The sequence below is a fragment of the Pinus tabuliformis genome, chromosome 3_2, assembly GCF_031772625.1.
Source record: "Pinus tabuliformis cultivar Carrire ecotype Pingquan chromosome 3_2, CPIR1, whole genome shotgun sequence".
In the NCBI taxonomy this organism is placed as follows: Eukaryota; Viridiplantae; Streptophyta; class Pinopsida; order Pinales; family Pinaceae; genus Pinus; species Pinus tabuliformis.
Window position 1 is genome coordinate 886,428,953 of NC_142302.1, and position 576,716 is coordinate 887,005,668.

General features: G+C 39.2%; 1 protein-coding gene across 14 annotated transcripts; it reads right to left on the reverse strand.

Annotated features, from left to right (window-relative positions):
- Positions 1 to 212,548: 212,548 nt before the first annotated feature.
- LOC149183445 (uncharacterized) lies at positions 212,549 to 459,415 on the reverse strand. Of its 14 annotated transcripts, none has more exons than XM_089417134.1 (8): positions 459,104 to 459,406; positions 450,240 to 450,347; positions 450,001 to 450,020; positions 449,760 to 449,846; positions 449,370 to 449,427; positions 449,088 to 449,221; positions 338,001 to 338,180; positions 212,553 to 213,529 (listed from the first exon to the last, which is right to left on the reverse strand). In XM_089417134.1, the coding sequence occupies exons 6-8, from the start codon at positions 449,169 to 449,171 to the stop codon at positions 212,861 to 212,863; spliced, it is 933 nt and encodes a 310-aa protein (XP_089273260.1). In that variant the 5' UTR covers positions 449,172 to 449,221; positions 449,370 to 449,427; positions 449,760 to 449,846; positions 450,001 to 450,020; positions 450,240 to 450,347; positions 459,104 to 459,406; the 3' UTR covers positions 212,553 to 212,860. The 14 variants fall into 14 exon arrangements, with proteins under 14 accessions (XP_089273254.1, XP_089273249.1, XP_089273253.1 ...); XM_089417133.1 differs by having other exon boundaries at positions 449,756 to 449,846; XM_089417128.1 differs by having other exon boundaries at positions 212,549 to 213,529; positions 449,088 to 449,427; positions 459,104 to 459,413.
- Between the last annotated feature and the right edge of the window lie 117,301 nt (positions 459,416 to 576,716).

Consider the following 576,716-nt stretch of genomic DNA (forward strand, 5'->3'; position numbering starts at 1 on the left):
AGGGGTCTCTAATCTCTTTCTAGGTTTTGTCCAAGGCCCAAAAGATGTTATAGAAAGGAGAGAAAGGCATGGAAAAGCTGGTCCAAAATGGCATTGAGGGGCATGGAATTTAAGTTGAGGGTCTACCCTAGGCTCAAACTATCATTTCTGCTCAAAACAAGTTTAAACAGGTTGCTATAGGATTCCCTGTAGTTGCTACATGAATTACTACAGGATGTTCTAGTTTACTAGAGGGTCTCATCTAAGGGCATTTTGAGGGTTCCAAAGGTGTCCAAATGGTGGAAAAAGGTAGAAAGAGATTGGAAAAGAATGTGGATGACCTTTCCAAACCGAAAAATCTTAAATAACGCATCTTGCATAAGGGGAAAAGGTAGGAATGCAAAAATCAGGGAGGCCCCCAGGGCCATGAATGAGGCAGAATTAGGTCACTAAGTTGCTCAGAGGATGAGTAACACTTTCAGTAGGGGGTATGATGGGCCTCAAAATTAGACATAAATTAAGGCCCTTCTGACCATCCTTCAACACAATAGACCTCTATTTTGCATTAGATAATGTATTATTAACTTTAATATTCATTAGGAAGGTTTATGGATAATTTCATATTTGTGCCTAATATTATTTATTTTGTGGAATATTGTGAGAATATTGGGTAGATTATGAAGAATTGGAGGAGGAGGTAATTTAGGGACTTTCTCCCTACTACAGGATGATCAATATTAAATAATAATTCAAGAAGATATTCTGAAGTTATTGCACAGATTCTAGAGCTCCAATGATTGAGAAAATATCGGAATATGTTCCCTGTCATTTAATATAGATTCCTAGTATTGTGAACCAGATCCACTATTTGAGGGATTTTGGTGGGGAAATATTCTTCTTTTCATGGAGAATGCCTCCAAATCATTTTGTATAAGTACCAAGTCGAATTTTCCTCTAGGGGTTGATTTTTCTTAGACTTTTTGTGGAGAGAACTTGTTTTTTGCAGCTCCACTTTCATTTCTTACAGGGATGTAATAGTATTGATGGAAATAATGAATATTAGTGCCATTTTCAAATTCTAATTCTTGGTATCCTCCATAGGACTCTAAGTTTCCTTGGTCTTGGCCATCCAAAGAGCCTCAAAGCCCTTTTGTATCATTTACGTTTCTTCTTTTCACTTCTTATTCACATGCATATCTTGTTCCTGTCTTTTTTCTATTTCTGCATTTAGTATTAATGATTTCTTGTTGTAGGACTAGGTTAAATGGTTGAAGTAAGTTATTTTGTAGGATCACAAGAATTATTTCATCATTGGAACATCTTTTGAAGGTCATAGTAATAATTGAGCTACTTGGATTAGTTTGCTTATTCCCAAATCTAGATTTCTGGAAGTCCCTTATGGAAAATAATAGTAAATTTATGCTATTTTTTAGAGCATGCTAACGAGTTTCAATCGAGTTGATTCCAATTGCATTAGATCAAAAAAACATTCTAGTTAATAAAAAAAATTACCCCATTTCATTTTCACTTGATTAGGTTAGGCATTTGATAGATTTACTAGCTCACCAGTTCTCGAATTTCTAGATTTTAGACTAGTAATTTTATGATATTTTTTAGCACGGGTTAATAGAGGTATTTTTGAGTTATTCCACTTGGAATGAAGACCTAATACACCCTAGTAAATAAAAAAAAAAATTTCCATCCAATTTGGATTTTATTTTCTTATTCATTCGGTGAATTATAACTTCCTGTAGAAAATTTGTAACATCCTATAGGAGCTACAAGATCTCCTGTAGCAGCCTTCCAACATGTATATACTTTCCCAAATTCACTCAAGAAGCTTGGTTTTGGTCCCTTAGGGTTGAATAATGACCCCTAGGCTCTAAATCAATGGTTGAGGAAGAATTAACACCAATTATGACATGTATTTTTACAATGTAGATGAGGCCTATTTATTTGAATTCATGCTCTTAGGATTTCAGTTACAATTTGTTATTCTTACCTAATATTAGTTTCTTTTCCATTTCTAGAATTTCCATTTTTGAAATTAGTTTAGGAATTGATTTTATTACATTCACTCCATTACATCATGACAGTGAAGGAAGGACACATTGTATGCTGCACATATAGTGCCGATACCTCTTAAGTTTGTACCAACCCTGGGTTGATAATTGAAGTTGGTAGCCTTGTGAGTTGTAGCATTCTTGTTGAAATACTGAGGCTCATCACTTTTTGGTGCTGTTGCTAGGTAGGTGTCAAAATATGCATTGTTTTCTTCCTTATTTAATTGATTTATTTTACTTTCTGCAAAACAAGAAATTGCGTTAGGCATCTTGCATTTCAAGAATAGAAAATTGAATTGCATTAGCATTCTTATTAAAAAAAAAAGGATACTTCTCCAACACCAACCCCCCCATTTGATCACATGGTACAGTAAGAGCCACATCGCCATCCACTTTTGTAGGTATAATAAGAGGAGGTAACAGAGAAGGTAGAAGAAATGGATGGAGATGATGACAACGAAGAAAATATTCTTGGATTTCCCATTCAAGACACTGATGTCAGTGTGCATATAAAGAACATCCTTCCATATTTTCTAACCAACTTTCATGGTATGAGGTCAAAGGATCCAGGAACCTTTCTCTTTGAATTTTAAATCCTTTGTAGATCTTATGGCTACTTACTAAACACTCAAAAATTTATATTATTTTTGGCAACATTGAAGGATAGAGATCTTAAATGGTTCATGAGTTCAAGGACTAATTCAATAAGATCATGGAATGATATGCAAAAGATATTTCTAGAAAAATATAAAGATCATGATCTTAAAGAATAAATATTTAGAATGAATCAAAAAGAAGACGAGAGCCTTGGGGATTTAATAGAGAGTTTCATGTAAAATGTTAAGAGGGGAAATTACATCATTAAGGATCTGACACACTAAAAACCCTGTTACTTAGAACAATTAAGGAGGAGTAGATTAATGTTCTTAATCTCATGAGTAGAGGTGACATATACCAATTATCATTTGAAGAAATTTGTGAAACATGCAAACAAATATCAAGAGCAAGGGAAAGAGTAAGTCAATAGCTTCAAGATCGGTAAGTCAAGCTAAAATTGAAAATTTGCTTGATAAAATTAAAACAAAAATTCTTAGCAATATAACCAAACAAGTAGAAATGTTAAGAATGCAATATGAAGAAAAAAAAGATGCTGATATTTGTGTTGTCCATGCAGAATCACATGCTATTAAATATTTTCCCTCATTACCAAGGTTGAAGGAAGTTTACCAAGAGCACAATGGAGCAAGTCAATTTCCAATGCAACTATGTTATGTAGCTCCAAGAGGACAATGGCAGCCTATTCAACTTGATATGATGCAAGAGCCTAATTCACAATTTTAAGCTTATGCACATACATCTCAAAGTAATTGGAACACACCCTTTCCTTGGCAACCCTGGCCATCTCAACCCCAAAACCAATCTTGGAAACAAGGTTGGCAAGGAACGTATGGGAGCCATCCACAATATCCTCAATATTTTCCTCAATATCCTCCATACCCAATGCCATGTTATCCCCACTATTCTCCTCCACCAATACCACAACCCCAACCACATCCATCTCAAATATCCACTCCCACTCAACTACTTGTACCACCATTTCCAAACCCACACAATGAAATAGTTCAGGCCACTTATAATGCTGAGGTACACCACTTCCAAACATCTCCTCTTGATCTAAATGGTATTCATCTTAGCTAAGGAAGAGTATAAAAAAAAATATTCACTTGATATCATTGAAGGACAACATGCAGAAAAATAATATTCAAATGACAAGACCAAAGAATCATGGGTTGCACTTGACGAAGAACAGACATTAGAATCAGAGATTGGGAAAGTGTCGTCATGTTTACCATTAGATCCTCTATGTGTTCAAGAGAATAATAATAATAATAAAAAAGATATGAATTTCATGGAGGAAGAAGATATTCAAGATGATCCAAATCAACAAGTGGACCAGGGGCATAACAACTATATTGAAATATGGTTCTAGATAGTCACTAAGTTGCAACAATACTCTCTTCTTCAACTGTGTTTGATATCATCAAAATCAAAGAATTTGGTCTCTTAAATTCAGGTACATGTCAAAGAATATGTATTGAGTCTACACATGATTTTATCTGTCATCCAGTTATGCAAGATGCTCCATTAGAAGTTCCTACACTTGAAAATGATTTTGTTTTTTCAAGTGGAGTAGGATAGGAAAAGAAAAAAAAAATGAAAAATAAGAGAAAAACATAAAATCTCAGGTTTTTTGATTGGCTCATTGATTGAAAACCTCCATGAGGTAGTCAATGGGTTGGAGAAAAGAGGAAAAAGAGAGAAAAAGAGAAGATCCTAGGTGAAAACCTCCTTTGAGGTGCCTAGGCAAACCTACAAGTTGAAAACTTCATTGAGACGGCTAGTAGGCCTAGAAGAAAAAAGAAGAAAAAATAAAAATATTTTCTCCATGTATCTCTCTCTCATGAATGCAGGTGTTCTCCAACCTCTGCAAGCAAAAAAAAACAAGTTAGCCACCAAAAGAAAAGTTGATCAAAAGCCTAGTCAAAGGAAGTGAAAGTTTGACTTTCTCCTCCTTTGCTTAGATGCTCCAGAAGGACCAAGACCATGCCAATCCATCACCCTCATCTATTTCCACCATCCATTCATAATTCCCAAGTTTTTACCACTCATTTTCCTTGCTGTCATAAAATGCTACAGGGAGACCCTATAGTTACTACAGGAAACAAAAATACATAGAGTAGAAAAATATTTTTGTCATATCTTGAAAACCAAGCATCTGTTTACCAATCTATTTTAGGGGGAGATGCATATGAATGATAGTAACATGCTCAAGGATTTTTGTGAATTCTGGTGCACACTTTTCTAGAAATTGACCTCCATCACCTACAACCATTTTTTACTTTTCTTGATATTCATGCATCCATTTGCAAATCTATTTCATGGGGAGATGCATATGGATAATTTTAACATGCCCAAGAAATTTCAGAAAATTCTAGTGCACAGTTTTCGAGAAATCAACCTCCATCATTTACAACTATTTTTAACTTTTCTCGAGACTCGTGCATCCATTGGCAAAGATTTGTTTAGAGGGAGGTGCATAAGGATTATGGAAACATGCTAAGAAAATTTCAGGTCAATCGATTCTACTGTTTGGGAGATATGGACAAAACAAGTCGACTACAGGAGGTTTACTTGAATTACTACATGAAGATCTAATAGTACTATAGGATGGCCGAGAAGAAGCTACGTGAGGCAATCTGATTGGAGAAATGGGTCAAATGGTCATGCATTATTTAGGGAAGTTTGATATAGGTCCCCCAACACCACTTTCATCACTCATCCACTCTATCTAACCAAAATCCATCTTAAAATTCCACTCTGCCATACATGAAAAAAATTAGGAAAAAATTGTCATCAACTTTTCCACCACCTACACCACATATTGATGATTTTAACCTTGTCCTTATACCTCCTATGAATTTACATCAATCCCACATGCATCAATGAGGTCTCGAAGAGGAATTAAATGATTGCTATAGGAAAAGGATTCCTCCTATAAGTAGCTTTCACAATTACAACATAACTCAGTATCAATTCTTTTTCACTCACACAGCAGAATATCTAGCCACCTTGAGAAGCATGAAGCCATTTATGAATATTGAAAAGGGGGCACACCCTCCTTAGGAAGAAGTCCATCCAATCCACCAGCAAACGATTGAGCATTGGAAATAAAATTTCACACAACAACCTTATCAGTCAAATAATCAGCAAGCTATGAAGACCTATGCAGAAGCAAGCAAAGAAAATTAACACCTCCAGGGAAGCATGGATCAATCATCAACTCAACAGAAGCATGCATTCCTCAACTCCAACAACCATCAGACATGTACATGTATGAAATATTCTTGACCTCTTCTCTTGAGCATATTATAGTTAGAAATTTGTTGTCAATGCATGAGAGGTGACATTTTATAAAGCTAAGGATGGGTCAACAGTCTCAACCACCCTCAACTAGTTAATTGCAACTAACTCCCTCACTCATGCAATGTGGAAAAGCCAAATTAGGAAGGGTGATGATTTTGAGGAGTGGGGACAACAGTTAAAAGAGGAAATTTATGCAAAGGCCAAGTCACCAAAGCACTCCAAGCCCTCCATCCACTTCATATCCACTATCTATCCATCATTCATCCATCCCATTTCATAAGAAAAAATTAACATTTTTCAAGAACAAACCCTACACTTTGTCTCACCCTGAAAATTTCTTGAAAAAACACACAAAGCACATCCTCTCCATTTTCACAAACCTACACTACTCCCTCTGAGCCCTAGCATCATCCTCCAAAACCTCTATATCATTTCTCATAACTCCCATACAGTTATAAGTCCCTAAAAGAGAATGAATGACTACTACAGGAAGGAAAAATGCTACTACAAGAATGAAGAAAGGAACAAATTGTGCTAAAAACTAAAATGGCAGTGCCTAAGAGAGACCTAATCAAAAGAGAGAAATCCAAAGGCCATTAGGAAATCATCTAGGCCACAAAAGAGAATAAGAAGGCAACAAAAGGCAAGAAGGCATTCACCATCAAAATAGAACTCAAACTGCAGTGATGAAAAGAGGCTTTCGAAGGGGTCTCTAATCTCTTTCTAGCTTTTTTCCAAGGCCTAAAATATTTTTATAGAAATGGGAGAAATGCATGGAAAAGTCAATCCAAAATGGCATTAAGAGGCATGGAAGTCAATTAGTTGAGGGCCTACCCTAAGCTCAAACTATCATTTTTGCTCAAAACAAGTTTAAACAGGGTTTCCTGCAGTAACTACAAGAATTATTACAAGATGTCCTAGTTTACTACAAGATCTCATCTAAGGGCATTTTGAGGGTTCCACGGGTGTTCAAATGGTGGGAAAAGGTATCATGAGATTGGAAAAGTGTGTGGAAGACCTTACCAAACTAAAAAAATATTAAAGAACCCATCTTGCATAAGGGAAAAAAGGTAGGAATGTACAAATCAGGGAGGTCACCAGGGCCATGAATGAGGCACAATGAGGTCACTAAGTTGCTCAGAGGACAAGCAGAACTTTCAGCAAGTAGGTATGATGGGCCTCCAAATTAGACATAAATTAAGGCACATCTGACCATCCTTCAGCACATTAAACCTCTCTTCTCTCTTTTTGCATTAGATAATGTATTTTTAACTTTATTATGTTCATTAGGAAGGTTTATGGATAATTTCATATTTGTGCCTAATATTATTTATTTTTGTGGAATATTGTGAGAATATTGGGTAGATTATGAAGATTTGGAGAAAGAGATAATTTAGGGACTTGTTCCCTACAACAGGAGGATCAATATTAAATAATAAATCAAGAATATATTATGAAATTATTGCACAAATTTTAGGGCTCCAATGATTGAGAAAATATAGGAATGTGTTCCCTATCATTTAATGCAGATCCCTATATTGGAAACTAGATCCACTATTTGAAGGATTTTGGTGGGGAAAGATTCCTCCTTTCATGGGGAATGCTTCCTAATCATTTTTTATCAGTACCAAGTTGAATTTGCCTCTAGGGGTTAATTTTTCTTAGTCTTCTTGTGGTGAGAACTCATATTTTTGTAGCTCCACTTTCATTTCTTGTAGGGATGTAATTGTATTGATGGAAATAATGAAGATTGGTGCCATGTTCAGCTTCTAAATATTTGTCTCCTCCATAGGAATCTGATTTTTTTTAGGCTTGTCCATCCCAGGAGCCTCATAGCCCTTTTGTATCATTTAATTTTCTTCTTTTCACTTCTTATTCACATGCATCTCTTGTTTTTGTTTTTTTTCTATTTCCTCATTTAATATTAATGATATCTTGTTGTAGGATTGGGCTAAATTGTTGAAGTTATTTTGTAGGATCACAAGCATAATTTAATCATTGGAACAAATTTGGAAGGTCATAGTAATCATTGAGCTACTTGGATTAGTTTGCTTATTCCCAAATCTAGATTTCTGGAAGTCCCTTGTGGAAAATAACAATACATTTATGTTATTTTTTAGAGAATTCTAACGAGCTTCAATTGCATATATTCCACTTTAATTATATCAAAAAACATTCTAGTTAATAAAAAAATTTACCCCATTGCATTTTTACTTCATTAGGTTATGCATTTGATAGATTTACTAGTTCACTAGTTCTCAAATTTCTAGATTTTCAACTAGTAATATTCTGTTATTTTTTAGCATGAATTAACAGAGGTATTTTTATGTTAGTCCACTTGGAGTGGAGACCTAAGACACCCTAGTCAATAAAAAAAATTGTCCCATCAAATTTGGATTTGATTTGCTTGGTAATTTGGTGAATTATAACTTCTTGTAGCAAATATGTAACATCCTATAGTAGTTATAAGGTCTCATGTAGAACCTTTCTAACATGTATATACTTGCCCAGATTCACTCAAGAAGCTTCGTTTTGGTCCCTTAGGGTTGAATCATGACCCCTAGGCTCTAAATAAATGGTTGAGGAAGAATAAACACCAATTAGGACATGCCTTTTTACAATGTAGATGAGGCTTATTTATTTGAATTCATGCTCTTAGGATTTCAATTACAATTTGTTGTTCTTACCTAGGATTAATTTCTTTTCCATTTCGAGAATTTCCATTTATGCAATTAGTTTAGGATCTGATTTTATTAAATTCACTCCATTATATCATGACAACGAAGGAAGTACACATTGTATGCTTCACATATAGCGCTGATACCTCTTAAGTTTGTACCAACCTCTGGTTGATAATTAAAGTTGGTAGCCTTGGGAGTTGCAACATTCTTGTTGCAATACTAAGGCTCATCAACTGGAACATGCAATACATCTTTAGCACTGGTGCTTTCTCTTGACTCCCTCTGAAAATCTATGGTACCTCTCTGTACTAGAGTAGATTTCGTTTTCTTTTCCATAGTAATCTGAAATTCCATCTGCTCCTCTTTGTAGCTAGAGAAATATTATCTAATCCCTATCATGTGAGCTGATGCTCGACTGTCTATGTACCTAAATCCCTGTGAAGCTGATCCTGCTAAGCAATCAAATTTTTCCTCCAATATGGAAGAAAAATCTGAAGTCTCCTGAATGTTACTTTTGTCCATGGCTATGCTGAAGAATTTAGTGTGTTATTCCTCTTTTCCACCATGACGTTGGCTCTACTCTAGAAAATTGCTGCAAAACCCCTCTGCATCTAGCTAGAGATATGATCAACAAGAAAATATGAGTTGATCCCTCTACCTCTGGAATCACTTGTTCTAGAAGAATCAAGTTTTTCTACCCCTTTCTTAGAAAAATCAGTCTTCCTCAAGTAATTCGGTCTTCTGGAAAAAAGAATGCACCGCCCCTTGGGAATTTTGCCCTATTGTCCACACTAGGCAACAATATTTTTTCTTTTCTCTTTTGAGCTTTTTGACTGATGAATTGTGCTTTGATACCCTGTGATTTTTTTTCTATTACAGCTACTGGAAATTATTCTTCTAACTTAAAATTTAATTATGTAGTTTATTTGCTACAACAAACAACGAATAAAATCACAACTGCAGTTTTCACCATAAAAATACTGCAGAAAATAAAATATTGGAAACTAAGAAATTCTAGCACACACACAATAATTTTGACACAATTATTTTTGGACAATTTTCCCCAGAAAAAACCCAACTTCGGAAAAACAGATGAGGGTTTTATTATTAATATTCAACAACAATTCTGAGTATAATAACTTAGATGCACAACTGGCAATCTAATCTAAGGAAAATACTAGAAAAAATATCGTGAGAATTTTCTCTCAACCCACAACTATTCTCTGCCTCCGAAACTTCCTCCCTAGCCTCTGCGCTAAGCTCCCCGCATCAACCTTGTTGTAGGGAAAAGTATCCGACACGGAATGACCCTATCCCACTCTAAGGGTGATAGTACCTTAGTAACAACTGAAAGTAAAGCTATATAAGATTTCTTCTTTATGAAAGTAAATAGGGGAGAAAGAGATCCACCAACCGATGTCTTTCGCTAGTGTTGATCCAGTCTTCTCTCCTTGCCGCTTGCTCCCAGCTCCTTGCTCTTTCACTGGCCCAGCTACACAAAGATCCTGCAAAAGCACAAGAAAGGGAAACTACAAGAAGCATACATCCATAATTGATTCAAGGATTAGAATAAATCAAATATACAAGCATCAATACACCATTAAGATACATGCATATAGAAGAACCTCAAATGCTTTATTAATGGAAGAAGTAAAGTTCTGAGAGTGTTACAACCATAAGAGGCCCAATCCAGCAACACTTCCCAGCAGAAAGAAATCTCCTCTTCACCTCCTTCAAAGCAATCACCCAATAGTTCTATACACAAACCAACAGCACTTCCTTACATTCACCAAATTCCAGCCTCCTTAGACCTCATGAGAGAGCTCTATATATAGGATATTTGGAGAAAGGATGAGTCAGCTTGAGACTGACATGAAGTTGACTTGTGTCCTCTCCCTCTTCAGTTATACTCCAGTTCTTGAGTCCACTTGGAGATCCTAGCTTCCACTTGGAGTTTAAGGACCTCTTACTCATCATAGGGCAAATTTGCTGATCCAAGTGTCATTTTAGAAGCTTCCTGGGCACCTGACACCTTGCAGAATGACTGTGCCACTTGGCCAATCTCGCCCAGCGTAGGTAGCCTTCATTAGATTTGACATTCAGCGTAGGTACAGAGTGGAGCAGTTGACATTCAGCGCAGATGCTCAGTGGAGCAGTTGACATGATCCTGAAATTGCTTGTTTTTGAGTGTTTTCAGGTGGAGAACTGATCTGAAGTGCTGTGGTTTGCTGACCTTGTTCCTCTAGGGGTAAGAACAACATGTTTAGGGACTTTGGATCCCTTAGATTATTGACATTTCATGCTTCATGCTGTAAGGCACAAAAATGTCTATAACAAACCTCTGCGCAAAACTTACGTTGTCCCTCTGGAAATTTCAGCCTTCCTTCTTTCGCCTCTCCCTGGAATTGGAAATATTCCTCCCAGAATGATGCTGCCCTCCTCTTCCACATGCTACTCAGCCTTTGGCTCTATATTCTTTGTTGAGCTACTGCTTCTGAGAAAATCGAACTGCCTAGGCAACTGAGTATCTGCACTAGATTTCTCCATCACCACATCGACTTCATCTTATAATCCACTATTGGAGCACCAATGACCAAGATTAAAACTTAATTAATCGATAAGATCATATCTGGATCGATCTGTGTGAGTTTCTAGGTGATTCTCACCTTATCTCAATTAATACTAATTAATTAACCATATTCCCTAGGTTTAGACTTAGGAAATATTTAAAAATCAGTTAATAATCTAATTGAGACACTTATAGGCATAATTTATAAAAACTGTTTATGGGTTTTGGAGATCTCATGTATTCTACCCTCCGCACCAAATTTCATGGCTAGAACACATATGTTGCTACAAGAAATAACACATATATCTCTACATCAGATCAATGAAGAGCTCACTAAAAGTGGGGTCTTGTGCTAAGTTGGCACCCAAATTTTTTGGACCATTTTAGATTTTGGAAAGAGTGGGAGCAATGGCTTAGAGATTGATCTTAATTCCCACAATGAAATCACATAATGTATTTCACATTTATTTTCTTAAAAGTATGTACGTGACACTAATCATTTCATTGATTGGTCTATGATACAAGTGGAATCTGGGGGAGAATTCCAACTAAAATCACTATGTATCATGGATAGTAAGCATATAATTCTTTGGAATAGTGTAATGGAGTAGGTCAAGGTGCAATGGAAGCATGTTGGACTAGATGAAGTGACCTGGGAGATGACAAATCAAATGAGGCCATCCTACCCATTTTTTTAACATATAAATGAATGTAAGAACTATAAATATAAATCTCAAATTTTGTTTTTAATTCATTAATAGAACATCAAGGACAATGTTCACTTAAGGGGGTTGGGTTTGTAACAACCCTTTTCATTACCATTATATTTTGTATACATATTTGTGTATTGCCAATGTAAGAATCATGAATTGTGAGAGCGATTGGATTGTAAACTCAAGAATTAAATGTAAAATTAAATAACTAGACTGAGGAGAGGATGGCACAAATCCATAGTTCTAAGAGAAGATGGATCTCACTTGTTTGAAAATCCATGAAACTACCTTAGAGTTATTACTGGAGTTGGTTTTGACCCAATCAAGCTACCATTGCCTGCCAATAATTAATATGAGATTGGACAGAGTGGTGAGGGGAACAAGAAAGTTCCCATATCCACTTGAAGAACAAGGAATAACTAGGAAGAGGATGAATCTTCAAGAAATAAAAGAAGTATTGAAGAGAGAGAATGGAGTTAGTATTAAGAGAAGAAATAAAGTTGCAAATAAAGAGAGATGATGCTACTTCAAAAAACAAAGGGATGCAAAATAAAGTATATGTATGCACAATAGGTAAGTGAGTGAGATTCTTCCTCTTAATTGGGTTAACCTTCTACATCTTCTTGATTGGTTGGTGTTTTTTCTTGGGAGTGTCCAAGACTAGTGCAAAGAGCATGTAACTATGGAGAATGATAGAATGAATCCAAGCAGATCATGGAACTAATTGTTGATCCCCATGCTTTATGAAAAATGGGTGTTATTCCATGTGTTTTGTTTTTGAGGCCATGGGACTGTGTGTCTATGCCTATGTTTTCATTTGGAGGCTTGGTGGATGACCGAATCATTGTGGTGCTTGTTGTATAACTGATAAACCACCTAGATAAGGAAATCTAAGTAACTATGGTGCTTTCTAGAGAGTTGTTAACCACCTAGACAGTGGACTATATACCCTTATGGTGCTTGCTATGAAAATATGGCTGATAAACCACCTGGAAAGTGGATTCAATTTCTTGCGCTAAGAAATACTCCATACAGACCCTACGTGAAACCATTTGAATGGACTCATGAGTGTAAGTATGTTATTGTGGTTCTTACTATAAGATGATAGTTGATAAGCCACCTAGATAGTGAACTCCATCCCTGAGTACCTATTTAAACCATTGGTATGAAGTCCCTTGAGAAAGCATTCCCTCAGACTATGGATCTGACTCAAAGGTGGTCAGTTGCAAGAAAGGTCACAATGTAGTTGGCCTATGGTTGGGTGGAGAGTTGAAGCCCCTCCTTTAGCTTCCAACCATTACAATGTATTCATATTAGTATAATTGGATATGCATATTAGGATCACAAGCTATGATAGCCTTCTTATGTTAATAATTGTTAATATGATCTTGTATATTCATATGTGAATGGCAAGTTAAAATTGGCAACTAGGGTCAAATTCCACTTTGGACAACTCATTTGATGGAGATAATTATTGCATTGAATTCCTCTTTTCAAGAGAACCAAAATCATCATAAATATCACTAAATTTGGACAAGGAGAAATGTGTTTTTGAAGTGAATCCCACACATGTGAAAATTGTCAAGGTCGGCTACACCATCATGTAGGCTCATGAAGCCCAATAGACATGTCTTTTGACCCTCAACGACTTGTATAAATAAGGATGACCTCAAACCTCATTTGGAACTTCATCAACATGCACATTCGTCTCTCTCCTAATTTGATTAATTCATACACCTCATTGGGTAGCTTATTTTCTTACACATGTGGGAGGAAGGAGGAAAAACATTATAGGGCCGTAAATCTGATTTTTTTTGCATTTTGACCAAGGTTTAACCAACATTGAATTTGACTTTATGGGGAGCTTTTGACTTCAACTTTTTAGGAGAATCTTTGTCTCAGCAGGCCGCTTTTATTGGAACAAAAATCAAGGTGGTCTGGGAACTTTGACCTGCATTGACAACATGCATCTTTAACCACAAGTTTGACTTTAGGTTGACCAAATTTGACTATAGATTTGTTTACTATTTTGGGTTGACTTTGACTAGCAAGAGAGGCCAAGTTCCTCTCTCCTTTGACTGTGTTGTTTTGGGGAAGTTTGACTATATTTTGACTGTTGTTGAGTTTTTGGTTAGGCCACTGATTTGACTATTGTTGACTAAGAGCATAATTGCAAATTTGACAGGGTTTTTTTGGACAGTGATTTGTCAAGTCAATTTTTACTTTGAATTTGTATTATTGTACTCTCTCTCTCTTTATTGAACATTTGATATAATAATAAGAAAATTTGATCAAAGGGTTTTCCGCCTCTTGGGATTTTTTCCTAGCATTCGCCAAATACTGGTGTTCTCACATGTTGGTTTGTCTTCTACATTTATTTTTTATGTTCCATCTATAGTTACCATCAATGTGATTAATGGTTAATGTGATTGCTATTGGAAATTAAATTTGAAATTTTCATTAGGATAACTAAAGAACATTGAAGTAATTGTTGCAAGCATAGAACATACCACTGTTCACTAAAATTAACATGGTATCAGAGCCCAAGTGAAGACAAAGCCCAAGAAAGAGAGAAGAAATCACTAAGATATCTATTGGTCAAATATTATTGGAAAAGTCTCAATGGATTTATTGTAGTGGCTACAACCACCCTCCAAAATTTTTCTTATGCTTTGTTTTGGAGCCTCCCTTGCAAGCCATAACAACTCATCTTGTACTGATCTAGGTACTTGTGCTTTGAATAAGCCTTATTCTTTTCATATTGGCTTGATTTTTCTCACTTAGTTCATTTTCTAACCCACAAGTCGATCTCTTGACTTGGTCTTTTGACAGTTATGGGCCTGCCTTAAAGATCTACATAATTTTTTAGAGCGACTGGCCTTACTCTTAGGAATTGTGCAGTCTTGACTGGAAGTGAACCTTGTGCTCAGAAAATGAAAATAATTGGATGACAGCTAGCCTTGAGATGGGAAATTGTGTAGACATGAGAGAGATCCCATATCCACTCAACCCATAAATTGTGCAAAACCCACTGTGGTCAGAAACTGCGCAATGCATGAGCCAGAGAGTTGCCCAGTTCTTGCTAGAACTGTGAAATATTTCCAGGTAATGCATGATAGTTTTCCTGAAAAGGAAATAATAAAAAAGTATCCTTAAAATATAGGGGTCTATTTTTAGCAACCTAAAGGAGGCACTTGAGTTATTTCAGAAACTGCTGCCAAGTGTCACTTTTTTCTTGATTTTTTGCATGCATGTCATAAACCCTAAATTGACCAAATCTATTTAATTGACATTACTAGATCTCATTTTCACACTCGATCTCAGAGCTCTAGCATTCTCGAGGAGATAAAGGAACCTTCAATGCGATTGTCGTCTCTTTACCAAGTGAGTTTTTATTTTTTAGTCATTTTCTGCTTTTTCTATCGCTTTTTGTTGTTTAGCTTGTGAGAGTGTTATTTCACTTGTTTCTTTGAATGATTGTTGGTGTTTTAACATGTTTAATCTTGTAGAAGTGTTATTTTAAGTTTTATATTTCCTTTCCCAAGTGTCACATGATTTACCCTATTTTTGCACCAATGGTCGTCGTTGCGGAAACTCTCTTCACATGCTTCGTTTTCCTTCAATTTAATTGATTCTTGCACTTGTTTCACATGCATGCATCAACTCTTAGTTAGATCTGCACTCAACATCACACCATCCTTTGGATCTGATTGTTTTCACACTCCCCATAGGAAGATCTAGGGTCCCCTTTCCTGGATCTCACACTACACTGCATGCATTGCATAATTTGGGAGCTCAAGGCCTCTGCATTGGCTCATGGAATTATGCAGAGCTTGTCCTGGCCTAGCTCCAACTGTGCACTTTGCAATTCTAGGAGCCAACCTTTCAGCTTGGCCACTAAGACTGTGCAATGAGTAGTCTCTCCCAGCCTTAGCCCAAGACTAAACTACACATTGCGTAGTTCTAGTCATTAAGCTTCCCAACTGACTATTGGGACTGCACAATGCACAATTCCCATAGTCATCCAGTGACCTTTGTCAGCCAAAATTGCACAATCTATCCCACCACCAACCAAGTTTGTTGCTTGATCTTATCTTGAAGATTCTTTGTTTTTTAAGCTGACATTTTCTTGCCATGAGTTTCCTCTCTGTTCCATAGGTACAACAATTGTTGAGCATCTCTCTAGCAGTTACAGTTAACATGGCATCCATGAGAGCTACATCAAAGGAAATCACTGAGAGTATTACTAGGGAAGTGGTTGAGAAGATATTACTTGACCTACCAATTTATGCACATACTCATCTATTCATTGAGAAGGGTACAACATTAACATGGTAGAAAATCAAAGATACTTCTGCAAAGGACTTTAAGGAAGACATAGAGGACTGAAAAGTTTATCTTAGTATCTAGCGGTCAGATTTATACAAGGTTGCATGCAGGTACCTCACCTTCCCATGTGCGAACATTATCAACTAGATTGTCTCACACATAGATGAACAGACTATGACACTGAGTAGTGCCAACGAGATAGAGATTTCCACCTTTAGGGCAGAGATCATTCAGTAGATATATCATTTACCCCAACTGGTTAAGTGCATGGAATCATTTTTCTATGCCACCCATAGCTTTGTGAACACTATAGATATCGTCAAGCACTAGGTGAAAGAGCTGTCAAAGTTTAGACAGACACCCAATAATTTTTACAAGACAAAGTCCCTCATGAAGCCTTATCATTTCTTGATCATATTTTCCTGTAGAATATATGGTTAAGAGAACACATAAACCTTTCCTGAAGGTTGTGTAGTTGTACTGGACCAGTTGGTGAGTGATGGGAAGCCATTCAACTCATCAAATTTGTTGGCTCATCAATTGAAGATCCATGTGACTAACGCTCAAAATCCACCTAAGAATGAGCAAGGAAGGTTTTACATGTTTGCATACTTACTTGATGCAATCTATGCCCAATAGAAGTTCCATGGAATGAGATGGACATGGACACTAAAAGAGACTGTCATCAACATCTATTGCAAGTTACTTTATGACTACAACTCTCAAGGAGTGATGGAAAAAATAACTGACCATTTTATCATCCCATTGTACAAGCTTATCTTTAAACAAGATCCACCTTTCATATCCCGAGAAGCAATGGAGGAAATAGTAAACATTGTAGATTAGTATGCCTCACCAGGTGGCACCTTCATTAGAGTGTTTCGCAGAGAGAAGCCTATGCATGTTCTACTAAGGCATGCCACTAACAAGTTGATCATGCAATAGGTCTCATATCACCTCTCCACAGGATTGTCATTAGGACTGCATAGGAAGATTAAGAAAGAGTCATGACTTGCTCTTACTTTGCGGATCAGATTATACGATATTAATATCTTGAAGGATGCAAATGTCGAGGCTAAGGAGATAGTGAGATTTGAGTTCGACACCAAAGACTTTAATCCATATGATCTCCATAGTATTTGCAAGGACCATTGTGCTAGGGTATGTTTTTCATGGATCCACGAGACATTTCACTAGCTGACAGAGGACTCTTGGAGGTACTACTATAATGCCTCCAGACTCACTGAGCTGATCATCTTACCAAAAACTTGGAAAGATGATTTGCAGATAGCAACAACGCAGGAAGCAACAACAACAACAATAATAGGAAGAAATCCAGTGTAGGACAAAGGAAATAGGAAGATTGCTGAGAACCTAGAGGCAGCGAAAAACTACAATATGAGGCAAAATCATATCATGGATAAAGCAACTTTGGCAATGAAAGAAAAGAGGGAGCTGTGGATAAAGAGAGAAGAGTGAAGAAAGAGAGAAAAGGAAAGGCTACAGGAAGTAGAACTGAAGTTGCAAGAGATGGAGAAGAAGTTGAAGGAAGAACATGAGATGAGGAGAGAAAGAGAAGAGAAGAGGAAGCAAGAAGAAGAACAAAGGCAAGATGCGATGACAAAGAAAATAACGCACATACAATTTGATGAGTCAGAACATCCGACAACTGAGGAAGAGGGTGAACAGATGCAAGATCGGGAGCTTTCTCAACAGATTGAGAAATTGATTAAAGTGATGGACATGGAGTTAGAGCAGGAGCCACATAATGAAGACACTTACCTTATGCCGAGAGCACCAAAGGTCATCTCTCAGTCTTTGCCACCTCCAGTACCAGAACCATCCCTAAGTGAGCAAGGAGAAGCTGTTCTCCTTGATGATGATCTAGTCATGGATGTGCATAATCTATCATTTGACGAGTTGCAGAAGAGGATTGTATAGGCACAAAGGAAGCACTTTCCAGATGATCACACATCACCTACATTCATCAAGGAAAGGGTGATAGTGTCAAACACCAGGAAGCATCCAACTGCCCTTGTCAAAGCTAGCTTAGCCTATGCAGGAGAAACAAGATCAAATATTAAGTACTTAATGTCTGACAATGGACAACTGGTGAAGAACTTGCAAGCTTCCAAGAAATAAGTAGAATAACTTTGAGCATCATCGCATAATGGGTTTTCTACAATGGGGGATATGAGGAAAGTGTTACTTGCTGAAGTATCAACACCTGAGAGCACCATGCGGAAGCTCTATGATGGATTTGTCATTGTGAATCAGTTGTCTGTATGCATGGCCTACAATAGCAAAGAAAAGGGTTTGTTCAAAGTCTCAAGAACATACATGCTACCATCACCCATGTGCAAGAATGGATAATGTGGTACAAAGGGGCCCCACTTGACTTAGCAAAGAAGATGAAGCCACAAGTAGAGCTAGAGAAAGAAAAGTTTTGAATGTTGATCCAGAACTATGAGCATCTCTCCCCATTTATCAGTAGCATACATGCCTCATATCCATGGTTGCACAAGAGTTTGGATGTAATGGTGAGAACACATAGGATCCCATCAATCAGTTCCCTCATCGATGCTAAACCTAAGAACCAAGTTTGGATAGAGATCAATGAGTATATGGAGTAGCTAAGGTGAGAGGCCACTAGGGAAGACTTAGAGTTGAATCCACATAAGATGTATAAGTACATCGATGGTCCTATCATGGTCAACACCATGCTGCACATGCTTCAAAATGAGTTGGATACAACTTCCAAGACCATATACCATGATGCCATGGAGGTAAGAGTCCACTTTCAAAAAGACACCATCAAACAGTTTGGGGACACCATCACACAGTGCCAAGATTAACATCAATATGTGATCGAAAAGTAGGAAGTGGAGGTTATTGAGTTGGTCTTTCCCCAAACTTCGGAATCATAGTGTTTTGTCTTTTTAGGCCATCTCTAGCCTATTTTGTCTTACATGGGTACATGTGGAAATGTAATATTATTTGTAAATATGTTGCAACTAAAATTCCAAGTGTCTTTAGTGGAATGTGAAAGATCATCATGATTTGTAATGAGTTACTTGTAGAGAAGTTGAAGAGTCATGAGGGCAGTCAATGAGTCACAAAGTGGAATGTCAAGGGTCATCCCACCCTTTGTTATAAATAAAACATTATAACTCATAGTGCGGGCTTTTCGGAGCCAAGATTTTTGCTAGGCTTAGGCTTAGAAAATGCTTGGGAGTATTGTGAAGAGCCTTGGCTTCTCCATAGCATAGAACATGTATACTTCTTTGGAGGAGCAGGTGTTCTTAATTGTAATGTTCCACTATTGGGGTTAGTGGTCATCAATGGTGTATGTATGGATGGAACTTTCACTTATAATAATAATAACAGAGCCATCATGCTTTCATGCATATCATGCTTTCATGCATATGTTGTTAATGTAGTTGGATTATTATGGTTGCTTTAGAAATGTATGTTGTTTAACTTACGCATTTTCTTATGAACTAATTTGTATGCAATTGTATGAATCCTATTGTCTGCATGTCATTAGATTAATTCATTACTTTAATTTGTGGACTATTCCACATTTTAGCTTGTGATGTCATTTCACTTATGCATTCCCTTCATGCTGCATACTATTACAGGCTTCTAAGGGGTGCACTTCATGCATTTCACTTGACGCTCCATAGGTCACAAAATTTCTCTCACCCAAAGTTATCTTACTTACCTCTATGTGCTACCACGGTCAAGGCATTACACTACCACCCAATACCGGGACTCCTACTCCAAAAGGTTCGAGGTCTAGTTGGGACTTCATAACAGGGAGATCCTCTTAATGTTGGTGGGTCCAACACCGTCAACATGCTTCTACATCCTACTTCAAGACTAAGGACAAGCTTAATGACAAATCTAATTTTTTGATTCAGTTACCGGAGAATCCATAGTATGAAGCGATTTGTCAATGATACCAATATAAAATGGACTCATGGTAAAGCAGAACTTGACAAGTTTTTCATGCACCTAAATTCTATCTCTCCTGAAATAAAATTTACTATGGAACTTGAAGAAAACATGAGCATCCCATTTTTAGATGTTCTCATCATCAGGAAAGAGGATGGCTCTTTAGGGCATAAGGTGTTCAGGAAATCAACACACACAGAAAGTTACCTCCATGCTAATTCCCACCATCACCCGGCCCAAAAGTTTGGTGTTCTAAACACTCTTGCTATCAGAGCCCTTCGAATTTTTGACTCTGAGCATCTGAATGAAGAAAAGAACCACTTAGTTTCAACATTTAAGAGTATAGGCTACAAGGAACAAGAGATTAAAAGAGCCATAGAGAGAGCTGAGAGAAGGTTGTCATCTCATGAACCTAAGGCTCAAGACCAACCTCAGTGTGGTAGAGTTTTTCTGCCTTATATTCATGGAGTTACAGACAAAATCGCTAAAATCCTAAGGAAGAAAAACATAATCACGCATTTCTCAGCCCCTGGAACGATTAGGCAAGGTATGAGGTCTGTAAAAGATGATATTGACAAACATCAGCTTAAAGGAGTCTATAAAATAGATTGTTCATGTGGGAAAAGCTACATTGGTGAAACAGGTCGCTCCCTTCAGACAAGGCTCAAGGAACATGGCGCTGATATTAGGAATGAAAGGTCTCGTACTTCAGCCTTGGCAGAGCACTCCTCAAAAACTAAACACCATATCTACTTGGAAAGTGCCTCAATTGTCGATGATACCAATATAAAATGGACTCATGGTAAAGCAGAACTTGACAAGTTTTTCATGCACCTAAATTCTATCTCTCCTGAAATAAAATTTACTATGGAACTTGAAGAAAACATGAGCATCCCATTTTTAGATGTTCTCATCATCAGGAAAGAGGATGGCTCTTTAGGGCATAAGGTGTTCAGGAAATCAACACACACAGAAAGTTACCTCCATGCTAATTCCCACCATCACCCGGCCCAAAAGTTTGGTGTTCTAAACACTCTTGCTATCAGAGCCCTTCGAATTTTTGACTCTGAGCATCTGAATGAAGAAAAGAACCACTTAGTTTCAACATTTAAGAGTATAGGCTACAAGGAACAAGAGATTAAAAGAGCCATAGAGAGAGCTGAGAGAAGGTTGTCATCTCATGAACCTAAGGCTCAAGACCAACCTCAGTGTGGTAGAGTTTTTCTGCCTTATATTCATGGAGTTACAGACAAAATCGCTAAAATCCTAAGGAAGAAAAACATAATCACGCATTTCTCAGCCCCTGGAACGATTAGGCAAGGTATGAGGTCTGTAAAAGATGATATTGACAAACATCAGCTTAAAGGAGTCTATAAAATAGATTGTTCATGTGGGAAAAGCTACATTGGTGAAACAGGTCGCTCCCTTCAGACAAGGCTCAAGGAACATGGCGCTGATATTAGGAATGAAAGGTCTCGTACTTCAGCCTTGGCAGAGCACTCCTCAAAAACTAAACACCATATCTACTTGGAAAGTGCCTCAATTGTCGATGATACCAATATAAAATGGACTCATGGTAAAGCAGAACTTGACAAGTTTTTCATGCACCTAAATTCTATCTCTCCTGAAATAAAATTTACTATGGAACTTGAAGAAAACATGAGCATCCCATTTTTAGATGTTCTCATCATCAGGAAAGAGGATGGCTCTTTAGGGCATAAGGTGTTCAGGAAATCAACACACACAGAAAGTTACCTCCATGCTAATTCCCACCATCACCCGGCCCAAAAGTTTGGTGTTCTAAACACTCTTGCTATCAGAGCCCTTCGAATTTTTGACTCTGAGCATCTGAATGAAGAAAAGAACCACTTAGTTTCAACATTTAAGAGTATAGGCTACAAGGAACAAGAGATTAAAAGAGCCATAGAGAGAGCTGAGAGAAGGTTTTCATCTCATGAACCTAAGGCTCAAGACCAACCTCAGTGTGGTAGAGTTTTTCTGCCTTATATTCATGGAGTTACAGACAAAATCGCTAAAATCCTAAGGAAGAAAAACATAATCACGCATTTCTCAGCCCCTGGAACGATTAGGCAAGGTATGAGGTCTGTAAAAGATGATATTGACAAACATCAGCTTAAAGGAGTCTATAAAATAGATTGTTCATGTGGGAAAAGCTACATTGGTGAAACAGGTCGCTCCCTTCAGACAAGGCTCAAGGAACATGGCGCTGATATTAGGAATGAAAGGTCTCATACTTCAGCCTTGGCAGAGCACTCCTCAAAAACTAAACACCATATCTACTTGGAAAGTGCCTCAATTGTCGATGATACCAATATAAAATGGACTCATGGTAAAGCAGAACTTGACAAGTTTTTCATGCACCTAAATTCTATCTCTCCTGAAATAAAATTTACTATGGAACTTGAAGAAAACATGAGCATCCCATTTTTAGATGTTCTCATCATCAGGAAAGAGGATGGCTCTTTAGGGCATAAGGTGTTCAGGAAATCAACACACACAGAAAGTTACCTCCATGCTAATTCCCACCATCACCCGGCCCAAAAGTTTGGTGTTCTAAACACTCTTGCTATCAGAGCCCTTCGAATTTTTGACTCTGAGCATCTGAATGAAGAAAAGAACCACTTAGTTTCAACATTTAAGAGTATAGGCTACAAGGAACAAGAGATTAAAAGAGCCATAGAGAGAGCTGAGAGAAGGTTGTCATCTCATGAACCTAAGGCTCAAGACCAACCTCAGTGTGGTAGAGTTTTTCTGCCTTATATTCATGGAGTTACAGACAAAATCGCTAAAATCCTAAGGAAGAAAAACATAATCACGCATTTCTCAGCCCCTGGAACGATTAGGCAAGGTATGAGGTCTGTAAAAGATGATATTGACAAACATCAGCTTAAAGGAGTCTATAAAATAGATTGTTCATGTGGGAAAAGCTACATTGGTGAAACAGGTCGCTCCCTTCAGACAAGGCTCAAGGAACATGGCGCTGATATTAGGAATGAAAGGTCTCGTACTTCAGCCTTGGCAGAGCACTCCTCAAAAACTAAACACCATATCTACTTGGAAAGTGCCTCAATTGTCGATGATACCAATATAAAATGGACTCATGGTAAAGCAGAACTTGACAAGTTTTTCATGCACCTAAATTCTATCTCTCCTGAAATAAAATTTACTATGGAACTTGAAGAAAAAAATGAGCATCCCATTTTTAGATGTTCTCATCATCAGGAAAGAGGATGGCTCTTTAGGGCATAAGGTGTTCAGGAAATCAACACACACAGAAAGTTACCTCCATGCTAATTCCCACCATCACCCGGCCCAAAAGTTTGGTGTTCTAAACACTCTTGCTATCAGAGCCCTTCGAATTTTTGACTCTGAGCATCTGAATGAAGAAAAGAACCACTTAGTTTCAACATTTAAGAGTATAGGCTACAAGGAACAAGAGATTAAAAGAGCCATAGAGAGAGCTGAGAGAAGGTTGTCATCTCATGAACCTAAGGCTCAAGACCAACCTCAGTGTGGTAGATTTTTTCTGCCTTATATTCATGGAGTTACAGACAAAATCGCTAAAATCCTAAGGAAGAAAAACATAATCACGCATTTCTCAGCCCCTGGAACGATTAGGCAAGGTATGAGGTCTGTAAAAGATGATATTGACAAACATCAGCTTAAAGGAGTCTATAAAATAGATTGTTCATGTGGGAAAAGCTACATTGGTGAAACAGGTCGCTCCCTTCAGACAAGGCTCAAGGAACATGGCGCTGATATTAGGAATGAAAGGTCTCGTACTTCAGCCTTGGCAGAGCACTCCTCAAAAACTAAACACCATATCTACTTGGAAAGTGCCTCAATTGTCGCAAGGGAAGAGCAGCATCATAGACGAAAGATCAGAGAAGCTCTTGAAATTATAAAACATCCTCATAATCTGAACAGAGACAATGGTGTGGAGATTAGCGTGAGCTGGCTTCCCTTAATCAGGGAAATCAAGATCGCCAACACGTCCCAGGTATAGCATATCTTCTAACCTATCATTATCTATTAAAAATTTTCTTAACTTATAAATTAATAATAACTATTATAATAAATAAGCGAATAAATTTATATAAATAAATAAAATTCTTAATAAATATATAAATCTTAATATTTTATTTATTGACATTATTTATTAATGTCGTCGTAATATTAATTACTACTAATTATCTAGTTTTAATATTAACTTTGGTTCATTAATCATTTAGTAATTAATTAGGTATTTATTAACGCTATTAATTTCCTTTATCATTAATATTATTGATTTATTAACATTAGTAATATTAATTAGGTTAATATATTAATCAATTTATATAGCAATTAATTAATATATTATTTATTATTAATATTAATTAATGTCAATTAATTATTAAGTGATTACTAGTCATCAATTTGTATTTATTAACTTTATTAATATTAATTAGGTTAATATATTAATTAATTTATATAACAATCAATTAATATATTATTTATTATTAATATTAATTAATGTCAATTAATTATTAAGTGATTACTAATTATCAATTAATATTTATCAACATTTTAATAAATAATGATCAATTAGTATTTATTAACATTTTAACTTTGGTTTACTGATTAATACTAACTATAAAGTTTTAATATTAACTTTGGTTCATTTATTATTAAGTAATTAATTAGGTATTTATTAACGCTATTAATTTCCATTATCATGAATATTATTGATTTATTAACATTATTAATATTAATTAGGTTAATATATTAATTAATTTATATAACAATTAATTAATATATTATTTATTATTAATATTAATTAATGTCAATTAATTATTAAGTGATTTCTAATTTAATATATTAAAAGCTTTAATTAGGTATTATTAATATTTTTAACTCTTCTAATTTCTCTTATCATCATTAACTTTGATTTATTAACATTTTAACATTTACTTTTAAATTAATTAGCTTAATATATTAATTAATATAACAATTAATATATTAATTATTATTAATGTTAATTTCTGTTAATTCATTATTAAAGGTTTATTAATTAAATATTAATATTTACTAACTTTATTAATTAAGTATTAATATTTTAACCCTATTAATATCTATTAACTTTTATTGATGAATTTAATATATTTATTAGTTTATAACAATTAATTAACTTTTATTGATTAATTTAATATATTTATTAGTTTATAAAAATTAATTAATTAATTAATTAATATTAATATTATTTTATTAATTATTATTAATATTAATATAATTTTCTCTAATCTTTAATACTATTATATAAGCTTTTCCCTTCTTGAATCATAATTAAATAAATCATTAAATAATTAATTGATTAAATAAAATAAAAAATAAATTAAAAAATAAATAAATAAATTTTATCATATATTAAATAATTATTATTAGTATTACCATTTAGATTTTGAATTAAAATTAATCTATTAACTCACCTATAAATAAAAATTAATATATAAATCTCAAAAATTAAAATGAAAATAAAAATAAATAAAATAATTGAATGAATTATTAATTAATTAATAAATAAATCAATAATTAATATTCAGCCGACTTCTGCTGATTTTAAAAATTTATTTTCCTCATTATTATTTATTTCCTTCTTAGCGGCTCTTCTTTTATCATCATTCATAAGCCCTGATGATGGATCCCAGTTGGGATTTGAAACGTTGGAATAAAAATGTTCATACTGTGGATTCTCCGGTAACTGAATCAAAAGATACAAACCACAGATCTCTTAAAAGACAAATCTAATTTTATCATGCATGGAAGGTCACTTTTGACCTGAACTTGTAGGAGCATGAATTATTGGACTATGTGTAGAGAAAACTTGTGGAGCCTCCTTTAAATGCATCGAGTGCTACTAAAACTAAGTATAGAAAAGGTGAGGTCAAAGTTAAGAAAATTTTGATTGACTCCATTCAAAAGAATTTGGTTTCCTATATTTCTGATTTGGGAACTTCTAAGGAAATATATGATAAGTTGGTTGGGATGTTCAAATTGAATAATGTAAGTCAAATCCTCTTTCTCAAGAACAAGTTGAAGGATATCAATATGGATAAAGGGGAGTCTATCCAATCCTACCTCATGGAATAAATCAATAAAAAATTATCTACTATCTATTGAAGAAGTTATTGTTGACAGGGAGCTTACTCTCATTGCACTTGGAGGTCTTTCAAGAACATGGGATGTATTTACCACCAACATTCTCAACAATGACATGATACCTAGTTTTGATGAGTTATTGGCTAGATGCACTCAAGAGGAGACAAGGATGATGGAGAGAGATAAGTCCTCTAATGGAAATGAACCTACTACCTTCTCCACTCATGCGAAAAGGAAGAATAATGTTGGTCCAAGGAGACAAGTTCAAGGATCTACGAAGGGATTCAAAGAAGGAAGAAAAGGAAGGTGATACAATTGCAATAGGTTTAACCACTATGATAGAGAGTTTTCTCACAAGAAGAATCCTCCCAGGGATGATGACAACAACAATAACAATTTCAAAGGAAATGGCAATCAAAGGAACAATAAGTTCAACAACAAAGGAAAGAGGAATGCTCCTGCTACTCGCAAATGGAAATGGTATACCTCCCAAAAGGACAAGGAATTCCATGTATAATGAAATTAATGTTGTATAAAAATAATATGAGTTTTATCTAATTTCCACTCTATCTACTACCTCTCCTCCAGACACTTTGGATCATTGGTTGATTGATAGTGGAGCCTCAAGGCACTTCACTGGATACAACAAGGCCCTTTCCAATTTAGTTGAGAGGAAGACTAATCTAGAAATTATAATTGGAGATAATTCCACCTACCCCGTGAAAGGGATAGGTATTTGTTGAAAATGCAACAAGATGATGGAGCTTAGTGGAAAGGAGTCGCCTTCACTAAGTGGGCCCACAGGCTATTTTTGGCACAAAGTCTATTTTTAGACATATGGATCATGGTCTATGAGTTGCAAGATGCTATTTGTGGATGATTGGTCATGTTGGTAAAAATATATGGACTTCTACTTTTAGATATATGGGTGGAGTCTATTTTTAGACTGCCAGTCTAAATATAGAACAGTCGAATATTATTAGCTCTTAATAATATTTGGACTATAAACATTATCTTATCCTCTTGGAGCACTTTAGTTTGAGCTACAGATGTGGCACATGTAGCTGTCAGAAGGAAATACGCTTTTCTTATGGGTCAATTGAGCTATTGAGAACTCATGTGGTTGAGTTTGGTGGAGTTGATGGAGTTGTGTTCAGTTTGACTTGGTTAAACTAGTTGTATTTAGTCTAACTGCAAAATACACTAGTGATGAGTGATGTGAATTAATTATTAATTAATTCACTAATTATTAACTCATAAAGCAACTAAAGAATACATCAGTTAACTCAGTACATGGACAGTTCAATGGAGACAGGTGGTATAGGTTGATATTGCTATCAGTTGTGACTATAGTTGTGCATGAGATCTTGCACAATCAATGGGATTGAGTAATGCCAATGAGGATTACGTGGTTCATCCAAGGAAATATGAGTTTGCTTCAGCCATTCATCATTATTCTCTTGCAGGATTGTGCAGTGGAGGCAGGAAAACAGTGGAGGAGATTTGAGGCATCAGATCTGAGCTAGTTTGTGCGTAACAGGTGGAGATAGTACTGAGTACTTGTGAGGAGTATTGTACTATGTATTGTTACATGTTCTCAATCATTATAATATACAGATAGTGTGGGGTTTTCCACTATATGCTTTCCCCGGGTTACATACTGTGTTAATGTGTGCATGCGATTGATGTTTCATTGATTTTAATGCTGCTAAATTCATGATCAACGTAGAGGAGGTTATGTATTATGCATGTATTCCACAATAGTGTATAATCAGGATAATCTATGTGAATAAGTGATTAATTATTAAAAATTTCTACATGGTATCAGAGGAGAGTTGATCATCATATCTATTATTCAGAAAGTGATTACATTTTATTTCTTCAGGCAAAGTCTGTAATCGGGCCAGGTAGCCTCTGGATTCATCCTTCCTTTGGAAGGTGAGATATCTGGTAAAAGCCCATACAATCAATCTTTGTACGAGAAATAATTTGTTCTCATGAATTTTAGATCAGAAGCGGTTGAGTTTTGAGATGGTGGAATTCGAATTTGCAGCAATGTTTTCTTGGTGTCAACGTTGCAATGCCTTTCAACGGATTGCGATTGGAGTATGCTCTTGAGGGAAACTCGAACTATATTGCATGGAAAGATAGGATGGAGGCGGTGTTAGATGATAATGGGCTGAAGGATTTCATAGAGGCTGAGGTCCCAAAGCCTACTGATACTGCACAAGTTGATGCTTAGCAAAAGAAGACAGCAAAGTGTTAAAGGATTCTGTTGGAAGGCATGAAGGATCACATTGTGTCTAGATTGCATGGAAAGGCTTCTCCATACTTGATGTGGAAAGCATTGACAGATCTATTCCAAAGCAAGAGCGATCAGAGGAAGCTGACGCTCAAGGATAAACTTAGAAACATTAAGTGTGAGAATGGAGACAGTATGCCCAAGTATCTCATGAAGTTCACCCAATGCCGGGATGAGCTGGGAAGTGTGGGGGTGACTGTCGATGATGAGGACTTGGTGAGCTTGGCTCTCCTTGGTCTTTTGAAGAGTTTTCATTCCTATTACGACTCTGTCAATGGTCGAGAGAAATTGCCAGGAAGGGAGAGACTTTGGTCGGATCTTGTGCAAGAGGAGATCAGGCGGAATACCAGGGATGGATCTTCATCAAAGGCATCTGATGAAGAAGGTTGCGCTTTGGCTGCCAAAGCAAAGAAGGGGAAGGAGAAGGGTTCTCTTTTCGAATCCAGTTCTTCCAATAATGGGAAGAAGGTTGACAAGTTGAAGGTGAGATGCTTTCATTGTCATGAGTTGGGCCATTATGCTACTAATTGCCCAAAGAAGAAATCCAAGAAGGGATCCGAGGAAGGATCTGAAGGTGAGGCACTTGCTTCATAGTTTGAGTTGGATTTCACACTCTTTGCATGCATGCTTTCATCCATGGTGGGAATTGGTTGGTTTCTTGACAGTGGAGCTTCTTTCCACATGACCGGTGACAAGAGTTGGTTCAGTACTTTAGAGGAGAAAGATCTCCAGATACTCACAACAATGGATAATGATGAGAAGTATAGTGTCTCAGGTGTAGGCACGGTTATTTTTCATAGGGAGCATGGAGCTTGTCTTACCTTGACCGATGTCAAGTATGTACTAGGACTGGAGAGAAACTTGGTGTCGATCACGATGTTGGAAGACAGAGGCTGTGATGTAGTCTTCAGTAAGGGAAAGGTTTTCCTTAGACACATCATCACTAGACAGGTGAAGCAGATTGGTTCACGGGTCAAGAACCTGTATGCTCTTGAGGTTCAAGATGCATGCAAAGCCTTGAGCAGTGAGGCAACTGATGGAGACTTGGTGGTTGAGAGGGAGCATATATTACCTCTTAACATGCAGAGCCAGAAGAAGTCTCAGACGATTGTGGAGGAGCCATGATTGGTGCAGCAGCTTCAGGAGTTTGTGGAGCAGCCACAACAAGGGAAGCTGAGAGGAGATCGAGTAGAGACATCTACTCATGCAGAGACCTCTAGTAGGGGGAAACTTCGAGCCAGGTGGGCTGAGGGATCACATATAGCCATTCCTCCAGGTAGGAGGTGGGGCGATATAGAGTGATTGTCCCAAGGAGGAGGGGCAAGATCCTTGAGGTACCCAACCTCTTGGATGAGACATTGCTACGGGAGCCCCGATGTGGAGTAGCAGGAACTGACTGATTGGGTAGAGACAAATGTGGATGGAGCGGCAGAGAGAGCGACAGTGTAGGGAATCCCAGGACAACGCATAGCTAGCAGGCTGCAGCAATGCCAGAGGCACAAGTGTTTTGCACAGTGCTAGGTGGCACAGAGAAGTGTGCAATGGTGTAAGATGCATGGAGATGTTGCAATAGCACAGATGTCAGAGAGGGAGCACTTGTCAGTAGCAAGTAGAGCTTCAGCATCAGAGTATGTTCCTAGCCCAACAGAGTGGTCAGTTGGGAGCGTTTTTGTTCCAAGTGTTGTTGGAGCAAGTGGACCGGGCAAATGTGTTGCATGCAGAACATTCCAGAGTTGCAAGATAGGGGTTGCAGATAATCCATATCTTGTTGAGAGGGAGTGTTGAAAATGCAACAAGATGATGGAGCTTAGTAGAAAGGAGTCGCCTTCACTAAGTGGACCCGTAGGCTATTTTTGGCACAAAGTCTATTTTTAGACATATGGATCATAGTCTATGAGTTGCAAGATGCTATTTGTGGATGATTGGTCATGTTGGTAAAAATATATGGACTTCTATTTTTAGACATATGGGCGGAGTCTATTTTTAGGCTGTCAGTCTAAATATAGAACAGTCGAATATTATTAGCTCTTAATAATATTTGGACTATAAACATTATCTTATCCTCTTGGAGCACTTCAGTTTGAGCTACAAATGTGGCACATGCAACTGTCAGAAAGAAATACACTTTTCTTATGGGTCAGTTGAGCTATTGCATGGTGGACTTCAGTTAGAACTCATGTGGTTGAGTTTGGTGGAGTTGATGGAGTTGTGTTCAGTTTGACTTGGTTAAACTAGTTGTATTTAGTCTAACTGCAGAATACACTAGTGATGAGTGATGTGAATTAATTATTAATTAATTCACTAATTATTAACTCATAAAGCAACTAAAGAATACATCAGTTAACTCAGTGCATGGACAGTTCAGTGGAGATAGGTGGTAGAGGTTGAGATTGCTATCAGTTGTGACTATAGTTGTGCATGAGATTTTGCACAAACAATGGGATTGAGTAATGCCAATGAGGATTGCGTGGTTTAGCCAAGGAAATACGAGTTTGCTTCAGCCATTCATCATTATTCTCTTGCAGGATTGCACAGTGGAGGCAGGAAAACAGTGGAGGAGATTTGAGTCATCAGATCTAAGCCAGTTTGTGTGTAACAGGTGGAGATAGTACTAAGTACTTGTGAGGAGTATTGTACTATGTATTGTTACATGTTCTCAATCATTATAATATACAAATAGTGTGGGGTTTTCAGCTGTATTCTTTCCCCGGTTTACATACTGTGTTAATGTGTGCATGTGATTGATGTTTCATTGATTTTAATGCTGCTAAATTGATGATCAACGTAGAGGAGGTTATGTATTATGCATGTATTCCACAATAGTGTATAATCGGGATAATCTTTGTGAATATGTGATTAATTATTCAAAATTTCTATAGTATTGTCACTCTTCACTTGAATTAAGGTCAAACCATTCATCTACAAAATGTGTTGTATGTGCCCGATTTAAAGAAGAACTTGGTATCTATTTTTGCGATGGAAGACAAAGGCTTCAAGGTAGTATTAATTGATGGAAAGATACGTATTTGGAAAACAAACCCTAAAGATGCATTTACTCTTGGATTTAGGGTTGATGGTCTCTATCAAGTTAGTCGAAGTCCTTTGGGAGCTTTGGTGAGTGATACTTCTCTTCAATGTGAATTGTGGCACCAAAGATTTTCCCACTTGCAATACAAAACCTTACTTGGGTCAGGTAAGGATGATGGTCATAGGGATTCCAAAATTTAATATGAACCATGAAGGAGTTTGTCAAGGTTGTGCAGCGGGGAAACATACAAAGTGACCGTTACATTCTAGTGAAAGAAAGACAACCGATATTCTTCAATTGGTCCATTTTTACCTATCTGGTGCCCTGCCCGTAACCTCATTTGGAGGATACATATACTATGCAATATTTGTGGATGACTACTCACACAAAACATGGATATATTTCCTGAAGAGGAAGGATGAAGTGTTCAAATGGTTTTGTTCTTTCAAGGCATTGATGGAAAATAAAACTATGAAGAAGATCAAGACATTTAGGACCGACAATGGAACCGAATATGAATTAAATGAATTCAATGAATTTTATAGAGAGATTGGCATTAAGAGGGAGATAGTTGTTCCATACACTCCTGCGCAGAATGGCGTTGCTGAAAGGAAGAATCAAACAATTATGGAAGCCACCTATGCCATAATCTATGATCAAGGTCTACCGAAGTTCCTATGGGAAGAAGCTTCCAACACTACCGTATATTTTCAAAATAGGAGCCCGTGTCAAGCTTTGGATTTTAAGGCACGAGAGGAAGCCTTCACTAGTAAGGAACATGAAGTTTCTCATTTTAGAATCTTTGCTTATCCTTTATACTTTCATGTTCCTAAAGAGAAAAGGAATAAGTTGGAAGCTTTTTGGAAGAAATATATATTTTTCGGCTATAGTAAAAAATTCAAAAGCATATAGAATCTATGTACCTAGTCAAAGAGATGTGGAAGTAAGTCATGATGTCACCTTTGATGAGGAAACCACCCTTGGGAACACTAGATATCTCCCCATCTCAAGGAATTACGATGATAATGCTACCTGAAAGCAAGATGAACCTTTGATAGATGAGCCTATGCCATGTTATCCCACACAATGTCCCAGGCTGAGAGGAGATCGACGAAGGTAACCATAGACCAAGCTTTCAGTTTGGTATCTAGCCCTACTAGACCAGAGAGGGCTCTTTCTATGAGATCACAGCCAAAGACTTGACTAGAATATAAAAGGATTTTAAGCTAGATATGCTAGGCTCAGGTAGGTTTTGAAAATTTAGGGTTTTGATGATGAACAAGGGATGAAAACCATGTAACTAGGTCAAAGGATCAAAAGGGTAACAACAACAAAAATATAAAGGAGCAAGGTAGATGTAGTTTTGTGATGGCTTATGGTTTGTAAATGTAGTGTAGTGTTCAAAAGAAAAAAGAGGACTTAAGGAGCATATATGTCATGAATTCATTAAGCAAGAAAGAAAATAACATATAATGATAATTCCATCAAAACAAAGCTTTAAGAAAAGAATTATTCTTATAAACTTAGGAAAAATCATTGAAGAAACTGATGAATAGAAAGAAGAGATGAATATCTATCATATGAAACTATAACAGAGAAAAAGCAAGATCACAAACTCACTGCACATGAATTCTGATGAGCCTCGGTATTGCAACAAGAATGTTGTGACTCCCAAGGCTACTGACTTTAATTATCAACCCGCGGTTCGTACAAACTTAAGAGGTATCGAAACTATATGTGTGGCATACAATGTGTCCGTATTTTGTTGGCATGATGTAATGGAGTGCATTTACTCAAATCCTAAACTAATTGCAGAAAATGAAATGTTCGAAACAAAACCTTAACCTATTGCAAGAAAGAAAGTACAAGGAAAGAGATTGAAATCAAATGCCAAAAAATGCCATTTTCTAACTAACTGCTAAGAGGATTTTATTCAAAAGAATGCTAAGTTAAAATGTATGCAATCCTACTTTCCTAAGCATGCAGATTCAAACGATCAAACCTTCTACTACTATGCATGAAAATGAATAAAATAAATATGTTTTTCTTTTTGTCTTTTTTTCATATGAGAGTGTGAAATTTAATCTCTTTTCGTGATGTGGTAGGTGGCTTGGAAATGATGGTGGATGGTTGGAAGGCTTGGGATACCCTTAGGTGACCTTGTGCGGCTTCTTGGAGGTTTTCCCTCAATTCGACCTCAAAACAAGCCACTACAAGAAAATCTACAGGATGTACTAAAAACCTACAAGATCCCCTGAAAACCTACAAGATACAACCGAGAGAAAAATGATGGATGTTGAAGGTGATGGAAAGATTAGGGAATGTGGTTGGTGGATGGAATGAGTTAAGGGAATGCCTAAGACCACTTCAGAACTCAAAACCAAAGTTGGGAGATGGATGGATTTGCTCAAAAAGCTTGGAGAAGTTTTCCTTGTGAAATGATGAAATTGGTGAGGGTTTAATGACCAAGAAAATAAAATCCAAATTGGATGGGAATTTTTTTTTATTAACTAGGACATCTTAGGTCCCTATTCCAAGTGGAATCACTCAAAAATATCTTTGTTAACCCATGAAAAAAAAATAAAAAACATTACTAGTTGAAAATCTAGAAATTTGAGAACTAGTGAGCTAGTAAATCTAAAAAATACCTAACCAAATCAAGTGCAAATGAAATGGGGTAATTTTTGTTATGAACTAGAATGTTTTTTTGATCTAATTCAAGTGGAACCAACTTGATTGAAGCTTGTTAGCATGCTCTAAAAAATAGCAGAAATTTACTGTTCTTTGCTAAAAAGGAGGTCCAACAATCTAGATTTGGGAATAAGAAGACTAATCCAAGTAGCTCAATGATTAATATGAACTTCCAAGATTTTATAAGGATGAAATAGTGCTTGTGATACTGCAAAAGAATATACATCAACCATTTAACTCAATCCTACAACAAGAAATCATTAATACTAAATGCAGAGATAGAAAGAAATAAAAACTAGAGATGCATGTGAATAAGAAGTGAAAATAAGGAAAGAAAATGATACAAAAGAGCTTTGAGGCTCCTGGGATGGCCAAGCCCAAGGAATCTCAAAGACCTATGGAGGAGGACAAGATTTAGAAGCTGAACATGACACCAATCTTCATTATTTTCATCAATAGAATTACATTCCTGCAAGGAAATACAATGGAGCTGCAAAAATACAAGTTCTCTCCATAATAACACTAATGAAAATCCATATCTAGAGGCAAATTTGACTTGGTACTTATATAGAATGATTATGAATCATTCCCCATGAATGGAGGAAGCTTTCCCCACCAAAATCCCTTGATTAGCGGATCTGGTCCCTTGATTAATGGAACACATTCCTAGATTTTCTCAATCATTGGAGTTCCACAATCTGTGCCATAATTCCATAATATTTTGTGGATTTATTATTTATTATTGATCCTCCTATAGTAGGGAACAAGTCCCTAAATTATCTCCTCCTCCAAATATTCATAATATGCCCAATATTCTCATAAGATTCCACAAAAATAAATAATATTAGGCACAAATATCCAATTATTCATAAACCTTCCCAATGAATATATTAAAGTTAAAAATAAATTTTCTAATGCAGAAAGAAAGGTTTAATGTGCTAAAGGATGGTCATAGGAATTAATTTATGTTTTAATTTAGAGGCATGAGCCTTACTTTATGTCTAATTTAGAGGCCCATCATACCCCCTGCCGGAAAGTGTTGCTCATCGTCCGAGCAACTTAGTGACCTCATTGTGCCTCATCCATGGCCCTGGTGGGCTCTCTCTTGTGCATTAAGAATATTGGCTATAAGTTCTGCAAGGACAAGCCCAAAAACATATTTGTGCAAAGAAAAATCATTGTTTCTTGAGACCATTAGCTTGATTTCTTCTACTTATTAAAGATGGGTTCTTGAATATCTTTTAGTTTGGTAAGGTATTCTACACCCTTATCAACCTTCTGCTACCTTGTTCTGCCATTTGGACACCTCTAACATCTTGAACATGCATTTAGATAAGAACTAGGACATCCTATAGTAATTCCTATCAAAACTACAGGAAACCCTGTTAAAACCATAGGAAACACATTTTGATCATAAATGATAGTCTGAGGTTAGGGCGGATCCTTACTTGACTTCCATGCCTTTCTCCCCTTTTTATGACATATTTTAGGCCTTGTACAAAAGCTAGAAAGATATTAGATATCTCTTGGAAACCCTCTTTTTATCACTGCAGTTTGAGCTTTGTTTTCATGGTGAATGCCTCATTTCCTTTTGTTACCTTCTTCTTCTCCCTTGTGGCCTAGATGATTGCCTAATTGCCTTGGAGTTCTTTGTTTTGGTTAGGTCTCTCTTAGGCACTATCATTTTGGGTTTTAGGACAATTTTTTCCTTTCTTCCTTCTTGTAGCAACATTCTGCTTTCTTGTAGTAGTCATTCCTTCTTCCTTCAGAGTCTTCTAACTATATGGGAGTGATGAGAAATGATGAAGAGGGATTGAATGATGATGCTAGGGCTCAAAGGGAGTAGTGTAGGTTTGTGAAAATGGAGAGGTTGCTCTATTTGTTTTTTTCTCAAGAATTAAATGGAATGGATGAATGATGGATAGATAGAGAATATGAAGTGGATGGAGGGCTTGGAGTGCTGTGGTGAGTTGGCCTTTGCAAAAATTTCTTATTTTAACTGCTATCCTCATTCCTTGAAATAATCACCCTTCATAATTTGACTTTTCAACATTACATGAGTGAAAGGAGTGAGTTGCAATTAACTAGTTGGAGGCGGCTGAGACTGCTGGCCCATCCTTAGCTTATAAAACCTCATCTATCATGCATTGACAACAAATTTCTAACTATAATATGCTCAAGAGAAGAGGTCAAGAATATTGAATACATGTACCTACATGATGCTTTTTGGAGAGACATGCATGTTGCTACTGAGTTGATGTTGATGTGTAGGTGTTGGATGGTGATGATGATGATCCTGATGCTGCTACTAATCTCTAGAGGAGCTTCTTTGACCTTTGGATATCCATGTTGAAGCTGACTTCAAATCTCTGGCTACTTCATCATCATATCCCCTCAATTTTTCAAAGAAACCCATCCAATTGTGCCTTGTGAATATCTCTAGTATAGGAGGGTGTTGATGAATCCTCACTCCTTAACACTTCCTGATGAAGCCAACCTCTATTTTTCCCTTTTAAAACTGCTCACTGCCAATCCTGTATGTGTTGTTCTGTATCTTGTAGGATCTCAGGGAATCTTGTAGGTTTTGAGGACAACGACATACTTTGGCCATATATCCGAAACGATAGAATGGATTGACCTAAAAATTTCTGAGCATGTTGCCATAATCATTATGCACCTCCCCATAAAAACATTTTGGTCAATGGATGCACAGATCTCGTGAAAAATAAAAAATGGTTGAAGGTGATGGAGGCTGATTTATTGGAAACCGTGCACTAGAATTTGCTAAAATTTCTTGGGCATGTTACCATAATCCATATGCATCTCCCTACAGAAAAACGTTTTAAATGGATGCACAGATATCGATAAAATGCAAAAATGGTTGTAGGTGATGGAGGTTGATTTCTCAAAAACTGTGCATTGGAATTTTCTGAAATTGTTTGAGCATGTCACCATCACCCATATGCATCTCCGCCTGAAATAGTTTGGCAAATGGATGCATCGTTTTCAAGTTATGACAAAAACAAATTTCTGCTCTATGTATTTTTGTATCCTGTAGTAAAACATAACGTCTTGTAGTTTTTTAGGACAACAAGCAAAGTGAATGGTAGAAGCTTGAGAATGATGGGTAGATGGTGAAAATAGATGAGGGTGATGGATTGGCATGGCCTTGGACTTGTTAGAACATTTGAGCAAAGGAGGAGAAAGTCAAAATTTGACTTCTTTTGACTAAGCTTGACCAATTTTCCTTTTGGTACCAACTTGTTTTTGTTGCTTGCAGATGTTGGAGAGTACATGCATTCATCAATTAGATGCATGAAGTAAGTATTTATTTTAAATTCTGTTTTCTCTTTTTTTCTTCTAGTCCCACTAGCTACCTCAATGAGGTTTTCTTTTTTCTCCTTTTTTTCTTTTTCTTTTTTCCAACCCATTGACCACTTCATGGGGGTTTTAAATCAATGAGCCAATCTGAGGTGCCTCCATGAAGGTTTTTGATGAGCCCCATAAATGGATAATTATATGGGCTCATTTTGCCTCCTAACTTTTTTCTTTTATATATAATACTACCTAATCACCCACGGGGGATTTGAACCGGTGACCTATCGCAAGGAGTGCCTTAAAAGCGCACCCATTCGCCGTCAATCCAAAGCCCCATGGGCTATTTTTCCTCCTAACTTAGCTTAATCCACTATTCTCATTAGTTTATTGCATGTTTTTTTATTATATTTATGCTAATAGAGTGAGTTGGGTTGGTCCTTATGCCATGGAGTCTAATATGTGTTTAATGCAGATTTTTGGTCAATTTTGGAAACAAAGTCAAAGATTTAATGGACATTTGGTAGAAATTATGCGAAAAAGACAAGGGAGAGGATTTATAGGAGGGTATCCCCCTCATTTATGACTCCCCACTTTGAATTCTCCATCATGCAGCTCGGAGCATAAGCAACCACATCAATGCACCAAAGAGGCAGCAGAGAAAGTGGAGGATTACTTCTATTTATCTCAAGTTTTGGGATCCTAGCCTCCCTGACTTTAAGGAAGCTATTGGAAGCTTCAGTTGTATAAGTAGAGAGGCCTAGGGCCTCATTAGGTTGTTTGAAGTTAGTGAAATTTTCAAATTTTTGTTGCAGCTTTGCTCTGCTCAACTTCGAGCTTAATTTTGTTGACAGTTTCATGTAATCCTATTATTATTTTGATAATAAAGATGAGATCATTTTTGAGCTAGCACTGAGTTACCTTAGAGGGCTGAAGCTCTTGGGTTAGGGCCCAATCCAAGCAACCAAGCTCCTCTTGTTTGTATTTCTATGCTTTGTTTCAGTTTATGAATTAGTTGTTGTTAGATAAATCTATTTCTTGGTTAAGAATAGGTTGCTTTTGGTGATTTAGAAGGTTGTTTCCATTTAAGTTTTCTGTATCAGGTCGAACAGTGATAGAAAGAAGATACAAAAAGGCCATCAACAGAGCCTTGGCCTCCTTTCCTCCCTTCAGGACCATGAACTGAGGCCAGGACCCTCTTACTGCCACAAAAACACAGATTTTCCTTCTTCATAGGATTTTTAGTGTTGCAGTTTGTTAGAAGGTTAATGCTTTGCTTTAAGATCTATTTCACCATGCTAATTTCTACCTTTGTAGTAAATTTCCTTTCATGCTTTCTTTCCAGGTAGCATTTTTCAGCATTTACTTTCCTAGATCAAAGTTAGATTAGCTTGATGAAAATTTTGTTTTTTTATGTATTTAGTTTCGTTGCTTCCTTAATTTCATTGTTTGATTTTCAGTTCTCTTGTAGCAAATATCTTCTCACAATAATTTAGCCAATTAGCCATCACCATATCTCTTTGATCTATGTTCCATAGGTCACCCAAAGTCCCTCACAAATCTACCTTAGTTTTCTGCACTTTTCCCATAAACTTTCCTCTCTTTCGTTGGAAAAATCCGACTATCTTTCTCTCTCCTAATCATTCTTGATGAACCCTAGACACCTTAACACATCATCCTAGCCTTTAGCTACCCTTTCCACCCACTTTCCCACCTTCAAAACCTCCAAAATTGCTCACGGCATCCTCCTGTAGACCTCCTGTAGATCCCCTGTAGCCTCCTATAAATTTTACTGTAGATGTCTTTTTGAAGTCCGATTGCAGAAAAAGCCTCAAGAAGGCCACATGGGACCTCCTAGGACCCTTCCACACCTTCCTACACCTTTGAAAATTCCAAAGTCATCCTCCATCGCCACCTAATCACTGCCACACACACAAACAAATAAATTACATGCAAGACAATTTCACCTAAAAATACATAAAAATCCAAAAAGATGTTTTTTGCTCATTTGCTTCTAGAAATAGCTTGAGTAGATGTTGTTTACTTCTTGAGTAGGTAATGGCATTCATTTCATGGTTTTTCATCTCTCTTTCTACAAAAGTAGGATTAGATGGTTAAGTAGGGTTTGCTAGGTTTACTTCACATTTCAATCTTCTTTCTCTTTCTGCAAGTAGAGTAGCCTCTGTATAGTAAGATTCCTTTCTTTCATCACATATAAAGCTTCTTCTGGAATTCATAGAAGTTGGCTTGAGTTCCTAGTGATCTTGCGCCAGCTGACCAAGTGACAGCCTGCAGTAAGAACTAGTACATGTGCATACAACACCATCGCTTCCAAGTTTGTTACAAACTACTGGGTTGATATAAGTAAAGTAGGAAGCCTAGGAGTTGCAGCATTATTGCTACAATACTGGAGCTCACCACTTTTTGGCACCGTTTCCGGGGAAGCGTCAAAGTGTTTTGTGATTATTTCTTTCTTCTATTTTCTATCGCAACATTCTGCTAAGTAGTTTATTTCAGCAAAAGTAGAGTAGTTGTTTATTTCAGTTTCTGCATTTCCCTACTTTCATTTTCAATTTTTCAATTTCCATTTCAGCAAAAGTAGCTTATTCATTTCCTTGCTTTCAGTTTTGCATTTCATTTGCTTTCATTTTAAATTCTACAATTTCCATTTCAGCAAAAATAGCTTAGTCGTTTCCTTGCTTTCAGTTCTGCATTTCATTTGCTTTCATTTCCAATTCTGCAAATTTCATTTCATCAACTTCATTTCAACAAAAGTAGATTAGTCATTTCCTTGCTTTCAGTTCTACATCTCATTTTCTTTCCTTTTCAATTATGCAATTTCATTTCAGTTAGTTGCAATTTGTTTGTTCAATCAATTTTAGTTTTGTAGGTACAAGCAGAAAAAACAAAAATCAACCAAAATATTTCTTTTATGCCTCATAGGAACAGAGATAATTCAGCAAAATTCTTGCCCAACACCCCCACCACAACACATAGCCACCCTTCTCTCTTCTTCGGTGGCAGTGATCAGGAAGAACCTTTAGGTAAACAACCAGAGATATTTGAAGAACCTATAGGGGAAGAAGAAGAAGAAAACATCCCTCTTGAGATAATGGCTGAAAACATAAATGCTAGGGGGAATGGAGAAAGAGTAGAGGGTACCCTTCTCATCCGAGAGACCAATGGGGACACTAAAATGAATAACATAAGCCCTTCGACCCTACCTCACTTCCATGGATTGACCACAGAAGATCTTGACACCTTTTTGTTTGAGTTTGTTTTTATCTATTGAACCTATGACTATGCAAAAGATGAGCAAAAGTTGAAACTATTTCCTTCTACTCTCAAGGATGCAGCATTGCATTAGTTCATGGGGTTGCCTAGCAATAGCATCACAACTTGGGCTCAGATGCAGTGGGCCTTTAATAACAAATATTGAGACTACTATAGGTCAAAAGACACCAAGGAAGAAATCTTCCGAATGACCATGGGAAGTGATGAATCTTTGGAAGATTATGAAGAGAGGTTCCAGCTTAGTTATAAAAGGGCCAGGTGCACATTTGACCCTGAATCTATGAAGTTAATCCTGCTCAGGGGAATTCCGGAAGACTTTCTAGACACCCTCCATCTACTGGTTGGAGGAGACATCTACCAACTACCTTATGAAAACATAAAGACTGTTTTTAGAAACCATTCTAGGGCAGCCAGAAAGAGAGGTAGGGGGAGTTAACCCATAGCCAGTACCTCCTCATCCAATTCATCCCTCAAAGGTGAAATTGGAAAAATTTTGGAAGACTTCAAGAGTGAGATGCTGCAGACTCTTGCCATGCAAATGGATACCTTGCATATCAAAAGGAAACAAGAGGAAGCAGAGAGAGCTTTGGCCATTTTCTATCCTAGGTGCACCAGAAGGCATCCTAGGAATGAGTGTCCATTGAACTCTATAGAGGTTTGTTTGGTCTGTGAAGAAGATCATTCTACAGATAAGTGCCCTTCCTTGCCCGGACCTAAAGCTGTATACCAGGGGGCCGAAGGAGCCACTGAACTGCTCTATTTCATGAACCAAAGGAGACCACATGGACCTAGACCATACTAGCAAGGGATGCAAGGGACATCTCAGGCATACTACAACCCTAACCAAACCACTTCCATACCTTCTTGGGGCCCTCCTGCTCATCCTTCTTGGTCCACACCTCCTCCTTGGTCCTATTCATCTCAATATCATGCCCAACTAGCTGCTCATGCATTTCAATCCTATGCTCAACCACAACCTTAGTGGAATGCATCTCATTAGGGGTGGAGACCCCAGTACAACTCTCCTCCCGCTCTTTTGCCTCCACCACCTGCTCAACCACAACCATTGCCTCCTGCTCCACCAAGGCAACCCCAAATGCTTGCCTAGTCGAACCCGAACCCGAACAACAGACATGCCCAACAAGTATATAATGGGGAACCATCATGCCCAACTTATGCTGTGGAGATTCAGGAGATTAACCTATGATCTAGGAAGGTTCTCCCAGATATCCAACCTCCCCCTCAGAAGGATGACGAAAATAAAGAGGAAAATGAACCAAAAACAATTCTACCCTTTCTTGAGAGATTATCCAGGACAACACAACCCACCTCAGAAGAAACTGAACTTCTGGGAGAATTAAAACAGTTATGTGTAAAGATACCACTTCTCCAAGCCATAAAGGATGTGCTTATATATAATAAGATGATCAAAGAGAAGTGCTTTAGGCATCCAGGCAGGGGCAAGAGAGATGCCCTAACCATCAATGTCCTAGGACAACTATCCGACCTGATGTTGGGGCAGGTAATCTGTCTGAAATATCTAGACCCCGGAAGCCCAGTAGTTGATGTCCACATCAATGGCACCATGATCCCACATATCTTAATTGATTTGGGAGCTGCCATTAATGTGATGACAAAGGACACCATGCTCAAACTCAACCTCCAGCGCTCCTTGAGGAAGACCACGACAGTACTACAGCTAGAAGACCGCTCCACTGTGACCCCTGAAGGGATTGTGGAGGATGTGATGGTCTCCATTAATTCTTGTGAGTAACCTATTGATTTCTTAGTTCTCCAGCTGAAGGTAAAGATCACTGGGTATCCTCTCATCCTGGGAAGACCCTGGTTGGCCACTGTCGATGCTTACATCAGTTGTCGGGCTGGGAACATGACCATCAAGAACGGGCATATGTCCAAGTAGCTAATCATATACCCTCCTGCCCAACCCTTGCTAGAACATGATCTACCTCTCTGGTTGGAGGAGGAGGATGAGGATGAAGTCTATTCTGCACCACTATGTGCAGTAGAAACTGTCATGGGGGGAAACCACAAAATGAGGATGATATCATTGAAAATTTAATTCAAAATCCACCCCCCAGTATTTTTCCATTTGAAGATCTAGTGAAAGAAACCCAAGAAAATCCCTTAACTGATCTCTGTGTGGCTGACTTGACCTCTCTCTGTTTTAAGAATATAGAGTTCGGCCCAGAAAGAACCTTGAAAATCAACTCATCCCTATCCACTTCCCAGAAGAAGGAACTATGCAACTTATTGAGAAAACATTTAGATGCCTTCGCTTAGAGTTATAAGGAGATGAAGGGAGTGCACCCTTCAGTATGTACTCATCATATATACATTAAGGAAGATTACAAACCAGTCAGGAAACCTCAAAGGAGGATGAATCCAGCCCTTAAAGACATTGTGAAGGAAGAATTGCAAAAATTACTTGATGCAGGATTCATCTAGCCCATCTCTAACAGTGAATGGGTCTCTCCTTTGGTGCTAGTGCCAAAGAAAAAAGGGTGAGTGGAGAATTTGTGTCAATTATCGGGAACTGAACAAGGCCACTAAAAAGGACCATTTTCCTTTGCCTTTCATAGATCAAGTGTTAGATGGTCTAGCGGGGAAAAAGTTTTTCTCCTTCCTAGATGGGTTTAGCAAGTACAATCAGATTCAAATCATCCCGGAAGACCAAGATAAGACCAATTTCACTTATCCTTGGGGTACCTTTGCATATCTGGTCCTTCCTTTTGGTTTGTGCAACGCTCCAGCCACTTTCCAGAGAGTAGTATTGAGTATATTTTCTGAACTAGTTCATAATGCAGTGGAAATATATATGGATGATTTTACTCCTTATGGTTCTAACTTTCAAGAAGCTTTATCTAACCTAGGAAAAGTTTTGGACAAGTGTATTGAAATGAACCTGTCCCTCAGTCTAGAAAAATGTGAATTTTTAATGACTAAATGGACCATGCTAGGTAATACAATATCTCAACAAGGATTATAGGTGGACCCCAACAAAGTTGCCATCATCCAAAGGGTCCCACCTCCTCAAAAGGTGAGAGATGTACGAAGTTTCCTAGGCTTAGCAGGATATTACAGAAGATTCATTAAAGATTTTAGTAAGTTAGCCTCTCCGTTGTTTGGTCTTTTGGGAAAAGATGTCGAGTTCATATGGACTGAAAACTATCAAGAAGCCCTAGATACCTTGAAAGAAAAACTTGTGACTGCCCCAATTTTGAGAGGCCCAAACTAGGCCCTACCTTTCCACATTCACACAGATGCCTCGAACAAAGCAATAGGAGCAGCCTTGGGACAAATTGATGAAAAGTTACCTTATGCCATATACTTTATAAGTAAAAATTTGTCAAAGGCAGAGTTAAACTATATGGTAACTGAGAAGGAACTCCTAGTTGTAGTGCATTCCTTAAATAAATTCAGACATTACATCACAAGCTATCAAACCTTTGTACACACTGATCATGCTGCAATTAGATACTTAATGAATAAACCAGATGTAAATGCTCGCAACATTAGGTGGTTTCTTTTACTACAGTAATTTGATTTAACCATTGTTGATAAAACACATATTTCATTAAATTTGGAATTAAATAGTGGATCTAGAATTTCAAAATAACAAAAAGAACTCAATTCTAATGATGCCCTTGTAATAAAAAGTTTCCAATTTTAATGAAATATGTGTTATAAGCTTGGTAAAGAAAATGTTGTTGCTGACTTTTTGTCTAGAGTAAATTTGCCTACAGGAGAAGAAGGAATGGTGGATGATCAAATTCCAGATGAACACCTATTTTCTATCTCAGTACTCTCTCCATGGTTTGCTGATATAGCAAATTACTTGGTTTCAACACAGTTCCCACCACACCTATCCTCAAAAGAGAAGAGCAAGATCATGAGGAAAAGCGCCCCTTTCACCTGGATTGAGGGCAATCTCTTCAAACTTGGCCCAAATTAGATCTTGAGAAGATGTGTCAGGGAGGAGGAAGTTTTTGACATTCTCTTGACTTGTCATAACGGGCCTTGTGGATGTCATTTTGCAGCAAAGAGGATTGCCTTCAAAATGTTGTAGGCAGGCTACTATTGGCCCACTCTTCATTAAGATGTGAAGAGATATACCAACCAATGTGATCAGTGCCAAAGAATGGGGAAACCTACTCCAAAGGATGAGATGCCCATGCAACCTCAAGTGACCTTTGAGCCATTTGAGAAGTGGGGCATGGACTTTGTGAGTCCTATCAACCCTCCTTCAAAACAGAGGCAATACATCATTGTGTGCACCCGTTACCTGACAAAATGGGCAAAGAAAAAAGTAATCAAGGCAGCAACAGAGGAAAAAGTAGCTGAGTTTTTAAGAGAAAACATATTCTATAAGTTTGGGTATCCAAGAGAACTGGTCACAGATCAAGGCAGTTAGTTCACTTCCAATTTGATTGAAGACCTACTCACACATCATAAAATCAAGCACCTGACTTCCACCCCTTACCATTCACAAGTCAATGGGTAGGTGGAAGTCACTAACAAAGCTTTGGAAGGAATTCTGACCAAGGTAGTGAGCAGCAGCATAAAATATTGGGCGGATAGACTAGTTGAGGCCACCTGGGCCTACAACACAACATGGAAGACCACCACAGGGTTCACACCCTATGAACTGGTCTATGGGAAGAAGACTTTGCTGTCAATAGAATTTGAATATAATACACTAAGGATGGCAGCTCAGCTGGACCTAGACCTCAGCCATGCACAGAGGGAAAGACTACTCCAACTCAATGGATTGGATGAACAAAGATTGCAGGCCCTTCTCCACACAGAGGTAGTTCAGCTTCAAAGGAAAATATGGCATGACAAAAATATCAAGGAGAAGCAATTCCAAGAGGGAGATTGGGCACTGCTCTATGACTCAAGGTATAAAGAATTCAGAGGTAAGCTGAGGACAAGATGGCTGGGACCCTACACTATGGAAAAATGTAATGAAAATGGTTCAGTTCTGATCAGAACCATTGATGAGGAAGCCATCCCCATGCTTGTCAATGGACATAGGTTGAAAATTTACAAGAAGCCCCTCTCCAAGCGAGAGTTCATTGAAGATCTGAATAAGACAATGTTGGTAGTGGAGCAGGTCTTAGCCTCCACTCCACCCACTCACTGAAGAAGCAGAAGAAAAAGAAAAAATAATAAGGACTCAAGTGAAAACCTCCATGAGGCACTTGAGTCCCATCATTGGGTTGAAAACCTCTTTTGAGGCAGCCCAGTGATGACAAAAACAAAAAAAGAGAAAGAATAAGATCCCTAGGTGAAAACCTCCCTTGGAGGTGCCCAGGGCATGAAATTAGGGTGAAAACCTCCTTGAGGCACCCTAGTTGTCTTTCAACAAACAAACAAAAAAAAAAAGAGAGAGAGAAAAAGAAGAAAAAAACATAAAGAAGGAAAATGAAATTGACTTTTAATGTACATTGCACGTTACAGGTGGACCACAGGAGCAAGAGAAGATGTCATTGAGCCTATTTCATATCCCCCACACTCTTCTCCATTATTTTTGACCCTCATTCCACCTCTCTGTGTTTTTTTTCTGAAGACTGTGTATCCTACAGGAGGCCTTGTGTGTTCTACAGGAGGCTCTTGTAGAAATCACAGAGAACCGGAAATGGTCTCAAAAAGTAGTTTGAGGGGTTGAGAGACTTCATGAAGAACATTTAGGCTTTCCTACAACTATCCACCCTCCTGGCCATCCATCCCACACCTGCACCACCTCATCATCATCAATTTCTTACCTTCCTATAAAAAAAAACATAGAAACTAGTTTTTTAGAAAAAAACAAAAAATAAAAGGAACAACACCTCCAAATCTCACCTGTAGCTTACCAAGTATCTCTCTGTCTTCATCAGCATCTCCAGTATCATCCTCATAGCTCCCAGCACAAAAATCAGCTAAAAATTTTAAAGGGAGAAGCAGCTACAGGAGCTCCTGTAGGAATTCCTGTAGCAGCTGATCCCATTAAAATCAAGCCATAGCAGCAAAATAGGTGCATCCATAGGATTGAAGGGAACACTTGAACCTAGATCAAGCCAAAGGATACCTACACAAAGCACACAAGCCATGCATTAGGGAGTAGAAAGCATACAACAGAGGAGATACAGGCATGCAACAACTAAAATACGAGCATGCAGCAGCAAAGGAACCAAAATGCACCACAGCACGCACATTCGACTTGCAGGTAAGTGTCTAACCCTCTCCTCTGTTGCATTTGTGTAATTAAAAAATATGCATAAACGAATTAGATGGTTAAGATTGAACGAGAAAAGGTGGCCAATTAACTAGCCACCCTCATCCAATTAACTGCGCTCATCTGGAGATGCCACCACACGTGTACCTAGTCAACTCACAAAAAAATCCAAAGGACAGGTAGTGGAGGGTATACAAAATCTGATGCAATGATGGGAAGTGATTGCAGGGAAGATTCATGAGGAGTCATGATGACAAGGCAGTGGGGACCAATAGTCCAAATATGGCAACGTACCTTTTTGCTAGCTCACCCCATCACCAGAAATATCTCAAAGAAGACATAATTACTCCTCCTCGAAACTCCTTCACCACCTTTTATTCCATTTCATGCTCGTCTACTTAGCTGTAGCAAGCTCTAAACCACCTCCATAGCCTTGAAACCATCGTTATCTATTATTTTCAGCCATCCTCTTGCTATCGGAGTTCTACAGGTGTAGTAACAGGTTCTATAGGATCACCTACAACCAGTTCTACAGGAGGGGAAGTAAGCAGTTTTTAAGGAGAAAACACGAGATTTTTGCTTGATTTATGGCTTGAGGAGGTAGGTTCTATACATACCCACCTTGGTTATTAATATGTGTAAGGAATGATATAGTTTTAAGGAGGAATTGAGCTTGTAGGAAAAGAGGAATTCCATAAAAATTTCTGCCTGTTTGCTTAAAAAAACACAGTCTTTCTCTGTTTTCCTGCTTCTTCAAAATTCTTATCTCCATCTCTATTTTGGGTGTTCAAAGGGGGTATAAGAAAAATGACCAGGGGATTCATGAGGAAGCAGCCCACAAATTCAGCTAGGATCCATGAGCATCTTGAAGTAGTAGCCATTTTTACCAGAGCCAATTAGATGCCATTCTTTGAAAAATTCCGAGGGTTTGATGAAGAAGTGGCTCAGGAGTTTTCCCTTTCTTTAGTCCCTCACTCAAGGACCCATGCCACTGTTACTTTGAGGGGTCTCTCCATGGAAATCACCCTAGAACTTATCATTAGGGTTACTAGCCTTCCCCTAGGATTACCTTGGAGAAAAGATGAAAAGCCAACTAGGCAATCTGCCAAGAAAAACTTCTTCCAACCAAATGAACATCCTGTAGAAGAAAAAAATGGTGTTAGAAGAACAAGCATACCTTACCCTTGGGATGAGGTTAGTTACCAAATTATCAAGTATATTTCCTGTGAAGGAAGGTATAGCATAGTTTATGGCTACCATTTCAGACTCCTCCATGAGCTGAGATATGGCATGGATGCTCCAACATCGCAGAAACTCAACATTCCCTATTTTCTCCTGCAATCCCTTATAGACTCCAACATTAAGTTGAAGGCAGGAGGTCCAGATCAGTTGGCTCACCGTGGGTTGATTAAACTATTAGTGGAAGAAGACCTCCATACCTTCACAATCCCCATCGCATGGGAAATCTTCAAAAACATGATAGCATGAGACGATATAAAGGCCCTCACATACGATCACAGTCCTTCTGATTGTGAGGGGGAAGAGCAACAAGGGGAAGAAGGGGAGGAAACTAAGGAACAAATAGAGAAGGAGGAAAATAAACCAGAGGAGGAAGAAACCAAAACCAAGCAAGAGGAAACAAAACCAACAGAGACAGAGAAGACAAAAGGAGAGGAAAAAGGGGCAGAAAAGATAGAAGTGTCTCCTGAGACCCTAGAAAGAGAGGCAGCAACTGCCCTCACTGCCCTTAGCACCCAATGAAACCAAAACCAAAGAGGAAGAGGCAAACATCAATGTATTGCAGGGCTTGGAAAATCACAAGGATAAAAACAAGAAAACCACAGCCATCTTCAACAGTGCCTATTGTAATTGAAGATTCTCCCACTATCAAAGGGGAAGAATATCCCTCTAAAACCCCCATCACATATGAAAGAGGAAGTCCCAGATCTTCCACCTAGAAGGAAAGAGTGCAACTATAGGACTCAAAAACAGCTCTACAGGAAGCACAGATTGTTCTACAGGAGACCCTAACTAAGCTACAGGAGACTGAAAAACTTGAGAAAAGGGTAGAAGAACAGCCAAAGGGGAAGGAGGAAACAATAGAGACTCAAGAACCTGACCCCCAACCTAGTTTGGGCTCTTACTACAATCTTCTTGAGGGGGGAAAATCATTCCACAGAAATTTACAGTCCCACTTTTCTTTGGGTTGGAAAAGGAAAGGATAAGTAGCCATAGATGGATGCAAATCGCCAAATCCAAGGGGGTAGAGGATATTGGCCGCATGGAGAACAAGCTTAGAGAAATGGGCAGGGAGTTAAGTGTTGTAAGAAATAGAGAGGCAATCACAAGAACTCACTTGGAAACAGAAAATGAGTTGCTAAGAAGACAGCTGCAAGAAAAGGAGACACAATTGGCATGTATGGCCAACTGGTCTATGGAGGCATTGCAGTGTAGAAAACTAGCAAAATCGTATGGATTATACCTCAAAGACCAGTGGCTACAGTTTCAGATCAAGACTTTGGCACAGGGAGGCACAATGCCTTTTTAGGATTACATACAATTCATGGACCTATGTGACCAAAGCTCTTCAGAAGACAAGGCAAAAATAGTAGAGTTCTATTTGCATAACATGGCCCTCACCAATATGAACCTATGGGACCACAATGCTAGGCTAGGGGACTTGCAACTGATGGCCATGGCATAATGGATGAATTATGACGAGAAAAGGGCAACTGAAATCAAAAATTTGATGGAAAAAGAGAAAAATGAACCCTTAATGATCAAAGCTGAGCCATCAGACCCCATGGCTCTCATTAGCACACACCAGCTACTTGCAAATAATCCTCAAAGTGCCCCTAAGTATATCAATGATCAGGCTCAGGCCATTGCACATTTTGAGGACATGGAAAGATTACTTGGGGAAGACTGTATTCATGCTTGTATGAGGAGGTGGAACACTCTCCCACACAATCTGCAAATCAAGGAGTATCACTCCCCAACAAGGATGAAAGAAGCATTAAGGAGAGTGCCACTGTACAAGCACTCTATGTAGAGTTTGAAGGCCAATTGGATTGGCCTCAAATTGAGTCCCCCACTGCTGCTAGGCCTACTAGAAGGTAGAAAAGAGGAAGAACAACAACAATAGTGGGAAGAGGTGGAAAAAAAGGCAAGATTCCATGAAAAAGAAGAGGACCTCACATCAGAAGCATGGGATGTCAGGGAGGCCATCAGGGCCATCAAAGATGAGGAGATGGACTAGTTGCTCAGAGGATGAGCAACACATTCAGTAGGGGGGTGATGATGAGCCCCATAAATGGGTAATTATATGGGATCATTTTTCCTCCTAACTTAGCTTAATCCACCATTCTCATTAGTTTATTGCATGTTTTTTTATTATATTTATGCTAATAGAGTAAGTTGAGTTGGTCATTATGCCATGGAGTCTAATGTGTGTTTAATGCAGATTTTTAGTCAATTTTGGAGACAAAGTCAAAGATTTAATGGACATTTGGTAGTAATTATTCGAAGAAGACAAGGGAGAGGATTTATAGGAGGGTATCCCCCTCGTTTATGACTCCTCACTTCGAATTCTCCATCATGCAGCTCGGAGCACAAGCAACCACATCAATGCACCAAAGAGGTAGCCAAGCAAGTGGAGGATAACTTTTGTTTATCTCAAGTTTTGGGAGCCAAGCCTCTCTGATTTTAAGGAAGATGTTGGAAGATTTAGTTGTATAAGTAGAGAGGCCTAGGGACTCATTAGGTGTTGGAACTTAGTCAAATTTTCGAATTTTTGCTGTAGCTCTTCTCTGCTAAACTTCGAGCTTACTTTTGTTGATAGTTTCATGTAATCCTATTATTATTTTGATAATAAAGATGAGATCCTTTTTGAGCTAGCACTAAGTTACCTCAGAGAGCTAAATCTCTTGGGTTAGGGCCCAATCCAAGCAGCCAAGCTCCTCTTGTTTGTATTTCTATGCTTTGTTTCAATTTATGAATTAGTTGCTGTTACATAAATCTCTTTCTTGGTTAAGAATAGGTTGCTTTCGGTGATTTAGAAGGTTGTTTCCATTTAATTTTTTTGTAGTAGGTCGAATAGTGATAGAAACAAGATACAAAAATTCCATCAACAGAGCCTTAGCCTCCTTTCCTCCCTTTGGGACCATGAGCTGAGGCCAGGACCCTCTTGCTACCACAAAAACACAGATTTTCCTTCTTCATAGGATTTCTAGTGTTGCAGTTTGTTAGAATGTTAATGCTTTGCTTTAAGATCTATTTCACCATGCTCATTTCTGTCTTTGCAATAAATTTCCTTCCATGCTTTCTTTCCATGTAGCGTTTTTCAGCATTTACTTTTCTAGATCAAAGTTAGATTAGCTTGATGAAAATTCTATTTTTTTGATGTATCTAGTTTCGTTGCTTGCTTAATTTCATTGTTTGATTTTCAGTTCTCTTGCAAAAAATCTCTTCTCACAATAATTCAGCCAATCAACCATCACCATATCTCTTTGATCTATGTTCCACAAGTCACCCAAAGTCCCTCACAAATCTGCCTTAGATTTCTGCACTTTTCCCATAAGCTTTACTCTCTTTCATTGGACAAATCCAACCATATTTCTCTCTCCTAATCATTCTTGATGAACCCTAGACACCTTAACACATCATCCTAGCCTTTAGCTACCCTTTCCACCCGCTTTCCCACCTTCAAAACCTCCAAAATTTCTCTCGGTATCCTCCTATAGACCTCCTGTAGATCCCCTGCAGCCTCCTGTAGATTTTCTTGTAGGTGTCTTTTTGAAGTCCGATTGCAGGAAAAACCTCCAGAAGGCCACCTGGGACCTCCTAGGACCCATCCACACCTTCCTACACCTCTAAAAATTCCAAATTCATCCTCCATCGCCACCTAATAGCTACCACACACACAAACAAATAAATTACGTGCAAGATAATTTCACCTAAAAATACATAAAAATTCAAAAAGATGTATTTTGCTTATGTGCTTCTAAACATAGCTTGAGTAGATGTTGTTTACTTCCTAAGTAGGTAATGGCATTCATTTCATGGTTTTTCATCTCTCTTTCTGCAAAAGTAGGATTAGATGGTTAAGTAGGGTTTGCTAGGTTTACTTCACATTTCAGTCTTCTTTCTCTTTCTGCAAGTAGAGTAGCATCTGTAGAGTAAGCTTTCATTTCTTTCATCACATATAAAGCTTTTTCTGGAATTCATAGAAGTTGGCTTGAGCTTCTAGTGATCTTGCGCCAACTTACCAAGTGACAACTTGCAGTAAGAACTAGTACTTGTGCATACAGCACCGTTGCTTCTAAGTTTGTTACGAACTATCAGGTTGATAAAAGTAAAGTAGGAAGCCGAGGAGTTGCAGCATTATTGCTACAATATTGGAACTCACCAATTTTCACCTGAGAATTTTTTCTTTTTCTACCCTACCCTACTTGAAAAACAAAATCACTTTCAAGTATAAGAATACTTCCAATGGAGCCATGTGAACATCAAGATGACAGACAAAATGATGTGTAGGCTTGAAATGTATGCTTTGACATGTACCTGGATTTCAGAGACCAAATGATTTGATTTTGAAAGGATCAAGCATAGTTGAAAAAGAGAGTGATGCTCCATCTTGTTGATTTTCTGGAACCAAACCTCAATATAACTTTGATGTCCTTGGTTTTCTTGCTTATCTAGATCATTCTTCATGTCTTCTTCTACCATGACCTTCAAATATTCTTCTTTTTGCTGATTGTTCTCTTGAATACATGAGGGAGCTCTCTCAATCTATGATTTTGATGTCTTCTCTTCATCAAGTGTAGCCCATGATTCTGTGGTCTTCTCATTTGAATCTTCTTCTTTTGGATGTGGTCCTTCGATGATATTAAGAAAATATATTTTTTGCAATACCCTTCCTGAGCTATGGTGAATACCATTGATCTCAAGAGGAGATGTTTGGAAGTGTTGTACCTTAGCATTCTAAGTGGGTTGAGCTATTTCAATGTGTGGGTTTGGAAATGGTGGTACAAGTAGTTGAGTGGGAGTGCATATTTGAGATGGATGTGGATGGGGTTGTGGTTGTGGTGGAGGTGAATGGTAAGAATAACATGGAGTTTGGTATGGAGGATATTGAGGAAAATACTGATGATATTGTGGATGGCTCCCATAAGTTATTTTCCAACCTTGTTGCCAAGATTGGTTCTGGGGTTGAGATGGCCAATGTTGCCAAGGAAAAGGTGTGTTCCAATTACTTTGAGGTGGACATGCATAACCTTGAAATTGTGAATTAGGCTCTTGCATCATATCAGGCTAAATAGGCTACCACGGTCCTCTTGGAGTTACATAACATTGTTACATTGGCAATTGACTTGCTCCATTGTCCTCTTGGTGAACTTCCTTCAACCTTGGTAATGAGGAGAAACATTTAACATCATGTGATTCTACATGGACAACAGAAACAACTTCTTTTTTCTCATTTTGTATTCTTAACATTTCTACTTGTTTGGTTAGATTGCTAAGAATTTATGTTTTAAAATCATCAAACAAATTTCCAAGTTTAGATTTACTTACCGATCTTGATGTTGATTTACCTACTCATGCTTTTCCTCTTGATATGTGTTTGCATGTTTCACAAATTTCCTCAAATGATAATTGATATACATCACCTCTACTCATGAGATTAAGGAGATCAATCCATTCATCTCTAATTGCTCTAAGTAAGAGGGTTTTTAGTGTGTCAAATCCTAAATGATGTAGTTTTTCCCTCTTAACATTATACATGAACCTCTCTATTAGATCCTCTAGACTCTGATCTTATGATTCATTCTAAATATTTCTTCTTTAAGATCATGATCTTTACATTTTTATAGAAATATATTTTGCATCTCAACCCATGATCTTATTGAATTAGTCCCTCAACTCATGAACCATTTAAGAGCTTTATCCTTCAATGTTGCAGAAACAATTTCAATTTTTGAGTTTTTAATAACCATAAGATCTACAAACAATTTCAAATTCAAAGAGAAAGGTTTCTGGATCCTCTGACCTTAGACCATGAAATTTTGGAAGAAAAGATGGAGGGATGTTCTTCATGTGCACATCGATGTCAGTATCTTGAATGGGAAATCCGAGAGGATCTTCCTAATTGTCATCATCTCCATCCATTTCTTCTACATTCTTTGCCATATTCTTCTTCTACCTGCAAAAGTGAATGGTGATGTGGCTCTTACTGCACCATGTGATTGAATGTGGGGGTGGGTTGGTGTTGGAGAATTTTTTTGTTTTTTTTGTTTTTATGATTCAATGAAAACACTACTGCAATGCACTTTTCTATTTTTGAAATGAAATATGCCTAATGCAATTATTTTTTGTTTTTGAAAAAAACTAAAAAGAAATGAATCAACTAGGGAAGAAAACAATGCATACTTTGACACCTCCCTGGCAATGGTGCCAAAAAGTGATGAGCCTCGGTATTGCAATAAGAATGCTATGACTCCCAAGGATACTGCCTTCAATTATCAACCCAGGGTTCGTACAAACTTATGAGGTATCGGCACTATATGTGTGGCATACAATGTCTCCTTCCTTTGCTGTCATGATGTAATGGAGTGCATGTGTTGGGCGCGGATCCCCCAAGGGCAGTTTTGGGGCTTAGACCCCAGATTTCGGTCCAATTTTGTAATTCCAATGTAAAGACTTCACATTTTGTGGGCACGGAGCACGTAGTTGTTAAAGAGTCATAGGGTTGTCCACCCTTATTCTGATAATGTAATGTCGTCTGTAGAAGATCTACCCATGGTCCGCAAACCATGGGATTGTATAAATAGAGCTAAGATCTAAGTAGTTTGATAGGATAATAAAAAAGATGAAGTAATGAAGATTTATGCGAGATAGATATGAAGTATAATTCTAAGTGTGGGTCGTAGCATAGGTAGAGGCTTTGCAAATGAGTGCGCAGAGGCCTAGTAGTCTGCAGCTAAGTGTGCAAGGTGAGTCGAGTCTGTAATCATCTAGAGGTATTAATAAAGAGAAGTTTCTATCATTTATGCGTCTTTATTTCCTGTTTATATACTTGTTATATTAGGTATGGATTTCACTTTTAACGCTTGTCTGATGTGCAAATGTGTATAACTGTATTGGTTAAGTGAATGTAAGTTAGAATATCTGTTTATGTGAAGATAATGATACTTAGTCTAGTTTGGGAAATAACGTAGTTCATTTCCCTAGCAGCACGAAAGCATCTCCGCCCCTGGTTAGGGCTGTAGGAAGGCTGATTGTAACACTTTGCAAGGGTACTAAAGGGTGGAATAGAGCGCAAAGTGACCTGCACGAAGGCAGGTCTAGTTGGAAAAAATCGACATCACAACCATCTGAAGGGTGTGGAAACTTGGTTCCAGCATCCCCCCATACTGCTTCGGGTGAGACTTTAGTCTGCGCTGCGCAAGCTGATGCTGAAAGGGCCAATAGTGTAGGAATTTGTTTGGCTAAATAACGTTGAACTTGGGTCAGGCCCCCATAAGCCAACAAATGGTTCCGTTGCCGGGACCGGAATCTGCATGAGAGATGTGTGATATTGTATCATTGGAATCTAACTAATAAAGAAATCCAAGGTTGTTTGGACAAAAGAATTCATGAGTTCACGGTGCAGGAGAACAGAAACCCGCGACTGTTAAAAGAAGAGTGGCCAGACAGCTACCTATATATGGAGATCCACAAAATATTTTTTGCGTCCTTCCCTACTGAGCTATACGAGTGGATCATGAAGCTAGTAGATAACCAAGGAAGGTGGAAGCTTGACGGTCCTATTCTGTGGGCCCCGGAGCTAGTGTGAAGGTTGGAAGAATCAGAGGATAACATCGCTTGCGCTGTTGATCATTGGGTCAATCATATTATAGGAGGATTTGTTACTAAGTTCATGGTTGACAACTCAATTAGCTTTAGCGAGGCAAAGTGATGCTTTCTCAAAGGACCGTGAGGTAAGTATGTAAAATATTTGAATACTTGGATTAAAATGTTGTTGTGCAAAAAGTGGGTTATGCAGTTACCTTGATGTTTGAGGCTACACGAAGCGGAAAGGTTTACAGGAACGAAGGAAATAAGGGTCCAGAAAATAGCCCCTTGATTTCACCTCCGCGAGGGGACGAGGAAGAGCTCGCGAAGGTCTCTCCGCAAAGTGCTATTCATTTGATAAGACAAAGAATTCCTCAAATCACACCTCCGCCCACACCACTGCCAGCTTCACTACCATCACCTCCATCTTCACCCGTATCACCACTGCGATTCAGTATGAAAAACACAGTGAAGTTGCCTGTGCTCAAAGGGTTGGGAAATGAGGATCCGAACCAATTCTGGTTCGTTGTAAGGGCTGTGTGGGAAGCACAAGGTGTTATAGTTGACCATATAAAGAAAGTGACACTGGTTAGCGCTTTACAGGATCATGCACTGACCTAGTATATTAAGTACTCCAATGATAACCCGAATGCGAGAATTGCAAATATCCAAACAACGCTCAAAAGAGAATTTAGCAAGCCTAAATTTGAAGTGCAGCTGATTGTGGGATTCAAAGAGATCACGAAGCTACCAGGCGAGACTCCTTGGGAACTAGATCAGAGGCTGAAATGTATGATCTACAAAGCCAATATGAATTTGATAGATGGACAACATCGTGAGTGGTTTGTAGCTTTGCTACTACCACATTTAAGGAATGCGCTATCGTAGCAGAAGATAACAAATTAGGCAGAGGCCCTAGAGATTTCTATGAGGCTACATGAGACCCCAATGCAAGATCCTAACCTAGGAGTTTAGAAGATCCACGTGTAGCTGAAGAATCTGTGCCTTGAGATGCAAAATCTGAAACATGACAAAACGGTCCGACCAGAAGTGTGCAAAGAAGTATGGTGTGTAAAATGCAAGAGTCAGGGTCATGACAAAGACCATTGCCCTATCTTTACAAATTACCTTGTAGGAGGAGGACCGATGCCTCTAAGACCATAAGCTCAAGTAGGACTTAGTGTAGTTCTTGCTTTGTGGTGCGCTATCTATCAAATAGCGGGAAAGCATGCCATGGATAATTGCCACCTATTACAGAAGTATACACAAAATTCACAATAGTTTTTCTGCAACTTTTGTAGGTCAGTGAGACATGACGAATGTACTTACAGAAGCTACAAATTGATGATGGATAAAACTCCCACCTACAGGGTTTAGGCCGAAACACAGCCCCTTAACTAGAATGCAGGGATGGTGTAGACAGGATTTCAGGGGCACGGATGAGGTTGAGGTGGAGGAGGACCTAGTAGAGGTCACGGACATCTAATTTGCTACAATTGCGGAGGGCCAGGACACTATGTCCATGATTACACTAATCCAACGCACCCGTCGTGCAAGTATTGCACACTGTTTGATCATGAAACAGAAGAATGTCCTACGTTGATAGCTAGGATATGTGACAAAGGGGTGCTACCACCTCCCCCGACTCAGAACCTGCAGATGATGAGGTCTAAGTCAAGCGAGGAAGATCTGAACGTAAACATTGTGCTCCGAAGTGGAATCGTGATGAGAGATGACAAAGGGAAATAGCCAGAAGACAGTACTTGGGTTCGCAAAGCCCTAGTGAAAGAAGCTGAGTTTGATTTGGAGTGTGCTTGAGAAACCTTCATGGAAGCTAAGAAGAGCTTCACTGAGGCCTCCACGTTAGGAAGCAAAGATAAGCCTGAGCAGGAGATGGACCCCTCTATGCTCACAACTTTCTTAGAAACCTGTGTGAAGTTACTGTGCGATAGTGAGGCTGTGAAAGGGCTATAGGAGCTCATCAACAGATGTCCTGGGACCGCGCAAGGTGAACCACATGTAGTCTGCAAAATCGAAAAACATAAGACAAGAATGAGACGAGAAATGAAACTCACTGCATAGATCGGAGAATACGAAATGGATCAAGTCATACTGGATTTGGGATCGGATGCGAATGTTCTACAGAAATAGATATGGGAGCAAATGGGGAGACCTGCACTACAATGGTCTCCAATTTAGCTAAGGATGGCGAATCAACAGAAAATAATACCCATGGGGCGATTGCAAGGAATAACTATGGATATTGAGGGAGCGAGCATGCTGGCAAATTTTGAAGTAATAGAGATTGTTGATGACAACAAACCTTACCCCGTGCTCTTGGGAATTGACTAGGCTATTGATATGAACAGGGTAATTAATCTGAAGAAGCGCAAAATGATCTTTGAGAAGAAATCATTGCGCATGATAATACCCCTGGACCCTACTGAAGGATCGCGTTATACGGAACTAGTCCACCACTATGAAAGTGGTGATGAACTGGACTGTATCTATAAGATAACAGCGCGAGACCAAGACTGGGTGAATCCCACTGTGGATGGACAGATTACATGGGAGCGCAAGAGCTCCTACACTTTAGACTTTGACGAGGAAATAGAGCATTGGCAGAATCAGTTACATGAAGTAACTACGCTAAATTGCAATATGATGACCAGGTTGCTGCGCTGCGTGTCGACAGAAGTAAGAGATCTTCCTACTTATGATGGTCTAAATGAGGTAGATACCTTCTTGGATGCATTTGAAAGGGAGGTTCCAAAAAAATGACGCTTCCATGCCTTGGACTGGGTACTACACGCTACGCCCATAAGATGGTGGGGTATGCACAAAGGAAGCTTTAACGATTTGCGCGAATATAGGATAATGATGCGAGTATGATATGGGAAGCCTAAGGTGCAACTGACAGACAAGTACAATGGACAGGATGATCTGCGTGCACATCTAGCCAAGTGGACACAGGAATATGGAGAAAAGCCACAACCTGAGTGGGTTCACCTATTCTTTCATACCATGGACGTTACTCCAATGAATTGGTATGTAGAAACAGAGCTTCTCCATGGGATAGGATAATGGGATATCTTACACGAAGGGTTCATGATGACTTTTAGTTTTGAGGACAAGTTTGATGGTATTGATGAAACACTACAAGAAGTGAAAGCAGCCATCTTTAGGATCCCGCAGAATCCTTTAGACCTGACGTAGCCTGAGTGGGCTACTCAGCTGAGTTGCGTGTTGGAATGTTATAATGTAAATGCTGAAGAAGAGGATGAAGATCCATGGAAAATTAACATTCTAGAGATGGAAGGCCACCACATGGTTCAGGGACTATAGATTGAGAACCCTGATATAACCACACTGGTGAAAACTAAGCAGGTGAACATTGGTACGGAGGGAGAACCCAAATTTGCAAAGATCGGAGACTACTGGGATGACGCAATGATGGATAAGGTCGCTGAGTTACTTTGCGAGTATCAGGACTTATTCCCAGTTTATGGATTTTAAAGGAATAATTAAAGATCTAGGAGTGATGAAGATCACGTTAAAGCCTGACGCGAAGCCAGTTAAGCAGAGGCCTTACCGCTTAAATCCGAAATACAAGGAGAAGGTCCACATAGAACTAGACAAAATGCTTGCGGCAGGCATCATTGAGCCTATGGAAGAATCTAATTGGGTAAGTCCAATGGTGGTGCAAGAGAAGAAGCAGAAGGACGAGATAAGGATATGTGTGGATTTCAGAAAATTGAATGACGCTTGTGTGCATGATCCATTCCCAACTCCGTTCACGGATGAAGTGTTGGAAAATGTAGGTGGTCAGGAAGCATATTCTTTCACTAATGGGTTCTTAGGGTACCACCAGATCAAAATCACGCTGGAGGATAGAAGCAAGACATTCTTCACAACTAAGTGGGGTTGCTTTCAATATACTGTCAGGCCATTTAGATTGAATAATGCACCAACCATATTTTCGCGCATGGTTGTTGCAGCATTCAAGGAATATATTCATAAGTTCCTGGAAGTTTATTTTGATAACTGGACTGTATTTGGACTAGTTAAGTGCCATTTAGCAAGCTTGCGCTTGATATTGGATACCTGCTGAAGATTCCAAATCACTCTCAACCTCAAGAAGTGTGTTTTTCTTGTTCCTTTTGGGAACCTATTGGGGCATGTGGTTTGCAAACAAGGGCTGATGGTAGACCCCATGAAGATCGCAGTGATTCTGAACTTGGAAGTGCCGAGAAGCATGAAACAGTTATGTGCTACTCTGGGACATACGGGATATTATAGAAAGTTTATTAAAGTCTATGCCCAGATCACTGCGCTGATGGAAAAATTGTTGAAAAAGGATGTCACATTCTGCTAGAACAACGATTGTAAGCAAATCCTGGATATATTGAAAGAAAAAATGGTTACTGCGTGGATTCTTGTCTTCCCGAACTCGAAAAAAGAGTTTCATGTCCATGACGCATCGTGTATAACACTAGGGGCAGTACTAACACAAAATGGTGGAGAAGGCTTGGATCACCCTATCGCGTTCGAAAGTCATAGATTATCCAAAGAAGAGAAGAACTATTCCACCACTGAGCGTGAGGGACTAGCTATGGTGTATGCGCTCCAGAAGTATCGACACTACTTGCTAGGAGGTCACTTTAAGATGTATACAGATCACTCCACGCTAAAGTACTTGGTCAATAAGCCTATGTTGGTGGGGCACATCTACAAATGGATTTTATTATTCCAAGAATATGATTTTGAAGTTGTTGTGAAGCATGGACGATTGAACACGGGACCAGATCACCTATCGCGCATCAAGACAGGGGACGAACCTACTAGTTTGGAGGAAGGATTACCCGACGTGAAACTTTTTTCTGTGCACATTATAGACGGACATTTCGAAGATATAATACACTTTCTAACAATTGGAACTACACCGGAAGGATACTCTATCCAACAAAAGAAGGAATTAGTGGTGCGTGAGGCAGATTTCTCTATCATTGCTGGGCATCTATACAATATGGGGAATGATGAAATATTGCGAAGGTATGTACGTGAATTTGAATGAAGCAGCATCCTCGCAGACACTCATGGGGGTGTTGTGGGAGGACATTATGTAAGAAGAGCAAGCACGCAGAAGATTCTATGCGCAAGGTTGTGGTGGCCAACCCTTCATCATGATTCAAAAGCGTATTGCAAAGTGTGCAATGTATGCCAGAGAACAGGTAGGCCATCGTAGAGGGACGAGACACCTTTGAATCCAAAAATGACGTTGCAACCTTTCGAAAAGTGGGCAATAGAGTTTGTAGGACCGATTCAGCCCCAAGGAAAAACAGGCACGAGGTATATTATCACTATGACGGAGTATTTGACTCATTGGGCAGAAGCGTATATGGTGAAGGATTGCATGGGCGTGACTGCCGCGAAGTTTATGTTTGAACATGTACTGACACGATTTGGATGCCCAAAAATCTTGATGAGCGATTGCGGTACACACTTCCTGAACGAGACGATTAGCGCGCTAACGAAGGAATTTCAGGTGTATCACTAGAAGAGCACACCTTATCACCCACAAGCTAATGGGACAATAGAAGCGTTCAGCAAAGTACTAGAAACTGTGCTGACTAAGGTATGCAATGCGCAGCGAAGTGATTGGGACTTGCACATACCTACAGTGTTATGGACTTATCAGACGACATGCAAGAAGCTGATGGGACAAGCACCTTTTAGGCTTATCTATGGAGTGGAAGCCGTAATTCCTACGGAATACATCGTGCCTAGTCAGCGTATAACAACGCTCACAGGTGTGACGGATCACGGAGCCCTAGAAGAGAGGCTCAAGTAGCTGGATGAGCTCGAAAAAGAACAATTTTTGGCTGGATTTTACCAGCAAGTCCAAAAGCAGCGTGAAAAGGCATGGCATGACTGGCATATTAAGCTATGCACCTTTAAGGTGAATGATTTGGTGCTGTTGTATGATAGTAAGTTTGATAAATTTCTAGGGAAACTCAGAATACATTGGCTGGGGCTGTATGTTATTAAGGGGAATACCGATGGTGGCACGGTCCAGATGGTTAAGTTAAATGGAGATCCCTTCCCAAGAAAAGTGAATGGCAGTCATTTGAAGCCATACATAGGTGGCCCAACCATCTGACTAATTGATAGAAGCACAATCTTAACACTCCAGGCAGCTGAAAGAAGGTGCGGGACTATAAACTACTCTGCCCGGGAACTGCACGCAGTAGTGAAGTGTCACAGGGTCCGCGACAACGCGAGGACAGTTGCGCTGGTAAGTGGGTCAGCCGGAAAGTGACCGTTAAAGTCACTATTCACGATTTGATGGTTGGTTTCAGGCCAAATGGAGCGGGCGGCAGGCATTTAAGGTGAAATTTATGGGCTAGATTCTTGAAAATCTGTCGCCAATCTAGAATTAATGGACCAAATGTGGGGGGAACGGTCGAATTCAAATTCAAAAGGTGCTATAAATTACAAGTGGTTGTCTAGAAAAAAACACTTGGAAATTTGAGAACTAAGTTGTTGCGCACTCAAGTATTCATGAACTGAGACTTATTCAAGACTCTGAAAGTGAATTCATTGTTTGAGCAATTACCAGAGACACTAAAAGAATTGTGGAGTAGCACTATGTCAACACCCGAAGAAGCCATGGACATAGGAGTAGTGACAGCCGAGGAAGCTGCGTAGGAAATTGCGGAAGTAGAAGCCCCAGAGAGTGCCAGAATAATCGTTGAGGTCCATAAGTCACCGTGCACGCCGAGACCTAAGAAGGATAAGCAGGCCATGATACCGGTGCATGTCTCGCCCATAAATCCACTGAGGACCAAGCTCACATTGGAGGAAAAGGGGAAGGCCATTAATTTGGAGGTTGATGAGGAGGAAGAGTTTAAAGAAATCTTGGTGGAGGAGGAGGATGTAGAGATGGAAGTCGAAACCTAGGGCGGGGACCCTATCACAAGGTTACCTGCATATGTTCCTCTATGAAAGGGTAAAGCCACAGTATCAAAGGATATAGATGAGAGCAAGAGCTCTCTACAAACCCCGCTACTCCCAGATGATATTATTTTTGAAGGAGCGCACTTGGGATGGGTTCCCATATTGAAATTTGAAGATTGGGACCTCGCAGACCACAAGAAGTTCCCACATTTAGCGACTTTGAAGTTAATGCACCAGAAGATAGACGTGACGGCTTGAATGATTGAATTGGAGCCACGCAAATGGCTAGGAGGTGTCGAGAAAGCAGGGTTGCTAAACCTGCTCTGGGTACCACATTACCACCGTGCCCTAGTGACCGTTTTTGTCATCAGGTAGCTGCTCTTGTTGGTGCATGATGGGTGCTTGTGGCTAGAGGAGCCCATCCCCATCATAGACCATCTGATTCACTAGATTACATGGCTCCCTTTCTCAGGGGAGGATCCAGCAAAAAAATTTAGAGGGAAAAAGTGGCGAGTTTGTCATCGTAGAGGTAATGAAAAATAAGTTTAAGTTGGAGAAGAAGAAGCCAGGGTATGCCATCTCCATCATCAACAACCTTGTAATTAAGCTTGCGACATAGATATTGGCAGGGAAGGTGATGTGGAAGTGCTACACAGATGAAGTGCCCACGCCAGTGGTTGTACTAGCAGTGCAATGCGCAGAAGGGGTCCAGTTCAACTGGGCGAACTATCTATGTTGTGAGTTCCTTGTGAATTGCCGCAAGGCACAGGAGCAGGGAAAAATGTTTCATTACGCATGGCTCCTATTTCCAATCGTACTGGTGGCATGGGAGCTGCCTGAAGATAGCTAGTTCCCTTTAGTCGTGTCGGACCTTCTAGAGGAAGCAAAGTACACTTTGCTGTGGCTGACCAAGGACACGCAGACGATAAGGGAGAGCAAGATATTCTGGATGCTAATGGAAATGAACATCCGGATGGTAATCAATCACAAGCATCAGTTATTAACCACAATCTACAGTAGTCTACAGAGCTTTGCGGAGTTCAAAACCGACTTCCACCATGTCTTCATCAGGGCGAAGAAGGACCCTATGAAGACGTGGCATGATTAACCGTATTTTGCGATTGATGATGTGATATTTGTTGTCCTTGAGTCTTGGCCACCGGAGCGGCGCTCTCCAACTGACTCTGCGGTGGAAGCAGAGAAGTCTGTCACATAGTAGAAGAAGGAAGAGGCAAAACTTCAGGTGGCACAACTGGTGGAAAAGTGTAACAAAGAAAAAGCATCGGCTAAGGTCGAGGAGGCACACGATGCTGCGATGTTGGCGGAGCAGAAGAAAACAACAGATGAAGAGCACGAAGGACAAAAGTCACCTTTGCCTGAACCAGAGATAGACATAGAACAAGGTGGTGCGGACCCGTAGACGACGTCCACACAGCTAAAATGTCTGTGACCACGAGAGCAGATAAAGCCATGAATGAAAACTAAGGCCTCGAAGACATATTTCGACCCTATCACCCTCACTGAAGGGGACTTGCATGATATCAGCGAAACAGTGAGGGATGTCACCGCGGAGGCCCTCCAATAGTTTGAGGAACAACACTAGTTGGTATTGGGGGCTCTTCGGACACAAATACAGGAGTTACAGGTGCGCACTCCACAGGCTGGCATAGTATCCACCAGCCTCGCAGTCGGCACTTCAGCTGCCGAGGAAATGTTGTGTGCCAGGGTGACCAACACAATAGTGCTACCAGATGGAGCACTCATTACAGAGAATGAGGCTGACAGGCCTATGGTCAGTAGTTTGAAAGGGGTCAGATTAAACATGGCTACGCTCCCTTGGGAGACGCTCTATCTCTTACAGGATGGAGTCACCGCAGAACTTCGGGCCAGGGAGAGTCACACTCTATAGGTAATGAGCAAGAAACGCATCAACATTGAGCAGTTGAGCCTAAAACGCAATGAGGCAGTGGAGTAGAACAAACAGATAATGCAAGTTGTGGAGGAAGCCTACCAAATGGTCCCAAAGTTGGTCATTCAAGCAGAGCAATCAGTGGAGGTGCGCATTTGAAAGTTAGCCACAGGGGTGCGCAATGCCAGAGAAGAAATGGCTAGGGCTTAGCTGGAGCTAAACCTCCAAATAGCAGAAGTACAGTTGAAGGCTCAGCCTTCAACCCCGCCGGAGGTCAGATAATAGTGCACCACCGCAATCACAACAACAATGGTGGCAATTGACAGTGTAGTGACAGACTACATGGAGCTGTTCGAACAATCGTTCGAGGTCCTAACCACCTTGTACGAGGACCCAAACATAGAGCACCTAGAGACAGAGGCGTGTGAGCTGCAATAGAAATACGATGAAGTAAAAGGGACCGCGCAAATGATTTCCCTTACGCAGAGGCTTGCAAGGATGCAGCAGGCAAAGGCGCTCAAGGAGTAGGTGGATGTTGCTCAGCATAAGGAGGAAGTCTTGAAAGCACGCCTATAACCATGGATCGATGAGGCGTATACAATTACAACATCCATTCAAGCAAAGCTCGTGCAACTGCAAGCAACTCAGGAAAGGATTCAGGGTAGTAGTTCAACCACAGCGGTCACTGAACAACGTGTGGAGGAAGTCCAACAAGCAGCCACTCAGTGCGCTACCGAACTTGCATCAATCCAAATAGAGCTAGGAGGTCTTCGTGTTAAGATGTCCACACCTGTAGAGTGACTCAAGGGAAAGTCACGATGTTTGTGTTGGGGGCATGTTGCGCACGGGATCCCCCAAGGGAAGTTTTGGGGCTTAGAGCCCAGATTTTGGTTCAATTTTGTAATTCCAATGTAAAGACTCCGCATTTTGTGGGTGCAAAGCACGTAGTTGTTAAAGAGTCATAGGGTTGTCTGCCCTTATTTTGATAATGTAATGTCGGCTGTAGAAGATCTACCCATGGTCCGTGGACCATGGGATTGTACAAATAGAGCTAAGCTCTAAGTAGTTTGATAGGATAATAAAAAAGATGAAGTAATGAAGATGTATGCGAGATAGCTCTGAAGTATATGTCTAAGTGTGGGTCATAGCATAGGTAGAGGTTCTATAGATGAGTGCACGGACCCTTACAACTGAGTGCGTAGGGCGAGTCGAGTCTGTAATCATCTAGAAGTATTAATAAAGAGAAGTTTCTATCATTTCCGCGTCTTTATTTCCTGTTTATGCACTTCTTATATTGGTTATGGATTTCACTTATAATGCTTATATGATGCGCAAATGTGTATAACTGTATTGGTTAAGTGAACGTAAGTTAGAATATTTGTTTACATGAAGATAATTAAGATATGTCAATAATATAAGTAAGATACTTAGTCTAGTTTGGTAAATAATGCAGTTCGTTGCCGTAGTAGTGTGAAAGCATCTCGACCCCTAGTTAGGGTTGCGCAAAGGCTGATTGTAACACTTCGCGAGGGTACTGAAGGGTGGAACAGAGCGCGAAGTGACCTGCGCAAAGGCAGGTCTAGTTGGAATAAATCGACATCACAAGCATCTCAAGGGTGTGGAAACTTGGTTCCAGCATCCCCCCATACTACTTCGGGTGAGACTTCAGTCCGTGCTCCACGCGCTGATGACGAAAGGGCCAGTAGTGCAGGGATTTGTTTGGCTAACTAACGCTGAACCTGGGTCAGACCCCCATTAGCCAACAACATGTGCTGAAGTCAAATCCTAAACTAATTGTAGAAAATGAAATGTTCGAAATGGAACCTTAACCTATTGCAAGAAAGAAAGTACAAGGAAAGAGACTGAAATCAAATGCTAAAACACACCATTTTCTAAATAACTGCTAAGAGTCTTTTCTTCAAAATAATGCTAAGTTAACATTTATGCAATCCTACTATCCTAAGCATGCATATTCAAACCATCAAACCTTCTACTAATGTGCATGAAAATGAATAAAATAAATTTGTTTTTCTTTTTGTCTTTTTTTCATGTGAGAGTGTGAAAGCTAATCTCTTTTGGTGATGTGGCAAGTGGCTTGGAGATGATGGTGGATGGTTGGAAGGCTTGGGAGACCCTTAGGTGACCTTGTGTGGCTTCCTAGAGGTTTTCCCTCAATTCAGCCTCAAAACAGGCCACTACAAGAAAACCTACAGGATGTACTAAAAATCTACAGGATCCCCTTAAAACCTATAGGATATAGCCGAGAGAAAAAGGATGAATGTTGAAGGTGATGTAAAGCTTAGAGAAGGTTTTTGGTGGATTTAATGAGGCAATGGAGTGCCTAGGACCACTTCAGAACTCAAAACCAAAGTTGGGAGATGGATGGATTTGCTCAAAATGGTTGGAGAAGTTTCCTTGTGAAATGATGAAATTGGTGAGGGCTTAATGACCAAGAAAATCAAATACAAATTGGATGGGATAAAATTTTTTATTAACTAGGATTGCTTAGGTCCCTATTCCAAGTGGAATCACTCAAAAATACCTCTGTTAACCCATGGAAAATAAATAAAAAACACTACTAGTAAAAAATCTAGAAATTTGTGAACTAGTGAGCCAATAAATCTAAAAAATGCCTAACCAAATCAAGTGAAAATGCAATGGGGTGATTTTTGTTATGAACTAGAATTTTTTTTTGATCTAATTCAAGTGGAACCAACTTTATTGAAGCTTGGTAGCATGCTCTAAAAAATAGCAGAAATTTATTGTTCTTTGCTAAAAAGGAGGTCCAACAATCTAGATTTGTTAATAAGAAGACTAATCCAAGCAAATCAATGATTACTATGAACTTCCAAAGCTTTTCCAAGGATGAAATAGTGCTTGTGATCCTGCAAAAGAACTTACATCAACCATTTAACTCAATCCTACAACAAGAAATCATTAATACTAAATGCAGAAATAGAAAGAAATAAAAACTAGATATGCATGTGAATGTGAAAAGAAGGAAAGAAAATGATACAAAAGGGATCTAAGGCTCTTGGGATGGCCAAGCCCAAGGAAAATCAGATACCTATGGAGGAGAACAATATTTAGAAGCTGAACATGACACCAATATTCATTATTTTCATCAATAGAATTACATCCCTGCAAGAAAATACAATGGAGCTGCAAAAATACAAGTTCTCTCCACAATAACACTAATGAAAATCCATATCTAGAGGCAAATTCGACTTGGTACTTATACCAAATGATTAGGAATCATTCCCCATGAATGGAGGAAGCTTTCCCCACCAAAATCCCTTGTTTAGTGGATCTAGTCCCTTGATTAGTGGAACACATTCCTAGATTTTCTCAATCATTGGAGTTCCACAATCTGTGCCATAATTCGATGATTCTCCTGTAGTAGGGAATAGGTCCCTAAATTATCTCCTCCTCAAAATCTTCATAATCTGCCCAACATTTTCATAATATTCCAAAAAAATAAATAATATTAGGCACAAATATCCAATTATTCATAAACCTTTCTAATGAATATATTAAAGTTAAAAAAAAAATTATCTAATGTAGAAAGAGAGTTTTAATGTGCTGAAGGATGGTCATAGGCCTTAATTTATGTTTTAATTTAGAGTCATGGGCCTTAATTTATGTCTAATTTAGAGGCCCATCAAATTCCTAGATAATAGCTGTGACTATTCTTTTGATTTCATGAAAATGCTGAACCACAAGATACAAGAGTTCTATCCTCAAGTGTCCAAACCCTCTCTCTATCTGAGAAACTGATACATATAGACTAAGAAAAATAGTTTACCTACCTTCATGGGTTGAATCCATGAGTGGTGGAACAGTTTCCAAGAATATCTCAACCAACAAGTGAGAGTGAGCAGGTTGAAAACAAACTCTTCTCTTAGACTTCGATTTGAGTTTCTCTTCATTAATGAGGCCTAATTTAACATAAAACACAACCTATTATGCTAATTTATTGATGATTACATCATCAAGTCAAAATATGTTGAATAAATTTTGAGGAAAAATTGTTACAAGGACATGCGTAGCACCAGCGCAATGCCTTCAGACATATGTGTAGCGCCATCTTGCAGGAGGATTTTGGAGGCCTTCCCATGCTCCAAATTCAGAGATTGATAGTTGATTGGAAAGATATGGATCTATAGTTGTCATTGGAATCTTAAAGAAAGTGATTTGGAAACTACATCAAGGAGAATATTTGATTTTCCGAGGACTACTCCGATATGTGCAGTAGCCACTTCAAAACAGTGGCAGAAAGTGACATTTTGACCTCCTTTTTGACATTTTCTCTCAATATGTCTGCTGAAAAGTTTGTAAAAGTGGATATATGAGATGATTATGCCATTATATATCTAATGGTGGTGATTTTTTGGTAAAAGGATCCCTGAGGAAAAAGCGCAACACCTAGGCATTGCACTTATAATTGTTTCTAAGTTTTAAAACAGGCTAAAAGTCATTAAATATTCTGAGTTTTCTACAAAAATAGAGCTCAAATATGAAGATATATCTCTCTAACAATAAGGATGTTTGGAAACATAAGAGAGGTTTTTGTTCTCTGGTATGTTTTTACTAAACACCTCCTCCATGTTTCAAAAATAGTTTCCCATTTGTTCAAAGTAGAAGGTTGAAGTTGGTCGCTTAAAATTGGAAAAGCGCAACGCCATCAGGGATATGCACAAGGCCTAGATTTGAGAGGACTTTTGAGGCCCTTCCATGGATCCAAATTAAGATATTGATAGCTCATTAGAAATATGTGGATGTATAGTTATCATTTGACTCATCAAGAAAGTCATTTGGACACTCCATGAGAGAGAAAAATGAATTTTTCCCAAGATTACTCCCAGAAGTAGAGCAACTCTCATGTAGCAGTTATATTTTGGGAATTTCTCCCAGATAATAAAAAATATGTAGAAACTGAAGGATGTTTTTGTTTTTTGGTCTATTATTGAAAATAACCTCTTTCATTTTTGTAAAATTCATCTCCATTTGGTCAGAAACATACTTTGAAACAAAACTATCCCTATGTGCAGTAAATGATTTGTCTCTTGGAATGATTTCTTGAGAAATGGTGGAGAAATTATCTATTGTGTTGAATTTGGCTCATATATACTGATATGACCTCCTTTGTGCCTCTTTTTTTTCATATGATTCAGACTCCATGTCAAAACCTAGCTCTATGGGAGAGAAATTAGGGTTTTAGTTGTAGGGAAAAACAGGGGATTTGGGACAATCTTGTAGATGAAGAGGAATGAAGGGGTTAAGGGCTGTCTAAATTCTTGGGGAAATTTTGGGGGTTAGGGATAGGTGTTAATGAGTGTAGGGAAATGTAATTCCTAGGAATTAGTGAGGAGAAGGGGTAGGAAAGTGAAAAACAAAGTCTTAGCCTAGAAATTTGCAAAAATGCAACATTGAGCTAGGGTTTAGGGAAAATGAAGGTAAGTGAAGGGAATGGGCATGGGAAATGGTTGGGAGGGGTATATAAGGTATGTGTGGGGGTTATGGAACATAAAAACTAGGATTTTTATTACTGAAATGAAGCAAAATCATTTGGAGACCAAAAGCACAGCGAAACCCTAGGAGAGGGATTTTCACTGAGTTCTTCAAAATGAAGGATGCATAAGAGGTGCCATATGTTTACTTACTTGCCGAATGCTTACACATGTGAATGTTGAAATTAAACCCTTTTGATGCTTTGGATGGTCCTTTATAGCTTTAAAGTTTACTTTTTCTTTGGTAGTGGCATGACATCATATGTCCCTTTGAGAAATGATGAGACGAGGTAGTGTACTGCATCATTGTCTTATTTGTCACCATGAGAATTCTAGGGTTTCACTCCATGTGTCATCATGATACCATATGTAAAAACAAAAACATGTCCATCATGTGAGTCAGTGGGTAAAGGGAGTTAGCGGCTTAGGGAAAGAAAAATAAAGGTTAAGGTAATGTTTTATTTCAAATGAGACAATGCTACAGTACACTACCTCGTCTCATTATTTCTCAAAGGGACATATGATGTCATGCCACTACCAAAGAAAAAATCAATTTTCAAGCTACAAAGGACCATCCAAAGCATAAAAAGGTCTTCATTTCAACACTCATAGGTTTAAGCATCTCCTTGGCAAGTAAGTAAACATCTATCACCTCTTATGCATCCTTCATTTTGAAGAACTCAGTGAAAATCCATCTCCTAGGGTTCCGTTGTGCTTTTGGTCTCCAGCTTATTTTGCTTCATTGAAGTAACAAATATCCTAGTTTTTATGTTCCATAACCCCCAAACATACCTTATATACCCCTCCCAACCATTTCCAATACCCATTCCCTTCATTTTCCCTAAACCCTAGCTCAATGCTATGTTTTTGCAAATTTCTAGGCTAGGACTATGTTTTTCACTTTCCTACCCCTAGCCCTCACTCATTCCTAGGAATTACATTTCCCTAACCTCCCTAACACCTATACCTACCCCCAAAATTTCCCCAAGAATTTAGACAGCCCTTAACTTATTCATTCCTCTCCATCTACAAGACTATCCCAAATCCCCTATTTTTCCCAAAAACTAAAACCCTAATTTCTCTCCCATAGAGCTAGGTTTTTCCATGGAGTCTAAATCATCTGAAAAAAATAGGCACAAAGGAGGTTAGACCAGTATATATGGTCCAACTTCAGCACAATAGATAATGTCTCCACCATTTCTCAGGAAATCATTCCAAGAGACAAACCATTTGCTGCACATAGGGACAATTTTTCTTCAAAGTATGTTTCTGAGCAAATGGGGATGAATTTTACAAACATGAAATAGGTTATTTTCAATAATATAACAAGAAACAAAAACATCCTTCAATTTATACACGTGTTATGGTCTGGGATAAATTCCCAAAATATAATTGCTACAGGAAAGTTGCTCCACTTCTGGGAGTAGTCTTGGGAAAATGAATTTTTCTCTGTCATGGAGTGTCCAAATGATTTGCTTGATGAGTCAAATGATAACTAGACATCCACATATTTTCAATGAGATATTAATAATTTGGAGCAAGTTAAGGCCCTAAAAATTCCTCTCAAATCTAGGCACTGCACATATCCCTGATGCCGTTGCGCTTTTCCATTCTTAAGTGACCAACTTAAAACTTCTATTACGAACAAATGGGAAACTATTTGTGAAAAATGGTGGATATTTGTCTTCCTAACATACCAAAGAACCAATATCTCTCTAATTTTTCCAAAAATCCTTATGCTTAGAGAGGTATCGCTTCATCGGTGAGCTCTATTTGTGCAGAAAACTCAAAAATATTTGGTGACTTTTAGCATGTTTTAAAACTCAAAAATAGCTATAAGCGTAATGCCTAGGTGTTGCGATTTTTCCTCAGGGATCCTTTTTCCAAAAACTCACCACCATTAGATAGATAATTTCCTAATCATCTCATCTATCCACTTTTACAAACTTGTCAGCAGACAAATTGAGAGAAAATGTCAAAAACAAGGTCAAAAAGTCACTTTCTGCCACTCTTTTGAAGCAGGCGTTGTGCATATCAGAGTAATCCTAGGAAAATAATTTTTTCTCCCTACTGGAGTGTCCAAATCACTTTCTTGAACATTACAATGACAACTAGAGATCCACATCTTTCCAATGAGCTATCAATCTCTGAATTTGGAGTACGGTAAGGCCTCCAAAATCCTCCTGCAAGATGGCGCTATATATGATAATTAATTCCTCTTGTTTCTTTTGAACACTACACTACATTGACAAACCCTAAGCCATCACAAAACTATTGCTACCTTGCTCCTTTATATTTTTGTTGTTGTTACCCTTTTGATCCTTTGACCTAGTTACCTGGTTTTCATTCCTTGTTCAGCGTCAAAACCCTAAATTTTCAAAACCTACCTAAGCCTAGAATATCTAGCCTAAAATCCTTTTATATTCCAATCAATTCTTTGGTTGTGATCTCATAGAGAGATCCTTCTATAGTTTGGTAGGGCTAGCTACCAAACTGAAAGCTTGGTCTATGGTTACCTCTGTCGATCTCCTCTCAGCCTGGGACATTGTGGGGGATAACATGCCTGATGTTGATGGCTAGATGGTTCCTATTGATCCACCACCTGGTGATTCCTCTACCTCAAGGAAACAACCACTATGGATCAAAGATGCTCTTGAAAATGCTGAAAGATAAATTGCTCCAAGATGGACATTTTGCAAAAGTAAGAAGTTGAATAGGTATCAAGGGTACTTGGATGCCATGAGTACTATAGTTCAAGATGAACCATGCATGTTCAAAGAAGTTATAAAGAACCAAGTATGGGAAGATGTGATGAATGAAGAATATGAATTGATCATGAATAGTGATGTTTGGGATGTGGTTCCTAGAACTAAGGACAAGTCCGCAGTCACCTTTAAATGGATTTAGAAAATTAAACATGGAGCTGATGGAAGTGCTGAAAAATATAAGGCTAGGTTCATAACTCGTGGCTTCTCTTAAAAGGAAGGAGAGGACTATGCCAAAGTATTTTCACCAGTTTCCTGATATACCACTATATCATCTTTTATTGTTCTCACTGTAAATCAAGGATGGATCCTCCATCAGGTGGATGTCAAAATTGATTTCTTGCATGCCTTTCTTAAGGAGTAAGTCTACCTAGAACAACCTCAGGGGTTTGAAGTTCAAGATAGAAGGACACATGTTTGTTCGCTGAAGAAATCCCTCTGTGGGCTGAATCAAGCCCCTAGGGCCTAGAATAAGAGAATTGACAGTTATCTTATGAAGTTGGGGTTTACTAGAAGGTATGTTGATTCAAACCTATACTTCAAGGTTGAAAAGGACATGCCTCTTATTTTGGTCCTTTACTTTTATGATATCTTTCTAACAGTTGCAAACCCTTTCATTTATCCATATAAGAGGGAGTTGACTTCTGAGTTTGAGATGAAGGACCTAGGACTGATGCATTACTTCTTAGCTGTGGAGGTCTGGAAAAAGGCAGGAGAGATTTTCCTTTCTCAAGGAAAATACATTGTGAAGATACTAGAGAGTTGTGGGATGGTGGAATGCAAGTTTGTGTCTACTCTGGTGGAACTCAAATTCAAGAAGTTACATGGAAGTGGTGTTGGGCTCGAATTGGAAAACCCTTCCAAGTATAAACAATTTGTGGGGGCCTTGATGTTCTTGGTGAACTCTGGTTTAGGCATATTCTTTGTTGTAAATACTTTGAGTCAATTCATGGTTAAGCCTCATCACATACATTAGATTTCTACTAAGAATCTCTTGAGATATCTTTGTGGCACAATAAACTATGGGATGAGATACACTGCTAGGAATTTGAGGCTACATAGATATTCTAATGCTGATTGGGTTGGAAATGTGATAGATAGAAGAGCACGTTAGGATGTTACTTCTCATTGGGATATGCTTCAATTTCTTGGATGAGCAGGAAGCAAAAATCAGTTTCTCTAAGAACTGTCGAGACCGAATACATTGCAGCAAGTATGGTCTGTTTTGAAGCTGTGTGGTTGAGGAAGCTCTTCAGTGAGCTATTTGAGCACGTGCTAGATATCATTGTTATCTAGTACAATAACCAAAGTGGGATTCGCCTTTTAGAGAATCTCGCGTTCTATGACTGCTCCAAGCATATTGATATCAAGTACCACTTTATCGGGGATATGGCCAATGAGGAGAAATAAGGCTCCAACATATCAGGATTGATGAGCATATTATTGATATCCTCATGAAGCCCTTGGGGAAGGACACATTAGGGGAATCATGAGGTCTAAAATGCACCAACTAAGGAAATTATAAAATAATAGTGGAAATAATAAAATAAGATTAGATTATGTCTTCAAATTTTCGAGGGAAAAAAGAAAAAATTATTTTTTCAATTCGCATTTTCAACTTATCTCCCTATGAATTTACTCAAATTTCAAGAAGAAACACTCCTTCGATGAAAAATTTGATTCCTCATCCAAGGGTTACTCGTGTTGCATACTTTCGATGGACCCTACTGCACAAAAAATAGGAAATGCATGAAAAACATGATTGCAATAACGTTTTTTCATGTATTTATCATTTTTCATGTAGCACGGTCCATAAAAAGTATGCAACATGGGTACTCCTTGGATGAGGAATTAAATTTTTCATCCAATGAGTAGTTCTGCTCAAAATTTGAGTAAAACCTTCAAGAGATAAGTTGAAAATACGAGTTGAAAAAGTAGTTTTATTATTTTATTAGTTTTTAATCTTTTTACTTTTTTACTCCAAAAATGGTGAATCATCCCCCATGATTGACATCATCATCTTGATTCCTATTGGTTCTTATAAATTTTATTTTTATTTTACATTTTTCTTAGGAGGCCCATTTTAGGCCTCAAAATTCCCCTAATGAATTCTTAGCCTTTCGAGAGAGACTTGGAGTTGTAGAAGGACCTTCCCATGAGGGTATCACTTGAGTTATGGGGTACTTCTTGGAGTGACCATAGGGTGAGTGGTTCACCTTCCCTTGTGATACCCCATGATGATATATCAGAGAATAGGGTGATTGGTTAAGCTTCCCCTATAGCTAATGATATATTCATAGGATGAGTGGTTCGCCTTCTCTATGGAATATGAGCAGGATGAGTGCTTCACCTCCCCCCACGGATGCCCCAACATACATCCTACCCATGTAATCCAAGACTTATGGGAATTACCTCTCATCTGGTCAATGAGTTGGGAAAATTGGATAGGTACCATAGCACTACATATGGACACATCGTGTACTACCATACTCCCTATGTCTAGGATGCATGGTGTTCAACAACTTGATCTAGGATCAAATCCAATTGGGGTTCTACTCCTAGACTGACTTTTATCAATGGAGAGTGGTAAGATCTTGTGATTCACTCTTGATAAATTCTTCTTCATTATCTACATCAGTGTTCAACAGATTTGAGACAAGATGCATATACGGTACATGTTGACAGGATGGCATGATGATTGATGGTTAGATATTGGAAGGTGGAATTCTCCCTAGTTGAAAGGGAGTGTTAAAATTGGAAACTAGGGTCAAATTCTACTTTGGACAACTCATTTGATGGAGATAATTATTGCATTGAATTCCTCTTTTCGAGAGGACCAAAATCAACCTAAAGATCACAAAATTTTGACAAGGATAAATGTGTTTTTAAAGTGAATCCCACACATGTGCAAATTATCAAGGTCGGATACACCATCATGTAGGTTCATGAAGCCCAGCAGACATGTCTTTTGACCCTCAACGACTTGTATAAATAAGGATGACCTCAAACCTCATCTGTCACTTTATCAACAAACACATTCTTCTCTCCCCTCATCTTATTGGTTCGTACACCTCATTGGGCAACTGATTTTCTCACACGTGTGGCATAAAGGAGGACAAAAACTATAGGGCTAAAAAATTGAAAATTTCTGCAGTTTGACTAGGGTTTGACCAACGTTGACTCTGAATTTCTAGGCATATTTTGACTTTGATTTTTTAGGAGAATCTTTATCTCAGCAGGCCACATTTATTGGCACAAAAACCAAGGTGATCTGGGCATGTTGACCTACATTGACCAGAAGGTTGACTTCAGGTTGACCAAATTCAATTGTAGATTTGTTGATTGTTTTGGGTTGAATTTGACCATCAAGAGAGGTCGAGTTCCTATCTCCTTTGACAAATCTATTTTGGGGAAGTTTGACCATACTTTGATTGTTGTTGACTTTTTGGTTAGGGTTGATTTGACTGTTGTTGGCTGTTAGCACTTCGTAAATTTCCCTAGGATGAGGAGAGAAATTCCATAGGTAACCACAAACCATTTCTAGGCCATAATCTAGCCTTCTAGCTTGGAGAGGGATCTCTCACTTAGGTTACTCAACAAATATGATATTAAGCTAGCTATGATGGTAAATAAGGTTTGATTTCTTAAAGGTTTGTTGATGAGAAAAGAGACAGATCCATTGGGCATGGAGTCATGTCAAATCAATTTTTTGTCAAGTGATATGATGGAAAAGGAGAAGGTTTCTCCACAAGGGCAAGGTAGGCGGATTTGGATTTGTAAGGGATTAATTTAGAAAAGTTGAAATACAACACATTAGAACATCGAACCATGGATGAATTCTAAAATGTTGATTTAAGTTGAAAACATTGAAAACTTGACAAAACTAAAACAAAGCATCATTAAGATGAATTTGGAATCAATCATCTGGTTTTTTCCAAGAAAGAAGATACACATTTAAGGGATGTAAACACATAGATAACTTACAATATAAAAGGAGCACAAACCACCAAAATTCAAACACAAGAATCCCTACAAATCACCTTCTATTTCATTCATTCACTAGAAAAGATTTCAAAAAAATACGTTGAACATAAGATTTTTCTCCAACCTAACCAACAACCAACCCTTTCTCCATTCAAATTCATGAATTATATACAATATTCTCTTCCTAAGTCTAAGGATGTCTAAATCCATGTATTCCCCTAATAGATAAAACTAATTACATGAAAACATCAAACAAAACCACTTTCCTAGGTACTAGGAAACTACCTTCGGCCTATATATTATAACTAACTTTCCTAATACATCATCAACTTGGAATATTTGCAAATAAACATTAACTAAACCTCCTAAGACAATAATCCACCTATCTAAATGATATAAACCACTTCTAGAAGTCAAAAATTTGAAATTTGAAATGAAAAGTGCTCACTGGCCAGACTTGGAACACATTAGCCAATTTCACAACAAAATGAAGTAGCCTCCATGTTTTGTATGGTTGCAGCCCCATTCTATCAAAATGAAGCAAATGTGTATTCTTCAAATATCTCTGTGATGGTACTAAACCTCTTAAGTAAGATTAAAAATGCCTGCAAACCTTCTTTTGCCATGTTCCCCACTTTCGCAGCAAGATTGTTTGCTTTCGCAGCGTGACTGATATTTCCTTAATATCTGCTAAACAGTGAATAATATTGAGCTGAAGTTTGGACATAAAGTTAATATCATCATAATTCTTATCCATACCAAATTTGAGCCAAATCCAGCTCACTGTTTTGTGATAATCCAAAAATGGTTGTAGGTGACAGTAGCTTGTTTCTTGAAAACTGTGAGAATGTTAGGCTAAAATTAACTAGGTTTATTCATATCACCCCCGTACATCTACTATTTAAATTTCAGGGCAAACAATTAGAAGGTCCAATGGATATGGTGAAAATATGTTGATTAGGTGAAAATGCAGTGCAAAAGTGCAACGCTCCATGGTTGAGATACCTCTATTCACTCCCTAAGTTTCTTGATGACTTCAGCAGGTGTGAAAAGTCCTAAACAACATCATTTTTCTCCTTATAAACTTTATTTTATCTCACAAAGCCCCCAACTCTCTAAATTTCACTTTCATAAAAAATGTAACGCTAGTGAGAAAGCGCAATGTCACCTGTTCTCTATAGGTTTTGATCAACAGTGATGTATTTGAACAAGATGTACATCCTTTTCATGATGTTGACATAATCATAACCATGCTGGAGACCCCTTTCAAACCTTCATAAAAATGCCAAACATTCATTTCCACACCCAAAAACATAACGAAGATGAGTTTTTTTCTCTTCCATTCTTTTGATGTAGAAACATCCTCTGGACTTAGGTGACCTACTAGCAATGACTTAGAATGGTGACCAACTCACAATAAACAAGGATTTATAAAACATGTTTTTTGTACTTTTCCCAAGGTGACCAAAGAATTCTTATGATTACCCTTTATTAAGGAAACATATGAATTTAGACATTGGACTCTTAGAAGAATAGACACCTTTACATGAGTAATATTTACAAATTGACTTTAGATAAATAGAAAAACTAACATGACCAAGCTTCCTAGACATATGACCTTAACATAGGCTCCAATGGGGATGGAATCCTCCCATTGAGTTGCCAAGAACATTGTAGACTAGTATCCTTATCCACTGGGTTGTTCCCAATCTTGAAAATTGCAAACTGAGGCTGAGACCAAAACCAATGTACATTCTGAAAAATCACAACTGCACACTACTGGAAAAGAGATGTTCAAACTACAATATGAAAACACACATGCTGAAAGAGATGATTAACAAGCAAGCTTATCGCACACCATTTCCTACTTATCCTACATTGTTGAGCACAAGTGTTGAATCCTCAAATTTCTAGTAAAGCCAATCAAGTAGCTTCTCACATAATCTTATTACTTGACTATGCTTCAACAAGATAAAAACTAGAATATTAAACGATAGAAGTAATTCAAACCCCAAATTAAATCCAATCTTTGTGATGGTGAACAAAACAAGATCTACCTTTACTGATGATTCAAACAGGCTTGTAAAAGGGTCCTCAAATGAAAATAAAATACAATCATATTGTAGCAATTTGTCAACTTGTTAGGAAACCAGCTCACAAAAAGATATAAAAGATAGATCAACGACTTAGAATTCAGACTCTTCGAGCGGGAAACCTCCTTTACCTTACAAAAATTAACAATTCTTGGATGATGCAAATAACTAAACCTCCCTTCTATATATAGGAGTCTAATGGGTCACAATATAATCAAACCGACCTAACAGTAATAACATTAGGGCACAACAATAACAATAGATGGTTTCTATGGGGCACACTAATAACAATATGGGGACAATAGGGGCACAATAATAACAATAAGGGATACAATGACAATAGTAATGGGGGAATCACTAGTATTATAGGGACCTAACATGCTCCTCTTCTTTCGAAAAGCGTTGTCCTCAACGCTTGAGTAGTTCTAGATGCTTCTATATAATATTCTCATCCTCCCATGTGGAATCTTGAGCAGATAAGTTCTTCCACTTGATGAGATACTTCGAAATTGATTGATTTCGTAGTTGTCAAGTTCTTGTTTCTGTGACTGCTTTTGGTTCCAATATGATTTTTCCTTCCTCATAAATTCTTGGCAATATTGTTTGAACTAGGAGCTTGTCACCTATAACCTTATTTAAACATGAAACATGTAAAACTGGGTGCACTCGAGAAGCTACAGGAAGCTCCAATTTGTATGCCATAGTACCAATCTTTTGAAACACATTGTACGGACCATAATACTTTGGTGATAATTTATTATCCTTCTTAGCTTGCTTGAGGGACATTTTTTTATATGGTTGTAGCCGTAGGAATACCCAGTCACCTACATTAAAACTTCTTTCGCTGCGATGTTGATATGCCTATTGTTTCATTCTATTCTGCACCAACGTGAGTTTATCCTTTAAGAGTTGGAGAACTTGTTGTTGATGCTCAATGTGATGTTCCACTACTTGAACCTTAGATTTTTCTCTTAAATATGATGTGATGGATGGTGGATGATATCCATAAAGTGCCATAAACGGGGTCATTTTTGTTGCAGTATGGAAGGAAGTGTTATACCACCATTCATCCAGAGGCAACCATTTGACCCATTGTGTCTATTTATCAGATACAAAGCAATGAAGATATCCTTCCAAACATTTGTTTACTATCTTAAGTTTCCTATCATATTGAGGATGATAAGATGAGCTATGAGCTAACCGAGTACTGAGACAAGAAAATAATTCTCTCCAAAAATTTCCAGTGAGAATGGGATCTCTGTCGCTTACAACAATCATTGGGTTTCCATGTAGCTTTTGAATTGTTTCCATAAATGTAGTAGAAACTGTACTGGCTTTAAATTATTGTGATAATGCACAAAAGTGTTCATACATGGTAAGTATGTCAACTACCACCATGATGACACTCTTTCCTTTGGACTTGGGTAAGCCTATGATAAAATCCATTGAAACCTCCTCCCAACATTGGATTGGAATGGATAAAGATTGTAATAGACCTGGGGTCTTAATTGTTTCAACTTTATTTTGTTGGCAAACCAAACATTCCGCCATGGGCTTTTGAATATATGATTTAAGGCCATCCCAAAAAAAATCCTTCTTAACCCTGTGGGAAGTTTTTAAAAATCTTGAGTGCCCTCCTAAGGGAGAAGTGTGCAATACCATAAGAATATTTTGTTTGAGTTGGAAATTATTACATAGGTATAAGCGATCTTTGTACCATAACAAATCATTTTTCTAGCTAAATGTATCATATGTACTGGGATCTTGTTGTATCTTTTGAATGAGTGCCCACACTTCTTCGTCATTCTTCCATTCATCCCTTGCTTCGTTTATCCAATCTGGTTGGATAATAGAAATGTCGCATAACAATGCTTCCACATCCTCATCCTTTCTTGAGAGTGCATCTGCCAGAATATTTTGCTTCCCTGTTTTGTAGATGATTTCAAAATCATAACCCAACATCTTTGTGACCCATTTTTGTTGCTCTTTAGAGGATAATCTTTGTTCTAAAAATTATTTAAGACTATCATGTTCCGTTTTTACCTTGAAGTTTCTTCCCATTAGGTAGGGTTGCCATTTTTTAAGTGCATGTAGTATTACCAACATTTCGTTCTCATAAATAGCTTTGTGTAAATACTTTCCTTTGATTGGACGACTTTCGAAAGCAATGGGTCTTTCATCTTGCATTAAAATAGTACCAATTCCATTTCCTGAAGCATCACATTCCACAATAAAGGTTTTTGTGAAGTCTGGTGTAGCTAAGACTGGTGCTTGGCACATTGCCTCTTTAAGATGTTCGAAGGCCTTTGTTGCTTCTGGAGTCCATGAAAATTCATCTTTCTTCAATAATGTTGTTAGAGGTGCTGCTATTCTCCCATAATGCTTAAAAAACTTGCGATAATACCCTGTCAACCTGAGAAATCCTCGCAGATGCTTTATGGATGTGGGGATTTTCCATTCCTTAATGGCTTTAATTTTGCTAGGGTCTACCTTAACACATTCATGAGATACAATATGACCTAGATATTCCACCTCTTGTACTCCAAAGAAACATTTGGAGCTTTTGCATATAATTGTTTCTCCTTCAATAGTTTGAGCACCCTGTCAACATGTTCAATAAGATCCTTCCAAGACTTGTTGTAGATTAGTATATCATCAAAAAATACTAACACAAATTTTCTGAGGAAGGGTTTGAAAATGGAATTCATCAAACCTTGAAATGTAGAAGGTGCATTGGTAAGGCCAAAAGGCATGACCAAAAATTCATAATGACCCTCATGAGTTCTAAATGTTGTTTTCGGAATGTCTTCACTATTCATTCTGATTTGATGATATCTTGAATGAAGATCCAATTTGGTGAAGTAAATTGATCCATGCAATTCATCCAATAATTCATCAATGACAGGAATGGGAAATTTATCTTTAATAGTGAGCTTGTTGAGCTCCCTATAATCTGGACACATGCACCATGATCCATCCTTCTTGTGCACCAATACTACTGGAGTAGAGAAAGAACTTTGATGAGGTTGAATTATACCACCCTCTAGCATTTCTGCAACCATACATTCAATTTCACTCTTTTGGGCATACGGATATCTGTATGGCCTGATGTTTGGAGGAACACTTCCTGGAATCAAATGAATAGCATGATCATGATCATGAATGGGTGGGAGGCCTTTGGGAGTCTCAAATACATTGGAATGATTTTCCAAGACTTTTTGGAGATCTGGAGAAATAGATGATTTTGATGTGGGAACCTCTAGTGAACATAATTGTGCAATTATGCCTCGTTCTTCCTTCTTTAGAAGCTTTGTCATACAATTAGAGATGATTATGTTTCCCGGTTTCCTTCTAATACCCCTTAATTCAACTTCCTTTCCTTCCGCACAAAAGTTCATGAAAAGTTCTTGAAAATTAAAAGCTATTGTACCCAAGGATTGTAGCCATTGGACTCCTAGTACAACATCAGCACCACCCATTGGAATGGAAAGAATTAATCTATTCAATACATATTCTCCCATGGATAGCTTGATATTATGGCACTTTCTAGAGAAATTTATGGTTCCTCCACTTGCAACCATCACTTGACACTCTAGTGCTGGATATAGGAAGAAAATCAATTCCTTGGCTATCTTACAATGAATAAAATTATGGGTACTTCCCGAATCAATCAAAACTATTACCTTTTTCTTCTTGATATGTCCTTCTATCTTGATAGTTTGAGGAGTGGTAATTCCAGCCAATGCATTACAAGATATGGTTGGATCCATTTCTTCTTTATCTAGGGTTTGTTCCTGGAGTATATCCTCTTCTTTTGACATTTCTTATTCCTTTTCTTCCTCCTCTTCAAAATCTATGTAGAATAATTTCTTCTCAGCACACTTATGACCTTTAGTGTATTTTCTATCACAACTGTAACAAAGCCCTTTTGCTCTTTTTTCTTCCAATTGTTGTGGTGCCAACCTTATAGGTTGTGGAAGGCTAGGGGCAACAAAACTTACATCTTTATATTTATGAGTGGTAGGCTTCCTGGTTGCCATAATTTTTCTTGCTAACCTGAATGCCTTCTCCAATGAATCTTGGTCCCAAAGGCGAACCTCATGTTGGATGTTATCCTTTAAAGTCCCTATGAACACATAAATCCTATGCTCCTTTGGAATATCTTTTACCCTTATGTTCAATTTTTGGAAGTCCTCAATGTGCTCCATCATTGAACCCTTTTGTTTGAGATTTATCAATTGGGTAAAAAAGTTGTTGATTTTTGTATCCTCATAATGTGCTATCATTTCTTTCGTAAAAATTTCCCAAGTGACAATTTGTTTATGAGCGCAAAGCCATCGATACCATACAAACTAATTTGGTTCCAAATATAAAGTTGGAATACGTACATTTTGTGTGTTTTGCACATTAAGGAGATCGAAAAATTGCTCCATCTATAGTATCCATGTTCTGGGATCCTTGCCATCAAACTTACTCATATCAATTTTTGGAACATGGTGGGTCTTCAATCCAACATTAGAGTATATGAAATCATGATTAACATTTCTTTTGTTCTCATCATGAGTTTCCTTTACTACCCTTTCACCATTAGTAACCATTTCTTGAAGCAACTTATTCAAATTTATATTTAATTCTTCCATCTTAGCGTCCATGCCATTCATCTTAGAGTCCATGCCATTGTTATGAAACCAGCTCACAAAAACATAGAAAATATAGATCAACACCTTAGAATTCAGCCTCTTCAAGGGGGGAAACCTCCTTTACATTACACAAATGAACAATTCGTAGATGATTCAAATGATAAAACCTCCTTTCTATATAGGAATCTAAGGGGTCACAATATAACCAAGCCGACCTAATGATAATAATATGAAGGCACAAAAATAACAATAGTGGGATTCTAGGGGGCACAATAATAACAATATGGGGACAATAGGGGTACAACAATAACAATAAGGGATACAATGACAATAATAATGGGGGAATCACTAGTATTATAGGGACCTAACATGCCCCTCTCCTTCAAAAAAGTGTTGTCCTCAATGCTTGAGTAGTTATGGATGCTTCTGTATAAAATTCGCATCCTCCCATGTGGAATCTTCAATGAGTAAGTTCTTCCACTGGATGAGATACTCTGAAATTGATTGATTTTGTAGCTGTCAAGTTCTTATCTCTTTGTCTGCTTTAGTTTCCAATATGATTTTTCCTTCCTCATCAAGTTCTGGCAATATTGTTTGAACTGGAATCTTGTCACCTATAACCTTCTTTAAGCATGAAACATGGAAAACTGGGTGCACTCGGGAAGCTGCAGGAAGCTCCAATTTGTATGCCATAGTACCTATCTTTTGCAACACCTTGTACGGACCATAATACTTTGGTGATAATTTATTATCCTTCTTAGCTTGCTTGAGGGACATTTGTTTATATGGTTGTAGCCATAGGAATACCCAATCACCTACATCAAAACTTCTTTCGCTGCGATGTTGATCTGCTTGTTGTTTCATTCTATTATGTACCAAGGTGAGGTTATCCTTTAAGAGTTGGAGAACTTGTTGTTGATGCTCGATGTGATCTTCCATTGCTTGAACCTTAGAATTTTCTCTTAAATATGACGTGGTGGATGGTGGATGATATCCATAAAGTGCCATAAATGGGGTCATTTTTGTTGCCGTATGGAAGGAAGTGTTATACCGCCATTCAGTCAGAGGCAACCATTTAACCCATTGTGTATGTTTATCAGATACAAAGCAACAAAGATATCCTTCCAAACATTTGTTTACTATCTCAGTTTTCCCATCAGATTGAGGATGATAAGATGGGCTATGAGCTAACTGAGTACCAAGTCAAGAAAATAATTTTGTCCAAAAATTTCCAGTGAAAATGGGATCTCTGTCGCTTACAATAATCTTTGGGTTTCCATGTAGCTTTTGAATTGTTTCCATAAATGCAGTAGAATATATACTCACTTTAAATGAATGAGATAATGCACAAAAGTGTGCATACTTGGTAAGTCTATCAACTACCACCATGATAACTGGTGGGCTCCAGTATTGCAGCAATAATGCTGCAACTCCTGGAACTCCCTTCTTTACTCTTATCAACCCGGTAGTTCGTAACAAACTTGGAAGCGACGGTGTTGTATGCACAAGTACTAGCTCTTGCCGCGGTTGTCACTTGGTCAACTGGCACAAGTCCACTAGGAGCTTAAGCCAACTTCTATGAGCTCTTAGAAGAAGCTTTTTAACGGATGCATGAAAGCTAACTCAAAGAAGGCTAATCTACTTGCAGAAAGAAACTGGAAAGCTGAAAGGAAACAAAAACCCTAGCAAACCCTAATTTTACCAGCTAGCCCTACTGATGCAAGAAAGAGGATGCAAGCTACTGAAAGAGGTACCATTGACTTCTAGGAAAGTAAAATGCATGTGTGTAAGCTACTTCTATAGTAACATTTGGAAAAAACATCTTTTTGTATTTTTGAATAAGTTGTCAGAATTGTCATGCATGTGCTTTTAACTAGTTTGTGACTGTGCAGAGGTGGATTGGCGAGAGGAAATGCTTGTAGACAGTTGGGAAGGTTCAAAGAGGGCCTAAGGGGTCCCTAGTACCCTTCCAGAGAGTTTCACAAAGTTTTGCTATCAAGAAACTGCATTCGTGAGCTTCTACAGGAAGTCTGCAGGGGTTCTACAAGATGTTTAGAAATGGCATTTTGGAGGGTGGATGGAGAGAGAAAGGTGAAGGAGTGAGTATGGAGGTAGGATAAGGGTGTGAGGAGGTCCAGGACTTGGTGGATGGAGTTGAGGAGAGATGAAGATGGCTGGATTTGTTCAAGGAGGAGTGAAGCAATGTTGCACAAAAATTAGGGTTATGTGAGCAAATGGCAAATGTGAGGCAAGAATCTGTGTTAGGGGATGGAGCAGATGGGATTGATGGAGTATGGGCAGATAGAGAAGTGGTACGGGTGCTCTGCAAGTTGTTTCTTCAACTAAACCAACGAAGACTTGGAAAATCAGAGACCTAGTTACGTTAACCTAATCTGATCTAGCTAACAGTAAAGAGAATGAACAGAAGTTTATTTGCAATGAAACCATGTATACTAACTACACAACGAAGCAATCAAGAATCTGAACATGTAAACAACTTCTGCAAATAAAAATCGAACACTAATGATTGCATGGCAAATCAAAGATAGTGTTTTTGGTGGCAACAAGGTCACCTTGATCCCAGCTCCTGATCCCACTGAGGGAGAGGTGAAATCAGAGGTGCTTGATGGCCTTTTTCTGGATATCTTCCCTGTTAATAACTTATCAACTCAATCTGAACATAAAAATCCTTTCTAATCATCAACAATGACCTAAATAATCAGCAAGATTTTAATCTACTTAACAGAAATTATTTTACAAAGACATAAAAAACACAAATAACAATACATAAAGGAAGCCTTGTCACTTGGGTTGGGCCCAACCCCAAGAGCTACAAGCTCCTATGAAGAAATCAGAGCTGATGCCAAATAGAGCTGCTTTTCATTACCCAAAAATAATCATGTCACAAGAAAGTTATACAGCAGTAGCTACAAAAATGAGCTGAGATAATGATAGCACTATGGTGCAAAACCCAACAGTTCCAAAAGTAAACTATGAAGGTTGAGGCCTTCCTATTTATGCACTACGAGGGGCTTAGCAACCCTCCTTAACTCAAGGGACTCGGCTGTTCAAACTGCCAGTAAACAATCACTCTTCACAAAGCTGCTCGGCTGCCTTTAGGATTTGTTTTGGTGGCCTGCTGAGCTCCAAGTTGAGGGTGGAGATTTCGAGGAAGGGCCATTTAATGCAAGAGACAACCTCCCTACGAATCCTCACCCTTGCTTCCTCATGCTTGGCTGTCACCTGGCTCATAATTGCTTGGCTTTGCTCCAAAATTTGTCCAAAAAACCTGAAATAACCACGTATTAGCCTCCTTGGTAAAGTGACCACCCTTATTCGTTCAAATAACATAAACATACTCAAAAAAACATGAATAATCTATGAAAAATGGTGGATTGATGAAGAACAGTAGGAAAAATGAGCCCAATAAGTTACCCATTTTTGGGGCTCATCAATAACACTCTTTCCTTCGAACTTGGGTAAACCTGTGATAAAATCCATTGAAACCTCCTCCCAATGTTGGCTTGGAATGGGTAAAGGTTGTAATAGTCCTGGGGTCTTAATTGTTTCAACCTTATTTTGTTGGAAAACCAAACATTCCGCCACAAAATTTTGAATATATGATTTAAGGCCATCCCAAAAAAAAATCCTTCTTAACCTTGTGGTATGTTTTTAGAGATCCTGAGTGCCCTCCTAAGGGAGAGGTGTACAATTCCCTCAGAATATTTTGTTTGAGTTGGGAATTCTTACATAGGTATAACCGATCCTTGTACCATAACGAATCATTTTTCTAGATAAATGTATCAGATGTACTAGGATCTCGTTGTATCTTTTGAATGAGTGCCCACACTTCCTTGTCATTCTTCCATTCATCCCTTGCTTTGTTTATTCAATCTAGTTGGATAATAGAAATGGCACAAAGAAATGCTTCCACATCCTCATCCTTTCTTGGGAGTGCATCTTCCACAACATTTTGCTCCCTTTTTTATAGATGATTTCAAAGTCATAACCCAACATCTTTGTGACCCTTTTTTGCTGCTCTTTTGAAGATAATCTTTGTTCTAAAAAGTATTTAAGACTATCATGATCTGTTTTTACCTTGAAGTTTCTTCCCATTAGGTAGGGTCACCATTTCTTAAGTACATGTAGTATTGCCAACATTTCTTTCTCATAAATAGCTTTGTGTAAATACTTTCCTTTGATTGAAAGACTTTCGAAAGCAATGGGTCTTTCTTCTTGCATTAAAACAACACCAATTCCATTTCTTGAGGCATCACATTCCACAATAAAGGTTTTTTTGAAGTCTGGTGTAGCTAAGACTGGTTCTTGGCACATTACTTCTTTAAGATGTTCAAAGGCCTTCGTTGCTTCTAGAGTCCATGAAAATGCATCTTTCTTCAATAATGTTGTTAGAGGTGCTACTATTCTCCCCTAATTCTTAACAAACTTGTGATAATACCCTGTCAACCCAAGAAATCCTTGTAGGTGCTTTATGGATGTGGGAATTTTCCATTCCTTAATGGTATTAATTTTTCTAGGGTCTACCTTAACACCTTCATGAGATACAATATGACCCAGATATTCCACCTCTTGTACTCCAAAGAAGTGTTTGGAGATTTTTGCATATAATTGTTTCTCCTCCAATAGTTTGAGCACCATGTCAACATGTTGGACATGATCCTTCCAAGACTTGTTGTAGATTAGTATATCATCAAAGAATACTAACACAAATTTTCTAAGGGTTTGAAAATGAAATTCATCAAACCTTGAAATGTAGAAGGTGCATTAGTAAGGCCAAAAGGCATGAACAAAAATTCACAATGACCCTCATGAGTTCTAAATGTTGTTTTTGGAATGTCTTTAGTCTTCATTCTGATTTGATGATATCTTGAACAAAGATCCAACTTGGTGAAGTAAATTGATCCATACAATTCATCCAATAATTCATCAATGACAAGAATGGAAAATTTATCTTTAATAGTGAGCTTGTTGAGCTCCCTATAATCTGGACGCATGCACCATGATCCATCCTTCTTGTGAACCAATACTACTAGAGCAGAGAGAACTTTGACTAGGTTGAATTATACCAGCCTATAGCATTTCTGCAACCATACGTTCAATTTCACTCTTTTGGATAGAGGGATATCTGTAAGGCTTGATGTTTGGAGGAACACTTCCTGGAATCAAATTAATAGCATGATCATGATCACGAATAGGTGGGAGGCCTTTGGGAGTCTCAAATACCTTGGAATGATGATCCAAGACTTTTTGGAGATCTAGAGAAATGGATGTTTTCGATGCGGGAACCTCTAGTGAACATAATTGTGAAATTATGCCTCGTTGTTCTTTTTTTAGAAGCTTTTTCATTTCGCTAGAGCTGATTATCTTTCCCGGTTTCCCTGTGATACCCCTTAATTCAACTTCCTTTCCTTCTGAAGATAATTTCATGAAAAGTTCTTGAAAATTAAAAGCTATTGTACCCAAGTATTGTAGCCATTGGACTCCTAGTACAGCATCAGCACCACCCATTGGAATGGAAAGCATTAGGCTATTCAATACATATTCTCCCATGGATAGCTTGATATTATGGCACTTTCCAAAGCAATTTATGGTTCCTCCACTTGCAACCATCACTTGACACTCTAGTGCTGGATATAGAAAGCAATTCAATTCCTTGGCTATCTTACAATGAATAAAATTATGGGTACTTCTCAAATAAATCAACACGATTACCTTTTTCTTCTTAATATGACCTTCTATCTTAATAGTTTGAGGAGTGGTAATTCCAGCCAATGCATTACAAGATATGGTTGGATTCATTTCTTCTTTTTTATGGTTTTTTCCTGGTATATATCCTCTTCTTTTGATTTTTCTTGTTCATTTTCTCCCTCCTCTTCACAATCTATGTAAAATAATTTCTTCTCGACACACTTATGAACTTTAGTGTATTTTCTATCACAATTGTAACAAAGCCCTTTTGCTCTTTTTTCTTCCAGTTTTTGTGGTGTCAACCTTATACGTTTTGGATGGCTAGTGTTAGCAACACTTCCATCTTTATTATTGTGAGTGGTAGGCTTCCTTGTTGCCATAATTTTGTTTTCCATTTTTCTTGCCAACCTGAATGCCTTCTCCAGTGAATCTAGTTCCCAAAAATGAACCTCATGTTGGATGTTATCTTTTAAAGTCCCTATGAACACATCAATCTTATGCTCCTATGGAATATCTTTTACCCTTATATTCAATTTTTGGAAGTCCTCAATGTGATCCATCATTGAACCCTTTTGTTTGAGATTTATCAATTTGCTAAAAAAAGTGTTTCTTTTTGTATCCTCATAATGTGCTGTCATTTCATCCATAATAATAGCCCAAGTGACAATTTGTTTATGAGAGCAAAGCCATCAATACCATACAAATTGATTTGGTTCCAAATATAAAGTTGCAATGCGTACCCTTAGTGTGTTTTTCACATTGTGGAGATCGAAAAATTTCTCCATTTGTAGTATCCATGTTCCGGTATCCTTGCCATCAAAATTACTCATATTGATCTTTGGAACATGGTGGTTCTTCGATCTAACATTAGAGTCTATGAAATCATGATTAACATTTATTTTGTTCTCATCATGAGTTTCCTTTACTACCCTTTCGCCATTAGTAAGAATTTCTTGTAGAAACTTTGTCAAATATTTCTTCAAATCTTCCATGCCTTTCTTTAAATCATCCATATTAACTTCCATGCCATCCATCTTAGCTTCCATGCCATCCATTTTAGCTTCTACGCCTTTCTTTAAACCATCCATATTAGCTTCCACGTCATCCATCTTAGCTTCTACACCTTTCTTTAAACCATCCATCTTAGCTTCCACGCTTTTCTTTAAACCATTCATCTTAGCTTCCACACCATACATATTAGCTTCTATGTCTTTCTTTAAACCATCCATCTTAGCTTCTGTTACTTTTTGTGCGAGTGAAAATTGTTGCACTTGGTCTTGTAATTTTGATATATCATGTTTCATTTCTTCCTCTTCTTCATGACTCATGCTAGAGCTTTCAGGTTGCTTACTAGGTGTTTTCATTTTCTTTCTTAGGGGCATCAATTACCAATAATAATGCTTCACTATGCCCTTTGAATTCCTTCAAACTAATTTTTCAAACCAAGCTTATGCAAAAATTTAAAAAAAACTACAAACCTTTTTTCACTTTGTAGGAGCTCGATATTGAATATGATGTATCTCTATAATTTTGGATCTCCAAGGTCTGAAATTTCTTCCTGCGGTAACCCTCTAAGTAATATTTCTAACCCTGCAAGTCTGATCAAGATTGGATTCTCCAATGAAAGGTTATTCCAAATCTCCCACGATGACCTGAGTATAGATTAGTTTAGTAGAGCGAACTTGTACGACGTGCCGCGGGTCACTGTTTCAACCTTAGGTTTTGAAAATGATACCCAAACAACTACAGTCCATCCTCTTTCTGTAACTTCTTACGAAAATTCAATCTGATGCTTAGAGAAAAAGTTATGACGATTTTCCCAAGGTGACCTGTTTGGAATGTAATTCAGGGGTCTGAAGAAACTCTAACTTCCTCATATTATATCTTCGAAAATATAAAGAGACAAGATCTGAAATTTGGAGCCAAGGTTCAAACCAATGTTTTCTCAAATGGGTTTTTGTTTTTAGCTTCTGAAACTTCGTAGTGAAATAGTTATAGCGAAAATTCCACGATGAACTATTTTAGATGAAATTCTGGAGCTTGCAAAAAACCTAACTTCCTCAGATCATATCTCCGAAAATATAGTGAGACAAGATCTGAAATTCAAACCAAAGGTTCAGCAAGATTTTGTCTCAAATGAGTTTTTTTTAATCTTCTGAGACATTGTAGAAAAAAATTTATAGCACAAATTCCATGATGACATGTTTGGAGCAGCGAAACCCTAGAATCCAAAGCTATGATACCAAATGTTATGAAACCAGCTCACGAAAAGATAGAAAAGATAGATCAACGCCTTAGAATTCAGCCTCTTCAAAGGGCAACCTCCTTTACATTACACAAATGAACAATTCTTGGATGATTCAAATTACAAAACCTCCTTTCTATATAAAGGAGTCTATGGCGTCACGATATAACCAAGCCGACCTAACAATAATAATATAAATGCACAAAAATAAAAATAGTGGGATTCTATGGGGCACAATAATAACAATATGGGGGACAATAGGGGCACAACAATAAAAATAAGGGATACAACGACAATAGTAATGGGGGAATCACTAGTATTATAGGACCTAAAAACCATCCATACTAACTTGCATGCCATTCATATTAGCTTCCACGCCATTCATCTTGGCTTCAGTTACCTTTTATGAGAGTGAAATTTGTTGTACTTGGTCTTGTAATTTTGATATATCATATTGCATTTCTTCCTCTTCTTCACGAGTCATGCTAGAGATTTCAAGTTTCTTACTAGGTGTTTCCATTTTCTTTCTTCGGGGCATCAATTAATGCTAATAATTCTTCACTATTCCCTTTGAATTCCTTCAAACTATTTTTTCAAACCAATCTTATGCAAAATTTAAAAAAAACTACACACCTTTTTTTCACTTTGTAAGAGCTCAATATTGAATATGTTGTATCTCTGTAACTATAGACTCGAATATCTGAAATCACGTCTTGCAGTAGCCCTTTGAGTTATCTTTCTAACCCCGCAAGTCTGATCAAGATTGGATTCTCCAAGGAAGAGTTATGCCAAATCTCCCACGATGACCTGATTATAGACTAGTTCAGTAGAGCGAACTTGTATGAAGTGCCACATGTCACTGTTTCAAAATTAGTACCTGAAACTAATATATAGAAAACTATAGGCCATCCTATTTCTAAAACTTCTTACGAAATTTCAATCTGATGCTCAGAACAAAATTTATGATAATTTTCCCCAAGTCACTTGTTTGGAATGTAATTTGGGAGTCTGCAAAAACCCTAACTTCCTCAGATCATATCTCCAAAACTATAGTGAGACAAACTCTGAAATTTGAACCCGAAGTTTAGAACGATTTCGCCTCAAATGGGTTTTTTTTATAGCTTCTAAAACATTGCAGAAAAACATTATAGTGAAAATTCCACGATGACCTGTTTGGAGCAGTGAAACCCTAGAATCCAAAGATTTGATACCAAATGTTAGGAAACTAGCTCACAAAAAGATAGAAAAGATAGATCAACACCTTAGAATTCATCCTCTTCAAGGGGGAAACCTCCTTTAGGTTACACAAATAAACAATACTTAGATGATGCAAATGACTAAACCTCCCTTCTATATATAGGAGTCTAAGGGGTCACAATATAATAAAGCCAACCTAACAATAATAACATACAGGCACAACAATAACAATAGTGGGTTTCTATGGGGCACACTAATAACAATATGGGGACAATAGGGGCACAATAATAACAATAAGGGATACAATGACAATAGTAATGGGGGAATCACTAGTATTATAGGGACCTAACACAACTACATCTTTGCTCTCACACAAAGCTAATTTAGAGTTGTCACGAAAGGACTGCAATCTATGTAAAAAAAATGAAATAAAACCATTCATGGTAGTGTTTTTGATACTAGATGACCATCATTTTAATTTTCAAACATACAACTAATTAAAACATGAAAATATTCACTGTTGAAATCTTTCATATAATCATCTATAGGACCAAAGAAAACACATTTGTTTTTTTGATCATCAAGAATTTCCATAATCTGATTGCATGATGAGACTGCTCATATGTATTGTTTAAATCATACCCTGGTTTCAACTGTAAAAGATCCTCAAAAAACTAATTTTTATATTGAGAATTGTAAGACTGAATTTGAACATTTAAGACTTGAATGTCCTTCTCAAGTTTGTCAACAAACTCCTCTAAAAAGTGAATTTTATCTTCATATATACATTTTCATGACTTTAGATAAATAGGAAATAAATTAGAGAAATCTTCATCATTTTGATCATCATCAAAATTATACTAGTATTCTTTGAAACCTTCAATAGAAATAGGTCTGTCAAATACCCTGCCATTTTGATAGATTAGGAAATTTAAGCTCTGAATTATTTGAACGGTGGAGTTGTCATGAATGCTCTGGAATCTGAATCCTTGGAAATGGAATTCATCGGTGAGTAATGCACAACCTTCTTGTTTCTAATCACTATTCACTGTCAGTAATCAAATATGAAACTTATTGGTTCTTTCCCAGGGAATATGGAACCTTTTTCTCCTCGGAAACGACACCAAAATGTTAGCACTCCGTAAATTTCCCTAGGCTGAGGAGATAAATTCCAGAGGTAACCAAAAACCACTTTTAGCCCAGAATCTAGCCCTTCTAGCCTAGAGAGGGGCTCTCACTTAGGTTACTCAGAAAATATGATATTAGGCTAGGTATGATGGTCAATAAGGTCTTATTTTTTTAAAGGTTTGTTGATGAGAAAAGAGATAGATCCATTGGACGTGGAGTCATGTCAAATTAGTTTTTTGTCGAACGATATGATGGAAAAGGAGAGGGTTTCTCCAGAGGGTCAAGGTAGGCATCTTTGGTGGTGGAATTTAGGTAAAATTGTTGTAAGGGGTGAATGTAGAAAAGGTGAAAGGAAACACATTCGAGCATCGAACCATGGATGAATTCTAAAATGTTTCTTTAAGCTGAAAACATTGATAACTTGGAAAAACTAAAACAAAGCATCATTAAGATGAATTCTGAATCAATCATCTAGTTTTTTTCAAGTAAGAAGATACACATTTAAAGGATGTAAACACATAAGATAACTTACAATATCAACGGAGCACAAACCACCAAAATTTTGACACAAGAATCCTTGTAAATCACCTTCTATTTCATTCATTCACTGGCAAAGCTTTCAAAAAAATACAGTGCACAAAAGTCTTCTCTATAATTTAACCAACAACCAACCCTTTCTACATTCAAATTTATGAATTATATACAATATTCTCTTCCTAAGTATAAGGGGGTATAAATCCACCTATTCCCCTAATAGATAAAATTAATTACGTGAAAATAGCAAACAAAAGCACTTTCCTAGGTACTAGGAAGCTACCTTTGACCTATTTATTATAACTTTCCTAATACATCATCAAATTGGAATATTTGAAAATACACATTTACTACACCTCCTAAGACAATAAGTTGCCTATCTACATGATCTAAACCACTTCTAGAAGTCAAAAAATCAAAATTTGAAATGAAAAGTGTTGATTGTCCAGAATTGTAGCGCAACACATTAGCGAGTTTTGTAGCAAAATGAAGTAGCCTCCATGTTTTGTATGGTTGCATCCCCCTTATGTCAAAATGAAGAAAATGGGTATGCTTAAAATTGTGATGGTTCTGAACCTCTTAAGTAAGATTCAAAATTCATGCAAACATCCTTTTGACATGTTGATGACAGCTAAGCCACTTTTACGCAGCAAAGCTACATCTTTATAAAATGTCGTGCATGGACTTGTGGGTTATGGGCCCACGTATACGTCAGAAGTTTTTTAATAAGCATACTGCACAACAAAACTCGACCAACGAATGCTAGTCCCACCTTAACGTTTAAGACCCAAAGCTCCAAAGGAAATAAACCTGCGTTGATAACATATCGAGTCCATTCGGCATGTTAACCCATGTGCACATTCGAGCGCGATTACCATCCGATTACTTAAACCACAAATGGTTTTGATGGCAGGAACTCAACAAGTTTTTAAGCCCATTGTATAAAACCTTATCGCGTCCATTTTTGGAATTAACATCCGCGCTTATTAGCACATGATATGTGTTCGATCATCCATTCAATGGACGATCCGATCATTCAAAATTGTAAACTTTTTTTAATGAGTTCATCGGGTCCGTTTTTAGAGTTAAACTTCAGCACTTGTTACCATGCGATTACCGTTAGATCTGGTGGTTTGTCAATTGGACAATCCAGATCTACTCTGGGGTTCTCCACAAACTTGTCAGGTTTCTTATGTTCCACCAATATTATCCATCGATCTAGACGATCCGACGCTTTCCGCTGTGTTTATTCAATCTCCTCCGTTGACCTGATCTCATTCGCTTATTGATGGAATTCACATTATAACACCTATCTAAATTACTTTATCTAAGGCGCTCACATTACTCCATACAACACTTACTCTATGATATCGTATTATCATTGGATTTCCATTGATCCATATAGTGATCGATGGTTAATCAAATAACCTATAACATGGAATTTAACTCTTTCAGCGGATACATCTAAACTATAGGTAAACAATATACAAATACACGAAATCCAGACAACACACAATATTCAATTATATACAAAACTATATTACAGTCTAAGGCATCTCACCCTTAGTCACAAATTCTCCTGCGGTTACATTGTATCCAATCCCTCCTATATATCTCTCTCACATAATAGAGACACTCTTTCTATAAGAAATTACAAAAGACGTGGATCATCTAAGATCCACAATTTCCTCCTACAAATTGCCTAGAATCACTCAATCAAATCCCCTAAATCTCTCTATACGCATACATGGCAGATAATTACATTTACTCAAGTCTTCTAGAGACTGATCAATTCCATCAATTAGCCCTGTTCTAACAGAATTTGCCCCAGTTTACAAATATTGTCCACGTTTCTTCTTTCACAGCTTTGGATTCTAATTTTAATGAAGTGTCCTCGGATGCTCCTTCATTAGACTCTCGAGGTACAAAAAATTTATGACCTCCTGGTCATATGCTTCTGGTCTTTTAACAACTTTAACTTATGAGCTGCAATTAGCCTCTACAATAACAAGTCTCCTTCTTGCTACACATGCCTCACTAAGCTTCTCTCCTCTAAGCTCAGTGTTTTGGCATATCTTTGGTTCTCTCCTCTTTGGAACCAATTGAGCACTCCATGCTCTAGGCTGCTGCAAATATTCTCACCTTCCTCTACTATTACCTACACAAAATATACAGACCATACACTTACCAAATCACAACATATTTGTACCTTCTTCTTTTGCACACAGAATCTTCTTTTGCTCTTATACCAAAAACGATGACAGCTAAGCTGCTTTTACACATCAAAGTTGCATCTTTATAAAATTTTGTGTGTGGACCTGTGGGTTATGGGCCCACGTATGCGTCGAAAGATTTTTAATAGGTGGACTTCACAACAAAACCCGACCAACGAATACCGATCCCACCTTAACATTTAAGACCCGGATCTCAAAAGGAAATAAACCCGCATTGATAACATATCGAGTCTGTTCGACACATTAACCTGTGTTCATATTCGAGCATGATTACCATCTGATCACTTAAACCACGAACAGTTTTGATGGCCAAAACTCAATGAGGTTTTAAACCCGTTGTATAAAACCTTATCGCATCCATTTTTGGAATTAACATCCGCGCTTATTAGCACGCGATATGTGTCCGATCATCCATTCAACGAACAGTTCAATCATTCAGAACTGTAAACTTTTTTTAATGAGTTCATCGGGTCCATTTTTAGAGTTAAACTTTAGTGCTTGTTTCCACGCGATGACCGTTAGATCTGTTGGTCTATCGATTGGACGATCCAGATCTACTTTGGGGTTCTCCACGAACTTGTCAGGTTTCTTACGTTCCGCCAATATTATCTGTCGATCTAGACAATCCAACAGTTTCTGTTGTGTTTATTCAATCTCCTCCATTGACCTGATCTCGTTTGCTTATTGGTGGAATTCACATTATAACACAGATCTACCTTACTTTATCTAAGGTGCTCACATTACTCCATACAACACTTACTCTATGTTATCGTATTATCATTGGATCGCCATCGATCCATATAGTGATCGATGGTCAATAAAATAACTTGTAACATGGAATTTAACTCTTTCAACGCATACATCTAAACTATAGTTAAACAATATACAGATACACGAAATCCAGACAACACACAATATTCAATTATATACAAAACTAGATTACAGTATAAGGCATCTCAGCCTTAGTCACAAATTCTCCTGCAATTACAGTGTATCCAATCTATCCTATATATCTCTCTCACACAACACAGACTCTCTTTATATAAGAAATTACAAAAGACGTGGATCATCTAAGATCCATGATTTCCTCCTACAAATCGCCTAGAATCACTCAATCAAATCCCCTAAATCTCTCTATACGCATACATGGCAGATAATTACATTTACTCAAGTCTTCTAAAGACTTATCATTTCCATCAATTTAGCCCTATTTTAACAGAATTTTCCCCGGTTTACAAATAGTGTCCACGTTTCTTCTTTCACAACTTTGGATTTTGATTCTAATGAAGGGTGCTCAAATGCTCCTGCATCACATGTTCCCCACTTTTGCCATGAGACTATCTGCTTTCGCAGCATGACTGATATTTATTCAATATCTACTAAACTATGAATCATATTGAGCTGAAATTTGGACAAAACGTTAATATCATCATAATTCATCTCCACACCAAATTTGAGCCAAATCCGACTCATAGATTTTGAGAAACTCTGAAAATGATTGTAGGTAACAGTAGCATGTTTCTTGAACACCGTGAAACATTTTGGGCTGAAATTAACTATGTTTATTCATCTCATCCCCATACATCTACTGTATATATTTCATGGAAAATGGGTACAGGGTCTATGTGATATGGGGAAAATATAGTGGCTGTGTGAAAATGCAATGCAAAATCACAACACTCTGTGGTTGAGATACCTCTGGTCACTCCTTGAGTTGCTTGATGACTTAAGAAGGTGTGGAAAGGTTTGAAAAGCATTAGGTTCCTCCTTAGAAACTTTCTTTTATCTCACAAATCCCCCAACTCTTGAAATTTAACATTCATAAAAATTGCAACTCCAGTGAGAAAGCGCAACACCACCTATCCTCTATAGGTTTGGATCAACAGTGATGTATTTGAACAAGGTGCACATCATTTTCATGATGCTGACATAATTATAACCATGTTGGAGACCCCTCTCAAACCTTTCTTCATAAAAATACTAAAAATTCATTTCTACACCTAAAAACGCAGCGAAGATAAGTTTTTTTCTCTTGTAGGATTCCTATGATTTTTTGTTGGTTCATACATGCAATTGAGGATCCATTCATCATTAAGGGACAAGGATAAACTTGGATTTTCACACGTGAAGGAGAATTAACCACTGGTATGTGAGAATTGCAGTGATGTGTGGATTCCCAGTGCCCCTGCCTCCCTTTCACAGCGAATGAAACGAGCAACCTGAGATTTTCGATGCAGATGATGAAGAGTTGAATGATATGGGATGAAGAGGCAAGTTCAAATGTTCACGTGGAATGGCCTGGAGTATAAATGAAGGTATTTATCATGATTTAGAAAGAAAATCATGAATGTGTAACACTCTTCTGAAAATGCAGCGGATTGGGAAAATGAAGGATTGTCCTTCTCACCATTATTCCCTGTTGAGATCATGAGTTGTCCTTTTGAAATGACATTCAAACTAATACAAAAGAGCCTCCAATTCTGTGCCAAGATCATTTCATGATTTCTTTTGATGTAGACATAGCCTCTAGACTTAGGCGACCTACTAACAATGAATTAGAATGGTGACCAACTCACAATAACCAAGGATTTATAAAACATGTTTTTTGTACTTTTCCCAAGGTGACCAAAGACTTCCTATGATTACCCTTTAATAAAAAAAACACATGACTCTAGACATTGGACTCTTAGCAAAATATACACCTTTACATGACACTTAATCGAAACATAGGCCTCTTTAAACAATAATAGTGAGTTCATCATGACTAATATTTACAAATTGACTTTATATAATTAGAAAGGCTAACATGACCAAGATTCCTAGACATAGGACCCTAACATTGATTAAGGGAAAAATTGCAGATTTGACAAGGTTGTCTTGGATAGTGATTTGGCAAGTCAATTTTGACTTTGAATTTGTAATATTTTACTCTCTCTTTGCTAAACATTTTATATAATAATAAGAAGAATTGATCAAATGGTTTTCCCCATCTTGACGTTTTTCCCTTGCATTCGCTAAATACTGGTGTTCTCTTGTGTTAGCTTGTCTTCTACATTTATTGTTTATGTTCTATCTACATTTATTGTCAATGTGATTAATGGTTAATGTGACTTCTATTGGAAATTTTCATTGGGCTAACTAAAGGACATTGAAGTAACTGTTGCAAACATAGAACATACCATTTTTATCTAAAATTAGTAGGCCTTAAGATTGTTATTACATTCTCTCCTAGTTATCTTGTATGTTATGATCTTAATGACTAGTAGCACCATGTAGCTCCTGCCATATTCATGTTTTGTAGGCTATTTATATGTTATGAACTGAGTGTGTACATGTCTCTTCTAGTAGGTTCTTACCTTCTGAGTGATGTATAATACATGAATTTATGAAATTTTTCCTTGTCGATGTTGCTTGGATTGTCATCCATTTAGTTACTCAAAAATTCATAATGTTAAGAAATGAATGATAAATTGCTTAAGAGTGAGTTGAAAACTTGTGTGAGTGGGTTGCAGATTTGTGTGATTTGTTGAAGGTGGGGTCTAACCTTGGACTAAGTCTTTCAAGAACTTTGTCTTTTGGGCTATTACCCTTTTTCCTAGATTTTTTTCCACATTTCTTTGTTCCTTACTGCGTTGAAAGAATTTGCAAATATAGAGGTATGGGGTTGGCAAGGGTAGCTATTTTGGGAATGGCCCAGATATCTCTGAGGCGAGATTTTCCTTTTTTTTGCATGAGTATTCGAAAATATGGAAGTCTAGGGGTTTGGAAAAGGTCATGCCTTTGCACAAAACGAATCCACCCTTAATCATATTTCACGTCATATCTGGGAGTAAAGGCATTCAAGGGTGGCCAAAGTCTTCCATCTCCTAGGACCCCAAATATCCATAGATTTGAATAATTTTTTTTTCACTTATCTCGTGAGGGCCACAACACATAGATAATATTTGGATCAACACTTTTTTCGAAGTATTAGTTTTGAACCTGGAAAGGTACACACCTTTCCACAATAAGATAAGGCATAGTATGAGTATAAGACTTAGGAACTAGAAGTATAATTTGTAGGGAACCATGGCCAATGAAACCCTTCATTATGTTGTATGGAAATCTAGTGAATCTAAGGGTAATAAAAGGTTGAACAATTGTGCAAGCCTGGATTTGGTTAAGGTTGGATACATAGGTACCAAAGAAAAATTCTAGCATGGCAGTGCCACAGGGGCTAGATTAGGGTATGCGTAGATGTCACAAGGTAACAAATTGATGATGTGATAGGGTTTGAATGGATAAAACTTCTAGAGGGCATTAATTACAATCCTGAAGTCGAATTATGGTAAACTTTATATCACCAACAATATCTCGATGAGATGAACATGATGGTGAAGTAAAAATATAATTCCCCAGTCATGAGAGAAGAGGCATTTTGTAACCCCATCTTCATAACATACCTTGGGGGTTGGGTTAAAGCAAGTAAGCAAAACCTTCCATTTCCTGAGATGGGATAAGGGGGTGGGAGTGTGGTTACAACGATGCTTCTTACCTTTACTAAGGTCAAAAAATGTAATCATTACATTGAGAAAATTTACTCAACAATGTAAGTGAGTGCAAACCAATCTAAAATGCAAGCATACAAAATTAGAAACGGGAATGAATAATTAATTACGTAAACAAACTGATAAATAAATAAATACAAGCATGCCTAAACAATTAATTACATAAATAAAATCACATAACCATAAATTAATTATAGAATTAAATAAAATAAATTCTATATGAATAAATAACCGATGAGTTAAATTACACAAACAAATAATAGAACTACCTAAATTATACAACACTTTGTTCTATTGGAGTGGGCCCTACCTCCATAGAACAAAGTGTTGATATTTATCAACATTTTTTACATGGAAAACAAAAATTAATTTAATTAACTAAGTTAGTTAAAATAACTTAATATTTCATAACTATGCAAAAATTAAATAAATAAAATTAATTAATCAAATGATCCGAGAAATTTTCATGAATGCTTTCAAGCAAAATCCCCCATTATACAAGAACTTTTACTGAAACTTACATTTGCTTTGTGAAATCATGAGCAATGCATATTCTAAACAACTTCAACAAACCATCAACATGAAACAAGAAGAAATAATCATGAACAACCATAAACACACGATATGATAAGAAAGTTCACCCATTGTGTGCCATGTCTCTGGGCCTAGTGTAAAGAGTGGGGAGGGAGGTCACTTCATTAGGTGTTATAAGAAGCTGATGAGTACATGATGCAATCTTTTTCAAAACAATGAGGAACTTCCTTAACTAGAGTGGCATGTCTCTCTCCCAGCAGATGTTCTTCTATAATAACTCTCAGTCATACAAGCCCTCCTTCAACATGACAAAATAAAAATCTCTCACATAAAGTGGCATACACAGATCCTCTCACAATGTGGCATACATAGATCTTAGAATTAAAACATCATATCAACAAAGTCAAATAAAGACATGGAAACAATGCACCTTATAACTCCAATCTTGTGGATGACATGAAAATCGTCTACTTGAATAAAGGAATTTCCTGCTCCATTGTGTTCCTTATGAAAAACCATGAAATATGACTGTAAACTCAATCCCTTTCTCACTTGGTCAAATCTAGGCTCTCCTAGAATCTCAAAGATTCTATTCTGCGAGCCAATTGAAATTCAGATGCTCATATGAAGAAAATCATCATTCCATCACATTCCTTGTGAAAAATTGAGTCAAATGAGAATAAAGTCAGCTTGGTTCTAAAACTGTGAATTTCAGACCTCTAAGGAATCTTTTAGATTCCATGAAGATTCCTACATCAAGGTTCTAACTTCATGGTTCCATTGTTCAACGTTTTTCTCTAGGAAAATTGTAGATCAGAAAACTGATCACAACATGAGAATCTTGGAGAAATTCTAATTAATTTGAGTATAAACTTGGCATATTTCCGACTCTTTCAAAAATCAGCTCCAAGGGAATCTCAAAGATTCCTTAAATAACGGTTCCACCCTCCTTAATCTGTGTGCCATACATGGTTGTTGGAAATACTAAGAGGGGGGTGAATCAATATTTTTTTCAATTTTTATTTTTACTAGTTAGATCACTTATATTTAGAACACAAAATAAACAATAAGAATAAATGGCTTTATTAATTTCTTCTTTACAATGAATCAATTACAATATGTGTAGGGCTCCAACCCTAGATGAAGACACCAATATTTAATCTTCGAGGCTCCAACCTGTATTTTCCAAGCACCAACTTGGACTTCCAAGGGTCCAACCTTATCAATTTTGAGGCACCAACCCTATATGTGGGTCAGGCTCCGACCTGGTTTCTTGAGGACTCTGATCCTCTGGGACTCCAACCCTATCTTCCAAGGCACCAACCTTGTTTTTTCGAGGCTCGAACCTCTCGGGTTCCAACCCTTAACTTCACTTTGTCAAGATGTATTTGGTTATACTTCACAACTCCTAATGTCTTCTTCATTGAGCTCTATCTATCTTTGTCTTTACTGTAGTCTCCACGTCACATCATCGATGAAAACCTTGATCTCTTAGAAGGTGTCACCACTACTCTTCATCATACCCAAGCAATTTCTCCAAGTCACATCATGAGGGGTTCAATCATGATCAAGGTCTTCAATTTCTTCTTCTGCAAGTCTTCAAGAATGTCTCTAGTTTTTTTTTCCCTGATCAAATCTTAAATACTTCTTCAAGGGTTTCTTTACAATGATCCTTTTCAAACAAAAGACTGTCAAGGTTCCTCCAAGTGATGCTCAATGAACTGTTTCAGTTGATGTCTCAAGACTGATCTAAAATCTGCTCCAAGGGTCCTCCAAGAAGATGTCTTCAATGGTCTTCAACACAATTACTTCAAGGTGTTGCAACTGATGTATATCAAATATCAAATCCAAAGGTTTCTTCTTGTTATCACCCCAAGAAACTCTCCTAGGTTGTATCTCATAGATGCTCGGGAACATTACAAAGTCAACAAAAATGTTGGAAAATGGTGGATGAATGAAAGAAATGCTGCATATTCAAGCCAGATAACCACTTCTACTATGCTTAACCCCAGACATGGGTGAAAACCCCCAGACTACAAGGCTTTAGACCACCAATTACTCACAGTTTAAAGAAAATGTGATGATGGAGAATACTGATCACACCAGCAGATGCACAGGACCCTGTGATGGCTAGCTGCAACCAGTTAAAAGGTCTGTAATTCTATTTCCTAATGCACAGATAGGATGACAGCTCTCTGGCATTAAAATAACAGAAACCTGCATACACATTCAATGATACAAGCTAGATTCTAACACAGAGGTGGGATGACATCCCCTCTAATGCTAAACATCAAGAGCACATGAACAAATGCATAACAGGCATAACCTGGAACAAAGAATAAGAAGTGAAAAGTGAGCAATTAACAGCAAAATAAGCTTGCATTAGCTGAAAATGAAGACCAGACGCTGCAGGTATCACAGTAGTTACAGTCTCCAGAAGTTGAAGTTTACATCAGAATAACATTCATCAACCATCAATGCTTATTACATTCTACCTTCTGGATATATATAGAGGTTGATTACAAAAACACTCTGCTGTGTTACACGAGAAGGGGTCATAATGGACCACCTAACACATTAGTTCTCAGATATCGGGCTCTGCTACACTCTGCCTGCTTTAATGGATGATTTAGACATTCTCTGATGTTCTTTGGTCCTCCTCTGAGCAGGTGACGTGAAATATGAATGAAACCCATAACCTTTGAATGCTTTTAACTGCTCAAGAGTGGTCCTTTCTTTCTCGGCCATGCTGTTCCTTGAATGCGGTGGTTGCAGATTGAATGTGTCGGGTACAGGTAATTGATCGTTGTTGTCCTTCGTGAGCTCAAGACAATCAAAGGAGTTAAAATTTCATGGTGGAAGCATGAGCAGGCCAGGGATAAAGCTCAGTCGTTGGATCGCGTGGTTCAACGGTGATGATTGTATCAGAGGGAGCCATTGGGAGGAAACAAGATGGAGAAATGAGGACCGTTGGATAGTGGCCTAGCAGATCCGATGAGCATCGAGCAGCAGCGGGAACAGGTGGTCGAGAGTTGTTAGATATCCCTGTGGCAAATCCAATGGCTATCGTGCGGAAAAGTGGCATGGGGTTTAATGTGCGGGAGTCGTACAAATATGTGGTAAGTAGGTTTATCACACCGCCTATCGAGGGTAAGTGGTATCCGTACGCAATGGCGCAATCCTGTAATATTGTGACACGTGGTAGGACCTACGGCGGGAAAACCACCACGATCACGCGTTAACAGGTGGGCAGGTCACGCGAGCGGGGTTCGTGACTTCCGTTCAATCGCGCGATGGACCGCCAGCTGATAGGGAACACGCAAGAATTTTATCATGCGGTAAAATAAAGGAGACCATCAGATTGCGATGCGATCGACAGTGGGGATTAAAGCGGAGGGATAACGGAGTAGGCGTGGGTTATGGTGGACAGGAGACGGTTAATTCGAGGATCGAATGAAGGCATGGGGCTTCGAAGAGTTCTGTAAAAGAATGGAGGAAAGCGGGGAATGCAGATTTTCATAGAAGAAACAGAGACAGCGGAAAGCGGGAGTGGAGGAGAATATAGGTTTACGAAGGATTTTGGAGGAAAATAGAAACAGCGAGAGGTTAAGAGGGTGTGAGGAAACTAAAAGAGGAAGGAAAAAGAGACTGCTGTGAGCTCCCCTTTTTGGCATAAACCCATCACCAAACCTAAATTTGACCTTTAAACACTGAAGCTGTAGCAGAGATAACACTGGCTCCTTCTGGGGATGAGATCCTCCCTGTGAGGTCTCAAGAACTACAGACCAATGCTTTCATACAAAATCAGCTTACAAAACATTGCCTAGTATTCATTGGGCATGGAGTCAAGCTAAGCATATACTAAAACTTTAAAAGAAATTGCTTACAATCATTAAGACCAGAGGACCTTAAACAACATAATTATTCAAAAATTGCCCAACTGATGCGCCATCAAAATTGTTTCTCCTGCTCTCGGCCCCTTCATCATAGAGCTGCAAAACAAGATTGATTTGATCATCTACCTCAAACAGTTTAGTACATTTGAGCTTAATAGGCAGATATGGATCAAATTTCATCTCCCTTCTACATGCTCTCCTCCTTAGATGTTCTTTATGTGAGCTTCTGTACACCTACTGAATAACCATTGTTGCTGTGTACTTATCTTTGTCACCTGTGGCCTGCACAATAAATATGAATGTTGTACCAATATGTTCATGTGTAGGGGACACAGAAACACTATCTGCTCCTGAATCTTTGTTTGAACAATCCTCATCCAAGGAGGAGTCCCACAACTGTACACCCTCTTCCTCTGTCATCTGATAAGCTGCCCTTTGAATCTGTGTGGAGACCACCTGCGCAAATTTCAGGATATCAAGACTGAGATGATCAGTTTCAGCCTTGATCACTGAATTTTGTTCTGCCTTAGTGTTTAAGGGGCAACTGTGAGGGAATTTCACTTGAGCAGGCAGAGGGACAAAAGATGACGGGGAGCTTTCTTCTCCCTTATTGATCATTGTGCTGGGGATGATAGCAGGTTGGCTAATTTGCAGATCTGCATAGCCATGTGAAGATGAGCTATCATTGAGCACAGATTCTTGGAGGACGAAGGGGTCAGCTGCTGATCAACTTGTTGTTCTGCAGCTACAACAAACTAGTAAACAATGCCTCTGGATAATGCTTCTTCATAGGCAACCCTGGTTAGGAAAGGAGCACCTTCCAAACCATGGACCTCCTCCTCTTCTTCAGGCTGCTCTTCTTCCATGACTATATTATGAAAAAGGGTCTTCACCCTTTGATCTTCATTTGTAACTTTATTTCTTTGCAAAATCTGCAAATTCTCATTTTCTCCTCTATATAGATTTGGAGTTGGAAGAGAAAAGGAACAATGAGCTCCTGCTTCTTCAAAATACTGCACAACCTTTAGTTTGGAAACTTCAAAGGCTAATAACTCTATCACCCTAGCTAATTTATCGATCCCAGGATCTGAGGATGATGAGGACTCTCCTCCCTGTCTTCTCCTTTCAGCATCACCTTCGAGTCCTTCTATAGCAATGATGTTTTCTTCTACTTCAAAGGCTTCAGTTTGCATATCAGCCAAAGAAGTGCATCTTCTTTCTCTTAACAGTAGGTAGAATTGAGAATCGAAGGCATTGGCATAAGTGATCATAGCAGAAGTAGGGGAAGGTTTTATTTCACATGGTATTCTGCTGTACATATGGTTGAATCTCTTGTTGAAGTCAGACATCAGCTCACCATCTTCTCTCTACAAGTTCCCAAATTCAGTATGATAATAGAGCGGATCTTTATTATTCCCCCAGTGCTTTAGGAACACATCATATAGGGCCTCAATATCTACAGTAGACCTAGGGGGTAATTCTCTAAACCATCTTCTAGCTTCCCCATCTAGGCTTTGGACAAAAACCCTCATCCAGGCATCCTCTTCATTGATATCCAGGTTATCAGCATAGCTATAAAAGGCCTCTAAATGCTCTTCAACTGTTACTCCTTCTGCACTAGTAAACTTTGGCATAAATTCTTGATAATCTCCTGCAGGCATGACATTCAAAGGGGTAGGCAAGACTAAGGGTCCATACCTAGCAACAACGATTCTTTCTATCTTTGTAAGAGCTTGCTGGCCTGCCATGACTGAGGTAAATGGAAGGATACTGGTAGACTGAGTGGTATGAATCAATGAAAAGAATGACAGAAACAGAGGAATATGATGGACAACATGGATGCTTTTTTCTACTGAGGTCCGAAAGGGAAATGAATAACAAGGAGCTGTATGAATCTCTGAAGGTATTTCTACACTAGCAGAGATACATAAAAATTCCAAGGCTTACCTGATCCTGATGCTCCTTTCTATGAAATTTTCTTCTGCTTAACGATCTTCTCAGGGTCAGGCACTGATTCAGCTGATGGTTTCTAAGGATTTCTCCGAGCATACCTCACCAGCTGCGCCAGAACTGCAATGTGGAGTCGCCAAAGGTTGGTTCTCCTTCAGTGGAGTCACCAGATAGATGATTACAACCAGAAATGTGCCCAAACCTTGTCTATCATCAAAATCTGGAACTATGTCATTCTCCCAGGGACGCTGAGCTTCAATCTCCTCTCCCCGGCAATGGCGACAATTAATGTTATCACCCTAGGAAACTCTCCTAGGTTATATCTTATAGATGCTCGGGAACATTACAAACTCAACAAAAATGTTGGAAAATGGTGGATGAATGAAAGAAATGCTGCATATTCAAGCCAGATAACCACTTCTACTATGCTTAACCCCAGACATGGGTGAACACCCCAGACTACAAGGCTTTAGACCACCAATTACTCACAGTTTAAGGAAAATGTGATGATGGAGAATACTGATCACACTAGCAGATGCACAGGACCCTGTGATGGCCAACTGCAACCAGTTAAAAGGTCTATAATTCTATTTCCTAATGCACATATAGGATGACATCTCTCTGGCATTAAAATAACATAAACCTACATACGCATTCAATGATACAAGCTAGATTCTAACACAGAGGTGGGATGACAACCCCTCTAATGCTAAACATCAAGAGCACATGAACAAATGCATAACAAGCACAACCTGGAACAAAGAAGAAGAAGTGGAAAGTGAGCAATTAGCAGCAAAAGAAGCTTGCATTAGCTGAAAATGAAGACCAGACGTTGCAGGTATCACAGTAGTTACAGTCTCCAAAAGTTGAAGTTTATATCAGAATAACATTCATCAACCATCAACGCTTATTACATTCTGCCTTCTGGATATATATAGAGGTTGGTTACAAAAACACTCTACTGTGTTACACGAGAAGGGGTCATAATGGACCACCTAACACATTAGTTCTCAGATTTCAGGCTCTGCTACACTCTGCCTACTTTAATGGATGATTTAGACATTCTCTAGTGTTCTGTGGTCCTCCTCTGAGCAGGTGACGTGAAATATGAATGAAACCCATAACCTTTGAATGCTTTTAACTGCTCAAGAGTGGTCCTTTCCTTCTCGGCCATGTTGTTCCTTGAATGCGGTGGTTGTAGATTGAATGTGCCGGGTACAGGTAATTGATCGTTGTTGTCCTTCGCAAGCTCAAGACAATCAAAGGAGTTAAAATTTCATGGCGGAAGCATGAGAAGGCCAGGGATAAAGCTTAGCCATTAGATCACACGGTTCGACGGCGGTGATCGTATCAGAGGGAGCCATTGGGAGGAAACAAGATGGAGAAACAAGGACTGTCGCATCGCGGCCTGGCAGATCCGACAACCATCGGGCAACAGCAGGAACGGGTGGTCGAGATTCGTTAGATCTCCCTATGGCAAATCAAATGGCTATAGTGTGGGAAAGTGGCATGGGGTTTAACACACGGGAGTCATACAAACAGGTGGAAAGCGGGTTTATTGCACCGCCTATCGGGGGTAGGTAGTATCCATATGCAATGGCCCGATCCCATAATATTGCGACACGTGGCAGAAACTACGGCGGGGAAACGACCAGGATCGTTAACGGGCGGGCAGGTTGCGCGAGCGGGATTCACGACTTCTGTTCGATCGCGCGATGGATGGCCAGTTGACAGGGAACACGCAAGAAGTTTATCGTGCGGTAAAATAAAGGAGACCATCGGATCGCGATGTGATCGACGGTGGGGATTAAAGCATAGGGATAGCGGAGTAGGCGCAGGTTATGCCACGCCGGAGACAATTAATTCGAGGATCGAATGAAGGCACGGGGCTTCGAAGAGTTCTGTAAAAGAATGGAGGAAAGCAGGGAATGCAGATTTCCATAGAAAAAACAGAGACAACGGAAAGCGGGAGTGGAGGAGAATATAGGTTTACGAAGGATTTTGGAGGAAAATAGAAACAGCGAGAGGTTAAGAGGGTGTGAGGAAACTGAAAGAGGAAGGAAAAAGAGACTACTACGAGCTCCCCGTTTTGGCATAAACCCATCACCAAACCCAAATTTGACTTTTAAACACTGAAGCTATAGCAGAGCTAACACTTCTATATGCCTGTAGAAATCTCCATATAGGTAATTTGAAAAGCCGAGATGCTTTTCACAATAGGTATTGTAATGTGTAGTTTCCCTAAAGTCTTCAAGAAGATTTTCCCTTTGGTCCTTTCAAAAATTTCTTCTACAAGTGCATGTTGTAGAACAAAACTACTCAAAAATTACTGCATTACAGGTCCTTGTAATAAAATTACTGCAGAACAAAACTACGTTATAGGTCCTTGTAGTTTCAATATTACTGCACACAAAACGCTTCTACAGATTTGAGTCAAAAATAAAATAAGGTAATTTCCTTTTCCAGGTTCGAGTTCCAGGCTTCAGGAATTTCAAATTAGACTACCTTTTATTTCTTCACTTAGCAGACTTCAAATCAGATTGCCTCTTATCTCTTCGCTCAACAGACTTTAAATCAGGCTGCCTCTTATTTCTTCACTCCACAGGTTAAACGATTTCAAAAAAATGTGTAGAGAAATTCTTTAGTTTGGTCTGAATTTTATAGCGGTGACTCGGCTTCACGAGAAATTTATTAGAAGACTTGTTGCAACAAATATGAACTCGTTGCCTCTGAAATTTAACTCGTTGTCTTAGAAATTTAACTCGCTCAAGAAATGATACTCCTCGTACCGAAACCCTGTCTTGCTTTCTCTGCAAATGTTTTCTTCATCGAATGCTTTTGATTTTTGTTTTTACATCCTTTGTCATGACCCGAATTGTCATGTATAAAGTGGAGCCAACTTTGGTGGAGTTGACCAGTATTTGGTGGAGTCGACCAATCTAGTGTTAGAAAAAATTTAATATGTTCCTCCTTTTTTAATCATGTATTTCATGGTTTCGTTATTCGACGTTATGAAAAACTTTCAACATGTATTTTTTGTTTGTATTCATGCATGGTTTCATATATACGCTATCCAACATTATAAAAAAATTTAATATGTTTTTGCATGGTTTCATATATACGTTTGGTCATTAATTTTCATGGGATAAGGGTTAAGTTTATATTTAGTAATGTATTTATTCATATATAATAAAGGCATCATAAAATCTAGCTTTCCATTATATGCATATATTGCTAGGGTTTGGGTATTTATGGTTTTTAGAATTAGGATTTCATGCTAGGGTTTGCTAGCCAACATTTTATTCATGCAACAATTAGGGTGTCATCTAGAGCTAGGGTTTAGGGTTTCATCATGTTGACATTGGGAATCTAGGGTTTTAAGATAAGGTCTAGGTTTCTAGAATTTATGTTCATAGACTTAGGATATGTTTTGGCATGCTTCATCATTGCTAGACATACATTTAGGGAATCATTAAGAACAAGCATTCCTAGGGTTTAATAGAGCAAGGGAATATGCATCATCTTCATGCTTAGGGTTTTCTCCTAGGGTTTGCATGAGGTTAGGGCAAAGGGTTATTCATGCATCACAAGAATATTTCCATCACAAACAATGCCATATTGACATCAATGACAACCTTGACTAACAATGTTTCGACTGTGGGCTAGGTTCCACCGTTCGACCTCCATGGGCTAGGAAAATGCAAAAGACCAGCTTATATAAATTTTGTGTGGACGTGGTTTACAAGGAACCCATTTGGCGCATTGTTAAAATTAGTGAGCAGTTAGAGGAGGGGGATGGGTTCAAAACCTGCCACCCAATTTTGGCATCCATTCAATTTTTTTGGTGGTGGTATGTTGCAATATGGTTATGGGGCTGCTCGATTGGTGGGCCGACCCATCGGGGTGGGTGGTTTTGAACCCCTCCGACCTCCTTTCTTGGTTGGGTGTTGCCATTATACGACCAACCATTTCAATTGGTTGTTGGCAATAAAATATATAAATCATATATATGGTGGGAGAGGGTGGGTCTGACAAGCTAACCCTTATATAATTTTTTTTATTTTCTTTATTTTTAAAAATGACATGGTCAAAAATTGTCACCGGGAATTTCAGGTTCACTTGACATTTTAAGTAGGTGACCCTTTCATCATTTCTGATTGACAGAAACCATCGTCACTAAGTTCCATTTTGTTTCCTAGTTATTAGCCACAAAATTTAGCGAGACCTCCAGATTTGGTGAGCCTCCAAATTTAGTTAGCAACCTGTGAAATTTAGCTAGTAGAGCCAAGTTGACCAAAAATTTGACCGTAAATATCTTGAGTATAAGAAATTGGATTTGAGTGTCGTTTACATCGTTGGAATTAGGACAACGAGCTCTACGTTCTAGTCCTAGTTTCCAAGAAATCTGAGAATTTTTATTTTTGGGCCTATCGAGAGCCACTTGGATCATTCCTCCCCATTGAGGAGCTTTTTGTCCTCCAAAAGTATAAACAAAATCTGCAATCTATTATACTCCCTTATCTACATAACAAGTTCCCTAACATGTCACACTTCCTTCTCCTTCACCTTTGTACTTTGGAGCCATAAGTGATGAACCGATACATGTATCCTATGCAACCTCATAGTACAACTTGCAAAATACATGTACTTTTACAAGACCAAACATGAACCAAGAAAATTACATACTTGCTAAGAGTTTATAACACACTCATTGGTCAATTTTATTTTAGAAAAATAACAAAAACCAATACCCCAACTATCAACAAAAAGGGGCCAAAAATATCACCATGTTGCTTTCATAAGTGATGGAAAAAACTTCATCACTTTTACAATCATTTCACAACATGTGATTTACAAAATGTGGCCATGCTAAAATACTTAAAAATGCTACACATCTCTTACCAAACCAAGTTGATGGGTTCAATTTCTGTAACTAGCTCTCTTTTTGGTCCTTCAGTTGCTTCTCTGGATGGATCTCCCAACATGTGGCTCTCAGATGTCCACACTTGTTGCAATGATTGCAAGATTTTTTTCTTCCTCCATACTTACCTAACCTTCTTCCTGCCCTGATGTGGGAAAGGGTTTTCATGTCTTGTCTTCTTTCTTACTGTCATTCTCTTCCAACACTTCACAACAACATGATTATAAAAGCCACAAAAGTACATGCTCTTATATGCCATAAATTTTATTCATCATTAACAATCTTCTTGTAATGAAAAGGAACATTAGAATATTGAGACTTTTTATACCTCACATCTTTGTCTCTGGTGAAAATTTGATGAGAAGAACATGTCTTAGCTCTTCCTTTGCAATGCTCACAGTCATGGGAAGATCATGATTTGTTTTCAGCATCCTATTTCCTCGTTGGTTTTGGAAATGACTTGGATTCTTTGTCTAAAGAACCCCTTGGTTTTGCTTCCTTCGAACACTCTCCTTCAATGTACCCCAATCCTATAAATCGAGGTCTTTGCGCAACCTTTAATGGCTGAGTCATTCCTTGGCCAGTAATACCAAGTCCTCCTCCTTTATACCCCATCTTGGTAAGGAGTCTCATGCCAGTTCCCGAAATGGGTATCTCAAGGCTTCCAACAAAAATAACATCATGTGAAATTGAAACTGAAGAATTACCAACACTATTTACCACAACTATTGATTCTAAAGTTTATGATGATGGCTTCGCTAAGCCTTTGTTTCACTTCAACTTTTCCAAGCCTCTTTTATGGCTCATAATTGAAGTTGCAATATGTTCTTCTCCTCTTCTACTTCTTGTAGAATTCTCTTCAATTTAAATTTCTCTACATGAAGGATTTCGTTGATCTCTTCATTTGAATGATGAGAAGAATATGAATTAGGAGAATATTCACCTAATTATGGAGATTGAGCATCATCCTCTTCTCTTTCTTTCTCTTGTTCCTCTTTTGTTATTTTCTCCTCATAATCTGCATACATTATATCTACCATACTTTCTATCACGTACAAGGCCTCAAAGATATCTTTGTGATCCTCCATTTTCCTTCTTATTTCATGCTCAATTCACAATACTTGGAAAAAATATCAGACTGCTATGATACCACTTGATACGGGAAACTTTCATGAATGCTTTAAATAAAAATCCCCATCATATAGGACATTTTACTGACACTTACATTTGCTTTGTGAAATCACGAGTAATGCATATTATAAACAAATTCAACAAACCATCAACATGAAACAAGAATAAATAATCATGAACAACCATAAAAACATGATATGATAACTGAGTTCACCTAGTGTGGGCCACGTCTCCAGGCCCAGTGTCAAGAGTGGGGAGGTTGCTTCATTAGGTGTCGTAAGAAGATGATGAGTGCATGATGCAATCTTTTTCAAAACAAGGAGGAACTCCCCAGACTAGAGTGGCATCTCAATCTCCTAGGAGAAATTATTCTATAAGAACTCTCACTCATAAAAGTGAAATTATCACTCATACTCAGACTCCCAACAAAATTCTAATTAATTTGAGTATAAAATTGGCGTGTTTTTGTCTCTGTAAAAAATTAGCTCCAAGGGAATCTTAAATATTCCTCCAAAATTCCTTAAATTATGGTTCCACCCTCCTTAGTTTGCGTGTTCGACATGGTTCCACTATGGGCTGGGTTCCGTCATTTGACCTCCATTGGATGGGCGAATGCAAAATACTAGCTTATATAAATTTTGTGCGGGCATGGTTTAAACGGCACCCATTTGGCGTGTTGTTAAAATTGGTGAGCAGTTAGAAGAGGGGGTTGGGTTCAAAATTCGCCACCTAATTCTAGAATCCATTCAAGTTTTTTTGATAGTGGTGTGTTGTAATATGGTTATGGGGTCGCCTGATTGGTGGTCCAACCCACTGGGGTGGGCAGGTTCAAACCCTGCGGACCTGCTTTCTTAGTTGGTTGTTTCCGTTATATATGGCCAGCTGTTTCAATTGGTCGCTGGCCATAAAAAAATGTATGTCATATATATGGTGGGAGGGGGAAGATATATATATATATATATATATATATATATATATATATATATATATATATATATATATAATGACATGTTTAAACTCTATCACTAGGAATTTCAGGGTCACCAGACATTTTAAGTAGGTGATAATTTTTCCATTTTTGAACATCGGAAATCATCGTCATTAAGTGCCATTTTTTCGCTTAGTTAACAACCACCAAATTTAGCAAGACCTCCAGATTTGGCGAGCCTCCAAATTTAGTTAGCGACTTGCGAAATTTAGCTAGTGGGGCAATTTGACCAGAACTTTGACCGCAAATATCTTGCGCATACGAACTCAGATTTGCATTTTTTTTACGCTGTTAGAATTAGGACGAATAAATATACGTTCTGGTCCTTGTTGCAAATAAATCCGAGTACTTTGATTTTGGGCCTATGCAGAGCCACTTGGATCATTCCTCCCCACTGAGGAGCTTTTGGTCCTCCAAAAGGATAAAAACAATCTACAATCTGTTGTACTCCCTTATCTTCACAAGTTCCCTAACATGCCACACTTCCTTCTCATGCACCTTTGTACTTCAAAACCATAAGTGATCTACCGATACTTGTATCCTATGCAAAACTATAGTACACTTGAAAAATACATGTTCTTTTACAAGACAAAACATGACCCAAGAAAATGCCACACTTGCGAAGATTTTATAACACACTTATTGGTCAAATTTACTTAGAAACACAACAAAAACCAATACCCTATCTATCAACAAAAAGGGGCCAAAAATATTGCCATGTTGCTTTCATAAGTGATGGAAAACACTTCATCGCTTTTACAATCATTTCACAACATGCAATTTACAAAATGTGGCCATGCTAAAATACTTAAAAATGCTACCCATATCTTACCCAACTAGGTTGATGGGCTCTCTTCCAATAATTGGCTTTCTCGTTGATTTGCTTCACTGATAGGTTTCTTTTCAGGTTCTTTTTGGTCCTTCGGTCATTGCTCTAGATGGAGCTCCCAACATGTGGTTCTACGATGTCCACGCTTGTTGGAATGATTGTAAAAATTCTTCTTCCTCCATACTTTCTTGCCTTCTTCCTGTCCTAATGTGGGGAATGTTTTTCATATCTTGTCTTCTTTCTTGTTTCCATTCTCTTCCAACACTTGGTAAAAACACGATTAGCCACAAAAAGTACATGGTCTTTTATGCCATAAATTTCGTTCATCATTAACAATCTTCTTGTAATTAAAAGGAACATTAGAATACTGAGACTTTTTATAACTCACTTTGTTGTATCTGGTGTGAATTTGAGGAAGAGAACATGCCTTATCTCTTCCTCTGCAATGCTCACAGTTATGGGAAGATCATGATGTGTTTTCAAAATCCTCTTTCCTCATTGGTTTTGGCAATGCCTTGGATTCTTTGTCTGAAGAACCCCTTGATTCTGCTTCCTTCAAACACTCTCCTTCATTGTACCCCAATCCTGTAAATTGAGGTATTTGTACAACCTATAATGGCTAAATCATTCCTTAGCCATTAACACCAAGTCCTCCTCTATACCCCATATTGGTAAGGAGTCTCATGCCGGTTCCTGAAATGGATACCTCAAGGCTTCCAACAAAAATAACATCCTATGAAAATGAAATTGAAGAATTACCAACACTATTTACCTCAATTTTTTATTTTAAAGTCGACGATGATGGCTTGCTAATCCTTCGTTGCACTTCAACTTTTCCAAGGCCTCTTATGTGGCTTGTAATTTAAGCTCCAATCCCTGCTTCCCCTCTTCTACTTCTTGTATAAGTCTCTTCAATTCAACATTATCTACTGGAAGGATTTCATTGATCTATTCATTTGAATAATGAGAAGAAGATGAAGAAGAATAATATTGACCTGACGATGGAGATGGAGCATCAACCTCTGCTCTCTCTTTCTCCTCTTCCTCTTTTTCCATTTTCTCCTCTTAATATGCATACATTATATCTACCATGGTTTCCAACATGTAGAAGGCCTTGTAGAGATATTTGTGAAATGCTTTCAAACAAAAATCCCCATCATACAGGATGTTTTAATGACACTTACATTTGCTTTGTGAAATCATGAGAAGTGCATATTCTAAACAACTTCAGCGAACCATCAACATGAAACAAGAATAAATAATCATGAACAACCATAAACACACAATATGATAATGAAGTTCACCCAGTGTGGGCTATGTCTCTGGGCCCGGTGTTAAGAGTGGGGAGGCTACTTCGTTAGGTGATGTAAGAAGATGATGAGTACATGATGCAATTTTTTTTGAAAAAAGGAGGAACTCCCTTAACTAAAGTGGAATGCCTCTCTCCTAGGAGACATTCTTCTATAAGAACTCTTGCTCATACAATCTCTCCTTCAGCATGGAAAAATAACAATCTCTCACATAAAATGGCATACAAATATCCTCTCACAACGTGGCATACATGGATCCTAGAATCAAAACAACATCTCAACAAAGTCAAATAATGACATGGAAATAATGCACCTTATACCTCCAATCCTAGGTATGGTCTGAAAATAATCTACTTGGACAAAGGAACTGCTTGCTCCATTGCACTCCTTGTGAAAAACTGTGAAATATAACTGTAAACCCGACTCTTTTCTGACTATGGAAAATCTGGGCTCCCCGGTAATCTCAAAGATTCCTCAGAGATTATCTTTTGTAGCTTGACTAAAATTTGAATGCTCATATAAAGAAACTAATCATGCCATCATGTTACCTATGAAAAATTGAGTCAAATGAGTATAAAGTCGGCCTAGTTATGAAACTGTCGATTTCAGGCCTCCAATGAATCTTTCATATTCGACGTAGATTCCTATGTCATGGTTCCAACTTCATGGTTCCACTATTCAATGTTTGTCTCTGGAAAAATTGTTGCTCAGATCCAAGGAAAATTTTAAGAACCACCCTAAATTTATATGTATAATAAATGGGCTAATCCCCATGATACATAGGAAAAATGGGAGGTGATTTTATCAATAATATAATATGTATATATAATTTTTTTTGGCGAATCTCTCACCAGATTATATTATCTTCTACAGTGATGGAGAATCTTTCACTGAATTATAAAATTTTGTAAGATCTTGGAAAATATTTTACTGAATAATAAAACATTGTGAAGTCTTGGCGGATGTTTTGTTAAAGTATGAAACCATATATGATAATAAGAAAACATATTCATTAAACTGTAATATACTAACATACATGTTTGGAGAAAAAAAACGTAACTTTCTCTTCCTACAAACAATGTTCCAAGTTTCAGTGGTTGTGTTTGTCAAGGTTCTTACAATACACTCTTTCATATCCTTCTATTAGTTTCGATAATATTCCACAACAAAGTTCTTGTAAGTGTTGATATTGACCACGAGTTTTGTCAAGGTAGGATAGATTAATCTTTTCTCTACAACTTTTGTCAAGCTACCACTTTTTTCAAGTTATCAAATTTCTTTCTTATTCCATAGACTCCAACTGCGAGTTAAAAAATAAAAAATAAAATAAAATACACATTAAGTTTGTATACCCCAACGGGCCAACAAGTAGCAAGCCCCAACTACATTATATAAGAAAGTATTAGGTATCCCCAAAGCTTGAAGGGGATCTAATTGAAAGAAGTGACCATTGTGAGAAGCCTTCCAATCAATATATGAATATATAAATGTAGATTTATTATTATTTTAATTGGAAATCTTCAATTAAATAATAAAATTTAATTACGTCTCTCCCAATCTAAATTTCTTATTAGCATAATTCACTACCCTCATACGTCTCACGTTTTTTAACATCGTTGTAACATGTATATTAATTTTGTTTTTGGTGAACAATCTCCACCTTTTAGGAAAATATGGTGCAGTGGCTCCAACCCGTATAGATCATTAGGACAAACTAAGAATAGCACAGAAGATGAAAGGTTGTACAAACCAGCTTATTCTTCAAACAACGAATCCAACATCAGTACCTAAACTTTTTCATGAAGATATCATATTGAGAATGTTTGAAAATGGTGGGAAATCTTCTGCAAGGGTGATGCAGAAAGAGTGACAAGGTTTCACTGTTTTGAATTTTTTTTGTTAAATCAAAAAAACCAATATTAATGGAGATATTGGTATTTTTTACTAAATTTTTTGAAGTGACTAAATGTAGCTTTAATCATTCACGTTAAGATGTTTTTACAATATAATTTCCTAAGTCTATTTAATATCTTCATTATCATAAAAACCAACTTATATCCATCTTAACTCCACATCTACCACTCTTAGAGGGATGAAATCTATTTATCCCTCTGAGCACTTGGTAGACCCAGAATTAAGATGGATCTAAGATGATAGAATTTCCTCTTTAAATAGTCTATGCTCACATGAATACCATGGTATTACCATGGGTCAATACCATGGTTATCATAAACCTGGAGCTTAAAAATTACTATTAGTAATTTATAAAAATTTAAAAAATTAATAATTGATTTTTATTTTATTTTTTATTTTAACCAAGTTAAAATGTTTAACATACATTAAATTACAACATCCATTTTTACTCTTGATCCACCAAGCCCCGAGAGGGATCAAACATTTTTTCACTCTATGCTAGTTTTCATATCACGATATTTGATCCCTCTCAAGGCTTAGTAGATCCAGAGTAAAGATGGATCTATGCTGGTTTAATTCCCCCCTTTAAATAGGCTACATTCCACGTGAATACCATGTGCCATTTTTATTTTTATTAATACTAATATTAGGGTTAATAATGTTTTTTTTGCATGGTATTAATAATAATCTAGCCCATGGTATTTGGCCCATAGTATTTTTCCCATAGGTTTCACCTAAATATAAGGCAATTTTTGAGTGTTCTTAAATATAAGGTGACTTTTGGAGTAAATATAAAAAAATGTTTTATTTATTTACCATACCTCTCGTTTATTTATATTTTTATTAATTTACTATACCTCTTTTACAAATATGGTATTTGGCCCATAGGATTCATTTAAATAAAACCTCTTTTTTGAGCCTTCATAAATAAAAAGAGAGTTATGGACTAAATATAAAAAGAGGTTTTATTTATTTACCATACCTATAGTTTATTTATATTTTTATTTATTTACCATACCTTTTGAGTAAGTATAAACAGAGGTTTTATTTATTTACCATATCTCCACTTTATTTATAAGGTGACTTATGGAGTAAATATAAAAAATGTTTTATTTATTTACCATACCTCTCATTTATTTATATTTTTATTAATTTACCATACCTCTTTTATAAATATGGTATTTGGCCCATAGGATTCACATAAATAAAACCTATTCTTGAAAATTAGGGCGAATGGAAGGTTGTAACTCCTAATTTCAAGAGCTAAATTTACCTCTTTTACCCTATCCCTTAAAATAAGGTGGGCTAACCTCCATACCTAATTTTTTTATAAAATAAATTTGAGGGACTTGTAAAAATGTACTATGATACAAAATATTCACCCACTAAAAATTTAAAATCCCTTAATTTCGCTTAAGGGCGAAAATTCGCCCCTAAAATTTTCCATGCTCAGATCCAATAACCAACCATGCCATTGGAATCCTAGTGAAATTTTGATTAATTTGAGTATAAACTTGGCATATTTCTGACTCTGTCAAAAATCAACTCCAAGGGAATCTTAAAGATTCCTCCAAGATTCCTTAAATCATGGTTCCATACTCCTTGATCTATGTGGCAGACATGGTTCCATTATGGGTTGGGTTCCACTGTTTGACTTCCGTTGGCTAGGTGAATGCAAAAGAATTGCTTATATAAATTTTGTGTGGGTGTGGTTTACAAGGCACTCATCTGGCGCATTCTTAAAATTGGTGAGTAGTTAGAGGAGGGAGATGGGTTCAAAACCCGCCACCCAATTTTGGCATTTGTTCAATTTTGTTTGGTGGTGGTATGTTGTAATATGGTTATGGGTTGGCAAGTCGGGCGGGTTCGAACCCCACTGACCTCATTACTTGGTTGGTTGTTGCCGTTATATATGACCAGTCATTTCAATTGGTCATTGGCCAAATATATATATATATATATATATATATATATATATATATATATATATATATATAGTTTTTAAAAATGACATGGTTAAAAACTGTCATCGGGAATTTAAGGGTCACCAGATATTTTAAGTAGGTGATAATTTCGCCATTTTTGACCAGCGAAAATGGTCACCATTAAGTGCCATTTTTTCGCCTAGTTAAGAACCTCCAAATTTAGCAGGAACTCCAAATTTGGCGATCCTCCAAATTTAGTTAGCAACCTGCTAAATTTAGCTAGTGGGGCCAAATTGACTAGAACTTTGACTATGAATATCTTGAGAATACAAACTCGGATTTGAGTGTCATTTGTGCCGTTGCAATCGAGACGATGAGATCTACCTTCTGGTATTGGTTTCAAAGATATATGAGAACTATTAGTTTTGGGCCTATCCAGAGCCACCTAGATCATCAAATCATAAACTATGGAAGTTATAAACTACAATTAAACTAAAATATTAATAATTAAATTATTTCATTATGATTTAGACATTGATCTAAGAGTCTTCTTTATTTAGAATAAAAAAACAACCCTTAAATGAGATCAACAAGTTTCTCATGTGGGTTGTTATCAATTCGCATACAATAAAATACATATCCATACGTTTCTCATATCATTTGCTAATAATTGGCAAAAAAAAACAAATGATTGGTACATACTTCCAAAATAATTATTAACAACTCAATTAATCATGTCTAATATTGATCCAAATTTGGATGTGATCCATTATCCTTCTCCGAGATAGTTATCTTATTCATCATATCAAGTTGGTCTTGCATAATTGCATTATTTACTATAAAAAAAAACAAAAGAGAATAATTCATTCTAGGAAGAGTCAACGTTATTCATGGATCAAGGTTTGGTCTCACCATTAGCTCTAGCATTAGAGAAGAGATCAACGTTGAGAGCTAAAAGGTTCTCTTCAATAGTGGCAACATACTCTCTAGCACGGGTGAGAGTATTAGGACCTTTATCCCTCAGCATAAAACCAAAATGTCCCTCAAAAGTGTTCATATATTATAATAAAATAACATCTTTTGGTAGTTTAATGTTTAGAAGTATTAATTTGACCAAACTATCAAATCTGTCATTATATTTTTAAATATTTTCATTATCTTTCTTGAAATTGAGCAATAAGTAACCTTCCATCTTTCCTAAATGCCCATATTTTGATGAAAGCATCATGGAATTGACCCCAAGTTTTGATTCCCTCATCAAATAAATCTTGTAACTATCATGTTGCACTCTATTCAAGGGAAAGAGAAAAATATTTCACGAGGACAACCTCTTCTTCAACATAAATTCCACTGGCACACTAGTAAAATTTATCTGTATGTTCTTTAGCTAAGGTGACATTATTTCCAAAAACTTTAGGTAGACAATCATCAAATTTATTAGCCATCTTATTCAGTATCCTAGAATAACAAACATATCCAAAGGCTTGAAGGCATTGGTAAGCCATGGCTTAGGCATTGAAGCTACTCTTGGAGGGTTAGTAAAAATATATTTAACTCTAAGATACTTATGTGGATTTATTCTTTTGTAGATATTAGGAGGATTAACAACTCTTTTATTGATAACTTGACTAGAAGTCCATGAATTCAGTTTTATATATACCAATATTCAAATAATTGCATATCAATTTCATATATTCTTTCTCATTCTCCTCAAAATTACACATATAGTCTATGCGCCAATGAAATGGAACCAATGATAAATAGAATATGATCTATGTGACTTGCAAGGAATGCATGTGTGTCAACATGCACTAGATATTGAATGGTAAGAGGTGAGACATATGCCTGAAATGATAAGGGGATGGATACTACAAAGGGGTCAATTCCAAGGAGGGCAGTGTTAAATTATTAGAAATCCATAATGCATTAATCAATGATAGTGGGGTGAATATTATTTTATGGATTTTAGTCTCTTAATGGTGGTTCTACTAAGATCTCGTAGAACACCTCAAGGAATCTAATCTATGAGCACTATTGAGGCTTCAATGGGGGAGCAATACTATACCACGTGCATTCATATTAGGGAATATATATTGAGGAAAAAATGACATTATACATTGAGCATATAATAGGGGTAAAAGGTTTTTATATTTTGTATATAAAAAATAGAGCTCAAAGTTAATGAAAAATATAAAGGGGTATAAAAAAATGTTAATGAAAAATAGATACCTACAATATTTAGATAAAGTAGGGGTTTTTTAAATTGGGAAGGTGTATTGGGTTCGTATTGATAAGGAGTTAAATAAATATATTTTTAGAGGTATTTTCCAATATGTAGTTAAATTAAAATTATTATTTAGTATACTACAAACACATGTACTATATTAGATGTTCATTGAATGAAGCCTCATGATGATGAACACAATAGTGAGAATCAACACAATAATGATCATTGAGGTTTTTATCTTCCCAATAAAATACCCTTAAATCACCCTTAAATCAGAGTGATAATTCCCATTCCTTCAATTCTCCATTGTTTAAAGTTTTAATATCTTGTTCACATTAAAATTGAAGATTCATTTGTGAGTGATAATTCCCATTCCTTCAATTCTCCATTGTTTAAAGTTTTAATATCTTGTTCACATTAAAATTGAAGATTCAATGGTCACAAATGATAGTTTAACTATGTCAAAGATGCTCCTGCATTAGATATGTAACTCTATTCTATAATAACTCTATTTTATATTATAGTTTTGATGTCAACTAAGTCAACTTTAATATAAATATGGTGTTTTTTCTAAGTTTCGTTTTAGTATTAAAACTTGTGACAAGAGGTTGCGAAGTGTAGGATTAACAGTTCTTTGACGCTTTTTATCAAGAAATAGCACGTATTGGTATGATTAATATTCTATATAGAATGATCACGTTAGACTATATTTATTGTTGAAGGGATCTTGGATTCCTTAAATATGTAGTATCATAGTTGATTTAATCGTTGGTGTGCAACCAATAGGTTGATGCCTCTAGAATTTTATTAATGCAAATTGAAATGACACTCTCATGATGACCTTTTATACTACCATTGGAAAATCCATATCAAAGGTGTTGTTATGAGCTTGCAGCGAGAATCTAAGTCAACACCTTATTTTGTATTTTTAATGTAGATCTTTTGTGACTAGTCTCATTGTTGATATTTTACCATTGGAAAATCCATATCAAAGGTGTTGTTATGAGCTTGCAGCGAGAATCTAAGTCAACACCTTATTTTGTATTTTTAATGTAGATCTTTTGTGACTAGTCTCATTGTTGATATTTTTCTCTTCATTTTTGAATAAAACTCATTATCATGAGATTGAATCTATTTTTCATAATGGATTTGTTTATTTGTTATTATATTAAATGTCATAATATAAAATTATTAGTTTTAATATAAAAAACATTGGTTTTAAATGGATTCCACTGAAAAAACTTTTACTTATCAAAGAATCATGTCATATCACATTATTGGTATTTAGAGAACATAGGTATTTAGAGAATATATTAAATTGGTTATCTCACATATTATATTAATATAGGCTGTGAAGACAATCTTCTTCATCATATTATATTAATAATTTATCATGTCTCTCATCTCATATTATTACTCCCAGGCAGGGAGTATAGTAATCAGAATGATGGGATTTAACATTAAATAAGCTGATTATTATGACAAATAACCAGTTACCATTCTGAATAGCCTAATTTATTTTTTAATAATTTATCATGTCTCTCATCTCATATTATTACTCCCAGGCAGGGAGTATAGGCAGGGAGTATAGTAATCAGAATGATGGGATTTAACATTAAATAAGCTGATTATTATGACAAATAACCAGCTACCATTCTGAATAGCCAAATTTATTTTTTAAAATGAATCGGTTTGATCGTCTTCTTTGGCCTCTTCTCAAGGCGGGAAGATAAAAGTATAGATTATATTCATCTTTTTGCTTGGCATTTGGAAATTTAGCTTCGCAAAGTAAACTAATGCTAGCACTAGTTGAAAACATTAAATCTTAAAAAGAATGAATTACCTACACTAAGCTGGATGAATGCAGGGAGGCAACTCTTTTATGGTAATTGAAATATATGAATACATAATAGATACAGAGACAGAGACATGAGCGGTCGAGCGTATCTATTTGCTAAGCTGCTCTGGCACTAATGTGAGCTTTGTCCCAACAAGTGGCAACCTGCTACCACTACGTGGCTGATCATCTCGTACTACATGGTTGATCACCGCCTTCTTGGGTAAGCACCACTTTCTTGGGTAAGAAAGCCTCACATGCCTTTGTTTAGGCTACCACTACGTGGCTGATCATTTTCTACTACGTGGCTAATCACTGCATTCTTGGGAAAGCACCGCTTTCTTGGGTAAGAAAGCCTCACATGCCTTCTAAACGATGCAGAAAACTAATATGTCGATGTTGCCTCTTTGTTGATTGTAGCCTTCTTGGGAAAGCACCGCTTTCTTGGGTAAGAAAGCCTCACATGCCTTCTAAACAATGCAAAAAACTAATATGTCGATGTTGCCTCTTTGTTGATTGTAGGCAATGCTTCAATTGTTGATTGTCGGCAATGCTTCAATTCATCTTCTAGAACTTATGGGCACTAACACTTCTTCAACATTGATGGTGCTAACAGCTGCATACCACTATGGAACATCTACTTCCACACTGCTTCAATATTGTTGGCGCTAACGGTTGCGTATCGCTATGGAAGTTCAACATTGCTTCAACATTGATGGCGCTAATAGATACATACCACTATGAAAGAACTTCCAGACACACATGAACTTATGGGCACCGTGTCAACATTTGTTTCAACATGGATGGCCCAACACTTGGACTTCCAGAGACACATGAACACTTGGACTTCCAGACACACATGAACACTTGGGCACGGTGTCAACATCTGTTTCAACATTGATGGCCCAACACTAGACTTCCAGACACACATGAACACACACATGAACTTATGGGCACTGTGTCAACATCTGTTTCAACATTGATGGCCCAACACCTGGCCTCCGCTCTTGACGTTACTCAACTAATAATCAGAAGAAGTGACTCTTAATCTACATCACAAGTAAATATTAGTGATATTAGTGACTCTTAATCTGCATCATAAGTAAATTAGGTAAATATATCAGTAACTCTTAATCTGCGTCATAAGTAAATCAAGTAAATATAGTAAAATATTTACCTATAAGGCGTACCATGCCTGTACTTTATATATAGCATGTCTGTACTTTATATATTGTATTTTATACAGTATGAAGAGTAAAAACCATAAGCAATATAAGCAACTATGAGGTAAGAATGTATGGGAATATGCGGACTAGTCCTGATTCAGAGGTATGTTTTCAATTTTAATTTTTAATATGACAGAGTTAAAACCAGATTGAAATTTGCATTTGTTTCCCCTCCTCAGTGGTTAATAGACTTAGGGTCCTCAGTGCTTTCTAGGCTATATCTAGATGCTAATGCTTAATACATCTAACAAAAACAAGAATAACCATGCATTGCAGATAGTTCAAATGTGAAATAAAAATGTACCCTGTTTCTATGCTTAAATATATGATGGTGCCTAACACATCCAGTGAAAGAAAGAATGACCTTGTAGTTGTTAAAATGGTTTAAAACATACCCATTTTTCTATGGTTAAATCTATCATAGTACCTAACACACCAAGGAAACAAAATAGCAACCAAGCATGTAGTGAAGCTAGCAACCAAACATGTAGTGAAGCTAGCTATTCAGATGTGGACTCAAAACATACCTTGTTTTCTATGGTTATTCAGATGTGGACTCAAAACATACCCTGTTTTCTATGGTTAAATCTATGCTAGTACCCAACACATCAAGGAAACAAAATAGTGTTCATGCAGTGAAGATAGTTCTAATGTGAACTCGAAAGTTCTCTTTCATTGAGAGTAACCATGGTTCAGATGTTAGTTCACAACATACCCTGTTTTATTGAAAAAGGCATTCAAGACATCCCATATTGACATGGGAAGGCATCCACAATCTTATCTTCAACGGATGGAAAGCTGCAATTAAGGCATGATCATACTCAAATTCATATGAACCAAGTGATGATATAGTTCACAATTAAAACAAATATTGATACATTATCCTAACCTTTCACAGCGGTTGCCAGCAGTGGGTTTTCAAGAACTTGACAAATAATTGATAGAAATTATAAGCAATTTTGCATTCAAAGAAAGTAAAAATTTACTTCATCATACTGAAGACAGTAATTTCGAGTAGCCCTTTCCTTTCCTTCTCCAGTTCAACAGACTAGGATTGTTTACTTCCCAGTTCTTTAATTCCCGAGCATCATGCGCTTTTAAACTTCAACATATTGATTTCAATTACAGAATGGCCCTTTCCAACGTCTGCAATTGCAACCTAAAAATGATTCCATCTATTCCAAATCCCAAATTATTTCTCTCCTCATTTCTCTTACTACTAACACCAGCACTTGCTCACTTACCTCACTTCGATATTCCCACCGATTTCTTGTCATCCAGTTGCAGAGGCAGCGAATATACCATGAACAAAAGTACTCGGGAAAATAACTTGAAGGTGAAGGGTAGAGCATTTACTAAATTTAGTAGGGAGGTGTATCGCCAACTGCATGTCCCATAATCACATTTCTCTGGTGGCCACCAGTCTAGAGTGGTACATATAAAATACTGGTCATCTCACCAATGGCAGATTCTCCCTCCACCCGAGCTAGAGCAATAGCGGTCTTGTTAAAACCGCTTTCACATCGTAAACAATTGCAACACAGAGCTTATTATTAAAACACTCTCTCTTACACCACTATAAATCTACGATAGGATCAAGATCCATCTCCATTATATACTACGTACTCTACGCGACATATATTAATGCGAGCAAGAAGCTATTCCATTGTTGTTCCCTCTTGGTCCATGCAGCGAGCATGAGAAGAAAACAGGATCGATCACCTCAGCTCTATCTCAAAAAACTAAAAATTGCCTTATTATGTAGAAAAGGGGTGCCAAACCAGAAGCCATTGTGGGAATTGTCTGGATTTAGCAGCGAGTCCGCATCCCGCAGGGATCAAACCAAAGGGCGCTGGAATTGAACCAGGAATCAAACCAAGGGGAGCTATTGAGGGTTTTTCCTCCGCCCTGACTGTTCACCTGAAGGAACCATGGTATTTTCATCCTTGATTTTGCATTAAGAAAACTGTATAAGCACACACTGAAAGTATATCTTCGAATGCTAAGGGTAAGGGAAGGAGAAGCCACAAGTGGCGACCATGCAATGTAAGCGCTATCGTGTCTTTCTTACTTTTGTCCATCGCAATGAACAAACACGTGTCATCTTCTCGAAATTTAAGAAACTGTGTTAGCTTTAAGAAACTTTGTTATCATATTTCATGCACAGTTCATAATTTAAGAAGGGTAAGGTTTTTGTCCATACCATTGTGTGTCCCCTGAGCATAAGTGAAGAAGCAATATATAAGTCACGAATTTTGGCAATATTTTTTTTTCAAAATTATGGCAGATAAAGCAATAATGATGGCAAATGAATCAATAGTGGCCACTACTCCACCTGGGTCGTAGTGCAAGCCTGGTAACACATCCATTACTGCAACGATTGGGGAACAATGAGGCTACAGTTCAACTCTTATTAATGAGCCTCTTTGATTTTGATTGTCCTTATTTTCATGCTTCTATATATCTATGCGAATAGCAGGAATAAGCTATGAATATTTATCTGCGACTACTGACTTTTTAACGAGCCTTAGCCACATGCCGTTGGCTTAATAGGTTCTCTTGGAAACGCTGCATTGAACACCTTTGTATACCTGTGCCAAGGCCACATACCGATGGCTTAATAGGTTTTGTTGGAAACATTGCAGCGAACACATTCGTTTTGTTGGAAACATTGCTGCCTTTCTAATGGGATATGTAAATCTGGCGGCAGGGACTTGCTGCATCGCAACGCTCCTTGTATTCTATTAATATTGGTGGATTTAGATTTTAATTTTATTTACTTAACCATTCTCTTATTTTTATATTTTTCTCATTTTTCTTTATTGAACGATAACATGATCAAGTTTTCATTTAGTGGTGATCTGAAGTGATGTTATTGGTAACACTTTTTTTGGAGAAGGGTGTGAAATTTTTTTAACATTTTATGTATTTTTATCCATAAAGTATCAACATTTTCTTTTGAATGTTGGGTTTTAAAGTGTTTTTCGAGTTTGTTTAATTTTTGTCAATGTTTAATTTTGTTAATTATTTTTTAATTTCTTTGCAACGTTAATACACATTAAATTTCATACTTGGTATTTTGAATTTAATATTTTTCATAGTGCTATGTTTTTTTATATTAATATAATGTAAAATATTATTTTAAACAAATCTTTTTTATCTTTGTCTCAATACACAACGCATAATTGTTATTGAAAAAACTAATTTTAAACATTTAATCAAAAAAATATATTTGAAAAAACTAATTTTAAACATTTAATCAAAAAAATATATTTTAAATATAGATTTAATTGAAAAAATACACAATTTGGAGGTCTTTTTTTTGTTTTGTTTAAAATGACACGTTAAATAAATAATTTTTATGGGGATAATTGAAAAAAAATAATAGATTTTTTTTTTTAATTTATAGATTTCAACTTAAAAGATAGATAATATTTAAAGTTGTTGTTATTGTTTTCTATAGTAATGACTCACATAAAAATTAAAGTAAAAACAAGATAACTAGCAAACCACATTAATAAATGTGGTTGATATACCTCGATAGGCATACATCAATCACATGCACAATCACACTAGTAAATGTGGTTGATATACACTGATAGGCATCAATGCTATGGATTTAATATTAATATTGATATTAATAATGTTGGCATTATAATGCATGTATTGTACTTGATGGCAACCCACTTGTAGCAGAACAACTCACTTGTACATGGTAACTAGATGAATCTACAAAAGAGATATCAGATGTGACAGAATGCATGGCAGTAGTATTTATAGATGTGATGAAATGCAGGGCAGCTTCAAGGAATCAGTTCAGAAGGAAACTCACTCAGATGAAAGATCATAGTATAGTAGGTAAACAACAAAGAATTACAGATCAATCTTCACAAAATGAAGAAAGAGGGGTATACGCAGGTTCACCTTGACCAAGCTACATATACACGCAGGTTAACAGAACAAAAAGAGCGTATAGCATACACACGCACTTTCACAGAAGGAAAAGCGTGTATACCTTGGAAAACTAAGTTTTTGGTCTGAAGTATTTGGTCCATGGTATTTTGATCCATGGTATTGGTCCAAGGTATCTGGTCTGAGGTATATTAGTCCTAAGTGGTTTTGGTCCATGGTATTGAGAAAGGCCTAAAAATATATAAGGAGGAGAAGATCATTATGCCAAAGGGTACAAGTATTGAATATTTTGATGAAATGTAAGATCCAGTATGCAGGTTATGGGTTTATGATGCTCTACTTGATCTGAACCAAGGAGGAGCCTTAGCGGTTGATGGAGGACAAGATCTAATGATGGATCAGGATCTTAAGGCTTGGAATGAATTATCTTTATATAGTTTGATCATGTTTATTCTAGATCTGTATACTGATTCATGTGTTGTTCTGTAAATATTATGATCTGGGTATAACTGATGTCTAGAATAGCTGCAAAATTATGAATGAATATTTACAGATGTATACGCTGGTTAACTTTGGTAAAAGCGCGTATACACACAAGTTCGACACATCAAAATAGAGTTTACCTTATGAACTATGATATTTGAAGTTGCAATTGGTTCTGGTTATTGATGCAGAGTTCTGGGTTTTGCTTTATGTTCTAGTGACTGCATTCTGGTAACAATATTCAAATTGATTGATTGTGATTTGCTTTAGTGATGATGGATGAGATCTAATAATGGATCAGGATCATAATGACTAATCATTATGTGATTTGATGAGCTAGATCTGGTTGCTAACGCATGTATTATCCTTTATATGTGATGATCTGGGTATGTCTAAAGTTGGGAAGTGCAGTGAAGATGTAAGTAAGTATTTGTAGATTTATACACTGATTTGCCTTGATGAAGTTGCGTATACACGCTGGTTCAACTCTTCCAAGTTGCGTATACACTCTGATGCATGGTTTTGAGGTTACAACTGGTTCTGAATGATGATGTAGTGTTCTAGGTACAAATCTGTGTACTGGCTACAGTGATCTCTCTGTTCCAGTTGATTTGTTGAAGTTGCTTAAAGTATGAGTGAATGGTTAATTCAGTTGTGTCAGAGGTTCAGAGGTTGTCAGTGATTGATTGAGTTTGGTTGATTCAGAAAGTAATGATTGAGTTTCAGTGGTTGATTGATGTAGATATAGTTGATGGTTATATTGCAGTGGTGATTGCTTTTGAGCTTCAATGTTGTTGATGGGTCCAGTATGAAAATAGGATGAAACGTGGCCTTCAGATTATGGTGTTATGTTCAAGGAGTATCCAGTCTGAAATTTTATGAAACAAGGTCCCTCGAGGAAGAAAGAAGGTTGTAGCCTTCTATACGTCAGCACCTACGTACTAGTAAACATATCGGCTAGTACAAGAGCTAGGGGGTTGTAGCTCCCTTCCAGTAGAAGCTGAAGAATGAGAGAATGTTGTAGCCTTCTGCAGGTAGAAGCCTACATACTGGTATGAGTATGCACCAGTACAATGCTGTAAACAGATTTTCCTATTGTTAAAAGAAGACAGAGACTACAGCAGTAGGTGGTTTTCACCCACATTGGGTTTCCACCTTAAATCTTGGTGTTCCTGTGTGTTGCTTATGTGTGATGGTTCACTCCATTATTAACTACATATGGTTACTGTTTAATGTTTAATAAAGTATTGATACACAGATTAAAGATCAACATATGATGAATTAACTGAATCAATAGTTTTTTGGATATACACTTGTTTCCTTAAGCATAGTTGCGTGTACACGCGGGTTACCCACATGGAAGTAGTGTATACAATTTGAGTATGAAAAGAAAAACATTATTGATTTGACTAATACTGATTAACCCCCCTCTAAGTATTATTTCCAACAATTGGTATTAGAGTAGGTCCTTTGGTAAAAGCTTGATCGCTTGAAGGAGATATGTAGAACAATGGGAAAGAAGCTAAAGAAGAAAGCGCCTCAGAAGAAGAAGACATCTCAAAGGAACTATGACAGTGGGAGAATTGATTGGGGATTATGTGGAACCAACTCTTCAGATTCAGAATCACCTAAGAATGAAGATGAACAAGCAAAAGAACTATTAGGTATGAATTTGTTATCCTCTAGTGATACATTTCTCCATCCATTTGAAGATGATGAAAGTGATAGTGAAACCACTTAATTTTCTCTTATGGGTGAGAAAGAAAGATATCAAATAGAGGAAGAATTTAAAAGGCTTACAGACAAAATTAGAGATCAACAAGATCTATTGGACAAAAGGGAATGTGCCTTCAAAGAAGAAGCTACCAATCTAAAAGCTCAACTAGAGGAAGGAAACAAGGAAAAGGAAGATCAATGTCAAAAGCTACAGGATGAAGTAACATCATTAAGAAATGAAGTAAATAAAAGGAGCACAAAAATCAAGAAACTCAAAGATAGATCCAGTTACTATGAAAGTCTTGAAGCTAAGATCCTCTCTCTAAAAGAAGATCTTGAAAAATCAAATAAGCAGAATGAAGAACTACTCCAAGCTCTTGAAGAACAAGAAAACGAAGTTCTCGAATTAAGGCAAAAGGTGGAAGAAGGAAGAAAAGCTGAAGAAATCATGAAGAAGCAGTATCTTGAAAAGGAAGAGCAATATCAGGTTGAGGTAAATATACTAAAAGGTAAATTAGAAGAAAAGGATAAGCTTTTATGATTTCAAGATAGTACTAAGATTTTGGATGATATTCTTAGTAGTCAAAGGTCTCCTGCCATCAAATCTAGTCTTGGTTTCCATGAATCTGTTGAAGGTGAATCTAGCTCACAAGCTAAGGCAAGGAACTCTAATGTAAAACCTGAAATGCTCAACAAGGAGATGAGAGGTCAATCCCATCAACAACCAAGGAAAGAAATTCTTCAAAGAAAATATTTTACTCCTAACTATGGAAGTGATAGTTAGTTATTTCCTCAAATGAATAATGTTGAATGTTTTATATGTCATAATCTTGGACATGTTGCAGTGAGATGTGGAAGTAGAATGGTTCAAGACCATCACACAGAAAGATCATCAGCTTCCAGGTACTTTAAGGGATATTGTTTTTCTTGCAATATGTTTGGTCACAAAGCCATTGACTGCTATAGAAGAAACATGAAACATGTAAGATGTTATGCATGTAAAAAATTTGGACATATAGCAAAGAAATGTAGGAGAAAATTTCGGGCACCATACAAAAAGGAGAAAACATCATCACACTCGAAGATATGGAAGAAGAAGGAAGTACAATTAGAAAAATGTGGCATGGCACAGTGTACAAACATGACAGACTCAAGGGAAGCCGAAAGCATGAAACTTCAATGTTCTAAATCTCATATGCAAGTTTCATGCAGTCAAGTCACGTATATACGTGAGTTTGAAGTTGCACAGTCGCATATATGTAGCTTTGAGAAAAATACAGTGGGACAGATTCATAAAAATTGATTTGATATGGTTCAGACAATTATCAGTTATCCTTTTTTTCATGATGATAGATGACTACAGTCTGTGGAAGTTATTTAGAAGTGTTTTTGATCCTCACAAGTTGTTGATAACTTGATGTATATCTGATTGATGATGATGCCTTGATACTTCTTACTAATATATGCAATGATCAGATCTGACAGTGAACAGGTGGAACAGGTTTAGGGGGAGAACATGCTATGCTTCTAATAAAGCATTATTGGCATTATGTTTAGAAGTCTTTGGTACCTAATCAATGATAATGATGCTTATATGGCTAAATGATACATCTTGCTATGTTACGGTTATGAGTTGCCCATGATAAAATCTCATATGATTCTTGGGGTCACATAGTTGGTATTCAAATCAGATTTATGGATGATTGTGGATGACTCTTTGATGATGCATATAGTACATATATGTTGCTTACATGATGATCTTCATAAGGAAAAAAATAAGTACAAAGCTTGAGTACACAACTTCATTATTTGATGATGATCCACTCATTTCCTTTATGCTACTGTCATCATGCCTCCAAAGATGCATAAAGCTCATATGGTGTATTTATGATTTATATAGTTCTTGGCTCTCACATGGTTGAAGATTGTTGTTGTTGATGATATCAATAAATCTTGACAAATGACCATGAGCTCACGGTTTTCTAGAAACATATTGCTATGCTAGATACATGGATGACTACTTAAGTTGCATATTAACAAATATTGTTGGTTGGCCAAGAGAATGGTGTTATTACAGGTCTCATGAAGACATGGATATTCAAAGACATGGCTTACTTAGTCACATAATGATGATGAGTTCTTACCTTATGATGATAGGTTGATACTCACATATGTTGATTATCATGGTTGATGCTTATCAAAAGTGGGATGTTCCCTAGTGATGATACATGACTGATATATTGAAGGTTTTTGTGGAAATCTGATGCAGCTCTTGATGATGATGTTATGATCATAGTTATGGTTTTTTCACATAGATATGATATGATGTGAATGAGTTTGTGCTATTGCTTGGAGATATGACTCTTTCAACTAAGGAAATGAAATAAGTCGATCTTGATGAATTGATATCTATATACAGACATACTTTGTCATAGGTTGATGATATTTACACTGTCATGGACATATACAGGTTGCTGGTCTGGATGTTGTTGACAGATGCTTATGGAGCAGATCATACATGGTGTATGATAGTTTTTGATGACTATCATGGTCTTGTTTAGATATTTGGTCTCTGTTATAAATGTCATGTATATCATTCGATGTAAAGGTCATATCAAGACCCATGATGTATTAATTTGTCTCTGTCTGTTGTAGTCTTTTGATGAGTCCCTTTTGGTCATATGATGTAATTTGTACCCCCACTATGCATGGGAAGGATGATGTAATATTTTAGACATGTATAAACAATTGGTATATCCCCACTTGGTTGGGTGGATGAGTCACCTTTTGGTATATCCCCACTTGGTTGGGAGAATGAATGTATGTATGAGTCATTAGTGATAGGAAGGTCAAACTCACATAGTTGAGTTATAGAGTCATGTTATTTTTTCTTGAAAATATTTGCAGACTCTGCATGTGCTCAAGGGGAGCATGGATGATACAATACATCTCAGCATGAACAAAGGGGGAATTCTATTAGAAAATTCAGCATGTGACTAGGGGGAGCATGATTAATACACAGTTATTTAGATATAAAAATCTTCATTTTGGTCTGTCCTTTTCTCTTCATATCAAAGGGGGGGGAATATCTTCATCTTCCCTTTTCCCTTGATGTCAAAGGGGGAGAGTGACTTGGTGTTGTTTTTTCCATCAAGTCCAAAGGGGGAGATCATTGGCATTATGATGCATGTATTGTACTTGATGGCAACCCACTTGTAGCAGAACAACTCACTTGTACATGGTAACTAGATGAATCTACATAAGAGATATCAGATGTGACAGAATGCATGGCAGTAGTATTTATAGATGTAATGAAATGCAGGGCAGCTTCAAGGAATCAGTTTAGAAGGCAACTCACTCAGATGAAAGATCACACTATAGCAGGTAAACAACAAAGAATTACAAATCAGTCTTCACACAATGAAGAAAGAGGGGTATACACAGGTTCATCTTGACCAAGCTGTGTATACACGCAGGTTAACAGAACAAAAGGAGCATATAGCGTACACACGCACTTTCACAGAAGGAAAAGTGCGTATACCTTGGAAAACTAAGTTTTTGGTCTGAAGTATTTGGTCCATGGTATTTTGATCCATGGTATTGGTCCAAGGTATCTGGTCCAAGGTATTGACCCTAGGTATTTGGTCTAAGGTATTGGTCCTAAGTGGTTTTGGTCCATGGTATTAAGAAAGGACTAAAACTATATAAGGAGGAGAAGATCGTTAGGCCAAAGGGTACAAGTATTGACTATTTTGATGAAGTGTGAGATCCAGTATGCAAGTTATGAGTTTATGATGCTCTGCTTGATCTGAACCAAGGAGGAGACTTAGCGGTTGATGGAGGACAAGATCTAATGATGGATCGGGATCTTAAGGCTTGGAATTAATTATCTTTATATAGTTTGATAATGTATATTCTAGATTTGTATACTAATGCATGTGTTGTTCTGTAAATATTATGATTTGGGTATAACTGATGTCTGGAATAGCTGCAAAATTATGAATGAATATTTACAGATGTATACGTTTGTTGACTTTGGTAAAAGCGTGTATACACGCAGGTTCGACACATCGAAGTAGCGTATACCTTGTGAACTATGATATTTGAAGTTGCAATTGGTTATGGTTGTTGATGCAGAGTTCTGGGTTTTGCTTTATGTTCTGGTGACTGCATTCTGGTAACAGTATTCAAATTGATTGATTGTGATTTGCTTCAGTGATGATGGATGAGACCTAATAATGGATCAGGATCATAATGACTCATCATTATGTGATCTGATGGGCTAGATCTGGTTGCTAATGCATGTATTATCCTTTATATGTGATGATCTGGGTATGTCTGAAGTCAGGAAGTGCAACGAAGTTATAAGTAAGTATTTGCAGATTTATACGCTGGTTTGTCTTGATGAAGTTGTGTATACACGCTGGTTCAACTCTTCCAAGTTTCTTATACACTATGATGCATGGTTTTGAGGTTACAACTAGTTTTGAATGATGATGCGGTGTTCTAGGTACAAATCTATGTACTGGCTACAGTGATCTCTCTATTCCAGTTGTTTTTTTGAAGTTGATTAAAGTATGAATGAATGGTTAATTCAGTTATGTCAGAGGTTCAGAGGTTGTCAGTGATTGATTGAGTTTGGTTGATTCAGAAAGTAATGATTGAGTTTTAGTGGTTGATTGATGTAGATATAGTTGATGGTTGTATTGTAGTGGTGATTGATTTTGAGCTTCAATCTTGTTGATGGGTCCAGTATGAAAATAGGATGAAACATGGCCTTCAGATTATGGTGTTGTGTTCTAGGACTATCTAGTCTAAAAATTTATGAAACGAGGTCCCTGGAGGAAGAAAGAAGGTTGTAGCCTTCTGTAGGTCGGTGCCTATGTACTAGTAAACATATCGGCTAGTATAACAGCTAGGGGGTTGTAGCTCCCTTCCAGTAGAAGCTGGAGAATGAGAGAAGGTTGTAGCCTTCTGTAGGTAGAAGGCTGCATACTGGTATGAGTCTGCACTAGTACAATGTTGTAAATAGATTTTCTTATTATTAAAAGAAGACAGAGACGACAGTAGCAGGTGGTTTTCACCCACGTTGGGTTTCCACCTTAAATCTTGGTGTTCATGTGTGATGGTTCACTCTATTATTAACTGCATATGGTTACTGTTTAATGTTTAATAAAGTACTAATTCACATATTAAAGATCAACATATGATGAATTAACTGAATCATTAGTTTGCTGGATATATGCTTGTTTCCTTAAGCACGGTTGTGTGTACACGCGAGTTACCCACATGGAAGTAGCGTATACAATTTGAGTATGAAAAGAAAAAGATTATTGACTTGACTAATACTGACTCACCCCTCTTCTCAGTATTATTTCTAACAAATAAATATATAAATGTAAAAATAATATTATAAAACTAATTATTATTTTATCAATTATTATTATTATAATATTATAATTATGATAATAATTATAAAAATAATTTATAGTAAATATTATTGTATTATAATAATATGATAATGTTATTGATATTATCAACAATATGATAAACAAGAGATTATTATTATAAACTCAAGGGAATAATATTAAACTGAAGGGATTAATAAACATAAAGGATTAATATTATAACCCCAAACAGATTAATAAAACCCAAGGGATTAATAAATCCTTGGGATTAATATTATAAAATCAAAGGATTAATAAACCCAAGGGACTACTATTATAATCACTTGGGATTAATATTATAAATCCAAGGGATTAATAAACTCAAGGGAATAATAAACCTAAGTGTTTTTTTCCTTTTAACAAAGTTAGTTATGGTATATTCATTCGAAAAAAAGAGGCTAGAGCCTTGGTACAATGCTTTTGAATAGATTGGATGAGAACAGAAGAAAAAGTCCAATATCTATGATTCCATACTTTTACATGAAATTGAAAGAAACCTATTTTACCTACTATATTTAGCTTGTAGATTCTTATAAAAAATTGTTGCAGCAACAAACTACATTTTTCATTAGCCACTATGATGGGATTCAGGACACTATAGAGGGTAGCATTCATTATGGCTTAAGATAAATTTTGTTTAGATCTGGTGCGAAGTTGACTCTGTCTCCTCTTTTACTCTTTGTTGATTGATTTCTCCTCCTTCTAAGGGTGAGCGTTGCTTTGATCAATCGAGTTGGAGCTCTCAACAAATTTCTTTTCAACCATGATTTGTAGAGAATGTAGGGATTGTTCAATATGTGAGCAACATTGATTCATCTTGTCCAGGGAGTTCATGAAGTTGGTGCATTGGTGGAATAAAAACCCCTTCTCCGAGGAGAAATGCTCCTTCCGCTGGTTATGCAGAACATTGATATGTTCCAAATTTTTTTTAAGGGAGTTACAGTGGGGACAACCTTGATTAGGAAGGGCAGAGGATAGGACTACAAATTTTGTAAATGAAGATGATGCTGACATCGAAGTGATGTGGAGAGGGTAGGAAGGCTACACTACTGAAGACAGGAGGATCATAGCAAGGACTGAGGACACCACAGGGTAGAGGGATTAATGTAGAAGATAGAGGCTCACAAAGAAGTTGTGAGCTAAGGGTAGGAGGGGGATGATGTGGTAGATTTATAGATGAAGGAGAGTAGAGCTGCTTCACGTGAACCCTGTGAATGATTAGGTGGAGATATGTGATCATGGATAAGTCCAAAGGAAGCAAATTCAAGAATGAGCTCCTATTTGCTTGGGAATTAGAGCTTTGACATAAGGAGATATGCTTTGGATTTTTGAAGAGTCTGTCAGCCTTGAGGGTAGGACGTATTTTGGAGTTACCATGATTCCTTTTGTACATGTGAATAAGTATATGATTCGGGAATAAGCTTAATTGAAATTTCCCCATTGATCTTGGCCTCTCCTTTGGGTTTGAAGAATTCTTTGCTAGCTCATCAACCCTGTTATTATTTTCTCTGAGGACATGATAATAAGCGATATCTCCCATATTCCTCAATTGATGTTGAATTCAGGAGACTATTTTCCTAAGGTATTTTTTTTTGGGTCAAAATTTTGACCATCTAATGGATGAGGATGGACGGATCTCCAATTACAATCAAATTCTTGAGATTTCGCTCATAAAGCATCTGTGCACCCATAAGAAATTCATAAGCCTTAGCCCTGTTGTTAGATTCAGAATCTAGCCTCGTTCGAAAGAGATTGGTTATGTTCCCAAATGATCCAAAATGATGCCACCATGTCGGTCGAGGAGTGGATGAGAGTGAGACTCTCATATGTACTATCTAGGGTTTACAATCCCTATTCATTACCAATCTTCCATGAGGACTTGTCAATCTTAGAATTGTTGATAAATCTAGGGAATTTAAAGTTAATGATTTCTCTGCTTGATAATTGCTTGTGATGCACTTTTACCTCTTAATCTTATAGTTTTTTCTTCGTTATCTTATTAATGTCTTCCTTCATCAAGACAATTACCAGTATGCATAAAAGACAAGTGACATAGTATGTAGGCTTCTTCAGCTAGGTCCAAAACCTCTCACCTCTTGAGAGGAAAACCCAATCAAAATTATTCTTCTAGATCTTCAATTGATAAGTACCAAGACCTTGACACATACCCTTGACTCTAGTATCCTCTGACTAACCTTGTCACCAACCTTAATGTTATGCCTCTTCCTTCCTTTTCATTTCTTCTTGATCTAGAACTGCTCCCTTTCAGCTCCTTCTAGAGAAACTTGGTCTCTATCCTTTTTCATTGCACCTTCACAACTTCCCTAGAGAATCTTAGTCTCTAGATCTTCTATAAAGAATCTCAGTCTCTACTTTGATTACCCAAAAGATTCTTTCCTTTGCTGCCCCAGAATATTCCTTCCTTCGCTACCCAAAAAAAACTTTGCTGCCCTAATTTCGCATTGCCCAGAAGATACTTCGTTGCCCCAGAATAAAGTCACTTTCATGGGCCTAGAAGAAACCCTAACTTCGCATTACCTAGAAGAATCCTTCCTCTCCCTTCTTCGCACTTCTATTCTCTTCCTTCTTCGTTCTACTGCCTTTCACCCTTTCTTCGTAATTTTTCAATTCGAGGTTCTTATCTGAATTTTGTGTCTACAAATGAGGCCGAGTTAGGCTATTTATACACGTCTTCACTGGGTCTTTAGGCCGACTTGACAGTTGGAGATTAGTTCGACTTGTTCTAACATATTCCTTCATCGTTGTAGGCAGAATTGAAGAGGTTAGGTGACAAGTTCTTGGAGGGTACTTTTAGATAGACAAGATGACCTTTTACAAAGTGTAATATGACTTCATTACATGACAATTACTCTTACATTTTATGACTAGATGACAAATAAATCCTAAAGACTCTCAATGGGAGTCTTGACTCAAAAACAAAATCCTTTCTCATGAAACCCATGGAGCAAGTCAATAAAATAATTTCATTTTTCTTATTTACATCTCATTACATAAAATCATATTTACATTTCATTATGAAGGCCGATACTAGTTACACTTTTCAACACTCCCTCCTAACTAGGGAGTTATTCATAATGGTACTTGGACTTTCTCAATCTAAAGAATCTCTCATAAGAAGAATTTAGACTTGTAACTAATTTGTATAGCATCATATCAACCAACATTGTTATATAGCAAGGCCTTGACTAACAGCTCCATCTCTCCACAATATATTGAGCCCAATTCTAGCGAGACCAATGATTTATAGACACACTCATCATTGTCTCTGTTAGAGACCTATAATGATAGGATTCATAATTTTGAATTGGCTAAGGTTAAGCCTTGTCATATTGTACATACCTTTGCTTTTTGCAAATGTTTTCCATATAAGAAATTAAAAAATGTAAAGAGGGTATGTCCTAAAAGAAATATCAAAGGACGAAAACAATAAGAAAAGATCAAAAAATGAAAATATGTGAACCCTAAAAAACAAAAATAGATCATGGAAGTGTGCAAGTCTAAGTGCCACTACTATTTTACTTCTTCTGCAAATAATGGTTGTGTGCAGCTTGTCAGACATGCCACAACCCATGTTAGTCAAACTTCTTAATCTTGACTATTTCATGCTTTGAATTTTATGTTTATAGTTAGAGAATAAAATCTGACCAAACAACTTAATCTTGGCAGATCATTAGATAGGTAGAAAAAATAAAAGGAGCTCATCAGCTTAATCTGAGCCCTTGGAAGATATAAGGTTAGAGTTAGATAGTTTAATTTTTTTTTTTTAAATGATAAGGGTCTGCAAGCCTAAATGCACCCAAAAAAAATGAAGAAAAAATGTTAGGGTAAGTAATGGGTAAGTAGAAGAAAGGTTGTTGAAGTATAAAGTTGATTGGACAAAATCACATTAAAAATGCTTAATAATATCTTTCAATGTGCATGAGGAGTTAAGAAAACAAAAACAATGGTTTACAAGTTGATTTAATTAACCCCCCCTCATTCATTTCATCCCTATACTTACTAATTTCCCCATCTACAAGTATGTTCTAGTATTAAAAATCCTTCAAGTCATAAAGGCTCAGAGCATTTCTCTGACTTCTGGTGGGACTGGACCCTCAGCTTAATGACTTATGGACATCAAGAGTTAGAATTCCCTACATAAAATTCATTTCCCTTCATTACCCTAATAAAACCCCTTTTCCTAAGGTTAAACTCCATTTTCCTATGAAAATTAAACAACCCCATGTTAAATTCCATTTCATTTAAAATACCCACAAAAATATTTTATCCTAAGTATAAGGTGTATGTGAATAAAATGCACAAATATTACATTATTCTTAGTGGTATGTTCACTCCGCTCATTTCATTTCAATTAATTCTTAACATAATAAAATATCTCCCCATGGGGCTTTGGATTGACAGTGAATGGGTGTACTATTAAGGCACTCCTTGCGATAGGTCACTAGTTCAAATCGCCCATGGGTGCTTAGGTAGTATTATATAGAAAAAAAAAAACATAATAAAATATCTTCCAATATACCTTTTCCCATATATAAATAAATCCCTTATGTAATACCCTAACCCTTAGTTTAACTATAAACTATATTAATTTTATCCCATACCCCTGACAAAACCCTCTTAACTCACCAATGCTCGGTAAAGTTATGATAATCCCTTCATTAAACCTTGTCCGATCATTTAATCCCATGTTTAACTCGTAAATAATCCCAAACTGCCATTGATTAAAGCCTCGGGCCCCCTAAAACCTTTGCCCATTTCATCCATGCACATCTGTCACCCTATTTTCGTCTGATCGTCAGTGCCCAAATCCAATGGTCCACAGTTATATCGAGTTCACCTGATGTCCAACCTTTACCCGCCCAATAAAGTGGTTTTTCCCAAGCCCCCATCTGCTATGTGTCAAGTGCTAACATAGATCGGGTGACCTCGCCAAAATACCACTTCCTCCAACCACCTCCCCGCCCAACCTGAAAAACCGCCCACTGTTCATTTGTAATTTACCTGCCAAAAAGTGATCGTTGTTCAATAAAAAGGCTGAGAAGCCCTATTTCTCCTTTTTCACTCAATTTCTTTGTAAACCTCTGCAAACCATTGTGACACCTTCAAACGCTGAAATCACCAATTGACCTCAATTTCACTCCTAAAGAAGTTGCAGAGACCCCAATCAAGCTCTTAGTCTGTACTAGAACCCATTCAACCTTTTGCAGTTGCCGAGAACACCAATTTGAAGCTAATTCACCCGAATTCTAGGTATTTGAAGAGAAATTACCAGACACCCTTTCAATTTGAAAACGTTCAGTCTTTAAAGTGTTTTAATTAAGTAAAATTAATTGAAATTACTTTAAAATTAAAGTGTGTGCCCAAACCCTTCTGAAAGCTTCCAAATTACCTTCAAAACCTCTGATATAAACCTGTATTGCCAAATTCAAATCCACAAGAACTGAATTATGGCTGCCCCCGTCGCCATGGATGTCAAACCAGTGACAACCCCCCATTTGGACCTTGACCACCTTCCCTTGGCAGACAGGGATTTTCAAATCAAAGACACAAGTGCCTATACACTCCTACTCAAAATTCATTGTTTGAGTAAGGACATATATATAAACCATACTGATGACATTGGCCTTTGGGACTCCAATTTTCCCAAATACCAATTTCCACAAGTACATGTCTTTCCTGAGATTGTCCATATGTGCCATGCTTGTTACATTCCCAGCCAGAGAGCTATAATGTCCCCAGATCAAAAAATCTTGTTCACAATAACAACTGAGTCGATCAATGAGATGTTGTAAGTCCAACCACGTCCAAACCTGACCCCACTCTCCATTGGGGATTTCTTAGACCAGTACACCAAATTGAATCCATCTAGACTAGCCCAAATATTACAAACTTTCATTGTAGAAGAACAGCGCATTCCTACAGATGCCCCTCCATATGTTTTTGCCATTTTCTCTGAAAGGGGCAAGAAAATTGTAACCATGATAGCATGTATTCATGGCTATACCACAGATTAATTCGTTGATGAGCTTATCCTAGACTTCATGTCCATTTTCACCCTAGGAAAGCCTCCTACTACTTTGTACAATTATGCCCAGTTCATAGCTAAAAGGATGCATGAACAATTTACCAGGATGCACAATGAAAGAGTATTCAAGTACTCATCTATACTTTACCACATGTTTTTGTATTATCAGTCAAATAAATTTCCCTTCACCATCCAAAAGTTGGATACTAAAGGCCAGCCCAGGTCTATTATATTTTGGACACCACTATTCCACAAGTATTCATCACCATACACCTACACAGACTTCATTGACTCTTTTGTCCATCTAGTCATGACCATGCTCACAAGAAGCCCTCCACCTAGAATAAGTCAAGAAATCAAAAGAGTGCTCGAATTGTCCAAGCAAATTAACGTGGTAGATTGGTACCTTTACCAAATTCACACCGAAATAAGAATCTATGGTTTCCAGCTTACCCCATACAAACTGCCCAAATACCTCCCCATGAGGTTATTTTCTCTGGAATATTATAGGCAGATAATGAACTCTGATGATATCAACTTTGTCTTAGCCAAGAAAAGGACTCAGTTCAAGGTCAAAAATCAGTTAGGCCCTTTTATTTGCAATTCTAGAGAGGCAGGAGAGGAAGAAGATCAAATTCTGCAGCAAATTAAGCTTCAGAACAGTTTCATGTGGAGGTATGAACCTCAAGGGTTTATGACCAAACTACTACAGAAGGTCAAATTACGACCTTACATTCATCACCCTATACCAGAAATAGAAAGATATGCCAACCAATCTAAAACACTGTCATAGACAGGGATAGTACAAAGGTAGATGTTGAAAATACCTTGCTTGATTTAGAGAAATAGCTTGATGAAAGCTCATTCCTGAAAGTACCAAAGCAAGAAGGAACCATGAGTACCCCTACTGTTTTGCAGACTCCTCAGAATGAGGAAAAGAATTCCAAAAGGAATAGAGAGGGAGCCTCCATCTCAGGTATGGACACTTTCAATATACATTATGAAGCTAGCCAGAACAAAAGGCCTAAGCTCAATCTTGTTTCAAAATAGGAAGACACAGAAGGCTCAGTAGAAATAACTAATACTAAGTTAGACGTGAGCAAGGGCACAACTCCATCTGGACAAACATAGGAGCCATCTACATCAAAAACTCAAATGTTAGAAAGGCAACTCAATGTAGAAATCTCCTCACTCAATAAGCCTGTTGATAGAGATAGGGACATTAAGGACAGGTTCAAGGAAATCAAAATGAGAAATGAGAAATTGAAGGCACAATCCTATGCACAGTATCTCAAACTTACACCCCCTAATCAAACTAGGTTGATGTCAGCTTTTGACATCAAGGAAGGAAAGATGCAAATGTTCTTCATAAAACCAATTGTACAACAACCAAGAACATCAATAGATTTCAAGAAGATAAACTTTGAAGTATTGGCAAGGGATATTCATCCCATTGACCAAATTGAATTTCACAAACAGGCTGGAGAAATGATTTACTCCACCCTTACAGGAAAATCCATAGTTTCCCATCGGTTGTAGAATTCATTGAATAACATTTTGGCCTAGTGTCAGTTGGAAAAGGCCTCCTCACAGGCCAAAGACACCAGAATCAAATCTTTGGAAGACTTGTTAATTGAATTGGGGCATGATCCCAAAGACATCAAGGCTACTAAGAAACTAATCAAAAAGAAGAACGATGACATTACAACACTTAAGAAACAGTTGAAGATACCTGAACTGTAGCACCCCCAGACACAAGAAGTCTTGGAAAACCAAACAAGGCATGAAGAGTTGATGGACTTAGTCCTTAAACTAAATGATCAATTGAGGGAGACAGAAAAGGAATTGGACACCTTGAATCAATTAAAACAAATTGATCTTGGCACTACCTGAGTGAATGTCATCCCAGCAGTAACCACGGCTGTTCCTTCCACATTGGCAGCCTCATTGGCTCCCACAGCTCCAATGGCCACAGCACAACCGGTTTCTACAACATCTACATCAGCAACAGGTACATCAGGTGATGAAGCAACAAAGTTGGTTAGAGCTATGGAAGAAATGTCCATACAAACCACATAGATGAATAAGCTCAAAGAGAAAGTGACAAGCTTGGAAACTGATTACAAGCTTTCCAAAATCATGCACAAAGAAGAAGTGAAAAAAGCTACCAGTATGAGTGAAAGATTGAAAGCCTTGAAAAAGGACTTAACACTGAAAGAACCCCTTAGGCAAACTAAGGAACAACTATGGGCCAATATCATTGACTCTATCAATGATATTTGGTCATCTATTCAGGTGATTTTTGAGCAAATAGATTTGATAAAGCTTGCTACAGATGCCATCTAGAAAGTGAAAGAAAAATTAGGACAAATGCCAGAAGAGGCTACCAGAATTATCTAATTCCTCAACAGCAAGAATAAGTATGACCTTCAAGAATTGGAAATAGAGGACAGAATAGAGACAATTTTGGAGGTCAAAAGGGTCCTCTCTAATAGGAACTTGATGCAAAAACTTGGGGGATAAGTTTCAAAATATGCAGGTAGTCATTGATAGATTTATGGCTAAGTTCTAGATTTTGATAGAAAAGGGATTACCCAATACCTTAGTAATAAATGATAAGCTAATGACACAGGAGAATTACAACAAAAAAATCAGAGAGGTAGCAAGAGGTCAGGTAAATGCATCATCGACGAAGGCATTGCCAATAGGCAGAGTACTCTACCATACATTTGAAAACTTGTTTTACCTCTAGCATGAGGAAAAACACTTGTTTATCAATAAGCCTACATTTTCCAAATACACAAAGGCAGAGGAAACATATAGAAAGATGCTAAAAAACCAATTACCTGATGCTAAAGCATGGGAGAAATTAATTGCCTTACTGTAGAAATATGCAATAAAAAGGTTAATGTACATTAAAAGTAAAACAACATGGTAAAAGGATGTTAACAGATCAACAAAGTCAAAGTGTATCAAATTCAAAGTGTATCAGATGAAATGCTAAAGTAAATGAAGCATCCAGTGTAAAAGATCAAACAACAAAGCAGCATAAAAGGCAAAATATCAAAGCCAATAGAACCAAAATACAAGGGCTAGCATGAAACAGTTCAATAGTTGTCTCTATCCTCTTGCAAGAAGATATTTTTCTTTCCTAGATTAAATCTCAAATTAGTTTGATATATTTTGTAATAAACTTTTGTATAAATACTTCACAATTCGAAGTATGTAGGGTGGACTCTACTAGACATTTCTATAGACTTTTTTATTAGAAAACCCAGAGAGTTATTGTATCATTCGCTGAACCAGCAAGCTGGATTGATGAATAAAGATCATACATTTCAAAGGATTCATGTGTTAAGCAAATTTCAGACAAGTATTCTCATGTGTTGTTATCATTTTTCTCAAGTTATTCATAATATTTAATGTTTTTCTCAATCTAAATGTTATAACTGTAATAATATTTCAGAACTTGTTTAATTACACTCTATTTTAACAATTATGCATTTGAACGTTTTCTTCTGATATTTAAATTAGAGAATTCTTAATTGCTCTTTGGTTTAGATTGATTTCATGAATATCCAGGTTAAAGGATTCTTAATTTCCCTTTGATTTTGATTACCCCTTCATTCCTCATTCATTATCCAAGTCTGAGAACCCTTAATCGTTCTCTCACCCCGAGTGAAACCCTTTCACCCCTCTATCTCAAAGATCTGAAAAACACTTTTCTATCTTGCCCTTTGAAAGTTCCCTTTAGTGAGTTAATCTAGTTTTGTTTCCTTATTTTTTGACTCCATAGCCCAATGGTATAAAAGACATCATTCTATCCATCTGTCTAAGCAGATCCCACCACCCAATCTCAAATACAAATCAAAAACCCCTTGAACAATCATAACTAACCTAAAAACATCTTAACTAAAACAAAGTTAAATTTTAAAGAGAAAGCTCTCTCTAAGCATCAGGAAGGCTAGGTCCTAATCTCCAAAAGCGAATTGTGGTTACCTTTGGTTTTTCTTTCTTTTTACTTCAAAATAATTATCAGAGTGATAACATTTTTGGCGACCATACTGGGGAATTCAATCCTCAGTCTCATAAAACTTTAAGGCAACCTTAAATTAAATCTTGAGCCCCTTAAGGTCATTACTTGAAGTAAGTTTTCAAAAAATTCCATAAAAAACAGTTTAAAAACTTAAAATTCTGGCTCCTAAAAAGATTCACTATACTAGGGCCAACCCTGATCCAAACCCTACAACTATAGTGGATGACCTAACATTTCTGGGGACCATACTGGGGACTTCGATCCTCAGTCTCATAAAACTTTAAGGAAACCTTAAATTAAATCTTGAGCCCCTTAAGGTCATTACCTGAAGTAAGTTTTCAGAAAATTTCATAAAAACAGTTTAAAAACTTAAAATTCTGGCTCCTAAAAAGATTCACTATACTAGGGCCAACCTAGATCCAAACCCTGCAACTATAGTGGATGACCCAGAGAGGATTTTAAGACAACCTAAAACAACAGAAACTCAAGTTAGTAGTAGCAGATTAGTTAGATCCAATTCACTCCCTGAGGAGTTATAAACTTTAGAAGATATCCCTTTTGATTTGTCATTTGATCTCTCATTATTCAGAAGTAAATCAGAGAATGAAATCCACAAAACAGTTTTAGATCCTGGGTTTGTTCAACTCATTGAATCAAAAAGGGTTATTCATTCAGATTTAGATAAATTAGTCATTGATACTTTTGACAAATTAGAAGCTTGGGCCTCTAAATTGATAAGTAATATAGGTGATTCTTACATTCAACAATCTATTGAACTAGCTGCCCTTATTGTTTTTTCCCTTGGAGTTTCTCCACAAACTTCACTCACTGTAAGTACCCCTTCCTTTACCACAACTTCATCAATTGCATCTACCACAATCCAATCACCTAAACCACTTATTAATCAATCATCTTCATCATCATCTAGTTCACTTCCATCAGTTTCTAGCCCTTCTTCAACCACCACAACCTTACCCCTAAGTCAAACCAGAATCACAGCAATGGCAAATAGATATGCTCCTCTTGTTTTACCTGCCCAACTCCATCCCATGTCTGCAGATTATCAAAGTAATATTTTCATGTTTGATGCTACTAGTCATTACACTACCCAGCAGCATGTAAACAAGATGTCTGATTTTTTTGAATTGCATGACATAGATGAAGTAGATGTCCAAATGAGATTGTTTGCCCAAACTTTAATTGGGGATGTTAAGAAATGGTTCAAAGCCTTTCCTCCCAACCATATTACAGACTTAGCAAATTTGCAAAGGTTATTCATTGATAGATGGGAGAGAAAGAAGAATCCATTGCAAATACTTTATGAATATGACAATATTAAAAGAGCTCTTAACGAGTCAATTAAGGACTATTACACTAGGTTTAATAATATCTATAATGCAATTCCAACCAAACTTAATCCTCCACCTAACCTAGCATTAATTAAGTTCCCTAATGGTTTCGATGTTGACATGTCATACCATCTAAGGTAGAGAAATCCTGAAACACTTGAACAAATGCAGAGTAATGATGTCAGTGTAGAGGCCAACTTGTTAGCTAAGAAAGCACGAATGAGGAATGAAAAGAAAGTTGTATTTAAAGAAGAAGCTTCAACTTCAAATGGAAAAGTAGATGTTTTAGCTAAAAGTTTAGAAAGAATCATGGATAGGTTAGATAACATGGAGAGGAAAAATCAATGGGAGAATCAACAACAACAACCCCCAATAAGAAACCCAAATTTTAGGAAGAACCCTAATACTACAAAAAATGTTACACCAGACCAACAAATTAGGCCCCCCTTCCAAGAAAACTATGTTGAGGATTCACAGAACCAAGAAGCAAAGGATGATACCCAGATTAACTTACTGGAAACCATAGAGGAAGACATTGTTTTTCTTACTCAAGAAGAACAGGAGTTATATATGCTTCAACAATTACAATTAGAATGTGATGAATCTTTTGATTTTAAACAGGGATATGAGTCAGCCATATATGAGGTACATAAACAATATAGCTTGAGAAGTAAGAATAATAACAAGACTCCCATTAAAATATCCATCCAAACCCAGACTAAGATAATAAAAGTAGCTCCAGTTAACAAAGTATTCTAAATTCTCCCTAGGGGTACACCTGAAACTTCAACCCCTAGGAATGTAGATATAACCTCCACTAAAACCCAAATAGAGCCAATTATTGAAAACAATCAAGATAAAAGAAATCAAGGAAAAACAATACAAACGCAGACTGAAATGCCTACCACTTAGAAACAAGATAAAGACACTCAAACTGCACACATTAAGGAAGATCTGAATCAAAGGAACAAACCTTAGCTCCCTCTCAATATTAAAAATGAAATAGCTAACTTAAAGATATCAATTCCTTTGACTGAACTAGTAAAGAATGAATCTTATAGGTCACAAATAACTGAGACTTTGAACATAGGAGAGGGAGAGGATTCTGTTAATTTGAATGATGACTAGCCTGAATTGTTGTTTGGCCCTGAGGCCAATGGAATTCATCAGCAAGGGGGAGTTCCTCCTTTTTGCATAAGCCTAAACATTCATGATAAAAAATTTCATAACGATATGTTGGACTCAAGAGCATCCCACAATCTCATGCCAAATGGAATAATGGAAAGGCTGAACCTAGACATTACCAGGCCTTATAAGGATTTATTTTCCTTTGACTCCAGCGAGGTTAAATGCCTTGGTCTGATCAAAGACTTATGTGTGATTCTTGTCCAGTTCCCTGCAAAGAGCATTCTAATGGACATTGTAGTTGCAGACATCCCACCAAAATATGGAATGTTACTATCTCGCTCATGGGGAGAAAAACTGCAGGGATATTTGCAGTTGGATATGTCTTATGCAACCATATATGTTTTTGGCCAACCAAGAAAATTATATTGAGAGACCTTGATGAAGTATATGGTCAGTAGTGAGGAAAAGCCACAAAACTTTCCCATATACTCCATGCATTCAAATATGGATTCTTTCATATTATATAATGCAGAAAATGATAAAAAGGAAATCATAGCCAAAGACCTTAAATACAGAACAGCTGATAGTGAGAACATATTCCATGAGTCACTTTGGCATTTAGACTTTGATGGGTCTATAAATAGGTTAGGAGCTGGTGCAGGAGTGTGGATCCATAATATGGAAAATAACCATGCTGAGGGACATGCTTTCATATTGAACTTCAAATGTACCAATAACATGGCCGAATATGAAGCCCTGATTCTAGGGTTACAATTGGTTAGGAAGTTGGGAGACAAAAGAGTTTCCATCATGGGAGACTCAGAGTTTATTATTAAACAGATCAGTGGTGAATATTCTGTCAACAACCCTAGGCTTGGTAGATATAGGGATATTGTTTTAGACTTGATCAAGGACCTCCTGGAATCAAACTTTGCTGTTATTCCTAGAAAATAAAACATGCAGGCCCACAGTCTGGCTACCTTTGCTAGTACTTGTAAATTGCCATTTCAACCAAACCACCAGTGCACTGCATAAGTCAGGCATAGGCCTGTTATACTAGACAACCTTAAGTATTGGCAGATTTTCTCCCAGGACTCTCAGATCTACGATTTCATGAACAATGAAGGGGAATTTCAAAATTGCAAGATAGATAATGACTATACAATAGATAATAATATAGAAGGCAGCTTAGATGTAAACATTTTTGATATACATGAACCAACTAAATTTACTAAATTAGAAACAGATAGTTTAAAGGATGTAGAAATAGATGAAATAATGGATGATGATCCTGAGATTCTTAATTTGAAAAATAATTTTTTGCCCAAAGGATTAGTACCTTTAGAGGATTTGTTTGATTCTAATGATGTAGCTAGGAAACCCAAGATCGAACCTCTAAGAGCTGACATTGAAGAGGTTAATATAGGAACTAAAGATAATCCAAAACTCATTAAATATCTAAAGCCTTAACCCCAGAGGAAAAGGTCAATTATATAAATCTATTTAAGGAGTTCCAAGATGTTTTTGCCTGGAGTTATGAAGACCTAAAATCTTATGACACCAGCATAATCCAACACAAAATACCTCTAAAAGAAGATCATAAACCTTTCAAACAGAAACTTAGAAGGATAAACCAAGTTCTTATGCCATCCATAGAAAAAGAGGTTAAAAGAATGTTTGATGCCCAAATAATAACCCCCATTAGATACTTAGACTGGATTTCAAACTTAGTTACAACTAGGAAAAAGATAGGTGAAATTAGACTTTGTGTAGATTTTAGAAACTTAAACAAGGTCTCTTTAAAAGACAACTACCCCTTACCAAAAATAGACCATATATTGCAAAGGGTAGTGGACTCATCAAGTATTTCACTGTTAGATGGATTCTCTGGGTATAACCAGATCTTAGTCCAACCTGAGGACCAAGCCAAAACTGTGTTTACTACTCCTTTGGGTACCTTCATCTATTTGTAGATGCCCTTTGGATTAATGAATGTAGGTGCCACATTTCAAAGAGCTATGGATATAGATTTTGCCAAGGAAATCCATGATTTCTTAGTAGTATACCATGATGACATCACAGTCTTCTCTAAATATGACAATGAACATGTAGACCACCTCAGAAGAGTATTTATCAAATGCAGGAAGGATTTCTTTAAATCCTAAAAAGACACTTTTCAGTCTGGAAGAGGGAAAGTTGTTAGGACACATCATATCTAAATATGGGATTAGGATAGACCCTGCTAGAATTGAAGCCATTTTGACCATTTCCCATCCTTGAAACATTAAAGAGCTACAATCATTTATAGGTAAGATTAAGTTCCTTAGGAGATTTATCTCAAATCTCGCAGAACTAATTAGGGAGTTAAATAACATACTAAGAAAGGAATTAACAATTAAATGGACATTGGAGGCCAAACAATCCTTTGAAGCTATTAAGGAAGCATTAACCAAGACTCTAGTCCTGATTAGTCCTGACTTTAATAAAGATTTTATCATTTTTTATTTTGCTTCAGAACACACCATTGCAACAATCTTGCTACAAAATAACAATCAAGGATATGAACAACCAATAGCATTCTTTAGTAAATCCTTAAGAGATGCCACATTCAGATACAATATCATGGAAAAACAGGCTTTGGCTTTGGTTAAGGCTATCAAAGATTTCAGAGTATACATTTTGTACTCTCACATTATTGCTTATGTTCCAAACTATGTAGTTAAGGATATTTTAACTCAAAATGGGCCTGAAGGAAAAAGAGGCAAATGGATTGCCACAATATTGGAATATGACATAGCGATAAAACCCACCAAGCTCATCAAAGGCCAAGATTTAGCCAAACTCATGGCTGAATCGAACTGTCGGGCCCTTGATGATCAAGAGGAGATGGCAACCCCACATACCAGTGAGCCTTTTACGGAATCACCAAGGTATGCAGATATTACATTTGTATTACTAAACTTACAAGCTCCTCCTAGATTGACAAGAACTAAAGCTAGTTTCTTAAAAATGAATTGATTGAGATATTGTGTTGTAGATAATGCACTATTTTGGAAAGGCAATAGTGGTATTCTTTTAACATGTTTATTAAAAGACGAAGCTAACAATATTTTACAAGAGTTTCACGCAGGGGATTGTGGAGGACACTTGTACTGGAAGAGTACTGCTGACAAGATTCTGAGGGTTGGTTTTTATTGGCCTACTTTTTTTGCAGATGTTAAAAAACATGTGACCTCCTGTCATAAATGCCAGATTTTTTAGGGAAAGAGGAAACTTTTACCCTTACCTCTTAAACCAATTTCCACTGAGATTCCATTTCAACAATGGGGGTTAGACTTCATTGGAGAAATACATCCAGCCTCCTCGACTCAGCATAAGTGGATTCTAACAGCCACATACTATTTTACCAAGTGGATAGAGGCCATACCTTCTAGGCAAGCCACAAACACTGTCATAATCACCTTCCTAGAGAGTAACATCCTTTCAAGATTTGGATGTCCCCAGAAGCTCATTACTGATAATGCAACAACCTTTAAATCCAAAAGAATGATAGATTTCTATAACAAATACCATATCACCCTTGGTCATTCCACAACCTATTACCCTCAAGGTAATGGACTAGCAGAGTCATCCAACAAAAGTCTGGTCAATATTATCAAAAAGTTACTGGAGGATAATAAAAAGACATGGAACAAGAAGTTAGTCAATGCCTTATGGGTAGATAGACTGACTACTAAGAAGTCCAATGGAACATCACCCTATCAGCTGGTTTATGGGATGGATGCATATTTTCCATCATCCTTGGGATCGAGTCATGAAGATCCTCCAAGAATTACAGGTGGAACCGAATGATATTCAGAGAAGAATAAATCAAACTATACACCTGCAACAGACCAGAGAAGAAGTATATGTAAAATCTCAGGTAATTCAGAACAAGATCAAGAAATTCTTTGATAAAAAGACTAAAGCAGATGATTTTCACATAGGAGATAATGTCCTTAAGTGGGATTCAAGGAGAGAAGACAAAGGCAAGCATGGAAAATTTGATTTTCTGTGGCAAGGGCCTTATGTCATTTATGGTTACAGAGGCAACAATGCCTTTTTCTTGAGAAACATAGATGGATCAGATCTACCAGGAGGACCTGTTAATGGTAGGATGCTGAAGCATTACTTTTCCACTAACTTACAATAGTTCATTTTACTTTGCATCATTGTACATAACATTGCAGAGTGTAGATTGGATTGGATGGTAATCCTACAAAGTTGAAGCCCGGAGAGAAGGCCCTAAGCTTTGAAATATTTACTGCCATAAGTATCAATAATGCAAATTCACAAAAGGACACTGTGCAAGATAACTTCAGCCATAATTCAAAGGCTATTGGTCTTTAGAGTTCTTGGCATTTCACTAAGAAATGCCATCCTCGTGTGGAGTCACTGCTAGAGTCCTATAGTGATAGGATTCATAATTTTGAATTGGCTAAGGTTAAGCCTTGTAATATTGTACATACCTTTGCTTTCTGCAAATGTTTTCCATATAAAAAATTAAAAAATATAAAGAGGGTATGTCCTAAAAGAAATATCAAAGGACAAAAACAATAAGAAAAGATCAAAAAATGAAAATATATGAACCCCAAAAAACAAAAATAGATCATGAAAGTGTGCAAGTCTAAGTGCCACTACTATTTTACTTCTTCTACAAATAATGGTTGTGTGTAGCTTGTAAGACATGCCACAACCCATGTTAGTCAAACTTCTTAATCTTGATTATTTCATGCTTTGGATTTTATGTTTATAGTTAGAGAATAAAATCTGACCAAACAACTTAATATTGGCAGATCATTAGATAGGGAGAAAAAATAAAAGGAGCTTATCAGCTTAATTTGAGCCCTTGGAAGATATAATGTTAGAATTAGATAGTTTAATTTATAAAAGAAAAAAGAATAATAAGGGTCTGCTAGCCTAAATGCACCCAAACAAAATGAAGAAAAAATGTTAGGGTAAGTAATGGGTAAGTAGAAGAAAGGTTGCTGAAGTATAAAGTTGATTAAACAGAAGCACATTAATCATGCTTAATCATATCTTTCAATGTGCATGAGCAGTTAAGAAAACAAGAAAAATGGCTTACAAGTTGATTTAATTAACTCTCCCTCATTCATTTCATCCCTATACTTACTAATTTCCCCATCTACAGTATGTTCTAGTACTAAAAATCCTTCAAATCGTAAAGGCTCAGATCATTTCTCTTACTTCTGGTGGGACCGGACCCTCGACTTAATGACTTATGGACATCAAGTGTTAGAATTCCCTTCATAAAATTCATTTCCCTTCATTACCCTAATAAAACCCCTTTTCCTAAGGTTAAACTCCATTTGCCTATGAAAAGTAAACAACCCCATGTTAAATTCCATTACATTCAAAATACCCACAAAAAGATTTTATCCTAAGTATAAAGTGCATGTGAATAAAATGCACAAATATTACATTATTCTTAGTGGTATGTTCACTCCGCTCATTTCATTTCATATTAATTCTTAACATAATAAAATATCTCCCGATATACCTTTTCCCATATATAAATAAATCCCTTATGTAATACCCTAACCATTAGTTTAACTATAAACTATATTAATTGTATCCCATACCCCCAACAAAACCCTCTTAACTCACCAATACTCGGTAACGTGAAGATAATCCCTTCATTAAACCCCATCTGATCATTTAATCCCATGTTTAACTCGTAAATAATCCCAAACCGCCATGGATTAAAGCCCCCCCCCCCCCCCGAAACCTTTTCCCATTTCATCCGTGCACATCTATCACCCAATTGTCGTTCGATCGTCAGCGCCCAAATCCAATGGTCCACAGCTATATCAAGTTCACCTGATGTCCAAACTTTACCCACCCGATAAAGTGGTTTTTGCTGGACCCCCATATGCTATGTGTCAAGCGCTAACATAGATTGGGTGACCTCGCCAAAAGACCGCTTCCTCCATAAAAGCGGCACGATGGCTTGAGAAACCACTTCCCCACCCAACCCAAAAAACCGTCCACTATTCATTTATAATTTACTCGCCAAAAAGTGATCGTTGTTCAATAAAAAGGCCAAGAAGCCCTATTTCCCCTTTTTCACTCAATTTATTTGTAAACCTCTGCAAACCATTGTGATACCTTCAAACGCTGAAATCGCCAATTTACCTCCCATTTCACTCTGGAAGAAGTCGCAGAGACCCCAATCAAGCTCTTTTTCTATACCAGAACCCATTCAACCTTCTGCAGTTGTCGAGAACACCAATTTGAAGCTAATTCACCCAAATTCCAGGTATTTGAAGAGAAATTACCAGACACCCTTTCAATTTGAAAACATTCAGTCTTTAACGTGTTTTAATTAAGTAAAATTAATTGAAATTACTTTAAATTAAAGTGTGTTCCCAAACCCTTCTGAAAGATTCCAAATTACCTTCAAAACCTCTGATATAAACCGGTATTTCCAAATTCAAATCCACAAGAATTTAATTATGGCTGCCCCCATCGCCATGGATGTCAGACCAGTGACAACCCCCCATTTGGACCTTGACCACCTTCCCCTGGCGGACAGGGATTTTCAAATCAAACATACAAGTGTCTATACACTCATGCTCAAAATTCATTGTTTTAGTAAGGACAAATATCTAAACCATACTATGACGTTGGCCTTTGGGACTCCAATTTGCCCAAATACTAGTTTCCACAAGTACATAACTTTCTTGAAATTGTCCATATGTGCCATTCCTGTTACATTCCTAGCCAGAGAGCTATAATGTCCCCAGATAAAAAATTCTTGTTCACAATTACAATTGAGTCAACCAATGAGATGTTGCAAGTCCAACCAGGTCCAAATGTGACCCCACTCTCCATTGGGGAATTGTTAGACCAGTACACCAAATTGAGTCCATCTAGACTGGCCCAAATATTACAAACTTTCATTGTAGAAGAACAACACATTCCTACAGATGCCCCTCCATATGTTTCTGCCATTTTCTCTGAAAGGGGCAAGCAAATTGTAACCATGATATCATGTATTCTGGGCTATACCACAGATGAATTCGTTGATGAGCTCATCCTGGCCTTCATGTCCATTTTCACCCCAGGAAAGCCTCCTGCTACTTTGTACAATTATGCCCAGTTCATAGCTAAAAGGATGCATGAACAATTTACCAGAATGCACAATGAAAGAGTATTCAAGTACTCATCTATACTTTACCACATGTTTTTGTATTATCAGTCAGACAGATTTCCCTTCACCATCCAGAAGTTGGATACTAAAGGCCAGCCCAGGTCTGTTATATTTTGGACACCACTATTCCACAAGTATTCATCACCATACACCTACACAGAATTCATTGACTATTTTTTCCATCCAGTTGTGACCATGCTCACAAGAAGCCCTCCACCCAAAATAAGTCAAGAAATCAAAAGAGTGCTCCAATTGTCCAAGCAAAGTAAGGTGGGAGATTGGTACCTTTACCAAAATCACACCGAAATAAGAATCTATGGTTGCCAGCTTGCCCCATAAAAACTGCCCAAATACCTCCCCATGAGGTTATTTTCTCTGGAATATTATAGGCAGATAATGAACTCTAATGATATCAACTTTGTCTCAACCAAGAAAAGGACTCAGTTCAAGGTCAAAAATCAGTTAGGCCCTTTTATTTGCAATTCTAGAGAGGCAGGAGAGGAAGTAGATCAAATTCTGCAGCAAATGAAGTTTCGGAACAGTTTCATGTGGAGGTATGACCCTCAAGGGTTTATGACTAAACTAAGATAGAAGGTCGAATTGGGACCTTACATTCATCACCCTATACCAAAAATAGAAAGATATGCCAACCAATCTGAATGGTTGGAAAGCACTCTCATAGACATGGATAGTACAAAGGTAGATGTTGAAAATACCTTGATTGATTTAGAGAAATAGCTTGATGAAAGCTCATTCCTGTAGGTACTAGAGCAAGAAGGAACCATGAGTACCCCTACTCTTTTGCAAACTCCTCAGGATGAGGAAACGAATCCCAAAAGGAACAAAGAGGGAGCCTCTAGCTTAGGTATGTACACTTCCAATATACATTATGAAGGTAGCCATAACAATAAGCCTAGGCTCAATCCTGTTTAAGAATAGGAAGACACAAAAGGCTCAGTAGAAATAACTAATACTGAGTTAGACATGAGCAAGGGCACAACTCCATCTGGAGAAACACAGGAGCCATCTACATCAAAAACTCAAATGTTAGAAAGGCAGCTCAGTGTAGAAGCCTCCTCACTCAATAAGCCTGTTAATAGAGATAGGGACATTAAGGACAGTTTCAAGGAAATCAAAACGAGAAATGAGAAATTGAAGGCACAATCCTATGCACAGTATCTCAAACTTACACCCCCTAATCAAACTAGGTTGATGTCAACTTTTGACATCAAGGAAGGAAAGATGCAAATGTCCTTCATAATGCCAACTATACAACAACCAAGAACATCAACAGATTTCAAGAAGATATACTTTGAAGTATTAGCAAGGGATATTCATCCCATTGACCAAATTAAATGTCACAAATAGGCTGGAGAAATGATTTACACCACCCTTACAGGAAAAGCCGTAGTTGCCCATCAGTTGCAGAATTCATTGAATAACATTCCAGCCCAGTATCAGTTGGAAAAGGCATCCTCACAGGCCAAAGAAACCAGAATCAAGTTTTTGGAAGACTTGGTAATTGAATTGGGGAATGATCCCAAATACATCAAGGCTACTGAGAAACTAATCAAAAAGAAGAACGATGACATTGCAGCACTTAAGAAATAGTTGAAGATACCTCAACTGTAGCACCCCCAGACATAGGAAGTCTTGGAAAACCAAACAAGGCATGAAGAGTTGATGGACTTAGTCCTTAAACTAAATGATCAGTTGAGGGAGACAGAAAAGGAATTGGACAACTTGATCCAATTAAAGCAAACTAATCTTGGCACTACCTCATTGAATGTCATTCCAGTAGTAACCACGGTTGTTCCTTCCACATTGGCAACCTCATTGGCTCCCACAGCTCCAATAGCCATAGCACAACTAGTTTCTACAACATCTACATCAGCGATAGGTACATCAAGTGATGAAGAAGCAAAGTTGGTTAGAGCTATGGAAGAAATGTCCATACAAACCACAGAGATGAATAAGCTCAAAGAGAAAGTGACAAGCTTGCCAAAATCATGCACAAAGAAGAAGTGCAAAAAGCTGCCAGGATGAGTGAAAGATTGAAAGCCTTGGAAAAGGACTTAACACTGAAAGAACCCCTTGGGCAGGCTAAGGAACAACTATGGGCCAATATCATTGACTCTGTCAATGATATTTGGCCATCTATTCAGGTGATTTTCGAGCAAATAGATTTGATAAAGCTCGCTACAGAGGCCATCCAAAAAGTGAAAGCAGAATTAGGACAAATGCCAGAAGAGGCTACCAGAATTATCCAATTCCTTAATAATAAGAATAAGTATGAGCTTCAGGAATTGGAAATAGAGGAAATAACATAGACAATTTTGGAGGTCAAAAGGGTCCTCTCCAAGAGGAACTTGATGCAAAACTTGGAGGATAAGTGTCAGTATATGCAGGTAGCCATTGACAGATTTATGGCTAAGTTCTAGATTTTGATAGAAAAGGGATTATCCAATCCCTTAGTAATAAATGATAAGATGACGACACAGGAGGATTACAACAAAAAAATCAGAGAGGTAGCAAGAGATCAGGGAAATGCATCATTGATGAAGGCATTGCCAATAGGAAGAGTACTCTACCATACTTTTGAAAACTTGTTTTACCAACTGCATAAGGTAAAACACTTGTTTATCAATAAGCCTACTTTTTCCAAATACACAGAGGCAGATGAAACATATAGAAAGATGTTAAAAATCCAATTACCTGGTGTTGAAGCATGGGAGAAATTAATTTACTTACTGTAGAATTATGCAGTAAAAAGGTTAATGTACAGTAAAAGTAAAACAACATGGTAAAAGGATGTTGACAGATCAACAGAGTCAAAGTGTATCAAATGAAAGGCTAAAGTAAATGAAGCATCCAACATAAAAGATCAAACAACAAAGCAGCATAAAAGGAAAAATATCAAAGCCAGCAGAACCAAAATAAAAGGGATAGCATGAAACAATTCAATAGCTATCTCTATCTTCTTGCAAGAAGATATTTTTCTTTCCTATATTAAATCTCAAATTAGTTTGAGATATTTTGTAATAAACTTTTGTATAAATACTTCACAATTCGAAGTATGTAGGGTGGACTCTACTAGACATTTCTATAGACTTTTTGATCAGAAAACCCAGAGGGTTATTGTATCATTTGCTGAACCAGAAAGTTGGATTGATGAATAAAGATCAGACATTTCAAAGGATTCATTTGTTAAGCTAATTTCAGACAAGTATTCTCATGTGTTGTTATCATTTTTCTCAAGTTATTCATAATCTTTAATGTTTTTCTCAATCTAAATGTAATGACTGGAATAATATTTCATAGCTTGTTTAATTACACTCTGTTTTAACAGTTATGCATTTGAATATTTTCTTCTGATATTTAAATTAAAGAATTCTTAATTGCTCTTTGGTTTATATTGATTTCATGAATATCCAGGTTAAAGGATTCTTAATTTCCCTTTGATTTTGATTACCCCTTCATTCCTCATTCATTATCCGGGTCTGAGAACCCTTAACTGCTCTCTCACCCCAAGTGAAACCCTTTCACCCCTCTGTCTCAAAGATCTGAAAAACACTTTGCTATCTTGCCCTTTGAAATTTCCCTTTAGTGAGTTAATCCAGTTTTTCTTCCTTGTTGTTTGAATCCATAGCCCAATGGTCTAAAAGACATTATTCTATCCATCTGTCTAAGCAAATCCAACCACCCAACCTCAAATACAAATCAAAAACCCCTTGAACAATCATAACTATCCTAAAAACATCTTAACTAAAACAAAGTTAAATTTTAAAGAGAGAGCCCTCTCTGAGCATCAGGAAGGCTAGGTCCTGATCTCCAAAAGCGGATTGTGGTTACCTTTTATTTTTATTTCTTTTTACTTCAAAATAATTATCAGAGTGATAACAGTCTCTCTAGGAACATACCCCACCTAGGTCCACTCGGGATATGCTCCCGGAGAACTATTCTTATCTTGGACTGCCTAGTCCTCATATAATATCAGTTCTCCATGACTACTCTTCCATGGGATGCCCTATCTCATCCCCAAAGAGTATCGTATGGCAAATGATTACACAATCCTCCATTTTGTCTTCCCAGGTGAAGATCAAAACAACATTTCTATCACTTCTTTTAAACCAGGAGGTTTTATTCCATTAAAGGAATGTACTCGTTCCTATCACAAAGGAATGTACCTAAGCTCCTTGCTTAGGAATTTCCAAGTTTCTTCCAAGTAAGAAACTTTTTCTCTGTCTCCCTCTTAACTGGGGACCTATCACAGCTCCTTCATGTGGAGGTTGTGTAAGTACCAGCTTCTTTGAAGAATCCCTTCCTTCAATGTCATGAATTTCTTATTTGTCAAGGGGTCTTCATCTTTGGGAACTTTTGTATAAGGCACATACCATTCATCACTTTTTATCCATGATTCAGTCATGTCCTCAACTCATCAGAAAGTGATCCATCATATTTTCCATCTGCCTTTATCTCATGTCATTCTGCTTTCATGCCATATTTCGGAAGGACATTACATCCTTCTATATGATCTGCTTGGAATTCATTTACAGATCTTCCCTTCGACAATCCTACATAAGACCAATCATATGTTAGTTCAAAAATAATCAATCAACACTTCAACTCAAAATTACCTTTGTGATGATCTTTCACCATGACATCTTCCTATAAGTATCAACATCCTACATGCATATTAACACATCTACCACCTATATCCATTGTCAAGGGTCTCTATCTTTTTCTGACTTCTATCAGAGTCTTCACATCTTTCCGGGAGATTTTCTAGTCAAGTCTACATGGACTTCAGATGTTGAATGTCCTTATCCTTTATTGCACACTATCCCGATCTCTTCCTATCTTTTCTCACACCCTTCATTCCCAGTAGCTTCCAATCATAGTTCCTTGATTGTAGTCAGCTTCCTAATGATTCATATAAGAATATATATTATGTTGATTTCATCTAGTGCAACTTGTGCTTTTACTGCAATCTTTCGAAGGAGGAGATCATTTCTTTTTCTTGATCATATTTCCCAGGATGGAAATAGTGATCCATATTATCTGCAACCATATGACATGAATTTCATAATAATCTATGCAAGCATACATACCTCATATTTCATTTGCTCATCTAGAATTCCTGTAGCATCTTCATTCAAAAGGGCTTTATCATTTAGACTTGCTTTCCTGTTATGTCATCATACCATCATTCTTTGAATCTCACGACTTGGAATTCCTAAAGAAAACCTATGCTTCCTTTCTACATCGGTGAATCCTTTGATGAGAATTCTATCATAGAAACTCGAGGATGTTTCACATCCTCACCCGGAAGATGTTTTCTTCTATGATGATCCCAGACAATGATGAACTCTACTTCTATACATATTAATGAGGTTTCCTAAGAGCTTCCTATTCTTTGTAATCAGTAGGATCTGTACTAGACATACTTTCTGCTTCCTATGTCACGAGCTCTTACTTCTAATGCTTCTATCACAATGCTTCTTTCTAATATGATGCATCCTATCTTATTTACATTGCTTCCTATCTATAACTTACAAGTGAAAGGAACCTTCTAATGAAGAAGATCATCTCAGTCATCTTTTTGCTTCTTCCTTCTTACGCTTCTTAGTCTCAGGTTCTTTTACTTCCTTAGTAGAATAGTCTTCTTCCCTGTCCCTCTTGCGATTAGGACAGTCTTTTCTGTAGTGCCCAAAATTATGACAACCATAACATATTTCTTTAGCCATGTTCTTCCTTTTCTTCTTTGGATTACTAAACTTTCCAAATTTTCCCTTTCGTCTTGTCACTATTTGTTCCCTTCTATCTGATCTTTCATCACTTTCATTCTTCATCTTGTCTTCCTCTGCTTTGCAAAGAGACCATAATCTGATGAATGGGATGTCTTCCTCTTCCATAGTAACAATGAGATTAACTTGTTCATCGATTAATGCATTTAGAATAGCGGATATTATTTCATTATCATATACCATCTCTCCTAGATCCTTCAATTGATCTTTTATTTGAGATGCTTTAGAGAGACATGACAATATCCCTTTATCCTTTGATACTTTCAATTTATGAAAATCATATCTAAGTGATAAGATCTTTTCTATGATTTTAGAGAAAATTTCTCCCAACTTATCATATATTTCTTTAGATGTCTCCAGCTTGGATAGATAGGAAATGAGTGAATCTTTGATGGACTCCTTCAGAATCTTTTGAGCCTTGAGATCCCTTTCCATGTATTCAGACAATTCTTGTTCTTCAGATGGATTGGAGACCTTCCCATGGACATGATCAATGACTTCATTTACTTTGAGGACAATTTCTATCCTTCTTTTCCCAACAAGGAAGTTTGATATCCCAACCATCTTTTGGTCTTCCTTAAAACATGAAGTCATTTTTACTAGATTTTATTATAATAAGAGGTACTTACATGAGAAGATCAAATATTCAACTTTACGATGAACTTGCTACTTCTTACTTCAAATATTTTGGTGAGGGAGGACTTCCTTCTATTATATATTTGCTTCAATAGAGAGAGGATTGACTTTTGATTCAATCTTTATTAGATTTGAAGAGTTTCCACTTCCTTTGAAGTGCTTCTAGGGTTTCAGTCTTTCTTTCTACCTTCTTCGATCTAGGGTTTCTTTGATGTAGATCTTGATCTCGTTGATAACCTTCGACTTACTTTGATGCTTCCTTTGAAGATCGATTCTTGTGTGTCAGCTTGTTTTGACTGCTCCTTCTTGTCTTTAGCACCTAATATCTAATACCATGTTGAGAAATATAGGGCATTTAAAGTTAACAATTTCTCTGCTTGATAATTGCTTGTTATGCACTTTTACTTCTTAATATTATAGTTTTTTCTTCGTTATCTTATTAATGTGTTCTTTCATCAAGAAAATTATCAATATGCATAAAGACAAGTGACAAAGTGTGTAGGCGTCTTCAACCAAGGCCAAAACCTCTCACCTCTTGAGAGGAAAACCCGATGAAAATTCTTCTTCTAGATCTTCAATTGATAAGTACCAATACCTTGACAGAAACCCTTGGCTCTAGTATCCTCTCAAGGACCTTGTCACCAACCTTGATGCTTTGCCTCTTCATTCCTTTTCCTTTATTATTTATCTAGAACTTCTCCCTTTTGGCTCCTTCTAGAGAAACTCGGTCTTTATCCTTTTTCACTGCACCTTCACAACTTCCCTATAGAATCTCAGTTTCTAGGTCTTCTATAGAGAAACTTGATCTCTACTTTGATTACCCAGAAGAGTCTTTCATTTGCTGCGCCATAATATTCCTTCCTTCGTCATCTGAGAAGAAACTTTGCTGCCCTAACTTCGCACTCCCTAGAAGATACTTCGCTGCCCCAAACGAAACCCTAAATTCGCATTACCCAGAAGAAGCCTTTTTCTCCCTTCTTCACACTTATATTCTCTTCCTTCTTCATTCGTCTCCTTTCACCCTTTCTTTGCACTTTTTCAAGTCAAGTTGCTTGTCTGAATTGTGTGTCTACAAATGAGGCCTGGTTAGGATATTTATACATGTCTTCACTGGGTCTTTAGGCTAACTTGAGAGTTGGAGATTAGGCTGACTTGTTCTAGTGTATTCCTTCATTGTTCTAGGCTGACTTGAAGAGATTAGGTGACAAGTTCTTGGAGGATACTTTTACATAGACAAGATGACCTTTTACAAAGTGTAACATGACTTCATTACATGGCAATGACTCTTACATTTTATGAAGAGATGAAAAATAAATCGTAAAGACTCTCAATGGGAGTCTTGACTCAAAACCAAAATTGTTGCTCATGAAACCCATAAAGAAATTCAATAAAATAATTTCATTTTTCTTATTTACATGTCATTACATAAAATCATATTTACATGTCATTATGAAGACCAAACCTAGGTACACTTTTCAACAAGAATCATACAATAAACTAACCTTAAGACATCATATTCTTAATCAATGAACAAGTTATACATACCTCAAAACTTACATACCTTTTGACTTTGATGATTGAAGGATCGACATCCCATTTGAGCTTGTACCCTTTTCTTGCAATCTAAATACATATTGTTAGATGACTTTAAAACAAAAGGAGAAATATCGATACTTACTTGTGTTAGAAGAGTACTTCAGGCTTAATGCTATATTTTCATTGTAGTAATGATGAGTTTGCTACATGTTTTCAAATAAAATTCATACAAACTACTTTCTTCAAGAGATCCTTCAAAGAGACTTCAAATAGAAATGATTCCAAGAACTTTATACTATGTGCTTTCAAATCCCTCTATTATTTTCAATCTTTAGGTAAATTGAGGCTTCAATAATTGAACATGAATACTCACATATGTGTAATTTATGATGTCTACAAGTACAATAATCACAACAGAATTTGAATTCAATGACTGCTTAGTGCATTTGATCCTACCAAGATGTTGAACATGAAATCAATGATTGGCATAGTGCATTTGATTCTACAATGAAGTTGTTCAACTCAACATATGTCAGTACTTCTTGAAGATATGAGTTATGTTGTTTTCTTCTCTTAAGGCCTCACTGAATCCCTTATAATGCTCGAATTTTCCTTCAAAACTCCTGAACAAATATTGCAAAAGTATTCCAAGCCAAGGATCTGCTTAATGGCTACAATGCCTAAATCAACTTATTGTCCCTAAGCTATTAGTTCAACCTTTAAATTCATAGATACACATTTAGAAAGGAGGCCACATTACTAGTCTTCCATCAAGGGAGTCATTGTCAACACCCTAATTTCAATTATTCACTGTACAGTAAGGTTACATTCCCAGAATTTAATTCAGTCTTGATATACACGCACATATATATACCTTATGATTTTTCATAATATTACTTAGCACTGTAAAGATTGTTTATAAATCAGTGATCACAATAGATCCAGTGCAACACATGAATGGAACAGAGGTAAATACCTCAGTGTGTTTAACAATCTGCCTTATTTTGAAGGCCTAAACACTACACCACAACTTCATATTTTAAATGCCTAATAGATTTTGATTTTAACGCTTTTGATAGGGTCAAGTGTATCATACCTAAACTTCACTTCTTTTATAGGCAGTCTTGACCATTGTTTCACAGACTTTTAGATTTAGTTTCCCTTCGAAAGTGCATAGAAAGTAAGGACTATAGGCCGCAAGAGATAAAACCTTAATGCTTGGATGTAGGTGTTGAATTTCCATGATCTTGGGTCTAGGATAGAATCTTAAAATATCTGATGCCACCAAACCAAGAATCTCAATGATACATATTTGCACAATGGAATATAAACAACAGTGAATCACACATGCACACAATATGGACAACGTTTTACAATTTTCATCCCAACTTCGCTATATTAAAAAACATATAATACAACAATCTAGGGCTCACGTACTAGGGATAATGGCCCTCATACATCCAATAGTGCAAGAATACAAACTGGGGCTTAGTGTTAGTCCATTGATGACCAATCTTCCCTCAACAAGATACTCTCACCATCTGGTTATCGCATGCTCCCTCAGCTCCTCTCGGTGGTACCTTGTACCTGCCCAGTCCTTCGACTCTCGATTTGCATCTCTTGCCTCTATCAATGCTCTAAGTTCATATGGCCACTGAATCTTGGTTGTCAATCTACTCACTAGTTGAGTGTTCATCCATCAATGCATCAACACATCGAGACTCCTATCGAGTTATTCACAGCTCCACTTGTAAACAACTCTCAACTACCCATTGTTGCTCCTCAACTACTCAGGGACTTCATCCCACTATAGTATTCCTACACTACTCCAATGAATACTAACATAGGGCATAGAGGGTTTCCACCTATCACTACAAGATTTCCATCTCCCACAATGAACACAGGCTAGGAGGACTGCCCATCATCTGTTGTAGAAGTCCTTATCCACACAAGTCTTGGAATCCACACACTGCTCCTAGTTGATCAGACCCTTGAGCTCAACAACTGCCTCTCTCACAACTACCTTTGTCCATTAAGGTGTTTCTCGCCGGGCTCCATCTTGGACACTATCACGCAGTCCTCCAGCAGACCATAATTGCCCAATCTCATCCACACTTGTTATTCTCTCACACTTCCCTCCAACAATCCACGAGAGACCAATTCCACGCTATAACATCTGGGCCTAGTTAGGGCATCCCCACACTTATGAGAACCTTACACATGGCTACCCTCCATAATCTTCCCTTTGTTCTACAATATAGGAGCTATTGCACAAATCTGGGCACATGAATATGTCCACTTAGGACACCACCAACTCATCAAGCAAGGGAACATCTGCAACACTCCTTGCTAATGCCCCCTTGCCTTCCAATATGATGTGCATGTTGTCACCTTGCCTGCTTGGTAGGCCTCCCAACATCCACGTGAGTTCTGCCAAACAACTCATAAGGCTTCCTCAAGCAACCCATCAAACTGATCCAATTTGTTTCCCAATCACTGTGGGAACTATCACAGGTTTAGGGCACCAAACCAGGTTTTCCCCTCCTCTTTGACTTCCACATGATGCAAACTAACCGATCCAATATCGGTCACACACTGTGACCCAACACAAGGAAAAACTAGAGAAAAAACATACCTTTCATCTGTTGTTCATGGATTGAAGTCTGGTAATTGGTTAGGGCATCCTTGCAACTCACAACAACCTACCATCTCTGAGCAAAACCTCCACCAAAGATTACAGACTCCTCAAATCTACAAGCCTCTGCTACTCGTTGTCTTGATAGGCACCTACAACACCCAGAATAGGCTTATTTAGCCCTCCAAACAACCACCATAGGTCTACAGCTTAGTCTCAATAGGTATGTGATCTCCTCAATTTTTTCTAGCATGAGAACCCATGTCAACTAGCCCAGAACAAGTTTCCTTGAGTGCGGTTGTACCTCCTTGAGAGGTCAAGGTAGTTTGTTGTTTTCCTAGCCTCCAAACAAACCTCGGTCTTCCTTCAAGTATTGCGGCTTCCCTAGATATCCACCTACAGGTTTGTGACAACCTAGATTTGGGACTGTCCTCCCTCAAACGAACCTTCAAATAGGCCCAATCCATTCTCGTTTCACTTGCTTTCACACCTTGCCTTACTCGGCCTTGCTTTGGCATGAGACAACCCTCCACGTAGTCAAAGAGGCACCCAAACTAGCCCTAAACCCTCACATTGTTTTGTCCTCCTTTCCTGCGACAAAATAGAGGCATCTCCCTCTTCACCGAGTTGTTGTCCCTCCTCCTTAATGTTGCCCTGATGTTGCACCTTTGGATGTGAAACAACCTCACATATCACCCTCTATTTGTATCCAAAAGAGGGGCTCCTTCCATTGTCTATCTAGGGTTGTCCAGTTGTTAAGAGGCTTACTAAACTTAAGTCGACCTTAACTCATATGGTGCCAACCCAACATTAGATTTCAAAAATTCATAACTCCTCAATGATAACTCGGAATTGGATGATTCTAGTTGCATTAGAATCGTCTCACCGAGATCTATCATCTTCATCCATCACATGTTGAAGAATCACAGTTTTGGCCCAAACATCTATGGGTGCAAAACCCCTAGCTTGGATTCCAAACCCACAAGCCTACTTGTGGCGCTTTGACCTCCAACCCTCGAACACTAAGCTTGGAGTACGTCCCAAGCTACACAAAAATTAACACTCCCTCTAAGCAAGGGAGGTACTTCCAATACTAGGAAGTAACCATCATCATTCGATGAAGACACTAGCCCATCTGGCATCCATCACTGCAACATACCCTATAGAACGAATCTGGAAATATTGGTAGTGTCTCTGCCTCATCACATCTAAACCTAAAGATCTCGAACCTCCATAGGGATGCTCAATTTGAGGCTAGACTCCCTCTAAGCCTACATGATCTCCACAGGCCCAGTCCTACAAGCACTCATCCTCCTAAATCAAATACCACTCGTGCAAATCCCACAAATCTCAGATACGCAACATCATGATCTGATGAAGACTATAGCCTGCCAACCTGTAGTCCATCATATGAAGCCATCTCAATCAACCTCATCTTGTCCATGTCAAAGAAACCCTCGAGTTGTCCCAACCATCCATGACAATACATAGGAATTCCATGATCTACAAACCACCACACAACATACTGAAGTGCACCAGGTTCACCACCGATCCACCAGAACTCCCATCCCTTCTCATCATGTAGTCTATCGAGACCACGTCTTCATGTCTTCAGCTGAACCCTCTTCTCCATGATCCGTACACCCACAACTCCCTCTGAGTTGCTTCACTGTGCACACTCTAATTCACTGCCCCTCAAAGTAGCTCAAATATGCTCTGATCCCATGTTGAATTTCCACAATCTTGGTTCTAGGATAGAATCTTAAAATATTTGATGCTACCAAACCAAGAATCTCAATGATACTACTTTGCACAGCGGAATATAAACAACAGTAAATCTCACATGCACACAATATGGACAACATTTTACAATTTTCAACCCAACTTCATTATATCAAAAAAATATAATACAACAGTCTAGGGCTCTCATACCAGGGAAAATGGCCCTCATACATCCAATAATGCACGAATACAAAGTGGGGCTTACTATTAGTCCATCGATGACCAATTTCCCCTCAACAAGATACTCTAACTGGTTGTCGCATGCTCCCTCAGCTCCTCTTGATCGTACCCTGTACCTGCCCGATCCTTCGGCTCCTGATCTGCAGCGCCTGCCTCTATCAATGACCCAAGTCATCTGGCCACTGAATCTCGGTTGTCACTCACTAATTTATTGTTCATCCATCAATGCATCAACACACCGAGACTCCTATCGAGTTGTTCACATCTCCACTTGCAAAAAACTCTCAACTATCCACTGTTGCTCCTCAGCTACTCAGGGACTTCAGACCATTATGGTCTTCATGCGCTGCTTCGTTAAAGACCAACATAGGGCACAGAGGGTTGCTACCTATCACTTCAAGATGTCCATCTCCCACAATAAAAATGGGCTAGGAGTATTTCCCATCATCTGTTGTAGAAGTCCTTCTCCACACAAGTCTCGGGCTCCATAAACTGCTCCTGGTTGATCATATCCTTGAGCTCAATAACTGCCTCTCTCGCAACTACCTTTTTTTGTTAAGTTGTTTCTCATTGGGCTCCATCTTGGACACTATCACGTTGTCCTCCAGCAAACCATAAGTGCCCAATCTCGTCCACACTTGGTCTTCTCTCACGCTACCCTCTAACAGTCCACGAAAGACCAAGTCCACGCTATAGCATCTACGCCATGTTAGGGCATACCCACACTTAGGATGCCCTTACACATGGTTGCCCACAGACTCCACCAATATGCCCTTTGTTTTGTAATAAAGGAGCTATTGCACAAATCTGGGCACATGAATATTTCCTCCACTTAGGACACCATCAACTCATCACGGTAAGGGAACATCTGCAACACTCCTTTTTTTGTCCTCTTGCCTTCCAATATGATGTGCATGTTGTCACCTTTCCTACTTGGTAGGCCTCCAAATAATCCATGTGGGCTCCTCTAAACAACTCCTAAGTCCTCCTCAAGAAACCCATCAAATTGATCCAAGTTGTTGCCCAATCAATGTGGGAACTATCACTAGTTTAGGGCATTCTAACCACGAGGTCTGCCCCTCCTCTTTGACTTCCACATGATGCAAACTAATCAATCCAATATTGGTCACACACTGTGACCTAAGACAAGGAAAAACTGGAGAAATAATATACCTTTCATCTGTTGTTCATGGACTGAAGTCTGGTAATTGGTTAGGGCATCCTTGCAGCTCACAACAACCTACCATCTGTGATCAAAACCTCCACCAAATACGGCGACCTCCTCAAATCTACAAGCCTTTGCCACTCATTGTCTTGATAGGCACCTACAACACCCAGATTAGGCTTGTTTAGCCCTCCAAATAGCCACCATAGCTTTGTGGCCTAGTCTCCACAGGTATGTGATCTCCTCGACTTGTTTTAGCATGAGAACCCACATCAGCTAGCCCAGAACAACTTGCCTTGAGTACAGTTGTCCCTCCTTGAGAGGCTGAGGTATTTTGTTGTTGTCCTAGCCTCCAAACAAACCTCGGTCTTCCTTCAAGTATTGCGGCTTCCCTAGATCTCCACCTACAGGTCTGCAATAGCCTAGATTTGGGACTGTCCACCCTCAATCGAACCTTCAAATAGGCCCAATACCCTCTCCTTTCACTTGTGTTCACACCTTGCCTTACTTGGCCTTGCGTTGGCATGAGACAACCCTCCACGCAGTCAAAGAGGTACCCAAACCAGCCCTAAACCCTCACGTCATTTTTTCCTCTGCTCCTGCGAAAAAACAAAGGTATCTCCCTCTTCATCGAGTTGGTGTCCCTCCTCCTTAATGTTTCCTTGATGTTTCAACTTTGCATGTGAAATAACCTCACATATCACCCTCTATTTATATCCAAAAGAGGGGCTCCTTCCAATGTCACTCTAGGGTTGTCCAGCTGTCAAGGAGGCTTACTAAACTTAAGTCGACCTTAACTCATATGGTGCCAACCCAACATTAAACTTCACAAATTCATAACTCCTCAATGACAACTCGGAATCGGATGATTCTCATTGCGTTAGAATCGTCTCACTGAGATATATCATCCTCGTCCATCACATTTCAAATACTTGTCACGGTTTTGGCCCAAACATATATGGGTGCAAAATCCCAAGCTTAGGTTCCAAGCCCACAAGCCTACTTGTGTTGCTTTTACCTCCAACCCTCGAACACTAGGGCTTGGAGTACCTCCCAAGCTACACAAAAATCAACAGTAGGCTATACTTCAAAGCTTGGATCTGTAATTGAGATGCCCTAGTGCATTTCTGAAACAATAAGGTTCGTTGTCCTATCCTCAAGAGTCTAAGTATTTCAGAGCTAACACAAGATGGTTTGTAATGATATTTTGTGTCTTTGAAAGGTGTTTTTGATCTTCCTTTTATAGGCATATGGATGAGCTAAGAAGGGGCTTCTAAGAGACTAGATGTTGGAGTAGATTTAGGGAATTCATATGTTTAAATTAAAATTTAAAACCTTTAATTAAAATAATAAATAACTTTAATACTTAATTTAATAAAGTTTAAAGTTACAATTAAGATATATTTTTGATAATGTTTCCCTTTCTTTTAGTTTTAATTTTAATTATCCTTTGACCATGGTATTAAATTTATTCAATTTCCCTTTGACCTTTGACTTGACCAAGGTGAAGCTGCCACATCACCACCTCATGGGGTTATGACCCATTGACTCGAGTCTTCAACTTTAAATGTGAATATCTCTCAAACTAGGAGGAATTACGTGGCGTTCCACATACCACCAGAAACGTATCGGCAAGGAGAATCCAATGACATAGATCTCTAAAACTCAATGATTTTCCACTTCAAAAACCCTCGACAAATTCGGTATATATCTTATGTCTAGGGAACCCAAACCCTAGGAATAGGGTTTTTAGCCATCCAACATTGGAGCTTCCAACTTGATGTAATCCAAACAATTATAAGAATTGTTCATCGTCAATTTGATATCAATGACTAGTTTTTTAGTCAAAGTAAAACCCATTCAAACTTCAAGGATTGACATCATTGGCAACACCATCCAACAGGGGCATCATCTGTATTGTATCTCTAACTCAATTCTCTTATATTAGGTGTCATTTCAACATTTCTATTTCATGATTTTAGATTAGATTTATATTTCATGTCATTTGAATAGTTTTTATTTCAATATGTTAGAGTAGTGTTTCTATTTCACTACTTGAATTTATATGATGATTTCTGGATATATATTCGAATGGATATTGTTGATGTACCTTGTTTGACTTGGATGCATATTTTAAGTTATTGTGTGGTTTCATGAAAGTACGCTCCCCACGTGGATCCAAATGTTAACCACTCAAGTTGCACTTGAATATTTGTCAAAGACTCCACGATCAAAGTACAATTGAAGCATTCCAGCTGTTGTCGTTCTGTATTTTTTAGGTTGAGGGAGTAAACACATAAGACAACATCAAAACGACTTTGGAAGCTGGGATCTAGCCCTTCCAGCTTCAAAGAGGGATCTCTCTGTAAAATTTAGCTTTGTTTTATGTAAATTTTAGGCTACTTATGATTGTGTTGATTGTTTTGTTTGAAAGGTTTGGTTGATTCAACTGTCATAATTCCATTGGGCTATGGAGTCTATAGATTAAACTAGATTTGGCATCAAATTTTAGAGGAGTTTCATAGGGCAAGCTAGGTGGCACTATTTGGATCTTTTAGAATATTAAATGGATTGTGAAATAGAACAAGTGTAAGGTTTCGGTAGAAATCAAGGAGAAATTAAGAATTCCTTGATTTGACTTCAGTGGAAAACATGAAAATTACTAACAACTAGAATAGGGTGCTCTAAATAACAAATCTTATTCATCACAATTTCTATTATGTAATTGAGATTTTTAGAAATAACAGAGAAATGAAAACAATGTTTAAACAAATAAACAGTAGAAAAACATCACCATTTGGTACACCACATGAATCTTGTGAAAGATCCCTGTATTATTGATGCTCTAGTACTTTGAAAAATTACAATATGCAGAAGAAATTACATTCAGAAATCAACCCTTAATACTTCTGAATATGAAGTATTTATAAATTAATTTATGAAATATCCTGAGATATTCTACTAAAATAATATCAAATCCCAAAAAAGGGATTGATTTCCAAAATATTCTCAAATAATCTTTGGAAAAATCTGAATAAAAATTATTACAAACAATATCTACCAAAAACATGTAGAGATTTCCCCAAAATAAAACTAAGTAATATGAAGTCTATACTATTTTTGATCTTATGTTCAACCTTTAAAGTGAATTATTGCTAACTGTGGCTACTTTTGGAGAAATCTGCTGGAAATCTGTTGCTTCTGGGCATTATGGTGGTGACTAGGCCTTTGAATGAGCAATTTTGTTTGTCTTGCTGGCAGATGTTAGTGTTGTCCCTATTTCTACTACATTCTATTTTGAAATTTTGTGTTGGATATGCATTGTTGTCCCTCTTTCTACTGCATTCTGTTCTGAAATGTTGTGTTGGATATGCATTGTTGTCCCTCTTTCTACTGCATTCTGTTCTGAAATGTTGTGTTGGATATGCACTATTGTCCCTGTTTATCTTGTTGTCATGTGCATTGTCTTATCCATCATCTTTTAAATACTTTGTTTTGTCACAAAATATTTGGATTTAAATAATATATTTAAATTAATATTTCCAAATATTTAAATGAAATTCATAATTCAAAGTATTTATTAGAATGATTTATAAATCCATCATGTTTTCGAATCCATATACTGTTTCAAAAATCCATGGGTTGTTTTCGAAAACCATGTCATGTTTCTCCTTTTACCTTCCCTTGTAAATTTCCTTTTACTCCTGTAAATCTTTGGATGGATTTCCAAAACCATGTGTTGTTTTTTGTAAATCCATGGCTCATAAAACATTTCTATTTTGACTTTTATCCTTGGAAATACAAAAATATATTTCTTCTCTATAAAAACTCATTTTTACTTGTCAATCTCTTTAAGTTAGCCTCCCATCCACCTAGAATTTACTTAGCCTTTCCATCCACACAGAATTTACTTAGCCTTCCATCCACACGGTATTTGTTTCATAATCGCATGAAATCCATTCCCGCCATATTTATAAAATTCAAACCAAAACAGTTAATGGATTTAGAAGGGGTAGGCAATAAGAGGTTTAGGGGGAGGGGTTTCGAAATTACGTGAGAGTGACATCTGTAAATGATAGTAAAAGTGAAAACCACTTTTCGAACCCCCCTAGGTTAAATGTCTGAGGGGTTGGGGGATCTGATTTATAATATGCACATATCCCTATGCTTTTAACGATGGGGGGAATTAATGCATGAGTGTGGGGGCTTTGACTGCTTTGACTTTTGGACTTTGGAATAAATGATTTTTTCATGTATTTTTAAAGTTTTGATTATTCATTTATTTTTGAATTTATTTTAATACTTCAAAATAAATTATTTCTCACTTATGCCTTCTTATGTGCTTTCTGGTGCAGACTTCAACTTGCTCTTTCCTTTGATCCGAGAATTGGATTTGAGTGAATAATATACCATTGGAAAGCTACTTCTGAGCTCTTTCCGATGAAAATACATGTAGTCTGATCTGATCCAAACATTTATATGCAAAAATCTCCCTAACTCTTAGTACTTGGTGTTGCTTTGGAAATAATTTGCAGGAGGAAATATTATTTCCAACATCCCAAACATAATAATGATCAACTATAATCAAGCAATCCTATAAAAATTATAGGACCCTAACACCAGCATCATCAGATCATGTCATAATTTCATCTGATTCTTAAGTCTAGTGTACAGATTCCACATCCCTACGGGGATATTGTAAAAATTATTATAGTATAATGAAAAAAGAGTCATGTAAAAGGCCAAGGTAGCTTAGGAATTTACTAATAAGTGAGTTCACTCTAGGGAGTTTTTTCCTTAGCTCATTTTTTGTGTTTTTCAACACTTATAATCAGTTAAGTTTTTCTCCTAGATATATCCCAAAGCTAGAGTGTAACTTGATTGTAGAGTCTTAGGTGAGTCCTCACGTCTAAAGTCGATGTATATGACCATACTATGTCATATCTAAAGTTTTTCAGAATTTGGTTGAGTCTAAGTGTCAAATTTTAATTGTTAAAATTCCCCGTTCGACGAGATTTTTATGTAAATCTTGATGTAAAATGTGATAAGTGGTCTATAGAAGTTGTAGGGGGTACGAGTACTCAAAATTATATCTATACACCTCAAATTTCTATTTATACACACTTAAAAGGTCAAAAAATATGTATTTAAACTGGCAAATAATTAGCCAAAAAATAAAAATGGGAAGAAAATAAAAATTTTCTCCAAGTTGAAAAATGATCAAAAATGAAGTGGAAATTTCCAAGAAGTGAAATCAAGTCAAAAAGTGATGGAATTTTCACAAATAAAGCAAGTTGTCCACCAAGGGAAATTCGATGGTCCAAGAGAACAATTATTGTCTCAACAAATCAAATTTTTTAAAGGATATGCTCATAGTTGGTTGAATTGAATGAGATTTTATAGAGGAAAAACAAGGAATTTTTTTTAGAGTAGACCAAACCACTTTAAAATTAATTTCCCACTCAACCAAGTCTTCGTTTGGGCCTAATTTCTACCTTTCTTGGAGATCTACGTAGAGGCAATCAAGGGTTCGATTTTTTGGATGGAGATCTAGTCGTTTTTCTTTTGGGATCAAGTTGTTTTGCTTTTGGACCAAGACGTTTCCACTTGGAGGGGGATATTTATCTAATTTTTTCTATAAATTGAGCCTTTGAGCTCCTCATTGAAACGGTTATAAAATTGAGCTACTGGTTAAGTGAAGCTCTGCAAAATTTTGTACTAGAATTTTTTCTAATCTAATAAAGAAAGACTTTGGGGTACATGCTTTGTGGTGTTATTCTTCCGACTTCTATGGTAATATTTTTCTAATTTATTTGCTCTAAATTCTCTAACACGATTTGATCTTTAATTTGTTTTTTTTTTTCGTTTGTAAGTAAGCTTTGATATTAACAAGATAAAAATATAGTACAAAACTTCTGCTTTAGCATATTACTGGCCGCTAAGCAGCAGGCCTTACCACAGGAGACCAGAAAAAAACAGAGTGACTGAAGACTAGAAAAGACAACAAAACAGGAAACTGAAAACTAGCACACCATGCAGGGCGGCATAGAACAAGAGCAGACAACAGACATAAACAGAGGAAACCTGGACAGTGAACATATTAACCCGCTGAGAAGAGGAAAGCAGGGGTGGCAAGCCACGAGGCAAAAGAAGACCGCTGGGGACGAGGAGTCTGAGAGACTTCAAAGTCAAATGCGCTTGAACATCTCCATGACCGGAGCAGATCTTGACATGTTGATCTGCCCTGGCTTGGGCGGATTGCCCTGCTGGTCTCCAGTCGGTTCTCCCTTCTGCATGTCGGAAGGCTTGTTGTCTTGCCCGATGGTTTGTCGTAGAAGCTTTATCAGGACCGTGAGTTTTTTATCCATGGTGTCGACTTGTTGGTGTATCGCGCTTAACTTGAATTCACTGCTCTCCACCACCGCCATGTGATCATGCGACATGGTTTCTGCAAACTGTTGAAGCTTGCGCAGCTGCTCTGCGTGTTCACCTTGGATATCCATTGCTTTCGCGAGAAGGGTCTTCATGCGCCAGCTCTTGGCTTGAGTTCTGACGAATTGAGTGGCTCGAGTGCTGGGAGTTCCAGGGTCCTGGAGCCAATCAACTTCTTTCCCGATTTGCTGGTCAGAGAGCTTGCTTTCCTCGTCCTGGACAGTGGCTTCTAAGTCAATAATCTTGCGCTTGTTCCTTTGCGAGGTTCGCCTCTCATACATCTCTCTTGCTTGTTGCAGATCGTTGTTGGCAGACTTGTTGCGGCTGCCCTCCCCTGCCATGGTATTTCTAACTTGCCTAGTTTTATCCTGAGCACTGTTTACAGAGTGAGGAGGTTCTGTCTTGCTGCACGCTGAAACAATGTTTTTCGTTTGGCATTTGAGAGTGGTTAAATAACGAATTCCGGGGAGATTACCGGTGTGTGATCGCTTATCTTTGTGCAACTTGCACGTCAGATCACCATAATTGCTGCGTGATGGAATTTTGGTTGGGTTGTGGAATAATTGTATCCCTTTACGGTCACCGCTCCCTGCTTGCTCCATGTTTTGCCAAGTGTCCCTCTTTCTTATTATGTTTCGGCGGCTCATATCACCACAGATCATGAAACTGCACAAATCTTTGTCACCTGCTTCTGTCATAGTTGCCCTCATCCTGTTTGTCCTTCGCGGCCTGCTGGAAATTAATGGAGCGTGTCTAGTCAGCCTGTCCAAGCAATTATGGCACTGAGCTATTCGACCCTCCGGTCGGACTCCTCTGCCGTCACCATATCTAACCGTGAGAGTTGGATACATTTTCCCCTTAATTGCTGGTTGTCAACATGCTGCCAACAACTGTCCCACATTGCGTTGGGGTGTTCAATCCCATGATTTGCCAGGTGGTCAGCAACCGAATTGGCATTTCGCCTTACCGCCTGAAAGATGAGGCCTTTCATTTCTCCTAACAGTTTGGCAATGTTGTCTGTGACCTTGGACAGTCGCCAGTGTTTTGTGACTCTGCTGGCTGGCGTTCCCCCGTAGATTTTCCTGGCCACAGTTATGGCTACCTCTGAATCTCCTTCAATCACTGCGTTGCTTGTTTGGTTCATTCGGAGAATCCTTAGCCCTTTTTCCATAGCTGCAAATTCCATTTCATTATTGGTGCCTTCCCCTAGAGCTTTACTGTAAATGTGAAGTATTTCTCCTTCATGATTCCGGATGATTCCTCCAATGCCTGCCGGGCCAGGATTGCCTCTCGAGGCACCGTCAAAATTTAGCTTTAGAAACCCTTCTGGCGGACGTTTCCAGCCCTTTGGCTCAGTGTTTAAGTTTTGCTGCTGCGCAGTGGATCCCAGGTTTTGTTCGTTGAGCAGGTTGAAGGCGTTCAGAATTCTCTGGTCCTCGGCCGAAGGTTGGTTGTCAGGATCTGCTTTGCATTTTACCAAGATTAATTGACAAATGTTTTGGGTTAAGGTACTTTGCAAGTGCTCTATATTTCTGTGCTCACTTTGAAAGATTCTTCTATTTCTTTCTTTCCATATGGTCCAAGTTATGAAGCCGGGCAGGACTTTCCATATGTTGTTGATTCTTACGTTGTTAGAGTACTTGCTTGGCCAATTCATAATGGTATTTTGAATGGATTCCCTATCTCTGTTTGTTTGTTGCAATATAGTTTCCATCCCTTGCCAAAGGTGATCAGCCCATTCACAGGTGTTGAATAGATGGTTCATGGTTTCTTTTGCCTGATTGCACATAGGGCATATGGAGGGGACCTCGAAACCTTTTTGCGCAAGTTCTCCCAGGTGAGAGTTTTTCGCCTCATTAGGAACCAGAGAAAGGTTTTTATTTTAGGCCAAAACATGGGATCCCAAACCTTGTTGCTCCATAGCATCACCTCCACCTGCTCCAAATGTTCTAGCTGTTCTCTGGCCTCTTTGAGAGTGAAGTTACCACTCCCTTTCATACCCCATCTCAGTATGTCGCTTCCTGTGGTCTTTCTGATTTTTCGATTGTTTATGTGGTTTAGAAGGTCCTTTGTATTATTGTTTCCCTCAATTGGGTTTTCAGTGTTCTGGAGTGTCCATTCTCTCCATTCTTGGTCGCAGCTGTTAGGATTCCAGTAGTGGTGGACGGTGAATTTTCCCCTGTTCTGGCATTCTCTTTTAAAATCTTCGAGCTCTAGTTTTTCCAGCTTTGGGAGCTGCTGCCAAGCATCTTCCCAGAAGAGGGCCATTTCCCCATTGCGGATCTCCCAGAAGCTATGGTCCTGAACTAAGTTGCGGTTTCTTCTAGCTAAATTCCATATTGGAGAACCCTCTGGCATTTCCTGTATCCTTATTAAGTCTTGTTCGTTGCAGTTAGGAGTGTATTTCTCCTTCCAGTGTCTGGCCCAGAGTAGATTGGTTTCCTTCAACCAACGCCACCACAACTTGGCTCCGCATGTCATATTGATGGTGTAGGGATCAATTAAATTTAAGCCACCTGCTGCTTTCGAAGTGCATAATTTGTTCCAGGCCACCAGTGCCCATTTCTTTTTCTCAGCATTGCCACTCCACAGAAAAGATCTTTGAATAGCTCTAATTTTCTGAAGGATTCCGCTAGGAGTCGGCATGATGGATAGCATATACTGCGGAATGGCCTATAGTATTGCTTTAGTGAGGACTAGTCGTCCAGCAAAATTAAGAGCCCTATGAGTCCAATGCTTGCATTTTTTCTCCATTTTCGCTAAGATTTTTTCCCAGTGAATTTTTTGCCAAGGCTTAGTTGTGAGAGGGGCTCCCAGATACTTAGATGGTAGAGTGCCTTTTCGAAAGCCAAGAATGCTGGATAGATGGTTCTGAATGGCAAGATGAGTATTAAAGAAGAAGATAGTAGATTTAGCATGATTAATCTCCATACCTGAAGCTTTGCTGAAGAGGTTTAGAATGTTTTTGAAGGCCCTAGCCTCTTTCACAGTTGGAGTGCCATGCAACATTGTGTCATCTACAAACTGTTGGTGCGTAGTTGCAGGTATGGAGGGGAAAGGGTGTAAGCCTTTGATTTTCCCTTCCTCTCTTGCTTTGTGAATGAGCCTGCTGAGCCCTTCCATAAGGATCACAAAAAGGAAAGGGGAGAGAGGGTCTCCTTGCCTAATGCCTCGGGAGGGGGAGAAAGGTGCAGAAGGGGAGCCATTGACCAGAATGGAAAAATTGGTAGATTTAATTAGAGCAAGGATCCATTTGGTCCATTGCTTGTCAAAGCCAAAAGCATTCAGAGTGGCCTCCAGATAATTCCAGTTGACTTTGTCGAAGGCTTTGGAGAGATCTAGCTGCATCAGCATGCCTGGTAGTTTCCTTGTCTGCAGGGTATGAACCATCTCCTGAGCTAAAAGGATGTTGTCTAAGATTTGTCTGCCCTCCACGTAGCCTGACTGCTCTTCCGAGATTAAGTCAGGAAGAATAGGCTTAAGTCTGTTGGCTATAACTTTAGATATGATTTTATATATCACATTGCAGAGAGCTATGGGTCGAAACTTTTCCGGGGAGTTGGCTTCTTCTTCCTTAGGAATTAGTGCAAGGAAAGTGGAGTTCAGGGATTTGAGAATGGAGCCGGAGCGTCTGGAGTCTTCGACAACTTCCCATACCTCTGTTTTAATAGTTGGCCAGCATGCTTTGTAGAAGTTTATTGTAAAACCATCAGGCCCCGGTGCCTTATCATTTGGCATACTCTTGACAGCGTCTTCCACCTCCTCCATCGAAACCTTTCTTAGCAGAGCAGAGTTTTGCTCAGAAGTTATGATGTGGGGTATAGCTTGGGTTAGTTCCTCTATGGCCTCTGATCTTTCTTCCTGCGTTTCCTGAGCTATATGCTTGAAGTGCCTGGTGAGCAAGGTTGATATTTCCTTGTGATTTTGAAGAGTTTCCCCTGCTTCATTGTTGAGCCTAAGAATTTTGTTTGCCCCCCTGTAGTCCAGCGTCGATCTATGAAAAAACTTGGTATTTTGTTCTCCCTCCTTTAGCCATTGGATCCTTGATTTTTGTTTCCACAGTGTCTCTTCCTGTTGGCAACGAAGTTGCCATTGTTGCATCAATACCTTCTCCTGTTCTCTTGAGTCTTCACTGTAGTTCCCTGAAGCCCATTCTTTATGAATTAGATTTAACTTGCCTTCTATGATGTTCTTTTCCTGGAAGATGTTTCCAAACTCGGCTGCATTCCAATCTTTAATTCTGTTTTTGATGTGTTTTAGTTTGCTTTGGAGCTTGAACATTTTGGTTCCTCTGAGATCCAATGGTTCACACCACCATTCCTTCAGCAAGTTTGCAAAGTCGGGGTGAGTTAACCAGAACTTTTCAAATCTGAAGGGCTTGTTTCTAGGGGTCCCTAGGAAGGCCGCTTCCAAAGCGATTGGCCAGTGATCTGATCCTCCACTGGGAAGAATGTCAGAGTCCACTGTTATTCCTTCGAGTAAGATACTTTCCGAGATCAGAAATCTATCCAGACGAGAGGCAATCCGTTTGTCTCCTCCTCTCCTGTTGTTCCAAGTGTAGGAACCATTTTTGGGAAGGATGTCTACTAGTTTGGCAGATTCTATGAATTCAACAAAGAGTTTTGTATCTTTGTTAAGCCTCCTGAGTCCTCCTTTCTTCTCCAGTAGAGAGGTTATCATGTTAAAGTCCCCCCCCATGATGATCTTAGAGGTTGGGTATCTTAGCTTTAAATTCATGAGAGAATTAAGAAAAGAAAATTTGTCTTCTAATCTTTGCGGTCCATAAACATTTATGCATAGGTAAGTTTCAGAGTTACCTGTCATTTGAACTTCTGTGGCGATGAACGATCGTGCAGCTTCCATTGAGATGATGTCTATTACTCTGGTGTCCCAAAGTGTAGCTATGCCGCCTTCCCATCCTTGACTGGCTACGTCTATATATTTTATAGGTTTGCCTAGCCTTTTGCTGATGTTCTCCATTTGGTTAATGGCACATTTGGTTTCCTGTATGAACATAATATCTGGCTTTTCTTGTTGGAACTTTCTCTTGAGCAGTCTTTGTTTGGCTTGGCTATTGAGCCCTCTTGCATTCCATGAAATGATTTTCATTTATAACTAGATACTTATTGGTAGGACGGGAAGGCATGTAGAGCCTTCATTTTACCTGAGTTTATCATTAGAATCCCCAAGTCATGCAGCACCTCCCCACTTGTTCTTCTGCCTCTTCTTTTTCTTTGCTTCCGACCTGTTGGGTTAAGAGAGATGCTCTTTGACTGATTACCTGTGCCTTTTGCAATTCCTAATCTCCTGTTTTGCCTATCTAGTTCCGCTTTTTGTCTTGCGATGAAGAGATCACTGATCTTCCTTATTTCTTCTTCCGGAATATTTTCCAGCCCTTGAGTTCTCCAATTTTTTTCCATATCTGGGAGGTTCACCCCTTCCTTTTCTAGAACTGCATTGAGCTCCATTTCCTCACTACCCCCATCGCTGGTTAGCATATCAGTGTCTTCATCGCGTTCGTCTTCGAACTCTTGCATTTGGACTTCTGTTCTGATTATATTTTCCTCCCCGTCCTTTGTTTTGTGTTCTAGCTTGTCTTTTGGTTCTTCAATAAGTTTTGTTTCCCTATTTGTACCTTCTGAATCTGTATCGGTTTCCAGAATGCTGAAGGTGTTGTTGATGATGCCTGGGCCTGCCTCTGCTCTGTATATTCTTTTCCTGTTAGCTCTTTGTCTTGTTTTTGGCTTTGTGAAGGCCTCTTTACTCTTTGTTGCTTGCTCTGGTTTGTGCTCTTCCCCTGTTCTGTTTAAAGGGCATTCTCTGACAAGGTGTCCGTGCTCATGACACCTTCTGCAACGGAAGGGGATTTGTTCGTAATCGATGGCTTGATAGTAATCCTCATCTCTGAATTCCAACCACAGGCCTTCATGCAGGGCTCCTGAGACGTCCATCTCCACACAAATTCTTGCACAAGAAGTGTATCTGCGTTGCATCGTTGGACGATGTTTCTCCATCGAGCACCTCTCGACCGATTTGATCTTTAATTTGTTAGTTTCATATGCCTATTGGATTAATTTATGCAAGTTATCTTGTGTAATCTTCTGGATTAGAGAACCACCCTAGATCTAGAAATGCTAATGGGTTTTTAGTTGAACCCCTAATCTTCTTTTTCGTTGCGCAATCTAATCCCTTGTGGATCTAACAATATTTTTTGAAGTGTTTAGAGATCTATAATTTCGGAATCAGATCTTGAGTGTTTGGGGAAGTTTTTGGTTGAACTAACCAACTCTCAAGGAAATAGAAGTGGGAGAACCCACATCGATTTCTCTCAAAGGTCTTATCGAATGATTTTTTTAAGGGAGTTTCTTTGCCATAAACTTGAAAACATCATCAATTTTTTAGATCTACTTCTCTATTAATTCGCTTTACTGAATAATATATTTATTTAGAGCTTATTTCTAGCTTGCATAAGAGCGGAGGTGTCCTCATACTCTTGTTGCTTGCAAATTGGTAATTTTATGCATATATTATAACCATTTTGTAAATATATCTCTCTTTTTCCTCTCATATATTTGGATTTTCTTTTCTATGCTTGCGTGAATCTGAAGGAGGGTTTGGCTTGGATATTTTTTTGAATTTTTTTATCTGCTAAATGGTTAGGGTTTTGGGATCTATTTTTAAGGGAAAATCTCTTGGAGGCTTGAAAAACTTCATATCTACATTTTTGAGCCCTTTCCCCTTTGGCCGTGAGCATATAAGAGAATTTCTCTTCCTCTTTTGCGCATATTTTCTCTTGAAGCTTGGACGTTTATTCCTTTGAGAAAATTTCATTGGAAGAGAAAGCAAATTCTCTCTTGGAGAATTTTTCATGGTAAATTTCGCCAAAGTCATTGTAAATATTTATCATTCTTGATATCTTAAGGAAGCGCATTAGCTCTTGAAGCTTTATTTTTGTAAACTCTCCTCAAGATCCAAATCCCTCACTTATCTCTAAGAGGGCTTCACTTGCAAATATAATAACATAAATCTTTTTCTTGAGGGAGCTTTGGGTTTCCCTCTTGGTATCCCACCTCCTCATTTGGAAGGAGGATCTTTTGTTTTAGTGACTAACTTGTTTATTTTTCATTTGTTAGTTTAGTTTCATCCATTACTAGATCTAGTCTCTAGTTTTCATTTTTGCAAATAGTTCTCATCATTCACTTGGATTAACTAGCTTTAGTTTCATTGAGTAGTTTCATTAGTTTCTTGGTGTATTTTGCATTTTCATTGAAGTGACTCTAATTTCTTGATTTAATTCACATTTTCTTCATTGAGTAATTCATACTTGCTTCATTGATCATTAGCGCGCTCTAAACGCACTTCATTAATTAATAAATTTGATCATTTAAAGTGGAATGGTATTTCTCTATTGATATTCTTAAGGCATCTTACCAAGTTGAAGGAATTGAGGGAAAGTCAAACTTTAGATTGGGCATTTAATTAAAAATTCCCAAGACACTCTTTATTTCACACACTCACTGGTAACTTTGTTTCATTTCGCATATAATTGGTTATTATATAAGTTGGGTTGTGAGCATCTTATTCACTTGCAAGTATTTTATTCAGTATTCTTGCACTTGTTTATTTCATTGTCCTTTAATGTTACATCATCTCTGACCATCATTCTTTCAGTACAAGTTTTGTTAGAAATATGTTGCCATTGATGACAAAGGCGAAGATTGTTGGCAATTGCAAGCAATGACCACTGCAAATGCATTGGTAAATATGTTGTTGTTGTTATTTTTTGTAGAATCGAATGTATTTTAGCCACAAAATTTGGTGGAGAGGATAGAATACATGAGATCTCCAAAACCCGAAAATTGTTTCTCGAAATTTTGTCTAAAAGTATCTCAATTAGATTATTAACCAATTTTTAAAGATTTCCTAAGTCCAAACGTAGGGAATATAGTTAATTAATCAATATTAATTGAGATAAGATGAGAATTGTTAATTTTTCATAGGGATAAATTGTTCTTTGCTTTGATAATTGCATTTCTTCATTAATACATTAAGTTCACCCCATATCATCATTACATTATTCAGATCTACACCATTATTCATCAGCATATGCAATTATATATAAAGAAAAACATCATCATCATCAATGTAGCAAAACATAAAGGAACAATAGAAGAAAATCATGCACACATAGAGACACCAGGATCGGTCTGAGACCAAGGAAAAACCCACTATGGGGAAAACCCTTGCAAATCTTCTTCTTCTTAGATCTTCATCAAATGATTCAACAGAAGAGAGTACAACAATCCATAACTTTATCTATGCAACAAAACAACTATGATATCCATGAAACAAATCTAATCATGCTTATAATCAAATCCCTCATTCTAATGGTTGTAATGTGTTGTCACTAACAGTATTCAACTACTGGATACTGCTGAACACTGTTGTCACTAAGTAGAATCTTCAGAATATTGAAATCTCATCTTTGAGTCCCAAATGCAGGGAGGAGGAGAGATGTGAGCGTCTATAACAATCTTGGATGCTCTCTGTGAACTGTATGAAAACATGTATGGTAACTCAGATGCTCCCTAGACCATTTTGTGCATGCGTCTGGGACCAACTCACCAAATCCAAACCCTCAAACACTCTCTTCTAGTTACTATGTGTGTGTCTAGGACTACCTAGATGCCATCAAGACCACTATGTGTAAGCGTCTGAGGATTGACACCTCCAAATGTGCCTCTAAAACCCTAGACACGCCCATAGGCTTATGTGCCAGCATCTAGGGCTCTAATGACATTGTCTTGACCACTATGTGCCAGCGTCCAGGAATAAAAAAGCTCTAGATCAGTGTGAGCTTCACCCCTGAAATTTCGAACCCTAATGTGAACTTTCCTCCGACACACCTGTGCGAACCAAGACAATAAGAAAAGAGAATATTACTTGATCAGTGTGTGCAAATGAGCTTGATGTCTCTTCTATTTATAGGCTTTCATGAGGGTCCACTTGGGGTTGAGGTCGACCTGTCCAAGTTAACATGTGCTTAGGGCCAACCTAACCCAATATACATGAGCGAATAAATAAATCCAAAATCAACTTCCACTTGACCAAATAAGGTGACCTTTAGGTCGATTTTGGTCCTCTCGACAAGAGGAATCTAATGCAATCATCATCTCGGTCATCTGAGTTGTCCAAGGTAGAATTTGACCACAGTTTCAAAACTTAATGCTCCCTCTCAACTAGGGAGAATTCCACCTGCCAATATCTGTCCATCAATCAATATGCCATTCTTGGATCTTCAAGTGTCATCATGTATCATCCCTGATCATCTTTGTCATGTAGTCATCATGCTATGACCACCTCAAGTATCTCATCATCACAAATTATCAATGTACATCTCGATCTATCCCTTGCTTATTCCTGCGTATCTCTTAATTGTTCCTGATCGTATGCTGAACATTCTCGAATCTAGAAGAAGAAAAAAAAAGTTACCAGAGGGGAGCTTAAGCTACCACCCTCTATCCATTAGGCTACTACCTGGAATCTCTGCCAGTGGGCTACTACCCACAATATCATCATCAATCGTCATCGGAGAGCATATCATCAAAGAGCACATCTCAACCTGGAACCACATCGGGGAACACCTAGACCTATAATCTCATGGGGGGGCTATACATCTACAACCCCATATCGAGCAATAGGATATCTAAACACATAGGGGAGCACATCTCTACCTCGGGATCTCATCAAGGATCTCAATGTCAACCTGGAATCGCATAGGGTTATCTCAATCCATCATATTGCCTACTGATCTTCCCATCAATGACCTTGAATAGTCAGGTGGTAGAACACCTACATCATAATCGACTTGGGTTGTACACCCCAAGTACACTCTCAACTCGTTGGCCAAACGAGGAGCGGTATTCTCGACAAGCCTAACTTGTGGGTATGAGGCCAACTGGGGTATACTCTGCAAAGACCAAACAGGGGAGCATTAGTCTCTAACCCTGTTAAGATAGGGGAGGAACATCTTAAACCCTATGGGTAACAGATATGGGTCATACCCTGTTGTCCAGAGTTCCCTCAACCCTAGGAGCCCTCTATCTCAATTCCTCACCCTGGGAGCTCAGACAAGAAGGAAGAGTTGGCTCAGTGTCCTTGATCAGCACTGCTCTCATCATACTCAAATATGGTATCAACATGTCTCAATAGAAGTTGTTTCTTGTTCATACAGGACATCAAGTCATGTGAGAATATAAATAATCATATAAATCACAGAAGGATACCATAATAATTTTCCCTCTCAAGGAGGTGCCAACCACAATCTTGAGCTCATTTCGAATAGTTGCATTGTCTCAATATATGAGAGTATCTTGCTCCCAACTATAAATATGGGACTTTCTGCCAATCGGATCTCACTCTATGTCATCACAATATATCCTTGTCATATCTAGATCATGCTTAGACAACTCTCTAAGGAGCTTCTTCACCCTACCTCACAGCTAGCCATGATAGCAACATCGTACTCATCCCCAATGACACTATGGACCTCTCATTCAAGATATCATAGAAAATCTCACACTAAAGCAACATCCAAATGTGCTTAACAATAATCTCTATCAACAAAAATACATCCATGTAGTCACATATCATAGGAAAAATATCTCAGCCTCAAAAATAGAATATCTTATGCAGATATTTCAAAGGATGATTGGTGGAAACTCTATGTGAATGAAGCAGCTCACTCGTGAATTTATTCAGGTTCTATGCACATAATATATGTGTGTGTGTGTGTGTGTGTGTGTGTGTGTGTTCAAAAAGGAACATCAATGCTTCAAACAACTGTTGGATGCCATGTCAGGTTCAACAATATTTTGAACTTCAAGTAGGAGTGTCCAAGGATTTGCATTTCCATTATTCAAAAACATTTTCAAATAGTTTTGCAATATGGAATTTCTTTCCCAAATTCCAAAAATAAATCCATCATGCCATGGTAAATTATTTCGAGATTCAGAACCCATCTCCCTCTAATTTAGATCATCAAAGGCTCATCACCTATCAAGAGTAGACTATCATGATATAAAACCAAAGCCATAATCAAAATCAAAGCTATACCTTGGAACTCATCATCCTGGCTTCATTAAATAATTGTGAAATATAGACATATCTAGATCGGGGAGATTTCTTCATGCAATTCTCTAAACATAATGCCTTGCTTAGTCAACATAATTGGACTTACATGAATCAATGTTGTACCATCACATCAACAGAGTCATCTTATCAAAGTTTAGAAAGATCAAAACCATTATCAAAGTCACTATTATCACAATATCAATACTTTCAACCGAGTGACAGAGAGAGATCATATCAAGTCGCGACTTCATTTATTATTATGCCAATCAAGTTGTCATCAACCATGCGTTATCACTCCGAACTTTATCACGTCATTCTCATAATCATAATACAAGTCGTTTATGTCACTAGGTGAAAATGCATACATCAAGGATGAGTCATGTAGGTTCATGTTCATGTTGAATCACAACTATCAATACCTCAACCATTGTGCTAGGAAAAGGGAGGCCAATTTCTTAATACTCACATAAGTCATTGTGTCCACATAGCATTGACATCAAGGAAAATCAACAATTGTCAGATCAAATCATTAGACATCAGGTTAAATCCAAATTTTCTATCGTAGAGAGATCTGTAGTCAAAGCATATCTTAATCATCAATTCAAAGTTATTGTCAAGCATCGTGACAACACACTATTCATCTATATCAATCAGCCAAATCATGCCAACCTCTTGTAGCACAAACATAGCGACATATCTATATGTATGTCCCGGTCAGTTGCAAACACGAGTTCAATCTGCATGTTCATGTTATGGAAAACATTCAAGCTTTTCCAGCTTCCAAATATTGTTATTTGCAACATATCTGTGGAACTGACATCTTCCAGGTGACCATCCGATTTCATGCACAATACTTCATTTTTATGTGATCAACAATTTAACCCAACAACTTCAGAAATCATATTATAGTGGCAGAATATGTCAGAGACACCTTGGTTTAGAGTTCAGACAACTTTAGAAAGCTTCAGATGATGTTCAACTGAAGTTAAACCCATGGACGCTCCCTATACGTTGGCATGGGATCGTCTTTAGCTGCCTGGGCTTTAGCATGTGTGCATCCAGGGACGAGATTTCCCGGTTATGTGCCTGCATCTGGAACATAAACCCTAATTTATGTTCAAGCTTCAGATCTGAGACTTTACTGTAGTTCAATAATGTCAGATAGATCATACTTCAACAGTACATAAAATAGATAGTAATGTGAGTAAGAATCTTGAGAAGAGATTCTCACTCTGACTGGAAATCTACTTCATTCATCTTCATTCATGTCATCAACCTATCTCTACTAGATTCAAGCAACAACAAATCTGCTAGATCCTAAACATATATCTATCATGGCTATGACATCAATATTTCATCAAAGCTTACTCAAAGCAGCATATAGATGCAACATCATATCTCAAATATTATGAGCACTTTCTATCAAGTCACTTCATCAAGTTAGGACATTCAATTTAACCATATGCCATCAAGACAAGACCACAAGTAGTAAGAGATCTAGAATATCAATCTCATAGTTATACCTCTAACATCAAGGTTACCATGCTTATCATGATCAATGAGATCAAGTTAGGTCATTCAATAAAACTTTACCAAAACAACAAGAGTGTCAATCTATCTTTCCATATACAAGCATTACCAATAGTATCATGTATAAAAGCCAATGAACTATCCTTCCTTATAGGATCAAGATATCCAACGGATGGATGTTAACCAATCATCAACTGTATCAATGTATCAATATCCTCATAGAATTCAAGAATATCAACATGTTCAACACTAGGTGCATCATTTCATCATAGGAAATATAGATCCAAGTTGCTTCCATATGCATGTATGAGCCATCAAAGAAAGAGACATTCTCATCATACCTTAGGGATTACCTAGCCATCAATGTTATTGTTGAAATACATCATACAATGCATACCTTAGTATTCAAATACCCGTGCACCTTTTCATATAGTGCCTCTTTACCCTTTCCAGCTCTAGCCATCCTTCTTTTATCTCAAATTATCCTCAAGAGGGATTTACTTATCATATCTCATCAAGGAGGTTAGAAACATCCATATACTCAAAAACATATGCAACAAGTATAATAATAATCAGATCCATAGGTATAAACAAAAGTAAGAGGAATCATAAGTTAAGAAATACTTATCTTCAATGAGAGGTGATCCTGTCCCTCTTGAACCAATCTTCAAGAACAATCAATGTCCATGGTCCTGTTGTAGCGGCTACAACCACCCTCCAAAATTTTGGCCTGCACCCAATTTCGGAGCCTCCCTTGAGAGTTTCTCTTGATGACTACACACACTCGAGTTCACTCTGCAAGCTTGTGTGATTCCTTGCATTTGCCTTGCTTGTTAATTTCATTCAATTTTCTGCATGTTGGTGTCCAAATCAAGCTTGTGACCATGTTCTGGTTATATTCAAAGTATTCGCTTCGTATGTGCTTGTTGTGTTCACTATGAAAGCATCTGTCACACTCACACACGGAGTCACATTCACTATCATGCAAGCGTCGTCTCGATCAATGAACGGTCAATCACGAGTGTCACACTTGTCACTTGCACCGTCGGTCAGTCATGTTGAACATGTGTGTCTGGATGGTTTGGGTCGTTTCGTCGTCAAGTCATGTGAGTGTGTGTTCATATGATCACCTATGCATCTTTTGATCGTTCACACACTTAGTCATTTTGCTAAAGTTCTGACAACCAGACTCCCCTCTGACAGCCGGACCATCACCCTGCTTTCGACTCGATCGACTGTCAACCAAAACAGTGCAAAAGTACCAAGCTAGTCTTTTCAAGCTACGCTGCCCGCAAGCAATTCAATCAACACTCATGCTAGCCACCCAGACAGTTGGACCCAACAATCACCCCGGGACTGACTCCCCTCAAAAAATGTGTAGAGGCCACTAATCTTACTCACTCAACTGACTGAGGAAATTGTGCAGACAAGCCAGACCGACAGCAAGTGCCCATCCCTATCTCCCTCAGAAAATTGTGCAGTTTTCCCAGTCAGTCATCTCGACAATCAACCGACTGTTCATCTCCGAAACTGTGCAGTGTTCATGAGAAGGCCTTCCACTGCCCATCTGTTAGCGAAGCTTAGAAATTACGCAGAGATGATCAGCAGGCCGACATCCCGGCTTCAGTGTAGTTTCCCTTGCCAGCAACCCCTAGTAGTAGACTATCAATTCCCTCCAGGAATTGTGCAGTTTCTGTTGCCAATGACTGAGCAACCAACTGCCAGATCCCTATGGGAATTGCACAGTTTTTGCTTCCAGTGACCCTAGCAGCCAACTGCAAGTTCCCTCTGGGAATTCCACAGTTTTGACTGCCAATGAGGCCAGCAGCCAACTGTTAGTTCCCTCTGGGAATTGCGCGGTTTTGGCTGCCAGTCTCCTGGGAAGTTCCTCCCAAAAACTGCACAGTTTCTGCCTACTGACCCTTCATGCAGCCCGACCCGTTCCTCTGGAAAATTGCACGAATCTCGTTGTCCAGCCCCTACTATCCGTTCGTTCTGAAAAATGCACAGAGCATCCTTGCCTTGCCTTCCTACAGCCCGGACTAGCCCTCCTAAAATTTGCGCAATTTTGCCTCCCAACCGAGCCAGATCTCGTAGACAGTCATTGTCGACTCAAATTGCCAGTCTCCATCACTCAGTGATTCTTGTGCAATTTTCATCAACAGTGCCCAGATCCACCATCCTACTTTGCAACCTTGCTACCTCTCCTGGTCACCTGCATCTGAATGATCATGTGTCATGGTAGACTAGGAGGTTTTGGATTTGATGTCGTCTTGTCATGAGTGACTGCAGGTACAGGTACACCAACAAACATGGCAAGACAACGAATGGGATGAACGAAGGGAGCACATGCAGAATGACAGGTTCACCAACGGATGAACGAACGAAGCATGCGAAGCGGATGAACACGACGAACATGCACCTTCACGAACAGATGAGCTTGTCAAACCTTCCAACATGCAAGCAAGGAACAACATGTTAAAGCTTCATCAAGCGAACCAAGGACCATCGAAGACTCCGCGCACTTCGCCATGTGGAGGTGAAGCTATGATACACCATGAAGACATCCATCACCCAGCAGCAGCATGAATGTACCAGTATTGTCATGTCAAGTCATGTCGAGTCACGTCATGAGTCATGTCGCCCACATCCTCACTATGGGCTTGTTTTCAATCAATGTGATGTAACATGGAAGTCCAAGAGACCCACTTGTTGAACAAAGAGTCATGTAAGTTGAAAAGTCATGGAATTCAAACGGTCATGAGGGTAGTTGAACAACCACAAGGGTTAGTTTCACCCTTGCCTATAAATACCCCCTCATTTGTACATGTAAGGGACTTTTTCACCTCATCTCCTCCCACATAGCCAAGAGAGTCTGTAATCTTTTCTTTGAGGAGTAAGTAATGGCTCCAACGCCCCGCTGACGGAGTTAGTGATGTATGGTGTAACGATGTGTCTTGGAACTTTCGCTTAATTCAAAATCCTGTTAACAGGCCAACATATTTTCACACATGTATTGTATTTGTTGTAACACTGATATTTAACACTTGTAATGCATGTTGCTTTAACCTGTGTTCTACATCTGAACTGATTCATTTGTTGTAATGCATAATCTATTAATGGAAATGTGTTGCATATGTTGTTAATGTTGTCTCGTCCATGTCGACTGCTCTATCAGACACCAGACGGACCTTTCACATGAACCTTGTTGTAACAACCATTGCACTCGTTCGAACTGATCCTTGAGTGTTGTACGTGTTATCTTACCTTGTACGTTGTGACTTCTGCATCTGAGTGGACTGCTCTACCGGAAGTTGTGTATGTCCTTTTGTGTTGTGTGTTTCTAACCGAGTTGGGACTAATCCCTTTCAACCTGGAACACACCTTCACTCTCTTCCCCTCACAGTGAAAGAACCATTGACATAAGTACACTTACACTCTTTAGGCACGCGAACCTCACTCCCAAAGACAAAGCAGACCACTCTCTTGTTCTGACAAGCAAGAGTTGAGGCAAATCCTTAAGACAATGGAAATCGGGCCATCATATCGGATGGGACTCCCACACCAGACGGTGTGAGTTCTATTTGGGACTTCATACCGGAGTGATCCCCTGAATGTTGGCAGGTCCAACAACGTCAACTTTTCTGGTGCTAGAAGGAGGGCAACCAGTTATACATGGCTAAAATTCCCCTCACACTCACTCATCAGTGATCTGGTCAAGGTGGTAATTCACACTCCCTCTCACCTACACGCGACTCTGCAGTTGGTTACTCCTCACCTCCCAAAATTCAACATGACATTCCATATCAACACCTTCGCTCCATCCGTCCCATCACTCGCCAGTTCGCGAAAGCAATTAAACTAATCCTAGGTATTCAACACCTTCTATATGCATCAAAGAAGTCAAAAGTCACTCCCACGGGAGTTGTTGTGTCATCGATGGAAGAAGCAGTCCTTGCCACACTTGAAGGTTTGGCAGAAGCTATTGAAGATGAAGAGGAACCTCTGGTCTTCCAGCAAGGCGAACAAGACACTCTTTTGATCTTGGGATCAGACTCTAGTACAGGAGGCGAAGGGGGAGTCAGTGGAGGAAGTGGAGGTGGAGACGAACCAACAAACTCAAAGCTAGAACAATCAGACTTCGAAAGAGAGGAAGAGGACGAAGAAGAAGAAGAGATGGCTAACCAAAATCTTGAATGGATGACTCAGGGACAATTGGCTCTCCCAGTTGTTCTGCACAAGATGTCAAAGCAAACGGAGAGAATGAATATCAAATTCAACCCTAACAACACGGTGAAGGCAGAAGATCATTTGGAAACTTCTACCTGTAGCTGCAAACCCTTGAGGTACGGCATGACGACGTAGCTTGTAGATTGTTCCCATGTACCTTGGACGGTCACGTAGTTGCGTGGTATCACAACCTTCCACAAAACTCCAAACAGAACTAGGGTGCATTCAAACGCATGTTCCTTGAAAATTTTGTTGATGACAAGACCCCAGCTATGTTACTGAAAGAATTGGGTAGCCTAAAGATGGAGGGGAAAGAAAAGGTAAAATATTTCAGCTAGAGGTTTACACGCATATTGAAAAAAATTGCAGTGGACACCAAACCTCGTGATTCCATCACTATTGATTACTACACGTTCGCACTGCTGACTAGCAATGCGCAGTTCATCAAGCGAGCTGCGAAACCAACACTCTTGGAAAATTGTGAAAGGCTATTGTTGTAGAAAAAACCTGTGCACAATTGGACTCATCAAGGATGATGAACCAACAAAGGACTCCAAATATGTGAGCAGGAAGTCCCAAGCGATGGCGAGCAACGATAGAGACAAGGAAGCAAATGATATTGAAACCCTTACTCGCCTCGTCAAGAACTTAACAATTGAAGTGTCTGAGCTTAAACAACGGAAAACAAACACATTTGCAAGGAGCAATCCGCCTAGACAGAGACATGGAAGAAACTCATCAGGCAACAACTGGTCCGCTCAAGAAAATGTGCAGAGATCTGTGTTCAATGTCGATCAATGCACAGATCCCGAGTTCTATTGTTCCACGAAGAACATCACCCTGAGAACATCTATTCGGACTAGAAGCAAGTCGCAAACTCGGTATATAGTCATACACTCGATGTAGAGAGCGATATGTAGAAGCAGCCAGATGACAGAGATTATGACGAAAGTATTGCACCTATTTAGGCATCAAGTTCTGGGCATGTGGTGAACGCATATCAGTGCTCACAAGCAGTGCCAAAGACAAACACTGAGAAGCATCCCCCCAAGAAAAAATGACCATTACAATCTTAGGAGTAAAGGGGCTCAAACTACACTTGGGGAAATGCAAGAGAAGATCAAACTGTTGATAAGGAAGGTTGATCCACCAGCCTCCCCAAAGCAGAAAACACAAGACAAGTCCGGGAAGACAACAACGGGCAAGAGTACTTCCATGAGCAGCAAATTGCAAAACACTCTGTCGGACAACATGAACATCTATTCTACCCCGGACATCTCGGTAATTCTACCACCTCTGGACTACAACATTGTTGATGACATGAAGAAAACTCGAGCAAACATCAATTTGTTCGAGTTGGCTAAGATCCAGAGTCGGCAAGATATCTCGTTGCGCGCATTGGAACAAACAGCAACAAACAGCGCAACCTCTACCAGCAAGGGAGCAAGCACACCTCCCAGATCACTTTCCACTGTGCTCAATACACTCCGTATGGAAGAAGCACACTCAGGTTGCCCCCATTCTTACTATCTTTTCAAATTTTCAATTGCAATGTTCACAACTGTCTGGTTGATTCCAACGTGGAAGCCAACATCATACTGCTCTCCATTGTGAAAAATATCAATGCATGATGGAGCGAAACATTTGTGCGAATCATCCAACTTGATTGAACATCGGTACTAGCCATTCGTGAACTACGAAATGTGATCATCTGACTATCTCATGACATCGAGTCCACTAATGCATTAACGTAGTGGTTGTAGACATCTCGAAAGCATACGGTCTACTACTGAGTAGAGATTGGTCCAGCAAGCTAGACAGATATTTTTCTACAAACTGGTCTCACATGTGGCTTCCGTACAAGGGAAAATGTAACCAAATCTGGGAAGAGTCGGAGAGGTACATGTAGCACAATGTCACTTCCCTTAATGGCGAGAACAAACTGTTGGCCTTCGTAGAACTCATGTTTGGCAACTGCCTCCTAGAAAATACATTGGAGTGTTATCCTACATGGCCAGCTCCAACCTCATCAGACACGCAGTTGGGACTCCTTCCTTGCCCAACTGATGGTAATGAAACTTGTACAGTTTATTTCTCTGATAGTAGCAGTAGTAGCAGCAGTAGTACTAGCACGCCAAATGGTCTGTGTATAGACTAGATGTGGCCATGTGTCCTGACGAATCGGAAACACATGATGGCTCAAGGACCGAGCGTACATCAGTCATCCAAAACAATAGACAATGCATGACATCGAACTGTGTGAAGTTCAAAGGCACAAACAACGATGCTAAGCATGAAGCACTCAGGTTGAATACAAAAAGGACCAACACTACGAACGAACGGAGGAACCTAGGAACCTATCATGATCCGAAGATAGCTAGTCTCGGTACAAGCTATACACCACGACAGCGACAAAACTTTGATCGCTTGACCAAACAGTATTGGGATGGGTCTACACGGACAGATGATGACCTTAGTACACACTACATGCAAGCAATCCAACTCGAGATTCCAAGTAAAGGAGGAGACAGGCCATTGCAGCGAAGACCAGGTAACACAGACGTGTTGTTTACACTCCTTATACAGAAAAAAATTGACTAACATTTTGGATGATCGAATTACTTGCAAATTTTGTCATTATACTTGGTTTTATAATTTAAATCCCGCAAGTAAGAAATCTGGGAAAATCTTCTTACACATTGACTTTAGAAATTTGAACCCGTCCTGGAATAAAAACAACTACCCCGTGCCATCATCCGAGCCCATGTTGCACGCAGTACTTGAAATAGTGGTGTTGTCTTCACTTGAAGGTCCTCTAGAATGCCACCAGGTTCCGACAGCAGAGCCCGGTGGACTTGCACTGGTCTACGAGAAGCTTGGCCCACACACGTATCATTTGCAATCACTAGGCAGGAGGATTGACAACCTTCCTGCCAACGGCCAAGATCTCAAACATTATTTTCAGTAGGTCGGGCCACGCCCGTGACATGCACGGAGTCTGCTTGCTTCTTGTTGTTTTCATTCGATTTGTTTTTCTTATGGCCTTTGCTTTCGCTTTTTTTTGCTTATGGCCTTTGCTTTCGCTTTGTTTGATTTTGCTTACTATTTTGTTCACGTTCGTTTTGTTTGTTTGATATATTACTATTTTTGTTCCTGGAAATAAGTGTTGCCAACTACTACGTTCTGGCTTTTGAATAGAGTATGTGGCTGAAATTTGAAGAGACTTGTGACACTGCAACACTTGGCCAGTCTTGTGTCCATCTTCTCTGTGCTTGGTTATAACCTTCAGCCGATGAAGTCTTGACGAAAAATACGAACCGCCTACAAGGGAAGTTTTGGTCCAACCATGAACCTGTGTCCACACTGAGAAACCCCGTGCCTATACTCAGCCTTCTTCTCTGTATGCTCAAGCTCTTCCAACTAGTAGAAATGGAGAAGGGGAAAATCTAAACGAGCAAACCTATGTCAAAGGTCTTACAATCTTCTCTGAAGGAACAACCTCTTCTGCTCTCAATAAGTGGGGATCCCTCTTCCGCCCCAAAAATAAATAAGTGCCTATGCACAATCCTCTTGAAAAATACAAAGGCGAAAGAAGAGAAAGGCTTCCTGCGCAAAGAGGTGAGGCATGAAACTCCACCGGGGTACTGACCAGGCTCACTGACAGTGGAGCAATGTGTGTGTTCCTGCATGACTCCACCGAGGCACTGTCTAGGCCTGGTGGCAGCAGAGCAACACTAGAGATGAAAACTTATACTCTGAAAAATTTTCAACTCGCAAGCTAAACTACCCTTCCCGAATTCGAAAAATTGTGATCAAGCTAAACTATTGATTGTGTTTGACTGAGTTGGAATAAGGAGAACCACGTATGTCTATGCGGTAAGTGGGGAAGCCAAAGTAACCCGCACAGTGATTCAATACTTGCTGAAAGACCAAGGCCCTATGCTAGCAATGAACTAAAACAGAGAAGCTGGAGTTCTACCAGTGTGTTGCCAAGTGTTGTAGCGGCTACAACCACCCTCCAAAATTTTCGCTTGCACCCAATTTCGAAGCCTCCCTTGAGAGTTTCACTTGATGACTGCACACACTCGGGTTCACTCCGTGAGCTCATGTGAGTCCTTGCATCTGCCTTGCTTTTTCATTTCATTCAAGTTTCTGCATGCTGATGTCCAAGTCATGCTTGCAACCATGTTCTGGTTATGCTCAAAGTCTTTGCTTCATATGTGCTTGTTGTGTTCTCTATGAAAGCATCTGTCGCACTCACACACGGAATCACATTCATTGTGGCGCAAGCGTCGTTTTGATCAATGAATAATCAATCACGAGTGCCGCGCTTGTCACTTGCACCGTTGGTCAGTCATGTTAAACATGTGTGTCTGGATGGTTTGGGTCATTTCGTCATCAAGTCATGTGGGTGTGTGTTTGTATGATCACCTATGCATCTCTTGATCGTTCACACACTTAGTCATTTTGCTGAATTTCTGATGATCAGACTCCCCTATGACAGCCGAACCATCACCCCGCTTTCGACTCGATTGACTGTCAACCAGAACAGCGCAAAAGCACCAAGCTAGTCTTTTCAAGTTGCGATGCCCGCAAACAATTCAATCAACCCTCATGCTGGCCACTCGGACAGTCGGACCCGGCAGTCACCCCAGGACTGACTCCCCTAAAAAATTGTGCAGAGGCCATTGACCTTACTCACTCAGCTAACTTAGGAAATTGCGCAAACAGGCCAGACCGATACCAAGTACTCATCCCTGTCTCCCTTAAAAAATTGCACAGTTTTCCCAGTCAATCATCCCGACAGTCGACCGACTGTTCATCTCTGAAATTGTGCAGTGTTCATGAGTAGGCCTTCCGCTGCCCATCAGTCAGCTCAACTCAGAAATTGAGCAGAGATGATCATCAGGGATGCCTCCCAGCCTCAGTGCAGTTTCCCTTGCCAGCAACCCCTAGTAGCAGACTGCCAATTCCCTCCAGGAATTGCACAGTTTCTACTGCCAGTGACTGAGCAGCCAACTGCCAATTCCCTCTAGGAATTGCGCAGTTTTGGCTACCAGTGACCCCAGCAGCCAACTGCCAATTCCCTCTGGGAATTGCGCAGTTTTGGCTGCCACTGACCCCAGCAGCCAACTGCCAGTTCCCTATAGGAATTGTGCAGTTTTCGCTGACAGTCTCTCGGGCAGTTCCTCCCAAAAACTGCACAGTTTCTACCTGCTAACCCTTCATGCAGGCCAGCCCATTCCTCTGGAAAATTGCACAAATCTCGCTGTCCAGCCCCCGCTACTTTTTCATTCCGAAAAATGCACAGAACATCCCTGCCTTGCCTTCCTACAGCCCAGACTAACCCTCCCAAAATTTGTGCAATTTTGCCTCCCAGCCAAGCCAAACCTCGTAGACAGTCACCATCGACTCAAATTTCCCGTCTCCATCACTCAGTGACTCTTACGCAGTTTTCATCAACAGTGCCTGGAGCCACCATCCTACTTCACAACCTTGCCGCCTTTCCTGGTCACCTGCATCTGAACGATCATGTGTCATGATAGACTAGGAGGTTTTGAATTTGATGTCGTCTTGTCATGAGTGACTTCACGTAAAATTACACCAACAAACATGGCAAGATGACGAACGGGATGAACAAAGGGAGCACATGCAGAATGACAGGTTCACCAATGGACGAACGAACGAAGCATGTGAAGTGGATGAACGTGACAAACATGCACCTTCGTGAACAGAGGAGCCTATCAAGCCGTCCAACATGCAAGCAAAGAACAACATGCTAAAGCTTCATCAAGCGAACCAAGGACCATTGAAGGCTCTGCGCACTTCACCATGCGGAGGTGAAGCTATGATACACCGTGAAGACATCCATCACCCAGCAGCACTTTAGTTCGACATGCACTCCAGCTACAGCACAAATGTACCAGCATTGCCATGCCAAGTCATGTCGAGTCACGTCATGAGTCATGTCGCCCACATCCTCACTATGGGCTTGTTGTCAATCAATGTGATGTAACGTGGAAGTCCAAGGGACCCATTTGTTGAACAAAAAGTCATGTAAGTCAAAGAGTCATGGAAGTCCAATGGTCATGACGGTAGTCGAACAGCCACAAGGGTCAGTTTCACCCTTGGCTATAAATACCCCCTCATTTGTACATGTAAGGGACTTTTTCACCTCAGCTCCTCCCACACAGCCAAGAGATTCTGTAATCTTTTCTTTGAGGAGTAAGTAGTGGCTCCAATGCCTCGCTGATGGGGTTAGTGATGTATGGTGTAACGATGTGTCTTGGAACTTTTGCTTAATTCAGAAGCCTGTTAACAGGCCAACACATTTTCACACATGTATTGTATTTGTTGTAACACTAATATTTAACACTTGTAATGCATGTTGATTTAACCTGTGTTCTACATCTGAACTGATTCATTTGTTGTAATGCATAATCTATTAATGGAAATGTGTTGTATATGTTGTTAATGTTGTCCCGTCCGTGTCGACTGCTCTGCCAGACATCAGACAGACCTTTCACATGAACCTTGTTGTAACAACCATTGCACTCGTTCGGACTGATCTATGAGTACTGTACGTGTTATCTTACCTTGTACATTGTGATAGCCGCGTCCAAGTGCACTGTTCTACCAGAAGCTGTGTATGTCCTTTTGTGTTGTGTGTTCCTAGCCAAGTTGGGACTGATCCCTTTCAACCTGGAACTCACCTTCACTCTCTTCCCCTCACAGTGAAAGAACCATTGACACAAGTACACTTACACTCACCAGGCACGCGAACCTCACTTCCCGAAGACAAAGTAGACCACTCTCCTGTGCTGACAAGCAAGAGTTGAGGCAAATCCTTAAGACAATGGCAACTGGGCCATCATACCAGATGGGACTCCCACACCAAATGGTGTGAGGTCTAGTTGGGACTTCATACCAGGGTGATCCCCTGAATGTTGGCAGGGCCAACACCGTCAACAGGTCCATATACCAATGTTGCCTTCAATTATCCAACTAGGTCTTCTAGGGATTATACCAATCTAGGGCTTTGTCAAATCTTTGTCAAGTGCTTGAGCATCTTCACATTGACTAGTTAGGTTCCATATCTCATATTGCTTTCATAAACCAGGGTTTTCTCTCCAATCCTAACCTCATAGAATCCATCAAACCCTAATAATCAAGTTTCCTAGGGTTTTCTTCAAACCCTAGAATTCTTTTAGGTCTCCACCATCCTCTTCTTGCTTCCATCTAAGGTGTCATCATCGGGGTGATCTCCATGGATTTTCTTCAGCCCACCTCTGATACCATGTTAATTTTTTCATAAGGCTACATTGTTCTTTGCTTTGATAATTGCATTTCTTTATTTATACATTAAGTTCACCCCATATCATCATTACATTATTCAGATTTACATCAGTATTCATCAGCATATGGAATTATATAAAAAGAAGAACATCATCATCATCAATGCAACAGAGCATAAAATAACAATAGTAGAAAAGCATGCACACATAGAGACACTAGGATTAGTCTAAGACCAAGGCAAAACCCACTATAGGGAAAACCCTTGAAAATCTTCTTCTTCTTAAATCTTCATCAAATGATTCAACAAAAGAGGGTACAATGATCCATAATTTTATCTATGCAACAAAGCAATTATGATATCCATGAAACAGACCTAATCATGCTTATAATCAAAACCCTCATTTTGATCGTTGTAATGTGCTATCACTGACTGTAGTCAACTGCTAGACAGTATTGAACACTGTTGTCACTGAGCGGAATCTTCGAAATACTGAAATCTCGCCTTTGAGTCCTGGAAACAGGTAGGAGGAGTGGTGCGAGTGTCTATAACAATCCTTAACACTCTGTGAATTGTATGTCAGCATCTATGGTAGCCTAGACGCTCCCTAGACCATTCTGTGCATGCATCCGGGAACCAACTCACCAGATCTGCTCCAAACCTTCATACGCTCTCTTCTAATTACTATGCGTGCGTACGAGACTGCCTGGACACCATCAGGACCACTCTATGTGAGCGTCCAGAGACCGACACCTCCAGATCTGCCTTTGAAACCCTGTACACTCCCATAGGCTTCTGTGCCAGCGTTTAAGGCTCTTTGGACGTTGTTTTGACCAATGTGTGCCAGTGTCCAAGGACTAAAATGCCTAGTTTTGTGCCAACGTCTAGGAATCAGAAAGCCCTAGATCAGTGTGAGCTTCACCCATGAGATTTCAGACCTTAGCGCAAACTTTCCTCCGACAGACCTGTGTGAACCAAGACAATAAGAGAAGAGAAGATGGCTTGATCAATGTGTCCAAATGACCTTGAGGTCTATTCTATTTATAGACTTTCATGAGAGTCCACTTGAGGTTGAGGCCGACCTGTCCAATTTAACATGTGCTTAGGGCCGACTTAATCCAATATACATGAGTGAATAAATAAATTCAAAAATCAACTTTAGTTTGACCAAATAAGGTGATATTTAGGTCGATTTTGGTCCTCTCGAAAAGAGGAATCTAATGCAATCATCATCTCGGTCATTTGAGCTATCCAAGGTGGAATTTGACCTTAGTTGAAAAAATTAACAAGAATCATCTAGAAACTCACACAGATCCTAGATGATCCTAGCCATTGATTAATTTTTAATCTTGGTCATTGGTGCTCCAACAGTGGATTATAAGAGGAATTCAATAGGCAGTTGGAGAATACACTTGAGCAATTTGATTTCCTTGGCAGATGGATTTCCTGAGTAGAAACAGTGAGTTGTTGGAAAGAGAGCCAGAGATTGAAGTAGTGTGTGAGGGGCAGGGACAATGATTTGGAGGAAGTTTTTCTAGATCCGAAGAGGCAACAACAAGAGGGCCAAGTTTTCCCATTGAGGCAATGCAACGAACTGTGCAGTTGCTTCAGAGAGGGAATTACAATTTGATGAGGAGAAAATTAGTTCTAAGTTTCCTCAGAGAGGGTCAGAGAGATGATTTCCTCAGCAACAGATGGCATAACGAGTTCATCAGAGACTAGGCAGAGGCTTGACATCATAAAGACCAGGCAGAGGCTTGACGTCATAGACACTGCACAGTGTAGTGTAGAGGCTGACACAGAGGCTTCAGGAGGCCTAGTTCTTTATAGGCAGGTTGTGCTAGGATTTCTTGTGGAGGAAGGGTAATTCCCTTCAATAATTTTTCCCAGATATTCTTGTTGATTGGATTACAGTTGGGCATCCATAGATGTACTCAAATATCCATTTTTGCATAATAAAATAAAACTCTCACTTTTGCACCAATTTTCCCAAGTTGGGTTATTTCCTAGGACTTTTGTCTAAAAAAAATTGTGTTATTTTTTATGTGTGTACTGGTATTTTCGCTATTTATTTTCTGCAGTTTTATTTGTGAAGGTTGCAGCGTGTTTATTTCGATGTTGTTGTAGCAATAAATTGAATAATTAATTTATTAGTTAGAAAAAATAATTTATTAGTTGCTACAATAAGATTCCAATTTTAGGAATTTTCACATGGTATCAAAGAGTAAGTGATCAACAAGAAGCTCAGAAGCGAAGGAAATAATTTCACTGCTCAGAGGGAACAACAGGCCGAAAATCTTGAGGCAATGTTGTACTTAGATAGGAAGGCCGAATTTCTTGGCCAGCAGTTCGATTTTCAATTACATGGGTGCAGAAAATTCGATTTTCCCAAGAGAGTGATTCCAACAGTCAAAGGGAGTAGTTGCAGCTCAGATTTTCGTTAAGTAGATTCCTTGGTTGGATGCAAAGGGTCTTGCAGCAATTTGTAGTAACAGAACCACCGTCGGGTGGAAGATAAAAACAAACATCGAGGGACAATTTCTCTTAGGAGATCTCAAGTTTTAGAGATCTAATTTTTCCAATTGAAAATTGGCAATTGTTGTGAGCAGATCTTCTCACTCCAAAAGGGAGTGCGAATAGCAGAGCAACATCCAAGCAAAGGGAAAGAGGGAGATTTTCGAGGTTTATTTTCTCCAGTTTTGAGTTTCACAACTTTGAAGGGATGACCATACAAGATTGCTAGAGGAGGTTGTGCAAGTTAGCTAGAATGCAAATATGCGCAACAATTCGACTTTCAGTTTCCGGAAACAAGTGTTGACGAAGTGCAAGTTGTCTAGTGTGAGTTGCAAAGAAAGGAAGGGTCCCAACCAGGGACTAGGCTTGAAAAGAGATAGTGGGGCACCAGATCTAGGAGGAAGAGTATGAAACTCCAGCGTGGCGAATGGGCAGGGTCCAACATAGTTGCAACAATGAGATCAATCATATCAATTCCAAATTGTTGCAACGGGACCATCACCTTTGCTACAAGAGCCCACGGTATCATAGTAGTAGGTTCAGTCAGCAAACGCAATCTGTCATTAGACAGTTGCAAATCTAGTTGTAGTCAGTATCCCGGACACAATTGTAGAACTAGTAGCAATGACACAGGAAACGTGAATTTCCTAGTTACAGTATGCAGGTGTAGTTCTAGCCAGAAGATTCCCAATGCAGAACTTCACAATCCAGTATCCAGTGTAGGAGGATAGCGTTGCTAGGAGGGAGCAGAGAGATTTCCCATAGGGAGATCAAGACTCAAAGGGAGCAACCCTATGGAAGCTAGTACTTCAGGATCTGGGGAGATAGACTCATTATTGTAGTAGTTGCAACAACAGTGTGGAAGCAACAACAGAGTAGTAGCAGCAGTATGAGTAGATCATATTTTTCCATGCATGCAGTTATGCCTCCAGGAGTGAGGTGGGGTGACTTGGAGATGTAGACCCAGAGAGCTACAGAGATTAGGCAGGGTCCTTGAGGAGGCCACCTCATGGATCATTACCTGGCTATGAGGCCCACAATATTCAGTAGCAGGATGGATCAGTGACAATTGATGCAGTTAGTACCAGTGTGACAATTGCATACTAGTAATAGTCAGAGGCTGGGGAGCGTTGTGCAGTGTTGACAACAGAGCAGGAGGCTCAATGCAGAGTTGGTAGCAACGCATATTCTTCAGTGATAGTGCAGATGCTAGTAGCATTTAGAGACTCAAGAGACAGATGCATCATACTAAACACAATGAATTCATTATTTTAGATGCTTCTCAGATACAACAACAGCAGATGAGATATTACAGTGTAGATGCAGAGTTGGTAGTAGTATGGCAGTGTTAGCAGTGTCGCAGATGCAACAGTTTGGTTCGGCTACAATCAATGGCAGATGAATCAGAGTTAGCGCATTGGTTGATGGGAAATAACTAAGGAAACAACATAGTGACTAAGGGAACAACGCAATGTCTGAGGAAACAACGCAGTGACTGAGGACGCAACACTGTGACTAAGGGAGCAACACCATGATTGAACGAGAAGTGCAGTCACTTCCAGCGAAGTTTCTTGCCAGACATCAACAAGGTGATAGGAGATGATACGGAGACAGTGTTGTGGCAGGGTGTGCAGCACTAGAACACATTCCTCACTAAGAGGGAGTGTTAGTTTTTGTAGCATCGAATGTGTTCTAGCCATGAAATTTGGTGGAGAGGCTAGAACAAATAAGATCTCCAAAACCCAGAAATCGTTTATGGAAATTCCGCCTAGAAGTGTCTCAATTAGATTATAAACCGATTTTTAAATATTTCCTAAGTCAAAACTTAAGGAATATGGTTAATTAATCAGTATTAATTGACATAAGGCGAGAATTATCTAGAAACTCACACAGATCGACTCCTAGATGAATCTTAGACATTGATTAAGTTTTAATCTTGGTCGTTGGTGCTTCAACAATGGATTATAAGAGGAAGTCGATGGGCACTTGGAGAAGACACCTAAGCAGTTCAATTTCTTTAGCGGATTGATTTCCTAAGTAGCAATAGTCAATTTCCGCAGAGAGAGCTAGAGATCGAAGCAGTGTGTGAGGGGCAGGGACAATGATCCGGAGGAAGTTTTCCAAATCCGGAGAGGCAACAATAAGAGGGTTGAGTTTTCCTAGTGAGGCAGCGTAGAGGACTGTGCAGTTGCTTCAGAGAGGGCAGTTCGATTTGTTGAGGAGAAAATTCATTCTTAGTTCCAGTGGTCGAGCAGAGGTTCCAAAGGGCCGGAGAGACGATTTCCTCGGCAGTAAAAGGCAAAACAACTTCATCAGAGACCAGATAGAGGCTTGACGTCATAAAGACTACACAGTGCAATGCAGAGGCTTCAGGAGGCTGAGTTCTCTGTAGGCAGGTTGTGTCAGGATTACTTATAGAGGAAGGGTAACTCCCTTCAATATTTTTTCCCAGATATTCTTGTTGTTTGGATTGCCAGTTGGGCATCCATAAATGTACTCGGGTTTTCACTGTTGCATAATAAAATAAAACTCTCACTGTTGCACCGGTTTTCCCAAGTTGGGTTTTTTACGAGGAGTTTTGTCAAAAAATAACTGTGTTATTTTTATGTGTGTGCTAGTATTTTCTTAGTGCCAATGCTATTTATTTTCCGCAATTTTATTTGTGAAGGTTGTAGTGTGTTTATTTCGATGTTGTTGTAGCAATAAATTGAATAATTAATTTATCAAGTTAGAAGAAATAATACCAGTTGCTGCAATAAGATTCCAGTTTTAGGAATTTTCACAGTCATTGTCAATAGATGGTACAAATGTCAGAGAATGACACAAGGTGACTGCAAAAGGAGCAAAATATTGGTGAGGCAATTAGAAGGTGCAAATACTTTGGAGCCAATTCTTGTGTAACAAATCATCTCCACTATAGGTGAAACCCACATAGATAGGTAGAGCTCTGAAAGAGTTTTCTAGTGGTATGTGGAAGTTTGAAAATGGCCTCGCGGTTTGTGAGATAGAGTCAGTCAAAGTTGAATACCCCCAAGTTAAACTAACAAAGTTAAAAAATGCTTGGAGACCCTTTTGGAGTGAATCCAAGTTTGGTGGAGCAGCCAAACTCGGCAACAAGGTTAGTGGAGCTGCTATATAGAGTTTTGGACAACAGGAATGTTTTCCATTGGCCCTTGGTGAAGCCCACTTAATAGCCTAGCCCGGTGGGGGAAGGCCGGTGGAAATATCCTGATCAAGTTATAAGGAGCACTTGAGTGCCAGAGCGGGATGACATTGGTAGGTGCGCCATCATGGCGGAGGCACCCCGACAGGTATACCTTGGAGGTTGGAAAACAACGTGCAAGAGTTTAAGCGCCAAGATGCAACAAGCAAGCGGGCGTGGCCCTGACACAACACGACAGAACAGTTAATAGCGTGGACCAATGAAATTTGAGCGAGAGGCCCCCACAGTGACAACAAGCCCACTAAGGGCTAGCTCAGAGGCATAATATAGAGGCAATACAGCAAAGCTCTAGCCTAGCGAAAAACAAAGAAAATGGCTTGAACCCAGCGGTTTTTAACAAAATATTTATAAAGGAAATCGCTCACAAAACCAAGGATCGAGGAAACCTTTCTCTCTCCTCCGACAAGACAGGTGGCAGTGTACTATTGGCCTGAACAACGCAAGTGATGATGTCAACATAGGCCAATCAACAATGTACATGTGGCATGCAGATTTAGCGTTTTTAGGTACACAAATGGGCCATTTTTGGGTGACACATGTCACCACTTGGAAGGCACTAGGTGGCTCGAGTGACGTCAACATGACATCATCCTGCTAGCATGACCCCAAAGGATTTGAAGTGACGCACACAGGGAAGAAACGGGTTGATTGGGCTTCGAGATGGTGTGGGCATGTCAGAAACAACTCGTCCCGGAGAGCATTCCTATTGGCTCTTGATGCAGCAAGTGGACACCATAGTACAACTCATCCCACGAGACAGAGCCAAAGGAACTTTAAAGGGGCACAAAGAAATGGATGGGAAGAGATCGTCGGGATACGTCGACATTGACAACAAACAGTCAACCAACAAATGAGAATGAGGTCAGAAGGACCCCACAGAAAATGTCCATAACAGTGTATAAGAGGGCACAAAGGGAATGTGCCAGGAGAGGAAAGTGTTGGGGCATGGAGGACAAACAGGTTAACAGGTGGCAACCAATCAAAGCGCAAGCAGGTGGTCCCCACAGGACATGTTGACCTGGCGGATAGACCCTGACGGTTTATAAAGAGGCACAAATGAATAGCGCTAGGATAAGGAGCTCCGACCTTAATGCTAGCAAGAAGGTATATGGAGTACAAAACCAAGGGCACAGAGTTTTTAAAAGAAAATGAGCCATGGAGGCTCTTAAAGCAACTTAGCGCCTTACCTTTGGTCGTTTTGCATAGAAACAAGACCAATGGCGCATAGCCATTAACACAAGGATTTGGCCGCGAAGGGCTTAAACAAGCTAAGCACCTGAAAGCCTAAGCCAATGGTTGTGGAGACCTTATCATATGGGTCAAATACAAGTAAAGATGTCAGCGAAAGGGGCTTAAGCCAAAAATGGCAGAATTGGCAAGAATTCTTTTTAATAAAAAGACCATGAAGGTCTAATTTGGTAACATGTTAATAAAAAAAAGGGGGGCCCTGGAAATTTTATTTGGCAACGTAGTTTGGTAGTGGTATATTAAAAAGGCCTTTTGGACTATGGTAAAGAGCAGTGGGCACATGTAAGGATGTAATGAGTCGACAACTATCTTTGGCACCATGTTGGGCCAATGATAAAGTAACAGTTCAGTGGTACATTTTGCAGTTAAAGCCAAACACAGCAACAAGCGCTAATCGCATGAACGAGTTGGCAGTGGTTAAAAGGTAGATGTGACAAAATTGGAGGTTCACCAAAAATAGAAAAACTCAGTGAAAACCTGTGACCCCCCATAATTGAGGAAAACAACAGTATAACTCAAAATTTCTTGAAGTAACAGGTAAGGAGCAAAAGAAGACTTGAAGAGCAGAATTAAAAGAGTCAATTGAACAGGACAAAGGCAAAATTAAAGGTACATGCAAAGTTTTGAAAGCAAGATAACTAAAGTCCAATTCCAAAAATATTAGTCCAAAATTATTTAAAAGCATAATTCAAGCAATAAAATTTGTGAATTGCAAGAGCAGAGTGTGTTGATGAGAGTTGTTGGTGCAACATGATAGTGTATGCATAAGGGTGAATCAGAGACCAATCTTGGAATTTGAAAGGTGTTTTAGAATGCAAAGAAGTGCATTGGCAATTCGTGTTGATGCTGCTAGTGCATAACGTTTGGTGATTTGTTCAATAATGTGAAATTACTAAAGGTTATGGTGGTTTTATCAGTATCAAATATTGTTGTAGGTGTTTGTATGGTTGCTTTGTTGAGCAGTTGTAGTGAGCATATTTATTCGTTTATGACATAAGTGGCCTATTGGTTCTAGTTTGAAAATGGATGAAAGAAGGATCAACAAGGCTGGCAAGTGGTAGCTTGCAGATCAAGGGTAGCAACTCCTTCCATTGGGTGCTGCTAAATGTTCAGAGGCAAAAGTCCCTTCTAGTGAGTGTTGATAAACAAGCAGGGGCAAGAGTCTCTTTCAGTATTGACTGATAAACGAGCAGGGGCAAGAGTCCCTTTCAGCAAAGACTAATAAATGAGTAGGGGCAACAATCCCTTTCAGTAAAGACTGATAAACGAACAAGTATAGAAGGTCCTTTCAGTAGCAGCTAATAAACCTACAAGTAGTAGCTTGTGGGGCAATGACGTAATCAAGTTGAAGTTTGTAATGAAATGAAGATTGGTGTCTTGTGTATATGTTGTTCATGCGTTTGATGACGATTATGTTATGATTGAGTTGTGTTGTTGATCCATGAGTGATTGTTAAAGTGATTGAAAACTATAATTTGTGATTTTTTTTATAATTTGGCCACACCATTGATTCACCCCCCACCAGTAGTGTCTTGGTTTTCATTGTTTCTAACAAGCGTTACTTTCTTGCAAGCTTTATTTCCATCTTGTTTCTCATATCTCATATTTGTATATAGTCTATTGTGGTTTTGATTCACTAACACTTGTTTTGCAGCTTGTTATTCCTGTAACTTGAAAAATCATATCTCATTTCCAAGTAGTGTGATTTCTCTTTGAGCATATATTTCTTGCAGGTTATATTTAAAGGCACCGGTCTCTTACAATTTGTCTTGTAGGATTTGAATATATTGTTGACATTTATATGCTCATAAACATTTATACTTGCTAATCAATCTCTAATTTCATTTCAAGTTATATTGAATGGTGATTGCCTTACTAATTTTGTCTTAGAACTTGTTACCTCTAGCAAGTTATCCTTCAGAATATTCTTTAGGGACCACCCCCCTTAGTTTAGCTAGGACAAAGCTTAAACGGAGAGAGTTGGGATCAAGTGATAGCCACTTCTCTGAGCATTGCCACAAAGCACACACCTTGTGGGGTGGAGGATTTTTTCCACATTTTCTAGGTTTGCAATTTCGTGGACAACTTGTATCATAAATGTTACTAAAATGAGATCAACTTCCCAATTAGCAAACTTTTAATGTGGGTAAGATGAAATACTTTATAAACCATCTTGCTCTCATAGATATCATGCATGTGGAATCCTTCATCACACATCTAACATAAACAACTAAAACAAAAATACTAAGATAGAATGAAATCTCAAGATAGAAATACACCGCTATAATAAAATAGTTTGCACCATCACATATATAGTAACCAATAAGCCAGCAACACAATAAGCTTTGAACCCTTTTATGTTATCATTGATCAAGAATGTACTTCATAAGTTCTAATCTGACTATGACAAAATACGCCTGAACCCTATTATATTATAAGAATGTACTTCTTAGGTTCTAATCTGACTATAAACTGTCGACAGTCAGAGGAGAGAATGAAATGGGAAATAGGGAGATCTGACAGCCTAATTCAATTGAGCGAGGAGAGCTTAAATGGGTAAGTTGAAATCTGCTTATCTCCAATCATATTTCAATATTTTTGCAGTTGTATAGCCAAACTGACAGTAATCAGATCCCTTGATGGAGGTCTTGGTGTGAACCACAGCCCAATCCAAATCTGAAAGGACTGCATAACAAGCAGTTTTACAAGGAAACAGATAAAGTTTTGACATCACATAAGAATAGAAAGAGAAAATCCTTTAAATTCTAATCATATCTAGTTAAATTTCAATGATGCTTTCAGTTATATGCATGCTATTCATGGATCAAGTTTTCAGGCCATATTTTGATTGGTTAATTGTATATGTTGATGATGTTTTAATCTTTTTCAAGTCCAAACTGATAGTACTCAGGGAGAGGTCTTGATGTGAGCCACAAGCCCAATCCAGATTCACCCAAAATCTTAAAGGACTGCATAGAGAGACTTTCAATATCACATAGGAATACAAAGAGAAAATCCTTTAGGCACTGTTTTAGCCAACCACCACTTGTAGGTTTCAACTCAAATCCAACTCGTGAATATAAAGGGTCTTGGTCCAATGGTAAAGCGAAGCAAGGGTGTTTCATATCCCAACAAGATTCAAATATCCCAGAGACACATTTCTCCCTTTAAGCACAGTCTTGCCCACGAAAGTGAGCCATTCCATACAGCTGGGTCAGGACCACGAAGATTCAAATATCCCAGAAACGCATTTCTCCCTTCAAACATGGCTGGGGTAGGTGCAAGTGCCAAGTAACTTTGGCATAATAGATACCCATGCATGGGATGCCAGCTTAAAGGATCTTTTGATAGTGTTGTAAATGGGAGGGACATGTCTCCACACAGAAAATTAGAACCATTTTGTGAAAAGATCAGAAGCATCTAAGCAATTTTGGCAGAATCGATACCTTGCCCATGACATCCCACCCCAAAGGACCTTTTGAGAGCGTTGTAAATGGAAGAGCACATTTGTCACACTTAGAAGCATCTTGTGAAAAAATTAAGACATGTTTGCCACCACAGTAACAAGGGAAGCATCTTTTAAAAAAAGAGGGGCACATTTGCCACAATCGGAAGCATCTTACTTAGCTTTAAAAAACAAAATTTTCGTTTATAGATTAAAAACATTTAATATACCATCTGTACATAGTGATTAGGCATGCATAACTAGCATGCAAAATTTCATAAACTACTAACAACAATCCTTACACTTTGGCTTCACGAAGGTCCTAAGATGAAAAAGACAGAATATAATATCCTAATGTTCTACATTTGGAACATGGGCATAAATGCCTAACTACATCACAAAAAAAGACAGTAACATTTTGTTTGTTGATTCCGCTAAAATTTTCTCCTCACCATCCAAATTTATACGTGATTTTTTATGCAGATTTACATTGATAATGCAGCAATCAAACATTTTGTTGAGTGTTTTGTTAACTCAAGTTCAAACCAAGCCAACTGGCTAATAGATAACCAAACTTAGAGGCTGGAGGAGTCAGTATCTGCACAATATGTGGTAATGTAGGAGATGCAAGAGTACCAAGAATAAACCAGTTAAAGCTCAAAAGTGCGAGTGCATCAGAACCCAGCCTGTTCTCTGTTCTTGAGAAGAACCTAAGAACACTATTTAAAGACATTCCCACCACAATGAACAATGCAGTAACTAGTGGCATGCATGGATCTTGAGCCTTCCACGCAATCATGCCAACAATAAGAGAGAGGCAGGCACTAAAAGCACTCTGTACCACTGCATTGTCTTTCCACTTATAAAGCATCTCATCATCTCTAGCAACTGCTTTCATTTGTGTGATAGGAGGCATTGGAAAATGACTGGATGATTTTGCCCTACATGCAAAGAGACGGTTCTTATGCAAATCATTCTCTTCAGAATTATGATAATTCCCCAGTTTATCCATAGGATAGTCGCTCTGGGACTTTCCTTGTCTTTCAAAGTCATAATCCCATACTCTGTGTTTATATTTACAGCTCTTACTGTTTACATGCTTGACACCATCTTTTTCAACTCCATTTTCTTCAGGCTTCAGAAAAAAGGTTTCTATTTCCTCCTTCAGGTTCAGGTTCTGAATTTCTAAATCTTGCACCTAAGAAGACAGCACAAAAAATCACAACAACTAAATATTAAAGTGTCCAACTGAACATCCATAGAATAAACAAACAAGGTAACTCCAAAGAAAGCTCCAAACAACTTCATTTCTAATCTTGTAATAATGCTCAAACAAATGCAGAGGCAACCCCCTTTGATTGGCAGGGTTTTGACATTTCATTAAGAATAACAAAATGCAAGTAGTGAACTACGGTGATATACACATTGAGACAATATTGTGAATGTTGTACATATCTGAGTTTGAGATGATAAGAATGTGAGCTATTGCCTTTCAGATCTACAGAATCTTTTCCAACCAATAACAGTAGTGTCACCTTGACATTCTTTGCAACAAGACAATTATTTTTCCTTTCTTGTGCAAGCATCATAATCACTATTTCACTTCCCATTGCAACCCAGGCTAGAAGGCAAGCATTTGTGACTATGATCAATATTTGTGGCCTTTAATTTTTGTCTCCATTTTTGCAACTTCGGTTCCTAGACTCGCATTTTCTTGATAAGATTTATACGCACATCTGGGCAGGAACTTACATCATTACCAATGTAAGTGGTACTTCAGACGGTTTGTTCCCCAACCTTATTTGTTTAGAGGCGTTTGTCTATGCATCATACAAGGACAAGTTGGAGAATTGTTTAACTTTTAGAAGGTGAAAATATTGAAGTGTTCAACAAAGAGAGCATATAAAAAAGGAAAAAATTAATGATGTCTGTTACCCCTCATCACATTGCATGATGTTTAATCTTTTGATCTTGTGATTTTCATCACAATGGATGAGTTTGCAGCATAGCGCTTTTGAAATTTTCATGGATTGAGGTATATCCCTTCATACTATTTGATTGGGTTAGTGTTTTGGTGGAGAAGACACATTTTCTCCTTGGTGGATTGTCATACTTGATGGCTCATCTAGTGGAGCATTCTTCATATTGCCTTTGCTTAATGGATCAATCTTTTGGCGTCAATTTTCAGTGATGATGCTTGCTTGCTACCTCATATGATCATGGTGCTGTCCTTGGTACACTTGTTACGCTTCTTGGTCATTTATGATAGTTCTGACCCTCCAAGGGGTTGGATAATGGTGGCGTGAGATGTGACATGGCATATTTGTAGTGGATGGAAATTGATGGATACAAGGGCATGGATGCACATACTCTTCTTGGTTCTTCCCTTATGGTGTGTCCTACCACTAGCAATGGTGGGTGTGCATTCCCCAAAGGAGAGTATGTGGAATGTACACTTTTTAAATGGCCCCCTCAATCACATCACCATGGTGGGATTATTTCTAAATGATTTATTATCGTTAGGTGATGTGCCTTGTTTTCCCTGTTATCATCATCATATTGTGTGTGGAGGCTTGCCTCTAACAGATGTGGTGGTGTTTGAGAGGTATTTAAGGGTCTTCCATAATTTTGATCTCGCATTTGATTGACCCTTGGAGGGGGGGATACCCCTCATGGGGTGTGGTACCCATCAACTAAGAGCTTCCCTAAGTTTTATTGATTAATTATTGCTCCTAGATGTTGTGATTTGAGTATGCTTATTGGCATTCTCATTTTGGTTCATGCTTATTATTAAGTACTTCTCTTTCACATACATTTTTATGGTGATCTAGCACATGCTTATTATTAAGGAGTACTTCTCTTTTGCACACATTTTTATGGTGATCTAACATATTTTCCTTCTGGTCTGAATACCCCTAAGAATATTGTCTATCTAGTGATGAGGTGTCATTCAATGGTTTGAGGGAGTAGAGTTCTCCCCTTATTGGCATATTTTTCCATACGTGGAAATCGCCCCTTTACTAGCACATATTTGGAGGTACGGTGGAGATGAGGGTGGTTTTAGCCTTAGTTTTTCTTTCCAACCCATGCTATTGCATTATTATATGATTTGTTGGAGAAAAATTACTATTTATTATACTCATCTTCTTCGTTCACCACACATGTGAAAAGTTATTACACACTTCTCTAGGGCACACTCTCCTTTGGGTTTATTTTATTATTTGTTGAGGGAGGTTATAACCTAAGTCACAGGACACGTCCTCCAAGGTCCCGTGTCCCGTATTTTACGTGCCGGACACGAAAACGGCCTTAAAACGTGTCGAAAACGTTTTTCATCGTGTCCTGTAAAATGTAAAACGTATTCGCTGGTTTTCATTGTGTCCTGCATCTGGAAAACGCGTATTCCGTTGATAGAAAACGTTGCTTGCATAAGCTGCAATTTGTTTTGAAAGAAACAAATAATTTTTGAGTGGGGCAGCTTAATGATCAAGTCTAGGCCCTAGTATTGATATGCTATTCATGGTAATGTTAAATTCTTAAAGTAAAAGTGACATTCTCCTTAATCTTCATTTTCATCCTTTTACTTAAATTTTTAACATTACCATGAAATGACTCAGGATGTTTGAGAATGGTTCCGGCCTCATTGGATTTCATATGGAGAAAGTAGAATTTTAGATTTCATTCAAAATGCAGTAGACTTATCAATTTTTCAGGATTTCAGGATTAGGAGATTGTAATGTTTCCAGGTGACACCACATGCCTGGCTACCCCTACCACCAGTAGAGGACGTGGTCTACCTCCTATAGCTCCTACTTCTAGTTCTTCAACTTCTAGAGCATAGCAAACTCCACTGCCAACTCCACCAGCACCAGCATCTACATCTAGAGGGAAAGGGAAAGTTGTGGCATTTTCTCGCAAGAGGGGCAGAGGAAATCAATAGGATTAGACTTTAGTTATTTTCTTATGTGCTTGTAAGTTGTACATGAAAAATGAACATTGAATATTCAAGAATCAAGACCAAGCATATCACATTCTAATTTCTAAATAGTAAATTTTGATTCTATTTATTTTTTTAAAGTGAACTATGAACTTTGAGAAGTAATTATATTTTAATTTGATTAGATAAGCTGCAACCTGCAATTTAATATGGATAAAAAACTATATTTCGGTATATATATATATATATATATATAGATATTTTTTATTAAATATATATAAAACGTGTCCCTCGTGTCCTGTTTCAAGGTCGCTGCATTTCGTATTGAATACTCGTATTTACGTGTCCTCCGTGTCTCATGTCCTCGTGTCATGTGACTTAGGTTATAACCAATGTTCCACCAAGACTCCGGGACGGGGAGACGCGGGTGCGGGGAGATGCACAAAGGGGACGTGTGGGAGTACCCTGAAATTTTAGGGAAATTTAGGGGGGACGGGGGGACGTCGGGGTATATAATTTTTTTTCCTTTTTAATATATATATATATATATATATATATATATATAACTCATATTCAATAATGAAAGCATAAATAGAATGATACATACATAATTGAATTAAATAATGAAATACATTGATCCATACTCATCATCCTTACTAATACATACATGATTCATCCATAAACCACAAGATTCAATAATGAAATACTCTGATCCATATTCAATATTCATTATTCACCATTCTCGAATCTACATTGATTTAATAATTAAATTCATCATTCATCATTCTAGATTCTAAATCGATTTAAAATAAAATTCATCATTTATCATTCTAGAACCTAATTAGTACTAAGCAAAATAGACTATAATAGACACTGAAATCTAAAGACTGGAATAGTAAATTGATATAACTAAAACTCAAAAACAATGGAGTGATGAGTCTAAAAGTCACTCTAAAGTACACAAAGGGCTTGGTGCTCTTGATTAAATACTAATTCCATACCCTTGTACATGACAAAATGCAATGGAAACATTGCACTCTATCGAATCCCGAATTCTTGGAAAACTGTTAAGTCTGCTGGATTTTGAGTGAGATCTAAAATTCTATTTTCTCCATATGAAATCCAATGAGGTCAGAACCACTCTCAAACATCCTGAGTCATTTCATGGTAATGTTAAAAATTTAAGTAAAAGTGACATTCTCATTCTCCTTTATCTTTCATTTTCATCCTTTTACTTTAAGAATTTAACATTACCATGAATAGCATAGCATTAGTAGGGAAATATGGTCAAATACTACATTTTCCCTGTCATAAATCATTGTTTACAAGCAAATTTAAGGGGGGATGCATAGCCCATTTTGAGGGAGTCGCGTCCCCCACACTGGGGAAACGTCCCCCCCTGCGTCAAACGTTTCCCCAGACGTCCCCCCGTCCCGGGTGCGTGGGGTGCGCGCACCTGACCCTGGGGGACACTCCCCGTGGAACATTGGTTATAACTACCTTGACCCATTCTTCTAGAGAGCACCTTCATGGAGTTGGTTGAGATTTATGGATTCAAGGGCACTTCTCTTATGGAGAATATTTATTGTATTTCTTGGATAAGAGCCCTGTTACCTCACATGTCAACAAGGGTACACATATATCAGTGCAACATTTTTTGTCACCATTGTAACCCCAAGATCACAAGTCAAAAGAAATGTAAAACCCATGATGTGAGGCCCTGTATTAGGTATCTTAGACCTATGTCTTTGTCATTGAATCAGTATTTTGTTGTCTTGGTCGGACCATGGTTAGTCCCTTGAAGTTTCTTCCAATTACTCTCGCCCTGTAAAATATTGGATGGCCTTAGGTGGACTCATGGTTTTATGGAAGCCTATATTTGTAGGGGTGATCACTAGTGTATAGGCTGGTCCAACCCGCGTCAAGGTGCACCTATGTCATTCCACATGGTTAGGGTCTATTGACTCTGTAAGTGACTTTGTATTTGATGCACTACTCCTCATGACAACTCTTAAAGCATGGTAGTCTCATTTGACAACATTTCACGTTTCTCGAGGCAATTCATGGTTCCCAATGCAAGGAGGTCCTGGTGGTAAAAAAGTCAACTTGGTCTTAGAATGTGTAGTTTGATGAGAGGATTCCATGCCACACGGAATTTCAAAATGTGTAGTTTGATGAGAGGATTCCATGCCACATGGAATTTTTCCAATCAATGCATCCAATGGCTAGTTATGACTTGATCAAACTTGGAATAGGTCATAGCAAATTTCCAAGGGACAAAACAAGCAGAATGTTGGGCAGAATTAGACATGCATTATATCAAAAGTGATTATCACGAAGAGACAAACAATACCCATGTGTCAGATTTCAAATATTAGTCAAGGATTTAGAGAACTAGCACAAGGAGGTGATGATGTGGCATACAGGGTGATGATGTGGCAATGCTCCATAGGATATGGAAAATCTAAGGGATACCCAATACAAATCAAGACCTACAAAGCAATACCTAGGTTCCAAAATTGCCAAGTGGGTAAGGGTGTTGAAGATCCAACAACAGGATGGCTAAGTCAAATTATTCAAGGAGAAAAGTCAAGTTGAACTAATCGTTGGACGTCAAAGTAACCATTGGGACGAGTCAACTAGCCATTAGAAAGAAGATGGACTAGGGAGTTGAGCATGGGGCTGAGATTGTATCCATTTCAAGATGAATTTGTCCACCAAATGTACAAGTCAAACTCCTCAAACAAGTCATGCTCTTCCATGGACCAAGTTGAATTTGTTATGCACCAAATTAGTTGAACATTGATCCTTCAAGGCTCACTATTTTGACTATTGACCAATGAGGACCACAAGCAAGGGGCAATATTGAGCTAAATCATGGATATTTGTCCAAGTCAACCCCTAAGTGGAAGAATTAAAAATTAATCTATAATATTTCATGAATTATTTACCAAGTCTCCAATATGTGGATTGCTAGTAATATATTTTCTTGAGGGAGAGTCAAAACTAGCCATAAGCTAGTTGTAGTCTATTCATTACAATTTTGTCTATAAAGGCTAGCCTCCCCTCATTTGTAATGTTGTTGTTGTCATTTGAGATTAGCGTTATCATAATAAAAGAGCTCATTCTTGCAAACCTATGTATACTTTTTTTAATATGCATTGTGCGGAGTGATTCGTATTTCCATTCTATTTCTTGATATATGTTATGGGGTTTTTGTTACCACACAATCTAGTAGGGGCCCTAGGAGGGGTACTTGAAGGACAACTACTAGACCAAATGGCAACAACGAGACAAGGACCCACTGTCACCTCAGTCGATGTCCCCTGCTCTCTACAAACTTTCACCAATGGGAGGAGTCCCGGTATGGAGGAAATCACTAGGAGGATAAGGTCAATAATAAGCTAGAATATGATTTCCAAAGCTCATTCAAAGGAGAGGCTCAAATAATGGCTTGCTTGCTTCAAGAGCAAGATAAAGGCTCTCCAAGAAAGGCTCAAGGATGGGAATCAAGGTCTAGGGATTTTTGATGATACAGTAAGATAATGTATCCTAGAATCAAGATCTCTAATATAGCTATGGCTAGGGTTGAGAAACCTAGGTTGGGTCCACATTGGACCTAGGGTTTTAAGGTTTATCATGAAAGAGACACCTCCAAGGAGGACTCTAGGTCAAGCTAGGACAAAGAAAGGGTTAAAATTGATCAAACCTTGATTGAATGTAACCCTCAACAAGTCTCTCACTATGACGTTAAAGGTTGACTTCCAAAATCCGAGCTAGGGCTTAGCTTTTCTCACAAATGAACCATTGAAAACCCATGAAACTTGGTGAACCTCTAGAGGAGACAACAACGCAGAAGTTTGTCCAAGTGGAAGTGTAAAATCATCCCTCTAGAGAAATTCGCATGATGCCCTAGCAAGGATGTCTAGGTGAGAGACCGAAATTTTTGGGAGAAAAAGAAGAGGAAAAAGGGGTTGACCACCAAATTTGCTCGGATCAGTGCCTTGTTCTTGGGCTATGGAGTCTATGTGATTCGAAATCCGGCCAAAATCATCTTCAAGGAGGCTAGAAAATGATGCCCTAGCAAGCACTCTCTAACATTTACCCACCCAATATTTATGGACTTTCATGGAAAGAAAATGAGTTCTACTCCACTAGGAACATTCATCTACTTGTTATCAATGAGTAACATGCACAAATTTGCAATCTAACATTCTTTTACAATGATATTCAACAATTAGGGCATGAAAGAACAATAGCTAGTTGCATAATTTCCACACATTAGACATTATTATGCAAATATCTTTCAAAAGAATACTTACAAGACAACAAGAGATATATCCAAATCCAAAATCAAGAAAATGGCTCCAAGAGAACGAAAATTTCAGCTCCAAAGATATCAAAATGCATCAAGAGATCTCCAATAGACAAACCAAGAAAAGTGTGAAATTCTCTTAGGAGAGAACTAATCTCGATTCCCAAGTCAAGTGATGATGATTCACAAATGAGGCTCAATTTTATTTATATGAGCCTCAAGGGGTTTGATTTAATCTAGTTAGCATAATAAGCCCCTAAAACAACTCTAATGTGCAAAATAGCAATACAATTCGTGACGAGCCCATCAAATAGCTCCAAAAGTACAATATAAGCCCTCCTAATGAGGCCGAAATGATATAATCATGGTGCAAAGGGCCGTTGGAAGGCCAATATATGTCCCTCATGTGCCAAAATGAAGAAGAGGGCTCTCAAAATCATGACCAAGGGGTTGGCCCCTTGGTTTCCAAACAAAACATATGTGGTGCTCCCAAGTGGCCGTGGGGCATAGTGAATGGTCTCATGGGTCTACAACTGGATCAAACATGTCAATACTCCATCCATAAGGACAAGAATGATGATACAAGCCCTCCCATGTCTCCCTAGGTGAGGAAAAACCCCATATGGGCCCTTGATCATATACCAAGTGTCTAGTGCAAAGATGTGGTCGGTTGGGCAATGTGCTCCAATTGCATCATCATCTCTGCATGACTGGGGCACGGGCAAGCCAAATTTGGTGCTGAATAAATCCCATGGTGTGGCAATCAATGCTTTGCTATGGAGGAGGTCCATGGCTCTCAACTCTCACCCTACAATTGCCATCATGACCCTCTAGAAGGCTTGGATCCCGTATAAGGAGGCCAAAGTTACAAACCCAAGGCAAAGACCCACCTTCAATCCCATATAAGATCCAATGCATCTCCTCACCTTCTAGTACAACAATTCCTTAGTGCAATTGAGTAAATGAGCTTATGAATCAGGGATCAAGTGGACACTTCATAGTGGCATGCCATCCCATAATGGACTTTAAAATGTACAGGTGTCCCTAGGCTCAAGAGGGAGGTTAATAAAGGATCCTATTAGGTGGTCTCAACCTCTAAGGGAGTGACAAGTCCATGGTAGATCTGTCAAAATGGCAGGTGCCATGTGAAATATTGGTGGAACGGAGTGTGGTAGCAAGGGAAGGCTCCAAGCCACATGTCATGGTACAAGGGTAACTAGTTGCAATAATGAGGGAAGCCCACACATGGGTGTATAAATGTAGGAGGGAGAAATTGTGGTACATGAGTTACCCCGACGTTAGTTTTCCCACCCTTTTTCATATGCCTTTTACTGATTATTGATTTTTCTTTTTACAACTGCATGGGGCTCCAGGGAATGAGAGCATGATGTAAATGATATAGTAGTGAATACCCCCCTTAAGGTTGGGCAATTCATCGACTACCAAGGGTTGGGACAATCATGGGTTGCTTAATGATGCAGGGGGCTCATATAGGGCCCTAGGAACCAGGGTGATGGCCATGACACGGGGTAGAGCTCATGTTCTGATTTTGCCCAAGTGCTAAATTTTTATGTCCCGACTATCTTTTGCATTTTATGGTATATTTCCCTGTTGTAAGTGGCCAAATTATGCTTTTACTTTTCTTTTTTGTTGCATCAACCTTCGGGGCATCGTTCCACGCCCAACCCAAAGTGTGGACAAGGGGAGGGGGGGCTAACTCCTTGTGGACCCAATGGACAAATGTGGACCCGGATGGGAAATATGTGAAAAGGGGTTATAATGAGCAGAGGGGAGTGATGTATGTAGTGTTGGGAAGCAGGACCACGAAACCAAAATTGGGGTTTCCCATGTACTATCACTCCTAAAGCTAGTAGCCACTAGAGGAGATTCCATAGAACTGGGATACAAGACTAACCACCAAGCTGAGTAAGGGGACAATAATACAGACCAAGCTCATTCTTTCTGTCGAATCCCCCCACTAATCCATGTCTAGATGTGTCCATGATAAGTAAGCAAAAATACCCAATTGCATAATGAAAAGCCATACCTTCAGACTTGGCTTAGAATAGTGGCACATCGAGCTATCTAGTGGTTGCAAGGGGTTGTTGGCTGTCGGCTAAAGAAAAATCTAGAGAAAATTTCTCCTATGGTTGTCACCCACTAGTGGTGGGTAACAATTTCTATTCTAGTTTTCTCAATAATAAATAAAATCATGCTAAAGCTAACAGATCTTGTCATTAAAGGGCTACATAGTCACATGGAAGGGGCAAACTAGCGGGTGACCCCACTTTGTCAATTTGTTTTGCAGGTGGATTGATCCAAGCAACTAGACCATTCTGAGAGGGATCTTCAAATTGTGTAGGGTCTTGTATTCATCGCACACAAGATTTCAAGGCCGAAGAAGCCACTTTGAGAGAGGTCACTCCTGAGTAGGTGTGAAATTTATTAAGGAAGTTAAGTCGATTATGGGAATAATTTCTATTCAAGACTAAACCCACTCCTTTTATTTTAGCAGGTTGTTGGAAAAATTTGTCATTGATGTCAAAGGGTGAATGGGCCAGTACTTGCTTGAGGATTTGCATGCACATTTTAGCGAATTTGGTTACAAGGACCTCCTAGAGTGATTGTCCTTTTCATACCATTTCATTTGATAGGTGGCACATTTTGTGGGTCTTGCTCATTGGAAAGATATTAATATTTAATGATTGATGCCCCAATCAATGGGTTTCGCACCAACACATTTGCCCTAAAGGTTTTTAGCCTTAACATTCATTGTTGCCCTAAAAGGAAGGTCAAAATTCATAAATTAAGAAGCCTAAATTCATTGGTACAAATCTGCCTTGAGAGGAGATTACAAAAAAGGAAAAGTTTGATTTTTAAGTGTCCTCCTTGTATAGGTCAGCTTGATAAGAGTTCAGTTCGGCTCTAAGAACAGTGATGTCCATTTAAAAGTCGGTCCAATTTGTGTGACTAAACAAGTATAAATACACAAGCTCTCTCCCCCACTTAACCTCCAACTCGTCCAAGGAAGCAAGAGACAAGTTCGGGTTTGTTGAAGGAGACTTAGTGGTTCATATCTCATGAACTTTAAAAGAAGTTGATGGAGCAAGTATTTGATTCTGGTTTCTATGGCTCTTGGGATATGGTTTTAGTGATGTTATGATCTACATTTGAAGTATATCATTGGATCTGGAATCTGAACCCAGTCACTTTGTTGCACTAATCACAAGAGTAGAACTCAGCCTGGTATTGGAGGAATTTCGGCTTCCCTACAGTTCTAATTTTGACCTCTTGAGGACAGACCTTGGTGCCTGCAACTCGACCCTTTACCTCAAAATCAACCTTGCAATTCACATCTGAAATTTTCGGCCCTTTACCTCAGGCTTGGCCCTGCAATTTGCATCTGAAATCTTTGGCCCTATACCTCAGACTCGGCCCTGCAACTAGGCCTATTCACCTGAGATTCTCGACCTTGTACTTTAGGTTATTGCAGATCTTCCTAGAGCTATATTGAAGTTGTTTTGATCAATCTTGAAGAACATTTTTGAAGCTATGTTTGAGAGTTCTAGAAGATTATTGAAGACATTTTTGGAGTTGGTTTTTGATATGTTTTGAGGAATTCCTGAGGAGCAGTCTTGAACTTGAAGCATTCTTGAAGAAGTTTCTGAAATGTCCTTGGAGTGACTCTACAACAGCTTTTTTGGAAGCATTCTTGAATACTTTTGGAGAATCCTTTTTGGAGAAATCTTGAAGACACTTTAGAGTAGATTTTGGAGACCCTTTTTGGAGGAGCTCTTGGAGCCTTACTTGTAGCAGATTTTGGATCAGCACTTGAAGCAGTCTATGAAGTATTATAAAAAGGCATTTTTGAGCAGACTAGGAGCAGATTTCTAAGACATTTGTTGAAGCCTTCTAGAAGTAGACCTGAGGCAGACTTGGAGCAGATTTTGACATTTGTTGAAGAAGACTTGGAGACGACCTTTGAAGTCTTGGAACAAGTTGTTGAAGACAAGTAAGGGTATTGATAATCTAAGGTATGAAATTGTCTTTATAAAATTTGAGTGTTGTTGTAATTGGGCCATTGTCCCTGGTATGAGAGCCCAAGAAGATCTTATTTTATCTTTTATTCTATAGGGTGGCAAGGTGGTGCTAGGGAAGGAAGTTGTAGCTTCCTTCAGGAGGTTTTCGCCTCCTTCTAGTGGGAGTTGGTAAATCTTGGGGTTGTAGCCCTTCTAGTTGTAGCTGGTAAACCAAAAGTTGTAGCTTCCTTTGTAATATCTATATCTATATATATATATATATATATATATATATATATATATATAGAGTGCCCATTTGATGCAATGTTATTGGCTAATCGTTTGATACTTAAATTGTTGACATTTACAAAACACTGATTCACCCCCCCCACCCCCCCGCCCAAATAGTTTTTCCAACACAGATTACATCGACTTAAGAGGGTGTTAATTTTGCACTCCAACAAGGGTGAAGTAAGCAAAGAAACAAGTATAATCCAACAACCACTTCTTATTAAAATTCTAAGACCTTTTTTGTTTTCTACATTTTGGATGTTGGACACCTAATCCGCTAAGGGTTAAGATGTGGGGGTTGAACAGTCAAAGGGAGTCCAAGAAACATTGGAATATGAATCCAACAGTCACACCAATGTATTATAAATGTACATCATGTGAATAATAAAGTATCTCACGATTATCTTTCATATTCTGTCAATTGCATGTGTGTTTAACATGGCATCAGAGTAGGCGATCTCTTGCCCTGCTCAAGTGTGAGCCACTTGTGGCCTTTGTAAAGTTGCCCTCTCCTCCTTGTTTGTTCTATGCCTTTCTGAGCGTTTGTAAGAGCAGAGACCGGTCATCTATCAATTTTGCACCTGTTAGACTTGTCATCTTCAACCTGCCTCACCTCAACGTTTTTTGTGTCATTCTCTACCATTTTCTTGCACCCTGCTGCATGTTGTTCTGAAAATTAATTAAAAAACGACCACCTGTAGCACAATAGCGACCACTATAGGACCGAGCTTCCTATGGAACAAAGGCATCAAATCTTTCATCTTTGCTGAAAGCAGTGGTATATATTTGTTGGAGAGTGTGTTGAATTTTTTAGGGTTGCATTGATAATGTGCTGGAGTGATTCTCGTTCCCTGGAGCGTTGCCTCCTATGTAGAATTTGCAGTGAAAATATGGCATATATGCAATAGTATGGTGAATACGGTGTTCGTTGCCATTGAATGCACATAATCGATTTTTGTTGGATTGTGGTACTAGACAGTGTATGCTCTGCGTTTGGTAGAAGGTCGTTTGGTATTCTATGGTATGTATGTTGCACTATATTGATTGATGAATGTTTGCTTTGGGCGTTAAACTGTTTTAAGGGTTGCGCTGTTTGAAGATAGTTTTACATGTGTTCATTGAATAATGGTATGCTGGCAACTCATTTAAGAGGACCGTTATATGTTGACTGATGAACGTTGGAAACCATGTATGAAAATTGGGTGTGGTGTCATGAAAACCTATTCCTAAAAGATCGGTGTATGCAACCTCTGTTGAAGCCGTGGAACAATTTGCATTATATACAAATCATTTGAAGCGTTGAAAAGTTTGAATTGTGCATTGGACTGTACATACGCCTGAATGGTATGTTAAAACCAAGTTTTGTATGTCTTTGCATAGAAAATAATATAAAATAATATATGTTGCAGGTCGATATATTATGAAAATTGAATGTTTTGAATGACCGTGTATCATATGGTGTGCGTTGAAGTTTTTACATACTTTTTAATGTATGCATATGGTAACTTTTAAAAGATAGTTTATATGCGTTGATTTTTAAAAGGGGGTCATATGCTCATATAAGTGTGGCATGTTTAATGGTTCATGAGTGAATGAGTGAAGTTATAAAATATGCTTTGTGTCCCTTTTAAAGAAAAATCATAAAGCGTATGGAGTAAAGTGTGTGTATGGAATGTTTTTTAAAAAGGTGTATATGAAGTGATAATGCATCTGAGCTGATTTTTGAAGAAGGTCGTGAGTGGTATGTTATGTGATGTATTATAGGCCACATATGATATATGATGATATATGGTATATGGATAATATGAAAGTGGTTTGAGTTTTATGGTATATGAGTATGTATGGAGTGATGATACTTGTGGTATGGTTCTCATATGGAAGGAAGCAACTATTATTGCAGCTGAAATTGAAGCAATAAGTGCATTGAGCAGTGAGTAATTTATGCCTTGTGTTGTATTGGTGTTGAACTATTTACATATATGTGCACTTTGAAGGTCAAGAGTCCCTTTTATATATGTATTGGTTCATATTAGTTTGTAGTCTGGTGGAGCACCTTTTTATTTGATTTTGGGAGTGCATTCAACAATTTAAATTGTTGGAAAATGGCTGATGGAATATCGGAATTACTAAACAATCTAATACATTCTACTGTCAACATCACAATTGTTGAAGAAAGTGTAACTAGGTTCGGTCTTCATAATGACATGATCTTTGTAAATGATGTAATAAAAGGAAATAAATTATTTTTGTATGCCTTGCTACATGGGTTTCATGAGCAAGAAGTGTCACTAGGTGAAAGACTTCTTCTTGATGTCTTTAGGATTTATTTATATGTCAAAGAGTCATGTCATATGTATAGAAACTCTTCATGAGTTTATGTAAATGTATTCAAGTCCACAAAGTTGTGAAGAAGCCCTCCAAAGACCAAGCATAATCCTCCAAGAAGTTTGCAAGCGAAAACAAGAAGAAATTATTCATGTCAGCTCCAAATAGAATTAATTAAATAAATGAAAGTCACGTCGGCTCAAGGAAAGAGTCATGAAGGTTCATGGGTTCATGTCGGCTCAAGGAAAGAGTCATGAAGGTTCATGGGTTCATGTCGGCTCAAATATAGGTGGCTCACCACTATAAATACCCCGTCAAGGTATCCACAAAATGCAGATCACAGTTTCGCATCTCTCTCTGAAATTTCATGTGAGTATTGGGTGTAGGTATACGCAGTTAAGAAGGGACAGACCTCGCATAAGGTATCCGCAATCTAGAAGGAGATCTTGCATTCCTCTGAAGCCTCACATGAAGGAGTCACATTAGGGCTTGACTGCACCTCAATTGGGTATTAGGTGCAGTCATGGCCAGATCTCGGGTGCATAAACAACTTCGAATGAGGACGCAACATTGACTAAAGTCTGGGCTAGATCCTATTCTCGGCATACCTGTAGGTGCAGTCAAGATGGATCTCAGATGATGGAGGAGAAAGGACTGCGGATGAGGTCACAACATTGGCATGAAGTCTGTGCTATTAATCTTAGCATATATATAAGTGTATCTATGCTCTTACTACCTCATATACCCTTAACAGATCCCAGTGTAACGTTATGTTTGGTTACAGTATCAAAGATGCAGTCCTGACAACAATATCCTCGATGCACAGTATTCATCACAGTCTCGGCATTAATGAAAAGGTAAGGATCTAGAATACTATCACAGTCTTGAAGGATGTATTTATATGATGAGGAAAGACTCACTGTGTAGACATAAGAAGGATCACAGTGATCTCTCAGTCTTGACATATTCTCTTGGCATATAATAAAAGGTAAGGTATGGTGATGATCCTAGTGCTTGATGAAATATGGTGAACCAGTCATCCTAATGATTGTCATAATGGAGCCCTAAATGAAAGCATCGAATAAAGAACACAGTGAAGATCTCAATAGATCTCAGTGATATGAGAAAGATGCAACAGTGACGACTTCAAAAGTGCAGCAAACATGAACATCTCAGCAGTGATGGAGCAGAGGACTGATGTCTTGGTTTTGGAGAGGCAGATTGTATCAAGGGTCATGGTCTTGGTATTTGTCAAGTGAATCTCCATAAGAAGAATTTCGCGTGGGTTTTCCTCTTCAAGAGGGAGAGGTTTTGGCCTTGGCAAAAAGCCAAATATTCGTGTTCTTGTCTCTTTTGGTTTTTGATAGCAGTTCGATGAAGCTAACATATACACACTGATAATGAAGAAACATTAAGCTAAGATAAATTGTATAAATACTTCACAAATTGTTATCATGTAACAAAGAATCAACTTGATTATGTGTGCCCTAGATTCTTCAACAACAATCATGATTGATAAAGCCATTCTAAGAGATATTAAATTCTGTCTACAAAATGCACAAGAGAAAATTGAGTTTTTGCAGCTTGAGACAAAGCTACAGCAAGAAGAGCTACAACAATGTGAGCATCATTCTGAATTTGTTTTTTTCAGAACAATCCTCTATTTGAGGTTGAAACTGACTCCCATCAGCAGCCAGCAAGTGATCAAGTCAGTAAAGTAGAGGTTGATTCAGATCCAATGCCCATTGCAAGAGAAGATTTGTACACAAATGCAGAAATTCAACCTGCACTTCCCAAGCCCATCATCAGACCTTAGGAAGAGCTTGTCAGAAACAAGCACAAAACAGGTCTTGGATATGATAAGGAGGCGTCCTTTCATATTCCAGATTACTCAAAGCCCATCAAATTTCAGAGTGTCGGATTTCTTCATGATAGCTCACCTTCACCTGTTCCAGGTTCTACTCCTCATTCGTAGCCAAAAGTTGTCAAATGCCAACATTGTGACTAAGTTGGCCATGTGAAAGATCGTTGTTTTGATCTTCACCCGTGCAATCATTGTGGTCAGCACACTCATTCTTCAAGCAGATGCTTCAAAAACAATCATCCTGCAAGAACAAAGATTCACCTTGGATGGATCGCTTCTTGGCAATGGGCTTCAACCACCAAGAAGATATTTCGCTCATATCATATAATTTGTTCAAGAGTACTAAAAAGTCTTGCAGTTGAGTTTTATCCATCTTCTCACTTTGTATCTAACAGGGGGGGAATCAATGGTCATCTACAAGTTTCAAAGATAAATCAAGCGAGCCTAAGCCACAACCTGAACCTGTTGCCTGAGCCTACAGCTAGTGACAGCCATACCCAGATTCAGAGTTGTAGCCAAAGATACAAAATCCCCTAAGCATGCCTTTGGTTGATGGCCTTCCTTAAACCACCGCAGGTTGTAGACCTCCTTTTTTCCAAGTTGAAGGTCTCCCTCTTCAAAGCATTAAGGAGCACTTCCCTATAGCAAAAGAATTCAGCTTCTTGCCAGATTTGGAAGAGTTCTAGGAATCACACTAAACTTTCTTTTGGTTGGTCACATTCCTTAAACCACCGCAGGTTGTAGACCTCCTTTCTTCGAGGTTGAAGGTCTCCCTCTCCAAAGCATTAGGGACACTTCCTCTAGCAGAAAATTTCAGCGTCTTGCCAGATTTGGAAGAGTTCTGGGAACTACACTAAGCGTTCCAGTGTTGGTGGTAATCCTTAAACCATCGTCGGTTGAGACCTTGAGTTCTCCCACCTTATGCCAACATTTCAGAGAGCACATTTAGCCTAGTGCTGCCATACATTTTTGCACATTTTGTATTACTTCTCTCTTCTTGGACTCATACATACCCCTTCGGATTAAGGGGGAAATGTTGGACACCTAATCCGCTAAGGGTTAAGGTGTGGGAGCTGAACAGTCAAAGGGAGTCCAAGAGACATTGGAATATGAATTCAACAGTCACATCAATGTATTATAAATGTACACCATGTGAATAATAAAATATCTCACGATTACCTTCATATTTTGTCCATTGCATGTGTGTTTAACACTGCAATTAATTTAGGGTAAATTAATTATCAATTGTTTATTTTATTTAGCATGCTTCTCCTTGGGGAAAATAGGGCAACTTGTTAACTGTAACCACGGATAGGTACACGTATGTTCTAGTATATTTTACACTTGTATCTAGGTGATTTGTCTTGTGGATCTGAACATTTTCTTGCTATAACAAACTGATTCTGCAATAAAAGAGAGGTTTCAGCCATAACTGAGCCATTTCCTTGTATTTAGAGTAAATTTTAGATAATTTCTAGCCATATTTTAAGCACAAATCTAAATTTGGAAATTTCTAGGTGAATTTACTGAGAATATTTCACTCAAAATTCTGAGAAATGATTTCCAACCTGATGGAAATTCATTTTTTCATCCATTTTAGCTTGAGGGGAGACCCCAAAAGCCTCAAGATTAACCCTCATACATATCTACCCCTATGGTTTCAGTCTGGAAGTTCTTAGGCAGCCGTAAGGTGGCTGTTTTAGGCTAAATAGGTCATTGTCCCTACAATTTTATGCATACTTTATAGTCTGATATTTACGACAGCACGTTTTGACATGTAACTTTCTAAAGAGCATCCCAAATCAAAAAATAATTGCATATTTGGTTAGATTATTTTTTGTAGACCAAAATCCATAGGTCACACACTATATATTTTATGTTTTGGTGCTACAAAAATTGCTATTTAGTTTTTTGCTGCACAGTCACACATTTTACAACTAAGCAGTTCCGAAAACTTAAAAGTGAACACCTCCACTCAAAGTGATCCCACATAAGGCACTGGTCTTGTTTGGAATTAACTGGGGTTATCTTTTGCAATCCTCCCTTGGCCGTTTAGGAGGATTTTGGGCCTAAATAGCAGGGGCTTGGACTAAGGTGACAATGAACCCCTGCCCTATGTGTTCCCATCAAGCGGGTTTCTGGGACCTTAGCAATACTGCTATTCTGATTGGTAACAAAGCCTATTGGAGAGCACCACCCTATCCTTGACTTGCTAAATATTATTTTTACCAGAGGAGATCTAGGAGGCCACTTGCTATTTTTGGAGAACTTACTTGGTCTGCCTTATTAAGGTCCACACATGCTATTTTGAGGTGGTTGTTGCACATCAATTCAAGAGTATTATTGGAGTGACCTCTCTTGGAGAGGATTCAGGAGGATGTTGGATAGTGGAGCTTGTTGACATGGTCAACTACTTTGGAGAAGACACATGACATAACCACTCTGATATTATTATTTTTTTGACTTGTTTCATGAAGTTGGTTATGTCAGAGAAACATTGTGCTTCAAGAACTTGGTGGATCTAGACTATTTTGTTTGTAAAAAGAGATGGAGCTACATGCCTATAAAAGCTCTAGCTCTCTCCATTTGTGAGTTATGGTTGGATTTGTAGGACTCCTATTTGAGCTTCATTTAATATCTAATCAATGCAAGTAAATGGAAAGTTTTGGGTTTCTTAGGTGTGTCTGTCTATTTCATTTGCTTCTTTATTTATCTAGAATGTTAATTTAATTCTGCTACAATAAGGGTTTCGAGCATGCAGCAATCATGTCTCTCAAATAAGTGATTTGGATAAGGTGAAGTCCCTACAAAATTCTTGTTTTTACTTGCTAGTTGATGCTTCTATGTTATGCCACTTAAGTAAAAGGTCACATATTGATTTTTAGCTAGTGGTAGGATCACATCTTATTGATTGGCATGTGCATACAAGGCCACCTTTGAAACGATAAATCTGCCTCATCTTTAGTTTTCTGCATGTCTGTAACAACAATAACTAGACACATTTATCATCCCTTTGCAGCCCTCTTGATTCTCTTTGTGACTCCATTTTCCCAACCTGGATAGAAAGTGGTCTCGATCTAACATCACCCTATTTTCACTATGTTACAAATGTTTTGCTGCTAACTCTTCATTTCACCTTGAGTGTCCATTGCTTACCTTTAACAATCCTAATTTAGGGATACCCCCCTTATGCCAAAGGAGAGACAGCTTAAAGTGACAAATGGGTAGTTTGGTGACATTGAATTGGCTCCCCTCTTGAGTTTCCATTTGGCTAGCACCGAACTTGGAATTTGATCTCAAGTGCTAGTTGGATTGATAAAAATGTTCATGCATCCACCAAATTTTCAATAGTTTTGGATATGAACTTGGACAAAGAAGACTCTGCAGTTATGAGGCTAGGGTTCACATGTTAGACATTTGGGTTTGATTCTATACTGGCCACCTTTACTAGCCATCACTTTGCATTTATGAGATTAGTTGACAACCTTGCTTTCATTTATTGAACCTCACCATATTGCATTGGGGGCCTCATAATGGGCACCCTAGTGCACAAGGTTTGCTAAAATAAAACGTCAACAACCAGGGAACTTACAAGAATAAATGTCTACATTAGCGTGACAAATAAACCAATGCACTAAAGATTGACAGGAAACCAGAAAACAGTGACAATAGAGACTATGGTGGAGAAAACCCTTGACAGGGTAAAATTTCCATTCTTAACAAGCCACTATATTATGTTGCTTTATTGATACAAAGGACATACATTTTGTAAAAGTTTTGGATATAGAGAAATTAATGTAAATCTAAAATTTCACATCTCAATAGAGGTTTCACAGATCCCGAGAGCTTTCAGCCATAGGGCTGATCTGAAATATATTATTACAACAGCTAATACTTCACGTCAGTGGAAATCACTAGGCAAGAGAAAAGATCCAAACTAATATACTTTAATGTCAACATGGATAGCCCTTAGGGCAAATTTTTACATGAATAGGAGTACTCTGAAATAATTTTATTACAGCAGAATTTACAGTAGTAAATTTGTTCCCCTATTTTCAAGAGATATACTAAATCACTTAACAATTTCATCCCTCTGTTATGTCACATTAACATGAACAACATGTGTTAAAAATCATCCAATCAAAAAGACAACACAAAATGAAAATCAAATATGCAAGTACACAATTATTGGACAGCTGAAACACTTCTATATATAAGAGATGAAGTAGATTTATATACTCACAACTTATCGCATGGTGATACAACTTTAAACTCTCCAAACCCTAACTAGGGAAACCAAGAAAACCCTAGTCACCAACTCCTACCTATGAATCACTAGTAACCAAAGCTGGTCACTCTACCAAAAATCCTCAACAACCTAGCAATTATTACTGGCAAGACTTCCTTGGCTCATGTAAAATAATTGCTTCTCTTCTCCTTCTCAACAACCATAATCAGTGGCAATGAAGTTTCCAAAATCCTAGTCTTCTTCTCTCACAAGAGCTACAAGATACAATGCCATCTTTATCCCTAGAGGATTTATGATGAACCCTCGCTTCTTTGCCTCTGTAGGGTGATACTCTAACCCTAGAAGACCTCTTGAGCTTCTCCAAGAATCCTAGTGCACAAAGACAAAACAAGATAATATAAAGTGTAAATAAGAGAGAGGAAGTAGTGTACTCCACCCCTCACATCTCTAATACAAGTGTGTGATGAAAGAATCTACAAGATCAAGTATGAACAAATGACTCTCTCCTCCATCTATTTATATGAGGTAAAAAAGGCCAACAATATAATAGTGGTCTTAATCCACTAAAAACAACATATCTACAAGAATATAGGCCCACGTGTGTCTTACACCCTTTATGAGTCACACATATCAAGCTTCAAGGCGAATACATCCAACAAGCAAGGTCATGATTGCTCCTCAGGAAGGTACAATGCTCCACCTCCACAAGCCTCCAAAGGCTCCAACACTCCTATGTTATTTGCTTCTCTATGTCCACCACAACTACTTGATTATTCCCTCAACCTAGGCATCCTCACATCAAGCACAAGCCTCCATGCAAGCAACCAAGTGTGTTTGTGCCACCTATGGAGCAACAACCTCCTCCAAGATGCCCAACATTCCTCCCCAAGGCAATTCACCCTCCAAGTAAACCACTCACTCTCCATGTGTGCATCATTTAGTCTAGCTCTTCAACATTTAAGGAATGAATGTCACATAGGCATCCAACAAGGTCTAACAATCAATGAGAAGGCCACCTCATATCTACTGTTAACCATGGAACAACGAATGGTCATTCATCCATCATGCACCTAACATCACATGAAGCAACCCCAAGCATGGTGTAAATAATTTTGGAGCAACCCACTCCCTCTTTACAAGGAAAGTGTTTTCACTAATACCAGTCATCTCCCCCTACAACTCAACCAAACCTACCATCTACAAATCTAAACATGTTGTATTCATAGAGCAAACTACTAGCTCCTAGAAAGAAGCTATCCCCTCAAACCTGATACTTCTCCATCAACGCATAATACCTCACCTCCTCAAAACAACTAGAAGGTTCACAAGTGGAAGAATCCAATGCAATATGTGAAAATTTCACTACTGAAATTCTATTGCAGCAACTATGACTAATTATTCTAACAGTGAATCAATTTAACAGTTTATTTCTATGGCAACAACGAATTAATCACAGTGAAATCTTCACAGATAGAAATATTGCGGAAGATAAATGGAAACTAAGAAAAATATTGGTGCACACACACAAAAATATAACACTGTTATTTTTTGACAAAAGTCCCTGAAAAGACCCAACTTGGGAAAATTGGTGCAACAGCTGAGGGTTTTTATTATTAAGCAGCAATGAGAAATTCTGAGTACAATCTATGGATTCCCAACTGGCAATCCAATCAGCAAAATAAACTGGCCAAAATATCTGTGAGGCAAATACTTCAACACCACGCAGCACGCCTAATCCAGCTCCAACAACTAGCAAAACTAGCTAGTCGTACGGCCTCTGCATGAGCCTCTGTGCAATGCTTGTGCAGGCTCTAACTTGCTAAGCCCTAGAACTGCTAGGAAAGATGACGTCTTGGCTGACTCTACCACTAGAAGGAATTTGCTTGGCCTCCTGGAGAATTTCTAAACCAACTGCAACTGAATCACCCTTCCCTTCAGCAAAATCGATCTCCCTATGAAGCTATTTATGCCAGGTCTACACAGCCTCTCTAGAAAAAGCGTCCTTTCTGCTACTAACTCTCTGGAACTAGAAAACTTCCTCCGGACTCACTGTCTTTGCCCTTCTCTGTCTCTGCTTCCCTTCTCTAGCTCGAACTCTTTTGACAACTACGATTGCTCTCTGGAGAAATTGAACTGCCCAAGGAAATCGATCTCAAGTGTGTTCCTCCATCTACCCATCGACTTCTTCTTATAATCTCACTGTGGGACTCCAACAACCAAGATTAAAACTTAATCAATGGCTGAGATTATTTCCTAGTCGATCCATGTGAGTTTCTAGAGAAATCTCACCTTCCTCAATTAATTATTGTTAATTAATCATTTTCCCTAAGTTAGACTTAGGAAAAATTTAATTACTGATTAATTAACTTAATTAAGGCATTTCTAGGTGGATTTTCTTAAAACCTATTCAGGGTTATGGAGTCCTCGTGTTTCTTAGCCTCTCTGACAACTGTCAAGACTATAACATCGTTCGATGCTACAAAAACTAACACTCCCTCTTAGCGAGGAAGGTGTTCTAGTGTTTAATTGCTCCAACACCTTGTCTCTGCATCATCCTCCATACAATGTTGATGTCTAGCCATTGTCACTGCCTACCACTGCCCACAAACCACTATGCAACTCTAATGTTACATCTGTACTGCTGCTGACACTGTTATATTGTTGCGAACTCTGCATCTGCACTGCAAGTCCCTCTCAACTAATGTTGTTGCTACTGAAACTGAGAAGCATCTGAAATACTGAATCAACTATATCTTTGTGTTGCATCTGTCTCCTAAGCATTTGACTACTACTACTCTCTGCACTGTCCATTGGGGAATCTGCGTTGCTGCTGACTCTACTACTGAGCCTCCTGCTCTGTTGTCAACATTGCTCTATGCTCCTAAGCACCTAACAATAACTAGTCTACAATTGTCACTCTGGTATCTGACTGCATCAACTGACACTAATCCATCTAGCTACTTAATACTGTGGGCCCCTGTAGCAAGGTAATGATCCATGAAAAAGACACCTCAATGGACCCTACCCAATGTCTGTGCAACTTTGGGACTATAACTCCATATCACCCCACCTCACTTCTAAAGGTATAGCTGAAAACATGGCAAAGTATTCCTCCAACCTGGAGGACAATTTGTCTATCTCTGTGGATGCTATCGCCTGGTCTTGCTTCTCCTGCTTGTCCTTCTTCCTGAGAGGACATTGAGTACTGTAGTGGCCAAACTCGCCACACCTAAAGCACTTGACCTTAGATAGGTCCTTTTCTTTCTTCTGCCCCTGTCCCTAACTAGGACCCTCTGATGCAAGGGCCACATTCTTTCCTCCTTCTCACCCTTCGAACCCTTGTTGCTGCTTCCGTTGATGGAGCTCTTTACTAGAGCTCGCCTCATCTCCTCCTATTGCAGGTCTGACCACATCCCATCCCACCTTGGTAATGTGTCTTGTCCCAAGATGCTTTGGACAAAGACTTGCCATTCCTCTGAAATTGTTTAGGGCCAAACACACAAGCTTTGTAGGTGTTGGAAATAATATTGAGAGGGGGGGTGAATCAGTATTAGAAATTTAACAATTTTTTATTTCCATAAACAGATTGATATACGCTACTTCTGCTAATTTAACCTGCGTATATACGCAATTATGTTTAGAGAAAACCGTGTATATCTTACAGACTTATAATTTAGTTAGCTGATCTTAATCTGTGTATTAGAACCATAAAACAATAATCAAGTGCAGTAAACAGTACAGGCAATCACACACATGAACACAAGATATAAGGTGGAAACCCAATGTGGGTGAAAACCACCTGCTGCAATTCGTCTCTATTTTCTTTTAATAAGAAACTTCTTTTTACAATATTTTTGTACTAGTGCAGTCTTATACCAGTATGCAGGCTTCTACCTGCAGAAGGCTACAACCTTCTCTCGTTCTCCAGATTCTCTTGGAAGGGAGCTACAACCCCCTTAGCTCTTGTACTAGCTGATGTACTAGTACGTAGGTGCTGGCCTACAGAAGGCTACAACCTTCTCTTTTCTTCTAGGGACCATGTTTCATAAATTTTCAGACTGGATCCATCAATAACATCAATCAAACATTAAATATATCTGCATCAACCAATCTTCTTTGCACCAACCAAAACTGAATCAAACAATCACTTCTCTGACTGTTGTAGCCAGAATACAGTAATAGTAACCAAAAACCAATCATGAACCCAGAACACTGTAGCAATAAACAGAAGTAGCTAAAACATATTTTATGGGACATACGCTACTTCAATATGTAGAACCTGCGTGCATACGCTCCTATATCAAGGCAAACCTGCGTATACGCAGTTTTAAATTACCGAACCAGTGTGTATACGCGCCTTTGCTGTGCTGAACCTGCATACAGATCTGTAAAAGATAATTTATCCTTTCCAACTATTCAGACATCAAATTTACCCAGATCATTAGATTTACAGATCAAGTCATGCGCCAAATATAAAGCCTTAAGATCTTGACCCATCAATAGAACTTATCCTTCTTCTAGTGCTCAGGTTCCTCTTTGATTTAGATCTAGCTATGCACCATAACCCCATGACCAGTATACTAGATCTTGCTCTTCATAAGATATTCAATCCTTGAGTGCCTTTGCCTGATGATCTCCTCCTCCTTTTATAGTCTTAGGCCTTACTCAATACAATGGTCCGAAACCACTTAGAACCAATACCTGGGTTCAGACGAGATACCATGGTCCAAAACCATAGGTCCAAATACCAAGGACCAAAAACCAAGTTTTCCAAACTGTACGCACTTTTCTGTGCATGAAAGTGCGTGTATACGCATACACGCCTTTTGGTCTGTGAATCCGCGTGTATACACGGCTTGGTCAACGGGAACCTACGTATACCTCCTTTTCCTTTATTCTGAGAGCCTGTGAGCCTGAACTATCATCTGAGTAATTTGCCAAGTGAGTTGCCATCAAGGACAATACCTGTGCCATAGTGCCAAGCCTGTGTCATAATGCCAACAATCTCCCCCTTTGGACTTGATGGCAACCCCAAATCACTCTCCCCCTTTGTCATCAAGGGAAAAGGGTTATGCTCCCCCTAAGTACATGCTAAAATCTCTGCTCTGTTGTGTTGTCCATGCTCCCCCTGACTGTAGGCAAGGTCTGCAAAAAGATGTTCTACAAGAAAGAACATGACTCTATACATCATAGATGACCTTCCTATCACCAAAGACTCATACATACATCCATCTCCCAACCAAGTGGGGATATACCAAAATTGACTCATCCACCCAACCAAGTGGGGATATACCAAAAGTTTATACATGATAAAACAAGAACATTACATCATCCATCCCAGGCATAGTGGGGAAACAAAATAGGTCGTTACATGACCTTGATACTAAAAGAAATACATGACATAGAGACCAAATATCTAAGACAAGACTATGATAGTCATCAATAACTAGCATCTGTCAATCACCATCCAAACAGCAACCATGATCTCCCTCTACACCTGTTCCACCTGAATCAAAAACAATTGTGACATTGTACCAAGATCTTCTAAGGTAATGCCAACAATGCACTATTAGAAGTATATGCTCCCCCTGATCCTGTGGCAGGTGATCAGACCCATATCAGACTCTTTTCATCCTGAGTCTGTCCCACTGATATTCTTCAAACCAACATATACGCGACTGTATCCACGGAAATCGGTGTATGTACACGGATATCCTTCATGAAACTTGCGTACACCCACTTTTCTCTGAAACAGATAAGTGTCAACAACAAGATGATGCATCAACTACTCCCAGATTCTGTTTGAGGTATTCAAATGTCTCCCTGGGCAGTGGTTTGGTGAATATATCAGCAACCTGTTCCTTGGAGGGAACATACTCCAATTTGACTTTTTGTTCAAGCACTTGTTCCCGAAGAAAATGATATTTGATAGGTATGTGCTTGGTCTTGGAATGCATGACAAGATTCTTTGAAATGCTGATTGCACTTGTATTATCACATAGAATGGAGATGGGTGGAGTACAAGTGATTTGAATGTCTTGCAATGTTTGCATCATCCAAAGGAGTTGTGTGCAACAAGATGCAGCAGCTACATATTCTGCTTCAGCTGTAGATAAAGCAATTGAACTTTGTTTCTTGCTGAACCAAGACACTAATCTGGAACCCATAAAGAATGCACCACCACTAGTGCTTTTTCTGTCATCCACGCTTCCTGCCCAATCTGCATCTGTATATGCATGAAGTGTGAGATCTGTATCTCTAGGATACCATAAGCCATAGTTTTGAGTTCCTTGAAGATATTTGAAAATTCTTTTAACTGCCTGAAGATGAGCTTCCTTTGGATTTGCCTGAAATCTTCCAACTATTCCCACTGCATGCATGATGTCTGGTCGGGTACCTGTTAGATAGAGCAAACTACCAATCATGGATCTATAGGTTGGTTGATGTACTGCTGCTGATTCATCATTTGCGCTGAGGCTGCATCCTGTTACCATAGGGGTACATACTAGTTTCGACTCTTCCATGCCATATTTCTTCAAGATCTGCTTGAGGTACTTGGTTTGTGATAGAAAGATACCGTCTTTGTTTTGTTGGACTTGTAAACCAAGAAAGTATGTGAGCTCACCAAGCAGGGACATTTCAAATTCTTTCTGCATCACCAAAGCAAAGTTTTGACTCATGGCTTCTTCATTGCTACCAAAGATGATATCATCAACATACACAACAAGTATTAGCAATTTATCATTGTCAATTTTTATATATAGATTGCTATCTATTGATCCTTTTGAAAAACCTTGTTGATGGAGGTATTTGTCCAGATGATAATACCAAGCCCTTGGAGCCTGTTTAAGACCATAGAGAGCCTTTCTAAGTCTGCATACAAGTTTTGGATCATTTCCAAGGATAAATCCATCTGGTTGCTCAATATACACTTCTTCTTCTAAGTCTCCATTTAGAAAGGCAGATTTCACATCCATTTGATATACTTTGAACTTCTGAAAGCTAGAAAAAGAAAGGAACATTCCTATGGCTTCAAGTCTAGCAACCGGTGCAAAAGTTTCTTCAAAGTCTATACCTTCTTGTTGAGCATACCCTTTACAAACAAGTCTGGCCTTGTTTCTAATAACATCTCCATTTTTATTCAGCTTGTTTTTGAATATCCATTTGGTCCCTATGACATTCTTATCATTAGGTCTAGGAACCAATTCCCAAGTGTTATTCTTTTCAATCTGCTCAAGTTCTTCATTCATGGTCTTGACCCAGCATTCATCTTTGCATGCTTCACTTATATTTCGTGGTTCGACGGAGGAGAGCAATGCTAGATAACTTGAAGCTTCTGTAATAGTTCTTCTTGTTTGTACACCTGCCTCTTTCTGCCCCAAAATTTGAGTCTTTGGATGATTCTTCTAGACGTACCTGGATGGAGTCTTTTCTTCTACCCTTATCTGTTCTTCTAGTGCCTCACAAGTTTCTTCTTCAACATTAGTCTAATTTGATGTTGAAGGATACTCCTCATCATCTTCAAAGTCTTCGGTTTTTATTTGTTTTGGATTGTTGCCTGCTTCATCAATCACCACATCAATACTTTCAACAATTTTACCAAGTCTTTTATTGTAACACTTATATCCTTTACTTCGGGAAGAGTAACCAAGGAGAATGCCTTCATCTGCTCTAGGTTCAAACTTGCCAAGCTTTTCATCAGTCCTTTTGATGTAACATTTGCTTCCAAAAACTTTGAAGTATTTTATAGTAGGAGTCTTACCATACCAAAGTTCATGAGGAGTTTGAGTGTTGTTTACCCGGACGTTTGTTTTGTTGAGAATAGTAACGACAGCAAATGCAGCTTCACCCTAGAAGGTTGCAGGAGTTCCAGACTCATCAAGCATAGCACGAGCCATTTGTTGAACCGTTCTGTTCATCCTTTCTACCACTCCATTTTGCTGAGGAGTCCTTGCAGTAGAGAATTCCCTTCTTATTCCATGTTCTTCACAAAAGTCGAAAAATTCATCCGAGGTAAATTCCCCTCCTCGATCAGACCTGAGACATTTGATTTTGCGATCTGATTCATTTTCAACCAAGGCTTTGAAAGCTTTGAACTTTTCGAAAGCTTCGTCTTTATGCTCCATAAATCCTATCCAACACATCCTGGAAAAGTCGTCAATGAACAATATAAAGTATTCTTCTCCTCGAGGTGACTTTTTCCTTGACGAACCACATAAATCAGTATGGAAAAGTTCAAGTGGCTTACTAGCTGATCCTTCCTTCTCAGGGAAATGTGTTCTGGTTTGCTTACCAAACTGACATGATTTGCATATTGTATTGTCTGGAATTCTGATGTCAGGAAGATCGCGAACAGCCTGATATTTGCATGCTTTCCTTATCTGAGGGAAGCTCAGATGCCCCAATCTTTTGTGCCATAGCCAGTGTTCATCATTTTTGCTTAGATAGCATTGTTGCTGTTCTCCCTTGAGTATCTATAAATTATTTGGAGTTCTTATGCCTTTGATCATTGTTTCTCCTGTATCAAGCTCACGAACAATACATCCATTTGATCGAAATACTACCTCATTTCCTTGATCACACATTTGACTAACACTCAATAGATTATGCTTTAAGCCATCAACATACATAACATTTCTAGCTTTGACCTTTTCTTTTAAAAGAACAAAGCCTTTACCTTTTATGAGTGCAGGGGTGTCATTTCCAAATGAGACCTTCCTTTCCTTTTCTAAGGCACTATATGACTGAAGTTTTTCTTTATCACCTGTCATATGTTTCGAGCATCCACTGTCGATGTACCACTGATTTTCCTGTCCTTCCGCATATAAGGCTATACCACATATTTCTGTTTGTGGTTCTTTCTTTCTCCATGTTTTGGGACCCAATGAAGCTTGCTCCTTCTGAGATGTTTGCCGAAACTTACTCCTGCATTCAGAATCTTCATGACCGAAGTTGTTACAAATAGAGCATTTTATTTCATTTTCAAGAGTAGAAAAATTATTGTAGGTCCTCTTCATGATCCCAGTCACACTCCTTTGATTTTGTGTTTCTCTAGTCATGATGGTCTTGTAGGCAACACATTGAGCAGCTTTGTGTCCAAAGTTATGACATGAGAAACATTGGCCATTAAATAAATTCCTGCGATTATCAAATCTACTGACCATGTGATTGTAGTTTCCATTGACATTCATTCTTGAAGCAAATTGAGAATGATTTACCTGTGGTTGGTTGTAGCTTCTGTTCATCCTTGAAGTAGATTGACCCCGATTTACCTGGTGATCCGCTTTATGCCTTTGCTACCGATTGTCAATCTATTCACTTCTCCTTGCTGCATCAAGATAACTTTTGGAGGTGGATGGCTTTTGTGATTGAGATGCTTCTTCAATATATCCAAGACCTATCTTTATTAGAGGAGAACGCTGCACTTTGATAATCTCATCTAAAGTTTCAAATCCTTTAGCAAATCTAAGATTAAGAGCTTTTGTTTTCTCAATATCTTTTCTAAGTCCCACAATTTCACATTCTAACTTTTCATTGTGTTTTTCCCTTTCAGCAAGTTGGAATGTCAGAGTATCTATAATCATACTCTTTTCTTCTAAACAAATTTTAAGTTTAGAAATTTCTTCATAGAGATCATCTTCATCTATAGCATCCAAGAAATCATCATCTTCAAAAGCCATCAAAAGTCTATAATCATTACCATGTTCATCTTCATCACTATTTGAAAGTCCATCGCTGTCTTCATGTGTATAATAGCTCTTCTTACTTATGCTCTGTTTTCTATTCCATTTAACCGGTTCCTTACCTTTATCAAGCTTATCTTTATGAGGAAATTTGGCTGCATAGTGACCGACTCTTCCACAAGCAAAGCATTTGAAAGGTAACTTACCTCTGAATCTTCCAGAACCCCGTTGAAGGTTCTTGACAAAATTTGATTCTTCCTCTCCTTCTGACGTATGTTCTAACTCATTGTATTCTCCTTTTCCTGAAGCTTTGAATGCGGCTTCTCTCATGTCTGATGGACCCCCTTTTCTCATTTCGAAAGCAGTTAGGATTCCGTGCAGCTGTGACATAGTAATACTCTAAAGATTCTGCTTTTCTTCTATGGCAGAAACTTTTGATTCAAACTTAGAAGACAAGGATCTTAGAACCTTTTCAACTAAAGTGACTTCTTTTATCTCTTCACCCAGATTTTTCATGCGATTAACAATCTCATCTATACGTAGGAAATAATTAGCTACACTTTCATCATTGTGCATTTTGAGAGTTTCATATTGAATTCTAAGAGATTGTAGTTTTGCACGTTTTACTTGATCGTCTCCTTCATAGCTTAGAATGATCTTGTCCCATATTTCTTTGGCGGTTTTGAGTTGCATAACCTTGACGAATTCTAATTGTGATAGACTCCCCAATAGAGTATTGACAACCTTTGCATTTGTTTCATACTGCTTTTTACCTGCTGTATCTGTAGGAGTTGCTGCTAGAAATGTGTATCCTCCTTCCACGATATCCCAAACTTCTGTTCCAAGAGATTGAAGATAGGCTGTGATTCTTACCTTCCAATAGACGAAGTTGCTCCCATCAAAAATTGGTGGCCTGATGGATGCCTCTTTTTCGTAGTTGCTCATGATGATAGATCTTCCTTCAAGCGATCAAGCTTCTTCTGAAGGACCTGCTCTGATACCAATTGTTGGAAATAATACTGAGAGGGGGGGTGAATCAGTATTAGAAATTTAACAATTTTTCATTTCCATAAACAAATTGATATACGCTACTTCTGTTAATTCAACCTGCGTATATACGCAACTGTGTTTAGAGAAAACCGCGTATATCTTACAGACTTATAATTTAGTTAGCTAATCTTAATCTGTGTATCAGAACCATAAAACAGTAATCAAGTGCAGTAAACAATACAGACAATCACACACATGAACACAAGATATAAGGTGGAAACCCAATGTGGGTGAAAACCACCTGCTGCAATTCGTCTCTATCTTCTTTTAATAAGAAACTTCTTTCTACAATATTTCTGCACTGGTGCAGTCTTATACCAATACGCAAGCTTCTACCTCAAGAAGGCTATAACCTTCTCTCGTTCTCCAGATTCTCCTGGAAGGGAGCTACAACCCCCTTAGCTCTTGTACTAGCTGATGTACTAGTACGTAGGTGTTGGCCTACAGAACGCTACAACCTTCTCTTTTCTTCCAGGGACCACGTTTCATAAATTTTCAGACTGGATCCATCAATAACATCAATCAAACATTAAATATATATGCATCAACCAATCTTCTTTGCACCAACCAAAACTGAATCAAACAATCACTTCTTTGACTATTGTAGCCAAAATACAGTAACAGTAACCAGAAACCAATCCTGAACCCAGAACACTGCAGCAATAAACAGAAGTAGCTAAAACATATTTTATGGGACGTACGCTACTTCAATATGTAGAACCTGCGTGCATACGCTCCTATATCAAGGCAAACCTATGTATACGCAATTTTGAATTACCGAACCAGCGTGTATACGCACCTTTGCTGTGCTGAACTTGCATACAGATCTGTAAAAGATAATTTACCCTTTTCAACTATTCAAACATCAGTTTTACCCAGATCATCAGATTTACAGATCAAGTCATGCGCCAAATATAAAAGATCAAAATCACACAAAGATACTTCTCTTCAAGCCTTAAGATCTTGACCCATCAATAGAACTTATCCTTCTTCTAGCGCTTAGGTTCCTCCTTGATTCAGATCTAGCTATGCACCATAACCCAATGACCAGTATACTAGATCTTGCTCTTCATAAGATATTCAATCCTTGAGTGCCTTTGCCTAATGATCTCCTCCTCCTTTTATAGTCTTAGGCCTTACTCAATACCATGGTCCGAAACCACTTAGAACCAATACCTGGGTCCAAATACCTGGGTTCAAATGAGATACCATGGTCCAAAACCATAGGTCCAAATACCAAGGACCAAAAACCAAGTTTTCCAAACTGTACGCGCTTTTTTGTGCATGAAAGTGCGTGTATATGCATACGCACCTTTTGGTCTGTGAATCCGCGTGTATACGCGGCTTGGTCAACGGGAACCTGCGTATACCTCCTTTTCCTTTATTCTAAGAGCCTGTGAGCCTGAACTGTCATCTAAGTAATTTGCCAAGCGAGTTGCCATCAAGGACAATACCTGTGCCATAGTGCCAAGCCTATGTCATAATGCCAACAGTAGGTTGAGGCGCCTCTCCAACTGCTGAAAGTTGATCCCGGATTTCCTGAATACTAGTGAGGAAGGGATCTATGCCTTCACCCTTTTGCATCCTGATTTTTCTCAGCTTCTCTTGTAGGAACATAAACCGTTGCTCGGAAGGATTCTGATATAGTTGAGCGAGAGCATCCTGTTGATTTTGGTAGCATCAGATGTTGCTGTAAGTCTCAAAATTTGCGAGGCTTAGACACATGCATTCTCCAATACCCAAAAATCGTTTTGGGAAATTCCACCCGGAGGTAGTTTTATTAAAATAATTAATTAATTTTAATGGGACCCTAAGTCTAAACTTAAAAAATTAAAATAATTAAAGGGTATTAATATAAACTGCGGGTGAAACTTCTAGAAGAAGGCAGAGATAAAGTCAACATGATACTAGCCATTGATTAGGATCTAATCTGGACCGTTGATTGATCAACGAGAGGATTATAAGAGGAAGCTTGATGGGCACTTGGAGAACACACCGAGTGAGTTCAGAAGATCGAATTTCCGAAGCAGAGCAGCTGCCGGAGAGAGATTCAAAGTGAACTTTTGCAGTGAGGGGCAGTGAGTATCTGGAAGAAGGAATTTTTCCTGGGTCGGAGAGTACGAGGTAGAGAAAGGGAAGAACGACATCCAGAGAGAGGCAAACACTGGCCTACACAGAGCTGACATAGTGCCAGTGCAGGCCTTAGAGGGAGATCGAATTGTTGCTGAGGAAATCGAGTCTCAGTAGTCGGGAGACGGGCTATGAAAACGGGAGGCAAAGATTCAGATTTTCCAGCCAGGAGAGGGTCCATAGAAGGAGCAGCGTGATACCCATCAGGGGTGACACAGGCACTGCGTGGGATTGACGTAGTTCTGTGCAGAGGATACGCAGAAGCTACAGTTCAGCATGATCAGACTCGGATTCTCCGAGCGACAGGGTGAGAACACTTCATCATTCGTTTTGTCAAGTTTCTCTTTATATCGGATTGCTAGTTTAGCATCCAAGAATTGTACTCAGATTTACTAATGTATAATAATAAAACCCTCAGATATGCTACACCGGTTTTCCCACATTAGGTTTTTTCAGGGACATTTGTCCAAAAATAACGGTGTTATTGTGTTGTATTTTCTTTCTTTCTCAGTCTCTTGTTTCCGCATATATATTAATTAAGTGAAGGTTTTAATGTATGTACTTCAATATTTTCCATAGAAAACTGTAAATAACTTTTTCGTGTAAATCTAACAAGTAGGAGAAATATCATTAGTTATTGCAATAGGGATTCCGGTTTAGGAATTTTCACATGTTATCAGAGCTGCAGGTGGAACAAGAAGAGCAGTGCCAGAGAACCCGCATTGAGCAAAAGAGGAAGATCGAAACACTGCAAGGGGCAGCAGATCAAAACCCTAGAGGGTTTGCGCAGTTCTAGCCGGAGGGCTGAAATTTCGAGACAGTCTCTCTTCGAGTGAGTTGACGAAGAGAAGGGCTTCCAAATCGCGATCTTGTCGTGGCAGAGGGAGCAGCGCTGAAGCCTCAACATGGGGAGAAGCTGGTGGGACGTAATTTTTTCTGCAGGAAGTTTGCTGGAAGAAAATCGCCAGAAGAGAGAGGAGAAGCACGGTTGAGGGAATTTCTTCGTCAAATAATTCCTAGCCAAGGAATTAGAATTCTCTAAAGCTAAGAAGCAACAAGGGGCAGCAGTTTTACTAGCTCCAGAAGGGAGTGCGTAGGCTAGCCCAGCCGCAGCGCAGAGGAGAGAGGAGATTTTCGACATTTGTGGCAGAAATGGCAACCAGTGGCTTGAGGGATCAGGACAGGTTGGATGGGGCATCCAACTACGTCATCTGGAAGGCAAGAATGTCGTTCCTTCTAGATGAGCATGCCCTCAAGACATACGTCGGCAACGTGGTGGTTGTTCCTACAGATATAGATCTATTGAAGAAATACAAGGTTGATACGGCGAAGGCGAAAAGAATGATCCTCAACGAAGTGAAGGATCATGTGGTCTATCACATCGTTAGCAGAGGGACTGCTAAGGAGATGTGGCATGCTTTGTCTATGTTATATTCGGGATCTTCCGAGTAGCAGAAGATGTACTTGAGTAGACACTGATATTTGCTCAGATGCAGAAAGGAGAGCGTGTGGATCCATTCCTCACGATGCTTCAGGAGACCCGTGATGAATTGTGGGACATACACCTCAAGATTCGGAGTTGGTTAGACTGGCCCTCAATTCTGTCTCAGATGAGTAGCAAGTCTTTGTCCAGAGTATCCTGGGCAGAAAAGCTTTGTCGAATTGGGATGAGATGTGGGCAACTCTAAAACAAGAAGAGCTGAGGAGAGACTTAGTCAAGGTTAAACTTGACGAAAGCGGTGGCTGTGGGGAGGAGGAGGAGAATGCATCCCTTGCATCAAAGGGACAATAGGAGTAGTGGAGACGTAAGAAGGACGTCTTGAATATCAAGTGTTTCACGTGTGGTGAGATGGGTCACTACGCTACACAATGTCCTCTCAAGAAGAAGGACAAGGATGAGAAACACGATTTGAAGGCTGCACCTGCAAAGATTGAGGAAGAGGAGTTCACCATGACAGCCGAGATACCTCCAGGAGGGAGGTGGGCTGATTTGGAGCTGTGGTTCGAAAGAGCTACAAATGGGCAGGATCCTTGAGGAGCCCATCTCTTGGATCAATTCCTTGCTACGGGAACCCAGATCAAAAGTAGCAGGATGGACTAGTGTCAGATGGTGTCGAGGAGTGTCGGGAAGACAGTTGCAGTGGCTAGGAGCGCCAGAGACTGAACAGCGCAGAGCAGAGTTGGAAACAGTGCAGATGGCACAGAGCAGAGATTAGCAGCAGCGCAATGGATTCAGAGGGTCAGCGCAGAGACTAGCAGCAGTCAGGCTTCAACACTCACGTGGTATCATACTGAACACAGTTAGTTCAGTAATTTGGGATGTTTTCCTGTTACTGATGGAGTAGCAGAAACAAATTGTAGTGCACTGGTAGTGCTAGCATCAGCACAAATGCAACACTTGAGAGGGAGCTATAGTATGGATGCAGTGTTGACAGTGGCATAGTCAGCAGTAGTACAGTTACAACACCAACGCAGTAGTTGGTGGACAGCATGTTAGACATCAGCAGTGTAGAAGACAATGTTATGAAGTCATGGTGATGCTTCAGTGGGAGGCATTGCTAGAGCACATTCCTCGCTAAGAGGGAGAGTTGATTTCTGTAGCATCGGATGGGCTCTAAGCCTCAAAATTTGCAGGGACGCTTAGACACATGCATTCTCCAATACCCAGAAATTGTTTTGGGAAATTCTACCCGGAGATAGTTTTATTAAAATAATTAATTATTTTTAATGGGAACCTAAGTCTAAACTTAAGATATTAAAATAATTAAAGGGTATTAATATAAACTGTGGGTAAAGCTTTTAGAAGAAGACGGAGATCAAGTCAATATGATCCTAGCCATTGCTTAGGATCTAATCTAGGTCATTGATTGATCAACAAGAGGATTTTAAGAGGAGGCTTGATGGACACTTGGAGAACACACCGAGTGAATTCAGAAGATCAAATTTGTGAAGCAAAGCAGCTGTCAGAGAGAGATTCGAAGTGAGCTTTTGTAGTGAGGGGCAGTGAGTATCCGGAAGAAGGAATTTTTCCTGGGATGGAGTGTACGAGGCAGAGAGAGGGCAGAATGACGTCCAGAGAGAGGCATACCCAGCTTACGCAGAGCTGACACAATGGCAGCGCAAGCCTTAGAGGGAGATCGAATTCCTACTGAGGAAATCGAGTTTCAGTAGTCGGGAGCTGGGGTGTGAGACCAAGAGGCAGAGATTCGGATTTTCCAGCTAGCAGAGGGTCCAGAAAAGGAGTAGCGTGATACCCAGCAGGTGTGCCGCAGGAACTACGTGGGCGTGATGCAATTCTACACAAAGGCTACGCAGAGGCTCTAGTTCAACGTGATCAGACTCAAATTGTCCCAGTGACAGGGCAAGAACACTTCACCATTCATTTTGTCCAGTTTCTCTCTGTATCGGATTGCTAGTTGAGCATCCAAGAATTGTACTCAGATTTACTAATGCATAATAATAAAACCCTCAGATCTGCTGCACCGATTTTCCCACATTGGGTTTTTCCAACGACATTTGTCCAAAAATAACAGTGTTATTGTGTTGTATTTTCTTTCTTGCTCAGTCTCTTGTTTCCGCATATATATTAATTAAGTGAAGGTTGCAGTGTATGTATTTCAATATTTTCCATAGGAAACTGCAAATAACTTGTTCGTGTAAATCTAACAAGTAGGAGAAATATCATCTATTGCTGCAGTAGGGATTCCAATTTAGGAATTTTCACATGGTATCAGAGCTACAGGGGGAACAAGAAGAGCAGTGCCAAAGAACCCATTGTTGAGCAGAAGAGGGAGATCGAAAAGCTAGAGGAGGCGATAGTTGAAAACCCTAGAGGGTTTGCGCAGTTCTAGCTGGAGGGCTAAAATTTCAACACAGTCTCTCTCCGAGTGAGTCGACGGAGAGAAGGACTTCCAGATCGAGATCTTACTATGGCAGAGGGAGCAGCGCTGAAGCCTCAGTGTGAGGAGAAGCTGGTGGGATGCATATTTTTCTGTAGGAAGTTTGCTGGGCAGAAAATTCCCTAAAGAGAGAGGAGAAGCACATTTGAGGGAATTTCTTCCTCAGAGAATTTGTAGCGAAGGAATTTGAATTATCTAGAGCTAAGCAGCAGCAAGAGGCAGTAGTTTTACTAGCTCCAGTAGGGAGTGCATAGGCTAGCCCAGTAGCAGTGCAGAGGAGAGAGGAGATTTTCGACATTTGTAGCAGAAATGGCAACTCGTGGCTTGAGAGATCAGGATAGGTTGGATGGGGCATCCAACTACGTCATCTGGACGGAAAGAATGTCGTTCCTTTTGGATGAGCATGCTCTCAAGACATATGTCGACAACGTGGTGGTTGTCCCTGGAGATGCAAATCCGTTGAAGAAATACAAGGCTGAGATGGCGAAGGAAAAAAGAATGATCCTCAACGGAGTGAAGGATCATGTGGTCTGTCACATCACTAGCAGAGGGACTGCTAAGGAGATGTGGGACGCTTTGTCTACGTTATATCAGGGATCTTCCGAGCAGCGGAAGATGTACCTTGAGCAGAAACTGAGATCTGCTCAGATGCAGAAAGGGGAGCATGTGGATCCATTCCTCACAAAGCTTCAGGAGACCCGTGATGAATTGTCTGTTGTGGGGCATACACCTCAAGATTCAAAGTTGGTTACACTGGCACTCAATTCTATCTTAGATGAGCGGCAAGTCTTTGTCCAAAGTATCCTGGGCAAAGCAACTTTGTCGAATTGGGATGAGATGTGGGCAACTCTAAAACAAGAAGAGCTGAGGAGAGACTTAGTCAAGGTTAAACTTGACGGAAGCAACGACAGTGGGTTGAAGCCCAAGGAGGAGGAGAATGTAGCCCTTGCATCAAAGGGACAACAAGAGCAGCAGAGACATAAGAAGGACGTCTTGAAGATCAAGTGTTTCAGGTGTGGTGAGATGGATCACTACGCTACACAGTGTCATCTCAGGAAGAAGGACAAGGATGAGAAACACGATCCGAAGGCTGCGCCCGCGAAGATCGAGGAAGAGGAGTTCGCCATGACAATGGATATACCTCCGGGAGGGAGGTGGGTTGATTTGGAGATGTAGTTCGAAAGAGCTATAGATGGGCAGGATATAATCCTTAAGGAGCCCTCCTCTTGGATCAATTCCTTGCTATGAGAGCCCAGATCAAAAGTAGCAGGATGGACTAGTGTCAGTGGTGTCGAGGAGTGTCGGGGAGACAGTTGCAGTGGCTAGGAGGGCCAGAGACTGAACAACGCAAAGCAGAGTTAGCAGCAGTGCAGATGGCACAAAGCAGAGGTTAGCAGCAGCTTAGTAGATTTAGAGGATCAGCGCAGAGACTAGCAACAGCCAGGCTTCAACATTCACGTGGTATCATATTGAACACTGTTAGTTCATTAATTTGGGATGTTTTTCCATTGTTGATGGAGTAGCAACACAAGATTGCAGTGCAGTGGCAGCTGGCAGTGGCAATGCTAACAGCAGCACAGATGCAACACTTGAGAGGGAGCTATAGTACGGATGTAGTGTTGATAGTGACAAATTCAGCGATAGTACAGTTACAACAGCAACGCAATAGTTGGTGCACAACATGTCAGACATTAGTAGCGCAGAAGACGATGTTATGAAGTCAAGGTGATACTTCAGTGGGAGGCATTGCTAGAGCATATTCCTCGCTAAGAGGGAGTGTTGATTTCTGGTAGCATCGGATGTGCTCTAAGTCTCAAAATTTGCAGGGAGGCTTAGACACATGCATTCTCCAATACCCAAAAATCGTTTTGGGAAATTCCACCCGGAGGTAGTTTTATTAAAATAATTAATTATTTTTAATGGGACCCTAAGTCTAAACTTAGGAAATTAAAATAATTAAAGGGTATTAATATAAACTATGGGTGAAACTTCTAGAAGAAGGCAGAGATCAAGTCAATATGATCCTGGCCATTGATTATGATCTAATCTAGGCCATTGATTGATCAACGAGAGGATTATAAGAGGAAGCTTAATGGGCGCTTGGAGAACAAACAACGTGAGTTTAGAAGATCGAATTTTTGAAGCAGAGCAGCTGCCGAAGAGAGATTCAAAGCGAACTTTTGCAGTGAGGGGCATTGAGTATCCGAAAGAAGGAAGTTTTCCTAGGCCGGAGAGCACGAGGCAGAGAGAGGGTAGACGACGTCCAGAGAGAGGTAGAGGTTGGCCTACGCAGAGCTGACACAGTGGCAGCGCAAGCCTTCGAGGGAGATCGAATTCCTGTTGAGGAAATCGAGTTTTAGTAGCTGGCAGATGGGGTGTGAGACCGGAAGGCAGAGATTCTAATTTTCCAGCCAGCAAAGGGTCCAGAGAAGGAGCAGCGTGATACCCAGCAGGGGTGATGCACGAACTACGTGGGAGTGACGCAAAGGCCACACAGAGGGTCTAGTTCAGCATGATCAGACTCAGATTCTCCCAGTGATAGGGTGAGAACACTTCACCATTCGTTTTCTCCAATTTCTCCCTATATCATATTGCTAGTTGAGCATCCCAGAATTGTACTCAGATTTACTACTACATAATAATAAATCCCTCGGATTTGTTGCATCGGTTTTCCCACATTGGGTTTTTCCAGGGACATTTGTCCAAAAATAACGGTGTTATTGTGTTGAATTTTCTTTCTTGCTCAGTCTCTTGTTTCCGCATATATATTAATTAAGTGAAGGCTCCAGTGTATGTATTTCAATATTTGTTGTAGGAAACTACAAATAACTTGTTCATGTAAATCTAACAAGTAGGAGAAATATCATCAGTTGTTGTAGTAGGGATTCCGGTTTAAGAATTTTCACACATCCCACATCTCCTTGGCAGTGTTCTTGCCAGATATATGTGACTATATGTGTTGGAATTTCTAAGTCTGACACGTTAGAAACCCTTCATGCACTTTACTGATTTATTCCTACCTACTTGTTCTGTTATTTAACAAGTTATTTACCATGTAAACACTGGAAATAAGTACATGCTCAACACATTACAGGTCATCAACTGAAGTGAATAGAAACAAGCACACAAGTGACGCTGTTGTTTTTGGACTAATGTCCCCGGAAAAACCCAATGCGGGAAAACCGGTGCAGCTATCTAAGGGTTTGATTTATTAAGCAGTTTCAGAATACAATCTGGGTGCCAAATCCGGCTCACCCAACAGAGAAAACTCTCAGTAGTAGTACCTCTCTATTCGGAAGCAGATATTCCTGCTGAAACCCTAGATAAACACTCCGGTAGCTCCACAGCTCCAAGCTGCCCCACGAAACCCTAGCATCAACCTCTAGGAACTGTGTCAGCCTCTCTCTGGCCCAGCGTTAGCCCAACATCATTCTAGCTTGGCCTGCGTCAACCCTCTGGTCGTCTGCATCACCCACGCTAGCCCTCTGAGGCACTGTGCAGCTCCTGGCTACCCCTATGTGAGCCCTGGCTGGCTCTGCGTGAACCCTTGGCTGCTACTGCGTCCCTCTCTCCAGCTATTGCGCTGATCCTCCCGGTGCTATCTCTGCCTCTCTACTTCTGTATTCACTGCCCCTCAGCTGCAACTATGATCACTCTCTCAACTTTCTCAGCAAACCTAGCCCCAGAAAGTCGAAATCTTGATATCTTGGTGTGTTCTCCAAGTAACCCTCAAGCCTCCTCTTATACTTTTCTCGTTGACAAATCAACAGTCGAGATTAAGTCCCTAATCAACGGCTAAGATTAAATCTGGCTTCATCCATGACTTTTGGACCATTCTAACACATTTTTATATTAATTCACATTAATATTTTATTTTCCCTAAGTTTAGACTTAGGGACTCCATTAAAAATAATTATTTTAATATCTCCCAAACTGTTTAGAATCTGCCTAAAATCTTTCTAGGTATTGGAGATCTCATGTGCCTTACCCTCTCCACCAATTTTCGTGGCTAGAGCACATCCGGTGCTACCCCAAATCAACAATATGGTCCCAGAATCCATCTAGGATCACCTGCTTCGTCGTAGTCATTTATTTCCTGTACTATTTCAGCTAATCTGCATCGGTCGGTACTACCACAACATTATCTGCATAGTTCTTTAGGCCAAATTCATCCAACATGAAGGACATCTTGCCCTTCTAGAGGACATAGTTGGAGGCTCCCTCCAACCTATCCTGATCTCTATGCCCAGCTATGGCCATCTCTGAAAATGGAATAGAAACCTCCCTCTTTCACCTGCTTAGCTATTGAATCTGTTATTTGCACTTCCTTTTGGAGTGAGAAAATTTGCTTGCAGTGACTGCCGGATGCAACTGGAAATTTGGATTTCTAGGCTAGAAACCCTCTGAGAGAAATTTCCCTCTGTGTGTGCACTTTCTCTTCCACCCAGTGTTAATTCTGCTCTAGCAGCTGCTGCAAAACCCTCCTGCGCCCAAACAAGGAATTTTCCCAGTGAAGTTATTGGATTGTTTCTCCCTCTGCTTGTTGGAATCATTAATCTGCCAAGTCGAATTTCTCTGCAACCTTGTGCTGAAAAATCGAATTGCTCAAACAATTCGCATTGCTTGGATTAGGCACTGCGCAACCACCAAGGAATTGGTCCTACTGCTCCCTCTGAACAACAAATTTCCTTCGTCGCTTCTAAGCTCCCCTCTCTAATCAAAATTCATGTGAAAATTTCACTACTAAAATTCTATTGCAGCAACTAGAATTAATTCTTCTAACTGTAAATTAATTTAACAGTTTATTGCTACAGCAACAATGAATTAATCACACTGCAATCTTCACAAATAAAAATACTGCGGAAGATAAACTGGAAACTGAGAAAAATACTAGCACACACAAAAAAATAAAACACCGTTATTTTTGGACAAAAGTCCTCAGAAAAACCCAACTTGGGAAAAGCGATGCAACAACTGAGGGCTTTTATTATTAAGCAGCAGTGAGAAATTTTGAGTACAATCTATGGATGCCCAACTAGCAATCCAATCAGCAAAATAAACTAGCCAAAATATCTGTGAGGCAAATACCTCAACACTACACTTGATCCAGCTCCGACAACCGGCAAAACTAGCTAGTTGTACCGCTTCTACGTGAGTCTCAGCATAGTGCTTGCACAGGCCCTAACTCGCTAAGCCCCAGAACTGACGGGAAAGATGACGTCCTGGTTGACTCTTCCATTGGAAGGAATTCGCTTAGCCTCCTGCAGAATTTCTGGACCAACTACAACTGAATCACCCTTCCCTTCAACAAAATCAAACTCCCTCTAAAGCTATCTATGATGGGTTTGCACAACCTCTCTGGGAAATGCGACCCTTCTGTTGTCAACTCTTTGACACTGGAAAAATTCCTCTAGACTCACTGTCTTTGCTTCCCTTCTCTGGCTCAAACTCTTCCTGCAATTGTTGTTGCTCTCTGGGGAAATCAAACTGCCCAAGGAAATCGATCTCAAGTGTGTTCCTCCATCTACCCATTGACTTCTTATAATCTCACTGTGGGACTCCAACGACCAAGATTAAAACTTAATCAATGGCTGAGATTATTTCCTAGTCAATTTGTGTGAGTTTCTAGAGAAATCTCACCTTCCTCAATTAATTATTGTTAATTAATCATTTTCCCTAAGTTAGACTTAGGAAAAAATTAATTACTGATTAATTAACTTAATTAAGGCATTTCTAGGTGGATTTTCCTGAAACCTTTTATGGGTTATGGAATCCTAGTGTTTCTTAGCCTCTCTGACAACTGTCGAGACTAGAACACCATCTAATGCTACAAAAAATAACACAATATAGTTAGCATATCTCCTAGGAGGTATAGTCTAGACCTCACTAAAGATTTGGGTGTCTAAGGAAGTCATCTCAACCTCCTAGGAACTATGGTAGTAGGTGAAGGAACATCAATCCCTAACCTCACCTCATCCCATCTCAAATCTAACTCAACTTTGACTTATGAGTCAAGCTCTAGAACAACCACTTGCTCTATCTCTTCAATCTCTAAAGGAGAACCCCATGAACTAGATGATATTACCTCCTCATCAAACTTCACATCTTTGCTCACTTTAGAATTCAACTATATTGGAATATCCACCATGTATGTTATGGAAGTCTCATTGTTTCCAACAACACAAAATGTCATTAAAACATCTAGAACCTCTTAAGAACATTAATCACCAATGAATTTGACGGAACATAACTCTAGCATGTAAGCCACATATCTAACTGCATGATCCCTCAAGTTGGCATCATAGGAAAAAACTATCAACAACCTATAATCATGGGTATTTTTCCTATGCAACTCGAAACCTTCAACAATTCAAGTAACAACCTCAACACAATCAACTCCTTCTTTCTTAGAGAATCCTAAGACAAGAGTAACATCACCGTCAACTTCCTTTTCCTAGGAGAATCCAACAACCCTATCCCTATACTCTACAACACCCCCATCAATGGAAAACCTGGAATCAATCCCTAATTCTACTATAGGTTTAGAAATTATCTCCATGGCATCCTGCCATACATGCTTTCCATATGCCTCTCCAAAATTAGAAGGCTCATCTAGCTTCTTACTAGAATGTACAAGTGCCATGAGATCAAAAAGCAACCAATAAAGGCCACCATAGAATACACCTCTAGCTAAAGTCCTTGGACTTGCTAAACTATAATCACTAATAGTGAAATGTTGTCCTTTAGATGCAACTCTATATTGAAGCTTTGCATACAAGAAATTGAAAGAATATTTTGATTCAAACCAAGAAGAAATAGAACATCATTTAGTTCAAAACATCAGGTAATATCATCAGGATAAAAAATCCTCTCACAAGATCAGTGGTATCATCACCCAACTACTTACTCATACCTCTCCCTTGCTCCTAAACCCTTTTAAATAGTGTTATGTCATAAGTCATGTCTCAATGCCCCACTAACCACATATATTCCAACACTTCACATAGTGTTAGATGATAAACGAGAGACCAGGGAGAAAGTGGTCTCAAATAGGGATGATCACTCATCCACTCTTACTATATTACCTACACTCGGTGCAACCCGTTTTTATTGCTTGGCCTTCACTTTCTTATTTGAACACTCATTGGCATAATTTCCCATTCGGTGACACTTGAAACATCTCGTTTTACTAAAATCTTTCTCTCTATCCTTCCTTCCTTTCGCCCAGTCTTAACAGTTCTTGTGTACTGGGACTCTTTTCATGTTGTTTCTACGAGATGTTGATTGTGGCTATGGCCTAGCCTTCTTGCGGGCTAACTAGGTGGTGGCAAAGCCTAGCACCCTGTAATCCCTGTCTGCAGCACCCCAATTCTATTTTTTTAAACCTTTATTTAGTTTGTCACACGATTTTTTCTTCACCAATCTTGGCTAGCCATACAACATGTGGCCTTTTGGCATTTTGTTTTTCAGCCCAAAAAAACTTTGTTTCATTGTACGATCATAGTTGAACTTGGCCCCAATGATGCCTGTATGAACCTGGCACCCGAAAAATTCTTCACACTAATTTCTTAGAGTTCACACTCTAATACCAGTTAAATCTTGTACCCAGCCCTCGACAATTAGTTCCTACTAAATTTATCAGAGATCTATTGAATAAAAGCACAACTAGGTTCTTAATACAATTATTCAACAGAAGTGCAATTATACAACCAATATCAATCACATATGACACATACAAATTATGTCCAATCAACAGCTGTTCATTAACTTAATAATCTAAACCTACTTGAGCTCCCGTCTTCAGATAGTGACCCTGTTACCCACCATTTGTGGGTAGTATCCATAGGAGAAAATTTTCTCCTAGATGGTCCTCAGCTGGCAGCCAACAACCCCTTACAGCCACCGGATAGCTCGATGTGCCACTATCTCCGCCACCTGAGCCATCGATGTGGTCCCTTGCCCATCTATTATGATCGTATGTTTGAAGGTGGGCCTCTTGACCCCAAAGGTATGGATTTTCATTGGTGTAGTTGAGTAATTTTGTTTACTTATCATGGACACTTTTGGGCATGGAATGGTGGGGGGATTCAACAAAAAGAATGGGCTAGGTCTATACTCTTGTCTCCTCTCCCCAATTTGGCAATTAGCTTTGTATCCTAGTCCCATGGGATCTCCTTTACTAGCTATTAGCTTTATGGCTAGCACTCCATTGGAAATCCTGATTTTGGTTGCGTGGTCCCGCTTCTCAACACCATATACATCACTCCCCTCTGCTTATTTTATCCCATTAATCACCTTTCCCATCTAGGTCCACATTTTTCCACTGAGTCCAAAAGGGGTTAACCTCCCCCTATTGAGAATTCAATAGGGCAGTGAATATGTTAATTCTCTTAACTTTATAATTGTTTGTGTTACCTTTTACATATTAGTTTTGTTCGTTATTATTCCAATGTGCAATATATCAAACAGAGACCAAAACAACAAGAACAGTGACACAATATATAGGCTGCAAGGCAAGGCCAAAACCCCTCCACTTGAGGGTAAAACCCGTAAATCTCTTCTTATCTTTCGGATCTTTCAATTGACGAATACCATGACCTAGACTCAGACAAATACTCTCCAAGATCAAGTCTACCACAACCTCATGTTGCAATATCTTTGACCTCTTAGTAGATCTGAAATTCTACTACCCAGCAATTGCTGCAACTATTGTTGCTTTTCTAAGAGACTTCAATCTCCCTCTAATAGCCTTCCTCTTGACTTCGCTTGCCTTGACTTGAGTCCCAGGGCTAGTAAGATGCCCTAAGAGACCTTCGCTTGTGTAACCACCAAAAGTCGTATACGCAGCGGAAATATTTAAAATACTACATAGACAAAGACATCCATTGTAGGACAATAATTGTAAGTTATATATTTTATAAAATAATTAATGTAGGATGATACGAATGAGAATGAGGGTCTTGTATATATAACCAAGTAAGTACCCTTTCACGAAGAGTCATGTCTGTAGAGACATGCTTCTTTGTTTAACTAATTATAATTTAATTATATCTTATTATGATTATTATATATTTTTATCTATTTTTACATAATTTATGTTCATAACATTGCATTTCCCTTCAAAAATCTTTGTCCTCAAAGCTTGTTGATGAAAGGGGCTTGATCTCTTTGTTTGTTACGAGTGTCTCCTCGTCTCGAGACAGTCATCTTTGTCAATACAAGTTGGTATGATCCTTGGAGAGATATATAAAATTGTCGTATTGAGAACAGATCATACCATCCTAGATTGATCTTCTACGGAATCAAATTTTGTGATGAATCGTTATCGTGGAATGGATTCTGCAAACTTCAGTGTTCTTGGAAACATAAACTTGTCGTTTATTTTCTGAATGATATTGGTACGTAGATTGATTGGAAAGTTTGCTCTTGTGATTCAAATGTCGATACATAGTTCTTTTGGTTGGACTTTCCCTTATCATGTTAGTGGATGTTTCCTGATTTCCTTCAAGCATTGTTGTTGTTGAATTGGTGATTGAATCACCATTCGGAATGTCCATCGTTTGAACTGCAACTTCTACATGCGACTTCACTTCAATAGAATCTGGATTTCCCTGAACTGTGAGATTAGTGGAATCAGTGTTTGTTTCTTCTTCCCCAACTTGGACTACTACATCTAGCAATTTTGATGCTTCCTTTGCGACAATTTCTTCGAACCTATTCGTCAATGATTTCTTATCGTCTTTAAGTTTTTTAATCTGTTTGAGCAGATTTTGGTTATGATTTTTGAGACGTAAGCATTACTCATTTTCTGAGTCAACTTTATTTTGGCCTTCAAGCTTCTCGTCTCTTAAACACTTGATTTGTTCTAATAATTTTTTGTTAAGGTCTTTTAAGCATAATTTTTTCCTTCTTTCTTTGATAGACTTTCACTGAATTTTTTGTCCCAAAACTTTTTTTTTCTTGTTCTAACTTGTGCTTCTTTGTTTTACACTTTTTGACTTGTGCAAAAAGTTTCTCATTGTTGTTCCTTAAATGCCAAATTTCTTCATTGCTTTTTGTTGATTTTTATGAAACCGATCTTGGAGATCTTTATATTTCTTTTCTGATGCTTCATTCTTTTTTTGAAGTTTTTCGATTTCTTCTTTTAATTTTTTAATTTGTGTTTGTGCGTTATCTTGATATTCTTCTAAAGTAAACAATCTTCGACATTTGGGACAAGGTATTGTGCGATTTCTAAAAATCAATAAATATTGATCTCCTGCTCCATAAAATGGACATCTGGTCCAAAAAGTAGAGTTGTGTATGGAATCCATAGTTTCTCTGCCCATCTTCAAATTAGCATTAGGGGAATTTTGAAGTCTAAAATGGGCCTGCTAAGAAAAATGTACAACCAAAATAAACTTTCTAAGAACCAATAAGATTGAAGATGTTGATCTCAACCATGGGGGATGATTCACCATTTTTGGAGTAAAAAAGTAAAAACATTAAAAAAATAAAACTAATAAAATTACTTTTTCAACTCGTATTTTCAACTTATCTCTCTAAGGTTTTACTCAAATTTAGAGCAGGAGTACTCGTTGAATGCAAAATTTAATTGTTCATCTAAGGAGCACCCATCGTGCATACTTTTGATGGACCCCACTACACGAAAAATGATAAATACATGAAAAAAGTGATTGCACTCACATTTTTCAAGTATTTCTCATTTTTCATGTAGCAGGGTCCATCAAAAGTATGAAACATGGGTATTCCTTAGATGAAGAATCAAATTACGCATCCAACGAGTGTTTTCGCTCAAAATTTGAGTAAAGCCATAGGGAGATGTGTTGAAAATACAAGTTTAAAATAAAGTTATTTTCTTTTTTCCCTCTAAAATTTGATGATGTAATCTAATCTTATTTTATTATTTTCACTATTATTTTATAATTTCCTTAGGAGGCCCATTTTAGACCTCAAAATTCCCCTAATGAATCTATCTTTCTTTAGTGATGAACTTTTTTTTGTGTTTGTCGTTAAGCTTAGGGTTTAAAGGTAACCCCCTTTCCTAACTTCTTATAATAAATATTATTATCCACTAATTTTTTTAAAATTTAATTAAATTAATATATATATATATATATATATATTATTTTTTAAAATAAGTTAATTAATTTAATTATGTATTAATGTTATTATATTTAAATTTTATATAATAATGTTATGAAATGATATGATCGAACATACTTTTGTTGACAAAGTCATAAGTCGACTTGTAAATGGCCGTCGGAGTTGACCACATGCACAGTCTTCACGATTCAAAGGGCAGCGGACAAGTGACAGTCGGGCAACAGGTAAAGGATGGGGCTCGAGGGAAGCGATGGATAACGACAGACAGGGAGCAGGTGATAGCCGGGCAATAGGTAAAGGACAGGGCTCGAGGGAAGGTATGGATGACAGCAGATGGAGCAACGGGGGAGCCGCAGGGGACAGAGGAGCAGCGGAATAGCGTGCGGCGGAACTACTCGAAGGTGGCAACGACAGAACTGCTCGAAGGCAGTGGGGCGGCACAAAGAATTGGGTTGCTATGTGAGTGGCGTCGGTAATGTGAGCGACTATGGTGGTTCAATGGAACAGTGATCGAACAGTGGTGACTGAGAGGTGACTAAATTTTGCCTAAAGTTTGACTAAAGTTCAATTGCAAGTCCATCGTTGTTGCCTCCGGTTCAGACAATGATTGTACAGTGGTGGTGGCAATTGTTGCAGACAATGGGAGCGATGGTGCGCTAATTTGACAGCAAACAATGGTGTGGGAGATTCGACGGGCTCCGACCGATGGTATCGATTTGGTCAGCAATAGCCAAGGAAAAAGAGTAGTTTAGAAATATATATATATTTTTAAATTTTTTTTATATATAACCTTTTAATAAGTTTTTTTCTTTTAATGCCCAAGGGCCGAGTAGCGAAACTGGCTGAATGGAGAACCTCTCACTTCGTGGCAAAACGCTTGAATCTTGACGGCAACAATGTTGACGGAGGTTGATGGCTAAAAGTCAGGATAAGTCGTGGCTCTGATACCAATATAACGACCAAAAGTCGTATACGCAACGAATATATTTAAAATACTTCGTAGACAAAGACATCCATTGTAAGACAGTAATTGTAAGTTGTATATTGTATAAAAGAATTGATATAGGATGATACAAATGAGAATGAGGGCCTTGTATATATAGCCAGGTAAGTACCCTTTCACGAAGAGTCGTGTTTGTAGAGACATGCCTCTTTGTTTAACTAATTATTATTATGATTATTATTTATTATCTATTTTTACATAATTTATGTTCATAACAGCTTGCCTTCCCTTCTCTTCTGCTTCGAAAAATCGAACTCCAGAAGATCCAGCGTAGAAACCTTAACTTCGATCTTCCCAGAAGCATAGATAAGGCCCATAAACACTTTGACTTCTTCGACTTCCTCTTCTTCGCACTTCCTTCTTTTACTTCTTCCCATAAGAGATGAGAGAGAGTAAGTGATCCAAATGGAGGATGAGGTCTTCTTATATATAGGCTTCCTCAAGGATGGACGTGGCTCTTCATGTAGGCCGACTTGATCTTGGTGGTATTTTTTCTTTACAATTTACAATGTGCCCATTGGGTCTTCCATATATGATAATGACTCTTCTACCTAGGACAAATCCTACAAGCACTTAATGGGTTCTTGACCTATAAAATAAAAGCACTTGAGCATGAAACCCATGCTCCAATAATAATAATAATTTATTTTCCATTTTATATTTACAAGAATATATTTCATACTTATGAAGATAGAACCTAGTTAGACATTTTTTCAACACCCCCTCCCCTTGTCCACACCTTGCGCTGGGCCTAAAACGATGCCCCAGAGGTTGATGCAGCTAAAAAGACAAGAAAAAACATAATTTGGCCACTCTCAACAGGAAATGTACCACAAAATACAAAAGATGTTCGGGACATACAAACTTAGCATGTGGGCAAAAGCCAAACATGAACTCTGCCCCTTATCTGTGGCCATCACCCTAGTTCCTATGGACCCTAGATGAGCCCCCTCCACATTAAGGAACCTATGATTGTCCCAACCCCTAGTGTGCAATGAACTGCCCCACCTTAAAGAGGCGGTATCTATTGTTGTATCATACATATCATGCTCTCATCCCCTAGAGCCCCAAGCAGTTATGCAAAAAAATCAACCAAAGCCAAAAGGCATATGAAGAAGGGTGGAAAAACAAAAGATTGGGGTAACTCATGTACCACAATTGCTCCCTCCTGCACTCATATACCCCAAGTGTGGGCTTTCCCTATTATAGCTACCCTTGCACCATGGCATGTGGCTTGGATCCTTCCCCTGATCCTTACTCCATTCCATCATTATATCACATGCCACCTACCACTTGATGGATGTACCATGGACATGTCCCTCCCTTTAAAGGCTGAAACCACCTAATAGAATCCTTTATAAACCCCCTTATTGAGCTTGAAGACAACTGTATATGCTAAAGCCCACTACAGAAGGGCATGCCATCATGAAGTGCCCATTTGATTCCATGATTTGTAAGCTCTTTTACTTGATTACTCTAATGATTTTTTGTACTGGAAGGTGAGGGGATGCATTGGATCTTATACAAAATTAGAGGTGGGTCTCCATTTGGGGTTTGGCCTCCCTATATGGGGTCCAAGCCCTCAAGAGGGTCACATTGGCACTTGTAGGGTGAGCGTTGAGAGCCATGGGCCTCTACCATAGCAAAGAGCACTTCATGGATACCCAACACCATTCATTGATTGCTCATGTTCCACCTTTTGGATTGTGAAAATTAGGCTAACCCTGAATCCTATTGCAACAATCGATATTATTTATTCTATTTGTGAATTTACTTAAACAAATTATTTGTTGTGTGCTACGGCAAATATCAAAACAAATACACTACAACCTTCACAAAATAAATACTATGGAAGAAAATAAAATGCTGGAAAAATAGATGCACACAAACACAAATACACAGTTATTTTTGGACTAAGTCCCCAGAAAAACCTAACTAGGGAAAACCGGTGCAACAGCTGAGGGTTTTAATATTATGCAGTAGTAAATATGAGTACAAGACTATGGATGCTCAAATCTAGCTATCCATACAAAGAAATGAATGACAATAAATCTAGTGAGAAAAATTTCACTCCCTCTGGCGATCCAGCACTGACCTTGGCTCAAGTTGAGTTGCTCTTTGCTGCCTCTGCGCAGTCACTACATCAACCTACGCAGTACTGCATGCTCACAACTCGGAATTGATTTCCCTCTCGCTATCTGATCAGCTATTGTCTGGAAGATGGATCCTCCTGGCCTCTGGACTCTCTCTCCAGCTTCTGGCACTGAATCACTGCTTCTCCCCAGCAAAATACAGAATCCCCTCTAAAGCATTGTGCTGCCTCTGCATGGCTTTGTGTTGCCTCTCTGTGGTATTTACTACCTCTTTACAGTGCACTCACTAGAACAGGAACAACTTCCTTCGACCTCACTATCCCTGCGCCTCTCTCACTGCTTTGATCTCACTAGCTCTCTCCAGCAACTCAGTGCTGCTACTCTGGAAATCGATCTACCAGTGAAATCGAACTATTGGTGTGTGTTCTCCAAGCCCCATCAAGTTTCTTCTTATAATCTCTCGTTGAGACATCAATGGCCACGATTAAAACTTAATCGATGGCTAAGATTAACTAGAACTCGATCCAAGTCTTTTTCTAGAAGATTCTCACCATGACTTAATTAATACCCTTTAATTAATCATATTTCCTAAGTTTAGACTTAGGAAATATTAAAAATTGATTAATTATTTTAATTAAGTCATCTCTAGGTGGAATTTCCAGAAACGATTTCTGGGTTTTGGAGAATACATGTATTCTAGCCTCTCCACCAAATTTTGTGGCTAGAACACATCCGATGCTACAAAAACTAACACTCCCTCTTAGTGAGGAATGTGTTCTAGCGCTGCAACCCACTAAAGCAACACCCTGTCTCTACACCACCTCCTGTCACGCTACTGATGTCTGGCTGCTGCTTCCCACCAGCTACTGCGCAACTTTGATATACGTTGCATTTGTGCTGCTGCTGGTCCTGCTGAACTGCTGCCAACACTGCATCTGCACTGCAATTCCCTCTCCATATTTTGTTGTTGCAACTGCAACTGAAAAGCATCCAAAATACTGAATCAATTGTGATCAGTATGATGCATCTACCTCCCAAGTCTCTGCGTTGTTGCTGACTTTGCTCTGTGCCAACTGCATTGCTGCCAACTTTGCACTGCACTGCCCAGTATCTGACCGCTACTAGCCACTGCATCTGTCACTCTGGCATCTGACTACACCATCTGCCACTGATCCATCCTGCTACTGAAATACTATGGGCTCCTGTAGCAAGGTTCTAATTCAAGAGGTGGACCTCCTCAAGAATCCTGCCCATCCTGTAGCTCTCTGGGGCTACAAAACCAAATCACCCCACCTCACTCCTAGAGGTATATCAGTGATCATGGAACACTCTTCCTCCAATCTGGAGGACAAACTGTAGATATCTGTATGAGCTGCCACTTGGTCTTGCTTCTCCTCTTTGTCCTTCCTGAGCGGACCCTTGGTGTTGTAGTGGCCAAGCTCACCATATCTGAAGCATTTGACTTTCGAAAGTTCCTTCTTCCTCCTGCACTGCTCCTGTTGCCCCTTTGATGCGAGGGCCACATTCTCCTCTTCCTTCACTTGCTTCGTCCCACTACTGTTGTTGTTGCCACTGATGGTGCTCTTCACCAAATCTCGCCTCATCTCCTCCTACTGCAGATCAGCCCACATTCGATCCCACTCTAGCAACTTGTCTCTACCCAGAATACTCTGGACGAAGACCTGCCAGTCTTCAGAAACATTGTTTAGAGCTAATCGCACCAATTTTGTAGGTTGGGGCGCTGACCCTACTACAGACAGCTGGTCTCGGACATCCTGAATCCTAGTGAGGAAGGGGTCTATTCACTCCCCTTTCTGCATCCTCGTACATCTCAGCTTCTCCTAAAGATACATCTTCCGCTGCTCGGAGGATCCATGGTATAGTGTAGCAAGAGCTTCCCACATCTGCTTGGCAATATCTTTGCCAGCTATGTGAGACACCACGTAATCTCGAACCCCATCGAGAATCAGCCTCTTTGCTTTCGCCATCTCTTTGTAGGCCTTCAACTGATCTGCATCCATGGGTACAGCTACCATGTTATCGATGTAGGCTTTGAGATCGTATTCATCTAGAAGAGAGTAAATTCTTGCCTTCCAGATCACGTAGTTAGAGGCTTCGTCCAATTGATCCTAATCTCTCAACCCTGCTGATGCCATCTTTGCAAAAAGTCGAACTCCTCCTCTTCTCCTCTGCGCAGTTGCTAACTGGCTCTACACACTCCCTACTGGAGTGGGAAAATCTTCTCACAACTACTACTGCTCTGCAGTGAAAAATCGAACTTTGGACTAGAAGTTCCCTGAGAAAAGAATTCCCTCGGTATGTACTCTTCCTTCCTCCTAATGTTATTCTGCACTAGCAAATAGGTGCAAAATAACTGTGTCCCAGTTGAAGATCTGCTCTGCAAGAAAGATATTGCTTCTCCCTCTGCTTTCAGTAATCTTTGATCTAAAAAATTTATTCTTGTCGACTCTCTCAGAGAAACAAAAATTGACCCTCCTGGCCAAAGGGACTGCGCAGCCCCTAGGGTTTCGAATAGCTACTTACGCAGTGCTTTGAAGCTCCTTCTTCCAGCCTACAACTGAGCTCTCTGGATTTAATCTGTGCTCTGATACCATGTGAAAATTCAACTAACCCCGAATCCTGTTGTAGCGACTGATGTTATTTCTTCTATTTGTTAATTTACATAAACAAATTATTTGTTGTGTGCTACGCAAATATCGAAACAAATACACTGCAACCTTCACAAAATAAATACCACAAAAGAAATAAAAATGTTGGAAGAATAGATGCAGACACACACAAATACATAGTTAGTTTTGGACTAAGTCCCCGGAAAAACCCAACTCGGGAAAACTGGGGTAGCAGCTGAGGGTTTTAATATTATGCAATAGTAAATCTGAGTACAAGACTATGGATGCTCAAATCTAACAATCCATACAGAGAAGTGACTAACAATAAATCTAGTGTGAAGAATCTCACACCCACAGGCGATCTGATACTGACCTTGGCTCAATTTGAGAGGCTCTTCGCTGCCTTTGCACAGTCGCTGCGTCAACCTACGTAGTATTGCGTCCTCACAACTTGGAACTGCTTTCCCTCTCACTATCTGATCAGTTGTAGTCTGGAGGATGGATCCCCCTGGCCTCCGGACTCTCTCTTCGGCTTCTAGAACTAAATCACTGCTTCTCCCCAGCAAAATACGGAATCCCCTCTGAAGCACTGCGTGGCTCTGTGTTGCCTCTCTGTGGCATTTACTACCTCTCTGCAGTGCACTCATCGGAACTGGAAAAACTTCCACTGACCATCCTATCCCTACCCCTCTCTCACTGCTTAGAGATCGCTAGCTCTCTCTCCGGCAACTCAACACTGCTACTCTGGAAATCGATCTGCCAGTGAAATCAAATTGTTGGTGTGTGTTCTCCAAGCCCCATCGAGTTTCTTCTTATAATCTTTCATTGAGACATCAATGGTCACGATTAAAACTTAATCGATGGCTAAGATTAACTAGAACTCGATCAAAGTCTGTTTTTAGAAGATCCTCACCATGACTTAATTAGTAACCTTTAATTAATCTAATTTCCTAATTTTTGACTTAGGAAATATTAAAAAATGATTAACTATTTTAATTAAGTCGTCTCTAGGTGGAATTTCCATAAACAGTTTCTGGGTTTTGGAGAATACATGTATTCTAGCCTCTCCACCAAATTTCGTGGCTAGAACACATTCGATGCTACAAAACATAACATGGATGAGGATGAAGCACCTGGATCACCACGCCCAGTCGGCGTCACAGTTGTACCATACACTTGGCAGATGTTCCAAGGCCCAGATGAGGATGTGTCCCACCATGGGAGACAAAGGGAGGGCTTATGTCATCATTCTAGCCCTTACAGATGGTTTACAAGCATTGTCGATCCACTTGGAGGCCCATGAGGATGTCATTGTGCCCCCCACACCCACTTGGGGACACCACATGTAACTTTCTTGGATGTTATTAGGCAACCCCTTTATCACTACGTTTGGAGCCTGTTACCCACCACCTGTGAGTAATATGCATAGGAGAAATTTTTTCTCCTAAATGGTCCTCACCGGCAACCAGCAACCCCTTACAGCAACCAGATAGCTCAATGTGCCATTACCTCCGCCACCTGAGCAAACAATGTGGTCCCTCGCCCATCTGTTATGATCGTATGTTTGAAGATGGGCCTCCCGACCCTGAAGGTATGGCTTTTCATTGGTATAGTTGAGTAATTTTACTTACTTATCATGGACACTTTTGGGCATGGATTGGTGGGGGGATTCGGTGGAAAGAGTGGGCTACGGCTGTACTCTTGTCTCCTCTGCTCAATTTGGCGGCTACCCTTGTATCCTAGTCCCATGGGATCTCCTTTAAGGGCCATTAGCTTTAGGGTTGGCACTACATGGGAAATATTGATTTTGATTGCATGGTACCACTTCCCGACAACATATACATCACTCCCTTTCGCTTATTCTAGCCCCATTCTCCATTTTTCCCATTCAGAGCCACATGTGTCCACTGGGTCCACATAGGATTAGCCTACCCCTCCCCTTGTCTACACCTTAGGTCGGGTCTAGAACAATGCCCCAGAGGTTAATGTAGCTAAAAAGAAAAGAAAAAGCATAATTTGACCTCTCAATAGGAAATGTACCACAAAATGCAAGAGAGGGTTGGGACATACAAATTTAGCAAATGGGCAAAAGCCCAACATGAGCTCTACCCCTTATTTATGGCCATCACCCTGGTTCTTATGGGCCCTATATGAGCCCCCTCCACATTAAGGAACCCACGATTGTCCTAACCCCTGGTGGTCGATAAAATGTTCCACCTCAAAAGGGGGTACCTATTGTTATATCCTACACATCATGCTCTCATTCCTTGGAGCCCCAAGCAGTTATGAATAAAAACCAATCAAAAGAAAAATGCATATGAAGAAGGGTGGAAAAACAAAGGTCGGGGTTACTCATCTACCACGATTTGCTCTCTCCTACACTACTATACCCAAGTGTGGGCTTCCCTCATCATAGCTACCCTTGTACCTTGCTATGAAACCAGCTCACAAAAAGATAGAAAAGATAGATAAACACCTTCAAAATAAGCCTCTTCGAGGGGGCAACCTCCTTTACATTACACAAATGAACAATTCTTGGATGATACAAATGAGTAAACCTCCTTTCTATATATAGGAGTCTAAGGGGTCACAATATAATCAAAGCCGACATAACAGTAATAACATAAGGGCATAACAATAACAATAGTGGGTTTCTATGGGGCACACTAATAACAATATGGGGACAATAGGGGCACGATAATAATAATAAGGGCTACAATGACAATAGTAATGGGGGAATCACTAGTATTATAGGGACTTAACATGCCCCTCTCCTTCAGAAAAGTGTTGTCCTCAACGCTTAAGTAGTTCTGGATGTTTCTGTATAAAATTCTCATCCTCCCATGTGGAATCTTCAGCAGATAAGTTCTTCCACTTGATGAGATACTCCAAAATTCATCGATTTCGTAGCTGTCAAGTTCTTGTTTCTGTGATTGCTTCAGGTTCCAATATGATTTTTCCTTCCTCATCAAGTTCTGGCAATATTGTTTGAACTGGGAGCTTGTCACCTATAGCCTTCTTTAAACATGAAACATGGAAAACTGGGTGCACTCAGGAAGCTGCGGAAGCTCCACTTTGTATGCCATAGTACCAATCATTTGCAACACCTTGTACGGACCAAAATACTTTGGTGATAATTTATTATCTTTCTTAGCTTGCTTGAGGGACATTTGTTTATATGGTTGTAGCCGTAGGAATACCTACACCTATATCAAAACTTATTTCGCTGCGATGTTGATTTGTCTGTTGTTTCATTCTATTCTACGCCAATGTGAGGTTATCCTTTAAGAGTTGGAGAACTTGTTGTTGATGCTCGATGTGATGTACCACTACTTGAACCTTAGAATTTTCTCTTAAATATGATGTGATGGATGGTGGATGATATCCATAAAGTGTCATAAATGGGGTCATTTTTGTTGCAGTATGGAAGGAAGTGTTATACCACCATTCAGTCAGAGACAACTATTTGACCCATTGTGTCTGTTTATCAGATACAATGCAACAAAGATATCCTTCCAAACATTTGTTTAGTATCCAAGTTTGCCCATCAGATTGAGGATGATAACATGAGCTATGAGCTAACTGAGTACCAAGTCAAGAAAATAATTTTGTCCAAAAATTTCCAGTGAAAATGGGATCTTTGTTGCTTACAATAATCTTTGGGTTTCCATGTAGCTTTTGAATTGTTTCCATAAATGCAATAGAAACTATAATAGCTTTAAATGGATGCGATAATGCACAAAAGTGTGCATACTTGGTAAGTCTATCAACTACCACCATGATGACACTCATTCCTTTGGACTTGGGTAAACCTGTGATAAAATCCATTGAAGCCTCCTCCCAATGTTGGCTTGGAATGGATAAAGGTTGTAATAGACCTGGGGTCTTAATTGTTTCAACTTTATTTTGTTGGCAAACCAAACATTCCACTACAAATTTTTGAATATTCAATTTAAGGCCATCCCAAAAAAAATCCTCTTAACCTTGTGGTAAGTTTTTAAAAATCATGAGTGCCCTCCTAAGGGAGAAGTGTGCAATTCCATAAGAATATTTTGTTTGAGTTGGGAATTCTTACATAGGTATAAGTGATCTTTGTACCATAATGAATCATTTTTCCAGCTAAATGTATTAGATGTACTGGGATCTTGTTGTATCTTTTGAATGAGTGACTACACTTCTTCGTCATTTTTCCATTCATCCCTTGCTTCGTATATCCAAAAATCTGGTTGGATAATAAAAATGGCGCACAACAATGCTTCCACATCCTCATCCTTTCTTGAGAGTGCATCTGCCACAACATTTTGCTTCCCTTTTTTGTAGATGATTTCAAAGTCATAACCCAACATCTTTGTGACCCATTTTTGCTACTCTTCAGAGGATAATCTTTGTTCTAAAAAGTATTTAAGACTATCATGATCCGTTTTTACCTTCAAGTGTCTTCCCATTAGGTAGAGTTGCCATTGCTTAAGTGCATGTAGTATTGCCAACATTTCCTTCTCATAAATATCTTTGTGTAAATACTTTCCTTTGATTTGATGACTTTCAAAAGCAATGGGTTTTTCATCTTGCATTAAAACAACACCAATTCCATTTCCTGAAGCATCACATTCCACAATAAAGGTTTTTGTGAAGTCCAACGCAGCGAAGACCAGTGCTTGGCACATTGCCTCTTTAAGATGTTCAAAGGCCTTTGTTGCTTCTAGAGTCCATGAAAATGCATCTTTCTTCAATAATGTTGTTAGAGGTATTGCTATTCTCCCATAATTCTTAACAAACTTGCGATAATACACTGTCAACCCGAGAAATCCTCGTAGATGCTTTATGGATGTGGGAATTTTCCATTCCTTAATAGCTTTAATTTTGCTAGGGTCTACCTTAACACCTTCATGAGATACAATATGACCCAAATATTCCACTTCTTGTACTCTAAAGAAACATTTGGAGCTTTCTGCATATAATTGTTTCTCCTCCAATAGTTTGAGTACCCTGTCAACATGTTGAACATGATCCTTCCAAGACTTGTTGTAGATTAGTATATCATCAAAAAATACTAACACAAATTTTCTAAGGAAGGGTTTGAAAATGGAAATCATCAAACCTTGAAATGTAGAAGGTGCGTTGGTAAGGCCAAAAGGCATGACCAAAAATTCATAATGACCCTCATGAGTTCTAAATGTTGTTTTCGGAATGTCTTCAGTCTTCATTCTGATTTGATGATATCCTAAACGAAAATCCAACTTGGTAAAGTAAATTGATCCATGCAATTCATCCAATAATTCATCAATGACAGGAATGGGAAATTTATCTTTAATAGTGAGCTTGTTGAGCTCCCTATAATCCGAACACATGCACCATAATCCATCCTTCTTTTGCACCAATACTACTGGAGCAGAGAAAGAACTTTGACTAGGTTGAATTATACAAGCCTCTAGCATTTTTGCAACCATACGTTCAATTTCACTCTTTTGGGCATAAGGATATCTGTACGGCCTGATGTTTGGAGGAACACTTCCTGGAATCAAATGAATAGCATGATCATGATCACAAATAGGTGGGAGGCCTTTGGGAGTCTTAAATACCTTGGAATGATTGTCCAAGACTTTTTGGAGATCTGGAGAAATAGATTATTTGGATGTGGGAACCTCTAGCGAACATAATTGTGCAATTATGCCTCGTTGTTCCTTCTTTAGAAGCTTTGTCATATCATTAGAGTTGATTATCTTTCCCGGTTTCCTTGCAATACCCCTTAATTCAACTTCCTTTCCTTCTGCACAAAATTTCATGAAAAGTTCTTGAAAATTAAAAGCTATTATACCCAAGGATTGTAGCCATTGGACTCTTAGTACAACATCAGCATCACCCATTGGAATGGAAAGCATTGGGCTATTCAATACATATTCTCCCATGGATAGCTTGATGCTATGGCACTTTCCAGAGCAATTTATGGTTCCTCCACTTGCAACCATCACTTGACACTCTGGTGCTTAATATAGGAAGCAATTCAACTCCTTGGCTATTTTACAATGAATAAAATTATGGGTACTTCCCGAATCAATCAACACTATTACCTTTTCCTTCTTGATATGTCCTTCTATCTTGATAGTTTGAGGAGTGGTAATTCCAGCCAATGGATTACAAGACATGGTTGGGTTCATTTCTTCTTTCTTTAGGGTTTTTTCCTGGTGTGTAACCTCTTCTTTTGATGTTTCTTGTTCATTTCTTCCTCCTCTTCACAATCTATGTAAAATAATTTCTTCTCAGCCCAATTATGACCTTTAGTGTATTTGCTATCACAACTGTAACAAAGCCCTTTTGCTCTTTTTTCTTCCAATTGTTGTGGTGTCACCCTTGTAGGTTGTGAAAGGCTAGGGGCAACAACACTTCCATCTTTATAGTTGTGAGTGGTAGGCTTCCTAGTTGCCATAATTTTTCTTTCCATTTTTCTTGCTAACCTGAATGTCTTCTCCAATGAATCAAGTTCCCAAAGGCGAACTTCATGTTGTATGTTATCCTTTAAACTCCCTATGAACACATCAATCCTATGCTCCTCTGGAATATCTTTTACCCTTATGTTCAAATTTTAGAAGTTCTCAATGTGCTCCATCATTGAACCCTTTTGTTTGAGATTTATGATTGGCTAAAAAAGGTGTTGCTTTTTGTATCTTCATAATGTGCTATCATTTCCTCTGTAAAAATTTCCCAAGTGACAATTTGTTTATGAGAGAAAAGCCATCAATACCATACAAACTGATTTGGTTCCAAATATAAAGTTGCAATACGTACCTTTTGTGTGTTTTGCACATTATGGAGATCGAAAAATTGCTCCATCTGTAGTATCCATGTTCCGGGATCCTTGCCATCAACCTTACTCATATCGATCTTTAGAACATGGTGGGTCTTCAATCCAACGTTAGAGTCTATGAGATCATGGTTAACATTTATTTTGTTCTCATCATGAGTTTCCTTTACTACCTTTTCTCTGTTCGTAAACATTTCTTGTAGCAACTTTGTCAAATCCGTCTTCAAATCGTCCATTTTCCCTTCCAATTAGCTTCCAAACCATCCATCTTAGCTTCCATGCATTTCTTTAAACCATCCATTTTATCTTCCACACCTTTCCTTAAACCATCCATCTTAGCTTCTGTTACTTTTTGTGAGAGTGAATTTTGTTGCACTTGGTCTCGTAATTTTGATATATCACGTTGCATTTCTTCCTCTTCTTCATGAGTCATGCTAGAACTTCCAAGTTGCTTACTATGTGTTTCTATTTCTTTCTTCGGGGCATAAATTAATGCTAATAATGCTTCACTATGCCCTTTGAATTCCTTCAAACTAATTTTTCAAACCAATCTTATGCAAAATTTAAAAAAACTACACACATTTTTTCACTTCATAAGAGCTCGATATTGAATATGTTGTATCTCTGTAATTGCGGATCTCCAAGATCTGAAATTTCGTTCGGCAGTAGCCCTCTAAGTCCTCTTTCTAACCCCGCAAGTCTGATCAAGATTGGATTCTCCAAGGTCTCCCACGGTGACCTGATTATAGATTGGTTCAGTAGAGTGAACTTGTACAAAGTGCCACGTGTCACTGTTTCAACCTTAGTACCTGAAACTGACATACAGAAAACTACCAGTTGTCCTCTTTCTAAAACTTCTTACGAAATTTCAATCTGATTCTCAGAACAAAAGTTATGACGATTTTCCCCAGATCACCTGTTTGAGATATAATTCGGGATTTGCAAAAACCCTCACTTCCTCCGATCATATCTCCGAAAATATAGCAAGACAAGTTCTGAAATTCGGACCCGAGGTTTAGAGCGATTTCGGCTCAAGTGGGTTATTTTTTTAGCTTCTGAAACATCGCAAACAAAAAAAAAATGTCATGATGACCTGTTTGAAGCAGCGAAACCCTAGAATCCAAACCTCTGATACCGAATGTTATGAAACTAGCTCACAAAAAGATAGAAAATAGATAAATGCCTTCAAAATAAGTCTCTTCGAGGGGGCAACCTCCTTTACATTACACAAATGAACAATTCTTGGATGATACAAATGACTAAACCTCCTTTCTATATATAGGAGTCTAAGGGTCACAATATAATCAAAGCCTACATAACAGTGATAACATAAGGGCACAACAATAACAATAGTAGGTTTCTATGGAGCACACTAATAACAATATGGGGGCAATAAGGGCACAATAATTGTAGTGACCTTGCTAAATAAAGAGCCATTATTGATTTGAAGAAATACTTACCTGGCCTGCTACTGCTGTTGCGGTGAGGGTGCTTCAAAACTGCTCCCGCACTCTCATTACCGAATAACCAAAACCACCCAGCCAAATCGAGTATACCTAGATACTCGACCCAGTATGCTTCTCAACCGATGCATACCGTTCCCCCGTGCCCAGAAACTTCAAAACAAGCAAGGCTCACAAACCAGTATGTGTAATTTTCCTCTCCTTCCTCCAACAGCACCTTCCTCCTCCTATGGCACCCGCATCAGTTTCCTTTCTACTCACAGCAATTACACTCACAGGGCAAGGAACACCGATCCCCTTCTCTGCCCTCGACCTCTCCTTATGTACCCTTTTATTGACGGTGGTTGCTCCCTCCACCTATGAGCCCACCGCTTCTTTTCTCAATGACACCTCTCAACATGCAGAATCGGATTTTATCTTCAAGATATTTTAACATGTGCCATTTCACTTTGATTATACTTTTTATATGTTTAATTAAAGTCTTAAGTCATATGCTTAATTATTTGTCCTATGCTTTATTTTGACTTAGATTATCCCTTTAATAATTCATTCATATACTTTATTTTAAATTTCTTAAATAGATAATTATATAACCTGATTTTTAAGGCTTTACATAATTCCTTACATTTATTTTCTTTATAACCCTTTTCTTTTACTTTATACTTTTAAACTTAATATCATTGGTGAGCACTCATTAATCATGAGGCATTAAGAAATATGTGCTGATGGTTAAATGCGACTTTTCTATATGAAGGGGTGAGTTAGGATATTTAATATTTTAGGTAACTTAGAATATAGTTAATAGTGCAGTGCATGCGATACATGCATATGTAGCTATCATATGCATGCATCGTATGCATGCTAATATTCTCGTGCTCTCTATTTTAATGATGGGTCATTACATACACCCCTCCTTCAGAAAACTTCGTCCCGAAGTTAGAGTTCAATACTTATAATAGTGATTAGTACATTCTTGCTCGGATTGAGTATTGAGGTTAAATTTTTTATTTATTTATTTATTTTTTTTATTTTTTTTTTACTTAATGAGAGAACACTATAAAATTGGTGTTTTGAATACTTTTAGGTTTATAACTTAATGATCATGTTCTACTTCATCAGGCCCCCCAGGCTATCACTACATCATCCTATCCTTCCTAATCTCTTCCGCTCCCATCCTATCCGTCCTCTACTGGAGTATGCTCTGATACCATATGTAGTGACCTTGCTAAATAAAGAGCCATTATTGATTTGAAGAAATACTTACCTGGCCTGCTACTGCTGTTGCGGTGAGGGTGCTTCAAAACTGCTCCCGCACTCTCATTACCGAATAACCAAAACCACCCAGCCAAATCGAGTATACCTAGATACTCGACCCAGTATGCTTCTCAACCGATGCATACCATTCCCCCGTGCCCAGAAACTTCAAAACAAGCAAGGCTCACAAACCAGTATGTGTAATTTTCCTCTCCTTCCTCCAACAGCACCTTCCTCCTCCTATGGCACCCGCATCAGTTTCCTTTCTACTCACAGCAAATACACTCACAGGGCAAGGAACACCGATCCCCTTCTCTGCCCTCGACCTCTCCTTATGTACCCTTTATTGACGGTGGTTGCTCCCTCCACCTATGAGCCCACCGCTTCTTTTCTCAATGACACCTCTCAACATGCAGAATCGGATTTTATCTTCAAGATATTTTAACATGTGCCATTTCACTTTGATTATACTTTTTATATGTTTAATTAAAGTCTTAAGTCATATGCTTAATTATTTGTCCTATGCTTTATTTTGACTTAGATTATCCCTTTAATAATTCATTCATATACTTTATTTTAAATTTCTTAAATAGATAATTATATAACCTGATTTTTAAGGCTTTACATAATTCCTTACATTTATTTTCTTTATAACCCTTTTCTTTTACTTTATACTTTTAAACTTAATATCATTGGTGAGCACTCATTAATCATGAGGCATTAAGAAATATGTGCTGATGGTTAAATGCGACTTTTCTATATGAAGGGGTGAGTTAGGATATTTAATATTTTAGGTAACTTAGAATATAGTTAATAGTGCAATGCATGCGATAAATGCATATGTAGCTATCATATGCATGCATCGTATGCATGCTAATATTCTCGTGCTCTCTATTTTAATGATGGGTCATTACAATAATAACAATAAGGGCTACAATGACAATAGTAATGGAGGAATCACTAGTATTATAGGGACCTAACAGGCCTAGAGCATTTCCTTGATCCCCACTTCGTTTCAAGACTATATCACTTGCCACCTACCATCTGATGGGTGTACCATGGACATGTCACCCACTTTAAAGGTTGAACCACCTAATAGGGTCCTTGGTTAACCCCCTTATTAAGCTTGGAGACACTTGTACATGTTAGTTTTTGTAGCATTGGATGTGTTCTAGCCTCGAAATTTGGTGGAGAGGCTAGAATACATGAAATCTCCAAAACCCAGAAATCGTTTCTAGAAATTCCACCTTGAGATGACTTAATTAGATTATTAACAAGTTTTTAAATATTTCCTAAGTCTAAACTTAGGGGATATGGTTATTTAATCAGAATTAATTAAGTCAAGGTGTGAATCATCTAGAAACTCACACGGATCGACTTCAAGATGATCCTAGCCCTTGATTGAGATTTAATCTTGGTCGTTGGAGACCCAATAGAGGATTATAAAAAGAATTCGATGGGCACTTGGAGAAAATACACCAGAAGTTCGATTTCCTTGGTAGATCGATTTCCAGAGAGCAGTAACAAATGTTGGAGAGCCATAGATTGACGCAGATACAATGAGGCTGGAGGAAGATTTCCAGATCTAGCGAGTGCATTTGTAGAGAGGCAAAAGTACCATAGTGAGACTGACGCAGGAGTTGCGCTTAAGCCTCTGGAGGGCAGTTCGATTTAGCTGGAGAGAAGCCGAGTTTCAATTTCAGAGGCCCGAAAAGAGTTCCAGAAGGTCAGAAAGACAGTTTCTCATCCAATGGCAGACAAGACGGCTATAGGAGCAGTTGATTCAGGTTGAGCGTGGCAGATACTGCACTAAGGTGGTGCAAGCCAGCACAGAGGCAGTTTGGACGACTCACTTGGAGCTGCAGTGAAAGCCTGGATTTCCCTGTGGGGTGAGGAAATTACCTCACTAGGTTTTTGCCAGTATTTTTCTCTGTAGGATTGCCAAATTCGACATCCAAATTATTGTACTCGGAATTTCTCACTGCTGCATAATAATAAAACCCTATGTTTTTGCACCGATTTTCCCAAGTTTGGTTTTTCCGGGGACAATTGTCCAAAAATAATGGTATCATTTTTATTGTGGGCTAGAATTTTCTCAGTTTAAAGCACTATTATTTCCACGGTATTTTATTTGTGAAGGTTGTAATGTGATTTATTCAATGTTCCACCAAGTTTTCGGGACGAGGAGGCGAGGGAGCGAGGATACGCAGGAGCGGCCTATGCAAAAGCTCCCCACCAATTTTTAGGAAACGTGGGGGGACGTCGGGGTCTTAAAAACTTATAAATATAAAATATAAATCGATGAATCATATAACTGAAACAAATTTAAAATGAAAAGCATGATCATTGATATCATTATCATATAAATTATAATCATACATCATACATGTAAGTTTGTAACTGTACAGTGTAACTACTAGTCTACTAACTTACTAACAATGCACAATGAAAATAAATTATAAAATTATAAATGTTTAAACTTTTAAACTTTAAACCATATTGATGTTCCACTTCCAACTATGAACATTGAATACTGAATATTGAAATAAAATTATAAAAGTCAAGTTTGATACATCAAGAAAAAAATTTAATTTTATAGAGTCAAAATAACATAAGAACATATCAAAAGATAAATGAGCATAATTGCTCAAGGTAATCTGTTCAACGAAGGAGCAGACAAAAGGTTGCTTGGCGATGGCGGCAGCGTTTCGTTCAACAAAGGAGCAGACAAAACGCTGCTTGGTGATGGCGGCAATGTTCAGTTCAACGAAGGAGCAAACAAAAAATGAAATGTGAAATGAACATAACGTAAAACCTTCTTGGTCAGTCAACAAATATTAAAAATTACAATTTGTTTGTTTCACAAAAAAAACGATTTTTTTCTAGGGAAACGATCCCTCAAGACCCCTTAAGACCCCTTTCACCTAGGAAACGACCCCAAAAATGGAGGAAACGTCCCCTTTCAAGTTTCCTCGTGCACCCTGTTTTTTGGGAGCATGGCGAAACGACCCCCTCTCATCCCCAAGTCCCCGAAGTGCAAGGGAGCTAGGAAACTTGACCCCCGAGTGGGGGGACGCAGCCCCGTGGAACACTGGATTTATTTGATATTTGTCGTAGCAGATAAATTGTTAAAATAATTAACAATTAGAAAAATAAATTCCAGTTGTTGCAATAGGATTATAGTTTTGGAATTTTCACATGGTATTGGAGCGTGAGTGATCAGCGAGGAAGCTTAGAAGTGAAGGAAATAATTTCACTCCTTAGTGGGAGCAGCAACCTGAAATTCTTAAGGAGCGCAGTTGCTTGACAAGCAAGTCGAGTTGTTGGGGCGGGAATTTGATTTTCAATTGTAGGGTTGCAGAAAAGTTTAATTACCCGGGATTGTGATTCCAACAGTCAGAGGGAGCAGTGGCAACTCGGATTTTCGTTCAGAAGATTCCTTGGTTGGACGCAAAGGGTTTTGCAACAACAAAACCAGCATTGGGTGGAAGAGAAAAGCACACAATGCAAAGGGAAAATTTCTCTCAGGGAACTATGAGTCTCAGAAGTTCAATTTTTCCAAGTAGATTGGCAGTAGTAGCTAGCAGATCTGCGGAGTCTAGAAGGGAGTGCTAGTAGCAAAGCAACAGCCAGGAAGAAGGAAAGAGGGGGGTTTTGACCAATGTTTTAAAACTTCGACTCAGACTCCGACTCGGCCGAGGGTCAACTCCGACTCCAACTCCGACTCGGTATCGACTCGATCGGCTCGATTTCAATGACTCAGTGATTGTAAAAAATACATTAAATATTTTTTTTTATAAAAAAACATAATTTTAAAGATTTTCATTCATGTTTCCAAACACACAGCATTAGAATATAGATAGAAGACAACATATGATCAAAGTAGGCTCATGAATATATCCATTATATCAAAATGGCACCCAGTGCACTGTCCAATACATACATGACCATGAATCATGATATAGAGATCAAAACAAAAACACATAACCAAGGAGACTAGAAATGGCCTCTACAACAAAAGTAAACTATGACCAGTACTACTGGCTACTTCCAGAGGAGCCAAGATCATGTGGATCAATCTCTGGATCATCATCAAAGTCAGACAGGGGGCCCCATGGCTCCTCCTCATCATCATCTCCAACTGCAACTGTAGAAGTGGTAGCACTAGCAGGCTGTGCAGCAGATGCAAGCTGAGATAGACGAGATATGTGCTTCTGTCGTGGCTGAGCAGAGGAAGCGCCTGCAACTAGAGGACTTGCTGGCTGTGAGGCTGAGGCTGGTACAAGTGGATCAGGATCTGCATTCAACTGAACATTATGTTCGAGTGATGCTATCGTCTGTAATTCATAATCCATATCCTCATCAGAAGCAAACTCTGTTGGATGACTCTCCACTACCCAATCTAATGTTGGATCAATGTCTTCCAACACAATGGGATCTGAATCAGGTCTTTTGTTCAGCAATTGGTTGCGTCTGAACCGGAAGTTGTATTGGACATAGACTAGATCATTTAACCGTTTTTGATCCAAACGGTTTCTCTTCTTTGTGTGAATCCTCTCAAAGACAGACCAATTGTGCTCACACCCAGTAGCACTGCAAGTTTGACTCAAAATATGAATTGCAAACTTTTGCAATTCAAGACAATGGCTACCAAAAGCCTCCCACCATTGTGCTGAAAAAAACATAGGAGTGTAATGAGTTAGCTCAACAAAATTACAAATTATATCCAACTTTCAAATTATAAACGATTTAACAAAAAAAGTATTAAGAAATTGAAAATTGAAATTTTTGTTTACCTCGCTCATCTGCTTCCCTTGCAATCTTTGCTAGGTTCTTCCCAAAGGTACCTGAGGCATTGGTGAAGGTTGTGACCTGTCAATGTATCTCCAACGGATCACACTCCAATGGGATCATGCAATCAATGCAGTCAATTAGTCCATCTCTAATCTCCCCCCTCAAAGCTTCTGTCGCCTTAGCTTTATAATGATACCGTGGGTTCAAAAAATACCCAGCTCCATGTATAGGGCGATGGAGTTGATTGTTCCATCTTTCATCAATGATTTCCCAAATGGGCCCATACTTAGCCACTTTATCCTTGTATGCCCTCTTTATTTGCTCGTTTGCTTGATGCATAGCCTCATAAATGAAGCCCATAGCCAATCTTTCCCCATCCACCAACCACAACACCTTAACCAGTGGCTCAGCAAGCTTCACAATCTTTGTTGCCTTTCTCCAAAATATTTCTTCATTAACTTTCTTTTTCAATTCTTTGCCTTCCAGTTTGTGAGACCACTGGCTTAGATTCCATTCTTCACTAGAAAAAATCTTTTGCAAGTTTCTATGTTGTGAAAGCATAGATTGCAATGTCAAAAAATGAGTAGCAAATCTAGTGATGGCAGGCCTAATAATATCCCTGCCCCCTGTGTGTTTCCTCATGAGGCTCAAAATCCATGAATGATTGTAGATAAATTTTGTTATGCTTTTGGCATGATCTACAATGTTTTTGACCCAATCTAATTTTCCAATATCTTCAAGCATGAGGTCTATGCAATGTGCAGCACATGGGGTCCAAAAGATGGTCTTGTGTTTTTCCTCTAACAGTTTACCAGCAAGAACATAGTTAGAGGCATTATCTGTGATGACTTGAACAACATTAGCCACCCCCACCTCCTCAACAACCTCATCCAATAGCTGAAACAACAATTGCCCATCTTTTACCTTATCAGATGCATCAACTAATTTTAGAAACATGGTTCCCTGTGGGCAGAAGATAAAAAAGTTTATGATGGTACGGTTTCTTTGATCAGTCCATCCATCTGACATGATGGTACATCCTATTCTTTCCCATGAGTCCTTGAAATATTTCAAATAGTCATTAATGGATAAAATTTCTTTTTGCAAACGATACCCACTTAGCTCATGCATAGTAGGGCCTTTGAAGCCTTTTCCAGCAGCATGTATGGCATCAAACATAGGCTCATAATATGGTGAACGAGAAGCATTGAAGGGGATATCAGCGTCATACCACCATCTAGCTATGTAATCACAAGCAGTCTCCCTCAATTCTTTCTTCCAATAGTCATCTAAAGTGGGCTGCATTTGACTTCTACTAGCTTGAGGACCATGTGCATCTGATGGAGAGGAGGGAGTGAAATAACTTTTGATATTCATATCACCCTTTTTCATTCTACCCTTTCCCTTTTCTTGAATAGACTCAAAAGAGGGAGGAACATATCGGAAGGGGTTGGATGCATCAGTACAAGGGATAGAGGAAGAACCCTCAAAATCAAAATGGGGGTTGGTAGCCAGCATTTTTTGTATATTCCTCTTCCTCCCAATTTCAGCCTCTAACTCTTTTTGCCTAGCCTTATCTTCTTTAAACTTCTCAAAGCTAGCTAACAAATCCTTCCTAATCTCCTCAATTTCTAGTGAGGTATATGCAGTAATTTGGCCTCTAATCCCCGCCAAGTGTTGTTTCAGCCTATTAATGCCCCCAGGACCTTCCTTAATTTTCCTATGGCAAAATTTGCAATGCATTTGACTATCAACCATTTCAACATATGCCCAAGCAGCATCTTTCACTCTAGGTGCCATTTTTTGACTTGGAAATGAAAGCAAAAAATCTGAAAATGAAAACAAACAAAAAAAACATTGATTCAATGTTCATTTCTTTCACAAAAAACACTCTTTAGGATTTCAAGATTTGCACATAAAATTTAATAAGCAAAAACAGATTTCTACAAGTGAAAAAAAATACCTCCAAGCACAAACTGCCTCCTCAAGCTTGCTCCAAGAAACCAACTCCTCAATGTTGCTCCAAATGGCTGCCCAAGAAGCTCCTCACTCCAGCTACAATGCTTGCCCAAGACTCCTCATTTCTGCTCCAAAAACAAACTCAACAACTCCTCACAAACTCTCACTGAAATTCTCACTCAAATGCATGGGATAGCTGTGAGGAAATGAGAGGGGTTGAGTGAGTTAAATAGGGTTTAGGAGAGGGGAATGGACCCCAAAGACCAAATAAACAAAAAATAAAGTGCTCTGGAGTCCCCCACACTTAACAATTTAAAAAAAATTGCAGTTTTTTTGGGTTGTTGGGTCATTGTACGCAACCCGGCCAAGCCGGCTGGGTTAAGAGCGAGCTGGCCAAGTTGTTAGACAACTCGACCAGCTTGGTATTAACCCGACCGGCCAAACCATTTCCTAGGCCGGGTCGTTGTTGGGAGGCCTAGCTCGAACCAACTCGGCCGAGTCGGTTCCAAGCCGACCGCTTTTAAAAACAGTGGTTTTGACAGTTCTTGGGATGGCCACACAATGGCTTAGAGATCAGGATAGGTTGGAGGGTTCCTCCAACTATGTCATTTGGAAGGCCACGATGTCCTTCATGTTGGATGAATATGGCCTGAAGCTCTACATAGACAATGGTGTGGCAGTTCCCCAAGATGCGGATCAGCTAAAAGAATACACAAAGGAAATGGCGAAGGCAACGCTGTTGATCCTGGATGCAGTCCGCGGCCATATAGTCTCACACATAACTCGCAAGGATACTACCAAGCAAATGTGTGATGCTCTCGCCCAGCGATATCAAGGTACTTTTGAGCAATGGAAGATGTTTCTGGAAGAAAAGTTGAGATGCATCAGGGTGCAGAAGGGGGAAGGCATAGATCCCTTCCTCACAAGGATTCAGGAGGTCTGGCACCAGCTTGCCACTGTTGGGGCAACACCTCAACTAAAAGAGCTAGTGAGATTGGCACTAAACAATGCCTCTGAGTAGTGGCAAATTTTTGTCGAAAGTATATTGGGCAAAGACAAGCTACCAGAATGGTACAGAATGTGTTCAGACTTGCAGCAGGAGGAGCTGAGGCGAGCTCTATTAAAGAGTTCCATCAGTGGTAGCAGTAGCAGCGGATCGAAGGTGGTGAAGGAGGAAGAGAATGTGGACCTCACATCAAAGGGTCCCAATCAGAGGCAAGGGGAACAGAGAAGAAGAAGGACCTATCTAAGGTAAAATGCTTTAAGTGTGGCTAGTTTGGCCACTACAGTACTCAGTGTCCTCTTAGAAAAAAGGACAAGCAGGGGAAGCAGGACTAGGCAACAACAAATGTTGATATAGATAGGTTGTCCTCCAGGTTGGAGGAAGACCTCGCAATGTTGGCAGCCATACCTCCAAGAGTGAGGTGGGGTGACTTGAAATTGTAGCCCGAGAGAGCTACAGATTTGGGTAGGATCCTTGAGGAGTCCACCTCATGGATCATTACCTAACTACAGGGGTCCACAGTATTCAGTAGCAGGATGGATTAGTGACAGTTGATGCAGTCAATACCAGAGTGACAACTGCAGACTAATAGCAGTCAAATGTTGAGGAGCGCAGTGTGGTGTTGACAACAGAGCAAGTGGCTCAGTAACAGAGTCAGCAGTAGCGCAAATTCTTCAGTGACAATGCAGATACTAGTAGCAGTCAGAGACTCGGGAGGCAGATGCATCATACTGAACACAGATGATTTAGTATTTTGGATGCTTCTCAGTTGCAGTAATTGCAGTTGCAACAACAACAAATGAGAGGGAGTTGTAGTGTAGATGCAGTGTTGACAACGATTCAGCAGCAACACAGATGCAGCATCGGAGTTGCACAGTAGTTAGTGGGCAGCAACAGCCCGACATCAGCAGCATGACAAAGGTGATACAGAGACAGGGTGTTGTGGTAGAATGTGCAGCACTAGAGAGATAACACAGTCCTCGCTAAGAGGGAGTGTTAGTTTTTGTAACGTCAGATGTGTTCTAGCCTCGAAATTTGATAAAGAGGCTAGAATGCATGAGATCTCCAAAACCCAAAAATCATTTCTGGAAATTCCACCTTGAGATAGCTTAATTACATTATTAACTAATTTTCAAATAGTTCACAAGTCAAAACTTAGGGAATATGGTTAATTAATAAAAATTAATTAAGTCAAAGTGCGAATAATCTAGAAACTCACATGGATCGACTTCAAGATCATCCTAGCCCTTTATTAAGATTTAATCTTGGTCATTGGAGAACCAACAGAGGATTATAAGAAGTCAATGGGCACTTGGAGAAAATACACCAGAAGTTCGATTTCCTTCGCAGATCGATTTCCAAAGAGTAGCAACAGTTACCAAATAGACAGAGATCGAAGCAAAGACAATGAGGTTCGAGGAAGATTTCCAGATCCAGTGAGTGCATTTGCAGAGAGGTAGAAGTACCATAGTGAGGCTAGCGTAATAGATGTGCAAAAGCCTTTGGAGGGAATTCGATTTAGATGGAGAGAAGCCGAATTTCAATTCTAGAGGTCGAGAAAGAGTTCCCAAAGGTCGAAGAGATAGTTTCTCAGCCAGTCGCAGAAAGGACGGCTACATGAGAAGTTGATTCAGGCTGAGCATGGCAGACACTGCGCTAGGGTGATGCAGGCCAACGCAAAGGTGTTGAAGTTTCTAAGTTTACTTAGTTAAAAACCCTCCATGCACTTTATTTGATTTATTCCTACCTACTTGTTATTTTCCTTAACAAGTTATTTACAATGTAAATACTGAAAAAAAACACTAGTGCATGCTCAACATATTACAGATCAACAACTAAAAAGAAACATAAACAAACACACCATATGACACCATTATTTTTGGACTAATGTCCCCAGAAAAACCCAATGCGAGAAAACCGGTGCAACTATCTGAGGGGTTTTCTTATTGAGCAATATCAGAGTACAATCTGGGTGTCGAAACTAGCCTACCCAACAGAGAATTTCCTTGGTAGTAATAACTCTCGGTTTCTGACAAATCTTCTGGATAAAACCCTGGATAATCCTTCCGGCAGCTGCTCAGCACCAATCTGCCCTAGAAACCCCAGCATCTGCCCAATCTGGACTGCGTCAGCCTCTCCTAGCCCAGCGTTGGCCCTGCGTCAGCCTCTCCTAGCCCAGCGTTGGCCCTGCGTCAGCCTATCCTGGCCTACGTCAGCTCTCTTAGCCTCTACGTCAGCTACGCTGGCCTCTTTGGTGCTTTGCATTGCACTTAGCTGCCTCTGTGTGGCCCTGCGTGAGCACTGGCTGTTTTGTTGCTCTCCCAGCACTATCTCTACCTCTCTACCTCTCTGTACTCAATGCCCCTCAGCTGCTCTCCGATCACTGATTCTATCTCTCTTAGCAAACCCCGCTCTAGAGAATAGAATGACTGATCACTCTGGTGTGTTCTCCAAGTGACCCTCAAGCCTCCTCTTATACTTTTCCTGTTGACATATCAACGGCCGAGATTAAGTCCCTAATCAACGGCTAAGATTAGATCTGGCTTGATCCATGTCTTTTGGACCATTCTAACACAGATTCATATTAATACACATTAATATTTTATTTTCCCTAAGTTTAGACTTAGGGACTCCATTAAAAATATTAATTATTTTAATATCTCATGATCTGTTTAAAATCTGCCCAAACCCTTTCTGGGTATTAGAGATCTCATGTGCCCTAACCTCTCCACCGAATTTCGTGGCTAGAGCACATCCAATGCTACTCCAAATCAACACTCCCTCTTAGCGAGGATTGTGCTCTAGCAATACTCCTCACTGAATATTATTCTGATCATCCGGCATCGGTACCTGTGCTAATGCTAGGCCTTCCTGCCCAACATCCTCTGCACTGCTGCATCCTGTACTGCTACCCATGGTTCTGCCACTGCCACTACTGCATCTGTACAACAGCTCTCTCTGCATCCATGTTGTCGCTGGTCCTTTCTCCCACCACTACATCCGCACTGCACCTCCTCTCATTATGTTGCATCGTGCTGCCCAATTCTGCACTGCAACTCGGTTACTGAGAAGTAAGTAACTAACCTCCCAATCTGACCTCCCTGTTGGGCTAGAGACACCCACTGATGCTGAAGCTCCCTCAGTCGCTGACAAGTGCTCCCTCTCTGATCTTTGCGCTACTACAAGAACTCCCTGCATCTCGCACCGTTGCACACCTCTCTATGTCAACTTGCACTAGTGCGACACTCCTGTGCCTCTCGCACTGCTGTAGCCTGCTAGCCTTGTGCTGTCTCGGGACTGCTGCACTGTAGCTCTCTTTGCCACTCCATCCACATTCGTCTCTACCGACTCAACCAGTCCTGCTACTCCTCGTCGGGACTCCCGTAGCAAGGTCTAATCCAAGAGGCTGGGTACCTCAAGGATCCTGCCCCTCATCGCCTGTAGTCCACCTAACTACAGCTCGATGTCTCCCCACTTTCGCTCAAGTGGTGCATGTGCACTCATGGCACAGTCATCATCTGTCAAAACTTCCTTCTCTGCCTGTGCTGGCGCTGCCTTAGTCTCGGAAGACTCTCCCTTACTCTTCTTCCTTGGACACTGGGTCGCATAATGACCTACCTCCCCACAGTGGAAGCACTTGATCTTGGAGAGATCTTTCTTCTTCTGCTTCTCTTGCCTTCCCTCAGATGCTAGGGCCACATATTCTTCCTCCTGCTTGACTTTGATCCCCTTGCTGCTGCTACCTGTCTTCGATTGTCGTCTGATCTCTCCCTGGCGAAGAGATGCCCACGTCTCGTCCCAAGGTGGAAGTGTTCCTCTTCCCAGTATACTCTAGACAAACACTTCCCAGTCTTCTGAGACAGCATTCAAGGTTGTCCTCACCATTAGCTCCTGATCCGGTGTTGCCCCTATAGCAGTCAACTGATCTTAGATCTCATTCAGTCCTCCAAGGAAGGTGTCAATCGATTGTCCCTTCTTCATCTGATACAACCTCATCTGATTCTCGAGCAACATTCTTCTCTGCATAGAAGTATGCTGGTACAGCTTCTTGAGAGCCTCCCACATCTCAAATGCCATTTCCTTCTCAGCTATGTGTGGTACTACATGATCCTTGACCCTATCAAGGATAATGCTCTTGGCCCTTGCCATCGCCTCCTCGTACCTATCATTATCACTGGGGTCGACTGGGACAGTTATTACCTTCAAGGCGAAGTTCTTGACATGATTCCTGTCAAGTACAGATAAGATTCTGGCCTTCCAGACTACGAAGTTCGATGCTTCGTCTAGTCTATCCTGGTCTCTTACTCCGTGTAGTGCCATGATGCTCCTCTACTTCCCTCCTGGAAGTTCTCTGTTCGACTCCTCTGAGTCTCTACTTCCCGTCTGGAATTTCTCTTCTGGACTCCCTCTGAGTCCTGATTTCCCTCCTAGAAATCCTTCTGCCGCTTGTCAAGATGCCCCCTACTCTGATCGTCTTGTGCAACCGCACCACTGATTCGGGTTCCTCGGCTAGAAACCTTGGTAGCAACTCCTTTGGCCTTGCTCTGTTAGGTACTGTTCTGACTACAGTACCTCACCAGCTCCACTCTGCAATATTCCTGCAGCCTTCTAAACCGCAGCAACTGCCTATCTGTGGATTGCGTCAGCCCCTCTCTACCTCGCGCTGGCCCTGCGTCACCCCGGATGGGTCTGCGTCAGCCCTAGGAGGCCCTGCGTCAACCCTTTGGCCCTTTATGTCAACAACGTTGGTCTCTCTGAGGCTTTGCGTAGCTCCCAGCTGCCTCTACGTCGCCCTGGCTGGCTCTGTGTCACTCCTTGGCTTCTGCGCTGCTAGAAACAGCTTCTGTCACCTCGGGACAGCAGATTTTTGCTGCTATTGCTCTGCTCCGCTGATGTCTTTTAGTCTTCCTGTGATTTGCAATCACACTCTGATACCATGTTGAAGTTTCTAAGTTTACTTAGTTAGAAACCCTCCATGCACTTTATCTGATTTATTCCTACCTACTTTTTATTTTCCTTAACAAGTTATTTACAATGTAAATACTGAAAATAAACACTAGTGCATGCTCAACATATTACAGATCAGCAACTAAAAAGAAACAGAAACAAACACACCATATTACAGATCAGCAACTAAAAAGAAACAGAAAAAAACACACCATATTGCACCATTATTTTTGGACTAATGTCCTCGGAAAACCCAATGCGGGAAAACTGGTGCAACTATCTGAGGGTTTTCTTATTAAGCAATATCATAGTACAATCTGAGTGCCGAAACTGACCTACCCAACAGAGAATTTCCTTGGCACTAATACCTCTCGATTTCTGACAAATCCACTGGCTGAAACCCCGTATAATCCTTCTGGCAGCTACTCAACACCAATATGCCCCAGAAACCCCAGCGTCTGCCCAATCTGGACTGCGTCGGCCTCTCCTAGCCCAGTGTGTGCCCAATCTGGACTGCGTCGGCCTCTCCTAGCCCAGTGTGTGCCCAATTTGGACTGCGTCAGCCTCTCCTAGCCCAGCGTTAGCCCTGCATCAGCCTATCTTGGCTTGCGTTAGCTCTATGAGCCTCTACATTAGCTATGCTAGCCTCTCTGGTGCTCTGCACAGCACTTAGCTGCCTCTACGTGGCCCTGCGTGAGCACTGGTTGCTCCTGCGTCTCTCTCTGGCTGTTCTGCTGCTCTCCCGGCACTATCTCTGCCTCTGTGCCTCTCTATACTCAATGCCCCTCAGCTACTCTCCGATCACTAATTCTGTCTCTCTTAGCAAACCTCGCTCTAAAGAATAGAATCACTGATCACTCTAGTGTGTTCTCCAAGTGACCCTCAAGCCTCCTCTTATACTTTTCCTGTTGACATATCAACCGCTGAAATTAAGTCCCTAATCAACGGCTAAAATTAGATTTGGCTTGATCCATGTCTTTTGGACCATTCTAACACAGATTCATATTAATACACATTAATATTTTATTTTCCCTAACTTCAGACTTAAGGACTCCATTAAAAATATTAATTATTTTAATATCTTTTGATCTGTTTAGAATCTGCCCAAACCCTTTCTGGGTATTGGAGATCTCATGTGCCCCAACCTCTCCACCGGATTTCGCGGCTAGAGCACATCCAATGCTACCCCAAATCAACAGAAGTACCCCAAATCAACAAAAGGTATTTTGGACGACTTACTTGGAGCTACAGTTAGAGCCCGGATTTTCCTGTAGGGTGAAGAAAATCCCTCACTAAATTTTTGCGAGTATTTTTCTCTGTACGATTGCCAAATTCGACATCCAGATTATTGTACTCAGAATCTCTCATTGTTGCATACTAATAAAACCCTTAGCTGCTGCACCGGTTTTCCCAAGTTGGGTTTCTCAGAGGACAATCGTCCAAAAATAACAGTGTCATTTTTATTTTGTGTGCTAGAATTTTCTCAGTTTCCAGCGCTATTATTTGTGAAGGTTGCGGTGTGATTTATTTGATATTTGTCGTAGCAGATAAATTGTTAAAATAATTAACAATTAGAAAATAAATTCCAGTTGTTGCAATACAATTCCAATTTTGGAATTTTCATAGTACATGCCAAAACCCACTATGGAAGGGCATCCCACCATGAAGTACCCCATCGATTCCATGATTTGTAAGCTCTTTTACTTGATTATTCTAATGATTTTTTGTATTAGAAGCCAAGGCGACGCATTGGATCATATGCAGAATTGCAAGTGCGTCTCCATTTGGAGTTTGGTCTCCCTATACGGAGTCCAAGCCCTCCAGAGAGCCACATTGGCACTTGTAGGTTGACCAATGAGAGCCATGGGCCTCCACCATAGCAAAGATTACTTCATGATCCCCAGCACCATTCAGTGATTGCACGTTTTCCACCCTTTTGGATGAGGATGATGCACCTGGACTACCATGCCTAGCAAACTACACACTTCTACCACACACTTGGCAAAGTTTCTAGGGTCTAGATGAGAATGTGTCTCACTGCAGGAGACAAAGGGAGGGATTATGTCATCATCCTAGCCCTTACAGATGGTTTACAGACAATATCGATGCACTTAGAGACCCATGAGGATGCCCTAGCACCCCCACACCCACTTGGGAGCACCACAGTGACTTGCTTGGAAAACAAGAGCCCAACCCCTTGTCCACTATGTTTGTGTTGATTTCTGGTAGCATTGGATGTGCTCTAAGCCTCAAAATTTGTAGGGAGGCTTGGACACATGTATTCCACAATACCTAGAAATCGTTTTGAGAAATTCCACCTGAATACAATTTTTATTAAAATAATTAATTATTTTTAATAGGTACCTAAGTCTAAACTTAGGAAATTAAAATAATTAAAGGGTATTAATCTAACTATGCGTGAAACTTCTAAAAGAAGACGAAGATCAAGCCAAAATGATTTGAGCCATTGGCTAGGATCTAATCTGGACCGTTGGTTCTCAACAGAAGGATTATAAGAGGAGGCTTGAGGGGCATTTGGAAGACACATCGAGTGGGAGATCAGAAGATTGAATTTTTGAAGCACAACAGTTGCTGGGAAGAGAATTTGAAGTGATCTTTTGCAGTGAGGGGCAAGGATAGTTTTGGTTGGAGATTTCTCCCGATCTGGGAATACTCAATAGAGAAGTCAGAGAGAGATCCAACATAGGCAGCACAAAGCCGGAGAGGCTAACGCAGAGGCAGCGCAAAAGCTCAAAGTGGATCCGTAAATTTGCTGGAGAATCGTTTTCCAGAGCCAGAAGCCGGGGTGTGAGATCAGGAGGGCAGAAGTCGAAGTCTCAGAGGCAAATTTATCAGCTGAGATGAGTGATGCAGACCTCGGTAGCTATGACATAGGGCCTATGCAGTGATTGCGTAGAAACCATGCAGAGGCATCCAGGGGCTGTCCATTCAGTGGTTGGATCAGCCAGGATCTCCAATCATAGTGTGAGGTAATCTCACTCATCTCTCTGTCAGTAATATTCTCTATATTGGAGAGCTAGCAGGGCATCCAGAGATTGTATTCAAAATTACTGTGACATAATAATAAAAACCTTAGCTGCTGCACCGGTTTTCCCACACTGGATTTTTCTGGGGACATTTGTCCAAAAATAACTATGTAGATGTGGTGTATTTCTTTCTTGTTTAGTTTCTTGTTTCTACATTTTATTTAAGTGATGAAGGATGCAGTGTATTAGTTTCGGTGTTTACTATAGGAAATAGTAAATAATTGTGTTCAGTAATTAACAAATAGAAGAAACATAATCAGTTGTTGCAGTAGAAATTTGGGCCTCCAAATTTTCACATGGTATCAAAGCCACAGGTGAAACAAGAGAACAGAGCCGGAAAAGCCCAGTGTTGAAGGAAGAAGGGAAGTTGAAGTGCTTCATAGGGAAGTTGAAGTGAATCGAATCCCCAGAGGGTTTGCGCAGTCCAAGCCAGGAGGGCAAGATCTTTGTGGAAAATATCTCTCTGAGTGAGTTGACAGAGAGGTAGGATTTCCAAATCGAAATTTGTTAGCGGCATAAGAAGGAGCAGCGGAGCAACTTCAGCGAAGAGGAATTTTTGGTGTGACACAATTTCTGCAAGCAGTTGTTGGGCAGAAAGACATTAGAAGGAAGAAGAGAGACACCTGAGGGAATTTCTTCCTAAGAGAATTCCTAGCCAGGAAATTCGAATTCTCATTTGCTAAGCAGCAGCAAGGGGCAGCAGATCTACTGACTCCAGCAGGGAGTGCGTGAGCTAGCCCATCAGCAGCGCAAAGGAGAGAGGAGGTGATTCGTCTTTTTCGATTGGCAGAGATGGCAACCAGTGGATTGAGAGATTAGGATCGGTTGGATGGTGCATCCAACTATGTGATCTGGAAGGTGAGGATGTCATGTCTTCTGGATGAAGTTCCTAAGTTGCACGAAACGGGGAAACGGAAATGAGTTTCCGAAACGGGAAGCAAAACGAAACGCGACCTCCCCAAATTTTGGAAACGGGGAAACGCGAATATATATATATAATATATATATATATATATATATATATTAAAAATATTTAAAAATTATTATTATATATATGTGCAATCATGAAGCATGAATGATACATTTACATTATATGATTATAATTTATTACATTTAAACATTAAGATTAAATTTACATCACATTTACTCATGAGTCATGAATGATCACATAATGAAAATAAAAATATAGGAAAATCCAAAATCAGCCTTTATTTATATTAGTATATGAGGCTGCAAGTACAATAAAGACTATAAGGCTGCAAGAACTGTAGAGACGAGTCACAAAAGACTAATCCTCATCATAACAATCCTCATCAAAAATAGAAGCAGCACAATGCTCAATAGTGGATGGTAGTGCTGAAGAAGATGATGCACCAATTCCACTATCAGATTCGGCCTCAATATTTAGGGCAGCAAGAGAGAGATCCAAATCAGGATTTTCTGCATCCACATCCCATTCTTTAGAAGGACCACTGTTGTATTCTGGACCCCTACGAGATGCAAGGCGAAGGTTGGAGTGCACATAAACAAGATCCACTGCTTTCTGTGAGCCCAACCTATTGCGCTTCACAGAATGAATAAAACCATAAGTGCTCCAATTCCTTTCTGCTGATGAAGAGCTTGCCACTTGTGAAAGAATACGAATGGCAAGGTTTTGCAAATGTACACCATTTGCTCCATGACAAATCCACCACCTAACTGGATTCATGGTGCTTCTCTCCTCCAAAGCTGATATATCTGCATAATCATCTATTCCTGCAGCAAAAATGGCAAATTCCTCCTTTACCTCCCTATGTAGATGAGAAGGAAACATTCTCATAAGGGCTTTTTTCACCCCAGTAGCCACCTCTCTATCCTTATGGGGTGCCTTCCTCTTCCCATTGCTTTTAGCAATAAGCTCCTCATCATAAAATTTGGGGTTCAAAGCATGTGCTAAAGTGTGCAATGGTGTATTGAAATTGTTCCACCTATCAACAATGATTTTCTTGATCAAACCAGCAAAATGATCATCAACAAACAAAAGTTGTGGAGACTCCTGCGAAATGATTTCCATAGTTTTCTCAACCATGGAATCCATGCCATCATATACCTCTCCCAAGAAAGGTTGGTCAGTGTCAGCACTCCGGAGAAGCTCAAATGCAGGGGTTGTGAACTTTAGCAAGAAATCTACCTTGCTCCACCAATCCTCATCAAGGCTCTACGCACCATAGATCCCCGCTTTGAATCTGCTTGCCTCCACTCAATCCAAAGTTGACTCACCACCATAGAAACTAATGCATGCTTAACCTCAACAAGGCGGCGCAACATCGCAAAGTTTGAGGCATATCTTGTCTCAGCAACTTTTAACAACTCCAATTTGGAGTACTCTCGAAATATGGCCTGAGACTGGTGGTGGTTGGTGATGAATTTGATAATCTCCCTTGCTTCCCCTGTGAGTTCCTTTATCCAGGAAACTTTGTTGTCGATCTCCTCTAAGATCAGATTCAGATTATGGACAATGCATGGTGTCCAAAAGATGTGGTCACACTTCCCCTCAATAATTAAACCTGCAGCTTTGCAAACCGGTGCATTATCCGTGATAACTTGCACCACCTTGTTAGGCCCTATTTGTTCAATAGCTTTTATAATAACATCAGCAATGTATTGTGCATCTTTCACCTCTCCTGAGCAGTCTTCTACCTTGATAAACATTGCTCCTTTGGGGGAAGTGGCAATGATATTTATCAATGGTCTGCGCCTCATATCTGTCCAACCATCTGAGACTATGGTAACCCCAGAGCTACTCCAGGAAGAACGAATTGGAGCTAAAATGTCCTCCATAAGGTCCTTCTCATTTTTGAGAAGCTGGGTTCTGACTTTCTCATAGTTGGGCCCCTTGTACCCTTGAGGAGCTTTGTTAACTGCCCTTATCATATCTTGCCAGTAAGGAGAGCGAACAACATTGAATGGGATACCACATGCATAAATGCACCTAGCCACTCTGGAATCAGTTTCTTCTCTTGCTTGCACATTCACCAATCTAGCAATTCTGCTATCCTGAACTGAAGGGGATGCCCCTGGGCCTCTGGTATTTTTGGGTGTTGGTTGTTCATGTTGTCGAGTGTGACCAACTCTCCTCTTTCTTGCTTCAACTACAATCCTTGGCTCAATGTTAGATGGAGCTTGAGTAAGCTCATCATGCCTTCTCTTAGTACCATCCGCCTCATCTTGCTCTCTTTGATATGCCCTCCTTGCCAACGGATCTGATGTTTTTGTGCAACCTGAAATCCCCTGTCCTCCTCCATGCAATAGATGCGCCTTCACTCTTGGGTAGGAGCCCTTGTACGTATTATTGCAAAGATTGCATCGCCATTCCCATGAGCCACCACCTCCACATCTTTGAAGCTTCGTCACATGCCTCCAAAGAGGATAATATTCAGCCCTTGGGTTGGCCCTAGGGATTGAACTTGCAGCTGCACTTTGGCTGGAAGCCATTGCTGCAAAAATAAATTAAAAAAACAAATCTGTAAATAATAAAAACGTTTTTCATATTTTTGGCTATATAAACCCTAGAAAAATTAAAGAAATAGTAAGAAAAAAAACTAAGAAATGAATGTGGCTTACCCAAATTAATTTTCTGTTGCTGAATCTACCCTAAAATGCTAGAAAAGAGGAGAAATATGGCTGTAGCTGAGCCAAATCTGCTGCAAAAATAAATTTAAAAAACAAATCTATCAATAAAAAACGTTTTTCATATTTTTGGCTGCCTAAACCCTAGAAAAATTGAAGAAATAGTAAGAAAAAACTAAAAAAATGAATGTGGCTTACCCAAATTAATTATCTGTGGCTGAGACTACCCCGAAATGCCAGAAAAGAGAAGAGAAATATGGTTGTAGCTGAGCCAAATCTGCTGCTACTGAAATCTCCTGCTGAAATCTCTTTCTCTTGCTGCTGAAATCTCTTTCTCCTGCTGCTGAAATCTACTTTGCTCACTGCTCAAAACACCCTAGCTGAAACAACTGCCAGTCTCCAAGAGAAACGACTTGCTAAATAGTGTGATGAGAGAATGAGACAAACTGCTCTTTTATAACTTTAGAATAGGTTTCTAGAACATCCCAGAAACCTAAAAAAAATTTAAAAACAAATTAAAAAAAAAAAAATTTAAAAACAACACATAAATTTGGGGAAACGTGGCTCGTATGGCCTGGAAACACGTTTCCAGGCCGTACGGTACGCGTTTCCGGGTTTCGTTTCGTTTCCCGGGAGGAAACGACCCCTAGGGCCACGTTTCCTGCAACTTAGGGATGAGCATTTTCTCAAGATCTACGTCGACAGTGTGGTAGTTCAGCCTGCGGATCCAGATCCGCTCAAAAAGTACAAGGGATAGATGGTGAAGGCCAAGCGGATGATCCTATGGAGTGAGAGATAACGTAGTGTGTCACATTGTCGACAAGGATACTGACCGACAGAGGTGGGAAGCATTGGCCACACTATACGAAGGTTCTTCCGAGCAGCGGACGATGTACTTGGAGTAGAAGATGAGATCCTTGTAGATACAGAAGGGGAAACACATGGATCCGTTCCTTGCAAAGCTTCAAGAGACCCGTGATGAGTTGGTAGTTGTGGGGTCAACACCTCAACCTACCGAGATGGTGAGGCTGGCTCTAAATTCGGTCTCGAAGAATGGCAATTGTTTGTCCAGAGCATCCTGGGCAAAGAGAGATTGCCAGATTGGGAAGGAATGTGGGCCACTCTTCAATAGGAAGAGAAGAGGAGAGACTTACTCAAGTGCAAGCTTGACAGTAGCAGCAACAACATTGGCCCAAGGAGGAGGATGAGAATGCAACGCTCACATCTAAGGGGCAGCAGGAGCAACGAATAAGAAGAAAGATATTTCGAAGATCAAGTGCTTCTGGTGTGGCGAATTGGGTCACTATGCTACACAGTTTCCTCTCAAGAAGAAGGACAAGAATGAAAAGCATGATCCGAAGGATGCATCCGCACAGATTGAGGAGGAGGAGTTTGCCATGATTGCCTAGAGATGGGGTGATATAGAACTATAGTTTGAAAGAGTTGCAGTTGCGCAAGATCCTTGAGGAGTCCACCTCTTGGATCAATACCTTCCTACAGGAGCCCAGATTAGAAGTAGCAGAAATGACCGGTGTTAGTCGGTACAGAGGGGTGTTGGAGTGACAGTTGCAGTGGCTAGGAGCGCCAGAGACTGAGCAGTGCAGAGCAGAGTTGGCTACAGTGCAGTTGACACATAGCAGAGGTCAGCAGCAACGTAGAGGTTTCAGAGGGTCAGTGCAGAGACTAGCAGCAGTCAGAACTCCAGCAACAAGATGCATCATACTGAACACCAGTTCAGTAATTTCAGATGCTTTTCCATTGCTGATGTAGTAGCAGCAACAGTTGGAGAAGATTGCAGTGCAGATGCAGTATTGGCAGTAGCAGGGCTAGCAACAGCGTGGATGCAAAATTTAAGAGGGAGTTGCAGTGTTGGCACTAGCAGTGTTAGCAGAAGTACAGATGCAGCATTTGCGCAGTAGTTGGTGGGCAGTGGTGTCATATACATCAGCAGCGCAAAGGAAGATGTTACATAACATGGTAATGCTTCAGCAAGATGCATTGCTAGAGCATATTCCTCGCTAAGAGGGAGTGTTGATTTCTGGTAGCATCGGATATGCTCTAAGCCTCAAAATTTGCAGGGAGGCTTAGACACGTGTATTCCACACTACCCAAAAATCGTTTTGGGAAATTCCACCCAGAAACAATTTTTATTAAAATAATTAATTATTTTTAATGGGTGCCTAAGTCTAAACTTAGGAAATTAAAATAATTAAAGGGTATTAATCTAACTGTGGGTGAAACTTCTAGAAGAAGACAAGGATCAAGCCAAAATGATCTGAGCCATTGATTAGGATCTAATCTAGACCATTGGTTCTCAACAGAAGGATTATAAGAGGGTTCTTGACGGGCATCTGGAAGACACATCGAGTGGGAGATTAGAAGATCGAATTTCTGAAGCACAACAGTTGTTTGGAAGAGAATTCGAAGTGATCTTTTGCAGTGAGAGGCAGGGATAGTTCTGGTTGGAGATTTCTCCTATTCCAAGAATACTCAGCAGAGAAGGCAGAGAAAGATCCAGCAGAGGAAGCCAGAACCAAAGAGGTTGACGCAGGGCCACGCAGAGGCAACGCAGAAGCCCGGAGGGGATCCGTAAATTTGCTGGAGAATCAATTTCCAAAGCCAGAAGCCTGGGTGTGAGACCGGGAGGGCAAAAGTCGAAGTCTCAAAGACAAATCGATCAGCCGGGAGGAGTGACACAGACCCCAGTAGCTGTGACACAGGGCCTATGTAGTGATTGCGTAGAGACTGCGCAGAGGCAACCAGGGGCTGGCCATTCAGTGGTTAGATGAGCCAGGATCTCTAGTGATAGTGTGAGGTAATCTCACTCATCTCTTTGTCAGTAAAATTCTCTGTACTGGATAGCCAGCAGGCCATCCAGAGATTGTATTCAGAATTACTACTGCATAATAATAAAACCCTCAGCTGCTACACCGGTTATCCCACACTGGGTTTTTCCGGGGATATTTGTCAAAAAAGAACTGTGTAGATGTCTTGTGTATTTCTTTCTTGTTCAGTTTCTTGTTTTGCATTTTATTTAAGTGGTGAAGGTTGCAGTGTATTATTTCAGTGTTCATTGTAGGAAATAGTAAATAATTTTGTTCAATAGTTAACAAATAGAAGAAACGTAATCAGTTGTTGAACTAGAAATTTCGGCCTCCAAATTTTCACATGGTATCAGAGTTGCAAGTGAAACAAGAGAACAGAACCAGAAGAGCCCAGTGCTGAAGGAAGAAGGGAAGTCGAAGCGCTGCATAGGCAGCAAATTGAATCCCCAGGGATTTGTGCAGTTGAGGCCAGGAGGGCAAGATCTTCGTGGAAAATCTCTCTGAGTGAGTCGAAAGAGAGGTAGGATTTCCAGATCGAAATTTGTCAGCCACAGAGGGAGCAGCGCAGTAGCTTCAGCGAAGAGGAGTTTCTGGTGTGACGCAGTTTTTGCAAGCAGTTGCTGGGCAAAATGACGTTAGAAGGAAGAAGAGAGACACCTGAGGGAATTTCTTCCTCAAAGAATTCATAGCTAGGGAATTTGAATTCTCATTTGCTAAGCAGCAGCAAGGGGCAACAGATCTACTAACTCCCGCAAGGAGTTTGTAGGCCATCCCAACAGCAGCGCAGAGGAGAGAGGAGATCATTCGACTTTTTCGATTGGCAGAGATGCAGCCAGTGGATTGAGAGATCAAGATCTATTGGATGGTGCATCAATATATGTGATCTGGAAGGCAAGGATGCCATGCCTTATGCATGAACATTTTCTCAAGAACTACATCGATAGTATGGTAGCTAAGCCTGCAGATCCAGATCGCTCAAAAAGTACAAGGGAGAGATGGTGAAGGCCACGCGGATGATCCTCAATGGAGTGAGAGATCACGTAGTGTGTCACATTGTCGGCAAGGATATTGCCCGACACATGTGGGAAGCATTGGCCACGCTATACAAAGGTTCTTCCGAGCAGCGAAATATGTACTTTGAGTAGAAGATGAGATCCACGCAGATGCACAAGGGGGAACACATTGATCCATTCCTTGCAAAGCTTAAGGAGACCCGTGACGAGTTGGCAGTTGTGGGGTCAACATCTCAGCCTACCGAGATGGTGAGGTTGGCTCTAAATTCAGTCTCAAAAGAATGGGAAGTGTTTGTCCAGAGCATCCTAGGCAAAGAGAGATTGCCAAATTGGGAAGGAATGTGGGCCGCTTTTCACCAAGAAGAGATGAGGAGAGACTTAGTCAACTGCAAGCTCGACAGTAGCAGCAGCAGCAGTAGGTCGAAGCCCAAGTAGGAGGATGAGAATGTAGCCCTCGCATCTAAGGGGCAGCAGGAGCAGCGGAAGAAGAAGAATGATATTTCAAAGACCAAGTACTTCCAATGTGGAAAACTGGGTCACTACGCTACACAGTGTCCTCTCAAGAAGGACAAAGATAACAAGCATGATCCGAAGGCTGCATCCGCACAGATCGAGGAGGAGGAGTTTTCCATGATTGCCCAGAGGTGGGGTGATATAGAAATGTAGTTTGAAAGCGTTGTAGTTGGGCAGGTTCCTTGAAGATTCCACCTCTTGAATCAATACCTTGCTACGGGAGCCCAGATCAAAAGTAGCAGGATGGACCAGTGTCAATTGGTGTAGAGGGGTGTCAGAGTGACAGTTGCAATGGCTAGGAGTGCCGGAGACTAAGCAGCACAGAGCAGAGTTAGCTACAGTGCAGTTGGCACAGAGCAGAGGTCAGCAGCAGCGCAGAGGCTTCGGAGGGTTAGCACAGAGACTAGAAGCAATCAGAACTCCGGCAACAAGATGCATCATATTGAACACGAGTTCAGTAATTTCGGATTCTTTTCCATTGTTGATGCAAAAGCAGCAGCAGTTGGAGAAGATTGCAATGCAAATGCAGTATTGGCTGTGGTCGGGCCAGCAGCAGCATGGATGCAGAATTTGAGAGGGAGTTGTAGTACAAATGCAGTGTTGGCAATGGCAGTGTTAGTAGTAGCACAGATGCAACATTTGCGCAATAGTTGGTGGGCAGTGATGTCAGACATTAGCAGCGCAGAGGAAGATGTTATAGAATAGGTTGATGCTTCAGCAGGGTGCATTGCTAGAGCACATTCCTCGCTAAGAGGGAGTGTTGATTTCTAGTAGCATCGGATGTGCTCTAAGCCTGAAAATTTGCAGGGAGGCTTGGACACATGTATTCCACAATACCAATAAATCGTCTTGGGAGATTCCACCCGAAGATAATTTTTATTAAAATAATTAATTATTTTTAATGGGTGCCTAAGTCTAAACTTAGGAAATTAAAATAATTAAAGGGTATTAATCTAACTGTGGGTGAAACTTCTAGAAGAAGATGAGGATCAAGCCAAAATGATATGCGCCATTAATCAGGATATAATCTGGGTCGTTGGTTCTCAACAGAAGGATTATAAGAGGAGGCTTGAGGGGCATTTGAAAGACACATCGATTGGGAGATCACAAGATCGAATTTCTAAAGCACAGCAGTTGCCGGGAAGAGAATTCAGAGTGATATTTTGCAGCGAGGGGCAAGGATAATTCTGGTTAGAGATTTCTCCTGATCCAGGAATAATCAGCAGAGAAGGCAAAGAGAGATCCAGCAGAGGCAGCGCAGAGCCAGAGAGGCTGACACAGGGCCACGCAGAGGCAACGCAAAAGCCTAGAGGGGATCTGTAAATTTGTTGGAGAATCGATTTCTAGAGCCACAAGCCAAGGTGTGAGACTTGGGAGGGCAGAAGTAGAAGTCTTAGAGGCAAATCGATCAGCGTGGAGGAGTGGTGCAGACCCAGTAGCTATTACGCAGGGCCTACGAAGTGATTGCGTAGAGACTGCACAGAGGCAGCCAAGGGCTGGCCATTTAGTGGTTGGATCAGCCAAGATCTCCAGTGATAGTGTGAGGTAATCTCACTCATCTCTCTGTCAGTGATATTCTCTGTACTAGATAGCCAGCAGGGCATCCAGAGATTGTATTCAGAATTACTACTGCATAATAATAAAACCCTCAATTGCTACACCGGTTTTCCCACACTGGGTTTTTCTGAGGACACTTGTCCAAAAATAACTGTGCAAATGTATTGTGTATTTCTTTCTTTTTCAATTTCTTGTTTCTGCATTTTATTTAAGTGGTGAAGGTTGCAATGTATTAGTTTCGTGTTTACTGTATGAAACAATAAATAATTTTGTTCGGTAATTAAAAAATAGAAGAAACGTAATTAGTTGTCGCTGTAGAAATTTGGGCCTCCAAATTTTCACAGTTTGGGGTTCATTCCCTCACCATGGCACACTTTGGACTTCATTGGGCCTTCTCAATGGCCCAACGATTCATCATATTCATTATTTTTCCCACTTGAGAGGCTATTCTTTGTATTATTGAGCTATCTTGGTGGGCTTGGCACCAAGTCATTTTATTATTTTGTGTTATTTTATTATTTGGGGCTATATTAGGCTAATTGATTCCCCTTTTGAATTGTATAAATAGATGAGAGGTGATTCATTTCTCTCATCATCACTTGGATTGGATTGGTATCTCTTAAGAGATTTTTGCACTTTTTTGCTAGGTGAATTTTTTGAACCTTTGTTGATGCACTATGATGTTTGGATTTTCTCTATTGTCTTTGGAGCTTCTTTCTAATGCGAAGTTGATGAATGGATATACTATCTCTCTCATGTAAGTAGAATTTTGATGTTATTCTTGTTATTTTACTGGTTTACTGCATGTTATGGTTATCATTATTCTTGTATGGGTTAAAATAACTGTGAAATTCTTCTGGAAACCTTGAATGAGTGATTTAATGCATGCGTTGTACTTGAAGAGAGTGGGTGAATGTTCCTAGAGGCACCTAAAAGGTTTTAATGCTTGAAACTTTATCTCTTTGACAAATTTGACCTAGTTGTTGCCCTTGGAGAGGCTAGCAAAGATCAATTAGGGCTCCTTAGCTCATGAAAATTCTCGATCCATGTGTATCTTGACTCCATTAAGCCCAAGCAATAAGGAATTGATCCTCATATCCCTTTGGTGGTCAAATTTACCTCTCTTTTCTTCATTTTTCCAAATTCTAGGTCTAACCCTAGAGGGTCAACTAGGGCATCAAGTAAAATATTTTATAGCTATCCAAACACCTTGAAAATTGGTCCACAACTGTGTTGGGGTCTTCTCAAGGGGTCCTCCAAATTTGAGCACAATCCGACAGTGGAATCCCGAGATATTGCAAGCCCTAGCTCGAGGATCATTTCTCTCCCTAGGCTGATTTGGGTTAGTGTCCTCATTTGGATCATTGCATTTCAATCCTCAAAGAAAATTTGTCCTTTGATCCTCTTCTCTTCCATAATTAGGTCAAGCCCCTCCTTGGTTGATCAACTCCATACCCTTGACCTAATTCTGGGTCCACTTGGTCCTTTGTGGTCCCGCAACTTTATAACTCTAATTTCACAAAGATCACATAAAGGCCAATTCTCCACAAGGATTCTCTGGTCTAGGAATCATCTTGACAAAATATATTCCCAAACCCTAGCCTCGAGAATCCCTTTAGCCCTTCCTAGAGAGCCCACCACCTTGCTTTTGAAGCAAGCAAGCTATCTAATTGAGCCTCTCTTGTGAATAGGCCTTGGGAATCACTTCTTATCCTTTCATAGATTCATCCTTCCTTGTGATTCCTCTTATACTGGGTCTCCTCCCATCAGTGAAATTCCATAAAGAGTAGGGAGCCTTAGCTGAGGTGATAGTGGGCTATCGCTCCATTGTTTCCCTTGACCTAGTAGTTGCCTTATAGGATCCCCTCCTAGGGACCCTGCTAGTTTGAGTGGTAACAAAGCCTATTCTCTCAACTTGGCACACTTTGGACTCCACTAGGCCTTCTCAATGGCCCATTGACTCATCATGTTTATTATTATGCCCTTTTTAGAGGCTTATCTTTCTATTTTGGAGCTATCTTGGTGGGCTTGTCACGAAGGCATATCATTATTGTACATTATTTTATTATTTGGGGTTAAATTAGGTCAAAGGTATGGAATTGATCAACTAGAAGCCATTTCTCCTTTAGGATTCTTAGGTCTAGGACACCTCTTATTAAAGGATATTCTCCAACCATAGGTCCAGGTATCCTCATAGCCCTTCTTAGAAAGCTAATCACTTTGCTTTCAAAGCAAGCAAGCCAATTATTTGAGCCTCTCTAGTGAATAGGCTTTAGGAAACACCCCATATCTTATCATTGATACATCTATTCTTGTGTTTCCTCTCATACTGGGACTCCCATCGGTGAAAGTACGTAAAGAGCAAGGAGCCTTCGCCGAGGTGACAGTGGGATATCGCTCCATTGTTGCCCCTTGACCTAGTAGTTGCTCTATAGAATCCCCCCCAGGACCCCTACTAGTTTGAGCAGTAACAGGTCCAACTAAAGAAACTACATTTACAACATACTCTAGATCTGATCTAGCTTATCAAGCCCTAGATCTGTCCTTTGATCTGCTTGGCTTATCTAGATCCCCAATGTTGTACCCATGTACCTGTTGAAGAATGTAACTATGTTTGGTCTTCATTAATTGTATTTGAGTCACAAATGAAATGTATTTATCAAAAGAATGAAAAAAAAAATTATTATTATTATTATTATGACTTATTAAAGCATGGGTTTCATGCTTGAGTCATCATGTTTTAGGTCAAAGTCCCCATTGAAGACTTCTAGGATTTATTCTAAGTCATTAGATTCATTGTCCATTTAAAGAGACCCTTCTTGGGCTTTTGAATCATGTAAAAAGAATTATTATTGAGTCAAATTAGGTATTTGTCACCTCCACACCAAGTCTGCCTCAAGGAGATCAAGTTAACCTCAAACTAGGTAATTCAACCTCACCAAAAGCCTATATATTGGAGCAGTTCGAATTCATTTGGTGTCGTCACTCTCTCACACACAAGTTTGATATCCACAAGAAAGAGCTAGAAAAGTGCGAAGTAGGAAAAGAAGGCTAAAAGGAGTGCGAAATTGGAGAAGAAGGAAGAAAAAGTCAAGATTGAAATTTTGGGCTATCTATCTCTCTCTCATTTGGATTCCTCTAGGAGATCGAAGTCTCTCTTGCCAAGTCGAAGTTGTTGTTGCTACCAGTTGTTGGGTCAAAGTTGTTGCTACTACCAGTTGTTGGGTCGAAGTTGCTGCTGAAGGGTTATCATCTACAAGAAAGAAGAAAGGGCTAACTTGGAGTGGAGGAAGTCTCTATCTAGGTCAAGAGTCTTGTATTATCTTAGGAAGTTATTAAGGAAGAGTTGTTGACTGGATTTTCCCCAAGATAGGGTTTTTCCCTAGTTGTCCGCCTATATCTGGTGTTTGTGATCCTTGTGCTATTGTTTTGGTAATTGCTTGATGAACTAAAAGACAAAAGAAGAACATAAAGATATGAAATTCACAAGTAATTATCTATATAAAGAAAATATTTTGCCTTTCTGATTTTTTAACAGTACCTTCATTGGACCCAACACACTTGAGTATCACAATCCTCACTCGAGAAAACCCCTCTCAATGGCTCTTGCTACTATATGGTTTGTCCTTCTCCTCTCCTTAGCCTTTCTTTTATAAATTTTCATTGAGCTAAATCCCTAACCCTAATCTCCAAAGTGATGGATCACTGAGATTAGATCTCATCTCACTTGAGATCAACGTTTGAGATTAAACATAATCACTAAAACAAATACTTTACTTTTCCTAAATTTCTTTAGCTCAATAGCCAACATAATCAAGTATGTGCTTAGTTAAACTTAGGCTAAGTTACAATAGCAACTTAATATTGATGCTCTAGAATTGAGCCACAGAACAAGTCAAAGTGGCATGGAAACACTTTGGGTCAGAGGAAGCCACTTGGGAAATGGTTGACACCATGAAGGCAACATACCCATCTTTGTGGGTGCGAAAATGGTGAAACCCTAGAACGCGGCCGTCTATTTATGGGAGGTATGAGTTAAGTGTCAATGGCGACAGCAGTTACAATGAACGACGATTTTTGGGCACATGACTATGGTGGATGGGGCTAACACTTCTTGGCGCGGGTGAGGCAGGACAACAAGCAGTGGAAGGGAATAGACCGGCGGGAGGTCTTCTTAGAATATTCACTGGACCAGGGGTTTGTCGGAGGTAAACAGTGATTTATCAATGCACAGTTTCATTGGAACAACAATAACTGAAAACGCCATTTGCATGGAAGCGGAGCTAGTTGATTATTCATCAGACTCAATGGATACAACCCAAATTTGGGCGGTTGATCCACATCAACAACCAGCCAGGCATTCACCGGAGAACTCCCATGTACCAGACGTCCAGGTTGATGCATTTATATCGGAGATGGAAGATGTAGTGGCCACCATCAACGACCTAGGGTTTATTCAACCGAACCCAGTAGCGACCTCGGAATTTCTTCACAGCCTTCAGGAGGATCAACCACAACTGTTACTAAAGATACCGTCTCCATTCGAGCTCCAGTACTGGGAATATGAATAGCAAGTGCAACATACATCTAGTCCAAGAGAGACATCTGTGGTAGTAGGGGGTTCAATAGGTCATGGAGCAGCCACACTTGGCATAGAAATTTAGGGCATAACATTTAGGAGACCACAGATGCCGACCCATGGGTCTCACGACCACAACACCCGATCCACACATCAGGATGCTTCGAAGGCATATCACAACAAGTACCAGCACAAGAAGAAAACAAAGGCTCGAATTTTGATGATAACCTACCTGAGGTGACTTAACATATCCCGGGAAACCACCCATAAAGGTCAGGCTGGAAAAAAATCAAATGCACTAAGGTGCGGGAATGTGGGCGGTTACTTGTTTTTGGAGAGGTCATAAGTATGGCACAAGCAGCGGATACTGAAAGTACAGTGATAGTTGGCCGTGTCAGAGGCCGAAATTACTCCTCGGCTAGGTTAAAACGCTAGACTGTGGAGATTTGGGGCCACATACTGGATCAATTGTCGACTATCCTTACTATGATGCGAGGATGGTTCACCCTCATTTTCGTTAGACCAGACCAGGCTATCCAAATATTGGCACATAGAAATGACTTTGGTTCCTCTTAAGCGATGGACGCCACTATTCGACCCTAAAAAAGAGAAATTGGGTTCAGGACCTATATGGGTAAGACTACCAGGTCTACCTCTGTAATTTCGGTCGAAGGATGTATTTAGGTGCATTAGGGATGATCTGGGGATATATCTAGATTCTAGACCATGACAGATCATACATTGAATCTGGCAGCATTGCCATTGCCAGAATTCTGGTACATCTGGATACCAGAGAAGGGTTAGTTGAAAGCCTCCACTTACAATTCAGGGAGATCATTAGATGGCAGATCCTAGACTATGAAGGGGTACCATTTGGGTGTAGGTGGTGCCATGAAGTTGGGCATTTGTATAAGGATTTTTCGTTGATCACCAATGTGCTCATTGAGTCCCCTAGAAGACAAGTGACAACGGGCACTCAGACTCATTTGGACACCGGATCGACACCTGCATAGAACATAACAACGGAACCCCCAAGGAGGCGGAGAGAGACTAGGAAGAATCCAATTCAAGCGGAGGCTCGGAAACCGGATGCACGGTTCACTCGTTCACGCTAATTGGGCACTAGTCCGATTCCGGGTACTCTCACATCCTCTCCTCCCTCATCTTGTAATTTTCTGAATTCTGAATATGCCAAGTTATCATTAGATGCATCAGGCTTAGGTTTATTTGCATGCAATCTATGTCCCATCACATGTCCTGTTGCATTGCCCCCCCACACTACTCTGGCTACTAAGCCTTCCATCATTGAGGGTTTACCCTTTTTACATCTTGAATGGGAGGAATCATCGGGCAATAGCTCACATAGATACAACCTCTGATCCCTAGCCCACCCCAAGCCTCATCACACTTTCGGCCTGGGAGATGATCCTCCTAAAACTCAGAAAATTCCCAGGGGCAGGCAATCCAATATATCTAAGGCCATCCAGAGGGTTGGTATCGAGGTGGCGACAGGCATACAAACTTCCATTGACCGGGTTCTTAGAGCACAAGGCAACCCTGATTTGGTTACCCCATGAAGTACCTATCTTTCAACTGTAGGGGTTTGGCCAGCCCTGACAAAAAATTGGCACTCAAAAGACTTTTTGGATCTGAAAGGATCGATGTTTTGTTCCTACAAGAGACATTGGGAGAGGGTGTTGCCATCAACACCTTACTGACGACCATACTTCTTGGCTGGACATTCCATACACTTGATGTGAGAGATCGATCAAGGGGATGCGCCATGGGATTCAATAATAGAACTATCAAGATTGATAACATATGGGGTAGTGAAGGTGTATTGGGTGCAGACATTACATCTATTGAACTAGATGCCCCACTCCAATTGATAAATATATATGGACCCTGTCATAATCGGGTGGGATTCTGGGATAAACTGATGACTACATCTTTTATGGATAATGACAATATCATTATTGGAGGAGATCTGAACTTCTCATTGGGACATGCTGAATCATGGGGTGCTCGAGCACAGATTGATCCCCTGACTGAGTATTTTGAGCACCTTTTGGATACACATAACCTCCTGAATATAGACACGGCCAAGATCCAGCCTACCTGGCGAAATAGGAGAATAGGCGAGGATGCATTGGCCCGAAGATTGGATCGATTTATCATTAAAGCACCACTGGTGGAGAGTTTGGATAGAATTAGATAGTGGGTGGGATCGGGTGGTATATCTAATCATTTCCCTATATTTTTGGAAATCATGAATTCCAATTGAAAGCAAAACTCTCCCTTTAAATTTAACTCGGCTTGGCTGGAGGAAGAAGAATTGCATAATATTGTAAAGGAATCCTAGATTCACTGTGGACAAGATAACAACTCACCAGTCACAGTCATATCCAGTAATTTATCCTGGACCAAGCACAGGACAATATTATGGGCAAAAAGGAAAAAGATAAGAGACGATGCTACAATACTGAAAATTGAAGCAGATATTAAGGAGATGGAGGGCACTAGCAATACAGGTTATACATCATATGAAAGGAAGGAACAACTTATCAAGATGGAAGCAAAGAAGATTAGAATCTTGAGACAACTAGAGGAGACTTAGAGATTAAAGAGCAGAGCTATTTGGCTAAAGGTCGGGGATGAAAACACAAAATTCTTTCAACAATGTTAGTTTTTGGTAGCATCGGAAGTGCTCTAGCCTTGACAATTGGTGGAGAGACTAAGGCACATGAGTTCTAAAGAACCCAGAAACCGTTTGGTGAATTTCCACCTGGATTGTATTTTATTAAAATAATTAATATTTTTAAAGGAGTTCCTACGTCTAAACCTAGGGAGATTAAAATATTAATGGGTATTAATCAAAATATGGGTGAGAATGATCTAGAAGGCAGATCAAGTCATGTTTTAATATTAGCTATTGATTAAAGACTTAATCTCGGCCGTTGAAGACTCAATAGGAAAAGTATAAAATGGAGGCTTGGGGTTCATTTGGAAACACACACAGAGAGATTGAGGAAATTGATTTTCCGAGGTGAGAAGTTGTTAAAATTGGCAACTAGGGCCAAACTCCATGTGGGTCATCTAATTTATGGCAGCTGATATTTTTCTTGGATCTCTTTCATCGAGAGGTGTAGGATTGATCTAAAGATCATCCAATTCCGATAAGTATTCATGGAGTTATGAATTTATGTGTTATAAGAAAATTCGTCAAGATCGGCGAGCAACCAAATAAACCCCTCATGTGCTCAACGTTTTAGTACAAAAGGAAATGACTTGAGAGTCATTTTACACACAACTTCTCTCTTGATTTCTCTCCACTTGTCTTGGGTTTTAGTGTGAGAGGACTCTAGGAGGAAGTAGCCCTAACGCAGTCCTATGGAGAAGCCCTAACGCAGTCATGGTGAAGAGACCTACAATGTCCTTACAATCCCTAATGCTGCCCTAAACGTTGTCATAAAAGACAGCCCTTATCTCAATTACTAGAAGCCCTAATGTTGCCCTAAATGTTGTCATAAAAGACAGCCCTTTTCTCAATCACAAGAAGCCCTAACACTGTCCTATCTAACACAGCCATGGTAGAAGCCTAAGTACCCTATGTGGAGGAGAAAGAGTCCACCTACAGCAGCCCTAATCCCTAGCCGCAGCAAGAAAGGGAGGCTCTAAGACAGTGTGAAGGAGGTTGAGTTCATCAATGAAGGCCGAGATAATTGTTGGAGCAGTAGTGACACTTTGGTGGAGGCCGAGACACTGTCATGGATGTCGCAGGTTGTTCTTAAGGGCCGAAGGCATAGTTTTATGGGGCTATAACTCTTGGAAAGGGTTACTGTAGTAAGGGATAGGCTTGTTGTAGCAAGCCACAGTTCCTATCACACCTACAGGTCTATGTTAAGAGGCATAAGGCCTGCTGGGGTATGACAAGACAACGTCGGATGTAGGAGTGCTGAAGAAGGGTGACCGTAGTCTTGGTAGGGATGTTCCAGCTGAGGTGTGAAGGTTGGTAGGACTGTCACTGATGCCCTAACTAGTCCATGACCACATTGTGAAGGTTGTCTGAATTATTGTTTGAGTGATATGATGTGACAGCATTGTGATGATGATGGGTATAGTGATGAAGTGTATCATACCATAATGAGTGCAACACAAATATAACAAAGTGCAGCACTATGATGATGAATGTTGCAATGAGGTGTGGCACAATGGTGAGGTGCAGCAGTATGATATATTGCAGTAGTATGATATATTGCAGCAGCATGATGTATTGCAACAGCAACAGCAAGTTCATGGTGCTTAGTGCAGCAAGAACACAAAGCAGCAATGGCACAGCAAGCACATGGGTGACAGCATGGTGCAGTAGTGGCACAAGGTACAACAGTGCTAAACACTGGGACAACAGTGTAGCATAAGGTGTAGCAATATGATGTGTATAGCATGGTCATAAGGTCCATCATTGTCATGATGGGTGCAGCATGGTGCAGCACAGTGAGGTGCAGCATGATGACGAGATGCAGCGCAATGATAGGTGAAGAAGTCACCTTGGAGAATCAGTTGAAGCAGCATGTCTTCAACTGATCTCATGTATCATCTTCTTAGAGATGATCTATGCTCTTATCTAGATAATTCAAAGTGTTGACTTTTGTTTTAAACGTACTATCTCTCTCTCTCTGCTGAACTACTGAAGAACATATAAGAATTGATCAAGGGTTTCCCCACATTAGGGTTTGTCCCTAGCTAGTGCCACATCTTGTGTCCTCTTGTCTTCGATTATCTTCTGCGATTTATGTTTATGTTCTATTTGCAATTTACTTTAATGCTGATGTGATTGCTAATCTGGAAATGATATTGAGCTAACTGTGAAAATTGAAATAAATTGCTCTAAGCATAGAACATACCTAAAACTAACACGGTACCAGAGCTGAGGCGAAGACAATGCCCAAGCAAGAGTGAAAGAGCAATCACCAAAGACAGTTGGGAAAGGACAAAAGGATCAATGGATTTCTCATCCCTCTTCAAATTCACCAAGGGTGAAGTCGAAGCAGAGAATATTATCAGAATGGCGCAGAGAAAGTTTCTAATGGCCTAAATATCACTTCAAAGGGAAGTCTGGATCTAAGGGTCGAAAGAAAGACAGATGCCTTGTTTGCAATAAGTTCGGCCATTATGCAAAGGAGTGTCCAAATGGTAGGAACACATCACTTGATGATGATAACAATCATTCCTGGGACATCTTCAATGATCAGAGGAATGACAGGTAATGCAGATCATCAAGAAAATCGTTGACTCTTCAAAGAAAGCAAGGAACCCCAAGTATGAAGAATCAAATGTTGTTTCTAATAAAATAAAGAAGTGTTATCTTGTATTGGCCCTCTCCTTTAGATTTTGTGGGAATCTGGCTTATTGATTATAGTGCTTCAAGACACCTCATCAGATAGAAGGGTGCTCTCCCGAATTTGGTAAGAAATGGAAACAATCGTGGGATTATACTTGGAGTCGATGCCACCTATCTCGGAAAGGGTGTAGGAAATGTTACCCCTAAATTGAATGAGGGTAACTCGATTCATTTACAGAATCTTTTTTATGTACTTGATCGCAAGAAGAACCTGGTGTCCATTTCAGTAATGGAAGTCAAAGGTTTCAGGGTGGCATTCATCGATGGAAAGGTACATGTTTGAAAATAGAATTTTCAAAGATGCTTTTTCTCATGGGTTCAGGGTTGGAAACTTGTATCAAGTTGCAGGATGGTCCATTGGGGATCATGTCAATTGACATATCTTATCTATAACACTGGAGGTCTACTTATGGGGCTACTTATGGGGCCCTACCCGATATGAGTCAGATGGTGACAAGGATGCCTGAATTCAAGAAGAGCATGAAGGTACATGTCTGAGATGTACCGAGGGCAAATCTTACAAGGGGACCATTCCCCTCATGTAGTAGGTCCACAGGTTTGGAACAACCCAAGGAGTTTGAGATTCAGGAATCTCATGTATACAGGTGGAAGAAAGCCCTCTATGGCTTGAAGCAAAACACCTCGGGCGTAGTATGAGAGGATGGATAGATGTCTGATGAAGCTGAGATTCACTAGGAGTGAAACTGATCCAAACCATTGCTCGAAGGTTGTGGATGATAGACCTCTCATACTGGCACCCTCTGAGGACGACTTATTTCTGATAGGTGCAGACCCTCTCATTTGCAGAAGTAAGAGGGAGTTGGATTCCAGATGTGGAATGGTAAACTGCAAGCCCGTGACTACCTCGAGGATCGTAACTTTCAAGAAGTTGTATGGTAGTGATGCCGGACCAGATTTGGGAAATGCCTCTGAGTTTCATAAACTCATTCGCATTGATGTTCTTGGTGAACTTTCGTCCGGACATATGTTTTGCAGTTAGCATGATGAGCTCATATATGGTTGAGCCTCACTGGATTGGTGCCAAGAATCTTCTGAGATATCTTCAGGGCACAATCTCTCATGAACTGAGATACACTGCCGGAAGTGTGAAGCTGCATGATTATTCGAATGCTGACTAGGCAGGCAGTGTGGAGGATCGCAAGAGCACTTCTGAGTGTTGGTTCTCTTTGGATTCTGCTTCAATATCATGGATGAGCAGGAAGCAGAAGTCAGTTGCTATAAGCACCGCCGAGACCGAATACATAGCTACGAGTATGATCTCATATGAAGCTGCCTGGTTGTGGAAGCTCTTCAGTGAGCTGTTTGTACACATGATGGATACCACCATGATCTTCTATGTCAACCAGTGGGGGGATTCGATTGTTGAGGAATCCCGTATTCTATGATTGCTCCAGCAGATAGGCATCAGATACTATCTTATCAGGGATATGGTACGTCGATGAGCGAGGAGGCTACTTCACATTGAGACTGATGTACAGGTCGCAGACATTCTGTCAAAGCCCCAGGAAAAGGTCAAATTTGTGACTTTCCCGAATGACTTGGAGTTGTTGAGAGACCCTCTTATGAGGGTCCTGCGTGTTGCATGCTTTGAGCTCTAGGAGCTCTGGGGGGCTTGGGGTACTACTGGAGAAACACGCGACCACCATAGGGTGACTCACCCTCCCCTAATGGTGCGTTGTGTACAGAGTGAATGGCTCAACCTTCCCTTGTGATACCCTAAGGCAACTTAGGGACAAGATGATTGGTTCTCCTGTTGAGGCATCCTACCCATGCAGTCTGGGACTCATGGGAAGTACCTCTCATCTGATCAATGAGCAGGGAAATGGGGTTAGGGACCATAGTAGCACTATCGATGGACAGATCGTTGTATCTACCGTACTCCCTATGCTAGGATGACCTCCATTGATCTAGGATCAATGAAACTGATATGGGATCAGTATGAGTGGTTTGAGACACTCTCTTGTGATATTGATTTGGGATCAATAAAACTGACTTCAGGTCAGTAGAGAATGGTATGAGACATTCTCGATCAATTCTTCTTCTTCATGGTTCAGCAGAGCAGAGCAGAACAAAGCTCAGCATAGTAGAGCAGAGAAAAGCAAAGTAGAGCTCAGCAGAGCAGTGCAGGGCACTGATGGCAGAGATAGTATAGTCGACATATGGATCAGCTGATGGTGTTCTCCCTAATTGATAGGGAGTGTTAAAATTGGCAACTAGGGCTGAACTCCATGTGGGTCATCTTATTTATGGCAGCTGATATTTTTCTTGGATCCCTCTCATCAAGAGGTGTAGGATTTGATCTAAAGATCATTCGATTCCGATAAGAATTCATGGAGTTATGAATTTATTTGTGTTATAAGACAATTCGTCAAGGTCAACCAGCAACCAAATAAACCGGTCATGTTCTCAACGTTTTAGTATAAAAGGAGATGACTTGAGAGTCATTTTACACACAACTTCTCTCTTGATTTCTCTCCACTTGTCTTGGGTTTTAGTGTGAGAGGAATCTAGGAGGAAGTAGCCCTAATGCAGTCCTATGGAGAAGCCCTAATGATGCCCTATGGAGAAGCCCTAACACAGTCATGGTGAAGTGACCTACGATGTCCTTATAATCCCTAATGCTGCCCTAAATGTTGTCATAAAAGACAGCGCTTATCTCAATTACTAGAAGCCCTAATGCTGCCCTAAACGCTATCATAAAAGACAACCCTTATCTCAATTACTAGAAGCCCTAATGCTGCCCTAAACGTTGTCATAAAAGACAACCCTTATCTCAATTACAAGAAGCCCTAATGCTGCCCTATCTAATGCAGCCATGGTAGAAGCCTAAGTACCCTACGTGGAGGAGAAAGAGTCCACCTACAGCAGCCCTAATCCCTAGCTGCAGCAAGAAAGGGAGGCTCTAAGACAGCGTGAAGGAGGCTGAGTTCATCAATGGAGGCCGAGATAACTGTTGGAGCAGTAGTGACACTTTGGTGGAGGCCGAGAGACTGTCATGGATGCCGCAAGCTGTTCTTGAGGGCTGAAGGCATAGTTTTATGGGGCTATAACCCTTGGAAAGGGCTACCACAACAAGGGATAGGCTTGCTGTAGCAAGCCGCAGTCCCTATCACACCTATAGGTCTACGTTAGGAGGGCATAAGGCCTGCTGGGGTATGACAAGCCAACATGGGATGTAGGAGTGTTGAAGAAGGGTGACCGTAGTCTTGGTAGGGATGTTGTAGCTGAGGTGTGAAGGCTAGTAGGACTGTCATTGATGCCCTAACCAGTCCATGACCACATTGTGAAGGTTGTCCGAATTACTATTTGAGTGATATGATGTGACAGCATTGTGATGATGATGGGTATAGTGATGAAGTGTATCATAGCATAATGAGTGCAGCACAAATATAACAAAGTGCAGCACTGTGATGATGAATGCTACAATGAGATGCAGCACGATAGTGAGGTGCAGCAGTATGATATACTGCAACAGTATGATATATTGTAGCAGCATGATGTATTGCAATAGCAATAGCAAGTTCATGGTGCTTAGTGCAGCAAGAACACAAAGCAGCAATGGCATAGCAAGCACATGGGTGACAACATGGTGTAGCAGTGGCACAAGGTACAACAGTGCTAAACATTGGGACAACAGTGCAGCATAAGTGTAGCAGTATGATGTGTACAGCATGGTCATAAGGTCCAGCATTGTCATGATGGGTGCAGCATGGTGTAGCACAGTGAGGTGTAGCATGATGACGAGATGCAGGGCAATGATAGGTGAAGGAGTCACCTTGGAGAATCTGTTGAAGCAACATGTCTTCAACTGATCTCATGTATCATCTTCTTAGAAATGATCTATGCTCTTATCTAGATAAGTCTAAGTGTTGATTTCTATTGTAAATGTACTATCTTTCTCTCTCTCTGCTGAACTATTGAAGAACATATAAGAAGAATTGATGAAGGGTTTCCCCACATTGGGGTTTGTCCTTGGCTAGCGCCACATCTTGTGTCCTCTTGTCTTGGCTTGTCTTCTGTGATTTATGTTTATGTTCTATCTGCAGTTTACTTTAACGCTGATGTGATTGGTAATCTGGAAAAGACATTGAGCTAACTGTGAAAATTGAAATAAATTGCTCTAAGCATAGAACATACATAAAACTAACAGAAGTTCTCAGGAGGAAAATCGATGGGGAGATCTTGTAGCTGAGGGGCAGAGAGAATCTGAGAGAAGGACCTTCCGGAAAGTAAAGAACAGTGAGGCGGAGAGAGCTTGTAGAGAGGCAACGTAGTAGCCGGGAGAGTTGACGCAGAAAAGTTGCCTGTCACACAAAATCCAAAACTGTCGGAACAACCGAAACTGTCGAGCACTGTCGGAACTACTGGGAACTATCGAAATAGTTGGGAGACCTGACGCACAGGCAACGCAATAGCCAGGAGAGCTAACGCAGAAAAGTTGCCTATCACGCAGAATCCAGAACTGCCGAGAACTGTCGGAACTGCCGGGAGTGCTGATGGAGAGGGCAGAGAAGGTGACATAGGGCTGACGCAAAGCCAACGCAGAAATAGTCGGGATTAGCCAGTCTTGTGTTGGATCAGCCGGAATTCTGCCGGGTGAAGTGAGGTAAAACTCACTCAGATCTTTTGCCAGTATTTTCTTTGTAAAGGATTGCTAAATGAGCATCCTAGATTGTATTCAGACATTTACTACCAATATTAAGAATCCTCAGATCTACTGCACCAGTTTTCCCACATTGGGTTTTTCCGGGGACTATTATGTCCAAAAATAAGTGTGTCCTATGTATCTTGTTCTTTGCTCTATTTTCTGTTTCATGAGATCAAATATTTAATTAGTGTAGGCTGCAAAAGTAATTTGCTTCAGTATTCAGAAGAATAACTTGATGAATGTAATTAAAAAAAAATCAAGTAGGTGAAGTAGATTCAGATTTACTGCAGTAGGGGTTCCTTCGAGTGTAGGAATTTTCACATGGTATCAGAGGGTTGATTTTGAAATAGGAAGAGTAGATCAAGTGTTGAGCAGTGAGGCCGAAAGTTGCACTTGGTAGCAATTCGAATCCCCTTGAAGGGATTGTGTAGTCCTTGCCAGAAGCAGATACGAGGAAATCTCTCTCTGAGTGAGGCGACAGAGAGGTGCGATTTCCAGTTCGTGAGTTTGCAGAGGCAAAGGGAGTAATGCAAAGCCTCAGCATAGTGCTTGAAGGGGAATTTTCTCCTCAGAGAACTTTCTACCAGAAAGTTCGAATTTCTCACCTGTTGAGCGGTTGAGCAGTGCTAAGCAGTGACTAGAGGAGTCAGTTTGACAATTGGGTGAAATGGCACTACATGGGCTCAGAGATCAGGACAGGTTTGAAGGTGCTTCCAACTATGTCATATGGAAGACCAGAATCTTAGTTGTTCTGGAGGAATATGATCTAGAGGCCTACATCAATAGTGTTGCAGTTGTTCCTGCTGACAACGATCAAAAGAAGAAGTACAAGGCCAAGCAGGGGAAGGCGAAGAGGCTAATTCTCGATGGAATTCAAGACCATGTGGTCTCACACTTGCAGGGAAAGGATACAACCCGAGAGATGTGGGATGCCTTGTCTTCTCTGTATGAAGGCTCTTCCGAACTGCAGAAGATGTATTTGGAGCAGAAGTTGCAATGAACTTTGATGCAAAAAGGAGAAGGGATGAACCTCTATCTTCAACATCTTCAAGACACTAAGGACCAGCTTGCTGCAATGAGGTCTGTTAACCATGCCACCTACACCTACCTACAAGTCAGTAAGAAAATCCTTCAACCCCACAAGGTGTGGTTGGTGGCAGGGAACTAAAAGAAGGGGTTGTCACACTAAATCCCCTCTCTCTCCATTTAAGCTATCTCCTAGGTTAACTATGGGGGTGGTCCCTAATATGGTAAACTAAGATAAAAGAAATGTGAGGTTCTAGGAGAGATGTTAAAGTGAAAGTGGATTACTTTTAAGAATTATGAGCAAAATATGATATGAGCAATAAAAATCATTAAAAATTAATGCCTTAAGATAATTGCTCAACAGGGATGAAAGATATATTTGCTCAAAACAAAAGTAGAATGCTTCAAAAAATAAAAGCAAAGCAATCCTGAAATGGAGACAAAGATGTTAGCATGATAATCGATATAAGATATAAAATGGTTTTAAAATATAATCAATGCCTAAATCAAAGCATATAGAGATAACCTGCAAAAGGAAAATCAATTAGTGTTTTACTTGCAAAAGGAAAATGAAACAATGCTTGCCAACATAAAATATTCAATAATGACAAATAAAATGGACAATTGCAAGTGAAATCATAAGATATATTAGCATGAGATGCACCTATATTAGATTTTGTAATGACCCATCATTAATGTCGAGAGCACAAGAATATTAGCATGCATACGATGCATGCATATGATAGCTACATATGCATGTATCGCATGCACTGCACTATTAACTATATTCTAAATTACCTAAAATATTAAATATCCTGACACTCCTTCATATAGAAAAGTCGCATTCAACCAGCAGCGCATAATTCTTAATACTTCATGATTAATGAGCGATTATCAATGATATTAAGTTTAAAAGTATAAAGTAAAGGAAAAGGGTTATAAAGAAAATAAATGTAAGGAATTATGTAAAGCCTAAAAAAAAAATCAGGTTATATAATTATCTATTTAAGAAATTTTAAAATAAAGTATATATTATTAAAGGGATAATCTAAATCAAAATAAAGCATAGGACAAATAATTAAGCATATGACTTAAGACTTTAATTAAACATATAAAAAATTATAATCAAAGTGAAAAGGCACATGTTAAAATATCTTGAAGATGAAATTCGATTTTGCATGTTAAGAGGTGTCATTAAGAAAGAAGCGGTGGGCTCATAGGTGGAGGGAGCAACCACCGTCATTAAAGGGTACATAAGGAGAGGTCGAGGGCAGAGAAGGGAGGTTCTTGCCCTGTGAGTGTATTCACTGTGAGGGTATTTGCTGTGAGTAGAAAGGAAACTGATGCGGGTGCCATAGGAGGAGGAAGGTGCTGTTGGAGGAGGAAGGAGAGGAAAATTACACATACTGGTTTGTGAGCCTTACTTGTTTTGAAGTTTCTGGGCACGGGGGAACGGTATGCATCGGTTGAGAAGCATACTGGGTCGAGTATCTAGGTATACTCGACTTGGCTGGGTGGTTTTGGTTATTCAGTAATGAGAAAGCGGGAGCAGTTTTGCAGCGTCCTCACCGCAACAGCAGTAGCAGGCCAGGTAAGTACTTCTTCAAATCAATAATGGCTCTTTATTTAGCAAGGTCACTACATATGGTATCAGAGCCTTCGTTCAAACCCTGCGACCTCACAGGCCCTACGCTTGTGTAAATTTTGTGGTTAAATTCTGCTGGATAACAGTAAGATTCACTTCACACAAAACCCGTGAGAGGGTACTCGGATTTTAGTTTCAGTGAAAACAATTGTGCAGTGAAAACAATTTTGCAGTGCGCCTGAAAACAAATCTGGGCGTGCTTCTTTTAGTATAGAATATAAGGACAAGACCGGGGAAAGTAAGGTGTATGCCCCGCAGATAAACGATGGAAATCCCGTAGATTTGGTCGGCAAAGCTGCACCAAGTGACTCAAATATGGCTCCAATCGCATACTTGTCGATTCGGCCTCTAATGATAAAAGTGCGGGGATTCTTCCATGAAATTGATCGATTGAAGGTCCGGGAGTTCATCTATTGGAGCATTTTAATCTGTCGGAGCACAGGTTTTACAGTTCTGTCGTCATTTTGGAGGTCGATTGGACGGAGCAATCCCTCGGAATAAAGGTTCTATGCTCATTGTCGGGCCAAAAAAAAAAAAAAATGAACCCTAGATGTTTTTCTTTCGGTTAATCATGCACAAGCATTGCTTATCTCGTTGGCTCCAAGGGTTTCTAGCATAAAGTGCGAGAAAATGCACTAATTTCTGGACCGGTTATTGAATACGTGGGTTCCGGTTCGTAAAATTAGCCGTCTCTTGCGTCAGAAGCGACAACATTAGGGGTCCTTGAAGGATTTTGTTGCCCGTGCTTGCTCAAGAAGCCAGCTCGAATGAAATACAGCGTAAATTTATTGACGTTATGGCTCAGCAGTCGTCTCGTCTTCAACGTCTGCTCACGCTCCTGGATACTGGCTCGACGCAGACAATGAGGCGTACAGCTGCACGGCAGATAGGAGAAATTGCAAAACTGCACCCCAGGATCTAAGTGCACTCTTGAAGAAGGTTTCTCAGTATCTTCAAAGCAAGAATTGGGATACAAGGATGCTCAACACAGCGGTTTGTTACGCAGCCAAAAATTTAAACTTGAATATGAGAATAAGAAACTAAATAGTAAGCCCTCGACACTAATTTTTCTCAGCTCCAAGTTCCCCAACCTGTCAACGAACATTGGCCTGAGTAATAAAACATATACACTTTGGTTGCACCGAAGGTTCTAAACCCGTGTTTTGGGTAAAAATAAAATAAAAATAAAAATACGGATAATAGCCCTCCGCTGATTCTCCTTTTATTATCTTTAGTTAAGAGAGTTATTTCTTAGCACCAGATGTGGATAACAAAGCTGCCACGCATAAACCAGGAACCGCAATTGTCATGTTGATTGTTGTCTTTTGCTTTTCTGAACGGCTAGCCGAGTAAAGATGGGAGAAAATTTCCATCTCATCAAAGTGACAAAATAATTTTCTTGGATATTTTAAGTTACATTATTATTTTATTGACATAGCTCCAAACTAATTTCCTTCCCTAGCTTCTGCAAACCTGTACACATAACTCAGATGTGGCAATCAAAAAACAAGTCACAACCAATTTTATTTCCTGTATGCACAACACGGAAAAATGCTTCTGGGCAACTCAATATCTGCATATAATATAAATTACAATGTGAGGACCCTTGAAACAAATATTATTGCAGAGTAGAATCTGTACATAGATAGGATCTCTCGAAGTGAAAATACTATCTACAGCAAGAGCACTCTTGATTTGGAGTGAACCTAAGTTACTGTTTGTTACAAGGATTAAATCAAAATTGACTATCACCTAATAGTGATCTAGAATGAAACATTGGCACCTAGAAACAGGAAAGCCCTTATTTCTATGATGGATGGCTTCATATAATAAAAAGATTTAGCAACCTCTTTAACATTTGACAGAAGAATGACCTTTCAAAGACTTGGTCTGGTTATAGATTTCCTCAAAGGAACTTGCACACACACTTGAAAAACTACTCAGTGCTTGGAATAGACCTGGAAGGCCTGTTTGAATATTATTTAAGGTCATTTCTCTGGTTCCTCTGGCGGATTTTGAATAGTTGGCCTTTCCGTCTTCTAACCTCCTTTTATATATTTCAATCTCTGCTCTTTTTTTGCAAAACAAGTGATCTGCGTGAATTTGCCTGGCTGAATGAGCATCTAGATTTAGAGATCAAATGTAATAGTTTTTAAAGCCATGGAAGGCCACGGAAGATCTCATCATATCTCCAGTACATGGCCTAACCAAAGCTATAACAATATCCTGAAGTTTGAACACTTCACGATTCATTCAAAATTAACTTCCAGACTGAATCAGGACATCCAGTCCTTCACTGTTTCTGCATACTCTTCTAAGATAGAAATTTCACATTTATGTCTCCAAATTTAAGCAATTAGTTAGAGAATTAATAGTAATAGAGGTAAACTGTCGATATTCTCTGCTGTCAAAGTCAACATGCAGAAATACATTTAAAAGAGGTGACAGGAAGCAAGCTTGAAATTATAAAATGCAAGTCTCCCAGCCAAGCAAAGTAATTAATTTAGAGAAATCATTGGAGTAGAAGGTAACCTGCTGATATTCGTCCGTTAATCCAAGTCAAAATGCACAAATACATTAGCAACTGAAGGACACATACTACAGTAGCAAAATCAATAAATATGTTTCGCCATGAAGTCAGTATCTTGCATACCTCGTTGAAGACAGCAAATTTACCACTAAATTCTGCAGTGTCCTTCTGCCTGTCATACTTGGCAAAAGAAAAAATTGCATCTTGCTGAATTAAAAAATAAAAAATGATTTATCATAGACTCCATAGTATGTTTTCAGACATCATACCAACACCTACAAAAAAAATGTTAATTTTATCTTTACACTGTATAGTATATTCTTCCTATTGCATTCACTCTCAGCTGTGAAATGGTTTTTTCACCATGGGATACAATTCAGAAATGTTTTTATTTCTCAAACATCCCAATAAATGGTGAGAAACAGATTGAGTCATTTTGGGGAAAGGGGAAACTGCTTTCAAAAGTTCCCAAGCTGGTTCACACATCTAAGCTGTTTCCCACTCTTAATTTTTCATTTCTTTTCCTTTTGATAGGTCTCACTGTAACCTACCAGTAAAGTGACTTGCTTCTTGGTACTTCAAAGTCTGTAATTTCCCCAATTTTCCTAAGCCACTTAGGAAATATTACACTTTTTGACAATTTTGAAATTAGCAACAATTTTTGGTATTTTGACTTAGAAGGAGAATCGAATTCAAATTCAAATTGAGACTCTGTTGTAGCATCTGCCCTAGCAGGTATTGAATACGAACTATAATACTTCTTTTCGAACCCTATCAGGGTTTTGATTTTCTTTTGTACAAAGTTTTCACTTTTGGTGTTTGATTACCATGCACATTTGTCTTTTAGTAAACTGATCTGAAATCTGTTTTCTATAATGCCCTTTGTTTTGTAGGATCAAGTAAAGGAAGCTATTTAAATTGTGGATGCCACATTGTTGTCTCCATTTGAGTTTCCGTCCTTTTCTTTTTTTTCTTTTCAAAGTTCCAAAAGAAGTCATTATTTCTATGTATATGAATTTGTTCTATTTGTTATAAAGGCTAATGTGATCTTAGGGCAACATGGATGGTAGGTGGATGTAAATGATGGCAGGCACAAGTCGATCCATGGAGTTTTAGAGGTTGTTGAGAAGGAATATCCTATAGAATCTATTTGGTTGAGCGAAACTAAGTCTACCATTCATGGTAAGCTTTAAACATTTTTGTTTAAAGCCTGTCAAGAGGTTTAAATACTCTCATTCTGACTATTATGAAGGTAGGAGTTGCTGGAAATAGAAATAACATGCTAAATAAAATAAGAAATAAATGAGTTTATTTAAAAATATATGAATGACACCCAAAATATGAATTGGGTTAAGTTTAGAGAATATCCTGATAAAGGTTGTGTCCCGATGACATGAATGAATGCTGTGTCCTTTGGATTCTTGATGATGTAGCAATGTTGTTCTCAGATTTAGAAGCTTCAAACTTTTTTTGTTTTTGCACCAAGGATATCATATAGTACATTAACTTGGGCATTCTGATTTCATTGACAACCTTTGCAAGTGGGATTCTAATTCTGAGTTTTGCTAGACGATTAATTGTGGTATAGTTAGAGTTGACTTTACGGGACACTTTATGAGCTAGGATTCTGATACAATATTGAAATCTTGATATTTTTTCTTGGTCGTATTTGATTGTAAAATTGTTTTTGTTGTTCTCTTCAGTCTCTACATCATGTTTGATCCATTTTACCTTTGATTGTAGAGAAATTAGTTGGCAGAGTCCTAAGACATACTATTTATTTAATAGAATTCTCACTTTGTTAAAATTGATACAAAATAAAACTCCACAGAAACCCCAACATGCCAAGCAGCATAAATCTCAAGAGTTGAGTGAAGCACTACAGCGCTTGTGTAGCATCTTTAAGAATTTTGTTATGGTCCATTTTGATCAGTCATATATAAGGAGTCACAACTGCACTCTTAGACAATTTCAACATGAACAATGCTTGATCAATTTTTCCTTGTAGACTCGTTGTTAATCTTCCATGCCTATTTTTGGTGACATCAAGCTTGTAATTCCTCTACAAGCAATGGTTACATTAGGAATCAGACAAATTCTCAACTTGCAATGGGAATGCAAGACATGGAATGGAGATTTAATGTGCTTACTCGTAGTTGTGTGTGAAAAGATAATGTCCTCTTCCTATAAATTCTAGACTTGCTTCACATCAGTTGAAAGTGTCATCGGTATATTTAAGGCAGCAAATATTCTGACTATTTGACTTCCATGAAACATTTATTTCAGGGATACTTATCCCCTAAATGGTTTAGACTTTAGAGTACCATAGCAAGCTCTTTTATTTTATTTTATTTTTGTCAAAAACCAAATTCCTCTGAAAGCATTTTAGTTTGAAGCTTACAGACATCTTTATATAAATTATATAAGATCTGGATTGCATTGGATAACTATTTAAGTGAGATGGTATGCTCCTCATGGTTTTGAACCATTATCTGTTGTTGTTTATAGTCTAATCTAGCCTTTCTCTGGTCTTCTAACCTTAATGTTTGGGTCTATCAGACCTTAGTGTGTATCTCTAAATTGATAAGGTGACTATTACTCTGTCCCTTCCGTTTCCTTGGGATAATTGTAGTTTTGATTTCTACCAGAATTCTGCAGTTACCTCTGTGAATTGCTTATACATGGAACCCTTTTTCTTTTAAATATATGGTTATGCCACTTAGCTTTTATCTAAAAAAAAAAAAAAAAAAAAATCTGTTGAAAATTAGATTCATCTTCTATCAAGCGAAAATGTCCTTGAAAATTAGACATGTTCTTTACCTATCTTATTTAGGATCATGTTGAAAACATTTAAGGTGAATGTAACTTCATTAGGGGAATATTTTAACTTTGATTTAAGTTTGTCAACATTTTCATTTCCCTGATATTTATACGAGTTTCCTAAGTCCTTACAGTCCCTGGGTGATGTAAGCACCTACATGATAATTGCAACATTGTATGATATACTTAAAATTATTCAAAAGACATAGATTTAAAGCAGATGCTACTTGAAGCTGTGAATTCCTTGAGGATATGGACTTCCTGATGATGATAATATGGACGAGATTAACTCCTTGAAGAGTTGAACAAAAGGAGTTGACATATTCTCTAGAGATAAGTACTTTCTTGAATATTTTGATGTTATTCTCTTGTATTGTATACTTCGCTTGGATGGATTCGTTTTATTATTATTTATGCTCCTATAACAAACAATGGGTAATGATGTTTATATTCTTACAATCTTCTAGATATTCATTTTAATGTTTAGTCATCCTCCTTTATAATTACTAGGGGACTCACTCCTAGATATTCCTCTGTACCTGTCAACAGCGTAGATATTTCTCTTTGACTTCTCGACATAGGAGATATATTTGAGTTTGTATAAACTATTCTATGAGACCTTTCTTCAAGTTGTATGAAAACTTCTGTAGGTGTTTTCTTAAATAGTTTTTACTTCAGAAAATATATACTGTGGACAAATAACATTCAAAAGAGACCTCTAAAGAGTCACATATAATATCTTCCTTACAAAAATTACCCCAAGTGACTGTGTACCTGTTAATTAGTTTCTGAACTAATCAAATTCTTTTTGCATTTTAGCCCTTATTTCTTGCTCCTTATTGATGATCGCATTTTTATCTACTAATTCATCCTTGAAATCCCTTATTTCATTATCCGTTATAGAAAGCATCTTTTGAGATTATCAATTTCTTGATATTAATGCTCAGACGTGACAAAGTCTCTGCTAACTTCTATGATGGATTCCCTCTGTAGTCGTTGCTTCAGTAGTGATTGCTGCACATATATGCTCACTCTTCTCTTTTACTTAACTCTTGATCCTGTTTTCATATCTGTTTATTTTGGTCGATAATCAGGGATAACAATTGTTGTTTCTCTTTCTGTACTGTCTCTGGTGTTTGAACCTGCTCTAGAGCTGATATTTTGAGTTTTCTCCTGAGCACTTGAAAATCTGTAACTCTTGATCTAATCAAGGCTTGTATTAATGAAGAATCATTTGGATTTGCACCCAATTTGACTACAATCTGCTCCAAATTATCTATTCTCATCTGTTTTGTTTTTCGTGGAAATTTTCTTCTTGTTTCAGCTAGTTGGTCCTTTGGTTAACATATTTTCTAATTTTAAAGCATTAGTAGCTGTATTAGCTAAGTTTTTGCGTAACATTCAGACCTAATATGGCAAATAGATAAGCGATGAATGCAACCTGAGCAAAGCTTCCATGAGCATAAATTCAACCCATAGGGCCAAGGTATTGAAAGAGTACTACTATTTAAACATAGAGCAATGTTCAGTTCAAAATATGTTCCCCAAACGTGTTGCATACCATACTTGAGCTAGTTATTTCAATCATTTTATATATAAAAGAACACAACAAGTAACAGTATTGTTAAAAGAAGGAATTGAGATTTGTCTTTGCTAATGACTATCCATATGATGCATTTTGTTACCAAGTAAGACAATAACCCAGTTAGTTGTTACTGGGGCAAACACATTCAGATTAATGAAAGTTTGGAACATAGCGATATGTGCTCGTAAGATCAAATATCAGTGTCAGTTAGCAATTTAAAGTCATGAGTTTCATGCACAAACAATACACGAAAGAATGATTATATTGTGAATATGAAAGCTAATGACATGAATAGATTATGGCAAGGTATTTATACTTTAGATAACGTGTATGAAATATACATAAGCTATGTGTTTTTGAAAATATTAATGCACAGGTTATAAATGCATGGACAAGTGTTTATGATTGCAGATAAAATCTCATTACCGAAATGACCACGTGATGACAGAAACTTCAAAACAATTAAGGCTCAAAGAGATTCCATGATAGGGTATTAACCCTGATTCTACTGGGAGGGGTGGAGGTGTTGCCCACCGTTTATCCTCCGAACCCTGGAGTCATGGGAGGACTGTGCGAGTCACGCTCCCCTAGACGTGTGATGATGACTGCCAGATGCCTACTAGGGATCAGGTCGGTATAGCCAACGCTGTCACCCTTGGAGTTTATGAATGGTAGGGTCAGTACAACTGACGCCATGGCATACTCCAGTAGAGGACGGATAGGATGGGAGCGGAAGAGATTAGGAAGGATAGGATGATGTAGTGATAGCCTGGGGGGGGGCCTGAGGAAGTAGGACATGATCATTAAGTTATAAACCTAAAAGTATTCAAAACACCAATTTTATAGTGTTCTCTCGAAAAAAAAAAAAAATTAACCTCAATACTCAACCCGAACAAGAATGTACTAATCACTATTATAAGTATTGAACTCTAACTTCGGGACGAAGTTTTCTGAAGGAGGGGTGTATGTAATGACCCATCATTAATGTCGAGAGCACAAGAATATTAGCATGCATACGATGCATGCATATGATAGCTACATATGCATGTATCGCATGCACTGCACTATTAACTATATTCTAAATTACCTAAAATATTAAATATCCTAACACTCCTTCATATAGAAAATTCGCATTCAACCAGCAGCGCATAATTCTTAATACTTCATGATTAATGAGCGATTATCAATGATATTAAGTTTAAAAGTATAAAGTAAAGGAAAAGGGTTATAAAGAAAATAAATGTAAGGAATTATGTAAAGCCTAAAAAAGAAATCAGGTTATATAATTATCTATTTAAGAAATTTTAAAATAAAGTACATATTATTAAAAGGATAATCTAAATCAAAATAAAGTATAGGACAAATAATTAAGCATATGACTTAAGACTTTAATTAAACATATAAAAAAATTATAATCAAAGTAAAAAGGCACATGTTAAAATATCTTGAAGATGAAATTCGATTTTGCATGTTAAGAGGTGGCATTAAGAAAGAAGCGGTGGGCTCATAGGTGGAGGGAGCAACCACCGTCATTAAAGGGTACATAAGGAGAGGTCGAGGGCAGAGAAAGGAGGTTCCTGCCCTGTGAGTGTATTCACTGTGAGGGTATTTGCTGTGAGTAAAAAGGAAACTGATGCGGGTGCCATAGGAGGAGAAAGGTGCTGTTGGAGGAGGAAGGAGAGGAAAATTACAAATACTGTTTGTGAGCCTTACTTGTTTTGAAGTTTCTGGGCACGGGGGAACGGTATGCATTGGTTGAGAAGCATACTGGGTCGAGTATCTAGGTATACTCGACTTGGCTGGGTGGTTTTGGTTATTCAGTAATGAGAAAGCGGGAGCAGTTTTGCAGCGTCCTCAACGCAACAGCAGTAGCAGGCCAGGTAAGTACTTCTTCAAATGAATAATGGCTCTTTATTTAGCAAGGTCACTACAGATTTGAATGAAATTAGTCTAGGTTATTTTTAATCTAAAATGTCTAATCTAAATGAGAAGTCCTCCTCTTAAGTTCTTACCAAAGAGTAAAAAATTGGGGTGACTATAAGAAAGAGGGGGCAAGGGCATGGAGGTGTCATTAACGATACCCGTCCCCTGAGTCTTACGAGCTAGCGTGTGCCTTTGTTCTTACAAGGTGACAAGCCACCTTCATAACTGTAGGGTCGCACGCTTTTACCTTACTTCGTACTAGAAGGAAGAACTTTCCAAAAAGTATTTTTCCCTATACTTTCTATCAACCAAGCTTATGCATGGAGGTTAATTTTAGTGAAGCTTGGGGCCTGGCTTGGAAGCCTTCTTATACTAAAATGCCTAGATGAAATGCATGAGTGATTGCTATTGCTTCCAAGAAAGCATTAATATTAATGCTCAAAATAAAAGACAATGCTCAAATAAAAAATACCAATATATTTCAATGGAAAGGGAAAGTGAAACAATTAGCTCAATGTAGCTCCACAATTTCCAAATATGTTGTTTTGCAAGTAAATGAAATCAATGCCAAATTGTTTCAATGGAGTGACACAAAAAAGACCCAACAATAATGATAATGCCACATAATATAAATTGACAATGAGACTTGTGAAACCAAAGTAGATGGATAAATTAAACTAGTTTAAGCTTGCCCAGTAAATATAAAATACTTGCTTGCATCAAAAGAAAAATTGCATGTGTTGTAGTAGATTGCCCAATACAAGTATTCAAGAAATGGAAATGACAAATATAAACCAATCTCAAATGTATGCTAAAATGAGAATGGATGTGAGTGTTATGTTAAGAAACTAATCATGCACAAATGAGCTTAGCAATGAGATTAACAAAGAAAATTGGAGTAACTAAACTAAGAGATTAGTCCACCCACAAGCAATGATCCTCCCTCTAAATGGGGAGAAAGGATACCATGGGAAAAATCCCAAGCTCCCTCACAAGAAAAAATAATCTTTTTATTAGAGATTGGTTACAAAGAGAGAAGAGAAAAGACTTCCCAAGGAAATCAAAAGAGTCTTTTACAACATGCCACTTCCAAGGGCTAGATCTCTTCAAGTAACAACTACAGGAGAGTCTTTGACAAAATTTGAAAATACAAGAAACAAATTTGCAGCAATCAAATCAGCCACAAAGAGAGTTGTATTCAGCACTAAGGAGAGAGGCTAAGCCTCCTCTAGCCCACAGCCTAGTGAGAGAAGGATGCTGCCCTCAAAGTAGAACTCGGCCTTTCAAGAAATGATGCCTCAAATACTCACAACCTCCTTGAATTTTCGTCTCAAAATGCTCCAAAGGTCCTGCAAATAACTTGTTAAATGTCTCAAATGAAAACTCCCTCAAGCTGCCACAAGGATTGAATTAGTAAATCTGCTCAAAAGGGGCTGCAAAACAAACCCAAAATGAGTGGAAAGATGACATGTAAGAGTTAAAATGATAATCTACAAGTAGTGTACAATAACTAGATCAAGACATGCAAGTAGAACTCCATACTTGTCTAGTTAAAACCATGGTCTAGGTAGCAAATAAAATCCTTGTAAACACAAGATATTGATCAAGAAAAATATTGAATCTAAATAGATGTGATCTTAGTAGGCTAGAGGAAAGGAAACTCTCCCTTTCAAAATCATTTGATGAGATCCTTGAGGCAAACCATTTGGATCCTTCTATTCTTGATCTTCGGAGTTAGTACGTCTATTGGAGAGTTACCCCACGCCCAAGTAAATCCTTCAACCAAATCTAAAGATCTCTACACACTTGGCAAAAGATGTCAGCAATCATAAAGGAATTATATTATACAATGGAGGACAAGACTAAAGATTTCACCAAAAATCTTCTAGTGCTCCTCTTCCTAAAGTATTTCTCTAACCCGAAAACCATACAAAATAGCTTGCATATGTTAATCCAAACAAGTGGCAAAATGATAACTAGCATAATCCAACATACATGTAGAATGTAAAGCACAACAATTGAAATAACATCACCTCAAGCAATGGAAGGAGAACACCAACACAATAGTACCCCAAAGTTTCTTTATTATATGAAAATGAATACAAAATACAATAGAATCTCCGTAAGCCCAATAGCTCGTTCTAAATATACAAAGATGAGAGCCAAAGCTCATTTAAATAGAACTATGGGAGCCGATCCCAATGTGAGTGCAAGTGACAAGTGTGGAATGGAGATAATCCCAATGATAAAACAAATTTGTACAAGTGGTTGTTATGACTGTTGTGCATATCTCCATGTGTGAAAACAAATTGTTGTAGGTGACTGCTAGCACATGTTCTCTGACTGTTCTGAATTTCGGTAGGTGTCATCTTCATAAATCAACAAAGATATCCATGGCTTCTAATTGCTTTGAGAATAGGAGTGGTAGGGAGACAAACTATCATCAAATCTCAATCAAAATCCAAGGCAATGACACCTCTCCAAACGCACCAACAAACTACCCATCAAATATTTTCAAATCTGTTGTGTGCATTCCTTGATTGCTGGTGTATAACTTTTGATTGGCTGGCAGTGGAGGAGCACCAATGCATGAGTTTAAGTGGGAGACAAACTCCAATCAGAACTGCAGTAATAACTGACATCTAATCCATAAAATCCATGCCCACAATATGCCAAAATGTGCTACGTATTAGCTGTTGTTAACTGTGCGTATGGGCTGGCTTCATTTGCTGCGAGTTCCCTTATGCTGGCTGCTTGGTACATGTGTACAATTTGGTGGAGATATGTCCTTGATTTCATGCATTTAAATGATCTTTCCAAATCTGCATTGAGATGCCTTTGACAGTTGCATTGCCACTTCCAATTTGACATGTGTGTATAGTTGTTTTGATTGCCTCCTACGTAGACAAGGAATGTGAGTGGGGTCCATTTCCCACTCATTTTATTTAGGCTTTAACTTTATATGCCTTGCACTTTAATTACATACATTTGATTTAATATTAAATCAAAAGTTTAACTTTAACAATTCGATGTGCCTCATAAACTCAACGTGGAACCTTTGACTTACATTTGACTACCCTTTGACTTTGATTTGAAACTTTGACTTGAGTTGTGGCTTGCTTGGTGGGGCCCACATGATTGCCACATCACCTTTGACCTTCACTAGAATTGCCATGTCACTTGTTTGACTTTCCTTGACTTTGGAAAAATTTAATTTTTTTTCCAATTATTGAATTTTTTCCCCATTTTTGCCACTTTCATGGGGAAAATTGGCTTTTGAGGGACTATAAGTCATCTTTTGACCCTCAAAGTGGATCTTAGAATAATGTTGGGTCTTTGAGGATGAATTTTGAGTAGTCCCACGCCCTAGGCATTTCCCAAGGCCACTTATTTACATCATTACATAGAAAATAATAAAAAAATCTCGTTTTGCGGGAAATTTTTAATTATTAAAAAAATCCTACTTAGACCTAGCCAAATTCCACAAAAAATTTGTGTGATCTAGTATGGTAATATACATCGACTTTAGAAACTAAAATGTGTTAGGGGCTCAACCTTCAAACCGTCACCGTGGTTTTGGGGTAAAAAGTGAGGGAAAAAACCCAGAAAATTATCCACCTCTAAAAAAGAAGGGATAATTAACCAGATAAAAAAAACACTCCAAGATGTACTTGTTTGTTGATCAAGTCCTAACATCCTAGGCCTGTTATAGACTCAAAAACTCATCGTTATTAGTATCACTTATTACAATTCCCCGCAGGGTGTGGAATTTGGGTACAAGAAAGATGATGAGAAGATAAAAGTAGAGTTAAAAAACTCTGTTGATTGATGATATTTGATGGTACAAGTGTCCTTTGGATCATCCTTGGGCATGGAGTCTTCCTATAATCATTAGGTGCCACTCCAATGGTCAACAGGGTCCACTCCTCAACCAACCGCGATGGTGAGGATAGCCTTGAATGGAGTCTCGGATGAATGGCAAGTTTTCGTCTAAATCATATTGGGCAGAGAAAAGCTACCTTCACGGAAGGAGATGTGGGTGGCTCTTCAACAGGAAGAGTTAAGGAGGGGCCTAGTGAAGGTTAACCTCGGTGGTAGCAGTGGGAGTGGCGCAAAGACAAAGGAGGAGGAGGAGAACACAGCTCTAGCATCGAAGAGACAATAGAAGCCGAAGCGAAAGGACATTTCGAAGGTGAAATGTTTCAGTTGTGGCAAGATGGGCCACTATGCATCCCAATGTCCTTTGAAGAAAAAGGACAAGGATGAGAAACATGATCCTAAGGCTACTTCAGCAAAGATAAATGAGGATGAATTTGTCATGAGTGCCCACGCATCTCCAGTAGGGAGATGGGGCGATATCGAGCTATAGTCAGGAGGACTACATATGTGCAGGATCCTTGAGGAGTCCACCTCTTGGATCAATTCCTTGCTAAAGGAGCCCAAGATTCAGCAGTAGCGGGATGGACTTAGTGTCAAATGATGCAGTGGATTGTTTGGAGGTTAGATGCAGTAACCGGAGACCAGAGACTAATCAGCGCAGAGCAAGGTTGGCAGCAGTGCAAATGGCACAATACAGAGGTCAGCAGCAGCGCAAATGATTCAGAGGGTCAGCAGTAGTTAGACTCCAACATTCATTGTATTATGTTGAACACAGGTAAGTTCAACTAATTTTGGACGTTTTTAAGTTGCTTCTCTCAGCAACTGAGTTGCAGTACAGATGTAGTGTTAGCAGTGGCAGTGCTAGCAGCATAGCAAATGTAGTGTTTGAGAGGAAGTTGTAGTACAGATGCAGCAGTGGCAATGGCAGTGTCATGGCAACAGTATAGTAGCAACAGCAGCAAAGTGTTGGTGGCAGCAACAGTGCAAAAAGGAGGTGCTTCAGAAATAGAGCAGCATGCAGGTGGACATTGTTGCTAGAGCACTTTCCTCACTAAGAGGGAGTGTTAGTTTTTGGTAGCATCAGAAGTGCTCTAGCCTTAACAATTGGTGGAGAGGCTAAGGCACATGAGTTCTAAAGAACCCAGAAACTGTTTGGTGAAATTCTACCCGGATTGTATTTTATTATAATAATTAAAATTTTTAATGGAGTTCCTAAGTCTAAACTTAGGGAAATTAAAATATTAATGGGTATTAATCAAAATATGGTTGAGAATGATCTAGAAGGCGGATCAAGTCATGTTTTAATCTTAGCTATTGATTACAGACTTAATCTCGGCCGTTGAAGACTCAACAAAAAAAGTATAAAACGGAGGTTTGGGGTTCATTTGGAAACACACACACACAGCTTGAGGAAATCGATTTTCTAAGGTGAGAAGTTCTCAGGAAGAAAATCGATTGGGGAGATCTTGCAGCTGAGGGGCAGAGAGAATTTGGGAGGACTTTCCGGAAAATACAGAACAAAGAGGCGGAGAGAGCTTGCAGAGAGGCAGCGCAGTAGCCGGGAGAGCTGACGCAGAAAAGTTCCCTGTCATGCAGAATCCAGAACTGTCGAAATAGCTGAAACTGTCGGGAACTGTCAAAACTGTCGGGAACTGCCAGAACAGCCAAGAGAGTTGATGCAGAGGCAGCACAGTAGCCAGGAGAGTTGACGCATAAAAGTTGCCTGTCACGCAGAATCCAGAACTATCGGAGCTGCCGAGAATTGTCGAAACTGTCGAGAACTATCAGCACAACCAGGAGAGCTGACGCAGAGCTAGCACAGAAATAGTCGAGGTTAGCTAGTCTTATGCTGGATCAGTGGGAATTCTATCAAGTGCAGTGAGGTAAACGCACTCAGATTTTCCGCCAGTATTTTCTCTGTAAAGGATTGCTAGATGAGCATCCTAGATTGTATTCAGATATTTACTGGCAATAATAAGAATCCTCAAATCCACTGCACTGGTTTTCCCACATTGGGTTATTCCGGGGACTATTGTGTCCGAAAATAAGTGTGTCCTATGTATCTTGTTCTTTGCTCTATTTTCTGTTTCATGAGATCAGATATTTTATTAGTGTAGGTTGCATAAATAATTTGCTTCAGTATTCAGAAGAATAACTTAATGGATGTAATTTAAAAAAAAAAAAAACAAGTAGGTGAAGTCGATTCAAATTTGCTACAGTAGGGGTTCCTTCGAGTGTAGGAATTTTCACATGTGCCAGGGGGAGGAAATTGATCAATACGATATGGAGTTTAAGAGATCATAATGGCAGGGAAGCCAACACATTCAGTCAGCTTGCTAATATGGGCACTAGACATTTCTCCCAAATGTTTGGAGCGCCTAGAGAAGCTACCATTGCAGAAGTACTCCATGTTGTCGGGATAATGCCTCGATTTGTGGAGGAAGAGGATGTGCAGACACTAAACAAGCCGGTCACACTAGGGGAGATTGAAGTTGTTCTGAAGTGGTTCAAAAAAGATAAAAGTCTGGGACCTGATGGATGGCCAATTGAATTCTACCTTACCTTTTTTGACCATATTGGAGTAGATCTCCTCATGGCCATCGAGGACTACAGACTTTTGGGGATGATGCACGAGGGGTTCAATTCTACAATTATTGCACTCATTCCCAACGCTGATAACCCTATGACTATCGACCTATCTCCTTATGCAATTGCATATACAAAATCATATCTAAGATCATTGTTATCCGCATCAAGCCCATCTTATCCAAGCAGATATCCAAGGAGCAATTTGCATTCCTCGATCATAGACAGATCCATGAAGCCATTGGTACTGCACAAGAAGGGCTACACTCCATTAAGCTCAAGAACATAAAGAGTATCATACTCAAGATTGACCTTTCAAAAGCATTTGACAGAGCAAGTTGAACATACTTACAACTTATATTGACCCATATTGGCTTTCCACATTCATTCATAAAATGGATTATGTGTTGTTTCACATCTACATCATATAGAATACTCATCAATGGGGCTACATCTAATTTTTTCCATGTTGAGCGTGGCCTTAGACAAGGGTGTCCTTTATCACCCCTCTTATTCCTCCTGATCATGGAAGGGTTAAGTCGACTCATATCCAATGCCCGAGCAGCCGGGTCTTTATGTGGGGTCAAGATGACAGATGTATCCTATCTAACGCATCTTTTATTTGTTGATGATGTACTTATATTTTTAGATGGATCTATTCGAGACACCACTTGTTTCAAGCATATACTGTCCCTGTTTGTAAAGCTACAGGAATGATGCCCAATTACAACAAATCAACCATAATGCCTGTGTGTTGTTTACTAAACAAACAAAGACATGCACTACATCAATTTCAATTCACAAGTCAAGACATGGAGTCCGGACTCAAGTATCTTGGATTCAGACTCAAGCCAAATGATTACCGCATAGCGAACTGGACTTGGCTCATTGCAAAAATAGAAGGGCGCATCAACATTTGGTAGCAGAGATGGCTATCTAGAGCAGGCAGATTGATCCTAATTAAATCTGTATTGGAGGCTATACCAGTATACTGGATGGCTTTGGCCTGGATACCAAAAGGCATCACCAACAAAATACAACAAATATGCCGTAGATTCTTATGGAGAGGGAAACATGTTGGAAGGACCTTTGCCTGGGTTAAATGGGAGAGAATTGGAAAGCCCAAAAAATGGGGAGGATGGGGCATAAAGGATTTGAATATATTTGCATCAGCTCTTGCAACAAAAATGGGTTGGCAGATAATTACATCTGATAGTTTATGGAAAGAGGTGGTTTATCACAAATATATATACCCTCTTACAATTATGGAATGGGTTCGAAGGATGAATAGGGGAAATACCGATTCCTCCATCACATGGAAAGCTATCACTCACTCCATATCAGTCATTAAGAGAGGATTGGCATGGCAGATTGGAATAGGTGAGCTTGTTCGCCTTGGCATTGATGCTTGGTCGGGCTGTGGAAATGCACATATACTACCACTAGCGCTCAAACAGTATCTTGAATTGGCTGGTATCACTCAGCTCTCCCAAATGGCAGATGGGAGAAACACTCATGGCTCTCACAGGCTTGGTTATCTGCACAGGGCCTCATGTTACCGGATATTTGGAGTATCGATTGGAACAGATTCATAGGGGCACTAGAAGAGTCACATGTCAGAATAACTGACCGAGAGGATGAAATCATCTGGGTTGCATCCCCTCACGGTCATTATACACCCCGGTATGGATACACTTTCCTTATATCGGAATCGGAATCGGTGGAGGCTATTTGGTGGTGGCAACCCCTCTGGAAGCTTTAAGGCACCACACAAATCTCGGTTATTGATGTTGTGCATATTATCAAACAAATCGCCTACAGATGATAACCTAAATTGCCAGGCTATACATGGACCATCACGATATTGTCTTTGTAAGGAACAAGCTGAAGACATTGACCACTTTTCCTTCATTGCCCAATGACGAATCAGGTGTGACATCAGATATATATCTTCCTTGATATCAATATCAGATGGAATGGGGCACAACTCATAACTGTTTGGCAAACTTGGTGGACCGTGGCAACAACACAAAAAATTTGAAATCTCCCCCTACTTGTCTATTGGGGTATATGGCTGGTCAGGAATCGGATCTTATTCCAAGATGCCCCCATCCAATGGACATCGATTTGCAATAACATTGTTGCACTATATCACTTAGTACCTGAGGATTTGGCATCAAAACCCACCCGTACTATTACTCCTGAAGTAATTGGTAGATCTTTCCCATGGGCTTATTTTGATGGATCGGCCCAAGACACTGGCTATGGGGGTGGAGCAGTACTATACAAATTGGAAAGACATTTTTACAATTTCAAAATGGCATTAGAGAGGAGCACCAACAATTATTCTGAACATAACAGTCCCAGACACTTGCTCATATTTGCACTTGAGCAGAACTGCAACAGGATACAGATCTTTGGGGACTCAAACATTGTCATCAGTTGGTTCAACTTTGCATCTCATTGTCACATGCACACACTCAGGGGATTGTTGGATGAGGTCATCACACTAAAATCACATTTTGATTTTATTGTCTGCTCACATATATACAGGGAAAGGAACAAGGTTTCTGACGGTCTTTCCAAGGAGGCCACGCAGCAACACAAGGGGCAGTGGATAATTCATGAACACAGAAATCAGGATATATATCAGTTCTTCCATAGGCCTTTCATCGAGCATGTTGGGGGAGATGTACTGAATGATCTGCCGTGATCAAGGTTTCTGACGGTCTTTCCAAGGAGGCCACGCAGCAACACAAGGGGCAGTGAATAATTCATGAACACAGAAATCAGGATATATATCAGTTCTTCCATAGGCCTTTCATCAAGCATGCTGGGGGAGATGTACTGAATGATCTGCCATGATCATTCGGCTAATTTTTGAATTTTGATTCAGCCATTATGACTGTTTATGATTTTATTTAACATGTTTATTTTATGACTGTTTGTGTAAATACTTTTGGTCCTTTTTGAATCATGACACTGGATAGATGGCTTGGTCCATCTATGATATTAGCATATCCTTATGGAGATGATACAACATGTAATTTTCTTTGTGATAATGGAAATTACGATTTTTTCTTGGGAAAAAAAAGCAACTCAATACTTGAGCAAGTGTCCCAAGGAGACTTTGGGAGACTACTGCATGCCTAGAAACTTAGGCCTATGTAAAAGTAACTACCCGAGCTAGAAACATCAACAATATGACTGCTTATTACCCTTTCTGTTTTTCCGAAATTTTAATCATATGACTGCATATTAACCTTTCTGCTTCATTCTTGAGTCCAAGTCCCGAGACAAGTTTATACTAATATATATCACCCTCTAAAGCTAACATGATTTCCTATGTACACAATCCATCTCCCTACCATCCACCTACCCTACCCAAAAAAAAAGATATATATGATGATCTGAGGTCTTTTTAAATTCTTTAATGATAGTTAGAATAGCTAGAAGAAAATGTAGAATTTCCTAGATACATTCAAGCATTTTATAATGTAGAAAAACATCACCTATAAGTGAAATGCACGTGAATAAATATCCATATGTCAAGCCACTACTCCAATTAAATTAAATCTTCTTGATAATTAAAGGGTTATTTTTTATTCTAAACTAAGAAATTAAATTAGAAAGAAGATTATTTATTTACTGTTGTTTGTAACTGTTGAACTTTCTCAATTGCTCTAAGTTTCTCCTCTTCAGCCTCAATTAGTAGAATCTCTATTTTCTTGCGTTCTTTGGCTTCTGTCTTCATCATCTTATCCATTTCCTTTCCTTCCCTAACCACTTCCTCTAGTTGGCCGTGAAGATGACATAGTTGAGTTTGAAGCTGAAATTACAATGAATAAAAACATATACAAGTGAGTTGCAGTGTCAAAAGGAAAGAGATTCAATAACCAAAAAATTGTCTCAGCATTAACAAGCACACAAAATAAGGCAAACAGAGTTGATGACATGAACAAGTTTAAAACTGTGTTTCTCTCAACTAATGGAAAAAATGCCCATAATAATTTATAAGGGAGAATGTTATTTATCAAATCATATTAAGCATTCCTCCTTCGACATCAACTATCCAAAATGAAAATTCTATCAACATATAAAATGTTTACATTTTTTAAACTAAATTTCGAAGATTTGAATATGATGTTATCAAAACACAATTCAGATATGTTATGTTCATTAAATTTCACACCACAATTATCCAGTAGGCAATTCATCTAGGAAGAGAATGTGACTTCAATGAAAAGGGTGAAGTTTTAATAATTTGTGAATTGAGTATATAGAAAGCTGACTAGTTGGCATATGTTTATCACCACTTTAAAACTGTCTACTGTAATGTCAATAATGTTTTAATTTTCCTACTATTGCCTTAATCTAAAATGGTATTAATTGAAAAGTGGGTCAACCAGTACCAAATATATTACTATTAACATTTTTAGACCAAGATATTGCTATGTTACACCATGATATTGATATTGTTGGACAATTTTGTAGATATGTTATTAACTTTTATTGTTATTCCATAACATTTTTGTCTTTAATATGAAAGTGTATTAACAACTACTTCCCACATTTTAGTGAAGGATAAATCCAACACAGGGGATGCTTCCCTGGTAGGACTTGAGGCTGTTAAGGAAAGACACAATCAATTCTAAGGACTTCTAAGTACCTACCTAATATACAACCAATGAGATATATCAAGCAAGATAGGGTTTAGGTGGCTAACGAAGGTGAATTCCAGATTTGGTTTAAGATATTCTAGGGCTGAACTAGGGGATTTACCAAGAAACAATCTTATGCAAAAGAACTTGGAAGCACCAAATAGGGCTGATTGCCTAGCCACCTCTAACAAAGTAGGGAACACTTTTATGGGACTTGGTCTAGTTAGATATTTGAAGGTGATCTCGGTTTGAAGTATTACTATGCCCTTAACAATTAAGTATGATCCACAATGATGCATATATGGTCATTGTCTCTAATGAGTGGTTTCTTTCACTTGAGTTTGAGATGGTATTTCCAGGTAATTTTGCACAAAGCAACAAAGGCCTTAAGGGCACACCTATTCCATGCTTACTCCGTAAGCCATACTACATTTCCAGATAACATGATAACCTTGCAGATGCAGCATTGCCTTCTACAGTAAAGCGTTGGGCACTTTAATGATCCTGACAGTTGATTGACACCCCAAAGCACCCTTAGATGCTGAAACACTGAGCCCACTTTGCGTAGCATTAGTGATTCTTGATGATGTACCCAACAGACACAACATGCCCCCAAGCTGAACTTGATATTGTTTGATGGGCACGCCTTGATCCGGAGTCCAAATGATGATGATCATCCTCCAAATGATTAGGGAGGAGTCAGGGCCTATACTACCTCATGGAGCCCCAACGCTGAAGAGAGATTGCACCACGTTGTCTTGATGGCACCCATGGAGATGATGCAGGGTGCCCAAAGCTAGATTTTGGACACATGAAGATGTTTAGAGGCTTGACTTGAGGATTCTTCCTCAATTCATGATTGATTTGGATAATTGGAGATGCATTTAGCCCATATCTTGCACTTTTCAAGCCTTGTTAGCCCTAAAAGGGCATGACAACATACTCAAAGAGGGACCGAGACTCACATGTGTGGGCAATTAGTGGAATATTTTATTCTATTGAGCTATTGGGTTGGCTTGTAATTCATTTACTTCATGGTTAATCAAAATAGAACTTGTTATAGGGCTTTTATTTGGATTAATGGATGTGATAGACCTCATATAAAAGGAGGATCACTCCATTCTTTCTTTTCATCATCATTTGTAGATTTCAACCTCCTTTAGAGAGCTCCACATATCCTTTTTGCTGCTTGCTAATTGTGAAGATGTAATATTTTTGGAGCTATTGATATTGCAGACTAATTTGTGTCTTGGAGAAGTCTTTTTGGGATTAAAAGAAGGCAATTTCTTGGAAAAATTATGAGTGTTATTGCATAATTTAATTGTTTTTCATGTGATGATTGTATGATAGGGTTTTTCTCTTGCTCTATGTCTAAATGCATAATTTTATTTGGGAATCTTGGTTGATCAATGCATGTTAAATTTATTTTCCTTGAATGTCGTAGAAGACCTCCTAGAGAGCTTTATTCTACTTAATGTCTCCCCTCATAATAAGATAGCTAGGGTTTGTTAAGTGAAAACAAGGGTTCCCCCCTTACTCCAAGTATAGATTTGATATCTCTTAAATTTAGCCTGAAAGACTCCATCACAAAAGTAGGGAAAGGCACTAGGAATCCTTGTGGTGATCAAAACTCATCATTTTTTTATCATTTTCCTCATATCTATCTTTCTAAGACCTTTAAGGCAAGCTGATAAGACTAGGGAATAGGGTCAAATTCAACTACTTCTTAATGGAGGACATTGATGCTTTTGTAGCATGATTTCACCTTGATTGATTGTTTAAACTCAAAATCTAGCTCTTTTCATGGTGGAATTTTCCCTAATAGGGCTAACATCATCAACCCTAAGCTAAGTTACCGGATCCGGCATAGGCAGGGGGAGTATTGCCGGATCCACGGATCTGAACCGGATCCGGATCCGGATACTCCAAAATACGGTTAAAATACGTATTTTTTAAATACACGGATTTTGGAAACGGCTAGCCTTTACAGGATACGGATCCCGTCGGTGGCTGCCGGAAGCGGTGATAGGTGGCCGAAAAAGTTAAAAAGACAGATATTTTTTAGGTTTTAGGTTTAGATATTTTGTGGTCCCAGATATATTATAACATTTCTTTTGTCGGACTCTGCTTTGCTTTGTCCTCTTTTACCCTTTTCTTTTGTCGCCATTCCAACAGTCGACCCCTCCTGCACACACTGATTCGTTCCGGGCTCACCGCCGGCCCCTCCTGCACAGGATTTTTTTGTTGCGGGCTTACCGCCGGCCCCACTGCACGCAGCACCATTCACTCTGGTCAGGCCGCCGGTTCCCCTGCACGCAGCACGCAGTGTTATTCACGCCCGCACACAGTCAGGCAGCACTATTCACGCCCTCAAAAATTTTAAAAGCGCCGAGGGTTTAAGCGTTAACAAGGTAATTAAATTTTTAATATTCATTATTGTTATCAATTATATAGCGTAGCGTAGTGTAATGTTAATATATGCATGGTTAATATATGCACGGTTAATATATGTAGTGTAATATTAATATATTCATATATTAATGTTTAATAACAGTTATATAATATATTCGTATATTTATTATTTAATATTTATATATATATGTTATATAACATAATAATAACAGTTATATTAATATTTAATATATGTTATCTAATGTTTAATGTTTAATGTTTAATATTTAATATATTAATGTTTAATGTTTAATATATTAATGTTTAATAACAGTTATATTAATATAACAGTTATATAATATATTCGTATATTTATTATTTAATATTTATATATATATATGTTATATAATATATGTTATATAACATAATAATAACAGTTATATTAATATTTAATACATGTTATTTAAAATTTTAAGCCATCATGTTATTTAAATTTTTAAAATGTATTTAAAATTTAAATTTAATTTTTTTAATGTATTCAATATTTACAATTTAATTTTTAATTGTTTATGGATAATATTAATATATTATAATTTGACTTTTAAATGCAGTTGCAAGTAACCAATAGAGTCTATACCATTATCATAATGGAACCATCACAAGATTCACAACATGAGCATAGTGAAGGGGAAATCATCAAAACAGACCCAAAATCTCCTCTATGGCAGTATGTGGAGATTATTGGAAAAAATCCCGGAGGTGGTTCATTTAAATGGAAGTGCAATGAATGCCAAGATATAAAAAATGGCTCATACACTAGAGTGAAGGCCCATCTCACCGGTCAAACTAACACAGGGGTGCAAGTATGCACCGGGCCAAAAGATGCAAATGGCAAACCTGGCCAAGGTTTGAGTCCTGGAAAAATGAAATTATATGCATCTTTGCAAGAAGCTGCTGATAGGAAACTTGCTAAGGGAAAACACCCTGTGCAAAGTTCTACAACTAGGCCTCCATTGCCATCTAGGCCTGCTGCTACATCTAATAAAAGGGCCACTCTAGGCCCTCTTGAAGCGTGTTTCAATAATCAAGGTAGAGACATCGCTGATGAACATGTAGCTCATTGCATCTATGCAAATGGGCTAGCATTCAATTTGGTGCGTTCCCCTTACTGGCAACAAATGATTAAGGCAGTTAATGAAGCGCCAAAAGGGTACAAAAGCCCTGGATATGAAAAGGTCCGCACTACCTTGTTGGCATCAGAAAGGCAATCCGTGGATAGACAGCTACAGGCAATCTGGGATACATGGGCAGAAACAAGGGTGTCCATCATTTCTGATGGATGGAGAGACCAAAGAAACCGCCCATTAATTAATGTTGTTGCAGTATGCCCCCAAGGGGCAATGTTTTTGAAGGTTGTTAATTGCAGTGGAATAGAGAAAGATGCATCTTTCATATCCACAATTCTTATTGATGCAATAGAAAGTGTGGGGCCACATAATGTTGTCCAAGTCATTACGGACAACGCACAGGTTTGTAAAGCTGCAGGTTTGATTGTGGAGGGTTGATATGATCACATCTTTTGGACTCCATGTGCAGTCCATTCATTGAACCTTATGCTTGCCAAGATTGGTGAGATTGAATGGATTAATGAAATATATGTAGCATCAAAAGAAATCCAAATGTTCATAACAAATCATTCAATGTCCCAAGCCATTTATCGGGGTTTTGCAAAGTTGGAGCTACTGAAGGTAATTTTTTTAATCAATACTATTTGTATTAGAAATAATGAAATTCTTATTTTTAATTACAAATTTATATATGGTTTCTCATTTGAGATTTGGCCTTTTGAAACTTATAGGTTGCTGAAACTCGTTTTGCCTCCCATACTCTTGTCATAAAGAGACTTGTGGACGTGAGACAAGCACTACAAGCAATGATCATTGACCCTCTTTGGGAATCATGGAGGACTTCCACTTCTGATAGAGGGCAAAAAATCAAGTCCATCATTCTTGATGATGCATGGTGGGACAAGGTTCAATATCTTCTACGGTTCACTGAACCAATCTTGACCTTGATCAGGGCATTTGATACAGATACACCTTGCTTGGGGGAAGTTTATGAAAACATTGATAGTATGTTGGAGAGGATAAGGGAAATTATCAAGGCAAGTGAAAATGACCCTCATGAAACATTCTATTATTTAGTGAAGGACATAGTTACAGAAAGGTGGAACAAAATGACCACGCCATTACACCTTCTGGCATATGCATTGCACCCTAAATACTATCATTCTAAAATTTTGTCTTTACCTGGTAGAGCAGCACCAAACAAAGATTCTGAAGTGGTACAAGGATACAAGACAGCCTTGAAGAAAATTTATAGAGATATGGGAGTTGCAATGGAAGTCCGCCAAGAATTTGGAGGGTTTGTACAGTCTACTGGTAGCTTTTCAGATCCAGTAGCTATGGATGATCGAGGACATCTTGATCCTATTACTTGGTGGGGCTTCCATGGTGGGGATAGCATTCATCTGTCTACTCTAGCCACTAGGTTGTTATCACAGGTTGCTAGTTCCTCATCAGCTGAGAGGAATTGGAGTACATATGGCTTCATCCATTCAGTGAAGCGAAACAGGTTGGGAGCGGCAAAGGCTGAGGACCTTGTTTATGTTCATTCCAACCTCCGTCTTCTATCACATGTTGAACCAGAGTATAAAAAAGGTCCGAGCAGGATGTGGGATGTGGAGCCTGAGATCTCTGACTTGAACCTGACACTGAATGCCATGACTCACCTCAACCTACTTGAGGATATTGTTCCACCACCAATCCAGCCTACTGATGCAACTTCCTACATTCCAGGCCCCCATCATCTATTCATGATGTAGAGTTGCAATATGAAGAAGATATAGATCCATTTGAGGATATGTAAATGTATTTACTATTATCATTCATGATATTATGAATCATGATCCTTTTTGTTACTTTGTATGAGGGATGATGCACCATTTCAATGTTTTAATCTTCATATTTATGATTTTATCATTCAATGTTCTAAAAATGTTTGATGGTTTCATGGAGTATTTGATTTTTTAGCTTTAAGGTGTTTTTTAAAAGTTTATATATATATATATATATATATTGTACGTGACGTATCCTTGCCGTATCCGGATCTTAGATTTTCAAAAAACTAGCGGATCCGGATCCGGATCCGTATCCGTATCCGTATCCTGGTAACTTAGACCCTAAGCAATTTGTGCCTCGTTACCCACCACATGTGGGTGACCCCATAGGAGAATTTTTATCCTAGATTTGTCTTCAGCCGACAGTTGATAGCCACTAGCGTAGCTGATGTTATGCCATATGTCTCTACTCCCTTAGCCAATCATATGTCCCCTCGCCCATCTGTCGAGATCGTATGTTTGAAGGTGGGCCATCCAATCCTAAAGGTATGATTTTTCATTATGTAATTGGGTGCTTATGCTTATTTTTCTTGGGCACACTTGGGTATGGATTATTGGGTGACTTGGAAGGAGGAAGGGTTTCCACTGTAGTCTTGTTCCCTTACCTTAACTCGAGGGTTAATCCTCAACCATAGTCCTGTTGATTTGGGGTAGTATCGGATGTGCTCTAGCCATGAAATTTGGTGGAGAGGTTGGGGCACATGATATCTCCAATACCCAGAAAGGGTTTGGGCAGATTCTAGACAGATCAGGACATATTAAAGTAATTAATATTTTTAATGGAGTCCCCAAGTCTAAACTTAGGGAAAATAAAATATTAATGTGTATTAATATGAATCTCTGTTAGAGTGGTCCAAAAGACATGGATCAAGCCAAATCTAATCTTAGTCATCGATTAGGGACTTAATCTAGGCCGTTGAGATGTCAACAGGAAAAGTATACGAGGACGCTTGAGGGTCACTTGAAGAACCCACCCGAGTGATCAGTCATTCTATTCTCTAGAGCGAGGTTTGCTAAGAGAAATAGAATCAGTGATCGGGAGAGCGGCTGAGGGGCATTGAGTACAGAGAAACAGAGAAGGCAGAGATTGTGTTGGGAGAGCAGTGCAGCAGCCAAGGAGAGTGAGCAGAGCTAGCAAGGGCTCACGTAGAGGCAGCCAAGTGCTGCGCAGAGCACCAGAGATGCCAGCTGTCTAACACGAAGGCCCAAAAAGCTGACGCAGCGCCATCGTGAGACAAAGAGGGGCTGACACAGTCCAGATTCGACAAACGTTGGGGTTGCAAAGCAATTTTGTGCTGAAGAACTGCCGAAAGGATTTTCCGAGGTTTCAGCCAGGAGATTTCTCTCAAACTGTGAGGTATAGCTGCTAAGGAAATTCTCTGTTGGGTAGGCCAGTTTTGGCACCCAGATTGTACTCTGATATTGCTTAATAAGAAAACCCTCAGATAGTTGCATCGGTTTTCCCGCATTGGGTTTTTCCAGGGACATTGGTCCAAAAATAATGGTGTCATGTGGTGTGTTTGTTCTTGTTTCTTTTAGTTGTTGATCTGTAATATGTTGAGCATGCACTGGTGTTTATTTTCAGTGTTTACTTTGTAAATAACTTGTTAAAGAAAAATAACAAGTAGGTAAGAATAAATCAGAAAAAGTGCATGAAGGGTTTCTAACTAAGTAAACTTAGAAACTTCAACATGGTATCAGAGCGTGATTGTAGATCACAGGAGGACTAAAGACATTAGCCAAGCGGAGCAATAGCAACAGAAAACAGTTGTCCTGAGGTGACAGAAGTTGTTTCTAGCAGCACAAAAGCCAAGGAAGTGTGACGCAGAGCCAACCAGAGCCACGCAGAAGAAGCTGGGAACTGCGCAGAGCCTCGGAAAGGCCAGCGTTGCTGACGCAGAGGGCCAGAAGGCTGACGCAGGGCATCCCAGGGCTGATGCAGACCCATCCAGGGTGACACAAAGCCAACGTGAAGCAGAGAGGGACTGATGCAGTTCACAGAGAGGCAGTTGTTGGGGTCTAGAAGGCTGCAGGAATATTGCAGAGTGGCGCTGGTGAGGTACTGTAGTCAAAATAATACTTGATAGAGGAGAGCCAGAAGAGTTATTGCCGAGGTGTTCTAGTCGAGGAACCCGGATCAGCAGTGCAGTTGCATAAGACGATCAGAGTAGGGGGCATCTCGACAAGCTGCAGAAGGGTTTCTAGGACTGAAATCAAGATTCAGAGGGAGTCCAAAAGAGAACTTCCAGATGGGAAGTAGAGACTCTGAGGAATCGAACAGAGAACTTCAAGGAGGGAAGTAGAGGAGCATCATGGCACTACACTGGATGGGGTAAGAGACCAGGATAGACTGGATGGAGCATCAAACTTCGCAGTCTAGAAGGCCAGAATCCTATCCGTGCTTGACAGGAATCGTGTCAAGAACTTCACATTGAAGGTTATAGCTATCCCAGTTGACCCCAATGATAACGACAAGTACGAGGAGGCAATGGCGAGGGCCAAGAGCATCATCCTTGACAGGGTCAAAGACCATGTAGTTCCACACATTGCCAAGAAGGAAACGGCATATGAGATGTGGTCGGCCCTCAAGAAATTGTACCAGCATACTTTTGTATAGAGAAGAATGCTACTTGAGAATCAATTGAGGTCATATCAGATGAAGAAGGGAGAACCGATTGACATCTTCCTCGGAGGACTGAATGAGATCCGAGATCAATTGACTGCTATAGAGGAGACACTGGATCAGGAGCTGATGGTGAGGGCAGCGCTAAATGATGTCTCAGAAGAATGGGAAGTATTTGTCTAGAGTATATTGGGCAGAGGGACACTTCCACCTTGGGACGAGATGTGGGCAGCTCTTCACCAGGAAGAGATCAGACAGCAATCAAAGACGGGTAGCAGCAGCAAAGGGATCAAAGTCAAGCAGGAGGAGGAAGATGTGGCCCTAACGTCTGAGGGAAAGCAGGAGAAGCGGAAGAAGAAAAATCTCTCCAAGATCAAGTGCTTCCACTGTGGGGAGATGGGTCATTATGCGACCCAGTGTCCAAGGAAGAAGAGTAAGGGAGAGTCTTCCGAGACTAAGGCAGCTCCAGCATGGGCAAAGACGGAAGTTTTGATAGACGATGATTGTGCCATGAGTGCACATGCGCCACTTGAGAAGAAGCGAGGAGACATCGAGTTGTAGTCAGATGGACTACAGGCGATGAGGGCCAAGATCCTTGAGGTACCCAGCCTCTTGGATTAGACCTTGCTACGGAAGCCCCGACGAGGAGTAGCAGCACTGGCTGAGTCGGGTAAAGACGGATGTGGATGGAGCGGCAGAGAGAGCTACAGTACAGGAGTCCCGAGACAGCGTAGAACTAGCAGGCTGCAGCAATGCGAGAGGCACAGGAGTGTTGCACCAGTGCAGGAAGGCACAGAGAGGTGTGCAACGGTGCGAGATGCAGGGAGTTGTTGCTGCAGCACAGATGTCAAAGAGGGAGCACTTGTCAGCGATAGAGGGAGCTTCAACATCAGTGGGTGTTTCTAGCCCAATAAGGAGGTCAGTTGGGAGATCAGTTACTTACTTCTCAATAACTAAGTTGTAGTGCAGCAGTGGGCAGCATGATGCAACATGATGAGAGGAGGTGCAGTGCGGATGCAGTGCTGGGAGAAAGGGCCAACAGCACGGATGCAGAGGGAGTTGTCGTACAGATGCAGCAGTGGCAGTGGCAGAACCATGGGTAGCAGTATAGGAGGCAGCAGTGCAGAGGATGTTGGGCAGGAAGGCCTAGCATCAGCACAGGTACCGATGCCAGATGATCAGAGTAATACTCAGTGAGGAGTATTGCTAGAGCACAGTCCTCGCTAAGAGGGAGTGTTGATTTGGGGTAGCATCAGATGTGCTCTAGCCACGAAATTTGGTGGAGAGGTTGGGGCACATGAGATCTCCAATACCCAAAAAGGGTTTGGGTAGATTCTAAACAAATCAGGAGATATTAAAATAATTAATATTTTTAATGGAGTCCCTAAGTCTAAACTTAGGGAAAATAAAATATTAATGTGTATTAATATGAATCTGTGTTAGAGTGGTCCAAAAGACATGGATCAAGCCAGATCTAATCTTAGCCGTTGATTAGGGACTTAATCTCGGCCGTTGAGATGTCAACAGGAAAAGTATAAGAGGAGGCTTGAGGGTCACTTGGAGAACACACTAGAGTGATCAGTCATTCTATTCTCTAGAGCGAGGTTTGCTAAGAGAGATAGAATCAGTGATCAGGAGAGCATCTGAGGGGCACTGAGTATAGAGAAACAAAGAAGGCAGAGATTGTGGCAGGAGAGCAGCGCAGCAACCAAGGAGAGTGACGCAGGGCCACGCAAATGCAACCAAGTGTTGTGTAGAGCACCGAAGATGCCAGCGTGTCTGACGCAGAGGCCCAGAAAGCTGACACGGGGCCAACATGAGACAGAGAGGGGTTGACGCAGTCTAAATTGGGCAAACATTGGGGTCGTAGAGCAGTTTTGTGCTGAAGAACTGCCGGAAGGATTTTCCGGGGTTTCAGCCAGGAGATTTCTCTCAAACTGTGAGGTATAGCTGCTAAGGAAATTCTCTGTTGGGTAGGCCAGTTTCAGCACCCAGATTGTACTCTGATATTGCTTAATAAGAAAACCCTCAAATAGCTGCACCAGTTTTCTCGCATTGGGTTTTTCCGAGGACATTGGTCCAAAAATAATGGTGTCATGTGGTGTGTTTGTTCTTGTTTCTTTTAGTTGTTGATCTGTAATATGTTGAGCATGCACTAGTGTTTATTTTCAGTATTTACTTTGTAAATAACTTGTTAAAGAAAAATAACAAGTAGGTAGGAATAAATCAGAAAAAGTGCATGAAGGGTTTCTAACTAAGTAAACTTAGAAACTTCAACAAGTCCCACAGTATCTCCCACACTGACTTATAGCTTTAGGATGGGCACTACTTGGAAACCTTGATTTTGGTAGCGTGGTCCCATTTTCACGTCCCACATTTTTCACTCCCCTTTGCACATTACATGCCCTATTTCATCTTCTTCTCTCTTTTGGTCTACATGACCATTGGGTCCACATGGCTCTAGTACCCCCCTCTCCTTGTCCACATTGTCTAGATCAGGCCTAGAAAGCTGCCCCAAAGGTTGATGCAGTTAAAAAAAAGATAAAAGCATAATATGACCACATACAAGAAAAAATGTACCACAAAATGCAAAAGATAGCTAAGACAATAAAATTTAGCACGTGGCAAAAGCCAAACATGAGCTCTACCCCTTATCATTATGGCCATCACCCTTGTTCCTAGGGCCCCTATGAGTGCCCCTTGCATCATTAGGGAACCCATGCATGACCCAAACCCCTGGTGGGAGATGAACTTCCCCACCTTAATGGGGTAATCACTATTATATCATACACATCATGCTCTCATCCCCTGAAGCCCCGAGCAATAAAGTAAAGAAAAAATAATAAAAGGCAGAAGAAAAATGAAGAAGGGTGGAAAAACCAGCGTTTTAAAACTCCGACTCCGACTCGGAAACAACCGAGGGTCGACTCCGACTCGGTATCGACTCGGCCAGTTTGATTTCAATGACTCGGTCGTTGTAAAAAATACATTAGATGTTTATTTTTTTATTAAAAAAAACATAATTTTAAAGATTTTCATTCATGTTTCCAAACACAAAGCTTTAGAATATAGATAGAAGACAACATATCCATTATATCAAAGTAAGCTCATGAATATATCCATTATAACAAAAAGGCACCAGTGCACTTTCCAATACATACATGATGATGATATAGAGATCAAAACAAAAACACATAACCAAGGCGGCTAGAAATGGCCTCTGCAACAAAAGTAAACTATGAAACATCACTAGTCACCGCTGACTAGTACTACTGGCTACTACTAGAGGAGCCAACATCATTTGGCTCAACCTCTGAATCAAAGTCAGATAGGGAAACCCATGGCTCCTCCTCATCATCATCTCCAACTGCAACTGTAGTAGTGGTAGCACTAGCAGGCTGTGTAGCAGCTACACGCTGAGATAGACGAGATATGCTCTTTCGTCGTGGCTGATCAGAGGAAGCGCCTGCAACTAGAGGACTTGGGGTTGGGCTTGGGGCTGGTACAAGTGGATCTGCATTCAACTGAACATTTTGTTCAAGTGATGCCACCGCCTCTAAGTCCAAATCAAGATCCTCATCAGAATCAAACTCTGCTGGATGACTCTCCACTACCCAATCTGATGTTGGATCAATATCTTCCAACACAATGGGATCTGAATCAGATCTTTTGTTCAACAATTGGTTGCATCTAAGCCGGAGGTTGTATTGGACATAGACTAGATCATTTAACCGTCTTTTATCCAAACGGTTTCTCTTCTTCGTGTGAATCCTCTCAAAGACAGACCAATTGCGCTCGCACCCAGTAGCACTGCAAGTTTGACTCAAAATACGAATTGCAAACTTCTACAATTCAAGACAATGGCTACCAAAAGCCTCCCACCATTGTGCTACAAAAAACATAGTAGTGTAATGAGTTAGCTCAAAAAAATTACAAATTATATCCAACTTTCAAATTATAAACAATTTAACAAAATAAGTATTAAGAATTTGAAAATTGAATTTTTTGTTTACCTAGCTCATCTGCATCCCTTGCAATCTTTACTAGGTTCTTCCCAAAGGTACCTGTGACTTTGCTGAAAGTTGTGATCTGTCAGTGTATCTCCAGCTGATCACACTCCAATGGGATCATGTGATCAATGCATTCAATCAATCCATCTCTAACCTTCCCACTCAAAGCTCCTATCGCCTAAGCTTTATAATGATACTGTGGGTTCAAAAAATACCCAGCTGCATGTATAGGGCAATGGAGTTGATTGTTCCATCTTTCATCAATGATTGCCCAAATGGGCCCATACTTAGCCACTTTATCCTTGTATGCCCTCTTTATTTGCTCCTTTTCTTGATCCATAGCCTCATAAATGAAGCCCATAGGCAATCTTTCCCCATCCACCAACCGCAACACCTTAACCAATGGCTCAGCAACCTTCACAATCTCTGCTACTTTGCCTTTTTGTTTGTTAGACCACTGGCTTTGATTCCATTCATCACTGGAAAATATCTTTTGCAAGTTTCTATGTTGTGAAAGCATAGATTGCAATGTCAAAAAATAAGTTGCAAATCTAGTGATGGCAAGCCTAATAATATCCCTACCCCCTATGTGTTTCCTCATTAGACTCAAAATCCATGAATGGTTGTAGATAAATTTTGTTATGCTTTTGGCATGATCTACAATGTTTTTGACCCAATCTAATTTGCCTATATCCTCAAGCATGAAGTCTATGCAATGTGCAGCACATGCGGTCCAAAAGATGGTTTTGTGTTTTTCCTCTAATAGTTTACCAGCAAGAACATAGTTAGAGGCATTATCTGTGATGACTTGAACAACATTAGCCACCCCCACCTCCTCAACAACCTCATCCAATAGCTGAAACAACAATTGTCCATCTTTCACCTTATAAGATGCATCAACTGATTTTCAAAACATGGTTCCCTATCGGCAGAAGATAAGAAAGTTTATGATGGTACGGTTCCTTCGATCAGTCCATCCATCTGACATGATGGTACATCCTGTTCTTTCCCATGAGTCTTTGAAATCTTTCAAATACTCATTAATGGAGGAAATTTCTTTCTGCAAACGATACCACCTTATCTCATGCATAGTAGGGCCTTTGAAGCCTTTTCCAGCAGCAAATATGGCATCAAACAGAGGCTCATAATATGGTGAACGGGAAGCATTGAAGGGGATATCAGCATCATACCACCATCTACATATGTAATCACAAGCAGTCTCTCTCAATTCTTTCTTCCAGTGCTCATCTAAAGTGGGCTGCAAAGTTCTACGAGCTTCAGGACCATGTGCATCTGATGGAGAGCAAGGTGTGATAGTGAAATAACTTTTGATATTCATATCACCCTTATTTTTCATTTTACCCTTACCCTTTTCTTGAATAGACTCCAAAGAGGGAGGAACATAGCAGAAGGGGTTGGATGCATCAGTACAAGGGATAGAAGAACAACCCACAAAATCAAAATGGGTGTTGGTAGCCATTATTTTTTGTCTACTCCTCTTCCTCCCAATTTCAGCGTCTATTTCTTTTTGCCTAGCTTTTTCTTCTTTAAACTTCTCAAAGCTATTTAACAACTCCTTCCTAATCTCCCCAATTTGTGGTGATTCACATGGAGTAATTTGGCCTCTAATCCCTGCCAAGTGTTGTTTCAGCGTATTAATGCCCCCAAGACCATCCTTAATTTTTCTATGGCAAAATTTGCAATGCATTTGACTATCAACCATTTCAACATATGCCCAAGCAACATCTTTCACTCTAGGTGCCATTTTTTGACTTGGAAATGAAAGGAAAATTTCTGAAAATGAAAACAAAAAAAATAGCATTGCTTCAATGTTCATTTCTTTCACAAAAAACACTCTTTTCAATTTCCAGATTTGCACAAAAAAATAAATAAGCAAAAACAGATTTTTAGAAGTGAAAAAAAAAACCTCTAGCCACAAATGGTCTCCTCAAAGTTGCTCCAACAAACCAACTCCTCAATGCTGCTCCAATGGCTGCCCAAGAAGCTCCTCACTCCTGCTCCAATGCTTGCCCAAGACTCCTCACTGTTGCTCCAAAAACAAACTCCACAACTCTTCACAAACTCCTCACAAATTCTCACTCAAATGCAATGAGATGGTTGTGAGGAAATGAGAGGGGTTGGGTAGGTTTTATAGGGTTTGGGAGAGGGAAATGGACCCCAAAGAACCTAAAGGCATATAAGAATGGGCTTTGGGTCCCCAAAAAACCAAACAACGAAAAAAAATTCCACATTCCAGACGCGCCCACTGAGCCGACCGAGTTGGCTCGGACTCGGCCGAACCAGCCGGGTTGTTACCGAGCCGGCCAAGTCAGTAACCGACTCGGCAACAACCCGGCAGGGCGAACCGAGCTGGCCACCGAGTCAACCCATTCATGCTTTGACTCTGTCTGACTCGGATGTTTCGGAGTCAGTTCGGCCGAATCGTAAAACAGTGGGAAAAACAAAGGTCGAGGTAACTCATGTACCACGATTTCTCCCTCCTACATTCATATACCCAAATATGTGGACATTCCTCATCATTACCAACCTTGTGCATATTTACCATTGAAGCAGTGTTTTAAAAAACGGTCAAGCCGACTCCGAATCGGCCGAGCCAGACCAAGCCAATGCCTGGCAAGGTCGGGTGGGTGGCCGAAACGGACTGGTTGGTCGGGTCGTTACCGAGCCGGCTGAGCCAATCATCGACTCGATAACAACTCGGCCGACTCGGTAACAACCCGGTCGGCTCGGCTCTTTGAAAAAGATCTGAAGCACATTTTTCACAATTTGTTCTGCCTCCTACATATCAACGGTTGGGTTGTTGTTTATTGCATACTTATAGCCTTAAAGTAATCTATCACTGTGAGAAAGTTTTGGAAATTACAAGGCTGAAGTATGGTTATCCTAGTGGCATGAATTAGAAAACTGAAACAATGCATTGAGACATACAATGTTTTTAAAAAGGCAAACATTTTGGCAATGGACTCATAGATACATATTTACCTCTAATTGATCTAGAGCTTGACTAGAATTAAATCATGGGTTTTGAGACTTCATTAGGGGCAGATTTCTTGAAATCATCTCCAGCACTCTAAGTAGAAGCATGAGACAGGTCGTCCTATAGCAAAGGCACAAATTTGAAGACATTTGTTGATCAGTGCATTGGTTTATCATTTGGTAAGCTATGATTGGTCACAAAGAATTGGTATTATTGTTGTTGTAGTCTAGTGATTGTCCTTCGGCTGAGGCAGAAAAGAATCCTGGCATTGGTGGCTAAGTATGAGCTCTGTAGTGGATAGTGCACTGGGTGCCATTTTGATATAATGGATATATTCATGAGCCTACTTTGATCATATGTTGTCTTCTCTCTATATTCTAAAGCATTGTGTTTGGGAACATGAATGAAAATCTTTAAAATTATGTTTTTTTATAAAAAAATAAATATTTAATGTATTTTTTACAACGACCAAGTCATTGAAATCAAACCGGCCAACTTGATACCGAGTCGGAGTCGGAGTCGGAGCTGACCCTCGACCGTTTCCGAATTGGAGTCGGAGTTTTAAAAATTGCATTGAAGTACACTTGAAAACTCCATTCCCAAGGATATGTTTGTTAATTTGACAACTCAGTGATAAATTACAATCATTGGACTAGATTCCTCTTTTTAAGAGGACCAAAATTGCCCTTTGAAGCACTGAATTTGGATAAGGAAAAATGTATTTTTGAATTCAAGCCCACAGGTACTCAAATTGTCAAGGTTGGCCTAAGGACAAATTACCCCTCCTCCAACACATATAAATACAAGTGACCTCAAGCTCATTTGCACATCAACTCAACACATTTCTCTTCTTTCTGAAATTTGAACAGTTCGTACAGGTCTGAGGCAACTTTCATTTAACACGTGCGAGGGTCCAAGTAGACATTTCCTGCGTTGACCTTTTAGCTGAAAGGTTTAACTTCAGTTTGACAGAGTTTGACTCCATCATTTGACTTGCTTTAACCAGAAAAATTCCGATTTCTTCAGGCCAAGTTGACTAGCACAAAAACCGAGATGATCTGGGGTGTTTGAATGGCATTGACTTCAAGGTTGAACGCAGAGAAAATTGCAGACTTTGACCAAGTTTGACTGGGTGTCTTTGGACTGTTTTGGGTTGACTTTGACTAGCACTTGAGGCTGCATTTATTGCTGATTTGACTGATTTGTTTGAATGATTTGACCATTGACAAGGACAGAATTGCAGATTATAACAGTTGATCAGATTTGACTATTTCATCATTGACACATTGAATTTTGGTTGGTTGATTAATTGATAAGTCAAGGCTTTGACTTTGAATCTTGTTTATGGATTTGGGCTCATTTTACTCTCTGTTGAACATTTTATGACAATCTAATTGAAGAAGGATTTTCAAAGGGTTTTCCCCCTTGTGGGGTTTTTCCCTGGTCTTTGACCAAATCAGTGTCTCTTGTTGATGTTCTTGATTATCTCCTATTATCATTGTATTTACAGTTCTATCTTCAATTATTGTTGATTATTAGAAGAATTAATTGTTACTGAAAAGATTTCTTAATGAAGGATTAAATTGGGCTAAAGTGATTGATATAGCATAAAGCAATGGAAAATTAATAATGTCAAAGAATCCTTGCACTTGCAGAGCTCAGATATCATCAGAGTGTCTAAGCTCTTCCTTCTCTCTCTTCTTCTCTATTGTATTCAGATTTCGCAAGCCCTGAGAGGATATTGTAAAGTGATGCTAGGATGAGGAAATAGAGTCATGTAACATGCCTAGGTAGCTTAGGACTTTGTTATCTATGAAAATTTGGTGAACCCGAATCCTACTGCAACAAACTAATGATATTTCTCCTAATTGTTAAATTACAAAACAAATTACTCGCAATTTTCTACAACAAATATCGAAATACATACACTGCAACCTACACAAAATAAAATAATTCGGAAACTAAATATTGCACTGGAGAGAAATAAACACACACAATTACACTGTTGTTTTTGGACCAATGTCCTCAGAAAAACCCATTGTGGGAAAACCGATGCAGCAGCTGAGGGTTTATTATTATACAATAGTAATCTGAGTACAAATCATTAGATGCCCAAACTAGAATTCTGATACAGAGAATAAACTGGCAAAGAGGTAGTGAGAAAAAATTCTCACACTGTCACTCGTGATCCGAATCTGATCCGGGCTCTGGATGGCTAGCCCCATGCTGCTTTTGTGCAACCTATGCGTCAGCGTAAGCAGATCTGCGTCACAACCTCTAGGAACTGTGTCAACTCCTCTTCTGATCTTCTGTTGACTGGAACTTCGACCCTCTAGCCCTCCGGTCTCACACCCCGGCTTCTGGCACTAGATCTCGACTCTCCCAACAAAATCACAGACTCCCTCTAAAGCTCTGCACTGCCTCTCTGAACCTCTCGTTGCCTTCTCTGCCTTGCACTCTTTGGAACTGGGAAACTTCCCTCCGGTCTACTATCCCTGCCCTTCACTGCAAGAAGATTACTCGATCTCTCTCCGGCAACTTAGCGCTGCTACTCTTGAGAAATTCGATCTCTAGATCTCACTATCTCAGTGTGTTCTCCAAGTTCTCATCAAGCTCCTTCTTATAATCTCTTGTTGGAGCACCAACGGCCAAGATTAAAACATAATCAAAGGCTAAGATTAACTAGGAGTTGATCCTCGTCTTCTTCTAGAGGATTCACACCAAATTTAATTAATACCCTTTAATTAATCACAATCCCTAAGTTTAGACTTAGGAATACATTAAAAATGATTAATTATTTTAATTAAACCGTCTCTAGGTGGAATTTTCCCAAACGATTTCTGGGTCTTGGAGAATGCATGTGTCTTAGCCTCTCTACAAAATCTTGAGGCTAGAGCACATCCGATGCTTCAGAAATCAACACTCCCTCTTAGCTAGAAATGTGCTCTAGTGCTGCAACCCACTGAAGCATCACTCTGTCTTTGCACCATCTCCTGTTGCATTGTTGATGTCTGGCTCTGCTTCCCATCAACTACTACGCAACTTTGATTGCTGCATCTGTGTTGTTGCTGGCCCTGCTAAACTACTTCCAACACTGCATCTGCATTGCAACCTTCTCCAACTGTTGTTGTTGCAACTGCAACAACTGCAACGGAAAAGCATCCAAAATACTGAACCAATTGTGGTCAGTATGATGCATCTGTCACCTAAGTCCTGACTACTGCTAGACTTTGCGTTGTCACTGAAGCCTTTGCGCTGTTGCTGACTCTACTCTGTGCCAACTGCACTGCTGCCAACTCTGCTCTGCCCTGCTCAGTCTCTGACTGCTACTAGCTACTACATCTATTACTCTGGCACCTTAATGCACCAACTACCACTGATCCATCCTGCTACTGCATGTTATGGGCTCCCGTAGCAACATATTGATTCATGAGGTGGACCTCCTCAAGAATCCTGCCCATCCTGTAGCTCTTTGGGGCTACAACTCCAAATCACCCCACCTCACCCCTAGAGGTAACTCAGTGATCATGGCAAACTCTTCCTACAATCTGGAGGATAGCCTGTCGATATCTGCGGATGCAGCCTATTGATCCTCCTCCTCCTCCTTATCCTTCTTTCTGAGAGGACATTGAGTGTTGTAGTGGCCAACCTCACCACACCTGAAGCATTTGATCTTCGAAATGTCCTTCTTTCTTCTGCACTGCTCCTGTTGCCCCTCAGATGTGAGGGCCATGTCTTCCTCCTTTACTTGCTTCGTCCCACCACTGCTGCTACCACCACTGATGGTGCGCTTCACCAGATCTCGCCTCATCTCCTCCTGCTACAGATCAACCCACATATGTTCCCAATCTGGCAGTTTTTCTCTTCCCAGGATACTTTGGATGAAAACTTGCCATTCTTCAAAAACGTTGTTCAATGCTAATCGTACAAACTCTGTAGGCTGGGGCATTGATCCTACTGAAGCCAGCTGATCTCGGACATCCTGAAGCCTAGTAAGGAAGGGGTCTACACGCTCCCCTTTCTGCATCCTCGTGCATCTCAGCTTCTCCTCAAGATACATCTTCTGCTGCTCGGAAGATCCTTCGTACAGCGTAGCTAGTGCTTCCCACATCTGTCGGGCAATATCTTTGCCAGCTATGTGAGATACCACGTGATCTCGAACCCCATCAAGAATAAACCTCTTAGCTCTCGCCATCTCTTTCTTGTACTTCTTAAGCGGATCTGCATCGACGGGTACAGCTACCACACTATCGACATAAGTTTTGAGATCATGCTCATCTAGAAGGTAGGAAATTCTAGCCTTTCAGATTACATAGTTGGAGCGTTCGCCCAACCGATCTTGATCTCTCAACCCAGCTGATGCCATCTCTTCAAAAAAGTCGAATTCCTCCTCTTCTCCTCTACGCAGTTGTTGCCCAGCTATTTGCACTCCCTTCTGGAGTGAGAAATCCCACACATAGTTACTGTTGCTCTGCTAGGAAAATTCGAACTTCTTGGCTAGAAGTCCCCTAAGGAAAGAATTCCCTCAGTGTGTGCTCTTCCTTCCTTCCTAATGTTATTTTCACTAGCAAACTGCTGCAAAATTTGCGTCCCAGTTGAAGATCTGCTCTACAAGGAAACTGTTGCTACTCCTTTTGCCTCTAGGATTCTTTGATCTAGAAAATTTTATTCTTTGTTGATTCACTCAAAGAAGTAAAATTCACATGAAAAAACTGACACTTTTGGCTGAGGAAATACGTTGCCCCTGAGGGTTTCGATTTGTTGCCTACGCAGAAATTCGAACTGCCTCCTTCCTTCTGCATTGAGCTCTCCGGCTTACGATCTGTGCTCTTAAACCATGTGAAAATTCGGTGACCCCGAATCCTACTACAACAAACTAATGATATTTCTCCTATTTGTTAAATTACTAAACAAATTACTTGCCATTTTCTACGGCAAATATCGAAATACATATACTGCAGCCTAGACAAAATAAAATACTACAGAAACTAAATACTGCACTGGAGAGAAATAAACACACACAATTACACCGTTGTTTTTGGACCAATGTCCCCAGAAAACCCCAATGTGGGAAAACCGACGCAACAGCTGAATGTTTTATTATTACGCGATAGTAATCTTCCGCTGGGACGTAGTTATTTTGCAGCAGTTTGCTGGTGCAAAATAGCGTCAGGAGGAAGGAAGAGTACACACTGAGGGAATTCATTCCTCAAGGAACTTCTAGTCTGGAAGTTCGATTTTTCACTACAGAGCAGTAGTAGTTGTGAGCAGATTTGCCCACTCCAACAGGGAGTGCGTAGAGCCAGTCAGCAGCTACGCAAAGGAGAAGAGGAGTTCGACTTTTTGCAGAAATGGCATCAGCAAGGTTGAGAGATCAGGATCAGTTGGACGAAGCCTCCAACTACGTGATTTGGAAGGCAAGAATTTCTTGTCTTCTAGATGAATATGATCTCAAATCCTACATCGATAACATGGTAGCTATACCCACGGATGCAGATCAGATGAAGGCCTACAAGAAGGAGATGGCGAAAGCAAAGAGGCTGATTCTCGATGGGGTTTGAGATCATGTGGCATCTCACATAGCAGGCAAAGATATTGCCAAGCAGATGTGGGAACCTCTTGCTACACTATACCAGGGATCTTCCGAGCAACGGAAGATGTATCTTGAGGAGAAGTTGAGATGTACAATTCAGGATGTCTAAGCCAAGATGTCTGCAGTAGGGTTAATGCCTCGGCCTACAGAATTGGTGCGGTTAGCAATAAAAAGTGTTTCTGAAGATTGGCAAATCTTCGTCCAGAGTATTCTAGGCAGAGACAAGTCAAATTGGGATAGAATGTGGGCTAATATACAGCAGGAGGAGATGAGGTGAGATTTGGTGAAGAGCACCATCAGTGGCAGCAGCAGCAGCAGTGGGACGAAGCAAGAGAAGGAAGAGGAGAATGTGGCCCTCACATCAAAGGGGCAACAAGAGCAGTGCAGGAGGAAGAAGGACCTTTCCAATGTCAAATGCTTCAGATGTGGTGAGCTTGGCCACTACAGCACCCAGTGTCCTCATAGGAAGAAGGACAAGGAGGAGAAACAGGATCAAGAAGTTGCATCCACGAAGATCGACAGGTTTTCCTCCAGATTGGAGGAAGAATTTGCCATGATTACCGATATACCTCAAGGAGTGAGGTGGGGTTATTTGGTTTTGTAGCCCTAGAGAGCTACAAGATGGGCAGGATTCTTGAGGAGGTCCACCTCATGAATCAACACCTTGCTACGGGAGCCCATAATATTTCAGTAGTAGGATGGATCAGTGGTAGATGATGCAGTCAGATGCCAGAGTGACAAATGCAGTGGCTAGTAGCGGTCAAACACTGGGCAGTGCAGTGCAGAGTTGGTAGCAATGTAGTTGGCACAGAGCAGAGTTAGCAGCGACGCAGAGACTAGCAACAGTCAGAGACTATGGAGATAGATGCATCATACTGATCATAGTTGATTCAATATTGGATGCTTTTCAGTTGCATTTGTCGCAGTTGCAGTAGCAATAGATAGAGAGGGAGTTGCAATGCAGATGCAGTGTTGGCAGTAGTTCAGCAAGGCCAGTAGCAGCATAGATGCACAGTAGCTGTTGGGCAGCAGCAGCCAGACATCAGCAGCGTGACAGGAAGTGGTGCAAAGACGAGGTTGCTTCAATGGGTTGAAGCGTTAGAACACATTCCTCGCTAAGAGGGAGTGTTAGTTTTTGTAGCATTGAATGTGTTATAGCCACGAAATTTGGTGGAGAGGCTAGAATACATGTATTCTCCAAAACCTAAAAATTGGATCTAGAAATTCCACCTAGAGACGACTTAATTAAAATAATTAATCAGTTTTTAACATTGCCTAAGTCTAAACTTAAGAAATATGATTAATTAAAGGGTATTAATTAAGTCATGGTGAAAATCTTCTAGAAAAAGACTTAGATCGAGTTATAGTTGATCTTAGCCATCGATTAAGTTTTAATCATGGTCGTTGATGTCTCAACGAGAAATTATAAGAAGAAATTCGATGCGGCTTGGAGAAGACACACCAGCAATTTGATTTCACTGGCAGATCGATTTCCAGAGTAGCAGTGTTGAGTTGTCGGAGAGAGAGCTAGTGAGCTTGAAGCAGTGAGAGAGGGGCAGAGATAGTAAGCTCGAAGGAAGTTTTTCCAGTTCCAGTGAGTGCACTGTGTTAGAATTTCTAAGTTTAACTCGTTAGAAATTCTTCCTATACTATCTAGTTTATTTCTTCCTACTTGATTAATTACTTGACAAGTTATTTACCATGAAAATACTAAAAATAAACACAAGTACAGTATCAACATCTACAGGTCATCAACTGAAAGAAAACAAGCACACAAGTGACACCGTTATTTTTGGAACAATGTCCCCGGAAAAACCCAATGCCGGGAAACCGGTGCAGCTATTCAGAGGGTTTTATTATTATGCAGTGTTCAAAATACAACTAGGGTGCCAGAAATGGCTCACCCAACAGAGAATGCCCTCCACAGTAGTACCTCTCCTCGGAGACAGATATTCCGGCTGATCAAACACTGGATGAACGATCCCACAGCAACAATTGGAGCTTCCACTGCTCTGCGTCACTCTGATAGGGACTGCGTCACCCTTTCTGACTCACCAGCACCCAATCTACCGCATGAAAAGCTTCCCAGCGCTGCCTCTTTGCCCTGCGTCAGCTCTGCTAGCCTCTACGCAACAACTGAAGCCTCTGTGTCAGCTCTCAGACCCTCTACGTCACCGACGCTGGCCTTTCCTAGCTCTGCACAACTCCCAGCTGCCTCTGCGTAGCACCCAGCTACCTCTGCATCAACCTCTCCAAGCTTTGCGCTGTCTCTCTGGTACCAACTCTGCCTCTCTGCTATGTATTCACTGCCCCTCGCTGCTGATCACTGATTCGATTTCTCTTAGCAAACCCTGCTCTAGAAAATCGAATGGCTGATCACTCTGGTGTGTTCTCTAACTGGCCCTCAAGCCTGCTCTTATACTCTTCTCGTTGATCCATCAACGATCGAGATTAAATCTCTAATCAATGGCTGAGATTAGGTTTGGCTTGATCCATGACTTTTGGAACCTTCTAACCCAGTTTTATATTAATACCCATTAATATTTTCTTTTTCCTAAGTTTAGACTCAGGAACTCAATTAAAAATATTAATTATTTTAATATCTCCCAAACCGGTTAGAATTTGTCCAACCCATTTCTGGGTCTTGGAAATCTCATGTGCTTTAGCCTCTCCACCAATTTTCATGGCTAGAGCACATCCGATGCTACCTCAAAGCAACACTCCCTCTTAGGGAGGACTATGCCCTAGTAATACTCCACACTGAGCATCACCCTGATTATTCGGCATCGGTCCCTGTCCCCGCCCAACATCCTCTGCACTGTTGCATCATGTACTGCTACCCATGGCCCTATCACTGCCACTGTTGCATTCGTACGGCAGCTCCCTCTACATCCGCACTGCTGCTGGTCCATCCTCCCAGCGCTGCATCTGCACTGCATCCCCTCTCATCATGCTGCATCGTGCTACTGCATACTGCTACTGCACTGCAACTCAGTTACTGAGAAGTAAGTAACTAATCCACCCAACTTCTGACATCCTTGTCAGGCTAGAAACACTCTCGATGCTGAAGCTCCCTCTGTCGCTAGCAAGTTCTCCCTCTACTAACCTCTGCGCTGCTGCAACAACTCCCTGCATATCGCACCGTTGCACACCTCTCTGTGCCATCTTGCACTAGTGCAACACTCCCGTGCCACTTGCACAGTTGCAGCCTGCTAGCCTCGCATTGTCCAAGGACTCCTGCACTGTAGCACTCTCTACCGCTCCATCCGCATCCTACCGACATCCATCAGTCCTACTACTCCTCTTCGGGGCTCTCGTAGCAAGGTATAATCCAAGAGGTTGGGTAGCTCGAGGATCTTGCCCTTCATCGCCTGTAGTCTGTCTGACTACAGCTCGATGTCTCCCCACTTCTTCTCAATTGGTACATGAGCGCTCATGGCACAATCGTCATCCTCCTCGACTTCTTTCTCCGCCTTTGCAAGCGTTCCCTTTGAGTCTAAAGCCTCTCCCTTTCTCTTCTTGCTAGGACACTGGTTCGCAGAGTGACCCAATTCCCCACAATGGAAGCACTTAACCTTGGAGAGGTCCTTCTTCTTCCTCTTCTCCTGCTTTCCTGTAGATGCTAGAGTTGCATCCTCTTCTTCCTCCTTTTTGATTCTGACCCCTTTGCCACTAATCCCCACCTTGGTCAACGGTCTAATCTCTTCTTGATGAAGAGCCGCCCACAGTTCTTCCCAATCTGGAAGGCTCGTCCTGCCTAGTATGCTCTGGACAAATACCTCCCAATCCTCTGAGACTGTGTTCAATGCGGTCCTCACCATCAATTCCTGATCCGGCGTGGCCTTTATGGAAGTTAGGTGGTCACGGATCTCCTTCAATCGACCGAGGAAGACATCTATCTGCTCTCCCTTCTGCATCTGTTATGCCCTTAGCTGATTCTCCAGGAGCATCTTCATCTACACAGAAGTATGTTGGTACAATGTCTTTAAGGCATCCCACATCTCCTTTGTCGTTTCCTTCTCGGCAATATGTGGTACCACATGATCCTTGATCCCATCAAGGATGATGCACTTAGCCTTCGCCATTGCCTCCTCGTACCTTTCATTAGCTACCGGGTCAACTGGGACAGCTATCACTCTTGTGACGAAGCCCTTGAGAAGATGTCTGTTTAGAATGGACAAGATCTTGGCCTTCCAGACCACAAAGTTGAACGCTCCGTCCAACCTATCCTGATCTCTCAGTCCATTCACGACCATTATGCTGCTCTTCTTTCGACTCCTCCGAGTCTCTCTGCTTCCCTCTTGGAAGTCCTATGTTTGACTCCTGCTGAGTCTCTCAACTTCTTGTCTGGAAGTTCTCGGTTCGACTCCCTCTGAGTCTCGATTTCCCTTCTGGAAATCCCTCTACCAACGTCAAGTTGCCCCACTCCGATCGTCTGTGCAACTGCACCACTGATCCGGATTCCTTGGCTAGAAATCCACCTTGGCAGCAACTCCCTCCTCCTTGGTCTTGCCCTATTAGGTATTGTTCTAACCACAGTACCCCACCAACTTCGCTCCGCAAATTACCCACAGCGTCCTATACCCCAGCAACTGAAGGATTGAGCCACTTGGCTCTGCGCAATCCAAGCACCAGTAAATCAGCTCCCCTAGCCAACTGCGTCAGCCCTCCTGGCCTCTACGTGAGGCTTATTCTGCCACCCTTAACATCTGTGTTGCCTTTCTCTAGCCCAGAATGATGACGCAGTTCCTCCGCGTCACTCCTTCCTCTGTCGCCTTCTGCACGGATCAGCCCCATCACTCAAGACAATTGAATCTGCTTCTATTGCTCTGCTAGTTGATGCCTTCAGTTATCCTATGATCTGCAACCACGCTCTAATACCATGTTGGAATTTCTAAGTTTAACTTGTTATAAATTCTTCCTGTACTATCTTGTTTATTTCTTCCTACTTGTTTAATTACTTAACAAGTTATTTACCATGTAAATATTGAAAATAAACACAAGTACAGGATCAACATCTATAGATCATCAACTGAAAGAAAACAAGCACACAAGTGACACCGTTATTTTTGGACCAATGTCCCCGGAAAAACCCAATGCAGGAAAACCAATGCAGCTATGCAGAGGGTTTTATTATTATGCAGTGTTTAGAATACAACCAGGGTCCCAGAAATGGCTCACCCAACAAAGAATGCCCTTCGTAGTAGTACCTCTCCTCAGAGACAGATATTCCAGTTGATCAATCACTGAATAAACGATTCTACAGAAACAATTGGAGCTTCCACTACTCTGCGTCACTCTGATAGGGACTATGTCACCCTTCCCGACTCACTAGCACCCAATCTGCCCCACAAAAATCTTCCCAGTGCTGCCTCTTGGCCCTGCGTCAGCTCTACTAGCCTCTGCGCAGCTACTGAAGCCTCTGCGTCAACCCTCAAACCCTCTATGTCACCCACACTGGCCTTTCCTAGCTCTGCACAGGTCCCAGTTGCCTCTGCGTAGCACCCAGCTACCTCTGTGTCAACCTCTCCAAGCTCTGCGCTGTCTCTCTGGTACTAACTTTGCCTCTCTGCTATGTATTCACTGCCCCTCGCTGCTGATCACTGATTCGATTTCTCTTAGCAAACCCCGCTCTAGAAAATCGAATGACTGATCACTCTGGTGTGTTCTCCAACTGACCCTCAAGCCTCCTCTTATACTTTTCTCATTGGTCCATCAACAGCCGAGATTAAATCTCTAATCAACAGCTAAAATTAGATTTGGCTTGATCCATGACTTTTGGAACCATCTAACCCAATTTTATATTAATACCCATTAATATTTTATTTTTCCTAAGTTTAGACATAGGAACTCCATTAAAAATATTAATTATTTTAATATCTCCCAAACCAGTTAGAATCTGGCCAAACCATTTCTAGGTCTTGGAGATCTCATGTGCTTTAGCCTCTCCACCAATTTTCATGGCTAGAGCACATCCGATGCTACCTCAAATCAACACACTGCAGAGAGGTAGTGAGTGCCATAGAGAGGCAACGCAGTGCTTCAGAGGGGATTATGTATTTTGTTGGGGATAAGCAGTGATTTAGTGCTAGAAGCCAAAAAGAGAGTCCAGAGGCCAGGAGGATCCATCTTCCAGACAACAGTTGATCAAATAGCGAGAGGGAAAGTAGTTCTGAGTTGTGGGACACAGTACTCCATAGGCTGACGCAGTGACTGCACAGAGGCAACAAAGAGCAGCTCAACTTGAGCTAAGGACAGTGTCGGATCCCCTGTGGGAGTGAGATTTTTCTCATTAGGTTTATTGTCAGTCATTTCTTTGTATGGATTGCTAGATTTGAGCATCCATAGTCTTGTACTCAGATTTACTACTGCATAATATTAAAACCCTCAACTGCTGCACCAGTTTTCCCAAGTTGGGTTTTTCTGGGGACTTAGTCCAAAAATAATTGTGTATTTGTGTGTGTGTGCATCTATTCTTCCAACATTTTTATTTCTTCCGCAGTATTTATTTTGTGAAGGTTGCAGTGTATTTAATTCGATATTTGTCGTAGCACACAAGAAGTAAATTGTTTAATCGAATTAACAATTAGAAGAATTAACATCAGTTGCTGCAATAGGATTCGAGGTTTGCCAAATTTCACGGCGTTGACAACTTTGACCAATTTGAGGATATGTTCACAAAGAGATGGTCATGTGATGCACAAGGAACCTTCAACATTGAGAAGTTTTATCAAATAAGTAGGGGAAGGGAAGACATCAGAGAATTCATCCTAAAATTTGATAGGGTAGTTAGGGATATCCCCAACCATTTGAGGCCCCCTGATGCTAACATACTTGACAAATTTATCAAAGTTGTGGGTGGCCACCTAACCTATGCATTGAGGGATAAGAAACCTAAAACCTTGGCTGAGGCTAAAGAGATAGCCATGGAAGTTGAACAAAACCTACGAATCTCCAAGATGGATGTTAATGAAGACCCCAAGAATAAGGTTGTAGCTAAGAAGGGAAAATCTAAAGATCAACACGAAGAAACCCTTTTGGTGCTTCTCAAGAAAATGGAAAATCTCAGCGAAGAAATGAATTCACGAGATAGGCTCTACATGAACAAGCTCACTACCTTGGAAAGGGCCCAAAAATCAAGCTATATCCCAAAAGGGAAGCCTTTCCCTAGGAAGCAAAATGAGGAGGATAAGCCAAGCTCATCTCAAGTCCCCAACACTTTGGCTCCAACAAACATTGTGGAGCAAGATTCATCCTTCGAAGATGAACAAAGTGATGAGGATGAGAGTAACGATGATGAAGTCAATGAACAAGCTAATCTCGTAGAATATAAAGCCTTCAACATTTTGCAGGGGGGTTCATATACTCATCCTCCCATTAGTGAGGTCACTATCAAAGAAGAGAAGAAAGAGCCAATCCTTAACGCTAATGATAGTGGAAGATTCAAAGGGGTCCAATATTCACAAAAAGACAACAACAAAGACCCCACAACCTCCAAGGAAACCAACAAAAATGACTCAATTCCTAAGCAAGTCCCTCACAAAGAACCCCTCCTTCAAGATCCCCCTAAGAAGGATCCTTTGAAAAAGGCTAATCCCAAGAAGGATCCTCAAAAGAAAGAATCTACCAAAGGGGATAAAGGTAAAGAGGTCGAGCTTGATATTGACTTAGAGACTGCTATAGGGAAGATGACCGTGCCAATTCCATTAAAGGAGATTGTGAAACTTCCTCGACAACAATGGCAAGTTAAGAAGTCCCTGGGCTTTGAAAGGGAGGAATTACCCATAGCATTACAAAACATTCACCTTCCCGATCTAAACCCAGGACATGAGCCATTCTTGCTTACCTTAGTCGTAAATGACCTTCTATTACATAATTGCATGTTAGACTCAGGAGCTTCCTCAAACATCATGCCATTAAAGATCATGGAGCAATTGGGTCTTAACATCACTCGAAGGTATAAAAATGTGTGTGGCTTTAACTCCAAACCTGTGGAAGTGGAATGCCTCATAAAGGACCTTAAGGTTTCTTTAGCTATGAACCCCAATATATCATTGCTTATGGATGTTGTGGTCATAGATATCCCTGATGTTTGGGGGATGTTGTTATCAAGGAAATGGGGAGCCACTGTTGGTGGTCAACTTCAAATGGATTTGTCATACGTCACCATTCCACAATCTGATGGGACCCCCTTCATACTTTATAGAGAACCTGCCTACCCTACTCATGTGGTCAAGCCAGGGCCAATTCCATATTACAAGACACATGAGATTGAGAAGCCTTCTCCCATTCTCCCTTCACAAGAAGTCTGTATTCTCAAGTGACCAAATCACAAAGCAAACAAAAGGTGGAAGCCCAAAAGGAATACAAGGTTGGGGATGTGGTCTTGGTAGATAAAAATCCAATACCCGTCAAGATTCACAGGAAAGTCGGGGAAGATTACTACTACATTGCCAAACTTAACGACGAACTTTGGTCGCAACCAGTCAAGTTGAGTCGTATCACCCCTTTCCTTGACACTTGACATTGTATTATATGCATGTTAGGGTAGGATGCATTGCATGCTCATTTTCTCATTAGAACTAACATCATATGATATTTTCATGATAGATTAGTTGCATTTAGATTAAATTTGCATTTTACTTTCTTGTTGATTTTTATGGCCTAATACTAAGCATGGGTGATCATAAGACACCACAAAAACATGTTGCCCCGTGTGCTTGGTCTTTGATATGTGCAGGTAACAGGTCTGCGATACCAAGAGATTGTTGGTGTTCTCATGACCTCCCGTTCGAGTAGCTTCATGCACCTCTCCGAGAGCTCATGTCCCAGTTGGAGCCAGATGTTACCCACCACCTATGGGTAGTGTATATAGGAGAAAAAATTTCTCCTAGATGGTCCTCAGCCGGCAGCCCCTTGCAGCCACCAAATAGCTCGATGTGCCATTATCTCCGCCACCTGAGCCAACCATGTGGTCCCTCGCCCACCTGTTAAGATTGTATGTTTCAAGGTGGGCCTCCCAACCCCGAAGGTATGGGTTTTCATTGGTATAGTTCATTAATTTTCCTTACTTGCCATGGGCACTTTTGGGCATGGATTGGTGGGGGGATTCGGCAGAAAGAGTGGACTAGGTCTGTACTCTTGTCTCCATTGCTCAATTTTATGGTTAGCCTTGTATCCTAGTCCCGTGGTATCCCCTTTACTGGCCATTAGCTTTAGGGTTGGCACTACATGGGAAATCTCGATTGTGGTTGTGTGGTGCCACCTCCCAACACCATATACATCACTCCCTTCCACTCATTTTAACCCCATTCATCTCTTTTCCCATCCAAGTCCACATGGGTCCAATGGGTCCACATAGGGACCAGGGTTAGCTACTCCACCCCCTTGTCCACACCTTGGGTCAGGCCTGGAACGATGCCTAGAGTTTGATGCGGCTAAAAAGAAAAGAAAAAGCATAATTTGGCCACTCTCAATAGGAAATGTACCACCAAATGCAAAAGATAGCCTGGACATACGAATTTAGCACATTGGCAAAATCCAAACATAAGCTCTAACCCTTATCCATGGCCACTACCCTGGTTCCTATGGGCCCTAGATGAGCCCCCTCCATCATTTGGGAACCCATGATTGTCCCAACCCCTGGTGGACGATGAACTACCCCACCTTGAGGGGGTATCCACTAGTATATATTACACAACAAACTCTCATCCCTTGGAGCCTCGAGCAGTTATGAAGAAAAATCAATTAAAGGCAAAAGGCATATGAAGAGGGGTCGTAAAAAAAGGTCGGGGTAACTCATGTACCACGATTTTCTCCCTCCTACACTCATATACCTAGGTGTGGGCTTTCGTTATTATAGCTGCCCTTGTACCATGACATGTGGTCTAGATGATTCCCCGGATCCCCACTCCATTCCATTATTATATCATTTTCCACCTACTACTTGAAGGATGTACTATGGGCATATCACCACCTTTAAAGGTTGAAACCACCTAATAGGGTCCTTGATTAACCCCCTTATTGAACTTGGAGACAATTTTACATGCCAAAAGCCCACTATGGAAGGGCATGCCACCATAAAGTTCATGATTGATGCAATGACTTGTAAGCTCTTTTACTCGATTATTCTAATGATTTGTTGAATTATAGGGCAAGGAGACACATTGGATCCCGTGCAGGATTGCAAGTGGGTCTCCATTTGGGATTTGGTCTCCCTATACGATGTCCTAGCCCTCCAAAGGGCCACATTGGCACTTGTAGGGCGAGAGTTGAGAGCCATGGGCCTCCACCATAACAGAGAGTACTTCATGGATCCATAGCACCACTCATTGATTGCTCGTGTTCCACCTTCTGGATGAGGATGATGTAGCTGGTTCACCATGCCCAGTTGGCTCCACACTTGCACCATACACTTGGTAGATGTTTTGGGGTCCAAATGAGGGCTTATGTCATCATCCTAGCCCTCACAGATGGTTTACAGGCATTTTCAATCCACTTGGAGATCCATGAGGATGTCCTTGTGTCCTTCACACCCACTTGGGGGCACCACAGGGATTTTCTTGGAAAACAAAGGGCCAACCCCTTGTCAACTATGTTTGAGGTCCATTCTCACATCATGGCACACTCAAGACTTCATTAGGCCTCCTCAAAGGCGCAACAACTCACTTTATTGATCATTCGACCCTCTTGAGAGGCTTATTATGATGCTATTGATCTATCTTGGTGGGCTTGTCACCAAGGGATGTTATAATTACACATTATTTTATTATTTGAGGCTCATTTAGGCCAAACTAAGCAAATCGAACACATTAGTGATTGTATAAATAGAAGTGAAGTGGTTCATTTTGATCATCATCACTTGGACTGGGATTGAGTAGCTCTTGAGAATTTCGCAATCCCTTTTGGAGGACGAGTTTGGATGTTATGGATGAATTTTGATGTTTGGATATATTTCTCTTGTATTGGAGCTTCATTATTGGCATAATATGATGATTGGATATACTCATTTGTACAAGTAATCTTTTCATTCTTATTCTTGTTATTTTCTTTGTCTCATGAATGTTGTTGGGATTTTCGCTATACAAGTCTGAAATTTGCTACTTTCCTATGTGAAATTGTGGAAATTTTGATCATTTATAGTGTTGCATCATTACATGGGCCATGTATGAATGGGTGAATGTTCCCAGAGATTATTTTGTCTAAATACATCTTGATAAGTCATCAATTATTGCATATCGAAGTATAAAGATCTCAAGTAGTTCCTCTCATGCCCTAATGCCATGAGAAGTTGTTTGAAGACCTCCTTGACTGGGTAAACCTCTTCCAAACCATAAATTTTCCGTGACTCCATCTCCCCAAAGGATAAGGCACTAATCCTTCCATAGGTGATCACTTTTAAAGAATATTTATCTCACCTATCCTTCTCTTTCTAGGTCACCTAGGGCATCACATATCTCACGTTCTAGCCACCAAAAGACTTGTGTCCATCACTATGCTAGGGTTTCCTCTAGAGGCCCTCCAAATTTCAAGAATTTTCGACAGTGGGATCTTGAGATATAGCAAGCCCTAGCTCAAGGATCGTTTCTTGCCCTACGTTTCCCTTGGCTAGTGTCCTCATTTGGATCATTGCATTCAATTCTAAGAAGATTTGTCCTTTGATCCTCTTCTCTTCCATAACTAGGTCAAGCCCCTCCTTGGTTGCTCAACTCCACTTCCTTGACCTAATTCTGGGTCCACTTGGTCCTGTGTGGTCCCACAACCTTACAACTCTAATTCCATAAAGATCACATAAAGACCAATTCTCCATAAGGATTTTCAGGTCTAGGAACCTTCTTGACAAGGCATATTCCCAAACCGTAGCCTTAAAGATCCTCTTAGCCTTTCCTAGAGAGCATTTCACCTTGCTTTTTTTAAGCAAGGAAGCCATATCATTGAGCCTCTCTTGTGAATGGGCCTTGGGAATCACCTTTTATCATTCTAATGACATATTCATTATTGTGATTCCTCTTATACTAGGTCTCCTCCCATCGGTGAAAGTCCGTAAAAAGCAAGGAGCATTAGCTGAGGTGACAGTGGGCTATCGCTCCATTGTTGCCCTTGACCTAGTAGTTGCTCCATAGGATCCCCTCCTGGGACCCCTACTAGTCTAAGCGGTAATAGGCTATGTCACACGGTTCTAGTTCGAATTAGAGTTCGGCAACGATTAAGTTCGATTCGAATTCGAATTTTCCGATGAGGTTTTTATGAGGTTCGACATTACATTTTTTTCAATATATATATATATATACGACATAAAATAATAAAAAATCAAAATCAATCAATAAAGCTATATGAGTAGCAGTGAGCACCCACTAACCACAAATCACGACCACTATTCACTTCACGCTCTGGGGGACAAGCAACATTTAGAAATTGAATTCAGGAAATTGTAGAGAATAAAACACGCAGTGGCAACACTGAGCACAACAGAGCGAGTACACTCAGATTGAAGTTAGCTTGGGAAAATCTATCGACAGCCATGGTAAATAAAGCCAAACCAGTGGCCACCGTGGAAAACTAACTAGCGAGAAGTGAAACAAGAGAAAACCATGTGCCGCCCATGGGTTTTCTCATAAACCTTAAAACAACTGACAAAAACAACCCGAACTCTAACCTCGAACGCCAAAAAAAAAAATTATAAATTATAAAATTCGGCTTTAAGTTTGTCTTTAGGTTTGCCTTCAGGTTCGAATTCGTTAAGGTTTGAATTTGTTGAGGTTCGAATTTTAGGTTCGACTATCAAGTTCGCCGAACTTGAACGAATTTGAATTTTTTTTTGGGTTCGTCGAATTTCGAACCTCAAGATTCAAATTCGATGAACCCTATGACATAGGTAACAGGTACCAAGCAAAAGAGCTTGTTTGTTACAGTCAGATTCAATAGGGAGTCGGAAAACCCTTGTTTCTCAAAGATGTGCTTTATGTTCCTAGGCTCAAGAAAAAACTCATCTCAGTTTCAATGTTGGAAGATAAGGGTATGAGGTGACCTTCAAAGAGGGAAAGGTCTACATTAATCCCACTAATTCCAAAGTAGCCAAGGAGATTGGGGTCAAATAGAAGAGCTTGTTCAAGTTATAGTTTGACACAACTACAACACTTATGACCAGGGGTTGTGACTCAGGCAGGGAGCTAAGCGAGTTATGGCATAGGCACATGGGGCATCTGCACCATGGTACGCTGAAGATTATCAAAGTGATAATGACTAGGCTGCCACAATGCATCATTGATTAACATGATGTGTGCAAGGGTTGCACATTTGGCAAGTATGCCAAAACTCCATTTCTTGGGAATGAAAACAAGGCCAAGGGCATCTTAGGCCTTGTTCAACAGATGTTTGCGGGCCCATGTCTTTGGTATCCCTCAGCGGGTACAACTATTATGTCACCTTTATTGATGAGTATTCGAGAAAGACCTGAATCTTCTTTATGAAGAAAAAGGACGAGGTCTTCTCAAAGTTTCAGGAATTCAAGGCATTGGTTGAGAACTAGATTGGCAAGAAAATCAAGGCGCTGAGGTCAAATAATGGAGGGGAGTACACCTCAAATGCCTTCAAAAACTTTTGTGCCAAGGAGGGCATCAACAGGGAGTTGACCACACCATACAATCCTCAATCGTATGGGGTGGAAAAGCACAAGAATCGAACCATTGTTGGGGAATCTAAAGCTATGTTGCATGACCAGGAGTTGCCTATGTTTCTTTGGGCATAAGCATGCAACACTGTTGTTTATTTGCAGAACGGGATGTTGAAGGAAATGTAACTAGGTTCGGTCTTCATAAATGTACCTTTGACATTTGTATTTATTCAAGAAAAGAAATATTATTCTTATAATATATGTCAATGAGTTTCTTGCTCATTGAAGTAGGTCTAGCACATGTCAAAGTGCTATAGGTGAGTCAAAGAGTCAAAAGAATTATGTTGAAGACCTTAAGGGTATGTTACATTATGTATATTTATGTATAAAAGTCAAAGAAGACACCTCCAAGCAAAGTCAAGTATCCTCCAAGCAAAGACATCATCAAAAGAAGCAATGGCACCATTAAAAGCACCTATTGTAGCAAAGAAAATCAAGTCGGCCTCAAAGCAACAAGTCGGCCTTCAAGTCAGCCTAAAGGAGGGACAAACCTCTATATATAGAGGTTGTCCACTCCCTCAAAAGATAATGCATTCCTCTCTGAAATCTACGAAGGTACAAGGCAAGAAAAGGGTAACAAGAGGACAAGAAAAGGGTCTCCAAGGTAGCGAAGAAAGGAAGAAGAAAACCGAAGTGTTAAAGGGCTAGTTACAGCCACACGTGCGAGGAAAGGAGAGTTGTCTCTACGGTTATGACAGCTGTAACTTACAGTTTACCATATCTCATTGTTTAGGGTTCAAACTAGGCCTACAAGGCCTCTCTCTCAAGCGTGGAAGAAGGGTATGCAAGCGAAGGGAGTAAGAGAAGTCTAACATAGTTCTTGTGAGGAGATTCCCTCACACGTGTGAAGAATTAGGGTTGCATTGTTGTTGCTCTAAGTCTGCAATATTTGGAAAAGAAGGCTCAGTTGAGAAGAAACAAAGTCATCTCCTGAAGTTAGAAAGGTTCCATCACAAGCGAAGGAAGAAAAAGGTCAAGGGACATCCTAGAGTGTACAATAGAAGGTCTCTACAGTTGTCGGAAGAAGTGTCAAAAGAAGAAAGATAAAGTGTTGGAAGGAGGAAGACAAAGTGTTGCAAGAAAAAGTAATCTTGAAAAAACTTGACTTGTACTCGGAGGATCTTCTAGTCAAGGGTCTAGGGTTTGGCATTGATCAAGAAAGAAGCTTCAATAAGATAAGACTTACCGAATGGTTTTTCTCTCAAGAGAAGAGAGGTTTTGGCCCTAGCAGAGAGCCAACATCTTGTGTTCTTGTTCTTATGTTCTGATAGCAGTTTGATGAAGTACACACACATGCATTAATAAGAAGAAGAAGAAGATTAAGCTAATAGAAAAAGTAAAAAGACTCCACAAATTGTTATCAAGCAAAGAAGAATCACACTACACCTAATTTGCCCTAGATTCTTTAACATGGTATCAGAGCTAAGTTGACACATCAAGGAAAGGGCAACTCAAGAACACTCATCGAGGAAAGACATCTACAAGGTTGAAGCATCAAGCCAAATCTACTCAAGGAAAAGAAGGCCTGTCACCTATCATTCATCAAGGAAGACTACATAACAAGAAGAAGAGCCTTACATAAAGGCACCTACAAAGAAGAGAAAATTGAAGTAGAACCTACATCAAGCTACAAGTCATCAAGCAAATTTGATCATCAAGCAAGTCCACTTGGAGAAGGCAACTTGAAGAACAACAAGATCCTAGGAAGGCAACCCATCAGGTCTTCAAGGAGAAAGAAAATCCACTACATCTCAAAATCTATCAAATAAGTATATGTCCCCTTCTGAATATACATCAATGTCTTTTTGCAAGGAAAGCAACAAATTGGTAGGCACCAATAACTTTCTTGCATGGAAGAAGAGGATTGATTTACTTCTCAAGGAGAATGATCTCCTAGAACATGTCAAAGGGAATATCTCTATCCCTGCTAAGGAACAAACTCAAGCCTTAGCTAAGTACAATAAGGATGAGACAAGAGCTCAAAGGATTCTAATAGAATCAATCAAAGACTCTCTCATTCCATATGTCTCCAAATTTGAAACATCAAAAGAAATTTATGATAAGCTAGTAGAGCTATTCTCGGTATCCACAATCGAAGAAGTAATATCTCTAAGGAATGAATTGTACAAGATGAAGATAAAAAAGGAAGGAATAGCTCCCTACTTCATGAAAATCTCTGAAATGAGAGATCAACTTCAAGAGCTTGGGGAAGTCATGTCTGACAAAGAGATGACAATTGTAGTACTCAATGCTCTACCTGAGGATTGGGGCAACTTCACATCAAGCATATATGCCAAGAAGGAAGCAACCACACTTAGTGAAATGTGGTCTCTATGCAGGATAGAGGAAACCAGACTTAAAGCAAAGGAAGATGTGGGATCAAAGGAGCAATCATTTGCTACCATGGCCAAAAGAAAGGGTAAATTTGGCAAATTTGGTCCACGAAGAACAAACAACAAAGACATGTCCAAAATCCAATGTTTTGGATGCCAAGAATATGGACATTACAAAAGGAATTGTCCTAAGCTTAAGAAGGACAACAACAACAAAAGGAAAAGGGAAGAAGCTCATGTGACTCAAGAAATGAAAGAAGAAAACAAGAAGCAAAAGAAGGAAGATCCTCTGGATCTCTACTATGACTAGGTCAAACTCTTTACTTCAAGTCTTTTTTCAAAGTTTTGAGTAGGATAGGAGCATGTAGGAATAAAATAAAATTGCATGGCTAGAAACATCTTCTAGAATCTAGAAGCATGAAGTACATAGAGTTCTAGATACTCATGAAGATGTAGCATTTATAATGAGAATAAAAATGCATGGGTAGAAATATCTTCTAGAATATAGGAGCATGGTAGATATAGCTCAAGATATTCATGTAGAAAGAGCATACCTAGCATAGGACCTCATCCACGATGAAAGGAAAATTGATCATGATTAAGAATCTTAGAAGACCTCCATCATCAAAAAGAAAGGAAACATTTGAAAGGTGAGGGTCTTTAAGATCCAATGATGAAATCTTCGAAAGAAGGTTCATGAACCAAAGCAGATCTCTCATTGGGAATCTCATTCGTGGGATTCAAGAAAAAGATGAAATTCAAGCAAGCTAAGATGAAGCAAGAAGGGCCACACCAAGGACAACCAAATGAAGCTAAGATGATCAAAGGAGGGGTATGTATGCATCAAAGTTTAGTCATGTTATCTTTTGTGTATTATTGAGTCATGGGAATAGTTCTATCAAGTATGAAAGAATCTCTTTCACTAAGGACATGCTCGAAGGCATGTACTACATTGCAATGAAGGTCAACAAAAGAATATGCTCACATAAGGAGTATAACATTGTTGACTAAGAAGCAAGAAGAAATGCTGACTAGTCCAAGAAGCAAGCAATGAAGAAATGCTCTCACAAGAAGCATAAGATGGTTGACCATCTATCTAAGAAGAAGCAAATGAAGAAAGAGATCAAGCATGTGAATAACACCATGATCACTAAGAAGCAATTGAAGAAAGAGATCAAGCATGTGAATAACACCATGCTCACCGAGAATCACTATCTGACAAGATACTTTGAAGATATCTCCCAAAAGAAGGCAGGACAACTTTGACAAAGAAAGGAAGGACCCTTGACACCTATAAAGGCCTTGGAGATATAAACGATGCAGATAACTGATTCTATTCTACAAAGATGTCGTAATGAAGAAGTCATCCAGCAAAAGAAAAAGCAATGTTGAAAGCAATATCACGATGAAGTCATGATGGGATACTAGGCCAGAGCATGTAAACAAGCGAGTACAACGAAGCATCCATGAGAAGAGTATTCCGAAGCATGGATAGATGACAAAGGAGTAGCCAGATGACAAGAAAACCTGATGTATGGCAAGAAAGACACTTTCCACAAAGGAAGAAATGACATGACAAACCAGGAAGGGAAGTGATCAATGGATGGTGACCTACCTAGAAGAAGTTCGAACAAAAACTTCATGACATCAAAGAAAGGAAGGAGATCAAGCAGCTGAAAGACCCACGAAGAAGTTGTTGATGAATGAAAGAGTCCCTAGTTAAGAGGGAGCTCTGACAGGTCCCTGATCAAAAGGGAGTTTTGGATCACCCCTGATTACAAAGGAGTGACATTTGTGTTTTTCCATCTCATGGGTCATGCACTAGACCAGGACTAACAGTCGTAAGTCTAGATGAAGGCCATGAATGGAAATGTAGACACAAGATAGACATAACATTCTTGTCTTCACTTGGGAAGAAAGAATGGGAGGATTAGGTAATCATCTGGCATCCGATACTCTTTGAGGATGTGTAGGGCATCCGAGACAAGAATAGACAAGAGGACTGATATTCTTTGAGGGTTGGGAACCCAAGATAAGAATAGTCCTAGAAGGTCATACTCAGAGAACACCCAGGTGGGTATGTACCTTGAGAGACAATGATGAAGGTGTCTATAAATCATTGGTCTCACCAGCATTGTAGCTCATGATCTCATGAAGAGATGGAGTTGTTAGTCAAGGCCTTGCACTATGACAATGTTGATTGATATGATGCTATAACAAATGGATTGCAAATCCGATTTCTCTTATGTGAATTCTTTAGAGATTGATAATAGCCAAACACCTTGTAATGTTGTATGAATACCTCCCTAGTTAAGAGGGAGTGTTGAAGGAAATGTAACTAGGTTCGGTCTTCATAAATGTACTTTTGACATTTGTATTTATTCAAGAAAAGAAATATTATTTTTATAATATATGTCAATGAGTTTCTTGCTCATTGAAGTAGGTCTAGCACATGTCAAAGTGCTATAGGTGAGTCAAAGAGTCAAAATAATTATGTTGAAGACCTTAAGGGTATGTTACATTATGTATATTTATGTATAAAAGTCAAAGAAGACACCTCCAAGCAAATTCAAGTATCCTCCAAGCAAAGACATCATCAAAAGAAGCAATGGCACCATTAAAAGCACCTATTGCAGCAAAGAAAATCAAGTCGGCCTCAAAGCAGCAAGTCGGCCTAAAGGAGGGACAGTACTCTATATATAGAGGTTGTCCACTCCCTCAAAAGATAACGCATTCCTCTCTGAAATCTGTGAAGGTACAAGGCAAGAAAAGGGTAACAAGAGGACAAGAAAAGGGTCTCCAAGGAAGCGAAGAAAGGAAGAAGAAAACCAAAGTGTTAAAGGGCTAGTTACAGCCACACTTGCGAGGAAAGAAGAATTGTCTCTGTGGTTATGACAATTGTAACTTACAGTTTACCATATCTCATTGTTTAGGGTTCAAACTAGGCCTACAAGACCTCTCTCTCAAGCATGGAAGAAGGGTATGCAAGCGAAGGGAGTAAGAGAAGTCTAACATAGTTCTTGTGAGGAGATTCCCTCACACGTGCGAAGAATTAGGGCTGCATTGCTACTGCTCTAAGTCTACAATATTTGGAAAAGAAGGCTCGGTTGAGAAGAAACAAAGTCATCTCCTGAAGTTAGAAAGGTTCCATCACAAGCAAAGGAAGAAAAAGGTCAAGGGACATTCTAGAGTATACAATAGAAGGTCTCTACAGTTGTCGAAAGAAGTGTCGAAGGAAGAAAGATAAAGTGTTGGAAGGAGGAGGACAAAGTGCTGCAAGAAAAAGTAATCTTGAAAGAACTTGACTTGTGCTTGGAGGATCTTCTAGTCAAGGGTCTAGGGTTTGGCATTGATCAAGAAAGAAGCTTCAATAAGAGAAAACTTACCAAAGGGTTTTCCTCTCAAGAGAAGAGAGGTTTTAGCCCTGGCAGAGAGCCAACATCTTGTGTTCTTGTTCTTATGTTTTGATAGCAGTTTGATGAAGTACACATACATGCATTAATAAGAAGAAGAAGAAGATTAAGCTAACAAGAAAAAGTAAAAAGACTCCACAAATTGTTATCAAGCAAAGAAGAATCACACAACACCTAATTTGCCCTAGATTCTTCAACACAGGATCCCACATTGAGTGTTGGGGCGAGTTACACCGTAGGAGGCGTTCATAGGTAAGAAGCCAGATGTTTCACACTTCAAGATATTTTGCAATTTGTCGTACTTTCATTAACTGGTAGAGAAGAGGTCAAAACTAGAGCCCACCACAAAGAAGGGCATATTTGTGGGTTACAATGAGACTTCAAAGGGTTACAAGATCTATGTAATAGCACTCATGAAGACTGTCATCCGGAGGGATGTAAAATTTGAGGAGGAAAGGGCTATGAAAAAGTCCTTGGATTGTGAGCTAGTTCCAGTACAAGAGGAGGAGGAGGAGGAGCGAGCTCCCAAGAAAAAGGCTCACCCAACTCCTCAGACAAGAGATATAACCTATACATGATTATGGGTAGGCTAGCAGCATGAGGATGAGAGTGACATCCAGGAGGAGGAGTGAGTGGAGCCTTCTTAGCCAGTGACTCCCAGCACAGGGAGTAGGAGGGCGAGATGGGTTGATCAGCTGATCAGAGAGGCACAAGAGTAAGTTGGTGCTCCTCGTACTTTAGTTTGGGAGAGTATACTGCCACAATAGTACACAAGATACATGGCACTCATTACAAAGTTGTTGGAGGCAAATCCTTCCAGCTATCAGGAGGCAGCCACGCAACAGGTGTGGAGAGATGCCATAGTGGAGGAATACAACATCATGAAGAATGATGTCTGGGAAGTGGTGTCCAGGCCAAAGGGAAAGTCAGTGGTGGGCTCTCATTGGATCTATAAGATCAAGCATTGAGTTGATGGGAGCATCGAGAAGTTCAAGGAAAGGTTTGTGGCAAATGGATTCTCCCAAAGAGAGGGCATTGATTATGACGAAACATTTTCCCTTGTGGCCAGGTACTCGTCCATCAGGACTGTCATATCTATTGCAACACAGATGGAGTGGAGGATCCACCAGATGGACGTAAAAACAACCTTCCTCAATGAGGTTGTTCAGGAGATATACATTGAGCACACAAATGGGTTTGAGGCACATAGGAGGGAGACACATGTGTGTAGACTAAAGAGGGCATTGTATGGGCTCAAACAGGCTCCACAGGCATGGTATGCTCATATTGATAACTACCTCCAGGGATTGGGCTTCACTAAGAGTGAGGTGGAATCCAACCTTTACTACATCATAGTTGGAGGTGAGCTACTCATTTTGGTATTATATGTTGATGATCTATTCTTGACAAGGACGGAGAAGCTCATCCAGGAGTGCAAGAGAGATCTTGCATGTGAGTTTGAGATGAAGGATTTAGGGTTGATGCACTATTTCCTTGGCTTGGAGGTATGGCAGGGAGATGGGGAGATCTTCCTGGGGCAAGGCAAATACATTATAGAAATCCCGAGGAGATTAGGGATGCAAGATTGTAGGGCCATGAATACACCTTTAGTCACAAACTAGAGGAAGGTGGACACATCTAGGTCGAAGCAAGTAGACCCCACTCTTTACAGGTGGTTGATTGGGTCACTCATGTACTTTGTGAACACGCGACCAAACATTTGCTTTGTACTTAACTCATTGAGTCAGTTCATGGTCAAGCCTACCAAGGTGCATTGGGTAGTTGCAAAGCATGTTTTGAGGTATCTTAGGGGCATAGTTGAGTTTGGATTGCGGTATACACAGGTAGATGGAATGAAGCTCGAGAGCTTCACAGATGTAGATTGGGAAGGTAGTTCCATAGACAAAAAGAGCACTTCTGGCTGCACCTTCGGTGTTATATCAACAGATGTTTCCAGGTTCAATAGGATCAATAGCATTAAGTTTAACAGAGGCTGAATACATTGTTGCCAACTTGGCAACATGTGAGGCCATTTGGTTGCAAAAGTTACTTGTGGGGTTGTTTGAACAAAAGCTAGAGCCCACATTGATTCATTGTGACTATTATACAGAATCTATGATTGCAAACAAAAGTATCTTCCCTAGACTTTATGGCCTAGTCTAGAACAACAGAAAGCAAAGAAACCAATGTTTTCCTTAAAGTAAATGCACAACAGAATGAAGCCTACCTAGAATCTGTTGTAAGCTTCGCTCCTCTCTTGGCTTGTATGCTCTAATCCTAGCTCTAATCACTACAATTGGAACCTGCACAATTAGACAACACAAACAACCGATCTACAACATCTGTGCAGTATCATCCAATCACTTTATCCAATGGATCAACATGGCATTGAAATACATGAAATCATAACATCACATATAGGAAAACAATGAACTCTTTGTATTAATAGAAATGGAGAGATTTACAACCAAACATAGGAGTTGATCTTGTAGAAGAGCTCCTCCAAGTTGATTTGTTCTTCCTTGTCACAAAGTGTACCTCTATGTCACCCTAATGCATGGAATAATGACTCTCACAACAACATGAGGGTAGAATCTATCTCCAAGAGCCAACCCCTAGCTTGTGGATGACAGTAAATATATATGATAGGATGGTAGTTTAGAAATTCTTATCCATTTACCAATTTAGGCTTGAGATCCACTCTTGATGGGAGGATGAGCTCAAGGGATAAGGGGTGAAATCTCCAAGGTAGGATAGGATAGGATTCGAGACTTTCATCCAAGGTAAATGGTTAGAACAACCTCTAGAAGCTTCTAGAAGAGGAAGCTTCAAGATTCTTTTTATTTTTCTCGGATTTCTAGAATCATCATACCCGCAGCAATGGGCAACCTGCTGGTGATCAACGCAGGTCCTCCCTCAGTTGCCTATTACTTTGGGAGGAAAGGTTGTCTTTCCTCCCAAAGTAATAGGAAACTGAGGAAGGATCCCTGATGGTTGATTGGTTTCTTTGTTAAAGGCCAACATATTCTAGGTAACGAGCACAAGCTGTGAAGAACAGAAAGATTGCCAAGTAGTTGAGGACAAAATACTAACAGATGCACCTTCGTCTATGACTGTGCCAGGTACGGGCACATTATAAGATTGTACTATGATATGGAAGGGCACATAAGGAAGAAGAAGATGTCCTGCCGGTCAACTATAATCAAAAGAAGTGACCAAACTACTTGGAGGGTGTGTTGTGGGAACGGGAGAACTACCCCCTTGTGCTGTGGGAATGGGAGGATTTCCCCCAGTGTCGTGGGAATAAAAGGATTGTTCCCCTGTACCATGGGAATGGGAGGATTTCCCTCCGATTAATTGGAATCTGAAGAAACGAGAAGAACCTGAGCAATATGAAGTTCACTGTCTACAGGGAAGTTACTCTCAACTGAAGGTGGAAGTGAGTTAACCATTTTCTCAACTAATGGTTTGTCGGGAATGGACTCATGGGATTCACGTTCAAAGAGAGTAGGATTGGTTGGAGACAGATTTTGATCAATCACTTTGAAGCATCAAAACTGATATCTTGTTGACTTAAATGTAAGAATACACAAGAGGTATTTGTAATAATAATTTATTGTATATAAAAAAGTACAAGTGATGATGAATGTTACAATGAGGACCTGCATATATACCTAAGCAGGTGTCCTTTCGTGATTGGGCATGTCTCTTAGACATGCCTTTTCACTTAACTAATGATTATTTAACATAATGCTCATTTTGTTATTTATTTTTATTTATTTTTATTTTATCGAATTTTATGTTCGTAACATTGCCCTTCTTCAGAAGCTTTGTCCTCAAAGCTTAAATGTTGTCAATTTTCTTCACTTAGTATCTGCCATCTCAATGTATATAATTTGGCAATTGTCTCATCATGTAGCTCATCGGTTCTACTCCCTTGGAAGGAAAAAAAAATTATTTTTTTATTTATTTTTTTAAACATTTTTTTAATAATATATATATATATATATATATATATATATATATATAATAACAATTTTTTTAATATTTTTTTTAAATAATAATAATAATGTGTGTGTCTATATATATATATATATATATTTAAAATTTAAAATTTCATTTTTTGTTTTTTTTTTCACTTTTTTTTTTAATTTTTTTTTAAATTTCATTTTTTTTTTTAATTAAATAATTTTATTTAATTATAATAATTATAAATTTAATTATATTATAGTTTTAATTTTAATTATAATATAACTCTTGTAATGTTCATTGGCTCATATACCCTTACACTGCCGTACGAATCGAATCGTGATCAAATAGGAGACGTGACGTATGGAAAACTCAACCGGTGGGGATTTATGCAGAATGATCGCAAGGAATTTGGTGTTAGAAGGTAGCGTGGTCAACGAATTGACTGTTTCTAAATCGCAATGGATGAGGCAGCTTTTACTTGGCCATTACTCAAATCGTAGCATTCTCTCACTCACTCTGCAAAATAGACGCAAGAGATTTATATTGTTGTCGTTCTTGATTGGACTATGGTCGAGTCATTGTCGTGATCTTGATTGAATGCGATTCTGGGGTTTCGTTGTACTACAGTGGCAATTGCTGGGATGGGCCAAAAGACCCAAGTGGAGGTGCAAAGAGATGGTGCCTGGACGGAGGCAGTGGTTATTGTTGCCTATGGTCGTGGGCGAGGGCGTCATTACAACGGAATTCAAGAACCCCTCTGTATATATGAAGTCGATAATGTTTATGTTCACAAAGTCGCATCCACGCTTGTTGGTCCTACCTGCATCATCTGTCGGAAAATATTTGCAGTCGGCAGCCAACATATGGAGGTGTTCATCGGTGTTGGGAATGTATGGCACAAAATATACACACTCGTCTTGGAAAGCACGAGTTTTCAAGAAAAAATTTGGCATCTTTAATGCTATTGAATAGTCAAAAGCTTTCCCATATCCTACAGTTGATGTCCTGTCCAGTTCTTTACACTCTAGCATATCAAAAAGTAAAGAAGCCCCATGAATAAAAATTCCTCTAGCAGAAGCAAGTGTGTTTAACATTTTGGTACATCTCAGGTTCAAAGGGGTATAACATGCAGTAGGCACCAAATGAGCAACTCCAATTACAATATAGCGTGCAGTAGGCACTAAATGAGCAACTTCAATTACAATGTGAGCCATTAGATAGGAAGGAGGCTGGAAGTCAATATTGTTGGCATCGGCACAAAGAAATTTAACCCAAAGTTCAAGGCAATTCATATATTGCCCGTTGTAAGCCTTCTCCAGTACTTCCTTGGTATTTAATGTGAGAGCACATCATAAAACCCTTCCCAACTGATTAATGAATGTAAATACATGTTGATAAGCATTTGATAAGTCCACTCCATAGAGTTCCACAAAATAGTTCTTTAGGGACTCAATCTGTTGAAGGTTTGTTGCGTTGACAAAATATGACTTGATGAGACCCTCAAGGTCCTTCCATCGTGGAGTGTCTTTCATTTCTAAAATTGCTTCCCTCTTTCCACCTAACAAAGGCATTTGCAGCAATTTCCTGAATATACCATCAATATCACCAAGAACACTGATCATGATTGTGTTAAAGGTATTGTTGTTTACAATTGTCAAAATTGAAAGAGAGTCGTCTCTTCTCCCATCCCCATAGTGACATGCAGTTCTAAAAGCTTGCAGGAGGCAACGAAGAGCTCCTATGTTTTGTTGCTCCTATATTTCTTGACACCAAGCATCAACATGAGCAACTGTGAGGACCTTTTTTTATGAAGGCTTCAAACTTTTGTTGTCACTCTCTTCTAGTTGACCAGGCTTCATAACACTTTCCTTGAGATTCTCTTTGTCTTCTTCAGAGTCAGTGTTATATTCATGATTGACTTGAAGAAGTTTCATTTTATGTTCTTTTAAAGTTTTCAAAATTTTAAGATCCTTTTGTTGAAGTATCTCTAATTGTTTCTTGTGCTTATCAATCTTTAACTATAGTGTCTTATTTTGGCCTTGCAAGGCATTACCAGCATCATCTTCTTCTTCTTAATTATCTTCCACAAATTCACTTCTAAATATATCTGAGAAGTCATTCTCTTCCTCCAAGGGTAGACCATCGCTTTTTGACACTATGTCCTCAACAGAGTATCATCTTCAATGCTTTGTTCTTCCATCTTGACCTCTGCCACAATGGGGGCATCTTCGACCTTACCTTTTGAAATTTTGGCTCAAAAATCTTCTGCAAGTTCCTTCTCTTGCTTACAATAAGGGGAAGACTCAATTTTATCAAACATGTCGACATTGTCACCGATCGGACTATTATCTAAGTGACTGTCACTTTGCAAGGGAGGATCTATTGCAAAAACGAAATCTGAAGGTTTCTTTATCAAGTGTCTAACATCTTGGGCATCAACACAAGAAATGTTAGTAACTGATTCACAGGCTCCTCCTGAAGGTGCCATGGACAAATTTAGTTCCCTTTCAGCTACCAATTCCTCTGACAGTGAAACACTCTTATTGATATATGCATGGTTCATTTTACTCTGGTTGAGAATGGCATCTAGCTGAAGACTAAGAGAAGTATCAAGTTCAGAATCCTTTTTAAGAGCTAAGCCTTCTGAGAAATTCAGTACATTATGATCTTGGTCTGCCTGTGAAACCTTGCTCAACATATCTAGTTCAGACTTTCATTTATCATGCTTAGATTCTGAAGTTGGGATGCGAATTCCATCCTGACCTTTGTGTTGGCAACTCGTTCGATGAATAACAACAACCTCTCTTTCACCTTCTTGATTGATATCATTCTCATCCACATCAAGATCAACTTCATCTGGATCATTTTCATATTCATCATTCTCGTCCATATCAAGATCAATTTCCCCTGGGTCATCTTCTTGATCTTTTTTTGTTTCTTCACTATTGCTAGTATCTTTGTTATTATCAATTTCCTTCCGACATGCTTTAACTTCTGCAAATGATTTTTCTAAATGCTAAAATGCTTGGATTTTACTACACTGCTCCATAAATTCAGGACGTGAGCGTAATGGCATATTGTGCGACGAACAAAGTTCAAAGACTCGCATGATTATATTGTGCGCCATGGCTCTGATACCACTGAAGCATCAAAACTGATAGCTTGTTGACTTAAATATAAGAATACACAAGAGGTATTTGTAATAATAATTTATTATATATAAAAATGTACAAGTGATGATGAATGTTACAATGAGGACCTGCATATATACCAAAGCAGGTGTCCTTTCATGACTGGGCATGTCTCTTAGACATGCCTTTTCACTTAACTAATGACTATTTAACATAATCCTCATTTCGTTATTTATTTTTATTTTATCGAATTTTATGTTCGTAACACACTTCATCAACTAGTGGAAGATTGGGAGAAAGCTTTCGATAACCAACCAGAAGACGAGGCTAAGAAGTTGTAAGGTTTTTCAATACTTTAAGGCTTCATCCATATAAGGAAAAAGGTGAATAAAATGATTCCCTTCACATAACCTATAGGGAAACTTGACTTTACCCTTCTTTCTGTGAACTTTATGAATGCTAGTCGATGGTTTGTCACCAACATGATCTCTAGAAGCTGACGACAAAGGTTGATGTGAGCCTGTAGACCACACTTCTAATACCTTGGGAATACCAAGACAATCTCTAAGAAGGTGGTCACCCTTACATAACATGCAATGGAATTTAACTTTGTGGAGCTAATTGGAAAGTTCCTCCATACTAGTTGCATCTGTAGCAATGTTGCTTTGTTGCCCCCCTGCTTATTTGGCTTCTTCTTTGTCCTCTTCTTCTTCTTCTTAGCTTCCTGGTTACTAGAATCAAGACTTTCACCAGGCAAGGAGGAAGAAAGGGATGAAGAAACAACATGTGAAGAAGGCAAAGTGTCAACTTTAGGATCAACTTGAGGTTGATGTTGTTCAGGTGGAAGACTACTTGGTTGATGAGCTGTTTGGACATTCGGAACCATAGGGGTCGAAAACAACCAAACTAGCAAACCAATGGTAAATACGAGAAAGGATAACGTAGCCATACAAGGAGCACCAATATTTCCAAAAGAAGGAAAAGGACCGGAATTCCCATCAGAGGGGTTTCCTTGACTAGTGGACTCGGGAATTGTTGCCATTAGTCTCAACCTAAGATCCACTAAGGAGTTGTTCCACAGGGAGGATGTTGTTTCACAGTCATTTAATTGATTTTAGAAATTAACAACAAAAATAAATCAAAGAGGGGTAGTTAGGCAAAAGGGTTTACCAAGCAATTGTAACTGCAATATACCACCTTGGAGAACCAAGGATTTACGTACGGGCAAGAAATCTCTCCAAATGTTGTCTTTGGTGTATCATATTGTACAAGGTGGACGACTCGGTTACCTATGGTGAGGACAACAACCTATGGAGGACTTCCAAAATATACTCGAACGTTACGTGGAAGTGCAGTCTGTAGTAGTGTTGTCTAATGCGTAACCATTTGATAAGAGCGTTCTCATATACTTATCATGCGTGGATCACCATCCAATATACCCTAAGGTACGTGGAGAATGGTTTGATACACTTATGTACGTAGAACGGAATATCACCCCAAAACGCAACACTGGCACAAAACGACAGCTCCTATGTTTAAAGACGTCAGAACACGTCTCTAACCTAGACCTCTATGTGTGTTGTTATATTTCAAATGCTCCTTAAGTTAATTGATTGAACTTTAGAGTTTATCTTGAATTAGATTTAAGTTTCAAGGCTCAAAACTCGATGTCACCTAAACACACCTATGATGCAACTAATATGACAAAAAGAACTCTTTTCATTTTCCTTTTAACAATGAAAGGCGTAACTAAGTAGTGGATGAAGAAATCAATAAATAATGCAACAATAGATCTCCTCAACTTCACTATTCCAATCAAAATCAAAGCCCTATATGCAATGCATGATGCATAAGATTTTTCTTTTCGATTCCACTTAATTTTCAGATGAAAATTAAGATATCTGCCTAATCACTAATAAAAGAAACTATTTTGAACAATGACTAGAACACCAATTCCTTCAAGCAATCCAATGATCAAGCAATTAGTTTGCTAATGACCTAACTGACAAGAACAAAGAAAAATCTAAACAAATTCTCATCAAAGGCACTCAAAACCAAAAGCAAACCAAGTGGAGGCTTCTGAGAGACCACAAACCACTGACTCAAGGAAGAGCAGTTGGAACAAAGCTAGACAGAGAGCATATAAGACAAAAGAAAATTTGTGCATGAACAGGGACTAAGGCAAGCGCTAGAAGGACACCAATTCTCTGCAATATAGGCACAAAGAAGGCTTAGGAGCATTGCAACACTCTGTCTCTAGACCAAAGGGAGCGTTGATCAAGGGATGCAAGGTTCCAACACAAAAATTGCAATTGAAACTCAATGAAAGGTCTTCCTAGGTCTATTCTTGACTGAGTAAGATAGTGAAGGTTTAAAGAAGAGGTAAAACAAGCACTAAGTACAAGGAAACCACCAAGGGAATACATCGATCCCTAGCGGAGTCACCAATTTGTTATATGGAATCTACGACTACGAACAGAAGTATCTTCCCTATACTTGATGGCCTAGTCTAAAACAACAAAAAGCAAAGAAACCAATGTTTTCCTTAAAGTAAATGGATAACAGAATGAAGCCTACCTGGAATCCGTCGTAAGCTTCGCTCCTCTCTTGGCTTGTATGCTCCAATCCTATCTCTAATTGCTATAATTAGAACCTGCACAATTAAACAACACAATCCAACGATCTACGACATCTATGTAGTATCATCCAATCACTTTATTCAATGGATCAACATGGCATTGAAATACATGAAATCATAACATCACATATAGGAAAACAATGAACTCTTTGTATTAATAGAAATGGAGAGAGTTACAACCAAATATAGGAGTTGATCTTGTAGAAGAGCTCCTCCAAGTTGACTTGTCCTTCCTTGTCACAAAGTGTACCTTTATGTCACCCTAATGCATGGAATAATGACTCTCACAATAGCAACATGAGGGTAGAATCTATCTCCAAAAGCCAACCCCTAGCTTGTGGATGGCAATAAATATATAGGAGAGGATGGTAGTTTAGAAATTCTTATCCATTTACCAATCTAGGCTTGAGATCCACTCTTGATGGGAGGATGAGCTCAAGGGATAAGGGGTGAAATATCCAAGGTAGGATAGGATAGGATTCGAGACTTTCATCCAAGGTAAATGACTAGAACAACCTCTGGAAGCTTCTGGAAGAGGAAGCTTCAGGATACTTTTTTTCCCTGAATTTCTAGAATCAACGCACCCCCAGAAAGTGGCAACCTGCTGGTCATCAACACAGGTCCAAAGTGTGAAATTTTTATCTATTGCAGTAATTGGAAATTATTCTTCTAGCTGGAAAATTAATTATACAGTTTATTTGCTACAACAAACAACGAATAAAATCACAACTGCAATTTTCACCATAAAGATACTGCGGAAAATAAAATACTGAAAACTGAGAAATTCTAGCTCACGCATAAGAATGTTGACACAGTTATTTTTGGACAATTGTCCTCAAAAAAACCCAATGCGAGAAAACCGGTGTAGCAGATGAGGGTTTTATTATTATTATTCATTAGCAATTCTGAGTACAATAATTTAGATGCTCAACTGACATTCTAATCTGAGGAAAATACTAGCAAAATTGTTGTGAGAATTTTCTCTTATCCCATAGCTGATTTTTTCCTCCGAAATTACCTCCCTAGCCTCCTGCGTCACCCTCTGCACAGTGCCTAAGTAGACCCTGCGGGGATTTCGGCCTTCCCTCCTTTACCTCTTCCCGTAACTAAAAACTTTATCCTGGAACGTTGCTACCCTCCTCTTCCACCTGCTACTCACCCTCTGGCTCTATCTTCTCTGCTCAATTACTACCACTAAGAAAATCGAACTACCTGGGAAACTAAATATCTGCACAGGTGTATTCCCCATCCACCCATCGACAACTTCCTATAATCTTCTGTTGGAGCACCAATAGCCAAAATTAAAACATAATCAACGGCCCAAATTAATTCCTTGTCGATCCGTGTGAGTTTCTAGATGATTCTCACCTTATCTTAATTAATATTGATTAATTAACCATATTCCCTAAGTTTAGACTTAGGAAATATTTTAAAAATGATTAATAATCTAATTGAGACACTTCTAGGCAGAATTTCTAGAAATGATTTATGGGTTTTGGAGATCTCATGTATTCTAGCCTCTCCACCAAATTTTGTGGCTAGAACACATTTGTTGCTACAAAAACTAACACTCCCTCTTAGCAAGGAATGTGTTCTAGTGCTGCACACCCTGCCACAACACTCTGTTTCTATATCATCTCCTATCACATTGCTAATGTTTGGCTGTTGCTGCCCACCAACCACTCCACAACTCTGATATACACTACATTTTTATTGTTGCTAACTCTGTTGTACTGCTGTCAACACTACATCTGCACTGCAACTCCCTCTCATCTGCTACTACTGCAACTGAGAATCATCCAAAGTAACTTGTCCCTGCTACTAAAACGGGTTCTCCACCATACCCATTTGTTCTCTGAAATAGACGAACTTAGCTCTCCCTAGAGCTTTCGTGAGTATATCTGCAACCTGCTCTTCTGTGGGAACATATTGTAGCTGGACTGCTCCACGTTGTACACAATCTATGATGAAATGACACCAAATATCTATGTGCTTCGACCTATCATGAAACACTAGATTCTCAAAGAGATTTATGCAACTTTGATTATCACAATAAACACTGGTTTCCTCCATCCTCTGCCCAAACAAGCTTACTAGCAGCTTCCGAAACTATATAGCTTCGCATGTAGCTGTGCTAGCTACCATATACTCTGCTTCTACAAAGCTCAGTGCTACTGACTTCTGCTTCCTACTACACCAAAAAACCATCCCTAATCCAACACTGAAGCAGTATCTAGAGGTACTTTTCCTGTCCACTAAACTGTCGCCCAATCTGCATCTGTTAACCCACAAAGTCTGACGTCATCCCCTCGAGTATATCTCAACCCATACCCGATTGTACTACGAACATACCTTAGAATATGCCTCGTTGTTGCCCAATGTACCCTCTTTGGCTCTAACATGAACTGACTTAGGGTATTGACCCGATACATGAGAGACCCAATAAGATGTCTATACAAGGTGGGGTCGACATCAATGTTGCACGACTCGTACTCATATAAAACTCGTCTGGCTATTGACTTGGTGATGCGTATAAGACTCAGCAAAAATTTCCCGCCATTTTCCCTTTCTCTCCACATGGTCTCCAAAAAAAAAAAAAAACAAATTTTGAAGGTCTCCACAAGTCTTATGTGGGTCCTATGCAGGTATTCACGGGTTCAATGCGGGTAGTCAGGTTTTATGCGAGTTTTGGCGAGTACGGATAGAAACCGCGGGTTCTATGGGAGTGACTCGTCTCGCCATAAAACCCGTCAAGACCCGCAGGTACTCGTGGGTCTTATAAGAGTCATGCTACACTAGTCGACATCCTTGTCATCCAATGCATCTATTTTCTTCCAGTTGGTGATCATGGGCGTAGACATGGGTCTGTAATCCTGCATTTTGAACGTCTTCAGAATATTTGTAGAGTATCGTCCTTGCCCAAGGAAGATCTCCCCATCCTTCTGCGACACTTCCAATCCTAGGAAATAGTGCACCAACCCCAAATCCTCCATGTCAAACTCTGTTGCCAGGTTCCTCTTGCAGTCCTCTATGAGCCCTGATGATCCTGTCAAAAAGAGATCATCTACATACAAAACTAGGATGAGTGGCTCACCCTCTACCATCAAATAGTAAAGGTTAGGATTTGCGTCACTCTTGACGAATCCCATCTGCTACAAGTAGCTATCAATCCTACCATACCATGCCCTGGGATCCTGCTTGAGTCTGTATAGAGATTTCATCAATTTGCACACATGAGTGCACCTCTCACGAGACTCAAAGCCCTCTGTTTGTTCTATGGACACTTCTTCCTCTATCACCCCATTCAAGAAGGTTGTCTTGACATCCATCTGGTGAATCTACCATCCCATCTGAGCTACTAGGGATATAACTGGCCGGATAGAAGTGTAATTTGCCACTGGGGCAATGATCTTTCCATAATATATTCCTTTTTTCTGTGCATACCCATTTGCCACGAACCGAGCCTTGTACTTTTCCACACTGTCGTCTGCAGCATATTTGATCTTGTAGATCCATCTAGAACCTACAACCGATATGTCTTTCCGCCTTAGCACTACCTCCCAAACATCATTTATCATGATAGAGCTATACTATTCTACCATGGCATCTACCCACACTTGATGTTGTGTAGCCTCCTAAAAGCTAGAAGCTTTTGCAACCTAAGCCACCAATGCTTGGTACTTGTTAGGCTGTCTACACTGTCTTTTGTTTGTCCTAGGAGTTCCAATAAACTCCTTTGCATCTCTCAATGTCTGACGAACCTCTCTGCTGGCTCGACCACTAGTCGTGGGAGGTTCAACCAGCTCCTCCTCATCCTTCCTCTGTTGCTTCGTCTGCTAAGAACTCCCCAGATTCCCTGCACCTGAGGAAATACTAGTATTGGTCACAGTACTCGATCCTTGTGACTATCCTCTTGCCTTTCCCACTGGTTGCCCCTACTGTTGAACCAAAGGAGCTTCTACTCACTGATTCCGATCACCTGCAAGCATCTCACAAGATCTCCTAAAAGCTCGATCCTCCATGAACTTCACATCTCGCCTCACTACAATCTTCCTATTTCTAGGAATGTAGATCCCGTATGCCTTTGAGGTTTCGTTGTACCCAAAGAAGAACCCATTTTCTGCAGTTTGTTCCAGTTTGGTATGTTTCTCATCTGGCACATTGCAATAAGCATCGCTGCAAAAAATTCTGAAGTGACTAACTTTTGGCTTCTTCCCTGTGAAGACTCTTGGCGTTTTCTTCCTCAATGCTCTATGAGGAACCATGTTCTGAATATATATTGTCGTGTTACATGCATTTGCCCATAACAATCTCGATAAATCCTAGTCATATAACATAGCCTTGCAGCTCCAACAATGGTTATGTTTTTCCACTCCACTACCCCATTCTGATGTTGATTATATGGAGTTGTCCATTCTCTCTTGATGCCTTCCTTCACACAAAAATCTGTGAAGTCTTTATCAATATATTCTCCACCATTATCTTAGCAAAGCACCTTGATCTTCTTCCCTGTTGCATTCTCCACGAGAGATTTAAACTCTCTGAAACGACTAAAGACCTCATCTTTAGTCGTCAAGAAGTAGATCTAGGTTTTCCTGGAATGGTCATCAAAAAAGGTAACGAAATATTCGACACCACTGAGAGCTCTAGTGGACATCGGTCCCCAAATATCTGAATGTATGAGTCCTAACATGCCATTAGCTTTGTTGTCACTTCTTGGAAATGTCACCTTAGCATACTTCCCATGTACGCATCCTCTGCACACATCATCGTGTTCTATGCCAAGTTCTGGAACCCCTGTTACTGTCTCCCTAAGCATCCTGAGTGCTCCATGGTGTAGATGTCCCATTCTCCTATGCCATAACTCATTCAGCTCCTTCCCACTGCTATTGTCATTGCCTATTAGTGCCATTAGAGAGTCAAGTTGTAACCGTACAATCTGTTACTTTGAACTCCAATCTGTCTTACCCTCTTCCAGCTTGGGTATTTGACATACACTTTCTTCCCTACGAAGTGAATATCATACCCCTTATCCTATAACTGGGATACTTAAATCAGGTTCATACCCAATCCTAGCACATGCAATACATCTGTAGTGCTGGTGCTTGCTCCTGACTCCCTCTGAAAATCTATGGTACCTCTCCCCACTAGAGTACATTTCGTCATATTTCCCATAGTAATCTGGAAGTCCATCTACTCCTCCTTGTAGCTAGAGAAATATTCTCTAACCCCTATCATGTGAGTTGATGCTCCACTGTCTATATACCAGACACCTTGTGAAGTTGATCCCAATAAGCAAGCAAATTCGACCTCCAACCTGGAAGACAAATTTGAAGTCTCCTGAATGTCACTTTTGTGCATGGTTATGCTGAGAATTTATAGTGTGTTATTTCCTCTTTCACCCAACATTGGTTCTGTGTTGATTTTTGTAGGTTGGGACGTACTTCAAGCCTTGAGGATCGAGGTTTTGGAGGAAGAAGCTCCACAAGTAGCCTTGTGGGCTTGAAACCCAAGCCTAGGGTTTTGCACCCATCAATGTTGAGGACAAAACCATGGAGATATTTCAACATGTGATGGATAAGGATGATAGTGCCCGTCGAGACGAATCTAATGCATCAAAAATCATCTGATTCCGAGTTATGGTTGAAGAGAAATGAATTTTTGAAGTTAAGATGGGTAAATTTGTCTAGTTGGGTAGGTCGGCTTGAGGTAAAAGTAGTGCCCAAAGACAAATTCATTGGAGCCACTTGATGCCTATAAATATAGGTCAAGTGTGAGGCATTTAGACATATCCATGGTGCAACACATATAAGAGAGGAGCTCTAAAATCGGACAGAAGGAGGCAGATAGGACGCAAGCGATGAAGCACATGTTTTTGGGAGGTTAGTTCTGTTTTGGTGTGAATTTCTCTGTGAGGGAAAGCCACAACTCTAAGGAACCTTGCATGGAGGCAAGGAGGAGTGTTTTGGAGAAATTTTACCTCCCAAATGTGGTGCGGATTCATCGCAGGTCCTAGCCGCAAGAGCAGAGGGATGTTTGTGTCTATTTTGGAGTATCCTTGTGGGCAGAATTCCCTGTGGTAGCTGCAGCTAAGGAAAGAAGGTCGAGACTGGTTGAGGATGGTCTTAGGGTCCATTTTAAGGGATGTGTGTTGCAGGAAAAGGGAGCTCGTAGAGGAGAAGAGTGACACTTTTGTGGTGGCCGCAGAATAGAGGCATCTTCAGCGAAGGGAAAGGAGCTCGATTTGGCTTCTCGGTGACTGTTTGAAGGTGCAAAAAGGTCTGCTAGGAGGCTGCATTAGAAGAGGGTTGTTCTGGGCTAGTAAAGCGAAGAGAATCCTCCCTGAAGTAGGTCGAAGTAATGACCTTGTTGTGTTGATTAGGCCACAAGCCTGTAGTGGTTAGTTTGAGGGACAAAAAACCCTAAATAGGGAATTGTAGGAGCCTTCTCAAACAGTGAGGTCACCAATTGTTGGCTTAAGGGAGCTTGGACCCAAGTTCAAAGTTAGCTGCGCTAACCAACAAAACCCTACACTACCGGCCCTTTCGGCAACAACCTGTGTAGCGCAGGCTGCAATCTTACCCGAGGCAGTATTGGGGGATGCCAAAACCAAGTTTCTGCATCCAGAGGACTATGTGATGTGTTTTTGTCAAACTTAGGACTTTATATTGACCTTCGCGAACCCTAACTCTTGAAACCCAGAATTTACAGTAATAAACAGTTAGTAGATTCATGTTCTTCGTTGATTGCGCTAAACATTCATAACATCATATAAAGAAACAGATCTATGTCTTCGCGAACCTATTAAGTACTTTTCCTAATTAAATTGCATTCAACAGATCATAAATACAGTAAATTCAGAGATAGACAGTAATACACAGATCTTGGATTACAACTCTTTCCAACCCTGCGCACACAACTGCAAGGGCCCGCGTACACAGTTGCGGACTTACCAAGTTCTCCGCGAACACAACTACAAGAGCCTTCCCCTTTGCCCAAGTACAGAATACGTAAAATCAGACCCAAATCATGCGCTATTCTTCCTTCTATCCTTGGCTATCTTATGACTCTTCTATGACTTTCTTTTATATTCTTCTTCATTACAATACCATGGTCTGCGACCCATTGGCAGGTCCCAAAAGAACTTAACTTCAACAAACTAAGGGGCTTTGACCTCCTAAAGCCCCTTTGACTCCTATTGACTCGTTACTCGAGCTCCGCTCCTCAAAATGAGGAGACTTAACAAAATTACAAAATTTGACCCAGGGGACCCCATCCAACAGTCCCCCAACACAAATTCATGACTCATCCCGAGTCACTCTGCTGGTGTTGCCTCAATATTTTCTTGCAGACCGCTAAATTCAATCTTCAATGCTTGAAGATTTGTTGTTCCCTGCACAGCGACCTAGTGAACTTCTTCGACAGCAAGGCCCATGGTTCTTTGTGTCTGCTGCAGAGCTTTTAACTTGCTCTGGATGGTCTGTGACAATTGGCTTGCCTTGTCGGCCCATGGTTGCGTCCTTGAGGAAATAATAGCATCCTTCCAATGCAGCTCATCAATTTGGATCTAGATAAACTTCCCTTCTTGAAGTCCAGTGAACCTTTGCGCAGGTGCTAAGGTCCACGTTGTCACCCTAATCTCATTAAACTGCAACTGCTTTTCACGGATGTCTGCTTCGATCGTCTGCAAGTGTGGATCCTCCTGCAGCGAGGTCCACATTTCCATTGTTTGCTCAAACAATTGGCTACAATCCTTGACTGCAGCTTCTAGAGTGGTCATGTCTACTTTAATAGCAACCTCGCGCTGCTCTCTGACTTCTGAAGGAGTGGTTGGTTGCAGCTTCAGTTGAAGCTCTGAAATCTGCAACTACAGCTCAAACCGGACCTTTCCAATTTCTTCCTTGGATGCCTTCACTGCAACAGCTAACTTGTGAATTTTCTCTGTTGAGGCCACCTCTGCTGGAATTTGGAGCTCAGGGAGCTCGTTGCACACTTGGGTAAGGGTTGCCTCTAGCTGTTGATTTCGCTGCATCACCTCGTCGCGGGCTTGTAGGCCTGCGCTTTCTCTACAAAAATCTGTTGATTGTTAGTTTTGACCTCGTTGATAATCAACAGTGCTCGTTTCTCCCGGACACGAAGCTCATCTGAAACTCCTTGGTGCAACTCATGCAAGGTCTGGATCAATAGTGCTACAAGGTTGATACTTAGATTTTTCCAGTACTGCGCGCGCTCTTGATCTCCAGTTGTCTCAAATTGGAGAGAGCCCCCTAGTAGTGGTACTGCTCGGAGCTCGGATGTGATATCAGTGAAACTAAATTTTGGCACGCTCACTTGTCCCACGCTCGCCTGGATCACTCCTGTCTAGACCTGCAATTCCTTCAGGCCTTGTTGTACTTTGTCCAATACCTAGTGGTACTAGTCCTCAATGTGTCCCCATATAGTTTCAGTGGCAGAGCGAACAACATCACCTATCTCATCAAGGTCCCCCTCCGTGAGGACCAATGGTGTCGTACTCATAGACTTATCGGACTTCTGCTTCTTGTGAGGTCCCGTGGAACTTCGCTTCTGCCTCTTCTTGACCTTGAAGGGAGACTCTAAGTCCTCCGATCCGAGATAGAGGTCTGCACCCCCTGCTTCTTCATCTCTGGTTTCGACCTCTACATCAATGCGCTTTGTCCCAAAGTTCACTTGCTTGGTCTTCAATGGTTTTGAAATGTCAGGAACCTCTACCTTAGGCCCAATGACTTCGCGTTGTCCTTCTAACTCAGGGATATTGATATTCCTGGGATCTTCCTCGCCTTCTTCTATGGTAACATTGTAGCATTCCAGAGCATGGCGCAACTGCGTACTCCAGTCTGGTTGTACCCATGCGATAGGTTCTACAGGTGTTCTGAATATTGCAACCTTGATTTCCTATAATGCTTCATCAATACATTCGAATCCATCCTCAAAACTGAATGTTAGCAGAAAGCTTTCCTTCAGAACGTCCCACTCCGTGGTTCCATGGCACAGCTACGTTTATAAGTACCAATTCATCATAATAGTATCCAAGGTATGGCAGAATATATGTACCCATTCAGGTTGTGGTTCCTCTCCCCATGCTTTCGTCCAATGAGCCAGATGCTCGCGCGGATCATCCTTCCCTGTATATTTTTCAGAAATACGGGTATTTGCATATCCAAACCGCAGCTTCATCATCCTTCAGTACTCCTTCCAGTCTGCAAAATTGTTCTTATGTGTACCCCACCATCTGGCAAGCATAGCTCTCAGCGCGATGTCCAATGCCTGGAACCGATGCTCCTCCGGTACATCCCTTTCAAATTTATCAAGAAACAAATTTATATCTTCTAAGCCATCATAATACGGTAAATTGCCTACCTCAATGGATATACACTGGAGTGATTTGGTAAGTCTGTTACATTGCAGCGTTGACACTTCATGCAATCTATTCTGCCAATGCTCGAGCTCCTCATCTGAATCTAAGTTGCAGGAGCTGTCATTTTCCCACGTAATTCTTCCATCCACTGTAGGGTTGATCCAATCCTCATTTTGCACAGTAAGCTTGTAAATCTGTTCGATATCAGCTTCCTCATAGTAATCGCGGACTGGCTCAATATACCGCGCACCCTCTTATTGGCTTATATGGGCTTGACCCAGGTTTGGAAGAATTATTAGGCCAAACAAATCCCGCAGCTACCGACCCTTTCGACAACGGTCCGTGGAACGTGAACTGAGGTCTCACCCGAGGTAGCAGGGGAGGGTGCTAAAACTAGGTTTCCGCACCCTTGGGATGTCTAGATGTGATCGGGAGGGTCCGCGCACCGTTCCGCAGCGTCGCGCTGCTGTGTTTCGCGCAGATCCATTCTCAGAATAATATTTTCTAATTATTAGCACGCTGTTTACAGATCTAGTCTATTTGATGAAGTACTATAAATCAGATCTACTTAGCAAGGTCTTTAAGCAAACATTTATCAGATTTACCCAGTTCGCGTACTTAGATTAAACACAGATTCACATGTATTCAAGATGTAAGCATATGCGCATAGATCAAACAGTGATATTAACCATAAAAAGCTAGATTCGCGATACTTCAGATTTAACACAGAATTACTAAAGCAACTTATCTTTATTTACTTTCTTCACCAATACATCCAGATCCGCCCTGCGCACTCAGCTGCAGGGGTCCGCGCACACAGCTGCAGAGCCTCTATCCACTACCCAACCCCCGACTCGGACTTACAGATGCTTTCAGATTGTTCTCTTCAAAAACCCATTACAGATCCAAGATCGTACCCAAAACAATGAACTGCCTTTCCCTCATAGAGCCGCGCTCTATTTATACCTTCCTATGGTTCGCAGACCGACTTACTTCCTATTACTTTATATTATTTCTTGGGCGAACAACCCTTTGACTCGACCTTTTACATTTCGCGCTCCGCATATTTCGAAGGTTTACAATATTTTTACCCTACTTTCCAGAGTATCAGAGCCAAAACTGTTACGCAGGACCTCCGCTACCCAATACCTCTGTTGGATCCAATGAAACAATGACTCTTAGATCCTTCTTCTCAAACGTTGTGTTGTGCTTCTTCAGGTTGATGACCGCACTCATATCAAACGCCCAATCAATTCTAAGTAGCGCCGGGTAGGGATTACTATCATCCACTAGTTCGATTACCTCAAAATCAGCTACAGTGCGCGCCCCTTCTGTAGGAATTTACAGGGTAAGTTCCTCAGAAAGAACACCAAAACGACACCGCTCACAACCAGATCACAGATCAATACACCAATATTTTTAACGTGGTTAAAACCCTCAAAGAGGGAAACAATCCACGGCCTGTGCCAACGTGGCTACTACAGGCAATTTATTAATCAAAGAATGAAAATTTACATAAGCTTCTCTCATGCACGGATTACCCGAACAATGACCCTCCATGTGCTTTAAATAGAACTCATGGACCAATCGAGTGTCAAGCCACGGATCAAGTGTCGGTAATACCAAGGAGAGAGTGAACCGTCGGATCACTACATATCGTGACCGTCGGATTGTAAGTTACAAAATGTACAACGGTAAAGAAACACATTTTACCTAACTCTATACTAGACCAAGTTGAACTTAACTATTTCCTATGTGTCGGAATATCCTAACATCCCCCCTTAAGAACAACTTGGGATAGGATTGAAGGATTTACAAATATGACACAATAGGAGAAGGAAGGAGGCACTAGAGCCTATCCCCCCTTAGTGACAACTCCCTGAACTCCAAGCATATATCGAAGTTTAGTGAACTTCGCCTCTGTGAGAGCCTTTGTGAAGATGTCTGCAACCTGATCATCTGTTGAACAATATTGCACTTCATTCATGAATGAGCTTTCTGATGAAGTGCATGTGTAGTTCAATGTGTTTGCTGCGCTGATGCTGGACTGGATCTTTGCATAGCTGAATGGCACTTTGATTATCACACCAAAGTGTGGTTGGATGCTACTGCTCAAAGCCAAACTCTGATAGGATCTGACGAAGCCACAAGGCTTCCTTACTAGCTTCCACGACACCACGATACTCTGCTTCTGCTGACGAAAGAGAAATGGCAGCTTGTTTCTTACAAGCCCATGTAATAGGTCCTGAACCAAGAGTGAAGACATAACCGGCAGTAGACTTCCGATCATCAGGGTCACCAGCCCAATCAGAATCAGTGAAACCAACTAATAGAGGAGCTGCTTTGGCACTGTAATGAATCCCAAACTGTACTGTACCTCGAACATAACGAAGTATTCTTTTAGCTGCTTTCCAATGACTTTCACGGGGGTTTTGCATAAAACGAGCAACAAGGCCAACAGCAAAGGAAAGGTCAGGACGAGTATGGGTTAAATACAAGAGTTTTCCTACAAGTTGACGGTATAAGGTAGCATCAACTTCAGGAGAAGTACAAGAGACTGAAAGTTTGACTCCAGACTGAAAGGGAGAAGGGGCTGGCTTACAGTCTTCCATGTGAAAATGACAAAGAATATCACAAGCATACTTGGACTGGGAAAGGGAAATACCCTCCTTGGATTGCAAGACTTGAAGACCGAGAAAATAGTGTAAGTGTCCTAAGTCTGTCATTTCAAATTTCTTTTTAAGGCTGGACTTCACATGGTTTATAAGGTTGGGATCACTACCAGTAAGAATAAGATCATCAACATAAAGAACAAGGATGATAAGAGAGTTGCCCACTTTCTTGGTGTAGACAGTATTGTCAGAATAACACCTAGAAAAGCCAGATTCTAAAAGAAAGCTATCCATTTTGGCATACCAAGCCCGAGGAGCTTGCTTGAGACCATAAAGAGATTTCTTAAGTCGACATACAAGGCTGGAGTCTGTTTGGATGAAGCCAATGGGTTGTTCCATATAGATTTCTTCATGCAAGTCCCCATGCAAGAAGGCAGATTTAACATCCATCTGATGGACTTCCCATTTTAAAGAGGCAGCAAGGGAAAGAACAAGGCGGATAGAGTTCATTTTGGCAACAGGGGAGAAGGTTTCAGTGTAGTCAATGCCTTCAACCTGTGAAAAGCCCTTAGCAACAAGACGAGCTTTATGTTTATCAACTTTCCCATCTGGTCCATACTTGGTTCTGTAAACCCATTTACATCTAACAAGTTTGCGTCCCTTTGGTAGAGGAACAAGATCCCATGTATCATTTGCCAACAATGAATGATATTCTTCATTCATAGCTGCTTCCCAATGTGGATGGCCTGAAGCTTCTGCAAAAGTGTCAGGATCATGATTTACTGGAGCTTGAGCCAGTAAAGAAGAGGCTCTTTCAAACTGAGAACGTGTACGTCGCTGATCTGTAGGATCACCGGCAAGATCACCTGCTGCATCCCGAGTAGCACGGACCCATCTTGGAAGTTGAGGATCCTGAGAAGGTGGGGGAGGATTGTCATCCTCACTTTCATCATCTGAAGAAGAAATGTTTTCAAAAGTAGAAGAGATAGGAAGAGGTGGCACATCCGCCGGACTAGGCTCGCAGGCCGATTTATTTTCATCAAATTTTACATCTCTTCTAATGATAACATTTTTGGACTTAAATGGAATAAGTCTATAACCTTTTACATCTTCAGAATATCCAACAAAAGTACATTTCTCACTCTTAGGTTCTAAAGCTTTATGCTTTTCATCTGGAATATGGGCCCATGCTTCACTTCCAAAAACACGAAAGTGACTTACATCTGGTTTAATGGAACTCCAAGCTTCTTCTGGAGTGATATTCTTTAGAACCTTAGTAGGAGTGCGATTGATTATATAATTTGCACAATTAATTGCTTCGGCCCAAAAACTAAGACTGAGTCCTTTAGATTGCAGCATACAATTAGCCATTTCCTTTAAGGTGCGATTTTTCCTTTCAGCTACACCATTTTGTTGTGGAGTGTATGGAACAGTATGTTGCATTTGAATTCCATTTTCGGTGCAAAAGTTGATGAATGTGTTTTTAACATATTCTCCACCATTATCAGTTCTTAGCTTAAGAATTTGATGTCCAGATTGTTTTTCAACAAAGGCTTTGAAGGCCAAAAATGTGTTAAATACTTCGCTCTTGAGTTTTAAGAAGTATACCCAAGTGCGTCTGGAGAAATCATCAATGAAAGTTAAGAAATACTTGCAGCCAGAGAATGAAGCAACAGGAAGTGGACCACATAAATCACTGTGCACAAGCTGTAAAGGGGCTGAGGCGTGCCAAGAGGCACGTTTTTCAAAACTGTCCCGATGATGTTTTCCGAGTACACATCCGGAACAAACACCATCTCTGCAAGATACCATAGGAAGACCTGTCACCATATTTTCTTTACATAGATGCTGAAGGGAGCGATAGTTTAAGTGACCAAATCGCTCATGCCAAAGTTTGCTCACTTCATCATTATGAGCAACAAATACTGAGGGAAGATTTGATGACCCAAAGTTGTGAAACTTATACAACCTTGTGGAATCATCAGCAATACCAGTAGCTAGAATCTGTTTAGGATCTCTTAGATCCTTGATTACAACATCATGAGGTGAAAATTCAACAATTTTACCTTCACCTGAATGAGTTATCTGATATACAGATAGAAGGTTGCAGGATAAGGTTGGAACACATAATACATCATTAAACTGACCATTGTCTAGATGAACAGTTCCAGTCCCTACAACATTAAGAGATCTATCATCACCAACATATATATTTTTGGTGTTACAATCATTTAAAGAAGAAAACATGGCTTTGTTTTTTGCCATGTGATAAGAGGCTCCAGAATCAATGAGCCACTCATGAGAATGAGAAGAAGAAGATACATTTAATGCATAACCAGACTGAGATGATTGACAACGACATGCAGAAAGTGCCATTCCTAAAGATGAAGTTGAAGTTGAAGTTGAAGAATGCTCCACATGGATGTTATGTTTCTTCATTGCGGCTTCCAAGGCTTCCATCTTCTTAAAGCATTTAGATTCTAAGTGGCCATCTCGATTACAAAAGTTACAATGTCTATCAGTCTTCTTCCATTTGTTTTTATTGGTCTTATCATTTTGCTGAAATGATCTTTCATTTTGAGGCTGAGTTTGCTTAGGACCCTTGTTTGGTTTAGGACCATTCTTTTTAGGATATGACTTCTTAGGATTCTTTGAATTTGGTTGCTGCTGGGCGGCTAACGCTTTCTTGGAAGAGTTTCCAAGATTAAGAAGACCAAGGTGTAAGAGTTTTTCTTGTTCTCTTATTGAAGAATCACAAAAAGAGTCAAAGGAAGGGGCCTTGTAGTCTTTTCCTTGACAAATGAAAGCTTCCCTTGTAGAATGGAAGGTGGAAACAAATACAGAGTAGGCTGGTCCCAACTTAGTAAGGATGGAATAAATAAGGTTACTATCTTCTTTCTTAACCTTAACACCTTCCAAGAGATATCTAAGGGTCTTGAATTTGGACAAGAAATCTTCAATGCAAGAAAAATTATTAGGATCCAATGTAAGCAACTCATTTTCAAGTTGATGGGCTCTAATTTCATTTTTAATCCCAAAAACTTTAGTGATTTGTTCCAATGCTTCATGAGGAGTATCAAGTTCTGCAATATGGAATCTAAGATCAGGAGAAATAGACATCCCTATCAAACCACGTGCTTGATCTTGTCTATTTTCCCATTTTGCAGCCTTGTCTTCATCTTTTGGTTTCTTCTCTTGGCCTGTGGCTATTTTGTAGAGACCTTTACTTCTAAGTAAATCTTCCATGTAGGATATCCATTGGAAGTAGTTAGTGCTGTCAAGAATGACTTGGCATGGACTTTCCATTTTTAAAAAAAACTGAAGCTGAAGATGCTGAAAGTAAGTGTTCCAATGGATAGATCTCGAAAAATTAGGCTGTTTTAAAAAAAACGGCTCTGAAAAAGGCTTCCGGATGAAGAAGTTATGGCTTTTTGAAAAAAAAATTGTTGAAGTTGCCGGCAAAGTGCGCGAATGTGCGGGAATGAAAAAATCCGCCCCCACAAAATGGAGACTTGAACCCAAGACCTCTACTCTCTTAAAATAGCTTTGAACCAATTGATCTATACAAAAAATTTGAGAGAGAGAGAGAGAGGGGGGGGCCTTGGTTTGCGTGCTTGCCTTGAGAAAGCTCTTTTTCCCTACAAAACACAAAACACAAAACCCAACACGGACATGCAAAGAAAACGAACCTTATGGCTCGAAGTTAGCTTTAGCAAAAAAACTAGATATTTTCAAAAATGAACCTTGCGGCTCAGAGTTAGCTTTGGCCGGAAACTAAATATTTTTCTCAATGTTTCTGATTTTCCGAGATCACACTAAGGCGCAGGGAAAAGAGCATACGCATGAGAAAAATCCTTCCTTTCTGTTTCTGATTTGCCCAGATCGCACAGAGTCGCAGGGCAAAGAGCATACGCAGAAATGAAAGGTATAGATCCGATTAGAAAAAAAAGCTAAATAAACCGAAACCGAAACAAGCAGAGAGAAAATAACAGTAAACTGCAAATAAAGACTGTATACCCCCAGATCTTAAAAATGACGCAGCTAGGGCTACCGGAAACCTTTTCGCGTGAAACGAAAGGGGTTCCTCACTGGAACAGATGCTCCGAACACAACAGAGCAATCCTCTCGGCCCGAAAGCAGTCAGAAACAACAGATCTAGGAAACGGCAGCCGCATGCAGTTCTACCGGCTTCAGATTTGGATCACCAACGGACGCGGCCCTCAAATAGCTCTGATACCATGTAGGAATTTACAGGGTAAGTTCCTCAGAAAGAACACCAAAAGGACACCGCTCACAACCAGATCACAGATCAATACACCAGTATTTTTGACGTGGTTAAAACCCTCAAAGAGGGAAACAGTCCACGGCCTGTGCCAACGTGGCTACTACAGGCAATTTATTAATCAAAGAATGAAAATTTACATAAGCTTCTCTCATGCACGGATTACCCAAACAATGACCCTCCATGCGCTTTAAATAGAACTCATGGACCAATCGGGTGTCAAGCCACGGATCAAGTGTCGGTAATACCGAGGAGAGAGTGAACCGTCGGATCACTACATATCGTGACCGTCGGATTGTAAGTTACAAAATGTACAACGGTAAAGAAACACACTTTACCTAACTCTATACTAGACCAAGTTGAACTTAACTATTTCCTATGTGTCGGAATATCCTAACACCTTCAATGTTGACAGTTACTCCATGTAAGCGCCCCATAGGAATAATCTTATGTTGGTTCGCTATTCACAGCTGAATTGGGGACCACTGTAGCATTGGCTTTCCCATTCTTTCCCAGGTCTGTTTAAGCAAAACATTTGCATCAAATCCCAAATCTAGGATCACCTGGTCCATTTCAAATTCTCCGATTTGTGCAGTCAATCTCATCTCCCGACCAGTCATTTTCTTAATTTTGTCTACTTTATGCACTGCGCGTTGTTCAGGTAGTGGCTTACCCTTGTCAGCGCAATTGTCTATCAACTCTTGCAGTCCCTCTACTGTTTTTTGGTCCCTTAAGAGCTTCATGTAGGTCTGTAAGAAGGATGTCAACACTGAAGGATTTGTTTCCTGCACAGCAATGACTTCTTCAGGCTTTTCTGTTCGTGCATTCTGATTCTTTGATGTGGAAGCTCCTGAATCCACAAAGCTCTTCTTCGCCTCCATAAATGTTTCTTTTTCCTTATGCAAATCAAATTCAGTATCTTTCCCAACAGCCCTGCGCACCCACAGATTCTCTTCTGGCTGTTTCCCTGCGGCTTTATATTCCCCAGTAGTTCTACCGCATTGCGTAACTATATTAACACTGGGGTCATCCTCGTGTAGTTCTGATCTCATCATCTGGATGTTCTGAGTGGGTTGTTGATTCTTATTCTCTTACATCTTTGCGATGAGTACAGGGCAATCCTCTATTACATAGTCAAACTGTCAACAATACTGACAAGAGGGGTGTGTCGGGTTCTGACAAGCTCCCCCAAAGTGGCCCGGTTCCCCATAATTGTAACAAATAATATTTCTGCGACCTCTTCCAACTCCCCCCCCTCGTCCTCTTCCTCGTCCCTGGAATCCTTCGTGCGCTGCAGGTGCACCTTGATCCTGCTGAGGACATGTCTCAGCCTGTACTCTATATGTTGGAGTTTTGTCCATCATTAATTCATAGCTTCGGCAATTGCGCTCATCATGGCCTACAGACTTATAAAAATTGCAGAATAGTTGTTGGGGAGTCTGCACAAACTTCTGCAACAAATGGCAATTGTCTGTTGAGTGTTTTCCTGTTATTTGGCAGATAGCGCACCATGGCACTACACCGTTACTCGATCCAGCAGAATTTTCTGGCTTCAGGGGGATAGGACCTCCCCCAATTAGATAGTTCTGATATACCGGACAATGATCCTTGTCATGACCATTCCCTTTGCATTTTAAGCACCATACTTCAGAACGGGTCTCATTTTGGACCTCTTTCCCCTTTTTGAGATCCTGCAACTCCATATGTAGGCTAGCCAACTGCGACTGAATCTGTTGCACTCCCATATTTGTATCCTGAATAGGCGAAGCCTCCAACTTCATAGCAATTTCCAGCGCTTCAGCCTGCGATCCAAGCTTCTACTATGATAATGGTAATCTCAAATGCGGTAATAGCAAAGCAATACACCATTCCTTATGTTGCTCATCCGAGATCTGTAGATTAGTCTATTGTAGCAGACATTTCAACCTTTGATCAAAATCCCATGCAGATTCATTCACCTTCTGCTTAATTTCTTTGACCTCAGTCCCATACTAGGCTTGAGACTTAGGCCTTCTAAATTCTCAGTGCATCTTTTGTGTCTTTAACGACGCAACTGGATGAGTCGTATTGTACTTAATATACCAACTCAGTGCCATGTCTTGTAATGTTGTGACCCGTTGCACTTTCTGCCTACTGCGTCCCATCACCCTTGCTCTCTCATCGTCTTCTCCATGCGTTGTTCCCTTGCCGTTGTGGCTATCTGCGTCCTCAGCCTTTGAAACCCATTATCGTTCTCTTTCCTTTGGCTGTTCAAAGAGCTCCATTCCCACAGCGTTCTCCCATGTCTTCCATTCTCTGCATCTCTCATCCCTATTCACACTTATGCCTGCATGCGGCTCAACCCTCACTTTCCGCCATTGAAGCTCTCCACGCTGCCTCATATGCCAAACCTGCGTATTTCTCCTCTGCCGTCACCTGCACACACTAAGCACACAATACGCTTTGATTTTTTTATTTTTGTATAGGGTTAGTGTGAGTATAGTTGAATCTCATTCAATTTTTTTTGGTCAACATTTCCTTTTTTATGAAGTGTGTTTTTAATATACACAAAATAAAATAAAAAAATCGATTTTTATCTTTTGATATAGTTAGCATTATTAGTTTTTTTTTAGAATTAGAATTTTTTTTTTAATAATTTAGATTTATTTCTTTGCAGTTTCAATTCAGATTTAAATTTTGTTTATTTTGACTTTTAAAAATAATATTAAAAAATCTAAGAAAAAAGATAATATAAAATATAAAAAGCCATAAACAACAAAAAATAAAAATAAAGGTGTTATTTTTTGTTTCATTCAATTTTGATTTGTTTTAACTAGGACTTCAAAAAAAAAAAATTGATTTAGATTAGATCTTTATTTTCATTTTTTTAAACTTAGGTTTAGTTTTAAATTAGATATATTCAATTTTCATTTTGCTTTAAAAATCAAATATAAAAAATAAAAATCATAAAAGGTTAAAAAAAAAAAAGGTTCCCTTTTATTTTTTTTGGGGGGTTCTTAGTTTAGATTAAATTTTAATTTTATTTTGATTTTTGTTTTGTTTTATTTTGATTTTAAACTAGGAATTTTATAAAAATATAAAACTATATAAAAATAAAAAAAAATTGAAAAGATTAACTAAAAATTGAAAATTCATTTTGGTGTCTTTTGTGGTATCTATAGTTAAATGCGCTTAAATGTTTATTTAAAGATTAGCTATTTGAAGAGTGGTGAATCATTTTGTGAGCTGGTTAGCATTTAAAATTTCATGAAGTATTTGATCTTTTGAAATTTATTTGCTAGAACATTGTGCATCTATTGAATATTTTGCATCTAGTGAAATTAATCATTGCTTGGATTATATAATGCTCGTTACATGTTGGAAATTTTGTAAATATTTTCAGGTAATCATTAAATTACTTCATAAGCAGCAGCAGCTAATTAATTACTTGGTTTTCATTAACTCCATAAGGCACTAGTCTTAAGCATTTAAAGATCTAATCAAATTCTAAAATCGATCAAGTGCTTGTTTCCCCCTGCTGTGTCTCCCAAGCCAGCTGATTCCCAGTTGGTTTTCCTTTATCCCATAGGATCTACCCCCCTTAGCCTGCTATAGGGAGACAACTTAAACAGAGAGATCAGGGATCAGGGTGACAGCCCCCGGTCTGAGCATTGTCGCGCTGCCTGAACAATCTGTGCGACAACATTTTTTGGCGTCGTTGTCGGGGATAGAGTTTTTTCTGTCCTTGGTTTATTCGACATTCATCTTTCATCATTTCAATCATTTCATCTTTTTCGCCATTCATTAGCCTATCAAACGGCCAACATTTTTTGGCGTCATTTGATCTTTTCATCGCCCTATCTTTCGTCATATCGTTTAATCGTACCTTTAGCACCTGGACATATCAGTTCGTTTCTTGTTTGGGTGGCAGCTCCATTCCTTTTCATTTATTTTTTCCCAAACAAGAAGCCCTCCTTATATCCAGTTGTTTGTTATCTTTTGGATCCTAGAGTTAGATTCATGTTCAAGTGGCGACTCCACTTCTTTCATCTCTTGATTTTCTTGAGCAGAGGTCTCTCTCTATCATCCATTTGGTCCTTCATTATTCATCATGGATTATTCGTTTACCCCGTGTCATTTTACTGATGTTCTCCATGATATTCCGGAAGCTGCCATTCATAAATTATCTTTATTCTCGAGTGGTGATTCAGTCGCTGTTAGAAAGCATTTATGCAAGTTTACTCGTATAATGCTCATATATTGTAGATCTCCTCAGTATGATCATGAAGATGTCAAAATGCGTCTATTTGTCCTTTCTTTAGAGGGTGATGCTTTGAATTGGTTTAATAATTGTCCTGAAGATTCTTTCACTTCTTTACAAGACATTGTCAATGCTTTTAAAGATAGATATGGTTATCAAGATAGCTCGTCTTGTGCCCCTAAAATTGTGCAACAGAATAAAAGTAATCTTATGAAGAGTCTAGCTGTCGATAAAAGATTTCAAGAAAATTCTTCATATCAAAATGTGCCATCCACTTGTACCGTTGCAAATCAAATCCATGACAGTGGGAAAACAGGGACAAATTGTAAAATCAATGTTGACAATGAAAGGGAAAATCAAAAGCAAATTATATAAGAACTAATGCGGCTGGTAAAAAATATGGAGATCAATCAAGAAAAATTTGTAAATGATTATGCCAATGATATGAGAACTTTATACGCCCACCTGGAAAAGCGAGATAAGGAAATGGAGACCGTGAAAGCTAATCATGATAGGGAAATTAATTCTATGCAAAACAAGTTATTAACTATGGATGAAGAAATGACTATCATGACATTCGATTATAATAATCAGTTGGCTACCATGCAAGCAAATCATAAGAAAGAGATAAACTCTATGCAGCATTGCTTGATGGCCATAAAGGAAAAGAACAATAAAGTAATAAAAGATATGGAAGAAGACCATGCCAAGGAAATCAATGCTATGAAGCTTGAACACTCTAGCCAGATGGATGCCATTACAATACAGGTACAAAAATTTCAACAGCAGTCAGAGGATGAAAGAAACCAGGAAACATCGACAGATCAGAAGCCTCCTTATCTGCTGCAACAAGCTCCATCTTATTATGAGGAGGTCATTGGTTCGATTGAAAGGTGGTTAATTGAAGGTGATCCAGATAAAATTAAAAACGATAAAGATCAGATGCAAGATGAAGAAAGACATGTCACACATATCTTACATACTTCATCTGAGAGCTTTGAAGCAGAAAGTTCCACGTCATCAGTGATACAGCCTGCCACAAAGAAAAAACGCAAAAGAAAGAGAACGAGAAGGCGATTTGATACATTAGATGGCCGCGAGCAGCTGGATTTTCGGATAGGAAAAAGTCCTACCGTATGCAGAATTGGACATGGCACATCCGAGAAGCAGCCAACAGATTTGCCTGAAAGCGGGCAAATGCTCAGTATACATTATATTGAACGCATCTAATGCCATGGGGCATCCTCTGTATTTCTAACCCTACTCCTTGTTTTTTCAGCATTTTCATTTCCGTTTTAGGATTAGATTTACTTTTCATGTTACTAGATAGTTAATAAATGAAGAGCTTATATCTTTCCTGTGCTTAATGTTATATGATGATTTTTGGATGGACGCTACTTATGTTTTGTGGTGTGTTGCGTGGATGCAGATTCTGGATTCTCACATTCCTACAATGCAGCAACATGTCCCCAAGTAGAGCCAGATGTTGACCACTACGTGTCAACTACCCATAGCAGTGCACCCCCTTTTTCGTAAAAGGGATAGCGCTTGATCGATATGTCCGTGCCATTCGACTGTCATCATCAACTCGATCATGTTATGTTGTAAACCCAGTCTGCATGTGTAAATTGTAAATATTCTTAGCAGATCTGTGTCATGTATGTATTTGCCTAGGTAAACCTAATTTTCTAATGATGATCTACGTTCCAGAAGGTTTTTTGTCTCACCGATCCATGATCGGCAGAGTTTTCCTTCAGCCTAACCCCAAAGCCGGAATGGATTTTGTCATTAGAATCTTAGGGGAATCCTAGTGTGCTTCGAGTCTATGTAAAAGTAATTTGGAAATAATCCTAACTATTTGGTTAGGTTATTACAAATTGTTTGATCTACTAGATTATATTTGTGTCGCAAGACTGGGTAGTCTATGAGGGTCTATGTCAAATGGGTTTTCCCCCTTGAGATGTAAAATTGTAAAAGTCATGATGTAAAGTGTCTTGAGGGTTAGAAAATGTTTTATCCCCTCATAAGTCCTAGGTCCTAGGTGATTTTTCCAAAGGCTAAGTTCGAGGATCCAATAAAAATAATAAAATTACAAAAATAAAAAAATAACTAAAAAATAAAAAATAAAATTTAAAAATAAATAAAAATTTGAAAAATAAAATAAAATAATAAAATAATAATAAGTCAAAGTTTTGAGGAAATACCCCAGATGCGGGTGTTACTGCGGTCATAAATGGCTCTGATGCCAAATGTTAATACCGCGTACTGCATGCTGCAAAGCAGCGGGGCTCCCCAGACCTTCATCTTAAGTAAAATGGATGATCAACAGTTCAACGGAAACGGTGGTGTCTGCGCATTTATGGTTTGTTTGGTTCGAAGCATGGCAATGATGGTTATATTCATTACCACCCGGCTCTTCCCTCTCATGGTGAGTTTCAATTATTCTGGCTCTGAGTTCTGGTTCGCGAAAATTCCGGGAAGCAAGAGAGTCCTCCTTCTCAGAGGCGCGCCTCGCAGGCTTCAGGCACGTCTCAGGGGTAAGCAGCTCACTCATCCTTCTCTGGCTCACACATTTTGTTTTTCAATTGCGCTCTCTGTTGTTTCTGTTGTTTCCGTAGCCCTTCTTTTGCTCTTCAATATGGTTCGACAAGGGGGCAGGAAGAGACCCAGAGGAACTCTCGGTGATGGCTCTCGGCTCTCTGCCAGTAGCTCTGATAACCCTGATCACCCACCTGCTAATCTCCCTCCATCTCAGGCGAATGTGCAGCCCTCTAGCTCTGTTCGTCGGCCTATCCCAAACAATGCTTTTCAGACCACCCATTTTAAATTCCAGAGCAACCTCAATAGACCTCTGATCTCTGCCCACATCACCTTAATTATCTCTGAAGAAGAAAACCAGATTCATCCTCTGGCCTGCATCGCTCCGGAACCCTCTCAGAGCAGCGAGCAGCAGTTGACCATGGGTAGCCCGAAGAAAGCTCTGGTGGAACAGACAAGCCATGTTGATAGCCCGAGAATTACTCTGCCCCATGAAGATATTTTCCCTGCTGAGGGGGATGAAGCTCTGAATTACTCCAATCGCCCAATTTTAATCGCTGAGGATGATAAGGTCGACAATGAAGTTCTGGGTGTGGCTAGTGACCGTCCAGCAGAAGAGAAGACCTCTGGCGGGGGCAAGGAAGACTAAGGCCACGCGGCACTGTTCTGGTTCTTTTTGCTTTTTGTCTGTCAAGCAGACGACTGTTTCCAGGTTTCATTGATAACACACATGGCTCAATTCCGTCAGCTTGAAGTTTTTGCTCAGTTCCAGGGCAGAAGCAATGTTTTACAGACAGACTTGCAATGGCTACTCGCTTCTATGCTCTCGTGCACAATCTCTCTTATCTTCTAGTCCTTATCTGAAATGTTTTTATGTTATGAAGTTTTTTGTAGCACCTATGCTCAGAATCCTTCCATTCTGAGGCGAACTTGCTGTGTTCAGAGGCCCCATGAATCTTCTGAGGCCTCGCTTATATGTAAAAATATTTTTATTTTAAGTTAATAGATATTAGTCTTTGCCGAGAAAAAAAAAAAGTTTTGAGGAAATAAATGCAAGATTTTAATTTTTTAATATATTAAAATGCATTTAAAATTTCGACGAATGAGATTAAAAGAGATTTTGATCCTCATCGACGATCGAGATCATTTTGACATGGATCACTCGAACTAGCCGTTGGGGAAATTTTCCTTTAAATAGGGTGTCATGGGTCATTTGAGATCATCGGATCTGTGAGTCTTGTGCTAAATAAAGCTCTCTTGTAGTCATTTTTCATATGCAATAAAGAAAGACTTTGGGGTTGAAATCTTGCTAGTGTTACTCTTCTAGAATTGTTGTAAGATGTTTTATTTTTGTGCATGATTTTAATTTCAGCCATTGATGATAGTTTTATGAAGAGTGATTTTAAACACAGGTATCTTGTTTAGTCGCTAGGGTTTGAATGGCAGTTAAATTTCTGAATATGATGGCAGATATTTCCATTACATTTGGATTTTAGTATTGTTTTCTCCTTCTTCGTTAATGGTTGAAGTAAGTTGTGCAAGAAAATCTAGATTTCGAAGATCAATGGGCGTTTGGGGAAGTTCTCGGCTGAACCAGCCAACTCTCGAGAAAGCATTTTCTAAAGAGCCCAGCCAGTTTTGATCCCGGGCTTATCATTTGAATTTTCTTGTTGATGCATGAAGGGTTTTCTGAAGCACCTCATATTAAATTTAAAATTTTGAAAATATTTCTATGGCATAACGATAAATCTGGCTGCTTACAGCCTTCAGTTTGTAATTACTGTAATTATTTACCTGGTTCTTAGGGTTTCTAGGGCTTCATTTATTTTTTGCATATTCGGGTTCTGGCTGTTTGTTTTTAGGTTGCAGGTTGCAGATCTGAAGTCAAAATTTGATTTTGAAGCCAGATCTAGGCCCTGGAGGGTAAGATCTGGCCTCAAAGTCATCTCTTGCAGAGGCATTATTCCTGCAGTCCAAGTTTTTTTTTGGAATATTTTAAATATGGGAACTACATTCGAAAATTTTCGTTGAGAAATCTAACCAGAGCAGTTTAAAAGTTTTTTAAGATTTCTGGAAAATAATTTTAAGTTCTGGTGAAATTTTTGATCGATTTTTTAGATCGATTGGCTGCCTGGTGGGGTTTCACGCTGCATCTCTTCCTTTCTCTGTGTATCCTCCATCCACGGGACTACTCTAATGCTATCCGTCAGCCCCGCTGCTCCCTTCTTCCTCACACAAACACCATTGCTATCAGCTCCTCCCTCACGTTGGCACACCCACGCTCCTCAGCAGCCTGCCGCTATTTCATTCCAGCTCCACGCTCCACTCTCCTGCCGCTTCATTCTCACGCTCCACCTGCAAACAAAACATCAAAACCACATTCCCCGTAGCTCCTCATTCTATTTCTCCCCCGCACGCTGCGATCTCCAGCATCTATCTCCTCCATGCGTTTGGCTTTCTGCCTACTGTGTCCCATCACCCTTGCTCTCTCATCGTCTTCTCCACACGCTGTTCCCTCGCCGCTATGGCTATCTACGTCCTTAGCCTTCGAAACCCATCATTGTTCTCTTTCCTTGGTTGTTCGAAGAGCTCCATTCCCGTTCTCCCATGTCTTCCATTCTCTACGTCTCTCATCCCTGTTCACACTTCTGCCTGCGTGCGGCTCAACCCTCGCTTTCCGCCATTGAAGCTCTCCACACTACCTCATGCCAAACCTGCGTATTTCTCCTCCGCCCTCACCTGCACACACTAAGCACACAATACGCTTTGGTTTTTTTATTTTTGTATAGGGCTAGTGTGAGCATAGTTGAATTTCATTCGATTTGATTTTTTTTGTCAGCATTTCCTTTTTTATGAAGTTTGTTTTTAATACACACCAAAAAAAAAAAAAAATTGATTTTTATCTTTTGATATAGTTAGCATTATTAGTTTTTTTTTTTTTAGAATTAGAATTTTTTTTAATAATTTAGATTTATTTCTTTGCAGTTTTAATTCAGAGTTAAATTTTGGTTATTTTGACTTTTAAAAATAATATTAAAAAATCTATAAAAAAAAAAGGAAAAGATAATATAAAATATAAAAAGCCATAAACAACAAAAAATAAAAATAAAGGTGTTATTTTTGGTTTCATTCAATTTTGATTTGTTTTAACCTAGAACTTCATAAAAAAAAAAAAAAAATTAGATTTGATTTTGATTAGATTTTGATTTATTTTTTTTTTACTTAGGCTTAGTTTTAAATTAGATATATTCAATTTTCATTTTGCTTTAAAAATCAAATATAAAAAATAAAAATAATAAAAAATCATAAAAGGTTAAAAAAAAGGTTCCTTTTTATTTTTTTTTGGGGGGGGGGGGGGGGTCTTAGTTTAGATTAGATTTTAATTTTAATTTGATTTTAGTTTTGTTTTATTTTGATTTTAAACTTGGAATTTTATAAAAATTAAAAAATTTTGAAAAGATTAACTAAAAATTGAAAATTCATTTTGGTGTCTTTTGTGGTATCTGTAGTTAAATGCATTTAAATGTTTATTTAAATATTAGCTATTTGAAAAGTGGTGAATCATTTTGTGAGCTGGTTAGCATTTAAAATTTCGTGAAGTATTTGATCTTTTGAAATTTATTTGCTAAAACATTGCACATCTATTGAATATTTTGCATCTGGTGAAATTAATCATTGCTTGGATTATATAATGCTCGTTACATGTTGGAAATTTTGTAAATATTTTCAAGCAATCATTAAATTACTTCATAAGCAGCAGCAGCTAATTAATTACTTGGTTTTCATTAACTCCATAAGGCACTGGTCTTAAGCATTTAAAGATCTAATCAAATTCTAAAATCGATCAAGTGCTTGTTTCCCCCTGCTGTGTCTCCCAAGCCAGCTGATTCCCAGTTGGTCTTCCTTTATCCCATAGGGTCTACCCCCCTTAGCCTGCTATAGGGAGACGGCTTAAACGGAGAGATCGAGGATCAGGGTGACAGCCCCTAGTCTAAGCGTTGTCGCGTTGCCTAGACAATCTGTGCGACAACAATAGGCATCTTCATACTGTTCACCATACTGAATAGCGGAGGTGGAGGTGGAGGTGGAGGCGTAGGTGTGTGAGGTGGCGATGATGGCGGAGGTGGAGTGGATGGATGTGGTATTCCCGTAGTGCCCTGATCTACCGACTGCGGCGCACCTCTGGGAGTCTTTGGACTACTACTTTCTTCTTCGTTGTCGGATGCTCCCAACAAAGGACTGTACTCAACAATTGTATCTAGATCTTTTCTAAACTGTTTCCCACTTCGCGTAGCTCTCGTCGAGTCTCGTCTAAACATCAATTTAGTGGCATAACCCATTTCTCACACAATAGCATTTTAATCCAAGTTTTTAGAGACTTCAGATACTTACCTCTTGGTCCTTTGAAAAACTAGCGTTCAGCTTCGCTATAACTGGCAGACGTATCAATCGCAAACTCAGTAATAAATCTACCCAAAATACTATTGATCCAATAATCGACAGCCTTCGCAACCTTGTTTTCTGATCTTTCCAGGCGCTTCACTAACTCTAGAGTCCACACAATAGGGTTATCCAACTTCCAAGTAGGTTGACCATCCGCCAATTTAGCCAACCATTCGTATAATTCACACGAAAAAGAGCAGAAGAAAACTTCGTGTTCCTTTGTATATAGGTATCTCTACAACCACTCTTCTTTCGACAGGCACAGATTCCTGTTTTCTTGAGCTGCAAACTCGTGCAGCTTCCGATCTATCCACTTTTCAATCTCCTTCTTAGTCGGTATCCACTTATGCCACATCACACATTCCTCAGATAGATCCTGGTCCCGGCAACGGAACCATTTGTTGGCTTGAGGGGGCTTGGACCTAAGTTTAGAGTTAGTTGCGCTAACAAACAAAAACCTACACCATCAGCCCTTTCGGCAACAACCTGCATAGCGCAGGCTGCAGTCTCACCCGAGGCAGTATTGGGGGATGCTAGAACCAAGTTTCTGCATCCAGAGGACTATGTGATGTGTTTCTGTCAAACTTAGGGCTTTATCTTGACCTTCACGAACCCTAACCCTTGAAACTCGGAATGTACAGTAATAAACAGTTAGTAGATTCATGTTCGTCGCCGATTGCGCTAAACATTCATAACATCATATAAAGAAACAAATCTATGTCTTCACGAACCTATTAAGTACTTTTCCTAATTAAATTGCATTCAACAAATCATAAATACATTAAATTCAGAGATAGACAGTAATACACAAATGCACAGATAGTTCTTCAAAATAAGTCTTTTATTATGCTTCAAATCTTCGATTACAACTCTTTCCAACCTTGTGCACACAGCTGCAGGGGCACGCGCACTCAGCTGCGAACTTACCAAGATCTCCGCGCACACCGCTGCAAGAGCCTTCCCCTTCGGCCAAGTACAGAATAGGTAAAATCATACCCAAATCATGCACTATTATTCCTTCTATCCTTGGCTATCTTATGACTCTTCTATGACTTCCTTTTATATTCTTCTTCATTATAATACCATTGTCCACGACCCATGGGTGGGTCTCAAAACAGCTTAACTTTAACAAACTAAGGGGCTTTGACCTTCCTAAAGCCCCTTTGACTCCTATTGACCTGCGCTACTTGCGCTTCGCTCCTCAAAATGTGGAGACTTAACAAAATTACAAATTTTGACCCAGGGGACCCCATCCCAACACCAACATTGTGAAGGGAAGGAAGTCGCAGTAAATAAGGTGAGTTTTGGTTGGATTAGTGGGCTGCTATAGGCTATAGGAGAAACCCTAACTAGTTACTAGAACTTTGTCCATGGGCAGCAGTTAAGAGGTATGTCATTTCTCCAATGGTGACTTGTGTTGGATGAAATTAAGTTGCAGTCTGTGGGAGCCATGTGTTGGAGTTGTCTTGGGTGTTAAGAAACCTTAAATAGGAGCAGATTTCACAATGGTCTTGTGATAGTTGGATGAGTGTCCTAGGAAAGGAAAAATTGAGTCTGTTAGCAGCCATGTGGAAAGGATTCATAGGGGCTTGATTTTCTGACTAGGCGCAGATGTTACAATGAGTATTGGTCACTCATGGACTCTTGGAGGGAAGCATGAGAGTGGACCAAGTATGGACGTGGATTGGACATTTATGGTCTGTTGGAGGACAACATGATAGTGCCCAAATTGGAGCCCGGTGTGCAACACTTCGATGGACAAAAGTAGCTACCAGAGTGGCAGTGGTTGAGCTCAAGTGTCTGATCAGTCAGGAGCAGTGTGTGCAGCCCTAGACTTGTCTTATGGAGAAGGACATCTACAGCAAAATATGGGAAGTTCTCCTAGCCCGTGTTCATTGTGGGAGATGGACATCTTGCAGTGGTAGGTGGAAGACCTCCATGCCCTATGTTGGTCTTCATTGGAGCAACGCAGGAAGACCATAGTGGGTTACAGTCCCTGAGTAGCTAAGAAGCAACAGTGGGTAGATTGAGCATTGTTCACAAACAGAGTTGTGAACAACTCAATAGGAGTCTCGATGTGTTGTGCCCTTGATGGACTACAGTACAACTACTGAGCAGATTGATAACCGAGGTTCAGTGGCCAGATGGACTTGGAGCATTGATTGAGGCAGGAGCTACAGATCGGGACCCGCAAGACCAAGCAAGTACAGGGTACAACCGAGAGGAGCTGAGAGAGCATGCGACAGTCAAATTGTCAAAGTATCTTGTTAAGGGCAGATTGGTTGTCGATGGATTGACACCAAGCCCCAGTTTTGTATTCTTGTACTAGTGGATTATTGAGGGCCATTATCCCTGGTACGGGAGCCCTAGACTGTTATATTATATGTTGATTAATATAACGAAGTTGCGTTGAAAATTGTAAAAAGTTGTCGATATTTTGTGCACTAGTAGATTTACTATTGTTTACATTTCGTTGTGCAAAGTAGTTTCGTTGTGATCTTTGGTTTGGTAGCATCAATGATTTAAGAATCTATCCCAGACACCAAGATTGTGGAAAAACAACGTTCTACACTAGCAATTCGCTGCAAAACCTTCTACGTCTAGCTAGAGATTTTCCCAACGAAATAATTGAGTTGCTCTCTCTGCCTGGAATCACTCGAACTGGAATAATCAAATTTTTCTGCTCCTCTCTAAGAAAAATCAAACTTCCTCAAGCAATTCGACCTCTTGGCAAAAAGACAGTGCTACCCTTCGAAATTTCGGCCTGTTGCCCTTGCTGAACAACGAAATTCCTTTCCTTCATTTTTGAGCTCTCCCACTAATCAACTTTGCTCTTATACCATGTGAAATTTTTATCTGTGTTGATTTGGAGTAGCATCGGATGTGCTTTAGCCACGAAAATTGGCGGAGAGGCTAAGGCACATGAGATCTTCGATACCCAGAAAGGATTTGGGCAGATTCTAAACAGTTTGGGAGATATTAAAATAATTAATATTTTTAAACTATGTTAGAATGGTCCAAAAGACATGGATCAAGCCAAATCTAATCTTAGCCATTGATTAGGGACTTAAAATCTCAGTCATTCATTTGTCAACGAGAAAAGTATAAGAGGATGCTTGAGGGTCACTTGGAAAACACACTAAGAGATCAAGATTTCAGCTTTCTGGGGCTGGGTTTGCTGAGAAAGTTGAGAGAGTGATCAAGAGTTGCAACTGAGGGGCAATGAATACAAAAGCAGAGAGGCAGAGATAGTGCCAGGAGGATCAGCACAGCAGCCAGGAAAGCTGACGCAGAGGGCAGAAGCCGGAACTGCCGAGAACAGCCGAAACTGCCGGGAACTGTTGGAACAGCAGGGAAAGTTGACACAGAGGGAAGAAGCCGAAACTGTCGAGGACAGCCGGAACTACAGGGAACTGTCGAAATAGCTAAGAAAGTTGACGCAGAGGGCAGAAGCCGGAACTACCAGGAACAGTCGGAACTGCGGGGAATTGTTGGAACAGCCAGGAAAGCTGACACAGAGGGCAGAATCCGGAATTGCCGGGAACAACCAGAACTGTCGGGAACTGCCGGAACAGCCAGGAAAGCTGACGCAGAGGGCAGAAGCTGGAACTGCCGAGCTTTTTCTCTGTTGGGTGAGCCTTATTTGGCACCCAAATTGTATTCTGAAACTACTTAATAAATCAAACCCTCAGATAGCTGCATCGGTTTTCCTGCATTAGGTTTTTCCGGGGACATTAGTCCAAAAATAACAGTGTCATTTGTGTGCTTGTTTCTGTTTCCTTCAGTTGATGATCTGTAATGTGTTGAGCATGTACTTGTGTTTATTTTCAGTGTTTACATGGTAAATAACTTGTTAATTAATTAGAACAAGTAGGAAGGAATAAATCAGAAAGTACATGGGGGGTTTCTAACGTGTTAGACTTAGAAATTCCAACATGGTATCAGAGCGTGGTTGCAGATCACAGGAGAACTGATGACATCAGCCGAACAGAGCAGCGACAGCAGAAAACAATTGTCCCGAGTGACAGAAGTTGTTCCTAGCAGAGTAGTAGCAAGGAAAGGGTGATGCAGTGCCTGCGTCATCAAGATTGAGCCAGGAAGAGGTAGCGCAGAGGCTAAGGGAGGCAAAGGCAGGCTCACGAAGAGGCCAAGAGCGCTGACACAGTTGGCTGAGTTGGTTGATTTGCCGGTGTTGGGATTGCACAGAGCCTAGGAGCTCTAACCTTCAGTTTGCTGGGGTTTAGGAGGCTGTGGGTAAGTTCCAGTGGAGCTGGGGGGGTACTGTAGTCAGAACAGTACCTAACAGAGCAAGGCCAAGGTAGAGGGAGTTGCTGCCGAGGTGGATTTCTAGCCAAGGAATCCAGATCAGTGTTGCAGTTGCACAGACAATTGGAGAGGGGCATCTCAACATTCACAGAAGGGTTTCCAGGAGGGAAATCGAGGCTCAGAGGAGTCATACCGAGAACTTCCAGGAGGGAAGTAGAGGAGCAGCGAAATAGCACTACACGGAGTAAGAGACCAAGATAGACTAGACGGAACCTCAAACTTTGTAGTCTGGAAGGCCAGAATCTTATCTGTGCTAGACACGAATCGTGTCAAGCACTTCGTCTTGAGGACGATAGCTATCCCAGTTGATCGGGCTTATAACGACAAGTACGAGGATGCAATGGCGAGGGCTAAGAGTATCATCCTTGACAGGGTCAAGGATCATATAGTACCACATATTGTCGAGAAGAACACAACACAAGAGATGTGGGAGGCCCTGACCAAGTTGTATCAGCATCCTTCCATGTAGAGGAAGATGCTACTAGAAAATCCGTTGTGATCATACCAGATGAAGAAGGGAGAATAGATCGACCCATTCCTCAGTCGATTGAAGGAGACCCGGGATCAACTGACTTCCATAGGGGCAACGCCAGATCCAGAATTGATGGTGAGAACAACCCTGACCATAGTCTCAGAAGACTGCAAGGTGTTTGTCCAGACTCCAAAGTATACTCGACAGGGCGACCCTTCCAAATTGGGAGGAAATGTGGGCTGCTCTTCGCCAAGAAGAGATCAGAAGGTTGAGCAAGGCGGGAAGCAGCGGCAAGGGGATCGGAATCAAGGAGGAGGAGAAGGATGTTGCCCTAGCACCTGAGGGAAAGCATGAGAAGCGGAAGAAGAAGAACCTCTCCAAGGTCAAATGCTTCCACTATGGGGAGTTGGGTCATTATGCGAACCAATGTCCAAGGAAGAAGAGTAAGGGAGAGGCCTCTGAGACCAAGGCAGTGCCAGCAAGGGCAGAGAAGGAAGCGGAGACAGACGATGACTGTGCCATGAGTGGTCATGTCCCACTTCAAAAGAAGTGGGGAGACATCGAGTTGTAGTCAGAAGGACTACAGGCGATGAGGCGAAGGATCCTCGAGGTACCCAGCGTCTTGGATTAGACCTTGCTACAGGAACCCCAAAGAGTAGCAGTACTGGCGATGTCAGTAGAGACGGATGCGAATGGAACGATAGAGGGAGCTACAATGCAGGATTCCCAGGACAGTGCGAGGCTAGCAAGCTGCAACAGTGTGAGAGGGACGGGAATGTTGCACCAATGTAGGATGGCACAGAGAGGTGTGCAACGGTGCGAGATGCATGGAGTTGTTGCAGCAGCGCAAAGGTCAAAGAGGGAGCACTTGTCAGTGACAGAGGGAGCTTCAACATCAAGAGTGTTTCTAGCCTGACAGAGATGTCAGAGTTGGGAGATCAGTTACTTACTTCTCAGTAATTGAGTTGCAGTGCAGCAGTTAGCAGTGCTAGTGCTATGGGCAGCACGATGCATCATGATGAGAGAGGTTGCAGTGTAGATGCAGCAGTGGCAATGGCAGGACGATGGGCCGTAGCACGGATGCAGAGGGAGTTGTAGTACGGATGCAGCAGTAGCAGTGGCAGGGCCATGGGTATCAGTACAAGATGCAGTAGTGCAAAGGATGTTTGGTAGCATGCCTAGCATCAGCACAGGGACCAATGCCGGATGATCAGAGTAATGCTCAATGAGGAGTATTACTAGAGAACAGTCCTTGCTAAGAGGGAGTGTTGATTTGGGGTAGCATTGGATGTGCTCTAGCCACGAAAATTGGTGGAGAGGCTATGGCACATGAGATATCCAATGCCCAGAAAGGATTTGGGCAGATTCTAAACAATTTGGGAGATATTAAAATAATTAATATTTTTAATGGAGTCCCTAAGTCTAAACTTAGGGAAAATAAAATATTAATGTGTATTAATATAAAACTGTGTTAGAATGGTCCAAAAGACATGGATCAAGCCAGATCTAATCTTAGTCATTGATTAGGGACTTAATCTAGGTCGTTGATTTTTCAACGAGAAAAGTATAAGAGGAGGCTTGAGGGTCACTTGGAGAACACACTAAGAGATCAAGATTTCGACTTTCTGGGGCTGCGTTCACTGAGAAAGTTGAGAGAGTGATCAGGAGTTGCAGCTGAGGGGCAATGAATACAGAAGCAGAAAGGTAGAGATAGTGCCGAGAGGATCAGCGCAGCTGACGCAGAGAACAGAAGCCGGAACTGCCGGAACAGCTAGGAAAGTTGACGCAATGGGCAGAAGCCGGAACTGCCGAGATTTTTCTCAGTTGGATGAGCCGGATTTGGGACCCAGATTGTATTCTGAAACTGCTTAATAAATCAAACCCTCAGATAGCTGCACCGGTTTTCCCGCATCGGATTTTTCCGAGGACATTAGTCCAAAAATAACAGTGTCATTTGCGTGCTTGTTTTTGTTTCCTTCAGTTGATTATCTGTAATGTGTTGAGCATGTACTTGTGTTTATTTTGAGTATTTACATGGTAAATAACTTGTCAATTAATCAGAACAAGTAGGAAGGAATAAATCAGAAAGTATACGGAGAATTTCTAACGTCTCAGACTTAGAAATTCCAACAATCTATTGTAGTAACTAGAAATCATTCTTCTAACTGAAAATTTAATTATGCAGTTTATTTGCTACGGCAAAGAACAAATAAAATCACAACTACAATTTTCACCATAAAGATATTGTGGAAAATAAAATACTGAAAACTGAGAAATTCTAGCACACACACAAGAATTTTGACACAGTTATTTTTGGACAGTTGTCCCCGGAAAAAACCCAATGTGGGAAAACCGATGCAACAAATGAGGGTTTTATTATTATTCTTTAGTAGCAATTATGAGTACAATAATTTAGATGCCCAACTAGTAATCTAATCTGAGGAAAATACTGGCAAAATTGTTGTGAACATTTTCTCTCATCTCACAACCAATTTTTGCCTTTCGAAATTACCTCCCTAGCCTCTGTGCTGAGCCTCCTGAGTCACCCTCTATGTAGTGCCTACACAGACCTTGTGGGGATTTTGTCCTACCCTCCTTTGCCTCTTCCCGGAACTAAAAATTTCCTCCTGGAATGCTACTACGCTCTTCTTCCACCTGCTACTCACCCTTTGGCTCTATCTTCTATGCTCAATTACTGCCACTAAGAAAATCGAACTGCCTGGGCAACTGAGTATTTGCACTGGTGTATTCTCCATCTACCCATCGACTTCTTCTTATAATCTTTTGTTGGAGCACCAACGGCCAATATTAAAACATAATCGACGACCCAGATTAATTCCCTATCGATTCGTCTGAGTTTCTAGATGATTCTCACTTTATCTCAATTAATACTAATTAATTAACTATATTCCATAAGTTTAGACTTGGGAAATATTTAGAAAACAGTTAATATTCTAATTGAGACACTTCTAGACGGAATTTCCATAAACAATTTATGGGTTTTGGGGATCTCATGTATTCTAGCCTCTCCACCAAATTTCGTGGCTAGAACACATCCGATGCTACAAAAACTAACACAGAGAGGGTCAACCTGTTGGTGAACGCAGTCTCTAAAGGTAGCAAGGTGTATTGGGCCTTAACAGCACTGAAATGAAGCAATTAAACGCAGAAATTCAAGGATTAGGGAGAGTCATGCTTAGGGCTTTGTTCAAGGGTGATGGCAAGGGGTAAAAGGACGTTGATTGATCTAGTTAACAGGCCTATTGACCAGATGTAACAACATGGCCTATAACAGTGACAATCAAAGTTGCATTAAGCTCTTTACGTATCCAGTGTTTCATGATCGCTTAAACCAAATCGGGGTCGAGATCTTGTTATGACAAAATAAAGAATTAATCACACTGCAATTTCTTCACAAATAAAACGCTACAAAAAACAAAAAACAAAAAACAAAACAAAACAAAATTGGAGCTGAGAAATATAGAGCACACACAAAAATATGACAGTTATTTTTGGACAAACATCCCTGGAAAAACCCAATGCAGGAAAACCAGTGCAGCTGATGAAGGTTTTATTATTAATATGCAACAGCAAAAATTTGGAGTACAGATCTGGCTATCCTCCAACAAAATATACTGCCAAAATTATTTGGAGGAAATTCTTCCCTTCTGCAACCAAACTTGGCCCCTCTGGCCCTGCTCACACTTCCTCCCGGCAACTCGCACTAGCCAAAAATGTGCACTGCTTGGCCCAAATAATTCGCACTACCTGCTAGCTAGCTCTAGATGAGTTTTCCTTCCTCCCTCTGGCCATGGAAGTGACTTGCTCTGCCTTCCAAGTGATCTCTTGGCCTCCTGCAACTGGATAGATCACTTTCTGGCACTTCGAACTAGGGTTTTTGGCTGCTTGGCCTCTCTGCGGAAATAATTCAACCTCCCAACTACTGTTGCTCTATTGTTGGGAAACTCTGCTGGAAATGACTCTGTTGCTCCCTCAATCACACTACTAAATCTCTGGCTCGAATTCTTCTCTAGCTAAACTCTACTCTCTGAGAAATTCGATTTGCCTTTGATCACTAGTGTGTCTTGCTCCAACCCCATCAGCCTCCCCTTATAATCTCTCGTTGGTTCACCAATGGCCATGATTAAATCCCCATCAATGGCTATGATCATCTCTAAGTCGATCAATTTGAGTTTCTAGAGAAAACTCACCTTTCTCAATTAATTGTTGTTAATTAATAATTTTCCCTATGTCAGACTTAGGAAATATTTAATATTGAATAATTAACTTAATTGAGCCATCTCTAGGTGTTTTCTCCTTAAACTTTTTCTGGGTTTTGGAGTTTTAGTGTTTCTTAGCCTCTCTGACCAAAGTCAAGACTAGAACACCTGTCAAATGCTACCAAACCATCACAAACTAACACTCCCTATTAGCAAGGAAGATGTTTTGGATGATCTCATAACATCCTCCCATACACGTTGTTGATGTCTGACAACTATGATAACTTACGATTGCCCACCAATCACTATGCAACTTTAATTCATCTGCTACTCTAAGTTGAACCATCATGCATCTGCGTTGCTATTGACACTGCACTGTACATCCTGTACAATTTCCAACTCTACTCTGTGGTGCAATGGATCTCATGTTGTTGTTGTTGTTGTTGCAACTACTACAACTGAGAACTGAATCTCTAAATCAATTGTGCCACTAGAGTGGCTCTACAACTTCCTCATGAGTCTCTGACTGCTACTAGTCTCTGCCTTGTCCACTGAGTAATTGTCTGCACTCCAACTACTTTAGGCCGCTCAACATTTGACTACCACTAGCACTACATATATCCCTCAAGAACTGACTACACCATCCTGAACACTCATCCATCTGCTACTGAATACTATAGGCCCCTGTAGCAAGGGTATTGATCCAAGAGGAAACATCTGCTCGATGCTCTCCTCGAAGGATCCTGCCCAGCTCTGTGCAACTCTGGAGTCTAGATCTCAATGTCTCCCCACCTCTCTCCTAAAGGTATAGCTGCATACAAAGCGAAGTCTTCCTCCAACCTAGAGGACAACTAGTCAATCTTTGTCGAAGCTATTGCCTGCTCCTACTTCTCCTTCTTGTCCTTCTTCCTCTGAGGACATTGGGTATTGTAGTGACCAAACTCACCACACCTAAAGCATTTGATCTTCAACAAATCCTTCTTCTTCTTTTCTCCTCCTTGTGAGCCTTGTCCCTGACTAGGACCTTTCTTTGCCTTTCCCTTCGATGCAAGGGCTACATTCTCCTCCTCCTTCACACTCTTCGATCCTCTGTTGCTGCCACCAAGACTACTCTTGACTAGAGCAAGTCGCATCTCCTCCTGCATCAAATCTGCCCATAATCAATCCCAACTAGGTAATTGATCTTGTCCAGTGATGCCTTGGACGAAAGTAGCCCACTCCTCGATGAAACCATTAATGGCTACACGCACTAGTTCAACTTCTTATGGTGTCTCTCCAACTGTGGCAAGCTTATTCTAGATCCTGAATCTTAGTAAGGTGGGGGGTAACTCCTCCCTTCTACATCCTAGTGGTTCTCAGCTTCTCCTTCAGGAACATCTTTCAATTCTCAGAAGGATTCTAGTATAGTGCTACGAGAGCATCCCACATCTCTTTGGCCATATTCTTGGCCGCTATGTGTGATACTACATGATACCGCACTCCATTAAGGATCAACCGTTTTGCTTTGGCCATCTCCTTATTGTAATTCTCTAGCTGTTGCGGGTCAGTCGGTACTGCAACAACTCTCTCTGCATACAACCTCAAACCATGCTCATCTAGTAGGAAATACATCTTTGCTTTCCAGATAAAATAATTCAAGGCTCCATCTAGCCTATCCTAATCTCTGTTGAGTCCCAAACTTGCATCTTCCCTATATACCTTTTCAGCGTTCTTTTCCATTTACTTGACCCACCAAGCTGTCAAATCATTGCATATTAGTTTAAAAAGAGCTTATAAAATGGTTTCCTAACTATGTTTGTGACTGCTGTTTGATTTAGATTTTTGTTCAATCAGCTGCGGAAACTTGTCACTTTCCGCAGCCAGCTCAAGTTTCTGCAGCCATTTTGTTGAAGACTATGTTACAGGTGTCCAATGGAGAATCCGGCCACATGGGCAAGCTGCAAATGACATGTACATGGAGCGTGTCCCCTTGGTTTAGCCGAATCACTCACAAACAGCCATGGTCAAAGACGGTCAAAGGAGTGGTCAAACCAAGAGTTTTGCGGTGGCACAGCTCTGTTTTGCCCACGTGAAGTTTTGCGTGGCAAGTTCCTCAATCTCCGGAGGTGTGCTAACACCTGTGGATCAATCCGTGAACCAAATCGAACAGCCACCACTCCATAGATTTATTTGTCATGATTACCATACTGCTAGATCTCAGGACGTGGAGATTTACGTGTCTGTTTGGCAGCGTAGAATTTAGGAATCAGTTATAGCATCTTCAGTTATAAATAACGCGTTATCATACGCTTGATAGTGAGCTTTTACATGTAATCTTCACTGTGCTTACGAGCCCACTGTGCCGTGCTCTATTTCTATGTTTTGATTGCACTTTAATATATGAGAAGACATCATTCTTAAGTTCAATTTGTGACTGAGTATTGATTGGCCGAGGTTGCAGAGGGCCCTTGTACACCAAGGCTCTGTATCTACTGTATAGTTTCTTACTTGCTTTCATTATGTTACTGCTTTTATTATCATTTGCTTGTATGTATTACGCTGTCCTGATATTCATGCTAACTGTTGTTCATCTTTTCTTTTATGCTTTCTCATGATTGTTAGCTGATCAGTATTTTTCTTTCAGGGTCTTGTAGGCAGCCCGGGCAAATTTTAATGACTAATGACATGAGATCATCTTGTCCTTTCTGCTGATTCATTTACTGAGTTTTAATTCCAGCATTGTCATTTCTTTCAGTTCTGCTTTGCTTATTTACTTTTCTGCAACTTAGATATCATATTACTCATTTGTTTATGATTTCCTTCCTATAGCCAAGCGACTCAAATAGTGAGGAACCAGAATATTACTTGATGTAGTATGATTTAGTTTACTTTCTTGCAAGTTAGTGATTGAATTACTTATGTCATTTTCAGGAACTGGAATATGAATGAATAGTTAAATCTTAGTTTCATTTTATGCAATTTCATTCCCTGCAATTTAGATATCATATTACTCAATTTGTTTATGATTACTTCTTATAGCCAGAGCGAGTCGAAAAGTGAAGGGTCAGAATATGGGTTGAAGTAGTGTGATTTAGTTTGCTTTGCTTTTAGTCTTTGAATTGCTTTCATTTCAGTTTTTATTTTCTTTTTATACAGCAGTAAGGATACTGGGCTTCATTGTCACTAGTTTACTGTTTTGGTACATTTTTATTTTCTTTTGAGAATTGATTTCATCACAGCCAGTTTGAAACCTTCTTTTTGAGAACTTTAAAGTTTGGAAAATCATTGTAGAAATCACCATTGCCATCCATACTTGACTTTCAATTCTGCCATCTCACATTAGGGAATCCACAGAAGATAAACCCAAAAACAAACCAAAAACTCAAAAACGACAAAGAACTAAGAAATCGGTTATCTTGCATATACAGTGCACTTCACTTCAGCAGTTTACGACTCTCGGATTGACATTTTAAATAGCAATTTAGGACACACTAAATTGACCAAACATTTTGGCGCCGTTGCCGGGGAAGTGAAACTAGGTAGCCAATTTCTTAAAAAACAAAAAAACAAAAAAATTTCAAGGAAGGAAAAATTAATAACTTCTCAAAGTATGCTCTCCTCTTGCACCTAGTGTGATCTGGAGGATCAGAAAAGAGAGTTATTGGTTTAATAATTTCTTGAGTATGCTCTCTTCTTGCACCTAGAGTAACCTAGAAGATCAGAAAGAGAATTATTAGCCCGACTTGAAGAAAAATAAAAAAAAATGACATGCATAGAGCAAGAGATTCTAGGGGAAGGTTTTTAGCTAGGGCCAAGAGTTCGATTTTTGTAACTCCATCTACTTCAAGGAATAGACAAGAGACACCTCCATCATCTCCAACTCACACTCCTAGCCTTAGGATTCCTGGAATTCAAGAGGCAGTAGTTGAATTAGGAGACTCTCCTACACCATCCACCGAATCTAAATTAGGAAAAGACCCTTTTTTTACTTCTACAGGATAACACATTGTAATTGAAGAAGTAGAATCACCTGAAGAAGAAGAGGGAGAAATTCCTCCTTGTTCGCCATTAGTAGAGGAACCAGAGGACTCTGAAGTCTCTGAGGAAACTATCATGACAAAGGAAGTAGTAAACGGATTTGGTAGAGGTAGAGGTAGAGGAGGAGGAGGAAAGAATGGAGGAGGTAGAGGTAACAATGGGGGAAATAGGGATGGAGATAACTCATTCGAATTTCCTATAGTTGATGAGGATTCTCGAGCAACAATGAAAAACATCTCACCATCTGTCCTCCCAAACTTTCATGGGTTAAGAAATGAGGATCCTGAAACATTTCTATTTGAGTTTGAAGTCATGTGTCGAACTTATGATTATCTCGAAGACTCTCAAAAACTCAAATTGTTTCCTTCAACATTGAAAGGAGCTGCTTTGAAATGGTTCATGGGATTAGTCACTCAATCCATTAGGACTTGGAATGATATGAAACAAACATTTTTGGATAGATACCTGGACTATTGTATGCCTACCAATCACAAGGATGAGGTATTCAAAATGGTGCAAAGAGAAGATGAAAACTTAGAGGATTTACTTGAAAGATTTCAATACAACCTGAAAAGAGCAAAAATGAATAACTTAGATAAGGAAACCTTGAAAGCCCTTCTATTAAAAGCCATTAGAGATGAATGGATAGATATTTTGTACATGATGGGAAAATGAGATATATCTCAACTTCCACTTCATGATATAGCAGAGCTATGTGTCCATCTCTCAAGGGGAAAATCTAAAACTGGAAAAGGGTCTAGAGATCCTTCTCTCATTAGAACAAACAAATCTGCAACCGGATCAGTAAGTAGGGCTGAGATTGGCAACATTCTTGATGAATTCAAAACTGATATCTTAGGGAGTCTTAGTGAACAATTAGACACCCTTAAGATACAAACAAGTAGAAAGCAGACGCTGAAGCTTTGGCCATCTTTTGCCCAAAATGTAGAAAGAAACATGCTCTAAAGGAATGTCCCTTGGATGCAAAAGTTGTAGAAACATGTGTGATTTGTTCAAAAGACTATGAGACCAAATATTGTCCTTCAATTCCTGGGCTCAAAGTTGTCTTTCAAGAAGATCCAAATTCAATTGAGTCTCTCTGTTTTGTTGCAAGGAGACCTTGGCAGGGGCAAAAAAATCAAGGGTTTAACAACTCTATGAACTTTCAACCCCCTTGGAATCCTTGGCTCAACCTTGGTCCCAACCTCAAAATCCTTTTCAATTATGGGTACAAGGTATGCAAAATCCTTATGGGAGATTTGCTCAATTTTATCAATATCCTTCATCTTTTCAAAATCAACAAGCTCCACAACTTCCAAATCAAAATCCACAACTATCATTTCCATTTCCACAACAACAACAACCTTCTCAACAGAATCCAAATTCTCGACTCTTGCTTCCGTTCCACAGAAGACAAATCAACTACCTTCCCAGCCATTGCCGAACCCCAACAATAAAAACCCTCAAAATGCTTACATGGTAGAAGGACAACAATTTCATACCTATATGATTGTTCCTCTCAATGATGTACAACTCAGATCTGGTAGAGTTTTAGATAAGCCTTCTATAGATGCTCAAAAGCAAAGCACTTCTGAGGAAGATTCTCTTGAAGCCAATAAAGGTTCTGAAGCATCTCTTCAAAACCCAAGCACTCAAAAAGAAAAAGAAAAAGAGTCAACCCCCACAACTCCTATAGTTGAACAACCTGCATCTTCATCCACACCTCCTTTTCCTGAAAGATTACAAATTGACAAAGGGGTGGAAAAACAAATCTTGTTGCCTGAGTATGATTTTCTAGATGAATTAAAGAATGTCTGTATCAAGATTCCCTTGTTACAAGCCATTAGAGAGATTCCTATTCTAGCAAAAACAATAAAGGAGTTGAGTCTTAAAAAACCAGGAAGGAAACCAAGAGATACAAGAAGAATCCACCTGGTAGGAAAAATTGCAGATATCATGATGGAAAAAATTACTATGCAGAAGTATGTAGATCCCGGTAGTCCAATTGTCAAAACACATATCAATGGGGTAGAAATTCCAAATACTTTGATTGATTTAGGGGCTGCTATCAACATTATGAGTAGACAGACTATGGAACAGCTAAAACTTCCTAATCTTCTTTTTACACCTAGTTTACTACAACTTGCAGATCGATCAATTATCAAACCAAATGACTTGCAGATCGATCAATTATCAAACCAAATGGTGTATTAGAAGACATTTCGGACTCCTTAGATTCTTGGGAATATCTAGTAGATTTCATGATTTTAACTCCCAAGAGAAATTTAGGAGGACACCCTCTCATCTTAGGAAGACCTTGGCTAGCCACAGCTGATGCTTTTATCAGTTGTAGATCTGGGGATATGTATATTTCTGATGGTAATTCGACAAAGAAATTCAATCTGTATCCTCCAGCAAAAGCAATTACAGAAATAGGAGATAATGAGTGGGTTGATGATGAGGATACTATACAACCTGTCTTTACCATTTCTGAAATCAGTGAAAAAAGTCAAATTCTGAACACATTAGAAAACTTTGAAACATCTTTAGAATATGACCACACACAATTTCAGTTAGATTCTGACATTAAGTATCTATCATTTAGACAAATGTCTCTTTTCTCTATGGAAGAGTTTGGTAGTTCCGCCATTGAGATCTTTCCAGGTAAAACATTGAATATCAACAAAAACTTGGAAAATTCACAACAGAGAGAGCTAACCAAAATCTTGCAAAAACATTCTACTACATTTGCATGGGAGTATACCGATATGAAAGGTATTGACCCTAAGACTTGCATTCATCACATCTATATCGAGGAAAACAGTAGACCAATCAGACAACCTCAGAGAAGGATGAATCCAAACCTTAGGGAGATAGTGAAAGAAGAGTTCCAAAAACTACTCAATGTAAACTTCATTTATCCAATTTCAAATAGCCGATGGGTTTCTCCTTTGGTTATAGTACCTAAAAAGAATGGTAAATGGAGAGTATGCATTGATTACAGGGAATTGAACAAAGCAACTTTGAAGGATCACTTTCCTTTACCCTTTATCGATCAGGTATTAGATACTTTAGCAGGCAAAAAGTACTTTTCATTTTTGGATGGTTTTAGTGGCTATAATCAGATTCAGGTAGTGTAGAAATTTCTGTTTTCCCACCCCGATTTTCAGTTTCACCTTATTTCTCCCATGTAGTTAAATGCCCTTTCCCATAACCATACATTTAGCAAGCTGAAAAAATAAATATTGCTGAAAACACAAATTCTGGAAATTTTACAGAATGCTGGAAATTGCAGAAATAAAAATCAGCAGTAATAAACAGCCATTAAAACACATTTAAACACTGAGATTTTTGGTCAACTTGACCCTGGAAAAACCCCCTACAACTCTTGGGGAAAACCAGTTTGAAAGCTCTTCTTTGTTTCTGAAAATTGCCTTTTTACAGTGAGAAATATTCAGCAAAAAATCAGCAAGCAAATTTACAACTTATCTCTTTTCCCATGCCTCACAACAAACTAGAAATTACAGCAAACATGACAGCAATAAATGTTGTATGGCCTCGATTTTTGTGCCCACTTTCAGCATTAAATGCTGTTGTACAGCCATCATTAAATGCGTTGTACGAACTGCAATAAATGCATTGTACGGCCCTCGTTTTGCGTGCAGAAAAATCAGCAAACTGCTCGATTTTTGTGCAAACCACTCCTCGAAAATCGTGCCAAAATCTGTCTTTCCCTGTGTGCTGAATCAGCTGTACAAATCTGCTCAACTGCTGCTTTGGAATGTGTGTCAAGCTGCTGTCTCCTTCTACTCCTTGCTCAGAAATCTCTCTTGCTCTCTTGTTCTCCTTCTCCCAATCTGCTGATAAAAGAATGAATGACCTTTTCCTCATTTTCCTCCTTTAATCTAACTCCAAGTGACTTTTGGGTGATCCCTAAATCTAATGGCTGAAATAGATTGAGATCTAAGGCTAAGATTAAATGCTCATTTAAATCTCACTTTTTATTTTTTAATTCACACCACTTTAATAAAGACCCACTTAGTCATTTATTTCCAAAGTCACTTTTCCTTTCTAATTTTTCATTGACTTTATAAAAGTCACTTTAAAATTAGACTTAGTAACTTTATCACTTAAAGTCATTTTTAAATTAGATTTAACATTATAAAAAAATTATAAAGTTACTTTAGGAGAAAAATTAAATTCTTTTGGACACTTTTCCCTAGGCCAAAGATCAAAGCCTAAGGGAACCACCTGTCCTCCGGTACCAAATTTCAACACTCCCTCTTACCGAGGAAGGTGTTTCTCACCACACCCATCTTGTCTCTGAAGTAGACATGTTTGCCCCGTGGTAAGGTTTTGGTAAGAATATCTGCAATCTGCTCATCAGTGGAAATATACTCAAGCTTCACAGCGCCCTTCTGAACATAGTCTCTGATGAAATGATATATGATCCCGATATGCTTTGACCTGTCATGAAAAACTGGATTCTCCATGAGTTTAATGCAACTCTGATTATCACAGTAAATCACTGAAGGTCTCAACGGCTGACCAAATAAGCCAAACAACATCTTGCAAAGCCAAATAGCCTCACAACTAGCTAGACTCGCTGCCATATACTTTGCTTCCGCTAAACTCAGTGCTACTGACTACTGCTTCCGGCTGAACCATGACACTACTGCTGAACCCAACCCAAAATAGCACCCTGAAGTGCTCTTCCTATCAGAAGCACAACCTGCCCAATCAGAATCAGTGTATCCTACCAATCTCACTCCATATCCCTGCCTGTAGTCCAGACCATAATCCATTATCCCCTGTAAGTACCGCAAAATGTGTTTTGCAGCCACCCAGTGAACCTTCCTAGGCTCACACATAAACTGACTCATCGTGTTGACTGCAAAACAGATATCTGGTCTAGTGTTGACCAAATACATCAAGGAACCAATCAGCTGCCTATACAATGTGGGATCCACCAACTCGGAATCCGAAGCATGAAGCTTCTTCCAGTTGGTGATCATCGGTGTCGACATGGGTCTACAATCCTCCATGTGGAATCTGCTTAGGATGTCCACAATATACTTCCCCTGCCCCAGGAAGAAATGCCCCTCCTCCTGCCACACCTCCAAGCCCAAAAAGTAATGCATCAAGCCGATGTCCTTCATCTCAAACTCCGTCGCAAGATCTCTCTTGCAGTGCTCTATGAGTCTCTCTGCACCTGTAATGACCAACTCATCCACATACAACACCAAAATGAAAAGCTCCTCACCAATCACAATAAAGTAAAGGTTCGGATCTGCCTCACTCTTTATGAAACCCATCCCCTGCAAATATGTATCTATCTAAGAGTACCAAGCTCTAGGAGCTTGCTTCAGGCCATAAAGGTCCTTCTTCAGTCTGCACACATGGGACTCCTTCCCATGCACCTCAAAGCCCTGTGGTTGCTCAATGTACACCTCCTCCTGTATGAAGCCATTGAGAAATGCGGTCTTCACATCCATCTGGTGGATCTTCCAACCCATCTCTGCTGCTATCGATATAATGGAGCGGATCGAAGTATATCGAGCCACGGGAGCGAAGGTCTCCTCATAATCAACTCCCTCTACCTGGGAGAACCCTCTAGCCACAAACCTCGCTTTGAATTTCTCAATGCTACCATCTGCAGCATGCTTTACCTTGTAAAGCCATCTGGAAGTGACCACGGATTTGCCCTCAGGCCTCGGCACCACCTCCCAAACATCATTCTTCATGATAGAAGAATACTCCTCCTGCATGGCCTCTCTCCAGACCTGCTGGCTAGCTGCCTCCTCATAGCTAGAAGGCTCAGAGTCCAGGATGCTGGTAACCATCACCATATAGCTACAAAACCTCTCAGTCTACTCTCTCTGACCAGCCTCTTCGGCTCAGCAACAGATGAGGCATCTCTCAAGGTGTCCTGAAGCCACTTGGGCTTCCTCTTCCCTAAGCGCACTTCTCCCACCGGAGAATGAAACTCCTCCTCCTCATCATCATCAGGAGCCTGAACTCCTGACTGTCTGTCTGCTATCCTCCTGCCTGCACCTGAACCTGTAAAAGCTGAGGTACCGTGTGAACTGTCCATCAGTGGACTCCCAGTGAACTGCTCTGTGAACTGCTCTGCATGCTGCCCGGAGCACCACCCCTCTGGCTCGATGAGCCAATGCTCACTGACGGACCTGACATCCTCATAGATGTACCTCCTGATCCTCCTGATCCCTGCCCACTGGATCCCTGCGACTGACTCAACTGCTGCTGAGGGTCTGGCTGATCCAGATACTCTAACTCCCGTGACCTCCTAAAGGCCCTGTCCTCCTCGAACTTCACATCCCGTCTGACAACAACTCTCCTCTGTGCAGGAATGTAAATCCGAAAGGCCTTTGAGGTCTCACTGTAGCCCACAAAGATACCCTTCTCTGCGGTGGACTCTAGTTTGGTCCTCTTCTCCTTGGGTATATAGGAGTATGTAATGCATCCAAAGATATGAAGATGACCAATATCAGGCTTCTTCCCAGAGAAAGCCTCCTCCGGAGTCATGTGCCCCAAGGCACGATGCGGACACCTGTTCTGCAAGTAAACAGCTGTGTTGTAGGCCTCTGCCCACAAGAACAATGGCAACCCCTGATCATGTAACATGGCTTTGGCAGCCCCTATGATGGATCTGTTCTTCCTCTCCGCAACCCCGTTCTACTGGGGGTTGTAAGGAACAGTGAACTCCCTCCTAATGCCTGCCTCCGCACAATAGTCAACAAACTCTCCAAGGGTGTACTCTCCTCCATTGTCCGACCTTAGGGACTTGATCTTTTGACCTGTCTGTGTCTCCACAAGAGCTCTGAACTCCTTAAACTGCTTGAAGACCTCACTCTTGATCTTCAAGAAATAAATCCAGGTCCTCCTAGACTGATCATCAATGAATAAAACATAATACTCATATCCACTCAAGGAAACATGAGACATCTGACCGCTCACATCAGAATGAATCAAATCAAGTATCCCAGTCGCTCTGCTATCACTGCTGGGAAAAGGGGATTTGGCAAACTTGCCCATCGCACAACCTCTGCAAGTATCAAAGTGATCAGTACTGAAATTTGGCACACTTGTAGCGATCTCCCGCAATGTCCTCAAGGCTCCATGATACATATGTCCCATCCTGCGGTGCCAAATCTCACACAGCTCAGAACTACTAGCTCTGCTGTCGGTACTACTGCTCAATGCCAAAAGGGGCTGAAATGCAAACTTGTACACCTTTACATGGAGTACACCTATCACTCTAGTTGAATCAGCGGGAGTGCCCCTGGGATACATCAAAACCTGTCCTCCCCTGAACAGTACCTCATATCCTCTGTCCTCCAAAGCTGAGACGGATATGAGGTTCTTCCTCATCCCTGGAACATAAAGAACATCTGACACTTTCAAGGGAGGTTTGGACTCGCTCTGAAATGTCGGTGTCCCCACCCCGACTGCTCTAACAACTCTGTCATCACCGAGTACTACCTCTATATCAGTGCCACTCTCTAAAAGCTCTGAGAAGTACTCATGGACTCCTGTCATATGACGTGAAGCCCCACTGTCCACATACCAGATACCTGAAGATGCTCCGCTAATCGAAGGAAAAGCATGCTCCCTCTGAACCTATGGCAGGTGATCCTGCACTAGAGGACTCACACGTAGTGAACGCAAACTCCCGGTCAAAACGACCTGCAAAGTCCTCAATCTCTGCTGAAGCTGCCACGTCCTGGTTCTTCCCCTTCTTCTTCTTCTTCTCCAGACACACAACTGCATAGTGTCCCATCTTTTGACAATTCCAACACTTCACCTTGGAATAGTCCTTCTATGTGTTCCCCTGTTTACCTTTACCTTTGCCTTTGCCCCCACCACTGCTTGTGGAAGCCTGCTTCTTCCCTTTACCTTTCTTGCCTCCCGCCACCAGTGCTACATCCTCATCCTGCTCAACTGACTTAGCTGCCCCAAGCTGACCTTTCTTGATCTCTGTATGAATGCAATCATCCCAAAACCTCTCCCATGTGGGAAGGGTCTCACGTGCACAAACCCCATCAGCAAAGTTCAACCATGAACGGGAGAGGCCATTCACTGCGATCCGCACCAACTCAGTGGGTGGAATGGCCTCTCCAATCGCTGCCAACTCATCTCTCACATTAGTAATCTTTGTGAGATATCCAGCTGCACTATCATTACCCATCTTAATGTTCTTCAGTTTCTCCTTCAAGACCATCTTCCGGTTCTCATTGGTACTCTGGTAGAGATTGGACAATGCTGTCCACATCTCATGGGCATTGCTCTTTCCTCTCACATGAGGAATGCAATGGTCTTTGATTCCGTCTAGAATCAGCCCCTTACCCTTGTTGTTCTTTTTATTATAAGCTGTCAACTGAATAGCATCAGTAGGCACAACAACAGGGTTCTGTGTGGTATGCACCATGATATCCCAGACTTCTGCCTCCTCAAAGATACTCTGCATTCTCTCCTTCCAAACGCTGTAATTTGTATGCCCATCCAACCTATCCTCCACCCTCAATCCCAATGACATCCTGCTGTCCTAAAACTGGAAAATAGCACTGCTGTAGTAAAGATAAACTGTTGTTTATGAAAAAATCAGCGTGCTGGAATTTTCTGAGTGAAAAATCAGCAGCTGTAATTTTTCCTTTTGCTGTCCCAAACTGCCCTTCAGCACTCAAGCTCTGATACCATGTAAAAATTTCTGTTTTCCCACCCCGGTTTTCAGTTTCACCTTATTTCTCCCATGTAGTTAAATGCCATTTCCCATAACCATACATTTAGCAAGCTGAAAAAATAAATATTGCTGAAAACACAAATTCTGGAAATTTTACAGAATGCTGGAAATTGCAAAAATAAAAATCAGCAGTAATAAACACCATTAAAACACATTTGAACACTGAGATTTTTGGTCAACTTGACCCTGGAAAAACCCCCTACAACTCTTGGGGAAAAACAGTTTGAGAGCTCTTCTTTGTTTCTGAAAATTGTCTTTTTACAGTGAGAAATATTCAGCAAAAAATCAGCAAGCAAATTTACAACTTATTTCTTTTCCCATGCCTCACAGCAAACTAGAAATTACAGCAAACAGGATAGCAATAAATGTTGTACGGCCTCCTCGATTTTCGTGCCCACTTTCAGCGTTAAATGTTGCTGTACGGCCAGCATTAAATGCGTTGTACGGACTGCAATAAATGCGCTATACGACCCTCGTTTTGCGTGCAAGAAAAACAGCAAACTACTCAATTTTTGTGCAAACCACTCTTCGAAAATCGTGCCAAAATCTGCCTTTCACTGTGTGCTGAATCAGCTGTACAAATCTGCTCAACTGCTGCCTTGGAATGTGTGCCAAGCTGCTGTCTCCTTCTCCTCCCTGCTCAGAAATCTCTCTTGCTCTCTTGCTCTCCTTCTCCCAGTCTGCTCATGAAAGAATGAATGACCTTTTCCTCCTTTTCCTCCTTTAATCTAACTTCAAGTGACTTTTGGGTGATCCAAGTAACTTTTGGGTGATCCCTAAATCCAATGGCTGAAATAGATTGAGATCTAAAGCTGAGATTAAATGCTCATTTAAATCTCACATTTTATTTTTTAATTCACCCCACTTTAATAAAGACCCACTTAGTCATTTATTTCCAAAGTCACTTTTCCTTTCTAATTTTTCATTGACTTTATAAAAGTCACTTTAAAATTAGACTTAGTAACTTTATCACTTAAAGTCACTTTTAAATTAGATTTAACTTTATAAAAAAATTATAAAGTTACTTTAGGAGAAAAATTAAATTCTTTTGGACACTTTTCCCTAGGCCAAAGATGAAAGCCTAAGGGAATCACCTGTCCTCCGGTACCAAATTTCAACAAGTAGCACCTGAAGATCAAGATAAGACCACATTTACCTGTCCATGGGGAACTTTTGCTTACCGAGTACTTCCTTTTGGATTATGTAATGCACCCGCAACATTTCAAAGGGCAGTACTAGAAATCTTTTCTGATCTAATCCATGATTGTGTAGAGGTTTATATGGATGATTTTACAGTTTATAGTAATTCATTTGAAGAGGCATTAGAGAATTTGGAAAAAGTCCTTATAAGGTGTAAAGAAACAAACTTTTCATTGAGTCATGAAAAATGCTTTATGATGTTTACTGAAGGTATTGTTTTGGGACATCATATTTCAGGGGATGGGATTAAAGTTGATAGATCAAAAGTTGAAGTCATCTCAAGTTGCCTATTCCAAATTGTCAAAAAGATGTTAGAAGTTTTCTGGGATTTACTGGATACTACAGAAGATTTATAGAAAATTTCACCAAAATAGCATCTCCACTCTTCAAATTACTTACAAAAGACTGTGAATTCAAATGGGATCCTGATTGTCAATCTGCATTTAAAACTTTGAAAACAAGAATATCTGAAGCACCCATTTTGAGAGGGCCAAATTGGAAACTTCCTTTCCATATTTCTACAGATGCTTCGGATACAGCTCTAGGAGCTGTGTTGGGTCAAAAGGATTTAGTTCCTTATGCCATTTACTACACCAGTGAAAATTTGACTCCCACTGAGTTGAACTATACTATGATTGAAAAAGAGTTCTTTGCTGTTGTTCATGCAATCAATAAATTTAGACATTATATAACAAGCTATGAAACTTTTGTCCATACTGATCATTCTGCAATTAGATATCTAATGAACAAACCTGTTACTAATGGCAGAGTTACAAGATGGCTCTTACTTTTACAAGAATTCAATATTACTGTGTTGGATAGACAAGGGAAACAAAATACAGTAGCTGATTTCTTGTCTAGGATCCAAAATACTAACGAAGATTCTCCTGTAGAGGATAAGTTTCCAGATAAATATTTATTTGCAGTAACTACTAAGACTCCTTGGTATGCAGATATTGCTAACTATTTGGTTACAGGGAAGCTACCTCCACATTTATTTCCTAGTGAAAAAAGAAGAATTATTCAGGAGAGTTTGAATTATTCATGGATTTCTAACGAATTGTTTAAAACAAGGCTAGATTTTGTGATCAGAAGATGTGTTCAGGAAGATGAAATGCCTGACATCCTCAAGGCATGTCATGATGAACCATGTGGTGGACACTTTGCTGACAAAAAGACGGCCTATAAAATCTTTTCTTTAGGATATTATTGGCTTTCCCTCTTCAAAGATACAAAACAATATGTCAGAAGGTGTGATAGCTGCCAAAGAGTTGGGAGACCGACTCTTTCAAATGAAATGTCATTACAACCACAGGTACTCATCGAACCCTTTGAAAAATGGGCTTTAGATTTCATTGGACCCATTAATCCACCATCTAAACAGAAGAAGTATATATTGGTATGCACTGATTATGTCACTAAATGGGTAGAAGCCAAAGCATTACCTTCTGCCACTGAAAATTCAGTTGTTAATTTTCTTTATGAGGATATTTTTACTCGTTTTGGTGTCCCAAGAGAAATTGTGACAGATCAGGGAAATCAATTTACATCTAACTTGATGGAGAAGCCGATGGAAGAATACAAAATCAAACACAGAAAATCTACTCCTTACCATCCGCAAGCAAATGGCCAAGTGGAGTCTACAAACAAAGTTCTTGAGAACATCATCACCAAAACTGTTCATCTACACAGAAGAGATTGGGCAGAAAGGCTTCCTGAAGCCTTGTGGGCCTACAGAACTACATGGAGGAATACAACAGGACATTCTCCCTATGAACTTGTTTATGGGAAAGAAGTCCTGCTCCCCATTGAGTTTCAAGTCAATACTTTCAAGATGGCAGTTCAGTTGGGGATGAATCTATCAGAAGCCCAAAAGCACAGAATGGAGCAGCTGAATGAGCTAGATGAGATCAGACAAGAAGAAATTTTAAGAATTGATCTAGTTCAACATCAAAGAGCTAAGTGGCATGACAGATACATCAAAGAGAAAAAGTTTCAAGAGGGAGATTGGGCACTACTGTTTGATTCCAAGTTTAAAGGCTTCAAAGGTAAATTTCAGACCCATTCGCTTGGGCCATATGAGATTGACAAAGTCTTTAGCAATGGAGCAGTAAGAATCAAGACCATTGATGAATTTCAAACTCCTCTCATTGTGAATGGCCACCGATTGAAAATTTATCATAAGCCACTCTCAAAAGAGGAATTTGTCAAAATGTTTCAAGAGAATTCTGCAATAAGGCTGGTGAAGAAGAATCCTTCTTCCCCACCAGCCTAGCCTTTGTTTCTTAAGTTCAAAAAAAAAAAAATTGTATAAGCCTGAAAACCAATCACAGATTGGCGGTCTTATACAGAAAATGTAGAGTGAAAATCAGGGACACCTGACACTCTATATTTTCCAAAAAAAAATCTTCTCTCCTTTTTCCATCTTCATTCCACTTCATTTGCCATTCCACTCCATCTCCATCTCATTTTCATTTCACTTCACTCCGCTTCATCTCACTCCATTTCATTCATTTCATCAATAAATGTCCCTTTCAGGACCATTTTCACTCAGTTAGTTATTATCTAACTATCTTTGTTCAGCTAAGTGGGTGCTGTGTCAGTTTCCGCAGCCAGAAGCAGTTTCCACAGCCACCACTCTGTTTTTCAAATCCACAGTCAAAATGTTAGTGCAATAATCATGAAAATGCAGGTGTGATTGAGCATATTCTATGAAGACATGGAGCATCTCCAGACATCAATGAAGAGTAGTTGGTTAAAAGCTAATGAGCAACAAATGACAAGGTTTCCAAAGGTATGAGCAAAACTTTCTTTCAAATAGCAATTAAAGTCACGATTATGCATAGTTGTCAAACCATAAAAGCGCTACTATGTGCAATGATCGTCACGATAGCTCCATTACCCACTACCATCCCACGATATTATTCCGCACACCATGCATTCATTTCTTAACGGTCTCATGATTGATTTTCGGGTTTAAACTCATAGTCGACTGCACTTTCATACACCACCTGTAATCATGAGATGTGACCTATCTCATTACAGCTTCTCTCCACCGCATTTTCCGCAGCCATTCATTAAAACGTGTAACATTTCGTACGCAGCCGTTTAATTCAAAATCCCGACTTCACTCCATTTCCTTACCATTCTATTAAGACCATCTTCTTCACATCCGTCTGCACTTCATCTTGTGAACTCACTACGGCTGCTCATCCTCTGTTCCGCCTGTAATTCCGAAGCACTCCCGTTACCTGCTATCCATCTACCGATTGCAGCCACTATATTTTGCCATAAACCCTGCAACCGAGCCGCCTTCCCTCTGCTAAGCCCTCACACGCAATTGAATTTTCAATTGAAATTCAAAACAGAGGAAGGAATGGGACGATTACTAAGGGCAGAACCAGAAGGACCTAAATATTTAGAAGGTTACCCTCAAGCAAAAGATTTGTTGAAGAAAGCAAAATGGTTATGCTTCATCCAAAAATTTAAGGGCCATAATAAAGAGGTAACCAAAGCCTTTGCATGGTCTTTCAATGGCTAGATGGTGGAAATTGGAGACTTAAAGCTCACGGTCACTGAAACAACAGTAGCAGCTACCACAGGCTTACCCCAGGAAGGTGAGAGATGGTTTAAAAACAAAAGCGTGGACAAACAGGCATGGAGAATTATGCTACGAAACCTAGGTATGGACATCACTGTGTTTACAAAAGAAATTCCTGTTCATGCATTGAAAGAAGAATGGGCCAGCCTGCTGTTAGTTATCCAAAACTTTATCACTTGCGAAGGACGCTTTGGTTCAATGTACATATACCATGCTAGATTGTTGATGAACTTCTTAGAGAGTCAAACTCTTAATTTGCCTTATTTCTTACTGCTGAGTTTGAAAAAGATGAGTATCACAGTCCAAAAGCACATAGGAAATATAGAACCTCATCTATATCATCATGGACTTGTAAAGATTCTCATTGAAGACCAACTGAAGAAAAACAAAGATACCTGGGAACAATTTTTAATAAGAAATTACTTTCAAGAGCCATCTGAGGCATCTGAAAGTAGTACACCAAAGACACCGAGAAGGAGTAAGAGAAAAGAAAAGAGTGCCATAGTCCAAGACTCTCATACTACCGAAACTCAAGAAGTTGGTAAAAAAGAAAAAGAGAACAGAACTAAGGACAAGAAACAGAGAAAAGTGAAAGGCAAAAGAAACATAGAAGAAGTCTATCAATCACCTGAGCCATCTATAGAAGAGGACTATCAAACATTGTCTGAGAGATTAGTGCATCTTCAAGAATAGGCTGCTATAGCAAAGAAGAAGGAAAAAGGAAAACAGAGCATAGAAGAAGGGAGTACTAGTCCACCGTATTTGAGAAGAAGCAACAGGCTTAGAGGAAGGGGGAGTAAAACACAAGTAAAACGGCCCCACTTCATTGACTTGGGTGGGGAAACACCCGAGAAACCTCCAGCTGGCCGTAGTCCACCTCGTCCTCAGCCAAGTATTGAAACTAGTCCTCCACATGTTGATGAAAGGCCTTCTCGACTAGAGCTAGAAAGCAGTCCTCCTCCTCCACAAGACTTTGAAGTCAGTCCAAGAAAAACACTCGAAATAGATCCCAGTCATCAGGAGGTGTATGACTACCTTGAATCTTTAGAAAAAACAGCGGCAGGCCCGAGTACCACTCTGCCCCACATGACACCAGATGCACAAGTTCAATCCTTAAAGCAAGAAGTGTTTGAATTATAGGTTCTAAACAGGCATATCAAGCAAGAAAATGAATCACTTAAGGAGCAGAGCAAAGTAGATAAAATTATTCATGATAATACTATGCTTCATTTGGGACTATGGCAAAAGAAGAACAAGAAACTAAAGAAAAATTGCAGAAAGTTGAGCAGAGAATTGATCAATCTCAAATTCAGATGTCTGATAAGGAAACTCGGGATGGTGGTAGCACCAAGAAAGAAGAAAAGAGGACTAGATGTCCTAGCAGAGGCTTCAGAACATATGGATTAAAGGGGAATGACTAAAATTTTGGTTGCATGAGGACATGCAACACCTTCACAGTGGGGGTATGTTGAGTTCCAAACTTGCATCTTCCCTATATACCTTTTCAGCCTTCTTTTCCATTTACTTGACCCACCAAGCTGTCAAATCATTGCATATTAGTTTAAAAAGAGCTTATAAAATGGTTTCCTAACTATGTTTGTGACTGCTGTTTGATTTAGATTTTTATTCAATCAGCTGCGGAAACTTGTCACTTTCCGCAGCCAGCTCAAGTTTCCGCAGCCATTTTGTTGAAGACTATGTTACAGGTGTCCAATGGAGAATCTGGCCACATGGGCAAGTTGCAAATGACATGTACATGGAGCGTGTCCCCTTGGTTCAGTCGAATCACTCACAAACAGCCATGGTCAAAGACAGTCAAAGGAGTGGTCAAACCAAGAGTTTTGCGGTGGCACAGCTCTATTTTGCTCACGTGAAGTTTTGCGTGGCAAGCTCCTCAATCTCCGGAGATGTGCTAACACCTGTCGATCAATCCGTGAACCAAATCGAACAGCCACCACTCCATAGATTTATTTGTTATGATTACCATACTGCTAGATCTCAGGACGTGGAGATTTACGTGTCTGTTTGGCAGCGTAGAATTTAGGAATCAGTTATAGCATCTTCAGCTATAAATAACGCATTATCATACGCTTAATAGTGAGCTTTTACATGTAATCTTGATTGTGTTTACGAGCCCACTGTGTCGTGCTCTATTTCTATGTTTTGACTGCACTTTAATATATGAGAAGAGAGCATTCTTAAGTTCAATTTGTGACTGAGTATTGATTGGCCGAGGTTGCAGAGGGCGAGGTTGCAGAGGGCCCCTGTACACCAAGGCTCTGTATCTACTGTATAGTTTCTTACTTGCTTTCATTATGTCACTGCTTTTATAATCATTTGCTTGTATATATTACGCTGTCCTGATATTCATGCTAACTGCTGTTCATCTTTTCTTTTATGCTTTCTCATGATTGTTAGCTGATCAGTATTTTTCTTTCAGGTTCTTGTAGGCAGCCTGGGCAAATTACATAGTTTTAATGACTAATGACATGAGATCATCTTGTCCTTTCTGCTGATTCATTTACTGAGTTTTAATTCCAGCATTGTCATTTCTTTCAGTTCTGCTTTGCTTATTTACTTTTCTGCAACTTAGATATCATATTACTCATTTGTTTATGATTTCCTTCCTATAGCCAAGCGACTCAAATAGTGAGGAATCAGAATATTACTTGATGTAGTATGATTTAGTTTACTTTCTTGCAAGTTAGTGATTAAATTACTTATGTCATTTTCAGGAATTGAAATATGAATGAGTAGTTAAATCTTAGTTTCATTTTATGCAATTTCATTTCCTGCAATTTAGATATCATATTACTCAATTTGTTTATGATTACTTCTTATAGCCAGAGCGAGTCGAAAGGTGAAGGGTCAGAATATGGGTTGAAGTAGTGTGATTTAGTTTGCTTTGCTTTCAGTCTTTGAATTGCTTTGAGTTCAGTTTTTATTTTCTTTTTATACAGCAGTAAGGATACTAGGCTTCATTGTCACTAGTTCACTGTTTTGGTACAATTTTATTTTCTTTTGAGAATTGATTTCATCACAGCCAGTTTGAAACCTTCTTTTTGAGAGCTTTAAAGTTTGGAAAATCATTGTAGAAATCACCATTGCCATCCATACTTGACTTTCAATTCTGCCATCTCACATTAGGGAATCCACAGAAGATAAACCCAAAAAAAACCAAAAACTCAAAAACGACAAAGAACTAAGAAATCGGTTTGCATATACAGTGCACTTCACTTCAGTAGTTTACGACTCTCGGATTGACATTTAAATAGCAATTTAGGACACACTAAATTGACCAAACAATCTCGAAGTATTATTGAGGCCATTTTTTGCAAAACTCACAACTGGGAAATAAACAGGAATCTCGTCCTCTCTTGCTTGGATACCTGCTTTGCAATTTCCACTCCTTTGTAGAATGCACAGTCCTGCTTGCTGATTTTTCCTCTGCAACTGGAAATTTCAGATTCCCCTCAAGACTGAAACTGGAAACCCTCTGAGAAAAATCCCTTAGTGCATGCAATTTCTCTTCCACTCGACGTTGATTCTGCTACTGCAAAAATTGGTGCTAATCAACTGCACCCAGATCTGCTTTGTGAATTCATTGATCTGCTTCACCGGAACTTCTTCTCGGCTTCACCACTGCCTACTAGAACTGCTATTGGGCTCTGCAAATTTTCCTGCCACCTGCACTGGAAAATCGACCCCTCTGCCCAACAATTCGAACTGCCTAGCTGGCTCTGCGCAAATCTAGAGAAATTGTGCTACTACTCCCTTTGAACTGCGAATTCCTCCCTCTTCATCTCCGAGCCACTAATCTGTCATACTAGCTATGATACCATATGAAAATTTCCTTGAAATGCAGCAAATGGAATTGATTCTTCTAATTGGATAAATTACGCAGTTTATTTTCTTATGACAAAATAATGAATTAATCACACTGCAATTTATTCACAAATAAAACATTGCTGAAAAATAAAATGTTGGAACTGAGAAATATGGAGTGCACACAAAAATATGACAATTATTTTTGGACAGATGTTCCCTGTAAAAACCCAATGCAGGAAAACCGGTACAGTAGATGAGGGTTTTATTATTAATATGCAGCAACAAAAATTTTGATTACAAATTTGGATGCCAATCTGGATATCCTCCAGCAAAATATACAACCAAAATGATTTGGAGAAAATTCCTACATTCTGCAACCAAACTCGACCCCTCTAGCCTTGCTCGCACTTCCTCCCAGCAACTCGCACTAGCCAGAAATGCGCACTGTTTGGCCCAAATAATTTGTACTGCCTACTAGCTGGCTCTAGATGTCGTCTTGCCTCCCTCTGGCCCTGGAAGTGACTCGCTCTACCTTCCAAGTGATCTCCCGACCTCCTGCAGCTGAAACGATCACTTTCCGACACTTCGAACTGGGGTTTCTAGCTACTTAGCCATTTTGCAGAAATAATTTGGCCTCCCAACTATTGTTGCTTTGCTGCTGAGAAACTATGCTAGAAATGACTTTGTTGCTCCCTCAGTGACTGCCACTCGATCTCTAGCTCGAATTCTTCTCTAGCTGAACTCTGCTCTCAAAGAAATTCGATTTGCCTTTGATCACTGGTGTGTGTTGCTCCAACCCCATCAACCTCCTCTTATAATCTCTCGTTGGCTCACCAATGACCATGATTAAATCCCCATCAATGACTAAGATCATCTCTAAGTCGATCCATGTGAGTTTTTAGAGAAATCTCACATTTCTCAATTAATTTTTGTTAGTTAATCATTTTCCCTAAGTTAGACTAAGCAAATATTTAATTATTGATTAATTAACTTAATTGAGCCATCTCTAGGTGTTTTCTCCTGAAACTTTTACTGGGTTCTAGAGTTCTTATGTTTCTTAGCCTCTCTGACCAAAGTCGAGACTAGAACACCTGTCCAATGCTACCCAACCATCAAAAACTAACAAACACCTTCCTCTCTAAAAGGGAGTGCTGACTGGAGTAGAGCAAGAAGGATTCTGCACTTGCCTAGGTGCCAAGGCATGCAGAAAATCAGAGATCAATCACTTAGCCATAATTATTTTAATAATTAAATTATTTCCTAATGTTGACTTAGGAAAAATTAAAAAGTACTAAGTCAACAAGAGATTAGATCTTGGCCATTGATCTTGGAAGCTCAAGAGGCAATCTCAGCCCTTGGATGCTTCTAGAAGGCCAAAGTCAAGTTATAAAAAGGAGATAAGGGCAGAAGTGAAGCAGATCGATTTGGCATCAACAAGTGTTCTAGTGCTCAGATCAGGAAAGTGTTTTTCAACAGGTTCAACTCAACCTTCAACAAAAGTTCAACATCCAAGTTGAGGAGAAAGGGTCGTACAGCCTGGGCATCAAATCAGCAGCAGGCCGAGGTCTTTCTGGGGGCGCAGAGGTGGTCGTACAACTTGGCCATACCATACATACCAGCCATATAGGCCATACAGGCTGCGACACTTCCAGAGGAAAAATCAGGCTGAGAGAGGGAGTTGTTCAGGAGGGAAGGCAATAGAAGAAAGGGTTTTTCACCCAGCTATAAATTTCCTGAAGAATTTTCTAAGCAATAAAGAAGAACACAGATTTGCAGGTTTTCCCAAGAGTTGGGGTTTCATAGGTATATTGATGTCCAGTACTTTATGTGTGTGTGTTTTGTGTGCATATTTAATTTCCGTTGTGCATGGCTAGATACTCAGCTATGTTTGCATTTTTTTAATTTCAGATCTGCATTTTCTGTTTGTATTTCTGAATATAAATTTTAGATAAATGCAAATCAGATTGTTGAGTATAAGAAAACTAACAAACAGGGAAGTGATTGCCTAGGTGACAGCCGTAACACTTCCATGTTACACTTATCTTAGTGCCTTGTGGAAGGCTTTGCACTAAGGTGCTAGATTTTGTGATAACACTGCCCACAAGACCAACCACTTTATGGGACAAAAAGCTTAAATAGATTGGGCTATCCTAGATCAATGCATGTAACAAAAGACACTAACACTAGTACATAGAATCAATAATCTCACAAGTCTGCATGTAACAAAAGACACAATAACACTAGTACATGGAATCAATAATCTCACAAGTCTAAGGAAACAAGATTACATTTTCAGTCTCCATTGATGCTCTATGACAAAGGCACATCCTGCTGAAAATTCAGAATAAATAAATTTCACATATTTCCTTTCCAAGAAATTCTCTAAATTCAATATCAAAGAGAGAAGGGTAAAACGATTGACTAACCAATTTCTCCCGTTGTGGAGCAGTAAGTAGTCGGATGGGAACCAAAAGAGCACCTACTCCCCAGATAACCATCCTCTGGCCCATGTTGAAACAGAAACAAAAAAAGAACTCGAAAAGTCCAAACCATGGAAAGACTGCAAGACGAAATAGTCTCACACAAACATGCCATAAGAGCTTGATCAAACACACCAGCTCTGTTGCCAGGAAAGTAGCTTTGATGATAATTGTCCACATGGCCCGAGTCATATTTAATATCACATGGGACTGGTTTGGAGATTTAACCTTAGGAAATGATGCTTTTGATTTAGTAATAAGACACCTTCATCCATGTATCGGGATTCTGTACCAATAATATCAAACACCACATTAGCTATAACATTAAAAAAATTCACAAAACATGGCCACATTCTATATTAACATAATCAACCATCACCAGATACCCTGCAATTCTGCACAGTTACAAATTATCTTACAGACAAGCCACAAAAGTATATACTCAATGGTTGGCAATATACTTGAAACCAAAAAGATAATTTGAGATCAGGATAGATGTGCATGTGTGTGCAAGAAGACTACACCACTGGTAACAGAGGTTATATGTTTTTTAAGAAAAACAATTGCTCAATATAAATGGTAAATGAAGGAATTGGAAATTTTCCTGAGCTTACAAACATTTATAAAACAAGGCATCTTCACTTCTTTCTGTCCAACCCTAATTTGAACTGAAGTGGCATTTCGATTGTTTTTTCCAGCAGAGATCTGAAGATGCCAAGACACTAACAAGATATGAAATTAAAAGGAATATTATATACTTTAATAAAGCAATGACTTTAAACATAATCTAAAACATCCTGTTACTGTGACTGAAATCGGAATTCAAGTATGTATGCAGTTCAAACTTCAAACTACTTACCAACAAGTAAAGGCCATTGCCTGGATATCCAACAAAGGAAACTAACTTAAAAGACATGTTAGATAAGAAGAAAAAAATCATCATTCAAATTTGGAACTATAAATGTACTCTTAACATTCAAGAGATTTTAAACAGCATTAAGTAAAGAAATAATAGAAATAAGGTAATGTATTTAAAAACTGAACTAACTCACATAATCAAATCAATCAGCCACATGCATTTAAAGAAGCATGTGATACCTTCATATACATGACTGTATCATGTGTATGTATGCATGCATACTAATTCAAAACAGCCACACAACCTGCTACTAATAAAAGAGTATGTGCTATGTTGGCTGACAACACCTGCGACAAAGATAATTTCAATGTTACATTTATTGTTACCAGCAATTTAGTGCTGGGGGTCCAAAATTACAAATATTGGCAATACGGGGAAATTATCAGAAAACTTTAAAATATAGAAATAATCATTTTTTTCAATTTTATTAACTTCTAAAGAACATCAACATCAAACAAACACATTCCTACATAAATATGGAAATAAAATTGATATATAAGATGTACAAGGTGTCAAGTGATACATCAAATATCAATACTGGAATATGATAATTGTCCCGAGTTATAAGATCTGACAAAATGATATAAAATCACATCAAAACAAAACTAAATGTATCTCATGAGATGAATCATGGCAATGAAAACTGCAAGATGAGATGAGATCAAACATGCCCTCCTTAAATAGGGAGACAAAAATCCAACAACAAAAACTTAATTCTTGGGTTCAAGTGGTCTGCAAAAGTGGATGACCTCCCCCACTTGCTGTAGTTGAAGGTATGATACAAGCAAAATTAAACTAGGTATACCTTCATCGAGCTCAAGAGCTTAACCTGAACGTACGTGGGATCCCCCTTCCATAGTTCCTTTTCACCCCCACAGATAGGCACCTCTTTTATTCATGACACTTAGATCTGAGGATATCACTCTTGATAATGCATGGATGGACCCCAACTCCACACTCTTCCTTTGCTTCTGGTCACTGGAGGATCGACTGTCTTCTGAGCCAAGAGAAGATTGACCTCACTCCCACCAACACAAAAGTTCTTCCTTGATATGGACCTCACCAAATCTCAACAAGCGGAACTCAAGCTATCTAGAGAATGGGTCATAGCTGCATGGAAGGAAGGGAAGTGAGAAATAATTCAAGATCTCAAAAGCCATCATCCATGATTTGGCTCCTCTGGGATACTCTCACCCTTGGACTTGTTGAATTTGTAGCTATGGTCGGTCTTCATAATTTATATTTTATCCCTTGAAATTTATAATGAAAATGTAAGACGTGTTTTTCATGTCATTTTATTTTATTAGCCCTTGAAAAGATTAATGTAAGACATGTTTTTCATGTCATTTTATTTTATTAGCCCTTGAAAAGATTAATGTAAGATATGCTTTTCATGTCGTTTTCAAAAGAGAAAATTTCGAATTTTGAATTTTTGGCTACAAAACTTGTTGTAATGTTCCAAACGGGCATTTTCATTAAAATTTCATGAGGGTTTTAACTCTGCACAATTTCATCAAGAAACACAACCAAAACACTGGAAATTTGATAGAAGCAATGTACCCATAAATTATATGTCAATCTCATTCAAAATATCACAACATGAAGAACAATGAAAAATGCGGCAACTATAACAAAATTCAGCTTTATTATATAGAAATATATGCCAATACAATAGCTAAAAATGGCCCTGCAAGATATGCTATAATGTTGATATTGTCCTCCAAACTGAAACAGGAAATCAATCACAAAACTTGTGGATTCTGAATGAATCCACCAAGAGGAGAGATGGGTTCTTGCCCAACTCTCTCTAAATCACCCGAGGGTTTTCATCCTGAGGCTACTGGAGTAGAGAACTATGCTCTCAACCTTCTCACACAAAGACAATGCACAAATCCAAGATCTTCTCAAATGGTCTCCTCCTCCTCTTTCATATATCTCATGGACCCCTCTAGAAGCCTTTATTTTATTATTATTTTAATCACTTAGTACATTTTCCTTCCCTTTTAAATAATTAAACTACCCCTTTAATTCAAGAAAATGGTAAATTGGCTACCATCACTCCTCAGCCACTGAAAATCACTTCCTATCATTCCATCCAGTAGATCTTCTCGTTCTGGTTCTAAAGAGCTATTACACTAACGTGTTTTATCAAATATTGCTCTCGGAATGCCACCTTGAGTGTAATTAATTAAGTTGTGCCCAATAATAACCTTGTTTTATGAACGTTGTCAGAATGCAACGGAACAAAAGGCAAGTTGTGCGGATGATAGAATATGCCAAGCGAATGCCATCGGATCCCATAAAAACTCCTAAAAACTTCCCCGGGACCCCTAATGACATAAACCTGCTCCCATGACCTAGCCATCCCGTGCCATATAAATCCACCCCGGTTGTATTATAGATGTTAATTTTAGTTAACAATGGTATGTTCTATGCTTAGCACAATTACTTAAATGTTCCTTTAACAACACAATGACAATTTCAATTTAGTTTTCCAATAGCAATCACATTAGCCATTAATCACATTGACATTAAAAGTAGATAGAACATGAAACAAAATGCAGAAGACAAGTTAAGACAAGAGGACACCAGATTTGGCAAATGCCAGGGAAAAACACCAATGTGGGGAAAACCTTTTGATCAAATCTTCTTATTATTATATCAAATGTTCAACAAAGAGAGAGAGTACAAAAGTAAAATTGACTTCCAAATCACAGTCAAAACAACCCTGTCAATTCTGCAGTCAAACTCAGCTCTAACTAGAAAGTCAAAGATGGTCAATGCAGCATTCAAACTTGCCTCCTTGAGCTCGGTCAACCTTAGTCAAATTCAACCTTCCTTGTTGGTCAAATTTAGCCCAAAATAGTCAATGAAACTGCAGTCAAAGTTTTTCAACCTAAAGACAACCCTACGGTCAACACAGGTCAAAGTCCTCCTTTTGCCTCGGTTTCTGTGCCCAAAATGCGGCCTGTTGAGATAGAAAACCAACCTGAAAATCGAAGTCAAAGGATGACCAGAAAATCAAAGTCAACATTGGTCAAACTACAGGAAAGTCAACGTTGGTCCACCTCTTGAATCAATACCTTGCTATGGGGGCTCACAGTGTTTCAGTAGCAGGATGGATCAGTGGCAGTAGATGCAGTCAGATGCTAAAGTGACAGATGCAGAGTCTAGTTGCATGTCAGATGTTGGGGAGCGTAGTGCAGAGTTGGTAGCAGTGCAGAGTCAGTAGTAGCGTAGATGTCTCAGTGACAACACAGATACTAGCAACAGTCAGAGACTCGGGTGATAGATGCATCATACTGATCATAGTTGATTCAGTATTTTGGATTCTTTTCAGTTGCAGATGTTGCAATTGTAGCAACAACAGATGGAGAGGGAGTTGCAGTGCAGATGCAGTGTTGGCAACAGTTTTGCAGGGTCAGCAGCAACACAGATGCAACACATATCAGAGTTGTGTAGTAGTTGGTGGGCAACAATAGCCAGACATCAACAATGTGACATGAGATGATGCAGAGACAGGGTGGTGCTATAATGGGAAACAACACTTGAACACATTCCTAGCTAAGAGGGAGTGTTAATTTTTGTAGCATTATATGTGTTCTAGCCACGAAATTTTGTGGAAAGGCTAGAATACATGAGATCTCTAAAACCCAAAAATCGTTTCTGGAAATTCCACCTAGAAGTGACTTAATTAGATTATTAGTTGCTTTTTTTAAATATTTCCTAAGTCCTTGACCAAACTTGGACCAACGTTGACTTTCCTAGAAGTGACTTAATTATGAAGGGTTTCTAAACAAAGTAGTAGTCCTTGGTCAAACTACATGGCTACAAAACCAAATCTCCTCATTTCACTCCTGAGGAATGTCAATAAACATGGCAAAGTCTTCCTCTAGCCTGGAGGACAACCTATCGATCTTTGTTGATGCTGCCTACTGGTCCTGCTTTTCCTCCTTGTCCTTCTTCCTTAGAAGACATTGGGTGTTGTAGTGACCAAGCTCACCACATATGAAACACTTGACCTTCAACAGGTCCTTCTTCTTTCTCCTCTGCTCCCCCTGTCCCTAACTGGGACCCTTTGATGTGAGGGCCACATTCTCCTCCTCCTTCACCTGCTTTGACCCGCTACTGCTACCACTGATGGAGCTCTTCACTAAGTCTCGCCTCAACTCCTCCTACTGCAAATCGGCCCACATCTTGTCCCACCTTGGCAAGGTTTCTCTGCCCAAAATGCTTTGGATGAATACCTGCCACTCCTTGGAGACATTGTTGAGTGCCAATCATACTAGTTTTGAGGTTTGAGGTGTTGCTCCAACAACTGACAGCTGATCCTGAATCTCCTGAATCCTGGTGAGGTAGGGGTCTATGCGTTCCCCTTTCTGCATCCTGGTGCATCTCAGCTTCTCCTCCAAATACATCTTCCGCTGCTCGGAAGTGCCCTGATATAGCGTGGAAAGTGTATCCCACATCTCCTTGGCCATTCCCTAGCTCGCTATGTGTGATACAATGTGATCTCAAACACCATCAAGAATCAACCTCTTTGCCCTCACCATCTCCTTTCGGTATTCCTTCAGCTGATTTGCATCTGTGGGGATAGCTACCACTGCATCTATGAATGGCTTCAAGCCATATTCATCCAGAAGGAAGGACATCCTTGCCTTCCAGATGACATAGTTGGAAGCACCATCCAACCTGTCTTAATCTCATATTCTGGCAGTGGCCATCTTAGCAAAATAAGTTGAAATCCTCCTCTTCTCTTCTACTCAACTGCTGCTAGGCTCTACGCACTCCCTGCTGGAGTGAGTAAATCTGCTCACAACGACTGCTAATCTACAAGAGAAAATTGAACTTCTGAAGCTAGAAGTCCCCTGAGGAAAATTTCCCTCGGTGTGTGCTCTTTCTTCCTCCTGACGCTATTTTGCACTAGCAATTGCTGCAAAATACTGCGTCCAACTAGAGATCTTCTCTGCAAGGAAAATACTAGTTGCTCCATCTGCCTCTAGTAATCCTCGTGTTGAAGTTTCTAAGTTTACTTAGTTTAGAAACCCTTCATGCACTTTTTCTGATTTATTCCTACCTACTTGTTATTTTTCTTTAACAAGTTCTTTACAAAGTAAATATTGAAAATAAACACCAGTGCATGCTCAACATATTACAGATCAGCAACTAAAAGAAACAAGAACAAATACACCACATGACACCATTATTTTTGGACCAATGTCCCCAGAAAAACCCAATGCGGGAAAACCGGTGCAGCTATCTAAGGGTTTTCTTAATAAGCAATATTAGAGTACAATCTGGGTGTCGAAACTGGCCTACCCAATAGAGAATTTCCTTAGCAGCTATACCTCACAATTTGAGAGAAATTTCCTCGCTGAAACTCCCGAAAAACCCTTCCGGCAGCTCCTCAGCACAAAACTGCTTTGCAACCCCAGCCTTTGCCCAAACTAGACTGCGTCAGCCCCTCTCTGTCTCACGCTGACCCTGTGTCAACCTTTCTAGTCTTGCATCAGCCCCAGGAGGCCCTGCGTCAGCTCTAGGAGTCTCTGCGTCAACTGCGTTGGCCCCTTTGATGCTCTACGCAGCACTTGGCTGCCTCTGCGTGAGCCCTTGCTGGCTCTGTGTCACCCTCCTTGGCTATTGTGCTACTCTCCCAGCACAATCTCTGCCTCCTCTATTTCTCTGTACTCAATGCCCCTCAGCTGCTCTCCCAACCACTGATTCTATCTCTCTTAGCAAACCCCGCTCTAGAGAATAGAATGACTGATCATCTGGTGTACTCTCCAAGTGACCCTCAAGCCTCCTCTTATTCTTTTCCTGTTAACATCTCAACAGCCGAGATTAAGTCCCTAATCAACAGCTAAGATTAAATCTGGCTTGATCCATGTCTTTTGGACCACTCTAACACAGATTCATATTAATACACATTAATGTTTTATTTTCCCTAATTTTAGACTTAGGGACTCCATTAAAAATAATAATTATTTTAATATCTCCTGATCTGTTTAAAATCTGCCCAAACCCTTTCTGGGTATTGGAGATCTCATGTGCCCTAACCTCTCCACCAAATTTCGTGGCTAGAGCACATCCAATGCTACCCCAAATCAACACCTCAAACTAGAGAAATCCAATTTCTCTGTCGCTCTCACAGAGAAATTGATTTTTCCTCAAGAAACTAACCCTCCTGGCAAAGAAACTGCGCTGCCTCTGAGGATTTCGAACTGCTACCTACACAGAGCTACGAAATTCCTCTTCCCTTCTACCACTGAGCGCTCCGGCTTACAATCTGTGCTCTGATACCATGTGAAAATTCCATTAACCATGGATCCTATTGCAGCAATTGATGTTATTTCTTCTATTTGTTAATTTAATTAAACAAATTATTTACTGTGTACTACGGCAAATATCGAAACAAATACACTGCAACCTTCACAAAACAAATACTGCGGAAGAAATAAAAACATTGGAAGAAATAGATGCACACACACAAAATACACTGTTATTTTTGGACTAAGTCCCCGGGAAAACCCAACTCGGGAAAACCGGTGCAACAACTGAGGGTTTTAATATTATGCAGTAGTGAAAATCTGAGTACAATTTATGGATGCTTAAACTAGCAATCCAAACAAAGAAATAATAGGCAATAATAACTAGTAAGAAAAATTTCTCACTCCACAGGCGATCCCACACTAACCTCAGTTCAAATTGAGCTGCTCCTTGCTCCCTCTGCACAGTGACTACGTCAGCCTACACAATTACTGTGTCCTACAAGCTCGGAACTGCATCTCCTCTGACTGTCTCATCATTTGTTGTCTGGGAAACTGATACCCTTTGCCACCAAACCCTCTACCTAGCTTTTGGCTCAAAATCTCGACTTCTCCCCAACAAAACGGAAATCTCCCCAAGAGGGCTCTATGTTGCCTCTACGCTGCCTCTCTGTGGCAATCACTGCCTTTTTGCAATGTACTCACCGGAACTAGAAAAGCTTCCTCCGACCTCACTATCTCTGCCTCTCTCTCACTGCTTCGACCTCATTGAATCAGGCAACACGCAGTGGCTACTCTGGAAATCGATTTCTCAGCAAAATTGAACTCTGCAAGTATTTTCTCCAAGCCCCATCGACTTTCTTCTTATAACCATCTATTAAGACTTCAACGGCTAAGATTAGATCTTAATTGATGGCTATGATTAACTAGAAGTCATTCCGTGTGAGTTTCTAGAACATTCACACCATAACTTAATTAATTCTGATTAATTAGTCATATTCCCTAAATTTGGACTTAGAAAATATTTTTTAAAACGACTAATAATCCAATTAAGTCACTTCTAGGTCGAATTTCCATAAACGATTTATGGGTTTTGGAGATCTCATGTATTCTAGCCTTTCTACAAAATTTCGTGGCTAGAATACATCTGATGCTACAAAAACTAACAGACTCAATGATGTTGTTTGACCTTGGGAAGTGCCAGCCTTGGGGATGGCAAGGCAAGTTTTGGTCCTGCAGCTAGGGCTTGGCTTTTCTCCCAACTCCACCATTGGACTGTCTTCAAATCTGGAGGAGGGATAGAAGAGAGGCCAATGTAGGAGACCCTAGGAGATAGAACTTTTTCAATGCCTAACTTGCCAGGAAATTGATGCCCTAGGCACCCTAATGTGGCTAGACTTGAGAGAAGGTGAAAGAATAGGGGTTTTGGTGACCACCCTTGGTAGATCAGTGCTTTTGTACTTGGGAGAATGAAGTCTATGTAGATTATGTGTAAGATTTCTTGGTTTCCACTAAAGGAGGCCTCAAAATTGCTTCACAAACCCTCTAGGTCAAGTGAAAGCAATCCCGCAGCTTTTATACTTCAAATGCACAAGAAGAATGGCTTGTCAAGGTCAAATTTTACCTCAAGCCAAGATTTTGTTCGCGTGATGGGTACATTTTTACTAGGGTCATGATAGAGGAGTTCAACAATCATGCTAACAACATCAAGATATATAGAGGGCTTGGTGCTCTTGATTAAATGTTAGTTTCATACCCTCATACATGACAAAATTCAATGGAAACATTGCAATCCCCTCAATCATGAAATCCTAAAAATTGTTAAGTCTCTTGATTTTGAGTGAGATCTAAAATTCTACTTTCTCCATATGAAATCCAATGAAGTTGGAGCCACTTAAAAAAATGAAAATGAAAAATAAAAGAGAAAATCACTTTTACTTTAAGAATTTAACATTACCATTAATTGCATAGCAATAGTAGGGCCCTAGGCTTGAATATTAGGATTCCCCACTCAATTTATTTTTTATTTTTTTAATTTGCATTTGGAACATTGGTGATCACATTGTATGGAACAGGTCTGTTCAGTACAAAACTAGCTGGTTTGGTGAAAAAAGGTTGGTTCGGCACTGAACCAGCCTTTTCCAATTCCATGCCTCTAACTGGACCTGTTTGGGGGTCAAACTGATCGGACCGACTGGTTTGATCCAGCTTTTTCCTATTCCAAGCCTCTATTAAACTAGTTTGGAGTCAAACTGATCAGACCAACATCAGATAACTATCAAGGATAGCTTCGAGACACTGAATTCATAGGTTCGGTCTGGTTCTGTCTTTTGATTAAGGATATATATGCATGTTTATGAGGTTTCAAGTGCCAACCCCCTCGTGACCAACCCCCTCGTGACCAAGCTATCGGAATGATAATGGGTACCTTGCCAAAGACCCCAGTTCAATCTTCGACGGAGGATCCATATAAGAGGTTTACAGTAGTCATTATGACGAAACTAATGATATTAGTGGGTACCTTGTTGAAAACCCAGTTTGATCTTTAGTTAAGGTCCATACCTATGTGTATATCAAGTTTCGAGTTCATGAAAAATGAACCTAACGCGTCAAGGGCCTAGAAACCCACACTACCAGCAGTTGGTTTGATAAAACATCTAGAGGTTTAGTGTATAATCAAATACCAAACACATTCTCCGTAACATTAGACAGAACGGAAAACCCTACAGTTTTCAAGTTACATCAAACGAAGTACGAACAAGTGCAGGTTGCCTTACCTGTTCTGCCAGAGCCTGAGAGCCGATAAGCTGAGTGATGAAAGAAACTGAATGATAGCGACAGCGCTGTGGATATGTACATCTCGGCAGGCCATAGGACAAGAGGGTGGTCGAAGAAAAGGTGACTAAAAGGTGGTAGCTCAGTGTACTGCCACGCGTCCAACAAGTCAACCGAATGAACACGCTTACATATCTGTTTGGAAATGCTAATGACAAACCCCGAGGCTTCGCCCAAACATTGCACGTATAATACTCTGCCATCTTGCAACCTACGAATTCAGTGTCTCAAAGCCATCCCTGATAGTTATCTGATGTTCCCTGCCCACAATAATTTTATATAAAACTGTAGGCCTCTGTCTAATAAATTTATATAGAACTGTAGACGCCTAATTCTGTGCAGAGATAAGGTTGTCTCTTATCAATCTTATATCTTTCACAATACATATGCCCTTTTAATGGTATGTTAAGGCTAAAGATTAAACTCAAGGGTTGCCACTCTAACAAAGATCAAATTTAGTGGTTGTAACTCTAATACAAATCAAATTGAGTAGTTATTATTATAGTATTCAGAGTAACTCATAAATTAGATATATTAGGAATCTAGCAGTTATCACTATAACTCCAAAAGTAACACAAATTAAATAGTGGTCATCACTATATCATCTAGGGTGCCTTGTAAGTTAGATATACCGGGGAATGGTTGTCACTATATCACCAAAAGTAGCTTGTAAGTTAGATATACCAAGAACCTAGTGGCTACTACTATAACATCAAAAGTAGCACAGATCAAATTTAGTGGTTGTCACTATATCACCCAGAGTAGCTCGTAAGTTAGATATACTAGGAACCTAGTGGTTACCACTATAACACCAAAAGTAGTATGTAAGCCAAATATACCAAGAATGTAACATAGATCAAACTTAGCAATTGTAACTATAGCTCGTAAGTTAGATATACCAGGAACCTAGCGGCTACCACTATAACACCAAAAGTAGTATGTAAGCCAAATATACCAAGAATGTAACATAGATCAAACTTAGCAATTGTAACTATAACACCTAGAGTAGCTCGTAACCACTATAACACCAAAAGTAGTATGTAAGCCAAATATACCAAGAATGCAACATAGATCAAACTTAGCAATTGTAACCTTAGCTCGTAAGCTAGATATATCAATAACGTAGCAGCGATCACTATAGCACCAAATATAGTTTGTAAGCCAAATATACCAAGAATTTATCACAATGGGTCAAAGATGACCCGTGGAATTTGAAACTGGGTGGAGGGAATAACTTCTTCTTGTGCCAACCACTTGATCCTCCCCTCCCATGAGGAGAATATATATATATATTAGTAATCAAATCATTGTTACATGGAGGCATGTCTCTTATTCCAAATAAAGCGGTCTCATACACCAATTTACACAACGTTGGGATCTCATACACTAATTTGATGTGTGACTTGACCATAGCCTTATTATTTTTAATAATAAAATATTAAATCTAAATATTATGTCCAACTTTAATCTAAATATCATAGATTTGTTTGTGATAGAGATTTAGTATTTTAATCAATGTATGTTCAATTTTTGGAATTAGACTACGAACTTTGGATGTGGTAGAGGAAAGCTTCCTCTACTTACCCACCAAATTATATCCAAAAATATAAAGTCAAGGGAAGCATGTAAGCCAGAAAAATTCATATTTCCTTCCACATGTTCATTTTTTTAGTTTGGTTTTGAATATTCAAACCCTTAAGCTTTAGATAGATATGGAACATTAAGAAGTAATTATTAATTATGTAAGCAAGATTAATGAATTAGATGTTTCGGTTACCCAAAAAAAATCAATCACTTGGGCAACGAGGTAGTGATAACCTAGTAGTTTAATATCTTAAAGTTCCATGTAATTGGAGCTCTTGGCTCTTAAAGTTTTGGCTCCTATCATGATTGGTTAGTGTTTATAATAAAAAGGCTCAAAGAGTTGAATATGTGAATATTAAAAGACCTTAGAGTTTTAGGCATTTATTGATAGGAATAATATGTTGAAGAGTGTAACTAGTGTTGGTTTTCATAATTGTATTTGAGTCATGATGTGATGTATTTATCAAAAGAAAGAAAAAGAAATTGACTTATTAAAGCATAGGTTTCATGTTTGGGTCAATTGTTTTTAGGTCAAAGTCTCCATTGAAGGCTTCTAGGGTTTATGTCAAGTGTCTTTGTCCATGTCATATTGTAAATAACCCTTCTTGGGATTTATTTGTCAAGAAAGAAATTTATTTTGTTGTAAAATAGGTCAATTAGGCCTCCTCCAACAAGTCGGTCTCAAACTGGATAAGTCGATCTAAACTGAGGGGCAAAAACACCTATATAAAGGCAACAACTCAACTTCATTTGTCACTCTCACTCATCAAGTTCGATCTACAACTTCTGGGGCCAGAAAAAGTGTGAATTTCAAGGAAAGAAGAGGAAAGGGCTAGCGAAGAAGGAGGTCTCTCTCAAGCATAAGAAGTCGAAATTCTCTCTCTCTCTCTCTCTCTCATGTGTGAAGCTGTTGGAGGGGCCGAAAACTACAGAGTTGAAGCTGGGCTAAAATTTTGTAGTTGGGGGTCGAAATTATGTAGTTGGGAAGTCAAATTTATGGATTGTTGCTAGGTTGAAGCTATTGGATAAGAAGAGACTACTAAATCATCTTAGAATACCGACTTGGTGGAGGAGGAAGGTTTGTTGGTCTAGGGTCTTGGTCTATCTCATTTTGACTCCACTGAAGGAAGAGTTCTTTGACTAGGTTTTCCCCTATATAGGGGTTTTAGCCCTAGCTGAGTGCCTACATCTGGTGTCCATGATCTTCATGTTTTTGCTTTGATGATTTCTAGATGAGAAGATAAAAAAGAACATAAAGAAGTTAATAATAACATAATAATATCACAAGTAGTTATCAATATAAGAAAATATTTATGCCTTTCCAATTTTCTAACATAATAAATTCTATAAAATTAGTAGTTACAAATTTTGTTGCGTATTGAATTCATTAAGAGTGGTGTGTGCGGTATTGTATTTGTGTAATTATAATATACAGCATTTGTCCCTGCATCAAGAGGTATCAAAGACATATTTGTAATTGCATTATGGTGTTTGTTTAAGTTGCAATGAAAATAGTGGAATCCAATGAAAGAGATTATTAGAGAGGAGATTTACTTTTGAGGAGATAATTATAGCATTGGAGAGCACTATGAAGGATAATCACATTGAAGGTTTCCATTAATTATAGACAACATGCCACTTAGGAGAGCAATTAATGGAGAATTGAAAAACTTGATAAAGATGTTGGAATATATAGAGAATGAACATGTTGGAAATGGAGAAGAAGAGTTAGGTTCGAAAGTCTAAAAGAAGCAAGAGAGTAAAATGATTAAGAGGCATATTTAGGGGTACAACTCTTTAGATTCTTAAAAGTTCTGAGGTAATGCTAGAGTAAAAATTTTAAATTATGATGGCAATTTAAATACACATACCTTACTTGGTTAGATAGAAGAAGTGGAAAGATATTGTAATTTTGAGAAAGTTGAGAATCCAAATAGGTTTAAATTTGTTGCTACCAAATTGAAAGGTCATGTTACTTTATGGTGATATTTTGAAAAGAAAAAAAAAGGTAGTGTGGTGAGACAAAAGGAGAAGGTAAGGAAATGGAAGAAAATGGCAAGAGAATTTAATGGTAAATTATTACCATAGGATTGTTAGTGTACATTGCACAAGCAAACACAAAATTTAAAACAAAGAGCTATGAGAGAGAGTATACAAAATACTTATTCAAGTTGTCAACCAGACTAAGTATCAAGGAACCAAAATTTCATAAGTTTGCAAGGCATGTAAATGGCCTCAAATTTCCTATTCAAGATGAACTGAGTATTTGCTATTTTCAATATACTAAAGAAGCATACCAGTTTGGTCTTAAGGTTGAAGATAAATTAAATAGGAGATAATAAAGCTCCAATGGAAAAAGGACAAGGAGAAAAGGAAGAATAGGTGGAATGGCCTAAAACAATAAGAGGATTGATGTTGAGGTAAAAGTACATGTAATTAAAATTCGAAAGGAAGAAATAACTCAGGTAGAGATGAAGGTTATGGCAAAGATGGAGAATACTATTGTACTGTATATGTTGGAATTTTCGTGCATAAGGTCATAGATAATTAGAATCTCTAAGAAGCCCTATGAAGAAAAGAATATTGAAGCAAGAACACATGTAATCCAAACAAAAACATTTGCAATGGTTGGAGATAATAATTCAAAGATTCAACATAAACAATGAGAGAATCTCATTTTAAGAAGAGAGTTGCTCAAATCATAAAACAAAATTGATGAAGACTATATACAAAGAAGGAAATTTTCATGACCAAATGTTAAATACAAGGTAAAAGTCGAAATTTGATTGCATGTGGTAGAAATGCTAAAATTTTGGCATCTATAGAAGTGATAGAGAAATTGAAATTGAAATGACACCCCATGTTAGTGAATATAAGGTTCATGATTACAAAAAGGCCAACACATTATTATTTATTAAAAATGTTAATTGAGTTTTCAAGGAAGCGATTATAAGAACCAAGTGTTATATGGTTTTGTTATTGTGAATGCTTGTCATATATTACTTTGTAAGCCTTGGTTGTCCGTCAAGAGAGCTTTTCATGATGAGATGAGAAATACTTATGAGTTTTTGAAAGGTGGAAAAAGTCTCAATTTACATCGAATGAAGAATGATAACAATGGAGATAATAGCAACAACAAGATCATGCTCAATTCAACCAAACAACTTTTAAAACGAGTGAAGAGTTCAAAATGTTGACTTGCAATTTTTCCAAAGAGTGTTCAATAGAAGGAAGAAAAGAAAAAAGTACTTATTGAAGTTCAAAATCTATTGGAAAGTTATAAAGAATTTATTTCTGATGATACACCCATGGGAGTACCTCCACTAAAATATCTCACAGTAGATTGATTTAATACTAGAATCAAGTAGAAATTTTGAATAATTTAACACATATTCAACAGAGATTATCCTGATCATGTACTATTGCGGAATACATACACAATACATAAGCTCCTCTACGTTGATCATCAATATAGCAGCATCAATAACAATAAAACATCAAGAGCATTCACACATTAACACAGTATGTAACCTGGGGAAAGCATCTCGCTAAAAACCCCACACTATCTGTATATTAATGATTGAGACCATGTAACATTACAAAGTACAATGCTTATCACAAGCAATCCAGTACCAGCTCCACCTGTTACACACAATACAGCTAAGATCTGATCTCCAAATCTATTCCACTGCTTGCCTGCCTCCACTGCTCAATACCTGCTCAAGAAATGAATGAGAATGGTCTACCAAACTCGTATTTCACCTCCAAAGAATCACTCACAATGTGTAAGACGTGAGCAGAAGCTACAAACTGGGCAAATACATGAGCAAACTCATTGGCATACTCAATCCCTTGATTGTGCAAGATCTGAAGCACAACTATAGTCACAACTGATAGCAATCTGATTCTCTAACACCTGTCCCTGCTGAACTGAACATGCACTGACATGCAACTGAGTTAACTGATGTATTCTATAGTTGTATTATGAGTTAATAATTAGTTTAGCAACTCATCATTAGTCTATTTGCAGTTAGACTAACTACAACTAGTTTAACCAAGTCAAACTGAACACAACTCCATCAACTCCACCAAACTCAACTGATTAAGTTCTAACTGAAGTCATGCATGCAACAACTCAACTGACTCATAAGAAAAGCGTACTTCCTTCTGACAGCTGCATGGGCCACATCTGTAGCTCAAACTAAAGTGCTCCAAGAGAATAAGATCAAGTTTATAGTCCAAATATTATTATGAGACAATTATATTTGACTTTTCTATTTTTGACAGCCAGTCTAAAAATAGACTTTGATCACCCACACTGTGGTCACCCACACTTTGGTCACCCACATTGTGATCACTCACACTGTGATCACTCACACTGTGGTCACCCACACTGTGATCATCCACACTGTGATCAAAAATAGAACTTGCGCCATAATTTGCCTGCGGGCCCACTTAGTGAAGGCGACTCTTTTCACTAAGCTCCATCATCTTGTTGCAATCTCGACAAGATATGGATTATCAGCAACCCCTATCCTGCCTCGGTGGTACTCGAATTTGCTCCTGGTGAGAGCCTTCGTCAGAATATCAGCATCCTGATCCTTCGTTGGAATGTATGAAAGAAACATGATCCTCCGCTGCACACAATCTCTGATATGATGGTACCTGATGTCAATATGCTTAGATCTATCATGAAATATAGGATTATCCGAGAGTTTAATGCAACTCTGGTTATCACAGTAAATCACAGTAGGATCCAAATGAGAACCGAACAAACCAACCAGGATCTTCCTCATCCATATAGCCTCACATGCAGCCAAACTTGCTGCCATATACTCGGCCTCCGCTGAACTGAGTGCCACGGATCTCTGCTTCCTGTTGTACCAAGAAACTGATGTCGATCCAATACTGAAGACCCCTTCTGATGTGCTCTTTTTGTCCGTTGGGCTCCCTGCCCAAGTGCTCTTTTTGTCCGTTGGGCTCCCTGCCCAAGTGCTCTTTTTGTCCGTTGGGCTCCCTGCCCAATCTGCATCCGTGAAGCCACATAGCTTCACCTCATCCTCCTGTCTGTACCATAAACCATATCCTGATGTGCCTCTCAAGTAGCGCAATACATGCTTGCCTGCCTTCCAGAAGAGCTTGGTAGGCTTAACCATAGCTTGTGAAAGCTGGTTAACTGCATAGCATATATCAGGTCGTGTATTGACCAAATACATTAGCGACCCCACCAACTGTCGATAAACAGTGGCATCCACTTCTTCTCCCGAAGTGGCATCCTCCTTCCTCCAACCTCCAGGAAGAGGAGTATCAACAGGCTTGCAGCCATGCATGTTGAACTTCTCCAGTATCTGCCGAGCATACTTGCCCTGAGAAACAAACAGTCCACCACTACGCTGCCATATTTCCAATCCTAGGAAATAGTGAAGGAGGTCCAAGTCCTTCATCTCAAACTCTGTAGCGAGATCCTTCTTGCATGACAATATCAACAGCTCATCACCTGTTAGAATCAAATCATCAACATACAGTACAATGATAAGCAACTTACCCTCCACCACAATCTGGTATAGGTTAGGATCCGCCTCGCTCTTGGAGAATCCAAGTCCTGTGAAATAGCTGTCTATCCGTGTGTACCAAGCACGTGGTGCTTGCTTCAACCCATACAGCGCTCTCTTGAGCCTGCACACATGTGACTCGCTGCTGAAGACCTCAAAGCCTTCGGGCTGCTCAATGTACACCTCCTCCTCAATGACTCCATTGAGGAACACAGTCTTCACATCCATCTGATGAATGTGCCATCCCATCTGCGCTAAGAGAGCAAGAATCGTCCATATGGAAGAATACCTTGCGACAGGTGCAAAGGTCTCCTCATAATCGATCCCCTCTATCTGTGAAAAGCCTCGGGCAACAAATCTTGCCTTGTACTTCTCCACACTCCCGTCAGCTGCCTGCTTGACCTTGTAGATCCATCTCGAACCCACCACTGATTTCCCTTCCGGTCTAGGAACAATCTCCCATGCACTGTTTCTGACAATAGAATCATACTCTTCCACCATGGCATCTACCCATGCGGGATCCTCCACAGCTTCCTCGAAAGAGGATGGCTCAGTCACAACACACTTGCTCATCAGAGCCATGTATCCAGTGTACCGATCAGGTGACTGTCTCTGCCTGCGTTGGGCTGTAGGTGGTCCTACAACTTTCTCTGCATCTTGAGCCAGTCGCTCAGCTTCTGTCAAGCGCTTTCGCCCTTTGATGGTTGGCGTTGCATGAGTGGTCTCTTCCACTCCATGAACCTCGTCCTGTGGTTGATCCACGTCCTGAAGCTCATCCTTAGGAACTAATAGCTCCTCATCTGCATGCAAGTGTAGCTCCCTCTCAAGCGAACACTTCATGGCTTTCTCCTCCTGAAATTTTATATCCCGTCGCACAACAGTTTTACCACTGTCTGGCAAATACACACGATAGTTGTGGGGCCTATCAGTGTACCCCACAAATATCCCAACCTCTACGGTCGGCTCCAACTTCTTCCTGGCATCCTTCGTCACATGCATGTAAACGTTAGCACCAAAAATCCTCAAATGAGAAAGATCAGGCTTCTTACCAGAATAAGTCTCCTCAGGTGTACTCATGCCAAGCATCCTATGAGGACAACGGTTCTGCACATAAACTGTTGTATTGCATGCTTCCGCCCACAAGTGAAGGGGTAGGCCCTGATCATGCAACATTGCCCGTGCAGCACCCACAATCATTCTGTTCTTCCGCTCAGCTACCCTGTTTTGCTGTGGGTTATGGGGAGCTATGAGCTCTTTACGAATCCCTTCTGTCTTGCAGAAATCCTTGAACTCGTCCGAGATGTATTCACCACCATTATCGCTCCTAAGAGCCTTCACCTTCTTCCCCGACTCCTTCTCGACCAGTGCTTTGAATTCACAGAACTTTGAATATGTCTCGCTCTTCTTCTGCATGAAGAAGATCCATCACTTACGAGAGAAATCATCAACAAAAATCACATAATACCTGTGTTTTGTTGTCGAAGCAACTGAGAAAGGTCCACACACATCTGTGTGAATTCTCTCAAGGATCGTCGTGGCGCGACTATCCTTCTCGTGAAAGGTGGCTTTCACAAACTTCCCCAAAGTACACCCCTTGCACTGATCTGACTGCGCAAGTGTGCCTTTAGGAAGCCCTGTAGTGATCTGCTGCAGTATCTTCAAGGCTCCATGGTGAAGGTGACCCAATCTCCTATGCCACAACTCGCCATCATCCTGGCTCACCAATCCTTCTGCCTTGCCCGCCATTGCTGCGCATCCATCTACATGCAACTGATAAAGGTTCCTCACTCGAACCCCTATCTTCCGGGTCTCACCAGTTGTCTTGCTGCGCAGGAAAGCCTTTCCCTCGCTGAAAACAACATCATACCCCTTGTCTTCTAACATCGCCACTGAGATGAGATTCTTCATCAATCCTGGAACATGCATGACTTCCTTCAATACGAAGGGTTTACCAGACTCCCTATCAAAGGAAATGGTACCGATACCGGTCGCACTGTATCTACCATCATCGCCCATCTCGATGTGCACTCCAAGATCTTTGTCCTCCAGATCAGAGAACAAATCTCTATCTCCCGTCATGTGAAAAGATGCACCATTGTCCAAGAACCACACTGATCCCATCACACTTGAAACCAAGCATGCGATCAATGAAAAATCAAGCTCAAGCTGTGAGGCTAGAGCCTCTCCTGCTGAAGATCCAGCAGCCTGCTTGTTCTTCTTCTTCTGCGGACAATTTGTGGCATAGTGTCCGTGCTGGTGACAGTGAAAACACTTCACCTTGGACATATCCTGCTTCTTGCCTTTCGCACCAGACTGAAAAGCTTTCTTGCTCTTCCCTTTCTTTGCTTTGGCAGCCAAAGCACAATTCCCTTCATCAGATACCTTTGATGAAGATCCATTCTCACCTTTATTGTTTCTGAGTTTATCCTTGAGCACCAGGTCGCTCTTGCTTTGGAATAACATTTGCAATCCGTTGAAAGACATTTTCAACAACACTGCTACAAATTCGAATTTCCACCAGCTCCAACTCAACCGCTTCCGATCTAGAATTCGTGAGAACACAATATTTCTCGTACAGAGATTGATTGTATGGGCATTCACCAGATATCTCACCTTCCAAAGGAAGGATGAATCCAGAGGCTACCTGGCCCGATTACAGACTCTGCCTAAAGAAATAGAATGTAAACACTTCCTGAATAGTAGATCTGATGATCAATCCTCGCTTGATATCCTGTAAAAATCTCTTCTACAAATCAAGCAGCTCTGATACCATGTAGAAATTTTGAATAATTTAACACATATTCAACAGAGATTATCCTGATCATGTACTATTGCGGAATACATACACAATACATAAGCTCCTCTACGTTGATCATCAATATAGCAGCATCAATAACAATAAAACATCAAGAGCATTCACACATTAACACAGTATGTAACCAGGGGAAAGCATCTCGCTAAAAACCCCACACTATCTGTATATTAATGATTAAGACCATGTAACATTACAAAGTACAATGCTTATCACAAGCAATCCAGTACCAGCTCCACCTGTTACACACAATACAGCTAAGATCTGATCTCCAAATCTATTCCACTGCTTGCCTGCCTCCACTGCTCAATACCTGCTCAAGAAATGAATGAGAATGGTCTACCAAACTCGTATTTCACCTCCAAAGAATCACTCACAATGTGTAAGACGTGAGCAAAAGCTACAAACTGGGCAAATACATGAGCAAACTCATTGGCATACTCAATCCCTTGATTGTGCAAGATCTGATGCACAACTATAGTCACAACTGATAGCAATCTGATTCTCTAACACATGTCCCTGCTGAACTGAACATGCACTGACATGCAACTGAGTTAACTGATGTATTCTATAGTTGTATTATGAGTTAATAATTAGTTTAACAACTCATCATTAGTCTATTTGCAATTAGACTAACTACAACTAGTTTAACCAAGTCAAACTGAACACAACTCCATCAACTCCACAATCAACTCCACCAAACTCAACTGATTGAGTTCTAACTGAAGTCATGCATGCAACAACTCAACTGACTCATAAGAAAAGCGTACTTCCTTCTGACAGCTGCATGGGCCACATCTGTAGCTCAAACTAAAGTGCTCCAAGAGAATAAGATAAAGTTTATAGTCCAAATATTATTATGAGACAATAATATTTGACTTTTCTATTTTTGACAGCCAGTCTAAAAATAGACTTTGATCACCCACACTGTGGTCACCCACACTTTGGTCACCCACATTGTGATCACTCACACTGTGGTCACCCACACTGCGATCATCCACACTGTGATCAAAAATAGAACTTGTGCCATAATTTGCTTGCGGGCCCACTTAGTGAAGGCGACTCTTTTCACTAAGCTCCATCATCTTGTTGCAATCTCAACACCATGGGAGTACCTCCACTAAAATATCTCACAGTAGATTGATTTAATACTAGAATCAAGTTTTCATGATAATTTTCCTCATAAGACAACACCAACACAAAGTGGGGAATTGAAAAAATAAATGCAAGAGTTTTTTGACAAAGGTTTGATCAAGGAAAGTTTCCTCCCTTGCATGGTGTTATTGGTACTTTTGCCAAATAAAGGTGAAGAATGGAGAATATACATAAATCCCTTAGTAAGAAACAAGATAATGATTTATCACAAATTTTCATTGCCTGCAAGGATGGATGCCTTGATGTATTACATGAGTGGCATGTGGTACTCTTCAAAGATTGATTTTAAGAGTGGATATCATTAGTTATGGATTAAGGAAGGAGATGAATGGAAGACATTGTTCAACAAAAATAATATTTTGTATAAATGGTTAGTCATGCCATTGGACTTACAAATGCAATTAGTACCTTCATGACATTGATGGACCTAGAGAAAGAGTGCCCTATTACGAATGGTGTGTTTGTTGTTAAAATCTTCATGGTTTGGATGGATTTTATGGGAAATTTATCAAAAGAATTAGAGTCATATGTTCACCATTTATTGAATGCACGAAGACAAGAGGTTTTCAGTTGTGATATAATTGTAAAGAAGAATTTTAAGCTTTTGAATAAGGAGGTTACAAAGCAACTAGCATTGTCTTCCATGGACTTCATTTTTTTCAAGTCGATTATGATGTTTATGGATCAGAAATTAGGGTAGTGATAAATCTATAAGATAAGCATGTTGTTTTTTTAACGAGACATTAAATGAGGCAAAAAGAAAGTACTCATTTTGGGATCAAGAATTCTATAGATAATTCAATAATTCAAGAAATGGAGGCATTATTTAGTACTAGATGTAATGAATAAAAGGACTTTATTGTAGAATACCACATTAATTGAGGTTATTAGTCAATATTGTCCAAGTATGATGCATATTTTATAGAGCCTTGAAAAGTTTGTAAGGAAACTTATAGTGTGTCAAAACACCATTGTTCAATAAGGATTTTTGTTTAAGAATTAGATCTTGTGTATACCTAAGGATTCCAATAGAAAAAATTCATCAAAGAATTGCATAGTGGAGGTTTAGGAGGTCATTTTGGAATGGATAAGACCAAAGCATTGGTTGAGGAAAGATACTTTGGCCAAACATTTGTAAGGATGTGAATAACTTTGTGAGATTTTGCAAAATTTGCCAACTAACTAAAATGAGAAGTTAAAATATTGGTTTATATACATTATTACTTGTATTAGAGAAACCTTGGGAAGACCTCAATATGGATTTTGTTTTGGGGCTACCTAGAAACCAAAGAGGTATTGATTCAATTTTTGTAGTAGTGGTTAGATTTTCAAAAATGTCTCATTACATACCATGTATGAAAATAAGTGAAATTAGTAACATTGTCGTGCTATTTTTCAAGAAGTTGGCTAAATTACATGGTTTTCGTAAGAGTATTACATTTGACAGAGACAATAGTTCTTTAGTCGTTTTTGGAAAATATCATGAAAAAATTAAGAGTCAAGATTGTAATTAAGTTCTGCTAATCACCCTTAATCAAAGGGGCAAACATAAGTCGTCCATAATAGTCTTGATAATTTGTCAAGGTTTTTTGAAGGGGTAGTTGGATTTGATTTTAACACAAGTAAATTTGTTTATAACATTCATGTCAATAGACATACATGGAAGACACCATTTCAAATCATGTATCATAGGTAGCCTAAATGAATGATTGATTTAGCATGTTGGACAACAACAAAACATGTGAAGAGTGCATATGTATAATCATTTGTTGAGTACATGAGCGATGCACACAGGTCAATAAGAAAGTAGTGGCAACCAATGGGAATTATAAAGAAAAATAAGATGTGAGAAGTAGAGTGAAGACATTTTCCTGATGGAGGTCTAGTAATGGTGCACTTAAGGAAAAAGAGATTTCCTAGGGAATCACATGATAAAATAAAATATAAGAAAATTGGACATTGTGTGATTCTTAATAATAATTATAGTAATATTACAAGAGTTGCTTATGCATCGTATGTAGGAGGACAAGGCAAAGATAAAAACGAGTGCATTGTAGATTAGATAAAGCATATTTGAGTCAAAAGGCAAGAGGAAATTGAAGAAATTTGGCAAAAAGAGTTTGCAAGAAGACAAGAGAGAGGGAATATAAAGAATATTTGGTTATAATTAGAAAGACAGAAAACTATATGCAACATGGATTTTAGAGGTAAATTTGGTCCACTTGGTCAATAATCTTCATCCCTTTGAGCAAAGATGCTAAAATTTCTTTTCAACCTTGGGAGTTTGATGCAAAAGCATCCCTTTGGGTTTCAAAAATCTCATATTATCAAAGAACAATATTCTTTTCATGCACTGTTTTGGTGAAATTTTCCTTGTTCAAATTTTTAATTTTTAACAATATTCTTTTCATGCACTGTTTTGGTGAAATTTTCCTTGTTCAAATTTTTAATTTTTTTATTCCTATTTTGTGACATAGATTTAGTGTTTTGAAGAATGTGCCCCCGTATCTTTGAGTATGAATTTCAAACCTAAATATGTTGTCAACAACATCTTCCTCCACCTCCCACCAAATTTCACAAAAAAAATATTGATTTTTAATACCAAGTATAAATTGAGCCAGGTGGATTTTATGGTTTCTACAGTAATATGAATAGAGTATTTTAACCAACACGCCTTCAATTCTACAAGTTAGGAGCTAAACTTTTGATACGTTTTAAAAGACATATTCCTCTACCTATCAACCAAATTTCATAAGAAATATGGAATTTAAGGAATGTGCGTGAGCCTTGAATAGAGAGGGACAAAAAAAACTTATATTTTTCGCCATGTGTTTAGTTTGAATTTATATATTCAAATCCATAAGCCTATATTACGTATGGAATTTTAAGAAGTGATGAGTAACTATTATATAAGTGGGATTAAAGTATTAATTATTTAATTATCCAAAGAAATGAAATGATTATAGAATTTTAAGAAGTGATTAGTAACTATTATATAAGTGGGATTAATGAATTAACTATTTAATTATCCAAAGAAATGAAATGATTTAAGAGCCTTAAAGGTTCAAGTAATTTAATGTTCCATTTAATTTAATTAAGGTTTTTTACTTCCTTGTTGGATAAAGTGGTTTTAAATGTGATAGGCCTCAAAACCAATGATCATTACTTAATAATAATAATAATAAATTCTACATAAATAGTTGTGTATTAACTTTCAATTAGATGTGTGTATGTTATTGTGCTTTATTATATAACTTTAATATGTAATATTTATCCATTACATGTGGTTTATTTGATTATGATAAATAGTTATTGATGATAGATACTCTAATTCTCTAATAACTCTCAGTCAAATAATTGGTGAAATTATTTATATATATAATTAATATTTCTTCAAGTCCAAATTTAACTCATCATTAATAAATTTTAAAAAAATCATAAACAAAAATAAATAAAATTTAAAATGATTATATCTATCAAGTTGGGCTAGCTCAATTGATCACCTTTGCTATTAAAAAAGCACAAGTTCATTTCTCTTGAACTTTTAGAATCAAGCTTTATATCTTATAAAATTAAATGCAAAAACATAAAACTTTTATTTACCAAACATAACGAGTTACTATAAATTTCAAACCATAAAATAAAACTTGAAAAGTAAATAGCCAAACAAAATTTGTTATGCTAACGAAGTGATATAAATTTTGAACAAGAAACGCTGCGAAGCAGCAAGTCCCTGCCGGCAGTTAATACAGAACTTTAACAACAAAACACTGCTAAAATAGTAGCTATAAGGCTTATAATCTGGCAAATACTACAATCTAGCGAATACTTTGCCATCAAGCTTAACACAATGAATACGCTGACTATAATTAACACAATGAAAACGCTGACTATAATCGATGGTACGAAACTGATAACTTCTCCAACCACCTCAGCAGTGACCGATAAACTTTAAGAACAACAACATTGCTTGCTAAAATAGTAGCTAGGCTTAAAATCTCACAAATACCATGTCAACTAATAAAACGGAACTTTAACAACACTTTAACAACAAAACACTGCTAAAATAGTAGCTATAAGGCTTACAATCTGGCAAATACTATGCCATCAAGCTTAACACAATGAAAACGCTGACTCTAATCGATGGTACGAAACTGATAACTTCTCCAACCGCCTCAGAAGTGACCGATTGATTTGTAAACACGTGAATAGCCGGTGGTGAAAGTCCGCGAGAATGCAATCAATAATAATAGTATTAGTTAGTGACACTGTATTGGAAAAACCATAAAATTCATTCCTTAAACAAGTCCTTGCCGGCAGTCCAGCAACATCTTTGGACAAGCGATGCACACATTCATAAAGCTAATAAGGAAAAAGTTGCGAATATTATTATATTAGATATAACGATAGTGATACTCAGGCTATTGATGAACTAATAAAACGGGGACATTAATGTGCTGGCTGCTAGAAGTTCAGTTCTGTTGTTTGTGTTCCCTGCCAGCTTGAACTTTATTTATCTTGATTTAGGAAGAAAGGGCCAGCCACTTGCGCTTCTGCATCCTGGATTACTCTTAGAGGCTAGGTCAAAATATCCCTTTATGTGAGAGGGGTCATAGTCCGGGTGCAGTAGGAGGCCTGGAAATCATTGCTCCTGACCGCTAGCTTTTAATAGGTAAAAAATCCTGTAAGGGCTGGTTGCTTTGCCTTGGAAACTGCTCAGACTTCTTTGCTGAAATGGTTCATATTTTTGAGTGCTTTGAGTGGGAAGCGGGGCTGGAGCTCGTTGTTAATGGAGCTTATGTTGGATTCTGTGCACAGGTGATACATAATTAGAAATTAAGCAGATAAATAAAATCTAATTATTCTATATACTAATCGAATTTTCCAATTTCTGTACGGATTCTAGCTAGGAAGACAATGTTTACAATTTTATTAATTTATAAATATTCTAAATCTTATTTGAAAAGCAATTAAAAATCAAGGAATAGTAAAGTTAGAGATAATCTATGGAATCAAAATCCAGAAGACACGCTTAAAAAAAAACATAAAAATAAAAAAGTCAGTATGCAAAAAGATTAGATGTGGGGAATTATTCATTATTTTTAAGCAGATTGACTCATAATCCCTTCCATACCTAGTTATATCCAACACGTCTTTGCAAATCACTCGCTATTTTTTTCTGAATAGTTAGGAATATCTTGTTGAAATTTGCGCAGTATAAAATTCCACGGTTGATAGTTAGAAACTTACTAAATAGAAACTCAGGAATATTGGCTGAAATTACAAGAATTGGGGTTTGTTTTGAGAGTAGAGCTCTGAGGAAATAGAACTGTAACTATAATTGTAATTGAAACCCATGGAGGTTTGTATTGCTCTGCTTCACAATCGCTGAAATGAATTAAGAAGAAACTAAGGCATCTGTGAAAGCCGAGGAAACCAGAAGGAAAATGGAATAATAAAGCTGAGATGTACGGACTGGGTTTTGCTTTGAGAGCAGCTCAGACGAAATGTAGCTGTAATGGAGGTTTCTTTAATTCAGCTATTTCTTTGAGAGCAGTTCAGAGGAAACATAGTTGTAATGGAGGTTTCTTTAATTCAGCTATTTTAATTCAAGAAACAGAAAATGAAGAGGCAGAACTACGTTTCTTTAGAGTAGCCAACAAATAAGGAAATATAATCTTTATCTTATCTGCTAAGAAAAAATAAAAAATAGAGGGAGACCCTGCATATTGAATTGGAAGGTTGATTTTAGCTGGATTGAATTGGATCCAAATTAGTATCATTCAAGATGGACTCCAAAAAATTAGGAAAGAAACCTACATGCAGTTGGGCTGAACCAGGTTTACTGGGCGTCGTGTTATTTCCAGGCGAATCAGTTGAATCAATCATTCTTGATCTCTACCTGCAGTTGGGCTGAACCAGGTTTCCTGGGCCGTCGTGGTATTTCCCGGCGAATCACGTATGCTTCGTGTATTCCAGGCGGTGGAGTGAGAATCAGGGATTCTTGATCTGTTTACAGAACAATCAAAATTAAAAAGCCACGAAGACCCACAAAAAAAAGAACACTACAAAGTACGGTTAAAAGATCAAGAACTACATAGAAAGAACAAGGTCGTGATTATGAGATCATTTGAGACCATCAACAAAATTTACACCAACCAGCAAATTAAGATTTTAATACCGGCAAATGATAGCTGTAATTTATGGTTCCAATGGCAAATTAATTATTAAAACCCTTACAATACCAATAATTACTATTACTATTGGTGGTTTCTATCTATTACAATGCGAATAATTAAAACCCTTCCAATTTTCCAAAATCTGAATCTCAAACAATTAATAAATAAAAATTATTAAACCATGAAGCAACTCCCAGTAAGCATACCTGATTGTCAATTCCATGCCAGGCGAAAACGTATATTGGAGTGGCATGCCAGGCGAAAAAGTGTAGAAATCTAAAATCTGAAAATAGTCACATCTATCTTCTGCTCCACCTTCTACACCAAAAATAAAATCAAAACACAGAGCAAAAATGTGCTTCAGGTTCCACAACAAAAATAAAATCAGGCAGACAAGCAATGAAGCGCATAGGGCAAAAATAACAATGAAAAACATCAAAGAAATGAACGGAAAGCATCCCACCATAACAGAAACACCCCAAAAGAAACCAGCATGCTAAGCAAACAAACATCGATAAAGAAACAATTCAAGGCAATGCAGTGCAGAGTAGGGAACAAAAAGAGGAGAGTGGGTATTCGGTGTGTGAGAATGTGTTTATATCGTCTGCTTTTGAAATGGTCACAAATAGCTTTTTCCTTCGCCTACAGCAAAGAAAATATCCCTTTGATTTTGTCCCGACTCAAAGTCCCTCTCGTTTGTTTCTCGACTTTTATCTCATTGCCTGGTCCGCTTTTTATTAAAAAGAAAGGCAAAAATCAAAATCATAATGCAAATAGGTGGTTGTGGTCCAGCGCGGAAGGACATTTCGTTGGCTCAGCAGCGTATAACTGATACCAATAGTAGGATCAGTGGGTTAAAAGCCAGTGTTGGGGATTTTTGTGTCAAAATCCCAAAAACAAAATCACAGAACACAGAGACAATGCTCTGTTTCAAACACATGATCTTTAACACAGCGGAAATTTAAAAAAAAATTATTTGCAGCAGACAGAGTTTTCACACACCACACATTTCTATTCATTAATAAAAGCAACTGCTGTTACAAATTTCTTCCTCTCTCTCAGAGGGATTCACCAGGAACATTTGAGTTCCACACAAAAACTACTTTGTCTCTCCTGAGAAATACTCTGTCTCAGTGTTTTAAATTAACACACTGCTGTGAAGAATTACATACATTGATTTTTCTCACGCTGCTGGGTGTTCCTTTTTTTTTGCATATTCAGAACTATACATGCGCACTGCTGTGCATTACAATACTCTTACGTGCTGCTGCGTTCTTCCCTCTTCACTCTCATCAACACAACAAAAAAAAACATTACATATATATATGACAACAAAAGGAAATTACTTCACGTTTTCACTTGCCATGCTTCTGTAAAAGAAATAATGAAAATTAAATGATTTTACCGGCTTTTACTTGTGTCCATACTCCCGCTGGAATAAAATTAAAAGACTTCATCAAAACTTACTAACCCACAGTAAATTGCATTTACTGTTTTACTGACATTTACTGACGGTAAGTAAAACTTTTACTTCACATAAAATTTCATTTAATGTTGGCCTGTACTTCAACCATTGACTTCATTTAAATCGCATCGCAGAATCTCATTTGGTCGGAACACAAAATTGAAGCACACACATATGGTGCGATCTGCGATATACGATCGGATCGCATCACACCATCGCAATTGGGGAAATCAAGTGAACAAAACGGAGGATCCAAGTACACATGCGATATGCAATCTCATCGCATCGCAAAGGTAAAAAAATAGTTTGTTGCAGTTGAAATTATATTTCAACACTCCCCTTTAATTTCAACTGTTGGGTTATCAATCATACCCAGACATTTCCTCAAATACTCAAAACTTTTCTGGTCCAATGGCTTTGTCAGAATGTCAGCAACCTGTTTCTGAGTGCTGCAATGTTGTAAAACAATTTCTCCATTGTTCACCAATTCTCTGATGTAGTGAAATCTTGTATCAATGTGTTTCGTTCTCTTATGAAACACTGAATTCTTGGACAGGGCAATAGCTGAGCTATTGTCACAACAAATAACTGTTGCTTTTGCCTGCTCTTGGCCTAAGCTCCTCAACATTCTTCTCATCCAAACCGCTTGACATGCTGCTGCTGTAGCTGCCACGTACTCTGCTTCTGCTGTAGACAATGCCACAATTGGTTGTTTCTTGGAAGCCCATGAAATGGCTCCTGAACCCATGTGAAAAACGTAACCGGATGTGCTTTTCCGATCATCCACACTTCCAGCCCAATCACTATCAGTATATCCAACTAAATCTGAACTTTCTGAAAAAGTATATAAAATTCCAAATCTTTTTGTACCTTTGACATACCTCAGAATTCTTTTTGATGCCTGCCAATGTGCCTCTTTTGGCTTCTCCATGAATTTGGAAATCAAACTAACAACAAACATTATGTCAGGCCTAGTTGCAGTTAAATACATAAGGCTGCCAACTATGCTCTTATATAAGCTAGGATCAAAATCCTTGCTGTTGTCCTCTTTGCTGAGTTTTAATCCCATTACTGTGGGAGTGATTGCTGCCTTGCACTCTTGCATGTTAAATCTGCTCAATACTTCATTTACATATCTTGCTTGAGAGATAAAAATCCCATTTTCATTTTGATCTACTTCTATTCCTAAGAAGTATCTCAGCAAACCCATGTCAGTCATCTCAAATTCCTCTTTCATGACTGATTTGAAGTTTTCAATGAGGTAGTCATCATTACCTGTAAAAATAACATCATCAACATACAAGACAACAATTAAAATCTTGCCATCCTTTTCTTTGATGTAGACTGTGGGTTCTCCCTCACATTTGTCAAATTCATTTTCCAGTAGATAGGAGTCTATTCTACTGTACCACGCTCTTGGCGCTTGCTTCAGCCCATAAAGAGCTTTCTTCAATCTGCACACTTTGTGCTCTTGGCCTTTCTTCTCATAGCCTAGTGGCTGTTCAATGTAAACCTCCTCCTTTAACACTCCATTTAGGAATGCCGACTTCACATCCATTTGGTAAACTTTCCATTTGTTTTGTGCTGCTATGGACAGCACTGCTCTCACGGTTTCCATTCTTGCAACCGGTGCAAAAGTCTCCTCATAATCTCTCCCATATTGCTGCTTGTATCTCTTGACAACAAGTCTTGCCTTGTGTCTTTCAATTTTGCCTTCAGCATTGCATTTGGTCTTATAGACCCATTTGACTCCAATGACTTCTTTACCTTTTGGGAGCTCAACCAAATCCCATGTCTTGTTTCTTTCTATGGCATTCATCTCCTCATCCATAGCTTCTATCCATTTCTTATCTTTAATAGCATCTTCGAAATGAATAGGATCATCAACATGACAATACAAGGCAAATAAGGAATTCATTCCTTCATTATAAATGTCACTTAAATTTCTGAACTTCTTACCTCGTTCATTCGGTGTGCAAGTGCTTGAAGATGCACTTGAATTTCCTCCTTGTGGTGTGCTTGGAGAAGCACTCTCGTCTCTCCTCAAGGGTGTTCCTTGTTGTCCTTGTGTTGGCACTGTTGTTTGGGGATGTATTTCTACCATTTCCTCATCATCTTCATCATGAGACAAACAATTTTTAACATTAACTGTTTTCTCTATGCTTCCATCCCAAGCTTCCTCCTCAATAAACTGAACATCTCTGCTCACAAATAATTTCTTGGTGGATGGGATATACAACCTGTAAGCTTTGGATTCCTCATTGTATCCAATGAAGATACATTTCTCCCCTTTGCTGTCCAACTTCCTCCTTAGCTGATCGGGAATGTGTGCATAGGCCACACATCCAAAAACCTTCATGTGGGTGACTCCTTGCTTTCTCCCACTCCATGCTTCTTCCGGTACTTTGTTCATTATAGCTTTTGTAGGACACCTATTCAAGATATATACAGCACAGTTTACGGCTTCAGCCCAATAATCATTTGGCAAATGCTTTGCCTTCAACATGCTCCTCGCCATATCCATAATGGTTCTGTTCTTCCTTTCAGCAACTCCATTTTTCTGTGGGGTGTACCTTGCTGTAAACTGCTTGTGTATTCCATTCTCTCTAAAAAAACATAAAAATTCTTTGGAGATATACTCACCTCCTCTGTCTGTTCTCAAAACTTTGATACGCAGTCCACTTTGATTTTCCACAAGTGCTGTGAAATTTCGGAATTTTTCAAACACTTCACTTTTATTCTACAAGAAATAAACCCAAGTTTTTCTTGTAAAATCATCAATAAATGTTAGAAAATATTGGCTGCCTGCCAACAATGGGGTTTGCATTGGTCCACATAAATCTGAGTGGACAATTTCTAAGGGTGCTTTTGCCCTTATGCTTTTTCCTGATGGAAAGCTTTCTCTGTGTTGTTTCCCCAATATGCAACCTTCACAAAGGCTGTCAAGTTTCTCTATCAATGGTAATCCTCTTACCATTCATTTCCTGCTCAACAGGTTAAGACCTCCAAAGTTGAGATGTCCAAATCTCAAGTGCCACAACCAATTTTCATCTTTTGGTTGGCTTTGGAAAGCCTCTTGGGTAACTGCTGCAATTTCTTCTTTGTTTTTCAAATCTGCTCTTATTTTGAGAGGGAACATCCTGTTCCTCGTCATCCTCACTTCAACAATACATCTTTTGCTGGATGCAATATCCATGATGGTGCATACATCATTCTTAAAGAAAACATTGTAACCCTTTTGAACAAGCTGTCCAATACTCAAGAGGTTACATCTCATTCCAGGAACATAATAGACATCTGTTATGGTTTTCCTTTCTCCTTGCTTTGTAAATATTTTAACTTCTCCGTTACCCATAACAAAAATTTTGCTATCAGTCCCAAGTGTGACTTGTGACTTCACACTTTGATCTAAAGCAGAAAACAAAGCTATGTTTCCTGTCATATGGTTGCTGCAACCGGAGTCTAGAAACCATATATCTTCACTATTTGTTTCAGCCATGTTACAAGCTAACAATACATTATCTTGGCTGACATTTTCTCTAGTAATATTTGCATTAGATCTATTATTCACATCATGCTGCTTCTTCCTACATTCACTGGCATAATGCCCATATTTTTTACAATAATAACATTGGACATTGGGTTTTTCATACCTTTGTCCTTGAGCATGATGTTGTCCTCCTTGTTAGCTGCTGCCTTGACCTTGGTTCTGATTTGGATTGCTGCCTCTTCCTTGAGCATTTGCTGGACTGTTCCTTCCGCCTCTATTCTGGCTTCTGCCTCTTCCTCTTTTGTTTCCTTTGCCTTGACCTCTTCCTCTTCCAAAGGACATCTGGGTCTTGAAGGCTTGCTCTAGAGATGAGTTTTCATTTCTACTCAACCTCTGCTCATGTGTGATCAGTGATGCATGAAGCTCATCAACTGAAAAGTTTGAGAGATCCTTTGTCTCTTCTATGGTGGTGACAATCACATGGAACCTTGAGGGTAGGCACCTCAATAGTTTCTCCACAATTCTCCTTTCTTCAAGTATCTCTCCATAAGATCTTATTTGTGTGACCAGGCCAATTACTTGAGTGAAGAATGAGTCAATATTGTCTGACTCCTTCATGCACAGGTTCTCAAAATCTTTCCTCAGCAACTGTAGCTTTGCTGTCTTCACTTTCTCCATGCCTTGATAGGCTGTCTTGAGAGTTTGCCATGCATCTTTGGATGTCTTAGCTGCTGCTAACCTTGGAAACACGCTTCCATGCACTGCCTGATACAAGAAGAAGAGGGCTTTTGAGTCCTTCTTCTTGTGGCTCTTTAACAGATCCTTCTCTCCCTGAGTTAATGCATTAAACTTATTTTCATCTGCTGGTTGTTCAAAACCATCCTCAACTATTTCCCATAAGTCTTGGGAAGCAAACAACGCTTTCATTGTTATTGCCCAATAGTCATAGTTTTTGCCATCAAATAATGGGAGCTGCATACCCATGCTATTGCTGGTGCTTGTGCCAGCCATTCTTGCACTATTTGACTATGCTTCAAATACTTTACTGTGTATTTAAAATAACAGACTGTCTTCAACAACAACACAAAAAAAACTTGAGAAGTACCTTAGATTCTTTTGCCTGAGTCTTCACACTGCTGGAGAAGTTGTTGCAGTAAGAATCCTTCCTTCAGCTTCTTTGAACCCTTCAAAGAGCCTAGACTTGCTCTGATACCACTGTTGGGGATTTTTCTGTCAAAATCCCAAAAACAAAATCACAGAACACAGAGACAATGCTCTGTTTCAAACACAGGATCTTTAACACAGCGGAAACTTAAAAAAAAATTATTTGCAGCAGACAGAGTTTTCACACACCACACATTTCTATTCATTAATAAAAGCAACTGCTGTTACAAATTTCTTCCTCTCTCTCAGAGGGATTCACCAGGAACATTTGAGTTCCACACAAAAACTACTCTGTCTCTCCTGAGAAATACTCTGTCTCAGTTTTTTAAATTAACACACTGCTGTGAAGAATTACATACATTGATTTTTCTCACGCTGTTGCGTGTTCCTTTTTTTTTGCATATTCAGAACTATACATGCGCACTGCTGTGCATTACAATACTCTTACGCGCTGCTGCGTTCTTCCCTCTTCACTCTCATCAACACAACAAAAAAAAACATTACATATATATATATATGACAACAAAAGGAAATTACTTCACGTTTTCACTTGCCATGCTTCCGAAAAAGAAATAATGAAAATTAAATGATTTTACCGGCTTTTACTTGTGCCCATACTCCCGTTGGAATAAAATTAAAAAACTTCATCAAAACTTACCAACCCACAGTAAATTGCATTTACTGTTTTACTGACATTTACTGACGGTAAGTAAAACTTTTACTTCACGTAAAATTTCATTTAATGTTGGCCTGTACTTCAGCCATTGACTTCATTTAAATCGCATCGCAGAATCCCATTTGGTCGGAACACAAAATTGAAGCACACACATATGGTGCGATCTGCGATATGCGATCGGATCGCATCCCACCATCGCAATCGGGGAAATCAAGTGAACAAAACGGAGGATCCAAGTACACATGCGATATGCGATCTGCGATCTCATTGCATCGCAAAGGTAAAAAAATAGTTTGTTGCAGTTGAAATTATATTTCAACAGCCAGGAATATCAGGCCAGAGAGCAACCTCAGAACTAACTGGCTATGAATACCTTCATGTCTAGTCTTTGTTATTGCCGGATTCCACTTCATCATCTGACATCCCTGCTTCACAGTACCTTCATGTCTAGTCTTTGCTATTGCCGGATTCCACTTCATCATCTGACATCCCTGCTTCACCTACCCATTTGAACATGCGTGGGTCCCTATCACCCATTTGAACATAGGTGGGTTCCCCTGCTGATGGTGTTATAGGATCGATAACATTAAATCAATTATAAATCGATGATTACGAAGTTCCTTATATGTGGTTTTTGCATGAATGGCAGGTGTCTTCTGCATTGCAGGTGTCAAGTAGCCCAAAATCCAGTTGTTAGTGCTCTCCTCCTTCAGTTAGTTCGAAGCTAAGCAGCACAAAATCTCATTGTTAATGCTCTCCTCCTGTTAATTAGTTAGAAGCTAGTCTTTGTCTAGAAAGAAAGCAATAAGGAGAAGCTTAAATAGAGAAAAGTCTAAATACCTTCAAAACCTAGCGCTCGGAGCTTTAAGCGGAGAAAGCAACCATGATAACTCTGTACCTTAACAAGCGAGCGAGATAGTACGCCTTAGCTTCAATCATTAATCTGTTGTGCTCTCTGCATGTCTTGGATGGTGTAAGACCCAGACCCTTAACGAAATCGATCTTCAGATGGGCGCAGCAGAAATCAGGTTTTTCCCTGATTCCTTGGGCCTGCGAGTCATGTGGACCCTGCAATCTCCACTTTCCAAGCATAAATAGCATAACGTGCCCTTCAACATCATAAGGTTTTGCACAACTACTGTTGGGAACGAGAAAGCTTATACAGGCTATAAAATGAAAAAACCTTTTCTTATTCACCTAGCGCCTAGATTATGGTGGCCTTGATTAAAAGTTTTCAGTTATCATATAGTTTATAGACATGTGTAGCATGTAAAGGCATACAATTTTTCTGAATTAAATTTGCAGCTTCTTGACAAAAAAAAATTAATAATAAAAAATAAAAAATTAAATATAATAATTAACATAAAGTTAAATATAGAAAAATAAAACTTGGGTGTAGGCACAGGAGCTTGCATGCAGCCCACGTATCCCCTCTCCACACTAAATATATGGTCTTTTGAATCTTTGCGCTAAGATTTAATGAATATTTACAGATCTAATGGTTTTATGGTCTTTTGATTGCTTCGTGCCAGAGATTTAATGAATATTTAGCGATCTAATGGTTTTGTGATGGTGCATATGGAGGACAGATGAAAGTTTAACTCTGTAAACATTTGAATTGACCGTCTTTTAAGTAACATCCGATAAGCTGAAACATTTTCTTGTAATAGGAAATGAAGGTATCCTTTGTGTTTTTGTTTTGGAATAAGGAAATGAAGGTATCAACACAGTGTCGACCAATCTGGAAGCAACAAACCAAAGCTCGTCATTTCACTACCAACGGCGCAGGCGCTTCGAACCTGCTGGACATGGCATAAGCAACAGGTCGCAGATCCTCTTTCTCTTTTACGCCTCAAGGAAGTCCAGGAAAGTCGACAACTTATTTGCAGGTAAATTTCTAAGGTTTTCAAGATTTTTTCTTTGGGTTCGAGCATGTAAGAACGATTGAGTTTTGGATTATAGGATTTTCTTCAGGTTTTTGTGAACCCTCGATGTTGTTTTATAACTCAATTTCTGCTTTCAGAGGCACAAAATTTTGCTAAATATGGGATTTTCCTTGGTCTTGGCTTCGATTTCTTCTGTAATTTTTTGTTTTCTCTGGATTTCTAGGACCGTTATGATAATTTCTAAATTAAAGTTTTGAAATTCAAGATTGCAGTAGCACGCAGTCTGGATTGCTGTAAAAAGACCCAAATTGTAGTATCTGTCTGTGCAGGCAGACATATTACTGTTTGATTTTGCCTTCGTAAGAGTGCTTTAATTTGCAAATCGAGATTTTTTAGAAAGAAAAAAACAACTCAAGATTATTTTGGTGTGAGGCCAATACTATTGCAGCGTTCTGAGAAAATTCGGTGGCGTTTGTGCATACTTTGACTATTTAATTACTTAGTCTCACGTGAATTAGCAGCCTATGCGGCAAAAAAATCGTTAGACGGGCCAGAAAATATAAAAAAGGTACTTTTGAATGACGCTAGGAAGGCCAGCGATGTCTATTATGATTTCTTATAGCATGGCGCTTATAGCATGCCTTGCCCCTGTCAGATCTGATTCTGTGGTCTTGTTTTTCCATTCATTTGTCATTTGGAGATTGAATCTTGTATGCGCAGAGAAGAATACAACCATGGATTATGCAACCGGATTTTGTTTCTTCTGTCATCTCTCTGCAAGTTATGCAATGTATGTTGTTTAATAACAACGTATTCTGAATTGCAATTTAGTAGAATATTGGCTCTGAAGTGTGATTGCTTGTTACCTACAGATTAAGAAGGGGTACTTACAGATTAAGAAGAGGGAAGAGTGAGGCAGTTTACTTTGTTTCTTGCCACGATGGAAGAAGATGCTCGGTTCGTGCAGACGACTTTGACAGGCATAAGCTGCTCGGTTCCCGCAGACGACCTTGACAGGCATTGATAGGGATCCAGTTCGGCGATTGCATCTCCTAGATATGGAAGAAGTTGCTTGGTTCCGGCGGGAGGCATCCAGTTTGGCCTTGCATAGTCTACAAAAATCGTAAGTAGCATTAACGAAATAGAGATAGTGCCGCAAAACACTCGTTTTTTTTCTGTTCCTGGGGCGTGAAGCAGGCTGTGCTAGGCTGTTGCCCTTGCCTTGCTGAAGCAAGGGAACAGCAAGTTCTAGCGATATTATATATTCTAAGGTGAGATCCGAGATTGTTAGCAAGGGCACATCAAGTTGTAGCGATATTATATATTCTAAGGTGAGATCCGAGATTGTTATGATATGAAGACATTGTTATGGTATGAAGACAAATATCTGAGATTCTCAGCAATAAGGTATTAAACCCAACTCTGGAGATCCCAACGCCACATAAGTGTTACAAAGTCCACCCAAATGGTAGTGTCAGAAAGATCCGGTCGTCAAAAAGGGAAAGTTACGAAAGGAATCATATTAAACTTCCCATGTATGTTGGTGAAACAAAACTGGAATTTAATGTGCTCCACTAATGCTAGCATTAATTTAGCTAGTATTTACTAGTTTGAAAATACGAAATGATAGTATTTACTAGTTTGAAAATATGAAACGAGATATTATTTATAACATATGGTTTTGCTCTTCGGCTTCGGCCTCCGGAAGAGGCCAAATAAGAAGGAAAATAAATCTGTATCGAAAAACTTTGGATTGCGAATCAGTTTTTGTCTAGAAACTTTGGTTATATCGTGATCAGTGGGATTAACTAACTCATGAACTAATGCTAAGATGGGCATAATCGATTATTATAGTCCTTGGCCATTGCCAGATGGCAGTGACTAATAATAAATATGAAACTATAGTATTTACTAGTTTGAAAATACGAAACGAGATACTATTTATAACATATGGTTTTGCTCTTCGGCCTCGGGAAGAGGCCAAATAAGAAGGAAAATAAATCTGTATCGAAAAACTTTGGATTGCGAATCAGTCTTTGTCTAGAAACTTTGGTTAGAAACTTTGGTGATACCGTGATCCGTGGGATTAACAAACAGGTGAACTAATGCTAAGATAGACATAATTGATTACTATAGTCCCTGGCAATGACCATCCCCAAATGGCAGGAACTAATAATAAAGTGAAATATATATAGGATGCAAAAACATAAGACTTTTATTTACCAAACATAACGAGTTACTATAAACTTTATATATGCTCAAGGGGTTAAGCCATAAAATAAACCTTGAAAGGTGAATGGCCAAACAAAATCTGTTATGCTATCTAATAATTGTTTTGGGTGATGGGGTGGTATTCTTCTTATTCAGGTTGGATAATTTTGTTTTGCTATATAAGAATTGTTTGTTTCGGATGATGAGATAGCGTTTCATTCAAGTTAGGATGGATAATATGTTCATAGAAATGTACATGGTGGATTAAAAATGTTAATGTATCATTAATTAAGAATGAAAAGATTAAAACAAATAAAAATTATGTTATGTTGATGATGGGGGCGATATTCGCCTTATTCCTGGTTGGATTGATAATATGTTTATAGGCATGTATATCGTTTATTAAAAATGTTAGTATTATTAATGTAAGATGATAACAAATATGATTTATTAGAAATGTTAATATATTATTAGAAATGTTAATGTATTATTAATGTAAGAATGAAAATAAGTATATTTTATTATTTTATAATGGTATAATTTAATTTATAAAGGAAATAGAATTTTTTACTGGAATTTGGTAAAATAATTTCAAGAAACAATGTGATTTTTGTTGTTGTTTAAATGCATTTTTGAATGTATAAATGGATTAAGTGCCCTAAAAAATCTTCTAAGGCACTTAAATTATATAGATTAAATAATTTAAATTTAATTTTTTTAAAATCTACACTAAATTTTAAATAAAATTAATCAGGAAAAAAATAAAATAAAACAAAAATTCTGAAAAAAATCATTTTGTTTATAAATTAAACTACACCTTTTATAATTATATATTAATAAATATATTTTATTTTAAAATTGTAAATAAATTTATATTTAATTTTAATTTTATACCATATATTTCCATCTTCTCCTTTATATTAAAAGATGATTTTTAACATTTACTTTTTTGGTTTTACGAATCCATACATTTATTATCATTCAATCTGTTTACTTTTTCCCTTTAAGAGAATCAATTATAGAATTACTATTTCACCTTGTTTATGTCACATATTTCCATCTTCTCCTTTATATTAAAAGATGATTTTTAACATTTACTTTTTTGGTTTTAGGAATCCATACATTTATTATCACTCAATCTGTTTACTTTTTCCCTTTAAGAGAATCAATTATAGAATTACTATTTCACCTTGTTTATGTCACATATTAAGTTTAGTGGAAAGTAGAATGAGATTATAGTTTAGTGAAAAGTGGAGCTAGATAGTTGTGTAACAACCAATACATTTTGAAGTTTCTTTTAATTAAATTATTATAAGTATATATATCATTATAGTATGCAATGTTTTTTTTTCGAAGGTGGCAAAACCTATCAAACTCAGGTGTCAAACCAACAGTGAGGACAACCATCTCTGGCTGCTATCCGCGAATGTCGATTTGACTCATCACCGTTATCAAGGAAAACCACGCCACCTGTAATAACCCGCTGGTGGTCCATAAGGGAGCAGGCTTTCACTCCTGCCAGATGCCTCTGGGTCTTGGGCCGTTAACCTGTTTCCTTACATCCGAGGAAGACGAGCTCTTAGCCAAGCAGAAGCAGTTTTACGGCATACTCCAGGCCGTTATAGTATGCAATGTTATGTCGTGTGCTATTTGTTTATTTTTTATTTAAAATTTTTTATAGAATTACTATTTCACTTTGTTTAATGGAAAGTAGAATGAGATGATAGTTTAGTGGAAAGTGGAATGAGATGATAGTTGTGTAGTGAGCAATACATTTTCTAAAACATTTTTTTTAATTAAATTATTATATGTGTATATATTATTATACAGTATGCAATGTTATGTTGTGTGTTAATATGTTGTGTTTTGAGGTATATTTTTACAATTTTTTTTTATGGAGGCATGTTAGTTTTTGTGGGACTAGATAAGTGAAAAGAAGTAAAAAACATTTCTACACTCATTTTTTGGGGAGCATGGCTTGCAAGAAACAATTACATTTTCCAAGACAAGTCTTCATCAGCACACAAGGTGTCAGCACATGTCATAGCCACTTTATCTTTGCTTCATGTGTCAAACTCAAGGCATGCCCCTCACATTATCACAGATGAAAAAATCAACACCTCTTTTCCATGGGCCTATTTTGACGGGGTTTCCTTAGAAAGTGGAATTTGTAGTGGTAAGGTTGTTTTGTTCCTAGAAAAGCATCATTTTTCAAAATGCGGCTAAGTTTTGGTAGAGGATCAAATAATTATGCTGAATTATTTGTCTTAATTTTTTTCTTATTGTTTGCCATTGAAAAAGGATGTCATATGTTTCATATTTTTTGGCACTCTTTGATTGTATAAACTGGTTTAGTGAGACACAGAGATGTCACAGTCACACACTACTTATTATCCTTGAAGAGACTCTTCATTTAAAACACTCTTTTGCTCAAATTTCATGTTGTCACATCTACAGGGAACACAATGCATCAACAACCCAACTATCTAAATCAGGTGCTCAACATGTTCTCGGCAAGTGGAAAATATTCAAGCAACTAGGAGAAAACACATAGGAATACCTCCACAAGCCACTCAGTGACATCACTCCTCAAGCTTAATTTCTTGTTTGGGGTTGGAAATCTTCTAATATCACTTTTTGCTTTATGCATTTGTATATGTATGCTCATTTGTATATCATCCTCTGGTGCTTCATTGGTTTCTTCTATATCATTTTGATTTGATGCGGGAAAGCATTCCCCATCTTCCTCATTATCATATTCCTCTGTTGATTTCATTTGTTCCGGATTTCTACATGCTTCATTAGTTACAACATCAATGCTTTCAACAATTTTCCGAAGTCTTTTATTATAACATTTGTATTCTTTACTTCTGGATGAATAACCAAGAAGAATTCCTTTGTCTGCTCTGGGTTCAAACTTACCAAGTTTTTCATCAATTCTTTTGATAAAACATTTTCTTCCAAAAACTCTAAAATGTTTTACAGTAGGAGGCTTACCATACCAAAGTTCATATGAAGTTTGATTGCTATTTACCCAGACATTTGCTTTGTTGATATTAGTTACGGCAGTAAATGCAGCTTCACCCTAGAAGGTTGTAGGAGTTCTAGATTCATCAATCATAGCTCGAGCCATTTACACCATGTCATTTTTCTGAGGAGTTCTTGCGACAGAGAATTGCCTTTTTATTCCATGTTGTTCACAAAAGTCAAAGAATTCATCTGATATGAATTCTCCCCCTCGATCAGATCTGAGACATTTGATTTTTCGATCTGATTCATTTTCAACTAAAGCTTTGAAGGCTTTAAACTTTTCAAATGCTTCATCTTTATGCTTTAGTAGACCTATCCAACACATCCTGGAAAAATCATCAATAAATAAAATAAAGTATTCTTCTCCACGAGGTGACTTTTTCCTTGTTGGTCCACATAAATTAGTATGGATGAGTTCAAGAGGCTTACTTGTTGATCCTTCTTTTTCATTGAAGTGAACTCTGGTTTTCTTACCAACTTGACATGGTTTGCATATGGTATTTTCTGGGATGCTGATATCTGGAAGATCACGAACTTCCTTGAGCCTGCATGCTTTTCTTATTTGAGAAAAGCTTAGATGTCCCAATCTTCTATGCCATAGCTAGTTTTCATCTGTTTTTCTTAGATAACATTGTTGTTGTCCTCCTTTGAGTATGTATAAGTTGTTTGGAGTTCTTGTTCCTTTGATCATGGTCTTTCCTGTATCAAGCTCACGAACCACACATCCATTTGATCAAAACACAACTTCATTTCCTTGATCACACATTTGACTGACACTCAACAGGTTATGCTTTAAACCATCTACATACATGACATTTCCAGCTTTAACCTTTTCTTTCAAGAAGACATAACCTTTACCTTTAATGACAGCTGGAGTGTCATTTCCAAATGAGACATTCTTTTCCTTTTTTAAAGCATTATATGAATGAAGTTTCTCATTATCACTTGTCATGTATTTAGAGGATCCACTGTCGATGTACCACTGATTTTCTTGTCCTTTTGCATACAGAGCTATGCCACAATTCCATATCTTTGGATTTAATGATGTTTGTTCCTTTTGAAGTGATGACTAAAATTTGTTCTTACATTCAGATTCTTCATGACCAAAGTTGTTACAAATCGAAAAGTTATTATAGGAGAAAAGTTATTATAGGAACTTTTCTTGATTCCTGTTGTACTACTTTGATTTTGTGCTTCTCTAGTCATGATGGTTTTGTAAGCAACACATTGAGCAGCCTTATGCCCAAAGTTATGACATGAAAAACATTGCCCATTAAAGAAGTTTCTGCGATCATAGAATCTTTTGGCATTGTTTACCTGTTGGTTGAAGCTTCTACTGATATTCATCCTTGGAGTAAATTGAGTATGATTTATCTGATGAGTAATTTTAGGCCTTTGTTGACGATTGACATATTGTTCACTAGTCTTTGCTGCATCAAGATAACTTTTGGTGGAGGCTGACAGCTTCTTTGATTGAGATGATTCTTCAGTATATCCAAGACCTGTCTTTATCATAGGAGAGCGCTGAAATTTGACAATTTCATTTAAAGTTTCAGATCCTTTAGAAAATCTAAGATTAAGAGATTTTGTCTTCTCAAGTTCTTTTCTTAGACCCACAATTTCACATTCTAGATTTTCATTGTGTTTTTCCCTTTCAGTGAGTTGGAGTGTCAACGTATCTATGATCATATTCTTTTCTTCTAAACAGATTTTGAGTTTATTGATTTCTTCAAGAAGGTCTTCCTCTTGTAAGGCATCCAAAAAATCATCATTGTCATAAGCCATGAGTAGTCTATAATCTTGTTCAGTTTCATCTTCATCACTATTGGATAAACCATCACTATCTTCATGCGTATATTAACTCCTTCTATTCACAACCTGTTTTCTATTTCCTTTTGCATATTCCTTTCCTTTTTCATATTTATCTTTATGAGGACATTTGGTAGCATAATGGCTAACTCTACCACAAGCAAAGCATTTGAAAGGTAGCTTACCTTTGAATCTTCCGGAACCTTGTTGAAGCTTGACAAAATTTACCTCATCTTCTTCTTCTGAAATGTGTTCTGATTCATTGTGCTCTTCCTTTTCTTTTCCCTTTGCTGACGCTTTAAAAGTGGCTTCTCTCATATTTGATGGACCTCCTTTTCTCATTTCAAAGGCAGTTAGGATTCCATGGAGTTGAGTCACAGTAATAGTTTGAAGATCCTGTTTTTCTTCTATGGTAGACACTTTTGACTCAAATTTAGAAGACAAAGATCTCAAAATTTTCTCAACTAAAGTAGCTTCCTTTATCTCTTCACCTAGATTCTTCATACAATTAACAATCTCATCTATACGTAAAAAGTAACTAGCAACACTCTCATCACTATGCATCTTAAGAGTTTCATACTGAATTCTGAGAGTTTGAAGCTTAGCACGTTTTACCTAAGAGTCTCCTTTGTAGCTCTTAATGATTTTGTCCCATATCTCTTTGGCTGTCTTGAGCTGCATGACTGTGACAAACTTCCCAATAACGTATTGACAACTTTGGCATTGGTTTTGTATAACTTCTTACCTGCAGAGTCTGTAGGAATTGCTACTGGAAATTGATATCTTCCTTCCACAATTTCCCAAAAATCGACTCCAAGTGATTGTAGATAGGCTCTGGTTCTTATTTTCCAATATATTAAGTTTCTCCCATTGAAGATTGGTGGTCTGATGGATCCCATGCCTTCGTGATTATTCATCTTGAAAGATCTTCCTTCAAGCGATCAAGCTTCTTCTGAAGGACCTGCTCTAATACCAATTGTTGGAAATAATACTGAGAGGGGGGGTGAATTAGTATTATCAGATCAATAATTTTTTATTTCCCAAACAGATTTATATACGCTACTTTTGTGAAGTGAACTAGCGTATACACGTTACTGTGATTAGAGAAACCAACGTATACCCAAAGAACTTGTGATTTAGTCAATTTATCATGTTTATATATTTAACCAATGCATCAGTAACTTATTAAATAGTGCAGTAAAAACATAATAAACCATCACACATAAGCAACACACATGAACACCAAGATTTAAGGTGGAAACCCAATGCGGGAGAAAAACCATCTGTTGTTTTCGTCTCTATCTTTTTTTAATATTAAGAAAATCTGTTTACAATCTTGTACTGGTGCAGACTCATACCAGTACGCAGGCACCCACCTACAGAAGGCCACAAATTTCTCTCGTTTTCCAGCTTCTACTGGAAGAGAGCTACAACCCCCTAGCTCTTGTACTAACCAAAGTGTTTACTAGTACGTAGGCACCGACCTACAGAAGGCTACGACCTTCTCTCTTCTTCTAGGGACCACGTTTCATAAATTTTTAGACTGGATGCTCTTGGCACACAACAATACACATGAAGGCCTCGTTTCATTAAATTTTCATACTAGACCTGTCATAACTTTCAAACGGCATCAACCAATAATTAGTTAATCCGAACAGTCAGATCACTGTCACCAGAACACTGTGTTGAACCCAAAAACCTACATTATCATTCAGAACCAGTTGCAACCTCAAAAATCATGCATCAAAATGTATATGCTACTTTATTAAACCCAACCTGCCTGTATACGCTACTTCCTTTAATCAAACCTGCATATACCTTAAAAACTACTGAAACATAAAAATTCTGAATTAATTTTGTACCAACCAGTGATATACTGATTATCTACTGTTAATTTACAGAGTTTTACATAGGCAGTAGCAGAGATCGCCCTTCTCACTTATACAATCAATCAATCAGACACCAAACTCCTTATGCATTTAGTTTTACATTCAGATCTAAGAAGACTTCATTGACAGACAACAATAAAATAATAGAACTGATAAGATAGATTAGTCATATCTGAAGAAAAGGCTTTTCCTTTGTATACGCTACTCGGAAGAGTAGAACCTGTGTGTACACGCGCTTTTACCGAGACGAACCAACGTATAGATCTGCAAATATTAACTCATAACGTCGTTGCTATTCCAGACTTCTGACAAACCCAGATCATGACATTTAAAGAATAAAACAGGTGTACATAATCAGATATAGCCCAACCGATATAAGATCATTCCATGATAAGTCATTTCAAGTCTCATGATCCTGATCCAACATTGAATTCAAGGTGCACAAAATATTTCAAATCAAATCACAAACATATCCCCTGCAACATAAAATATACTTCAAATAGAAGTATTCCTTAAAAACCCTTTCACTTGCACACCCTGGCCTTATGATATTCTCCTCCTTATATAATTTTAGGTTTCTCTCAATACCTCAAACCGAAACCACTCAGGACCGGTGGTACTCTTGTACGGGATCAAATAGTTGTTACTCCACTCAATATTGTGGGCTAATACCATGGTATTGACCCCTGGTATTGTCTCCTCTTGAATTTCCTTGATTTTCCAACATATACACGCTTTTCTTCTTGTGAAAGTGCGTGTATACGTATACGCTCTTTTTGTTCTGTGAACCAGCGTGTATACGTTGTTTTGACTAAGTGGACCTGCGTATACATCTTAAAATGCTTTACACCATCATTTACCTTCAACTTCTTCATTCTGATTAGTAGACTTTAGTTCCATCTTCTTGTTCTTCTATAACAATGCCCTTTGACCTCTTAATAGACCTCTTACATTGTGAGTTGTCTTTCATAAAAAATGAACTGACCTATGAGTGAGTTGCCATCAAGGACAACACTTATATCATAATGCCAACAATTGATACCATATATGACGATGATGTCATACATTGTAATATGTATTAGAGACTTATTCTCTACTGACAATGGCGAGCATATGTGCCTGCTTTTGCAATTTTGTTTAGTTAGTCACTTTTTTGAATTGAATGCATTTTGATGCCTCTACAAAATGTAATTTCTTCATTACTAATGAAAAATTATGTCTTTTTTTGCGGAAAATTATTTTCACAATTCCATGATAGCTTAAAATTGATTATAATTTCTAAATCTATCAATTTTATTATGAACACTAATCCATTATATTTAATATGTTTTTGAAAATATTAAATTCCTATAGTGATTTATTTGGTTATTTTTATAACATAGTTTAAATGTTTGATCATGTTTTTTGACATATTTTTAGATGACGTATGCAATATCATGGAATATTGATTCCTTGTTGATCTTAAGCTTGTCCAATTTATTTTGAACCTTAATCCATTATGTTGTTATATTAATACAATTCCATGTTTAATCTTTTATTATTATGAATAATAATTTATTAAGTTTCAATATATTATTACATTAACCCAAAATTTATTATAAATCATAAATCTGTTAAATCTATTAAGGAATCTAATCTATTATGTTTGATATATTTTTGAAAGTACTAAATTTCTTTAGTACACTATCATATAAACTAATGCATTCTCATTATATAAATACATATGTTAATATTAAATTAATATAATTCTTCTCTTTATTTGTAACAATTACATAAATTAATAGATCCAAATTAACCCAAAATTTATTATAAATTATAAATCTATTAAAGAACCTAATCTATATGTTTAATATAAGTAAAAAAAAATTGTACACTATCATGTAAACTACCGCATTCTCATTTTTTTCCATGGAAAAAAGTCGTAATTTCTATTGATACTAATACATTCTCATTATATAAATACATATATTAATATTAAATTTATATAATTCTTTTCTTTATGAAGAACAATTACATAAATTAATAATAATAAAAAATTATATACATTTATCAATATTATTTTTCATCTTTCAAAAATTTATAATATTGATTTACATATATAAATTTTTTTATTTATATAATTGTTATTATAGAGTAAAAGTTCTTCATATTTATTTAAAATGAATAGGCAAACGTCCCAAAAAAATTACAATTTCAAAGATATTAAAGAACAAGGTACTTTAGGGAATCTTACAACCAATTTGGAAACGGAAACACAATATATTAGAGAGATATGAGAAATTGGTGGTGTCTATATTCCATTAAAGTAAATTTCTATCATTTTGAAGTGTGTGTATATACATGTTTACAATTTTTAAATTAAGGAAGTTTGTATATATATATATATATGTTTACGAATTTTAAATTAAGGAATGAAGAATCATAATGGCTCATAGTTTTATGTATGTAAATAAATTTATGAAGAAGAAAGTGCTACTAATATTTAAGATGTTAAAATTATTAAAATCATTGGTATGATAATTTATGGTTGGTAAATGTTAATTTTTTTGGGAGGTATAGCTTTTGTAGAGTAGTTATCATGTGTTGTTCTTTTTAAAAAGAAATTTTTTATTTTCTTTTTTAAAATTGTTGTTTTTTCATCACTATTGGAATCATGTTTCTTTTCAGCTATGGTCTTAATTTCAAGTAATGGGGGACAAGGTTCAACACAAGCTTATGGCACCTTGGATTTGAAGGTTCTTAATAGAATAGTTGCTTAGGTTCTTAATACTGAGAATATGTGTATATGCTAGAATAACTACTTGCACACCATGGATTTATATTGGCATGTTAAGTTGTTATTGGGGAAGATGTTAAATGATAAATGAGATGATAAAGACAACCTATTGCATAAGTTAGAGGAGTTGAAGGAGATGTTGATGGTCATAGAGGGACGTGCGCCCCACCCAAAAATGTGCTCACCTCTTAGGTCGAACGACACGCTGCAATTCAAGGATGGGGGACCTCCCATAGACTTGAATACCTCCCTATCCTCATGATTGACAAGTTTATATCATTTTTTGTTATGCTCACTCTGGTGCATTTTTTGGTTATTATAGTGTTTTCTTTTATATCTGGTTTTCTTTTCTCTCAGACAACCTCTTTTCTTTATCATTCTTTAACATCAAACTTATGTATGTTGTTGATAAATTTTAGTTTTAATATTATTAATCTATGGGTTGGTTTTCCCTTTGTAGGGGCAACCTGATTTTGAACAGTTTTTGACACCCTATTATTTTGCCTTTGGTTTGGTTTCCCTTGTTGATCCAAATGGGATCCTAGAACACTGTCTAAGTTTTCATGAACTCTTTAAAAAATCATGTCAAGGATCAAAAGTCTTACAAAGATCAAGCTTATCAGAGATATCCTCGTAACAGTTGCAATTCGTGATCAGCGCGGAGCGACGAGGACCATTGGTCAAGCGCGCAGACCGTCAGCCCATGATAACGCGCGTTGTCGCAAATTAGCATAGGTAGAGGCCATTTCGAGAAACGGGGGTAGTTTCTGATATCGCAGGGCAAACCCCTCCAAGAAGGAAGGGTTGCAAGCCCCGGACCCGAAAAATCATAAAATGTAACGGATATCGTCCCGATTCCGTCAGAAACGGGGTCCCACAAAAACCAGCAGAATATCAGAGGGGCTTTGAGTGGTAAGCGGTTTCAACCAAGTCCCGCCCGATGCCACATAATGGGTGCCACGTGTCTGGCGGAAGAGAGAGAAAACTACTCACATCGGATGGGTAAACATCATGTTACTTACCCACTCGATATGGACGATGATCGTAGGATTTGGAGGCCCCAGAGCAATGACAGAGATGCGATTCGATAGATGACCAGATTTGACGAGGTTAACAAGCAGAGTTGTATAGGATTTGAAGTCTGACACGGATGATGCGTTGGTGGAAGGTTGTGTTTCACGGGCATTCTTGGAGTTAATGGAATAAACGGTCATTTCAAATATGTCCAAGAGAACTGACACTCAGTTCGTTATGAAATAGGTGGCCACCTTCCTGTGAGGTGTTATACAGTGATGATTATGCAGAACAGAGGATTCAAACGGATAAAGGCAGGGGAACCGAAAATCCGGGAAGAGGAAACGAACAGTCAGAAAGCAGATTGGCTTTAAAGCCACGAACTGATAGAGAAAGAAAAAGGCAAGTTAAGAAAGCTAAGAGTAGAGAGCAGAAAGAAGAAGTCGAGCTGACCTGCAAAAGCAAAGGCAGCATCAAGCCAAAGTTAAGACAGAGCGAGAGAGAGCCAGAGAGTCTGTGTACTCCAGAGAAGGCTTGAGAGGTTCAAGCGAACTCCTCTGTATATGCCTGTCATGTATTGAGTCTCAGATTGGACTCGTACCATTGTGACCAATAGAGGTCAAGATTCAGTAAGGAGAGTCTGTGTACTCTAGAGACTTGGGGGATCCAAGTACAGTCTTGCTGATTTATATCTGTTGTGTGAGACTCAAATTGAGCTCACTATTGTAAAAACTCTGCTTGAAAACATAATAGAGAGGCCACCACTGAAGGCTGGACCAGGAGACGTAGCCCAGGAGTATTGGGTGAACTCCTTATTAAACTTGTTGTGTTTATATGTGTTGCCTGTTATGTTTTCTTTAACTGCTTCATTGCCTATGTATTTCGCAATCTTATCGATCCGTTGCACAAAATAACATAGGCACATCCATGCACATGAGTCTGTAATACCTTATTCTTTGTCTTAGATCAATTACAGATCAAGTGGTATCAGAGGTCTAGGTTGCTGAGGTTAGACTGTTGGGTTGTGTTATATTCTTTCCACGTAGTTAATAGGGGGTTTGAAGGGCACTCGTAACCCCACTTTATGGGGTTTGGGGCAGCGCCCTGGAAAATTTTGGTTTCGGACCCTATGTTAAATTGGGTGGACCCACCTATGGTTTTGTGCATGATTTTTGCACATGTTTTTTGGACGCGATGGTTTTTCGGTCCATGATATTGGATGCGATGGTTTTCGGTCCATGGTATTGGATGCTTTGGCATGTATAAATATGTATTGTAACATTGAAAGGAACATAATGAAAAATCAAGTTAGTAGTCCCAGTTTTGGGATTCAAGGGAATATCTCTGTGTATACGTGTTTTATGTGTTATGATCTTGCATTGTTTATTTTTTGTGTTTTAGAATTCATATGCAGGTAATTTTTGTATGGGGTTAAAACCTACATTTGGTATCAGAGCTGTTTTGGCTTCAAGGGGACGCCTTTGTTGCTGAGGGGTTTCGCTCGGGCCTGTGGTAGACCCTGTTTAGTGGGAGATTTGCGAGATCGATTCTGGTGGTGAAAGAAGATGGCGAGCAGTGGAAAGATAGAGATCGAGAAATTTAATGGTCAGAGTTTTGAGTTGTGGAAACTCAAAATGGAGGATCTGTTGGTGGATAAAGACCAGTGGATCACGGTAGATCCGGGTACTAAACCAACGAGAGTGTCTGATGAAGAATGAAAGAAGTTGGATCAGAAGGAAAAGAGCACAATACGATTGTGTGTCTCAGATTTAGTATTGCTGAATGTATCAGGGGAAGCTACGGTGAAGGCTTTGTGGACAAGTTAGGGACTTTGTACCAATCTAAGTCTCTGGTGAATAATCTGTTCCTGCGGAAAAAGCTGTATAACCTGAGGATGAAAGATGGAGACTCGGTGACAGAGCATCTGAATGCATTTAATACTGTGGTAAGTTAGTTAGCATCTATTGATATTAAAATTTCAGATGAAGATAAGTGCATCAGTTTGTTGTGTTTTCTACCAGATTCGTGCGATAGTCTGGTTATTGCAATAGGTAACAATGCAACTGCCTTGCATTTTGATGAAATAGTCTCATCCTTGCTGACGGAGGAGATGAGACGGAAAAATATGGAGAGCCAAAATGGTGATGCCTTGTCTGTATGAGGGCAGACCCAGAACAGAAACAAAAATAAGTCATCGAGTGGGAGATCTAAATCTAAGGGGAGATCTAAATCTCCAAGAAAACCTATAAAGGTGGTGTGCTGGAAATGTGGAAAGGAAGGGCACTACAAATGGGACTGTAAATCTAAAGCTCCTAACAAAGGAAAGGGATCTGATGAGGCTCCTTCTACACAGGTGAAAACCACCTCAGATGAAGGTGGGGATGTGTACTTGGCTTCTTCAAGTAAAAATGTAGATCACGAGGCATGGTTGATTGACTCAGGTGCATCTTTTCACTTCACTCCCCATAGAGAGTGGTTCTGCGAGTATGAGAAATATGATGTTGGTGATGTCTTCTTGGGGGATGACAGGAAGGCTAGAATCATTGGTAGCGGAAAAGTAAAGTTGAAGCTGCAAGGTGGAAGGGTTAGAATGCTTCCAGGTGTTCTACATATTCCTGCATTAGCCAGAAATCTGATTTCTATTAGCAAGCTAGATGACGCAGGTGTAAAAACAGTATTCGAGAAGAATACTTGCAAGTGGTTTGGGGAGCACTCGTATTGATGCGAGGAGTTCGGATTGGAACTCTGTACAAGCTGCACGGTAGCACTGTTATTGATGGGTGTAATAGTTCTGTGGTTCCTGAAAGTGGAGCAGAAAATCTAGTGGTCTCTGGAGAGAAGACCATGTTGTGGCATCAAAGGCTTGGACATATTGGAGAAAAGGGCCTTCGGATACTTCATGGTAAAGGTATGGTAGAAGGTATGAGTAATAGCTCTCTGGATTGATTTCTGTGAAAATTGTGTATATGGGAGCAGAATCGGGTGAGTTTCCCCTCTGGTAGTAAGAGGGCAAAATAGATATTAGAACTTGTGCACAGTGATGTGTTTGGACCTGTGAAGGTTCCATCACTGGGTAATTCTATGTACTATGTATCATTTATAGATGACTTCTCAAGGAATACATGGATATATTTCCTTAAGAAGAAATCTGAAGTCCTTGACAGGTTTAAAGAATTTAAGGCTCTGGTGGAAAACCAAACAGAGAAGAATATAAAGGTGTTGAGGACAGATAACGGTGGAGAGTTTTGCAGTAAGGAATTTGAAGAATTCTGTAAGAAGTGTGGTATAGCACAATAGAAGACTACTCCATATACACCTTAGAAAAATGGAGTTGCAGAAAGAATGAATAAGACATTGATGGAAAGGGAAAGAAGCATGCTCAGTGGTGCCAGGTTAGGAAAGGAATTCTGGGCAGAGGCAGTGGATACTGCATGTTACCTAGTCAATAGGTCACCTTCATCAGCATTGGAGGATAAGACTCCACGAGAGGTATGGACTGGTAAGAAAACCTCTCTTTCACATCTGAGGGTATTTGGATGTGATGCATATGTACATGTTCCAAAGGAGAAACGAACCAAGTTGGATAGTAAATTTGAAAAGTGCATCTTTATTGGGTATAAGGATGGCTTAAAGGGTTATGAGCTTTGGAACCCAGTCACACGGAAGGTTGTGTACAGCCAAGATGTGGTGTTCAAAGAGGTGAAATATGTTATTAAACATGAATTCCAACGAAAGGAACCTGAGAAGATAGAGTTTGAGCTAAAGGAGGAAGAATCAGACTCTACAGCAGAGGAGGAATCAGAAGATGAAGAGCCATAAACTCCGGCTGTGAGAAGATTAGTTCGAGAAAGAAGGCAACCTGAAAGGTATAGTCCATCTGCTTTCTGTTCAAATTTTTCTTTATCTATTACTGACGATGATCCCAGAACTGTGAAGGAAGCAGTAGATTCAGAGGATGGAAAACTCTGGAAAGAGGCCATGGTTGATGAAATGGCATCTTTAAACAAAAATGAGGCTTGGGATCTAGTGGAGTTGCCGGCTAGAAGAAAAACCCATTGGCAGCAAATGGGTGTTCAAAAAGAAGACAAATGCAGAAGGAAAAGTGGAGAAATACAAAGCTCGGTTGGTAGTAAAAGGTTATTCCTAGATGCCGGGAATTGATTTTGGTGATATTTTTTCTCTTGTTGCCAAGGTAACTTCTATTAGATTAATTTTATCTGTTGCTGCTGCTTTTGATTTTGAGGTAGAACAGATGGATGTGAAGACAACATTTCTTCATGGGGATCTGGAAGAGGAAACCTACATGAAGCAACCTAAAGGCTTTGCAACGAAGGGTAAGAAAGAACTGGTATGCAAGATAAAGAAGTCTTTGTATGGGTTAAAACAATCACCAAGGATGTGGTATCAGAAATTTGATACATTTATACGGGGACTTGGCTTCACCAGAAGCAAAGCAGAGCACTGTGTGTATTTTAAATTAATTTGTGACCGTGTTATTTATCTGGTCTTGTACGTGGATGATATGTTGCTGGTTGGAAATGACAAAGAAATTATCTAGGATTTGAAGACCCGATTGTCCTCCAAATTCGACATGAAAGATCTTGGTGCTGCAAACTATATTTTGGGCGTGGAAATTAAAAGAGATCGGGCAAAGAGGAAGCTCTGGTTAAACCAGAGGAAGTATGTCGAGACAATACTGCAGAGGTTTAATATGCAAGATAGTAAACTGGTGAAGGTTCCTATTCCTGTAGGTGTGAGGTTATCTGCTGAACAATGTCCTAAGACACAAGAAGAGGAAGAGGACATGTCCCGTGTTCCATATGCAAGTGCAATCAGTAGCCTGATGTATGCAATCATTTGTACTAGACCAGACAGTGCACATGCAGTGGGAGTATTGAGCAGGTTTATGTCAAAACCAGGAAAGGAGCATTGGACAACAATGAAGCGGGTTTTCAGGTATTTGTGTGGCACTAGTGATTATGGTCTGTGCTACCAAGGAAGACCAGGATTGGACAGAGTGTTGGATATTCGTGGCTTTGTTGATGCAGACTGGGCTGGAGATATGGATTAGAGAAGATATACAAGTGGGTATGTGTTTAAACTATTTGGAAGTGCAGTCAGTTGGATGAGTAAGAAACAATCTGTAGTGGCACTATCAACTACAGAGGTAGAATACATGGCAACCACTCATGCAAGAAAGGAATCAGTTTGGTTGCAGAGATTGTGTTCAAGTATGCGGTTACTACAGGAAGCTATAAGGATAGATTGTGACAACCAAAGTGCAATTTTCTTGGCAAAGAACCCTGCATATCATTCAAAGACAAAGCACATTGATGTTCAATATCACTTTGTGAGGGATATGATAGAAGACAAAAAGGTGTTGCTGGTAAAGGTGGACACTTTGAAGAATACTGCAGATGCATTGACAAAATCTGTGAACTTTGAGAAGTTCTCTTGGTGTAGAGAGACAATGGGCATTTTAGGGTTGGGAAAATGACTAAGCTCTCTTGTGGCTCCCTGTGGAAAGAAAACAGCAACTGGGAGAATGTTGGGTTGTGTTATATTCTTTCCATGTAGTTAACAGGGGGTTTGAAGGGCACTCGTAACCCCACTTTATGGGGTTTGGGGCAGTGCCCCAGAAAATTTTGGTTTTGGACCCTATGTTAGGTTGGGCGGACCCACCTATGGTTTTGTGCATGATTTTCGCACATGTTTTTTAGACGCGATGGTTTTTCGGTCCATGGTATTGGATGCGATGGTTTTCGGTCCATGGTATTGGATGCGATTGTTTTCAGTCCATGGTATTGGATGCTTTGGCATGTATAAATATGTATTGTAACATTAAAAGGAACATAATGAAAAATCAAGCTGGCAGTCCCGGTTTTGGGATCCAAGGGAAAATCTCTGTGTATATGTGTTTTATGTGTTATGATCTCGTATTGTTTATTTTCTGTGTTTTAGAATTCATATGCAGGTAATTTCTGTATGGGGTTAAAACCTACATAGACAAGCTTGTGCTAGATTCTTTTGTTGAATGCTAACTAGATCAAAACTTAAACTAGGAGGAGGAGAATTGGCCGCATTTAATCTAGAAATTGGTAGAGTCTATACTAGGAGGAAAATGTCAGAAGAAATTCCCTTGGAATCAGACCCTCAGTTCATGGATAGTTTCTTGACCATGAGAGCCATGGTAGAGGAAATGTATAGAGAATTTAAGAAAGTTAGAGATGAAGATTCATCAAAATCCAAACAAGATAAAGGAGTAGAAGAATCTCTCCACAATGACCATTTTAAAGGCATAGGGAAATAAGAAAAGCTTCCCACACCTTCTAATAGCCCTGAAAATAAAAAGAAAATAAAAAGAAGACATCTTTGATTAAATTAGATGTTAAATTTGATTTGCCGATATATGATGGAGAGTTGAATGCAGAGAAGTTGGATAAGTGGATTAGATAGATTGATGTGTATTGCAGGGTGCAGAGCATTGATTCAGACAGAAGTAAGATTCAACTAGCCAGCCTACACCTTGGAGGCATTGCCTTGGTATGGTGGGAAGGCAGGACACAAGCTGACATGAAGAAGCATGGAAAAATCCTTTATGTTTGGAGTGAATTTGTTTCCGCAATTAAAAAAAATTATATCCACTAGCTTATATGCGGTAAGCTATGATGAGTTGGAAAACTCTTTGCCAATTGAAAGGGCAAAGTGTACAAAGTTACACCCAAGAATTTAGAAAAAGAGCTTTGATTCTAGGCATTTCTTTATACTCACCTGAAACTCTACTGAAGTATATAGGTGGTCAACATAGTTATTTGAGACATACTATTCTCATGTTTAATCCTACTAGCATAGATGAGGTATCTGTTCAGGCTACACATCTAGAGGCTAGGGGCAAGAATGTGAACCCAGAAGTTGGGGGATCATCAAAACCCACTGCAAGCAAGAACAAGGAAAAGAGAAAGCAGAAATGGAAAGAGAGGAAGGCAAATGTTGTACAAAAGACCAAACCTTCGTGCACTCACTGCAAGAAGGATGGGCATGATGATGAACACTGCTAGATTCTGCATCCAAAGCTAAAACCCAAGAAGTACGATGGCAAAAAGAAGAAGACTGTTGCAACTATTCAGAAGGATTTGGGGTCACACTTAGGGGATGAAACAACAATCACAGCCACAGGTATAAAAGGTTATCCACTTTAGAGAATGCAGAAATCAATAAGCAGGTATAGGAGCTGCTCGAGAAAGGGTTCATAAGACTTAGCACATCACCATGTGGGTCTCCAATTGTCTTGGTGAGAAAGAAAGATGGCTCATGGAGAATGTGCATTGATTACCGAGCACTGAATAAGATAACGATAAAAAAACGTTATCCCCTTCCTCGCATAGATGATCTGTTAGATCAGTTGAAAGAAGTTGTTTACTTTTCCAAGTTGGACTTACATAGTGGATACCATCAGGTCAGAGTTGCAGAGCAAGATGCATGGAAGACTGCTTTCAAAACAAAGCAAGGACTATGTGAGTGGTTAGTTATGCCTTTTGGCTTAACTAATGCTCCTGCTACTTTCAAGAGAGTAATGAATGATGTACTCAGGCCTTTTATTGATGATTTTGTCATTGTATATCTAGATGACATCCTTATATTTAGTAAAACATGAGAAGAACATTTGAAGCATGTGAAGCAGACTCTAGATGTTTTGAAAATAGAAAATCTCTATGTTAAGCTACCAAAATGTGAATTTGGCAAAACATCTTTGAATTATTTGGGTCATATTGTAGGGGGTGGTGAATTGGAGATAGATCCCTCTAAGGTTGCAGTCATTATAAACTGGCCTAAACCCAAAGCTACTACAGAAGTTAGAAGCTTCCTAGGAGAAGCACAATATTGGAGAAAGTTTATTGCTAACATTTCCTTGATTACAGCTCCCTTACATGCTTTAACAGGATTGAACAGGGTGTTTCAGTGGGGAGGCAAACAGCAGAAAGCCTTCGACACCTTAAAAGAAAAGATTAGTACAACACCAGTACTAGCATTGCTTGATCTTCAAAGACCATTTGAGATTGAAACCGATGCCAGTGACTATGCCATGGGAGCAATGTTGATGTAGCACGGTAAACCCATATGTTATCATTATGAGACATTTAATTATTCAGTAGTTAATTATCCCACCTATGATAAAGAATTATATGCATTAGTACAGAGTGTGAAAAAGTGGAAACATTATCTAATGGGCAGAGAGACAGTTATACATACTGATCATCAACCACTTCAATATTTACACTCACAAACTAAGTTACAGCAATCAAGACACTATAGGTGGATGGGTTTTCTGCAACAATTTCATCTTGTCATCATATATAAAAAGGGCATACACAATAAAGTTGCAGATATGTTGTCCAGACCAATCATAAATGCATCTACTATACTTGAGCATAACTCAATATTGCATGAAAGCTACATTGAACAATATGCTCAAGATATAGACTTTAAAGATGTATATGCAACTTTAAGTCATGGCAAACAAGTAGAAGAATTGGATTACCATGTTAAGGACCAACTCTTGTATCATTTTGGAAAGTTATGCGTTCCTCAAACCGAAAGAATAAAGATAATTCGAGAAGCACACACTTCTCTAATATCAGGTCACTTTGGTGTAAGTAAAACAGTTGCACAGCTGCAAAGATTTTGTTATTGGCCAAAAATACATGAAACAGTTTCTAGATATGTAAGAGGGTGTACCATGTGTGCTAAAAGCAAGCCCAGCAATAGAAAACTAGGCTTGTACACTCCACTACCAGTTCCTTCTCATCCTTTGGAAAGTGTTTCCTTGGACTTGTTGGGGGACTACCTAAATCTATAAAAGGTCATGACTATTTATATGTTATTGTGGATAGGTTCAACAAAACGTGTATTTTAATGCCTTGTAACAAACAAATTATAGCTGAACAAACAAAAAAGTTGTTCTTTCAGCATGTATGGGTTCATTTTGGATTACCCACTTCCATTGTATCTGATCGAGATTCCCGATTTGTTGGGAAATTTTGGTCGAGTCTGTGGGAATTGATGGACACCAGACTAAAGAAGAGCACAACCTTTCATCCACAAATAGATGGCCAAACAGAGGTGGTCAATAGGATAGTGATCCAGTTTCTTAGAGGATATTGTAGCAAGCATCCCAAGCTTTGGGATGAACATTTGTGTTATGTGCAACATGCTTACAACCGGGCTAAACATTCTTCTACACAAAGATCTCCTTTTGAGACCTGTTTTGGTTTCATACCAAGGTCTCCCTTGGATTTTGTCTTTGGTAAAGACATAACAGTTGATGGACACAGTGATGTGGACAAGGCAACCAAGTTCATTGAACAAATCCAAGAGATTCACTAGGCAGTACAGGAACAGCTGGAAAAGAGCCAAGCCAAGTACAAGGCAAGGCATGATAAGCATTGGATTGAGCATAGTTTCCAAGTTGGTGATCAAGTTTGGTTGTATATCAACAAAGACAGAATGCAAGGTGAAGGTAAGAAGTTGAAGCCAATAAGGTATGGACCTTTCAGGATACTTGAGAAAATTGGTGAAAATGCTTTTCGCCTTGATTTGCCAGCTTACATGCACATCTATTCAGTAGTTAATGCAGAAATCTTGAGACTATTTGAACCTTCATTGATTGAAGATCCCGAAGAGCAGAGCCAATTGCCTTCTATTGATGATCTATTGCCTGAATATCTCAATGAGTTGCAGGAAGATACAGTTCTGGACAAGAAGGTGAGAACTACGCACAGAGGGGATGTTGAGTACCTCAGAATTGGACTCAAGGGTTCAAAACCAAGTAGTGCAAGATGGATAGAAATTGGGCAAGCAAGGAATCTATATCCTCACTTGATTGATGCTTAAAAACCAACTTTTGGTGGTCCAAAAGCTTTTTCAGTGGGAAGGCCGTGATCCAAATTGGATCTTAGAACACTCTCTAAGTTTTCATGAACTCTTTAAAAAATCATGTCAAGGATTAAAATTATTACAAAGATTAAGCTTACAGGAGATATCCTCGTAACAGTTGCAATTTGTGATTAGTGCGGAGTGACGAGGACCGTCGGTCAAGCACACAGACCGTCGACCCATGGTAACGCGCGCTGTCGCAAATTAGCAAAGGTAGAGGCCATTTCAAGAAATAGGGGTAGTTTCCGATATGCGATTAGCGACAAGTTGCTAATCTCATATCGCAGGGAAACCCCTCAAAGAAGGAAGGGTCACAAGCCCCAGACCTAAAAAGTCATAAAATGTAATGGATATTGTCCCGATTCCGTCAGAATCGGGGTCCCACAAAAACCTGCAGAATATTAGAGGGGCTTCGAGTGGTAAGCGGTTTCAACCGAGTCCTGCCCGATGCCACACAATGGGTGCCACGCGTCCGGCGGAAGAGAGATAAAATCGCTCACATCGAATGGATGAACATTATGTTACGTACCCGTCTGATATGGACGATGACCGTAGGATTTGGAGGCCCCAGAGCAACGGCGGAGATGCGATCTGATAGATGATCGGATTTGACGAGGTTAATAGGCAGAGTTGTATAGTATTTGAAGTCCGACGTGGACGATGCGTTGCCGGAAGGTCGTGTTTCACGGGCATTCTTGGAGTTGACGGAATAAATGGTCGTTTCGAATATGTCCAAGAGAACTGACACTCACTTCGTTATGAAATAGGTGGCCACCTCCTTGTGAGGTGTTATACAGTGATGATTATGCAGAACAGAGGGATTCAAATGGACAGAGGTAGGGGAGCTGGAAAGCGGAAACAAATAGTCAGAAAGCATATTGGCTTTAAAGCCACGAACTGACAGAGAAAGAAAAAGGCAAGTTAAGAAAGCTAAGAGCAGAGAGCAGAAAGAAGAAGCCGAGCTGACCTGCAGAAGCAAAGGCAGCATCGAGCCAGAGTTAAGACAGAGCTAGAGAGAGCCAGAGAGTATGTGTACTCCAGAGAAGGCTTGAGAGGTTCAAGCGAACTCCTCTGTATATGCCTGTCATGTATTGAGTCTCAGATTGGACTCGTACCATTGTGACCAATAGAGGTCAAGATTCGGTAAGGAGAGTCTGTGTACTCCAGAGACTTGGGGGATCCCAGTACAGTCTTGCTGATTTATATCTGTTGTGTGAGACTCAAATTAAGCTCACTATTGTAAAAACTCTGCTTGAAAACATAATAGAGAGGCCACCACTGAAGGCTGGAACAGGAGACATAGCCTAGGAGTATTGGGTGAACTCCTTATTAAAATTATTGTGTTTATGTGTGTTTCCTGTTATGTTTTCTTTAAATGCTTCATTTCCTGTGTATTTCGCAATATTATCGATCCGTTGCACAAAATAACATAGGCACATCCATGCACATGAGTCTGTAATACCTTATTCTTTGTCTTAGATCAATTACATATCACTTGTGGTAGGCCATAGATATATAACCTCTTATATTCTTTGTAATTTTATGACTCGTCAATGAAAACTTCAACTTACAATTTTTTTTTTTTGAATATCAACTATATATATATCTATCTATCTATCTATCTATCTATCTATCTATCTATCTATCTATATATATATATATATATATATATATATATATATATATATATATATATATATGGATATTTATTTATTTATTTATTTAAAGGGTGAACAAGATGAATGGTTTATTGTCATAATAATATTATGAGGTGTAATTGCTTAGTTATCAATTCTTGTTTTTACCACAAATTATAATTTTGTAATCAAATTTATTATTCACCTTTAATTTCCAACCATATCTAAAGTTTTCTACTTATTAAATTTAATAAATAAGTTTTCTAATTGGCTCAACGCAATGTGATGTAATTTTATTCGCCTAGTGTATGCTATTTATTTTTCTTAGTTCCAAGATATTTAACCAGTGAATTCAACAAAATAAGTTTGTGACTAGTCACTTTTACAAGCTTTGTTAAGCTCTAACAATGCTTTTTCAGGCTCTGACCACTAGATTTGGCTACAATTTTATCTCACCACCTCATCACCCGACCACTTTTCATTGCCTCACTATTATGTAGCCTTCCCACTTGTTGCATGCCATCTTCTATTCAAAACACGTCAATTGATTATTTTAATCAAACTAAAAAAATAACAAAAATACTTGTAACTACAATGATAAATAAAGGTTGATCTAATCCTAGATATGAAGAATAAGGAGTAGCAACAACTACTAAACAGATATGCCCTAAGAGGATCTTGTTGTTGGCAAAGGAGTGTTAATGATCAATTCTTGTTGAGCTTTGGAATTGCTAGAAAAAACACTACAATGGAGGCAACACTAGGAATTCCCACACAATTATACTAAATAATAGATACAAAAAAATCTAGAATTTCTATGTCAATTATCTTGGTGAGTTCACCAACAAATCTCCACTCTGTGTTCTACTACCCAGCAGTAAAATCTTCTCCAATGACTTGATATGCTTGTTATATTACCAGTGGCACATGTTATGGGTAAAATTCATGTACCATTTAAACCAATACTCTATACTTCCTCTCATCCTTCATATACTATTTTAGACCTTTATTTATTAAAAATAAAGATTTTATACTACTTCAATTTTATAAACAAAAACAAACATTAGAGTTACAATTTAAAAGAAAAAAGTGTAAATTCTCCCATTAGGAACCTTTATGAATTACTTCATTTCTAGATTCTTCCTCTTGCTTTTATACCAGATGGAGAGTAACCATATTTGAGATTTTTGTATAATTAAAATGAACTGAAAAAGGAGCCCCTAATTTACTTAGATAACATAGTTTCCATAAGCCCAAGTGTTAAAAAAAAATTAAGAATACCTAAAAAAAAGGTTTGAGCATATTTTGCAGAGCACCTGTTACCCACCAATAGTGGGTACCCTTAGGAGAGCATTTCTCCTAATCATTTTCTTCCAACTAGCAACCAACAAACAACCGATGTGATGTGCCACTTTATCTCTATGACCTGCATCACTTGTATGTTTCCTCTCCCATTTGTCAAGAGCACATGTTATAAGGTGGGCAATCTGACCCAAAGGGTATGTTTTTTCATTATGCACTTGGGTGCTTATTCTTGTTTTTAATTTGGGAATTTTGGCATGGATTATTGGTTGACTTGGAAGAAGGAAAGGTTTTGACCATGGTTTTGTTCCCTCGCCTTAAATGGAGGGATAATATTCAACCCTAGTCCAGTGGGATCTCCTCTATTGGCCTATGGCATTAGAAAGGGCACTACTTGGGAAACCTCGACTTTGGTAGCATGGTCTCGTTTTCTCATTTCTTATTTATCACTTGCCTTTGCACATTACGAACCCTTTTTTTATATTTTCCTTCTTTGAGTCTGCATGACCATTGGGTCCAGGTGCTAGCACACCCCCTGCCCTTGTCCACATATCTAGGTCGGGCCTGGAAATGTTGCCTCAAATATTGATGTAGCTAAAAGAAAGCTAAAAGCATATCATGGACACAAGCAAGAAACAAAAGAAAAAGAAAATCATAAAATGCAAAAGATGTTTGAGACATTAAATAAAACACGTGGGCAAAAGCAAATCATGAGCTCTACCCATTATCATATTAGGCATCATCCTGGTTCCTAGGGCCAATGATTTCCCCATCACAACATAAAGGAACACATGCACATCCCAACCCATGGTGGGAAATGAACTGCCCCACCTTTAAGGGGGTAATAAGCGTTATACATTTTTCACAACATGTTCTCATTTCCTAGAGATTCGAGAAGTAATACAAAGAAAAAACAACAAAAGTCAAAAAGAAAATAAAAGGGGTGGAAAAACAAAGGTTGGATAACTCATGCATCCACGATTTCTCCCTCCTCACATATGTACACCTAATATTTGGACTTACTCATCATTGCTACCCATTTGACCATGGCATTTTTCTTTGAGACATCTTTATCTCCATTCATTCCATTATTATTCACATGTCACCTATTGATTGAAGGATGTACTAGGGACCTGTCTTTCCCTTTAAGGATTGGGAACACTTAATAGGGTCATCTATTAGCCACTCCTACTTAGGGAGGTGGCACTATTATGTGATCAAAGCCCCAAATTATGAAGGGCATCCCTGTATGAAGTGTCAATTTTCCCTTAATCAACAATCTTGGTTCACTTAGATGCATTGATGATTAATTGTACCTAATGGTGAATATGTAGCACTGGAAATTATGTGTGATTAGCAGGTGGGTTTCATCATGGGATGGGAAACTTAACTAGGACCCAGGTCCACTAGAGGAGCATTATGAAATCTGACAGTGAGGTGTTGAGAGCCATGGGACTCCTATCACTTGCAAAGCATCACTCCATTCCATCGGCGCCTACAACATTCCAACAATTTACACTTTGCCCCACATTATTCATGAGATTATGCAATTGGAACAACATGCCCCCAACTAGCTTAACATTATACATGGGTTTTGATAGCTGATTTGAGGCCTATATAAGGTTTGTCTCACCCCTTGATAAAATGGGAGGGATAGCACCATCCTCAGAGCCCTCAACGTTGGAGCAGAACTAGTCTATTCTATCACTAGGAGAACTATGAGACCCATTTTGTGCCCCAAACACAAAAATGGGGTCTGTAGCATGATTTGCATGGAGATATAGGGGACAACCCCTAGATACAGATTTTTGGAGCACTCTATACTCGACTTGGAATTGGAGGATCCTAACGAATGACCTAGAAGTGCCTACAAATGCATGATGTCGACATTTCAACCTCTTTTGTTGATTATTTCTTATGTTTTACATTAGTTATGAGGTTGGCTTGTAATATCACCTAGTTTTTCCCATCATTTTACAGATTGAAGGGGATTTTAGGCTAAATTAGACATCATTAGACATGTATAAATCAGATAGAGATCATTTTATTCTCTCATCGTCATCAGTTGGATAATTTTACCTTTTGAGAGAAACTCACACTTGTTCCTTGGCTATTGGAGATTATTGGAATGCATTTTGATGTTTGGAAGCTATTTTGGATTGTCTTTGGAGTTATTTATTTAGTGAATAGATGGATATACTACATGTTATCTTGCAAGTGCATATTTTTTGAAGATTATCATTTTGGTTCTGTCTAATGTATGGAATTGTTGCTCCTAGATTGTGCTTGATTGTACCTTAATTTGTTGAAAATAAATTTTAAAGGCTATCTAGATAAGAATTTCATATGTTACTCATTATATAACATGTAATGAAGATTCATAGTGGAGGAATTCTTACAACTCTTCATCAAACTCCATTTATCATTGAATGGGTAAATGTTGGAATTTTGATACCTAGTACATCAAATTTTGGCCTCCTTAGCAATAAGTTTGGCTTATTTATCACGTCCTTGATTCCATATGCCTAAAGGATGAGGCACTAATCCAAGTAATTGGTGATCAATCCTAAATTTTCTCCATAATTTTGTTTCCTTAAAATTGGTTTTTTTAAGGCTAGGGTGAAAATCTAGGGCTTGTATCAAAATTTTAGGGAGGAGGATTTTTGGTTATTTGAGAGCCTAAACATTAATAGATAGGTTTATGCTACCTAACCTATTAATTTGTTGGGCTTCCACTCAAATTTCATCCATAAAATCTCTTGCCCTAGGTGTTTCTCCAACAGGGAAATCCTAGTTTCTTTTCCCCTCAACTTGAGGTCTTTGTTGAGGGTTTCATGTGCCTTGGCTTAGTTTAATATCATTCTAAGAAAACCATTTCTCTTTGGAATTGACCTTGTGAATACCTATCATCATTAAAAAATCTCAAAACCCTAGGTATTGGGCCTTCTCTCCTTGGGATTTTCTTTGAAAGTGTTTTGCTTATTTGAAGACTTAAACCATTATTGAGTCTCTCTCTTGAATGAAATTTATCTTGATCACTTTGTGCATTATACCTAGCACATACACTTTAAGTGATATCCCTCCTATTGGGACTCCTCCCATCAGTGAAAGTTCATAAAGTGTAGGGGGTTTTGGCTGAGGTGACATTGGGCCTTTACCCCATTGTTAGCACTTTTTCTAGCTCTTTCCTTGTAGGGATTCCCTCTTCGAGGCTTGCTATATTTTGTGGTAATAGTACCCACTTGTACTTTTGTAGAATTCTAATGCTTGAAGGTCTAATATAGTAAGTTCCTCCAACTCCTTAGCTCTCTCCTCCTTTTCTATGTATTTATGTAATCCATAAAACATTTCATAACTTTAATGATGAAGGGATCAAAATGGAAAAAGATCAAATCCATGAACAAGGTCATAGTAAATAAGATGAATTGGAAGCTCCTCAGGATCGAGGAATGTAGCTCGAACAACAAAATTCCTAGACTATATGACATTTCGTTTGGTGAGAATGATATTGCATTGTTTATTGAAGATGAAACCAATATATTACAAACATATATTCTCTCCATATGAAAATTGTGTCTGGAGGTGACTTGTAGTGCCACCATAGCCTCAACAAACCTGCTTAATGCATTTCCCCACTTCCCTTTTGTTGTTCCAATCTCTATATTTTCTTCATCAATTTCCATGGATTGTGTTCCTTTTCTTTAGAATTTGCTAGGACTTGATTCCACATTCATAAATATAGTGATAATCCAAAATCATGAACAATGTTACACTAAAGAGGATACACCATCAGCCTCTATGAAATTGAGAAATGTAGCCTTAGCAATAATAAACCAAAATTGGATGACATGCAGTTGGTATGAATGGTCCCACTTATTGATGATGAAATTAGTCACATTAACGACAATAACACTCTTTATATCAAAATCATGAGTGGTGGTGACTTGTAGCACCACCATAACCTCAACAACCCTTCTTAATGCCTTCCTCCATTTATTTGTTGTCGTCACAATCTCTGCATTTTCCTTGTCAATTTCCATGGTTTTTTTCTTATGTGGTTCACAAACCCCAGAGATTGATGACTACCACCTCCATGTAATATTTGTACCAAGCAGGTCCACCCAAAGGGATCACTTCCCGTCGGCACAACCATGGAGTCTGATCCTGAGGGTGTCAAGAGAATTGAATCCGTGACCTCTCCATAACAAAGGTGATTTAACAACGAGGACTTGACCAATTGAGCTAACCCTCAAGGCTAGTCAATTTCCATGGGTTGCATTTTTTTTGTTTGAATTTTCTAGGCTTGGGATTCATATTCATAAATACAATGATAAAGGGATTGCTAGGGTTGGATTTCACACTCGTTGATAAAAAGATTATACAATAAATAATAAATTCAGGTAGTGATGTGGATATTAGTCCAAATACCCATACTACATAAACATAAGCATGTTCTGCATTAATAATGTGAATCAGTACAATAATACATAAGCATTGATGCTTTGATAATTTGACACTTAACTTACTCTAAATTTTAACTTTTCAATAACATCATCATGTCCATATAAATTGTTGCATTTTCCATTAATCATTATGAATGAAACTAGTGTGAAACCCTTGCCTCCAAGATTTTTTTTCCTAGATGATGCGAATGGTTCTTCTAAGGTTTCAAGTTCAAATATTGTATTCTCCTTCATTCTATTTTCCATCAGATATGGAGGTATAAATATGAGGAAACCATGAGGTTGAAGATTCTAGGTAGGCCCTATGTAAAGCATGCATAATGGACACAAAGACACATGAAAAGCGATTTTAATGGATTTTTCTCACACTATCAACATTGTTTTTTGACACTACATATCATATGTCTATTGGAAACCACAATAATATTGGGGGGTGGGTGGGAACCGGTGTTATGTAGATTTTAAACAAGTATTTAGCTATTGAAATTCATTCAATAATACAACATTGCATCAATCACATGAAGAACTAGACACAATATGTTCAGTAGAAACCCATCTAGGATAAAACCACAAATTTTCTTTTATTTTTTTTTGTAAATAAATGCAAGCATCAACTTCAATTTACATCCAATTATGTAGACACCAACCTTCAGGAGGTTATAACCCCCTTTTTCTTTGCAAGCACCGACTTGTTAGAAGCACCAATTCCCACTGTTTGGAGGCACCTAACTGAAGGAGACTCTAATCCCTTGATAAACAATATTAATATTAGTTTTTTCCATCTTATTTGATCTTTTCTTTTTAGCACCCTCTCTTTCTCTAATTCTCAACAATATTCTTGCACACAACAACTTCAGATGTCAACCAATCTCCACTTTCAACCTCTACTCAACTCTTCTCTTATCTACACTACTTCTTCATAACATTCTGGTTCACCAGAATCAATCAACAATACATAATATAATGAAGGAGAGTATCGTTCACGGGGTCTACTTATCCTAGTAGATCTTCTAACACCACTTTCAGGTGTTTGAGGTGCATGTTGTTGTTGTTCTGGCTATTGATCATTATTATTTTCAGGCACCTTCAATTTTTCTGTGATCTCGTCAAGCACCGTGTATTCTCTGTTTTCTTTTTCTTGATTCTTTTCTTTTTTCTGTCTCTTATCTGATTCAAATTTATGGCATTTAGTAGTTTCAACCTCTTCCCATTCCTTTCTTGCACATTGTCTATCTTTATCTCTCTTTTCATCCATTATCTGCCCAGAAATTCAACTTATATAAATGTTTGTAGCACCACTTCATCTCACAAACTTCCACAATATTGTTTGTCTTCATCAGTCCTTTTTCCTTCACTCATGAGAATACAATATGTTTTGTCTTCTCATGTCATTTTATGTTTTATTTAATATTAGTAGATTCATCATATTTCCCCCAATAGAATTTTAGCACTTCAACATTTTAATTGAAATTTGGCACCTGACGCCACCAAATTTCTCATCTCAACCCTTTAATTTTTTTTCCTTGGAGCATACGATCATGGGCTAGAACTGGAGAATTAGGCCTAAAAGTTCTTAGCCCTGTATCCTATGCAATGTGCCCTTTCTCCATTCTAACATTTTTTCTTTTTCTTTTGATGACCTGATTATCTAGTCCTTCTTCAACCTAGACACTTCATTCACCAGTGGATCTAGTCTAGGCTTGGATTTCCTCATAGTTGGATAAATTTCACGATCTGGTCTCCATTCTCATTTACATCGAGACAACACCACTGGATAAGCGAACAGGTGAATGGTACCTTCATGCTAAGTATTGGATCCGGGAGATCCAACATCTAGAGCCTTCTCCCTTTCACACTCACCAACACCATTGTAAGGTCGAGTGGTCAGATAGGATTTTAACTTGCGTCAATCCATTGATTTGGGAATCTGAGGATCTAGTCCCCTCTACCCTTTGTATTGACGCTACACCTCTGGATTACCTGTTTGGCTAGATATCCTCACATAAGCCTATAATGGAGTCTATATTATGTAGATATGGAATCTGACTGGTTGTTAATGGCACATACTATGTGCACCTTCGGACCACCAGGTGCCTAGATGACCTTGTGCCTCCAGATTGAAAAAACATGAAAAATAACCAAATTTATTAACATTATTAGGCCTTACAAAACAATATCCTAGCATGAATCCCAAGTTATTCCAAATTCTTTGCCATGTCACCGCCACATCATTTTGCATGTCATTTCTTTGCCGCCTGTCATGCCATGTAATTTCCAAGTGTCACTTGAAAAAGGGCCATTTGGCCACCCAAAAATTTCAAATACACTTACCACATGTCATGACTATAGAGTTCCATGTCATAATTTGTGACACATCACTCCCATCTGGTGCCACCTAGATGGAACCTATAGTGCCATTTGGATTCTACGTGTCATGTCCTCTTACTACCATGTCATCGACTTGTTTGGCATATCATTGCCACTTGTATGTCATGTCACCTTGCCATGTTAGCATCGTTCCACATCTCTTCCCCTCAGGGTGCCACATTATCAATTTACCACATGTCTCTTCCATTTGGCACCATGTGTGTTGCCACGTTGTATTGGGGTCCACCTAGTCTTTGGATCTAGGAGATCTGAGATCTGATAAATTTCTTAAGTATTTCCCTATTACTCTTCGAGAGACTTGAATGCACATATGATCTTGAAGAGTATAGAGTTTATCAAAGTCTATATTAATATGACTAATCTACCCATTTTTCCTCTCACTTAAATAAGAGCACCTTTCTTGTCCCTCCCCTTGGATGACTGGATGCATTGAACCCATCTTTGCTTTCTAACACATCCTTCACTTCAAAATGATTTTTCTCCTCAATCCTTAGGAATTTACCAAGTGCCATATATCAATGGAAATCTCTTTGAGAGGGCTATCTAACCAAGAAATTATCATGCTCTTTTAAACAAGGTAGATAAAATACCTTCAAAGATAGGCTAATGGGATACATGTCAAACACTCAACAAAAAAACTAGATTACCAATACTTCATAAGAAGAAAAAAACATCAATGACATCATAAGCATAGCACAGTGCTAATAAACTCAATAGGCTCCCCTTGAACTTACATCAATGACTAAATTTTGACATCAATGATTTAACTTTCGCATCAGTGACAACAACAAGCTACCAACAATATCCCCTTTTGTCATTAATGGCAACACCACTAAACCTCGTTAGTCATTGATTCCTTTGGGAGCCCTGACGCCCTTTTAGGTTGTTGAAACTTGCACCAAATAACTCTAAAGTTCCATTACTGCTCACTCTCCCTCTTGCTTTGAGTTGCCAATGTCTTCTCATTCTCCTCTCTACTTTGAGGTGCTAATGTCTAATCATTCTCCCCCTTTGACATCAATGGCAAAGGGATTTATCTTATCCACTGACCAAATATGTTGACATCAAGCATAAACAATTTTCTTATGCATTATGGTCCAAATGTTACCTTACTTCTGTTGTTGTTCACTTGTCCCATGGTATATCAATATCTATTCCAAATGCTCCTCCTAATTTAATATATCAAGCTACTGACAATATTGGTTGCTAAAATAAATAAGAATGAAAGCCTTTAATATTTGAAGAGTAAATCTCTCCTCCTGAATATATCCTCTTTCTACTAAGCTTACAACTCCCCCTAAGCTAAGTCTATATCATTTTCTCTGACCTTCTGACATACAACTACCCTCTTTCCTTGTGAATGAAACTAGTGATAATTTATATATACTAGACTCCCCCATGGACATATGCTTCGTTGATATACCTTTCTTAGCAAATGAGGAAAATTCTGAATACTTGAATGATGTTCCTATTGAGCCTCCAAATTTGTCCTCTTTTTGATAGTGCAATTTTCCTTTTTCACTTATTTTGCCAACTATTTCCATTCTATTTCATCGTCTCCATGGTTTAAGCGTCATCTGAGCCATGTGATTACATCAATAAGGTAAATGTCCATAATATTCTCAAGTCTATATGCTTTACTTTGTGAAATTGGTTTAACTAGACAATAGCTAACTAATTGTGCATTTTTTGCAACTAGTCTAATATTTTGCAGCTAGATCCAAGGTTCTATAGGTTTGCATCTGTAAAAAATCAGCTAAAGCATATAGGAAGTTTCCAAATTTTTCCAAGATGGGGATACACCTATTGGCCATGTGAGAAAAATAATAGGTTCAATGCAACTTTTAAGTCAAACCTATAGTCAACATAGCCATGGCGCACGTGTAACACATAGCATATCCAGTGAATTAGCACTATAATCAAGAGAGCCAATGTTATGATCAAACAAGCGAGGTTTTGAAGATAATATTGAAGACTGAGGATGCATGAGAATGTGTCTTCTCACGATTCACTCCTTTAGTAGTGAATCATAAGAAGAAAGACTCTTATTTTAATTCAGAGATCGAGATGTCAATCTCAATTCTAGTTCTTAAGCAACAAATTCTCGAGTTGTTTATTTTTTAAACCTTATAAAAATGCTTCATTTGTAAGTGAGACATAGTTATGAAGTTAATATTGTTGTTGAGATTTATTGTTGTGGATAAAACTATGTTTACACATTATAGTTAATACAAAGCTCTGTTATGGTGTGGATATAATTGTTGTTGGTGACTTCAATTTCGTGATATGAGTTTCTAGTACCTTGTACTCCTTAGGAGGTCACCCTGAAGACATGTGAGTTAAATAGTATAGATGTTTTCTCATTTCTTTCATTTGATTTATTCTTTATCTGTCTTTCCTGTATTTGGATTAATACTCTATTTTTATTTATATGCTCATTTTTCTCAGTTAGGATTTCATCTTGCCTTTCGCTTAGTCTCATATTTATGAGTTGAATAGTTATGAATAACTTTGGTCTAGTATGCACACATTAGTAATCTCTGAGGTTTCTTCTATTTCGATTCCTATCATTTGCTTCTCATTTTAGTGTATAATCTCATTGCTCTCCTAGTTATTGTTTTTAGAATATGATTTAATTTCAAAGTCTCATAAATTAAACTTGCTTTTGATTCATAGATTATATTTTCTTTCATGATATAATAGATTAGGTTTGCTTTCAAGAACAATATATTACAATTGTCTTTGAATTTGATAGATTATATTTTAGAATATATTTCCTTTCAAAGTTCAATAGATTAGAATTTATTTTCAAAGCCTAATAGAATTAGTTTCATTTCTTTTTCATTAGAATAGAAGTTTCAAAGCTTTCACAATATAGAACTAGAATATATTTGTCTTGAATTCCTTTACTTTTCGAGTTCCAAATTTGATGATTTATTTAATATAGTCTTTGAGAAAGAACATGTGTGTGTTCTCACTTAGATATTTTCTTAAATAGGTTTAATTTTCATCTTGCAAACATTTCCATAGAATAGTCTTCTTTATAATTGAAAATTGATAGCCTAGTATATATAGTGCAAGTATACTTCGCAAGTACACGAACCTTGGATTGATAATTTAATGCAAGTAATTTAACCAACAATTAAATTACCCAACAGTTCCATCTCACAACTCCCCCTGAGCTGATGTTTCCTTTGATGTCCAATACTCCCTTTGATTTTCCTTTCACCACATTTAATTGCTCGTTTCTCCTTGATTTCATCTAGGTTTAATCAGTGCTTCCTATATTAACAAACTCTTGTGCATTGACTTGAATTTAAATCTAAGCTTAGGTTTTGATTACCATCGATTATGAACCCTTGTAACACATTCAATAACTCTAACTTGTTTTTGACTTCAATACATGCTCGAATCTTCTTTGGCTCAGACTCCTACCAAGACTTCATTACTCTTAATTTTAACTCATCTTTGATTCCAGATTTTATATTAAAAAAAAAACATCTTTACTTGTCATGGACATTTACAAAATGATTCATATTGAGAAATGACCTCATTCATACACTCATACATTTTCCTTACACTAGGAAATATGATTCTTCTTTTAACATTTTATAGCTTTGAAATGATGGGTTATCACTTCACCACTTTTTGAAAAAATAAAAACTTCACTCATGATGTCAAATTTTCAATTAGAAGCCTTTTAATAAAATATAATTCATACCTTTAATGCTAGAGTAAAGTTATGACTTCGACCCTCTTTTCCTTACAGTTGGGATTTGTGCAACACTTATTTTAAAAAGGAATGCACCCATAAACCAACTAATCAAAAGGTCATGGGTTTGACTCCCACTGTTGTCACCATGCCATTATGGGTTGATTTTCGCAGATTCATAAGTTCCAATTTCTTAAGATGGGAAAGGATGTTGTTGATTAATTGTGTGCAATAACAACAAGACAATAGCTGCGCTTTTCTAATTTTGATATGAACTAGTTGTAATTAACTCCACCATAAATACTTGTTTTCTCTTGATGACTTGCAAGAATTTCTAGCATAGCAAGTGCTTCATAAACCATTCCTTTATGCCATTCTACAGTATAATCAACCAAATAATGACTAGTTCCATGACAATGCTCCTTCACTTTTTCTCATTCTCCTCTTTTAGGCATGTATACTATTGTGGGAAACTTTTTTGTCTTTTGTAGTGCACCTTTTAAATAAGACATGGTGTGATGGGTTGTAGTTGGGTATTTCTCCTTTTATTAGAGTGTAAAAGAGAGATAACCTTCAATCTCTCTTTGTTGTCTTTATTTCCTTTCTTGATTCATTTTGCTACTAATTTTCCAGAGTCTTCCCTCTTAATTTCACATCCTTTAGAATCGAATATGACTACATGTCCTTTATCAACCATTTGACTTACACTTGGGATGTTGTGCTTTAAATCTTTAACAAGTAAAACATTGTTAACATTAGTCATTTTATTATCAAGGCTAACTTTTCATTTTCCCATTACTTTAGTTGATGTATTATTTCCAAGAATAATACTACCATCCTTGACCTTCTTTAGAGGAGAAATCTACTTTTATTTCCTTTCATGCAATGAGAGAATCCACTTTATATATACCACTGATCATCTATATCTTGAGCACATAGAACTGAGTCACACTTCTCTTGTTGTTCTTGTTTTCTTTTCCATGTCTTTATATTATGATTCCTGTTAATAACATTTGCTTCTAATTTCTTTTTCTTGATTTGAGGGAGTGATTTATGTTTGGTTTGTTTTAAAGCATCTAACAACATACTTCTACAATATTTTGCCTTATGCCCAAAATTGTTATATAAGTAGCATACTTCAAGGTATAATAAAGGGGGGAAAGAATTGTAATTTCTAATGCCATTCTTATCATCTAGAGTTGATACTCACAAATTCATTCATTAAGATATTTAATGCTTTATTGCTGTTATTATTTAGCATATTCTAATTTATTTCATAATATCTACAATCTATTGCCTTATGTACAAAAATATTGCAAGAAAAACAATAGCCATAGAAAAATATTTGATTCCTAGGAGTACTTTGCCTTTGAGAAAGGAAGCTTCTAATCCTAGATGGCTTTGTCTTTGAGGGACATGAGATCCTTGTTGATTTATCACTTGATATTTGTGGTTGTTCAAATTTCTATTATAACCTTTCCTATTGTTTCTAAGTTGTATTGTTGTCCTTTTCCTTTCTTTTTTTATTGTTGTTTCTTATTATTTCCTTCGGCTACATTGATGTTAGGTCCTTTGAATACTTCGACATAACCAATAGGCTATTTTTCTTCACCTTTCTTGGTGCTCGATTCTCCTTTATAGCTCGGACCAATTTTGATGAGAGGATATATTGCTTATTGAGAATAACATCTAGGATTTCGGTACTCTTATCAAACTTCAAATATTGATTTAGCTAATCATTGGTATTTTCTAGATCATTTCTTAGTGAAAGAATCTCATCTTCTAGTTTCTCACAATGACCTTATCATTCATTCAACTTGCCATTCACCACTTCATTTACTCCTTTTACTTTTTCTTGTTGAGTCTTTAGGATAACAATTGTTTTCATTAATTCATCAAAGTCCTAATCCTTGTTCTTGTATTCCTGTAGCAATTACTTCTATCTCTATTTTGTTACTGTGAGCCTCTTAATCTCTATAGAAGAGATGAATTTTCTTCTAAAATATATCTTGTCATCAATGTCTTCTTCCTTTTTGGATTACATTTCTTTAGCTTCATATTATTCAAGAACCTTCTACCTTTTATTCTTTCTTCTGGATTTCTTCATTACATCAAGGAAATTATCAAGATCACACTCATGATTTATTTTCCTTTCAACTTCTTATTTCTCTGAATCCAATGTCTCTTCCATAGTCATGAGTAGAATCTGTCTTTCATCACTACTAGAAGTACATCTATTATCTCCTTTAGGTGGACAGTCATAACGACTTTTCTTATTTTTCTCCTGGGGTGTTCTCTCAACTTCGAGTTCTCTTTTACTATCATTTTTGGATCTTGCATATGAATAATCAAAACCAAGATGACATATTATTATACAATTACAACAAAATAGGTGCTTACATGTGGATTGTATTACATCTTCTTTAGCTTTAGCTTTGTCCTCTGAAAGCAAATTGCTCTTTTGATGATAAGTAAATTGAGCACTCATGAAAAGAGAGTCACCTTTATTGTTTGATTCATTATTTGTGTAGTTAAGGTCTTTAATATTCGTTGGTTCCTTTTGATTTCCTTCTTCATATATACATTGCAACTTATCTAGCATTTCTTTTGCAATCTCACAATGTCTCACCTTATCAAAGTCATGAATTGATAGTCCACTCAAGATAGCCTTCTTGGCTTTTGTATTATATATATTCTTCTTTCCATCTACAATAAATAACCATACTTCTAAGTTAAGAGCCATTAAATAAACCTTCATTCTTACCTTCCATATTGCATAACCTGATTCATTCAATAATGGTGCTCCATTTAAGGAAAGCCAAACCTGATTAGCCATGGCCCCTTATGATCTGTCTTCTAGTGGCTAAATTATTCCTTAAGGATCCTTCTCTAATACCAATTTTTGGAAACCAGAATAATACTAAAAGGGCGGGTGGATCAGTATTATGTAAATTTTAAATAACTGTTTATCCAACATTCAATAATACAATAATGCATCAATCACATGAAGAATTGGACGCAAGAAGTTTATGTAGAAACCCACATAGGAGAAAACCACAAATCTTCTTTTAATTTTTGTGTCAATGCAAGAACCAATTTCAATTTACATCAAATTATGTAGGCATCAACCTACAGGAGGCTCCAACCCACTTTTTCTTTGTGAGCACCCATTTGTTGGAAGCACCAACTCCCACTATTTGCAAGTAGTAACTTGTTGAAATTTATAGGAACTCTAATCTCTTGATAAACAATTTTAATATTAGTTTTGACCAACTTCTATGATCTTTTCTTTGCATCACCCTCTCTTTCTCTAATTCTTAGCAATATTATTGTACACAATAGCTTCAAATCTCAATTAATCTCCACTTTCAACCTTTTTTCAACTCTTATTTTCACCTTATGTCTCTTATCTTCTTTAGATTTATGATATTTAGTAGTTTCAACGTCTTTCCAATCCTCTCTTGCTCCCTGTCTATCTTTCTACCTATTTTCATCCATTATCTGTCCAATTAGGAGTTCAACTTATATAAACGTCTGCAACACTAATTCCTCTCACAAACTTCCGCAATACCATTTTTCTTCAACAATATTTTCACCTTCACTCATGAGAATACATGATGCTTTTTCTTCTTATGTCTTTTGATTTCTGATTTATTACTAGCATATTCATTAGATTTGTCCCCAAAATTTTTTCATCATTTTAGTGTTTTAACTAAAATTTGGTGCCTAATGCCACAAAATTTCTGATCTCAGCCCTTTAATTTTTCGATCTAGTCCCCATTCTCCTTTTCGTCAAGAACACACCACCATATAGGTAAATGGCACCTCTACACTAAGTCTTGAAACTGGGATATGACATCCGAAACCTTCTCCCCTTCACACTCTAATACATTGTCACAAGACTAGATGGTTGGATAGGATTTTGACTTGCACCGAGCCATCAATATGAGAATACGGGGATCTAGTCCCCTTTACCCTTCACATTGATGCTACACCTCTAGATTACTTGTTGGCCCAAATACCCTTGCATAAGCCTATGATGGAGACTTTATTTTGTAGATATGGAATTCGACTAGTTGTTGATGGCACATACTATGTGCACCTTTAGACAACCAGATGCCCAAATGACTTTGTGCCTCCATATTGGAAAAACACAAAAATTGTCAAATTTATTAACACTATGAGGCCTTACAAAACAACTTCTAACACAAATCCTGAAGTATGCCACATCATTTTCCGTGTCACTGCCACATCATTTTCCATGTCGTTTCTCTACCACCTTTCATGCCACATCACCACCATGTCACTACCACATGTCACTCCAAAAAGGGTCAATTGATGACCCAAAACTACCAAATCCACTTGCCATGTATCATGATCATAGAGTTCCACGTCACTCCCACTTGGTGCCATGTAGATGCCACTTGTATTGCGATCTGGATGCAATGTGTCCTATCCTCTTGCCACAATTTCAACAATCTTCTTGTCATGTCACTGCCACCTTTATGCCATGTCACCTTTCCATGTCAGCACAATGCCGTGTGTCCTCCCCTCAGGGTGCCACATCATCAATCTACCACCTGCATCTGCCATCTGGGGTCATGTGTTCTTCCATGTCATATAGGGTCCACTTAGTGTTGGGCTCTGGGAAATTTGGGATCTAACAATTTTGGTATGTATTACCTTATTGCACTCTTGAAGGCCCATATGCTTGTATGAGTTTGAAGAGACCAGATTTCGTCAAAGCTCGAATTAATCTGGAAAATATACCCATCCAACCTATCACTTAAATAGGAGCACCTTGAATATCCTTGACACTAGATGACGAGACACATCGAAGTCATCTTTTATTGTTAACACTTCCTTCACTTCAAAAGGATTTTTATCCTTATTCCTTGGGAATTTGACCAAGTTCCATATACCAATGGGAATCTCTCTAAGAGGTGTATCTAACCAAGCACTTCTCATGCTCTTTTAAACAAGGTACATGTAGACTAAATACCTTCAAAGGTAGGTTGCTAGGCTACATGTCCATCACTTAATGAACAAACCAGATTACCAATACTTAGTAAGCAACCAAAATATCAATGACATCATAAGCATAGCACACTGCTAATAAACTCAATAGACTCCCCTTGAACTTGACATCAATGACTGAATTTTGATATCTATGACTAAAATTTGACACCAATGATAATAAAAAGCTACCAAAAATGTCATATGTGTTTTTCTTGTCTTTAATGTGAAATAATTAACACAAACAAATTATTTTCAACAATAGCCTTTTATGTATAACCAAATTGTTGAATGGTGTTGTCATTGATGTTAGTGTTAGTCTTTGAACAAATTTAACATATATTATTGGACTACATTAATTGGAAGTTCCAATGGACAAGAATCATAGGAAGAAAGGAAAGGGAGCCTAAAGCCTAGAAGCCCCAACATTGTTAACAAGATATCCTGAACTTGTTGCAAAAAAAGGATGTAAGAACAATGATTTTGGTCACAAGACCATCATTATTGTGTAGTCCTCGTCATGCCACATGGTTTCTAATGGTAAGTGGTCATTTCTCCAAAGACAATAAAGAATTAATGCAAAAAACCAAAATGGTGTGGCTCCTCAATGAATGTTATAACAAAAAATTGAATCCCACCCATTTGAAATATTATTTTCTAATTAAAATAATGAGAATGGGTCCACATCGATCATGTAATGTGTTCATATGGACCCTGGTTCAAATTTTAATAAGGTATGGTCATTTGGGTGCTAGAAGCCAAATCTATATTGTTGGTAAGATCCAGTCAACCCATGGTCACTCTCATATGACACGAGACAGTGAGTTTTATATACAAAAAGAATCAAGTGTTCGACTCTAAAAAACATCTTGATGAATTAACTTGTTCTAAATTTAGTTGAAGTGTTTGGCGCTAAAGGGTTCCACAAGGTTTTGTAAACTATCCAGTCTGTTTGATTTTGGTCATCGAGGTCATGTATTGATATGGTTTTGTTCTATGCTTTGTAATAGTTACATGGTTAAGCTATGAGTCTGGAAAATTGACATAACCTAGCAGGAGTTTCTAAGTAATTTGCCACATAGGATGTAAATCCTTGGACTACAACAAATTTTTGGTGATCTATAAATGCGTATGTTGAAACAAATTTTTTGTAGAACATGTACAATGTCTCACACAAAAAACCTATGGTTCACCATTGGATAGATCATATAACACATACGTATGATTGGTTGGGTATTCCATGGTTGATCACAATACAATCGGCGAAGTCAAAGGTTTTGTCTGGAAAAAAGTTTGGGTCTTGTGCCTCATTTTTATTATTATTGATATATGTGGAATCGACGTGGATCAACTTAATAACATTGGGAACTTTGTCACTATTTATTAAAGTGTATACGAATTGGAGGGTCATCGACTTTGGATTTCCTAATATGAAAACAAACGAACTTGATGTTGTCCAATGGAAATGTTGATCTGCTAAAAAAGAAAGGTGTTAATTTGTTGTGAATGCAAATGTCTAAGTTGAATCTTTGTGGAGAATCTTCACACAAAAAAAATGATGCTCTATTTTGTCATGTCATGCAACAAAAGTGAGAAATTTTCCTGTGCCTAATTGTGTTTGGGTGATCTTGTCATGGAATCACATTATAAAATTAACTTTGTTACAAGGTTGCAATTGCATGTGTGTTACTTAATAAGATGATGAGTTAATGTAGATGTTGCATGTTGATAATTGGATACAAGGATGACCATCAGAACTAGTCCTAGTATTGAAGCTAAAATATGCACATCTATAGCGTATGTTATCATGTGATCTGAGGATTCTATGGATTGAAATGCAGGGGAAAAGGTTTGAGTTTAGTCATAGTACACACAGGGACCAATCTAATAGTGGTACAGTTGGTCATAGGGAGTGCAGTTTGAATCAAAGGAGTGGTTCGATCAACTGTGAAAAAAAGAGTAGTTCCTATAGATGATTTGGTGATTAAAAAAATGTGAGTATGCGGAGTGCACAATTAGTTAATCAGTTCTAATATCTTCTTGTTTTTGAGCTTCACTTTGTCTACGATCAATCTAGTGCATATTTTGTCGTATTCTTGAAATTCATCTTTGGTGAGTTGTTTTATGTGCCAATGATTATATGTTACTACTAATGTGTATGTTGCCACCAGTTTCAGAGAATATGATGACTAGGTTGTTGTGAGAGTTTGATATGTTGCTAGGGTTGAGTATTGTTGATCCATAGTATTGTGATTATATTACACAATCCCTATCTGACAAACTATAAATATATATAAGCCCATTCTTATGTCGTAATTATAAAGTATTTTGTTTTTACGACATATTGATGCCAGATTTGCATGTTTATTTTGATGATGAGAGAGGCAATGTGTTGATTTGACCACATCTTGAATTAGAGAAGTGAAACATGTTCTATTTATATGTTTATTGAGTATATAGTGGTTAGAGGTTTAGGTTTTGCTAAGGTTTGTATGAAACAAAGGGTATTTATTGGTGTCATGCATAACTATGTGTATGTATTGCATAGTTTTAGCTGATTTGATGTCTACCGAAGTTTGACAATTTGAGGATATTGATGAGAAAAGAGGTTTGAGTGCTACTAGATTGTTCAACTAGGGCTTATCAGTTTGAGAAAAGTAGCTAGGGATTGTCACAATAGTATTGCAACAATTTATATAACAACAAACCGTATAATAATAAAGCTAAGGTAATGTAGTGACAATGCAACATTGGTATCAACAGTAGAGACAACATGTTTATTAATAGTAGGGTAGTGATTAGAGATGTGAGTGTTATGGCTAATAAGTGTAACTAGTGCGATCTATCTTATTCTTTAATCTTCTATCTTTAGGGTGACATGGTGGTGCAAGGTGGATATGGAAGTCTCCTTCAAGTTGGATCTTAACACTTGAGGGTGGCAAGGTCGTGCTAAGGTAGTAGATTGATGCTACAGGGTGTTGGAGCATCCTTCTAGTTGGAGCAAGTAAAAATAGGGTGTTGGGGAATCCTTTTAGTTGGAGTTGTTAAAACCAAGGGGTTAGAGCCTCCTTCTAGTTATTGCTAGAGAATCTTGGAAGTTGGAACTTCCTGTTGGTGTAACCTTTAAGACTTATATTAAAAGCATTCAATGGTATTTATACCAGAAGGATTTCCACTTAAAAATAGCTTGTGTATTGTCTATGATGTTATGCATTATTCAATGGTGTTGTTAATTGTTTAATGTTTACATGATATGATTAAAATGTTTAAAAAGTGCCCAATATTGATTCATCCCCCCTCTCAGTATTGTTGAATATTCCAACAATTAGGATCAGAGCAAGTTCCCTCAGTTGGAGCCTAACAACTATAAGGAAGATCTCAGGAGATTAGAAATGGGAAGGGAAAAAAGGCAAGCTATTGAGCATTCAAAGGAATAAAAAGAAGTCTTAGGCATTGCACTAGTTTCATAATTTGTTACAATTGATCAAGAGAAACAGGTTGGTCCATCTACGTTGTTCAATGAAACATAATATGAAATATGTGAATCCAGAATAGAAGTGTATTTGCAAGCTTATGGTTATGATGTATGGTATTCAATTATTTTTGGAGACACATCTACAGATGAATCATGAAGGTACAATGCAAAAGCAATGAATGTCATTCTAAGTGCTTTACCAGATTATGTGAAAACCAAAGTGGTCAATGTTCGTTAGCCAAATATCTTTGGTAGAAGCTTGAAAATATTTACCTAAAGAAGCATGTAAGTCAAGATAGAGATAATGATGATTATCTTGATTCAAATAGAGAAGATAATCATATCAAAGAATCAAATGACGATGAAGAGAAAGAAGTATAAGTGCGCATGGACAGAGAATTGATCAGTTCCTTAAGTGATCTTAGAAAAACAGAGAAGATAAGTCATATACTCGAACAAGAAGTTTCTCTCCTAAGACTTCAAGTGGAGGAAGTATAAAAGAAAAAGAAAATATTGACAAGCCAATTAGAGGAATCTATTCAAAAGTAAAAGGAAAATGTTATTAAAAATAAAGTGGAACTTAATGCAACTTTGGCTAAACAAACAAGCTCAAGGAATGGCGGAAGGAGCAATTGCAATATGTTGAAAGGAAGAATCATTTCATTATTGAGAAGGATCGAGAAATTTCTTGTTTTAAGATGAAGGCAAAATAAACAAGTGAAGCTTCATGCAATAAAGGCACAAGTTCCAAGCCCTCACAGAGCAAGGTTGAAGAGAAGCCTGAAAGGAAAATTCTTCAAAGGGTAAGTGAAAGACAAAAGAAGATTAAGAATGCTACTACTTCAATAAGTTATGTTGAGGACAAGGATCAACGAAGGACTGAACCTCCTCCAAGAAATAATATCTTTAGAAGATCATCAAGGCAAGACATATCATTGAGGTACACTCATATCTGTTTTGGTTATTGTTATGCATGCACAAATTTTGGGAAACGCTTATGATAGGCATGATTATCAAGGTCATTATCAAAATCCTATAAGCACGTTTGTAGGATCACAAGACATATATCCAAACAACATCTTCAACATAAATTATACGTCAACTATTCTGTCATTCAAGTTCCACATTGAATGTTATAAATGCCATAACTATGGACACATAGCTCGTGATTGAAAATATATGATGGAATCTTCTATGAATGAGAGTTATACTATGAGGTACAAGAAGGTTTGAAGAAGAAAACAAAAGAAAGAAGAATATATGAATGAAGAAATCTCAGAGGCCATGCTCTCAGGATTTGTAAAGTTGCAAGGCCATGACAAATCTATAAGTAAAAAGGAAGATGTCAAGGTTCATAATAATCCTGCAGCAAAGCAGTTTCATATATCATTCTAAATAATACAGCTTGAAAGTTCCCAATCCTATGAATATTGAAGAGGGAGAGTGTAAGTAGCAAAAATTACAAATTTGATGGTGTTTCCTTCGACAATTTGATTTGGAAAGGCAGACTCACAATGGTTGATGGTAGTTGCAAATAAATAATCCGCACAAGTGATCAACATTATGGAAGTATTAGTCAAATTTGTGTTCAATTGAGTAGTAGATTTGAAAACAAAGTCATGGGTATTTTTGTGATTAGGAATGATTTCAAAAGGGATCATTGTCATTGTCATCGAGGCAAAATTTCTAATAGGTGGAATGAACTAGTCATAGGATGGCAAAATGTGACAGGCACACCATATAAGAGAGAGAAACTTTCAAGGAGAGAAAGGAATATTTTAGAAATACATAGGAAGATACTTCATTAGTGGGAGTTACCCTTTTCCATTGAAGTCAAGGGGGGACGGAAATCAAGAGGGGAAAACCAGAAGCATGGAGACAAGGGGAGCACTAATTGCAGTGGGAACATGTGCGTTGCCATCAATGACAAATGGGGAGATTGTTGAATGGTGTTTTCATTGATGTAAATGTTAATCTTTGGAACACTTTTAATATACATCAGTGGATTGCAATAATTGGAATTTCGAACGGACAAGAAGACCATGAAGAAAGGAAAGGGAGCCTAAAGCCTAGAAATCCTAGTGGAGTGATCAAGATGCCCCATACTTGTTGAGATAAAAGGATGTAAAATATAGTGATTTTGGTTGCGAGATGATCATTATTTTGTAGTCCTCATCATGCCATTTCCAATGGTAGTTGGCACGCCACGTGGTTCCTCTTGGTTAAGGAGATATGCTCATTTGAATTTAATGTGCTCCAATGCATGGGCCATTTCCCCAAAGCCAGTAAATCATTAATGAAAAAATCATATGACCTGGCTCCTCAACAAATGTTATAATGCAAGATTCAAGCCCACCCATGTCGGCCTTGGTTGAAATATTATTTTCTAATTAAAATAATGAGCACATGTTGACCTCAGTCATGTAATGTGGTCATATGGACCTTGGTTCAAATTTTATTAAGGTATGGTCATTTGGTCACTAAAAGCTGAAGTTATATTACTGCTTGGCTTTGGTTGGACCATGGTCACTCTCACATGGCAAAAGACCATGGGTTTTATATATAAATAACATCAAGTTTTTGGCTTAAAAAATCTTCCCAACGAATGAACTTATTCTGATTTTAGTCGAAGTGTTTGGTGCTATGGGATTCTACAAGGTTCAGTGAATTATTCAGTCCATTTGAAATTGGTTGAGGTTATGTATCGATATGGTTCTGTTTTGCGCTCTATAATAATTGCAAGTTTAAGTTGCGAGTCTGGAAAATTGATATAAATAGTGGGAGTTTTAGAGTAATCTGCGAACTGAGATGTAAATTATCAGACTGCAAAAAATTCTTGGTAATATGTAAATGCTTAAGATGAAACAATTGTTTTGAGAAACCTATATGTTGGCTTGTTGGGGCCTGACCTAGGTTTGGATTTAATTAGCCAAACAAATCCTTGTACTATTGGCCCTTTCGGCAATAGTCCGTGGAGCATGGGCTGAGGTCTCAACTGAAGTAGTATGGGGGGGTGCTGGAACTAGGTTTCTGCACCCTTGAGATGTCTGAGGGGTTGATTTGGTCCAACTGTGAGTCCCTTTGCATAGGTTACTTCGCGCACTTCCCTGGCCTTCGCGCCTTGATATATTCACCTTCACGTGCCCTAACCAGGGGTTGTGGGGCTTTCGCGCTGCTGGAGCAACAATCTGCACTATTTCCCTAAGTCACACCCGAGATCTTTACTTATCTTCTTATAATAGTTAGTTATCTTCGCATAAACAGATATTTATTCAGCACATTCATATGATTTCGCGCAGTGAATAAACAATAAACTTGCAATTATACCCAATAATACATAAAATAGGAAAATATACACAGAAATATGGTAAAACTTCTCTTTTATTAATTCTTCCAACGGTTACAGACTCGACTTGCCCTACGCACTTAGCTGCAGGGGTCCGTGCACTTAGTTGCAGACTACTAGGCCTCTGCGCACTCAGCTGCAGAGCCTTCTCCTACTCTACGACCCAAAGACACGACTTACACTTTGACTCAATGCTTCTGTTCCTTCTATTCCATCAAATTCTTCTATTCGATTCTTCTTTACACTTAGAGCCTCGCTCTATTTATACAATCCCATGGTCCAGGGACCATGGGCAGATCTTTCAAGCTGACATTACATTAAAAAACAAAGGCAGACCACCCTATGACTCTATTACGACTTCGTGCTCCGCGCCCATAATTCACGGAGTCTTTACAATGGACTTAGTCAAAACTTGGGCTTTAAGCCCCAAGACATGCCTTGGGGGGATTCCACGCCCAATAGGCCCCCAACACAAACATCGTGACTCACCCTTGAGTCACTCTGTCGGTCCGAAGATCTTTGCGCGGAGACCCTCCAACTCTGCTCGGATGGCTGCAAGGTCGGCAACGCACTGAACGGTTGCCTGCTGAATCTCCTGTACACGTTGTTCTGAGACTGTGGTGTTGGAACTGCTCCCTTGCATCTGTTCCTGCGTCCCTTGCATTTGCGTGAGCTTGCCTTCAATTGTTGCTGTAATGACGAAGGCCTCATTAATCCAAGGCTGAGCGTGCCTTCAAAACTGCCTCTCTATGTCGCGCTGCGTCTACTTGTTCTTTAAGCACTTTGGCTTGTTGCATTCACGCAAGCCTTTGAGTGAGGGCCATCGTTTGCGCGGTCCCTTTGACATTGTCATACTGCTGCTGGAGCTCATGCGCCTCTGTCTCTAAACATTGGATGTTAGGGTCCTCCTGCAAATTGGTGAGGACCTCGAATGACTCTTCCAAGATTCTGGTGCAGTCCCTTATTGCACTGTTGATCTCCTCCATCCCTAATGTAATAGTGTTGGCGTGTTGTTCTCTTACTTCTAGAGGAGTGGACAAATGCGCCTTCAACCACAACTCTTCTATCTAAAGGATCAGCTCCAGCTGAACCTTGGTCATTTCTTCTTGTGCCTCGCGCACCCCTGTTGCTAATTTGTGGATGCGCGCCTCTCCTAGTGTGTCTACTGGGATGGCTAGCTCAGGGACCATCTGGTAGGCTTCTTCAAGTACCTGCACCATCTGTCGGTTCTGAGACACGACCTCATCACGTTGCAAGCTCAACTATTCCATGTTGATCTTCTTCTCACTCAGTACCTGCAACGCGCGACTCTCCCTAGCCCGCAGTTTTGCGGTAATCCCATCATGCAGAACATAGAGCATCTCCCGTGGGAGCGCAGCCATGTTGATCTCGATTCCTTTCAAGGTACTAACCCTAGGCCTATCGACCTCATTTGTTGTAACCAGTATCCCCTCTGGTAGCACTATGGTGTTGGTTGTCTGAGCGCGTAACATTTCCTCAGCTACAGCTGTCGCTACTGCGAGGTTGGTCAAAAGAGTACCAACCTAAGGAGTGTGCACCTGCAACTCCTAAATCCATGCTCGGAGGGCCCCCAACACTATCTAATTCTCCTCTGCGAAGTTCTGGAGGGCCTTGATGGTGATGTCATGCACCGTCTAGCCTATGTCGTGCAGATCCCCCTCAGTAAGGGTGATCGGGTCGATAAATAGTTTAGATGATTTGACCTTCTTGCGCGGCCCCCGTCTACTCACTTGAGCACTGGCACTTCAATTGTGTTCATGCTATTTGTGGGTTCGCTTCGCCCTCTTCTTCCTAAGTTTCCATATCTTTCTCCTACTTCGGTGGAGGGGACTTCTGGCCCTCGCGCGCCTTCTGTGCTGCTGTTGTTGCGGTCTTTTTCTATTTTGCTGTTACCTTCACAATGTCCCGTGCCTCCTGCGCTTTTGCTTCTGCTGCTTCTTGCCTTCTCTTTTCTGCCAACTATGTCATGCGCAGTTTGGCCTCCTCCTCCTTCTTCTGTGTAGCATACTTTTTCACTGCGGCGATGTTTGGGGCGCGCCATTCCAACGGCCACGTCTCCAGTACATCGAAAATCACATCGTCGGTGGCTATGAAGGGTAGTTCGCTCCACTTCTTCGTAGGGTCCTTGCGTGCCTTGAGGTATATGTGGTGGAAGTTGGCTTTAAAATCTACAAAACTTTGCAGGCTATTGTAGAAAGTGGGTGATAACTGCGGTTTGCGGTTAATCCCCATTTTGATGTTCATCCCCATGAACACCCAGAATATCTTACTGCCATGGATCTGGTTTGCATCCTTAGTGGCCCATAGCGAAGCGTACTTCGTGGCCTCCGGGTGATCCCTTGCAATCGTGGGGAACTGGCTGTCCTCTGGCAATTCCCCTGCCACCAGCACTATGGATAGCAGAAGCCATGCATAGTGGAATGTTTTTCCCTCTTCCTGTGCCTTGTAGTAATTCTCCAGGAACTCTTTGCACAAGAATTCAGACCAGTTCAACAAGTACCACCACCGGCGCGGGTACCTCGTCCGCGTGGCACTTCCGCATGACCTTACCTGCCAGTATCTGAGTCGCCACCCTGACTGCTTTGTTGTTGATACTGGAGATCGCGTAGCCCCTCTTCTTCTTTTCTAGCTTGTATTTCTTCTTCATGGCCTCTACAATGGCCAAATCGCTGCTCTTCCCCTCCGAGATGTCTGCGGGGTCCTCTCCTTTACACGGGAGCTGGGTAATGCGATGGATTAAGTGGTCCGTGATGGGGATGGGCTCCTCTAGCCACAAACACCCACCATGCACCAGGAAGAGTAGCTACCTGATGATGAAGATCATCATTGGGGCACGGTGGTAATGCGACACCCAGAGAAAGTTTAATAACCCTACTTTTTCAACTCCACGTAACCAATTTTGCGGCTCCAATTCAATAACCCCCATTGCAGTGTTCTGCTTGGGCTTCATGAGTTGCGCAGTCTCTAGGTGAGGGAACTTCTCGTGGTCAGTGAGATCCCAATTTTCAAACTCCAAGTTCGGCACCCGTCCCAGGTGCGTGCCCTCAAAGATGATGTCATCCGAGAGGAGCAGAGTCTGGATAGAGCTCTTGCTCTCATCGAGGTCCTTGGGCACTTTTGCTTTCCCCTTCCGCAGGGGGGATTTATGCGGGCAACTTTGTTGGAGTGTGCGATGGCTCAGTTTCTTCCTCCATGCCCTCGTCTTTGTCTTCTTCAATTATGAGGTCCTCTAGGTCTTCTTCCTCCTCGTCGGTTTCCAAGTTAACTACTTTCCCTTTTTCCTCCATCGTTAATCCGGTGTGCAACAGGTTTCAAAGGGACACATGCACCAGAATCATTCGCTGTTTGTCTTTCTTCAGCTTTGGCATGCGTGGTGATTTAGGGATTTCCGCCAAAATCCCAGTGCCTTCAAGGGCATCTTCTATGGTCAGGGCCTATGTGGCCTCTTCAGCAGTCATCTCTGTAATTTCCCTAGCTTCTTTAGACGCTGCCATCTTGCTTGTCCATAAATCTCTCAATTGCTCAATCAGGGGCTCAATCAACGCTCTACACAAGGAAAACAGGTCTTAGCTTAGAATACACTGGGCATACGACAACTCAATTCACAAATGACCAAGTGTTGTTTGCTAGGTAGCCCTTTGTAATTTATAACGTATTTTGAATTTAAATTCGATCGTTCCCCCCAAATCCGGTCCATTAATGCTCCCTTGGCGGCAAATTTTCCCAAACCTTTCCCATAAAGCGCGTCTTAAATGCCTGCTGCCCACTCCATTTGGTCGCAAGTCAAGCATAACATTGTGAATAGCGACTACAACAGTCACTTTCCAGCCAACCCACGTAGCAGCACAGCCCCCCTTGCGCGATTGCGAGCCTTGTGACACTTTTCTCCTACGTGCAGCTCCAACATTATGCAGCTCCCGGGCAGAGTAGTTTATAGTCTCGCGCCTCCTTTCAACTGCCTGGAGCACTAAGACTGTACTTCCCATGGCTAGTCAGGTGGTCACGCCACTTGTATAGGGTTTCAATCAGTCATCCATCACTTTTCCTGGAAAACATCCACCTTCGATCGTTACTGGATGCGTCACACACTTTATCATCTGCAGCGCACCACCATGGGTGATACCTCTAGTAATATGCAGTCCAATCCAAGGCATCAAGCTGATCAAATCGTGACGGTAGTCCCCAAATTCGTCAATGTAATCGTGCGCACCTTGTTTTATCACCCTGGTGTTCTTATCGAGAAAATCCTTCTTTATTTCGTCCTCCAGCTTCTTGACTTCCATTTCCACCAGAGCGCTTTGCTCCCTTAATCTCACCCTTTCTTTCATAAGTTCTTGGAGCCTAAGATCACCCTGTCATATTTCTTCCTCAGGTCCCAAGCATTCTGCTTTGTTAAGCTGCGTGATCCCTTCTTCCAAGACTTCGCGAGTCATTAAGTCTATCGGCGTAGCTATGCACGGAATAGGCATTTTATACTCTATGGGGATTACAACATTCGCTCCATATTCTAGCCCCGGAGGCGTCTACTTTCTCAGTTTCATGCACGTTGTCCTATAAGCCTGTTATCTCAAAATTAGGCCCTGGAAGGCTGCAGACCAGGAAGACTTCAAGTAACTGTTTTGAACCAATCTTTTAGCTAAGGCTTAGCCTCCTTAGCCTGAGAGGGCTCTCTCAAAGGATTAAAGGGTTTTGATTATGATCAAGATGACTAACTCTTGTGAAAGAAATAAAAATGAAAATGGTGGAAACACAACTAACAAGTATCCATTGGGCTTATGGAGTCATATATGATTCAATATTAACAGTAGGGTTAGCTTTGCATAAAAGTCAAGGCATTCAGATTTCAACATATGTAGAGTACACCAAACACATAGAAGGCAGTTTATGAGTATATGAAGGAAATTAGAACACTGTAAGCGATTTCTAAGTAATCAAATACTCATAACACTGTAGATAACATGAAAAGACAACAAAAGAAACTCACACATTGAACTCTCTATGATTCTTGAGAAGCATAAGCCAGTACTGTATTACCAAAAAAACAGAGTCTTTACATAAGCCAAATATCAGAGCTTTTTTTTGTAAATTTCCAACCCTCTTTACATTGCTCTTTCTCCTATATATAGAGCTCTTCTACCTAACTGAGATTCCTCCTCAAGCATGAGGGGAACTCGAAATCTACTTCTAATGACACCTATTCAAATCTTAACTGCCTATTAAATGTAACAAACTGCTACTAGACTTTCTAGAGATCTAAATCAAATAGGAGTCTAACTCCATATTATGCTAATAATAGCCTTAATTACAATCATTCTCGTTCTTTGACAAGTGGTGTTTTTTAGTTTGGCTGTGGTGGATGTTCAAAGCTCCATAATGGTCCTCAATGTCACATCTTCTCCATTGCCCCTGAAACATAGGAAACTACCCCTGTTTATCGGCCTTTGGTTTTCCTAAAAAATGTTCGAATCCAATGAACCATGCCCTTCATCTTTGATTATCCAAAATATATCAGAATGCCACGTCCTTGATGTGCTGTCAACCTCTTTCATGTGTGAAGGCAAAAGCTCCTCCAAGATGTCTGACATATCTTGGACTGTAGTAAATGTGATCACTTTATGACAAAAAGTTTAGAGTTGGATTCGAATACATGTTTCCTCCACCTGTCTTGACCTTGTTGAAAGTTGATACCTTTAGATGATCCCTTGAAGATATTCCCTTTTCAAAAAATTTCCGCTTGTATTTCAAAATCGGTTGACTGAGATTAGATTGTGTAGCTTCAGCAGTTTCGTAGCGCGCTACGAAACTGCTGTGCGTTAGTCATCATCTTCAGCAGTTTCATAGCGCGCTACGAAACTGCTGTGTAATTCCAAAAAACACAGTTTCAACCAAAATTTTTCTATTTTGAGCCTCTTGATATTTAAACATCCTTTTCAATTGCTCCAAAGCTTTTCAAAACTGAATGGAAAGGTATGATTCTTCAAGTAGGATTATAACAAGGAAGACCATCAAAATCTGAAACAAAACCTTACTTGATGTGTGACTGCCTTAAGGAAATTCTTTCTGCTGGCTTAACTGTATCTTTAAGTCTTCAATTTGTTTCTTCATGACTTTGATCCCAGATCTGAGGTTTGTATTGACCTTTCTGATAAATTGAGCTTCCTTTATTGCAGGAACAGTCCAGCTACGGAATTGAACATTAAAATTAACCACCTCGGGTATTTGAAATGTTTGGTCCTCCCACCGAGCTTGCATTTGGTTAAAATAAGCCTCCTTAACTGCAAATTTCCTGGAGGCCCTCTTCAATCTAGCAATTTCAAAGTTTGCCAATTCCAACCTCCTTTTCAACTCTTCCACACTATCTTCTTCTTGAATAGTAACTGCTCTGCCTTTATCCTTTCCTTCATGAGGTTGTGTTACCTCCCCTGTTTCATCTGCTCTTGGCAGTACCTCCTGTACCTGTTTAAAATTCCTCGTTATGGGTCTCCTGGGCTTAAAGACAAATTGATCAACCTGATCATCAAACTTGAGTTTTTTCAAGGCTTTGACTCTCTTAGCCTTGTCTTTTCCTGACTCTATCAAATCTGCTTGAACTAGTGGAGATTCTTCAATGTCAATGGCTTGCAATAAGTCATTTAAGTCTCCCTTTGAAACAGGGCTTTCTTCAATAATCCTTGATTTGCCTTTTTCTTTAGCTACCTGGCTCCTAGTCCTTCTTTGAACTCCTTCACCTGTGCTTGATTCATGTGCAGCTTCTTTGACCTGAGCTTTCTCTTTAAGGGACTGTTGGGGTGTATCCTGGATAGTCAGTGGCTTGGTGAATTCTCTTACTTGTTTCCTAGCCTTCAACTTTGAAAACCTCCTGGATCTTGTTTCTGCCTGATGGCCAGTTGTTGTTGGAAGATCTTTTGCAGCTTGAGGACTAAGACCGGTCTCTTTTTTGAAACCAAACATGAATATGAATGTGGACCAGTCCCTACCTACTTTCTGGAGTTCATGCATAACAATCAACTTAATTAAACCGTGGTGAAACAATGAGGTCTCACAGGCTTCTTTCATTAGCTGCACCTTATCACACATTTTGCTTAAGCTACGAAATAAGTAAAAAGGTAAATCAATGGATATCTTTCCTGTAAAATGTAACAGAAGCTTGAAATGGTATGAATACACCTTATTATATCTCCCTTCATAGGTAAGGTACCTCTGTATACAGGTAAGCAGATTGGCATATGAGTCCTTGACATAATTTCTAGGCACAGACTTGTTTAAATTTGAGTCAATGTACTCCGACTTCAGAAATTCTTTACAGGGGGTCATATCAAATTTGAAATTATTAAACCAAGTTTCTTGTCCCCTTGGAATCTCAGTAACTATGGATATTACCTCTGGTGAAACTTGCAATTTGAGCATCCCAACCTTCGAATTCAGCCCTGTGAAATTCAAAGAAAATTCCTTGGTGATTCGTGCATGACCTCCCTGGAGTTTCTCACAAAAATTCCAACATCTAACCTGCTTGAATGCATGCTCCACTTCTTTGTTTTTCAACACAATGTCTACACCTTCAGGTTTGTTTCTCAAGCATCTTCCTGATTTGTGGTCTTTCCTTTCTGCTGATCCCTCCATGAGACTTTAGCGTAATGGAGGTTTGAAGTGAAAGTGCTGCTCAACTTCAAACTTTGCCTTGCTTGAATGGCTACCTCGCTTGGTAACTGCCTCGCTTGATAACTGCCTCACTTGATAACAATGCATTCAAATTGAAAACTTGCAGACTTGTTCCTCATGCAACGAATACAATCATCATTAAGACTGTGAATACCTGGCTTCTCTTGGAATTTGCAATCCGTGTGTACCAATGTACCTAGCGGCTGTAATGATGGAGATAAGAAGTTGGACATGATATGTGGAGTGTATGAGCTGACAATGAATGATGCAACCATAACTGAACTTGACAGATTTGACAGTTAGGAAAGATTCCCTGCGGATTGCCCGAATCTCCGATTGCGTAGCACAGTCAGTGTAAATTTTGAATTATGCGCTACGAAATCACCTAAAACATGTTGCGTTGCAAAACTGCTAAAATGGATTTATGCGTTGTGAAAACACTTCAAAATGATTACATGCGCTACGAAATCACCTAAAGAGCTTTGTGGCACATAGTAACTTTTGAAAAAAACTGACACATGGCTATGAGACTGGTGATGAATGAGAATGACCAGTGATGAATGAGAATGCATAGTTGACTCAAGACTCCTAAGACTCAGACTCTAAGGAAAACAAAAATCAAACTTAGACTAGCACCGACCTTTACCATCAAACTAACGTGAGAAATTTTGGCATTAGAATTCTTAAGTGATGACAAAGCCCATAAAACCGCTGGTACGCGTAGGTCCCAATCAATCCGCTGTGCATCATATACCTTGTTCAGCGCTTCACATACTTTGTGAAAGGCTTCTGTGTGGATAACATTCTGTAAACTCATTGCTTCCATACTATGTTGTTCCAACTGGAGGGGTCATTCATGCAATTGCCTTGCCTGCACATGCTTATTAACCATGTCTCCTAACGTGAAGTTTGTGTGCATCCACACAGGTTTTTTAAAATATGCATGTATCCATATGGACAGGTGCGTGTGCGGAGCATTCCGTCTCGAAATCTTGTTGGTTAATCGTGACTGAGGCTACCCAAACCGCATGTGTATCATTCTCCTGCATTCGCACCAATCCTCAAAGATTCCTTGGTGCGTACCCCACCACCTCGCAGGTGTAGCACCCATTTCAGAGCTTCGAAATGTTGCTGTTTAGGCACCTCTCTTTCAAATCTATTCAATAAGGCATTGACCTCGCTTAACCCATCATACGTAGGCAGATCCCTTACTTCCATTGATACGTAGCGCAATGATCTTGTCATCATGTTGCAGTTTAGCATGGTTACCTCGTGTAACCAGTTCTGCCATCGCTCTATCTCTTCATCTGAATCCGATGCACAGGAGCTTTCGTGCTCCCATGAGATTCGTCCATCCGCAGTGGGATTTATCCAGTCCTGCTCTCACAGGGTTATCTTGTAGATGAAATCTAAGTTGTTTTCGCTTTCATAGTCACACACTAGCTCTGTGTAGTGCAATCCTTCTGTAGGGTCCAAAGGTACGACTACGCGCAGAGACTTTTTCTCAAAAATCATCTTGCACTTCTTCAGATTTATCACCCCATTCATGTTAGTGGCCCAATCTATTCCTAATAGCGCGAGGTAGGGATTGCTGTCATCAACAATCTCTATCACTTCAAAATCTACCAGCGTGCTTGCTCCTTCAATATCCACGGTGATCCCTTGCAATCTTCCCATCGATAGGATCTTTTGCTGGTTCGCCATTTGCAGTTAGATAGGAGACCATTGCAGCAGGCCTTCCCATGCACTCCCATGTCTGCTTTGGCAGAACGTTCGTGTCCAATCCTAGGTCCAGAATCACTTGGTCCATCTCATATTCCCCAATCTGCGCGGTCAATCTCATTTCTCTTCCCGTCCTCGTCGCATGCTTTTTGATCTTCCGGACTACGCGCAGCTCTCCTAGCACAGTCCTAGCACATCTATTTATGAGTTCCTGCAGTCCCTTTACAGCGTTGCTGTCACGCAGCAGCTTCATGCATGTTTCCAGGAACTTTGTGAGCATCAATGGGTCCATTTCCGGCTTCAACCTATCTTTTCTTTTTGAAGTGGAGGCATCAATGAAGCTCTTCCTAGCTTCCATGAAGGTTTCCTTAGCGTGCTCCAAATCAAACTCTGGTTCTTTCCTCAGAGCCTTACGAAGCCAAGTACTATCTTCAGGCTGCTTGCCTTTGTCATCCCATTTTTTAATTCCACTTCGGAGCATAATGTTCACATTAGGGTCTTCCTCGCGTAGCTCAGACTTCATCATTTGCAGGTTTTGAGTTGGGGGAGGTTAAAGCACTCCCTTGTCGCACAACCTCGCTATTAGTGTGGGACAATCCTCCGTCTCATGATCAAACAATGTACAATATAGACATGACATATGCGTTGGATTCGTACAATCACGGGCATAATGTCCTAGCCCTCCACAATTGTAACATATCAGTTGTCCGCGACCTCTTCTAGGTCCTCCTCCACCTCGGCCTCGTCCGCGCCCCTGAAATCTGGTTCACGCCATCCCTGTGTTCTGGTCAGGGGGCCGCGTTTTGGCCTGAAATTTGTAGGTGGGAGTCCTATCCATCATCAGTTCATAACTTCTATAGGTGTGCTCATCATGTCATATTGATCTAAAGAAATTACATAACAACTGTTGTGAATTCTGCGTGTACTTATGCAACATATGGCAGTTGTCTGTAGCATGCTTTCCTCCTATTTGACAAATCGCGCACCACAACGCAGGCACCGTGCTAGGTCCTGCTTGTGCCTCTGGTCTTAACAACATTGGTCCTCCTCCCGCGAGGTAATTCACGAACACTGGGCAGTGGTCCTTGTCATGACCCTGACCCTTACATTTAACACACCATACCTCGTCGCGCACTTCTGGGCAAGCTGTCCTATCCTATTTCAGACTCTGCATCTCAAGGCACAAGTTTTTCAACTGCGCGTGGATATGCTGAACTCCCAGGTTAGGATCCTGTATCGGGGTTTCATGCAGCCTCGTCGCGATCTCCAAGGCCTCGGTCTAAGTTATTAGCCTCTATTGTGAGAGCGCGTTCCTTAAATGCGGCGTTAGCGATGCTACAAACCATTCGCAGTGTTGTCCATCCATCAAAGTCATATTAGCTTCGTGAATTGTGCACTTCAGTCTCTGATCCAACTCCCAATGAGTCTCACTTGGTAGCATCGTGATCTCCTTGAACCCAATGATCGAATGTGCCTCAGACTTCGGCCTGGTAAATTCTCTGTTCAACGCAGTTTGGATACCTGCGATCCTTGCATTCGGATTGTCATTAGAATGCTTAATATACCCGGTCAGCGCGTGATCTTGCAAAGCGCCAACCAATGTTTCTTTCTTTATATTTTCATTTGTAACTCCCTGAGCTTCCCATACAGCTTTTAGCACGACAAAAACTGGTCCGGATCTTCATTTCCTACTCCCTTGAACACCGACAACTTTATCGCGCTTGCCATATTGACTCGCGGTGGTGGTGGAGGTGGTATGGGCGAAGATGGGGTGAAGGCAGTGAAAATGGTGGTGGTGGTATGCGCGGAATCCTCTACCTTATCAAATTGATCACACTTCTTGGGGAGACCTTCGCGAGCTCCTCCTTGTTCCCTCGTGGAGGTGAAATCAAGGGGCGAGTTTGTAGTTCTACACTACCTTTGTTTTTGTAAATTCTCCCACTTCGCGTAGCCCTGAACATCAATGTATTTGCATAACCTGCTTTTCATACAGTAGCATTTTAATCCAAGTGTTCAGAGACTTAATGTACTTACCTTGCGGTCCTTTGATAAAGCGTTGTTCTGCCTCGCTATAGCTGACTGAAGTATCTATCGTGTACTCAGTAGTGAATCCTCCTATAATTCGATCGAGCCAGCGATCAACAACGTGCGTGATCTTATCCTCCGATGCTTCCAATTTGCACACTAATTCTAGAGTCCACACAATAGGTCTGTCAATCTTGCACCTTCCTTGACTATTTTCTAGCTTCGCAATCCACTCATACAGCTCAGTAGGGAAAGATGCAAAGAAAATTTCATGGATCTCTGTGTACATGTAGCAGTTTAACCACTCTTCTTTTGATAGTCACGGATTCATGTTCTCCTGTGCCGTGAACTCGTGAATCTTCCTATCCAACCAATCTTCAATTTCTTTCTTAGTTGGATTCTAGTGATACAACATCAGACATCTCTATGCAGATCTTGGTCCTGGCAACAGAACCATTTGTTAGCTTGTTAGGGCCTGACCCAGGTTTAGAATTAATTAGCCAAAGAAATCCCTGTACTACTGGCCCTTTCGGCAACAGTCCACGGAGCGTGGACTGAGGTCTCACCCGAAGTAGTATGGGGGGGTGTTGGAACTAGGTTTCCGCACCCTTGAGATGTCTGAGGGGTTGATTTGGTCCAACTGTGAGTCCCTTTGTGCAAGTTACTTCACGCACTTCCCTGGCCTTCGCGCCTTGATAAATTCACCTTCGCGCAACCCTAACCAAGGATTGTGGGGTTTTCGCACTGTTGAAGCAGCAATCTGCACTATTTCCCTAAGTCACACCCAAGATCTTTACTTATCTTCTTATAACAGTTAGTTATATTCACGTAAACATATATTTATTCAACACATTCATATGAGTGCGCACAATGAATAAATAGTAAACTTGCAATTATACTAAATAATACATAAAATAGGAAAAGATACACAGAAATATGGTAAAACTTCTCTTTTATTAATTCTTCCAATGGTTACAGACTCAACCTGCCCTACACACTCAGTTGCAGGGGTCTGCGCACTCAGCTGCGGACTACTAGGCCTCTGCGCACTCAACTGGAGCCTTCTCCTACTCTACGACCCAAATACATGGCTTACACTTTGACTCAATGGTTCTATTCCTTTTATTCCATCAGATTCTTCTATTCGATTCTTATTTACACTTAGAGCCTCACTCTATTTATACAATCCCATGGTCCGCAGTCCATGGGTAGATCTTTCATGCCAACATTACAATACAAAAACAAGGGCAGACAACCCTATGACTCTATTACAACTTCACGCTCTGTGCCCATAATTCGTGGAGTCTTTACAATGGACTTAGTCAAAACTTGGGCTTTAAGCCCCAAAACATGCCTTAGGGGGATTCCATGCCCGACACTATACAAATTCACACATAAAAAAACATGTGGTTCACCACTGGATAGATCATATGATTGGTTAGATATTCCACGATTGATCACAATATAGTCGAAAAAGTTAGAAGTCTTATCCAAAAAAACAATTTGGGTTTCACGCCTCATTTATTATTATTATTGACATATGTGGAATCCACGCTAATAAACTTAATAACATTGGGCACTATATCATTGTTTATTAAAATGCAGATCAAATCAGAAGGCTATCGACTATGGAGTTCCTAATATGAAAACAAATGAACTTGATGTTGTCTAATGGGCATGTTGATTTTTTGGCAAAGTGTTGACGATGTTGGACCCGCCAACATGTTAGGGGATCTCCCCAGTAAGAAGTCCCAATTAGACCTCAGACCGTTTGGTGTAGGAGTCCTAGCAGTGGGTCATATGGTAACGCCTTGACCGCGATTTCGCACAGAGGCAAGTAAGATAACTCTATTTGTAGCAAGGGTGTGACGTATGTAGTGAGCCAAGGAAGGTGCATGAGAGGTTCTAACACACAGGGGTGGAGATGAGTGTGGCCCTTGGAAACTTGTGATAGCGTGGAGTTAAGAAGGGAACGCACGAGCAAAGATGCATCACAACATGGAAGGAAAGTTAGCTAGCAATCCAAAGTGATGGTTAAAACAACAACACATTTCAAAAATATTCCTACATATATACACAAAAATAGCTATACATGCATGAATAAGACAAATACATATATCATTTAGAGTAAACAGATAGTTGAAATACAATACAACAAATGCATGAAACGTGTTGTCTCTTGTTATATTAAGAGTGTAAGTTCTGGTCATACAATACATCCATGTCTAACCACTAGCTCTGACAACATAATGTTATAGCCACAACCACCTGCTCCTCCAAAGAGATGTACTAGCTCTGCACAGTGGAGAAGCCAAGGCTCGTTACAATACTGTCCAAGCTCTCTCTAAGATAGTCCTATCGGAAGCTTGGCTGACCAAAAGCCTTTACAATGAGTTATGAGGGACTATTTATAGCAAAGGGTGGGGTGACCCTTGACATTCCCCTTTGTGACAATTCATCTATCCTCATGACTCTTCATCTACTCTATGACTGTTACATCCAACTATCGACACTTGAACTTACACTTGACAAGATGTTACATTACAATGCACATGTACCCATGTGAGACAAAATGGCTTGAGCAAGCCATGCAAGACATCACTATGACTCAGACAACCATGGGAATTCCAACTCTTCAACATCCTCGCGATGATCAATAGTAGCATACTGATGCCAAGATCGATAGTCTGCGATGGTGTCTATGTACTCCAAGGTGAAATCATTCTGGAACCTGACTCTTGCCTCCATAACATCCAAGTACACTGCTCAGGCTCCTCTGTCCAACTCGTCTGAAAGCATGCGCATCATTGTCTTCAATGCGGCTTGACCAACAACATAAGTGTGCATGGTGTTTTCATTGATTGGCAAGTCTTCGCTGGTGACTATGCACATCAACTCGTCAAAGTATGAGTCAAGCTCTGGTCAGACCTGTGCCTTTGTCTTCGCCTGGGTGAGAGTCCCAATAGATGGGATAGCATGTGCATGCACCACAACACCCATACTCTTGAATACACATGCATGGGAGGCCTCTAGACTAGTGATGAGCTGCGGGAGCTCTTCATAGTTCCGAATCTAACTCCGGATGTGTGCCTTCATCTCGACCGCTCTGGGATTCATCATCTTAAGCAAGTGAAGTGGGGCTCCTTTGTATCTCATCATTTACATTTTCACGTAATCAACAATAGCATGTATGTTCGAAAATATACGTGCTCTCCTAGCACATCACTGCTGCCATCCATTGAGATGGACGACTGCCTTATGCATGGTACCAAAATTGGAATACAACGCCCGCATAACTATGTCGAGGGACAATAATTCATCTAGTATTGCCTTCTTCATTTCTGCTCAAGCAAACGTTGTCACCAACTCTCCTCCTTGCTTCGCCGTTTGTAGCTCCTTAGCCATTTTCTCATTCTCAACAATCAGAAAGCGAACACTTGAGCTAGTGGCTTCAGAATATGCTCTAGTGGGATCGGCCAAGGCTTCTGGATGTTTACGCATGTCAGACATGATCAATTGTTCCTAATACTGTGCAGGAGATGTATGATCTTCTAGAGTTGACATTCTGCGAGATTGCACAACTCTATGTTGAGACTCGTCGAATGAGATGTTGTGCATCCTTCCTTTTGGCTGATCTCCAAGGATCGCAGTGTCTCCTTGGTCACTTGGGACTTTCTCATCTTTTGGATGCAGTGAAGCTGGTGGGTCGACCCCTTGGTGGTGAGGCATGAGTTTGATGTCCTGCTCTAACTCCTACTGCTCCATGTCTGTATCCATCTGTTCAAGTGCTTGCTTTATCTCCTGAGCGAAGTCTTACTCCTGCGAGGGTTTACCTTGTTCGCCTCATGCTAGCTGTTCTGATGAGTCCACTACCTGTACGGGCGTTGTTTCATCTGTCTACACATGTTGTGCCCCCTATTGTACATGTTGCTATTGTGCTTCCCTCTCCTGTTTGCGAAGCTCCTGTTCCTTTCGGAGTTGGTTCGTCATCTCATGCAACTCCTTCTCTGTTTCCTCCATTCTTCGTTTCTCTCTCTGCCTTTGTGGGTTTTTCTTATCGTGTTGTTGCCTCTTTGCCTCTATGGTCAAAGCTACTTTCTCCACAAGTGGATCTACTCGGAACTTGTAGCTTTGCTCTTCCTCCATGTGATCGACAATTTTCATCTTGCCCTTATCGTGCACTGGTATGTTTGCCTCTACTACTACTGTTGCTTCTGGTGCTCTATGGGATGCTACTTCACGTTACTTCGCTAACCATTCCATAGTGAAGCCAAACTATTCATTGGGTCTGGAGAAACTATAGCAATATCTCCATGGGTCCTCCTCCGCCCAATGAAATGCCCCATGGATCTAGTTGAACTGTACTCTCATGCAGTGATCTTTCACAAGACAATGCGGGTCATATGGATTGTAACTTTAGAGGTCGAATGGATACTTCTTCATCTACTCTGCTTCGACATTCACATGCTTGAAACTCTGGATCTTGTATAACCCGATGCACAACAGAAGAGTGGGCCAAGGTGCCTTCTTCTTTCGGTGCAACCTAGTTGTCAATCCTGCCGAGATGTGATATGCTACTTCTTGCATGACGAGCATGTCCAAGGAAAACTTTGGTAGAACATGCAGAGGCTTCTCCGCACTGTACATCCGTATGAAGGTGTCAGACGATGAGGCATACCAATCAACTATGTCTATCAGTGCCTCCATTTATTCCATTGACATGTAGGGTGGATCCTGTTCAAATATCATCTTGTAAATCAGGGTCACAAAGTGATTGGAAATTCATGTGATAACTCCTCTAAAGCTGCATTCAAACAACATCTTACAATAAGTGTTCACAGCAGTCTCTGCCGGTGACCATGCCCACTTCTAGCCTAGAAACTCCTATTAGGCACATACTGCATCCAAGATGTAGGTGGACATGTAGATTTCTGCTTGCATACCTTTGGGCGGTTGTCGAGCCCTCGTTACCTATTCTTTCAGCTGATGAGCCAACATGCTGGACCATTTGCATGGTTTTCCCTCTTTGGCCAGTTTGTCCAACGCGATCACCCAACTCTGTGGGAAGTTTTCTGTGCTTTCTTGGTAGTAAAATAGACATGCAAAGATGACCAAGTATTAATATGCCTTCCATAGTATCTTCGTCTTGTAGATCTAGTTGGATTTCATCCTGAATCTAGCCAGCTCCTTTACCTAGTTCTTTAGAATGTCTTTGGAGTTGGCATTGTTGCTGGGTAAGATGAAGGGAGTCTGCATGATAGTTATGAGCTCCGACATCTGATACATCTCATCATTATCCTATGCCCCGAAGGTTGTAATATTCGTCTCACTGACACTGCTTAAGGTCATCATCTCAGGGTCGGTGTGTAAGATGATCCAGTGGATCATGTTCGCGCATGGGAACACGGGGTATCTACATGCAATCTGTACAAGCCAGAGTTGTGAATGTTCACATATACCTAGTGGTCTTCGAGGTCTTCCCAAAATGTGCCTGAAAATGCATCAATGACCTCTTGCCATTTCAGCTTGATGTCCTTGTCTAGAATCAGCTTGGTGTCTTTATAGATTGGTAGACTTGCAGACACTCGCTCAACTACTGCTCCAATTGCACTTTCGTCATTGTCCTTTGATCCTTCTCTCTTAGAGGCCATTGATCCTAAACTGTTAGGAGGTAGACGAACACCTGCTATATCTAGAGACAAAGCAATATGCATGGAAAGAAATATGTCAACGAAAACCAAAGCAAATTGGAGGAACAACATAACACATACCTGGGGAAATATTGGCAAGGTTTGCGTAATTTCTTCTTATATGTCGGGAGACTGGCTGCCAGACTTATGCAAAAGCAGTCTGGGTTGTCTGGGAGGCATGACTCGCTGTTAGAATTGCGCAATGCGCAATCCAGGATGACTGTTGACTGCTGGAATTGCGCAATGCGCAATTTCAGCTGGCAATGGCTACAGGCTTAATGACTGCATTGCGCAATTTTCTGGGCCAACAGTCACTGTCCCTCAGAATTTCACAAAGCAGGCCTGGGGAATAGCTGCTGGGCAGAAATGCGCATTTCCTAAGGGGAAGACAGAGCCTTCCCTCTCAGGATTGCGTAATGTTGTCTTGGTGAGGCAGAGTCCGGGCCAAGGCTACCTAGACCTGTCAACGGGCAACTGAAAGCAAATGTGAAAGTAAATGCATGGTGATACTAAGTGTAAGTAAAAGCAAATGATCATGCATGTAAGCAGTGAATGAAAGATTCAAAAAACAGAACAACGTGCATGTGGGTGAAGCGAGTCGCCGAATCGATGACCTTTCGTGTAAAACAATTTCATGCATGCGTCAACAGTGAGATCATAACGGAAACTAAAATGGTGCTAGTACAAGCTAGTATGCATGTAAATGATAGGAAGCGTTCAAAGAAATCAAGAAAACAACACTAACACAAGTGAAAACACAAAAAGTGACAGAAATGTTGTAAAAGACAAGTTCAGACCACTCACCCATGAATAGATGAGCTGGATGTGTCGAAGATTCCTAGATGCGTTGCGGGATATCATGGCTCCAAGATCGATGTGAAGAAATGAGCTCTGAAGCATCGAATAAATAATTTTGAATCTCCTGACATGCATGCCACAAATCTAGGAAAAAGCGAAACTTAGAGGAAAGATTCTAAAACGATCTTTGCATGTAACCTACAACTACTAAAAATAGCTCCCTAAAGTCTATGGATGATTTTTGGATATTTCTTTTTCTATTCTGGGAAAAAGAAGCCCATGCGTGCAACTCAAGTTTCCTTTTTTCCTGGGTGGAACTGGTCAAACCAACTGAACATGCAAGAGCATGCTCAACTGCTGGGAGAAAATGCACATTTTTGGAAGGGAGTTGGGCTAGATTCCCAGGAGATTTTCATAATTTCTGGGCAGAGCAGCTGACTGTTGCCCAAGATTGCGCAATTCCTGGGCTGATTAGCCCTTCTGGGAGGAATTGCACAATTTTCTGGATAAAGCTTGATTGGTAGAATTGCGCAATTTCTGGAGGGAAGGATGGTTGCCCTCTAGAATTGCGCAATTGCATGACAGAGCTGCTCAGCCTCTAGCTAGATCAAGTCCAGAGAAACAACCTGTGAGGGGGATGCAATGAGCTTTGATGGACAGACTGTCATTCTACAAGAAAACATTGAAGCTTGTGTACTTGATGAAGCAAGACATGCTACTATGAAAGGTTTGTAGGGAGGCTCCAAAATGAAGCTAAGGAAAAATTTTGGAGGGTGGTTGTAGCCGCTACAACACTTGGCGACACACTGGTAGAACTCTAGCTCTTTGAATGGACCTTGTTCATGAAAAAAGTCTAACACCTTCGGAAGTATTGTTCAGTTCTCAATTCATCTTGGTTTCACACTAGCTTGATTGCAAGATGTAGCAGCTTCCAAGCTCTTGGTCGATTAACACACATTCCAAGCCAATGAAACACAGTAGTTTTGATTAGGGTTGAGGGGTATATTAGCGCACAAGAAATATAATCGTCAGAGTCTTAGTTTCATCTCTGGTGTTGCTCTGCTGCAAGCAGCCCTAGACAATACCCTAGCGGAGTCACGCAGGAACACAAGCATCACTCCACTGCTAGCGAGCTTGGTTAGTACCCTGGCGGAGTTACTTGCATCACCTCTCTGCGTAGGAAGCCTTTCTCTTCTTTCACCTTATTCATTTTTCATTTTTTTTCATTTTCACTTTTCATTTTTTTCATAAATGTGCATAACACTTATTCATTTCATAGGTGGAAGAGGGATCCCAACTTATTGAGAGCATAAGAGGTTTTTCCTTCAGAGAAGTAGTTTATTATATACCTCTGACATGGTGGTTAAGGTTTTCCCCCTCACCTTATTCTACTTGACTGAGTTGACAAGGGTTAACCCAAAAACAACCGACTAGAGTAGGTGACACTAGTTAGTGCACAGGCATTATGTTTTCACCAAGGTTCACTTCGAACAATACATATTTTCCTTCGACGTATCATGGATTAAAGGTAACAAGTTCATCATACAGAGACATGATGACAGGTAACCAAGTAGTGATAGGAGTACAAGGCCTCGTGTACTTTACCCAGCTTGTTTCAAGAGTCGTACATGGTTTAATGCGAAACTAACCTACGAACAACTCAAGCAAATAACAACAAAGAAAAGTAGAAGCATAAGCAAATGCGAAAGAAAAATAAGCAAACAAGCAAGAAAACAAACAAGCGATGCAAGTAAGCAAACAAGCATGCAAGCAAGCAACTGAAAGAAACTCCTAAGCTAACAGTGTATGGGCCTAATCACATAAAGTGGTATTTCCAATGCAGCCACCGACGCATTGGTTGACCCATGTTGGTGAAGGCTTGGTGCGAGCAACCCAGTTGTGCGAACTAGCAAACAAGAATGATATAACAATGAAGACAAACACACTTCATGTTTAAAAGTGTCCACGGGACATAAGTGAGCATAAGTACATGACAATAAGTCCGTGGACTTATTATGGTGTTGTGTGACACTGCATGCAGCTTTGAAGCATACACATACTCTTGACTATGACATGCAAGCAAACGAAAGAAACAAAGACAACTTGCGTCGGGCATGTGTGCTTGCAATGTAAGATTCCTCCAATAAATGAACGATGGGATTGTGTAGGTCGAGTGGAGGAAACATGATCTGTGTGTGAGATTGATCTTCAGTGCATATAGATGAGTGATGAGGAGCCTCGGGTGATTGAACAATTTCCAAAACGGAAGTGAAACTAACCCCAAGAGAGCGAGGGCCTGACATAACCATCAACTCGAGATGGAGTGCCTCGACATTATTAGGTGTTTTGACTTCATCCTCAGATAGATCATCATAAACTGGTGGCTTCCAAAAATCGACTGTGTTAGAATCATGATCGTGATCGAATATGGAAGTAAATGGATCACGACAGCCACGATCATAAAAATTAGTGTTTTCATCGACATCCTCATGATTTGATGAATCAAACAGAGGGGTAGATGAGAAGCGAACAAATTCATCCTCTGTGTTTTCAGAAAAGGCAGATGAAAGATCAAGTGGATTTTCAATGAATAACTTATCCTCTCCATTGTCGAATGATGGAATAACATCCGGTGTGTCCTGTGAGTGATCAACAATGGGTGCATCTGTAGATGAAGATACACATGCGAAATCATGGATGGCAGGTTCACCAAAAATGTCAGGAAAGAATGGAGGGGGCTCAGACAGAAGGGAGTCATCCTTCACTGAGTGTTGATGCTCAAGCTCCTAGTCATACTCTTCATGAATGATAGTGCATGTTGGTTGTGCAACACCAACTCCGTCAGTGGCTTGTTCCTCGTTCACAACAAGTGTAGAGTCCAAAATGGAAGAACACAAGATAATATCATCCAGAGGATTAGCTGAGTACGAAGATGGAGGTTGTGGAACAAAATTCATATGACAACTCGATGGAATCACAACCAAATCTGTGCGAAAATTAAGCGAAGTGATGTTGGGAGAATGTGACAGCTGAACAAATGTGCGAGCATGATCTCCCGCATCAATCTGCAGTGGTGGAGCTATTTTATGAGGGGACGACAAACAATCACTTGTGATAGTGACCGTATCCTTCTGTGATTGTGTAGCTCCATCACTGAAGAATAATGAGTGAGGCTTGATTTCAAACTTCTTCTTGGGATGAACAACTTTCTTAACGCAATACTTGAATCGATCCCAAAGATAGAAAATTTCATCTAGCTCTTCGGACCTTGAAACTGCAAATCACGGAAGCATTGCCAAATATCCATAGGTGATTCATGCATAGCCTTCCATTGTTGTAACAATTTTTGGTCAAGATAGTTTGGATCAAAATGATAGAAAGTGTATTTAATGAGATCACAGAAATGCTCAAGTGAGTGTACGCTGTTAGCTGGCAGGCTGCATAATCATTGATGTGGAGATTCGCGAAGTGTGTATGCAAGCAACAAACTGGCCTATTCGTCAGAACATCCATCTTCCTCATGAAGCATGGAGAGATAGTCATGCAATAAATTAGGCCAGGCCACTTCGTCTTCACCATCGTACGTGTATGTGGACAAGTGATTGAAAAACTCCCTCGTGATGGTAACATATTCGAAATTCAAAAACATCACAAAGGGAGAAGAGTGAAAGAATCCATAATAGATATGCAAAGATTCAAAACAGGGTGAAAGAACACAACTTGTCATCTGGCCCTCCTTCTAGCGCCAGAAATGTTGACGGCGATGGACCTGCCAACACGTCAGGGGATTTCCCCGGTAAGAAATCCCAATTAGACCTCAAACCATTTGGTGTAAGAGTCCCAACAGTGGGTTGTACGGAAATGCCTTGACCGTGATTCCGCAAAGTGGAAAGTAAGATAACTTTGTTGGTAGAAAGGGTGTGACGTATGTAGTGAGCCAAGGAAGGTGCATGAGAGGTTCTAACACCTAGGGGTTGAGATGAGTGCGCTCCTTGGAAACCTGTGACAACATGGAGTTAAGAAGGGAACACATGATCAAAGATGCATCACAACATGGAAGGAAAGTTAGCTAGCAATCCAAAGTGATGGTTAAACCAACAATGCATTTTAGAAAGATTCATACATACATACACAAAAATAGTTATACATGCATGTGTAAGCAAACAAATACATATATCATTTAGAGTAAACATATAGCTGAAATACAATAAAACATATGCATGAAACATGATGGCTCTTGTTATATTAAGAAGTATAACTTCCAGTCATACAATACATCCATGTCCAACCACTAGTTCCGACAGTGGAACGTTACAGCCACAACTGCTTGCTCCTCCAAAGAGATGTACTAGCTCTGTGCAGTGGAGAAGCTCGTTACAATACTGTCCAAGCTCTCTCTAAGATAGTCCTATCGGAAGCTTGGCTGACCAAAAGCCTTTACAATGAGTTATGAGGGACTATTTATAGCAAACGGTGGGGTGACCCTCGACATTCCCCTTTGTGACAGTTCATCTACCCTCATGACTCTTCATCTACTCTATGACTGATACATCCAATTATCAACACTTGAACTTACACTTGACAATATGTTACATTAAAATGCACATGTACCCATGTGAGACAAAATGGCTTGAGCAAGCCATGCAAGACATCAATATGACTTGGACAATTGTGGGAAGTCCAACTCTTCAACATACTCACGATCAACAGTAGCGTACTGATGCCAAGATCGGTAGTCCGCGATGGTGTCCGATTACTCCAAGGTGACATCATTCTGGAACCTGACTCTTGCCTCCATAGCATATGGGTACATTGCTCAGGCTCCTCTGTCCAACTCGTCTGAAAGCATGCGCATCATTGTCTTCAAGGTGGTTGGACCAACAACATACTTGTGCATGATCTCTGCACTGATTGGCAAGTCTGCGCTGGTGGCTATGCGCATCAACTCGTCAAAGTACGGGTCAAGGTGAGAGTCCCAATCGATGGGATCGCATGTGCGCGCACCACAACATCCATACTCTTGAATACACGTGCATGGGAAGCCTGTAGACTAGTGATGAGCTATGGGAGCTCTTCATAGTTCTGGATTTGACTTCAGATGCGTGCCTTCAACTCGACCGCTCTAGGATTCATCATCTTAGGCAAGTGAAGCAACGCTCCCTTGTATCTCATTGTCCACGTTTGCACGTAATCAACATCAACATGTATGTTCGAAAATATATTTGCTCTCCTAGCACATCGCCACTGCCATCCGTTAAGATGGACGACTGCCTTATGCATGGTACCAAACTTGGAATACAACGCCCACATAATTGTGTCGAGGGAAACTACTTCGTCTAGTATTGCCTTCCTCAGTTCTACTAGGGCAGACACTATCACCAACTCTCCTCCTTGCTTGGCCATCTGTAGCTCCTTAGCCATTCTCTCATTCTCAGTTATTAGAAAGAGAACACTTGAGCTAGTGGCTTCGACATATGCTCTAGTGGCATCGGCCAAGGTTGCTGGATATTTGCGCACGTCAGACACGATCACTCATTCCTCATACTGTGCAGGAGATGTATGATCTTCCGGAGTTGACACTGTGCGATATTTCACAACTCTATGTTGAGACTCATCGAATGAGATGTTGTGCATATCTCCTTTCAGCTGATCTCCAAGGATCTAAGTGTCTCCTTGGTCACTTGGGACTTGCTCATATTTTGATGTGGTGAAGCTGGTGGGTCGACCCCTTGGTGGTGAGGCATGAGGTTGATGTCATGCTCTAACTCCTACTGCTCCATGTTTGTATCCATCTATTCAAGTTCTTTCTCTATCTCCTGAGTGAAGTCTTGCTCCTATGATGGTTCACCTTGTTCGCCTGATGCCAACTGTTCTGATGAGTCCACTACCTGTATAGGCATTGTTTCATCCATCTGCACATGTTGCACCCCCTGTTGTACCTGTTGCTGTTATGCTTCCCTCTCTTGTTTGCGTGGATCCTATTCTTTCGGAGTTGCTCCTTCAACTCATGCAACTCATTCTTTGTTTCCTCCATTCCCTGTTTCTCTCTCTGCCTTTGCGCGTTTTTCTTGTCGCGTTGTTGCCTCTGTCTCTATGGCCAAAGTTGCTTTCTTCACAAGTGGATATGCTTGGAACTTGCAGCTTTTCTCTTCTTCCATATGATCGACAATCTTCCTCTTGCCCTTGTTGCGGACTGGTATGTTCGCCTCTATTGCTGTTGTTGCTTCTGGTGCTCACAGGGATGCTGCTTCACGGTTCTTCGCTAACCATTCCACAACGAAGTTGGCTTGTTCATTGGGTTTGGAGAAACTGTAGCGATATCTCCATGGGTCCTCCTCCGCCCAATGAAATGCCCCATGGATCCAATTGAACTGTACTCTCCTGCAGCGATCTTTCAAAAGACAATGCAGGTCATACGGATTGTAAGTTCGAAGGTCGAATGGATACTTCTTAATCTTCTTTGCTTCGACATCCGCATGCTTGAAATTACATATCTTGTATAACCTGATGTGCAGCGGAAGAGTGGGCCAAGGTGCCTTCTTCTTTCGGTGCAAACTAGCTGTCAATCCTGCCAAGATGTGATATGCTACTTCCTGCATGATGAGCTTGTCCAAGGCAAACTTCGGTAGAACATGCGGAGGCTTCTCGACACTGTACATCCATATGAAGGTGCTGGACGGTGAGGCATACCAATCAGCTATTTCTATCAGTGCCTCCATTATTGCCATCAACATGTAGGGTGGATCCCATTCGAATATCATCTTGTAAACTAGGGTGACAAAGTGATTGGACAGCCGTGTGATAACTCCTCTGAAGTTGCATTCAGACAACATCTTACAATAAGTGTTCACAACAATCTCCGCCGGTGACCATGCCCACTTCAAGCTCGGAAACTCCTGTCGGACACAGACTGCATCCAAGACGTAGGTGAACATGTAGATTTCTTCTTGCATACCTTTGGGTGACTGTCGAGCCCTCGTTACCTATTCCTTCAGCTGATGAGCCAACATGTCAGACCAGTTGCATGGTTTGCCCTCTCTGGCTAGTTGGTCCAGCGCGATCACCCAACTATGTGGGAAGGTTTTTGTGCTTTCGTGGCCATACAATCGACATGAAAAGATGACCAAGTATTGATACGCCTTCCGCAGTATCTTTGTCTTGTAGATCTGGTTGGGTGTCATCGTGAATCTAGCCGGATCCTTTACCCAGTTCTTCATAATGTCTCTGGAGTTGGCATTGTTGCTAGGTAAACTGAAGGGAGTCTCCATGATATTTACGGGCTCCGACATCTGATACATCTTATTGTAATCCTGTGCTCTGAAGTTTGCTATCTTCATCTTGCTAACACTGCTCAAGATCATTGTCTCGGGGTGTGTGTGAGACGATCCAGTGGATCATGTCCACGCATGGTAACACAGGGTATCTACATGCAATTCGGTACAAGCTGGACTTGTGAATGTTCACGTATACCTGGCGGTCTTCGTTTTCCCCAAATGTGCTTGAAAATGCATCATTGACCTCTTTCCATTTCAGCTTGATGTCCTTGTCTAGAATCAGCTTGGTGTCTTCATAGATTGGTAGACTTGTGGACACTCGCTCAACTGTTTCTCTAGTTGCACTTTTGTTAGTGCCCTTTGATCTTGCTCTCTTAGAGGCCATTGATGCTAAACTGTAAAGAGGTGGATGAACCACTGCTAGATCTGGAGACAAAGCGACATGCACGGCAAGAAATCTATTAGCGAAAACCAAAGCAAATTGGAGGAACGACATAACACATACCTGGGGAAAGACTCGAAATGATTGCACAATTTCTTTTGGGAGGCTAGGAATCTGGCTGCCAGACTTGCGCAAAAGTAGTCTGGGTTGTCCGGGAGGCATGATTGGCTGTTGGAATTCCATAATGCGCAATCCAAGCTGACTTCTGACTGTTGAGATTATGCAATGTACAATTTCAGTTGGCAATGGTTGCAGGCTCAGTGACTGCATTGCACAATTTTTTGGGTCAATAGTCATTGTCCCTCAGAATTGTGCAAAGTAGGCCCGGGGAACAACTGCTGGGCAAAAATTCACATTTCCTGAGGGGAAGACAAAGCCTTCCCTCTCAGGATTGTGCAATGTTGTCTTGGTGAGGTAGAGTCCAGGCCAAGGCTGCCTAGACCCATCGATGGGCAACTGAAAGCAAATGTGAAAGTGAATGCATGGTGATACTAAGTGTAAGCAGAAACAAATGATCATGCATGCAAGCAGTGAATGAAAGATTAAGAAATTAGAACAACATGCATGTGGGTGAAGCGAGTCACCGAATCGGTGACCATTCGTGCAAAACAGTTTCATGCATGTGACAACGGTGAGATTGTAATGAAAACTGAAATGATGCTAATACAAGCTAGTATGCATGTAAATGACAGCAAGCGTTCAAAGAAATCAAGCAAACAACACTCACACAAGCGAAAACACAAAAAGCGACAAAAATGTTGTAAAAGACAAGTTGAGACCACTTACCCATGAATAGCTGAGTTGGATGTGTCAAAGAGTCTTGGATGTGCTGTGGGATGTCAGAGCTCCAAGATCGATGTGAATAAATGAGCTCTGAAGCGTCGAATAAATAAGTTTGAAGCTCATGACGCGCATGCCACAAATCTAGGAAAAAGCGACACTTGGAGGAAAGATTCTAAAACAATCTTTGCATGTAACCTCCAACTGCTAAAAATAGCTCCCTAAAATCTAGGGATGATTTTTCGCATGTTGCTTTTTCTATTCCGGGAAAAAGCAGCCCATGCATGCAATTCAAGTTTCCTTGGTCCCGGGTGGAATTGGTCAAATTAACTTTCCTACAAGGTTGTAGTTGCATGTGCGTTACCCAATAAGATGATGAATCAACGTGGATCTTGAACACCGAGAACTAAACACAAGGATGGTCATCAGAGCCGATCATCATGTTGAAGATAAAATTTCCGCATATGTAGTGTGTGTCATCGTGTGACTTGAGGAGTGTATGGATTGAAATGCAGGTCCAAAGGTCTGAGTTTAGTCACATTACGTAGGGGGATCGATCTAATAGTCGTACAGTTGGTCACAATAAGTGAAATCCGAATCAAAGGAGTGGATCGATCAATTGTGAAAAAAGGAGTAGTACCTATAGTTGGTTTGGTGATTAAAAAAAAATTGAGTATGCAAAGAGTGCAATGAGTTAATTAGTTATAATTCCTTCTTGTTGATGAGCATCACTTTGTCTACGAAAGATCTTGTGCATATATTGTCTTATGCTTAAAATTCATATTTGGTGAGTTGGATGATGTGTCAGGGATTATATTGCTAAGATACAATGTTGTATATGTTTCTACTAATGTGTATGCTACCACCAGCCTTAGAGAATACTAGGTTGTTGTGAGAGTTTGATACGCTACTAGAGTTGAGTAATTTTGAGCCATACAATTGTGCTTATATTACACAAACCCTGTGTGACAAAGTATAGATATATATAGATATATATATATATATATATATATATATATATATATATATATATATATATATATATATATATATATATATATATATATATATATATATATATATATATATATATAGATATATATATATAGGCCAACCCCAATGCCATAATTATAAAGTTTTTTTTTTTTACGAGACACCGATGCTAGAGATGCAAGTTTATTTTGATGATGAGAGATACAATGTGTTGATTTGGCCACATGTTGAGTCAAAGAAGTGAAACATTGCTGGTTACACATTTATTGAGTATATAGTGGTCAGCGGTTTAGGTGTCGCTAGGGTTTGTATGTAGCAGAGGGTATTTAATGGTGTCGTGCATAGTTATGTGTATGTATTGTAGAGTTTCAGCTGAGTTGATGTCTACTTGGCTTTGATAGTTTGATGATATTGACGAGCCTAGAGTGATGAGTGTTATTGGATTGTTTAGCTAGTGTTTACCTGTTTGAGTGAAGCAACTAGGGACTGTCACAATAATATTGCAACAATGTATATAATAGCAGACAATATAGTGACAAAGAAAAGGCAATGCAGTGATAGTGCAGTAATGGTTTTGATAATAGATTCATCAGGGTTATTGAGACTAGGGCAGTGATTAGAGCCATGAGTGTAGTGGTTGATTAATGTAACCATTGTAATCTATCTTATTCTTTTATCTTCTATCTTTAGTGTGGCAGGGTGGTGTAAGGAGGAGATTAATGTCTCCTTCAAGTTGGAGCTTGAGAACACTTCAGGGTGGCAAGGTGATGCTAGGGTAGCAGATTGACGCTACAAGGTGTTGGAGAATTCTTTTAATTGGATCTCATAAAGCCAAGGTGCTGGAGCATCCTTCCAGTTGAAGCTAGTAAAACCATGGTGTTGGGGCATCCTTTCAGTTGAAGCTGATAAAATCAGGGGGTTGGAGCCTCATTTAAGTTGAAGCTGATAAAATAAGGGGGTTGGAGCCTCCTTCCAGTTGTTGCTGGTGAATATTGGAAGTTGGAGCTTCCTATTGATGTAATCTTGAAGACTTATATTAAAAGTGTTTGGTAGTTTTTCTCCCAGAAGGGTTTCCCCCTAAAATTTTCTTGTGTATTGTCTATGATATTATGCATTGTTGAATGGTGTTCTTAACTATTTAATGTTTACATGATATGATTAAAATTGTTAAAAGTTCACAATATTGATTCATCCCCCTTCTTAGTATTGTTGAATATTCCAGCACAAACAACTCCTTTTTAAATTTTGTTTCATTTATCCAAAACTAGTATTCTTGTACAAATATAGAGAAGCCGCATACAAAGATACCTTTCACACTCTATTTCCCGCAATACAAATGATTATATAATTAACTTATGTATGGATATACATATTAAAAATAAAAAATAGAAACCAACAATAATCAATCACATACAATCTAATTGATCATCCCATAGAAATAACATCTACTTTAATGATAAAAGAGAAAGAGCAATTGCATCGAGAGGCACTCTCTAGCCCAATATGGAAGAGATGTTGTAATTTTTAGTCATGTTATGTTACATAATCATTTTGACCCAATCAAATTACATAAAAATAGAAATAGAAATCAAATAAAATAAAATGAATTGAAAATTTTAAATTAATAATTAAAACAAAATTGAGGTAAAATTGTCAATTTATTGTTGGCATAGATCCATCTTAGCTCTAGATTTACCAAGTGTGGAGAGGGATCAAATCTTGATTTGCAAACCTCTTTTAGAGTGAAAAAAGATTTGAACCCTTTTGACGCTTGGTAGATCCAGAGTTAAAATGAATCTAGGCTAGTATAAGACCAAATAAAGTATAAATTATAACTATGCACAATGCTATTAACATATTTTCATTTTTATAATAATAAAAGTTAATATCCTTAATATCACATACTTTTTCAAAAAAATTTAATATGGTTATGTTTAATTATTATTTTTTAATTAGAATCATGATTTTGTCAAAACTATATAAAACAAGAGCCACATGGTGGCAATGTCCTTTTTTTTGTTTTGTTTTGTATAAATGTATTTTTTGCATGATAATAGATGTATTGGGCTTCCCATTACTCTAAATATCTTATAAGTTGAGAACCAAGGGCTTGGAGAGATAACAACAATCCATCACCTGCATCCAAAAAAACTGTAACTAGTTCTTCAAATCCAACACAAGGTTGATGCTCATGAAATGAATGCATGCAGAAAATCCTTTGTGAATGTTCTCTGTCAAGGCTTGAAAACTTGTAAATGGATGAGACTCTGTTACTTGTAAGAAAATCCCAATTGTGAGATGTAAGTGACATTAAGCTATCAGAAATAAGGGCCTCTTTCTGAGGTGAAATTAATCTTCTAACTGTTGGTCATGATTGACATCATAAAAAATTATGAAAGATTTATAACCCAAGAGACGACGAGAAGGCTCTGATATACTTTCGGCAACGTTACATATATTCAAATCCTGTGAAGTCAAACCTTGATGGATTTTATTCTGTAAGGAAGGAAAAGAAGTTTTGACTCTCACATTTCCCAAAAAACACGATTGATGATAAAATAACCTATTGCGGTTAAAGAACTCTAATGCCAAGGTTGTCTTCCTTACACCACAAAAACCCACAACCCCCACAACCTTGGTCTCCCTATTGTGTAGATGTTGTTGCAATATTGTTTCCTCAAAATATTGTAGCTTTAAATCTTTTCATACAAACAAGTTGGATATTCATCCACATACAATTGTGGTTTTGTAACCTTTTCCTTCACCACTTGAACTACCCCATTCAATAGCTCGCCTTTGCCTTTGCCATTGGTTAATCACAAGAAAAAAAAGAGTACTAGAAAGTAAAAACTTCTCTTATCAATACAATCTATTACACACAATGATACTAAAAGTTTTAACTGATTTCCTACCAGTGAGATCGTTTGTTGGTAAAACAATTCAGCTTTCTGTCCAAATTGTGATGATCATAGGGTTTTCACACATACATATTTATAGCCTTTTATATTGAGGTTTCCTGTCATTTGATAAAAAATCCAAATATATATATATATATATATATATATTCTCTCTTTGTTGAATTGAACTTATAATTTGGAAAAAACACACATATTTTAACTTTAGCCATATTGTGAAAAAAATAATTATCCTTAAAACGTTTAAGCCCTTCAAAAAAAAAAACTCATTTTATATATATATATATATATATATATATATATATATATATATATATATATATATATATATATTCTCTCTTTGTTGAATTGAACTTATAATTTGGAAAAAACACACATATTTTAACTTTAGCCATATTGTGAAAAAAATAATTATCCTTAAAACATTTAAGCCCTTCAAAAAAAAAAACTCATTTTAATGTTTGTGCCATGACTTACAAAAAATAGTGATAATTTTTTCTTAGATCTGCGCTATAATAATGGCGATGTCCAATACATCCAACTTCAAGGAAATTGGGGATGTCCTCCGCATCCTCGAGGGATCCCTTGCAATTTAGGCAAATATGAAGGATTTCTAACTATTCCTTTACTTCTTGAGCCCTAATAAATGCCAAAATAAGGACAAAGTGGGATTATTTTAGGCCTCGACACCTAATTAGCCAAGGGGTGGGTTCTTGTGAGGTTAACTTGGAAATGAAAAATAAGGCCTAAAACCTAGAGCTTGGGATAACACACCATTTTGACAAAGCCATCATTCCTCAAATTGGGGATCTATTCAGACAAATATTTCACAAAACAAATGTGATGAAACAAAATCTACAACTTGATATAACAGAAGCTTACCCAATTGAAAATAATAACAAGAGCATTGTACATGCACTAAATCTTAATTTAACGAAATCATTCAACAAACTGACCACTTGTCAAGTTGTCACCTTACCCAAATCAAAATTTCATTGAAGTAACCTAGAGAGATTTTACTCAGGAAAACAATGCAACACAATATAACAAAATCGTTGAAAATTGAAAAAACAAGGGCATTTAGTCAAACCCTAAAACCCTAATTGAACAAAATAATTCAGGGACTGATCATTTAGCGAAATAGTTTTTACCCATATAAAAAGTTAAAGGAATAAGTGTGCTCAAAAACAAATTGCACCTTCAAACCCGGATGAAAAATGCAATTGTAGAGAACTAATATTCATTAAATTAGGATTTGCCAGATGAAAAATTCACAGAAAAAAAGTGTACGTGATCAAATTTGACAAACTAAAACTTTGGGATTCAATTAATTGACAAGAATTGAGGATTGATTAATTTGCTACCTTGTGATGGAGGGATTTCCACACATTAGAGTTTGCTCAGACAAAAACTGCAACTTAATATAACAAAAGTGTATGCAATTAAAAAAATCAAGGGCATTTAGACAAACCCTAAAACCCTAACTTTGCAAAATAATTCAAGGACTGAACATTCGTCGAATTAGTTTTTACCCAAATGAAAACTCCAAGGAACAAGTGTGTTGAGTGCTCATAAATAAATTGCACCTTCATATAACAAAAGCGTGGTGAGGTGAAAGCTTCAAGGGCATTTAAACAAGCCTAAACCCCGATGAAAAAAAAATTAAAGATAACTAGTATTTGTTAAATTGGGATTTTCTAGATGAAAAATTCACAAAAAAAAAAAAAAAAAAAGGTTTACGCAGTCAAATTTGAAAAACTAAAACTTTGGGATTCAATTAATTAACCATAATTGAGGATTGACTAATTTTCTACCTTATGATGCAGGGCTTTCCAGGAATTATTGTCGTTGGTCTCCGGATGCATGCAAGAATTCGTCATGGAGAGACAACAAAAGCTTAGATAATCCAAATAATTGAGAGCATGCATCATTATTTCAGGAACCAATTCCTCAATCATTAACATTCCTAGAGGATGCTATGATAACCTATCAACCCGCTCGTTGTTAACCAAATTGGTGGTCCAAGGGTTAAATGAATCAAATGCCTTATAAGAACATGAATAGTTGTAGGTTTGCTCTTTGAAGGTTTAGTGAGGGTTTGTTTCTTCTTGCATAAGACCAAGACCCCAGTCAATATGCTAGCATAGACACCGCATAACACTGTGATTTCCACCACACAAAATATGTTGTTCGAGAAGAATCTATCCCAAAAATACAAACTCATTGGAGCGACTTATTCTATTTCCCATGGGATTCAAAACCCCGAACAACAACAACGTGATTGGTTTTGCATGCTCATGGCTAGAGCATGAATTCAATATAGCATGAAAATAAAATAATCATTACTGGGTCAAGTTAAAATGATAAAACAAACCTTGTGCAACTGATGAAATTCAAATGACGATGATAACCAGATCTCTTCCATTCTGCTTGTAATTTCTCTTTGAATGAACTGGTCCCATGATCTGCACATTTCGTGTGATTGCTTTGCTCCATGACTTCTATATGACCAAATGCACTTGCCTATGCTTATTTCTAAGAAAATTTAAGTCTTTCTATACTTCACCAATCAATGGGATGTGTCACTACGTCAGGATTTAGAATCGACGTGGTGCCATTCCATACGTCATTATTTTGGAAATTGCAAAACCCATAATCCACATTATAGATTGTGATATTTTTTTTTCATTACACACAATGACATAATAATTAAAAACACACACATTTATTTTCTATTATATATATATATATAACTATATCAACTGCAATTTTGATATCTTAATATATTAAAAACCAATGTCTTAAGTAGATTTTATTTTTTTATTATATTTCAAAATGAAAACACTATTAATTAAAAAAATATCATTTTCGTTTTCGCTATTTAAACTATGGTTGATACATTCCCCGATCGGGGTGTGATCCGACCCTAGTGGGCTTGTCTAGGCCCAAATATTAATGTGGCTCATTAATAGCGTCATGACCACCCTCCGCATGCAGCCAACACTTGGAGTGGTGGCGGCAAGCATGCAAGGGTTAATGCATGAGGGTGGCAGAGCGTTAAGGACAATTAGAGAGGGAAATAGTATGTTTGGATTATTGAGGAGAGTAGTGTGGGCGCTCACGCTCCTATGGAACTGGTGTGTGAGGGGAATTCGGGACAGATGGAGACAGTCGACGTCATCATTCATTGGTAGTGGTTCCTGGTATGTTATCGTCCTTAACCCTGCAATTTTAGTTAGAATGGAGCAGTGTATTCAACCTCGGGTTAGGGATTTGAATGTGTATAGGCTATGGGCTGACGGGCTCTGGAAGGGCCAGAGGCATGGCCTCGTCGGGTTCTAGGTTGAGTCCGTGTGTATAGTTCTTCTCATCCCAATGTCAATAGAGTTCAGTATATGTTTGTATCTCATGGGTGCATGCAAGGTCAGGATGGTAGAGAGTAAGGTATGTGGAAAATCCCCTCCCACGGGTCTGGAAGAGTTGAAAGGGGTTGAGTCTGCAAAGAATTGAGGGGGGATCCAAATTTCCTCGACGTAGAGAGAGATAAGGCTTCAAGGAACGCCAGATATACCCTCTGATGGTAGAGGGGCGAAGGTATATAAGCCTTGTTGGTCAGTTTATGGGTGAGTCCGGTCTTGTGGACTCAAATATCTTGGGTTGGAAACCTCTGTTTGGATGGAATTCATCTCAGATATAGGTGGTGGGTACGGATTGAAGTCACTTATGGACAAAGGGGTCTTGATTCCCACAGTCTGGGTACTATGTATGGGGTCATTTAACAAGGGATTCGATGGGCTATGGGTTCAGTCTTGCGGCTGGCTTGAATACCCAGTCAATTCCTGTTACTATGCTTGGTTGATGAAGTCAATTATTGTTGCAAATTGTTGCTATATTACTAATGGCCTGGTAATAGTTGGCATGGCCAGTTCGTTCAGGCTCTGCACTGGGCAGAGGAAGGCATATAAAAACAGTGGCACTATAATCCTATGTTGGCATACAATTACTCACAGTCAGTGGAGTGGGTTCCTTACTCGGCTGGTGTCATTTGAATTTGAAGCAGGTCTATAGTGTGGGTGCAACCTATGGCAGCGTCAAGCACCCAAACTGCAGCCCTATGCTAGTGGAAATTTGGGGGTGAGGGAAAAAGAAAATAAATTAATAGGTAGCAGTAGCAGAATGGCTCGAGCGAAGGGAACAAATAAAAATGGCAGTGGAAGCCGAGGACGAGGGAGGTAGAGAAAGGCAGCCCCATCGCCAGGAAGCCAACCCAACTCTTCCAGTGGAGCGGCTGGGATGGGACGAGGACGCAAGCCAACCTCTTGTATAATTAATGAAGAAGACCAATCTTACCATGCCAGTAGCTCCAACCCGGTTAGGTAGCTTATCGTAGAGTGTAAAGAAGAAATCTGACAGACCGCAGAAGACTTTGATTTGTACATGGATGAGTGGAAATTAACGACCTTGGATCCAGGCCATACCCATGGAAGAGAAACTTAATAAAAGCAGATAGTGTACCCATTCTGGATGATGAAGAGAATTCTGGCGAAATCTCTAGAACATTTTCCTCTTGAAATGCATGCAGCCCCTCGGGGGCATTCAAATTTCACTAAAGAACTACAAAAAATTCAGTTCCAACTACAACAACAGAGTGGTCGGCCCAGCCGAATTGAGCATCATGTCCCATGCATACCCCACTCGGAGTTGCCTGGTTCTACTGTGAAGGACCCCACTCCGGTGGATTCTACTGATGATGACCAGTGACAATGTACCCATGTTTTTCAGTTTGAATGCTTCAATCCTATAGTTTTAGACTTATTATCAGTTATGTTTATAGTTATTTAGAGAATAGGAAGTATAAAGACTCTCAAGTATATATAGCATGGCTGGACAAACTTATTATTTTTTGCTTATGGATGGCATATTTTGCAGTTAGGTGGCAACCAGACCTAGTTTCCCACTAGGCAGGTTGAGGCCACTTAACTCTCAGACATATGGATGTAACCTGCTTTATTTCCGAAATTGATAGAAAGGTACCGCCAAGCTTAGAAAAGAAAAAACTATTGTTGATACATGATGCATATGTGAAGGTGTGACTTTGTTTATGAATAATACATAGAGTCTTATGTTACTAGGAAAGTTATGAATTTTTTTTGGGTTTAATATTTAAAAAAAAAGGTTTAAAAAAATCATTATATTATTAGTATTTGTTTTTTGGTATAATTTAATTATGTAATGTTTTGGTTTTTTTTTTTTTTTTGAAATTTAGTGATATAATTTTTTGTTTGATTGTAGTTTTTTGTTATAAGTTTTTGAATGTACATATGGATTCAAGTATTTGAAAAATTATGGGACACTTGGATTGTGTAGATTATATAAATCAAACTTACAACTTCAAAATATGTTTAGAAAGGGACCAAAACTTCAAAGAGTTAGACTAACTCATTTTTTTTATAATTATTATATAATTTTGGGGGAGGTTGTAACAACCTTGGTGAAAATTCCATGTAATGAAAGTAAATAAAGGCAAAATAATAACCATGGATGATGGGACACTTATTCCAAGCTTAATGTTGGGAAAAATCCTAGTGATGGGGATCACTTGTGATTGTTATGGCTAAGGAAATTAGAAAAGGCAATGACTAAGGCTTTGAAAAGGCAAAATGGTATTTGTGGCACATTATCTAAGTTAGAATAAAAGGGAGGTGAAAGGTCATAGGTTGCATGCGAGGAGGAAATTGAAGGAAAATAATGGAAAATGAAGAAAATGGAGGCCTCATTCATAAAAAGGCTTATGAGAATCAGTTGGTAACCTTTTGTCAGTTCAGTTTTGGAGGTCTCTCATTATTATCTCTCTCTCTCTCTCTTATACTCCTAGAGACTTAGAGTTTTCTTGGAGCACTCTTGGAGGGTGTGGAATACTTGGATTCTTGGAGTAGGAAGGTACAGGAAGAGCAAGAAAGTGCAAGAGGGCATCGATATCAACAACTACATCATATTTTCTTGTAGGTACCGATTTACATGTATGTTTCCTTCACTAGTTTTGGCATGCATGGCATATACATGTGTATTTTTGGTTGTGATCTATCATTGGCATGGAGGATGGCTGGGATTGACTATGGATTGCCTAGATTTTCCATTTCATGGATATCCATGGTGATTGTGGGTTTACTTTCATTATTTCTTTTTGGTTGGTTTTCATGTTTCCTTACCTTGGGTTGAGTTACTAGTCCTGGAAGGCCTGGTTGGACAAACACTCTGGAAGCCCCATAACAACTTGGGTTGAGTTACTATTCCTGGAAGCCTTGGTTGGACAAACGCTTTGGAAGCCCTGGTTGGAAAAATTCTCTGGAATCCCTATATAAGGTGTGGGTTGAGTTACTATTCCTGGAGCCCTCGGTTGCAAAAATGCTCTAGAAGCCTTGGAAGGCTTGAATGGAGACAAATCTGATGATGGTTTTGGTGATGTTCGACCAGGTGGTGGAATCACAGTTTGATGGGTTGAGGTGGACAACCTCTGGAAGCCCTGGATGAATTTTTATTGATGTGTTCTATGAGATCCCACATTCATGCTTTGAATATGACACGAGGGTGAATGGATGAAGATAGATTTTGCTCAGCCATTCTACGGTCGGGTGGAATGTGGAAGTCCCATCTCGGGTTTGGACTTTGCATGATTAATGAAAGGTTATTTCTCCTTGTATTTCTATGAGCATTTTGATGGATTATATGTGGTATATATGGTTGTACTTTCATGAGTATTTTTGTTGCTATTATGCTAGTTATGTATGTGTTTTATGACAATAGCTATGTATGGTTTTCACCATGTTTTTACTTGTAATTGAATGATCAATGTATCTATGACCTAATGGATGGAATGGAAGTTGATGTATTAAGGCATTAATGGTTCTTAGCGATTCTCAGCTAAGTATGAGACATCTATGCTCAGAAATGTTATTTACACCTGTAGATTACATATTCGTGATATGTTTGACGAAATGCCTATCATGGCTAGTAGGGGCCCAATCAAAGTTTCATTCAAGCATTTGCTTTACTATTGTTATTTCCATGTTATTTTACTGGTATGAAGAGATGGCTCAATTTTGGGCAGTGACCTGGGTTCTCAACCTGAAAAGTGGCTCAAATCCCGAGGATGCTGGCATAACACTGACAAATTTAGTCTCTAGACATTGGTAGGCAAGCCTATGAGAGTGACTTTGGGTTTATAGACGTTGTCATGCCTATAGCATGAGAGCGACTGAGGCTTAGGTTGTCCAAAAGTTTAGTGGGACCCAAGGGAAAGTTGTCTAAAGTATTGGATTAGTTCATGAGGGTCATTTAGTTGATGTTGAATGTTTGTATGGTGTATTTCTGTCAATTCCACTTCCTTAATGTGACTTAGGAGGACGAATCATATCATAGTCACCTCTCTACGCATGTTTACCTTGGCTAGTTGGTTGCTTTGGTAGATGTGGGAGGAGGGTGTTACAAAGTGGTATCATAGCATGGTTCACCCTTCGGACTGGATGGGATATGTGTTGGTCACGAATGCATGTTAGTTGCATGTGTGTCTCTCACACTTGCATTCCATGTGCTTGTTTCATTTGCATGGTGTTGTTCATGGTTGTAGTGATGTCCTCATGTTAAACTTGAGGTTGTTATTGTGGAATGCAACATCGTGAGTGTAGGACTAGTCACATGTCGATTTGTGTCACTTACATGTATCATTGTAGTATGATTGGTTACATTCTTGCATGTTTGGTTACATTCTTGCATGTTTGGTTACATTCTTGTATGCTAGGTTGCATGTATCATTCTTGCAAGTTTGATTTCAAGTAGCGTTCATTCATTCTTGATCATACATGTTTATGCATATGTGTGGATGGTTATGCATCACTTATGCATGTGCATGTTTGCATGTCGTCATGTGTAGAGTGATGTTGTGGTTTTTGTTGTGCATGGGGTCATGGTGTGTGTTGTTGATGAGGTCATGCATTGATGACTGGATGCTAGCTAGAATGATGGTTGCATGGTCATATGCTTATGTTTTTTTATTTCTATATGATGTCATGATTATGTTATACATGTATCACGCTGATTTGTTGATCTTGCAGACAAGGATCCTCCCCGAGCTATACTAAGGTAGATTGGTTTATGATGATTTGGTTTAGCTGACATGATATACCTTGCAGGAAGAAATATCAAATGGCTAGCAAGATGGTTGACAACAAAGACTCTCCCTATGAATCAGAAGAGCAATATGGTGTTGGGAACTCTTCCGACTTGGTAGTGACACTGAGAAGTTTAAAGGAAGAAGTAAGGATTTGTAAGGTAGTGTTGAAGCCCTGAAAATCAGGTCTACAATAAGGGGGATACCTACCCGGTCCGGACCTTGGTTAGCAGCTCCTTTTCCGTTTGGTATAGTGGGTCCAACTGGGGTTATGGGACTAGTTTCCCAATATATGTGTGTGTGTGTGTTGAAAATTGATATTTCTTTACTAATGATTCCTAAGTAAAATGATTTTTATCCTAAATCTAATCTAACAACATGCAATTGTATTCTAATAAACATAAATATCTAATTCTAAACTAACCCGGGATGTAATCTTTCCGTTATGCGATCTAAAATGATTTCAAATAACAGTTGGTAATAAAGATCATTCAACTGCTATGAGAAAAGAATTCAATAAAGATAAACCATTTCATATAAAAAGTTAGACGAAACAGTTGTGAAAAACATATCACATAATAAGCTACTCATATATTAAGCATAAATAAATAGCTATCACCGTACAAAAGTGCCAAATGATAACTCAAGCATTTAAGCATTCATATATAAATAACTGAACATGAATATCACCATAACACATAAGCAGAAACAGTTAAGAGATAAAAGTACCATTTATAACTAGTTCTACTCATGAGCTCCAACAATAATGATCTATCTCTTCTTAATCCAACATCCACTAAGAGTACAAAAGTGCAACATCAGTAGTAGATATTAAACGCAGATATCAATAAATCCTGTTCCATTCATTCATCAAAACCTCCTCAGAGGGTGCAAAAGTGCATGTTCTGAGGACAAGTTTTTGATAAATTTCTGGACCCTTCTCTAAATGCATGAGAAGGGTTTAAATACTACTAACTAATTCTAAAAATAATTTATTACAAAAATGTAGGATGCGTTTTAAATGACTGGTCTTATTTCAGGCAAAAATAAAGAAAAATTAAAACTAAAACTGAATCTAAAACTAAAACTAATAACTAACTATCTATGTATCTGTTCCTTGTAGTCACAAGCGTTCAACATTTGCTTGAGGAGAGTTGGCTGGGCGACTTACGAAAACGGAATCGATAAGAGTTGGTGCCATCTTCTTGGCAAAATTGATGATACATTTGAGAGTCATGCACTCGTTGTGTGGTTTTACCAAGTATGTCCAGCAAGAATCCCAATTCAACTTGGTTAACCTTTTGATTGACTCTGCCCTTTCTTGAGCCTTCTGTCTCCAGCTTGTTTGTAGATGTTGTACATTTGGTAGATATTTACATACTATTTGAAGATAAATACCACTGGTTTTGAGTTCCAGTTTTACCTTCCGTCTTTAGCACTTTTTTCCTACAAATTTCCGAGCTTACAGGCGACTGAGCAATTAGAGGCTTTCCATCTCGAGGGGTTTTGCCTGGCTAGGCGCTAATCGCGCATCGGAAACTGCCTCCGTTTCACGATCCGGGCTTCCCTGGTGCGATTTTCGCCTCTTGCGTGCTTTTTGTTAGAGGATATAAAGCTTAAATTTTGTGGAAAGAACGACTTATACGTTCTTGGTTCTGAGCTTTAAATTCTCTATACGTGATATCAACATTATCTAGTACCCATTTAACCATGTCTGTGTATGGAAGAATTTTGGGCCTCGCCGCTATCCTGTGCAAGAACGAACATGCTAGATCTATAATAGACGCCTCAGAAGACCTGTGTGAGCCTGCAGTAGCCATAACCTCCATTACCTTGGGATCTTCTTCCTCAAGTAAACTATACATGCCTTCCCAAGTAGTAATACCGACATCTTTGTTACAGGTGGTGTCTGTGTACAAGGGCGTCATCTCTTTATCTTTAGAACTGGGAGCTTTACCCTTCTTTCCCATAATATCTTGAACTCTGCTATGTATGCTTCTCTGCTCTTCGCTCTTGCAGTTTACAAATGAGGTGAGAATGATGATAAGAAAAAGGTGTCGGGAAAGCTTTAAATGCGGAAAACATATAAAATATACCACTTACATGAAATGGCTCCTTGATAAGATCAAAACCATATTTTATTAATGATTTCCAACTAACTCATTAATTAACATTAACGCACATAACTGGGCCTCGGTTTATGAAAAAACTTTCTCGAACAACGGGCCCTGCAGATCTGCGATAAGGCGATTTTGCGATTTGCTTCGCAATATCGCAGATCGCAATATCGCAAATCACAATATCGCAAATCCGTTGCGTGTGGTAATCATCCGTCAATGTGTTTTCTACGAAATGCGATTCGCGAGATGCGCCATCGCATATCGGCGGTTTAAGGCATTTCAGCGTAAGTGATGTTTGAGGCATGCGATGCGATGAGGGTCTTTTGATGCATGATTTCGCATCGCAATTTTGCACTTTTATATTCCGCTTGTAGGAAGGCATCCATTACCCTTTTTGTGATGCAAAGCGTTTTAAGGAGTGATTTTATTCTAATTTATTGTAAAGCTTAAGTCTTTTTAGATTTTTTGAGGGTATTCTCCTAAGTTTATGATAGTAAGTTTTATTGAAAAGGAAATACAAGAATTAATCGATTTTTTAAATTTTTGAATAAGGGTCCCCACTTATTTAGTATTAGTGATAAAACTTAATAAGAGGGGAGGTTGTTGCTGGCCACAACAATTGGCGATTCACTTGGAAGAACTAGTTATCTCTGCTTTTCTTTTGAATTTCCTAAACTTCCAAAACAGAAATTTTTCTAGAAAATCAAACTTTATTATAGAAAGATAAAATACATTATGCTTTTCAGTCGTCAATGATAGTTTGTTTCTTCTATGTCAACTTTGTTTATTTACTTCCTAGAGCTAGTCATTGTATCTATATCAGTCACTACTTAGTTTATAGAGATAAAAACAAAGGCTTCTTTGTAAATCAGTTTTAAATATGCTCATTTGTCGTAGGTAGAGCCTCTGCTGCCAGCAGGCGTTTATAGCCTCGACAGGGTTACCTGTTACCCAGCAATGATCCTGTATCCCACTTGGGGAAATATACAATTTTCAAAGAGAAATCCATATCTACACTTATTGCTTTCATTTTCTTTTAATCCTTAAAGAACAATGCCTTGGTTTGGTAGCCAAATTATGACGATGCCACTCACTTGATTTATAGCTTTGCTGAACAAGCTGGCTCGTGATGAGACCCCTTATCTTTTGATTGCAACAATCTTGAGTCATTGCCCTGTTGTGGTATGCAGTTTTGGCAAAGTCAGCAAGCTATAATATCTATGATCATGATAAGTCGGCTCGTGATGAGACCTCTTATTCTTTAAGTTTAAAGTGTATCACTGAATTATTCCTTGAAGCTTGTGATTCCTTAGGTGGGGAGGAAGTCATTGTTTCCTTAAGAATAGCTCTGGACGACAATGGTAGAGTTTTTGGAAAGAGCTTTTCTACAGAGAATCTTCGTTTTGTTATTGATACCTTTCATTTGACTGATATAAAACAAATTCTCACTAAAGGTCGCTTTTTATCAAAATTTACAAGGTTGAAACTAGTATCATATTCAGGCTTATAGCTCTTTGACTGTATCTTTCAATAATAATGACCAATTTTCTAGATTATTTCTATTTATACAAGTGAAAAAACAAAATCTAAAAGAAATACTTGTCCTTTTCGTGAATTCCAAATGTAACCGTTTACAACTGGTTTTATTATGAAAATAAAGGAAAAAACTAATCTACAAAAATAGAAGAATGATCTCCTATGGAAAGTATTTTTTTGAGGATCTGCCCGTTAACAGGTAAAGATTCTCTTTTTCCTGTTAAATCCTATAACATAAAGGTAGATGGGCCTATGATTTCTACGATTTGGAAAGGGCCAAGCCACATTCATTGAAACTTCGTATGTTTGCCCTTTTCCTCATGAGCCTTGTCCCATTTTAAAACTATATCCCCTATCTGAAATTCTTTTCTGGACATCATGTTTGAGTCAAAAGAAGCTTTTACTAATGCTTGGTGATGAGCATGAGTTATTTTAGCCTGTTCTCTTTGCTCTTCTAGCTTAAGGATTTGTAGTTGCCTTAGTTGTAAGGAAGAAGTTGGTGTTTCATCAATATATTGAACTAAGGCCAAAGAGGGAATTGCTAGATGAGTTGGAAGAACCACTTCTTTCCCATAAACTAAATTAAAGGGAGAAGTGCCAATAGAGGCTTTCTGCGTTATTTGGTCTGCCCATAAAGCATATATTAAAGACTTGTGCCAATTATTATGATTCTGGTCAATGGTTTGCTTAATGATTCTGATTAAGTTTTTATTCGTAGATTCAGCTAACCCATTCCCCTGTGGGTAATAATTGGCAGAGTATTTAATCTTAAAACCTCTTTTAAGTGCAAATTCAGTCATAGCATTGCCAGAAGAATACAATGCATTATCAAACATTAAAGTAGAGGGTAAACCAAACCTGGTGATTATGAACTAATCTATGAAATTAATGATGTGTTCGGCATTAGCTGTCTTGAGAGGAACTGCTTCTACCCATTTAGTAAGATAATCTGTATCTGTGAGGAATGATCTCACCTATTATATCCAATCCCCATTGATCAAAATGTTGTTCAATGTTGACTGGCTGCAAAGGTAATGATGGCTTCTTTTGTCTCCCAGCAGCAGTTTGACAAACTTGACATTTCCTTACGTAGCTATGCGCGTCTTTGAATAGTGTGGGCCAGTAATAGCCTGCGCGGAGGATTTTATGTGCAGTAGCATCTCCAGCATAATGTCCACCTGCTGGTCCATCGTGGAGTTCCTACAACACCTTTTCAGCTTCAGATTTCTCAAGACATCTAAGGAGAACAGAATCATAATTCATCCTAAAAAGTACATCGTTCACGAGCTGATATTGCTTAGCCTTCAACCTTAGAGCTCTTTTCTTTGTATAATCGAGGTTTGAAGGGGCATATCCGTTCTTTAGATAAAATATGATATCAGCGTATAATGAATCAACATCGTTTAGGCTTACCTCGTACATTTGTATCTCTATAGATGGTATTTCAGA

Excerpts from the sequence above, each read along its gene's own strand:
- LOC149183445 (XM_089417132.1), bottom strand. The coding sequence starts at position 449,333 with ATGACTCGGGCCATGTGGACAATTATCATCAAAGCTACTTTCCTGGCA. Across the intron at positions 338,181-449,087 it reads CTCCACAACGGGAGAAATTG|CTTCAAACTCAACTATGTCA; the intron begins GTTAGTCAATCG and ends TTGTAATTTCAG. Across the intron at positions 213,530-338,000 it reads TTCAACAGTTACAAACAACA|GTGCAAGATTTAGAAATTCA; the intron begins GTAAATAAATAA and ends CTGTCTTCTTAG.